Source organism: Lepus europaeus, assembly GCF_033115175.1.
Source record: "Lepus europaeus isolate LE1 chromosome 12 unlocalized genomic scaffold, mLepTim1.pri SUPER_12_unloc_1, whole genome shotgun sequence".
Classification (NCBI taxonomy): Eukaryota; Metazoa; Chordata; class Mammalia; order Lagomorpha; family Leporidae; genus Lepus; species Lepus europaeus.
Window position 1 is genome coordinate 1 of NW_026909001.1, and position 470,900 is coordinate 470,900.

At 44.0% G+C, this 470,900-nt stretch overlaps 9 protein-coding genes, 3 long non-coding RNA genes and 3 pseudogenes across 13 annotated transcripts; 11 read left to right on the top strand and 4 right to left on the bottom strand.

Annotated features, from left to right (window-relative positions):
- Positions 1–20,877: 20,877 nt before the first annotated feature.
- On the top strand, positions 20,878–42,614 carry LOC133754277 (uncharacterized). Its single transcript, XR_009865179.1, has 3 exons — positions 20,878–20,990; positions 41,765–42,035; positions 42,543–42,614. It is a non-coding gene; the product is annotated as an uncharacterized LOC133754277 (long non-coding RNA).
- A 10,068-nt stretch (positions 42,615–52,682) lies between these two features.
- On the bottom strand, positions 52,683–61,801 carry LOC133754272 (spermatogenesis-associated protein 31D1-like). The gene is made up of 5 exons (XM_062184747.1): positions 61,616–61,801; positions 61,148–61,193; positions 60,913–61,040; positions 56,676–60,215; positions 52,683–52,739 (listed from the first exon to the last, which is right to left on the bottom strand). Exons 1-5 carry the CDS (start codon positions 61,799–61,801, stop codon positions 52,683–52,685), a joined length of 3,957 nt encoding a protein of 1,318 aa, XP_062040731.1.
- A 52,248-nt stretch (positions 61,802–114,049) lies between these two features.
- LOC133754274 (uncharacterized) lies at positions 114,050–417,951 on the top strand. 2 transcript variants are annotated; one of them, XR_009865178.1, is made up of 5 exons: positions 114,050–114,162; positions 125,537–125,601; positions 128,122–128,246; positions 361,918–362,126; positions 417,627–417,951. It is a non-coding gene; the product is annotated as an uncharacterized LOC133754274 (long non-coding RNA). The 2 variants fall into 2 exon arrangements; XR_009865177.1 differs by having other exon boundaries at positions 114,130–114,196.
- LOC133754285 (N-alpha-acetyltransferase 35, NatC auxiliary subunit-like) lies at positions 146,513–209,340 on the top strand (annotated as a pseudogene).
- Positions 223,542–225,012, top strand: LOC133754280 (testin-like). Its single transcript, XM_062184752.1, has one exon. The coding sequence runs from the start codon at positions 223,632–223,634 to the stop codon at positions 224,895–224,897; it is 1,266 nt and encodes a 421-aa protein (XP_062040736.1). The 5' UTR covers positions 223,542–223,631; the 3' UTR covers positions 224,898–225,012.
- On the top strand, positions 233,305–234,701 carry LOC133754279 (testin-like). The gene has a single exon (XM_062184751.1). The coding sequence runs from the start codon at positions 233,305–233,307 to the stop codon at positions 234,568–234,570; it is 1,266 nt and encodes a 421-aa protein (XP_062040735.1). The 3' UTR covers positions 234,571–234,701.
- Positions 242,978–244,348, top strand: LOC133754275 (testin-like). Its single transcript, XM_062184748.1, has one exon. The coding sequence runs from the start codon at positions 242,978–242,980 to the stop codon at positions 244,241–244,243; it is 1,266 nt and encodes a 421-aa protein (XP_062040732.1). The 3' UTR covers positions 244,244–244,348.
- On the top strand, positions 252,540–254,028 carry LOC133754282 (testin-like). Its single transcript, XM_062184754.1, has one exon. It carries the CDS (start codon positions 252,651–252,653, stop codon positions 253,914–253,916), a length of 1,266 nt encoding a protein of 421 aa, XP_062040738.1. The 5' UTR covers positions 252,540–252,650; the 3' UTR covers positions 253,917–254,028.
- LOC133754284 (testin-like) lies at positions 262,207–264,162 on the top strand. Its single transcript, XM_062184756.1, has one exon. The coding sequence runs from the start codon at positions 262,322–262,324 to the stop codon at positions 263,585–263,587; it is 1,266 nt and encodes a 421-aa protein (XP_062040740.1). The 5' UTR covers positions 262,207–262,321; the 3' UTR covers positions 263,588–264,162.
- Positions 271,880–273,368, top strand: LOC133754278 (testin-like). Its single transcript, XM_062184749.1, has one exon. The coding sequence runs from the start codon at positions 271,995–271,997 to the stop codon at positions 273,258–273,260; it is 1,266 nt and encodes a 421-aa protein (XP_062040733.1). The 5' UTR covers positions 271,880–271,994; the 3' UTR covers positions 273,261–273,368.
- Positions 281,552–283,066, top strand: LOC133754281 (testin-like). Its single transcript, XM_062184753.1, has one exon. The coding sequence runs from the start codon at positions 281,666–281,668 to the stop codon at positions 282,929–282,931; it is 1,266 nt and encodes a 421-aa protein (XP_062040737.1). The 5' UTR covers positions 281,552–281,665; the 3' UTR covers positions 282,932–283,066.
- Positions 291,281–292,736, top strand: LOC133754283 (testin-like). The gene has a single exon (XM_062184755.1). It carries the CDS (start codon positions 291,341–291,343, stop codon positions 292,604–292,606), a length of 1,266 nt encoding a protein of 421 aa, XP_062040739.1. The 5' UTR covers positions 291,281–291,340; the 3' UTR covers positions 292,607–292,736.
- On the bottom strand, positions 314,813–346,767 carry LOC133754286 (uncharacterized). Its single transcript, XR_009865180.1, has 3 exons — positions 346,702–346,767; positions 344,060–344,184; positions 314,813–315,270 (listed from the first exon to the last, which is right to left on the bottom strand). It is a non-coding gene; the product is annotated as an uncharacterized LOC133754286 (long non-coding RNA).
- Positions 384,517–385,847, bottom strand: LOC133754276 (testin-like; annotated as a pseudogene).
- Positions 417,952–421,445: 3,494 nt separating the features above from the next.
- On the bottom strand, positions 421,446–465,368 carry LOC133754273 (N-alpha-acetyltransferase 35, NatC auxiliary subunit-like; annotated as a pseudogene).
- Positions 465,369–470,900: the final 5,532 nt, after the last annotated feature.

Consider the following 470,900-nt stretch of genomic DNA (forward strand, 5'->3'; position numbering starts at 1 on the left):
CCAGGTGCTTCCTCCTGGTCTCCCATGTGGATGCAGGGCCCAAGCACTCGGGCCATCCTCCACTGCCCTCTGGGACACAGTAGAGAGCTGGACTGGAAGAGGAGCAATGGAGACTAGAACCCAGTGCCCATATGGGATGCCGGCGCTGCAGGTGGAGGATTAACCAAATGAGCCACAGCGATGACCCCTTAACTTTTCTTAAGAGTACTTCTGAATTATGGAATTTTAGAAGAAAATTTTAAAAGAAATTTTAGAAGGAAAATATTAAATAAAAATTATTTACTGAGCTCATTTTTAAAAATGCATCCTTTGTAGATCTGTTTGGAGCAGCTTCATTTTCGAGGAGGCTCTCCAGGGACACCAGTTAAAAACCTCAGGGAGAAAGCAGCGGCTGCTACGTGGAACTCCGCCACTCTAACAGCGTGTTTAGCTGGTGTCTCCTAGGCTCTGTTCACAGCACTGCCGCACTGTTGGACAGACCCACGGTGCTTTGCCTTCTGCTGTCACCCTGGGTGGAAGTGCTGATGTTTCTTTCAGATCCAGAGTACCCTCCTAACACCCCAAGTCAGTGTTTCCAAACACATCTGAAGACAGGGAAGCAGGAGCACTTGACCTGATTCGCAAACCCTGGTTCAACCTCTTCACCCAAGGAATCTTCCTAGAAAACAGGATTTCAACTGTGGGTAGGACTGTTTACAACAACAACAACAATCAGCTTGAAGATCCCTGAAATGCCCCCTCCCCCAATACACTAGATGCAAGCATCAGGCCTGGCCTTTTGTGTTCCCAACAGCACCTAGCAACCACTTTCCAAATTGTGCGTGCTACTCTCTGGACATAAATTACAGATTCTTATTAATTTAATTTAGCTATCGGAGTGGAGCTAAGAAAGAACAGAGGGGCCTGAGACAAGTAACTGTTGGAAAGAGGCAATAGTGAACCTGTGACACTTCATTTTGCAGAAGACACACTGCAGTACCACGCCACGTAGGGCCCATGGGATGACTTGGAAGCAAGAAAGTACATTTTGCCTCAGTCTGTGTAATTTTCAGAGGCCACACATGTGTGCTCTGGAGTATCTCACTCGAGAACATGTCCACATGTTGCCTCTGGAAGCAACTTAAACAATGTACTGAGAGCCCAAAAAAGCTTCTGTAAGCTGTAAACGCAAGGCTGCTTAATAAATTTACTCTTATAACTCAACACAATTGTTTGTTTGGAATTTCTAGGAGAAGTTATTGAAAATTAGCAGTAAAATAGAAGGATAAACCATTAAATTATTAAAAAGGTTTTCAAAAAGATTTCTTATTTATTTCAAAGGCATGGAGAGAGAGAGAGAGAGAGAGAGAGAGAGAGAGAATATCTTTCATCTACTGGCTCACTCCCCAGTTGACTTACAACAGCTGAGACTGAGCCAGGCTGAAGCCAGGAACCAGTAACTCCATCCAGGCCTCTCACCTGGATGCAGGGGCCCAAGGACATGGGCCATCTTTTGCTATTTTCCCAGGCCATCATAGAGAGCTGGATCAGAAGAGGAGCAGCTGGGATTCGAACAGGCACCCTATGGGATGCCAGCACTGCAGGCGGCAGCTTTACCCGCTACTCCACAGCACCGGCCCCAAACCATTATTACCTTTAGGTATAGAGCAAAATGTGGGTAGAGAGAGAAATAATAGATTTGTTCTAATAAGTTCTATTTATACTTTGGTTTTGAGTCCATGTAAACATTTAAATAATCCTACTTTAAAAAGTAGAATTAAAATACAAACGGATGAACTTACAAAAAGATACAATTGACAGCATTACTAGAGAGGAAGACATCTTTCTGAATGTCTCTGAAATATAGTAATTTGAGTATCTAGCACGTGGTGTAGTGGATTAAGCCATCGCCTGCAACACCAGCATCCCATGTGGCTGCCGGTTCTCGTCCTGACTGCTCCACTTTGGGTCCAGCTTTCTGCTAATGGCCTGGGAAAAGCTGTGGGGGATACTGCCCGAATGGGAGACCTGGAAAAGCTCCTGGCTCCTGACTTCTGCTTGGCCTGGACCTAGCATTTGGGGAATGTGAGCTAGTGGATGGAAAATCTCTCTCTCTCACTTTTTCTCCCTCTCTCTCTCTCGGTAACTCTGACTTTCAAAGAAATAAATAATTCTTTAAGAATATATATATATATATATATATATATATATATATTAATTGAGTTGCAGATAACTAGAGGAATATGCCCTAAAAACAGAAAGAATTGTAAAAATAATCCTGGACTGTTCTCAATAACCACATGGTTGGAGACAATGGTAGACCAGGAGTGTGTCCCAGATTCTCTGTAGGGATGTCTTCTGGTTCCTGGGGTCATGCTCTTCATGGTGCAGTCCATATCTGACGACCAAGTAGGACAGGACTATAAATTCTGGTCACTGAGACATCTGTGAAGGGCATCGTTCATTTCAGAATTCCCTGCTGGACTGGTCCAGGTTCTGGGGATTCTGTGTCATATCACATTGATCTGGCTTCTGCCTAACTCTTCCTGTTCTGTTTTTGTTTCTCTGCTGTACCCCAAACTCTGTTTCAGTGTCATCTTCTGGAGAACCCAGTCTGTGACAGATGTATTATTATTAGTACTATTATTTGAAGAACTTTATATAAGTGTGGATTGAGATAAAATAAATGAAGTATCGTATTCTTATTACATTAATTTTTATGAAAATCAGAATTTTGGGAGTAGGAGAAAGGAGTTTTAGTGAAAGAAAAATGAAGATTTAAATAAAAACCCTGGAGATTTTGGATTTTGGTTTAGATAATTGATGTGAACACACGCTGCGTTTTTATCTTTAAAATACAAATTTCAGGGGTGGATGTTTAGTGCAGCTGTCGAGTCACTGCTTGAGGTTCCTGTACCCCATATTGGAATGTCTGGTTTGAGTTTTGGCTGCTCAACTTCTGGTTCCAGTTTCCAGTTATGCCCACCCATGTACTTGGGTCCCTGTCACCCACTTGGGAGTCCAGCTCTCTGCTGTGGCCTGGGAGGGCTGTGGAGGATGGCCCAAGTGCTTGGGCCCCTGCACCCATATGGGAGACCTGGAGGAAGCACCTGGCTTCTGGCTTCAGATTGGTGTAGCTCCGGCCGATGCGGCCACGTGGGGGGTGAACCAACAGAAGGAAGACCTTTCTCTCTGTCTCTCCCTCTCACTCCAGCTGTTGCAGCCATCTGGGGAATGAACCAGCAGATGGAAGACTCCTCTCTTTCTCTTTCTCTTTCTCTTTCTCTTTCTCTTTCTCTTTCTCTTTCTCTTTCTCTTTCTCTCTGCTTCTCCTTCTCTCTCTGTATAACTCTGATTTACAAGTAAATAAATAAAAAAAGGAAGAACTGTTCAAAACTGCTATTTCTAAATTATATTAAATTCTAAAAATGTGCATTGAATGCATACTATTTCCAGAACACTTTCCTAAGCGCTGGAAAACAAACTGTGATTGTTTAAGAGGCCTTTAGAGGACAGTAGATGCAACAGGTATACATAACTGGCTGGTATAAGACTGACCAAGTGGCACAGGTGTTTTGGCTTGGTGGTTGGAACATTCATATCCCATATTAGAGTACCTGGGTTCAATCCCTGCCTCTAGCTCCTGGCTCCAGTTTCCCTCTAGCTCCTGGCTCCCAGTGCACACCTTGGGAGGCAGCAAGTGATGGTTCAAGTAATTGGGTTCCTGCCACCCACATGGGGGATCTGGATTGAGTTCCTGGCTTCAACCTCAGCCCAGCTCTGACCACTGTGGACATTTGGCACAGGCATGAGGATGCCCCCAGCCCATACTGAAGGGCCTGGGTTTGAGTCTTGCCTCTGTTTCCCATTCTAGCTTCCTGGAAGGCAGCAGGTAATGGTTCAAGTACTTGGGTCCTTGCCATGGGCATGAGGAACCGGAATTGAGATCTAGGCTCCTGGCTTTGACCTGGCCCAGTCCCAAACGGATGGGAGATCTCAGTCTCTCTCTCTCTCTCTCTCTCTCTCTCTGTCTCTGACTGACTCTCCTTTCTGCTTTTCAAATAAAATCAATCAATAAAAATTAGTTTGTGGCCCATCTGTTTGAAAATATTAGAGATTATTCAGTCCAGCGCCTCTGTCTGCTTATTTTCCAACCCTTCAGTTTTACAGAAGAGAGAACCAAGGCTCAGAGAGAGGGTTTGGCTTACCTTGGCCACACACTGGCCCTAGATTTCTCCCTATTCACTCCATGTAGAGCCCACGGTCCTTTCCCAGTGCTTCCCATGGCAACCACCTGAGCCCTCCGTGTGCCAAACTCTTGCATTTACATGCATTTTGAACTCCAGGAGGTGTGGTCAGCAGCTCACATGTAGGACCTGAGAAACGGTAATGTATCCTTCCCACTGGGAGAGACTGTTCCTGCCACGTTCTCACACGTGGTGTCCCAGAAGCTGTGAAGTCACATTGTCCAGGGGAGGGTGAGTCCTCCCAACTCTTGCCACAGCAAAAAGTATGTCACTCACACAGCAAACTATGCGTTTGCAATCATTTCAAAGCTCCCTAAGTCTGCTATTTACCTAGCTGTGTGTGGTAGTCTGGGCCTGAGTCCTAGCTGTTAAACCACATTAACAATGCTTTGCTGAAGAATTCAGATTCTACACACACTCACACATGATTTTTTTTTTAAGATTTTATTTATTTGAGAAGATAGAGTTATGGAGAGAGAGGTAGAGACAGAGAGAGGTCTTCCATCTCCTGTTTCACTTCCCAAATGACTACAGCAGCCGGAGCTGGGCTGATCTGAAGCCAGGAGCTTCTTCCAGGTCTCCCACGTGGTGCAGGTGCCAAGCACTTGGACCATCTTCCACTGCTTTCCCAGGCCATTAGCAGGGGCTGGATTGAAAGTGGACCAACTGGGATACAGGCTGGGGCTTTAACCTGCTGTGGCACAGTGCCAGACCCCAACACACATAATGCTTATTGCGGACAGATTCGTTTAGGAACACTTCTTTAAATACATTCCTCATGTAGATCACATATATTCAGTTTTTGCACAATGTTTAACATTCTCACCTAGGTGTTCTCAGATACTGCCTTTTCAGATTGTGTAGCTCGGGTGCGGCCGTTGTTGAAAATGAAATACCATAACCTACCTGTGGGTGCTCAGGATGCGGGAAATCATGGCAGTCTCTCGTGCATTTGCAGGGGGCACGCTGCACTGCACTGTGAACCTGCTTTAATTCTGTTTAAGCCAAATGGCAAGAAAACATGAAAAAACCTCGCGGCTCTCCACAGAACTCCTGTAGCTAGCGGTAGGGGATTGACTCTGCATAGCACCCCCCCCCCCCTGGCCCGCGGGCACCATAGCAGCACAAAAGCAAAACGAAGTCGCTGTCACTCATTCCCCCTCTCCCCTGGCACATGGCTCTGGCTGCCCAGGAGCCATTCCCCGTGCGGGGGGCAGCGGCCAGCGCCGCAGGGCCATCTTTGTGGTCCACGTGGGCACACAGAGAACAGATCAGCCAGCCGTAGAGCACCCGACACCCCAAAATGAGGCTGGGCCACACGGTGCCACTGCGTGCTTCTCCACGGTGCTGGGCAGTGCTAACGCCACGTCCTGCCCAGCCTCTCCTCGGGGCCGTGGGGGGAGACCAGGCGGGCCGCAGGGAGCGATGAGACCCCTACCCCCCCTCCCAGCGACCCCGCCCCAAGTTGGATGTATGCGTGGTGGGAGAGTGATTTCTGCAGGGTGACTGGGGGTGGCCGGGTGGGCGCCGGCCTAGTTCTGGGAAAGGCGGGGAGTGGGGAGAAGCCCTTGTTGGGCGCACAGAGAGGTGAGGGCAAGAACGCGGGGAGCCGCCCCGCCGTCCAGTTCGGTTCGGGCGGTTGGCGGTGCCCGCGCGCATGCGCGGCTGCAAGACGCCCGGCACCGCGGGGGGGGGGGGGGATGCGCGCTGCCGGTTCTCCCGCGGCTCCCCCGCCTGCGCGTGCCGTGGCCATGGCTGTTGGCCGTTGGCTGTTGGCCGCTGAGTGCCCGCCCCGGTGCCGCGCCCGCTCCTCCGGGTCGGCCGGCCGAGGCGTGAGGTGGGATGGGCGCCGCGCTGACGTTGCCCGGGATGCGGGCAGGTTCGGCCTCCGCCGCCGCCTCGCCTCGCCGGCCTCCGGGGTTTGTGTGGACACACCGGGCGGCGGGCGGCGACAGACCCGCCGTGCGCTCAGCGAGCAGCCGCCCAGCGCCCGGCGCCCAGCCCGGTGCCGCGGCTCGGCGCGGCCCCCCAGCCAGCGCCCCGACCCGGAGCCGGTGAGCGCCCCCGGCCGCCGCCCTCACCTGACAGGTTGTGTGTGACGAGTTTTCCCTCGGCGGGGGCTGGGGGCGGCCCCAGCGCGGGGCCTGAGGCGCTGGCCCTGCCCGGTGCCCGGGGCGGCCGGCGAGACGCGGGCTCCGTGGGGCGGGCGCGGTGGGCGCCTCTGTCGCTGGCTCGGGAGCCCCGGTCGCAGGGCCCTGGGTGACAGTGCAGAGTCTGGCCGCAGCCGCCGGCCGGGGTTGCGGGTTCGCGGCTGCGGTGGAACCCGAACGCAGAGGTTCTGCTGCCGGGGCCCGGGATGGTCTGCTTGGGGTGGGTTCCTCGTCCGGGGAGGGGCTGGGAGCAGTCCCTGTGCGTCTGGACAGCTGAGCCCACTGCCCGTTAACGCGGCTGGCTCCGGGACCTGACGCGGACATTCTCTTTTGCAATACCGCACTAATTCTGTGTGCATGCATGCTTTTGATTTTTTTATTTTTCATCCCATTCCCTCCTCCACCCCCCCCCCCCCACTTTTTTTTGTTCTGCAGGAGTTCAAAATTGTAGGAGCGTTTGATTCCAGTGCAGGACAATTTGTACTTAGAGGCGACCTCACTGGTCTTTTTGATCGCTCCTTTTCACTTTTCTTATTGTAAACCATCAGTACTTTGTTAACCTCGGAATTATTCTTAGAACTTCTCTATCCTTCTATTTTTTATTTTTATTTTTTTTGGAAAACCAGAAAGTTGTTTTTGTGATTGTGTTGTGGAATGTTTTCAGCTCTGTAAGCCAAACTAGTGATTTATTTTAGGCGCTTTACATGGTACCTACTTTAAAAACATGTGCCAAATATTGAAACTACACAGAACTTGTGGAAGATCCGCCCTTAAGCATTTCCTATGTAGAGTGACTGTCAGATAGTGCTGGCTTATCCACACCTTATTAGTCACCCTAAAGGCAGAGGGATGTTTTTTTCTTTTATTTATTTTAAGTTTTTATGGATGTGATTTTGGGAGACAGTTTTCGTCCAGTGGTTCACTCAAATGTTGGTTAACTGCTATGGCCAGGCAGTACTGAAACCTGGAACTGGCAGCTCCGTCCAGGTCTTGCACTTGAGTGGTAGAAATCTAGCCACTTGAGCCATCATCACTGCCTTGCCAGGGTGTGCCAGAGTTCTTATATGACTTGTTCAGTTTCTCGTTCCACGTCTCGGGAGGCAGATTGCACGGTGAAGTTACAGGTTCATTTTTAAGGCTCTCAAAATTCTGTCGGCAATAGAGTCATCCCTGATGCACTCTGAACTGGGAAATGAAGGGGCAGACTTGAAACTACTATGGTATCTGGTGGACTTTGCAGAAACAGCCGAGTGTATTAATGCAAGGAAAACTTGGGTGGTATCAGTTTGGAGAAGCTGTTCCAACTGGCCTGAGTCATTTGTTCTCTTTAGAGAAATCTAGCTGAGCTGAACTGCTATGTAAGAACAGGTTTACCTCCATTAGCAGAGGGAAGAGGAGGTCCAAGATGTGTGATGTGTGGTACTTGTCTGTGTACTGTAGTGTGGTAGCCAAGGGTTGGGCCTTAGAGCCAGAGTGAGTTTGAATCGTGCCTTTGTTTTAGGCGATGTATTTATCCTCTTTGCGCTTCAATTTTCTAAACTCTGAAAATGGGATAATAATGGTGTAACCTTAAGGTGATCTAGAGTGTTAGATGAGTCTAGCCCACAGTGCCTGGTAAATCCCACGTGGTTGGTACCTGTCAGGGCTGCTGCTGCTGCTTCCCCTTAGGCAACAGGTTCATTCCGTTGTCCTTCATTTGCTCCTGAGGGGCTGAGAGGTTAGTGTCACTGGCCTGCCTTGGCCACCTGTGAGGCAGTTTTAAATAGAACAGTTTAGACCCTGCAGTGGGTGCCCCTGTTGCTGAAGAAGTGCTGAAATATCCCTGTCTGTCCCTTCTGACAGAACCTTGGACTGCCTCCCTCCTGTGGGTGACGGCTGCTATTTTAATCGTCTGGTCTTGAGTTTGTTATTGGGTGTTTCTTTGCCTGTCGTGTACTGCTATCAAAAATAGTGTCTATCAAACTATTAGTGGGTATATTTGTGCTTACCTGATCAGCATAGTACATGTTTGTAGAATACATGCAAAATTGCTGTCATCTAAGGATCTTTTATGTTGAGTACAATGAGGTTAGTTCTGATTTGATTGTGTGTTCATCTTCAGCTTTTGTGTAATTTTCCTTAGAAAGTTTTTTTCCATTAATGATTCTGTGTACTTGCTTTTCTTCTTGGATTGCAGTGTCTGATACAGGTTGAGTACCCCTTATTTGTAGTGCTTGGGAGTTTGGATTTTTTAAGATTTTGGAATATTTGCATATCTGTAATAAGATATCTCAGGAATGGGACCCGGGTCTAAACACAGAATTCATTTCTGTTTTGTATTCACCTTATACACATAGCCTGAAGATAACTTCATAGCATATTTTTAGTATGGCTATGTCTTTAAGGTTTTTTAGAAAGATTTACTTATTATTTGAAAGGCAGAATTACAGAGAAAGGGAGAGATGGAAAGATCTTCCGTCTACTGGTTTACTCCCCAAATGGCCACAGTGGCTGAAGCTGGGAGCCTGGAACTCCATCCTGGTCTCCCAAGTGGGTGGCAGGAGCCCATCTTCCGCTGCTTTCTCAGGTTCCTTAGCAGGAGCCAGATTGGAAACAGCAGCGGAGACTAGAACTGATGCTGGCATCAGGGGTGGTGGCTTAACCTGCCGTGCTCAGTGCCAGCCCCGAGTATGGCTATGTTTTGATTGCATGAGATCATGTTTGAAATCTTCCCCCTCTGGAGTCTTATGGCCCCTCAGAGAGTTTAGTATCCTGGAACATTTCCGGTTTTGGATTTTCAGTTGCAGAATGCTCAACCAGTTTTAATTCTCTGTCCTTTAAATCAGATGTTTGCAAACCTTTGGTCTTAGGACTCCTTCACCTGCCTCAAAACTTAATGAGGACCCTGAATGAGCTGCTTGTGGATTATGTGTGTATGTTGACTGTATTGTAAATCAAAATAAATATAAAAATTTTTGTTACTTCACTGGAAATGGCATTTGTAAACTCATTATATATGAGCACAAACAGCACATTCTTAATGAAAAATGACCTTTGAAAACAAAACGGTAGTGTTCTCACTCTTTTGTTGTGTGGTTTAATAGAAACAGCTGTATTGTCATATTGGCTTCTACATCAAGTCTGTTGCAGTCAGTTCTCCAGGTTGAAGTATGTACAAGCATCTGGAGAAAATCCAGCCTCACACAGTTAATGTGTGGGAAAGGCAAAGACGTAGTAATAGCCTTCTCAGATAATTGTTGATGTTCTTGTTTGATTTTACATCACAAACTCCACCAACGGTAGTTTCTAAAGGTTATGTGGTGTGGAATCTGAAGTCGTTATCAGTGGATTTTTTTTTTCCATGGTGTGTTACATGAGAAGTCCTCACAATAGTGATTTTATTAAATTAGTTGCTTTGTAAAACATTGCAGATGTCATAATTGTTAACATAACAATTTACCAAACCCTAGTTAACTGGTGCAGTTTGCTGAGCATGTTTTATACAGAAAAGAAAATGCCCAAACCTGGTAAAGTTGTTCCACTGCAGCCTAGGAGAACAAGAGAGAGTGGTTTCTCAGACACTTGAGTCGGGCAAATGAAAACAAGCAGCATTTCCCTTCCTTACCTGGAGCACTCCATCAGTAGGAATAGTCTGATAAATACAACTGGACGGTCTGTGCACTCAAGAGATTCCACAACTTGTGCTGCAATAATGGAGAGGGTTGCCTTCTTCAGCTTCAAAGTTGGGGGGTTTTGGTCGTTTAAGCCTCAAACCAGAGCTTTTTCAGCCACGGTATGTTCACTGTGAGATAAGCAGTCTCCTTCACAACGTATTGCTAATATCCTCATGCTCAGTTTTAAGACAAAGCAATTTTAATACTAGGCGCACACCACATGCCCTTGTAGCCTCTTCCAAATATTGGCATAGTTCTTTATACAGCTTTCAAAGAAAGTCACACTTATTAATATCATCATGATTTGTTTTCTCAGAATTCTGATTTTTGCCTGAAAGCTTACAGTTCGTCATTGGCAACCAGTAAGCGGCAGTTGGTTCCTTAATGGGACAGTAGACTCACTTCACTTCTGAGAAAACCTCTGCCAGTATGCCCAATTTTTTTTTTTTAAGATTTTAAATTTCCTTGAGAGGCAGAATTACAGACAGAGATAGTATACCCAATTTTGAGAAACTGTAGCCGTCCGTCATTCTCTCAAAGCGATGTTTGTTTCATGAACAGAGAGGCTAGTTCAAGCTCTCAGTTCCGTTAGAGAAGCACTTTGCCCTGAGATAGCGACGAATTACTGTAATTCAGTGTGTGGCACAAGTGTTTCACACATATGTCCCTTTCTGCCACTCAGAGTATTAAAAGGTGGTGTATTTGTAGGCTGAGACTTAGGAGAATTAGGAACTTGATTATTCAAGGACATTGTGTTAAGAAAACCTGCATTTTTTTTCTTAATAGGTGCTGGTTCCGGGGAATGACAAATAGAATGACGGAAATTACAGCTTGGTGTTACCACCTTTATTTTTTCCAAGGTGCTGGTAATTTTGTATAAAGTTATTTATACATATTTAGTATATTAAATTTAGTCTTAAATTTAGTATAAAAATAATTTGATCTTGTGGGGACCCTAAGAGAGCGTCAGGACCCGTGGAGTTATGGGCCATGCTTTGAGAACCTGTAGATTTAAATTATAAAGAGGATTTCCACAAGGCTTTGATTAGGAAGGGAAATGGCACTGAGGATATCTAGTCTTTCCTGGGTCAGACCCTGGGCTCTGGGGAAGGCCTTATTAAAAATTATACTCAGCATAATAAAGGTCATTCCCAGAAAATACAGGGATTTTGTAATGGTTGTAGTCAGGAGCCGATTGAATTGGAGGAATTACAATAATCTGAAATGACACTAAGAATAAAAACCAGATTTGGTTGTACATTTCTGTTGACGTGTGCAGATTAAGTATTAAATACCGAACGTGCAGTGTGAAAACCTCAACTAATCTCCAGCTCATAAACAAACAAACAAACAAAAAAAAAAACTGCTTTGTTTCCCCTTTTAATCTCCATTTACTTCTCATTTATTTCTCTCAATTTGTGATGCATGTGAGCTATGTTAGGGAGAGGTGCCCAGCACTCTCTGGCTTTGCCTCATATCTTTTCTATTTTTTAAAAAGATTTATTTATTTATTGACGAGGCAAAGTTACAGACAGAGGGAGAGACAGGGAGATCTTCCTCTGCTGGTTAACTCCCCAAATGGCTGCAATGGCCAGAGTTGCGTTGATCTGAAGCCAGGAGTCAGGAGCTTCTTTTGGGTCTCCCATATGGGTGCAGGGGCTCAAGAACTTGGGCCATCTTCCACCATTAGCAGGGAGCTGGTTCGGAAGTGGAACAACCAGGATTTGAAGCAGCCTCCATTGGGGAGGCAGGCATTGCCAGTGGCATCTTTACGTGCTGTGCCATGATGCTGGCCTGGTATTGCCAGCATCAGCTTAGCTGTGCCGCGACACAGGCCCTGTATCCACTTTTGATGTTAGTAATTTGGATCTTCTTTTTTTCTTAATTTTGCTTAAGGTTTGCCTTTGTTTTGGGTGGTGGCTTAGCCCGCTGCACTGCCTTACCAGCCTCTCTGTGAATTTTTAGATCTAGTTAGATCTAGTTGCCAAGTCCTTTATTTCTTTACTTTTGCCTGGTTGTTCTGTTCTTATTGGGGGTGGTGGTTGTGGTGTATCAAGAATCCTAACTATTCTTGTAGGACAACTTCTGCATTTTTTAAGTTTTTAAAATTATTTAACCATTTTTATTAGCATGAAACACTTATATATATTTATAGGGTACAGTGCAATATTTCAGTGCATATACACTGTGAACCAATCAAACTAGGAAGTCAGTTTCCTTATCATTGTTCTTAAATCCTACTAGCTGCTCTTTTCCAGTTTATTATAATTTATATAATATATTATTAGGAATTAAAGTTGTCCCACTGTGCTTTGGAACACTAGAACTTGGTACTTCTGTCTGACTTGCTTCAGGACCCATTATTCAGCTCCTTTTTATTCCTCTATCCTTTCCAACCTTTAGTGAACATTGTTCTAAGTTCAGATGGACTACTTAAAAAAAATTAATGTATTTATTTGAAAGGCAGAATGGTGGTGGTGGGTGAGTGGGTGGGGGGAGATCTGTGTGCTGGTTCACTCCCCAAATGGCCACAGCAGATAGATGTAGGCCAGGTTGAAGCCATCAGCCAGGAACTGCATCCTGGTCTCCCACCTGGGTGGCAGGGCCATCTTCCACTGCCTGATTGGAAGCAGGGTAGCTGGGATGCCGCTCTCTGATGTGGGGTGCCGCATTGCAAGTGGTGGCTTTTACCCACTTTAGCTTCCATATGTATGTGAACCTACAATATTTGTCTTTCTGCATGTGGCTTGTTTCACTTAACAGAACGATCTGCAGTTCCGTCTACATCTCTGAAAATGTCAGGATTTCCTTCCTTGTTATGGTTCAGTAGTATTCCATTGTGACGTATACCAGGTTTTGTTTATCCATCAGTGGGCATCTGGGCTGATGCCATAGCTTGGCTGTTGTGAGGAGTGCAGCTGTCTCTTTCATGTGCTGATTTTGTTTCCAGATCTCCTGTTTCCCTTTTTAATTCTGACAATTTTTGCTTCGTATATTTTGGTGTCTATTATTAGATTTGCATAGGTTGACAATTATACCTTCTTTCTACTGAACCTTTTGGTAATATCTTGTTTTATTAATATATTCTTTGTCTCTGGCATCCTTGTTTGATTTAAAGCCATTTTGTCTGATACTAGAGTAGACACTGCTGCCCAGTTTTGGTTACTGTATGCACGGGGTATCTTTTTCCATCCATTCCCTTTGAACCTTGTTGTGCCTTTGACTCCAGAGTCAGAATCTTGCAGGTGACATTTAGTGGGATTGATTTTTTTTTTAATCTCCACTCTGCCAATGTCTGTCTTTTGGTTGGCAAATTTGGTCATGTACATTTCATTACTGATAAGGAGGACATATTTATGATGTTTTACTACTGTGATTGCTTTCTATATGCCTTATTGCTTTCTTATTCCTCATGTCCTGAATATTTGGATTTCTACTGGGACTGATTTTGAGATATGGTACTTTCCCTAAAACAATTTTATTCATTTTAATGGGCACCATCATAGGTTAGAGGCAGAGAAAATTTTAAGTTAAGAATTTTGATCTGGGCTGGCACCACTGCTCACTAGGCTAATCCTCTGCTTGCGGAACTGGTATCCCTGGTCTAGTCCCGGTTGTGGTGCCGGTTCTGTCCCAGTTGCTCCTCTTCCAGTCCAGCTCTCTGATGTGGCCCGGTAAGGCAGTGGAGGATGCACCAAGTGCTTGGTTCCTGCACCTGCATGGAAGATCGGGTGGAAGCAACTGGCTCCTGGCTTAAGATCGGCGCACCACACCGGCCCTAGCAGCCATTTGGGGGATGAACCACCGGAAAAGGAAGACCTTTCTCTCTGTCTCTCTATCTCACTGTCTAACTCTGCCTGTAAAAAAAAAAAAATTGATCTGGGGCAGGCGCTGTGGTGCAGTAGGTTAATCCTCCTCCTGCGGTGCCAGCCTCCCATATGGGAGCTGTTTCTAGTCCCAGCTGTTCCATGTTCCATCCAGCTCTCTGCTGTGGCCTGTGAAAGCAGTAGAAGATGGCCCACGTCCTTGGGCCCCTGGACCCATGTGGGAGACCCAGAGGAAGCTCTTGGCTCCTGGCTTCAGATTGTCCCAGCTCCAACTGTTGCGGCCAATTGGGGAGTGAACCAGCAAAAGGAAGATCTCTTTCTGTCTCTCCCTCTCACTGTCTGTAACTCTGCCTCTCAAATAAATTAATTAAATCTTAAAAAAAAAGAATTTTAATATCATATGTCATTCATATATAGACTTAGGATTTCAGCATTGGTTAAGTCTTAAGACAGTCATTTGAAATCTGGGTTGAGAAAAAACTTTTTAATCTATTTAATTAAATTGAAGTGTAATGAGAGCCTTTATCCATACATGAGGCTCCATTTATTTGTAATAAGATGTCATAGAGCAAAAAAAAAAATTTTTTTAAAGTGTCTGTACATTTTTTGTCAAGCTTATCATTGTTAAGTAGACCAATGTTTTGGAGATGTTTTTCAGCACTGGAGACTTTTTTCTAATGGTATTTGGCAGGGAAATCCTTGTGTAAATAGATGAGAATAAAATAGTGAAGTTGTTCTGGTGGAATGAGAACTGGATCGGGGCATGTAAGCAAAAACAATGAAAGGGCATGGTAGTTTCTTACACTGAGCGTATTTAAATGATTTAGATTGAACTTGCACGTGTGAGCTGTTTCTTTGCATTTTTAAGCAGTTTATTTAACTTAAAATTTTGTATATGTGAACTAGTCATGTAATTAGAATATACAACTTGAATTTTGGAGTAGGTATCAGAATTTCTTTGACTTTTCTGCCCAATGAAAATTAGGACAACTTAAGTGTGTGAGATTCCAATACCTTGTGTGTGCACACCAGTGCCTGCTGGCTTGCTGATAGGCTTGATTTCAGTCTTAAGTCAGTGAGACCAGAACAGCTTTTAGATCCATCATGCTCTGGAACTAGCTCCAGTTGAGAGCAAAAGATCAGGATAACCTCAAAAAAATGTGCATTTATTTTAAACACTAGAGCAGACAAAATTGTTTGCTTTTTGTTAGGTGCTTTTTGTTAGGCTATCTAGAGCAGGCTGATACTGCTTTTATGATTCTCTGCTGTTAAGGTCAAATTCCTGTATTAACAAGTTTTAAATGTATTTACTTTTATTTGCACTTGTATTTGAAAGTCAGAGAGTGTGAGGGAGAGGGAAAGAGAGAAAGAATTAGGTAGCTGGGGCTGGGCCAGGTTGAAGTAGGAGGCTGGCACTCAATACAGATCTACCCTGTGGGTGGCAAGGACTCAGGTACTGGAGCCATTCCTTGCTGCCTCCCAGGGTATGAGTCAAGGTGAAACTGGACTTGAAAGTGGAGGAGGTCTTCCCTCCTAATTTGTATCCCTTTAATTTCTTTTTCTTGCCTAATAGCTCTGGCTAAGACTTCCAGAACTATATTGAATAGCAATGGTGAGAGTGGGCATTCCTGTCTGGTACCAGATCTCATTGGAAATGCTTCTAACTTTTCCCCATTCAATAGGATACTGGCCATGGGTTTTTCATAAATTGCTTTGATTGTATTGAGGAATGTTCCTTCTATACCCAGTTTGCTTAGGGTTTTCATCATGAAAGGGTATTGAATTTTATCAGATGCTTTCTCTGCATCCTTTGAGATAATCATATGGTTTTTCTTCTGCAGTTTGTTAATGTGGTGTATCACATTGATTGATTTGTGAACATTGAACCATCCCTGCATACCAGGGATAAATCCCACTTGGTCTGGGTGGATGATCTTTCTGATGTGTTGTTGCATTCTATTGGCCAGAATTTTATTGAGTATTTTTGCATCTATGTTCATCAGGGATATTGGTCTGTAATTCTCTTTCAATGCTGCATATTTTTCCAGCTTAGGAATTAAGGTGATGCTGGCTTCATAGAAAGAATTTGGGTGGATTCCCTCTTTTTTGATAGCTCTGAATAGTTTGAGGAGAATTGGGGTTAATTCTTCTTTAAATGTCTGGTAGAATTCAGCAGTGTATCCATCTGGTCCTGGGCTTTTCTTTGTTGGGAGGGCCTTTATTACTGTTTCAATTTCTGTCTCAGTTATGGGTCTGTTTAGATTTTCTATGTCTTCCTGGTTCAATGTAGGTAGGTTGTATGTGTCCAGGAATCTATCCATTTCTGATAGATTTCCCTGTTTGCTGGCATACAAGTCCTTGTAGTAATTTCTGATGATTCTTTTTATTTCTGTGGTGTCTGTTGTTACGTTTCCTTTTTCATCTCTGATCCTATTGATTTGGGTCTTTTCTCTTTTTTTTTTAGTTAGTTGGGCCAATGGGGTGTCAATTTTGTTAATTTTTTCAAAAAACCAGCTCCTCGTTTGGCTGATTTTTGTAATGTTTTTTGGATTCAATCCTGTTGATTTCTTCTCTGATTTTAATTATTTCTCTTCTCCTACTGGGTTTGGGTTTGGTTTGCTGCAGTTTTTCTAGATCCTTGAGATGCATTTCCTGAGTTCATGGAGTCTCAGTTTCCTGGATTCTGGACAGAATACCCATTCTTCTGTGCCCCTTACTTTTTTTTTTTTTTTTGCCGCTGTAGACTTAAACAGAACTTTATTTCTTTACTGTCTGCTTTTTTTTTTTTACTCTTTCTGAAGCAAGAGGAGAATGTGGTTAACCTGTATTGTTGAGGAGGGCGCTGTGGCTTAACAGGCTAATCCTCCACCTTGCAGTGCCAGCACACTGGGTTCTAGTCCCGGTTGGGGCGCCGGATTCTATCCCGGTTGCCCCTCTTCCAGGCCAGCTCTCTGCTATGGCCCGGGAAGGCAGTGGAGGATGGCCCAAGTGCTTGGGCCCTGCACCCGCATGGGAGACCAGGAGCAACCTGGCTCCTGGCTTCAGATCAGTGAGATGCACCGGCCGCAGCAGCCATTGGAGGGTGAACCAATGGCAAAAAGGAAGACCTTTCTCTCTGTCTCTCTCTCTCTCTCTCACTGTCCACTCTGCCTTTCAAAAAAATAAATAAATAAATAAAATAAAAAAATAAAAATAACCTGTTGTTACCTGAAAATTTGAGTAACTTCTTAACTGTTGAAATAGAGTTGGCTATGGCAAGTACCCAACATTAGTCTTTATAGTTCTAATAAAATTTGCAGCGACCTTTTCATGACATGTGCTGTTAATGTAGTTTTAGAGAGAGTCTTAGCACTCAACAAGTAGAAATGACATAATTTCTTTTTATGACAGCAACAGTGAAAGCACATATGATTTTTCCCCCCTGCCTTTAGGTATATAGTGACTCTTAATACTTTGGAAGCTAGAAAAGTTACTCTGAATTTGTAGTCACTTTAAAAAGATGAGTCTATTAAAAGAAAGAATAAGTAGCAGTGTAAAATTCCTCATGGACTTTAAAGTGTCCTAATTTTTGTGCATGGTCCTAAATACCTATTTCCTTTGCTTTGGAGTTGTATTTTGTTGAAATGTTCTTATTGATATAAAAATTACAGATTCAGAAAAAATTCTGAATCTAAGTTAACCCATTTCAAGACTGCTGTTTTGCGTTTGTTTTGGTTTAAATGTAGCATTACTAAAACAAGGTCATTGTTTCACTTTTCAGTGATACCACAAAACTCTTCATTTCTAAGCATTGCTATATAAAAGTAGAAGACATTCAGGGTATTTTTTGGTGAATAGAAAATAAATCTGAACAATAATAAAAATTGTGTGTCTTGCTATTGAAGGTTGTTTAAAGTGTACAGACTTTATTTTCTTAATATGGAGGGAAAATGTGTATTATGTACATTCAGCAAGATAATGATATAGATATTCTTTACTCTGTAGAATCAACCTGTTACTAATTGAAAGTGTTCTCATACAGAAATAATCATACTTATTTACCAGTCTTTGGCCATTGTATGAATGGCAAACAATAAGTACATTAATCACAGGATGCAGTGGGTAGTTCAAGTATTTTAAGGTGGAATATTAGAACAGTAAGAATGTCTCAAAAGAATTCCTAACAGCAGATCACAAACTGCATTTTTGTAGCACCAGGATTTTGCTAACGTCCTCCTGGCTGATTTTAGGTATTTTAATAGTCAGATGTTCCACATTGAGGGGACCCTCCAGAAGCACTTAAAAAACCCTTTTGGTTTCCAGTGCTGTCTTGTGTTGCCCACCATGAACATTTTTCATTGCCTGGCTTTTCTGACATCTTCAAAATAGAAAACACAGTTGTGTAAGTGTTTAATGTCATTAACGTTTTTCTTTCAGATTACCTGCAATGATGAAATGAAGTAACTCAAGATGAGCAAGTTGAAAGTGGTATCAGAGAAAAGGTAATTCTAAATATTTTTGTATATAGAAATTGCAGACATAATTGTTAGAAACTCATTACTTCAAAATGCTATTCATGTTTAATAGTACGTTTATATTATTTTGTTAGTGTTTATTAATATTAAAACAGTAGTCAGTATACTATGGCTCATGGCCATGTAAGGCCTCTCTTTGTGTTGTGTGCCCTGTGACCTAAGAATGGGTTTTATATTTTTAATTGCTTTTAAAAAGTCAAAATAATACTTGTGACACCTGAGAACTGAAGGAAATTTGGGTTTGAGTTATGTGAAGAGAATTTTATTGGAACACAGCCCTGCTCCTTTCATGCTGCATTTGCATTGTGGTTGCCAAGTGGAGGAATTTGACAGACTGTGGCTCACAATGCCTAAAATATTTGTTATCTGGACCTTCGCAAGAAAAGTTTGACTTCGGAATCAGAGCTCATTATATCATCTCTGTGAAAGTTCTAAAGTGCCAAGGAATTGTCTGAAGTTTGGTTAAAAGTCAGGCAGACTGGTTCCATGTTCAGGTTTTCTTAGCTGTACAGCCTTGAACAGTCTGCTTAACTCTGTCTGCTACACCTCAGTTTTGTCATCTATAAAATTATTTTAATGATAATACTGTTATAATAAGGATGTGAAGATTAAATAGTGCCTGGCTGACTCAGTAAATGACGGCTTGTTAATATTGATAGTAACCATAGTAACCAACATTTCTGGTTTTTTTTTTTAAGATTTTTTAATTTACTTGAGAGAGTTACAGAAGAGAGAGGGAGGTCTTCCATCCACTGGTTCACTCCCCAGATGGCCGCAATGCTCAGAGCTTGGCCATTCTGAAGCCAGGAGCCAGGAGCTTCTTCTGGGTCTCCCATGTGGGTGCAGTGGCCCAAGGGCTTGGGCCATCTTGCACTGCTTTTCCAGGCCATGGCAGAGAGCTGGATTGGAAGTGGAGCAGCTAGGTTTTGTGCTGGTGCCCCAGGTAGTGGCTTTACCCAATACCTTGCACTGCTGGCCCCAACATTTCTGTATTTTGGTAAAATAACTCATTTACCAAAACAAACATATTTAGTAAGAAGAGTGACATAGTTTGACAACATTTTTGTAGATCTCTGTCATGTTTGGCTTAATGGAAGAAAGCAGAAGTCTCTTATCTACTTCTGAGTTCAAACTATTGTGACAGAAACACATACAGAGATGAATGCATACAGACATATACGCACACACACATATATAAGTTTTTGTGTTGTGTTATGGTTGACGGATGGGTCTTAGGAGTTCCAGAATGTGTGGAAAGAGAGAAAGCATTAGAGGGCCTTTTTAGTGAAGTAATAAGAGGAAACTTCCCTCATTTGGAGAAAGAAAGGGACATCCAAGTACAGGAAGCACATAACACTCCTAATACACATCACCAGAAAAGATCTTCATCCGACACATTGTAATCAACTCTCCACAGTAAAACATAAAGGGAAGATTCTAAAATGTGCACAAGGGAAATGCCAGATTACTTTCAGAGGATCTCCAATTAGACTCACAGCTGACTTCTCATCAGAAACCCTGCAAGGCTAGGAGAGAATGGTGAGATACATTCCAAGTCTTAAGAGAAAAAAACTGTCAACTCAGAATACTACACCCTGCAAAGCTCTCATTTATGAATGATGGTGAAATAAAGACTTCCCTAACAAACAGAAATTGAGAGACTATGTCACCAGCCATCCAGCCCCACAGAAGATGCCTAATGATGTGCTGCACACAGAAACACAGAAACATGGTCATCACTATGAAAGAAGGTAAAGGAAGAAAATCTCCCAGGAAAAGTCAAAGGAATTCCAAAGTAAAAACTAGGAATATTTTGGGGAAAATGGCAGAGCAAAGTCGTTGCTTATCAATAGTCGCCTTGAATGTAAATGGCCTCAACTCTCCAGTTAAAAGATACAAACAGACAGAATGGATTAAAAACCCATGCATTTGTTGCCTACAAGAAACACATCTCACCAACAAAGATGCATGCAGACTGAAAGTGAAAGGATGGAAAAAGGTATTCCATGCTAACAAAAACCAAAAATCGGATGTAGCCATCCTAATATAGGACAGAATAGACTTTAACACAAAACCTGTTAAAAGACTCAAAGAAGGGCACTATGTAATGATTAAGGGATCAATTCAACAGGAAGATGTAACTATTATAAATGTATATGCACCTAATTACAAGGCACCTGGCTATTGAAAAGAAATGTTATTGGATCTAAAGGGAGACAGAGACTCCAATACAGTAGTAATGAGGGACTTCAATATCCCACTTTGACCAATGGACAGATCAACCAGACAGAAAATCAGCAAGGAAACAGTAGAGTTAATTGACACTATAGACCAAATCGACTTAACAGATATCTACAGAACCTTCCACCCTACAGCCTCCAAATACACAGTGATCTTGTAGTACTGACTTTACAGTTGGTATAGAATGTATCCTGATGTTAGATAACATTTGCTTTTGTTTTCTTTTTTTTTTTCCTCTTTTTTTTTTTTTTTAGCCTTACCAATAATTCTCCGATTGTGGGACTCCTGGCTCAGCTGGAGAAGATAAACACTGAATCAGCAGAATCAGATACTGCCAGATATGTCACATCAAAGATTCCTCATCTTGCTGAAAGTCAAGGTAAACTTGAGTCTCTGCTTTGCTTTTTGGAGTTGTTTCAAAGTAGATGCTAGGAATGTTCAAACTTGATAAATCTGTAACTTTCTATAAAAATTGAACTTTATTAAATTGGTTCAACAAGTAGAAAACTGAAGAACTTTGGAAGAGACTGATCCTCAACACATTATTTTTTTTTCAAGATTTATTTATTTGAAAGTCAGAGTTACACAGAAAGAGGAGAGGCAGAGAGAGAGAGGGACTTCTATCCACAGGTTCACTCCCCAATTGGCCTCAATGGTTGGAGCTGAGCCTATCCAAAGCCAGGAATTCTTCCAGGTCTCCCACATGGGTGCAGGGGCCCAAAGGCTTGGGCCATTTTCTACTGCTTTCCCAGGCCATAGCAGAGAGCTTTATTGGGAATGGAGCAGCCAGGACTCAAACTGGCACCCATGTGGGATGCTGGCACTACAGGCGGTGGCTTTACCTGCTGCACCACAGTGCCGGCCCCAATACATTATTTTTGATTATTACAATTTTACTGATGTATTTTCTTACTGCCCCATTTTTGGAAAGTTCTGAATTCCAGTTTTACTTGTGGTTGTAAAGTGTGTTGCCATCCAGATGGAGAGAGCAGATAGATGTACTGAACAGGCTACAGGGATGCAGCAAGTGGGCAGGACAGCCAGAGGTTCACTGCTTGCAGAATGGACTAGAATCTGAATGTCCAGCTTGCAAAGAGTCAGCTTTCTTGTGGTCTAGCAGATTTTCTAGTTGTTAGCAGAGCTGGGGAATTTGCAACACCCTTAGCTAGAGACTTTCCTAGCCCATCAAGTAACCCCAGGGTGACTCTCCATAGAATGTTGACAGAAAGGTGTCTAGTAGCATGGAATGTTGGATATTAGCATGCCCCCACCTTGAAATTCACCTCTGTCCTCAGTGACTGGGTTCCTTAGGGAAGTTACTGAATCTCTAGGATTTAGCTACACCATCTCTGGAAGAGAGGTAACAGATATCATGGGACTGTGATGAAATTCACATGAACAGCATGAAAAATGAGTATTAAAAAATGTTCAGTAGATGTCACTTGTAATTATTTGTTTTATGAAGCTAGTTATATTAACTTTTTTTTTTAAAAAAAGAGGTATTTATTTATTTGAAAATCAGAGGTAAAGAGAGAAAGATTGGAGAGGCAGAGAGAGAGAGGTCCTCCATCCGATGGTTCACTCCCCAGATGGCCGCAACAGCCGGAGCTGCATCAATCCAAAGTCAGGAGCCAGGAACTTCTTCTGGGTCTCCCACGCGGGTGGCCCAAGGGCTTGGGCCATCTTCTACTGCTTTCCCAGGCCATAGCAGAGAGCTGGATTGGAAGGGGAGCAGCTGGGACTAGAACCAGCACCTGTATGGGATGCCGGAGCTTCAAGCCAGGGCGCTAACCCTGTGCGCCACAGCGCCTGCCCCTAATAATATTAACTTGATATCAAACCTTGACAAGGGCACAAGAGAAATGAAGATCATTGCTAAAGAAAATGAATGCAAATACAAATGATTTAATGTAAGGAAGTATATTAGTATAACATTATTTGGACAAGTTGAATAAAATCCATGTAATTATCTCAGTGGATATTAAGAATAAAAGACTTTGTTAACATTCCAAAACCTGTGCTTGATTTCTGTGTGTGTGTATGTGTGTGTGTCTCTCACAATAAGGGAAAAATCAGCAACTAGCTTAATATTTACTGGCAACACTTTAATGGCATTTCTGTTAAAATTAAGGTCCAGACAATTCTCAATTTTTAAAAAAGATTTTTATTTGCAAGAGTTATAGAGAAGGAGAGGAAGACGCAGTGAGAAAGAGTGAGTGAGAGAGGGAGAGAGAGAGGGAGAGAATTGGTGCCCATATGGGATGCTGACACTGCCGGTGCCATAGTTCGGGCAGGGGGCCCAATTCACAATTGTTAAAAAAGTTATTTATTTGAAAGACAGAGTGATACACAGAGAGGAACCAACCAAAAGGGAAAGAGATCTTCCTGTCCGCTGGTTCACTCCCCATTGGCCGCAACGGCTGGAGCTGCGCCAATCCAAAGCCAGGTGCAGGGGACCAAGCACTTGGGCCATCTTCTGCTTTCCCAGGCCACAGTAAAGAGCTGGATTGGAAGTGGAACACCCAGGACTCGAACTGGCACCCATATGGGATGCCGGCACTGCAGGTGGTGGCTTTACCAGCTACGCCATCGTGCCATGATGACTCAGGTGATTGGGTCCCTGCCACCTGTGTGGAACATGTGGATTGAATTCCCAGCTCCCAGTTTTGGCCCTGGCTCAGCCCCTGTCATTGCAGGCATTTGTGGAATGAATCAGTAAATGGGAGCTCAGTCAGTCTCTGTCTTTGCCTCTGATAATTAGATAAAGAGTTAAAGAGATGTATTTGACTGAAATAACAATACTAGCATAAGAATGTTTGGAGCCAGTGCTGTGGCATAGTGGGTAATGCTGCTGCCTGTGATGCCAGCATCCCATATGGATGCTGGTTTGAGTCCCTGCTACTCCAGTTCTTTTCTTTCTTTTTTTGTTTTTAAGATTTATTTATTTATTTGAAAGTCACAGTTACATACAGACATTAAGAGAGGCAGAGAAGAGAGAGAGAGAGAGAGAGAGAGAGAGAGAGAGAGAGAGAGAGAGAGAGAGAGGTCTTCATCCGCTGGTTCACTCCCCAGTTGGCCACAATGGTTGGAGCTGCACTGATCCAAAGGCAGGATTCAAGAGCTTCCTTTGGGTCTCTCACGTGGGGGCAGGAGCCTAAGGCCTTGGGCCATCTTCTACTGCCTTCCTGGGCCATAGCAGAGAGCTGGATTGGAAGTGGAGCAGCTGGGATGTGAACTGGTGCCCATATGGGATGCTGGCACTGCAGGCAGTGACTTTACCTGCTATGCCATAACATCGGCCCCTGCTCCACTTCTGAACCAGCTCACTGCTAATGCACTTGGGAAAACAGCAGAAGATGGCCCAAGTCCTTGGGTCCCTGCACTGACATGGGAGACCTGGAAGAAGCTCTAGCTCCTGGCTTTGACCTGGGCTAGACCCAGCAATTGCAGCCATTTGAAGATACCCACCCCTTTTAACTCCACCTTTTTTTAAAGATTCATGTATTTTATTTGAAAGCGTTATAGGCAGAGAGATAGAGAAAGAGAGAGAAATAAAGGGAGAAAGAGGGGTCTCTCATCCTCCCATCTGCTGGTTCACTCCCCAGATGGCTGCGACGGCCAGAGCTGTGCCAATCCAAAGCAGGAGTTTCCTCTGAGTCTCCCACGTGGGTGCAGAGGCCCAAAGACTTGATCCATCTTCTGCTGCTTTCCCAGGCCATAGCAGAGAGCTGGACAGGAAGTGGAGCAGCCAGGTCTTGAACTGTGCCTGAATGGGATGTCAGCACTGTAGTTGGTGGCTTAACCACTATGCCACAGTGTCAGCCCCTAACTCTGCCTTTAAAACAAACAAAATCTTTTTTTAAAAAGAAATGTTGATAGTATTTATTGCAGTATTATTTGTAAGATCAAAGATCAAGAGACAGTCTAAATATGCATCGAGAGTATGGTTAAATTTTAATATAGTCAAACTTGGCTGGCGCCGTGGCTTAACAGGTTAATCTTCGCCTTGCGGTGCCGGCACACCAGGTTCTAGTCCCAGTTGGTGCGCCGGATTCTATCCCGGTTGCCCCTCTTCCAGGCCAGCTCTCTGCTATGGCCCGGGAAGACAGTGGAGGCCCAAGTCCTTGGGTCCTGCACCCACATGGGAGACCAGGAGAAGCACCTGGCTCCTCTCCTGGCTTTGGATCAGCACGATGCGCAGGCCACAGCGGCCATTGGAGGGTAAACCAACGGCAAAAAGGAAGACCTTTCTCTCTGTCTCTCTCTCTCTCACTATCCACTCTGCCTGTCCAAAAAAAAAATTTAATACAGTCAAACTAGACCTTGATAGCCATATTATGCAAGTGTTATCAATAATAAATAAAATACTGTGTGTCTTGTAATCCTAGCACCCAGGCTCACCCACAACCAATTTAATCATCATTGTTAATGCTTTCCAGGTGACTCCAAAATTGAAAGCCACTGCTCTAAAGCAGAGAATGCCAAGTTTACTCAATGAGGGGCCAGATAGCATATGTGTTGGGTTTTGTGGGCCATATAGCCTTTGTCACATTTACTGCACTCTGCCCTGTAGCACAGAAACAGCCATAAATGACCATAAATGGATAGATATGGCTGTGTTCCTATAGACTTCATTAATGGACACTGAAAAATAATTATCATGTGGAATATAATGGTTCATTGGTGGAAGTATATGAATTGTCCTGGAGGCCTATGAGTAATATATTGAATAAAAAGCAAGTCCGTTTGGTTCATGTAACTCTGTAGGTATAGTCTTGTTTTTGTACAGAATCAGCAACTATATGTGATGTTTGCAGGAACAGGCTGTGCCCACACACATACAGGAAAGCTACCTTACACCTTGTTGGCAATATTGCATCAGCAGACTAGATATGGAAAGGATGAAGTGTGAACTCTTGCTTTGACTTTAGATGTTGTATACTGTTAGAATTGTTACAGCAGGCACACATGTGTATTTAAATGATTAAAAGAGCAAAACGGCTGGCGCCTTAGCTCAATAGGCTAATCCTCTGCCAGCGGCACTGGCACCCTGGGTTCTAGTCCCAGTCGGGGCACAGGATTCTGTCCCAGTTGCTCCTCTTCCAGTCCAGCTCTCTGCTGTGGCCCGGGGTGCAATGCAGGATGGCCCAAGTGCTTGGGCCCTGCACCTGCTTGGGAGACCAGGAGAAGCACCTGGCTCCTAGCTTCGGATCAGCGCAGTGCACCAGCTACAGCAGCCATTGGGGGGTGAACCAACAGAAAAGGAAGACCTTTCTCTCTCTCTCTGTCTCTCACTGTCCACTCTACCTGTCAGAAAAAAAAAAGAGAAAAAGAGCAAACCAACTCCTGCAGTGCACCTTATTCAAACAATTCAAACAAAATTTCCGCAGTTTGCTCTTAGTGTTTCTTGGATTCATTACATTTTCTGTCTTTAATATTGGATTACTTATTTGCAGTATGCACAATACCTCCTGTAATTTGTCCTTATTTTTTGCTAAAAACATTTAATTATTTCATGCAAATGTTCCAATTTTAATTTGTTGGCAACATTTTCTTATTATCAATTTCTACAGAATGGGAAGGGCTGTCCCCTCTTCATCCCTGATTGTGGTAGTTTGATTCTTCTCCCTTTTTTGCTTGTTCTGAATCACCAGGGTTAATTTTGTTCCATTTTTTCCCCCAGGGGACATTAACAATGTTTAGAGACCATTTTGTTCATAAAATGCTTTTTTGGGGGTGTTGCAACTGGAAGCTGTTGGATAGAGATCAGAGATGCTGTTAAACATTGTATAGTGTATTGCACGCCTCTCTGCTCCCCCGGCAAGAAAGGATTATCTGGTTAAAATGTCAACGAAGCTGAGGCTGAGAAACCCTGGTATAGCCAAATGTCAGTATTATGTGAAAGAACCAATGTCTGGTTTATTGATTTTCCCTGCTTTTCTGTCTTATTGATCTTAGGTTATTGGTTCTGAGACTTTTCTTTTGTCAACAGTGATTTGAGTGCATTCTCTAAGTGATATGATGTGTTTTTGTTTGAATCTGTTCAAAATATGTTTAAGTTTGTGGTTTCTCTTGGACTCATGGATTATTTAGAAGTGTGTTGTTTAATTTCCTAGTATTTCAGGATTTTCCAATTTTCTTTCTTTTTTTAAAGATTTATATATTTATTTGAAAGTCAGAATTAGAGAGAGAGAGAGAGAGAGGATTTTCCATCTGCTAGTTCACTCCCCAAATGGCCACAATGGCAGGAGCTGGGCTGACCTGAAGCCAGGAGCTAAGAGCCAGGAGCTTCTTCCAGGTCGCCCATGCAGACGCAGGGGCCATCTTTACTGCTTTCCCAAGCCATGGCAAAGAGCTGGATGGAAATTGGAGGAACCAGGATCGAACTGAGGGCCATATGGGATACTGGCACTGCAGGTGATGGCTTTACCCATTACACTACAGTGCCAGCCTCCCTCTCCCATTTCTTTTTGTTGATTTTTAATTTAGTTCTATTATGACTACATACTGTCTGATTTATTGAGATATGATAGTGATGAGATATTGTGATAGTCTATAGTCTTCTTTGAAGTATGCTCCATGTATACTTTAAAAGAATGTGTGCTCTGCTGTTACTTTATCTGCTGGGTGGAGTACTCTGTAAATGTCGGGTCAAGTTGGTTGATGCTGCTGTTCCTCTATACCCTGTTCATTTTCTGTCTGGGTGCTCTATGAGTTCTTATGAGCTGGTATTGCATTCTCTACCTATTACTGGTGAACTCTTTTTACCTTTGGCAGTTTTGGGCCCATCCCTTCTGTTAGACTCTGTTGTTGCCTATGTAGATCTTTCATCTCCAGCTGCTTTGACTCTTTCATTGTGATGCAATCTCTGTCTTTGTCTCCAGTAGTATTTCTAGACTTAAAGGCTGTTTTGCCAGATAAAAACATAGCCAGTCCAGCTGCCTCCGGATTCCTCTTTGCATGTTACACTTTCTCCATTTTACTTTGAACCTGTTTGTACTTTGCATCCAAAGTGTGTTTATTGAAGATAACATATTATTACATCTTGCTTTTTATCTAGTTTGAATGTTTGGTGCTTTCAATTTAAGGTACTTATTGATATGATTGGATTTATGTCTGCCATTTTTGATATTTGTTTTCTAAATTTTTTTTTAGGTCTTCAAAATTCTCATCCTTTGCTCCTTCTTTTGTGTTATGTGTTGATTTTTTTTAAACTTGAAAATTTTAGTTCTTAGGGATTAAAATATGCATCATATTGCAGTGTATTTCAGCTTATCTAATTCCAATAAACTATGAAAATTTTCTTCCAGTACAGCTTTCTTTCCTTCTCACTCCTTTATGTTATGTTATTAATGCTGTGTGTATTCTGTCTGTACATGTCAGAGATCCAATAATGCAGTGTTATAATTTTTTTTTTGGACAGGCAGAGTGGATAGTGAGAGACAGACAGAGAGAAAGGTCTTCCTTTTTGCTGTTGGTTCACCCTCCAATGGCTGCTGCGGCCGGCGCATCGCACTGATTCAAAGCCAGGAGCCAGGTGCTTCTCCTGGTCTCCCATGGGGTGCAGGGCCTAAGCACTTGGCCATCCTCCACTGTCTCTGCCATAGCAGAGAGCTGGCCTGGAAGAGGGGCAACCGGGATAGAATCCGGTGCCCCAACTGGGACTAGAACCCGGTGTGCCAGCGCCGCAAGGCGGAGGATTAGCCTGTTAAGCCACGGTGCTGGCCTGCAGTGTTATAATTAATGCTGATATTAACTATGCCTTCTAAAGAAGCCAGGAGAGAACAGTGGGAAGCCAAGTACATAGTTCTGAAGGGAGGTCTGGATATGAGCCCGTAGGTTGGGAGTGTAATGCATTTATCTGGGAGGAGATACAGAGTGAGGAAGGAGAAGTTTTTGTCCTGGGAACTGTCCCAGTTTTAGATACGGCTGTGAGAGGTGTCTTATGAAGATATTAAAAGGCATTTATATTTATGATTTTTATGTTTTATTACCCTTTTATCACTAGGGTAAGTTCCTTCTTATTTCTGGCGATTTGCTTTATTTTGAAATTTATTTTGTCTGATACTAGTATTAAAGGACGAAACTGCTCACAAGAATGTCACCTTCCCACCCCCACCGTGGTCTCTCTCTGTCTAGCCCCTGCAAAACTGCTTGCAAAACCAGATAAGCAAAAGGTCTCCAAGGCTTCTGGAGAGCCCCTGGTGCCAAGTTCCCTTGGCAACCAGACCAGATAAAACCCACCAAGTCTCTTCGCAAGAACAGACCATTGCCCCTGTTTGCTTCAATAAAGTGAACTGTCTCTGTAGAAGTCTGCTCTGTCTCCCTTTTCCATCTCTCTTTTCTGAGGGTACGAAAGGCCAGAACCCTGAGCTATTCCAGGCCTACCATGTATCCTCAGCTTTCTTACCTTATTGTCTGTATAACAGCTTTTCCAGTCATCACAGTTCACCACCTCTTTCCTTCTTCCTCTGTCTCCTCCTCTTTCCTCTTTCATTTGCAGTCTTTTCTGTATTTTTGAGTCCAAAGACCATCTTTAAACAGCGCTTTGTTGGATCTTTTCTTTTTTGTTTTGAAAAAGAAAATTCCAGTTTGACAGTCTCTGCCTTTTAATTTGAATATTTACTCTAATTGTTGATCAGAGTTAGGCCTGATATCACCCAGCCTTATTATTGATTTTTAATATTTTGAGAGTTCTTGCTATCTATTCAGATAAGAACTCTGAATATCAGCTGAAAGAAGCCAGAAAGTGTTTCATCCTGATTCAGTGGGAGAAATGCACAGGAAAGTGAGGGCTCTAATCAGGGGAGAAGGAAGTCTAGAAGCACAGGCTGGGTCCAGACCAGGCAGAGAGCAGGCCGGGAACAATGTGGAGCAGAGCACCCAGGCAGGAAGGCAGAGGCAGTGGACAGCAAGAAAGGGGCCCACCGTGCTCCAGGCTTTTATTCACTTCATAGGGGGAGTGGTTACGTAGTCTGATTGGCAGGTGGGCATACAGGTGAGGTCAGGCAGGGGCGTGAGCTCACAGAAAGGGGCAGGGCAAAGGTGTGGGGCTCCTGCACCCACATGGGAGACCTGGAAGAAGCTCCTGGCTCCTGGCTTTGGATCAGTGAATCTCCGGCCATTGTGGCCCTTGGGGAGAGAACCAGTGGATGGAAGACCCCTCTCCCTCTCTCTCTCTGTCTGTAACTCCACCTCTGAAAAAAAAAAGAATCACAGGGAGCACACTGCTTACAAAGCCAGTCCTCTCATGAGAAACCTTCAGTGACTTTCCCCTTGGACCATGTCACAGGTGCTGTAATTATGTTGTCTCTACACTTAACTCACTGACATTCATCTTCCAGGTGTTAACACATGACTGTGGGAAGCCAAAAACTGTTCACACTGTAACAAGGATTCTGTTTTTATGAGGTCAGTAAACTTGTAAGTAGGGACTTGATTGGATTATCCACACTGGCAAATGAAAGTAGAGTAGAAAATGGTTGGTGGAACACCTGCTTTTCATTTAGTGGAGGCAGTAACAGATGATGCTGGCTGTTGGTAACAAGGGTAGTTAGAGGCTCTGCTGTTTTATCTTCAGAGGAAGAGAGTTTTTCTCCCGTGAAGATGAAATGTATGGATTTCTTAGTAGTAGTGACCTCTGTCTTTTGAATTTTTGTGATATTAATATTGAAAATGATTTGACTTTTATATTAAATCAGTGATCTTTTAAATAGGACATTGAGGCTAGCACTGCTGCTCACTAGGCTAATCCTTCGGCTTCAGCGCTGGTACCCCAGGTTCTATTCCCGGTTGGGGTGCTGGTTCTGTCACAGTTGCTCCTCTTCCAGTCCAGCTCTCTGCTGTGGTCCAGGAAGGCAGTGGAGGATGGCCCAGGTGTTTGGGCCCTGCACCCCATGGGAGACCAGAAGGAAGCTCCTGGCTCTGGATCAGCACAGCGTACCAGCCATGGCAGCCATTTGGGGGTGAACCAATGGAAGGAAGATCTTTCTCTCTGTCTCTCTCTCTCTCACTGTCTAATTCTGCCTGTCCAAAAAAAAAAAAAAAAAAAGAAAAGAAAAGAAAAAGAAAACAGACCACTGATGATTCCCTGTGATTTATGAGATAAAGTATAAACCCCCCTTTTCAGCACCTGAGGTCAGTCCTATCTGACCACAGTGTTTTCCAGCCTTGCTCTAGCCTCCATTCATACACACCCTGTATTCCACTTTCATGGGACTTGACATCCCCTGCATACCTCGGGTCTTTTCCCAACTCCAGGTCCATACACAGTTTTGTTCTCTTTGATAAGAATATGCTTTCCTCATTTTCCTGATCCCTACACCTTCTACAGGACTTAATTCCATGGAGAAATACTCAAAAATCATTCAGGTTAGTTAGAATTAGTCCCTTCTTGATTATAATCATTGTGTCAAAAAATAGGTTTTTAGATGTAGTTCACATTTTTTTTTTTGACAGGCAGAGTGGACAGTGAGAGAGACAGAGAGAAAGGTCTTCCTTTTTCATTGGTTCACCCCCCAGTGGCCGCTATGGCCAGCGCACTGCGACTAGTGCACAGCGCTGGTCCGAAGCCAGGAGCCAGGTGCTTCCTCCTGATCTCCCATGCGGGTGCAGGGCCCAAGGACTTGGGCCATCCTCCACTGCCTTCCTGGGCCACAGCAGAGAGCTGGACTGGGAGAAGAGCAACCGGGACAGGACTGGCACCCCAACCGGGACTAGGACCTGGTGTGCCTGTGCTGCAGGTGGAGGATTAGCCTATTGAGCCGCAGTGCTGGCCAAGTTCACATATTCTTACATAATTTAAAAGTATTCCCTGAACTAAAAAATATGAATTATTAGCATTCACCTGCAGTTTACCAATATCTACTATCACATATGGTATGAGAGTAAGTCAGCAAATTTTGAGTGAATAAATAAAATGACTTACTGATAGCACTAACATAGTATGTGGGACTTCACACCTCTGATGAAGAAATGAAATATTTGGCATGTTGAAGATTCTACAAATACTCGGATATCATCAGAATGAACCATATCACAAAAAATGATTCATTCAAGGTTTTTTTCCTATGTACCAGCCTAAATTCTCAGTACTTTGCTGAGTTGATTATAAACAATTTTCTTCTCTAAATCAATAATAGCTGGTCTTCAGAACTGAATAAATCTAATGGACATGAAGAATAGAATTAAATTCTTCACAGGTTATTCGTTCAATTATTAAGTAAAAAATACCCTTCAAATGCCTCATCTGTACCTATCAACTTCAAAAAGGAACCACTGGAATTAGCCAGCTCTCATCACAAAGGAAACTGATATAATACTCAGGAATGCCAAGGAGTTTGGAGACAAGAAAGAAGACAGGTGAGCGCATGTGCACCTGTTTCACATGTGGGACCTCTGTTCTTAATGTGTTGTACTGTGCGAATTAATGGTAAAACTTTTACTCAAACAGTACTCTATACTTTGTGTGTCTTTGTGGGTGCAGTCTATTGAAATCTTTACTTAGTGTATACTAAGTTGAGCTTCTGTATATAAAGATAATTGAAAATAAATTGTGATGAAGAATGGGAAGGGAGAGGGAGTAGGAGATGGGATGGTTGTGGGTGGGAGGGAGGTTATGGGGGGTAGCCGCTATACTTCAAAAGTTGTACTTTGGAAATTTATATTTATTAAATAAAAGTTTAAAAAAAGAATATTTCTCATTTTCCTGTGAAATCAGAGCACACTCATTGTCTTCTGAGCAACTGAGAACCATTTCTATTTCACTTCACCTCTTCTGGACACACAAATGTAGGAGTGCTATTTACTATTTAGTCAAAGAAATGGGGGTAGCTGTGCATATCACTTGTAATGTTTAACTGGAGTCACTAATCTTTTTTAAAGTTAATTAATTAATTAATTTTGAAAGGCAGAGTGAAACACAGAGGGAGAGACACAGAGACGTATCTTCCATACGCTGATTTACCCCCAAATGTCCACAATAGCCAGAGATAGACAAAACCAAAACCAGGATCCAGCACTCTATCTGGTTCTCCCATGTGGGTGGCAGAAGACCAAATAGTTGAGCATTCATCTACTATCTCCCAAGTACATTGGAAAGAACATGGATCAGAAGCTCAGAGAAGTTGGGACTCAAACCAGGCACTCCAATATGGGATGAGGGCATTCCAAGTGATGGCTTAATCCAGTGAGTCACAACACCTGTCCCTGGAGTCACTAATGTTACACAAAGGCCACAACTGGTCCCTGGAATACTTTGCTTTTGACATTGACTTTTCATCTCTAAAGTTAATTTTGAAAACTGGGTAGGATTTATATCATTCATCTCAAATCCATTTTTATCTACATCGATGGTCCTCAATTTTTTTTTAATATTTACACAGAGGGAGGGAGGGTGGGAGGGAGAAAAGAGAAGAAAGAGTAAAAGGGGGGAGAGGGAGAGAGAGAGAGACTTTCCATCTGTTGGTTCCCTCCCCAAACAGCCACAACAGCTGGGGCTGGGCCAGACTGAAGCCAAGAGCCTGGGACTCCATAAGAGAAGGTGACAGTACTTAGGCCTTCTCCCACTGCTTTCCCAGGTGCAAGAGCACCGAACTGGATCAGCACTCTTATGGTATGCTGTGGCATATTTATCTGCCACACAATGATGCCAGCCCCATCAATGGTTCGCAAAGCATGTTCTGGGAACCCCTAGTGGACTCTGACACTATCAAGGGTTCTTTTGGTTTTTTGTTTGCTTGTTTTTGTTTTTGTTTTGTTTTGTTTTGTTTTAGTGAAAACTACTTTCATGAAGCAGGTAGTTAAGATGCTTGTATCCTAAATTGTGAAGGGTTAAAAGCTTAAAAGTAAAGCCATAAAACTGAAACTCCAAAAATCCAAATGTAGCCACGGTTATAAGGAACCGAATTATCTCTGTTGAAACATGTGTCTCCATTTGCCTGTGATACTGTCCCCATCCGCTTGAGAGATGGCCTTGTAAAACTGCTTTGTGTAACTGTCTCACGCAATAATGCTTGCAGGAGTCTGGAAAGAGCTACAATAAATTCCTGTAACTTAGTGATCTTTGAACTCACCCCCTCCCATTCATTTGATGCACTGTATAAAAACCCTAGCCTTCTTTCACTCGGGGCTGCTCTGTTCCTGAGTGTTCAGACAGCCCCAGCATGCTGCAGAAAATAAACCCTTTGCTGATTGCATGAGAGTGTCTCTTGGAGTCGTTCCTTGGCGGTAGACGTTCTGCGACCCTTACAATTGGAGTACCTGACTTCAGCTTTCTGATAATGCAGGTCCTGAGAGGTAGTAGTGACAGTCCAAATAATTGGGTCCCTGCTACCCACATGGATTGCATTCCCAGCTCTCAGCTGTGGTGGAATGAGAAGGCCATATCAAGATGGCCTCTGGCAAGCGAGCGTCAGTTACTCAGGAATGGCTTTGAAACCCAACTGGCAAAGGAGCCTGCCTGGCAACAGGCTGTGATTGGTTAGGGCATAAACTGCCCCTTGACCAGATTGACTGTCTTGGCTATCTAAGCCCTGTAGCAACTGAAATAAACAAATCTGCAGGCTGCTCGCCTCTGGCCCACTTTCACCCAACTCCCAGGGTCTCTGTGGTGACTCAGTGCCTCTTGCCCCCACCACGCTCCTCTCAGAACGAAACCACAGCAAATTTGGCGCCCAGCATCCCAGCCCAGCCCTAGCTATTGAGGGCACTTGGGGTGTGAACCAGCAATTGGGAGTGCTTTCTCCTTCTCTGTCTCTCTCTCCTTCCCTCTCTCCCCCTTATATAAATATGTAAAAAAAATTATATGAAAAATAAGATGCATATGTACGGGACTTTTCCAGACTGATTTTACAACAGGCTGAATACAGAAGCAGGTAAGAGAATCAAGCAATCTTTCTTTGTGCCAGGCATCAGAGATTTTCAAAAATATAAAATAATAGTACTTTCCTCATTAAATATGTTTTAGAAAATAGCTATTTTCATTAAAAGTGTTATTTATGGTAGCATTTAATAGCTGTAGTTTAAACAAATTCATACATTTTATGTTTGTCACTTTTAATTTCTGTATGTTTAATAATAATAGGCATACAAAAACCATAAGCTCTTATGGTCCTCAATTATTTGTAAGACTTTTAGCGAGTATTGAGAACAAAAAATCCTGAATTTATGATACATTTTTATAGTAAATAATGTTTCCTTTTTAGTTTTTAAGTATTACAGACAATTAATAATATGTTAAGAGTAAATTATGGGTTACCATTTAAACTAATTTACCATCCAAATTAATACTTTTTCTTTCCAAGAAAAGTTATCAACTGTTGATTTAGATTAAATGTTGAATTAAACAAGAGTAGAACTGGCCATTTTTGATGCTCATTCCAAATTATTCAAATTACTCTCAAAATGCTTATGGCCAGGAGAGTGTCTTAAGAAAAAAAAATTTAGCTTATTTATTTGAAAAACAAAATTACAAAGAGAGGCAGAGCCAGAGATAGAGAGGTCTTCCAATCGCTGTTTTACCTCCCAGATGACCACAATGGCCAGAGCTGAGCTGATCTGAAGCCAGGAGCCAGGGGCCTCCTCTGGGTCCCCTACACAGGCACGGGGCCCAAGAACCTGGGCCATCCTCCATTGCTTTACCAGGCCACAGCAGAGAGCTGGATTCTAAGTGGAGCATCCAGTACCCAAACCAGTGCCCACATGTGATGCCAGCACTGCAGGCTGGGGCTTTAACCTGCTGCACCACAGCACTGGCCCCAGGAGAGCTTCTTAAAAGATCTAGATTTCAGGATCTGACTCTTTCATTAACTTACTGGGTAACTTCAGCAATGTCACTAAGTTGTTTGAGTATAATGATTTTGTTGCCTGTAAAATGAGACTAACGGTACTAATAAAGCTTATTGAGTAATACTAAGTAACATTTTTCTCAGTGCTTTGTATTTATTAATCACTTGATCCTCATGGCAGCCCTATCAACAAAGTATTTATTATCTTATTTTGCAGAGAAGAAAATTGAGCCATAGAAAAATAAACTTATCCAAAACAATTAGAATGGGGATTTGAACCCATAAATCAGAATTTTTTGTATGATTATATGAGAGCACTTCAAAATGTTCGTGGAAAATGTATAGTATAAAAAATTGCATAGACTTCAAATAGTTTTCTACAAAAATAAATTTATCTTTTAATTCCATTGTCCATGAACTTCTTGGAGGACCCTTGTATGATGCTTCTCTGATTCCATCAGCCCTATATAAAATGACAGCGTTCTCAACAATGCATGCCATGTATGCTGAATAGTAATCTACAGGATTCCAGCTTTAACTTCACAGACCCTGTATCCCCAGATTCCTTTTCTTTTAGCTTTCCTTTACCCCTATTGTTGTAACTTATTTCTCTGATATTATTTTCAAAATATGAGCCTTTGGATATACAGAGAAAGTGTTCATCATGTTACTCTCAAGTTACCTTAAATTCCCCAATATGTACATTTCCAAATGGACTAAATAAAATATGTCTATGAGCTGAATGTATGTAACCCATAAGCAGTCATTATGCAAGCACTGACAGCTAAACCAACTCAATCTTACTTCATTTGATAATTATATTATCACATATCATGTGATATGAGACCAAAAATGTTGAGAATATTAGGCAATGATTTTAAAAAAGATACTACTACTACCATGTCACAGAATGAGTTTACTTGGACAGAACTCTTCAGAGAACATACTATCTGAAATAATGACTCAGAAACCCTATAGAAAAGCTGAAGAAGGTTAGGCATGTGATAAAGTATAAGGGAGTATATTATGTCACTTCCCAACTCAAAGCACTCTAGTGACTTCTAAATATTAGAAAGTTATAATAAAAAACACATCCAAATCTCAGTCTAAAAACTTCCCCCAGTCTTCCCTCCTGATACTCTTACTGTAATCTCTGCACTTTGGCCAGGCATGCCTCTTTCCCTGTCCTTTGATATATTTCATTTCATTTCAGGGCCTTTGGATTGTAGTTCCCTTATACGTTGGATATCTCCTTTCCCAAATCTTCAGGTCTAAATCACTTTGTTTAGGAGGCCTGTCCTTAGTACCTGTTATAATTAGCACCACGAATGCCATGCACTACACTATTAAAATATCTCATTTAGAGGCCGGTGTTTTGGCGCAGTGGGTTAATGCCCTAGCCTGAAGCGCCAGCATCCCATATTGGCGCTGGTTCAAGACCCGGCTGCTTCTCTTCCAGTACAGCTCTCTGCTATGGGCTGGGAAAGCAGTAGAAGATGGCCCAAGTCCTTGGGCCCCTGCACCCATGTGGGAGACTTGGAAGAAGCTCCTGGCTCCTGGCTTCGGATTGGCACAGTTCGAGCCGCTGCGGCCAACTGAAGAGTGAACCAGCAGATGGAAGACCTCTCTCTCTCTCTCTCTAACTCTGATTTTCAAATAAATTAATGAATCTTTTTTAAAAATCTCATTTAATTGTTTGTTTCTTATGATTTATATAGGCTAGTTGCATTCTTTTTTTTTTTTTTTTGACAGGCACAGTTAGAGAGAGAGACAGAGAGAAAGGTCTTCTTTCCGTTGGTTCACCAGCAAAATGGCTGCTATGGCCTGTGTGCTGTGCCAATCCAAAGCCAGGAGACAGGTGCTTCCTCCTGGTCTCCCATGCAGGTGCAGGGCCCAAGCATTTGGGCCATCCTCTACTGCCCTCCCAGGCTACAGCAGAGAGCTGGACTGGAAGAGGAGCTACTGGGACATAATCTGGCACCCCAACCTGGACTAGAACCGGGAGTACTGGCACTGCAGGCGGAGGTTTAGCCTAGTGAGCCACCACACCGGCAAGTTGTATTCTTATTTATTGGGTTACTTGTCCATTTTCTTTCTTCTCCTGGCTTGGATCCACATAGCTCTGGCCATTGCAGCCAATTGGGGGTTGAACCTGCAGGTGAAAGACCCCTCCCACCCACCTCTGTCTCTCCTCTCTCTGTGTAACTTTGACTTTCAAATAAATAAATAAATCTTTTTAAAAAAAACTGTCCTAAAGTAACTGATATTTTATCTCAGGAGAAAAGACAAACAGAACTTTAGTATTTATCTGTTAAGCATATTTTTTCCATGCAATAAGTCTGAACTTTGAACATCCACTTCATTTTTTCTTGAGGAGCACTCAATCCAGTGCCCTTCTTATCACAGAAACAAATTATAACCTTATCTGGAAAATCAAGCATCTCTATCCCCATGTCAACATTTTTTTTTGTTTCAGGAATTAGCAAATATTTAATACAAGGCCAATCACTGCATTGATTTTATTAAGAGGGAGAGAGAGAGAGAGAGAGAGAGAGAGAGAGAGAGAGAGATATCTTCCACTGGCAGGCTCACTCTCCAGATGGCTGCAACAGCCAGTGTGCAGTCAGGCCCAAGCCAGGAGCCAGGAAGTTCTTTCTGGTCTCCAAAGGGGGTGGCAAGGCCCCAAACACTTGGACCATCTTGTACTGATTTTCCCAGGCTATTAGCAGGGAGATGCATCAGAGACTTGCATGAGCGCCCATATGGAATGTCAGCATTGCAAACTGCTGCAGCTTTACCGACTATACCACAATGCCATAAAATCTCCCATATTTTAAGGTTATCTGATAAACCACCTGAATCCCACCTGGAAATTTAATTTACTTAAGCAGTGTAAAGCAACAGAATCACAGGTTCCAGAAATTAGGATTGGACGTCTTTCAGAAGCCCTTAATGTGCCTATCACATGGTCTGAACACCTTGAAACTGTCAGATTCAGTTAAAAGGCAATTATATGCTGCCTATGAGAAACACAACTTATTTTTTATTTATTTATTTATTTATTTTTGAAAGGTCAAGTGACAGAAAGGGAGCAATCTTCAATCCACTGGTTCACTCTCCGGATGGCCACAATGGCCAAGGCTAGTCCTGGACAAAGCCAGGCACTCAAAACTCCATCCAGCTTCCTACTTGGGTAGCAGGAGGAAAAGCACTTGGGCCATACTCTCCTGCCATCCCAGGCACATTCGCAGGGAGCTGCCTAAAAAGCAAAGCCACTGGGACTCAAATCATTGCTCCAGAATAGGATGCCAGACAGCATTTGACAGTCAGTCCACTTTGCCACAGTTCTGGCTCCTGAAAACTTATTTTAAATATAAGGCAGGGGCAGGTGCTGTGGTGCAGTAGGTTAATCCTCCGTCTGTGGCACTGGCAAACCATATGGGCACCAGTTCTAATCCCAGCTGCTCCTCTTCCAATCCAGCTCTCTGCTGTGGCCTGGGAAGGCAGTGGAGGATGGCCCAAGTTTTATGGGCCCCTGCAGCCATGTGGGAGACCAGGAAGAAGCACCTGATTCCTGGCTTCCTATTGGCACAGCTCTGGCCATTGCAGCCATATGGGGATGAACCAATGGAGGGAAGACCTTTCTCTCCGTCTCTCCCTCTTACTGTCTGCAACTCTACTTCTCAAATAAATAGATAAAATCTTTAAAAACATATAAAGCAATACAGTTAAAATAAAATTATAGAAAAACATAAATCATTGTAATCAAAAAAATCTGGGCACAGGGAAGAGATGGCAGCAAAATGGCCAATGAGAATTCTAGGGAGTTATCCCTCCCCAGAAATATGGAAAATCCATCAGATTAAAACACATTGGCCCTCTGGAAGCTAGCAAAGATATACAGCCACCAAGCAAACACATAACCAGGAGCTAAAGTACTGAAGTACTACACAGAGCATTAGGACATGCTCGCTTATCCTTGTCCCTTTCCACACCCCAGCACAATGCTAGTTTTGAAGGTCTCAGAACAGCTATTTTAAAATAGTTTGAAAAATTCACTAAAGAAACCACACCTACAACTCACAGTCATAACAACAACTAATCCTAGAGAAACTTGAGGAATCTGATTTCCAAAGTTACCTCAACATATCCACTATTCAAGTGAAAGAAATACAAGATATGCCAAGAGACAAGACAGTATGATTAATTCATAACAAATAAGAAATTAACAGATTCTTCCTAGGAGGTTCAGATACTGGAATTACTAGAAGAAAATAAGTCAATTGTTAGAAATATGTTCAAACAGATGAAAAAAAACAAAGAATTAATGGAAATCAGGAAACATATCTACAAATAAATAATATCAATAAAAAGAAGTTATGAAAAAGAACCACATAGAAATTTTGAAGCTGGAATAAACAACTGAAATAAAAACTCACTAGAGAGGTTTAATTGCACATTTGTGCAAGTAAAAGAAAAAAAAATTAGTGAACTTGAAGGATTCCTAATTAAAATTATCCTGTCTTAGGAGCAGAAATAAAAAAGCTAGATTATCTCTGTTAACCATCTATATTAATTATACAGAAATTAAACTTTAGAAAAACAATGTTACATACAAAAATGAGAATCACTTCATAGTTTTTCATTTCAAGAAGGGGCAGTAAGGACATAGAAGGCTTGAACACAGTAGCAAACTATCTGGCATAATTAACATCTGTAGTATACTTTACAAATCAATAGAAGAAGGTACAACTGCATGGCCAAAATTAAGAAAAAAAATCACAAAAATGTTAAAATTTTGAATTATATAAAGTATATCCTACAATAAAAAAGTATTATAATCAATACCAAAAATATGAAAATACATAAATACTTAGAAATTAAGTATAATCTTAGAATTAATGAGGAACTCAAAAGGAAAATTGGGAGGTATTTTGAGTGGAATGAAAAGCAAACACAAAACAGTGAAATTTATGAGATACAGTTATAGCAGTGGAGATTAATTTCTAGCTCTATGTGTCTATATCAGAAAGTTCTCAAACCAGGAACCTTAGCATTCTACCTTAAGCAATTTTTCAAAAGAGTATCAAAGAAAAAGCAAGTAAATAAATAAAAATGAAAGAAATCACCAAAACAAAAAAAGCCAAGAAGAAAATCAATGAAACATCTTTTTATGGTCATATAATGACACATGATAGTAATATATTAAATACAGAAGTCAGATTGAAGTAAGTAGTTAGATCTGTCACATCACAATAAATATTGACAGCAATAGGTTATATTGAATCAAAAGGAAACCAAGAGTCTATGTAGATAAAAAGAGCAAATAAGTAAATATAAACCTGATGTGGAATGGGATATTTTGGTTTTGAAATGAGGCATTCAACTTTATTGGGAATGCTTAAATTTTGACTCAGAATATGAACATGCACATCACAATAAAACATTGATTACAAAATTAAGGTTTTTTTTTTAAGCTTTTATTTATTTGAAAGGCAGAGTTACAGAGAGGCAGAGGGAGAGGAAGGGAGAAAAGTCATCCATCTGCTGGTTCACTCCCAAAATGGCCACACAAGCTAGAGCTGGGCTCATCTGAGCCAGGGGCCTGGAGCTTCTTCTGGGTCTCCCACGTGGCCACAAGGGCCCAGGACTTGGACCATCTTCTGCTGCTTTCCCAGACCACAGCAAAGAGCTAGATAGGAAGCAAAGCAGCCAGGACTTGAACCGGCACCACATGGGATGCAGGAGAGAGAATGCTATAGTAAAAATCTGCTTTGTTGTCATTTTGTCACCCAGCATTCACTTACTTTTGGTAAATATTCTGTCTTTGCCCTTTGGGGAACTAACTCCATTCTCAGTTTCAGATCATGTGCAAGTAGAATTGTCTCTTCCTGATACTCTTATTTTAAGGATAAATTTGGACTGTTTTGGGCAACAGTGACTGGTTAGATGTGTGCATGTTCGCACATTTGAAGGGACTAATACAAGAGACAACCCATTTTTAATTATGCTGAAAGTTGAAAATATAACTGTGAAACTGCCAGACACAAAGACATAGTGAAGCCAGCCTAAATATAGCCAAAAAATGCTAGAAAATGAATCCTTATGGTATCATTAGGCCAGCATGAACCCTGCTGCCCAAGGCCATTCTCATTTCCAGACTTTTTCAGGTACCCAAGTCAACAGCTTCTCTTTTTTGTTGAGTTATATTTGCTGTCACTTACATCCAAATTCTTTATCACAATATGAGGAATCTATTCCTGGCTTCCTCTTCCATTCATAAATATTACCTTCTCACTAAAATTTTCTTTCTATAAAGGGGGATAATGTTAATGATTTCTTTTTTTTTTCTTTTCTTTTTTGACAGGCAGACTTAGACAGTGAAAGAGAGATACAGAGAGAAATGTCTTCCTTCTGTTGGTTCACCCCCCAAATGGCCACTACAACCGGCGCGCTGTGCCGGTCCAAAGCCACGAGACATGTGCTTCCTACAGGTCTCCCATGCGGGTGCAGGGCCCAGCACTTGGGCTATCCTCACTGCCTTCCCGGGCCACAGCAGAGACTGACTGAAAAAGCAGCAAGTGGGACAGAATCTGACGCCTCAACCGGGACTAGAACCTGGAGTACCAGCACCACAGGTGAAGGATTAGCCTAGTGAGCCGTGGTGTGGCCTTAAACTTATTGATTTCATACTGTTCTCCCTCCTCCTCCTTTCATAATGTTCTAAGTATTAAATGGAAAACTATACAGAAATCACAAATTTGTTCCACAACACTAAACTATGGCACACAGTACTTAATTTCTCTATATGAAATCTGGCTCAAAGCCTCAATTTTAACAGGTGGGAAAATATCCAATATGAGTGACTCTTGGGACCTTTTGTATACTTAGCTTAGTATCCAATGTCAAAAAAGATACTATGGTTGGCCAATGCAGTGTTTTGTTGCAGCTCCTAAGACAATGGAGCCTGAACATTAGTCATCTCAGCAAATATCATTTCATTCCTTAGGAACCGCTACTGCCTCCTGGATGACTTCCACACCAGACCTATCCACTTAGAACCTGTCTTTACAATGTACTGTTAGGCAGCTCTCCAACTTTCAACCCCTTACCTCTTCTTCTTCAACCTCATCTTCTCTTCCTAGGAACACCTAGATGAATGCCACTCCTACATGAGAATTTGGATAGCACTGTACAAAAGATGTGTTGAAGCTGGTTTTGGTCAGAAACATGAAAACTGTTAATAGCTCCTGAGACCAAGAACCCAGAACTCCTCAGAAGACAAGCGTGAAAAGTTATATTCTTTCCTTTTGGAGTTCCTTCAGGCAGGAAAGTGTAATCAATAGCTCAGTGAATTATCCTGCGACAATTGAAGAGTACCTAAAGCTGAGAAAGTTGGATAAGCAAGATCAATTTCCCTGTCATTGTTGTCAACAAAACCTCCCACCCACTATGAAGCTTCCATCACAATCAAGAGGGGATACTTGCTGCCACCTCCTTTCGGACACTACACTTAATAGAAGGCCCATGAGTGACAAACTTTCTTACTGCCTCATCTGGTATTTCTCTGAATGGAAGAATATGATGACTAACTGGTAATTACAGTATATGCAAAAGTGAAATGAATGAAAGCAATGTGATAAAGAATAGGAGGGAGGAATTGGGAAGATTTTATCATAAGATATCTAAACTACCTGTAAAATTTTAGTTATTCAAAAATGGACTTAGATGACTTGTGAGTGCATATTACAATCTCTAATGCAGGCACTGAATTATTTTGGAAGAAATGTCATTCGTAAGCTGGGAAAGGAGAAAAGATTGAATCAGATGAAATTTTTATTTAAAATACTATGAGATCAAAAAAGAGGAAGAGAGTAGCACAAAACAGAAAACAATGAACAAATGGCAATAGAAAATTCTTATGTATTGATAATTATTTTAAATGTAAGTGGATTAAGTTTTTCCATAAGAATAGAGTGGCTGAATGAATAAAATAGTAATATCCAACTTAATGAATGTAAGAGACTCACTGTAGCTTTAAGGGCACACCTAGGCTGAAAGTGAAAAGTTGTAAAAAAAATATTCCATGAAACCAGTAACCAAAGGAGAACACATGTAGTTATATCAGACAAAATAAGCTTTACTGCTGGTGCCGTGGCTCAATAGGCTAATCCTCCACCTGCAGTGTCAGCACACCCGGTTCTAGTCCCACTCAGGGTACTGGTTCTATTCCAGTTGCCCCTCTTCCAGTCCAGCTCTCTACTGTAGCCCGGGAATGTAGTGGAGGATGGCCCAAGTGCTTGGGCCCTGCACCCACATGGGAGACCAGGAGAAGCACCTGGCTCCTGGCTTCAGATCGGCACAGTAACCTGGCCACAGCGCACCTGCTGCAGCGGCCATTGGATGGTGAACCAACGGTAAAGGAAGACCTTTCTCCCTGTCTCTCTCTCTCACTGTCCACTTTGCCTGTCAAAAAAAAATAGACTTTACTCAAAGGAAATGAATTAAGCACCTCATAAAGATACCTGCACCTCTATGTTTATTGCAACATTATTCACAATAGCCAAGATTTATATGCAACCTAAGAATCCAATAACTAAAAGATGGATAAAGAAATTCTGAGAGTGGAGATAAACACACATGACATATTTTGAAAATTTCACAGAAAATGGAATTAAAGATAAGTGTTTGTCACAAAATGAAATCCATGCAGTTTCTTCATAATTTGCATTTTCCAAAAATTTTTAAGTACCTTCATAGTTAGAGTTACAGAGATCTTTAAAAAGAAGAACCTTCCTCTGATGCTCTGTTAAAGCAATGTGTTAAAGTAATCTATTATGTTCTCTTGATGTCTGTTAAATTCTAATTGTTCAAAAACAGCTGAATTTTTATTAAGAGCTATGGGTTATTTAAATATGTGCTTTTTTCAAAAATTTGAATAATCACCTTGTAACAATGATCAAATTTGGTCTATGTTATGTCATGATTTTAAGAAATCTTATTTCAACCAGATATTTTGGATTTTGAGCCTTCTTGGCATTCTTGACAGGCATTCAAAAAATCAAAGTTTCAAACAATCTGGTCTCTAAAATTTCCAGTAAATCCTGGACTTTGGTTTTTCTAGTTTGGGCCCAACTGAAAAAATCGAAGGACCTATGTCTCTCATCTTATAGAGACACCAACTAATCAGTCTATTTGGAGTATATTAGAAGGACTGTCAAGATGTGATGTGGTACCAGACTTTAAGTTTCTATAATGGAAAATGCTATTAATACAAATGTTTGAGAATTAAAAAGTCAAATGATCTTGTGTTACTAGACATGATAGTTATCTTAATGAGAAAGCCCCAGAGGCCTAAAGGGTTAAATACTTGTAAAATCCTACAGGTGCTTTCAAAAATACTGTGAAGTAAGCAAGTGCCTCTTGTTGGTTGATGAGTTTATAATTTTAAACATGGCAACTTAAAGTCTTTTGTCATCCACAGTTATATATGATTTGCTGCTCATAAAACTAAAGCATTGTTGGTTCTGTGTTTAGCTGTCCTCCTATAGGTTCCTATGGACTTTTTCCAGCCACTTTTATTGTATTCAGTACTTTGGGATGGCTCTGTAAACAGATGAAGCCAATAATGTATTAACAGTACCAACTGAGAGAAAGTATGGTTAACTGAGGTTACTAAAAACAAAAAGCAATTCAAATCAATTGGCAATCTACAAAAAGAGTTAAAGATTTTAAAAGCTATTATTAAAATTGCTATATTGGTCTACTATGCTATGTTATATGTGTGTACATATTGTATGTCTACATGGGGAAATTTTATTAAGAGTTTTATTTTAAATGGCTTATCGATAAGATTGTCCATAAATTTAAGCTGCTAAAATAAATCAAAGATACATTTTAATTTGTGGGACCTGAATCTGTGTATCATATGTTTTAGACTTGTTGGGAGAAAGAAACTAAAAACATTTTAGATGGTTGTGCTTAAGTTTACTGGCTAAACAAACTACACCATGTTAGATATTTAAGAGGTGTTTTCAAATACATGATTCTTAAAATTTATAGAAGGCATTGGACCTTCTGGTAAATGTTTTCTTAAGTTGTTATCTAATGGTTGAAACGGTTTGCTAAGTATTCATGTGATATTGCTATTGTCAGCAAGCGATCTAGGACTTGCTCCCTCATTTCTCTATTCTAAGCCCAACTTGTTCTTTCATTTCTCTATTCTCTTCAAGGTAGGAAACTAATTCTATTATGAAGGAATCTGTAGGATGCACAATTTAATCTTTAGACCTTATAAAAGAGATGGCTAACATTTTTCTGCAATAGCATAGCCAAAATAAGAACTTAAATAATAATCTCATAGCTAGATTCACTTCGCCATCAGCGAAGTATACAGTAAGTAGAAAAAACCTCCCTTTCAGACCAAAGGGAAAGAAAGTTTTAAAGTGAGAATATAATTTTCCTCATGGGCATTGTCTACCTTAGAAAAACTACTACAGAACATGCCTGTGACTATAGACTTGTAGTTCAGGCCACCGAAGATTAGAGATGGGACACGGGTACTCCCTTGACTTGCATCCTCTGGTCTGCTTTAACACAATCCAGGAGGAAAAAAAAGCTAGGCATCAGAAGCAATGGGTGGCAGGCCTATTAATGGCTGATCTGTACAGTGATCTGCCCTCAAGGAGACCCAACAGGCCATCCACTGCAGTGGTTTTCAAGGTGGTAAGCCTGGGCTTCAGCAGAAGTCAGCTTGTGAAGAGCCCTGGCAGCTCTGCCAAGAGTTGGATCACTGGAAATGGACCTGCCCTGGAGTCGAAGGATGCCCAGGTTAGAGCCACAGATCTTATTGGCTCTAAGCTGAAAAGCCCTTTACTCAGCCCAACTTCCAAAGTGACCACTGCAGCTGAGGGGACGGCCAAGTAGGGTCAGCAACATTGCAGGCAGAACTGTAAATTTCTTGTTAGAGATGCCACCTGCCTTTACCTGGCCAGCTCTCCTCCCAGGCCAGCCAAGTAATGAAAGTCAACAGAGTGCCTTCCCCTAGGAGGTTCACACCTCCCTTAGGATATACACCATGTGAAGAGATAGATAGGTCTGGGCCTCTGAATTTACAAGGCCTAAAGCCCACCAGATTATTATCAAGCCCCTTCTATCAGGTTCTATTTGCCTCTCAATCAGAAAACTTAATTGTAGCTTAGCACCTTTCTTAGCTCCTCTAATAATGACTCTGTCCTTTGTTCTAGGCCCTGTCTAGTGCACTTGGGCCTCATTCCTTTGTAATCATAACCTCTACTCTGCCACCAATGGCTCTACTTCCAACCTGTGTGTACTGATGGTCCTCTTCCCCACTTAATGCTGTATAATTGTTCAAACCTGGTAAATGCCACTCTTAGGATCATTGGTTACTATCCTCACCCTGTCTTTTATGACCTTGTCTAAATATGATCAGAGTCGGCAAACTTGGAAGGCTTCCATAGCCTTGGCAACTCATGACAACAGCCTAGGGTGGTTACTGGCGCCATAAACTAGAGTGTCAATTTGTTGGGTCAACAACAGGAGTCACTATGCACTTGCTCCTCATGTGGGATCTCTGTCCTTAATGTGCTGTACATTGTGATTTAATGCTATAACTAGTACTCAAACAGTATGTTTCACTTTGTGTTTCTATGTGGGTGCAAACTGTTGAAATCTTTATACTAAATTGATCTTCTGTATATAAAGAGAATTGAAAATGAATCTTGATGCAAATGGAAGGGGAGAGGGAGCGGGAGAGGGGAGGGTTGCGGGTGGGAGGGAAGTTATGGGAGGGGGAAACCATTGTAATCCATAAGCTGTACACTGGAAATTTATATTCATTAAATAAAAGTTAAAAAAAAAGAAGAACCTTCCTTTTGCAACAACAGCGATGCAACCACAGGACATTATGCTAATGGAAATATGTATGACACAGAAAGAAAACTACTATGTTATCTCACATAGAAAGTCTAATAATATTGAAAATTTAAAAGTTGAATACATAGAACAGAAAATAGAATGATAGCTACCAGTGGTGGGTGTGGTAGGAGGAGAGGATAGAGGTCAACATATACAAAGTTGTAGTTATGGAGGATGAAGTAGTCTAGAGAACTAATGTACATCATGAGACCCATGGTTATGGTTAGTAATATTGCATTGTGTCCTGGAAACTTGCTAAGAGAGCAGATTTTTGAATGATCATGAAACAAAGCAAATTACAAAGGAGTAACAGATTATGACTATGTTAGTTACCTAACATGAGTGTTTGAAATAATGATTTCATTATGTATGACAAGTCTTCAAAAAGTTGATGGAAATGCATATGATGAAAAAACTATGAATTTCAAACTTTTGAACAAAAATCTTTTTTAAAAAAGATTTATTGGGGCTGGCACTGTGGCATAGCAGGTAAAGCCATAGTCTGCAGTGCCAGCATCCCGTATGGGCTCCAGTTCAAGTCTTGGCTGCTCCACTTCTAATCCAGCTCTCTGCTGTGGCCTGAGAAAGCAGTAGAAGATGGCCCAAGTCCTTGGGCCCTTGCACCCACCTGGGAGCCCCAGAAGAAGCACCTGGCTCCTGGCTTCAGATCAGCGCAGCTCTGCCTGTTGTGGCCAACTGGGGAGTGAGCCAGTGGTTGGAAGGCCTTTCTCTCACTCTCTCTGCCTCTCCTTCCCTATCTATGTAACTCTGACTTTCAAATAAACAAATAAATCTTTTTAAAAAATCTTAAAAAAAAAGGACTTGTGCCATCTTCTGTTTTCCCAGTCCCTAGCAGAGAGCTGGATAAGAAGTGGAGTGGAAAGGACTCAAACAGGCACCCATATGGAATGCTGGCACTGCAGGCAGTGGCTTTACCTGCTGCACCACAGCACCGGCCCCACCAAACTGTTTTTTAGTTTCATTTTGCACAAACCTTTTGAAATATCCTCCTATATCAAAATGTATTGTATACCTTAATATATCATCTAAACCAAAGAGAGAGTAAATAAAATATCATCTAAATCAAAGATAGAGTAAATAAAATTATCGTTGAAAATCACAGAAGACAAAGCTGCAGCATCTACTCTGTTCTCAAATAAAACTTTCTATATATACAATGTATTTTTAACTCTACAGAATCAGAAATAGACTCAGCAACAGCGCACCCCCCCCTTTATTTCCTCAAAAGGATTCATGTTTGCTAGAGATGATTACTAAAGAACAGAGCAGCATGTACCAAAGAGCACAAAGCCTAACAAAGAGGAAGATGAGGGCCATGACAACAATCTAAATATCTTTTAGTATTCTTTCTCCTAGAATCCCTTTGAGGCTATTCTGTTCCTGAATGCTGTCAAATCTTGTTCCCTCCACAGAACCTGCTCTGCTACTCCATCCTTCTTCCAAATTCCTTCTCTCCTTCCCAATACATTTTTGTTCTGCCTTGATTTCTTTAAAAAAACCTTTATTTATTTATTTATTTATTTATTTATTTAACAGGTGGAGAGTTACAGAGAGACAGAGGCAGACAGAGAGAGAGAAGTCTTCACTCACCAAATAGCCACAATGGCCAGAGCTTCACCAATCTGAAGCCAGGAAACAGGAGCTTCTTCCCCGTCTCCCACGTGAGCAGAGGCCCAAGGACTTGGGCCATCTTCCATTGCCTTCCCAGGCCATAGCCAAGAGCTGGCTTGGAAGTGGAACAGCCACAACTTAAACTGGTGCCTATATGGGAGGACTCGAACCTGCGCCCATATTGGATGCCAGCACTGGATGCAGCAGCTTTATCCACTATGCCACAGTGCTGGCCCCTCCAAATCCATCCTGATTTAGGGAGCAGTCTTCTCTATAGTGTCATACAACCTCTAATGGACACAACTGAAGCTAGCAATGTCTTTTGTTTGGAATCATATCTATGATCACTTCATTCTTGAAAGGTTTTGTAAACTCTTTCCCATCTACTTTCTTCTCACCAAAATTTTCATTGAGTCCCCTTTGCCAAAACAGTGATGTCATTTTGTTAATAGTGTACACATATATTTCCCCATTTTAGCCAATCAGTTTACAGTAATAACTTTTACATCCTCATCTAGGTTATAACCTGCTGAAATTAAATTTCATATTATTTTCTTCTATTGTTTGCCTAAGGCCTCACTGAGTATATTGAATCCACCTTGGCCACAGGCACCTGCTCATTTCCTTTACATATGTTAATCAGTTTACAAGTAATGGCAGGTTCTTCCTTTGCCTGTCTTCTACATCTGCAGCTTCTTTGTCTCTGCAAAAGGAGGTATACTTCAAGCCTGCCTCCTCTCATGTACTCTCCCATTACTAACAGAGGTCTCTCCCTCTATATAGTTTTGCATCTCTGACATTGTTTTTGGTTGTTTGCTAATTTCTTTATGATAAATCTGGTCCTGATACCTCTAAAGTCCACCAGAATTCACAAATCTAAAAATAGCTTTTAAAGTCTGAGCAACATAAGCTGCACCAAAAATTTTCCCTGTGAGAAGGGATTGTAAGAACTGTCCCTTGAATACATTCTAAAAAAAAAAAAAAAAACATGGTAATGTCATCAAAAAGAAACCCTGAAAACCTGTTCCAGAATAAAGGAGACCAAATATAACTAAATGAAGTACATGATCCTAGACAAAATCATGTAACGGAGTTTTTTTTGTTTTTTTTTTTTTTTTTTTTTTTTGTTTTTGTTTTTTTTTAATCCACAAAGGACATTGGTGGGTAAATTGACCAAAATAGAATACGGATGAGAGATTAACTGAAAGTTACATGTCAGCATTAAGTTTACTGAAGGAAATAATTGAACGTGTAAGAGAATTCTCTCTGCTTAAGAAGTACACAATGAAAAACTCAAAGAAAAGTGCATCATGTATGAAATGTATTCTCACATGCTCAGGAATGTATGTGTGGTTTTTTTGCACATGCACAAAGGGTGAGGAAAGACAGAAAGGAAGGAAGGAGACAGAGAAAAGAAATGGAAAACTGATCAAAATGTTAATAATAGGTAAATCTGAATAAAGGGCATACTATCCATGAAACTTTTCTGCAAATATAATTAGCCTGACACACACACATTTTCTTACATAGACCCTTAACTACATTTTCATGTGTTTTACCTAACTTTTGCAATTTTTAACTTTCATTCCCACAGCTGCCACAGCTATACACAGCCAGTTGTCTCAGGTTCTGTCCCAGGCAAAATCCTGGGGTCTGCTGTCTGCATTTGAAGCAGTGAATGTTTCAGCATGATTTTGCATACTACTGGAAAGGAGTACGCAAGGAAGGGTTTTTTCCTAGTGTATAATGTAAAACCAAAGAGAATCAATGTTTTATGAAACCATGTTTACAGCATGTAACTACTAATCTCTTTCTTACATGGTACCACATCTTGATTCCTTGGGCTTTTAGGATGTGAATTGATTTCCAGATTTTCTTCTGTGCCATTTCTATTGCATCTTCTCCACTGGATTTCCTTCTTTCACATCTCTGTTTTCTGTTAATTTTGTGGGACCCTCTCCCCTTCTTGCCATCCGCAAAATTATTTTAAAAAAATTTTTTAATAACAGTTGTATTGAAATTAATTCATATATCCGTGAAAATTTATAATTCAGATTTTTCTCAGTTGAACATTCATTTCCTGAACCAATTTTAAAACAATTTCTTGACTTCAAAAGAAAATTTCATACCCTTTAGTTATTAACCCCTCACCTTTCATCTCCCAGCCTTCACAAGCAACTAATATACTTTGTATCTATAGATTATCCTATTCTAGATATTTTATAAGGATGGAATGTGGTCATTTGCAACTGACTTCTTTCACTTAGGGTGATGTTTTTCAAGGCTCATTCTTGTTGTAGCATTCATCAGTGTTTCCTTTTTATGGCTGAATTATATTTCATTGTAAGTATGTGCCACACTTTCCTTATCCATTCATCAGCGGATGGACATTTGTGTGGTTTCCACATTTGGCTGCTGTGAATGCTGTTGCTGTGAATATTTATGTGCCATTTCTGTGTGCATAATTTTTAATTTCTCTTGTGTATAATGCCTAGGAGAAAAATTGCTGGCTTAAATGGCAACTCTGTGTTTAATATTTTAAGGAACTGTCAAACTGTTTTCCAAAACACACCATTTTCATTCTCTTTAGCAGTATGTAAGACTTTGTATCTCTCTACATTTTCTCAAACCTTATTATCTGTTTTTTCCCCAGTTTTTATTTATTTGTTTTCATTTTATTTGAAAGACAGAGAGACAGACAAACCAACAGAAACAGAGAAACAGATGGGGAGAGATCTGCCATCTGCAGGTTCACTGCCCAAATGCCCATAACAATGGGCCAAGCCAAAGCTAGGAGACTGGAATTCCATGCAGATCTCTGAAGTGAGTGGTAGGGACCCAAGTACTTGAGCCATCACCTGCTGCCACCCAGAGTTCACATTAGCAGGAAGTTAGATAAGAGGAGGAAGAGGGGCTGGCACTGTGGCACAGCAGGTTAAAGCCCTGGCCTGGGGCTCCAGCATCCCATATGGGTACTGGTTCTTGTTCCTACTGCTCCTCTTCGTATCCAGCTCTCTGCTGTGGTCAGGGATGGCAGTAGAAGATGGCCCATGTCCTTGGGCACCTGCACCCATGTGGAAGACCTGGAAGAGGCTCCGGGCCCCTGGCTTCAGATCGGCACAGCTCCAGCCATTGCAGCCATCTGAGGAGTGAGCCAGCAGATGGAGGACCTCTCTCTCGATATTTGCCTCTCTGTAACTCTTTCAAATAAATAAAATAAATCTTTTTTAAAAGCCACAGGAAACACATTAAAAAAAAAAGAGGTGGAAGAGCCAGATTCAAACCAAGCACTTGGATGTGGGATGGTAGCATCCCAAGAAGTGCTTCAACTCATTGTGCCAAATGCCTACCCCTGTTATCTGGTATTTTGATTGTGATCATTCTAGTAGGTGTGAAGTGGCATTTCATAGTGGTTTTCTACTTTCTTTATGAGAAATGAAGTCAAGGAGCTTCTGTTATAATTCTTTACTTTCAGTGGCATTTTAGGAAGGACACGAACTATTAGTATAGTTGATCTACTAAGTATAACTGGAAGCAAAATGACCTATTTTAAATTTTTAAAAGGAAAAAATTTCTTCTAAATATTTGAAAACATTTGCATAGCAATCTCAGGGTTTTGTCCACCTGTACCGTTTCCTACTTCAGTTCCTTTTAATGTTATGTTGTCTGTGTGGTTAAGGAACTGTAATGCTGTGCACTGAATTTGTTCTGTAAGATTACTTTCTGTATGGAGTAGGGGTAGGAATACCTTCTAATGACTCCTCAGGATTAACCTGAAGGCAGAGCAGAACTGATTGCCAAAAACTACAAAGCTCAATGTGGTTTTTCTTCTGTTTTGTTTGTTTGTTTGTTTGTTTTTTGTTTTTGACAGGCAGAGTTAGACAGAGAGAGAGAGACAGAGAGAAAGGTCTTCCTTCTGGTGGTTCACCCCCCATATGGCCGCTACGGCCTGTGCGTTGCGTTGATCCGAAGCCAGGAGCTAGGTGCTTCCTCTTGGCCTCCAATGCATGTGCAGGGCCCAAGCATTTGGGCCACCCTCCACTGCCTTCCTGGACCACAGCAGAGAGCTGGACTGGAAGAGGAGCAACTGGGACAGAATCTGGCACCCCAACTGGGACTAGAACCTGGGGTGCTGGTGCCGCAGGCAAAAGATTAGCCTAGTGAGCCGCAGTACTGGCCAGCTCAATGTGTTTTAATCACCAATGGTTTTTATATTTGTTGTGGTTAAATATGTTCGTCATGTGGTAAATATCAAACAAATTTTGAGAGCATTTACATAAGGCAAATAACATACCTTCTAAGAGATGAATGAACAATTTAAATTGTTGTAAATTTACACTTTAATCATAGTGTAATGATGGGGTACATCACACCTGCCAAATGGTGACTGAAAGTTGTAGAGTAAGTACATGGAGAATCACATTATTCTACTTGATCCTGTGTATGTTTAAACATCTTTGTGATGAAAAACTTCAAGAAAAAGATATTGAGTGCCTCGTGAAGAGAGGAAGGAGGTAGTAAGGATTTCTGGCATGCATAAGTCAATCCATCAAGACCAGAGTTTAGTTATGTCTCAATAAAGACATTTCTAGAAGTCTGATTCCTTTGTAGTTGAGTACTGTGGAGGGAAAATGATTTTTTCTGTGAGGAAGGAGGAAAAAATGGAAGGAAGAAAGGAAGGAAGGAACGAAGGAAGGAAGTTATTTGATGAAGACTTCCATGAGGTAGCTTCTAGTTACTCTGTAAATGGTGAGTCCAACACATGTGCTGACCAAGGAGAGATAGCGTAAGTTTCAGGAAAGTGTAGGAGATCTCAAATGGTTTTGAGTAGAATGGAAGAGAGTATGAACAAGAGAATCGGTGACTTAAGTTCTGTTTTATTTGTTCACTGTTACATAGGATAGGATAATGATTTGTAAATTGAGTGAATAAATTATTTCCAGGCAGTGCTAGAGCTACCCCTAAAATCAGTAGAGTTGATCATAAATTTAATACAATAGTTATTAGTCACTTATAGGAATGCATTTCTGGAAAAGCCAGAGAAATGGGATATTGCCAGACAGGAAAGATTAAAGTAGATTGGATGAGAGTCGTTTGGAGCAAGGGCTTTTAAATAAGACAATAAATAAGACAATTTAAATAAGACAATAAACTCTGCTTAAAGAGGGAGTAATGCAGATATGGGGCTGGTGGGAAGACGAATAAGTGGAAAGATTATGACTCAGAGTTCAAAAGTTGACAAATATACAGGGTATGCTGCAAAGTTAGAGGGTTGAGGTCAAAGGGTCAGACTATAATACTTCACATGGCAGAGACATTCCCAGTGGTAAACTCTGGGGTGTGGCAGTAACTTAACTGGAGTAAGACTCTAGATGGGAGAGTAGAGATCTCCAGTTTACTCTGTAAATGGTCAGTCCAACACATCTGCTAACCAAGGAGAGACAGCATAAGTTTCAGGAAAGTGTAGGAGATCTCAAATGGTTTTGAGTAGAATGGAAGAGAGCATGAACTAGGGAATAGGTAACTTAAGTTCTGTTTCATTTGTTCACTGTTACATAGGTTAGGATAATGATTTGTAAATTGAGTGAATAAATTATTTCCAGGCAGTGCTAGAGCTACCCCTAAAATCAGTAGAGTTGATCATAAATTTAATACAATAGTTATTAGTCACTTATAGGAATGCATTTCTGGAAAAGCCAGAGAAATGGGATATTGCCAGACAGGAAAGATTAAAGTGGATTGGAAGAGAGTCATTTGGAGTGGAGCCCTTTAAATATTATCTTGAAGACAATAAAATCTGCTTAAAGAGGGAGGAAATGCAGACATGAGGCTATTGGGTAGATGAATAAGTGGAAAAATTATGAGCCAGAGTTCAAAAGTTGACAAATATACAGTATATGCTGCAAAGTTAGAGGGTTGAGGTCAAAGGGTCAGACTATAATACTTCAGATGGCAGACATTCCCAGTGGTAAACACTGGGGTGTGGCAGCAACTTAACTGGAGTAAGACTCTAGATGGGAGAGTAGAGGTCTCCATGTTATTGATTTGTCAATCCACATGGATATTAGCTCCTCCACTGATCTCCACTGCTTCCAGTTCCTTGCCTTGGGCCACATCCCACATTGTTTACCATCCCAGGACCTCCACAGAATCTCCATTGATTCTGCAACATTAAGCTTCAGACAATGCAGGTGGAATGGCATAACTCCGTATAAGAAGATAGAAGTATGGTAGAGTGAGGGGGCTGCAGTGAACATGTTTTAGTTTTGTTTTATTTTGACAACCAGAATTTCCAACTTTTTACTTTAAAGCTACCTTAAGTGCCTTCCAGGAAATTGTTCAATGTTTTAACATTTATTTATTTGAAAGGCTGAGTGTGGGGCTGGTGTTGCAGCATTAGCAGGTAAAGTGCGGGCGTCCCATATGGGTGCCAATTCATGTCCTGGCTACTCTACTTCCAATGCAACTCCCTGCTAATAGCCTGGAAAAGCAGTGGAGGATGGTATTTGGACCCTGTCACCCTTCTGGGAGACATTGATGATGCTCCTGGCTCTTCACTTCAGCCTGGTCTCACACTGGCTATTGGGGCCATCTGGAGAGTGAACCAGCACATGGAAGATTCTCTCCCTCTCTTCCTCCCTGTGGCTCTGAATTTCAAAAAAAAGAACAAATCTTTTAAAAATAAAGACAGAGATACAGAATGAAAGAGAGACAGAGAGACATATCATCCATCTTCTGGCTGAAAGTCCTAATAGCTGTCAATGCTGGAGGTAGTCAAGACAAAAGTTACGAGCCCAAATCTCCATTTGGGTCTCCCACATGGGTGGCAGGGGGCTACCTTCATAAGCTTATTTTCCAGTAGGAAAACATCAATGCCCCAAAGTATGGTTTCCCAATGCATTACTATGCCTCTCACGACAGATTCTCAACCAACAATTCTAATGTTTCTAGACCTTAACCCAATCAATCCCATGTCTACTATGGCAGTAATCTTCAACCCCGCCTGAGGCGAAGTTCACCCACCTGTGACATCCTCTAGTCATTACAATATTTTCTTTAAAAAATAAGTTTATGCACAATTTTCTGAAAAAGATATGTGACTTTGACCCTCTTCAGATGTGATGACTTACCTCCTTTATTCCTCCAGAGGCCAAGAAATAGTCAGTGAGGTGCAGGGTATATGGGCTGCAACACAATATACTTACAGACTAGGAAACAGCACATGTCCTCAGACTTCTCCAGGTCAGAAGGGCCTTAAGGGGCAGTTGATAACCATCCCCCTAGAGCTCAGTGGTATGTCATCATTTAAATCCAAAAGAGATAATGAGTAAGTGCTGAACTAATTCTTTTCCCTAAGTATAAACCCTATGTTACTCAAATCTCATGTCTCCAAATAGTACACATAAAGACAACAATCATTAGAACATTTATTACGAAAAATAGTATTTTCAAAAATGGATGAGTTATTTGGTAGGAGGAAATCTTCCTCCCTGGAAATGCTGAAGGAGCATTTTATGTTTGAAAAGTAGACACAGATCTCCCAATACAGTGCCTTCAGAAAATGTAGGTGTGGTTGGAGATAGCTGGCTGGCTTGACGCCTGCAGGTATGGTTTGGATGGGGCAGGAACTCTTTATTGGGCATGGATGCCAGATGCCTCTGCAATAGCGGCTGATCCTTGAATGCTACTACTTTCTGGGGCTGTCTCACCCTGTCTTTGTTCAGGGCATTCTTTGAGGGGTAATTTTGGTCAGCCAAGGGCACTTCTTGGCTACAGGACTTTGTAGTTTTTGTTTTACAGGAGGAAGCTGTGTAGTTAAAAGGATGTCCCTGGACAGTATCTGCCTGGGACTGTAATTGTGCCTTAAGTGTTTTCACAGGCTTTGTCAGAGAAGAACGTGATTCTTGGGGGCAGGTGATTCTGACACCACGGCTACTCCCTGGTTTCACATTTAACACCTTGCCAATGTCTGTCGTCACTTTCAGAGTTTTGGTGTTGCCAGTAGAAGCAGCTCTACTATTAACTTTGCTTTGTCTCTGCACAGATGATGGTGGGGAGGTCCCATTCCCAAGGAACCTTTCTTGCCTTTTGTTTGTCCTGTTAGGACAAATCCATTGCAAAAATGTCTTTATTTGTTTTTTAAACAGATTTTCAGGAGGAGGCTGATCCTTCAGTGATGAGGTTGGGGAAGATCTGCTTCCAAGCATCTTCTTTAATGCCCTGTCTTGAGCAGGGCAGCTGTTCCTCCTGGGTTGTGGTGTCCCCAACCCTGCATCCCCTTCACCAAGATCTCCTGATTTGGGATTTGGTGGGACATTCTTATCCCAGCAGTTCTGCAGGATATGCTTAGGGACCCAGGGCTCCTGATGCTGTTCCATGCTGACTGGTGTGCTGTCCAAATGTACGTGCATAACCTGAGAAGCTTCGATCTTCCCATTGGAGACACCCTGGGCATGAGTCTTCAAGGTTTTGGAAATCAAGTTATCTGAGGCAACAGCCATATCAATAGTCTGCTCTTTAACAGAGATATGATCCCTATCCTGCAATTTCAACTTTAATTCTTTAATCAAGTTGTTTTTAAATTCTGATAGTTTAGGATCCTGGGAAACTGATGTTGGTGAGGGAATTTCAGTAGCCAGGATAGTTTCTTCATTCTTTGTTTTCACAGCTACTGCTGTAGAGTCCCCTGACTTGTTGGTTGTCAAGGCATTGGCAGATTTTGATTGAAGAGCAAGGAGCTCCTTTGCCTTAAATATCTCTCTAGACTTGTTAAACATTGGGAAGTATTCTGAAGTCTTTACTTTGGGAGCCTGAAGCCTTTCTTCTTTGTTGCTGGAACTCATTCTCTTATCCTTTGGCTCAGGTCTAGTCCCATCATGATTCGTGGACACCAGCACTCGGCTGTGTCCACTGTCTGGTCCAGTCTGTTTCTTAATTTCTTTGCCTGTGATGCATGGACAAGTCTGTCTGCCACCCTTAATCTGAACACCTGCAATCTCCTGGTTTTCCTCTGGGGACAGTGGTCTCAGGTCCCCCTGTCCTCCCTTCCCTACAAGTGATGCAGCAGGAAGGAGATGATCCAGATTGGGTGCTGACTTTATCTTCAATTTGTCTCTACACATTGGTGTAGAGCTCCTACCAAGTGAAGTGGACACCATAACTTTGGAATGCATCGCAGAACTAAGGCTATCTTGGGAGGAACAATAGGAATGGCCTAAGGAAGAAGATGAGTCCTCTCTCTTGTTGAAGATCTGTATGGATTCAAGGACCCTGGTGGGAAGGCCACACCTCATCCTCATGCAAAAACTGCTTATATGTTCTTCCAGCATCTTTTGTTTGCCAGAAGCTAAGAAAGAAATCTCCTGGTAAGTGTTCAAGCTAATGTTTCTCACAGATAATGCCCCATCTATCTGTTTTTGGCTGTGAGATTTCTCAGCAAAGGACATTGTCTGCTTGACGGCATGCCATGAACTATGGACAGTTTCAGGAAGTCTACCCTCATTTATTTCCCCAATTTTCTTATTCAAATGTTCTTTGAGTGCATTTTCTAATTGTTTCTGACTTATACTTATCCCTGAGGCCCTTGAATCATTTCCATACAGACTCACTGTATGACTTCCTTGATCTTTATCAGAGTCAGACCCTAAACTGTTATCTGAGTATCCATCTGGGTCACTCAATAGATGATCACTAGGGCCATTCTTTGGGCTATGTCTCTGATTGCCCTTCTCATTGTTATCTGACTGAGACTCTTCTGAGCTTGTCTCATGGGAGATTGGAAGTCGGCTTGATTCAGAATTCCTTAAATTGTTGCTACTCTGTTCCTTCAACAAAGATATCCATTTGAGTCTCTGAAAACTCTTTGGTGCATATATTTCAGGAACATCTCTCTCAGGATTCACCAGTGTCAGAGACTCATGGACCCTGTGGGGTAGGCCCCATCGGTGTTGAATGAGTCTCTTTCTAAGGTGGTATTCAAATTTCTTACGAAGCTCACTGCTCAGAGGGTAATCTCCAGGAATGATGGAGATTGGAACATGGATTTTGGAGGACTGGCTCACCAATGAAAAGTTGGGAGGTGGAGGACAATAGTATTCCTGAGATGTTTGGACCATCGAGGGTAAACCCCATAAACGTTCCTGTTCTTTCTGTAGCACATTGTATTCTAGTTGATGAAGTTCAGATTGCATGAGACACTGTGCCTCATTATGGGGTCTATGGAAGCACACTCCACAGATCCTAAGCTGGAAATCGGGAGATGTTGGTAGCATTGGGATTGGAGATTGAAGGTTGGACTGAGACTGGGCCTGAGTAGCATGTTGTGACTGTGATTGGGAGAAAATTTTAGTTGAGGATTGAGATTGGATCTCAGGCAAGATCAGAGGCTGGAAATTGGAAAGTCCTAAAGATCCTTGAGATGTAGAAGCTTTGGAGATGCCATTAAAGATGACCAAAGTTGAGGGGCAGTCATCTGAATGATGGATAATTGAGCACAAAGACTCACTGTGCAAAGATGGAAGACCGAAAAAGTATTGCATACATTTTTCTTGTAACTGATTGTCAGAGGACCTAGACGATGGAGGCTGCTGATTCATTTGCAGCTCCTCTGGTTTGCCTTTGCTGTTTCTAAAACAAAGGGAGTCTTGTTCTAAGTTGGAAGAGGACAAGTCTTTGGCATCCTTGACCTGGGCCTGCTGCCAGGATGATTCTGGCATTGAATGGTCAATTTCACTGACTCTTGGAGTATCAGTTGACAACCCATCAGGGCTATTCATTGCAGATAGAGCAAACTCTGGATGGAGATCATTTTCTGATCTCTGAGTATGTTGTGGTGTGGGAGGGCAAATAGCAATAGGTTGGGGTGGGAAAGGGTCCACTGGGAGTTTTGAAGCCAAGGGAGGAATAGGCTCTGGTGGTACTGAGTCGGCTGGTGGTTCGGGGGACAGCAAACCAGGTAAAGAAGCACCATGGTTAAGTGAGACAGTAGAAGGGGGAGGTGGAGATGGCACACGCAAAGAGGCTGATTTTTGGCCTCTTGGACGAGTTTTTGAGTGGCCAGATGTCACAGTGAATGAGGTCTTAATCACAGAATCTGAGGAAGCCACATAATGCACAGAGGAAGTATCTAGCAGGTACCCCAGTGACAACAGTCGACTGACTTTGGCAGCCACTCTGTTACACACCGTACAGTGAGGGTCTGGACACAGCAGGTGACGGAAGCTGGTGGTATCTTGATGTTGGCTCTGGGGCTACAGGAAACAGGAAGAAAAAGCTGCGGTCAAGACCAGAACATGGAAAGGAGGGTCTGCTGGCCTAGTGGGGGTAGGGATAGCCCAAGCCTACTGTTCCCGTCACCTCACATTTGTAATGTCACACTATACACTGTAGCCCCTCCCTGAGGCTTTCATCACATTCCGTTCCTATGGCTACCTGCCTACTTCATAATGGCAGGCTTCACTGATTCCCTGGAATATATGGAACATGTTAAAAAAAAAGGGGGGGGGACCAGGAAAAAGAGGAAAGATTAATCACCTTTTCAAAACAGAAAGAAGCTTCCATCCCTCCTCTGCTTCTTTCTGGTTAATCCTTGTACCTGGGAAATCAGGAGAGTAGAACATATGTAATGAAAGTAGAAGCATAAGAAGCATAGAGGAGTCCCCCTATGGGAGCCTCTGGGGATACTAAATTCTGAATGCGCCAAGAATCAGTAATTATGGAAAGATTGTCACTAATATTAGTAAGACTCACATGTGTATGTGGCAATATTTATAAAGTACTTTCACATATGTTATACAGTGTGATGCTAAAACTCACCACATGAAGCAGAGATATCAGCAGACTGCTCAGTGAAGAATGAGAGTACCCGAGAAGTCATAGGACATCTATAAAGGTGGGAGACTGAAGTTCTGACTACAAGACAACTAGTAGTCCATACTTATTTCTCACATCATCATCTTTTGGGCAGTACCCATTGTCCATGCATCTCAGATTCCTGCCCACAGATGGGCTAAGGAAGAACTCTGAGAAATGTCTCAGGTTGACTGTCTTTCCCATGACTTTCTCCTCTGAGTATTCTGTTTTCACAGAGAAACTGTATATAGCAACTGACATTTTGAGGCCCTGGATCTGAGTCATGAAGGATCACCCTTGCAAAGCTCAGTGTGAACACAGAGAACCTTACCTCTAAATGTTCCACCTTTCCACCGCCTCTTGGCTCTACCCCGACACTGAGAACAAAAAGTAAAGAATGAGGGACTGAGTTTCATTTCTCTTCCTCCTTTTACCACCCTGAATATCTCTTCATCTTAAACTATAGACATGTATTCCTTACATTACTAATATTTACAGGTGGGATTTTATCCTGGAAACCTCTACCATACCAGATAGGGGGTCTGTGAGCTTCACTTGTAAGCCTTTGTTCCCCCCCAAACCCATCCCTGCCTAGCCTCTGCCCCTAGGAAGGTGGTGCTCTGTCCTTCCTCAGATTTCCCATCTCTGGCTTCTCTCTGAGGAAACCAAACTCATTTAGAAATGTGAGAACATCGCTTCTCGGCCTTTTGGCTAAGATCAAGTGTAGAAATGTGAGAACAGAAATGGGAAACAACAGCAACATCAACATCTCTCTTGGAGTTCACCCATAGTCCCTTACCTTTTTGATGGTCTTATTTTTCCAGATGGTTGTGAAAAATAGCTTTAATACCAGGTAGCTCAGGTACAAAAAGATCAACCCCAACCCACTAATAAAAGTGTAGTTGAGGTTGCTATCAATAAAAATAGAGCTGAAGCTCAGCCACAGCTCAAAATGGCTCTTCAGAAATGAGAGGACGTACTCCATTATCTGAATCGCAACGCTGCTGAGAGGCAACTGAGGGTTGAGGGGTCAAGCCCTTGACTATATAGTTCCAGCTCTACATCACAGACCATGAGTCACAAAGGTAGTCTGAGGCCAGAGAGGATGACATCATGATGTGCCTGCAGAACCTCTTATCCAGCCCTTTCACTCTATCTTCAAACTCCATGCTTTCTCCTATCCCATGTCAAAATTCTATCTATAATTCAGATGTTACCTGAGTCCACTTTACTAGTAGGTGCCCTTGGCTTAAAGCTCACCAATTCCACAGCCTTGAAAGTCTGAATTTTTGCTTGTCTCCAGACATTTATACTCTTAAGATCACATATATCACCAAATCCACCAGCTATACTGTTTTTGCCTTACACCAACCCAGATTCAAAATATAGGTTCGTTATACTTGTTTAGTTTTATGAATGCTAAGTATTATTTTGTTCATTTGTTTCATCCTTTACTGTCTTCAGAGGAGCTCATAATTCAAAAGGCACAAACCACATATGTGTAAAATAAATATATATAATGACTTCAAGCAATGTTGGACTATATTTAGCACTTATTTTCTGGTTATATAGCTTAAACTGTATGAAGACACTTACTTATATATTTACTTGAGAGGCAGAGTTACAGAGAGAAAGGAAGAGAAGGAGAGGGGTCTTATATCCACCAGTTCACTCACCACATGGACACAACAGCCAGAGCTGGGCCAATCGAAATCCAGGAGCATGGGGCTTCTTCTAGGACTCCTATGTGGGTGCAGGGGCCCAAGCACTTGGGCCATCTTCTTGGGCATAGACTCCAGACATGGGGTTAAATACACCCTGTGGTTTTGCATACCCTATGTGTGGCAGTTTAAGCCCCTGAAGATGTTCAGGGCAATGGAGCTTCAGGAGGGTTTAAGCTTCAGGAGGGTTTGGCTTGTGTTAGCTGGTTTCTATCACCCTGGAACTTAGCCTCCAGGCATGAGGTACAATGCCACTAGAGGTCAAAATCTCTGTAGTGGTGGTGGTGGTGGTGTTAACCCTCAAGCTCATTTGGGTTGCTGGGAAAATGTCCCAAACATATACATAATTGCCACTAGGTAGACTAGCTCCTTGGTGGTGTCAGTGCCCTCTAGTTTGCCAGTTATACTAAGTATTGTGGTTAGGAAAATTTAAGGAGCATTGGGTGATGATAAAATACTCAAGATCTAAATCAACCTGCAGGAGAGCCACCAACTGGTCTGGAACAGAGAAAGCCATCTTGGGGTATAAAAAGGAGACTCAGGGATGCCAATTCTCTAACACAAGGAATTTAAGTTGGATGCTTAAGCATAACTGGGCTCACAGAGAGCCATGTCTACTTTTGTCTTTTCAGGTTCTACAGAGACTTTTGAGCTGTGTATAGTAGAGTGCCCATTACTATTGACTTATTCCTTAAGGCACATTTTAAAAAACTGGCTATGGGAGCTCAAACCCCATGAGGAAATTGGTAAAAATAGCATTTTGAGTGTTTGACAATAGAGATAGGATGGAAGCAGAAAGGATACTCCAACATGTAAAAGAGTGCAAATAGCACATTCATAGGATGGCAATATCTACAACTAACATGTAGCAAGCTCAGAGTCAGCCCAGGGGACATCCTGCCAGAGCAGAGGAGTGATTCAGATGTGGGAAGCCAGGAATTCTCCCAAGGGCTTCTCAGTGGGAAATAATTAAGGAAATGTATGACTTTGCCCATTTGGAGAGAGGAGACCTGATGTAAATAGTCTCTTGGATATTTGGAGGGAAAGGACCGAATGCTGTTATAATGAAGTAATGTGCCCCTATACCATCTGTTTCCCAAAGAACTCTGGTGGTCATATCAAATCCCTCTCCTTACTAACCCCTATACCAAGGAGAGAAAGTATCCAGGTGAAGACTGGCAGATAGACTCCACTAACATGCCTTCAGCAAATAATTACAAATATCTACTGATCTTTATAGATACTTCCACAAGATGGATAGAAGTCTCTCCTATTCCTATAGAATAGGCACAAGAAGTGTCCAAAGCCATATTAAAGGAAATAGTTACTTGCTTTGGCCTTCCAGTGTGACAGTGTGACAGTCACCCCTTATTTGTGGCTAAAATTATTCAGCCAGTAGCTACAGATTTAGGGGTCTCATTATCTCCATGCCTCTTGGATACCTCACTCACCAGGTAAAATTGAAAAGGACCATCATAATCTTAAGAATATTCTGGCTAAGTTTTGCCAAGAAACCTTAGTAACATGGCTTCAATGATTGCCTATTGCCCTCCTCAGGATGAGAATGGCCCCTAAGGCTATTTTAAAGCTTCACCATTTGAAATGCTATATGGAAGACACTTCCTCACTTCTGAAATCCTCTTTGATTCAGAAACTCAAGATAAGATATATTATTAATCTAGCTAAGTTGCCAAAGGCTCTTATGGAGTTTGATAACAAAATTTTTCCAGTGCCAAATCCCAAAATCATCCACAGCCTGTCTCCCCAGGAGACTTAGTCTTATTAAAAACTTGGAGAGAAGGCTCTTTCTCTGACCCATTATAGCATAATAGGAGGGACTTCCTAGATGTTACTGAGCCCTCCTACTACTGTTAAGTGACAGGGAATTCTAAGCTGGGTACATTTATCAAGAATTACTAAACCTTTACCTCTTGAATCTACCCAGATATACAGAAGAAGTCTGCCTACTTTTGAAAACTAATTTGTTAACTAATATCAGCAGCTAAAAAAAAGTTCTAAGACATTTCTCTTTGTCCCTGGGCCTTATCATACAAGCTTTCAATTACTAATTTCGAGTTGGAGAATTGGTCTGGTTGCTTAGAAACATGCTAGCATCAGGGAGGAGGAGTTTTAAACATAGGGGACGCTATACTTCCTGTTGTGGAGGCCCCCATGGCCCACCACATGCTACATTCCTGGTTAATAGAGCTATGTATTTCAAATCATATTTTCATTATTTTATTCTGATATTTTCATCTTCAGAGCGGATCCCCTTATTCCAGTTTGTTATTTTCACCTCCGGAGTGGGATTCTAACAGTCTGGAATGGCATTTCTCAGACTGGGTGGTTTATATGTCCTTGGTATGATATATATATATGCATTAAGCTCTCTAATAGGCATAGTAACACTGAGATGTCAGGTTATCAGTTAAGGTAGATGATCGGAGATATAACTGGGCCAAAGTTTAGCCCTATTTACCTCCTGTCTCCCCAGGATACAAGGTGATTTAACTATGAGTAGTTCTACATCTACTCTTTTGGAGATTCCCTTAAAAAAATCTACATTTGACAATTGGGAGGCCCTTTGACTAGATGGGATAAGGAATTATAGCTAATACAATGTATCCATGTAAAATGCTTCAGAATAATTAAGCTCATGAAGAGTTGTGTCTGTTTTTATTTTCTCAGGTCCTACAGAGAGACTGTTAAGCTGTATAGCTCTGCATGCATTCCTGTGAATTTACTTCTAAGGGTGCAGTTTAAAACTTACTATGGGATCACAAATCCCCTTGGGCTAGATGGTAATGGTAACATCTTACATTTTAAAGTGATAATATAGGTGGGATTAAGTGTCAAAGTGACCATGTGAATAGGATTAAGCCTTTACTACTACTAATAATAGAGTTAAAGAGGAGTAAATGTTCCAACATGGAAAGGAGTCTGTGCCGCAGACTCATAGAGTGACAATCACTTTAAGTAGCACTCAGTGACCTCAAAATCAGCCCTAAAGGCATTCTGGTCTGGCTAAAAAGCCCACAAGACCATTTCAGGCATGGAAAGCCAGGACACTCATGCAAAAAGTGTCCATGCATGGAAAACCTCCCTGGGTGACACCCCAGTGGAAAAGAGTGGCCATCAAAGAAGGATGTACTTTTCTCTGGAGGGAGGAGAGAACTTCCACTTTGCTTATGGCCTTCTCTGAATACTGATGGAGTTTGTGAAACTCAAAAGGCTTCCATGGCCTAGGCAGTTCATGTCAAGAGCCTCGGCTGATAACTGATGTCACACGTAAGAGTGTGAATTGTTAAATTAACAACAGGAGTCATTGTGTACTAACTTCCCATGTAGAACCTCTGTTCTCAAAAGAACTGCAGTATTAACATTAATGGTAATACTTGATCCCAATGATTTACTTTGCTATATTATGCATCATAAGTTCTAGTGATGTCTAAGTGTCAAGCTCCATTGCCTGTATTCTTAGGTATTACTTTAAAGTTTATTAAGTGCCTCAAATGTAAGATCTTGGATACATGTCTGTGAAATTCCTGTATCATATGTTTTAACATGGGGTCAGATATTAAGAGGCAGCTGAGGAGATTTCTAAGAATGGCAAAATTCTGTGGACTTCAGATTCCAAGATTTGGATTCTAAGCTTTTGTGTATAGCTTTAAAGAGGCCCTGATGCAGACTCTGTACTGAAAAGGGTAACTGCAAAAGTTGTTCCAGGAAACTAAGGAGCTTCTTCTAACTAAAACTGCAGGATTGGGAATTGCTGATGACAGGATCCTGTGGAATTGGATTGCAAGATTCAGATTCCAAGCTTTTGTGTATAGCTTTAAAGATGCCCTAATGAAGACTCCATTCTGAAAAGGGTAGCTACAAAAGTTGTTATGGATTCCAGGATTTGGATTCTAAGCCTTATGTTTGCTTAAACAGCCCCTGACACAGACACACTGTGCTGGACAGGGGAGCTGCAAAAGGTGTTCCAAGGAATCAAGGAGTTTTTAACAAAACACTCCAACATCAGAAATTCCTGAGCAAGCCATTCATAATAAGATCCTCTTCAGATCAGTTTCAGCTTAAAGAAAAGGGACCTGACCAGGTGCTATTGAGCACAACTACCTCTGTGAAATGAGGATTAAACTTCTACCTCATAAGTCTTCACAAGTGCATGTGAAAGACATGCCTGATTGTTTCTATAAGCCAATCAGAAACCTTAAGTACTTCAAAAAGCAAAAAGGATAAGCAAACCTTTTACCTTTGTCACCTTAAGGCAAACATACTGTACCTGTCTTCCTTGATTATCTCTGGAAACGGTTATTGATGATAAAGCTACCTAATGGTTTCTTCTATTGTAATTCTCTATACTCAAGCTAAATGGGTTTATAATCTACATAAGGGTACCGTGTCACTACCCACTATCTGCGAATCTGTAAGATACATTGTTTTCATCTAAAGGGGCACCCCACTTATGATTGGTTTATACTAAATGACAAACTTGTATGTTTCAGAACACAACCTCTGGGAAAAACTGACCATGCGGGAGACACCGACATTGGCAATGACTGAGACTACTCCAGCTCACAAAACAAATTTGTTAGATAGGATAGGCAGAGACTTCCAGACCCTGGATAGGCAGGGCCTGCACTGCGCCCCTCATAAGCAGGAAGCAGTTACAGAAGAGATGATTCGACATTCATCAATTTCCCTTAGGATTAAGGGATGGAGTCTCTGAGGGGGGAATGAAGTAGGGAGGCATACAGGTTAAAATCGATTAGGTTTGTGAGCTGGAAGACCACGCCTTCACCATGCCCCAGTGTGACCTCATGCCCCTACCTGGCTACACCTGGGTGCCCACCAGCCAATAAGGTTAATTAACCACTCCCCTCTGAGAGTGGATTAAAAGCCTGGGACACGGTGTGTCCACCCCCCTTCTTTGCCCTGGCCTCTAGCCAGGAGGGGGATGGCTGTAGCCCTGCACCTCCAGGGTGCATGGCCTTCAGGTCACCCACCCTAGGCTTCCTGGCCTAGGTGCTCCTCCATGTGGATGGTTCCTAGTACTCGGTATGAACTCAGATTTACTCCTCTCTCTCTCTCTTAGATAAAGCTCTCTCTCCTATGCATTTTCTCACTAAATAAAAGCCTAAAATGTACCATGCTGCCTTGTGTATTTATGCCAGTATTTAGAATTCTTCTCTGAATATTAGGCAAGAACTCCCTCAGCTTATTAATATTGGGAATTTATAAATAAGCATATGGTGATATCATCTGGCACCCTGAATTCTGGTAATATATGTGGCTCCCCAGACTTGACTTCTGGGGAACTTTAAGGGGCACATTTTCACATGGATTTTAGGGGTCATTTCCTTTATCAATATCTGACAGGAGACAAGTGGGCAGGGATCAGAGTGTTGAGAAACTTTTTCCATATTTGCAGATTCTGGTTTGTACATTAGGAAACTAGCCAAGATTGTTTCTTCCAAACCCTTTCCAAGGATCAAACAAGGAATTTGATATATGAATTTTTAAAGACAAAGTTACAGTCCAGGGATTCCCCATATTAACATAGGTAGGGGAAGTCAACCAAGAGCAGTCCTAAAAAGACACAAAGAATACAAAGTACAGGTTACATTTGCTTCCCAAATGCCTCCTTTTTCATGTAGTACCAAATTGTATAATAGAATGTGCCTGCTGAAATGAGTGGAGATTACAACTATCTCAAGCATGGTGGCTTAGCTATTCCTTGGTCTTTGTGCCAAGCTCTGACATAGGGGAATCCTTGTAAATACTTTTGGGAAATCATTAGTCTAAAAATTATCTCAGGGGGTAGGGGTTGTTTGTGGTCATTTGGCACAGTGGTTAACCTACTGCTTGGGATGTTCACATCCCATATGAAGAGTTCAAGTCTGAAATTTGCTTCCAATTCCAGCTTCCTGAAAATGTGTACCTTGGGAGGTAGCAGATGACCACTCAAGTACTTGAGGCTCTGCCACCATGTGGGAGATATGGATTGGGTTCCATGCTCCTGGCTTCAGCCAGGCCCAGCCCTGGCTGTTATGAGCATTATCTCTCATTTGCTCTCTCTCTCATCTCTGTCTTACAAATATGATGAAAATAAATACATTTTATTAAAAAAAAGAAAATTTTTCATGGAAGCAAAACTTGCAGTGATCTCTTCTCATGCGTATGCTGTGGGAATGAGAACAGCCTGTCATTCTTGACACCTTTTAAATCTTCTTTTCATTATATAATTGTTTTACTAAAATATTAATTTTCATGTGTCATGATTAGTATATAATAGTGGCTAGATATGTATTTATGTAAAGAGATAGATCAATGGATGAATGAATATCTGGAGTTATATAAACTAATCTGTTTTTTATTTAATGCCAACCATTTAAAAGTTACCAAGTCTAAGGGTCACTCAGCAAACATTTCTACATTTCAGTGCTAGACACTGAAATGTAGAAATCAAAATGTCATCCCTATGCACACAGTCTACGAGAAAGATGGATGGGTAAATAAGTAATGACAACATAACACATATTCTAGATAAGGAAATTTAAAGTGCCAGGAAAGGAAGCAGAAATTAACACTTCCTTGACGAGCTGGAGAAAACTTCTATGGAAATGATGTGTGACCTCTTCAAGGAGAAGTGGAACTTCAATGGGCAAAATACTGAGAGATGGCGTTACATGTAGGAAGTGGAATGTTAAAAAGTAAAAAGAGTTGAAGAGGTTGCTGTAGCATGGAATAAACTGCAAGCCACCTGACACCACTGTGACTCAGGGTGTGTGAAATGGAAATTACTTGAAATGGAATGGAAATTGTGGTCTGAGGTGAAATGATGAGGACATGATGATTTTGAAGTAAGAACAGGACTCTCAAGTGGGACTGAATGACAATTAGTGGGAGGTACAAAATAGAGGTGAGGGGAAGTGATAAGAAGAAAATATGTCCAGACAACAATGGAGGGTATATAGGACTCAAGGACTCCTGGTCTCTACCACCTTTTCAAAGGCATACTTCATCCTTTCTCCAGGACAGTCCACCCAACAAGCAGGGAGAACGACTGCCCAGAAAAACATCAACCTCAATCAACAATTAACATAATGACCTTTATTTTTCATGTAACAATTAAATATGACCAGATTACAATAAAAAGAGTACAAATGAAGTCAGCAGATCACACTACTGGAGGAAAATCTCAGTGAATTATACTCCAAAGATGGAGAAACTAGACTCTGCAGAAGGAAGAAAGCCTGTGCATTTCTCCCATTATCAGTGACTGTGGCTTGTTTCTTAGGTCTGCAAACCCATTTGCTTCCTTCTGTGACTATTAATATTACCAATTGAGGTACCAAGAATCATGAGACAGGCAATAGAACAACTGAAATTCTTTCAACTCCTAGTATGTTGGGCATTACACTGAGGGAAAAAGAAAATATGCTACACAGCACAGCCCATCTGGGGCCACTGCACAGCTTATATGGGGAGAAACAAACAAAAACCCTTCCTAGGCTGCTGAAATATTATTGTTCAGAGTTTGATACAGCCATGCTGTAATCATTTGAATAGCAACCCTTCATTTAGCCCACACACTTTTACTATGAGTAGCTGGGTCAGCCCTTGACTCTCTGTGACTTCAGATGTAAATGGAAACTTGGGTATTACAAGCCTGAACCATTCTAATGGAAAGCACTTGCTCTTCCTGTGAATCCAGCTGGGAAACCGCCTCCAGCCTCAGAACTCACTGCACAGTAATCCAGTGGGACCTTGGGTTGTTTATACAATTTCCTTCACAGTTTTAACTAAATAATTTCACATATCTGGGCTTTAGTTTCCTCATCAGTGATTCATCACAAATACTCTTTTAAGCCTGTTTCATAACATATTATAAAAATGATGTTTAAGAACTTGTCAAAATTACCTTGTTGGCATCAAGCATATTTAAATGGAAGCCTCAGGTCACAGTGCATAAATATATATAATCTGGGTTTTTTTTTATCATTTTTAAGATTAGACTCTATCAAATTAAATGTACAACAGGCCCCCTATTTCAGACCATAGCAAATTGCTGGGGAAAAGCAGAACTCCTGAAAGGTAAATACTACTATGTCAATATTTTATCTTTCTTTTATCTTTTCTAATGGCATTTGTATAAGATGTTCTTCATAAAATATGACTTGTTTTCCAAAATGCTTACTGCTTATTTGCAAAAGAAGTTTAAGGAAAGGAAAGAGATAAAAAGGAAATGGAAAAATAGTGATTTCTGGGGGTTACTGAACTGTACACAGATTTCTAAAAATATTGTAGCCCATATATGTATGTTTAAACATGGGATCCTGAAGGTGTTAAGCATTTTTTTCTAAATGTTCATCTCTAAATGTTATGTCTATGTCTTCTCATAATATGAACTGTGGTGTTTTCTAAGGTTTCTTGCCCTTTGAGCCACAGCATAGGTTCTCAAAATGTGTTTAATGATAAGAATTATCCAGAGGAAACAAAATAAAGGAGTTATGTCCAGAACTTGGACATAGTAACAAAAGTGAATCTGCAAGCGGTCAGGAAAGAAGAGTGAGAACAATAAATAGTGCTGAAACAGCCAGATGCTCACAAAGGGAAAATGCTGTTGAATGAGAGGTATTATATACAAAATAACTTTCACTGTGAATTTCACATCTAGTATTATAGAGCAGACCTTCAACAAGTGTGGACCATGGGCCATTTGCATCCAAGTCACCAGAATTACAGAGAGATTCCTGAGTCCACCTTACACTAACTGATTCTCTAGGAATGAAAGCTAGGCATCTATGTTTTTATCAAACTCCCCTAGATGATTTTGCATTCACTAAAACTTGAAATTCATTGACAAAAAAATGTTTTTACACTTGGAGTAAAAGATTTGAATACCAGCTCTGATAGTTATGGGCAAATTAAGTAATCCATCTATATTTCATTTTCTAGTCATAATGATTAAATGATATATTGTATAGACAGTAATTAGCATAGTCCTAGTTTATAGTAGATACTATAATATAGTGTTAGAATTAATCTCCGTTGGAAATAAATGGAGTGTTTTATAAATGTTTTTGCAATGTCAAATTTTACCTTTGCACTGATATTAATGTATTCTTACTGTAGCTAAAGGACAGTGCCCTTGTCAAGTGTATTGGCAGGTAAGTGCAGAGTATATGATCTTGAGGACATGTTTGGACATACAACTTGGAAAGTAACCATTCACACATCCCACCTACAAAATCATTCACCCATTCATAAGGTACAACTTCAGATATGTGCATGTGATGCAGGAAGGGAAATCTGGCCAGTAACTGACCTGAGCTAAATTACCTTGTTAGTGCATAGCATATGAATTCATTTACTAATGAAAGGTTATGATGTTCCAGGAGCACACATGGTGCACATTGAGAATGGAAACAAATGGTCCTTCCCCTTACATAGCACACACTTTATAGCAGCATATCCCCCTCACATTTCCATGCATTTCACAGTATGGCAATTTTTTTTTGTTAATAAATAACTAGGGACCAGCATTATAGCATAACAGGTGAAGCCACTGACTGCAATACAGGCATCTCAGAGGGTGCCAGTTTGAGTCCTGGCTGCTCCACTTCCAATCTGGCTCCCAGCTGATGTGCTTGAGAAAGCAGAGGAAGATGGTCCAAGTCTTTGGGCCATTGCACTCTTGTGTGAGATCCAAATGAAGCTTCTTGTCCCCTGGATTTTGCCTGGCCATTGTGGCCATTTGGGGAATGAACCAGCTTCTCTCTCTCTCTCTCTCTTTCCTTCCTACATTTCTCTCTCTCTCTCTCTCTCACTCGCTCACTCTGCCCTTCAAACAAAGAATAAACAGTTAGAAAACTGGAAAAGCCTGGTTTCATTGGTGGCTACTCTTTCTGAACAGAAGGTACAAGAAAAATACCAAAAAATAAGTACACCCAGCCTCCCCTCTCCTTTCTGTCCTCAAAAGCAAATATTTTTCCTTACAATCTTGAAAACACTGCTTCATTTCCTTCTAGCATACAGCACTGTTGATAATAAGCATCATGCAATGGAGGAAGGAAACTACTCTGGTGGGGCCAAAGCCACCTTAGCAACATCTGAGGTCTGTACATTCCTCCTCTTGCTCTTTGGTACTAAGAGATGAAATGTCAGTACTGAAAAGTGGGGGACAAGCCACAGAAAACAATGGGTAAGGACTAAGGAGTCTCGGCCCAACTGTGTACAGCTAGCCAAAGCCAAGGGCACTTTGATCCAGACAAGACATTTTGCAGACAGCCTATATTAATTCCTATGTTTGCTGTGACAAAGTTCCACAAACCAGCTGGATTACAACCACAGATACTTGTTTTTTCACAACCCTAGAGGATTGAAATCCAATGTCAAAATGTCAGCAGATCCATGCTCCCCAAGAAGACCCTGTTCAATGTCTCCTAAATTCCAAATAATAAATTGGCCCCATTAGTGAAAGTAGCAACTTGTAAGAAGATGACTTTGTTTATTCAAAACTACTGGAGTGTGAAGTGTTTGGTTTCCATCTGATAGTTACCAGCAATCTTTGCCATGCCATGGCTAATGGTTGCATCTCTCCACTACTGCTCCTGTCTCTGTTCCTCTTGTGTTCTCTGCTCTTCTTCTAAGGACAGAAACCTTGGGGTTTTTGGCCTAACATAGTCCAGGATGCCCACCTAAACTTAACTAGTTACAGCTGCTAAGGCCCTAATTCTAAGTAAGGTCACATTCTGAGGATTCAGGTGGACACGAATTTTGGACAATATAATACAGGCTCCTAGAGCATGGCCTTGGGAGAAGATAATGGGAGTAGTTGGAATCCAGGCAGGCAAAAGATGGCAGCAGCAAAGACAAGGACAGAAATAGCCGCATACTTCATACTTCATTAATGAGATCAATTTATTCAATGGGCACAGTAGTCACAGAAGAGGGGGCCTATGGTGCTTTTAGGAGCCAATTTAGAAAGCATTTAGAAAATGTTTTAATCTGTTTCAAAACCTAAAGAATAAAATAGAAAATTCATATTCATATTGAAGCAGTCATAAAACAATTTTCAACATATTTTTATGGAGGAGGGAGCCCTGGAAAATGAACATGCTCAGGGTAACTGGAAAAGTCATCATACAGCCCTGTCCACTAATATTCGTACTTCCTGTCTACTAATGTTTGTACTTGGACTCTGCCTGAGACTTCCTTCCTTTCCTCTATAATGTGTTTCACCTTTAGGACTCAATTTATGAGATATTCCCTTGCAGACATTTTCCTGGAGAACCATCCCCACCTCATCTTTACTTCATGCCTCTACTCCAGGCTGGTTTGTGTGCTCATCTGTAGTACCCTTGTGACTAGCTCTACCTCTCCACCTCTACATTGCTCCACGATTATCTATATCTACACAGCTCCTTAGATCTGAGGGTAAACCTCAGGTGTCACAGTGCAGATGTTGCTGGAGTCCCATCCAGAGCCCCTATGTCATTCTAATGCACTCATCCCCCCAGATGGCATTGGTGTTGCCTGCTATTGGTTCATACATCAAGTATTCCCAGAAAAACTGCCCTTACCTGACAGGAGACACCTTGTCTGTGGAAGCTTGGGTTGACATTAGTTTACACCCATCCCCTGCCAAGGGTGGACCACCACTAATCATTGGCTGACATCAAGGGCATCAGCCAAGCCCTCTTGCATGGTGGGGGCAGTGGGACATGCTACAATCCACTCTCCAAAGTTTTTCTATGAAATCACCATTGCCTATCTTCTACCTGTTCTCTTTCCCTCCTAGCTTTACAGCACTCTCATGCTACGTTGCTTGCCTAAGAATTTCCACTTCAATTTCTGCTTCTGGAGATTGCTAAGAACTTTTAACTTTCAGGACTAGCATTTGCAACTATCAAAATTCAACTTATTGAAGGAATGAAGGAAGAGAGACAGGGAGGGAGGGAGGGAGGTCCAAAGAAAGGAAAGAAGGAGTCAATATTTGACATAGAATGAAGTCTCAGAGACCTATGAAAGCCTTTGCCAGGGCTGAAATGATAAGAAAATAAACTTGAGTCCTAAATACATTAAAGATGTGATCCTAAGAAGAAGCAATAAGGGCATAAAAGCAGGGGCATAAGACTGTGAGCTCGATCACAGAAATTGGAACAGTCTAAGAATTAGACCTAAGGAAAAATACCCAGTATGCCCCCAGCATTGTGTAAGTCACTTTTATGAGCACCACTGGAGAAAGACAATAGTAAATCTCCAAAACTGCCATAAGTTTCCTTAAATTTTCTCATACGTGATTGACTCAAGAGGGGATCAGCCTGGTTTGCAAGCATGAATTTTGAGGTTGGTTCAGATGATTTTGGTGAAAAATGGTTTGTTCACAAAAGGGCTGCCATTGAAGACTTCACACCTTGCTGCTCTTAAGAGCATGATCTTCTGACGCCTATACAAATGACAGATTTCATGCCATAGAATTTCCATAGTAGGCTCCATTCTTTGTAATTTTAGTAGCTCCTCTCAACCTTTTCTGCAGTGTTGGAACTGAGCAGATGTCAGGGGAGGGCTTAACGAAGTGGTGAAGTTTCAGCTGCAAAAGACAATTCCTAGAATAACAATTCTAAAACTGATTTCCCCAACATACATCATATTGGTAGAAGGTTAGTGAATCTTTTTAGGAAAACAAAAAGGAAACAGTGCAACAGAATGAGGCATGAGGCATCCTATGTTTTATTAGATTATGTGAGAGCAAACACTACTGAGACCAATTCTTCCATTGGGTTTGCTATTCCCAAGACAATTTAATTAAATAAGTATTAGTAAAGTGAGGGGCTACTGTTGTGCCACAGCCCATTAAGCTGCTACCTTTGATACCAGCATCTGATATTGGAGTGTGGGTTAGAGTTCTGACTGCTTCACTTCCAATCCAGCTCCCTGCTAATGTGCCTGGGAGAGCAGTGGAGCCCATCACCCATGTTGGAGACCCAGATGCAGTACCAGGCTCTTGGCTTCAGTCTGGCTCAGCCCAGGGCATTATGCTCTTTTAAGGAATGAACCCGTGAATATAAGATCTTTTTTTTCTCTCTCTCTGTCTCTCCCTCTCTGCTTTTCAAATAAATAAATATTTTAAAAAAGAAAAAAGTGAACACTCAGGCCTACAGTACAGAGAACTGCCACCACATGTAGCAACTACTAATTGTATTCTCAAACTAGTGTATGACCACACGCAATAAGATGCTGCAATCCTGCTGGTAGTGGGGACCCCTCTAGTTTCCAGCTATCTCCAAGTGAAATAAAGATACAGAAAGAGAACAGGGATGAGCATTTGTCAAATTGTTAAGATGCTTCCTGGAACACCCACATTCATTCAATATTAAAGAGCTTAGGTAAAAATCTTGGCTCTGCTTACAATTCCAGCTTCCTGCCAATGCATGCCTTGAGAGGCAGCAAGTGATGGCTCAAGAACTTAGGTCCCTGCCACCTGCATGTAGAGACCTGAATTGGGTTTCCGGCTTCTGGTGTTGGCCTGAACCCTCCCATGCTGTTGCAAGATATTGGGGTATGAAACAGTGGATTGGAGTTATCTCCCTGTCTTTCTTTTAATTTTTAATTTTAATTAGTGTTAACATATTCAATGTACTTTGAAGATAGAGCTGCAAGAACACAATGATATTCCCTTTCTCCCTCCTCCCTCTCCATCCTACCCTCCTTTCTTCTTTCTTTTTTTCTTTAGTTTTTCAGATAGCATATTTTAAATTTACATTTTAAAGTTACATTACAGTAAAAAGTCTTAAAACATCACAGAACAAGAGGTTTAATGAGTAAAAAGGAAAAATACCATAGTTTAGTGGCAATATAGAAAACTCTGAATAATAATTGAATGGAAAAATGAATGATCCCACAGATCATTAAATTATAGTAGTATAGCATTCTTGACTATTGGTTTGACAAAGGTATAAAACAAAGTTTTACAAAACTACATGTGTAGCAATACTGATATACACTGATTTTTTTGTTTATTTTTTAATTTTAGCTTCCACATACAAGGGAGAACATTACATATTTCTCTTTCTGGGTTCAGCTTATTTCACTCAACTTTATGTCCTCTAGTTGCATCCATTTTGCAACTAGAGATATGATATATATATATATATATATATATATATACACCACATTTTGTATTTCTACCATATTGTGCATATATACCACATTGTCTTTACTCATGATGCACACCTTGGTTGATTCCGAATTTTGGCTACTGCGAACAGTTCTGCTATTAACAAGAGATGCAGGTATCTCTTTGACACAATTTGTTCAAGACTTTCAGGTATATATCCAGTAGTGGGATTTCTGGATCATACAGCAGATCTATTTATAATTTTTAAGAAATTTCCACACATTTTCCCACAGTGGCTGCAGTAATTTACATTCCTACCAAAAATGTGTAAGTATTCCTCTTTCTCCACACTCTCTCCACAATTTATAACTCTCTGCATTTTTTATTTTAGTCATTCTGATAGGGTGAGGTGATATCTCATTGTGGTTTGGATTTGCATTTTCTTGATGCCTAGTGATAATGTGCATTTTTTCATATATTTATTGGATATTTATATTTCTTCTTTTGAGAACTATTGAAATATTTTGCCCATTTCTCAATTGGATTAGTTGGCTTTTGTTGTTGAGTTTTTTAAATTGCTGATATATTCTAGATATCAATCCTGTGTAGGTAGGTGGTTTGCAAATTTCTTATTCCATTCTGTTGGAAGTCTCTTCACTATATTGATTGCTCCTTTTGCTGTGCCAAAGCTTCTGAGTGTGATATCATCCCATTTGTTTAGTTTTGCTTTTGTTGCTTGTGCTTTGGGGTTCTTGTCCAAGAAGTTGTCCCCTACACAAATGCCTTGGAGTGTCTCCCCTACATTTTCTTCCAGTGACCTCATAGTCTCAGGTTTTAAACTTAGGTCTTTGATCCATCTAGAGTCAATTTTTGTATATGGTGAGAGATATGGATCTAATTTCAATCTTCTTTTGCCAGCATAGTTTGTTGAAGAGACTATGCTTATTTCACTGTATGGTCTGAGCACTTTGGTCAATAATCAGTGGGTAGTATGTATGTGGATTGATTTCTAGGCTCTCTATACTGCTCCACTGAGCTGTGTGTCCTTTTTCATGTGAGTACCATGCTGTTTTAGTAACTACAGCTTTGCATTATGCTTTGAAGTCAGGTATTATGATGCCTCCAACTTGATTTTCTTGTTCAGGATGGCTTTGGCTATTCTGGGTCTTTCGTGATTCCATATGAATATTAGGATTGCTTTTTCTAACTGTAAAGAATGTCATTGGTATTTTGATAAGTACTGCATTAAATCTGCAGATTGTGTTAGGTGGTATTTACATTTCAGTGATATTGATTCTTCTAATGCATGAGCAAGGAATATCTTTACAGTTATTTTTTGTGCTTGATGACTTCTTTCCTTAATGATTGATAATCTTCATTGCAGAGATCTTCCATTTCTTTGATTAAATTTATTTCTAAATATTTGATGTTTTTGTAACTTCAGTGAATTAGATTTCTTTCTTGATACCACTTTCTGTGAGTTCCTCAGTAGCATACAATAAAGCTACTTGTTTATGTATGTTTATTTTGTAACCTGCAACTTTACTGAATTGGTTTTTCAATTCTAACAGCCTTTTTGATGGAGTATATGTATAACATCATGTCATCTGCAAACATGGATAATTTGACTTCCTCTTTTCCAATGTTGATGCCCTTTATTTCTTTCTAATCCCTAATTGTTTGCACTAAAACTTCCAGGACTATATTGAATAGGAGTGGCAAAAGAAGACATGCTGATCATATTCCTTATCTGAGGGGAAATGCTTTAATTTTTCTCCCATTAAATATGATATTTGCTGTTGGTTTGAGATAGATAGCCTTTATAATTTTGAGTAACATCCCTCTATACCTAATCTGTGGAGGATATTTAACAAGAAGGGGTGTTGAATGTTATCAAATGCTTTCTCTACATCTATTGTGATGAACATATGGTATTTGTTCTTTATTCTGTTGATGTGATTTATCATGTCTATTGATTTGTGAATATTGAACCACTCTTGCAGTTCTGGGATAAATGCCACTTGATCTTTTGATGTGGTTTTGGATTCAGTTTGCTAGTATTTTGTTAAGAATCTTTGCATCCATGGTTATTAAGGATATAGGTCTATAGTTTTTTTTTCATGTCATATTTTTGGTTTTGGTATAAAAGTAATTCTGCCCTTATAAAAAAAGTTTGGCAGACTTCATCCTGTTGCATATTTTGGAACAGTTTGAAGAATACTGTAGCTAATTCCTCTTTGAATCTTTTGTAGAATTCAGTAGTAAACCCATCAGGTCCCAGAATTTTCCTTGATGGAAGACTTTTTTCTTTCTTGTTTCCTTTTTTTTTTGACAGGCAGAGGTAGACAGTGAGAGAGAGAGAAAGGGAGGGAGAGAGAGAAAGGTCTTCCTTCTGTTGGTTCACCCCCCAAATGGCTGCTACAGCTGACACGCTGCGCCAATCCAAAGCCAGGAGCCAGGTGCTTCCTCCTGGTCACCTATGTGGGTGCAGGGCCCAAGGACTTGGGCCATCCTGCATTGCACTCCCGGGCCACAGCAGAGAGCTGGACTGGAAGAGGAGCAACCGGGACAGAATCCAGTGCCCCAACTGGGACTAGAATCTGGAGTGCCGGCGCCGCAGGCAGAGGATTAGCCTAGAGATCTGCAGCGCCAGACGATGGAAGACTTTTGAGTACTGCTTCAATAACAGTACTTGTTATGGACCTGTTTAGATTGTCTACATACCCTTGATTTAATCATTGTAGGTAATATGAGTCCAGGAATTTATCAATTTCTTCAAGATTTTCTAGTTTATTAGCATATACTTTTTCATCGTTTCTTATCATTTGTATTTCAGTGGTGTCAATTTTTCATCTCTATATTTTATTTATTTGAATTTTTTTCTCTTTTTTCTTTGTTAGTCTGGCTAGAAATTCATCTATTTTGTCAAAAAAAAGTTTTTTTGCTTTGTTGATCTTTCGTATTCTTTTAGTTTAATTTAATGTATTTCAACTATGATCCTTATTATTTCTTGCCACCTGCTTATTTGTTTGGGTTTGTTCTTGTTTTTCTAAGTCTTCAAGATTCATCATTAGATCTTTGAAACATTTCTCTTTTTTTAAAAAATATGGCACCTATTGCTATAAACTTCTCCCTCAATACTGATTTCGCGGTATTCCAAATGTTTTCATATGTTGTGCTTTCATTTTCATTTCTTTCAAGAAAGTTTATTTCTTTCAATGACCCTTTGATCATTTGGTAGCATATTGTATAATTTCCAAGTATTATTAGTTGTCTCTTGTTCTTGTTTATCTCTAGTTTTATTCTATTATGGACTGAGAGGATACATGGTGTAATTTCAATCTTTTTAAATTTGCTGAGACTTGGGGAAAAATCCAAGATGGCGGAATAGGAAGGGAGCACATTGATATTCTTCAGCAAGACACAGGTTAATAAAAGTGGAGATACTGCAGGGTCAAGGAAGAGTAGGGGAAGAAACAGTAGAGGAAACTCTTCCGGAACTAGTGATTCGCAGTGGACCTGCGTGGAGAGCGTGGGAGCCCAAGTTCGGGACACCAGCAGCAGACTCAACGCACCAGCGCTGGAACGCGAGGTGAGCCGAACCTCCATAGCCCGAGACACCAGCGGGCAAGCGGAAAGAGGAGGCTAGAGGGAACGAGGCTTGAAACTCCGTGGGGAAAAGTTCACCAGGCTAACTAGAAGAGAGAGAGGGAAAAAAAAAAAGTGACCGAAACGGACACGAGTTTCTCTCTCTCCGCTCACCCCTCAAGGGCAAGCAAGACAAAGAGCAGGCGCCATTTTGGACATACGTCATAAGCAGGGCGACCTCAGGTCTGCACCGGCCCTGAGCCTAGCAGAAAAACCTGACTCTGCGGGGAGGGGTGAAATAACTGGAGATTAGCATCTAACTTGGCAACCCAGTGGGAGACTGCAGGAGAATTGGAGCCCACACCGAGGGCAGCAGAGATTCCCTGTGTGGTCCTTGGGAAAGAGCTTCCAATCTCTAGCTCCTGTAGGTATATCATTTGCCTGCTAACTACCTCCAATTACATTCAGCTGTGCGGAATTACTTCCCTTTTGAATCAACAAAAGAAAGAGACACTTACCACACCTAACCTGGGAGTGTCATCTTGACACACCCTCAACCCTGAGGAACCAAACACAGCTCTCAGTCCACACCCATCTCAAGCCTCTAAGGCTCCACTAAAAGCAGACAGTCCACTTAATCTAGAGTCATAGTATAACAAGAAAAAAAAAAAACACCACAGTGAAGAAACCAAATATCTCCAACATGCCATACAACAAACGCAAAAACCAAGCTAACAAGAACAAGGAAGACACTATGACGCCCCCAAATGAAAAAGACACCCCAACTCAAGATTATGAAGATGATGAGATTGAAGAAATGCAAGAAGCGGATCTCAAAGAATTGATAAGAACATTAAGAAGTTCTCAAAAACAAATTCTTGAACTACAGAAATCCTTCATGTACAAGATAGAAAATCTCTCTTGTGAAAGTGAAATATTAAGGAGGAATCAAAATGAAATGAAACAACTAGTGGAACAAGAAATGGTGATTGTGACGAGAAATCATAATGAAATGAAGAATTCAATAGATCAAATGACAAACACATTAGAGAGCCTTAAAAACAGAATGGGCGAAGCAGAAGAGAGAATATCAGACTTAGAAGACAGAGAACAGGAAAGGAAACAGGCAAACCAAAGAAAAGAAGAAGAAATTAGAAATCTAAAAAATATTGTCGGGAATCTACAGGATACTATTAAAAAATCTAACATTCGGGTTCTAGGAGTTCCTGAAGGCATGGAGAGGGAGAAAGGATTAGAAGGCATTTTCAGTGAGATACTAGCAGAAAATTTCCCAGGTTTGGAGGACAGAGGCATCTTAGTACAGGAAGCTTATAGAACCCCTAATAAACATGACCAAAAGAGATCCTCACCACGACACGTCATAATCAAACTCACCACAGTGAAACATAAAGAAAAGATTCTAAAAGGTGCAAGAGAGAATCGTCAGATTACTCTCAGAGGATCTCCAATTAGACTCACAGCAGACTTCTCATCAGAAACCTTACAAGCTAGAAGGGAATGGCGAGACATAGCCCAGGTACTAAGAGAGAAAAACTGCCAGCCCAGAATATTATATCCTGCAAAGCTCTCATTTGTGAATGAAGGTGAAATTAAGACTTTTCATAGCAAACAGAAACTGAAAGAATTTGTTGCCACTCATCCTGCCCTGCAAAAGATGCTTAAAGATGTGTTACACACAGAAACACAGACACATGGTCACCAATATGAAAGAAGGTAAAGGAAGGAAACCTCACAGCAAAAGATCACAGGAAGCTCAATTTCTCTTTGACATAGAATTAAACTCTGATGCACTGTTAGAGCAATGTGTTAAAGTAATCTATTATGTTCTCTTGATGTCTGTTAAATTCTAATTGTTCAAAAACAGCTGAATTTTTATTAAGAGCTATGGGTTATTTAACTATGTGCTTATTTTCAAAGACTTGAATAATCACCTTGTAACAATGATCAAATTTGGTCTATGTTATGTCATGATTTTAAGGAATCTTAGTTCAACCAGATATTTTGGATTTTGATATTGGTCTATCATGCTATGTTATATGTGCCTATATATTGTATGTCCACATGGGGAAATTTTATTAAGAGTTTATTTTAAATGGCTTTTAGATAAGATTGTCCATAAATTTAAGCTGCTAAAATCAATCAAAGATACATTTTAATTTGTGTGACCTGAATCTGTGTATCATATGTTTTAAATTTTTTGGTAGAAAGAAACTAAAAACATTTTATATGGTTGTGCTTAAGTTTACTGGTTAAACAAACTACACCATCTTAGATATTTAAGAGGTGTTTCCAAATACATGATTCTTAAAATTTATAGAAGGCATTGGACCTTCTGGTAAATGTTTTATTAAGTTCTTATCTAAGGGTTGAAACGGTTTGCTAAGTATTCATGTAATATTACTATTGTCAGCAAGTGATCTAGGACTTGCTCCCTCATTTCTCTATTCTAAGCCCAACTTGTTCTTTCATTTCTCTATTCTCTTCAAGGTAGGGAACTAATTCTATTATGAAGGAATCTGTAGGACGCACAATTTCATCTTTAGACCTTATAAGAGATGGCTAACATTTTTCTGTAATAGCATAGCCAAAATAAGAACTTAAATAATAATCTCATAGCTAGATTCACATCGCCATCAGCGAAGTATACAGTAAGTAGAAAAAAAAAAAACCTCCCTTTCAGACCAAAGGGAAAGAAAGTTTTAAAGTGAGAATATAATTTTCCTCATGGGCATTGTCTACCTTAGAAAAACTACTACAGAACATGCCTGTGACTATAGACTTGTAGTTCAGGCCACTGAAGATTAGAGATGGGACATGGGCACTCTCTTGACTTGCATCCTCTGGTCTGCTTTAACACAAACCAGGAGGAAAAGAAAGCTAGGCATCAGAAGCAATGGGTGGCAGGCCTATTAATGGCTGATCTGTACGGTGATCTGCCCTCAAGGAGACCCAACAGGCCAGTCCACTGCAGTGGCTTTCAATGTGGTAAGTCTGGGCTTCAGCAGAAGTCAGCTTGTGAAGAGCCCTGGCAGCTCTGCCAAGAGTTGGGTCACTGGAAATGGACCTGCCCTGGACTCGAAGGATGCCCAGGTCAGAGCCACAGATCTTATTGGCTCCAAGCTGAAAAGCCCTTCACTCAGCCCAACTTCCAAAGTGACCACTGCAGCTGAGTGTATGGTCAAGTAGGGTCAGCAACATTGCAGGCAGAACTGTAAATTTCTTGTTAGAGATGCCACCTGCCTTGACCTGGCCAGCTCTCCTCCCAGGCCAGCCAAGTAATGAAAGTCAACAGAGTGCCTTCCCCTAGGAGGTTCACACCTCCCTTAGGATATACCCCATGAGAAGAGATAGATAGGTCTGGGCCTCTTAACTTACAAGGCCTAAAGCCCAACAGATTATTATCAAGCCCCTTCTGTCAGGTTCTATTTGCCTCTCAATCAGAAAACTTAATTGTAGCTTAGACAGCACCTTTCTTAGCTCCTCTAATAATGACTCTGTCCTTTGTTCTAGACCCTGTCTAGTGCACTTGGGCCTCATTCCTTTGTAATCATAACCTCTACTCTACCACCAATGGCTCTACTCCCAACCTGTGTGTACTGATGGTCCTCTTCCCCACTTAATGCTGTATAATTGTTCAGACCTGGTAAATGCCACTCTTAGGATCATTGGTTACTATCCTCACCCTGTCTTTTATGACCTTGTCTAAATATGATCAGAGTCGGGGAACTTGGAAGGCTTACATAGCCTTGGCAACTCATGACGACAGCCTAGGGTGGTTACTGGTGCCATAAACTAGAGTGTCAATTTGTTGGGTCAACAACAGGAGCCACTGTGTGCTTGCTCCTGATGTGGGATCTCTGTCCTTAATGTGCTGTACATTTTGATTTAATGCTAAAACTAGTACTCAAACAGTATGTTTCACTTTGTGTTTCTATGTGGGTGCAAACTGTTGAAATCTTTACTTAATGTATACTAAATTGATCTTCTGTATATAAAGAGAATCAAAAATTAATCTTAATGTGAATGGAAGGGGAGAGGGAGCGGGAGAGGGGAGGGTTGCGGGTGGGAGGGAAATTATGGGAAGGGGAAGCCATTGTAATCCATAAGCTGTATACTGGAAATTTATATTCATTAAATAAAAGTTAAAAAAAAATTTGCTGAGACTTGATTTGTGGCCTATTATGTGGTCTAGCCTAGAAAATACTCTATTTGCTGATGAAAAGAATGTGTATTCTGTAGCCACTGGGGGAAGTGTCCTGTAAATGTCTGTTGGGTTCATTTGTTTGACACTATGTTTTAACTCTCTTTATTTTCTGTCTAGATGTCCATTAATGAGAAGGAAGTTGAAATAATCCAATATTACTGTATTGGAGTGTATCTCTCCCTATAGATCTAGTATTATTTTCTGTGTATATCTGGTCAGTCTTGAGTTGAGTACATATATACTTATGGTTGTTATGTCTTCTCGCAGAATTGAACCTTTTATCAAAATATAATGTCCTTCTTTATCTCTTTTTACGGTTTTTAAGTTAAAGTCTGTTTTATCTGATATTAGGATAATGACACCAGCTTGTTTTTCTGTTTCCCTTTGCCTGGTATATCTTATTTTTATTTATTTTTTTGACAGTCAGATGTAGACAGTGAGAGAGAGAGAGAGACAGAGAGAAAGGTCTTCCTTCCATTGGTTCACCTAACAAATGTCTGCAACAGGTGACACGCTGCACTGATCTGAAGCCAGGAGCCGGGTGCCTCCTTCTGGTCTGCCATGCAGGTGCAGGGCCCAAGCACTTGGGCCATCTTCCACTGCTATCCCAGGCCACAGCAGAGAGCTGGACTGGAAGAGGAGCAACCGGGACAGAACTGGCACCCTGACCGGGACTAGAATCCAGGGTACCGGTGCTGCAGGCAGAGGATTAGCCTAGTGAGCTGTGGTTCTGGCCTCTGGTGTATCTTTTACAACCCTTTACTTTTAGTCTATGTGTGCCTTTGCCTTCTGAAGTGAGTTTCTTATAGGCAGCCTACAGTGGGGTTGTGGCTTTTTATCTATTTAGCCAACCTAAGTCTCTTCATTGGTGAACTCAATCCATTTACATTCAAGGTTAGTATCACTAAAGAACTAAAACCTGTTATGGAAAATGATTTTACCTGCTGTTAGTGAATATGATGTTGTCATGTGCTTTCATGATGCTTATTTCTAATGCAGGACACCCTTCGGAATTTCTTGTAAAGCTGGTCTGCTGGCAGTGCATTCTCTCAGTTTTTGTTTAGCTGGAAAATACTTCATTTTTTCTTCACTCTTGAAGGATAGCTTCACTGGACATAATATCCATGGTGAAAAGTTTTCTTCTGTTAAGACCTTGAATCTATCATCCCACTCTCTTCTGGCTGAGACTCTCCACTGAGAATTCTGATGCTAATAATTGGTTTTACTTTATATGTAACTTGACAACTTTCTCTTACTGTCTTTAGGAGTCTCTCCTTGTTTTTAACTTTTGATCATTTGAAAACAATGTGCCCTGGAGAAGATCTTTATTGTTTGTAAGTGCTTGGGATTCTTTGAGCTTCTTTGTATCTGGATGTCCATATCTCTTTAATAACATGGGAAATATTGAACTATCGTTTCATTTAGCAGGTTCTTTATGACTTTTTCCTTTTCTTCTTCTCCTTCAGTAATACCTATAATATGGATATTTGGTCATTTAATCATATCCCACATTTCATGTAGACATTTTTCATTCTGTTTCATTCTTTTCATTTTTATCTGATTGAGTTATTTCAACATTCTTGTCCTCGAGGTCAAAAATTCTTTAATCCACTTGGTCTATTCTGTTGTTAAAGCTATCAATCATACTTTCTAAATTCACTCATTGAAGATAACACCTACAAAATTTCTATTTTGTTCTTCTTAATGAGTTCTGTCTCCTTAGTAATATCTTCATTCACGTCACTCATTGATTTCCTCATTTCTTTAATCTGTCTGTATTCTCCTGCATTTCATTAATTAAACTTTTATTTAATGAATATAAATTTCCAAAGTACAGCTTATGGGTTACAATGGCTTCCCCCTCCCAAAACTTCCCTCCCACCTGCAACCCTCCCCTTTCCCACTCCCTCTCCCCTTCCAATCACATCATGATTCATTTTCAATTCTCTTTATATACAGAAGATCAGTTTAGTATATATTAGGTAATGATTTCACCAGTTTGCCCCCATATAGCAACACAAAGTGAAAAAAAATACTGTTGGAGTACTAGTTATAGCATTAAATAAGAGTGTACAGCACATTAAAGACAGAGATCCTACATAACATTTATTTTAAAAATTAATTAATTTTCTATGCCATTTCCAATTTAACACCAGGTTTTTTTTTTCATTTCCAATTATCTTTATATACAGAAGATCGATTCAGTGTATAATTAGTAAAGATCTCATCAGTTTGTACCCACACAGAAACACAAAGTGTAAAAATACAGTTTCAGTACTAGTTATAGCATCACTGCACATTAGACAACACATTAAGGACAGATCCCACATGGGATGTAAATACACAGTGACTTCTGTTGCTGACTTAACAATTTGACACTCCTGTTCATGGCGTCAGTAATCTCCCTAGGTTCTAGTCATGAGTTGCCAGGGCTATGGAAGCCTTTAGAGTTCGCTGACTTTGATCTTATTCTGATAGGGTCATAGTCAAAGTGGAAGTTCTCTCCTCCCTTCAGAGAAAGGTACCTCCTTCTTTGATGGCCCCGTTCTTTCCACTGGGATCTCACTCACAGAGATCTTTCATTTAGTTCTTCTTCTTCTTTTTTTTTCTTTTCCATGGTATCTTGGCTTTCCATGCCTACAATACTCTCATGGGCTCTTCATCCAGATCTGAATGCCTTAAGGGCTGATTCTGAGGCCAGAGTGTTGTTTAGGATGTCTGCCATTCTATGAGTCTGCTGTGTATCCCACTTCACATGTTGGATCTTTCTCTCCTTTTTGATTCTATCAGTTAGTATTAGCAGACACTTGTCTTGTTTGTGTGATCCCTTTGACTCTTAGACCTATCCGAGCCATCAATTGTGAACTGAAATTGATCACTTGGACTAGTGAGATGGCATTGGTACATGCCACCTTGATGGGATTGTATTGGAATCCCCTGGCACATTTCTAACTCCATCATTTGGGGCAAGTCCTATTGAGCATGTCCCAAATTGTACATCTCCTTCCTCTCTTTTTCCACTCTTAAATTTAACAGGGCTCACTTTTCAGTTAAAATTTAAACACCTAAGAATAATTGTGTGTTAATTACAGAGTTCAACCCCTTGTATTAGAACAACAACAAGAAATACTAAAAAGGATAAAGTATTACATTGTACATCTAGTGTCAGGACAAGAGCTGATCAGGTCATTGTTTCTTATAGTGTCCATTTCACTTCATCAGGTTTCCCCTTTGGTGTTCAGTTGTCGCCGATCAGGGAAAACAAATGATATTTGTCTCTTTGGGACTGGCTTAATTCACTCAGCATGATGTTTTCCAGATTCCTCCATCTTGTTGCAAATGACTGGGTTTCATTGTTTCTTACTACTGTATAGTATTCTATGGAGTACATGTCCCATAATTTCTTTATCCAGTCTACTGTTGATGGACATTTGGGTTGGTTCCAGGTCTTAGCTATTGTGAATTGAGCTGCAATAAACATTAATGTGCAGATGGCTTTTTTATTAGCCAAATTAATTTCCTTTGGGTAAATTCCAAGGAGTGGGATGGCTGGGTTGTATGGCAGGGTTATGTTCAGGTTTCTGAGGAATCTCCAGACTGACTTCCATAGTGGCTTAACCAGTTTGCATTCCCACCAACAGTGGGTTAGTGTCCCTTTTTCCCCACATCCTCTCCAGCATCTATTGTTGGTAGATTTCTGAATGTGAGCCATTCTCACCGGGGTGAGGTGAAACCTCATTGTGGTTTTGATTTGCATTTCTCTGATTGCTACTGATCTTGAACATTTTTTCATGTGTCTGTTGGCCATTTGGATTTCCTCTTTCAAAAAATGTCTATTGAGGTCCTTGGCCCATTTCTTAAGTGGGTTGTTTGTTTTGTTGTTGTGGATTTTCTTGATTTCTTTGTAGATTCTGGTTATCAACCCTTTATCTGTAGTATAGTTTGCAATCCATGAGCATGGAAGATTTCTCCATTTTTTGGTATCCTCTTCTATTTCTTTCTTTAAGGTTTTGTAGTTTTCATCATAGAGATCTTTAAAGTCCTTGGTTAAGTTTATTCCAAGGTATTTGATTGTTTTTGTAGCTATTGTGAATGGGATTGATCTTAGAAGTTCTTCCTCAGCCATGGCATTGCCTGTGTATACAAAGGCTGTTGATTTTTGTGCATTGATATTATATCCTGCTACTTTGCCAAACTCTTCGATGAGTTCCAGTAGTCTCTTAGTAGAGTTCTTTGGGTCCCCTAAATAAAGAATCATATCATCTGCAAAGAGGGATAGTTTGAGTTCTTCCTTCCCAATTTGTATCCCTTTAATTTCTTTTTCTTGCTTAATAGCTCTGGCTAAAACTTCCAGAACTATATTGAATAGCAGTGGTGAGAGTGGGCATCCCTGTCTGGTACCAGATCTCAGCGGAAATGCTTCCAACTTTTCCCCATTCAATAGGATGTTGGCCATGGGCTTTTCATATATTGCTTTGATTGTATTGAGGAATGTTCCTTCCATACCCAGTTTGCTTAGAGTTTTCATCATGAAAGGGTGTTGTAATTTATCAAATGCTTTCTCTGCATCTATTGAGAGAATCATATGGTTTTTCTTCTGCAGTCTGTTAATGTAGTGTATTACGTTGATTGTTTTGCGAACGTTGCACCACCCCTGCATATCAGGGATAAATCCCACTTGGTCTGGGTGGATGATCTTTCTAATGTGATGTTGCATTCTATTGGCCAGAATTTTATTGAGTATTTTTGCATCTATGTTCATCAGGGATATTGGTCTGTAATTCTCTTTCAATGCTGCATCTTTTTCCAGCTTAGGAATTAAGGTGATGCTGGCTTCATAGAAAGAATTTGGGAGGATTCCCTCTTTTTCGATTGCCCTGAATAGTTTGAGAAGAATTTGAGTTAGTTCTTCTCTAAATGTCTGGTAGAACTCAGCAGTGAATCCATCTGGTCCTGGGCTTTTCTTTGTTGGGAGGGCCTTTATTACTGTTTCAATTTTTGTGTCAGTTATGGGTCTGTTTAGGTTTTCTATGTCTTCCTGGCTCAATTTAGGTAGGTTGTATGTGTCCAAGAATCTGTCCATTTCTGATAGATTTCCCTGTTTGCTGGCATACAAGTCCTTGTAGTAATTTCTGATGATTCTTTTTATTTCTGTGGTGTCTGTTGTTATGTTTCCTTTTTCATCTCTGATCCTATTGATTTGGGTCTTTTCTCTTCTTTTTTTAGTTAGTTGGGCCAATGGGGTGTCAATTTTGTTTATTTTTTCAAAAAACCAGCTCCTCGTTTGGCTGATTTTTTGTAATGTTTTTTTGGATTCAATCCTGTTGATTTCTTCTTTGATTTTAATTATTTCTCTTCTCCTACTGGGTTTGGGTTTGATTTGCTGCAGATTTTCTAGATCCTTGAGATGACTTGAAAGCTCATCTATTTGGTGCCTTTCCAATTTCTTGATGTAGGCACCTATTGATATAAACTTTCCTCTTAACACTGCTTTTGTTGTATCCCATAGGTTTTGGTATGTTGTGCTTTTATACTCATTTACTTCCAGAAAATTTTTGACTTCTCTTTTAATTTCTTCTATGACCCATTGTTCATTCAGGAGCATGTTGTTCAATCTGCATGTCTTTGCACGTGCTCTAGGGATTCCTGAGTTGCTAATTTCCAGTTTCATTCCTTTGTGGTCTGAGAAGCTGCATGGTATGATTCTAATTCTTTTGAATTTGCTGAGACTTGCTTTATGGCCTAGTATGTGGTCAATCCTAGAGAAGGTTCCATGTACTGCTGAGAAGAATGTAAAGTCCTTAGATGTAGGATGAAATGTTCTGTAGATATCTGTTAGATCCATTTGGGCTATAGTGTCATTTAAATCTACTGTCTCCTTGTTGATCTTATGTCCTGTTGATCTGTCTACCTCTGAGAGTGGAGTATTGAAGTCCCCCAGTACTATTGTATTGGGGTCTAAGTCTCCCTTTAAGTCCCTTAACAAGTCTTTTTAAAAAGCTGGTGCCCTGTAATTAGGTGCATATACATTGATAATCGTTATATCTTCCTGTTGAATGGATCCCTTAATCATTATATAGTGCCCCTCTTTGTCTCTCCTAACAGTTTTTGTGGTAAAGTTTATGTTGTCCGATATTAAGATGGCTACAACCGCTCTTTTTTCATTTCTGTTGGCATGGTATATATTTTTCCAGCCTTTCACTTTCAGTCTGTATGCATCATTGTTGGAAAGATGAGTTTCTTGTAAGCAGCAAAAAGATGGGTTTTGTTCCTTAACCCAATCAGCCAATCGGTGTCTTTTAACTGGACAGTTCAGGCCATTAACATTCAATGTGACTATTGAGAAGGAGTAACTTTGCCCTGTGATTTGCCAAAGATTTTTTCTAATATATTTTTTGAGACTACTGTGATCTTTTGCTGTGAGGTTTCCTTCCTTTATCTTCTTTCATATTGGTGACCGTGTTTCTGTGTTTCTGTATGTAACACATCTTTAAACATCTTTTGCAGGGCAGAACGAGTGGCGACAAATTCTTTCAATTTCTGTTTGCTGTGAAAGGTCTTTATTTCACCTTCATTCACAAATGAGAGCTTTGCAGGATATAATATTCTGGGCTGGCAGTTTTTCTCTCTTAGTACCTGGGCTATATCTCGCCATTCTCTCCTAGCTTGTAGAGTTTCTGATGAGAAGTCAGCTGTGAGTCTAATTGGAGATCCTCTGAGAGTAATCTGGTGTTTCTCTCTTGAACATTTTAGAATCTTTTCTTTATGTTTCACTGTGGTGAGTTTGATTACGACGTGTCGTGGTGAGGATCTCTATTGATCATGTTTTTAGGGGTTCTATGAGCTTCCTGTACTAGGATGTCACTGTCCTTCTCCAAACCTGGGAAATTTTCTGCTAGTATCTCACTAAAAAGGCCTTCTATTCCTTTCTCCCTCTCCATGCCTTCAGGAACTTCTAGAACCCGAATGTTGGGTTTTTTAATAGTATCCTGTAGATTCCTGACAGTATTTTTTAGATTTCTGATTTCTTCTTCTTTTCTTTGATTTGACTGTTTCCTTTCCTGTTCTCTGTCTTCTTTTTTTTTTTAATTTTTGACAGGCAGAGTGGACAGTGAGAGAGAGATAGAGAGAAAGGTCTTCCTTTTGCCGTTGGTTCACCCTCCAATGGCCGCCGCGGTAGCGCGCTGCGGCCGGCGCACCGCGCTGTTCCGATGGCAGGAGCCAGGTGCTTATCCTGGTCTCCCATGGGGTGCAGGGCCCAAGCACTTGGGCCATCCTCCACTGCACTCCCTGGCCACAGCAGAGAGCTGGCCTGGAAGAGGGGCAACCGGGACAGGATCAGTGCCCCGACCGGGACTAGAACCCGGTGTGCCGGCGCCGCAAGGCGGAGGATTAGCCTAGTGAGCCGCGGCGCCGGGTTCTCTGTCTTCTAATTCCGATATTCTCTCTTCTGCTTCACCCATTCTGTTTTTAAGGCTCTCTAATGTGTTTGTCATTTGATCTATTGAGTTCTTCATGTCATTGTGGTTTTTTGTCACTATCACAGTTTCATGTTCTACTAGTTGTTTCATTTCATTTTGATTCCTCCTTAATATTTCATTTTCACGAGAGAGATTTTCTATCTTGTCCATTAAGGATTTCTGTAGTTCAAGAATTTGTTTTTGAGAACTTCTTAATGTTCTTATCAATTTTTTGAGATCCGCTTCTTGCATTTCCTCTACCTCTTCATCTTCATAATCTTGGATTGGGGTGTCTTGTTCATTTGCGGGCATCATAGTGTCTTCCTTGCTCTTGTTACCTCTGTTTCTACATTTGTTGTTTGGCATGTTGGAGATAATTTATGGTTTTTTTTTTTTTTTTTGGCTGTGGTGTTTTTTTCTTGTTATACTATGCCTCTAAGTGGGCTGTCTGCTTTGATGGATCCTTAGAGGTTGTGATGGGTGTGGCCAGAGAGCTCCGCTTGATTCTTCAGGTTTAAAGCTGTGCAAAAAGCGACTCACCCAGATTGTTCTCTCCCTTGCTCCTTGCTGGATCCCTTTCTCTCTCTCTCTCTCTCTCTCTCTCTCTTTTTTGACTCAGTTGGGAAGTAATTCGGCACAGGTGAGTGGAATTGAGGGTAGTAGAAATCTGGCCTCTTTGAGTATTCGTTTGATCTACCCCTGGGACCACACAAAGAGTTTATGCAGCCCTCAATGTGTTCTCAAGTTTCACCAAAGTTCCAAAGTTACTGAGTTTGTGAACTCATTGGCGGTGCTTTACATATGTAAAATGGCGCCACCTGGGGAGTGAATCATAGGATGGAAGACCTCTCTCTCTCTCTCTTTCTCTCTCTGCCTTTCTTCTCTCTGTGTGACTCTGACTTTCAATTAAAATAAATAAATCTTAAAAAAAAAAGAAATCCAAGCACAGTTTTTTATAATATGCATGTCCCACAAGCTCTTTGATGTAAACCTCCTATATCCCAGTTCACCAACAATGGAAGCAAACTCACTCTTCCTGACTGACATCTTACAGAGAAAGAGGCTAAGCAAAATTCCAAGCTGAGCAAGTTTCTCCCAGAGAATAGGCCTCACAAATAGCTGGAAGCATGGGAGTTACTGAAGGCGACATAGCAGAAACTCCTAGAACTGGACTGGTGACTCAGAAGTGGCTTTACAGAAACAGGGGCATACCCTTTTCCACTTGGGCCACCCGTGGGCAGACAGCAAGGCCCTAGACCCTAGCTACAAGATGGAAGAGCCTGGGTCCCAGAGTTGCCTGCAGAAGAGACACCTGCATCCCATGGAGCAGGGCTGCTAGGTGAGCGAGCAGCGTCTTTCTGCTGCGGCTAAGCCGTTGCATATCCATTTTGGGATTTCTTGGTTACATTAGTTGAGCCTACCCTAATACTTGAGAAATGGTTACACCATGATAATGCTAAAAGTGTCGTTCCGGAATTTTTCTTCTGCATATCGAAGTGTGATCAACATTGGATGTATATGAAGCCTTGAGTTAACTGAGACATTGGCTCGTATCTCTCCTGTAAAATAATACTCAAGTTTCCAAATAAAGCAAAATGTTTGCTTCTGAGGATGGTAACTTATCTTTTTGCTTCGCATGCTTTCAGTTTTTATAAAGGTGATTTCCAAATATTGCCACAGAATATTCTAGAATGTACTTTTTTTAAGAAAGAAAAAGAACATTCATTCATTATTGTAAGGCACAGTGTAGGGCCTACCTCTCTGTCTTCTAGTATTCTAACACCTTTAGTCAGTTTTCTGCAAATACAGTGTGTCATCAAACTTTGTTTTAAATCTTTGCCAAAAAAAGTTGACAGGAAATATATAATTGTATGGTTTTAATGACTTTCTGACTATTTTAAACGTTATTTTATATAAGTGAAGCTGAACTTCTTTTCATTTGGTGGTTGTTTGTAGCCTTTGCCTATTTTCCTGCTGGTCTATGGCCTTTTGACTTTTTATTCATTGAACTCTCTAGGAGAGACATAAAGCCCTTGACTAATGTAAATTAAAAATATCTTACCTCAAAAATAAACAAAATAAGATACAAGCATAAATAACACTAGTGCAATAAACAGGAATAGGTTTTGTCTTAAAAATGATTAAATTTGAAAATATTCAAATTTCTAGGTGATTCATCATTATTGCAGAAATACACAAGTTTATAATAAAATATTTACTCAAGAATGAACATTAAATGATTTCTACTTAAATTGCGAGGACAGAAATGCAGAAATACAGTTTTAAAAATAACATGTAGATGTTTCACGTTCAAGGTCTAAAGTACTACTCTGAAATAAACAGCTATTTGAAGATCAATGGCAGAAAAAAAAAACCAAAATTAGACACAGCATGGGTCTTGAGTGTAATCAGGGAAGTTTTTTGTTTCTGTTTTTGTTTTTGTTTTTGTTTTTTTGACAAATAGAAAGTGAGAGAGAGAGAGACAGATTTCACCCCCCAAATGGCCGCTACGCCTGGAGCTACACCAATCCAAATCCAGGAGTCGGGAGCTTCCTCCTGGTCTCCCATGCGGGTGCAGAACCCAAGCACTTAGGCCATCCTCCACTCCCTTCCCGGGCCATAGCAGAGAACTGAACTGGAGGAGAAGCAACTGGGACAGAATCTGGCACCCACATGGGATGCTGGCACTGCAGGTGGAGGATTAACTAAGTGAGCCACAGCGCCAGCCTAATCAGGGAAATTTTAGAGAGACTGGGCAGTGACACAAGACATCTGCTGCAGAGAACAGCCATTCCTCTCTCAAAGATCTCATGTTCTCAGGGCTACGCTGTGGCATGGTGGATAAAGACTCCACCTGGCATCCCATATGGATTCCAGTTCAAGTCCCGGCTGCTCCACTTCCGATCCCGCTCTCTGCTGCATATGGTCCAAGTGTTTGGGGCCCTGCCACCCATGTAGGAGACCAGGAACCTGGCTTCTGGCTTTGCCCTGGTCCAACCTTGGCCATTGCAAACATCTGAGGAGTGAATTGGTAGACAGAAGATCTCTCACTCTCTCTCCGTGTCTCTCCATCTTTCTCTGTAACTCTGACTTGCAAACAAGTAAACAAATCTTAAATAAATAAATAAATAAATAAACAAACGATCTCAGGTTCTTGGAGAACCTACTTTGCTGCAAGCATCTATCTCATTCTCACAGGTAGTTTGAAGAGGATTAAAACTGGTTCTCCTCACCACTCAACACCAGACATCTCCCTCCAACTTCTGGATTGGGATCTGTGTTGTAGACAGAGCAACTTCCAGATGCTCACTGGTGGACAGCATGGAACCTTGCAGATGAAATTGGCCTCAGACTTACTGTGAATATTAAACTCATGTTTAGTCTTTTTTTTAAGATTTAATTTATGTATTTGAGAGGCAGAGTTATGGAAAAAGAGAGGCAGGGGAGACAGATCTTCACTCCCCAAATGGCTGCAATGGCCAGGGCTGTGCCAGGCTGAAACCAGGAACCAGGAGCTTCTTGGTCTCCCATGTCAGGGCAAGGGCCCAGGCACTTGGGCCATCCTCCATCGCTTTCCCAAGCACGTTAGCAGAGAGCTGGATCAGGAGTGAAGCAGCCAGGACTTGAACCTGTGCCCATATGGAATGCCAACATCATAGGTGGTGGCTTTACTTGCTATACAACAATGCCAGCCCCAGCATTCCCTCTTTTTATAAGGATTGTGATCATTATGTCAGGATTCTATAGTCAACAAAACATTTTCCAGATTTCAGATGATCATTCTCATAGCTAACTTCTGTATCCCTCCTTTGTGAGTGTGTTTATTTTTGCAAACATTGTTGCTAACTGAGATCCTTTGAAGTCTCCTAATTCATGCCCCTGTGCCAGTGATCCTAATCTGGGGAAGGAGGGAACTGTTTTTTTTTTTTTAACCCAGAAAGAGCTTTCTCTTTCTCGATATGCTAAAAGTCCTTGCCAAATGATTAACAGTGATCAGCTAATGGAGTAAAATCAGAGTAAGTCAGTGTTAAAAAAATACATCTTTCAAAGTTTATTATTATTTCTTTGTTTGAAAGGCAGAGTGATGAGGGAGAGAGAGGGAGGGAGGGAGGGTGGGAGAGAGAGAGAGAGAAAGAGAGAGAGAGAGAGTTTCCATCTACTATTTACTCCCCGAGTGTCCACAAAAGCCAGGGCTGGGCCAGGCTGGAGCTGGAGCCTGGAGCTTCTTCCAGGTCTCCCACATGAGTGGCAGGGGCCCAAGTCCTGGAGCTGTCATCCCATCATCTGCAGCCTTCCAGAATGCATTGGCAGGAAGCTGGATCTGAAGTGGAAGTGAGACTCTAACCAGGCTGTCACATGTGACACGTCTGGTGCTCCAAGCAGCAGCTTCACCACGGTGCCACAATGCCCATCGCCCCTACTGAAATACATTTTTAGCATTTTAATTTTTCCCGGTATTCACTAGGAGATTTCTAGCTTACTGCATACATTTGATTCTATGAATTCAGGGCATATTCTTTGAAAAAAAAAAGAACATTATAAAATATATCCCTCTGTATACTTCATTGGTGTCACATTTTTTCATTTAACTTTTTTTTGAAAGATTTATTCATTTATTTGAAAGTCAGAGTTACACTGAGAGAGCAGGAGAGGCAAAGAGAGAGACAGCTCTTCCATCCGCTGTTTCACTCCCCAACTGGCTGCTGCACCAGAGCTGAACTGATACAAAGCCAGGAGCCAAGAGCTTCTTCCAGGTCTCCCATGTGGGTGCAGAGGCCCAAGGACTTGGGCCATCTTCCATTGCTTTCTCAGGCCATAGCAGAGAGCTGGATCAGAAGTGAAGCAGCCAGGACTTGAACCGGTACCCATATGGGTTGCCAGCACTGCAGGTGGCAGCTTTACATGCTACACCACAGCACTGGCTCCTAATTTAACATTTTAAAATATTTGCTTTTATTTGAAAGGCTGAGAGGCAGGGAGAAATAGGAACATATGGAAAGAGAGAGAGAAAGAGAGAGATCTCCCTTCTGCTGTTTCACTCCCCAAATGCCTGCAAAAGCCAGGGCTGGGAGTCTGGAATTCAATCCGGGGCTCCCATGTGAGCAGTAGAGACCCAAATGCCTCTCAGGGTGTGCATTAGCAGGAAGCCAGATTGGAAAAGGAGCCAGAACTGCCATCTGATATGGCATGTAGGTGTCCAAGTGGGGTCTCAGCAGCTGTGCCAAACACCCAACCCTCTTTAAGGATTTTTTGAGAGTAATTTGAACTAAACTCAATTTTGGGCTTTCTTATTGGGACTGAACTTCTGGCATGAAACAATTCTATATTAACTAATTTCTAAAAAACACTGCTACAGAATGAAAGCTGAAGTGTAGGAGCTTTCCTTAAACTGTAAACTAACTGAAGATTGTCTGTGGGAACTAGTAGTAGCTCTACAGAGGCTACAGCATGATTATGGAGCCACTGCGTTTAAGGTGCTCTTGTTGTCTGAAAGGCTAAAAACTTAATTACTCAGAGAAGCCTGGACTTGTTTCAACTGAATCCTCCATGTGTCCCCCAACTGAGAACATTTCCTTCTGCTGTTTCAAGAAATGTCAGACCAGCAGCCACTGTCCTCAGTCCGGCTCCTCAAATGCTGGCGGGTTAGCTGATGTTCCAGTGCACTTGAATTTGAGATACTGTTCTCATTCTACAGCTATCCTGTCTTGAAGCCAACATTTTCAATTCAAGGAGCAATTACAGAGCTCTGTTAATGAGTCATTGTGTTTGGGGAGAAGGAGAAGAGATAGGGGCTGATGTTGGGAAACAGTAAGCTAAATCTCTCAGTGCCTGTTCTGTGTCCCTGCTGCTTCCTGTTAATGCAGGGAGCAGAAGATGGCCCAAGTGCTTGGGCCCCTGCCACCCATGTGGGTGATGCAAATGGAGTTCCTGGCTGGTGTGACCATTCTGGGAGTGAACCAGCAGATGGAAGTGCTCTCTCTCTCTCTCTCTTTTGCTCACTCTCTCTGTTTCTGCCATTCTGCCTTTCAAATCAATCAATCAATACAGAAGAGGTAGTCACACCTGTGCCTTAAATAGCTGGGATACATAGAATGTGTGGAATATCTGCTAAAATACATTTTGAAAGTAAATGAGATGGGAATTCTCAAAGATGAATAGTTAATTATGACCTGGGAAACATCTAGAAAGATTCAAGGTGGACATGGAAAGACGATAGTTGTAGTAATCCTGGATTTCTCAGGCCAGGAAATCAGTACATAACAAATGTGACTCTGATGTTCCTAAAGTTTTAGTTTTAAAGATTGATTTATTCATCTGAAAGGCAGAGTCAGAGAGTATAAGGGAATAAGAGCAGGAGAGATGAGGAGGCAAGAGACAAATTCACAGCAAGTTTACTCAAAAGAGAATGAACCTGAGAGGGGCTGTGGTGGAATGAGAAGGCCATGCTAAGATGTCCTCTGGCAAGGGAGTGTCAGTTACTCAGGAATGGCTTCAAACAGGCTGTGATAGGTTAGGACATAAACCATCCCTTGACCGGATTGTCTGCCTTGGGTATTTAAGCTGCTGTAGCACCTGAAATAAACAAGTCTGCAGGCTGCTCACCTCTGACCTTCTTTCACCAGTCTCCAAGGGTCTGTGTGGTGACTCCAAGCCTCTTGCCCTCACCATGCTCCTCCTCTCAGAAGGAATCCACAGCAACAAGGGGCTACCTTGCTGGCGTGGGCGTGGATGCAGGGCAGAATTCAGTCACTGGCTGGGTTTTTATAGCACAAAGCAGCTGACGGCCATGACGGGGAAGGGGTTGCTGAGCCGCCCGGTGTGGGCTTTTCTCTCTGGGTGTCATGGGTAGTGGAAGTTGAGCTGGGGGAGGGGAAAGCAGCCATGGGGTGGGGTGGGGGGGAAAGGAGTGAGTTTAAGGTATTTGTGAAGAAGGTGGCCCGAGAATATCAGACTATCACAGGGAGTTGCTTAACCAACTCCACCACAAGACTCTGGCCCCAGAATCAAGATGTTTATGAAAATTCCCCCAATCTGCATTAAATTGGAATGCAGTATTTGAGTGTCCCCTCCTCTTTTGAATGGAATCCGAGCTGCAGGGTTTCTGTAGAACCTGGGAGGCACTCTGCTTTGTGCCATCAAGGCTCCTGGCTGATTTGCTAGGGGTGAGGTGTCAACCAGTTACTTCCTCAAGGCCACTGGGTTGCCTCAGCCCTGACCAAAACTCCTGTCCTGCTGAGCTCTGCCTTCAGCCTCCCCACTATGCTGTGCTGTGGTCTCCTCTTGCCCTTGATGCAAGACCTTTCTTTTTTATACACTCCTGTTAGGACAACTTTTTTTTTAAAGATCAATTTATTTATTTGAGAGCCAGAGTTACAGACAGAGAGAGGGAGAGACAGAGAGAAGGAGAGACAGAGAGAGAATCTTGCATCTGCTGATTCACTCCCCCAGATGGCTGTCGCAGCCAGGGCTGGGCCAGGAGCTTCTTCCAGATCTCCCATATGGGTGCAGGAACCCAAGCACTTGGGCCATCTTCCACTGCTTTCCCAGTGATATCAGAATTGAGTCCCCTTAAAATTACATCGAAATGTGGCCCCTTAAAGTTCCCCAGAAGTTGAGTCTGGGTGCTATATATGTTATCGGAATTTCGGGTGCTATATATCACCATGTGCTTATTAATGAATTCCCAATATTAATAAGCCCAAGTGGGTTCTTGCCTAAGACTTAAAGAAGAATTCTAAATACTGGCATAAATGAACAAGGCAGCATGGTACATTTTATGCTTTTATTCAGTGTGAAAGATGCATAGGAGAGTGAGAGCTTTATCTAAGAGAGAGGGGTAAATCTGGATTAATACCAAGTACCAGGAACCAGCCACATGGAAGAGCATTTAGGTCAGGAAGTATGGGGCAGGTGGCCTGAAGGCCATGTGACCTGGAGGTGCAGGGCTACAGCAAGCCCCCTCCTGGCTAGAGGACAGGGCTATGGAGGAAGGAAAAGGGCTGGACACACCCTGTCCTGGGATTTTAATCCACTCTCAAAGGGGAGTGGTTAATTAACCTGATTGGTTGATGGGCACTCAGGTGGCCAGGTAGTAGGGGCATTAGGTCAAACAGGGGCATGGTGAAAGTGTGGCCTTTTCAGCTCACAAACCTAACCAATTTTAACCTGTAAGCCTGCCTACTTCACCCAAGTGCATTGGCTGGGAGCTGGATCAGAAGTGGAGCAGCCAGGACTTGAACCAGCGACCATAGGGGATACCTGCACTGCAGGTGGAGGCTTTCCCCACTATGCAACAGCGCTGGTGCAATACTTTTCAGTATCTGCTACAATTCTCTTTTCACTAATCTCACATTTTTTTTCTAATTATTTTGAAAATGCCTCCATCCTCCCAAAAACTCTGATTTGTTTGGTCTTTGAGGAAGGCCAGGAGCCCCAGCGGCTGGATTTCAGATAGTCCATCATAGCAGGTGCAGTGCTGAGACTTCTTGGGGGATTAGTTGAATGGCTGTTTTGCCTGTGTCTTGTTGACTTCACAATAGACAAGAAATACCAAGTGGAAGTAAAATGGGCAAGTTGCTGAGTGTGGAATCAAAAGTTCAACTGCTTCCTTCATAACTCAGATTCCACTGATTTAGACTATATGATCACATTGACAAGACCTCAAGGGGTGGGTACTTTACATGGAATATGCTCTAACTGATAATTAAGGTTCTCTCTAGCATCCAAATCATCCATTCATCCTTGCAGTGAACATTTAGTGAATGACTTGCATATATCAGACATTGGGCTAAGAATTGGTATTAAAAAAACTCAGTATTATTATGGAGCTGGTGCTGCCGCACAGTAGGTTAATCCTCCACCTGCACCGGCATCCCATATGGACGCCGGTTCTAATCCTGGCTGCCTCTCTTCCAATCCAGCTCTCTGCTGTGACCTGGAAAAGCAATAGAAGGTAGCACAAGTCCTTTGGTCCCTGCACCTATAAGGGAGACCTGGAAGAAGTTGCTGGCTTTGGATCAGCACAGCTCCGGCTGTTGTGGCCATCTAGGGAGTGACCAACGGAAGGAAGACCTTTGTCTCTGTCTCTCCCTCTCACTGTCTGTAATTCTACTTCTCAAATAAATAAATAAAATCTTTGAAAAAAATACAGTATTACTTATGCATAAGGGAAGCAATGAGAATGAGTTATAAGCAAGTAGGTCAACCTATCAGTAGGGCAGAACATAGATTGGGTGCATTTACAATCCTAATAGAATTACAAAGAATGGGGACTATTCATGGGCTTCTTGTAGTGTTCCAAACTAAGGAATTTCTCAAAAATAGCATTAAAAATGCCCATTTCCATGGGGGGACTTCAAAGGGGCACAGGGACCAACTGGAAGGGCTCTCAATGGTCAAACCTGGAAGAATTTGAGCCACAAAATAAAATAGCACTAGATTATAACGCAAAGAACAAAATAAATGTCCATGATTTCAAGCTGATGCAAATACATGGATGAATTAACAAATGGGGGAGAAGAGACAAACCTCCTGTGAAGAATTCAAAATAATTCATGTATGGGCTTATGCTCTGGTGTAGTAGGCTAAGCCACTGCTTGCCATGCAAGCATCCTGTGTCAGAGGGCCAGTTTGAGCCCTGGCTACTCTGCTTTGAGAATGAACCAGGTACAGCTCCTGCCATTGCAGCCAACTGGGGAGTGAACCAGAGGATGGAAGACCTCTCTCTCTCTCTCTCTCTCTCTCTCTCTCTGCCTCTCCCTCTCCTCTCTCTCTCTCTCTCTATGTAACTCTGACTTTCAAATAAATAAATAAATCTTTAACATAAAATAAAATTGATTAATTAATTTAAGAGACATAGTGGTAGAAAATGCATGAGCAAGTGAGTTCCCACTTACTGCTCCACCCCACAAATGCCTGTAAGCCAGGAGCCCAAAACTCAATCCAGGTGTGTCATGCATGTGACAGGGACCCAATTTCTGGAGCCATTACAGTTGCCCCTTGGGGTCTGCGTTGGTAGGAAGGTGGCATCAGGAGCTGGAGTTGGGAATAGAACCCAGGCACTCCAATGTGGGACATAGATGTTTAACCAGTGTCAACCTCTGAATCAAATACCCACCCCCATGTCTTAGGTTTTATACCCTATGAAGTCTCTGTTACAATAATGGAACGCTACTCTTGTAGCATAGAAGCAGACATAGAGAATATGCCAATAAGCTTTATAATTTCATTTGATGACCTTTAAAAATGCCAAAACAACACCTACCTACCCACAGACCCTAAGGTTTACAGTGACAGATCTTTGCACCTTTATGCTTTATAAAGGGTTAATACCATAAAAAATAAAGAGAAGAAAGGAGGAAGAAAAGAAGGAGTCACATTGTGGCACATTGGGTTAAGCCACTGCCTGCAACAACCAGCATCCTGTTCGGGTGCTGGTCCAAGTTCTGGCTGCTTCACTTGCAATTCCGCTCCCTGAAAATGTGCCTGGGAAAGCAGTAAAAGATGGCCCAAGTACTTGGTTCCTTGTCATCCACATGGGAGACCCAGAAGAAGCTACTGGCTCCAGCTTTGGCTTGGCCCAACACCCACCCCTACCCCCATCCCCACCCCACCCCAACCCCCCCACAGTTGTGGCCATCTGGTGAGTGGATTAACAGATGGAAAATCTCTGTCTCTCCTCTATCTGTAACTCTGCCTTTCAAATGAATAAAACGAATCATTTTAAAAAGAGAAAGAAATGCCATGTTGATTTTTTCTTTTTTTAAAAAAAATTATATTTCTTTATTTGACAGATAGAGTTACAGACAGTGTGAGGGAGAGAGAGAGAGAAAGTCTTCCTTCCATTGGTTCACTCCCCAAACAACCGCCACCGCCAGCGCTGTGCTGTGCTTCCTCCTGGTCTCCCATGTGGGCGCAGGGCCCAAGCACTTGGGCCATCCTCCACTACACTCCTGGGCCACAGTAGAGAGCTGGACTGGAAGAGGAGCAACATGGACTAGAACCCGGTGCCCATATGGGATGCTGGCACTGTAGGCAGAGGATTAACCAAATGAGCCACAGCAACGACCCCTTAACTTTTCTTAAGGGTACTTCTGAATTATGGAATTTTAGAAGAAAATTTTAAAGGAAAATATTAAATAAAAATTATTTACTGAACTCATTTTTAAAAATGCATCCTTTGTAGATCTATTTGGAGCAGCTTCATTTTCAAGGAGGCTCTCCAGGGACACCAGTTAAAAACCTCAGGGAGAAAGCAGCAGCTGCTACGTGGAACTCCACCACTCTAACAGCGTGTTTAGCTTGTGTCTCCTAGGCTCTGTTCACAGCACTGCCGCACTGTTGGGCAGACCCATGGTGCTCTGCCTTCTGCTGTCACCCTGGGTGGAAGTGCTGATGCTTCTTTCAGATCCAGAGTACCCCCCTAACACCCCAAGTCAGTGTTTCCAAACACATCTGAAGACAGGGAAGCAGGAGCACTTGACCTGATTCGCAAACCCTGGTTCAACCTCTTCACCCAAGGAATCTTCCTAGAAAACAGGATTTCAACAGTGGGTAGGACTGTTTACAACAACAACAACAATCAGCTTGAAGATCCCTGAAATGCCCCCTCCCCCAATACACTAGATGTAAGCATTAGGACTGGGCTTTTGTGTTCCCAACAGCACCTAGCAACCACTTTCCAAATTGTGCGTGCTACTCTGTGGACATAAATTACAGATTCTTATTAATTTAATTTAGCTATTGGAGTGGAGCTAAGAAAGAACAGAGGGGCCTGAGACAAGTAACTGTTGGAAAGAGGCAATAGTGAACCTGTGACACTTCATTTCGCAGAAGACACACTGCAGTACCACGCCACGTAGGGCCCATGGGATGACTTGGAAGCAAGAAAGTACATTTTGCCTCAGTCTGTGTAATTTTCAGAGGCCACACATGTGTGCTCTGGAGTATCTCACTCGAGAACATGTCCACATGTTGCCTCTGGAAGCAACTTAAACAATGTACTGAGAGCCCAAAAAAGCTTCTGTAAGCTGTAAATGCAAGGCTTAATAAACTTACTCTTATAACTCAACACAATTGTTTGTTTAGAATTTCTACGAGAAGTTATTGAAAATTAGCAGTAAAATAGAAGGATAAACCATTAAATTATTAAAAAGGTTTCCAAAAAAGATTTATTATTTATTTCAAAAGGAGGGTGAGAGAGAGAGAGAGAGAGAGAGAGAGAGAGAGAGAGAGAGAATATCTTTCATCTACTGGCTCACTCCCCAGTTGACTTACAACAGCTGAGACTGAGCCAGGCTGAAGCCAGGAACCAGTAACTCCATCCAGGTCTCTCACCTGGATGCAGGGGCCCAAGGACATGGGCCATCTTTTGCTATTTTGTCAGGCCATCACAGAGAGCTGGATCAGAAGAGAAGCAGCTGGGATTCGAACTGGCACCCATATAGGATGCCGGCACTGCAGGCAGCAGCTTTACCTGCTACTCCACAGCACCGGCCCCAAACCATTATTAACTTTAGGTATAGAGTGAATTGTGGGTAGAGAGAGAAATAATAGATTTCTTCTAATAAGTTCTATTTATACTTTGGTTTTGAGTCCATGTAAACATTTAAATAATCCTACTTTAAAAAGTAGAATTAAAATACAAACAGATGAACTTACAAAAAGATACAATTGACAGCATTACTAGAGAGGAAGATATCTTTCTGAATGTCTCTGAAATATAGTAATTTGAGTGTCCAGCACATGGTGTAGTGGGTTAAGCCATCGCCTGCAGCACCAGCATCCCATGTGGCTGCCAGTTCTCGTCCCGGCTGCTCCACTTTGGGACCAGCTTTCTGCTAATGGCCTGGGAAAAGCTGTGGGGGATACTGCCCGAATGGGAGACCCAGAAAAGCTCCTGGCTCCTGACTTCTGCTTGGCCTGGCCCTAGCATTTGGGGAGTGTGAGCTAGTGGATAAAAAATCTCTCTCTCTTACTTTTCCTCCCTCTCTCTCTCTCGTTAACTCTGACTTTCAAAGAAATAAATAAATATTTAAGAATACACACACACACACACATATATATTAATTGAGTTGCAGATAATTAGAGGAATATGCCCTAAAAACAGAAAGAATTGTAAAAATAATCCTGGACTGTTCTTAATAACCACATGGTTGGAGACCATGGTAGACCAGGAGTGTGTCCCAGATTCTCTGTAGGGATGTCTTCTGGTTCCTGGGGTCATGCGCTTACTGGTGCAGTCCATATCTGGTGACCAGGTAGGACAGGACTATAAATTCTGGTAAGTGAGACATCTGTGAAGGACATCGTTCATTCCAGAATTCCCTGCTGGACTGGTCTAGGTTCTGGGGAGCCTGGTCGTGTCATATCACATTGATCTGGCTTCTGCCTAACTCTTCCTGTTCTGTTTTTGTTTCTCTGCTGTACCCCAAACTCTGTTTCAGTGTTGTCTTCTGGAGAACCCAGTCTGTGACAGATGTATTATTATTAGTACTGTTATTTGGAGAACTTTATGTATGTGTGAATTGAGATAAAACAAATGAAGTATCGTATTCTTATTACATTTATTTTTATCAAAATCAGAATTTTGGGAGTAGGAGAAAGGAGTTTTAGTGAAAGAAAAATGAAGATTTAAATAAAAACCCTGGAGATTTAGATTTTGGTTTAGATGATTGATGTGAACACACGCTGCATTTTATTTTTAAAATACAAATTTCAGGGGTGGATGTTTAGTGCAGCTGTCCAGTCACTGCTTGGGGCTCCTGTATCCCATATTGGAATGCCTGGTTTGAGTTTTGGCTGCTCAACTTCTGGTTCCAGTTTCCAGTTATGCCCACCCATGTACTTGGGTCCCTGTCACCCACTTGGGAGTCCAGCTCTCTGCTGTGGCCTGGGAGGGCTGTGGAGGATGGCCCAAGTGCTTGGGCCCCTGCACCCATATGGGAGACCTGGAGGAAGCACCTGGCTTCTGGCTTCATATTGGTGTAGCTCTGGCCGTAGCAGCCACCTGGGGGGTGAACCAACAGAAGGAAGACCTTTCTCTCTGTCTCTCCCTCTCACTCCAGCTGTTACAGCCATCTGGGGAGTGAACCAGCAGATGGAAGACCCCTCTCTCTCTCTCTTTCTCTATGCTTCTCCTTCTCTCTCTGTATAACTATGACTCACAAGTAAATAAATAAAAAAAGGAAGTACTGTTCCAAACTGCTATTTCTAAATTATATTAAATTCTACAAATGTGCACTGAATGCATACTATTTCCAGAACTCTTTGCTAAGCGCTGGAAAACAAACTGTGATTGATTAAGAGGCCTTTAGAGGACAGTAGATGCAACAGGTATACATATGTGGCTAGTATAAGACTGACCAAGTGGTGCAGGTGTTTTGGCCTAGTGGTTGGAACACTCGTATCCCATATTAGAGTACCTGGGTTCAATCCCTGCCTCTAGCTCCTGGCTCAAGTTTCCCTCTAGCTCCTGGCTCCCAGTGTACACCCTGGGAGGCAGCAAGTGATGGTTCAAGTAATAGGGTTCCTGTCACCCACGTGGGGGATCTGGATTGAGTTCCTGGCTTCAACCTCAGCCCAGCTCTGACCACTGTGGACATTTGGCAGAGCCATGAGGATGCCCCCAGCCCATACTGAAGGGCCTGGGTTTGAGTCTTGCCTCTGTTTTCCATTCTAGCTTCCTGTTAATATGCATCCTGGCAGGCAGCAGGTAATGGTTCAAGTACTTGGGTCCTTGCCATGGGCATGGGGAACCGGAATTGAGATCTAGGCTCCTGGCTTTGGCCTGGCCCAGTCCCGAACGGATGGGAGATCTCTCTCTCTCTCTCTCTCTCTCTCTCTCTGTCTCTGTCTCTGACTGACTCTCCTTTCTGCTTTTCAAATAAAATCAATCAATAAAAATTAGTTTGTGGCCCATCTGTTTGAAAATATTGTCTTAGAGATTATTCAGTCCAGCACCTCTGTCTGCTTATTTTCCAACCCTTCAGTTTTACGGAAGAGAGAACCAAGGCTCAGAGAGAGGGCTTGGCTTACCTTGGCCACACACTGGCCCTGGATTTCTCCCTATTCACTCCATGTAGAGTCCATGGTCCTTTCCCAGTGCTTCCCATGGCAACCTGCGGGTCCTTTTTTCACGTTATGTTCTCTGTCTGCAGAGGTCTCCAATCTATTTCGCATTTGCATCTCTCTCCTCTTGTGCTCAGTCACAGTCCTCCATGGTAGAACCTTCCCTAACCACCCTGGGGGACATCAGTCACTTCTCTTCTTTACCAGTGATTATTTCAAAAATCAGCCTTAATAAGATACAATTTACACACAGTGGAATGTGCTCCTTGCACTCTACGGTGCAGTGAGTTTTCCCATACATACAGGTGCATATTCCCCACCATAATCAATGCTTAGAGAACTCCCCTTACTCAGAAAGTTCCATCCTGCTCTTTCCAGTTAATCACTCCACCTCTATCCCAGCCCTCAGCAATCCCTGACCTGCCTTCTCTCACTATAGATTAGATGGGTGTTTCCCAGAATTTTCTAGAGACAGGATCAAATAACTGCTCTCTTGTCTCTAGCTTCCTTTGCTTTGTGTTAAGGGTTTTGAGGTTTCTCTATGCTGCTATGTGGTTCAATAGTTTACTTTTGGTCTGAATGGAACACTGATCATTAAGCTATTCACCTGCTGTTGGACACTAGGCTTGTTCCTGCTTTTTAGTGTGACTGTGTACTTTCTCTGTGTTTCACATGGACTTCCACTATGGTAACTTTTTGTATCAACTGTCATGATCATATGTGTGTCCACCACACATATATATGGGCTACAGTGGGACATTTGAACACACATATACAACGTGTTCTAATCAAACCAGGGCAACCAGCAGTTCCTTTTCTTTGAAATTGTTTTATAATTGGAGCCTTGGAGCATCTTTCTTTTATTTTTTAAGTTTATTTAACATGCACTAGTTTTATGTATTTCATGTATACAGAACTAGGAACATAGTGATACTTCCCACCCTACCCTCCCTCCCTCCCATGACCCCACCCTTCTTCCTCCTTCCTCTCCTATCCCCTCTCTTAATTTTTTTTTTGACAGGCAGAGTGCACAGTGAGAGAGAGAGACAGAGAGAAAGGTCTTCCTTTGCCCTTGGTTCACCCTCCAATGGCCGCCGCGGCTGGCGCGTTGCGGCCGGCGCACTGCACTGATCCAATGGCAGGAGCCAGGTGCTTCTCCTGGTCTCCCATGGGGTGCAGGACCCAAGGACTTGGGCCATCCTCCACTGCACTCCCTGGCCACAGCAGAGAGCTGGCCTGGAAGAGGAGCAACCGGGACAGAATCCGGTGCCCTGACCGGGACTAGAACCCAGTGTGCTGGTGCTGCTAGTTGGAGGATTAGCCTATTGAGCTGCAGCACCGGCCCCCCTCTCTTAATTTTTACAATGATCTACTTTCAATTTACTTTTACTCATAATATTAACCCTACACTGCCATCTAGATATATTATCAAGACAGGAACACTCCCCAAAGAAAGCTGTAGCCTGAGATGCCATGAGTGTGTTAGGACCCAAGAGTCTGAACACATAAAGAGGGAATGGCAGGTTGTGTTTTGCTAGGAGCACACGTGTAATTATCCATGAGTTGTGCTGTAGTCACTGATACAGGTTCATGGGAACTGACAAATATTCAGGATTTTGCGAGCCCTTGTTGAATTCTGTGCATAGCCTGAAATAGGCCACTCTGGGAGCTGTTTATAGCACAGAAGATGACAGTTATCGCAGACCAGGACTTACTTGGGGTTGGTTTGTTTTCAGTGAACCAGTCTAGTACAGTCGCAGGTGGAGTAAATCTATCCATCAGAGAGCCATGTGCCATAGTGCAACTAGGGGAGTGCCATCTGACATTCCCCAGAGCCTGGGTTTGGTATTCCTCAGATCCTCTTTGCTTCAGGTCTGTGCTCACAGAACCAACTTATGCTTGGAGAAAACATATCACTGCCAAAAACAAAACATGCCAATAACGATTGAAGATACTCATGGAAGACTAGAACATTTCCTTTGCTATATAAGAACACTCCTGCTGAATAATAGATTATTATGAAGGGCGGAAGGCAGCCATTCATGAGCTTAGCCAGCAATGATTAGTTTTCCAGAAAAGGATAAAGTTGGGATGCATCTACTGAAAAGCCAAACATCGTGGCTAACCATGTTAACCATCCATGAGGCATCATTATTCAGGAATTTGTGCCATGGCCATCAGCAGGCCATGCTTTCTGACAAATCTCTCTCTCTCTCACATTAAAGATTCATTTATTTAGTTGAAAGGCAGAGTTATATTGAGGTAGAGGTAGAGGCAGAGGTAGAGGCAGAGGCAGATGCAAAAAGAGATAGAGATAGAGGGAGAGAGAAAGAGAGGTCTCCCATCTGCTGGTTCACTTACCAACCGGCCGCAATGGCCTGAGCTATGCTGACTCCAAGCCAGGAGCCATAAACTTCTTCCGATTCTCCCACATGGGTGCAGGGGCCAAAGGACTTGGGCCATCTTTTGCTGCTTTCCCAGGCCATAGCATAGAGCTGGATTGGAAGTGGAGCAGCTGGGGTTGGAACTGGTGCCTATATGGGATGCCATCGTTGTAGACCTGGACTTTAAACCACTATGCTACAGCGCTGGCCCCTGACAGATCTCTCTTAAAATGCAGCGGCTGGAACCATTCTTTTTGTTACAAGGAGACTGGAAAATGAGTCAGCCAGGTGAGCTGGACTCAAGTCATGGGATTTTTTTTTGTCTTTTACAATGGCTTCACTCCTAATTACAACAGTGACTTTGTGTTCCTTAGAATAACTTATAAAACTAGGGAAGCTAAAAGGAGAAAGCAAAAGCCATTTCTCTACCATCTAAAGACAGCTGTTCTTACTTTTGGTGCACAGATGGTACCTGAGCTATGATGGGTGGATGTTTCAACTTTGTGGTTGTACAAATGTGGTAAGGGCTGAATTGAGTCGATATTTTGAATTTTGAGGCTTGACCCTTCCCCACATAGGGATCTGTATGTGATACACTGTATCCTCTCTGCAGATGCTGGCCAGTGGCAGTAAGTGCAGCTCCCAGGCAGCCAGCCCCATGGTCACCTGTGGAAAACACGGACACCCTACAGTGTGCTATGTTAGCTCAGCCTGTGGTTGGAATTCTTTCATCTATAAATCCTGTTCCTGTATTGTATAGGGAAAACCAAGGCATTTTCCCTCTTCAGTACTTTCATGACATTTGTAGTCCCCAAAATTCTGGAGCTCCACCCCCTGCTATACACTAAGCAATTCTCCTTTTCTGGCAGACATTTAGAATTTAACTGAATACTAACATTTTTTTTACCTGGAGGTACTGTCAAATTCCACAAGAGCCCAGTCCTGCAAGCAATAATTAACAGCATATCCATGTTGTTTTTATGTTTCTGTTTGATCAACTACAAATCAGAGAGTCCCGGGGGGTACCGGCACTAAGGCATATCAGGTAAAGTGTCTGCCTGCAGTGTCACCATCCCATATGGACACCAGTTCGAGTACTGGCTGCTCCACTTCCAGTCCAGCTCTCTGCTATGGCCTGGGAAAGCAGCAGAAGATGGCCCAAGTGCTTGGAGAGACCCGTATGGGAGACTTAGATGAACCTCTTGGCTCCTGGCTTCAGCCTGGTCTAGCCCTGATAGTTGGGGCCCATATGGGGAGTGAACCAGTGGATGGAAGATCTCTCTTTCTCTCCCTCTCTCTCCCCCTACCCCCTGTAACTCTGTTTTTCAAATGAATAAATAAATATTAAAAAAGAAAGTTCCAGGGGTTGTATTTCCAGCAAGTTACATTGACATAGCAGTACAATAATTTGTCTGCCACCCAGTGAATCATGGCTGTGCACTCTTCAAAGTCTGGATTTCACTCCAAAGGAAATGATATGGAGAATAAATAAGCCCTTTCATTGATTTGATTGATGCTTGTCCTGAAATCTCGAATCAAAATCTGGTCTGTGGTATTCCTATATAAAGATATAGAGGGAAAAACCAACTCAAACTGACACTCCATTTTCCTATTATCCTTCTGCAAGAAAGATCATATCTTCTCTTAAAAAATGAGAGAGAGAGAGAGAGAGAGAACTAGAGAGTGAGGGAAAGCTCCCATATGCTGGTTCATTCCACAAAAGCTCCAAGACCTGGGGCTGGGGTAGGACCAGAGATGGGAGCTGAAATGCCACTTGGGTCTCCCATTTGGGTGGCCAAGACCGGAATACTTAAGCCATCACCTGCTGTCTCCTTGACTGAAATTAGCAGGAAGCTGGGATCACAGCGGAGCCTCATCTCAAACCCAGGCACTCTGGTAAGTGTTGTGGCTGTCTTTATCAGTGCCTTAACTGGTAGTTTAAATGCCCACCCCAGTCCTTCGTGATTTTATGGTGCCTTCTTGGACAGGCATAATTGAAGCACAAGAAAAGATGCGGATTGAAAATCTCTGTCTCTGTCTCTCCCCCTCTCTGTAACTCTGCCTCTCAAATAAATCAACCTTATTTAAAAAAAAAAAAAGAATGGGAGACCAATCACAGCTTATGGGGCATATGTTCGATAGATAATTCACATAGTGAGTACATGCCAATGAGTAATAGCTCAATTCAGACAGAAGGAGGCCTTTGTGGAAGATAAAGTCGCATTAAGGAAAGAGGTGTATCTTTCATGAATTGTTCTCGAGAGGAGATGGGGGTGCTGCTAGCAAGGTTTAGATAAACTCTGAGACCAGTGGTGTTTGGAAAAGCAGGTGACAGGGTGTGGGCTGACACCACCTGAGCTCTCTGTGTGCCAAACTCTTGCATTTACATGCATTTTGAACTCCAGTAGGTGTGGTCAGCAGCTCACATATAGGACCTGAGAGTCGGTAACGTATCCTTCCCACTGGGAGAGACTGTTCCTGCCAGGTTCTCACACGTGGTGTCCCAGAAGCTGTGAAGTCACATTGTCCAGGGGAAGGTGAATCCTCCCAACTCTTTTTATTTTTATTTTTTTTGACAGGCAGAGTGGACAGTGAGAGAGAGACAGAGAGAAAGGTCTTCCTTTTGCCGTTGGTTCACCCTCCAATGGCCGCCGCGGTAGCGCGCTGCGGCTGGCGCACTGCGCTGATCCGATGGCAGGAGCCAGGTGCTTCTCCTGGTCTCCCATGGGGTGCAGGGCCCAAGGACTTGGGCCATCCTCCACTGCACTCCCTGGCCACAGCAGAGAGCTGGCCTGGAAGAGGGGCAACCGGGAAAGGATCGGTGCCCCGACCGGGACTAGAACCCGGTGTGCTGGCGCCGCAAGGCGGAGGATTAGCCTAGTGAGCTGCGGCGCCGGCTAGTCCTCCCAACTCTTGCCACAGCAAAAGGTATGTCACTCACACAGCAAACTATGTGTTTGCAATCATTTCAAAGCTCCCTAAGTCTGCTATTTACCTAGCTGTGTGTGGTAGTCTGGGCCTGAGTCCTAGCTGTTAAACCACATTAACAATGCTTTGCTGAAGAATTCAGATTCTACACACACTCACACATGATTTTTTTTTTTTTTAGATTTTATTTATTTGGGAAGACAGAGTTATAGAGAGGTAGAGACAGAGAGAGAGAGAGGTCTTCCATCTCCTGTTTCACTTCCCAAAGGACTACAGCAGCCAGAGGTGGGCTGATCTGAAGCCAGGAGCTTCTTCCAGGTCTCCCACATGGTGCAGGTGCCCAAGCACTTGGGCCATCTTCCACTGCTTTCCCAGGCCATTAGCAGGGGCTGGATTGAAAGTGGACCAACTGGGATACAGGCTGGGGCTTTAACCTGCTGTGGCACAGTGCCAGCCCCCAACACACATAATGCTTATTGCGGACAGATTCGTTTAGGAACACTTCTTTAAATACATTCCTCATGTAGATCACATATATTCAGTTTTTGCACAATGTTTAACATTCTCACCTAGGTGTTCTCAGATACTGCCTTTTCAGATTGTGTAGCTCGGGTGTGGTCGTTGTTGAAAATTAAATACCATAACCTACCTGTGGGTGCTCAGGATGCAGGAAACCTTGGCATTTACAAAATGGCAGTCTCTCGTGCATCTGCAGGGGGCACGCTGCACTGCACTGTGAACCTGCTTTAATTCTGTTTAAGCCAAATGGCAAGAAAACATGAAAAAAACCTCGCGGCTCTCCACAGAACTCCTGTAGCTGGCAGCAGCAGATTGACTCTGCGTAGCACCCCCTCTCCCCCCCCCCCCCCCCCCCCGCGGCCACCATAGACAGCAGCACAATAGCAAAACAAAGTCGCTGCTGTCACTCATTCCCCCTCTCCCCTGGCACATGGCTCTGGCTGCCCAGGAGCCATTCCCTGTGCGGGGGGCAGCGGCCAGCGCCGCAGGGTCGTCTTTGTGGTCCACGTGGGCACACAGAGAACAGATCAGCCAGCCGTAGAGCACCCGACACCCCAAAATGAGGCTGGGCCACATGGTGCCACTGTCTGCTTCTCCAAGGTGCTGGGCAGTGCTAACGCCAGGTCCCGCCCAGCCTCTCTGGGGTCTCCTGGGGCCATGGGGGGGAGACCAGGGGGGCCGCAGGGAGCGAGGAGACCCCTATCCCCCTCCCAGCGACCCCGCCCCAAGTTGGATGTATGCGTGGTGGGAGAGTGATTTCTGCAGGGTGACTGGGGGTGGCCTGGTGGGCGCCGGCCTAGTTCTGGGAAAAGGCGGGGAGTGGGGAGAAGCCCTTGTTGGGCTCGCAGAGAAGTGAAGGCAAGAACGCGGGGAGCCGCAGCGTCGTCTGGTTCGGGCGGTTGGCGGTGCCTGCGCGCGGGCGCGGCTGCAAGAAGCCCAGCCCGGGGGGGGGGGGGGGGGGGGGGGAAGCGCGCAGCCAGTTCTCCCGCGGCTCCCCCGCCTGCACGTGCCGTGGCCTTTGGCCGTTGGCTGTTGGCTGTTGGCCGCTCAGAGTGCCCGCCCCGGTGCCGCGCCCGCTCCTCCGGGTCGGCCGGCCGAGGCGTGAGGTGGGATGGGCGCCGCGCTGACGTTTCCCGGGATGCGGGCAGGTTCGGCCTCCGCCGCCGCCGCCTCGCCGGCCTCCGGGGTTTGTGTGGACACACCGGGCGGCGGGCGGCGACAGACCCGCCGTGCGCTCAGCGAGCAGCCGCCCAGCGCCCGGCGCCCAGCCCGGTGCCGCGGCTCGGCGCGGCCCCCCAGCCAGCGCCCCCACCCGGAGCCGGTGAGCGCCCCCGGCCGCCGCCCTCACCTGACAGGTTGTGGGTGACGAGTTTTCCCTCGGCGGGGGCTGGGGGCGGCCCCAGCGCGGGGCCTGAGGCGCTGGCCCTGCCCGGTGCCCCGGGCGGCCGGCGAGACGCGGGCTCCGCGGGGCGGGCGCGGTGGGCGCCTCTGTCGCCGGCTCGGGAGCCCCAGTCGCAGGGCCCTGGGTGACAGTGCAGAGTCTGGCCGCAGCCGCCGGCCGGGGTTGCGGGTTCGCGGCTGCGGTGGAACCCGAACGCAGAGGCTCTGCTGCCGGGGCCCGGGATGGTCTGCTTGGGGTGGGTTCCTCGTCCGGGGAGGGGCTGGGAGCAGTCCCTGTGCGTTGGATAGCTGAGTCCACTGCCCGTTAACGCGGCTGGCTCCGGGACCTGACGCGGACATTCTCTTTTGCAATAAGGCACTAATTCTGTGTGCATGCATGCTTTTGATATTTTATTTTTCATCCCATCCCCTACCCCCCCCCCCACTTTTTTTTTGTTCTGCAGGAGTTCAGAATTGGAGGAGTGTTTAATTCCAGTGCAGGACAATTTGTACTTAGAGGCGACCTCACTGGTCTTTTTGATCGCCCTTTTTCACTTTTCTTATTGTAAACCATCAGTACTTTCTTTGTTAACCTCGGAATTATTTTTAGAAATTCTCTCTCTCTCTCTCTTTTCTTTCCTTTCCTTTCCTTTTCTTTTTCTTTCTTTCTTTCTTTTTTTTTTTTGAAAACCAGAAAGTTATTTTTGTGATTGTGCTGTGGAATGTTTTCAGGTCTGTAAGCCAAACCGGTGATTTATTTTAGGTGATTTACATGGTACCTATTTTAAAAACATGTGCCAAATGTTGAAACTACACAGACCCTGGAGAATCCACCCTTAAGCATTTCCTATGTAGAGTGACTGTCAGATAGTGCTGGCTTAACCACACCTTATTTGTCACCCTAAAGGCAGAGGGTTTTTTTTTTTCCTTTTATTTATCTTAAGTTTTTATCGATGTATTTTGGGAGACAGTTTTCGTCCAGTGGTTCACTCAAATGCCGGTAACAGCTACGGCCGGGCAGTACTGAAACCTGGAACTGGCAGCTCCGTCCAGGTCTTGCACTTGAGTGGTAGGAATCTAGCCGCTTGAGCCGTCAACACTGCCTTGCCAGGGTGTGGCAGAGTTCTTATATGACTTGTTCAGTTTCCCGTTCCACGTCTCGGGAGGCAGATTGTACGGTGAAGTTACAGGTTCATTTTTAAGGCTCTCAAAATTCTGTCAGCAATAGAGCCATCCCTGATGCACTCTGAACTGGGAAATGAAGGGGCAGACTTGAAACTACTATGGTATCTGGTGGACTTCACAGAAACAGCCGAGTGTATTAATGCAATGAAAACTTGGGTGGTATCAGTTTGTTGAAGCTGTTCCAACTGGCTTGAGTCATTCGTTCTCTTTAGAGAAATCTTGCTGAGCTGAATTGCTATGTAAAAATAGGTTTACCTCCCTTAGCAGAGGGAAGAGGAGGTCCACGATGTGTGATGTGTGGTACTTGTCGGTGTACTGTAGTGTGGTAGCCAAGGGTTGGGCCTTAGAGCCAGAGTTTGAATCCTGCCTTTGTTTTAGGCGATGTGTTTATCCTCTACTACTTTGTTTCCCCTTTTAATCTCCATTTACTTCTCATTTATTTCTCTCAATTTATGATGAGTGTGAGCTATTTTAGGGAGAGGTGCCCAGCACTCACTGGCTTTGCCTCATGTCTTTTCTATGATTTTAAAAAGATTTATTTATTTATTTAAGACGCAAAGTTACAGACAGAGGGAGAGACAGAGCTTCCTCTGCTGGTTCACTCCCCAAATGGCTGCAATAGCCAGAGCTGGGTTGATCCGAAGCCAGGAGTCAGGAGCTTCTTGTGGGTCTCCCACATGGGTGCAGGGCCTCAGGAACTTGGGCCATCTTCCACCTTTAGCAGGGAGTTGGTTCGGCAGTGGAACAACCAGGATTTGAAGCAGCCTCCATTGGGGATGCGGGCATTGCCAGTGGCATCTTTACCTGCTATGCCATGATACTGTCCTGGTATTGCCAGCATCAGCTTACCTGTGCCACGACACTGGCCCCATGTCAACTTTTGATGTTAGTAATTTGGATCTTCTTTTTTCTTAATCTTGCTTAAGGTTCACCTTTGTTTTAGGTGGTGGCTTAACCCGCTGCACCACCTTACCAGCCTCTCTGTGAATTTTTATATCTAGTTGCCAAGTCCTCTATTACTTTACTTTTGCCTGGTTGTCTGCTCTTATTGGGGATGGTGGTTGTGGTGTATCGAGAATCCTAACTAATATTGTAGAACAACTTCTGCATTTTTTAATTTTTAAAAATTATTTTATTTAACCTTTTTATTAACATGAAATACTTATATATATTTATAGGGTACAGTGCAATATTTCAGTGCATATATACTGTGAACCAAACTAGGAAGTCAGTTTCCTTATCTTTGTTCTTAAATCCTACTAGCTCCTCTTTTCCAGTTTATTATAATTTATATAATATATTATTAGGAATTAAAGTTGTCCCACTGTGCTTTGGAACACTAGAACTTGGTACTTCTGTCTGACTTGCTTCAGAACCCATTATTCAGCTCCTTTTTATTCCTCTATCCTTTCCAACCTCTAGTGAACATTGTTCTAAGTTCAGATGGACTACTTAAAAAAAATTAATGTATTTATTTGAAAGGCAGAATGGTGGTGGTGGGTGAGTGGGTGGGGGGAGATCTGTGTGCTGGTTCACTCCCCAAATGGCCACAGCAGATAGATGTAGGCCAGGTTGAAGCCATCAGCCAGGAACTGCATCCTGGTCTCCCACCTGGGTGGCAGGGCCATCTTCCACTGCCTGATTGGAAGCAGGGTAGCCGGGATGCCGCTCTCTGATGTGGGGTGCCGCATTGCAAGTGGTGGCTTTTACCCGCTTTAGCTTCCATATGTATGTGAACCTACAATATTTGTCTTTCTGCATGTGGCTTGTTTCACTTAACAGAACGATCTGCAGTTCTGTCTACATCTCTGAAAATGTCAGGATTTCCTTCCTTGTTATGGTTCAGTAGCATTCCATTGTGACATATACCAGGTTTTGTTTATCCATCAGTGGGCATCTGGGCCGATGCCATAGCTTGGCTGTTGTGAGGAGTGCAGCTGTCTCTTTCATGTGCTGATTTTGTTTCCAGATCTCCTGTTTCCCCTTTTAATTCTGACAATTTTTGCTTGGTATATTTTGGTGTCTATTATTAGATTTGCATAGGTTGATAATTATACCTTCTTTCTACTGAACCTTTTGGTAATATCTTGTTTTATTAATATACTCTTTGTCTCTGGTGTCCTTGTTTGATTTTAAAGCCATTTTGTCTGATACTAGAGTAGACACTGCTGCCCAGTTTTGGTTACTGTATGCACGGGCTATCTTTTTCCATCCATTCCCTTTGAACCTTGTTGTGCCTTTGACTCCAAAGTCAGAATCTTGCAGGTGACATTTAGTGGGATCGATTTTTTTAATCTCCACTCTGCCAATGTCTGTCTTTTGGTTGGCAAATTTGGTCCATGTACATTTCATTACTGATAAGGAGGACATATTTATGATGTTTTACTACTGTGATTGCTTTGTATATGCCTTATTGCTTTCTTATTCCTCATGTCCTGAATATTTGGATTTCTACTGGGACTGATTTTGAGATATGGTATTTCCCCTAAAAAATTTTTATTCGTTTTAATGGGCACCATCATAGGTTAGAGGCAGAGAAAATTTCAAGTTAAGAATTTTGATCTGGACTGGCACCACAGCTCAGTGGGCTAATCCTCTGCCTGCGGAACCGGTACCCTGGGTTCTAGTCCCGGTTGTGGTGCTGGTTCTGTCTCAGTTGCTCCTCTTCTGGTCCAGCTCTCTGATGTGGCCTGGGAAGGCAGTGAAGGATGCACCAAGTGCTTGGGCCCTGCACCGGCATGGATGACTGGGTGGAAGCAACTGGCTCCTGGCTTAAGATCGGTGCACCACACCGGCCCTAGCAGCCATTTGGGGGGTGAACCAGTGGAAAAGGAATACCTTTCTCTTTGTCTATCTATCTCACTGATTAACTCTGCCTGTGGGAAAAAAAGAAAAGAAAAAGAATTTTGATCTGGGGCAGGCGCTGTGGTGCAGTAGGTTAATCCTCAACCTGCAGTGCCAGCATCTCATATGGGCACTGGTTCTAGTCCCAGCTGTTCCATGTTCCATCCAGCTCTCTGCTGTGGCCTGGGAAAGCAGTAGAAGATGGCCCAAGTCCTTGGGCCCCTGTACACATGTGGGAGACCCAGAGGAAGCTCTTGGCTCCTGGCTTCAGATTGTCCCAGCTCTGTCTGCGGCCAATTGGGGAGTGAACCAGCAAAAGGAAGATCTCTTTCTGTCTCTCCCTCTCACTATCTAACTCTGCCTCTCAAATAAAATAAATTAAATCTTAAAAAAGAATTTTAATATCATGCATCATTCATATATAGACTTAGGATTTCAGCATTGGTTAAGTCCTAAGACAGTCATTGGAAATCTGGGTTGAGGAAAAACTTTTTAAACTATTTAATTAAATTGAAGTGTAATGAGACCCTTTCTCCAGACATGAAGCTCCATTTATTTGTAATAAGATGTCATAGAGCAAAAAAGAAAAATTTTTATTAAAAAGTGTCTGTACATTTTTTTGTGGAACAGGTTTGAACCATCCATCCAGCCTTACTTGATTTCCATTAGGATGCAAAATCAGGAAAGAGAAAACGTAAAAGCTTATTTTTATTTTGTAGATTGACTCTTAACTTTTTTTCCTCAAATTGATGACAGTAATCTAGGTAAACTAAATTTGCCTGTTTGCAGATTGGGCTAAAACATTCATAAAGCAATCAGTGGATGTCATGTGAGTAAGGCAACTAGATGAAAATGTGTACCACACTACAGTAATTTAGACAAGGTTAATATCACTCCAACCCTCTCCAGTGTTTGTATTGCTTCCTTAAACATTAATCTAAGGTTGTAATTTCCATGACTGTTGCTGGAAATGGTAGTTGTGTTTCTTTAGATTACAGATGTCATTTGCCTCTTGTGCTCAAGATTTCTCACTTTTTCATTAGCGATGTTGTCAAGGGCATCTTCTTTGGGTTGCTTCTTGTTAAATAACCTGGATTTGCTGGTATGCCTTTCCTTTGTTCTTTCCTTCCTTCCCTCCTCCTTTTTTTTCTTTTAATCATCTATTTGTTTGAAAAGCAGAGTTAGAGGAAGAAACAGAGTCTTCCATCCACTGGTCACTTCTCAAGTAGCCTCAAAGGCTGAGGCTGGGCCAGGCTGAAGCCATGTGGATGTTTGGGCCATCTTCTGTTGCTTTCCCAGGTGTGTTAGCAGAGAGCTAGATTGGAAGTGGAGGAGCCAGGCCTTGAACCAGTGCTCATACAGGGTGCCAGCATCACAGCCTGTGCCATGGATTTGCCATTTTGCATTTCAGTGATAGAGCTGGTATTGGGGAATAGTGAAATAGTCCTTTCCTTTGAGTGTTCCTAAAGTGATTTCCTTTCCGATCATGAAGCGGTGATGAGAAGTTGACAGAAGGTGATGCCTTCTCAGTGTTCTTGTTTTCTCCAACCAGCTTCCAGGATCTTCAGTTTGCTCAGTTGTCCACAGTCTAGCAAGAACATTATCTAATATTTTACAGTCAAGCTTATCATTGTTTAGTAGACCAATGTTTTGCAGATGTTTTTCAGCACTGGAAACTTTTTGTCTAATGGTATTTGGCAGGGAAATCCTTGTGTAAATAGATGAGAATAAAATAGCGAAGTTGTCGTGATGGAATGAGAACTGGATCAGGGCATGTAAGCAAAGACAATGAAAGGGTATGATAGTTTCTCACACTGAACATATTTAAACGATTTAGATTGAACTTGAAAGCATGAGCTGTGTGTTTCTTTGTGTTTTTTAGCAGTTTATTTAACTTAAAAACTTGTATATGTGAACTAGTCATGTAATTAGAATATACAAATTGAAGTTTGGAGTAGGCATCAGAATTTCTTTGACTTCTACAGAATGAAAATTAGGACAACTTAAGTATGTGAGATTCTAATACATTGTGTGTGCACACCAGTGCCTGCTGCCTTGCTGATGAACTTGATTTCAGTCTTAAGTCAGTGAGACCAGAACAGCTTTTAGATCCATCATACTCTAGAACTAGCTCCAGTTGAGAGAAAAGATCAGGATAACCTCAAAAAATGTGTACTTTTTTTTTAACACAAGAGCAGACAAAATTGTTTGCTTTTTGTTAGGTGCTTTTTGTTAGGCTATCTAGAGCAGGCTGATACTGCTTTTATGATTTTCTGCTGTTAAGGTCAGATTCTTGTAGTAACAAGTTTTAAATGTATTTACTTTTATTTGTACTTGTATTTGAAAGTCAGAAAAGGAGAGAGAGAGAGAGAGAGAGAGAGAGAGAGAGAGAGAGAGAGAGAGAATTAGGTGACTGGGGCTAGGCCAGGTTGAAGTAGGAGGCTGGCACTCAATACAGATCTACCCTGTGGGTGGCAAGGACTCAGGTACTGGAGCCATTCCTTGCTGCCTCCCAGGGTATGAGTCAAGGTGAAGCTGGACTTGGAAGTGGAGGAGGGGCTTGAGTCCAGGCATTTGAGGAGGTGTGTGGCCATCCCAACCTGCATCTCAACTGGTGCACTTAATGCCTACCCCACATTTAATTCTACAATAAGCCACCTCTAAATATATAAAAAATCAACTCATACATTAGCAACATCCCACTTTAGGGAACTGTACACCATGAATCCTTATGTAGAAGTATGGATGGAGGCTGGCACTGTGGCATGGCAGGTTAAGCTGCCATCATCAATACTGGCTTCCTGTATGGGCACTGGTTCAAGTCCTGTCTGCTCCACAGATGCAGCTGCCAGCTAATGTGCTTGGAAAAGCAGCAGAGGGTGGCCCATGTGCTTGGGCCCCTGCATCCACATGGGAGACTGGATGAGGTGCCTGGCTCCTGGCTTTGGTCTGGTCCAGTCCTGGTTGTTGCAGTTATTTGGAGAGTGAACCAGCAGATGAACGATCTTTCTTCTCTCTCTGTCTCTGACTTTCAAATGAACAAATAAATAAATCTTAAAAAAAGAAACATGGATGTTTCAGTGTGGCTCTGCTCCTCTGCTGGATAATTTGGAGTCCATCGCCGAGGACCTGGTGGGTTAGTAATTCTGCTTTTGTTTTGCATTGTATTGTATCATAGGAGGCAGACACTGAGGCAGCATAAAGGGACATTTGAATTATTAAAGTTCCCACATAGACTGTTAAGTTTTGTTGAGGTATAACTTACATACCATACCAATTATACACTTAAAGTATACAGCCTAAAGTATACTTTTTTGAAAAAAAAAAAGATTTATTTATTTTACTTGAAAGTCAGAGTTACACAGAGAGAGAAGGAGAGGCAGAGAGAGAGAGGTCAGCCATCTGCTGGTTCACTCCCCAATTGGCTGCAACGGCTGGAATTGCGCTGATCCGAAGCCAGGAGCCAGGAACTTCTTCCAGGTCTCCCACATGGGTGCAGGGGCCCAAGGACTTGGGCCATCTTCTACTGCTTTCCCAGGCCATAGCTCTGTAGCAGAGAGCTGGATTGGAAGTGGAGCAGCTGGGACTGGAACCAGCACCCATATAGGATGCCAGCGGTGCAGGTGGAGGATTAACCTACTTCGCCATGACACCGGCCCCTTACCTCCTGCTTCTTAATTTCTCCATTAGAAGGAATCAGGATTGGGAGTGGGATCAGAACTTGAACCCAGGCACTCTGATATTGGAGGCAGGCATCCTAAGCAGCATCTTAACCACTTTGCCAATATTTAAGTTCTTTGCATCACCAACTAATATTCCTTTGTAAGGACATACATTTGAATTGTTTTCTCTCTTTGGCTATTATGAATGAAGCTTTTCTGAACATTCATACAGGTTTCTATGTGGACGTATGTTTTTATTTATTTCAAGTATATGCCTAGAAGTGGACTAGTTGAGTCATATGGTGGGCACTTTAAATAAAACTTATTTATTTGAGAGATGGGACAGGGAGGGTAGAGATATCTGAGAGAGCTCCCATCTGTTGGTTCGCTCTCCAAATGCCTGCAGCAGCAGCCTGGAACTCAGTCCACATCTTCCACATGGGTAGCAGGAATCTCACTGTTTGAGTCCTTATTGCTGCCTCCCAGGGTATGTATTAGCATGAAGCTGGAGTCAGGAACCAGAGCTAGGCAATGAACCAGTACTCTAGAATGGGATGTGGACAATTTTTTAAATGTTCTCTTTTTTTCTTTTAAAGATGTATTTATGGCCAGCTGTGCGAATCACTAGGCTAATCCTCTGCCTGGGGCGCCAGCACCCCAGGTTCCAGTTCTGGTTGCTCCTCTTCCAGTCCAGTTCTCTGCTGTGGCTCAGGAGTTCAGTGGAGGATGGCCAGGTCCTTGGGCCCTGCACCCACATGGGAGACCAGGAGAAGCACCTGGCTCCTGGCTCCTGGCTTCAGATCAGCGTGGTTTACAGATGGCTTCTTCTTGCTAGGGGAAAGCCAGATCTTCTGGTTTATCTTTTTATGGGCATCTATCCCATTATGAGGTCTCTACACTGATGACCCAATTATCATCTTCTCAAAGACTCTACCTTCTAATACCTTCACTAAATTTTTTTGTCCCCTGTCCCTCCAGAGTTTTAAAAGGGCCACTCAAGATGTTGTATTGAGAATCAAATGTGGAGGGTCAAAGGTAGAAGGCTTGACTGTGTTTAGTAGGTAGTGAGGTGATGAGATTTTGGGTATGTTTTGAAAGTAGTGGGAGTCAGGACTTTCTGATGGATTGGTGTGTGTGTGCAGCAGGAGACAAACAAGTAGCCAAGGTCTTGGGCCAAGCAGCTGGGGAGAGGATTGATTTTGACTCTGGAAGAGCTAGGGTGCAGCACTGTTGGATTGATTTTGAATTGGTAATATTGTTAGGAGATGCAGGTGGAGATGTTTGAGTTGTCAGGAAGCTGGATGATGTGACCGGGGAACAGACTGTAGGTAGAAGAGGACAAGAAGGACCCGAGCCTTGAGCATTCTGTAGAGGAGACTTTGAAGTGACCTGTGTGGTAGGCAGCAAACAGACTACTGCCAGGAGAGAGTGTTTGCAGGAAGAGGGTGTGTTTGCTGCTGCCGGTAGGATGCGTGAGACAAGGACTGGTCATGGACCGTTAACTGAGTTTCATAACAGGAGGTCGCTGGTTGCTGACTGACGTGGGCAGAGCCTGCCTGTAATGTGCTCTCTAGAGAGGGGAAGACAGGGCTGTGCACACTGTGTGTAACTGCTTTCATGAGGAGAGAAAGGAGACTCCAGCTAGATAGGGGCAGTGGGGGGGGGAGAAAGTTTTTCTCTTTAAGACAGATTTTATGGTGATGAAAACATCCAATCATGTGGAAAGAGTAGATTGTGTCTGAATTTAGTGGTTGGTTATTGTAATCACTCCTCTGCTTATGCTTGCAGCTTCTTTGCCCCTGTCTTGTCACACTTGCTTGGCAAAGCCTTGAACTTGGTGAGATGCAAGGCCTCTGTTTCTAGGTGCCCGATCTTACTGCACCATAGCGCAGTGATCACAGATATTCACAGCATAAGAAGCTTTTTATTTACTCTAAAGTGCTCTGGCTTCCAGCTTCAGCAATTGAAAGCTGTAGGACACAGTGGATTAGCCCTAGGATAATAGGATTGAAAGCTGATCTTTTTTTCCCAGCTAACTTTAAAAGTCCCAGAAAGTAGAATTCTTTGAGGTTGTCGGTTTCATTAGTGAAAATTGTTTGTCAGGAGTTACATATTTAGTGGCTGAGAATTTTCCATAGTGGTGAGGCTGGAGATATGGAGGAACTAAGAAGTTATTTGCAATCAGAAATTTTTAGGTAGCTCTCTTTCATGGTCTCTTTCTCTGTTGTCCTGGACATTTCCTGAGTTTGTGGAGTCTCAGTTTCCTGGATTCTGGACAGAATACCCATGCTTCTGTGCCCCTTACTTTTCTTTTTTGTCACTGTGGACCTTGATCTTTATTTTTTTACTGTCTGCTATTATTTTACCTTTATGGAAGGAGAGGAGAATGTGGTTAACCTGTATTGTGACCTTCAAATTTGAATAACTTCTTAACTGTAGAAATAGAGTTGGTTATGGCAAGTACCCAACATTAGCCTTTATAGTTCTAATAAAATTTGCAGCGACCTTTTCATGACATGCACTGTTAATGTAGTTTTACAGAGAGTCTTAGCACTCAACAAGTAGAAATGACATAATTTCTGTTGATGACAGCAATAGTGCTTTTGAAAGCACATATGATTTTCCCCCTGCCTTTAGGTCTATAGTGATTCTTAATACTTTAGAAGCTGGGAAAACTTACTCTGAATTTGTAGTCACTTTAAAAAGATGAGTCTATTAAAAGAAAGAATAAGTAGCAGTGTAAAATTCCTCATGGACTTTAAAATGTCCTAATTTTTGTGCATGGTCCTAAATACCTATTTCCTTTGCTTTTGAGTTGTATTTTGTTGAAACGTTCTTATTGAAAGAAAAATTACAGATTCAGAAAAAAATTCTGAATCAAAGTTAAGCCATTTCAAGTCTGCTGTTTTGCATGGTTGTTTTGGTTTAAATATAGCATTACTAAAAACAGGGTCATTGTTTCACTTTTCAGTGACACGACAAAACTCTTCTTTTCTAAGCATTGCTATATAAAAGTAGAAGACATTCAGGGTATTTTTTGGTGAATAATAAATCTGAACAATAATAAGAATTGTGTGTCTTGCTATTGAAGGTTGTTTAAAGTGTACAAAGTGTATTTTCTAAATATGGAGGGAAAATGTATATTATGTACATTCAGCAAGGTAATGATATAGATATTTTTTTTTATTTTGTTGAATCAACCTGTTACTAATTGAAAATGTTCTCATATAGAAATAACCATACTTATTTACCAGTCTTTGGGCATTGTATGAATGGCAAACAATAAGTACATTAATCACAGGAAGAGTGGCTCATTCAAGTATTTTAAGGTGGAATATTAGAACAGTAAGAAAGTCTCAAAACAATTCCTAACAGCAGATCACAAACTGGATTTTGTAGCACCAGGATTTTGCTAACGTCCTCCTGGCTGATTTTAGGTATTTTAATAGTCAGATGTTCCACACTGAGGTAACCCACCAGAAGCACTTAAAAAACCCTTTTGGTTTCCAGTGCTGTCTTGTGTTGCCCACCATGAACATTTTTCATTGCCTGGCTTTTCTGACATCTTCAAAATAGAAAACACAGTTGTGTAAGTGTTTAATGTCATTAACGTTTTTCTTTCAGATTACCTGCAATGATGAAATGAAGTAACTCAAGATGAGCAAGTTAAAAGTGGTATCAGAGAAAAGGTAATTCTAAATATTTATATATATAGAAATTGCAGATATAATTGTTAGAAACCCATTACTTACAAATGCTATTCATGTTTAATAGTATGTTTATATTATTTTGTTAGTATTTATTAATATTAAAGCAGTAGTCCGTACACTATGGCTCATGGCCATATAAGGCCTCTCTCTTTGTTTTATGTGGCCTGTGACCTAAGAATGGGTTTTATGTTTTTAATTGCTTTTAAAAAGTCAAAATAATACTTTGTGACACCTGAGAACTGAAGGAAATTTGGGTTTGAGTTATGTGAAGAGAATTTTATTGGAACACAGCCCTGCTCCTTCCATGCTGCATTTGCATTGTGGTTGCCAAGTGGAGGAATTTGACAGACTGTGGCTCACAATGCCTAAAATATTTGTTATCTGGAACTTCGCAGGAAAAGTTTGACTTAGGAATCTGAGCTCGATATATCATCTCTGTGAAAGTTCTTAAGTGCCAAGGAGTTGTCTGAAGTTTGGTTAAAAGTCAGGCAAATTGGTTCCATGTTGAGGTTTTCTTAGCTGTATGGCCTTGAACAGTCTGCTTAACTCTGCTACACCTCAGTTTTGTCATCTACAAAATTATTTTAATGATAATATTGTTATAATAAGGATGTGAAGATTAATTAGTGCCTGGCTGACTCAGTAAATGACAGCTTGTTAATATTGGTAGCACCCAACATTGTTGTTTTTTTTTTAAGAATTTTTTTATTTATTTGAGAGAGTTACAGAGAGAGAGAAGGAGGTCTTCCATCCAGTGGTTCACTCTCCAGATGGCCACAATGGCCAGAGCTTGGCTAGTCTGAAGCCAGGAGCCAGGAGCTTCTTCTGGGTCTCCCACATGGGTGCAGTGGCCCAATGGCTTGGGCCATCTTCCACTGCTTTCCCAGGGCATGGCAGAGAGCTGGATCGAAAGTGGAGCAGCCAGGTCTTGTACCAGCACCCAAATGGGATGCTGGTGCCCCAGGTAGTGCCTTTACCCAATACCTCACACTGCCGGCCCCAACATTTCTGTGTTATGGTAAAATAACTCATTTACCAAAGGAAACCTATTTAGTAAGAAGAGTGACATAGTTTGACAACATTTTTGTAGATCTCTGTCGTTTGGCTTAATGGAAGAAAGCAGAAGTCTCTTATCTACTTCTGAGTTCAAACTGTTGTGACATAAACAGATACAACAGAGGTGAATGCACACAGACATACACACACACACACATATACAAGTGTTTGTGTTGTGTTATGGTTGATGGATGGGTCTAAGGAGTTCCAGAATGTGTGGAAAGAGAAAGGATTAGAGGGCCTTTTAGTGCAGTAATAAGAGGAAACTTCCCTCATTTGGAGAAAGAAAGGGTCATCCAAGTAGAGGAAGCTCATAAAACTCCTAATGGACATGACCAGAAAAGATCTTCATCCAACACATTGTAATCAACTCTCAACCGTAAAACATAAAGAGAAGATTCTAAAATGTGCACAAGAGAAATGCCAGATTACTTTCAGAGGATCTCCAATTAGACACACAGCTGACTTCTCATCAGAAACACTACAGGTTAGGAGAGAATGGTGAGATACATTCCAAGTCTTAAGAGAAAAAAAAAACTGTCAACTCAGAATACTACACTCTGCAAAGCTCTCATTTATGAATGATGGTGAAATAAAGACTTCCCATAACAAACAGAAATTGAGAGACTTTGTCACCAGCCATCCAGCCTTGCAGCAGATGATTAATGATGTGCTGCACACAGAAACACAGAAACATGGTCACCACTATGAAAGAAGGTAAAGGAAGAAAAACTCCCAGGAGAAGTCAAAGGAAATCCAAGTAAAAAATAGGAATATTTTTGGAAAAATGGCAGAGCAAAGTCGTTACTTATCAATAGTCACCTTGAATGTAAATGGCCTCAACTCTCCAGTTAAAAGATACAAACAGACTGAATGGATTAAAAACAAAAACCCATCCTTTCGCTGCCTACAAGAAACGCAATTCACCAACAAAGATGCATGCAGACTGAAAGTGAAAGGATGGAAAAAGATATTCCATGCTAACAGAAACCAAAAAGCTGATATACCCATCCTAATATAGGACAGAATAGACTTTAACACTAAAACTGTTAAAAGACTCAAAGAAGGGCACTATATAATGATTAAGGGATCAATTCAACAGGAAGATGTAACTATTATAAATGTATATGCACCTAATTACAAGGCACTGGGCTATTTAAAAGAAATGTTAATGGATCTAAATGCAGACGTAGACTCCAATATAGTAGTAATGAGGGATTTCAATATCCCACTTTGACCAATGGATGGATCAACCAGACAGAAAATCAGCAAGGAAACAGCAGAGTTAATTGACACTATGGACCAAATGGACTTAACATATATCTACAGATCCTTCCAGCCTACATCTTCCAACTACACAGTGATCTTGTAGTACTGAATTTACAGTTGGTTTAGAATGTATCCTGATGTTAGATAACATTTTTTATTTTATTTTTTTTTTAGCCTTACCAATAATTCTTGGATTGTGGGACTCCTGGCTCAGCTGGAGCAAATAAACACTAAATCAGCAGAATCGGATACTGCCAGATATGTCACATCAAAGATTCTTCATCTTGCTCAAAGTCAAGGTAAACTTGAGTCTCTCCTTTTCTTTTTGGAGTGATTTCTAAAAGTTATTTCAAAGTAGATGCTAGGAATGTTCAAACTTGATAAATCTGTGACTTTCTATAAAAATTGAACTTTATTAAATTGGTTTAACAAGTAGAAAACTGAAGAACTTTGGAAGAGATTGATCCTCAATACATTATTTTTTCAAGATTTATTTATTTGAAAGTCAGAGTTTCACAGAAAATAGAGAGGCAGAGAGAGAGAGACAGGTCTTCTATCCACAAGTTCACTCCCCAATTGGCTGCAACATTCAGAGCTGAGCCTTTCCAAAGGCAGGAGTTCTTCCAGGTCTAGTATATTGGTATAACATTATTTGGACAAGTTGAATAAAATCCATGTAATAATCTCAGTGGATATTAACAATAAAAGCCTTTGTTAACATTCCAAAACCTGTGCTTGATTTCTCTGTGTGTGTGTATGTGTGTGTGTCTCACAATAAGGGAAAAATCAGCAACTAGCTTAATATTTACTGGCAACACTTTAATGGCATTTCTGTTAAAATTAAGGTCCAGACAATTCTCAATTTTTTAAAAAAGATTTCTTCATTCGCAAGAGTTATAGAGAAAGAAAGCAAGACACAGAGAGAAAGAGAGAGAGAGAGAGAATTGGTGCCCATATGGGATGCTGACACTGCAGGTGCCATAGTTTGGGCAGGGGGCTCAATTCACAATTGTTAAAAAAAGTTATTTATTTGAAAGGCAGAGTGATACAGAGAGGAACCAATCGAAAGGGAAAGAGATCTTTCTGTCTGCTGGTTCACTCCCCATTGGCTGCAACGGCTGGATCTGCGCTGATCCAAAGCCAGGAGCTGGGAGCTTCTTTCAGGTCTCCCCCCATGGGTACAGGGGCCAAAGCACTTGGGCCAACTTCTGCTTTCCAGGCCACAGTAAAGAGCTGGATTGGAAGTGGAACAGCCAGGACTCAAACTGGCACCCATATGGGATGCCGGCACTGCAGGTGGTGGCTTTACCAGCTACGCCATCGTGCCATGATGACTCAGGTGATTGGGTCCCTGCCACCTGTGTGGAACATGTGGATTGAATTCCCAGCTCCCAGTTTTGGCCCTGGCTCTGCCCTTGTGATTGCAGACATTTGTGGAATGAATCAGTAAATGGGAGCTCATTCAGTCTCTATCTTTGCCTCTGATAATTAGATAAAGAGTTAAAGAGATGTATTTGAAATAAAAATACTAGCATAAGAATGTTTGGAGCCAGTGCTGTGTCATAGTGGGTAATGCTGCTGCCTGCGATGCCAGCATCCCATATTGATGCTGGTTTGAGTCCCTGGTGCTCCACTTCTTTTCTTTCTTTCTTTTTTTTTTAAGATTTATTTATTTATTTGAAAGTCAGAGTTACATACAGGCATTAAGAGAGGCAGAGAGAGAGAGAGAGAGAGAGGTCTTCCATCTGCTGATTCACTCCCCAGTTGGTCACAATGGTTGGAGCTGCACTGATCAAAAGGCAAGAGTCAGGAGCTTCCTTTGGGTCTCCCACGTGTTGGCAGGAGCCCAAGGCCTTGGGCATCTTCTACTGCTTTCCCAGGCCATAGCAGAGAACTGGACTGGAAGTGGAGCAGCCGGGACATAAACTGGCACCCATATTGGATGCCGGCACTGCAGGCAGTGGCTTTACCTGGTATGCCATAACATCGGCCCCTGATCCACTTGTGACCCAGCTCCCTGCTAATGCACTTGGGAAAACAGCAGAAGATGGCCCAAGTCCTTGGGTCCCTGCACTGACATGGGAGATCTGGAAGAAGCTCTAGCTCCTGGCTTTGACCTGGCTAGACCCAGCAATTGCAGCCATTTGAGGAGTGAACCACTGGATACCCACCCCTTTTAACTCCATCTTTTTTTTTTTGACAGGCAGAGTGGACAGTGAGAGAGAGAGACAGAGAGAAAGGTCTTCCTTTTGCCGTTGGTTCACCCTCCAATGGCCGCCGCGGTAGCACGCTGCGGCCGGCGCACCGCGCTGTTCCGATGGCAGGAGCCAGGTGCTTCTCCTGGTCTCCCATGGGGTGCAGGGCCCAAGCACTTGGGCCATCCTCCACTGCACTCCCTGGCCACAGCAGAGAGCTGGCCTGGAAGAGGGGCAACCGGGACAGGATCAGTGCCCCGACCGGGACTAGAACCCGGTGTGCCGGCGCCGCAAGGCAGAGGTTTAGCCTGTTGAGCCACGGCGCCGGCCTAAAAGAAAGATGTTGATAGTATTTATTGCAGTATTATTTGTAAGATCAAAGATCAAGAGACAGTGTAAATATCCATCGAGAGAATGGTTAGATAAATTTTAATATAGTCAAACTAGAGCTTGATAGCCATATTATGCAAGTGTTATCAATAATAAATTAAATATGGTGGGTCTTGTAATCCTAACAGCCAGGCTCACCCACAACCAATTTAATCATCATTGTTAATGCTTTCCATGTGACTGCAAAATTGAAAGCCACTGCTCTAAAGCAGAGAATGCCAAGCTTATTAAGTGAGGGGCCAGATAGCATATGTGTTGGGTTTTGTGGGCCATATAGCCTTTGTCACATTTACTGCACTCTGCCCTATAGCACAGAAACAGCCATAGATGACCCATAAATGGACAGGTATGGCTATGTTCCTATAGACTTTGTTAATGGACACTGAAAAAAAAATATCACATGGAACATAATGGTTCATTGGTGGAAGTATATGAATTGTCCTGGAGGCCTACATGTAATATATTGAATAAACAGCAAGTCCCTTTGGTTCATGTAACTCTGTAGGTATAGCCTTGTTTTGTACAGAATCAGCAATTATATGTGATGTTTGCAGGAACAGGCCATGCCCACACACATAAAGGAAAGCTGCCTTACACCTTGTTGGCAATATTGTTGCACCTTGTTGGCATCAGCGGACTAGATATGGAGAGAAATGAAGTGTGAACTCTTGCTTTGACTTTAGTTGTTGTATACTGTTAGAATTGTTACAGCAGGCACACATGTGTATTTAAATGATTAAAAGAGCAAACTGACTGGCTCTGCAGCTCAATAGGCTAATCCTCCACCTCCGGCGCTGGCACCTTGGGTTCTAGTCCTGGTCGGGGCACAGGATTCTGTCCCAGTTGCTCCTCTTCCAGTCCAGCTCTCTTCCATGGCCCAGGAGTGCAATGCAGGATGGCCCAAGTGCTTGGGCCCTACACTCGCATGGGAGACCAGGAGCAACATCTGGCTCCTAGCTTCGGATCAGTGCATTGTGCCAGCTGCAGTGGCCATTGTGGGGTGAACCAATGGACAAGGAAGACATTTCTCTCTCTCTCTCTCTCACTGTCCACTCTGCCTGTCAGAAAAAAAAGAGCAAACCAACTCGTGCAGTGCACCTTATTCAAATGGTTGAAACAAAATTTCCACAGTTTGCTCTTAGTGTTTCTTGGATTCATTACATTTTCTGTCTTTAATATTGGATTACTTATTTGCAGTATGCACAATACCTCCTGTAATTTGTCTTTATTTTTTGCTAAAAGTATTTATTTATTTATTTCATGCAAATGTTCTAATTTTAATTTGTTGGCAACATTTTCTTATTATTAGTTTCTACAGAATGGGAGGGGCTGTCCCCTCTTCATTCCTGATTTTGGTACTTTGATTCTTCTCTCTTTTTTGCTTGGTCTGAATCACCAGGGTTGATTTTGTTCCATTTTTCCCCCAGGGGACATTAACAATATTCAGAGACTGTTCATAAAATGCTTTTTGGGGGTGTTGCAACTGGAACATGTTGGATAGAGATCAGAGATGCTGTTAAACATTATACAGTGTATTGCATGCCTCTCTGCTCCCCTGGCAAGAAAGGATTATCTGCTTAAAATGTCAAGGAAGCTGAGGCTGAGAAACCCTGGTATAGCAAAATGTCAGTATTATGTGAAAGAACCAATATCTGGTTTATTGATTTTCTCTGCTTTTCTGTCTTATTGATCTTAGGTTATTGGTTCTGAGGCTTTTCTTTTGTCAACAGTGATTTGAGTGCATTCTCTAAGTGATATGATGTGTTTTTGTTTGAATTTGTTCAAAAAATGTTTGTTTGTGGTTTCTCTTGGACTCATGGATTATTTAGAAGTGTGTTGTTTAATTCCCTAGTATTTCAGATTTTCCAAATTTCTTTCTTTTTTTAAAGATTTATATATTTATTTGAAAGTCAGAGTTACAGAGAGAGAGAGAGAGAGAGAGAGAGAGAGAGGGAGATAGGATCTACCATCTGCTGGTTCACTCCCCAAATAGCCACAATGGCAGGAGCTGGGCTGACCTGAAGCCAGGAGCTAAGAGCCAGGAGCTTCTTCCAGGTCTCCCATGCAGACACAGGGGCCATCTTTACTGCTTTCCCAAGCCATAGCAGAAAGCTGGATGGAAATTGGAGGAACCAGGATTCAAACTGAGAGCCATATAGGATACTGGCACTGCAGGTGATGGCTTTACCCATTATACTACAGCGCCAGCCCCCTCCCCCATTTCTTTTTGTTGATTTTTAATTTAGTTTTATTATACTGTCTGATTTATTGAGATATTATGATAGTGATGAGATATTATGATAATGTATGGTCTTCTTTGAAGAATGCTCCATGTATACTTGAAAAGAATGTGTGCTCTGCTGTTACATTATCTGCTGAGTGGAGTACTCTGTAAATGTCAAGTTGGTTGATGCTGCTGTTCTTCTATACCCTGTTCATTTTCTGTCTGGGTGCTCTATGAGTTCTTACGAGCTGGGTATTGAATTCTCCACCTATTACTCTTGAACTCTTTTTTCCTTTGGCAGTTTTGGGCCCATCCCTTTTGTTAGACTCTGCTGTTGCCTATGTAGATCTTTCATCTCCAGCTGCTTTGACTCTTTCATTGTGATGCAATCTCTGTCTTTGTCTCCAGTAGTATTTCTAGACTTAAAGGCTGTTTTGCCAGATAAAAACATAGCCAGTCCAGCTGCCTCCGGATTCCTCTTTGCATGTTACACTTTCTCCATTTTACTTTGAACCTGTTTGTACTTTGCATCCAAAGTATGTTTATTGAAGATAACGTATTATTACATCTTGCTTTTTATCTAGTTTGAATGTTTGGTGCTTTTAATTTAAAGTACTTATTGATATGATTGGAATTATGTCTGCCATTTTTGATATTTGTTTTCTAAATGTTTTAGGTCTTTCAAATTCTCATCCTTTGCTCCTTCTTTTGTGTTATGTGTTGATTTTTTTAACTTGAAAATTTTAGTTCTTAGTCATTAAAATATGCATCATATTGCAGTGTATTCCAGCCTAATTCCAATAAACTATGGAAATTTTTTTCCAGTACAGCTTTTTTTCCTTCTCACTCCTTTATGTTATGTTATTAATGCTGTATGTATTCTGTCTTTACATGTCAGAAATCCAATAATGCAGTGTTATAATTATTGCTTATATTAACTATGCCTTCTAAAGAAGCCAGGAGAGAACAGTGGGAAGCCAAGTACATATTTCTGAAGGGAGGTCTGGATATGAGCCAGTGGATTGGGAGTGTAATGCAGTTATCTGGGAGGAAATACAGGGTGAGGAAGGAGAGGTTTGTGTCCTGGGAACTGTCCCAGGTTTAGATACGGCTGTGAGAGGTGTCTTATGAAGATATTAATAGGCAATTATATTTATGATTTTTATGTGTTATTGATGCTTACCCTTTTATCACTAGGGGAAGTTCCTTCTTATTTCTGGCGATTTGCTTTATTTTGAAATTTATTTTGTCTGATACTAGTATTAAAGGATGAAACTGTTCACAAGAATGTCACCTTCCCACCCCCACAATGATCTTTATCTAGCCTCTGCAAAACTGCTTGCAAAACTAGATAAGCAAAAGGCCTCCAAGGCTTCTGGAGAGCCCCTGGTGCCAAGTTCCCTTGGCAACCAGACCAGATAAAACCCACTAAGTCTCTTCGCAAGAACAGACCATTGCCCTGTTTGCTTCATTAATGTGACCTGTCTCTGTAGAGGTATGCTCTGTCTCCTTTTTCCATCTCTTTTCTGGGGGTACGAAAGGACAGAACCCTGAGCTATTCCAGGCCTACCACGTACCCTCAGCTTTCTTACCTTATTGTCTGTATAACAGCTTTTCCAGTCATCAAAGTTCACCACCTCTTTCCTTCTTCCTCTGTCTCCTCCTCTTTCCTCTTTCATTTGCAGTCTTTTCTGTATTTTTGAGTCCAAAGACCATCTGTAAACAGCGTATCACTGGATCTTTTCTTTTTTGTTTTGCAAAAGAAAATTCCAGTTTGACAGTCTCTGCCTTTTAATTTGAATATTTACTCTAATTGTTGATCAGAGTTAGGCCTGATATTGCCCAGCCTTATTATTGATTTTTAATATTTTGAGAGTTCTTGCTGTCTATTTAGATAAAAGCTCTGAATATCAGCTGAAAGAAGCCAGGCGAATGGTAAGTGTTTCACACTGATTCAGTGGGAGAAATGCACAGGAATGTGAGGGCTCTAATTAGGGGAGAAGGGAGACTAGAAGCACAGGCTGGGTCCAGACCAGGCAGAGAGCAGGCCGGGAACCATGTGGAGCAGAGCACCCAGGCAGGAAGGCAGAGGCAGTGGACAGCAAGGGAGGGGCCCACCATGCTCCAGGCTTTTATTCACTTCATAGGGGGAGTGGTTACGTAGTCTGATTGGCAGGTGGGCATATAGGTGAGGTCAGGCAGGGGCCTGAGATCACAGAAAGGGGCAGGGGGAAGGCGTGGTCTCCAGCTCACCCATCTAATCGATTTAATCTAATCTGCCTGCCTATACCAGGCCTACAATTTTGTGGTTTTCTGTTTCTTCTTTCTGTTTTTATACTCCTTTCTTCTTGCACTACATACTTTTGGATTATTTGAACATTCTTAAGGATCATGTTTTAATTTATTTGGTGACTTCATGCTTATTACTCTTTTGCATTTGAAAAAAATGTCACAAATATAATTAGCTTCTCACAGTTTACTTAGGAATAATTTTGTAACCTTCTGTAACATATGAGGACATTAGAACTGTTTTTATTTATTTACTTGAAATGCTGAATTACGGAGAGGCAGAGACAGAGGCAGAGAGCAAGGGAGAGAGATCAATTGATCGATCGATCGATCCTCCATCTGCTGGTCTGTTCTCTGAATGGCCGCAATGGCCTGAGCTGGGCCAATCTAGAGCCAGGAGCCAGGAGCTTCCTACAGGTCTTCCACAATGGGTGCAGGGAACCAAGCACTTGGGCCATCTTCTACTGCCTTCACAGGCCATGGCAGAGAACTGGATCAGAAGTGGAACAGCCAAGACTCAAACTGGTGCCCATATGGATTGGTGCCCATGTGGGATGCTGGCACCACAGGTGGTGGCTCTACCTGCTCTGTCACAGTTCCAGCCCCCATTAGAATGTTGTTATCTCTATCATTCTTCAACTGCCATTGTATAAATCACATCTGTATACTTTATGTCTCCTGTAAGACAATTTGTGTTTTACCCAGTCACGCATATTTTAAAGACAATAAAATGAAAATGAAGGGTAGTTTTTTGTTTACAGAAATATTTACCTTATCTGTCCCTCTGCCTTTCAAATAAATAAAAAATAGACAATAATTTTCTCAATTTCTTTACAAAAGATAAGAGTCCAGTGCTGTGGCCCAGCAGGTTAAAACTGTGGCCTGCAGCGCCAGCATCCTATATGGGCACCGGTTCATATCCTGGCTGCAGCACTTCCAATCCAGCTCTGTGCTATGACCCAGAAAAGCAGTAGAAAATGGTCCAAGTCTTTGGGCCCCTGCACCAGTTTGGGAGACCTGGAAGAAGCTGCTGGCTTCAGATCAGCTCAGCTCTGGCCGTTGTGGCCATCTGGGGAGTGGACCAGTGGATGGAAGACCTCTCTCTTTCTCTCTCTCTGGCTCTACCTCACTCTGTAACTCTTTCAAATAAATAAAATGAATCTAAAAAAAAAGAAAAAATTTAAATGCCATAGTTTAGTGAAGGATTTTTTTTAATTTAATAATGAACATACTGTTGGCCTGAACAAGTGCACTTTCAAGTGGTAGGGTGAGAGCGAGGTTTCAGTGTGTTGTAATGTGAGTGGTGATGAATTTATGATGGGGATTGTAGAGGGTTTGTTGACGGCACTCCACTGAGACAGAAAGGCGATGGGAGTAGGGGAGGAAAGGTAGACCAAGGTCTGGTAAGTAGTGGGATAATGGAAAACCTGGCAGGGACTGGTCAGCATGTGGGTGGAGGCTGAAGTGACAGGTCCAGGTTCATGGGAATATGGAGAGGATGTGATCCAGAGCAAGGTGAACTGGCCTTCATGACCCTCACTGTGGTAGGATGGAATCCATAGCAAGGGGAATGGGCCATCATGACCCTCACTATGGAAAGGATGAATCCAGAACAAAGGGAATGGGCCTTCATGACCGTCTATGGAAAGGATGGATCCAGAGCAGGTGAACAGGCCTTCATGACCCTCACTATGGTAGGATGGGATCCAGAGCAGGTGAACAGGCCTTCATGACCCTCACTATGGTAGGATGGGATCCAGAACAAGGAGAACTGGCCTTCATGACCCTCACTATGGTAGGATGGGATCCAGAACAAGGAGAACTGGCCTTCATGACCCTCACTGTGGTAGGATGGAATCCATAGAAAGGGGAATGGGCCATCATGACCCTCACGATGGTAGGATGGATCCAGAGCAGGTGAACAGGCCTTCATGACCCTCACTATGGTAGGATGGGATCCAGAACAAGGTGGCTGGGCCTTTCTGACCCTCACTATGGTAGGATGGGATCCAGAGCAAAGAGAATGGGCCTTCATGACCATTACTCACATACTCTCCTGTCCACAGACTGTGGACGTGGAAATAATGGCCATTATGTGTACAGTGTTATCTGTGTTACCCAATTACTTTGTTTCAACTTCCTGAGGAGAAATGTAGGTGCTGAGTGTTTGGAATTGAACTCCAGAGATGTAAGAGGGAGGATTGAGGACTGATAGAAATTTTGGACTAGCCCTAGGCAAAGCAGATCTGACGGTGGCAGACAGGAGCGAAGATTTTTGAAAGAACAGTTTTATGTCCCCAAGTGGAGCTGGGTTTTCTGAATTTTTCATACTAACAGCCTTAAATTGGGAGAAGATATTCTTGTGGCATGATTTTTACTGATTTAGAGTGTAGAATTAATTTCTGCTTAAGGGTTTGTAATGGGAGGGGAGGACTTGGACTCTAAGGTATAGAGGAGGCTGGTACAATAAGGAAACAATATTGATAAATAAGTTTCAGTGAAGGTGACAGGTTAATACTTCTTATAAGGGGGCTGGCGCTGTGGCATAGTGGTTAAGGCCACTACCTGCGGTGCCAGCATCCCATATGTGTGCTGGTTTGAGACCCTGCTGCTCCATTTCTAATCCAGCTATCTGCTATGGCTTAGGAAGGCAGTAGAAGATGGCCCAAGTGCTTGGACCTCTTGCACTTGTGTAGGAGACCTGGAAGAGGCTCCAGACTCCTGGTTTTGGATTGGCCCAGCTCTGGCCTTTGTGGCCATTTGGGGATTAAACTGTTGGACCTCTCAGTTGCAGAGATGCCCACTTGCTCGGGAGGATGCCCAAAGATCCAGACTCCAGACCAGTTGATGCAAAAAGCACAAGGTTTTTATTGAACGTTTGCGCAAACGGGCCCCCACCTCAGGTAGTGAGGAGCCCTGAGCAGCAGTTTCACACAGGTTATATAGGCAACGAATTAGCATATTCCTAATGCGCATGCGTAGGATTGGTCAGTTCAGAGGGACCATTAGCATATGGGAGAATGCTGGCGAAGAATGCTGGTGGAGAGTGCTGGTGGAAAATGCAGAGGTGGCACGGGATTGGCTGGTTTGGAGGGACAATTAGCATACCGGAGAATGCTGAGGGAGAGTGCTGAGGGAGAGTGCTGAGGTGTTACAGGATTGGCCGGTCGCAGTGACATCATAAGTGCGCGCCTAGAGACTCTCCGAAGGGGAGGGGCAGTTCTGCTCTGGGCGTGCCTAGAGGTTCTCTGAAGGGGATTGACTTTTCCTTCCCAGAGAACGTCCTGCCCGCTAGACTCTGGGGAGCATCTAACCTCTTAAGAAGCCCCTGATATTTGCCAGGCCTAGTTTCTTGTCCCTCTCCCCCATAAGGGTCCTTCATTACCTCCTTTTCTTTTTGCAGAGATTTTAATCCTAAAATCTATTGGACCTCGGAGGTCTTTGAAGCTTGACACTGGTACTGTTGAGTCAGCACCAGGGTTTGGACAAGGAAAAGCCTCTCGTGGATAAACTGGAGCAACCTGTTAAGAATACATGGGCCGTCTCGTATAGTAACATTGTGGGTGACATTGCACAAGTGTCAGTGGGACAAGGGAGGATTTCCTACACAAGTACCTTGTCCCGACACCTCTGTAAGAGTGAGACGTGGCTGAAGGGGCAAGAGGCAATTATTTGCCTCTGTAGTGCCATTCCAGGTCCTGGGGACCGCGAGGCCCTCGTAATAAGGTGGACCTGGGGCTAAGCATAGCCAGCAGGACTCGGTCAGCTCCGGATTGGTCTGGTTGAGGGCCAGAAAGGCCCCTGTCAAAAGGTTAAACAGCCGCTGTCCAGTTGTACGGGGGCTTGAAGCGTTTGGAGTTAACTTGCCAAGCTGGGCGAAAGGGTGGCTGGTGGGAGGGGTGGCCTGGGGAGAGCCTGCCTCACTGGAGGGAGGGAACTCTGTTCTTGCTGGACTGGGTTGGGTCCCACTGACTGGGGACTGGGAGCCATACACGCCCCAATAGTTAAGACTATTTCCAGGGATTTTTGTCAAATTATCCTGGTCAGGTACATCCCAGGTATCTAACCCAGTAACCAGTTGACATACGTCCGGGTATAAGGTGGGCCACCACGCCCCGGGGGTATGTAACCCACTAACAGACCAGGCCACCCGTCCTGTGGAGGAAATTACTTCCCACGTTAACAATTGTGGAGCATGGGGATTGGAAAAACAATGGGGAAAGGCCAGGAACATCACAAATATTAGACAGTTTTTGAAAGTCAGCTTGAGCGGGTTCTGAGTGCGCTGGAGCTTCATTTGGCTGGTCTATCCGGATCCTCGGGGCCCTGGGGGGTGGTGCTCGCTTCACGTGTGAGGCGTGGACCCAAGCAGCGATTCCGTCGACCTTGAGAGCGGTGGGAGTTGTCAACAGCACAGTGAAGGGGCCTTTCGACGGGGGCTCTAGAGTCTTAGATTGGTGCCTTCGGACATACACAGCGTCTCCGATTTGGAAAGGATGTGGGATGGTTGTCGTCTTGGGTTGGTAGGCTGCTGCAAGAGGTTTCCAGACCTGGTTCTGGATTATCTGGAGCGCTCTCAACCGGGCCTGTAATTTAGGGGCATCGGCAACGGAGTCACTGGCAAGGTCAAGCAAGCCTGCTACTGGTGGGGGCCCTCCATAAAGGATTTCGTATGGCGACAGCCCGCAATGAGAGGGCGTGTTTCGGACCCAGAACAACAACATAGGGAGGAGTTGGACCCAGTCTTTAACGCCAGTCTCCAACGCTAATTTGGTCAAGGTCTCTTTAATTGCTCTGTTCATTCTTTCTACCTGTCCTGAACTTTAGGGTCTATAGGCACAGTGCAATTTCCAATTTATGCCTAATGCTTTGGCCACCAACTGACTTACCTGGAAGACAAACGCTGGGCCATTGTCGGACCCGATTACCTTAGGCAAGCCGAACTGGGGGAAGATCTCCTCTATGATCTTCTTGACGACCACCCAGGCGGTTTTCCCCGTTTTGTGGGGAATGCCTCAGTCCATCCGGAGAAGGTATCTACAAAAGCTAGAAGATACTTATTCCCATAATTGCCCAGCCTTATCTTGCCCAGCCTTATCTCAGTGAAATCGACCTCCCAGTTGATTCCTGGTTGGTCTCCTCTTACCCTAGCTCCCTCCGGGAGCTTGAGGTGTCTGGCATTTACCTTGGCACACGGAACACAGGATTCAGTCACCTGCTGGACTAAAGAGTCAAGTCTGGGGATGTAATAAGACTGCCTATCTTCCTGTAAGGCTGCTTTTAGCTTTTCGTGTCCCAAATGAGTCCATTGATGGAGGTTGGTAATTATTTCTTTAGCCAATTGGTGTGGCAGGACTATTTTCTCTCTGAGCCTCCAAACCCTTATTTGTTCGTCATACTCCGCACCGAGCCGCTGGATCATATCTAAGTCTTGGTCCGAATAGAGGAAAGGTGGTTCCCTCGATACTTGGGTGGGCTCAGTTGTCTTTAACGGGAGCACCTGTTGGCTCAGGGCTGCCGCCCTAGTGGCCTCGTCTGCCATCCTGTTTGCCCTTGCTACGGGGTCGTCTCCTCGTTGGTGCCCGGGGCAATGGATTATACTCAACCTTTTGGGCAGGAACAGGGCCTGTAGAAGATCTAGGATTTCCTGCTTATTTTTAATGTCCTTGCCTGCCGAGGTTAAGAGGCCCCTTAGCCGGTATATCTCCCCATGTACATGGGCAGTGGCGAAAGCATACCGACTGTCTGTGTAAATGTTGACCTTTTTGTCTTGTGCCAGTTTTAAAGCTTGAGTTAAGGCTATGAGCTCGGCTTTTTGAGCAGAAGTTCCAGGCTTTAAGGCACTTGACCAGATAACGGTTTTTCCATCCACCACCGCTGCCCCAGCCCTCCGCTCACCGTTCTGTAGAAAGCTGCTCCCATCCGTGAACCAGGTCAGTTCGGCATCCGGCAGAGGCTGGTCAGTTAGGTCTTTTCGGGTGCCGTGGGCCTCAGCCAGGATTTGGTGACAGTTATGGATTACCTGGGCCTGGGGCCCCAGTTCCGGGAGCAGGGTGCCGGGTTTAAAGAGGTGGCAGTCCCAAACCGGACCCGCTCTGAGTTTAATAACATAGTCTGGTAATGAGTTATCCTAGCATTTGAGAGCCACGGATCTGGTGCTGGCGGATAACTGTCTCCACAGCATGAGGTGCCACTACGGTGAGAGGTTGGCCTAGAGTCAATTGTCCGAGTCTTTCACCAGAACTGCCATGGCCGCTATCATGCGGAGGCACGGAGGCCAGCTGGCCGCTACATTGTCTAGCTTTTTTGAAAAGTATGCCAACGGCTTTTTCCAGGACCCAAGCATTTGTGTTAGCACTCCCTTCGCCACTCCCTTGTTCTCATCCACGTATAATGTGAAGGGCTTGGTCATATCAGGGAGGCTCAGGGCTGGGGCTGACAATAGGGCCTTTTTTATGTTGTCAAATGCCCGCTGTTGCTCTTCTCTCCATTGAAAGGGAGCATTGGACTTCGTGAGGGGGTACAATGGGGCTGCCAGCTCCGCAAACCCAGGAATCCAAAGGCGGCAGAATCCCACACTCCCGAGGAATTCCCGCATCTTTCTGGCATCGCTGGGGGGTGGAATTAGAGCAACCACCCTTTTTTGGCTCTCCGTCAGCCACCGTTGCCCTCCTTCTGGGAGGTAGCCTAGGTAGGCCACCTGTTTCTGACATATTTGGGCCTTTTTCGTGGAGGCTCGATAGCCCAATTCCCCCAGTCTCTGTAGCAGGGCCCCGGTACCTTTTAGGCAGTCCTGCTCAGTTTCGGCGGCAAGGAGGAGGTCGTCCACATACTGCAGGAGGACCAGGTCCGGATGGTTGACTCAGAAGTCTGCCAAATCTAGGTGCAGAACTTCGTCAAACAAGGTAGGCAAGTTTTTAAATCCTTGGGGCAACCTTGTCCAGGTGAGTTGTCCTGAAAACCCGGTCTCTGGGTCTTTCCACTCAAAAGCAAAGATGGATTGGCTCTGAGGGCTCAGTCTTAAACAAAAGAATGCATCTTTTAGATCTAACACAGTGTACCATACGTGGGTCGGAGGCAAGGTACTTAGCAGATTGTAGGGGTTGGGCACTGTGGGATGCATATCCTCCGTTCTCCTGTTAACCTCCCAAAAGTCCTGTACTGGGCGGTAGTCACCCGTACCGGGCTTCTTTACTGGTAGTAGGGGGGTGTTCCAAGGTGAACGTCAAGGTTTTAAAATGCCTAGGTGTAACAGTCTCTGGATATGTGGCCGGATACCTTCCTTAGCTTCCTTGCCCATCGGATATTGATGAACTGACATGGGAATGGCCGTGGGCTTCAGATCTATGATCAAGGAAGGCTGGTTGACGGCCAGCCCTATTCCTGCAGTCTCTGCCCAGGCCTGAGGAAAATCTGCGAGCCATTTGGGGTCCAGGGGAGCCATGGTGGATGAGGGCCTCTCGAATAATCGGTGTTCGTCCTCCAAGCGTAGTGTTAATACCTGGAGGGGCCGCCCTCCTGAGTCTGTGATGGTAGCTCCTTTCTCATGGAAGTGAATTTGGGCTCCTACCTTCGAGAGTAGGTCCCTGCCCAGGAGGGGGTAGGGGCAGTCTGGCACTAGTAAGAACGAGTGTGTCACAAGTCCTGTACTCAACTGGACCTCTCGATTGGTTGTCCAGCGATATAACTTCCCTCCAGTTGCCCCCTGAACCCAGGAAGTCTTTGAGCTTAAAGGCCCTTTTTCTGAAGTCAGTACCGAGTGCTGGGCTCCCGTGTCAATCAGGAAGGTTACCAGTCTGCCCCCCACTTCAAGAGTTATCCTGGGCTCGGGGCGGGGGGGGGGGGCTCCTGGCCCTGACTCACCTAATCGTCTTCTTCCAGGGACAGGATTGGAACTGGTCTCTTCTTTGGTCCCTGTGGTTTCTTCGGGCAGTCTTTGACCCAGTGTCTTCTTTCTCTACAATAGGCACATCAATCTCTTTCCACCCGAGGCTTTTGTTTGTCTCCCAAGTCCCTATTCTGTCCTGGTCTACTCCTTTCTGTATCCTGCACTATGGTGGCCAAAATTCTACTAAGCTCTCGATTAGGTCTTTTGTCTCTTTGTCTTCCCTTTCCTCCTGCTCCTTGCGGATCCTTTCCTCCTTCTCCTCTCAGGTCTCCCTTTTGTTGTAAATCTTTTCTGCCTCCTTCATTAAATCTTGTATAGTATACCCCTGAAGCCCCTCTAGCCGCTGCAATTTATTGCGGATGTCCAACGCTGACTGTCCTATAAAGGACATGATTACATCTCCCTGCCGGTTCTCTGCCAGGGGGTCAAATGGGGTATACATACAGTAGGCTTCCATTAATCTTTCTAGGAAGCCTGCCGGCATTTCCTCAGCCCCCTGCACTACTGCACGTACCTTGGCCAAATTGGTGGGGCGCTTTCCAGCCCCTCTGAGACCCGCAAGGAGAATCTGGCGGTAAAGACGAAGTCGCTCCCTACCAGCAACGGTGGTGTAGTCCCAATCAGGACGGGTTAAGGGAAACGCCTCTTCGATTTCGTTTGGCATTAGGGTCGGTCGGCCATCTGCTCCAGGGACATTTTTCCGTGCCTCAAGGTAGACACGCTGCTTTTCCTCAGTAGTGAGGAGGGTCTGCAGAAGCTGCTGACAATCATCCCACCCACACTCCTACCCTTCTTCCTCCTCCCTCTCCTATTCCCATTCTGATTTTTTACTGAGATCTATTTTTTAAAAAGATTTATTTATTTATTTGAAAGGCAGAGTTCCAGAGAGGCAGAGACGGAGACTGAGGTCTTTCATTTGCTGGTTCATTCCCCAGATGGCCACAATAGCTGGAGCTGAGCTGATCCAAAGGCAGAAGCCAGGAGCTTCTTCTGGGTTTCTCACATGGGTGCAGGGGCCCAAATACTGGCCATCTTCCACTACTTTTCCAGGCCATAGCAAAGAGCTGCATTGAAGTGGAGCAGCTGGGACTGAAACCAGTACCCATATGAATGCCTGCACTGTAGGCAGTGGTTTTACCTGTGAGGCCACAGCATTGGCCCCAAGATCTAATTTCAATTAACTTTATACACATATGATTAACTCTATACTAAATAAAGAGTTCAACAAATTGTATTTAAAAACAGAAAACTGTTCTTCAACAGTCGACACAAAGGCTGTTCAAAGTCATTGAATCTCAAAGTTTCAATTTCACTTCTACAGATTACCTTTTAGGTGCTCCATTAGTTATCGTAGGTCAGAGAGAACAAACAGTATTTGTCCTTTGGGGACTGGCTTATTTCACTAAGTACAAGTATAATGTTTTCCAGTTACATCCATTTGGTTGAAAATGACCAGATTTCAATTTCCTTTTACTGCTGTGTAGTATTCCATGGTGCACATATCCCATAATTTCTTTATCCAGTCTTTAGTTGATGGACATTTGTGTTAATTCCATTTCTTAGCTATTGATATCTGAGCTGTAATAAACATGGAGATACAGGTAACTCATTCCTATGCTGATTTCATTTCCCTTGGTTAAATTCCCAAGAGTGGGATGGCTGGGTCATATGGTAGGTCTATATTTTGATTTCTGAGGTATCTCCATACAGTCTTTCACCATGGCTGTATCACTTTACATTTCCACCAACAGTGGATTATGGTACCTTGTTTTCCCACATCCTTGCCAGCATTTGTTGTCTGTTGATGTCCTATGAAAGACATTCTAACTGGGGTGAGGTGAAACCTCATTTTGGATTTGATTTGCATTTCCCTGATGGCTAATGATCCTGAGCATTTTTTCAGGTGTCTGTTGGCCATTTGGAGTTCCTTTTCTGAAAAATGACTATTAAAGTCCTTTGCCCATTTCTTAACTGTGTTATTTGTTTTGTTGTTGAGCTCTTAATATATTCTGGATATTAATCCTTTATCAGTTGCATGGTATACAAATAATTTTTCCCATTCTGTTGGTTGCCTCTTCACTTTGCTGAGTGTTTCTTTTATAGTGCAGAAGCTTCTCAATTTGATGTAATCACATTTGTCAATTTTGGCTTTGATTGCTTGTGCCCCTGGGGTCTTTTCCAAGAACTCTTTGCTTATGCCAATGTCTTGCAGGGTTTCCCCAATGTTCTCTGATAACTTTATGGTATTGGGTGACAGATTGAGGTCTTTGACCCATTCTGAGTAAATTTTTGTGTAAGGTGTAAGGTAGGGATTTTGCTTCATTCTTCTGCATGTGGATATCCAGTTTTCCCAGCACCATATGTTGAAGAGTTGTCTGAAGTGCACACTCTTAGGTTAGGCGCGGGCACCACTTCCAGAAAACATCGATTCATGGTCAGACAGTCACAGCCGGATGGGGCTTCCAAGCAGTGCGTTCCTTCAAGTGGGGAAGCACCCACGTCTAAGCGCATCTTCACTGCCTCCATCCGCCCCAGCATCACCTTTTGAAGAATTTCCCAGGGAGCCTTGCCGGGTGGGGTGGGCTCTGAGGGCTGAGGCTCTGCCCCCATCAGGCACTGCCCACTGCCTGGGACTTGGCCCGGGCTTCCGGTCTCGGGATTCGCTCTAATACCGCGAGAAGAGAAGATGGCCGCCATTGGTGGAGCCGCTGCTGTGAGCGAGGAAGCGGGTTTCGCCGGTTGAGCCCGAAGTGCCCGGGAGTAAGAGAAGGGGCGGGGTTGCGCGTACACTGCTGGTTGGGCTGGGCTGAGCGGGGAGGGGGCATCGTCGTCGTTATTTCCGTGGTCCAGACGGTGTGTTCCGGCGCGGGTGGCCACGGGAGAAGGAGGTAGGTGCCGACCCTGTGGTCCCATCGAGACCCCCTTGTTTCAGGCATAAGGAGAGCCACCGCCCTCCCCCCCACACCCGGTGTCTGGCGGACCCCAGGGACATCAGGTCACCCTTGCGGCGCCGGCTGCCCGCCCAGGCGCTGGCCGCGCCCGCTGTTCCAGGGGCCCACGATCGGCATGGCGACAGCCTTTGTCCTTGCTTCGGTGCCCGGTGGGGCTGGGCTGGGCTGCCCTGGGTGCGGCGGGTGTGGAGCGAGTGCCCACTTCAGGTGCGCCCTTGCCCTGGGCCCGGCGAGCTGGGGTCGGGGTCCCACCACGGCCCGCGGGGCTGTTCTCCCAGGAATGGTGCCTGGACTGGGGTGGGTGTCGTAGGGGGTGGGGGTGGGGGTCCTGCGCCGCGGGGAGGAGCCTGTGGGGCCAGTGGTCTGGGTGTGTTGCAAGGCAAACTCAATGGTGGGGTGTCAGGAAGTGGGCAGAAGTAGTATTAATGAACGTTGATCCTAGTATAAAAAGTGATTTTTTATTGCTTTTTTTTTGCAGTAGCGCTTGCAGACTTTCGAGTTGTGCTTAAAGAGTTTCTAAGACTTCGATCCAGCCCTTAAACACACACACTTTTATTTATTTATTTTTTTTGCAACTACTCTTGCCCTGCAAGCTACACACTCTTACACTGTTAATTTTCCAGGCGTCATGGTGATGAAAGCGGTTGTCAATGAAGATGATTCAGGCTTGGAAGTCCGCATCCCTGAAAAGATGGAGAAGAGCAACACGAGCTGGGTGGACATAACAGGATTTTGAAGAAGCTTGTCGAGGTGAGCTCGAATTCTTGGGGTGAATAGAAGTTCAAAATCTGGGAAAGCAAAAAAGAAAATGCCCGTAGTTCCCCAGCATGTCCCAGGAAATGAAGTGAAATCAATAGGTAAAATGTGGTTTATAAAGCTGGTTAAGCATATTTGTGCTCAACCCTCTAATTTGACCTTTCTTTTGAAGCCGGTATGTGTTTGATATAACTTAAGTACAGATGTTGAGGCAATACCTTCCCAACTGTGGAACTGCTAATGACGTTAACCTGAAAGGTGGTGGGACTGATGTAGAGTTGAATTTTGAAAACGATCGGGACATGTGACTCCCTGCATCCAATCCCACAGTGTCTTCCATAACGTCACCCCCACACTACTCTGAGCAGAGTCACCCCCTCATTTTCTTCTCTCCAACCTCACCTCAGCAGAAACCCTGTTTTGTTTTCCTCGTGGTGCTCACATTTGTCAGGAGCCTTCATGTTCAGGGATTTGTTTATTGTCAGCCCCATTCACTAGATGGTGAGCTCTGTCTGTAACAGTAACCCACAGAACAATGCCTGGCATTATAGTTCAATACATGCTTGGGAATTAATGATTAGAGAAGTGAGCATGTTTGAGGGGAAGGCACCTTAGGGAGAGACTGAAGATAAAAGAAAAAACAAAGAAGACATTGAGAGCCTAGGCTTTGAAAAGAGGAGGGAAGCAAGGACATGGTGGGAAAATGAACCTGGGGGAAAGGCACATGGACATCCTGAGATTGGAGGGGCTGACTCCTGTGGGAGTCTTCCAGAGGTCAGGCCGAGTGTGTGCTGTGAAAATAAGTGTGCGTGGGTTTCGAATTTTTTGGTCACCAAAATAAACTGTTGAATGCCATGAACTTTTTGAAGTATCCTCATAGTTCTACATGGATAGGGAGGGATTCGCACTTGACAGCTTCATATTTTCCCGAGTTTAGTTTTTTTGGTGATGGTGAGATGCACTGTGAAGGAGAGAAGTAAAGGCTGGGGAGCAGTAGCAGGTGGAACAGGAGCCCGCTGAGTGTGAGCAAAGTGATAAATCAGGTGCATTACAAATCCTTTGTAATAGAGGTCCAGTTAAACGCCTTTGTGTGATGCTGGGAACAGCAGTAGACTGGGAATTGGGTGACTGCCCATATATGTGTCTGAGGGAGAAAGAACTAGGCGTAGTTCTTGTGCCTGGAGATCTTCGACCATTAAGTGGTTCAGACCTTTCATCTTGCCCTGATTCAAGTGTCTTGTATTAGAGGGCTGAGATTATGAACCTGAGGGAGGATTCTCTGAAAGATATATGGCTTCAGTTGGGTCTTAAGAGAGAGATTGTGTCTCTTTAAATATTCCAGACTGAGATGAGCCATATGAGCCAGAGTTCAATGAGAGTTTTATTTTTTAGGAATAGAGAAGATTTTTGCTTGGCTACAGAGCAGTTTGCAATGCTGGGAACTGTAGAAGATCGTCAGTGCTTTTTTAGTTTGAGCTCATATTATAGGCAGTCGGGAATCTTTAAGGGTTTTGAGCATAATATTGGAAGTATATTCCCCTTCATGTTTGGTACAATGACTTGGACAGAGTGACTTTTGAGAAAGTAATAAGCTTTTGAGTGAGACACGAGCTGGAATTCCAGCTCCTTTGCTACTCATTAGCTCAGTCCCTGTGGAAGGTTTGTTTAATCAGTCTTTTCTCCTCTGTGAAGTAGAGCTACTGTACAGTCTGAGTAATTAAATCAGATAGTAGATGTAAAGTCCTTGGTGGACGGTGGTGGTATTTGTTCTTACTCGTAGGATTTGCTTAATTTAGTAGAAATTAAATAAGAAAGGGCAGTCTCCCAGCATAATCTGTGATGGATTGAGAGAGGGCCTGTAACCTTAGACAAGTTTTTTTGCTTAGTTTACATTAAGGTGGCAGGGCCCTGGACTAGGATAGTGGCAGGATGGAGTAGAAGGGTTACATATGAGAATAAAGAAAGTTCATGAGACCCAGTTAGTAAGTGTTGGGGGGTGGTGAAAGGAGCTGAGGAGTGATGTGCCTTGTGACGTTTCTCTCCGTGACAGTACAGGAGAGTGACCACGTACACTCCTCAGCCTCCCCTTTCCAAGTCTTGGGGGAGACTTCAAAGCATCTCCTTCTAAGCACAAGTAGCTTTAGGATTTCCTGCTTTACCTTAGAAATTATGGAAAAGTTTGCATTTTGCTTTGCGGGTCCATTTATGCTATAGGTCCTTGGCTCTCAAATTGTGTAGATTTGGAAACACTAGGCAGCTATACCATCTTCTGTCCTGTGCCTCTGAGTGCCCTGAGACATGATGTTCAGCCAGGGTCCCACACACTGCAGTTTGAAGATCATGGGTCTGCGGCATTTCGGCTGAACTAAATATGTGACTTGAGAGGCCCTCTAATTTTATTCCCACTTGTGTGTGTGTGTATATATATATATATATATATATGTATATGTATATATATATATATATATATATATGTGTGTGTGTGTGTGTGTGTGTGTATCTCCAAATTTTTTGTGTTGTAGCGAGAATTGAATCCAAGAAAGCAGATGAGAATATTGGTGGGAGAAATGCTTTTGTTTGGCTTTATGTTATGTCATAAATGATCCCAGTTTCTTTGTGGAAGGAACCTTGAGTGGGAGACCAAGTTAAATCCCTTCTGTAGTGTGGATTCAGAGGAGGTGGTTTGTCATTTTGTTGTTAACATCATGCCATTCTGTTAACTCTTCCATAGTTAGCTTTTGCACTGTCAGGTGGCACAACGTGTAACTGACACGTTGATATAGAATTAAATTTTTTTAGGTTTATTTATTTTAAAAATAGAGCTAGAGAGAGTTATCTTCCATCCTCTTGTTCACTCCCTAAATGACTGCAGTGGCTGGAACTTGGCTGATCAGGAGCCAGGAGCTTCTTCCGGGTCTCTCACATGTGTTCAGGGGCTCAAGCATTTCAGGCCAACTTCCACTACTTTCCCAGGCCAGTAACAGGGAGCTGGATCAGAAGTGGGGCAGCCGAGACTCGAACATTCCGTATGGTGCCCATATGAAATGCTGGCTTTGCAGGTAGTGAAAGATCACCACGAAACACACCAAACACTGGAGTAAAGGAGGTTTATTGTTGGGTGGGGGAAACCCTACAGGCTGCCTCTCTCTGCAGGAGAGAACAGCAGGCGGTACTAGGAGAACAGGTCTTATATAGTTTTGCAGAGGTAAGGAAATGGGAGCAGCAAATCCCCTTAGAGTGGGGTTGGAGCTGGCGCTTGTGATTGGTCCATTGGGTCACCTGATTTCTAGCAAGCCAGGCTGGGCTTGGGAGGACGGTACCATTTTACTAACAGTCAGCAGCTTTACTGTGCTGCAGCACGAGCTCCACAGTTTTCTTAACATACAGATTGTGGTTCTTGAGCCTGTGGTATGTATTTGTTTTCCCTTCTGGAAGCAATTGATTCATAGTCTGGATTATAGTTTAGACTTCTTGTGATTCACTTTCTGATGACTAAATTTAAAACAGATAAAATGCTATCCCTTAACTGTCACCGTTGTCTCTCTTTGATGACGTGTGATGGCGTTCGGCTAGACTGGAGAACTGTTTTGGAGGGTGTACCATAAAATACTCTGTATCTTGACAACAAAGTTGTTTAGTATGCATGTTTTACTTATTCTTTTAGTGGCTCTTGATAGTTCTCTGGCCGGCACCACGGCTCACTAGGCCAATCCTCCGCCTGCGGCACCGGCACCCCAGGTTCTTGTCCCGGTTGCTCCTGTTCCAGGCCAGCTCTCTGCTGTGGCCCGGGAGTGCAGTGGAGGATGGTACAAGTGCTTGGGCCCTGCACCTGCATGGGAGACCAGGAGGAGGCACCTGGCCCTGGCTTCAGATCATCGCAGCGCGCGGGTCCCAAAGTGCTGGCCATAGCGGCCACTTGAGGGGTGAACCAATGGAAAAAGGAAGACCTTTCACTCTGTCTCTCTGTCTCTCTCACTGTCTAACTCTGCCTGTCCAAAAAAAGTTCTCTGGATCAGTCCAAGCTTGTAGCTTTCATTATCTCTGGTTTCTTGTTAGGCAAGTGGTGCACATTCCCTCCAAGTTCTCTGTAACTCATCCTGAGGCTCTTTTTTCAAATTATTTTAGTATGTGAGGCTGTTGCTTTACTTGATAGGTAATACAGTATCACTTTAATATTTCTGGGCTTTCCTTCTTTTGGAAACTTTTTATAATTTAAACCATCTCCTTTTGCAAGACTTGTAAAATGTCTCTGCTAATTCCTATTCTCTGCAGTTTTCTATATTTAAGTGTTTTCTGAATGGCAAACCCACAGGTTAGAAATCTCACTTAGCAGGTGATCTTGTGACAGGTGCTGCTCCTTCTCCTGCCTTCCTGACTGGGTTCCCCAAGCTGTGGATAGGCAGAATTCTCTCCTGGATGATGATGCCAGAAGTTATCTAGAGCTTAGAAATAATTCAAAGTCTGCTCTACTTCCATCCTTTTCATGAGCTAATCTGAGAGGGTGGAATCCTATCCTTTCATCCCTTTCCTTCTATCTCTGACTTGTTTGTTTATTCTTCCTTGGTCATTTATTTTACTTTTTTAAAGATTTATTTATTTAGGGCCGGCATGTGGCACAGTGGGTTAAAGCCCTGGCCTGAAGCGCCAGCATCCCATATGGGCGTTGGTTCTAGTCCCGGCTGCTCCTCTTCTGATCCAGCTCTCAGCCGTGGCCTGGGCAAGCAGTGGAAGATGACCCAAGTGCTTGGACCCCTGTACTCATAGCAGCAGAAGATAGCAGCAGAAGATGGCCCAAGTCCTTGGGCCCCTGTACCCACATGGGAGACCCAGTAGAAGCTCCTGGCTCCTGATCAACGCAGCTCTGACCGTTGCAGCCATCTGGGGAGTGAACCGGCAGATGGAAGCCCTCTCTCTATCTCTCTCTGTAACTCTTTCAAATAAATAAAATAAATCTTCAAAAAAATATTTATTTATTTGAAAGGCAGAGAAGGATGGGGGGGGGAGGGCGGAGAAGGAGGTCTTCCATCTGCTGGTTCACTCTCCAGGTGGCATAGTGTCAGAGGCAGGCCATTCTGAAGCCAGGCAATTCTTGTGGGTCTCCCACATGAGTGCAGGGGTCCAAGCACTTGGGTCATCTTCCACTGCTTGCCCAGGCCACGGCTGAGAGCTGGATTGGAAATGGAGCAGCCACTACTCAAACCAGCACTTGTCATGAGATGCCGGCACTGCAGGTGGCTGCTCCACCCGCTGTGCTATAGTGGCGACCCTGACCTCATGTTTGTTAGTATGCTAAGAGGAAAAGGATGCATGGAGTGGTAAAGGATCTGACCAGCTTTTAAAATTGTTTTTGGAAATGAAAATTATGTTTTTCTTCCTGCCACTGAGGGTATTTTCAGTGGAGGGGGTGGGTGGGACAGGCATCCCCGGCATTTGTACATCACTTTATATCAGTTGTTCTCAGCTGGGGATGATTGCATCTCAGGGGGCATTTTGGTTTTCACAGTGGGTAAGGGTTGCTACTGGGTGCATACTAGGGGTGCTGCTAACCATCCAGTGTACAGGGTAGCTCTTACTGAGACGGAGCTGTTCTCTCTAAAATGTCAGTCATCCTGCTTAGTGCACCCCATTATTTTCAAGAACGTTCAGCTGTCACTCAGCTTCTCCAACCCAGGATTTTTCAGGAAAGCAATATGGAGCAGTGAATGGAGTGGGGCCTTGGTGCATTTTGAGGGTTCTTCTTTGCATCAGACTTTCCCAGTAATCATGTATTTTGTGTCCTTTATTTTAGGACCTTTGGTCAAAAGAAAAAAAAGTCCCCAGCAGTCACCACTTTCCACCTTTTAGTGGGCTATTTCAGTATTTATCTTCTTGATTCTCTCTTTTTTTTTACTTTTTTTTTATTTGACAGGTAGAGTTCTAGACAGTGAGAGAGAGAGACAGAAAGAAATGTCTTCCTTCTGTTGGTTCACTCCCCAAATGGCCGCTACGGCTGGAGCTATGCTGATCCGAAGCCAGGAGCCAGGTTCTTCTTCCTGGTCTTCCATGCGGGTGCAGGAGCCCAAGCACTTGGGCCATCCTCCACTGCCCTCCAGGCCACAGCAGAGAGCTGGATTGGAAGAGGGGCAACTGGGACTAGAATCTGGTGCCCATATGACATGCCAGTGCCACAGGCGGAGAATTAACCAAGTGAGCCACGGTGCCGGCCCCTTTCTTCTTGATTCTTAATAGCATGTTTTTAATACTTTGATTTTTTTTTATTTTAAAGATTTAGTTTTACTCATTAGAAAGGCAGAAACACAGAGAGGTGTGTGTGTGTGAGGTGAAGGTAGATCTTCCATCTGCTGGTTCACTCCCCAAATGGCAGCAACAATCAAGGTCAGGCCAGGCCAAAGCCAAGATCTTCATCTGGGTCTCCCACATGGGTGCAGAGGCCCAGGCACTTGGGATGTCCTCTGCAGCTTTCCCAGGCCCTTTAGCAGGGAACTGGATTGGAGTGGAGTAGCTGGGACTGGAACACAGCAGGTTAACTTGCTGTGGCCCCTCTTTAATGATTCTTGATAGCATGCTTCTAGTAATACTTCTTGATTCTTCTTTGCCCCTAATTTAGTCATTACTGATGGAATTCCTCCATAAAGTTACAGCTACCCTATGGATGTGCGAATAATATGCAGAGATCACTCAAGAAGTTAAAACTGTATTTTTTCTTATTGTGCACTTCTGTTTTACTCAGCAAATTTGTTTACCCAAAATCTATGTACTTGATAATTCTTCCTCAGATCTTTACCAGTTGTCTCAATCTCCTAAGACATTGAGCCACATCAGTCAGACATATCAGGTAGTTTAATTTTGAAGAAATTTCTCCTCGATTCCCTTTATTTTTGTGCCTATGGCACAAATTCTGCTGCCTTACTTTTCTGCTTTGTTATGTTGGACATCTTTATTATTTCCCTGAGTAAAGTGCATGGCAGATACATTTTCACACAGTCAGAGCCTCCAAAAAATGTTCTTTGTTCAGCCCTCCCAGTTGATCCTTACTTCATCTGAAGGTGTTGTGGTTTAGTGTTGCTGTTAAGAAGTTTGATGACATTTTGATTCTTGGGCTTTCATACCTAACCATTTAGGATCTTCTGTTTGTCTTCCATGTACAGTACTTTTCCAGCGGTTCTCCTTGGTGGTGGTTCTGGGCTTTTTCACTTTGATCCTTTGGTTCTGGGAAGCATCCCTTTTTTTCTCCACTTTCCTTTTGAAATGTCTGTTATTTGGATATTGAATCTTCTATGCTGGTCCTCTCTTTTCTGTTTCTTCCTCATTTTTCATCTCTGTCTTTTTCCTCACCTTCATCTTCCAAGCATTCTACTCAGTTTTTTGTTTCTGTTGTGATGTTTTTAATTCCTAAGTGCTTTTTCTGTATTTTTTTTTAAAGTATGCTATTTTTGTTTCAGGTTTACAGTATTTTCTCTCTTGAAGGATAATAATAGAATAGTTCTTGAATTTTTGCTTCCCAACATAGTTGTGTTTCCTCAAACTTTTTGTTTCTAGTTTTTTCCTTTGATTTCTTTCATCCTAGGGGCTTAGTTTGGATTTATGAGGATCCTTTGTTAGCAGCCTGAGGGTGGTGGACTAAAAAGCTGATCGGAAGCTCTGAATTTCTGAGTGCAACTTGGCAGCTATGAATATCAGTGTCTCAATCACTTCTCAGCCTCTTGGCTAAGATCAAGTGCGGAATATCAGTGTCTGGTGATCTGATGTGGCTTTGTCTCGGAGAACCTCTAGTGTCAGTCTCTTAGCCCTTTTCTCTTGGAAAGGTGGAAATTAGAAAAAGCACGTCTAAACTCCTGCCTTGATGTTGAAGGTGGTACTGCTGTGACTTAGTAGTTAAGTAGGGGAAGAGATGTGGGGTTTTCACATGTTGCTTCCATACGCGGTCTTTGTAGTACTAAACCATATCCTTCAAATTACCTGATGACTGTGGACTTTTGTTTTATAGCCCTCAGGGTCATCCGGGGGTTAGGAGGGGTGGTTACCTCTGGTAAATTTAGGCTGGGCTCTGGGGAACCGGGCTGTGCTGCACCGCATCCACATTGCAGCCCTACCTTTACTTCACTTTTGGAATCAAGTTGGGAATCAGGCTGGTTTTAGATTTCTCCACTGCTGGCTTTAGGTTCTCTTTTAGAGATCTGTTAAGAAACTGCTTGTTGTCTTGTTTCCAAGTTTCCCCTATTTGATGCTGCTGTTTGTTGTTTTAACTGTTCTTTGGGGTTTCTGTCTTTTTAATCCCTCCCATTTTAATGATATCTTATTAGGGAATTAATGAGAGTTGTGTGTCTTTAACATTGATCACTTTTACCTAGGAGTAAACCTTAATTGTACTGTTAAAAGAGTACTGGATTTCAGCCTTGTTATAGAAAAAAAATAGGACATTCGTAGGGACAGTAGCTTGGAACTTAGCCATCATTTATGATCTTATTTGTAGAAATCTATTCAGAGATCAATAGCACCAGTTTGCAAATGATCTCCTTTATAAGATGATGAAATATATTTGCATTGTCACCTATTTGCAAGTTTTTCCTCTGTCCTCATAGGTTACATTTCTTTGGGAAAATGATCGTAGGCTTTAAGTGTTTGGCGTTGCTGTATCATATACCATTCAGAAGTTATGATTCATTATTTCCAAGATAAAAGAAAGGATGCCTTCAATAACACACCAAGAAATTCTGTAACTCAAAAAATTTTCTCTCACAACAGATTTATTCATGGCTTATATGAGAGTAAGGGTGAACAGAAAAAGGTGATTTAAAAAAAAAATTGCCTTTTTCGACTCTTGTTCCTTGTTAAGATATATTGGAGTTTTCCAGAGGCTCTGATGGGTGACGATGTGGTTGCTCTGATGGCTATGACTCAAACTGGCACCCAAATGGGATGCTGACACTGCAGAAGGTAGCTATAGCTGGTCCCCAATAAACAAATCTTAAAATTTGAAACAAATTAGAAACTACTAATTCATTTAAGAACAATAATAAAACTGATTCCATGTTAACATAAGTAACATTTTTAAGTGAAAATTAAATGTACCAAAACAAAAACTAATTTAGAAGAGTGGAGTTGTTTTACATTTTTGCAAGTTTTGTAGTATCTGTGTTAATAGCAGGCAACTGAATTATCTATTATTGAGTCTGTTGCCACATGGTATTTCTGTTGAAGTAATGAAAGTAATCGGACGTAACCAAATGCGTGGTTGAAATTGGAGGAATCGGCCAGTACCGCTGCTCTCTAGGCTAATCCTCTGCCTGCGACGCTGGCACCCTGGGTTGTAGTCCTTTTTGGGGCGCTGGTTCTGTCCCGGTTGCTCCTCTTCCAGTCCAGCTCTCTGCTGTGGCCCGGGAAGGCAGTGGAGGATGGCCCAAGTCCTTGGGCCCTGCACCCACATGGGAGACCAGGAGGAAGCGGCTGTCTCCTGGCTTCGGATCGGTGCAGTGCGCTGGCAGTAGTGGCCATTTCAGGGGGTGAACCAACAGAAAAGGAAGACCTTTCTCCCTGTCTGTCTTACTGTCTAACTCTGCCTGTCAAAAAAAAAAAAAAGCAATTGGAGGAATCTTTTCCAATAATTATGAGCATTCTTTGATACTTATATCACACACTTGACTGATGGTAGTTTCTTAATGGTTATTTGCATTGTGGAATCTGAAGTTTTATCATTGTACTTTTCACATTCGGTTACATTAAAGTCCATTGGTGTGTCTTGATGCTTGAATGACTCTTAAATGACTTAAATCTGTGCCTGATTTGTAATATGTGCTATTTGGAAAGTAATGGTTCACTGAGTTACGCGGATCTTCCAGATGTTAACGCATTTCACTACACGATGTTAAAAAACATGTTTGGTGCATAGGTTACGATGCCAGCAAAACATACTGGAATGCCTGGTTCAAGTCACAGCTCCACATCCAGTTCCAGTTTCCTGCTAGTGTGCATGGACGGGAGGAAGCAATGACAGCATAGGTTCTTGGGTCCCTGCCACTGGTGTGGAGAGACCTGATGGAGGTCAAGCTCCTGGCATCAGCCTGGCCAGGCCTGGCTATTATGGGCATTTGGGGAATAAACCAGTGGATGGAAGATCTCTTTCTTTTTGTCTCTCTGTCTTTCAAATAAATTGAAATTTTAAAACCCACATTGATGTCACTACCAGTAACTGAAAATTATTCTAAATATTGGGAAACTCTCAGATTTTCAGACTACATGTTTTCCTGAATTTATGTGTTTGCTTGAAAGCTCACATTTTACTTAGCATTGGCAACAAACGCTGTCAATTATTTTTCTTCAAGTGGCAAACATTTATTTTAGGAAAAAATTTCAAGTCTCAATAAATACTTTTTTCAAGTCAAAAGTCTGCTGCGTGATAATTGGGCTCATTCTTTTCCCTTGGACAACTATCTGATGTACAGCAGAAGTGTTTATGTGTGCTCCCCATTTGTCAAATAGAATGTTAAACAGATGTGTACCCAAAGGCTGAGGTTTGATAAGATTATTCAAGGCTGGTGTGTGTGAGGGTGAAGGATGTGTGGCACCTCCATGGTACAAAATGTGAGAACGCAGGACCGGAGGTGAGTGCCTCCTTACAGCTTACACTGTGGGTGTCCTGCCCGCCCACCCCACCCTAGTCCTGACCGTGGAATTATATTTCTGTTCCTTCATCGAGGACATTCTTTTTTTTTTTCTTTTTAAGATTTATTTGTTTATTTGAAAATCAGAGTTGGAGAGAGAAAGAAATCTTCTCTGCTGATTTGCTCCTGAGGTGGCCACATGGCCAGGGCTGAGCCAGGCCAAAGCCAGGTGCTTCTTCTGGGTCTCCCATGTAGGAGGCAGCGTTCCCAACATTTGGGCCTTCCACTGCTTTTCCCAGACTATTAGCAGGGAGCTGAATCAGAAACAGAGAAGTCAGGGCACAAACTGGCTCCCATATGGGATGCCTGCCTTGCATGTGATGGCTTTCTCTACTGTAGCTCAGAGCTAAACACAAGGACATTCTTCTTTTCTAAATGTTGTATTGTACTTAAATACACTTAACAAAAAGTTTACTGTCTTTAAAAAAGTATTTTTAAAATTCAGGCCGGCGCCATGGCTCAATAGGCTAATCCTCCACCTTGCGGCGCCGGCACACCAGGTTCTAGTCCCGGTCGGGACAACGGATTCTGTCCCGGTTGCCCCTCTTCCAGGCCAGCTCTCTGCTGTGGCCCGGGAATGCAGTGGAGGATGGCCCAAGTGCTTGGGCCCTGCACCTGCATGGGAGACCAGGAGAAGCACCTGGCCCCTGCCTTTAGATCAGTGCGGTGCGCTGGCCGCAGCGCGTGGGCTGTGGAGGCCATTGGAGGGTGAACCAATGGCAAAGGAAGACCTTTCTCTCTGTCTCTCTCTCTCTTGCTATCCACTCTGCCTGTCCAAAAAAAAAAAGAAAAAAAGAAAAAAAGAAAAAAAAATTCAGTTATTTGAGAGAGAAAGAGAGTGAGTTTCCATTTCTTGGTTCACTCCCCAAATGCAGCGGTGGCTGAGACGGGCTTGGCTGAAGCTGGGAACCAGGAACTCAGTCCAGATCTCCCATTGAGTGGCAGCAACCCAGTTATCTGAAGCAGCAAACACTGCTGCCTCCCAGCATGAGCATTAGCAAAAGGCTGGAGCTGTGAGGATCTTAACTGCTAGGCCATTGCCTGCTCCAAATTTTGCCATCTTAACCAGTGTTCAGTTTACAGTTCAGCCGTGTTTAATGAATTCATAATGTGCAGCACCTTGTCTCCATAATGAAATTCTGTACTCTTGAAACAGTGACTACGCCTTTCTCCCTTTTATCCCTTGGCAACTCCCTGCTGCAATCTGTCTCTGATTTTGACTAAGAACACAATATATGTCTTTGTGACCAGCTCTTTTTACAAGGTTCATCCATGTTGCATGTGTCAGAATTTCCATCCTTTTTTTTTAAAAAAAAAGATTTTATTTATTTATTTGAAAGGCAGAGTCACAATGAGAGGGGCAGAGACGAAGAGGTCTTCCATCTGCTGGTCCACTCCCCAGCTGGCCACAGCGGGCAGAGCTGGGCTGATCTGTGCCGAGCTGAAGCCAGGAGATTCTTCTGGTCTCCATGTGGGTGCAGGGCCCCAAGGACTTAGGCCATCTTCCCAGGTCACCAGCAGGCAGCTGGATTGGAAGTGGAGCAGCAGGGACTCAAGCAGTGCCCATATGTGTGGTGCCGGCATCACACGGAGAGGCTTTACCTGCTGTGCGGCAGTGTTGGCCCTGATTTCCATCCTTTTTAAGGCTGATTATATCATATTTTGCATTTCCTTCATCTTCTGATGAGCACTTAGTGAATAACACTGCTATGAAGATCAGTGTACATCTCTTCAACAGCTTGTTTCCAGTTTTGAGTAAATAATAAGAGGAATTGTGGATCACAGTAATTGTACAAATATTTTTAATTTTGGCAGAGTGGGGGGATACTGCTTTCCACAAAGACTCTACCATTTGACACTTCCACCAAGAATATACAAAAATTCCAGTTCTCCTTATCATTGTAATGCTTGTCATTTTCTGATCTTGTTTTCTTTTTTTGTTGTAGCCATCCTACTGTGTTACTGTGTATAAATGGATATTGTGGTTTTGATTTGCATTTCTAATGAGAAACTTTATCAAGAACATTCTTAAGTGAGATTGAACAGCATTTTTTATCCTGTTTTTTTTAACAAGATGTTAGTCCATGGATGTGAAAAAGTACACTATTAGTGTAGTGTGGGGCCACTGACTTAATTTGTGTTGAAGCTACAGCAGTTTTGCCCTCCCTTTGCTGTTTGTTCCCTCTTGTCTCTCTCTCTTTTCTTTATAAGATACATTTTATTTATTTGAAAGAGTTAGAGAGAGGTAGAGACAGAGAGAGAGGTCTTTGATCTGCTGGTTCACTCCCCAGATGGCCAGAATGGTCAGAGCTGTGCCAGCCAATCCAGAGCCAGGAGCCAGGAGCCGGAACCTCCTCCGGGTCTCCCACATGGGCGCAGGGGCCAAAAGACCTGGGCCATCTTCTGTTTTCCCAGGACATAGCAGAGAGCTAGATTGGAAGAGGAGCAGCCAGGACTTAAACCGACACCCATATGGGATGCTGGCACCTCAGGTCAGGGTGTTAACCCATTGCGCCACAGCGCCGGCCCCCTGTTCTCTCTTCCCAACATCGCTTTTGCATCATCACTGTAAATATCAATACACTGAAAAAAGACCATTTTACTGTTATTACAGAAGTAATTTCTTTTTTTATTAAACTTTTATTTAATGAATATAAATTTCCAAAGTACAGCTTATGGGTTACAATGGCTTCCCCCCTCCCATAGCTTCCCTCCCGCCCGCAACCCTCCCCTTTCCCGCTCCCTTTTCCCTTCCATTCATGTAAAGATTCATTTTCAATTCTCTTTGTATACAGAAGATCAGTTTAGTATATATTAGGTAAAGATTTCAACATTTTGCCCATATAGCAACATCAAGTGAAAAAACTACCATTGGATTACTAATTATAGCATTAAATAGCAATGTACAGCACATTAAAGACAGAAATCCTACATAATTTTTTTTTCAAATTAATTAATTTTCTATGCCATTTCCATTTTAACACCAGGTTGTTTTTTTTTTTTTATTTCCAATTCTCTTTATATACAGAAGATCACTTCAGTATATAATTAGAAAAGACCTCATCAGTCTGTGCCCACACAGAAATGCAAAGTATAAAAATACTGTTTCAGTACCAGTCATAGCTTCACTTGGCTTTAGATGACCCATTAGGGACAGATCCCACATGAGGTGTAAGTACACAGTGACTCCTGTTGCTGACTTAACAATTTGACACTCCTGTTCATGGCGTCAGTAATCTCCCTAGGCTCTAGTCATGAGTTGCCAGGGCTATGGAAGCCTTTAGAGTTCGCTGACTTTGATCTTATTCCGATAGGGTCATAGTCAAAGTGGAGGTTCTCTCCTCCCTTCGGAGAAGGGTACCTCCTTCTTTGATGGCCCCCTTCTTTCCACTGGGATCTCACTCACAGAGATCATTCATTTAGGTCTTTTTTTTTTTCCATGATATCTTGGCTTTCCATGCCTGCTATACTCTCATGGGCTCTTCAGCCAGATCTGAATGCCTTGAGGACAGATTCTGAGGCCAGAGTGTTGTTTAGGACATCTGCCATCCTATGAGTCTGCTGTGTATCCCACTTCCCATGTTGGATCTTTCTCTCCCTTTTTGATTCTATCAGTTAGTATTAGCAGATACTTGTCTTGTTTGTGTGATCTCTTTGATTCTTAGACCTATCAGAGCTATCAATTGTGAGCTGAAATTGATCACTTGGACTAGTGCGATGGCATTGGTACATGCCATCTTGATGGAATTGTGTTGGAATCCCCTGTCACATTTCTAACTGCACCATTTGCGGCCAGTCCGATTGAGCATGTTCCAAATTGTTCATCTCCTCCCTCTCTTTTTCCACTCTTAGATTTAACAGGGATCACTTTTCAGTTAAAATTTAAACACCTAAGAATAATTGTGTGTTAATTACTGAGTTCAACCAATAGTACTAGAACAACAACAACAACAACAAATACTAAAAAGGATAAAGTATTACATTGTACATCTAAAGTCAGGACAGGAGCTGATCAGTTCATTGTTGCTTATAGTGTCCATTTCACTTAACAGGTTTCCCCTTTGGCGCTCAGTTGTCACCGATCAGGGAGAACAAATGATATTTGTCTCTTTGGGACTGGCTTAATTCACTCAGCATGATGTTTTCCAGATTCCTCCACCTTGTTGCAAATGACTGGGTTTTGTTGTTTCTTACTGCTGTATAGTATTCTATGGAGTACATGTCCCATAATTTCTTTATCCAGTCTACTGTTGATGGGCATTTGGGTTGGTTCCAGGTCTTAGCTATTGTGAATTGAGCTGCAATAAACATTAATGTGCAGATGGCTTTTTTATTAGCCAAATTAATTTCCTTTGGGTAAATTCCAAGGAGTGGGATGGCTGGGTTGTATGGTAGGGTTATGTTCAGGTTTCTGAGGAATCTCCAGACAGACTTCCATAGTGGCTTAACCAGTTTGCATTCCCACCAACAGTGGGTTAGTGTCCCTTTTTCCCCACATCCTCTCCAGCATCTGTTGTTGGTAGATTTCTGAATGTGAGCCATTCTCACCGGGGTGAGATGGAACCTCATTGTGGTTTTGATTTGCATTTCTCTGATTGCTAGTGATCTTGAACATTTTTTCATGTGTCTGTTGGCCATTTGGATTTCCTCTTTCGAAAAATGTCTATTGAGGTCTTTGGCCCATCTCTTAAGTGGGTTGTTTCTTTTGTTGTTGTGGATTTTCTTGATTTCTTTGTAGATTCTGGTTATCAATCCTTTATCTGTAGTATAGTTTGCGAATATTTTTTCCCATTCTGTTGGTTGCCTCTTCACTTTCCTGACTGTTTCTTTTGAAGTACAGAAACTTCTCAATTTGATGCAATCCCAAATGTTAATTTTGGTTTTGACTGCCTGTGCTGTTGGAGTATTTTCCAGGAAGTCTTTGCCTGTGCCTATATCTTGCAGGGTTTCTCCAATGCTCTCTAATAATTTGATGGTTTCGGGTCGTAGATTTAAGTCTTTAATCCATGTTGAGTGAATTTTTGTGTAAGGTGATAGGTATGGGTCTTGCTTCAAGCATCTGCATGTGGAAATCCAATTTTCCCAGCACCATTTATTGAATAGACTGTCCTTATTCCAGGGATTAGATTTGGATCTTTGGTCAAATATAAGTTGGCTGTAGATGTTTGGATTGATTTCTGGTGTTTCTATTCTGTTCCATTGGTCTATCCATCTGTTTCTGTACCAGTACCATGCTGTTTTGATAACAACTGCCCTGTAGTATGTCCTAAAATCAGGTATTGTGATGCCTCCGGCTTTGTTTTTGTTGTACAGGATTGCTTTGGCTATTCGAGGTCTTCTGTGTCTCCATATGAATTTCAGCATCATTTTTTCTAGATCTGAGAAGAAGGTCTTCGGGATCTTGATGGGTATTGCATTGAATGTATAAATTGCTTTTGGGAGAATAGACATTTTGATGATATTGATTCTTCCAATCCATGAGCATGGAAGATTTCTCCATTTTTTGGTATCCTCTTCTATTTCTTTCTGTAAGGTTTTGTAGTTTTCATCGTAGAGATCTTTAACGTCTTTGGTTAAGTTTATTCCAAGGTATTTGATTGTTTTTGTAGCTATTGTGAATGGGATTGATTTTAGAAGTTCTTCCTCAGCCGTGGCATTGCCTGTGTATACAAAGGCTGTTGATTTTTGTGCGTTGATTTTATATCCTGCTAATTTGCCAAACTCTTCGATGAGTTCTAGCAGTCTCTTAGTAGAGTTCTTTAGGTCCCCTAAATAAAGAATCATATCATCTGCAAAGAGGGATAGTTTGAGTTCGTCCTTCCCGATTTGTATCCTTTTAATTTCTTTTTCTTGCCTAATAGCTCTGGCCAGAACTTCCAGAACTATATTGAATAGCAGTGGTGAGAGAGGGCATCCCTGTCTGGTACCAGATTTCAGTGGAAATGCTTCCAACTTTTCCCCATTCAATAGGATGTTGGCCGTGGGTTTTTCATATATTGCTTTGATTGTATTAAGGAATGTTCCTTCCATACCCAGTTTGCTTAGAGTTTTCATCATGAAAGGGTGTTGTATTTTATCAAATGCTTTCTCTGCGTCTATTGAGAGAATCATATGGTTTTTCTTCTGCAGTCTGTTAATGTAGTGTATTACGTTGACTGTTTTGCGAATGTTGAACCATCCCTGCATACCGGGGATGAATCCCACTTGGTCTGGGTGGATGATCTTTCTGATGTGTTGTTGCATTCTATTGGCCAGAATTTTATTGAGGATTTTTGCATCTATGTTCATCAGGGATATTGGTCTGTAATTCTCTTTCAATGTTGCGTCTCTTTCTGGCTTAGGAATTAAGGTGATGGTGGCTTCATAGAAAGAATTTGGGAGGATTCCCTCTTTTTCGATTGTTCTGAATAGTTTGAGAAGAATTGGAGTTAGTTCTTCTCTAAATATCTGGTAGAACTCAGCAGTGAATCCATCTGGTCCTGGGCTTTTCTTTGTTGAGAGGGCCTTTATTACTGTTTCAATTTCTGTGTCAGTTATTGGTCTATTTAGGTTTTCTATGTCTTCCTGGCTCAATTTAGGGAGGTTGTATGTGTCCAAGAATCTGTCCATTTCTGATAGATTTCCCTGTTTGCTGGCATACAAGTCCTTGTAGTAATTTCTGATGATTCTTTTTATTTCTGTGGCGTCTGTTGTTACGTTTCCCATTTCATCTCTGATCCTATTGATTTGGGTCTTTTCTCTTCTTTTTTTAGTTAGTTGGGCCAATGGGGTGTCAATTTTGTTTATTTTTTCAAAAAACCAGCTCCTCGTTTGGCTGATTTTTTGTAATGTTTTTTTGGATTCAATCCTGTTGATTTCTTCTCTGATTTTAATTATTTCTCTTCTCCTACTGGGTTTGGGTTTGGTTTGCTGCAGATTTTCTAGATCCTTGAGATGACTTGAAAGCTCATCTATTTGGTGCCTTTCCAATTTCTTGATGTAGGCACCTATTGATATAAACTTTCCTGTTAACACTGCTTTTGTTGTATCCCATAGGTTTTGGTATGTTGTGCTGTTATCCTCATTTACTTCCAGAAAATTTTTGATTTCTCTTTTAATTTCTTCTATGACCCATTGTTCATTCAGGAGCATGTTGTTCAATCTCCATGTGTTTGCACTTGCTCTAGGGATTCCTGAGTTGCCAATTTCCAGTTTCATTCCTTTGTGGTCTGAGAAGCTGCATGGTATGATTCTGATTCTTTTGAATTTGCTGAGACTTGCTTTATGGCCTAGTATGTGGTCAATCCTAGAGAGGGTTCCATGTACCGCTGAGAAGAATGTAAAGTCCTTAGATGTAGGATGAAATGTTCTGTAGATATCTGTTAGATCCATTTGGGCTATAGTGTCATTTAAATCTACTGTCTCCTTGTTGATCTTCTGTCCTGTTGATCTATCTCTGAGAGTGGAGTATTGAAGTCCCCCAGTACTATTGTATTGGGGTCTAAGTCTCCCTTTATGTCCCTTAACAAGTCTTTTAAATAAGCTGGTGCCCTGTAATTAGGTGCATATACGTTGATAATCATTATATCTTCCTGTTGAATGGATCCCTTAATCATTATATAGTGCCCCTCTTTGTCTCTCCTAACAGTTTTTGTGGTAAAGTTTATGTTGTCCGATATTAAGATGGCTACGCCCGCTCTCTTTTCATTTCTGTTGGCGTGGTATATCTTTTTCCAGCCTTTCACTCTCAGCTTGTATGGATCATTGTTGGATAGATGGGTTTCTTGTAAGCAGCAAAAGGATGGGTTTTGTTCCTTAACCCAATCAGCCAATCGGTGTCTTTTAACTGGACAGTTCAAGCCATTAACATTCAATGTGACTATTGAGAAGGAGTAACTTTGCCCTGCCATTTGCCAAAGATATTTTCTAGTATCTGGTTTGAGATTCCTGTGATCTTTTGCTGTGAGGTTTCCTTCCTTTACCTTCTTTCATATTGGTGACCGTGTTTCTGTGTTTCTGTATGTAACACATCTTTAAGCATCTTTTGCAGGGCTGGACGAGTGGCGACAAATTCTTTCAATTCTGTTTGCTGTGAAAGGTCTTAATTTCACCTTCATTCACAAATGAGAGCTTTGCAGGATATAATATTCTGGGCTGGCAGTTTTTCTCTCTTAGTACCTGGGCTATATCTCGCCATTCTCTCCTGGCTTGTAGGGTTTCTGATGAGAAATCAGCTGTAAGTCTAATTGGAGATCCTCTGAGAGTAATCTGGCGTTTCTCTCTTGCACATTTTAGGATCTTTTCTTTGTGTTTCACTGTGGTGAGTTTGATTACGACGTGTCGTGGTGTGGATCTCTTTTGATCATGTTTATTAGGGGTTCTCTGAGCTTCCTGTACTAGGATGTCTCTGTCCTTCTCCAAACTTGGGAAATTTTCTGCTAGTATCTCACTAAAAAGGCCTTCTAATCCTTTCTCCCTTTCCATGCCTTCAGGAACTCCTAGAACCCGAATGTTGGGTTTTTTAATAGTATCCTGTAGATTCCTGACAGTATTTTTTAGATTTCTGATTTCTTCTTCTTTTCTTTGATTTGACTGTTTCCTTTCCTGTTCTCTGTCTTCTAATTCTGATATTCTCTCTTCTGCTTCACCCATTCTGTTTTTAAGGCTCTCTAATGTGTTTGCCATTTGATCTATTGAGTTCTTCATTTCATTGTGGTTTTTTGTCACTCTCGCAAATTCCTGTTCCACTAGTTTTTTCATTTCATTTTGATTCCTCCTTAATATTTCATTTTCACGGGAGAGATTTTCTATCTTGTCCATTAAGGATTTCTGTAGTTCAAGAATTTGTTTTTGAGAACTTCTTAATGTTCTTATCAATTTTTTGAAATCTGCTTCTTGCATTTCGTCTATTTCTTCATCTTCATAATCTTGCATTGGCGTGTCTTGTTCACTTGGGGGCGTCATAGTGCCTTCCTTGTTCTTGGTACCTCCGATTCTATGTTTCTTGCTTGGCATGTTAGAGATAATTTGTGGTGTTTTTGTTTTTGTTTTTTTCTCTCGTTATACTATGCCTCTAAGTGAGCTCTCTGCTTTGTTGGAGCCTTAGGGGCTGTGATGGGTGTGGCCAGAGAGCTATGCTTGTTTCTTGAGGTTTAAGGCTGTGTAAAGAGCGACTCTCCCAGATTACTTGCTCCTTGCTGGCTCGCTCTCTCTCTCTCTCTCTTTTTTTTTTTTTGACTCAGTTGGGAGTGGAGTTGAGGGTAGTTGAAATCTGGCCTCTGTGAGTATTCGTTTGATCTACCCCTGGGACCATACACAGGGTTTATGCAGCCCTCAATGTGTTCTCCAGTTTCACTAAAGATACTGAGTTTGGCTGAGCTTTACATATGTAAAATCGCGGTGCTCTTTGTTTTGCTTGGTGAGTGAAGGGAGAGGCCTCTGTTCCCCCTCCCCCCAACGTCTCGGGCTTCTCAGGTCTTTGTCTTACCCTCCTGGGTTCCCGCGCTGGGGAGATTCTGTGGCTCTGGCTCCTCTCCCGCCGCTGCCGCTCGGCTCGTCTCGGTTGGTTTTCCACGCGGTGGGTTCCCTGTAAGTCCTCTGTGTCTCATCCACAAGATCCGGAAGCGTTTCCTCTGCAGTTTTTTTCTTGAGTCTTTTCCTGAGGCTACAGTAATTCCACTTTTATGAAAGTTTATTTTCCCAAACTAAGGCACACGTCCTCACTATCCGCCATCTTGGCTCCGCCCCCCCAGAAGTAATTTCTATATCACAAACTCCTGGCTTGCTGGACACACTTTGAGAATTGTTTGGTTATTTGTGTAATTTCTATTATGCTTTATTGTCATATTTTGATACAAGTGTCTTATTTCTTTTGATGCCTGGGACCAATAGTTCCTGTCTTACCTGTACATTGAGATCACCTGGAGCACTTTAAAATCATCACATAGGTCCTAGTGCCTGATTTAATTTGATGGTGTTCCTCAGATGTTGGAATTTAGAAAGTTCCCCACTTGATTCTGATACTCCACCAGGGTTGAGGACTGGTGGTTTTATAGGGAATGAGCATTGTTTTGATAAGCTGTTTACTTGAGTGTTGCTTGCATTATTTAAACAAAATAAAATTTTAAAAAATGCTTTTGGCACTGTTCCTGAACAAAAAGAGATGAGGTGTGATACTAAGTGGTTTTAAAGTAACTTGAGACCTAGCTATCGATGCTTTGGAGAGGTTTAATTGGGGCAATATGGTAGTGATTTAAAAAATGGAGTTGGTAATTCTGATGGCCCATGATAGGTCAACCTGCTAATTCGCAAGAGTTGTGTTTTTTTTCCCACACAACTTCATTTATAGTATTTAGATATGATGTGAAAACATTATATTAGTATGAATAGAAAAGCCATTTCTTAGCGAGTTTTAAGTAATGCAGGCACATTTTTTGAGGTGGCAATATATTATTTTTCTTCGAATTAAAAGTTAAATATAAATATGGTATTATTCAAAAGATTTTTCTCTTTGTTTTCTTTTAGAATTAAAGTTGGGAGAACTGCTTCATTATAAGCTGTAAGTATTCATTTTGAAATAGTGTAGTATAATATTTCAGTATTTTTTCTCCTGTGGAGTAGTATTCTTTTAAGTCTGAGTGAGTTTATATTTCAAAGCTATAATCATAAAACAAATCTCAGTGAGCTCTTGTAGAGTAGCTGACCCTAGTTGTGATATGAAGTGATTGTAGCTATAGAAACTGACCTGTGGACCTTTCCTGGATGGTAGATATCCTGAATGTGGAATTTTTTTTTAAAGACAAGGTATCAGTTGTGTTTATGTTCCCATAGGTAGTCTCAGTTCCCAAACTTTTATGACCAGGCCTAGTTTTCTTTCTTCCCTTTAACAAAACCAGATTTATTATATTTATTTCAGAGATAGAGTGACACAGAGGGAGAGACAGAGAGATCTTCTATCTGCTGGTTCACTCCCCAAATGGCAGCAAAAGGCTGGAGCTGGCCCAGGCTGAAGCCAGGAGCCAGGAACTCTGTCCAGGGCTCCCATGTTACTGCAGGGGACCAAGCACTTGCACCATCTTCCCCTGCTTTCCCAGATGCGTTAGCAGGGAACTGGATTAGAACTAGAGTGGGTAGGACTGGAACGGTGCTCAGATACAGGATGCTGGTGTCACAGGTGACAGCTTAATACTGTGCCACAACGCCAGCCCTGAGGCTCAATTTTCAAAGTTAGGAATTTCAAATTTTGGATTCATAGTAGACAAGATTCATCACTTTAAGGGTGGAGGGAAGAACCAGAAATTGAGTTTTTCTCAGACTTCAGTATGCGTCAGAATCATCTGGCAGGCTTTTTAAAGCACGGATTGCTGGGCCTTTTTTTTTTTTTAATTTGACAGGTAGAGTTATAACAGAGAGAGAGAGAAAGGTCTTCCTTCCATTGGTTCACCCCTAAATGGCCGCTATGGCCGGTGCACTGCGCTGATCCAAAGCCAGGATCCAGCGCTTCCTCCTGGTCTCCCATGCGAGTGCAGAGCCCAAGCACTTGGGCCATGTTCTGTGGCTTTTCCCAGGCCCATTAGCAGGGAGCTGGATCAGAAGCGGAGCAGCTGTGATGAGAATCGCTGCCCAGATGGGATGCCAGCATTAGGCAGCAGCTTTATCGGCTACATCACGATGCTGGCCCCATTTACTATATCTTAGAGATCTTTCTGTCTTAGTATGTAATGATTCATTTTCTTTATTTTAAATTTTTTATTTGTTTGAGAGGCAGAGATAGGGAGACAGAGAGCTCCTGTCTGCTGGTTTATTCCCCAAATGCCCAAATTAGCCAGAGATAGGCCACACTTGGAGCCAGGAAATTAATCCAGGTTTCCTTTGTGGGTGGCAGGAACCCATCTACTTGAGCCATCACCACTGCCTCCCAGAGTCTGCATTAGCAAGAAGCCGGAGTCTGGAGCTTTAGCCAGCTTCGTTATGGGATGTGGGCATCTTAACCCAGGTCTTACCTGTTATAACAGCCAATGCCTACCCCTGATAGTTCATTTTATCTGTTGTATTTTATGGCTGTAGCATACTTCATTCTGTGTTGTTACTATTGATGGACATTTTGATTGCAACATTTGTTAATAAATAGGGAAGTTGAAGACATTTATAATTTATACCAGTGTCTGTTATGCGTTCAAAAGATTTTCTGGCATAGAAACCTACAAATCAAATGACTGGTACAAAGTATTTTAATGGATTCGGCTAAAGTTCCTTCAAAATAATTGGTATCAGTTTGTTCTTCTACCAGTGATTATGAGATACAAAAGTATCCTAGGGGACTGGCACTGTGGCATAGTGGGTAAAGCTGCTGCCTGCAGAGTCGGCATCCCATATGAGTTCTAGTTTGAGTCCCGGCTGCTCCATTTCCGATCCAGCTTTCTCCTATGGCCTAGGAAAACAGAAGATGGCCCAAGTGCTTGGGCCTCTGCACCCACTTGAGAGACCCAGAAGAAGCTCCTGGCTTTGGATTGGCACAGCTCTGGCTATTGCAGCCAATCTGGAAAATGAACCAGTGGATGAAAGACCTTGTTCTCTCTCTCTGCCTCTGCCTCTCTGTAACTCTGCCTTTGAAATAAATCTTTAAAAAGTCAAAAAAAGTATACTAGATGTATACTTAAAATTTCCCTATCTCATGGGTAAAATAAGGCCTAATGACATCTGAATTTGGGTAGCTTTTCACTTTTTTTATTAAAAGTTTTATTTTCTGTGAGTTGTCCATTTGTTTCTTAGCTTATTTTTCTTAGCTTATTTTTTTCTTATTTTCTTTTTATGTTTTCCTATTTATTTGTGTAAGTTGGTTATACATTCTGGATAGTAACTTTTTGATAGACTGTAGTTTATTATTTATGAATTTTTAAAATATTTCCACAGTTATCAGCTTTTTCCTTTACAGTTTTGTAAGTTATTATTAAAGAGTAACTTTTTTGTTTGTCTTACATTTAGAACTTACACCTGCCTTGGGTTTTTTTTTTTTGAATATATGAATCAAAGATTAATTTTTTCCAAATGATTAGTTTCCACTTAGCTTTTCACTTTTATCATACATGATTCCCACAGAAATGGGACTGTTTATATTATATAGACTGTTTGTATTATTTTCCATTGTTCTGTGTATTCTGTTAATGCCTTTTTTGAAGAAAAATTTCAAAGATTTATTTCTTTGAAAGAGTTGGAGAGACCGAGATCGTCCATCTGCTGGTTCCCTCCCCAAATGGCTGCACAGCGAAGGCTGTGCCAGGCTGAAGCCAGGAGCCTGGAACTTTATCCAGGTCTTCCACAGAGTAACAGAGGCCATCATTTGCTGCTTTCCCAGGCACATTTGCAAGGAGCTAGATCTGAAGTGGAGCAGCTGGGACTTGAGCCAGTGCCCATATGTGATACTGGCATTGCAGATGGTGGTTTAATTCACTACACCACAGTGTCAGCCCCTCTAGAATGCTTTTAATTTAGCCTTATTGTATCTTTTGATATTTGATAGCTATCTGGTGGGTTACTTTGTATTTTTTGTCAAGATTCTCTTCCATTCTTCTGTTTCTTCTCATGGCTTGGCTGGCTCTTTAAAGTAATACCAGTTGGGATTTGATCAGCAGTATGTCAGATTTATAGAAAATTATCATTAAGTAATATTATCCAAGTATCTTGAGTTGAAGTATTAGAAGATTAGAGAGATTGCAGGGAAAAGGAGTCTGTCTCCTATAAACTTTTTTGAAGTTTCATTGCTGCTATTTACCTGAGAGAAATGATTTAGTGTCTTAGGTAGCTGCTGGGGCTGGTGCGGTGGTGTAGTAGGTAAAGCCACCATCTGCAGTGTCAGCATCCCATATGGGCACTGGCTGCTCCACTTCCAATCCAGGTCTCTGCTATGGCCTGGGAATGCAGTGGAAGATGGCCCAGGTCCTTGGGCCCCTGTATACCCACGTGGGAGACCTGGAAGAAGCTCCTGGCTCCAGGTCAGCACAGCTCCAGCCTTTGCAGCCAATTGGGGAGTAAACAAGTGGATGGAAGACCTCTCTCTGCCTCTCATTCTCTCTCTGTGTAACTCTGACTTTCAAATAAATAAATAAATCTTTTTTAAAAAAATAAGGTATCTGTGTTTGTTTTCCTTGTAACCTAATGGCTATACTAAACAAAATACGAAGTCAGTAGCTTTATGGTTAGTCACACTTTCTTAGAGGTTTTATTTGCTCTTTTTTTAAAATTATTTATTTTAAACGTAGGTAGGACAGAGATCTTCTGTTTGCTGATTGACTCTCCAAATACCTGGAACAGCCAGGGTTGGACCAGGCCGAAGTCAGGAGCTAGGAACTCGGTCTGGATCTTCCTTGTGGGTGACAGGGACTCAAGTACTTGAGTTATTATGTGCTGCCCACCAGGGTCTGCTTTCACAGGAAGCTGGGATCAGAAGCAGAGCTGGGGCTCAGGCCCCAACAATACAGTATAGGACATGGGTGTCCCAAGTGGCATCCGCCCTCTTCCTGCTCTCTCATTTCTTGAGAAATAGGACATGGGTGTCCCCTTCCTGCTGTCTCATTTCTTGAAGTAGAGCTCAGCTTTGAGTACACTTCCTAATCAATCCCGAGGACATCACAGCTGTCTGTTTTTATGACAGATTAGCCACGCATAACAGCCGGGATTTCTCAACTGTTTTTCCATTATGTAACTGCTCAAACCTGTGGCGCTGTGGACAGTGATGTGTCTGAGTTTTGTACTTTGATATAGGAATAAAATGGGAAAAGAAGGGGCTTACATGGCCTAGTGGGTACAGCTGCTGCCTGCGATGCTGGCATCCCATATGGGTGGCAGTTCATGTCTTGGCTGCTCCACTTCCAGTCCAGAGCTGTGCTCATGGCCTGGGAAAGAGCGGAAGGTGGCTGAAGCATTTGGGGCCCTGCCTCCCACGTAGGAGATCTGGAAGAAGCACCTGTCTCCCAGCTCCTCGTTTCAGCCTGGACCAGACCTGATGGTTTGTGGGGAGGTAACCACCTGATGGAAGATCTCTGTCTCTTCCTGTCTCTCTGTAACTCTGACTTTGAAGTAAATAAATCCTAAAAAGAATGTAAAAGTTATATTTAATATTTAATAAGATTACTCCAAATATGACTTTCTGAGTTTTAAAGAAAAATGTTTAAGATACGCATAGTGAAATCAGTTATAACTCATTTGATTAATTGTGTGCCCAAAAGTTTCTAGTATGTAACATTTGTAGAGGAAGCACATAGCATCTTTTAATTCTTTTCTAAACCTGAAGGATGCAAGTGTGTGGGAGAATTGTTATTTTAAAAGACAATTAAAATTGAAGTGTTAAAAAATTGGAGGCTAAATGCTTAGCTTTCTGTGGTAATGGAGAGTACTGTAATGCCTTTTGTATCATTGGAGAAATCTGGGTAAGCTTACTGGTTTCTAAACAGTTTGTGGGAAGGGAATAGGGAGAGATTGATTAATGGGTACCATCTGTATATTAATGGGTGTCATTTAACTACAGTGAGACGGAATTAAGAAGTTCCTGTGTTGTGTTCTTTTTATAAAGAGTTATTTATTTATTTGAAAGTCAGTTACACAGAGGAAAGAGGCAGAGAGAGAGAGGTCTTCCATCTGCTGATTCACTCCCCAGTTGGTTGCAACGGCCATAGCCAATCCAAAGCCAGGAGCTTCTGGTTCTTCCCACATTAGTGCAGGGGCCCAAGTCCTTGGGCCATCTTCTGCTGCTTTCCTAGACCATAGCAGAGAGCTAGATCAGAAGTGGAGCAGCTGGGATTTGAACCGGTGCCCATGTGATATGCTGGCTTACCCACTATGCCACAGCATCAGCCCCTTCTTGTTGTATTGCTCAGTAGCATGATTATAGGTAATGACTGTGTACTGTGTATTTTCCTAAAAAAAAATCGAAAGAAGGGCTTTTGAATGTATTTTTATCGTAAATAAACAATAAATATTTGATAAGTTCACCCCATAAATGTGTTACCATTTTTATGTATCAGTTGGAAACAACAACTTGTGAGTTTAATTTTTGATTTGCAGATTTGGTCTTTTTGAAGCTATGTCTGCTATTGAAATGATGGATCCCAAGATGGATGCTGGCATGATTGGAAACCAAGTCAATCGAAAAGTTCTCAATTTTGAACAAGCTATCAAGGTAGTCATTTCATATGTTAAGATGTCATGCTTAATTTTAAAGATTTAGCTTGAATTGTATTCTCTTAAAAGCATCTGAAATATATAAACAAGAATTAGCTAAAATCATTAGTCACCTATCTGTTAAAATCTGGAAGTTAGGTGTTTGAGGTCTTCACCAAAGCCTTGGTCAAATTTTGTTTACTTCTTAGTTATTGAAAGCATTTGAGCGGCCAAGCATTGTGGCGTAGCCAGTGAAGCCACTGCCTGTGACACAGGCATCCATTATAGGCACCAGTTCTTGTCCTGGTTGCTCTACTTCCCACCCAGCTCCCTGCTAATGGCCTGGGGAAAGCAGCAAAAGGTGGCCCAAGATGGGCCCCTGCTACCCACATGAGTGACTTGGAAAGAAGCTCCTGGCTTCAGCCTGGCCCAGTCCTGGCCCTTATAGCCATCTAAGGAGTGAACCAGTGGATAGATCTCTCTCTCTCTGTTGCACTCTCTTACCTTTCAAATAAATAAATCTTTAGGCCGGCGCCATGGCTCACTAGGCTAATCCTCCACCTGTGGTGATGGTTCTCCGGGTTCTAGTCCCGGTTGGGGCACCAGTTCTGTCTTAGTTGCTCCTCGTCCAGTCCATCTCTCTACTGTGTCCCACGAGGGCAGTGGAGGATGGCCCAAGTCCTTGAGCCCTGCACCCGAATGGGAGATCAGGAGGAAGCGCCTGGCTCCTGGCTGTTGAGTTTGGATCGGCACAGCACGCAGGCCGTAGCAGCCATTTGGGGGGTGAACCAATGGAAAAAAGGAAGACCTTTCTGTCTGTCTGTCTGTCTCTCTCACTCACTGTCTAACTCTGCCTGTCAAAACAAAAACAAAAACAAAAAACAAGTCTTTAAAAAGAAAATGAAAATACTTGAGTATGTATTCAAATATAAGAATAATTGGCAGTCACATTTTATGTGTATATATTTTTTAAAGATTTAGTTATTTGAAAGGCAGAGTGACAGAAAGTATGTGTGCATGCAAGAGAGTGGGAAACAGAATAAAGAGCAAAAAATTGATCTTCCTTCTTCTAGTTCACTCTCCAAATGGCTTCAACAGCCAGGGCTGGACCAGGCTGAAGCCAGGAGCCAAGAACTCCATGAGTGGTTCCCACATGGGTGGCAGGGCTGAAGTCCTTGGGCCATCTTCCACTCTTCTCCCAGTCTAATTAGCAGGAAACTGGATTGGAAGTGAAGCAGCCAGGATTCAAACCAGCGCTTAACCCACCTTGTGCCACAATGCTAACCCCCTTATGTGTTAATATGTCAAGTCGTGGTGGTGAATTTAAAATTCAGTCAATGGGAATTGATTTAGAAATTCATTAGCAGTTACTATAGGGTAATTTTTCCCATGTTAATATAGAAATTTGCTAAGGAAATTAATATTGTAAATATTTAAATATAATTAAATACTGTAGTAATGAAGTTAAGGAAAAATTTTAATTTGAAAATTTTATTCAAAAGGCAGAGGGAGCTGTCTTCCACCCACTGGTTCTTTTCCCAAGTGTCCACAACAACCAGGACTCACTTTACTGTTCTTATTTGCCATTTAAAAATAAAACATATTTTGTTTTAAAGAACAGAATTAATTTGGTATCTTGGTTTTACCCAGATCATCAGATAATGTTTTCCTAATGTTTACTTTTAAATACTTAACTTTTGTAAAAACCCTATACCTACTAATCCCAAATTTCTAAAAGTATCTGCTTATATATGTTGTTTCTCCTCTTTTTTAGGGCGGCACAATTAAAATCAAAGATCTTACCTTGCCTGAATTGATAGGGATAACGGATACCTGTTTTTGCTGCTTGGTAAGAATTAAATGATACTGATTAACTAAAAAACTATGACTTTTGTGAATCTTTGAATTTAAGAGTGTCTACATCAGTGTTGAGCAAGAAATACATGTAATGCAAGGCTTCATAAGATGTTCAATTTCTCAGACCAAAGTTTGCTAAGTCTAGTAAACAAACTTCATCTTCTCATCTGGATGATGTGATGTTCTCATTTCTGGGTGAAGAGATATTTCTTTTCAACAAAGGTATTATTGTAGCTATTACAGTAAGTCCCCCCCCCCCCCCGCCTTTTAAAGACTTATATATTAGGGCCGGCGCTGTGGCGCAGCATGTTAACACCATGGCCAGAAGCGCCTGCATCCCCTATGGGCATCAGTTTTAATCCTGGCTGCTCCACTACTGTCCAGCTCTCTGCTGTGGCCTTGGAAAGCAGTAGAAGATGGCCCAAGTGCTGGGGCCCCTGCACCTGTGTCGGAGACCCAGAGGAAGCTCCTGGCTTCGGATCAGTGCAGCTCGAGCCGTAGCAGCCAATTGGGGAGTGAACTTTCAGATGGAAGACCTCTCTCTTTCTCTCTGCCTCTCTCTCTCTGCCTGTCCTCTCTGTACAACTCTTGACTTTTAAGTAAAATCAATAAATCTTAAAAAATAGTAGACATATTTATTTGAGAGACAAAGTTACAGACAGGGAGAGAGACAGAGAGGTCTTGCATCCATTGGTTCACTCCCCAAATGGCTGCAACAGCTGGAGCTGAGCTGATCCAAAGCCAGGAACTTCCTCCAGGTCTCCCACGTGGGCCCAAGTACTTAGGCCATCTACTACTGCTTTCCCAGGCCATAGCAGAGAGTTGGATAAGAAGTGAAGCAGCCAGGACTCAAACTGGCACCTGTATGGTATGCCAGTACTACAGGTGGAGGCTTAGTTTACTACACCACAGTGCCAGCCCCAATATCCCTTTTCTTAAGTTATCCAGTGAAATAAACCTGTAATTGGAAGGCTCCATAAGTTACCATGGAAGTGAAACAGAAGGAATGTTGCATTGATTTTGGAGAGATCTTTATCCTAATCTAGGATAAATTGTTGTAAACTGGCTGTCTTCTATGAAGAAAATTTTATAGTGTTCCATATATGCTGGATATATGTCTTCCCTAGATGGTGGTATTTACTGTGGAAACATTTCTCCTTGGGACAAGTTTATTGCCCACTGTTTTCTGACTACCCTCCCCTCTTTTTAAAGAAAATTTATTTATTTGAAAGGCAGCGTGATGAGTAGGGTCAGGGAAGACCAATATTGAGATCATCTGTCTGCCAGTTCACTTCCCATATGGCTGCCAACTCCATGTCTCTCCCATGAGTGGCAGGGCCCAAGTACAGAAGCCATCCTCCACTGCCCTCCCAGGCATATTAACAGGAAACTGGATTGGAAGCAGGGTGGCTGAGATTTGAACCGGCACTCTGATGTACTGTACCATGTTGGTATTGCAAGCAGTGGGTTAACCTGATACATCCCAATGCTAGCCTCAACCTCTTTCTTTTTAATAAGAAATTAAAGTACTGTTTTTAGAAGTATGTAATATTTGTTCATTTGTTCATTCAGGAAATACTCACTGATTGCCAGTTTTCATGAAGTGCTTTTAATGAGTGTTTCATGTCTGTAATTTTATTAGGTCTTGTATCAACTCTCTTTGGTATATGTACTACATTATCTGCCTAAGGTTACATTTCTCGGCAGAGAGAAAATGCCAGATTCCTAATCCTGCCTCTTTGTCTTCTAAAGCTGTCTCTTAGTTAGCTTTTAGAGATTGACAGTTTTAGTGAGATTGGGAAGGGAGATGAAGCATTGCTGGGAACAAACATGTAAAGCATCAGCTGTGACTATAGGTCAATAAGTGGGGACAGAGGTGTGGGGTTAATTATGTCAGGGAGAGTAGGAAAGGCTGTTGACAGGAAGTGAAGAATGGTGGCAGGAGGGATCATGGTTTTGTGGTTTGTGGTAAGGCGTGGAGCTGAGTGTTCAGGTTGGGGAGTCACATAGAGCTGCCTGACAGTCGGAGGACTGCAGGCCTAGTGAGGGCTGTGGGCCGAGAGGAGGAGGGAAGGGGTGATAAGGAGGGTGTTTGCTAATGTTGAGGAACATTCTGTGAGACGTTCAGGACTGCATCTCAGAGTTTAGGCATTAGGGCAGTTGTTTGTAGTCTGCGGGTCTGTTTTCTGAGCACTAGTTATACATATGCCTAAATTATTAATTTTTATGTTTATTTCTCCTTTCATTATATGGTGGCATGTGTCTTGCTCAGTTGCAGAATTCTTGGACTTTAGTGTAATGTATAACTGTATAAACTTGGGCATATTATTTAAACTGTTTGCATGTAAAAGAAAAATGCCATGTGAGGAAAAAATCAGATGTATGAAATATATATTATAATACTAAGAACAAAGTAGCTACTCAGTTATGGCTATTGTTGATATTCCCAGCCTTTACCACATGATGCCACGCATGTGTTAGCTACTCAGGGGAAATGTTGTTTATATTTGTTTTAAGGAAAAGCCCTCTGGAGGCCAGCATTGTGGTATAATAGGGTAAGCCTCTGCCTGCCATGCCAGCATCCCATATGGCACCGGTTCAAGTCCCGGCTGCTTTACTTCTGATCCAACTTCCTGCTAATGTGCCTGGGAAAGCAACGAAAGATGACCCAAGGGCTTGGGCCCCTGCACCCACACGAGAGACCCGGAAGAAGCTCCTGGCTTTGGCCTGGCCTAGCCCCAGCCATGTGGCCATTTGGGGAGTGAACCAGCGGATGGAAGATTCTGTCCTTCCCTCCCTCTTTCTCCTTCTCCTCTTCTTTCTAGACTGACTTGGCCTTTCTGATGGATTTTTTTTTTTAAAGAAAAAGCCCCCTGGTTGAAGGGAAAGAGGAAAACCCAAGTGTAATTTCTTGAAAAATATAAGTGCTTTTGCTGCTGGTTGGGTTAATGGTGATGAGAATAAAAAAAGAATAATTGAGTGATTAAGGACCTATTAAGTTCTTTTTCTTTTTCGTTAAAGATCTTTTATTTATTTGAAAGTCAGAGTTAGAGAGGAGAGGTAGAGCGAGAGAGAGGTCTTCCATCCGCTGGTTCATTCCCTAAGTGGCCGCAACAGCCAGAGCTGCGCCGAACTGAATCCAGGAGCTGCTTCTGGGTCTCCACGTGGATGAAGAGACCATAGCAGAGAGCTGGATCAGAAGTGGAGTAGCCAATACTCAAAGCTACACCCGTATGGGTTGCTAGCACTGCAGGTGGCAGCTTTACCTGCTACACCACAGCACCGGCCCCCCTATTTAGTTCTAAACTTGTGAATTTCCAGTTTATGGATTTTTATTGACTGTTATAGAATTGATTGCTTTTGGATGCCACATAAAGAAGCACTCTAGTTTTATTAGTGTCCGCACATATTGCAAACTGAATTATATATGAGAATGCCTTTTAACAGATCATCATTTAAAGTAGATAATTCTTGAAAAACCTTAAACACTGAAAGTGAATTCTAACTCTTGCTGTCTTCCCTGGCTTTCCCTTTAATCATCTTTCAAGTCTTGTATGTAACCTTACATGTATTGGTCTGTGGCACTCAATCCTTTGGCTGTTGGGGCAGTGTGGACTTTCCAGACCCTTGTGCATCACCGTCAGTATGTGCCCTGTTTTCTGTCTTCATAGATAACCTGGTTAGAAGGCCATTCCTTGGCACAGACAGTATTTATGTGCCTTTACCTTCATAATGCAGACTTTATAGAAGATCTTGCCATGAAAGCTTTTGCCCTGGGAATCTTGAAAATCTGTGATAGTGCAAGGGAAAAAGTAAATAAAGCTGCTGCTTTTGCAGAGGTAAGTTTGTAATATAACAATTCTTGAAGCTCATTGAACTCTTTATTCACTGTGGGGTATTTAAGTGATCTTATCTATATTTATAGGAGAAAAATGTGGTAGGTGTTGAAATTGTTCAGTTTCTTTTTAATGCTCTTGTGATCCAGGATAAATAGATTAGGCGCCAACTGTCATCAGTGTTCACCAAGCAAAACTTCTCTGAATTCATGTTCATGAGAATAATACACATCCAATATGATTGTCCGCAAAGCTTAATAAGATATTTATGAAATAACCTTCTAGTTTTTAAATATTCACTTTGTTATTTACCTAAATATTTGTATTGATACATGTCATTATGGAAAGTCTTATCCATTTGGGTAGGCTTTTTTTTTAACAGATAGAGACAGAGAGAAAGGTCTTCCTTCTGCTGGTTCACCCCACAAATGGCTGCTATGGCCAGAGCTATGCCGATCTGGAGCCAGGAGCCAGGTACTTCCTCCTGGCCCTCAATGTGGGTGCAGGGACCCAAGTATCTGGGCCATCTTCCACTGCCTTCCCTGGCCACAGCAGAGAGCTGGACTGGAGGAGGAGCAACCAGAGCTAGAATCTGGCACCCATATGGGATGTTGGTGCCACAGGCGGAGGATTAACCAAGTGAGCCACAGCGTCTGCCCCTTGGGTAGACTTTTAAAGAGTAACTTGAGTGAGAAGAGAAATAAGATTATTTTAAATACTTATCTCAGCCGACACCGCGGCTCAATAGGCTAATCCTTCGCCTGTGGCACTGGCATCCTGGATTCCAGTCCCAGTCAGAGTGCCAGATTCTGTCCTGGTTGCTCCTCTTCCAGTCCAGCTCTCTGCTGTGGCCTGGGAGTGCAGTGGAGGATGATCCAAGTCCTTGGGCCCTGCACCCACATGGGAGACCAGGAGAAGTACCTGGCTCCTGGCTTTAGATCAGAGCAATGCGTTGGCCACAGCAGCCATTGGGGGTGAGCCAATGGAAAAAGGAAGACCTTTCTCTCTGTCTCTCTCTCTTTTGCTGTCCACTCTGCCAGTCAAAAAAAAAAAAAAGAAAAAAATACTTATCTCAAACTATACATAAGAGGTCATCAAAATCAGTGGGGTGGAGAAAGAATTCATTTCAATAATAGTGCTGGAAAAAATTGATTAGTACCCTTTAAAGTTACTTTATCATTTCACATCAAAATAAGTTTCAGACAAAGTATTTTAAATATGAAAGTGTTACTAAAGATCAGAAGATAGTTCACAGAATATAAAATGGCCATGAAACCTAAAATGGTTAAGCTCACTTAGGAGAAATACAAATTAAAATTCTGAGATACTTTTTTTTTCTTTTTTCTACCAATTATTAGCAAAGATTAGAAATCTCTTAGGATATATCAGGCTGATGATGTGGAAAAAACACTCAGCGTGTGTGTGTGTGTGTTTGTGAACAGTTGCTGTTTCCCTGTTTTTAATTTTTGTATACTTTTTGCTTGAAAATAATTTCACTTTCACAGAGTAGTTACATTAACATAAATAATGTCATATGTTCCTTACACAGATTGAGCTGTTAACATACTGTCCCCCTTTTCACTTGCTTGCTGTCTTAGAAGTTTATGTGTATATGTATGTATGTTTTCTTTTGGAGAGTAAGTTACACATTGTGACCTTCTTCCCCCAATTCCTCAGCTTGCATCTTCCAAGCAAAAGGGTTCCCTCTATACAACCACAGTCCAAGTTTAAACCTCTGTGAATCTGTAATGTCAACACACTATTCATATTGCACTTCTGTCACCTGACCCCATCCTTGTTAGCCTTTCCCCTGGGGTAGAATACAAGATCCAGTATGGAATCACCTCGGACATTTGTATCTTTGTAGTATCTTTAATCTGCCATTAGTTTCTTAGCTTTCCTTTGTCTTTAGTGATGGCAGCATTTTTAAGAACACAGCCTTCTACTCGCCTCCCCTCCTTTTTTAAACAGAACTTGCCTCATTCTTGGGGTTGTATATTCTTTCCTCTTGCTTAGAGTGAGCGTATGCAGCCCTTGCTCTGCTGTGACTTAAGTGACTTACATGCCCTTCTCCAATGGTCACATCTCGGTGCATAGAGTGTCCACTTGCCCCCACCAGTGATACCATTTTGATCAATCCACCAAGGCGTTATCCGATTCCTCTGTGATTACTATTTTTCCCTTATATTTCACCAGTCTGTTGGGAAACATTTTAAGATTACAAGAAGTACCCTGTTCTGTTTCTCTCTCTCTCTCTCTCTCTGCCTGTCAACAAAGTTTTTTTTAAAAAAATTATAGATACCCTGTTCATTAAAGTCTCCTTCCTTAGTTTAGCATCCACCTGTAGTGCTTGCCTGGACTGGTTTTTACTACTGCAAAATGAGGACTTTCTGAATTTATATTCCACACTTATCAAACAGTACTCAGCATTCGTCTGTAAGCAAGCATGGTACTTTCTTGGTGGGAGTATAAACTTAAAACTTTTAAAAAGCAACATGGTACTATTATAACTTAAATGCACATGTTTTGATAACAGTGTTACTTCTAGTACTTTGTCCTACAATTATGTGTGTGCTTGTACACAAAGATCGATGTGTAAGGACCTTAACTGTAGTGCTATTTGTAGTCATGAAATCTGGCATTATAGTCGTTAAAATCTTCCTCACTATCCGTCAGTAGGAGACTCATTCAGAGGTGCTGTGTTCACACAATCAAGGATTATACTTCCTTGGTAACACCTGTATCCCATCCTGGAGTGCTTGCGCTCAAATCTCAGTTCTGCTCAGGATTCTGGCTTCCTGCTGATGCGTAACCTGGGAGGCAGTGGTGATGGCTCAAGTAGCTGGGTTCCTGCTATGCATGTGTGAGACCTGGATTGAGTTTCCAGCTTCCAGGTTCAGTATGGCTCAGCCCTGACTGTTGTGGGCATTTAGGGAGTGAACTGGTGGAAGAGAGGTTTCAGTCTTTGTCTGTCTCTTTCATATCCCTCTTCTCTCTTCCCTCTGCCTTTTGGATGAATAGCAGAATTTTTTAATGGCTGTAGATGTATGTATACAGTAGAAGATTAGATCCTCCAAATGAAGGGAGTCAGATGGAAGCATGTATATCCTGCTAACATTGTACTATTTTAAAAAGGGAAGGAATTGGTTAAATCTTCATACACAGGAAGATAACAGAGGTAACATATACCTGTTTCATATTACTACTCCTGTACTATTTTTTCAGTGAACTAGGAATTTTAATGACCAATTAAAATTGAATTTCTGTGTATCTCCTGCATGCACTTACTAACAAATGGAAGTAGTCCTCAAGGAAAGAACTAGAAGGACAAAAGTAATAGAAATATTTTAGGAAAAATAAAGACAACAAAATAATGAATTTTTATGTATTGAGAGCTCATTTAAAGAAAGCATTAAGGCCCAAATGAATAAATGAGTACTAAAATAACTAGCTTATTCATGAAAGTTAACAAATGACTGTAATATTAAAAATATTAGCCTCTGTATAATTCAGAAATTATAAATTAATAAGTACCCCATTTTTTATTAATTTTTTAAAAAACAGTCAATGTTGGCAAGAATGCGGTGAATTGCCGCTTTGGTTTTTACTGATGGGAAGTACATTACCAGTTTAGCAATATGTATATCAAGAGGCTTAAACATATTAATACCTTTTTAAAATTTTATTTATTTATTTGAGAGGCAGAGTTATAGACAGAGGGAGAGACAGAGAGAGAGAGGTCTTCCATCTACAGGTTTGCTTCCCAAATGGCCGCAACGACCAGGGCTGGAACAGTCTGAAGCCAGGAGCCAGGAGCTTCTTCCAGGTCTCTCACATGGATGCAGGGGCCCAAGCACTTGGGCCATCTTCTACTGCTTTCCCAGGCTGTTGATAGGGAGCTGAATCAGAAGAGGAGCAGCTGGGACACGAACTGGCACCCATATGGGATGCTGGTGCTGCAGGCAGAGGCTTGGCCTACTAAGCCAGAGCTCCAGCCCCTGTTAATACTATTTAAACTGGTTATTTCACCTCTAAAACTCTGCCTTAAAGAAATAATTAGGGGACCATAGTGGGTAAAGCTGCCTCCTGCAGTGCTGGTATGGGCACTGTTTCAAGTACGAACTGCTCCACTTCCCATCCACCTCTGCTGTGTCCTGGGAAGGCAGTGAACACCACAGTTCCCTTGGTCCCGTGGCTCCTTACATGTACAATCCCATTTTTCTGCTGCCCTCACAATAAGGTCTTTGAATGAGCTGTTCATATTTGGGTATTTTGTTTCTCTTCTTATGTCTCCTTACCCACTGCAGGTGGTCATCGGCCACCACTACTGCAGCAAAATTGGCCTTTTTTGTATCTCACTAAATCCTGTGCTCTCATCCCTTCCTCTCAGCTCTGAAGTTATGAGACCCAGCTGACCACACTTGGAAATTCTTTTCTTTGTATCAGAATCTCTTGTATTTCTTTCCACCTTATTCTGATATGTCTCTTTCCTCTGCTTGCCTTTCTACATGCTAGAGTGCTTACTCCTGGATTCCCTCTTCCTAGGTTGATTTCCTTCAGTGTTTTTTTAATACCAGCTCTGCTGATCACATCCATATTTATGTCTCTAGTCCCTGTGCCTTCTTGACTTCTAGGCTTAAGTAAGCGCTTTCTTAAATTTTTCACTTGGATGACCAAAGAAATTGCAAACTTTTCTGCTGTTAAACATACTTCTTCCAAAGTCTGCCTCTTTTCAGGAAATGGTACTAGTTAATATCAGTTACTCGGATCAGAAACCTCAAAGAGATGCTTGATATTGTATATTTTACCTCATATCCATATTCAACTCTTTTAAATGTATCTTGATTTCAGCTACTTCCTTTTCCCACTGTTATAATCCAAACCCAAATCACCATCAATTCCTGCTTGAACTTTTGGATAGAGTCTGGTATCTGATATCCCCTAGTTTGCTGTTTTTTGTTCTGAAATCCACAAAGTTTCAAGAGTGATCTTTTAATGCCAAATGACTCCTTTGCTCTCAGTCCTCCAGTAGCTTAGATTAAGTTTTTGTTACTGTGGCTTATCTTTGTTACATAGACCCAAGATACTCTTCCAGGAACAATAGTATTTTCTAGATTTTTCTTGGGGAACTTACCATTTCACAGGTGGGACTTCCAGGTATGTTTTCTCTGCATGATGTTGGCCTACTTAGATTTTATTTAAAAAATGGAAGATTTTACATTGGGGGGGGGACATAGATGTTTGCTCTTAAAAATTAAAAGACCTTGGGGCCGTCGCAGTGGCTCACTTGGTTAATCCTCCAACTGCAAGCTGGCATCCCATATAGTTGCCAGATTCTAGTCCCAGTTGCTCCTCTTCCAGTCCAGCTCTCTGTTGTGGCCCAGGAAGGCAGTGGAGGATGGCCCAAGTGCTTAGACACCTGCACCCACATGAGAGACCAGGATGAGGCACCTGGCTCCTGGCTTCGGATTGGCACAGTGCCGGCTGTAGCGGCCACTTGGGGGGGGGGGTGTGAACCAACAGAGGGAAGGCCGTCCTTTCTCTCTCTCTCTCTTTCACTGTCTAACTCTGTCAAATAAATAAAATAAAATTAATTACAAAATTAAGAGACCTGAACACACTGGCCCTGTGTTCATTTATGGCTACATTAGGGTAAGTAGTGGCTGACTGCCTTTTAGATGAAGCGTTTGCTTTCCAGTTAACCACAGCCTCCACCATTGTCCCTTGTAACCAGCAGATGCACTTAGGAAGGTAACCTGCTTTTTCATGTGTGTCCCTGCCATTGAGTGAGTCATTTATTAATCCAGGAGGTGTTTACTGGTGGTTAGTACTATGTTCTAAGCATTAGCGATTAAACAGCCATGATCTCATGGATCATACACTCCCTGATATAGATACCTTATGTATGTAAATACACACACACACACACACACTCACACACATACTCTCACAGCTCTTTGATCTGCTGGTTCACTTCCCAAATGGCCTCAACAGCTGGGTCTGGGTCAGACCTAAATCAGCAGCCAGGAATTCCATCTTGATCTCCCATATGGACTGCAGGGACCCAAGTACTTGGCCATCTTCTGTAGCCTTCCCCGGCACATGAGCAAGAAGCTGGGTGGGAAGCAGAAGCTGGGACCTGAACTGGTGCTCCAGTACTGGATGAAGGTGTTGCCCACTTCCTGAGCCACATCATCAGCCGTTGACATCTTAATCAAGTCAGCCAGATGATATTGGACTATTCAAAGTGGGTCCAGCAAACCACTTAATTTGTTAGGATCCAAGCAGTGAAACAGTTTATTGAAAATGCTTTTGGGGGATGAGTGTTCATGTGTGAATGATTTTTTTCTTTATAATAGGCTGTAGCAGAACATGGTTTTGCTATTACTTTGAGTAATTCTGTTTGAGAAAGCTTAACCTTTGCAGCCTAACAACATCAGCAGACATTACTAATTTTTGAAAAGTCCTATATAAACCTTGTAACTTTATTATCAAATGGTGATAATTACATATAGCCATTTTCTAGATAGTGATGCTTTAGTCAGGGATGGACAGCTTGTAAACTGATGGCCCCATAGATCGTAACACCTGGTGTTGTAGCTATCTTAGTTTGTTACCTACACTCTATGATGTTCAGACAACAACTAAATCACCTAATGACGCATTCTCAGTACACATAGCTGTCATAGACAGCAAGTGGCTGTATTTACTGCTCACTTGAGAATTGTTACTTTGTGATACTTTCATAAGCATTAGTTTTATTGCACAAATAAACATTAAATGCAAATATGTTTAAGTTGCTTAAGAACAAGCAGTTGAAATTAAGGACAGAGACAACATTAGAATATGGTGTGTTAACAGTATGCCTGTAAGGAAAGCTTGGATGTATGATAGCAGTATTTCTATTTTCTTATTAGTGATTTTGTAAAAGAGATAAAAAGAAAGCTTTTACTGCTGTTTAAAAGCCTACTTATTTCTGACTTTTTATAGGAAGATTTTCAGTCAGTGACTTACGGATTTAAAATGGCTAGCAGTGTGACAGATCTTCGAGTTACAGGTAAGCCCATTTTAAAAGATAACTCAGGGCTTTACTTTTTGGCTTGTTTCCATTTAAAACTGAGTGTGTGTTTTTCTATGCATGCTAAAAGATGTGGAGGATGACATGCAAAGAAGAGTAAAGGTATATATATATATATATATATATATATATATATATATATATATATTACTGTGCTTCTTTGATGTAAGGCTGTGGTGTTAGAACCACCTGTCCTTTCTAAACTATGCTGTGGTGTTTTTATTTTCAGTTTATTAAATTTTATTTGAAAGACAGAGAGATCTTCCATCTACTGGTTCACTCAAATGGCTGCAACAGCCTGAGCTGGACCAGACTGAAGCCAGGAGCCAGGAGCTTCTTTTGGGTCTCCCATGTGGGTGCAGGGGTGCAAGCACTTGGGCCATCTTCCCCTGCTTTCCCAAGTACATTAGCAGGGAGCTGTATCAGAAGTGGAGTAGCCAGGAATCAAACCGGCACCCATATAGGCTGCTGACGCAGCAGGCAGCGGCTTAACCTGCTACACCAAAGTGTCAGCCCCAAACTATGCTGTTTTGCAATGAATTTGAAACTGTTTGAGAAGTTTCTGTTAATGACATTCTCAAGTATTAAAAAAAAATTTAAAGATTTATTTATTCAATTGAGTTAGAGTGAGAAAGGAGAGGGGTTGGGAGAGCACGCTAGAGTGAGCAAGCTGGTTCACTTCCCAAATGGCTAGAATGGGCATTGCTGGGCTAGGCCGAAGCCAGGAGCCAGGAGCTTCATCCAGGTCTCCCACGAGGGTGCAGAGGCCTAAGCACTTGGGCCATCTTCTACTGCTTTCCTAGGTGCATCAGCAGATTGGCAATGGAGCAGCCAGGACAAAAACCAGCCCCCCTATAGGATGCTGGTGCTGCAGACAGCAGCTTAACCTGCTGCACCATAGTGCTGGCCTCAAGTAGTGAAAATTGAGCACTCTAAATTCTTTCAGGTTTCTGCCAGTGTTATTCATAGAATTAGGTAATTAAAGGCAGCGTGCTGCACTTCTGGATGAGGAGAATACAGCTCACAGGAGTTAAGTAACCTTTCTTGCGTCATGTTTATGGGTGTGTCCTTTTTAAGTGGCAGCTCCAGGGCTGGAATGCACATCTTCCACCAGATCTTCCTTTGCTACTGCCCTGAAATTCTGTGAAATAAAATATTCAGCTGTAACTCTTACATTAACTAGATGCCTTCACATTTTAGTGTAAGACAGGTCAGTATTGATGTAACTTTGTTTTTATGATGCAATTTTGTAAAAATTACTGATTTTTTTTCTAACAGGGTTAGTTTCAATAACATCAGGGATTTCAATTAATAAATCATTTTAAAAGAAAATAATAGTACTGTAGGCCGTATGCTTTTGCTGTTTCAGTATCTGATTTTTTTGCTTGATATCTATAGTTTATATCAAAACTTATTTATAGTTTATATCAAAACCAACTTTATGTAACATTAATAGAAGAAAGATATAGGACGTGTCTTTTTTTTCCCTTAAATATTTTTGCTAAAAGTATATTCTTATGTATACTTAGAAAATTAGTGCTTTACGTTGTATATTTGTAATCTAACAGTCTTCCCAGTTTGTGTTTGTTTTAATTGACCTTTTTTAAAATTTTAGAGTACTTGAAATCGACAAGGAGAAGAAAGAGATCCAGAAGCTGCACTAGAAGTAATTGAACTTATTTTCTGGTAGATAATATCAGAGAAGTCTACCTGTTAATGCTGTAGTTTTATGAACTGCGTTATAATTTATGGAAGCCCTTTTTAAGGTATTTCTTTAAAAATTGGACATTGCAAGGGATTTTATTTCCCTTGTATTTGTTTTGATAGAATGATAATACAACTGTTTCAAATACATGATTTCAGAACTCTTCAGTATTCCTGTGAGGTAGGAAGAAAAATATCTTTCACAGGTGATGGCAAACAGGAACTTCACAGTATCAAAAGCTGGTGATTTTGTCAAGATCCTAAATATTCTGACGGTGCCTGAAGCACTTTTTATTCATTCCTTCTTAAAATGCCACTTAAAGCAGTTTACGCGATAGTGTAGCTTTTGACCTAAGGGATTAAATCGGTCCTATGAATATAGAACTTTTTCTTTATGTTACATTTCAAAAGAACAGGCTTTTTAAAAATTTTATTTATTGTGTTTACTACAGTGCCTTTTCCAGCCTTTTGAAAAATCTCTAAGAAGATGTGTGTTTATGTAGTAAGTTATTAACAAGCTTCAGGACTTAAAGTAATATATTTTAAGATGATATTCCTGGGATGGGCTTTGCCTGTTTTAATGTCAATTCCTTTCTTTCTTTCTTTTTTTTTTTTTTTACCACCAACAGTGTTTAGCAGTATTCAGCAGAGTGAAATTTACTCGAGTCTTACTGACAGTACTTATAGCCTTTACTAAGAAAGAGGTAAGGCTGTTTCCATAACTTGTCTTTCTATTCTAGTGATGTTTGGATGGGATGCCGTATTGAAGCACTCCTGAAACTTTTCTGTTGATGTGTCCCTGATCTCAAATACGACCATGGGTGTATTTACACCAGAGCAACGCAGGTGGTTTTCTGAAGAAGTCACGTGAATGTTACATTTTCCACCATAATGCACCCATGACTGTTACTGATATCAAAACTGTATCTTACATTACTAGTAAACAAAACAGCAGAAGCTAAAACTGCTTGTGAGTTGTCACATTTTGTGAACTGAAAGGAGAAAGTAAAATTGGCAAATTTAGGTAGGCCTATTCTTCCTTCAATTAAATAATTAACTGTTGGATTTGCATAGAACTAAAAGCAAACCCTACATGATGTATATTTTTTTCTTTGGGGTAATTTTGCATTAAGTCACTTTCAGGCTTACTTGTGAATAGTTCATAAGTGGTGAATGGACATCCAGCCTTTGTCATCCAACTTCTGTGATTCTCTTTTTTCTTTCTTTGCCCCAACCTTGATGAAGGACAGTATAATTGTTGATAGTTTTTTTGTTTGTTTGTTTTCTAGAGACTACATCTATGAATTTTATTTTTAAAAAAAGCAAGATAAGTAAACCAGAAAAGTTTCTAATTATTATTATTTTATTTTTTTTTTAGTTTTTGACACGCAGAGTGGACAGTGAGAGAGAGAGACAGAGAGAAAGGTCTTCCTTTTTGCCGTTGGTTCACCCTCCAATGGCCGCCGCGGTTGGCGTGCTGCGGCCGGCACACCGCGCTGATCCGATGGCAGGAGCCAGGTGTTTATCCTGGTCTCCCATGGGGTGCAGGGCCCAAGCACCTGGGCCATCCTCCACTGCACTCCCTGGCCACAGCAGAGAGCTGGCCTGGAAGAGGGGCAACCGGGACAGAATCCGGTGCCCCGACCGGGACTAGAACCTGGTGTGCCGGCGCCGCAAGGCGGAGGATTAGCCTATTGAGCCGCAGCACCGGCTAGTTTCTAATTATTTTTTAATGGATCTTACAAGACACAGATATGAGTTGAAAAAAAACTGATTTCTATTCTAACAGGATCTGGGACTCCTGTATTAAGTGAATAGTTTGTGAAAAGCAGTATCGTTACAGCAATCATTTAATTTCATTATTGTTTATAGGATTTTCCTATTCAATGTATATCTTTCAGTGAAAGCATATGTAAGAATGTTTTTGGTGATTTATTTGCTAGACCAGTGCTGTTGCAGAAGCTCAAAAATCGATGATTCAAGCAGCAGATCTTTTTCTGCCATTCATAATTCATTGCATCATGGCGTCCAGGCCCATCTTGTCCTTGCTCTTTTTTCTTCTCTCTCTTCGGAAACAGTTTTTGTTCTAAAAATAGCATTGATCCAGTCTGCCTGGATCTTTGAATGTTTTACTCCAGAGACTTAAATGTACTACTGTGCTCTTTTTAAATTCCTTCTAAACTGATAACTGTACTGCAGACCTTGGCTGTCTCCTGTATCTTATTGTTTGGATTCTGCATGTGTATATGTTCTTGTGTCTATGTTGTGCTATCAGTAGCAGTATCTTATTTAATCACCTCGCCCTGTTGTTCTGGTCTGAGAGCATGGTCTGTATTACATGATCTATGCTTACTTCACCAGGCAGGCCCAGGTCTTCCCTGTGGCTTCATTGCATTCACATGCCTCTGTTATAAGATTGTTTAGTGCATTGCATGGTGATTATTTACCTCTTTGCCTTTCCATGAGAATTTGAGTACTTTTTTTCATTATTTTGAAATTTTATTTCTTTACTTGGAAGATTTGCACTGGCATGTGCAAACGCACATGCACGCATGCGCACACACACACACACACACACAGAGATCTGTCATCTGCTGGTTCACTGCAAAGGCTTCCAGTAACCAGGACTTGGTGAGGCTGACACCAGGAGCCGAGAACGCATTCTGTGTCTCCCTCCTGGGTGACAGGGACCCCAGGACTTGCATTACCTGTTGCCTCCTGGGTATGCATTAGCAGAAAGCTAGATCTAACAGGGAGTGGAAATGGGACTCAAACCCAGGCACTCCCATATGAGATACAGGCATTCCAAGTGCTGTCTTACCCACTGTACCAAGTGCCCGCCTCAGTTTTGAGTCCTTTCAGGCTGCCATAAACTGTCATCTTACTTGTTTATCTCTATAGTGCTCGGCATGTTATTGCCACTCAGATATTGTTTATGAAACAGACTTTAAAGTAGGACTAGAGCATCTTTGTTGTAAAATTTACAACTGGTTAACCTTTTAGATAGCATATAGCAGTTTTGTTTTCCCTTTAAAACTCATTAAAATGAGACGATATTAGTGTTCATTACGATAGTGCTTCCCAGTTGTTGGTCTTGTGACCACAGAGGCAGGTTCTGACTGATTCCCATCACTTCCCTATTCTGCCCCTCCGTCTTTTCAGGAGCAGGCGTTGTGTTCCCTTTCACATGAATTTTTCCTTACTCAAACTTCAGGTAGTAGGGCAGTCCTGAAGGTAATTGGGATCAGGAAATCAATTTTACAATATTTATGTTTCTAGTAATTGTGCTGGATTTGTGTTAATTCTTTAATATTTTTCCCCAGGAGGGGCAGCATATTTATGAAATGAGTGACTGAATGGTATTCTGTAACCTTGAGACATAAAGAAGGTTCTTAGAAATAGCAGCCTATGTATTACGTGTTTACAAAGAGCAGTAAAACTTCTTCAACTCTTAAATGCTTTGAAATCTATAGTGTGAGAATACCTTATGAAACCCACCGTATAATATGGATCTGTTAAGTAGTTTTTGCATTGATTCACTCAGTAAGATATCAAAGATGCAAAACAGGAATCTTGCAGATTACTGGGATATGATGTTCCACTTTGCCATATCTGACTATTGTGTGCTATTCTCTAAATCTGCCATCTAGCAAACTGAGGATATTAATTCCCGTAGTAGCTACAGCTGCATATTTCAGACCTGTGCTGAAAAGAAATTTCCTTGGCATGTTCACTATTGCTCTGATTTTTATGGTCTGCTGACAAGCAAGCTTCAGGAAACTGTTTACATAAAATTGGCTTGAATAAACTTCTTAAATGTTTATCATATCTAAAAGATGTAAATAACCCAAAAGTCTATCCAAGGGTGAATAGATAAGTAAAATGTGATCTCGCAATCAAGACCTTGAAAACATAGTAAGTAGAAGAAATCTTTTACAGAAGATCACATATTATATGATTTTCATTTATATAAAATGTCCAGAGTCAGCAGATCCACATAGATGGAAAACACAAGTGGATGAGTGAATACTCAGGATTGAGGGGAGAATGGAGGCAGGGCAGAAGAGTGCTTTCTAGTGGGAGCAGAGTTCTTCCTTGAGGGGATGGAAATGTTCTAAGCTTCATTGTGGCACTGATTTCAGAACTGAATATTCTACTTTTTTAAGATTATTTTATTTATTTGGAAGACAAAGTTACAAAGAGAGGTAGAGACAGAGAGGTCTTCCATCTGCTGGTTCACTCCCCAGTGGCCACAAAGGCCACAGCTGCGCTGATCTGAAGGCAGGAGCTACCTCCAGGTTTCCCATGCGGGTGCAGGGACCCAGGGACTTGGACCATCTTCCACTGCTATCCCAGGCCACAGCAGAGAGCTTCATGGGAGGAGGAGCAGCCGGGACTATAATCAGCACCCATATGGGATGCTGGCGCTTCCAGCCAGGGCTTTAACCTGCTGCGCCACAGCGCCAGCCCCACAACTGAATATTCTAAAAACTGGAACACCTTCAATAGGTGAATTTATATGGTGTGTTAATTATATCTCAGAAGAGTTAGAAGTAAGAAATCACTATAGTATCGTTTTCATGATTTGAGAGAAAAGTGACTTCTATTGAATTTGATATGCAAGCCATCATTTAATTGTAAAGAAAGATAATTTCAGACATTTGAGGTGTAAGAAAACTTATCTCCTAAAGGTTTTGGATGGTGTTCTTCTTTTAAATAGGGGAGTAAATCAAGAAAGAGGGGAGCATGAGTTTTAGGGAATATGAAAATCCAACAAGGAAACCTGACAGCTTAGCATCATGTATGGAGGACAAGTCCAGATTGGAGGTCAGAGGCTCTGGGAGAGTTGTTCCACACAAGATTCAAGACCAGCCATCACCAGTGAAATCCATACCAGAGCCATTCTGTTTGATGTATTGTAAAGAGGTTTAGAGAAGTGGCAAACAGTGCTAAGAAACAAGGGAAACACAAAGTAAGACAGTTACTTCAAAATGTATAGGAAAATAAGTGACTTCCATCATTGCACAAGTTATATGTGCCGAGCCAGGAATATCATTTACTTAATCAAAATGGTGCAAATCTGGACTGAAAGTTGTGATCTAACTGTGTAGGAGGTGCAGGAGCAGAAGTATAGCATGCAGATAATTTATACACTTACAGTACTACTTGTTTTGTCAGTTTTACACCTTACCTGTGAGATGGAAGTCAGAGATAAGGTGTAAAACTAATAAGATAGGGGGTCATACTCTAATTTTGTTACTTGGCAATATATTTGCAAATATGGAAAGAAATAGCTAAGTGGGAGTGTGAGAGATTGCTTCAGGGAAGAAAGAAATCATGGGCTTGGGCAGGTTGGGTAAGTAGAAGATTATTGGCTTTAATAAAAATATCATTTAGGGGCCGGTGCCGTGGCTCACTTGCTTAATCCTCTGCCTGCTGTGCCGGCATCCCATATGGGTGTCAGGTTCTAGTCCCGGTTGCTCCTCTTCCAGTCCAGCTCTCTGCTGTGGCTAGGAAGGCAGTGGAAGATGGCCCAAATGCTTGGGCCCCTGCACCCGCATGGGAGACCATGAAGAAGCACCTGGTTCCTGGCTTCAGATTGGCACATCGCCAGCCGTACCAGCCATTTGGGGAGTGAACCAACATAAAGAAGACCTTTCTCTCTGTCTCCCTCTCTGTCTATAACTCTACCAACAAATAAATAAATAAATAAATAAAGATAAAGTTTCCTCCTCTCGAAAAAAAATAGCATTTAACTATTTGGTTCTGTAACTGCATTCATTTATGACAGAATAGAATAAATTTAAAATTTAGTGTGTGTTAGGAAATAAATGGAGGACATTTCGCCTCGCTGGTAAAGTTGAAGTGCCTCTGTTTGACACCTGGCTCCAGCTCCTGAGTCCACCTTCTTGCTAAAACAGACCCCAGGGGCCAGCAGTGATGGCTCAGGTGATTGGGTTTCTGAGACCTGGATTGAGTTCTTAGTCCTGACTTTGGCCAGGCTCATCCCTGGCTGTTCAAGCATATAAGGGATGAACCAGTAGATGAGAGCTCTCTCTCTCTCTTATTTCTGAACTAGATATATAAAAACAGATACATCACCTGTAATATGGCCCTTTAACCTCCTGAGACTGATGTTGGCATTGATGCAGAAGCTATGTAGCTTCAACCACGTTGACTTGATTTGCCCACCTTGACAGTATATTGTATAAGAGGTGGAGCTGATATTTTAAAAAATGTATTATAAAGATTTGAGAGACAGAGTGAGCTCCCATTTGCTGATTCACTCCTCAAAATATCCACCATAGGCATGGCTAGGCCAGGAGCCAGGAATACAGTTTAGATCTTCCACATGATGGCAGGAGCCCAGACACATGAGCCATCACTACTGCTCCTCAGGGTCTGCATTTTAGGGAATTGTGGTTAGGAGCTGGGAATCCAATCCTACACAGATGTGGGCTGCAGCCATCTTCACCACTAGGCGGAATGCCCCCTCTCTGGCATTTTAAAATCACACCCCCCGTTAGAAAGGACTAGGTTATGATGTGCTCATTCTGAGAACTTGAGATTTTCTCTTTTAATTGAATTTTTCTTGTTTAAAAATGCCCGTATATACCTGTACACGTACGTATGTGTGTGCTCCAGAAGGCTCTGGTTTGAAGATGGTGCAGTGGAGCTGCCTCAGATGCTTCTCTAGACCTAACTGAAAACTGTGAGAAATAGGAGAGATAAGAGAACGTTAAGAGTAAATCCTAGATTTTCTTGGCATAAACATAAGTAGATTTGCAAAAGGCCAGTGTTCTTCAAAGCAATTGGTATAAGCTGCAGGACAAAATCAGGGATTCTTTTGAAAGATTCACAAGTGTTGGATACCTGAGCTGACTGTGAGAACTGTGTGATGAATAACCTGGAGAGACAAAAGAAATGAGGCTGCCAGAAGACATGCAAGTGTGCTTTGTTTCTGTCACAAGACTGAGGAGGGACTTTGGATATTAGCACTCAGTAACTGGTAATTCTTCTCTGTACTGGACGGTAACCTCTGTGTGCTTGCACAGACACCTCACATGGAGCTTAGTAGCAAGCTGGTGAGGCTCCCTGCTGGTCTGGAGTACTGTTCTTTTTTTAAGATTTATTTATTTACTTGAAAGTCAGAGTTACACACACACACACACACACAGAGAGAGAGAGAGAGAGAGAGAGAGAGAGAGAGGTCTTCCATCTGCTGGTTCAGTTCCCAGTTGGCCACAGTGGCTGGAGTTGCGCCGATCTGATCTGGAGCCAGGAGCCAGGAGCTTCTTCTGGGTCTCCCACGTGAGTGCAGGTGCCCAAGGATTTGGGCCATCTTCTACTGCTTTCCCAGGCCATAGCTGAGAGCTGGATCAGAAGTGAAGCAGCTGGGTCTCGACCAGTGCCCATATGGGATGCTGGCACTGCAGGCTGTAGCTCAACCTGCTAAACCACAGTGCTGACCTGACAACTTATTTTTTTAAAGATTTATTTATTTATTTATTTATTTGAAAGGCAGAGTTACAGAGGCAGAAAGAAAGATAAGGGTGTCTTCCATCTGCTGGTTCACCCCCAGATGGCTGCAGCACCTGGAGCTGGGCCAATCTGAAGGCAGGAGCCAGGAGCTTCTTCCAGGTCTCCCACTCAGGTGCAGGAGCCCAAGGACTTGGGCCATCTTCCACTGATTTCCAAGGCCATAGCAGAGAGCTGAATCAGAAGTGAGGCAGCCAGGACTGGAACCGGTACCCATATGGGATGCCAGCACTGCAGGTAGCGGCTTTACCCGCTATGTCACAGTGCCAGCTCCCTGATAAATTATTTTTAAGCTAAGAACTCAGAATATTCTTTTTTCCATGCCTTTTTTCTGGTGGAAGAAGACTAAGATTAAGAAAAGAATCCAGCCTATTGAGACATAAATGAAAGAGCTGTGGCAAGCATTGGTGTGATTTCTGTGTTGAACTATGGTTACCCTGTAGTGGAAGTTGACTTTATTATGTATATTGTCACATAAGTGTCATGAACCTTGATATTGTAAAGTGAGAATACAACGAAAAGTAAGCAAGAGAGGGACTGATTTTTATATAAATATATATACATATATTTAAGAATTTATTTATTTGAGAGAGAGATTTACAGACAGAGGGAGAGACAGAGAGAAAGGCCTTTTGTCTGTTGGTTCACTCCCCAGTGGCCACAACAGCTAGAGCTGCGCTGATCTGAAGCCAGGAGCCAGGAGCTTCCTTCGGGTCTCCCACGTGGTGCAGGGGCCCAAGGACTTGGGCCACCTTCTGCTTTCCCACGTCACACAGCAGAGAGCTGGATTGGAAGAGGAGCAGCCAGGACTAGAACTGGCGCCTGTATGGAATGTCAGCACTGCAGGTGGAGGATTAACCTACTGTGCCATGGCACCGAACCCTAGAGAGACTGATTTTGTCACAGGGTTTCAAAGGTACTGGTTAGAGAGGGTAAATCTATTATAGAGAGACAGGTATATTTCAACATAATGGAGGTAACAGATAGTGATAGAGGCACAGTGATTCAAATTTGGGAGTTGGAAGGATATGGAGGGAGTTTTTTTAACATTGTCATTGTTTATCATGGGTAAGAAGGTTAGTAGGTACTTGTGTAAAAAATGTAACTGTAGAGATACTAGTAAAATATCTATACAGTTAACAAAAGAGTACTTCTCAGGAAGAAAATTTAGCTAAGAAAATTGTTTTAGTGCAGGAGGAAATCAAAAGCATCACATTATTTTCTGTTAAGTGGCCACAATACTAAGTTCTGATTCTTTCTCTTCTTTCTTTTCTCTATTCTTGAAAAAGATAACTCCTCTCGTTTTGAGATGCGCTGAGTAAGGTGCACATCTGCACTAGAATAGGCTATTGGGGCCTTACGCTGGGTTAGGACAGGGGCCGCCTGGTAGGTGGGGTATCCTGACATAGCTGTTGTAGACACCTGGGTCAGAAGGGTATGCCTGTAACAGGACGTGCCCTAGCCGTGGCCATGTGAGCCTGTGTGGGGCAAGGACTTGCCCACGTGGGAATGAGGCACACGTCTGCAAAGAGGGGGTCTGGAACACGGTTTTGAGGCAAGTATCTTGAGGAGGGCATCGCCAGCAGTAGGCAGCCTGGCTGGATTTACACCCACATGAGATGAGAAGGATGCAGCTGGGCTTTCGGTGCCTGAACCTACACAGGATTGGGGATCGCTGTAGAGGAGCAGTGTGGTGCTGGGCGGAGACTGAAGTAGGGTGGGAAGGGCGTGCCTGGGAGGGCAGCCTATGCAAGTTTTTGGAGTCAAAAATCAGAGGGGGGCCGGCACTCTGGCACAGCGCGTTAACACCCTGGTATGAAGTGTCAGAATCCCATATGGGTCCTGGTTCAAGACCTGGCTGCTCCACTTCCAATCCAGCTCTCTGCTATGGCCTGGGAAAGCAGTGGGAGATGGCCCAAGTCCTCAGATTCCTGCACCCACGTGGGAGACTTGGAGGAGGCTCCTGGCTTCAGATCTGCACAGCTCTGGCCTTGCGGCCAATTGGAGAGTGAACCATCGGATGGAAGACTTCTCTCTCTCTGTCTCTCCTCTGTGTAACTCTGACTTTCAAATAAATAGAAAAACAAAAGTAAGTGAGAGCTGCAAAAATATGTAACATTTAAAAAAAAAAAAACAGAGGAAAGGAGCCCTGGCAGGATTAGGAAGCTGTGCATGTGTGTGTGTGTGTGTGTGTCTGTCTGTCTCGGCGTGGGTTGCTGGAACCTGAGTAAACTGCATGGAGGAGGGGCTGTGCAGTGTTGGAGAGCAAGCTTAATAAGGAGGACATCTGATGTCTACATGGGAGTGGCCTGGTGCAGGGCTTCAGAGTGTAAGCATGGTGAAGAGCATGGCCCTGGGGCAGAGGGGGAAGCCCAGTTGTAGGTGTCGCATCACAAGTGAGGCTCTGTGCAGGAGGGTAGGCTGGCACAGCATATCAGAATGTAAGGAGGAAAAGGAGGGTGTCTGCTATGGTTGGGTTGTATTTTGTCTTCCAGAGTTCACATGGTGTCTTGGTCCCTGGTGTGTAGGTGATGAGAGGGTAGAACCTTTAAGAGGTGGGGCCTAGTGGGAGGTAGTTAGCTCATGGGGTACCACCTTGCAAAAGGGGTTAATGCTGATCTCACAGAGAGTTCTCATGTGGGTGAGTTATTGTAAAGCAAGGCCAGTCCATGCAGCTAGTTCCTTTCTGCTTCTCCACTGGGTTGTTTTGCAGCCAAGGGGCACTTCCCAGGACACTGGCTGCATGCTGATTGGATCCTGCAGCCACCAGAACCATGAGCCAGATACCCCTCTGTATAAGTTACACCCATGTAAGTACTCTGTAATTTGTTACAACAACACAGTGGAGCCTGAGACAGTGTTTGAATGGGAAGGAGGCTCCATGTCAGAACTTACAGACTAAGTAGGGTGAAGAAAGGCAAAAAAGTGGCTGCTTCGGGATTTCAGAACTTAGGTGGGGTGGGAGAGCATCCGTGGAGTTCTGATGGCCAGTCATGGTAGTGATAGGAAATTTAGTGAGCGGAATCATGGCCACAAAGAATTCTTGGGACCTATAAATGCTATTGTCAGCTACTGGGATGCTGACAATGCAGGTAGTGGCTTTACCTGCTACGCCACAGTGCCAGCCCCTCCTGTGTTGGTTTGGAGTTCCTTTTCTTGGTGATAGAAAACCCTGTCTGCCATCAACATAAGGAGGAGCTGTGCTTTTAGGTCATTACATTTGCTTATCTCCTTGAGAAAAATATGTACTAGAGACCTGTATTAATTGTAAAGTCTGTTGGAGGACTCTGTGTATGTGTAATAGCATTTGTGATTTAACATTCAGAGAAACATTGACGCGCTTACTGTTTTTTCTTTTTAGATCATCCAATTATGATGGGTTCTGAGCCCCTTGTTAACCAGAGGTTACTACTGCCCACCTTCCCTCGATATGCAAAAATAATTAAAAGGGAAGAAATGGCCAACTGTTTTGCAAGAATAATAGATAGAATAAAAACTGTCTGTGAACTTGTGAATTTAACAAACTTACATTGTATCTTGGTAAGTAGAAGGCTTTTCTAGAGTGTAACTTTGTTTTAGTAACAGAGTTCATCATGTTTTAAGAAACTGGGGGCCGGCACCGCGGCTCACTTGGCTAATCCTCCGCCTGCAGCACCAGCACCCCAGGTTCTAGTCCTGCACAGGGCACCGGATTCTGTCCCAGTTGCTCCTCTTCCAGTCCAGCTCTCTGCAGTGGCCTGGGAAGGCAGTGGAGGATGGCCCAAGTGCTAGGGCCCTGCACCCCATGGGAGACCAGGAGGAAGCACCTGGCTCCTGGCTTCGGATTGGCGCAGCACGCCAGCCATAGTGGCCATTTGGGGAGTAATGCTTCTTACCTGTTTTCTGTGAGAGCTGGAGGATTAAGTGGACTGCATACATACTCATTTAAAAATGGTTTGCACCAAATTTTTGATTTTTCTATGAACTTTTTGAAGTACCCTCGTACACACATCCTATCTAATCTTCATAAGGATTTTATCTTATCCATTTTGGAAGCTAAGCAGCCAAAGTTTAGCAAAGTCAGATGATTAATCCGAGTTTTAAGAGTGGTGTTCTATCCCTAGATTTGGTCTTCAGAACCTTTTATGTAAATGTGTGTGTAAATCTGTGTATGCTTACGTACATGCATACACACAGAGAATGGAGCTTTAAAAATGCGAAATTTGTATTTCTCTAATTCTGTTTCTGAATTAATTCTTTGAAGCCCTTATACACATACATGTTTACCTATATGTATGTGTATTTTTTATAATAAAATGGTGTCATGTTTAGTAACCTGTTTTTTAAACCGCTGATCTCTATATCATGGACTTTTTATGTTATATATACATGTTTCTACATTATCTTAGTGGTTTTTTTTTTGTACTATCATGAGGCATTTATTATTATGTACACCTGAAACTTTTTCCATACTTGGGTTTTCTGTTTTTACTTCACAGCAAGATTATGAAAAGGTCTAAAATATTTATAAATCAAACTTCAACTGGGTTAGAAATGAAATATAAAGAGAACTAAGTCTAGACACAGTGGTGCTGTAAGAGCTTAGATGGTTTTGGCTCATGTTTTGGGTATGAAAAGCAGTATAGCTCATCTCAGGAAATAAAAGCAGGTGCTAAATCACGAAAACCCCAGTCAATTATTTTTAGCATGCCTCTTAATTTTTCTATCTCCTGGTTTCTTGTCTTCTGTGCATGAGTCTTGAACAGGTAACCACTTGAGTGGATGCCGGCGATAGATTGGCCACGGAGGAAGTGTCAGCAAACACGAAAAAGCAAATCCAGCCATTACTATGTACACAGTCCACCCGAACTGTTATCTTAGTGATTTTATATGGTCTGCCATTCTTGGCCTGTATTTTCAGTTCATTCATAGTAAATTACATTTCAGTCAGTATCATAAACAGTACTGAGGTGAACAAGCTTGTAGGTAAATCTTTACATCATGTACTTCCCTCCACCTTAAGATAAATTCCTAAAAAATGTATGCTTGTTTTTAAGCTACTGCATTTTGAATTGATCATCTTCTGTGGGTTGCAGTGTAGGAAAATCAGGTTTGTTTGGGGAATATTAACATGTTTAGGGATGGAACTTTTTGATTGATAAATCATCAGTCATCTTAGGGAACAAGCATACCAACAGGTGTTACTGACTGTGTAGATAGGCATTGATTGTTATCTTGCAAGCTTAGATAATATAATTCCTAAGGCTATGTCATTCTCTCTGAAGGGTTCCTTTTTGGTTTCAGGTTGCCACTGTACCTGTATTTCTTGAGATCACAAAATATCTAGTTTATATAGCTAGTATTGAGCAGCAGTCTTTGAGAGATAGTTGATGATTAATAAGGATTTGTGCTTTAGTTTTTGTTTTTTCTTGAAATGCCTTATCTGTGTTTCCATTAATTCTTTGTCATTAAAGTCCAACTTGAATCATCTTTCTTTGGGGAAACTTTCACTAGTTATGCCTTTATTACCTACTGTTGTGTTTACTTTCTTTTATAGAAGTTTGCCCTTAATCTATAAAAATAATCTTAGAATCCTGAAGGTAGGAAAGGTCATAGAAACATAGGCCAGTTCATTTTGTAGTCCTTTTACGGCTGAATACACCAAGAGTTTTAACCAAACTGGATCACTCTAGTGGAATATCTAGAATTAGAGTAGAGATTTTCTTATTTTCCCTGTTGCATTTACTTTTGCTGATCTTAACTGTTGGGTGGAAATATGTATAATTTGCATTCAAAGACTTATATACTCCAGGGTATGTTCTTAGTGTATTTTGTTGTTTGACCAGTTCTATTCTTCTGTTCTTAATAAAAAGTGGACTTTCTTTTTTTAAATAAAAGGAGGGACAGATCTGATTTGGGTCTTTGTGGGCTCCTGATAGCTCTGTCACTGTGTCAGTTATTTTCATCAAGCACTCTGAGGAGACAGTGGCCCATTCACAGGTAATTTAGGGACTTCACATTGGGTCTAACCATGGTTGTTATCAAGGGAAAAGGGAACAAGATAGAGCTGTCAGATCTTTCCCACCCATTGCCAGTGAAGTATTTCTGTCTTCCTGGCTTTCCTCATTCTCTGTTTGGCCTTCTGCAAAACACGGAGCATATCTGAAGCTGTTAGTATTAACAAGTCCTTCTGCATGAAAGTTTTCTTGGGGTTGATGTCTTGAATCCATTTTGCTTGCCTGCGTAGAGTAGATTCTCATTTTTTTTAAATGAATTGCTGAACTTCTTTGTGATTAGTCTTCTTTTTACCTGTTCTGTAATAACTTCTTAGCTATTTGGGTCTTTATAGTTCTTGACTATTGACTCCTTGTTGCTTTTCTGACTTTGGTCTGTTTTCATAGTTGGTCCTGCTGCTTTGTGATCCACTGGTTTCCTAGTTCAACCTTCAGTAAAGCTCTTGATCTTAAGGTCACTGAGTGCTGTTTTGAGTATACTTTTTTTTGAAGTTATTTGTTTATTTGAAAGGCAGAGTGACAGGGAGAGAGAACTTCAATATGCTAGTTCTCTGCCCAGATGCCAGCAACAGCTGGGACTGGGCTAAGGCTGAAGTTAGGAGCCAGGAACTCCATCTGGGTCTCCCTCTAGGTGGCAGGAATCCACATATTTGGACCATCATCTGCTGCTCCCAGGCACATTAACAGAAGCTGGCTCAGAAAAGTGAAGTGCCAGGACCAGAACCGGGCACCCCAGGAAAGGATGTAGGCATCCCAAGTGGCAGCTTATCCTACTGCACTACAGTGTTCCCCTTTTGGGTTTACTTTTGACAAGTGTCGCATATACAAGCTTCCATGGATATCAGTGGTCACATTTTGGATTTTTTATGTACAATAATTGGAACAGATTAATACTTTACATCTGGATTGTATCTAAAAGGGTATAATGGAAATTGTTTGAAGATTTACTGAGGAAGCGTGAAATGACGTATGAACTTGTTTGGGAATAGTGTTAACAAATTGTGACAGGGTCCATATTTCTGTCTTATCCCTTCGAGTTGGAGAGATGAAGCAACAAGATTTTAGAAAAGGAGAAGATCGGTGTGAATTGGAATAAGAAAGTATAATGTAAGAGTTGGAATTTGATCTGAGTTTTGAGGAATGAGTAGAGTTTTTCATAATGAAAAAGTAGGAGAAATAGTTTCTGGAAGTATGAGGAAAATGGCCACAGAGTGTAAGGCCAGTAAGGAGAATGTTGTGATTCAAGTCATGGCTGCATGTTGAGTTAGGAGTTGAAAAGTTGGAGGAGATGTAATTAAGGTGGGGCAAAATTGCAAAATCCAGATGTTCTTTAATCACTAGATTGTGGAGCTGTTGTGTGTTTTTGAGCAGGAAAGTGAAATGATGTGAGTAAAAGTCATTCTTGGGCTAGTAGGCTAATACAGCGATGCAGGTGGAAGGTGCCAAGAGCCTCCAGCCAGCAGCTTGCCTGCTGGGTAGTGAGTGGTCAGTATAAGATGGAGTAATTACTCTTACACATACATATTTTATTATAGCAGAAGTTTAATCCTAATTTCACAGAGGTAGTTGTGCTCAATAGCACCTGGTCAGGTCCCTTTTCTTTAAGCTGAAACTGATCTGAAGAGGATCTTATTATGAATGGCTTGCTCAGGAATTTCTGATGTTGGAGTGTTTTGTTAAAAACTCCTTGATTCCTTGGAACACCTTTTGCAGCTCCCCTGTCCAGCACAGTGTGTCTGTGTCAGGGGCTTTTTAAGCAAACATAAGGCTTAGAATCCAAATCCTGGAATCCATAACAACTTTTGTAGCTACCCTTTTCAGAATGGAGTCTTCATTAGGGCATCTTTAAAGCTATACACAAAAGCTTGGAATCTGAATCTTGGAATCCAATTCCACAGGATCCTGTCATCAGTAATTTCCAATCCTGGAGCTTTAGTTAGAAGCTCCTTAGTTTCCTGGAACAACTTTTGCAGTTACCCTTTCCAGTACAGAGTCTGCATCGGGGCCTCTTTAAAGCTATGCACAAAAGCTTAGAATCCATATCTTGGAATCTGATGTCCGCAGAATTTTGCCATTCTTAGAAATCTCAGATGCCTTTTAATATCTGACCCTATGTTGAAACATATGATACAGGAATTTCACAGACATGTATCCAAGATCTTACATTTGAGGCACTTAATAAACTTTAATGTAATACCCAAGAATACAGGAAATGGAGCTTGACACTTAGACATAACTAGAACTTATGATGCATAATATAACAAAGTAAATCATTGGAGTCAAGTTTTACCATTAATGTTAATACTGTGGTTCTTTTGACAACAGAGGTTCTGCATGGGAAGTTAGTACACAGTGACTCCTGTTGTTAATTTAACAATTCACACTATTACATGTGACATCAGTTATCAGCTGAGGCTCTTGACATGAGCTGCCCAGGCCATGGGAGCCTTTTGAGTTTCACAAACTCCTTCAGTATTCAGACAAGGCCATAAGCAATGTGGAAGTTCTCTCCTCCCTCCAGAGAAAAGTACATCCTTCTTTGATGGCCACTCTTTTCCACTGGGGTCTCACCCAAGGAGGTTTTCCATGCAGGGACACTTTTTGCATGAGTGTCCTGCCTTTCCATGCCTGAAATGGTCTTGTGGGCTTTTTAGCCAGACCAGAATGCCTTTAGGGCTGATTTTGAGGTCACTGAGTGCTACTTAAAGTGATTGTCACTCTTTGAGTCTGCTGTACTGACTCCTTCCCATGTTGGAGCATTTACTCTACTTTAACTCTATTAGTAGTAAATGCTTAATCCTATTGACATGATCGCTTTAACACTTAATCCCACCTATATGATCACTTTAAAACTTAAGATGTTACCACTACCATCTAGCCCAAGGGGATTTGTGATCGCATAGTAAATTTTAAACTGTACCCTTAGAAGTAAGTTCGTAGGAATGCATGCAGAGCTATACAGCTTAACAGTCTCTCTGTAGGACCTGAGAAAATAACAACAGACACAGCTCTTCATGAGCTTAATTATTATGAATAATTTTACATGGATACATTGTATTAGCTATAATTCCTTATCCCATCTAGTCAAAGTGCCTTCCAATTGTCAAGTGTAGATCTTTCAGGGAATCTCCAAAGGAGTAGATGTAGAACTACTCATAGTTAAATCACCTTGTAACCTGGGGAAATAGGAGGTAAATAGGGCTAACCTTTGGCCCAGTTATATCTCCGATCATCTACCTTAACTGATCATCTGACATCTCAGTGCTACTATGCCCACTATAGAGCTTAATGCATATATATCATACCAAGGAAATATAAACCACCCAGTCTGAGAAATGCCATTCCAGACTGTTAGAATCCCACTCCGGAGGTGAAAATATCAAACTGGAATAAGGGGGATCAACTCTGAAGATAAAAATAACAGACAAAAACAATGAAAATATCATTTAATCCCACTTCAGAGGTGAAAATAATAAATTGGAATAAGGGTAATCTGCTCTGAAGACAAAAATAACAGACTAAAATAATGAAAGTATGATTTAATCCCACTTCAGATGCAAAAATAAAAAACTAGAATAAGTAGGATCCACTCCAAAGGTGAAAATAACAAACTACAATAATGAAAATATGATTTGAAATACATAGCTGTATTAACCAGGAAGGAAGCATGTGGTGGGACATGGGGGCCACCATCTTGGGGCAGAAGTACCAGCCTCCACAACAGGAAGTACAGCATCCTCTATGTTTAAAGCTCCTCCTCCCTGACGCTAACATGTTTCTAAGCAACCAGACCAATTCTCCAACTCGAAATTAGTAATTGAAAGCTTTTACGATAAGGCCCAGGAACAAAGAGAAATGTCTTGGAACTTTTTTTCCTGCTGATACTAGTTAAAAACTTAGAAAAGCACAAAAATTGTCTTTGAAACACACTACAACAAATCTAGAATCCTTAGTTTTTCCTCCATGTAAATCTGTTTTTTTCTCTCTTATTACATTGCACTAACAAAAATACCAAAGTCCTTAAAGCCAGAAACTGTGAAAGAAAGCCAATCAGTTCCTTCCTTTTGAAAGCTACCAGCAACAAAAGAAAAGAGAAAGAGAAGGAAAAAAAATCTCGCTTTTCTTTTGAGCCAGTGAGCTGCTCTTCTCCCCTCAGGGCAAGGTGGCTCTGGCCTCATTTCATGTGGTCTACTACTGCACTAGGATCCTCTGCCTGCACTCATCTCAGCCTGCTTTGAGCATTTTACATCTGCTGCTTTAACACTCCAAAGTGCTGCACTGGCAGGCCCACCCCCCCCCCCCAGGCTGCCAAGCACTTGTGCAGAGGGAGCCTTGTGTGTCTCCCTGCACATCACCCGCTGGTGCATCTGAGACTGGGAGGCTGGAACCAGGGAACTTATAGGGCCAAGGTCTAGGGCCACTTCATACCACAGGTCTGGCCATCCTATCCCTGCCTTGTGACCAGCACGAGGGCCAAAGAAAGTGACGTGTCCTTCCCCAGTGAAGTCCATGAGCACATCCCACCAAGGGCAGGCACTTTGGACCCCTGTGTTCCCATGGCTGGGCATGCAGGGAAAGCACCAATCCAGATGGGGGAGAGGTAGGATGCAGGCAGATAGGGTCAGAAGCCACAGGAAGTCCTCTCCCACCATTACTGCCTAGTTTTAAAATTTCTTAAAAATCCACATTAGAAGTCCTTTCTTAAAAATTTTACATGTTATATGTCTCTTCAGGGTCACCACATGATATCAGCAATGACCCCCTAAAATCTATGTGGATATCTGGCTCTTTAAAGTTCCCTAGAAGTCAAGTCTGGGGTGCCACATATATTACCAGAATTCAGGGTGCCAGATGATATCGCCATATGCTTATTAATAAATTCCCAATATTAATAAGCCTGAGAGGGTTAATAAGCCTACTGCAGGGAGGAGGGACACTGGGCCAAGGATTGTCCCAAAAACCCAGTAGGCTTGGGCTATCCCTACCCCCACTAGGCCAGCAGACCCTCCTTTGCATGTTCTGGTCTTGACCGCAGCTTTTTCTTCCTGTTTCCTTTAGACCCCAGAGCCAACATCAAGATATCACCAGTTTCCATCACCTGCTGTGTCCAGACCCTCACTGTACGGTGTGTAACAGAGTGGCTGCCAAAGTCAGTCAACTGCTGTCACTGGGGTACCTGCTAGATACTTCCTCTGTGCATTATGTGGCTTCCTCAACTTCTGTGATGAAGACCTCATTCACTGTGACATCTGGCCACTCAAAAACTTGTCCAAGGGCTGGCGCCGCGGCTCACTAGGCTAATCCTCCGCCTTGCGGTGCCGGCACACCGGGTTCTAGTCCCGGTCGGGGCACCGATCCTGTCCCGGTTGCCCCTCTTCCAGGCCAGCTCTCTGCTGTGGCCAGGGAGTGCAGTGGAGGATGGCCCAAGTGCTTGGGCCCTGCACCCCATGGGAGACCAGGAGAAGCACCTGGCTTCTGCCATCGGATCGGCACGGTGCGCCGGCCGCAGCGCGCCTACCGCGGCAGCCATTGGAGAGTGAACCAACGGCAAAGGAAGACCTTTCTCTCTGTCTCTCTCTCACTGTCCACTCTGCCTGTCAAAAAAAAAAAAAAACTTGTCCAAGAGGCCAAAAATCAGCCTCTTTGTGTGTGCCATCTCCACTTCTCCCTTCTACTGTCTAACTTAACCATGGTGATTTTTTGCCTGATTTACTGTCCCCCGAACCACCAGCTGGCTCAGTACCACCAGAGCCTATGCCTCCCTTGGCTTCAAAACTCCCAGTGGACCCTTTCCCACCCCAACCTATTGCTACTTGCCCTCCCACACCACATGTACTCAGAGATCAGATCATGATCTCTATCCAGAGATTGCTTTCTCTGTAATGAATAGCCCTGATGGGTTATCAAGAGATATTCCAACAGTCAGTGAAATTGACCATTCAATGCCAGAATCATCCTGGCAGCAGGCCCAGGTCAAGGATGCCAAAGACTTGTCCTCTTCCAACTTAGAACAAGATAGTATCAAGCAAGAGCTTCTTGATGGCCAATCTTCTGATACCTCTTGTACAGAATGTGCATCCAACCTTGTAGAACCCACTAACGCGTTACTCAGCCATGATGATCTGGCACTCTTGGAGAAACAAGTAAGAAAGAGGGGAGATTTCCTGATCCAGAAGGAAAGGGAAAATAAAATGGAACCATTCCTAAAACAACTTAGTTCAGACCACCAACTGAGTGCTTCAGAGAAAATGATAGAGTCAAGTGCTGATAGACAAGAGTCAGCAGTCAGTCCAGACCACCAACTGTATATATATCTGAGCCAAAGTTAGAATCAGATGCTGGTAAGCATGAATCTGCAATCACAGCAGAACAGCCACTAGATACTTCAGAGAAAATCTAGAGTCAAATGCTGACAAGCCAGACACAGAAGTCAGGTCTGACCTCCAACTATATACTTCACAGAAGATGTTAGGGCCAGATGCTGATAACCATGACTCAGCAGACAGGCCAGTGCACCAGTTAAATACTTCAGAGAAAATGTTGGGCTGGCGGGTCAGTGTGGCCACAGGTGCTCGGGTGGCAAACATGCACAGGACTGATGCTGCACCATTGCGTCCCAGCCTGCGGAGGGGCATGTGGGGCCCTTGGTCTGGGTTCTGGTCCATTTCTGGCTGGCAGACCACACTTTCTGGGTGGCACCTGGCTTTGCCCTTGCCCTCACCTTCCTGGTCTGTGGCTGTGGAGTGCCTGTACCCCTTCTTTGTGGGAGAGTGAATTCAGCAAGATGGCTGAGTAGAGCTGCCTGTTGCTCATCCTCTCTGTAGAAGGGCTCGCCACAGAGAGTAAGCGGCTGCATTCTGACTGTATGCTGGGTAGTGGCAGGGGGCAAGTGAGAGCCCCATGGAGCCCAGCAATCCAGCACAGCACCACAGAGAGGACAGCGAGGCTCCCTGGCCAGCGGCTCCCCTGCCTAGGTTGTCCTGGAGACAAGACAAAGATCTCTTAATTAAAGAAAAGGTGAGCTGGAGGTCCCCGTTGCCACTGTGGATAACCACACAGATGCTCCCAGCCCTCAGCACCCTTGACTGCAGCCTGGAGTTTGCATGCCAGAGTTTTAGTGTCAGAGTATGAGTCTGAATCATCTTCCCTCATCGCTCATGACCTCCACTTCTGTAGCTCTGTGCCATCTTGAAACTGGAACCAGTGCTGGACTGCATCGCCCTGTGCAGTCCCACTTTCGAGACTCTGCTGTCATCTCCCCCCTGCTCTCCCCCTACACTCACACAAATGGCTGCAGCAGCATGAGCCCTGCTACTCACAACCTAGGGCTAGCAGAAGAGCTGAAGAAGACACACAGAAAGTGCAGTGCTGTGCCCACCCACAATCAAAGCTAACACATCACAGCAAATCGATACCTTTGTTTTACTCTAGAGAAAAAAAAACATAAAACTGGAAAAAATTACCAGCACAGATACCAACATAGAGACACCAGAAACATAAAACAGCAAGGAACAATGCTACCTTTAAGGCAGCACATTAAGCTTGTAATAGCACCTCTCAAAGAAGAGGAAGTTAAAGAAATGTCTGACAGGGAATTCTGTGTACAAATCTTAAAGTTGCTCTGTGAGATAGAGGCGAATCTCAGTCAACAGCTTGAACATATGAAAAAGGCGATTCACGATTTGAGTAACGTAGTCAGTGTGGAGAAAGATAACAAAGAAAAGAACCAACTGGAAGTCTTGCAGCTGAAGAACTCAGTGAGCAAAGTAAATTCATTTGAGAGCTACAACAAGAGAATAGATTGTGTAGAAAAAAGGATTTCTAAAGTCAAAGATAGGTCTTCTGAATTAATCCAGTCAGGAAAAGACAAGGAAGAAACATTGAAAAAGTGTAAATAAAGCCTGCAACACCTACAGGACACCATTAAGCAAACAAATATTCACATTTTAGAAATTCTAGAGGGAGAAGAAAGGGAGAAAGGCACAGAAAGCATCTTTTATGAAATAATAGCTGAAAATTTCCCAAGTCTTATAAAAGACACAGACATCCAGATCCAGGAAGCTCAACGAACCCCAAGTAGACACGACCCCAAGAGGTCTTCTCCCAGGCACATCATGATCACGCTGTCCAAAGTCAAAGATAAAGAGAGAATTCTTAAAGCAGAAAGGGGAAAATACCAGGTCACATACAAGGGGATTCCTGTTAGGCTGACGGCAGATTTCTCAACAAAAACCTTGCAGACCCGGAGAGAGTGGAATGATATATTCAGAGTGCTGAAAGGGAAAAATTACCAGCTGAGAATCCTGTACCCAGTAAGGCTAACCTTGAGACATGAAGGAGAAGTCAGGTCCTTCTCAGATAAGCAGAAACTAAGGGAATTCATCACCACTAGGCCAGCCTTGCAGGAAGTGCTCCAGGAAGTCCTACATCTAGAGGCAGTACAGTAACTGCCCTCAGGAAAGCCCACTGACGTGTGCAGTCATTAATAGAGTAATACACAGATGAGCCAGAAAGGGATTGAACATTACCACTGCAGTCACCAAAACACAATGTTTGAAAGTAAGAGAGGAGATTGGAGGGAAATCCAAGATGGCAGAATAGGAAGGGAGCACATTGATATTCTTCGGCAAGACACAGGTTAATAAAAGTGGAGATACTGCAGGGTCAAGGAAGAGTAGGGGAAGAAACAGCAGAGGAAACTCTTCCGGAACTAGTGATTCACAGTGGACCTGCGTGGAGAGCGTGGGAGCCCAAGTTCGGGACACCAGCAGCAGACTCAACGCACCAGCGCTGGAACGCGAGGTGAGCCGAACCTCCATAGCCCGAGACACCAGCGGGCAAGCGGAAAGAGGAGGCTAGAGGGAACGAGGCTTGAAACTCCGTGGGGAAAAGTTCACCAGGCTAACTAGAAGAGAGAGAGGGAAAAAAAAAAGTGACCGAAACGGACACGAGTTTCTCTCTCTCCGCTCACCCCTCAAGGGCGAGCAAGACAAAGAGCAGGTGCCATTTTGGACATACGTCATAAGCAGGGCGACCTCAGGTCTGCACCGGCCCTGAGCCTAGCAGAAAAACCTGACTCTGGGGGGAGGGGTGAAATAACTGGAGATTAGCATCTAACTTGGCAACCCAGTGGGAGACTGCAGGAGAATTGGAGCCCACACCGAGGGCAGCAGAGATTCCCTGTGTGGTCCTTGGGAAAGAGCTTCCAATCTCTGGCCCTGTGGGTATATCATTTGCCTGCTAACTACCTCCAATTACATTCAGCTGTACGGAATTACTTCCCTTTTGAATCAACAAAAGAAAGAGACATTTACCACACCTAACCTGGGAGTGTCATCTTGACACACCCTCAACCCTGAGGAACCAAACACAGCTCTCAGTCCACACCCATCTCAAGCCTCTAAGGCTCCACCAAAAGCAGACCACTTAATCTAGAGTCATAGTATAACAAGAAAAAAAAAAAAAACCACAGTGAAGAAACCAAATATCTCCAACATGCCATACAACAAACGCAAAAACCGAGGTAACAAGAACAAGGAAGAAACTATGACGCCCCCAAATGAAACAGACACCCCAACTCAAGATTATGAAGATGATGAGATAGAAGAAATGCAAGAAGCAGATCTCAAAAAATTGATAAGAACATTAACAAGTTCTCAAAAACAAATTCTTGAACTACAGAAATCCTTAAAGGACAAGATAGAAAATCTCTCTCGTGAAAGTGAAATATTAAGGAGGAATCAAAATGAAATGAAACAACTAGTGGAACAAGAAATGGTGATTGTGACGAGAAATCATAATGAAATGAAGAATTCAATAGATCAAATGACAAACACATTAGAGAGCCTTAAAAACAGAATGGGCGAAGCAGAAGAGAGAATATCAGACTTAGAAGACAGAGAACAGGAAAGGAAACAGGCAAACCAAAGAAAAGAAGAAGAAATTAGAAATCTAAAAAATATTGTCGGGAATCTACAGGATACTATTAAAAAATCTAACATTCGGGTTCTAGGAGTTCCTGAAGGCATGGAGAGGGAGAAAGGATTAGAAGGCATTTTCAGTGAGATACTAGCAGAAAATTTCCCAGGTTTGGAGAAGGACAGAGGCATCTTAGTACAGGAAGCTTATAGAACCCCTAATAAACATGACCAAGAGAGATCCTCACCACGACACGTCATAATCAAACTCACCACAGTGAAACATAAAGAAAAGATTCTAAAAGGTGCAAGAGAGAATCCTCAGATTACTCTCAGAGGATCTCCAATTAGACTTACAGCAGACTTCTCATCAGAAACCCTACAAGCTAGAAGGGAATGGCGAGACATAGCCCAGGTACTAAGAGAGAAAAACTGCCAGCCCAGAATATTATATCCTGCAAAGCTCTCATTTGTGAATGAAGGTGAAATTAAGACTTTTCATAGCAAACAGAAACTGAAAGAATTTGTTGCCACTCATCCTGCCCTGCAAAAGATGCTTAAAGATGTGTTACACACAGAAACACAGAAACATGGTCATCAATATGAAAGAAGGTAAAGGAAGGAAACCTCACAGCAAAAGATCACAGGAAGCTCAATTTCTCTTTGACATAGAATTAAACTCTGATGCACTGTTAGAGCAATGTGTTAAAGTAATCTATTATGTTCTCTTGATGTCTGTTAAATTCTAATTGTTCAAAAACAGCTGAATTTTTATTAAGAGCTATGGGTTATTTAACTATGTGCTTATTTTCAAAGACTTGAATAATCACCTTGTAACAATGATCAAATTTGGTCTATGTTATGTCATGATTTTAAGGAATCTTAGTTCAACCAGATATTTTGGATTTTGATATTGGTCTATTATGCTATGTTATATGTGCGTACATATTGTATGTCCACATGGGGAAATTTTATTAAGAGTTTTATTTTAAATGGCTTTTAGATAAGATTGTCCATAAATTTAAGCTGCTAAAATCAATCAAAGATACATTTTAATTTGTGTGACCTGAATCTGTGTATCATATGTTTTAAACTTGTTGGTAGAAAGAAACTAAAAACATTTTATATGGTTGTGCTTAAGTTTGCTGGTTAAAGAAACTACACCATGTTAGATATTTAAGAGGTGTTTTCACATACATGATTCTTAAAATTTATAGAAGGCATTGGACCTTCTGGTAAATGTTTTCTTAAGTTGTTATCTAATGGTTGAAACTGTTTGCTAAGTATTCATGTAATATTGCTATTGTCAGCAAGTGATCTAGGACTTGCTCCCTCATTTCTCTATTCTAAGCCCAACTTGTTCTTTCATTTCTCTATTCTCTTCAAGGTAGGGAACTAATTCTATTATGAAGGAATCTGTAGGACGCACAATTTAATCTTTAGACCTTATAAGAGATGGCTAACATTTTTCTGTAATAGCATAGCCAAAATAAGAGCTTAAATAATAATCTCATAGCTAGATTCACATCGCCATCAGCGAAGTATACAGTAAGTAGAAAAAAAAAAAACAAAAAAAACAAACCTCCCTTTCAGACCAAAGGGAAAGAAAGTTTTAAAGTGAGAATATAATTTTCCTCATGGGCATTGTCTACCTTAGAAAAACTACTACAGAACATGCCTGTGACTATACACTTGTAGTTCAGGCCACCGAAGATTAGAGTTGGGACATGGGCACTCCCTTGACTTGCATCCTCTGGTCTGCTTTAACACAAACCAGGAGGAAAAGAAAGCTAGGCATCAGAAGCAATGGGTGGCAGGCCTATTAATTGCTGATCTGTACGGTGATCTGCCCTCAAGGAGACCCAACAGGCCAGTCCACTGCAGTGGCTTTCAATGTGGTAAGTCTGGGCTTCAGCAGAAGTCAGCTTGTGAAGAGCCCTGGCAGCTCTGCCAAGAGTTGGGTCACTGGAAATGGACCTGCCCTGGAGTCGAAGGATGCCCAGGTCAGAGCCACAGATCTTATTGGCTCCAAGCTGAAAAGCCCTTCACTCAGCCCAACTTCCAAAGTGACCACTGCAGCTGAGGGTATGGTCAAGTAGGGTCAGCAACATTGCAGGCAGAACTGTAAATTTCTTGTTAGAGAAGCCACCTGCCTTTACCTGGCCAGCTCTCCTCCCAGGCCAGCCAAGTAATGAAAGTCAACAGAGTGCCTTCCCCTAGGAGGTTCACACCTCCCTTACCCCATGTGAAGAGATAGATATGTCTGGGCCTCTTAACTTACAAGGCCTAAAGCCCACCAGATTATTATCAAGCCCCTTCTATCAGGTTCTATTTGCCTCTCAATCAGAAAACTTAATTGTAGCTTAGACAGCACCTTTCTTAGCTCCTCTAATAATGACTCTGTCCTTTGTTCTAGACCCTGTCTAGTGCACTTGGGCCTCATTCCTTTGTAATCATAACCTCTACTCTACCACCAATGGCTCTACTCCCAACCTGTGTGTACTGATGGTCCTCTTCCCCACTTAATGCTGTATAATTGTTCAGACCTGGTAAATGCCACTCTTAGGATCATTGGTTACTATCCTCACCCTGTCTTTTATGACCTTGTCTAAATATGATCAGAGTCGGGGAACTTGGAAGGCTTCCATAGCCTTGGCAACTCATGACGACAGCCTAGGGTGGTTACTGGCACCATAAACTAGAGTGTCAATTTGTTGGGTCAACAACAGGAGCCACTGTGTGCTTGCTCCTGATGTGGGATCTCTGTCCTTAATGTACTGTACATTTTGATTTAATGCTATAACTAGTACTCAAACAGTATGTTTCACTTTGTGTTTCTATGTGGGTGCAAACTGTTGAAATCTTTACTTAATGTATACTAAATTGATCTTCTGTATATAAAGAGAATTGAGAATGAATCTTAATGTGAATGGAAGGGGAGAGGGAGCGGGAGAGGGGAGGGTTGCGGGTGGGAGGGAAATTATGGGAAGGGGAAGCCATTGTAATCCATAAGCTGTATACTGGAAATTTATATTCATTAAATAAAAGTTAAAAAAAAAGAAAGTAAGAGAGGAGATTGACAGGACACACAAGACAGCCAGAAGACACTGAACAGAAGGACGGAAGTATGTTGTTACTATTAGTAATAACCTTAAATTTAAATGGGTCCAACTCTCTGCAGTGTAGACTGGATGAGAACCAAAATTCAGCTGTGTGCTGCCTATGCGAAATTTACTTCAGACACAATAAATAATGAAAAAAGGACTGGTTCACAAAGGTTGTAACCATTGTGAGCACATGTATACACTACTGTAAATCAAATGACTGTTACATTTAGAGGAAGGGAGAGGTTGCTCAAAAATAGAAGCTGGGGACCTCAGCATACATGTGTCAATGGACAGGTCATCCAGACCGAGTCAGCAGTGAAAGAGATGGACTTAGCGTCTGTGGAGTGCTGCCCCAGCTGCACATACATTCCTGCCTCCAGCTTGCACCCTACATTAGGCCACCACCAAACGAGGACCAACAGATTTTTAAAAACCAAAATCACTGAACCACATGCTCATGCCAGATTAGTGGATCCCTTATCAACAGTGACTGAGAGTGCTACCCAGAGCAATGCAGTGAGAAATAAAGGCATCCAGTTTGGAAAGGAGGAAGCCAAATTGTCCCTGTTTGTAGTCAACATGATTCTACATATCAGAAAACTAAAACCTCCACCAAAAAAACTCCAAAATTACAAAACAAAAACCCTGTCAACTGACATGATTTCAGTGAAAATGCCAGATACAAGATCAGCTTGCAAAAATTAGTAACATTTCAATGAAGAAAGCAGTCCCATTAAAACAACAGCAGCAAAAACTGAAAAATAACTCAGACTAAATTGAAACAACGGGGTAGAAGAGATCACTAAGACCTGGAAAGCCATCCCATGGTCATGGGGTTGAAGAACTAATGTTTTTTAATGTCCATACTACTAAAATTAGTCTACAGAGTCAGTGCAATCCGTGTCACAGTACCATGACATTCTTCACAGAAACAAAATGGGAGAAAATACTTCCAAGCTGTCCAGCTGCTGAGATGAAAGAACTCAACCCAACACCCACCCCCTCCCAAATCCAATTTAAAAAGTGTGCAATTGATCTGAGTAGCCATGTCTGAAGTGAAAATATACAGATGGGCAACAAGTATCTGAAATCATCAGGGAAAGAGAAATTGAAGCCACAGTGAAAAATTATCACACCTGTTCGTATGGCTAAAGAACAAAAAAGACTCAGATTCTGGTGAAGATGTAGAGAAAGGAGAGTTCTCCTACACCATTGATGGGAATGTTAATCAGTGCAGCCCTGTGGGAAACTGGAGTTTCCTCAGAAATCTAGAACCAGAACTGCCATACGGTCCAACAGTAGCACTGTGGGTTTTTATATCCAAAGGAAAGGAAGCTGGAATGTCCAAGAGATGCCTGCCTTCCCATGTTTATTGTTGCACTGCTCAAACAGCCATGGTGTGGAGTCGACCTGAATGCTCCATTGGTGGATGAGTGGATAAAGAACACGTGGTTACCTCTACATAGTGGAATAGTACTCAGCCATAAAAAAGGGTACAGTCTTGTCATTTGCACCAGCAGATATGAAGCAGAAGGACATTGTGTCAGCACAGAAAGAAAACTACTGCATGTTCTCACTGCAGTGTGAAATCTTAGAAAGCTGATCTCAGAAGAACAGGGATCACCAGAGGCTGGGAGGAGGAGCATGGGCCACGGGTGCCCAGGTGCAGCTATGTGAGAGTGGTAACTTGGTAGGTCACTCACTGAACAGTAATTGTGTCTCAGAGTAGCTAATGGGATTCTGCATGTTCCCAACACAGTGATCAGCATTTGAGGTGATGGGTATACTAATTAACCTGGTCATTACATGTTATGTACATGCACGGGAATATCACACTGGACCCCATATGGATGGATGGATGTGTCAATTATGCATAAATATGCACATCACAGTCTTAAAGCCAAGAAAAAAAAGAAAATGTTAGGCCAGACGCTGATAAGCATGAGTCAGAAATCAGTCCAACCACCAACTGTATATATCAGAGCAAAAGTTAGAGTCAAATGTTGATAAGCATGACTCAGCAGTCCCTTTATTTTGGAAACAGCAAAGGCAAACCAGAGGAGCTACAAATGAACCAGCAGCCTCCATCTCCTAGGACCTCTGACAATCAATTAACAGAAAATATATCCAATACTTTTTCGGTCTTCCATGTTTGCACAGTGAGTTCTTGTGCTCAATTATCCATCATTCAGATGACTGTCCCTCAACTTGGGTCATCTTTAATGGCATCTCCAAAGCTTCCACATCTCAAGGATCTTTAGGACTTTCCAATTTCCAGCCTCTGATCTTGCCTGAGATCCAATCTCAATCCTCAACTAAAACTGTCTCCCAATCATAGTCACAGCATGCTACTCAGGCCCAGTCTCAGTCCAACCTTAAATCTCCAATCCCAATGCTACCAACATCTCCTGATTTCCAGCTTAGGATCTTTGGAGTGTGCTTCCATAGACCCCATAATGAGGCACAGTGTATCATGCAATCTGAGCTTCATCAGCTAGAATACAATGTGCTACAGAAAGAACAGGAACGTTTGTGGGGTTTACCCTCGATGGTCCAAACATCTCGGCAATACCTTTGTCTTCCACCACCCAACATTTCATTGGTGAGCCAGTCCTCCAAAATCCATGTTCCAATCTCCATCATTCCTGGAGATTACCCTCTGAGCAGTGAAATTCATAGGAAACTTGAATATCATCTTAGAAAGAGACTCATCCAACACCAATGGGGCCTACCCCATAGGGTCTGTGAGTCTCTGACACTGATGAATCCTGAGAGAGATGTTCCTGAAATATATGCACCAAAGAGTTTTCAGAGACTCAAATGGATACCTTTGTTGAAGGAACAGAGTAGCAACAATTTAAGGAATTCTGAATCGAGCCAACTTCCAATCTCCCATGAGACAAGCTCAGAAGAGTTTCAGTCAGATAACAATGAGAAGGGCCATCAGAGACACAACCCAAAGAATGGCCCAAGTGATCATCTATTGAGTGACCCAGAAGGATACTCAGATAGCAGTTAAGGGTCTGACTCTGATAAAGATCAAGGAAGTCATACAGTGAGTCTGTATGGAAATGATTCAAGGGCCTCAGGGATAAGTATAAATCAGCAACAACTAGAAAATGCACTCAGAGTATATTTGAATAAGAAAATCAGGGAAATAAAAGAGGGTAGACTTCCTGAGACTGTTCATAGTTCATGGCGTGCCCTCAAGCAGACAATGTCTTTCACTGAGAAATCTCACAGTCAAAAACAGATAGATGGGGCATCATCTGTGAGAAACAATAGCTTGAAGAGGTGTGGGGAACCACAGGCCGGCCGCTCGTGATAACCATTCCCTGCGGCTGAGGGCACGTAGCCTGGCTCACTTAAAAACAACGGACTGAAGTGCATCCTGTTTTTCATGCAGGACTCAAACTGAAACAATAGTTTGAGGAAGCACATCCTGTTTTTCATGCCCATTTTTAGTGATCGGGCTGTGGCCTATATAAGAGGGACGCTTGGGGAGAACGGGAGGAGGAAGGAGAGAAGCAATAAAGAAAAGCTGAAAAGCACATAAACATCGTGGATTCTTGCTTGCTATATGGATCTTGGTCTTGTCGGGGACCCACTGATTTCCGACATTTGGTGCCGTGACTCGGATGCGAGTAGCAACAATTTAAGGAATTCTGAATCGATCCAACTTCCAATCTCCCATGAGACAAGCTCAGAAGAGTTTCAGTCACATAATGATGAGAAGGGCCATCAGAGACACAGCCCAAAGATTGGCCCAAGTGATCATCTGTTGAGTGACCCAGAAGGATACTCAGATAGCAGTTAAGGGTCTGACTCTGATAAAGATCAAGGAAGCCATACAGTGAGTCTGTATGGAAATGATTCAAGGGCCTCAGGGATAAGTATAAATCAGCAACAACTAGAAAATGCACTCAAAGAACATTTGAATGAGAAAATTGGGGAAATAAATGAGGGTAGACTTCCTGAGACTGTTCATAGTTCATGGCGTGCCGTCAAGCAGACAATGTCCTTTGCTGAGAAATCTCACAGTCAAAAACAGATAGATGGGGCGTCATCTGTGAGAAACATTAGCTTGAACACTTCCCAGGAGATTTCTTTCTTGGCTTCTGGCAAACAAAAGATGCTGGAAGAACATATAAGCAGTTTTTGCATGAATCTGAATTGTAGCCTTCCCAACAGGTTCCTTGAATCCAAACAGATCTTCAACAAGAGAGAGGACTCATCTTCTTCCTTAGGCCATTCCTATTGTTCCTCCCAAGATAGCCTTAGTTCTACGATGCATTCCAAAGTTATGGTGTCCACTTCACTTGGTAGGAGCTCTACACCAATGTGTAGAGACAAATTGAAGATAAAGTCAGCACCCAATCTGGATCATCTCCTTCCTGCTGCATCACTTGTAGGGAAGGGAGGACAGGGGGACCTGAGACCACTGTCCCCAGAGGAAAAACAGGAGCTTGCAGGTGTTCAGATTAAGAGTGGCAGACAGACTTGTCCATGCATCCCAGACAAATAAATTAAGAAACAGACTGGACCAGACAGTGGACACAGCTTAGTGCTGATGTCCACAAGTCATGATGGGACTGGACCTGAGGCAAAGGAGAAGAGAATCTGAAAGAGCACTTCACAACTGGCACCTTTGTGGTTTTGGCTTCTGTAACACTGCTTGCTTACTTGTTCCACCTTTTTGCAATGCGGTTTTAGCTTCTGTGCACTTGCTTGCCACTGGTTTCACAAGTCCCCCAGTTGCAGATGGCTACAGACCAAAAGTCCCCTGGTTGCAGACAGTTACAGACCAAAAGTCCCCCAGTTACTGACCAAATTCCCAGAACTGAAAAATGGTGAACAATTCCTGGAGATGTAAGATCAGGGACCACAAGTGCATATTACAGTTTTTATTGTCTAAGATTACTTCTTCACTTCCTCTTTTTTAGACAGCAGCTTTCACTTTTAAAAGCACCAATGAAATGCTTAAATTCATAGAAAAAGCCAAATAGGGAATAAGAAAGTGCTTACGTATATACCTGTTTGTACTGAATTATATAAGCTTTGTGTAAACTGGGCTAGGGGCTCTCCTTTGCCATACCATTGTTACTGGGAAGGCTGGGAGGGTCTGAGTTCCATAAACGACCCCTGCAATTTTGCTTCAACCTTGAACTCTGGTGGTCTCTGATTCTTGGGGGTAGTTGTTCATCGGGCACTTTATTTGGGGGCTTGTCCGGGATTGTCCCCCAGAGCCCACCAAGAGTCCAGGTCGAGGGGTCATGGAAGAACCGGTCCGGGTAAGTCTGCCGGCATTGTCTTTGTATTACTGTATTGTTTATTGTTGTACTGGAACTTTGCATTGTTTATCGTTGTACTGGAATTGCCTGTAGGTTCTGAATTTGGGTCAACAAATAGTCCTGGCGGACACACTATAGGGCTGTCATTGGGGACGCAGAAAGATGTTCCTCAGACCCCATTTGGGGCTATCTGTGTGATAGCCCATTTGATCGGGCTGGCATAGCCCATTTGGTCGGGCTGGGATAGCCCATTTGTTTGGGCTGAACAGTTCCACGGTGCATGTGATTTCTGTCTGTGTTTGTGTCTGTAGCAGTTGTTAAGTGTTTCACCAAAAGCTTTCGATTCAAAGCTGCGAATTCTGGAAATTACTTATTTTAGCACTACTTGATAAAACCTTCTCCCTTCTTTTAACAACTTCTTCCCAATTGCAGGTCTTTCTTTTCCACAATGGGACAGACACAGGCCACTCCTCTCAGCATCCTATTGGACCACTTTAAGGATGTAAAGAGTAGGGACTCTGATTTAAGTGTGGAAGTCCGAAAGGACAAACTCATCACTTTTGGTAGGTCAAAGTTGCCAGCCTTTGATGTTGGATGGACACCGGCGGGAACTTTCAACCAATCTGTTGTACAAAAATTCAAGGTCAGGCGGGACACCCGAACCAGATCCCCTATATTCTTGTTTGGCAGGACTTAATAGAAAATCTGCCCACCTGGATGGTCCCCTTCCTCCCTACTAAAATCCCAGCCCTGCGCCGCACTGATGCTGGCGAACCAATCAAATCCTCAGCTGCCCCTCAACCTAGTCCTGCCTAGTCCGTGGACCTCCTAGCCCTTGACCCCCCTCCATACCTACTCTCTCCCCTAAATCCTAGACAGGCACAACCAGTAGACAGAGAAGCACAGGCAGCACCAAGGGAGAGGGAGACAGAACCCGACTCTGGGGAGCCAGTGGAAAGAACGAGGGGTCGCACTCAGTGAGCAGTGAGTCCAAATTGCCCTGACACCATGGTGGCCTTACCACTGTGGGAAATCAGACCTCCCAATGACACCGGAAATCCTAGCCTCCAATATTGGCCCTTCTCCACTAGTGATCTCTATAACTGGAAAACTCAGAATGACCGCTTCTCTGACAATCCCAAAGATCTCATTTCTCTTGTAGATAGTGTTATGTTTACCCACCAGCCCACTTGGGATGATTGTCAACAGCTCCTCTGGATCCTATTTTCTATGGAGGAACAAGAGCGAATCCAGATGGAAGCCAGAAAACTGGTTCCTGGAGACGATGGTCAGCCCACTGTCAACCCGGACTTTCTCCTTGACCAGGCCCCCACAAGATGATTGAGACTACTATATGGCAGAAGGTAGGGGATGGCTACAGGTTTATCGCCAGACTCTAATGGTGGGTCTCCAAGCAGCGGCATGCAAGCCCACCAATTTGGCCAAGGTATATGCAGTTTCCCAAGGGAAGACAGAGTCCCCTTCTGGGTATTTAGAAAGGTTAATGGAAGCCTTTAGGCAGTTCACACCTATGGACCCAGATGCCCCCAAGAACCAGGCAGCTGTAGTCATGTCCTTTGTGAACCAGGCAGCCCCCGATATCAAGGAAAAAATATTAAAATTGGAGGATTTAGAAGGGAAAAATCTTCAGGACCTAGTCAGGATTGCTCAAAAAGTCTTTAACAACAGAGATGTTCCCGAGGAAAGATAGTTGAGGGCAACAGAGAAGATGACAAGGGTACTGGCGGCTGCAGTCGGGTGAGGAAAACAATCACAGGGTAGCCCACCGCGGCTGAGGGCATCTGGCAGGAGGCTAGACAAAGATCAATGTGCCTACTGCAAGGAGTTTGGCCACTGGGCCAAGGAATGCCCTAAGAACAAAAGGGACAGGGCAGGTGGATCACAAAAACCACCTCCTACTGTGCTGGTGACCCAAGACTCCGATTGCTAAGGAGGATGGGGTTCATATCCCCTCCCCGAACCTAGGGTAACCCTGCAAGTAGAGGGGAGCCCTGTCCAATTTTTGGTGGACACGGGAGCCCAACACTCAGTTCTCATTGAACCCCAGGGAAAACTATCAGCCGATTCCTCATGGGTACAAGGGGCTATGGGGATCAAAAGATAACTGTGATCTGTGGACTTAGGGACCAGCAGAGTATCTCACTCTTTCTTAGTCATCCCCAAGAGCCCATACCCCCTCCTGGGAAGAGACTTGCTGACCAAAATAGGGGCCAAAAATCTGCTTTCTACCAAGAGGACCAAAAGTGACAGATTCTCAAGATGGGCCCATATCAATATTGACTCTGCCACTGGAAGATGAATACCAACTTTACCAACAGCCTGAGGTGCCCAAACAGGGAATCGACTGGTGGCTGAAACGTTTCCCAGAGGCTTGGGCAGAAACCGGAGGGGTGGGACTGGCTCCCCACCGACCGACCAGCCATATACATAGAGACTAAACCTGGGGTGGACCCAGTCAGAGTCCGGCAGTACCCTATGTCTTTGGAGGCAAAGGTGGGGATCATGGCCCATATCCAGTGCCTCTTGGACCAAGGGGTCCTGTGACCATGCAGATCAGCCTGGAACACACCCCTATTGCCAGTGCATAAGCCCAACACAGGAGACTTTCGGCCTGTGCAGGACCTAAGGGAAGTAAATAAGAGAGTCGCGGATATTCACCCAACGGTGCCCAATCCCTATACTCTTCTCAGTACTCTCAGTCCTGAAAGACAGTGGCACACCGTCCTAGATTTAAAAGATGCTTTTTTTAGTTTACCCCTAGCTCCCAAGAGTCAAGAACTTTTTGCCTTTGAGTGGGCGGACCCGGAGAGGGGCATCAATGGACAATTAACCTGGACCCAACTACCACAAGGATTCAAGAATTCTCCTACATTATTTGATGAGGCCCTTCATGAGGACCTGAGTGAGTATAGATGGGCTCACCCAAACCTGACCCTCTTGCAGTATGTGGATGACTTGCTGATTACAACACAGACCATCGAGGGATGTACCTGGGGAATGGAGGACCTCTTATACACCCTGGGGAGTCTGGGCCCAAATCTGAAAGACTGAGGTAACCTATCTGGGGTACCTATTGAAAGGGGGGCAATGGTGGCTGACACCTGAGCACAAGGAGACTGTACTCCGGATCCCACAGCCGCAGTTGCAGCAGCAAGTTTGGGAATTCTTAGGGTCAGCCAGGTTCTGCCGATTGTGGATCCCTGGGTTCGCTGAATTGGCCAAACCCCTTTACCTGGTGACAAAAGATCAGCAACCCTTCAAATGGACAGAGGAGGCTGAACAAGCCTTTCAGCAGATAAAAACAGCGCTGCTCTTGGCCCCAGCACTGGGACTCCCCGATGCCTCCGAGCCTTTTCAGCTGTTTGTGGACGAGAGTAAGGGGGTAGCTAAGAGAGTTCTGACTCAACGCATAGGCCCTTGGAAATGGCCTGTGGCATACTTATCAAAGAAACTTGACTCTGTGGCTGCCGGATGGCCCCCTTGTCTCAGAATGATGGAGGCCATGACCCTGATGGTGAAAGATGCAGACAAGCTAACCACGGGGCAAGAACTGCAGGTCACCACATCCCATGCTGTTGAAGGCCTCCTAAAGCAGCCCCCCGACCAATGGCTCAGTAATGCATGGCTAAATCACTACCAAGGACTGTTGCTAAACCCTCTCAGAATTTTCTTTCAGCCGGCCTGCGGCGGACTGGGCGGCGGAAGTTCGACGGCGCCGGGCGAGTGGCTGCGGCGGCGGCGGCGGCGCCGGAGTCCCGGCCGATCCCGCAGTGCCGGGGGCGGAGCGGAGGCCACCTGAGCCTGGACGTGAGATCCTGGACAGGAGGAGGACGCCCCCTCTTGACCCACAAACATGGACCTGGACGCCAAGGTGAAGAAGATGGGCTTAGGTCACGAGCAAGGATTTGGAGCACCCTGTTTAAAATGCAAAGACAAATGTGAAGGATTTGAACTGCACTTCTGGAGAAAAATATGTCGTAACTGCAAGTGTGGCCAAGAAGAACATGACGTCCTCTTAAGCAATGAAGAGGACAGAAAAGTGGGGCGACTTTTTGAAGACACCAAGTATACCACTCTGATCGCAAAGCTAAAGACGGATGGAATTCCCATGTATGAACGCAATGTTATGATACTGACCAATCCAGTTGCTGCCAAGAAGAATGTCTCCATCAACACAGTCACCTATGAATGGGCTCCTCCTGTCCAGAACCAGGCACTGGCCAGACAGTACATGCAGATGCTGCCCAAGGAGAAACAGCCAGTGGCAGGCTCGGAAGGGGCACAGTACCGAAAGAAGCAGCTGGCAAAGCAGCTCCCCGCACATGACCAGGACCCTTCCAAGTGCCATGAGTTATCTCCCAAAGAGGTGAAGGAGATGGAGCAGTTTGTGAAGAAATACAAGAGTGAGGCACTGGGCGTAGGAGGTGTGAAACTTCCCTATGAGATGGGTAGTCCCAGCCCCGACAAACTCTACATCCCCGCGGGGGACAGAAGCACCCCGGCAGCCATGGGGCCCATGGAGAACAAATCTGCCGAGTACAAAGGAACTCAGTATTTCTGCTATTGCTGCAAGCTGAGCATGAAGGAGGGCGACCCCGCCATCTATGCTGAGAGGGCCGGCTACGATAAACTGTGGCACCCAGCGTGTTTTGTCTGCAGCACTTGCTCTGAACTGCTGGTCGACATGATTTATTTCTGGAAGAACGGGAAGCTGTTCTGCGGCAGACACTACTGTGACAGCGAGAAACCCCGATGTGCCGGCTGTGATGAGCTGATATTCAGCAATGAGTATACCCAGGCAGAAAACCAGAATTGGCATCTGAAACACTTCTGCTGCTTTGACTGTGACAACATCCTGGCTGGCGAAATATACGTGATGGTCAATGACAAGCCTGTGTGCAAGCCCTGCTACGTGAAGAACCACGCTGTGGTGTGTCAGGGATGCCACAATGCCATCGACCCAGAAGTGCAGCGGGTAACCTACAACGATTTCAGCTGGCATGCCTCCACACAGTGCTTTCTGTGTTCCTGTTGCAGCAAGTGTCTCATTGGGCAGAAGTTCATGCCAGTAGAGGGCATGGTTTTCTGTTCAGTGGAGTGCAAGAAGATGATGTCTTAAAATAAGAGCACCAAGCAGTATTGAGCCATGATCTGTCCAAGTTGGTATGCATTTCTACTGTAAAGTGCAATTTGAAAAAAAAAAATAAAAGGAAAAGAAACAGTAAAGGAAACCAGGAGATTTTGTTCAATATCATTCTTTGCTGTTTTTCCTTATCAATTTTTTTTCCGCTCAATTTTTGAAACCTGCTTGAAGCATTTGATTTTAGAAATGGTAAAGACTTTTGTCTTTCCTTAGCTTTCCAAATCTGAAATGTGAGTTGGAAGCTGGGTTTAATTGATCTCCATATCTGTATCCCCCTTGTTCCAAACACAGAATATGTAAAATACTTAAAAGTTAGTGTTCTGGATGGAAAGATGAGTGTTCCTAGTTCTATACTCTTTTCCCCCTCATGTATAAAAGGAAAAGGAAATTAAATTTGCCCTAACGCCAAGACTCTACATTTTCTGCCGAATGGTATTCATTGAACTTTGTAATGATTCACAGTACATTCCTCGTGACAAAGAAAGTAGAAATGCCGTGTAGTATATAGAGCTGCTATTTTAATGTCTACGCATTTGATATTTACTGATTTAGGCAGAAGTGGCACTTTCTTTATTGCATTTCTCTATTTTTTTATTTACCCTACCTCTCAATATTCTCTTTGTACATTGATGACCTCCATATACATGTGGCCTTAAATATTTTATCACATGTGGCATAACAGTATCCACACTTTTTACTTCTTTAGATGAATTTTGGCCTGGATATAAAAAGCCATTCATTTTATATTTTCAGTCCAAAGAACAGGTATAGTTTTTATACCCAGGAAACTATAACTTGTACTGATTGCACTTGCCTGCCATGGTTTGAATAGATTTTTTTTTTGCATAGTTTTTATTTTTATCACTAGATAAAATGGATACTCTCTTGTAATACTTCTAAGCCTGTTCATGAATCTATAAAATGTCTTCTTTGCCTATATATTTCCATTCTTGGGTATTTTCTAATGTTTACTTTTCTCTGTATACTTCCATATATAGCTGTGCACTATAAAAATTAAAAGGAATGAATGATATGTATGTTATTATTAAAAATAAAGCCTCTTTCACTTTAAAAAAAAAAAAGAATTTTCTTTCAGCCACCAACCATCCTCAACCCTGCTTCCCTGCTACCTGATCCAGATTTGTAGGCCCCACTCCATGACTGTGTTGAAGTGTTAGCCTAAGTACATGGGGTAAGAGAAGACCTACAAGACCAGCCACTACCCAACGCTGAGGCCACATGGTACACCGACGGGAGCAACTTCGTGCACCAAGGACAGAGGTATGCAGGGGCAGCAGTGGTCTCAGAGACTGAGATAATATGGGCCGAGCCTTTGCCAACAGACATGTCGGCACAAAAGGCCGAGTTAATGGCCTTAACCCAGGCCCTAAGGCTGGGAGAGGGAAAAAGATTAACTGTCTACACGGATAGCCGGTATGCTTTTGCCACTGCCCACATACATGGCGCTATATATTGAGAGAGAGGCCTCCTCATGCAGGAGGAAAGACTATTAAAAATAAGGAAGAAATCTTGGTACTTCTGGCTGCCTTGTGGAAACCAAACTTGTGGAAACTGGCAATAGTGCACTGCCCGGGCCATCAAAAACCTGTTGACCCTGTATCGAGAGGCAATCACTTTGCTGACCAGACTGCTAAGAAAATAGCACGGTCCCCAGCCCAGGCTATGGCCGTACAGCTCCCTGACCCAGGACCCAGGGACCTGCCACCAGTAGCGGAGTATACGGAGGAAGATTTGCAGTGGGCAAGAAAGCTCCCTATGGCACAATTCCTTGAGGGATGGTGGAGAGACTCCCAGTGTCGAATAGTAGTTCCTGAGAAACTAGGAGAGAAGGTGTTACAGAAAATCCACAACAGCACCCACCTAGGTGTCAGGAAAACGCTGGACTTAATAAGGAAAACTAGACTGAGAATAAAAGAGGCTCCCAGCAAAACGGAACTAATTGTATCTGGATGCAAGGTATGCCAACTCACCAATGCAGGAAAAAATTCCCAAAATTCTGGAACAAGACAGCAAGGAGATAAACCAGGAGCCTATTGGGAAGTAGATTTTACTGAGGTAAAGCCAGGAAAGTATGGGTATAAATATTTATTAGTTTTTGTAGATACCTTTTCAGGATGGGTAGAAGCCTTTCCCACTAAGAATGAAACAGCCCAGGTGGTGGCCAAAAAGATACTGGAGGACATCTTACCCAGTAATGATAGGCTTGGATAATGGACCAGAGTTTGTCTCTAAGGTAAGTCAGAGGTTGGCTTCCATACTCAGGGTGGATTGGAAATTACATTGTGCATATAGGCCCCAAAGTTCAGGACAGGTAGAAAGAATGAACAGAACATAAAAGGAGACTTTAATCAAATTGACCATAGAGACTGGCACAAACTGGGTAGCCATCCTCCCCTATGCTCTGTATAGGGTCCACAATTCCCCATACAAACTGGGGCTTACTCCCTATGAAATTTTGTTTGGCAGCCCACCTCCCATCATACCTAATCTTAAAGAAAATCTGATTAAAAATGATGATGATTTTGAACTTCTGTTTTCACTCCAAATCCTGCAGAGGATCCATGAACAGGTGTGGCCAAAACTAAGAGACAGGGCCTCCTCCAGTGCCCCACAGCTACCGGCCAGGCGACTGGGTGTTCATGAAATGCCACCGATGGGAAAATTTTGAACCCAGATGGAAAGGACCTTTCCAACTCATCTTGATGAGCCCCACCACCCTCAAGGTAGATGGAGTGTCCTCCTGGGTTCATCACACTCACGCTAAATCAGCGGACCCATTCCAGGACCTCATAGAACCTCTTACATCCAAGTCAACTTGGAGGGTCAACAAAAGCCGAGATAAAAGTCACCCCCTGAAGCTTAGATTGCGTCATATCCCGCAGGCTGCAGATCACCTGAGAAATGAGGCATAGACTTGTAATCCTCCTTCTCCTAGCTATTGGAGAAGCAATAGCTTTGAGCATAACTTCTCATCAACCCCCACCCAGATATAGGTCTTTAAGGGTAAAGGGAGGGGTAATAAGCTGATACAACGGCACCAGACAACTAGTGTTCACTGTTGACCTCTGCAACGTGTTACCAGAGGTGGACACAGGACTTGGGACAAATGGATTTAAAACGTTCATTTCTCGGGCTACCTGGCATTGGACTCCTGGGGTAAGAATGTTGCGATGTGGGCAACCCAGAATAGAGGCTAACTTACACCAGACTGGATGGTAAGTCTGCCCCGCTGAGGCCTCTCCTGATTGGGGGGGGGGGGCAGAAGACTACTATTGTGGTCAATGGGGATGTGAAATATCTCCCTGGACTGCTAAGGACACAGAACTAGAAATGGCCAAAATCGGCAGGGCCTCAACTAAAGGGGGAAAATTCGAATTAAAGTAAAAACCTGGCAAGCGGTACAACATTCCCAATGGGTCAGGGGAAAAACTTGGGGATTGAGACTATATGTCTATGGGACCGACCCTGGTATCTGATTTACCATTCAATGGTGGGCTCTACGAGGCCCCTCAAGAGGGGTAGGGCCAAACCACTTCCTCGTTCCAAAGCCATTATTTCCCACAACTATGGCCCCAATGCCCAAAATGTTACCATCTCCAACTGATGCCTCTAAAATTGTAGACTCCTGTCCTCGTAGGCCTCTAAGAGCTAAGGAGGCAATACCTCCTAACCTGTTGTGGGGGATCCTGAATGGTGCTTTTACAGTCTTAAATGCCACCTTCCCTAACTTGACCACATCATGCTGGTTATGTTTCCAGGCCTCCCCACCCTACTATGAAGCTACGGTAGAGATAAATTTCTTCCTCTTAAGTGCTGAGGGCTGCCTGTGGTGGAGACAAATAGAGTTTGGCACTACCCTATAGGCCGTGCAAGGGTACGGGACATGCATTGCCACCACAGGGCATGCCGGACCAATATGTAGCCATACCATCAAAAGCAATGCCTCCCGGTTCTACCCGGTGCCAGGAGACACTTGGTGGGCCTGTAACACCTCAGGAGTGACCCCGTGTGTCTCAGGAATAGTGTTGCAACTTAACAAAGAGTGGTGCATATTAGTGAGGTCATGCCCCCGAGTAATATATCACCCCTACGACGAGCTCCTAACAAGCTTAGATTACTTCTTCACTTCCTCTTTTTTAGACAGCAGCTTTCACTTTTAAAAGCACCAATGAAATGCTTAAATTCATAGAAAAAGCCAAATAGGGAATAAGAAAGTGCTTACGTATATACCTGTTTGTACTGAATTATATAAGCTTTGTGTAAACTGGGCTAGGGGCTCTCCTTTGCCATACCATTGTTACTGGGAAGGCTGGGAGGGTCTGAGTTCCATAAACGACCCCTGCAATTTTGCTTCAACCTTGGACTCTGGTGGTCTCTGATTCTTGGGGGTAGTTGTTCATCGGGCACTTTATTTGGGGGCTTGTCCGGGATTGTCCCCCAGAGCCCACCAAGAGTCCAGGTCGAGGGGTCATGGAAGAACCGGTCCGGGTAAGTCTGCCGGCATTGTCTTTGTATTACTGTATTGTTTATTGTTGTACTGGAACTTTGCATTGTTTATCGTTGTACTGGAATTGCCTGTAGGTTCTGAATTTGGGTCAACAAATAGTCCTGGCGGACACACTATAGGGCTGTCATTGGGGACGCAGAAAGATGTTCCTCAGACCCCATTTGGGGCTATCTGTGTGATAGCCCATTTGATCGGGCTGGCATAGCCCATTTGGTCGGGCTGGGATAGCCCATTTGTTTGGGCTGAACAGTTCCACGGTGCATGTGATTTCTGTCTGTGTTTGTGTCTGTAGCAGTTGTTAAGTGTTTCACCAAAAGCTTTCGATTCAAAGCTGCGAATTCTGGAAATTACTTATTTTAGCACTACTTGATAAAACCTTCTCCCTTCTTTTAACAACTTCTTCCCAATTGCAGGTCTTTCTTTTCCACAATGGGACAGACACAGGCCACTCCTCTCAGCATCCTATTGGACCACTTTAAGGATGTAAAGAGTAGGGACTCTGATTTAAGTGTGGAAGTCCGAAAGGACAAACTCATCACTTTTGGTAGGTCAAAGTTGCCAGCCTTTGATGTTGGATGGACACCGGCGGGAACTTTCAACCAATCTGTTGTACAAAAATTCAAGGTCAGGCGGGACACCCGAACCAGATCCCCTATATTCTTGTTTGGCAGGACTTAATAGAAAATCTGCCCACCTGGATGGTCCCCTTCCTCCCTACTAAAATCCCAGCCCTGCGCCGCACTGATGCTGGCGAACCAATCAAATCCTCAGCTGCCCCTCAACCTAGTCCTGCCTAGTCCGTGGACCTCCTAGCCCTTGACCCCCCTCCATACCTACTCTCTCCCCTAAATCCTAGACAGGCACAACCAGTAGACAGAGAAGCACAGGCAGCACCAAGGGAGAGGGAGACAGAACCCGACTCTGGGGAGCCAGTGGAAAGAACGAGGGGTCGCACTCAGTGAGCAGTGAGTCCAAATTGCCCTGACACCATGGTGGCCTTACCACTGTGGGAAATCAGACCTCCCAATGACACCGGAAATCCTAGCCTCCAATATTGGCCCTTCTCCACTAGTGATCTCTATAACTGGAAAACTCAGAATGACCGCTTCTCTGACAATCCCAAAGATCTCATTTCTCTTGTAGATAGTGTTATGTTTACCCACCAGCCCACTTGGGATGATTGTCAACAGCTCCTCTGGATCCTATTTTCTATGGAGGAACAAGAGCGAATCCAGATGGAAGCCAGAAAACTGGTTCCTGGAGACGATGGTCAGCCCACTGTCAACCCGGACTTTCTCCTTGACCAGGCCCCCACAAGATGATTGAGACTACTATATGGCAGAAGGTAGGGGATGGCTACAGGTTTATCGCCAGACTCTAATGGTGGGTCTCCAAGCAGCGGCATGCAAGCCCACCAATTTGGCCAAGGTATATGCAGTTTCCCAAGGGAAGACAGAGTCCCCTTCTGGGTATTTAGAAAGGTTAATGGAAGCCTTTAGGCAGTTCACACCTATGGACCCAGATGCCCCCAAGAACCAGGCAGCTGTAGTCATGTCCTTTGTGAACCAGGCAGCCCCCGATATCAAGGAAAAAATATTAAAATTGGAGGATTTAGAAGGGAAAAATCTTCAGGACCTAGTCAGGATTGCTCAAAAAGTCTTTAACAACAGAGATGTTCCCGAGGAAAGATAGTTGAGGGCAACAGAGAAGATGACAAGGGTACTGGCGGCTGCAGTCGGGTGAGGAAAACAATCACAGGGTAGCCCACCGTGGCTGAGGGCATCTGGCAGGAGGCTAGACAAAGATCAATGTGCCTACTGCAAGGAGTTTGGCCACTGGGCCAAGGAATGCCCTAAGAACAAAAGGGACAGGGCAGGTGGATCACAAAAACCACCTCCTACTGTGCTGGTGACCCAAGACTCCGATTGCTAAGGAGGATGGGGTTCATATCCCCTCCCCGAACCTAGGGTAACCCTGCAAGTAGAGGGGAGCCCTGTCCAATTTTTGGTGGACACGGGAGCCCAACACTCAGTTCTCATTGAACCCCAGGGAAAACTATCAGCCGATTCCTCATGGGTACAAGGGGCTATGGGGATCAAAAGATAACTGTGATCTGTGGACTTAGGGACCAGCAGAGTATCTCACTCTTTCTTAGTCATCCCCAAGAGCCCATACCCCCTCCTGGGAAGAGACTTGCTGACCAAAATAGGGGCCAAAAATCTGCTTTCTACCAAGAGGACCAAAAGTGACAGATTCTCAAGATGGGCCCATATCAATATTGACTCTGCCACTGGAAGATGAATACCAACTTTACCAACAGCCTGAGGTGCCCAAACAGGGAATCGACCGGTGGCTGAAACGTTTCCCAGAGGCTTGGGCAGAAACCGGAGGGGTGGGACTGGCTCCCCACCGACCGACCAGCCATATACATAGAGACTAAACCTGGGGTGGACCCAGTCAGAGTCCGGCAGTACCCTATGTCTTTGGAGGCAAAGGTGGGGATCATGGCCCATATCCAGTGCCTCTTGGACCAAGGGGTCCTGTGACCATGCAGATCAGCCTGGAACACACCCCTATTGCCAGTGCATAAGCCCAACACAGGAGACTTTCGGCCTGTGCAGGACCTAAGGGAAGTAAATAAGAGAGTCGCGGATATTCACCCAACGGTGCCCAATCCCTATACTCTTCTCAGTACTCTCAGTCCTGAAAGACAGTGGCACACCGTCCTAGATTTAAAAGATGCTTTTTTTAGTTTACCCCTAGCTCCCAAGAGTCAAGAACTTTTTGCCTTTGAGTGGGCGGACCCGGAGAGGGGCATCAATGGACAATTAACCTGGACCCAACTACCACAAGGATTCAAGAATTCTCCTACATTATTTGATGAGGCCCTTCATGAGGACCTGAGTGAGTATAGATGGGCTCACCCAAACCTGACCCTCTTGCAGTATGTGGATGACTTGCTGATTACAACACAGACCATCGAGGGATGTACCTGGGGAATGGAGGACCTCTTATACACCCTGGGGAGTCTGGGCCCAAATCTGAAAGACTGAGGTAACCTATCTGGGGTACCTATTGAAAGGGGGGCAATGGTGGCTGACACCTGAGCACAAGGAGACTGTACTCCGGATCCCACAGCCGCAGTTGCAGCAGCAAGTTTGGGAATTCTTAGGGTCAGCCAGGTTCTGCCGATTGTGGATCCCTGGGTTCGCTGAATTGGCCAAACCCCTTTACCTGGTGACAAAAGATCAGCAACCCTTCAAATGGACAGAGGAGGCTGAACAAGCCTTTCAGCAGATAAAAACAGCGCTGCTCTTGGCCCCAGCACTGGGACTCCCCGATGCCTCTGAGCCTTTTCAGCTGTTTGTGGGCGAGAGTAAGGGGGTAGCTAAGAGAGTTCTGACTCAACGCATAGGCCCTTGGAAATGGCCTGTGGCATACTTATCAAAGAAACTTGACTCTGTGGCTGCCGGATGGCCCCCTTGTCTCAGAATGATGGAGGCCATGACCCTGATGGTGAAAGATGCAGACAAGCTAACCACGGGGCAAGAACTGCAGGTCACCACATCCCATGCTGTTGAAGGCCTCCTAAAGCAGCCCCCCGACCAATGGCTCAGTAATGCATGGCTAAATCACTACCAAGGACTGTTGCTAAACCCTCTCAGAATTTTCTTTCAGCCGGCCTGCGGCGGACTGGGCGGCGGAAGTTCGACGGCGCCGGGCGAGTGGCTGCGGCGGCGGCGGCGGCGCCGGAGTCCCGGCCGATCCCGCAGTGCCGGGGGCGGAGCGGAGGCCACCTGAGCCTGGACGTGAGATCCTGGACAGGAGGAGGACGCCCCCTCTTGACCCACAAACATGGACCTGGACGCCAAGGTGAAGAAGATGGGCTTAGGTCACGAGCAAGGATTTGGAGCACCCTGTTTAAAATGCAAAGACAAATGTGAAGGATTTGAACTGCACTTCTGGAGAAAAATATGTCGTAACTGCAAGTGTGGCCAAGAAGAACATGACGTCCTCTTAAGCAATGAAGAGGACAGAAAAGTGGGGCGACTTTTTGAAGACACCAAGTATACCACTCTGATCGCAAAGCTAAAGACGGATGGAATTCCCATGTATGAACGCAATGTTATGATACTGACCAATCCAGTTGCTGCCAAGAAGAATGTCTCCATCAACACAGTCACCTATGAATGGGCTCCTCCTGTCCAGAACCAGGCACTGGCCAGACAGTACATGCAGATGCTGCCCAAGGAGAAACAGCCAGTGGCAGGCTCGGAAGGGGCACAGTACCGAAAGAAGCAGCTGGCAAAGCAGCTCCCCGCACATGACCAGGACCCTTCCAAGTGCCATGAGTTATCTCCCAAAGAGGTGAAGGAGATGGAGCAGTTTGTGAAGAAATACAAGAGTGAGGCACTGGGCGTAGGAGGTGTGAAACTTCCCTATGAGATGGGTAGTCCCAGCCCCGACAAACTCTACATCCCCGCGGGGGACAGAAGCACCCCGGCAGCCATGGGGCCCATGGAGAACAAATCTGCCGAGTACAAAGGAACTCAGTATTTCTGCTATTGCTGCAAGCTGAGCATGAAGGAGGGCGACCCCGCCATCTATGCTGAGAGGGCCGGCTACGATAAACTGTGGCACCCAGCGTGTTTTGTCTGCAGCACTTGCTCTGAACTGCTGGTCGACATGATTTATTTCTGGAAGAACGGGAAGCTGTTCTGCGGCAGACACTACTGTGACAGCGAGAAACCCCGATGTGCCGGCTGTGATGAGCTGATATTCAGCAATGAGTATACCCAGGCAGAAAACCAGAATTGGCATCTGAAACACTTCTGCTGCTTTGACTGTGACAACATCCTGGCTGGCGAAATATACGTGATGGTCAATGACAAGCCTGTGTGCAAGCCCTGCTACGTGAAGAACCACGCTGTGGTGTGTCAGGGATGCCACAATGCCATCGACCCAGAAGTGCAGCGGGTAACCTACAACGATTTCAGCTGGCATGCCTCCACACAGTGCTTTCTGTGTTCCTGTTGCAGCAAGTGTCTCATTGGGCAGAAGTTCATGCCAGTAGAGGGCATGGTTTTCTGTTCAGTGGAGTGCAAGAAGATGATGTCTTAAAATAAGAGCACCAAGCAGTATTGAGCCATGATCTGTCCAAGTTGGTATGCATTTCTACTGTAAAGTGCAATTTGAAAAAAAAAAAATAAAAGGAAAAGAAACAGTAAAGGAAACCAGGAGATTTTGTTCAATATCATTCTTTGCTGTTTTTCCTTATCAATTTTTTTTCCGCTCAATTTTTGAAACCTGCTTGAAGCATTTGATTTTAGAAATGGTAAAGACTTTTGTCTTTCCTTAGCTTTCCAAATCTGAAATGTGAGTTGGAAGCTGGGTTTAATTGATCTCCATATCTGTATCCCCCTTGTTCCAAACACAGAATATGTAAAATACTTAAAAGTTAGTGTTCTGGATGGAAAGATGAGTGTTCCTAGTTCTATACTCTTTTCCCCTTCATGTATAAAAGGAAAAGGAAATTAAATTTGCCCTAACGCCAAGACTCTACATTTTCTGCCGAATGGTATTCATTGAACTTTGTAATGATTCACAGTACATTCCTCGTGACAAAGAAAGTAGAAATGCCGTGTAGTATATAGAGCTGCTATTTTAATGTCTACGCATTTGATATTTACTGATTTAGGCAGAAGTGGCACTTTCTTTATTGCATTTCTCTATTTTTTTATTTACCCTACCTCTCAATATTCTCTTTGTACATTGATGACCTCCATATACATGTGGCCTTAAATATTTTATCACATGTGGCATAACAGTATCCACACTTTTTACTTCTTTAGATGAATTTTGGCCTGGATATAAAAAGCCATTCATTTTATATTTTCAGTCCAAAGAACAGGTATAGTTTTTATACCCAGGAAACTATAACTTGTACTGATTGCACTTGCCTGCCATGGTTTGAATAGATTTTTTTTTGCATAGTTTTTATTTTTATCACTAGATAAAATGGATACTCTCTTGTAATACTTCTAAGCCTGTTCATGAATCTATAAAATGTCTTCTTTGCCTATATATTTCCATTCTTGGGTATTTTCTAATGTTTACTTTTCTCTGTATACTTCCATATATAGCTGTGCACTATAAAAATTAAAAGGAATGAATGATATGTATGTTATTATTAAAAATAAAGCCTCTTTCACTTTAAAAAAAAAAAGAATTTTCTTTCAGCCACCAACCATCCTCAACCCTGCTTCCCTGCTACCTGATCCAGATTTGTAGGCCCCACTCCATGACTGTGTTGAAGTGTTAGCCTAAGTACATGGGGTAAGAGAAGACCTACAAGACCAGCCACTACCCAACGCTGAGGCCACATGGTACACCGACGGGAGCAACTTCGTGCACCAAGGACAGAGGTATGCAGGGGCAGCAGTGGTCTCAGAGACTGAGATAATATGGGCCGAGCCTTTGCCAACAGACATGTCGGCACAAAAGGCCGAGTTAATGGCCTTAACCCAGGCCCTAAGGCTGGGAGAGGGAAAAAGATTAACTGTCTACACGGATAGCCGGTATGCTTTTGCCACTGCCCACATACATGGCGCTATATATTGAGAGAGAGGCCTCCTCATGCAGGAGGAAAGACTATTAAAAATAAGGAAGAAATCTTGGTACTTCTGGCTGCCTTGTGGAAACCAAACTTGTGGAAACTGGCAATAGTGCACTGCCCGGGCCATCAAAAACCTGTTGACCCTGTATCGAAAGGCAATCACTTTGCTGACCAGACTGCTAAGAAAATAGCACGGTCCCCAGCCCAGGCTATGGCCGTACAGCTCCCTGACCCAGGACCCAGGGACCTGCCACCAGTAGCGGAGTATACGGAGGAAGATTTGCAGTGGGCAAGAAAGCTCCCTATGGCACAATTCCTTGAGGGATGGTGGAGAGACTCCCAGTGTCGAATAGTAGTTCCTGAGAAACTAGGAGAGAAGGTGTTACAGAAAATCCACAACAGCACCCACCTAGGTGTCAGGAAAACGCTGGACTTAATAAGGAAAACTAGACTGAGAATAAAAGAGGCTCCCAGCAAAACGGAACTAATTGTATCTGGATGCAAGGTATGCCAACTCACCAATGCAGGAAAAAATTCCCAAAATTCTGGAACAAGACAGCAAGGAGATAAACCAGGAGCCTATTGGGAAGTAGATTTTACTGAGGTAAAGCCAGGAAAGTATGGGTATAAATATTTATTAGTTTTTGTAGATACCTTTTCAGGATGGGTAGAAGCCTTTCCCACTAAGAATGAAACAGCCCAGGTGGTGGCCAAAAAGATACTGGAGGACATCTTACCCAGTAATGATAGGCTTGGATAATGGACCAGAGTTTGTCTCTAAGGTAAGTCAGAGGTTGGCTTCCATACTCAGGGTGGATTGGAAATTACATTGTGCATATAGGCCCCAAAGTTCAGGACAGGTAGAAAGAATGAACAGAACATAAAAGGAGACTTTAATCAAATTGACCATGGAGACTGGCACAAACTGGGTAGCCATCCTCCCCTATGCTCTGTATAGGGTCCACAATTCCCCATACAAACTGGGGCTTACTCCCTATGAAATTTTGTTTGGCAGCCCACCTCCCATCATACCTAATCTTAAAGAAAATCTGATTAAAAATGATGATGATTTTGAACTTCTGTTTTCACTCCAAATCCTGCAGAGGATCCATGAACAGGTGTGGCCAAAACTAAGAGACAGGGCCTCCTCCAGTGCCCCACAGCTACCGGCCAGGCGACTGGGTGTTCATGAAATGCCACCGATGGGAAAATTTTGAACCCAGATGGAAAGGACCTTTCCAACTCATCTTGATGAGCCCCACCACCCTCAAGGTAGATGGAGTGTCCTCCTGGGTTCATCACACTCACGCTAAATCAGCGGACCCATTCCAGGACCTCATAGAACCTCTTACATCCAAGTCAACTTGGAGGGTCAACAAAAGCCGAGATAAAAGTCACCCCCTGAAGCTTAGATTGCGTCATATCCCGCAGGCTGCAGATCACCTGAGAAATGAGGCATAGACTTGTAATCCTCCTTCTCCTAGCTATTGGAGAAGCAATAGCTTTGAGCATAACTTCTCATCAACCCCCACCCAGATATAGGTCTTTAAGGGTAAAGGGAGGGGTAATAAGCTGATACAACGGCACCAGACAACTAGTGTTCACTGTTGACCTCTGCAACGTGTTACCAGAGGTGGACACAGGACTTGGGACAAATGGATTTAAAACGTTCATTTCTCGGGCTACCTGGCATTGGACTCCTGGGGTAAGAATGTTGCGATGTGGGCAACCCAGAATAGAGGCTAACTTACACCAGACTGGATGGTAAGTCTGCCCCGCTGAGGCCTCTCCTGATTGGGGGGGGGGGGGCAGAAGACTACTATTGTGGTCAATGGGGATGTGAAATATCTCCCTGGACTGCTAAGGACACAGAACTAGAAATGGCCAAAATCGGCAGGGCCTCAACTAAAGGGGGAAAATTCGAATTAAAGTAAAAACCTGGCAAGCGGTACAACATTCCCAATGGGTCAGGGGAAAAACTTGGGGATTGAGACTATATGTCTATGGGACCGACCCTGGTATCTGATTTACCATTCAATGGTGGGCTCTACGAGGCCCCTCAAGAGGGGTAGGGCCAAACCACTTCCTCGTTCCAAAGCCATTATTTCCCACAACTATGGCCCCAATGCCCAAAATGTTACCATCTCCAACTGATGCCTCTAAAATTGTAGACTCCTGTCCTCGTAGGCCTCTAAGAGCTAAGGAGGCAATACCTCCTAACCTGTTGTGGGGGATCCTGAATGGTGCTTTTACAGTCTTAAATGCCACCTTCCCTAACTTGACCACATCATGCTGGTTATGTTTCCAGGCCTCCCCACCCTACTATGAAGCTACGGTAGAGATAAATTTCTTCCTCTTAAGTGCTGAGGGCTGCCTGTGGTGGAGACAAATAGAGTTTGGCACTACCCTATAGGCCGTGCAAGGGTACGGGACATGCATTGCCACCACAGGGCATGCCGGACCAATATGTAGCCATACCATCAAAAGCAATGCCTCCCGGTTCTACCCGGTGCCAGGAGACACTTGGTGGGCCTGTAACACCTCAGGAGTGACCCCGTGTGTCTCAGGAATAGTGTTGCAACTTAACAAAGAGTGGTGCATATTAGTGAGGTCATGCCCCCGAGTAATATATCACCCCTACGACGAGCTCCTAACAAGCTTAGATTACTTCTTCACTTCCTCTTTTTTAGACAGCAGCTTTCACTTTTAAAAGCACCAATGAAATGCTTAAATTCATAGAAAAAGCCAAATAGGGAATAAGAAAGTGCTTACGTATATACCTGTTTGTACTGAATTATATAAGCTTTGTGTAAACTGGGCTAGGGGCTCTCCTTTGCCATACCATTGTTACTGGGAAGGCTGGGAGGGTCTGAGTTCCATAAACGACCCCTGCAATTTTGCTTCAACCTTGGACTCTGGTGGTCTCTGATTCTTGGGGGTAGTTGTTCATCGGGCACTTTATTTGGGGGCTTGTCCGGGATTGTCCCCCAGAGCCCACCAAGAGTCCAGGTCGAGGGGTCATGGAAGAACCGGTCCGGGTAAGTCTGCCGGCATTGTCTTTGTATTACTGTATTGTTTATTGTTGTACTGGAACTTTGCATTGTTTATCGTTGTACTGGAATTGCCTGTAGGTTCTGAATTTGGGTCAACAAATAGTCCTGGCGGACACACTATAGGGCTGTCATTGGGGACGCAGAAAGATGTTCCTCAGACCCCATTTGGGGCTATCTGTGTGATAGCCCATTTGATCGGGCTGGCATAGCCCATTTGGTCGGGCTGGGATAGCCCATTTGTTTGGGCTGAACAGTTCCACGGTGCATGTGATTTCTGTCTGTGTTTGTGTCTGTAGCAGTTGTTAAGTGTTTCACCAAAAGCTTTCGATTCAAAGCTGCGAATTCTGGAAATTACTTATTTTAGCACTACTTGATAAAACCTTCTCCCTTCTTTTAACAACTTCTTCCCAATTGCAGGTCTTTCTTTTCCACAATGGGACAGACACAGGCCACTCCTCTCAGCATCCTATTGGACCACTTTAAGGATGTAAAGAGTAGGGACTCTGATTTAAGTGTGGAAGTCCGAAAGGACAAACTCATCACTTTTGGTAGGTCAAAGTTGCCAGCCTTTGATGTTGGATGGACACCGGCGGGAACTTTCAACCAATCTGTTGTACAAAAATTCAAGGTCAGGCGGGACACCCGAACCAGATCCCCTATATTCTTGTTTGGCAGGACTTAATAGAAAATCTGCCCACCTGGATGGTCCCCTTCCTCCCTACTAAAATCCCAGCCCTGCGCCGCACTGATGCTGGCGAACCAATCAAATCCTCAGCTGCCCCTCAACCTAGTCCTGCCTAGTCCGTGGACCTCCTAGCCCTTGACCCCCCTCCATACCTACTCTCTCCCCTAAATCCTAGACAGGCACAACCAGTAGACAGAGAAGCACAGGCAGCACCAAGGGAGAGGGAGACAGAACCCGACTCTGGGGAGCCAGTGGAAAGAACGAGGGGTCGCACTCAGTGAGCAGTGAGTCCAAATTGCCCTGACACCATGGTGGCCTTACCACTGTGGGAAATCAGACCTCCCAATGACACCGGAAATCCTAGCCTCCAATATTGGCCCTTCTCCACTAGTGATCTCTATAACTGGAAAACTCAGAATGACCGCTTCTCTGACAATCCCAAAGATCTCATTTCTCTTGTAGATAGTGTTATGTTTACCCACCAGCCCACTTGGGATGATTGTCAACAGCTCCTCTGGATCCTATTTTCTATGGAGGAACAAGAGCGAATCCAGATGGAAGCCAGAAAACTGGTTCCTGGAGACGATGGTCAGCCCACTGTCAACCCGGACTTTCTCCTTGACCAGGCCCCCACAAGATGATTGAGACTACTATATGGCAGAAGGTAGGGGATGGCTACAGGTTTATCGCCAGACTCTAATGGTGGGTCTCCAAGCAGCGGCATGCAAGCCCACCAATTTGGCCAAGGTATATGCAGTTTCCCAAGGGAAGACAGAGTCCCCTTCTGGGTATTTAGAAAGGTTAATGGAAGCCTTTAGGCAGTTCACACCTATGGACCCAGATGCCCCCAAGAACCAGGCAGCTGTAGTCATGTCCTTTGTGAACCAGGCAGCCCCCGATATCAAGGAAAAAATATTAAAATTGGAGGATTTAGAAGGGAAAAATCTTCAGGACCTAGTCAGGATTGCTCAAAAAGTCTTTAACAACAGAGATGTTCCCGAGGAAAGATAGTTGAGGGCAACAGAGAAGATGACAAGGGTACTGGCGGCTGCAGTCGGGTGAGGAAAACAATCACAGGGTAGCCCACCGCGGCTGAGGGCATCTGGCAGGAGGCTAGACAAAGATCAATGTGCCTACTGCAAGGAGTTTGGCCACTGGGCCAAGGAATGCCCTAAGAACAAAAGGGACAGGGCAGGTGGATCACAAAAACCACCTCCTACTGTGCTGGTGACCCAAGACTCCGATTGCTAAGGAGGATGGGGTTCATATCCCCTCCCCGAACCTAGGGTAACCCTGCAAGTAGAGGGGAGCCCTGTCCAATTTTTGGTGGACACGGGAGCCCAACACTCAGTTCTCATTGAACCCCAGGGAAAACTATCAGCCGATTCCTCATGGGTACAAGGGGCTATGGGGATCAAAAGATAACTGTGATCTGTGGACTTAGGGACCAGCAGAGTATCTCACTCTTTCTTAGTCATCCCCAAGAGCCCATACCCCCTCCTGGGAAGAGACTTGCTGACCAAAATAGGGGCCAAAAATCTGCTTTCTACCAAGAGGACCAAAAGTGACAGATTCTCAAGATGGGCCCATATCAATATTGACTCTGCCACTGGAAGATGAATACCAACTTTACCAACAGCCTGAGGTGCCCAAACAGGGAATCGACCGGTGGCTGAAACGTTTCCCAGAGGCTTGGGCAGAAACCGGAGGGGTGGGACTGGCTCCCCACCGACCGACCAGCCATATACATAGAGACTAAACCTGGGGTGGACCCAGTCAGAGTCCGGCAGTACCCTATGTCTTTGGAGGCAAAGGTGGGGATCATGGCCCATATCCAGTGCCTCTTGGACCAAGGGGTCCTGTGACCATGCAGATCAGCCTGGAACACACCCCTATTGCCAGTGCATAAGCCCAACACAGGAGACTTTCGGCCTGTGCAGGACCTAAGGGAAGTAAATAAGAGAGTCGCGGATATTCACCCAACGGTGCCCAATCCCTATACTCTTCTCAGTACTCTCAGTCCTGAAAGACAGTGGCACACCGTCCTAGATTTAAAAGATGCTTTTTTTAGTTTACCCCTAGCTCCCAAGAGTCAAGAACTTTTTGCCTTTGAGTGGGCGGACCCGGAGAGGGGCATCAATGGACAATTAACCTGGACCCAACTACCACAAGGATTCAAGAATTCTCCTACATTATTTGATGAGGCCCTTCATGAGGACCTGAGTGAGTATAGATGGGCTCACCCAAACCTGACCCTCTTGCAGTATGTGGATGACTTGCTGATTACAACACAGACCATCGAGGGATGTACCTGGGGAATGGAGGACCTCTTATACACCCTGGGGAGTCTGGGCCCAAATCTGAAAGACTGAGGTAACCTATCTGGGGTACCTATTGAAAGGGGGGCAATGGTGGCTGACACCTGAGCACAAGGAGACTGTACTCCGGATCCCACAGCCGCAGTTGCAGCAGCAAGTTTGGGAATTCTTAGGGTCAGCCAGGTTCTGCCGATTGTGGATCCCTGGGTTCGCTGAATTGGCCAAACCCCTTTACCTGGTGACAAAAGATCAGCAACCCTTCAAATGGACAGAGGAGGCTGAACAAGCCTTTCAGCAGATAAAAACAGCGCTGCTCTTGGCCCCAGCTCTGGGACTCCCCGATGCCTCTGAGCCTTTTCAGCTGTTTGTGGGCGAGAGTAAGGGGGTAGCTAAGAGAGTTCTGACTCAACGCATAGGCCCTTGGAAATGGCCTGTGGCATACTTATCAAAGAAACTTGACTCTGTGGCTGCCGGATGGCCCCCTTGTCTCAGAATGATGGAGGCCATGACCCTGATGGTGAAAGATGCAGACAAGCTAACCACGGGGCAAGAACTGCAGGTCACCACATCCCATGCTGTTGAAGGCCTCCTAAAGCAGCCCCCCGACCAATGGCTCAGTAATGCATGGCTAAATCACTACCAAGGACTGTTGCTAAACCCTCTCAGAATTTTCTTTCAGCCGGCCTGCGGCGGACTGGGCGGCGGAAGTTCGACGGCGCCGGGCGAGTGGCTGCGGCGGCGGCGGCGGCGCCGGAGTCCCGGCCGATCCCGCAGTGCCGGGGGCGGAGCGGAGGCCACCTGAGCCTGGACGTGAGATCCTGGACAGGAGGAGGACGCCCCCTCTTGACCCACAAACATGGACCTGGACGCCAAGGTGAAGAAGATGGGCTTAGGTCACGAGCAAGGATTTGGAGCACCCTGTTTAAAATGCAAAGACAAATGTGAAGGATTTGAACTGCACTTCTGGAGAAAAATATGTCGTAACTGCAAGTGTGGCCAAGAAGAACATGACGTCCTCTTAAGCAATGAAGAGGACAGAAAAGTGGGGCGACTTTTTGAAGACACCAAGTATACCACTCTGATCGCAAAGCTAAAGACGGATGGAATTCCCATGTATGAACGCAATGTTATGATACTGACCAATCCAGTTGCTGCCAAGAAGAATGTCTCCATCAACACAGTCACCTATGAATGGGCTCCTCCTGTCCAGAACCAGGCACTGGCCAGACAGTACATGCAGATGCTGCCCAAGGAGAAACAGCCAGTGGCAGGCTCGGAAGGGGCACAGTACCGAAAGAAGCAGCTGGCAAAGCAGCTCCCCGCACATGACCAGGACCCTTCCAAGTGCCATGAGTTATCTCCCAAAGAGGTGAAGGAGATGGAGCAGTTTGTGAAGAAATACAAGAGTGAGGCACTGGGCGTAGGAGGTGTGAAACTTCCCTATGAGATGGGTAGTCCCAGCCCCGACAAACTCTACATCCCCGCGGGGGACAGAAGCACCCCGGCAGCCATGGGGCCCATGGAGAACAAATCTGCCGAGTACAAAGGAACTCAGTATTTCTGCTATTGCTGCAAGCTGAGCATGAAGGAGGGAGACCCCGCCATCTATGCTGAGAGGGCCGGCTACGATAAACTGTGGCACCCAGCGTGTTTTGTCTGCAGCACTTGCTCTGAACTGCTGGTCGACATGATTTATTTCTGGAAGAACGGGAAGCTGTTCTGCGGCAGACACTACTGTGACAGCGAGAAACCCCGATGTGCCGGCTGTGATGAGCTGATATTCAGCAATGAGTATACCCAGGCAGAAAACCAGAATTGGCATCTGAAACACTTCTGCTGCTTTGACTGTGACAACATCCTGGCTGGCGAAATATACGTGATGGTCAATGACAAGCCTGTGTGCAAGCCCTGCTACGTGAAGAACCACGCTGTGGTGTGTCAGGGATGCCACAATGCCATCGACCCAGAAGTGCAGCGGGTAACCTACAACGATTTCAGCTGGCATGCCTCCACACAGTGCTTTCTGTGTTCCTGTTGCAGCAAGTGTCTCATTGGGCAGAAGTTCATGCCAGTAGAGGGCATGGTTTTCTGTTCAGTGGAGTGCAAGAAGATGATGTCTTAAAATAAGAGCACCAAGCAGTATTGAGCCATGATCTGTCCAAGTTGGTATGCATTTCTACTGTAAAGTGCAATTTGAAAAAAAAAAATAAAAGGAAAAGAAACAGTAAAGGAAACCAGGAGATTTTGTTCAATATCATTCTTTGCTGTTTTTCCTTATCAATTTTTTTTCCGCTCAATTTTTGAAACCTGCTTGAAGCAATTGATTTTATAAATGGTAAAGACTTTTGTCTTTCCTTAGCTTTCCAAATCTGAAATGTGAGTTGGAAGCTGGGTTTAATTGATCTCCATATCTGTATCCCCCTTGTTCCAAACACAGAATATGTAAAATACTTAAAAGTTAGTGTTCTGGATGGAAAGATGAGTGTTCCTAGTTCTATACTCTTTTCCCCCTCATGTATAAAAGGAAAAGGAAATTAAATTTGCCCTAACGCCAAGACTCTACATTTTCTGCCGAATGGTATTCATTGAACTTTGTAATGATTCACAGTACATTCCTCGTGACAAAGAAAGTAGAAATGCCGTGTAGTATATAGAGCTGCTATTTTAATGTCTACGCATTTGATATTTACTGATTTAGGCAGAAGTGGCACTTTCTTTATTGCATTTCTCTATTTTTTTATTTACCCTACCTCTCAATATTCTCTTTGTACATTGATGACCTCCATATACATGTGGCCTTAAATATTTTATCACATGTGGCATAACAGTATCCACACTTTTTACTTCTTTAGATGAATTTTGGCCTGGATATAAAAAGCCATTCATTTTATATTTTCAGTCCAAAGAACAGGTATAGTTTTTATACCCAGGAAACTATAACTTGTACTGATTGCACTTGCCTGCCATGGTTTGAATAGATTTTTTTTTTGCATAGTTTTTATTTTTATCACTAGATAAAATGGATACTCTCTTGTAATACTTCTAAGCCTGTTCATGAATCTATAAAATGTCTTCTTTGCCTATATATTTCCATTCTTGGGTATTTTCTAATGTTTACTTTTCTCTGTATACTTCCATATATAGCTGTGCACTATAAAAATTAAAAGGAATGAATGATATGTATGTTATTATTAAAAATAAAGCCTCTTTCACTTTAAAAAAAAAAAAGAATTTTCTTTCAGCCACCAACCATCCTCAACCCTGCTTCCCTGCTACCTGATCCAGATTTGTAGGCCCCACTCCATGACTGTGTTGAAGTGTTAGCCTAAGTACATGGGGTAAGAGAAGACCTACAAGACCAGCCACTACCCAACGCTGAGGCCACATGGTACACCGACGGGAGCAACTTCGTGCACCAAGGACAGAGGTATGCAGGGGCAGCAGTGGTCTCAGAGACTGAGATAATATGGGCCGAGCCTTTGCCAACAGACATGTCGGCACAAAAGGCCGAGTTAATGGCCTTAACCCAGGCCCTAAGGCTGGGAGAGGGAAAAAGATTAACTGTCTACACGGATAGCCGGTATGCTTTTGCCACTGCCCACATACATGGCGCTATATATTGAGAGAGAGGCCTCCTCATGCAGGAGGAAAGACTATTAAAAATAAGGAAGAAATCTTGGTACTTCTGGCTGCCTTGTGGAAACCAAACTTGTGGAAACTGGCAATAGTGCACTGCCCGGGCCATCAAAAACCTGTTGACCCTGTATCGAGAGGCAATCACTTTGCTGACCAGACTGCTAAGAAAATAGCACGGTCCCCAGCCCAGGCTATGGCCGTACAGCTCCCTGACCCAGGACCCAGGGACCTGCCACCAGTAGCGGAGTATACGGAGGAAGATTTGCAGTGGGCAAGAAAGCTCCCTATGGCACAATTCCTTGAGGGATGGTGGAGAGACTCCCAGTGTCGAATAGTAGTTCCTGAGAAACTAGGAGAGAAGGTGTTACAGAAAATCCACAACAGCACCCACCTAGGTGTCAGGAAAACGCTGGACTTAATAAGGAAAACTAGACTGAGAATAAAAGAGGCTCCCAGCAAAACGGAACTAATTGTATCTGGATGCAAGGTATGCCAACTCACCAATGCAGGAAAAAATTCCCAAAATTCTGGAACAAGACAGCAAGGAGATAAACCAGGAGCCTATTGGGAAGTAGATTTTACTGAGGTAAAGCCAGGAAAGTATGGGTATAAATATTTATTAGTTTTTGTAGATACCTTTTCAGGATGGGTAGAAGCCTTTCCCACTAAGAATGAAACAGCCCAGGTGGTGGCCAAAAAGATACTGGAGGACATCTTACCCAGTAATGATAGGCTTGGATAATGGACCAGAGTTTGTCTCTAAGGTAAGTCAGAGGTTGGCTTCCATACTCAGGGTGGATTGGAAATTACATTGTGCATATAGGCCCCAAAGTTCAGGACAGGTAGAAAGAATGAACAGAACATAAAAGGAGACTTTAATCAAATTGACCATGGAGACTGGCACAAACTGGGTAGCCATCCTCCCCTATGCTCTGTATAGGGTCCACAATTCCCCATACAAACTGGGGCTTACTCCCTATGAAATTTTGTTTGGCAGCCCACCTCCCATCATACCTAATCTTAAAGAAAATCTGATTAAAAATGATGATGATTTTGAACTTCTGTTTTCACTCCAAATCCTGCAGAGGATCCATGAACAGGTGTGGCCAAAACTAAGAGACAGGGCCTCCTCCAGTGCCCCACAGCTACCGGCCAGGCGACTGGGTGTTCATGAAATGCCACCGATGGGAAAATTTTGAACCCAGATGGAAAGGACCTTTCCAACTCATCTTGATGAGCCCCACCACCCTCAAGGTAGATGGAGTGTCCTCCTGGGTTCATCACACTCACGCTAAATCAGCGGACCCATTCCAGGACCTCATAGAACCTCTTACATCCAAGTCAACTTGGAGGGTCAACAAAAGCCGAGATAAAAGTCACCCCCTGAAGCTTAGATTGCGTCATATCCCGCAGGCTGCAGATCACCTGAGAAATGAGGCATAGACTTGTAATCCTCCTTCTCCTAGCTATTGGAGAAGCAATAGCTTTGAGCATAACTTCTCATCAACCCCCACCCAGATATAGGTCTTTAAGGGTAAAGGGAGGGGTAATAAGCTGATACAACGGCACCAGACAACTAGTGTTCACTGTTGACCTCTGCAACGTGTTACCAGAGGTGGACACAGGACTTGGGACAAATGGATTTAAAACGTTCATTTCTCGGGCTACCTGGCATTGGACTCCTGGGGTAAGAATGTTGCGATGTGGGCAACCCAGAATAGAGGCTAACTTACACCAGACTGGATGGTAAGTCTGCCCCGCTGAGGCCTCTCCTGATTGGGGGGGGGGGGCAGAAGACTACTATTGTGGTCAATGGGGATGTGAAATATCTCCCTGGACTGCTAAGGACACAGAACTAGAAATGGCCAAAATCGGCAGGGCCTCAACTAAAGGGGGAAAATTCGAATTAAAGTAAAAACCTGGCAAGCGGTACAACATTCCCAATGGGTCAGGGGAAAAACTTGGGGATTGAGACTATATGTCTATGGGACCGACCCTGGTATCTGATTTACCATTCAATGGTGGGCTCTACGAGGCCCCTCAAGAGGGGTAGGGCCAAACCACTTCCTCGTTCCAAAGCCATTATTTCCCACAACTATGGCCCCAATGCCCAAAATGTTACCATCTCCAACTGATGCCTCTAAAATTGTAGACTCCTGTCCTCGTAGGCCTCTAAGAGCTAAGGAGGCAATACCTCCTAACCTGTTGTGGGGGATCCTGAATGGTGCTTTTACAGTCTTAAATGCCACCTTCCCTAACTTGACCACATCATGCTGGTTATGTTTCCAGGCCTCCCCACCCTACTATGAAGCTACGGTAGAGATAAATTTCTTCCTCTTAAGTGCTGAGGGCTGCCTGTGGTGGAGACAAATAGAGTTTGGCACTACCCTATAGGCCGTGCAAGGGTACGGGACATGCATTGCCACCACAGGGCATGCCGGACCAATATGTAGCCATACCATCAAAAGCAATGCCTCCCGGTTCTACCCGGTGCCAGGAGACACTTGGTGGGCCTGTAACACCTCAGGAGTGACCCCGTGTGTCTCAGGAATAGTGTTGCAACTTAACAAAGAGTGGTGCATATTAGTGAGGTCATGCCCCCGAGTAATATATCACCCCTACGACGAGCTCCTAACAAGCTTAGATTACTTCTTCACTTCCTCTTTTTTAGACAGCAGCTTTCACTTTTAAAAGCACCAATGAAATGCTTAAATTCATAGAAAAAGCCAAATAGGGAATAAGAAAGTGCTTACGTATATACCTGTTTGTACTGAATTATATAAGCTTTGTGTAAACTGGGCTAGGGGCTCTCCTTTGCCATACCATTGTTACTGGGAAGGCTGGGAGGGTCTGAGTTCCATAAACGACCCCTGCAATTTTGCTTCAACCTTGGACTCTGGTGGTCTCTGATTCTTGGGGGTAGTTGTTCATCGGGCACTTTATTTGGGGGCTTGTCCGGGATTGTCCCCCAGAGCCCACCAAGAGTCCAGGTCGAGGGGTCATGGAAGAACCGGTCCGGGTAAGTCTGCCGGCATTGTCTTTGTATTACTGTATTGTTTATTGTTGTACTGGAACTTTGCATTGTTTATCGTTGTACTGGAATTGCCTGTAGGTTCTGAATTTGGGTCAACAAATAGTCCTGGCGGACACACTATAGGGCTGTCATTGGGGACGCAGAAAGATGTTCCTCAGACCCCATTTGGGGCTATCTGTGTGATAGCCCATTTGATCGGGCTGGCATAGCCCATTTGGTCGGGCTGGGATAGCCCATTTGTTTGGGCTGAACAGTTCCACGGTGCATGTGATTTCTGTCTGTGTTTGTGTCTGTAGCAGTTGTTAAGTGTTTCACCAAAAGCTTTCGATTCAAAGCTGCGAATTCTGGAAATTACTTATTTTAGCACTACTTGATAAAACCTTCTCCCTTCTTTTAACAACTTCTTCCCAATTGCAGGTCTTTCTTTTCCACAATGGGACAGACACAGGCCACTCCTCTCAGCATCCTATTGGACCACTTTAAGGATGTAAAGAGTAGGGACTCTGATTTAAGTGTGGAAGTCCGAAAGGACAAACTCATCACTTTTGGTAGGTCAAAGTTGCCAGCCTTTGATGTTGGATGGACACCGGCGGGAACTTTCAACCAATCTGTTGTACAAAAATTCAAGGTCAGGCGGGACACCCGAACCAGATCCCCTATATTCTTGTTTGGCAGGACTTAATAGAAAATCTGCCCACCTGGATGGTCCCCTTCCTCCCTACTAAAATCCCAGCCCTGCGCCGCACTGATGCTGGCGAACCAATCAAATCCTCAGCTGCCCCTCAACCTAGTCCTGCCTAGTCCGTGGACCTCCTAGCCCTTGACCCCCCTCCATACCTACTCTCTCCCCTAAATCCTAGACAGGCACAACCAGTAGACAGAGAAGCACAGGCAGCACCAAGGGAGAGGGAGACAGAACCCGACTCTGGGGAGCCAGTGGAAAGAACGAGGGGTCGCACTCAGTGAGCAGTGAGTCCAAATTGCCCTGACACCATGGTGGCCTTACCACTGTGGGAAATCAGACCTCCCAATGACACCGGAAATCCTAGCCTCCAATATTGGCCCTTCTCCACTAGTGATCTCTATAACTGGAAAACTCAGAATGACCGCTTCTCTGACAATCCCAAAGATCTCATTTCTCTTGTAGATAGTGTTATGTTTACCCACCAGCCCACTTGGGATGATTGTCAACAGCTCCTCTGGATCCTATTTTCTATGGAGGAACAAGAGCGAATCCAGATGGAAGCCAGAAAACTGGTTCCTGGAGACGATGGTCAGCCCACTGTCAACCCGGACTTTCTCCTTGACCAGGCCCCCACAAGATGATTGAGACTACTATATGGCAGAAGGTAGGGGATGGCTACAGGTTTATCGCCAGACTCTAATGGTGGGTCTCCAAGCAGCGGCATGCAAGCCCACCAATTTGGCCAAGGTATATGCAGTTTCCCAAGGGAAGACAGAGTCCCCTTCTGGGTATTTAGAAAGGTTAATGGAAGCCTTTAGGCAGTTCACACCTATGGACCCAGATGCCCCCAAGAACCAGGCAGCTGTAGTCATGTCCTTTGTGAACCAGGCAGCCCCCGATATCAAGGAAAAAATATTAAAATTGGAGGATTTAGAAGGGAAAAATCTTCAGGACCTAGTCAGGATTGCTCAAAAAGTCTTTAACAACAGAGATGTTCCCGAGGAAAGATAGTTGAGGGCAACAGAGAAGATGACAAGGGTACTGGCGGCTGCAGTCGGGTGAGGAAAACAATCACAGGGTAGCCCACCGCGGCTGAGGGCATCTGGCAGGAGGCTAGACAAAGATCAATGTGCCTACTGCAAGGAGTTTGGCCACTGGGCCAAGGAATGCCCTAAGAACAAAAGGGACAGGGCAGGTGGATCACAAAAACCACCTCCTACTGTGCTGGTGACCCAAGACTCCGATTGCTAAGGAGGATGGGGTTCATATCCCCTCCCCGAACCTAGGGTAACCCTGCAAGTAGAGGGGAGCCCTGTCCAATTTTTGGTGGACACGGGAGCCCAACACTCAGTTCTCATTGAACCCCAGGGAAAACTATCAGCCGATTCCTCATGGGTACAAGGGGCTATGGGGATCAAAAGATAACTGTGATCTGTGGACTTAGGGACCAGCAGAGTATCTCACTCTTTCTTAGTCATCCCCAAGAGCCCATACCCCCTCCTGGGAAGAGACTTGCTGACCAAAATAGGGGCCAAAAATCTGCTTTCTACCAAGAGGACCAAAAGTGACAGATTCTCAAGATGGGCCCATATCAATATTGACTCTGCCACTGGAAGATGAATACCAACTTTACCAACAGCCTGAGGTGCCCAAACAGGGAATCGACCGGTGGCTGAAACGTTTCCCAGAGGCTTGGGCAGAAACTGGAGGGGTGGGACTGGCTCCCCACCGACCGACCAGCCATATACATAGAGACTAAACCTGGGGTGGACCCAGTCAGAGTCCGGCAGTACCCTATGTCTTTGGAGGCAAAGGTGGGGATCATGGCCCATATCCAGTGCCTCTTGGACCAAGGGGTCCTGTGACCATGCAGATCAGCCTGGAACACACCCCTATTGCCAGTGCATAAGCCCAACACAGGAGACTTTCGGCCTGTGCAGGACCTAAGGGAAGTAAATAAGAGAGTCGCGGATATTCACCCAACGGTGCCCAATCCCTATACTCTTCTCAGTACTCTCAGTCCTGAAAGACAGTGGCACACCGTCCTAGATTTAAAAGATGCTTTTTTTAGTTTACCCCTAGCTCCCAAGAGTCAAGAACTTTTTGCCTTTGAGTGGGCGGACCCGGAGAGGGGCATCAATGGACAATTAACCTGGACCCAACTACCACAAGGATTCAAGAATTCTCCTACATTATTTGATGAGGCCCTTCATGAGGACCTGAGTGAGTATAGATGGGCTCACCCAAACCTGACCCTCTTGCAGTATGTGGATGACTTGCTGATTACAACACAGACCATCGAGGGATGTACCTGGGGAATGGAGGACCTCTTATACACCCTGGGGAGTCTGGGCCCAAATCTGAAAGACTGAGGTAACCTATCTGGGGTACCTATTGAAAGGGGGGCAATGGTGGCTGACACCTGAGCACAAGGAGACTGTACTCCGGATCCCACAGCCGCAGTTGCAGCAGCAAGTTTGGGAATTCTTAGGGTCAGCCAGGTTCTGCCGATTGTGGATCCCTGGGTTCGCTGAATTGGCCAAACCCCTTTACCTGGTGACAAAAGATCAGCAACCCTTCAAATGGACAGAGGAGGCTGAACAAGCCTTTCAGCAGATAAAAACAGCGCTGCTCTTGGCCCCAGCACTGGGACTCCCTGATGCCTCCGAGCCTTTTCAGCTGTTTGTGGGCGAGAGTAAGGGGGTAGCTAAGAGAGTTCTGACTCAACGCATAGGCCCTTGGAAATGGCCTGTGGCATACTTATCAAAGAAACTTGACTCTGTGGCTGCCGGATGGCCCCCTTGTCTCAGAATGATGGAGGCCATGACCCTGATGGTGAAAGATGCAGACAAGCTAACCACGGGGCAAGAACTGCAGGTCACCACATCCCATGCTGTTGAAGGCCTCCTAAAGCAGCCCCCCGACCAATGGCTCAGTAATGCATGGCTAAATCACTACCAAGGACTGTTGCTAAACCCTCTCAGAATTTTCTTTCAGCCGGCCTGCGGCGGACTGGGCGGCAGAAGTTCGACGGCGCCGGGCGAGTGGCTGCGGCGGCGGCGGCGGCGCCGGAGTCCCGGCCGATCCCGCAGTGCCGGGGGCGGAGCGGAGGCCACCTGAGCCTGGACGTGAGATCCTGGACAGGAGGAGGACGCCCCCTCTTGACCCACAAACATGGACCTGGACGCCAAGATGAAGAAGATGGGCTTAGGTCACGAGCAAGGATTTGGAACACCCTGTTTAAAATGCAAAGACAAATGTGAAGGATTTGAACTGCACTTCTGGAGAAAAATATGTCGTAACTGCAAGTGTGGCCAAGAAGAACATGACGTCCTCTTAAGCAATGAAGAGGACAGAAAAGTGGGGCGACTTTTTGAAGACACCAAGTATACCACTCTGATCGCAAAGCTAAAGACGGATGGAATTCCCATGTATGAACGCAATGTTATGATACTGACCAATCCAGTTGCTGCCAAGAAGAATGTCTCCATCAACACAGTCACCTATGAATGGGCTCCTCCTGTCCAGAACCAGGCACTGGCCAGACAGTACATGCAGATGCTGCCCAAGGAGAAACAGCCAGTGGCAGGCTCGGAAGGGGCACAGTACCGAAAGAAGCAGCTGGCAAAGCAGCTCCCCGCACATGACCAGGACCCTTCCAAGTGCCATGAGTTATCTCCCAAAGAGGTGAAGGAGATGGAGCAGTTTGTGAAGAAATACAAGAGTGAGGCACTGGGCGTAGGAGGTGTGAAACTTCCCTATGAGATGGGTAGTCCCAGCCCCGACAAACTCTACATCCCCGCGGGGGACAGAAGCACCCCGGCAGCCATGGGGCCCATGGAGAACAAATCTGCCGAGTACAAAGGAACTCAGTATTTCTGCTATTGCTGCAAGCTGAGCATGAAGGAGGGCGACCCCGCCATCTATGCTGAGAGGGCCGGCTACGATAAACTGTGGCACCCAGCGTGTTTTGTCTGCAGCACTTGCTCTGAACTGCTGGTCGACATGATTTATTTCTGGAAGAACGGGAAGCTGTTCTGCGGCAGACACTACTGTGACAGCGAGAAACCCCGATGTGCCGGCTGTGATGAGCTGATATTCAGCAATGAGTATACCCAGGCAGAAAACCAGAATTGGCATCTGAAACACTTCTGCTGCTTTGACTGTGACAACATCCTGGCTGGCGAAATATACGTGATGGTCAATGACAAGCCTGTGTGCAAGCCCTGCTACGTGAAGAACCACGCTGTGGTGTGTCAGGGATGCCACAATGCCATCGACCCAGAAGTGCAGCGGGTAACCTACAACGATTTCAGCTGGCATGCCTCCACACAGTGCTTTCTGTGTTCCTGTTGCAGCAAGTGTCTCATTGGGCAGAAGTTCATGCCAGTAGAGGGCATGGTTTTCTGTTCAGTGGAGTGCAAGAAGATGATGTCTTAAAATAAGAGCACCAAGCAGTATTGAGCCATGATCTGTCCAAGTTGGTATGCATTTCTACTGTAAAGTGCAATTTGAAAAAAAAAAATAAAAGGAAAAGAAACAGTAAAGGAAACCAGGAGATTTTGTTCAATATCATTCTTTGCTGTTTTTCCTTATCAATTTTTTTTCCGCTCAATTTTTGAAACCTGCTTGAAGCATTTGATTTTAGAAATGGTAAAGACTTTTGTCTTTCCTTAGCTTTCCAAATCTGAAATGTGAGTTGGAAGCTGGGTTTAATTGATCTCCATATCTGTATCCCCCTTGTTCCAAACACAGAATATGTAAAATACTTAAAAGTTAGTGTTCTGGATGGAAAGATGAGTGTTCCTAGTTCTATACTCTTTTCCCCTTCATGTATAAAAGGAAAAGGAAATTAAATTTGCCCTAACGCCAAGACTCTACATTTTCTGCCGAATGGTATTCATTGAACTTTGTAATGATTCACAGTACATTCCTCGTGACAAAGAAAGTAGAAATGCCGTGTAGTATATAGAGCTGCTATTTTAATGTCTACGCATTTGATATTTACTGATTTAGGCAGAAGTGGCACTTTCTTTATTGCATTTCTCTATTTTTTTATTTACCCTACCTCTCAATATTCTCTTTGTACATTGATGACCTCCATATACATGTGGCCTTAAATATTTTATCACATGTGGCATAACAGTATCCACACTTTTTACTTCTTTAGATGAATTTTGGCCTGGATATAAAAAGCCATTCATTTTATATTTTCAGTCCAAAGAACAGGTATAGTTTTTATACCCAGGAAACTATAACTTGTACTGATTGCACTTGCCTGCCATGGTTTGAATAGATTTTTTTTTTGCATAGTTTTTATTTTTATCACTAGATAAAATGGATACTCTCTTGTAATACTTCTAAGCCTGTTCATGAATCTATAAAATGTCTTCTTTGCCTATATATTTCCATTCTTGGGTATTTTCTAATGTTTACTTTTCTCTGTATACTTCCATATATAGCTGTGCACTATAAAAATTAAAAGGAATGAATGATATGTATGTTATTATTAAAAATAAAGCCTCTTTAACTTTAAAAAAAAAAGAATTTTCTTTCAGCCACCAACCATCCTCAACCCTGCTTCCCTGCTACCTGATCCAGATTTGTAGGCCCCACTCCATGACTGTGTTGAAGTGTTAGCCTAAGTACATGGGGTAAGAGAAGACCTACAAGACCAGCCACTACCCAACGCTGAGGCCACATGGTACACCGACGGGAGCAACTTCGTGCACCAAGGACAGAGGTATGCAGGGGCAGCAGTGGTCTCAGAGACTGAGATAATATGGGCCGAGCCTTTGCCAACAGACATGTCGGCACAAAAGGCCGAGTTAATGGCCTTAACCCAGGCCCTAAGGCTGGGAGAGGGAAAAAGATTAACTGTCTACACGGATAGCCGGTATGCTTTTGCCACTGCCCACATACATGGCGCTATATATTGAGAGAGAGGCCTCCTCATGCAGGAGGAAAGACTATTAAAAATAAGGAAGAAATCTTGGTACTTCTGGCTGCCTTGTGGAAACCAAACTTGTGGAAACTGGCAATAGTGCACTGCCCGGGCCATCAAAAACCTGTTGACCCTGTATCGAAAGGCAATCACTTTGCTGACCAGACTGCTAAGAAAATAGCACGGTCCCCAGCCCAGGCTATGGCCGTACAGCTCCCTGACCCAGGACCCAGGGACCTGCCACCAGTAGCGGAGTATACGGAGGAAGATTTGCAGTGGGCAAGAAAGCTCCCTATGGCACAATTCCTTGAGGGATGGTGGAGAGACTCCCAGTGTCGAATAGTAGTTCCTGAGAAACTAGGAGAGAAGGTGTTACAGAAAATCCACAACAGCACCCACCTAGGTGTCAGGAAAACGCTGGACTTAATAAGGAAAACTAGACTGAGAATAAAAGGCTCCCAGCAAAACGGAACTAATTGTATCTGGATGCAAGGTATGCCAACTCACCAATGCAGGAAAAAATTCCCAAAATTCTGGAACAAGACAGCAAGGAGATAAACCAGGAGCCTATTGGGAAGTAGATTTTACTGAGGTAAAGCCAGGAAAGTATGGGTATAAATATTTATTAGTTTTTGTAGATACCTTTTCAGGATGGGTAGAAGCCTTTCCCACTAAGAATGAAACAGCCCAGGTGGTGGCCAAAAAGATACTGGAGGACATCTTACCCAGTAATGATAGGCTTGGATAATGGACCAGAGTTTGTCTCTAAGGTAAGTCAGAGGTTGGCTTCCATACTCAAGGTGGATTGGAAATTACATTGTGCATATAGGCCCCAAAGTTCAGGACAGGTAGAAAGAATGAACAGAACATAAAAGGAGACTTTAATCAAATTGACCATGGAGACTGGCACAAACTGGGTAGCCATCCTCCCCTATGCTCTGTATAGGGTCCACAATTCCCCATACAAACTGGGGCTTACTCCCTATGAAATTTTGTTTGGCAGCCCACCTCCCATCATACCTAATCTTAAAGAAAATCTGATTAAAAATGATGATGATTTTGAACTTCTGTTTTCACTCCAAATCCTGCAGAGGATCCATGAACAGGTGTGGCCAAAACTAAGAGACAGGGCCTCCTCCAGTGCCCCACAGCTACCGGCCAGGCGACTGGGTGTTCATGAAATGCCACCGATGGGAAAATTTTGAACCCAGATGGAAAGGACCTTTCCAACTCATCTTGATGAGCCCCACCACCCTCAAGGTAGATGGAGTGTCCTCCTGGGTTCATCACACTCACGCTAAATCAGCGGACCCATTCCAGGACCTCATAGAACCTCTTACATCCAAGTCAACTTGGAGGGTCAACAAAAGCCGAGATAAAAGTCACCCCCTGAAGCTTAGATTGTGTCATATCCCGCAGGCTGCAGATCACCTGAGAAATGAGGCATAGACTTGTAATCCTCCTTCTCCTAGCTATTGGAGAAGCAATAGCTTTGAGCATAACTTCTCATCAACCCCCACCCAGATATAGGTCTTTAAGGGTAAAGGGAGGGGTAATAAGCTGATACAACGGCACCAGACAACTAGTGTTCACTGTTGACCTCTGCAACGTGTTACCAGAGGTGGACACAGGACTTGGGACAAATGGATTTAAAACGTTCATTTCTCGGGCTACCTGGCATTGGACTCCTGGGGTAAGAATGTTGCGATGTGGGCAACCCAGAATAGAGGCTAACTTACACCAGACTGGATGGTAAGTCTGCCCCGCTGAGGCCTCTCCTGATTGGGGGGGGGGGGGGCAGAAGACTACTATTGTGGTCAATGGGGATGTGAAATATCTCCCTGGACTGCTAAGGACACAGAACTAGAAATGGCCAAAATCGGCAGGGCCTCAACTAAAGGGGGAAAATTTGAATTAAAGTAAAAACCTGGCAAGCGGTACAACATTCCCAATGGGTCAGGGGAAAAACTTGGGGATTGAGACTATATGTCTATGGGACCGACCCTGGTATCTGATTTACCATTCAATGGTGGGCTCTACGAGGCCCCTCAAGAGGGGTAGGGCCAAACCACTTCCTCGTTCCAAAGCCATTATTTCCCACAACTATGGCCCCAATGCCCAAAATGTTACCATCTCCAACTGATGCCTCTAAAATTGTAGACTCCTGTCCTCGTAGGCCTCTAAGAGCTAAGGAGGCAATACCTCCTAACCTGTTGTGGGGGATCCTGAATGGTGCTTTTACAGTCTTAAATGCCACCTTCCCTAACTTGACCACATCATGCTGGTTATGTTTCCAGGCCTCCCCACCCTACTATGAAGCTACGGTAGAGATAAATTTCTTCCTCTTAAGTGCTGAGGGCTGCCTGTGGTGGAGACAAATAGAGTTTGGCACTACCCTATAGGCCGTGCAAGGGTACGGGACATGCATTGCCACCACAGGGCATGCCGGACCAATATGTAGCCATACCATCAAAAGCAATGCCTCCCGGTTCTACCCGGTGCCAGGAGACACTTGGTGGGCCTGTAACACCTCAGGAGTGACCCCGTGTGTCTCAGGAATAGTGTTGCAACTTAACAAAGAGTGGTGCATATTAGTGAGGTCATGCCCCCGAGTAATATATCACCCCTACGACGAGCTCCTAACAAGCTTAGATTACTTCTTCACTTCCTCTTTTTTAGACAGCAGCTTTCACTTTTAAAAGCACCAATGAAATGCTTAAATTCATAGAAAAAGCCAAATAGGGAATAAGAAAGTGCTTACGTATATACCTGTTTGTACTGAATTATATAAGCTTTGTGTAAACTGGGCTAGGGGCTCTCCTTTGCCATACCATTGTTACTGGGAAGGCTGGGAGGGTCTGAGTTCCATAAACGACCCCTGCAATTTTGCTTCAACCTTGGACTCTGGTGGTCTCTGATTCTTGGGGGTAGTTGTTCATCGGGCACTTTATTTGGGGGCTTGTCCGGGATTGTCCCCCAGAGCCCACCAAGAGTCCAGGTCGAGGGGTCATGGAAGAACCGGTCCGGGTAAGTCTGCCGGCATTGTCTTTGTATTACTGTATTGTTTATTGTTGTACTGGAACTTTGCATTGTTTATCGTTGTACTGGAATTGCCTGTAGGTTCTGAATTTGGGTCAACAAATAGTCCTGGCGGACACACTATAGGGCTGTCATTGGGGACGCAGAAAGATGTTCCTCAGACCCCATTTGGGGCTATCTGTGTGATAGCCCATTTGATCGGGCTGGCATAGCCCATTTGGTCGGGCTGGGATAGCCCATTTGTTTGGGCTGAACAGTTCCACGGTGCATGTGATTTCTGTCTGTGTTTGTGTCTGTAGCAGTTGTTAAGTGTTTCACCAAAAGCTTTCGATTCAAAGCTGCGAATTCTGGAAATTACTTATTTTAGCACTACTTGATAAAACCTTCTCCCTTCTTTTAACAACTTCTTCCCAATTGCAGGTCTTTCTTTTCCACAATGGGACAGACACAGGCCACTCCTCTCAGCATCCTATTGGACCACTTTAAGGATGTAAAGAGTAGGGACTCTGATTTAAGTGTGGAAGTCCGAAAGGACAAACTCATCACTTTTGGTAGGTCAAAGTTGCCAGCCTTTGATGTTGGATGGACACCGGCGGGAACTTTCAACCAATCTGTTGTACAAAAATTCAAGGTCAGGCGGGACACCCGAACCAGATCCCCTATATTCTTGTTTGGCAGGACTTAATAGAAAATCTGCCCACCTGGATGGTCCCCTTCCTCCCTACTAAAATCCCAGCCCTGCGCCGCACTGATGCTGGCGAACCAATCAAATCCTCAGCTGCCCCTCAACCTAGTCCTGCCTAGTCCGTGGACCTCCTAGCCCTTGACCCCCCTCCATACCTACTCTCTCCCCTAAATCCTAGACAGGCACAACCAGTAGACAGAGAAGCACAGGCAGCACCAAGGGAGAGGGAGACAGAACCCGACTCTGGGGAGCCAGTGGAAAGAATGAGGGGTCGCACTCAGTGAGCAGTGAGTCCAAATTGCCCTGACACCATGGTGGCCTTACCACTGTGGGAAATCGGACCTCCCAATGACACCGGAAATCCTAGCCTCCAATATTGGCCCTTCTCCACTAGTGATCTCTATAACTGGAAAACTCAGAATGACCGCTTCTCTGACAATCCCAAAGATCTCATTTCTCTTGTAGATAGTGTTATGTTTACCCACCAGCCCACTTGGGATGATTGTCAACAGCTCCTCTGGATCCTATTTTCTATGGAGGAACAAGAGCGAATCCAGATGGAAGCCAGAAAACTGGTTCCTGGAGACGATGGTCAGCCCACTGTCAACCCGGACTTTCTCCTTGACCAGGCCCCCACAAGATGATTGAGACTACTATATGGCAGAAGGTAGGGGATGGCTACAGGTTTATCGCCAGACTCTAATGGTGGGTCTCCAAGCAGCGGCATGCAAGCCCACCAATTTGGCCAAGGTATATGCAGTTTCCCAAGGGAAGACAGAGTCCCCTTCTGGGTATTTAGAAAGGTTAATGGAAGCCTTTAGGCAGTTCACACCTATGGACCCAGATGCCCCCAAGAACCAGGCAGCTGTAGTCATGTCCTTTGTGAACCAGGCAGCCCCCGATATCAAGGAAAAAATATTAAAATTGGAGGATTTAGAAGGGAAAAATCTTCAGGACCTAGTCAGGATTGCTCAAAAAGTCTTTAACAACAGAGATGTTCCCGAGGAAAGATAGTTGAGGGCAACAGAGAAGATGACAAGGGTACTGGCGGCTGCAGTCGGGTGAGGAAAACAATCACAGGGTAGCCCACCGCGGCTGAGGGCATCTGGCAGGAGGCTAGACAAAGATCAATGTGCCTACTGCAAGGAGTTTGGCCACTGGGCCAAGGAATGCCCTAAGAACAAAAGGGACAGGGCAGGTGGATCACAAAAACCACCTCCTACTGTGCTGGTGACCCAAGACTCCGATTGCTAAGGAGGATGGGGTTCATATCCCCTCCCCGAACCTAGGGTAACCCTGCAAGTAGAGGGGAGCCCTGTCCAATTTTTGGTGGACACGGGAGCCCAACACTCAGTTCTCATTGAACCCCAGGGAAAACTATCAGCCGATTCCTCATGGGTACAAGGGGCTATGGGGATCAAAAGATAACTGTGATCTGTGGACTTAGGGACCAGCAGAGTATCTCACTCTTTCTTAGTCATCCCCAAGAGCCCATACCCCCTCCTGGGAAGAGACTTGCTGACCAAAATAGGGGCCAAAAATCTGCTTTCTACCAAGAGGACCAAAAGTGACAGATTCTCAAGATGGGCCCATATCAATATTGACTCTGCCACTGGAAGATGAATACCAACTTTACCAACAGCCTGAGGTGCCCAAACAGGGAATCGACCGGTGGCTGAAACGTTTCCCAGAGGCTTGGGCAGAAACCGGAGGGGTGGGACTGGCTCCCCACCGACCGACCAGCCATATACATAGAGACTAAACCTGGGGTGGACCCAGTCAGAGTCCGGCAGTACCCTATGTCTTTGGAGGCAAAGGTGGGGATCATGGCCCATATCCAGTGCCTCTTGGACCAAGGGGTCCTGTGACCATGCAGATCAGCCTGGAACACACCCCTATTGCCAGTGCATAAGCCCAACACAGGAGACTTTCGGCCTGTGCAGGACCTAAGGGAAGTAAATAAGAGAGTCGCGGATATTCACCCAACGGTGCCCAATCCCTATACTCTTCTCAGTACTCTCAGTCCTGAACGACCGTGGCACACCGTCCTAGATTTAAAAGATGCTTTTTTTAGTTTACCCCTAGCTCCCAAGAGTCAAGAACTTTTTGCCTTTGAGTGGGCGGACCCGGAGAGGGGCATCAATGGACAATTAACCTGGACCCAACTACCACAAGGATTCAAGAATTCTCCTACATTATTTGATGAGGCCCTTCATGAGGACCTGAGTGAGTATAGATGGGCTCACCCAAACCTGACCCTCTTGCAGTATGTGGATGACTTGCTGATTACAACACAGACCATCGAGGGATGTACCTGGGGAATGGAGGACCTCTTATACACCCTGGGGAGTCTGGGCCCAAATCTGAAAGACTGAGGTAACCTATCTGGGGTACCTATTGAAAGGGGGGCAATGGTGGCTGACACCTGAGCACAAGGAGACTGTACTCCGGATCCCACAGCCGCAGTTGCAGCAGCAAGTTTGGGAATTCTTAGGGTCAGCCAGGTTCTGCCGATTGTGGATCCCTGGGTTCGCTGAATTGGCCAAACCCCTTTACCTGGTGACAAAAGATCAGCAACCCTTCAAATGGACAGAGGAGGCTGAACAAGCCTTTCAGCAGATAAAAACAGCGCTGCTCTTGGCCCCAGCACTGGGACTCCCCGATGCCTCCGAGCCTTTTCAGCTGTTTGTGGACGAGAGTAAGGGGGTAGCTAAGAGAGTTCTGACTCAACGCATAGGCCCTTGGAAATGGCCTGTGGCATACTTATCAAAGAAACTTGACTCTGTGGCTGCCGGATGGCCCCCTTGTCTCAGAATGATGGAGGCCATGACCCTGATGGTGAAAGATGCAGACAAGCTAACCACGGGGCAAGAACTGCAGGTCACCACATCCCATGCTGTTGAAGGCCTCCTAAAGCAGCCCCCCGACCAATGGCTCAGTAATGCATAGCTAAATCACTACCAAGGACTGTTGCTAAACCCTCTCAGAATTTTCTTTCAGCCGGCCTGCGGCGGACTGGGCGGCGGAAGTTCGACGGCGCCGGGCGAGTGGCTGCGGCGGCGGCGGCGGCGCCGGAGTCCCGGCCGATCCCGCAGTGCCGGGGGCGGAGCGGAGGCCACCTGAGCCTGGACGTGAGATCCTGGACAGGAGGAGGACGCCCCCTCTTGACCCACAAACATGGACCTGGACGCCAAGATGAAGAAGATGGGCTTAGGTCACGAGCAAGGATTTGGAGCACCCTGTTTAAAATGCAAAGACAAATGTGAAGGATTTGAACTGCACTTCTGGAGAAAAATATGTCGTAACTGCAAGTGTGGCCAAGAAGAACATGACGTCCTCTTAAGCAATGAAGAGGACAGAAAAGTGGGGCGACTTTTTGAAGACACCAAGTATACCACTCTGATCGCAAAGCTAAAGACGGATGGAATTCCCATGTATGAACGCAATGTTATGATACTGACCAATCCAGTTGCTGCCAAGAAGAATGTCTCCATCAACACAGTCACCTATGAATGGGCTCCTCCTGTCCAGAACCAGGCACTGGCCAGACAGTACATGCAGATGCTGCTCAAGGAGAAACAGCCAGTGGCAGGCTCGGAAGGGGCACAGTACCGAAAGAAGCAGCTGGCAAAGCAGCTCCCCGCACATGACCAGGACCCTTCCAAGTGCCATGAGTTATCTCCCAAAGAGGTGAAGGAGATGGAGCAGTTTGTGAAGAAATACAAGAGTGAGGCACTGGGCGTAGGAGGTGTGAAACTTCCCTATGAGATGGGTAGTCCCAGCCCCGACAAACTCTACATCCCCGCGGGGGACAGAAGCACCCCGGCAGCCATGGGGCCCATGGAGAACAAATCTGCCGAGTACAAAGGAACTCAGTATTTCTGCTATTGCTGCAAGCTGAGCATGAAGGAGGGCGACCCCGCCATCTATGCTGAGAGGGCCGGCTACGATAAACTGTGGCACCCAGCGTGTTTTGTCTGCAGCACTTGCTCTGAACTGCTGGTCGACATGATTTATTTCTGGAAGAACGGGAAGCTGTTCTGCGGCAGACACTACTGTGACAGCGAGAAACCCCGATGTGCCGGCTGTGATGAGCTGATATTCAGCAATGAGTATACCCAGGCAGAAAACCAGAATTGGCATCTGAAACACTTCTGCTGCTTTGACTGTGACAACATCCTGGCTGGCGAAATATACGTGATGGTCAATGACAAGCCTGTGTGCAAGCCCTGCTACGTGAAGAACCACGCTGTGGTGTGTCAGGGATGCCACAATGCCATCGACCCAGAAGTGCAGCGGGTAACCTACAACGATTTCAGCTGGCATGCCTCCACACAGTGCTTTCTGTGTTCCTGTTGCAGCAAGTGTCTCATTGGGCAGAAGTTCATGCCAGTAGAGGGCATGGTTTTCTGTTCAGTGGAGTGCAAGAAGATGATGTCTTAAAATAAGAGCACCAAGCAGTATTGAGCCATGATCTGTCCAAGTTGGTATGCATTTCTACTGTAAAGTGCAATTTGAAAAAAAAAAAAATAAAAGGAAAAGAAACAGTAAAGGAAACCAGGAGATTTTGTTCAATATCATTCTTTGCTGTTTTTCCTTATCAATTTTTTTTCCGCTCAATTTTTGAAACCTGCTTGAAGCATTTGATTTTAGAAATGGTAAAGACTTTTGTCTTTCCTTAGCTTTCCAAATCTGAAATGTGAGTTGGAAGCTGGGTTTAATTGATCTCCATATCTGTATCCCCCTTGTTCCAAACACAGAATATGTAAAATACTTAAAAGTTAGTGTTCTGGATGGAAAGATGAGTGTTCCTAGTTCTATACTCTTTTCCCCTTCATGTATAAAAGGAAAAGGAAATTAAATTTGCCCTAACGCCAAGACTCTACATTTTCTGCCGAATGGTATTCATTGAACTTTGTAATGATTCACAGTACATTCCTCGTGACAAAGAAAGTAGAAATGCCGTGTAGTATATAGAGCTGCTATTTTAATGTCTACGCATTTGATATTTACTGATTTAGGCAGAAGTGGCACTTTCTTTATTGCATTTCTCTATTCTTTTATTTACCCTACCTCTCAATATTCTCTTTGTACATTGATGACCTCCATATACATGTGGCCTTAAATATTTTATCACATGTGGCATAACAGTATCCACACTTTTTACTTCTTTAGATGAATTTTGGCCTGGATATAAAAAGCCATTCATTTTATATTTTCAGTCCAAAGAACAGGTATAGTTTTTATACCCAGGAAACTATAACTTGTACTGATTGCACTTGCCTGCCATGGTTTGAATAGATTTTTTTTTGCATAGTTTTTATTTTTATCACTAGATAAAATGGATACTCTCTTGTAATACTTCTAAGCCTGTTCATGAATCTATAAAATGTCTTCTTTGCCTATATATTTCCATTCTTGGGTATTTTCTAATGTTTACTTTTCTCTGTATACTTCCATATATAGCTGTGCACTATAAAAATTAAAAGGAATGAATGATATGTATGTTATTATTAAAATAAAGCCTCTTTCACTTTAAAAAAAAAAAAGAATTTTCTTTCAGCCACCAACCATCCTCAACCCTGCTTCCCTGCTACCTGATCCAGATTTGTAGGCCCCACTCCATGACTGTGTTGAAGTGTTAGCCTAAGTACATGGGGTAAGAGAAGACCTACAAGACCAGCCACTACCCAACGCTGAGGCCACATGGTACACCGACGGGAGCAACTTCGTGCACCAAGGACAGAGGTATGCAGGGGCAGCAGTGGTCTCAGAGACTGAGATAATATGGGCCGAGCCTTTGCCAACAGACATGTCGGCACAAAAGCCGAGTTAATGGCCTTAACCCAGGCCCTAAGGCTGGGAGAGGGAAAAAGATTAACTGTCTACACGGATAGCCGGTATGCTTTTGCCACTGCCCACATACATGGCGCTATATATTGAGAGAGAGGCCTCCTCATGCAGGAGGAAAGACTATTAAAAATAAGGAAGAAATCTTGGTACTTCTGGCTGCCTTGTGGAAACCAAACTTGTGGAAACTGGCAATAGTGCACTGCCCGGGCCATCAAAAACCTGTTGACCCTGTATCGAGAGGCAATCACTTTGCTGACCAGACTGCTAAGAAAATAGCACGGTCCCCAGCCCAGGCTATGGCCGTACAGCTCCCTGACCCAGGACCCAGGGACCTGCCACCAGTAGCGGAGTATACGGAGGAAGATTTGCAGTGGGCAAGAAAGCTCCCTATGGCACAATTCCTTGAGGGATGGTGGAGAGACTCCCAGTGTCGAATAGTAGTTCCTGAGAAACTAGGAGAGAAGGTGTTACAGAAAATCCACAACAGCACCCACCTAGGTGTCAGGAAAACGCTGGACTTAATAAGGAAAACTAGACTGAGAATAAAAGAGGCTCCCAGCAAAACGGAACTAATTGTATCTGGATGCAAGGTATGCCAACTCACCAATGCAGGAAAAAATTCCCAAAATTCTGGAACAAGACAGCAAGGAGATAAACCAGGAGCCTATTGGGAAGTAGATTTTACTGAGGTAAAGCCAGGAAAGTATGGGTATAAATATTTATTAGTTTTTGTAGATACCTTTTCAGGATGGGTAGAAGCCTTTCCCACTAAGAATGAAACAGCCCAGGTGGTGGCCAAAAAGATACTGGAGGACATCTTACCCAGTAATGATAGGCTTGGATAATGGACCAGAGTTTGTCTCTAAGGTAAGTCAGAGGTTGGCTTCCATACTCAGGGTGGATTGGAAATTACATTGTGCATATAGGCCCCAAAGTTCAGGACAGGTAGAAAGAATGAACAGAACATAAAAGGAGACTTTAATCAAATTGACCATGGAGACTGGCACAAACTGGGTAGCCATCCTCCCCTATGCTCTGTATAGGGTCCACAATTCCCCATACAAACTGGGGCTTACTCCCTATGAAATTTTGTTTGGCAGCCCACCTCCCATCATACCTAATCTTAAAGAAAATCTGATTAAAAATGATGATGATTTTGAACTTCTGTTTTCACTCCAAATCCTGCAGAGGATCCATGAACAGGTGTGGCCAAAACTAAGAGACAGGGCCTCCTCCAGTGCCCCACAGCTACCGGCCAGGCGACTGGGTGTTCATGAAATGCCACCGATGGGAAAATTTTGAACCCAGATGGAAAGGACCTTTCCAACTCATCTTGATGAGCCCCACCACCCTCAAGGTAGATGGAGTGTCCTCCTGGGTTCATCACACTCACGCTAAATCAGCGGACCCATTCCAGGACCTCATAGAACCTCTTACATCCAAGTCAACTTGGAGGGTCAACAAAAGCCGAGATAAAAGTCACCCCCTGAAGCTTAGATTGCGTCATATCCCGCAGGCTGCAGATCACCTGAGAAATGAGGCATAGACTTGTAATCCTCCTTCTCCTAGCTATTGGAGAAGCAATAGCTTTGAGCATAACTTCTCATCAACCCCCACCCAGATATAGGTCTTTAAGGGTAAAGGGAGGGGTAATAAGCTGATACAACGGCACCAGACAACTAGTGTTCACTGTTGACCTCTGCAACGTGTTACCAGAGGTGGACACAGGACTTGGGACAAATGGATTTAAAACGTTCATTTCTCGGGCTACCTGGCATTGGACTCCTGGGGTAAGAATGTTGCGATGTGGGCAACCCAGAATAGAGGCTAACTTACACCAGACTGGATGGTAAGTCTGCCCCGCTGAGGCCTCTCCTGATTGGGGGGGGGGGGGCAGAAGACTACTATTGTGGTCAATGGGGATGTGAAATATCTCCCTGGACTGCTAAGGACACAGAACTAGAAATGGCCAAAATCGGCAGGGCCTCAACTAAAGGGGGAAAATTCGAATTAAAGTAAAAACCTGGCAAGCGGTACAACATTCCCAATGGGTCAGGGGAAAAACTTGGGGATTGAGACTATATGTCTATGGGACCGACCCTGGTATCTGATTTACCATTCAATGGTGGGCTCTACGAGGCCCCTCAAGAGGGGTAGGGCCAAACCACTTCCTCGTTCCAAAGCCATTATTTCCCACAACTATGGCCCCAATGCCCAAAATGTTACCATCTCCAACTGATGCCTCTAAAATTGTAGACTCCTGTCCTCGTAGGCCTCTAAGAGCTAAGGAGGCAATACCTCCTAACCTGTTGTGGGGGATCCTGAATGGTGCTTTTACAGTCTTAAATGCCACCTTCCCTAACTTGACCACATCATGCTGGTTATGTTTCCAGGCCTCCCCACCCTACTATGAAGCTACGGTAGAGATAAATTTCTTCCTCTTAAGTGCTGAGGGCTGCCTGTGGTGGAGACAAATAGAGTTTGGCACTACCCTATAGGCCGTGCAAGGGTACGGGACATGCATTGCCACCACAGGGCATGCCGGACCAATATGTAGCCATACCATCAAAAGCAATGCCTCCCGGTTCTACCCGGTGCCAGGAGACACTTGGTGGGCCTGTAACACCTCAGGAGTGACCCCGTGTGTCTCAGGAATAGTGTTGCAACTTAACAAAGAGTGGTGCATATTAGTGAGGTCATGCCCCCGAGTAATATATCACCCCTACGACGAGCTCCTAACAAGCTTAGATTACTTCTTCACTTCCTCTTTTTTAGACAGCAGCTTTCACTTTTAAAAGCACCAATGAAATGCTTAAATTCATAGAAAAAGCCAAATAGGGAATAAGAAAGTGCTTACGTATATACCTGTTTGTACTGAATTATATAAGCTTTGTGTAAACTGGGCTAGGGGCTCTCCTTTGCCATACCATTGTTACTGGGAAGGCTGGGAGGGTCTGAGTTCCATAAACGACCCCTGCAATTTTGCTTCAACCTTGGACTCTGGTGGTCTCTGATTCTTGGGGGTAGTTGTTCATCGGGCACTTTATTTGGGGGCTTGTCCGGGATTGTCCCCCAGAGCCCACCAAGAGTCCAGGTCGAGGGGTCATGGAAGAACCGGTCCGGGTAAGTCTGCCGGCATTGTCTTTGTATTACTGTATTGTTTATTGTTGTACTGGAACTTTGCATTGTTTATCGTTGTACTGGAATTGCCTGTAGGTTCTGAATTTGGGTCAACAAATAGTCCTGGCGGACACACTATAGGGCTGTCATTGGGGACGCAGAAAGATGTTCCTCAGACCCCATTTGGGGCTATCTGTGTGATAGCCCATTTGATCGGGCTGGCATAGCCCATTTGGTCGGGCTGGGATAGCCCATTTGTTTGGGCTGAACAGTTCCACGGTGCATGTGATTTCTGTCTGTGTTTGTGTCTGTAGCAGTTGTTAAGTGTTTCACCAAAAGCTTTCGATTCAAAGCTGCGAATTCTGGAAATTACTTATTTTAGCACTACTTGATAAAACCTTCTCCCTTCTTTTAACAACTTCTTCCCAATTGCAGGTCTTTCTTTTCCACAATGGGACAGACACAGGCCACTCCTCTCAGCATCCTATTGGACCACTTTAAGGATGTAAAGAGTAGGGACTCTGATTTAAGTGTGGAAGTCCGAAAGGACAAACTCATCACTTTTGGTAGGTCAAAGTTGCCAGCCTTTGATGTTGGATGGACACCGGCGGGAACTTTCAACCAATCTGTTGTACAAAAATTCAAGGTCAGGCGGGACACCCGAACCAGATCCCCTATATTCTTGTTTGGCAGGACTTAATAGAAAATCTGCCCACCTGGATGGTCCCCTTCCTCCCTACTAAAATCCCAGCCCTGCGCCGCACTGATGCTGGCGAACCAATCAAATCCTCAGCTGCCCCTCAACCTAGTCCTGCCTAGTCCGTGGACCTCCTAGCCCTTGACCCCCCTCCATACCTACTCTCTCCCCTAAATCCTAGACAGGCACAACCAGTAGACAGAGAAGCACAGGCAGCACCAAGGGAGAGGGAGACAGAACCCGACTCTGGGGAGCCAGTGGAAAGAACGAGGGGTCGCACTCAGTGAGCAGTGAGTCCAAATTGCCCTGACACCATGGTGGCCTTACCACTGTGGGAAATCAGACCTCCCAATGACACCGGAAATCCTAGCCTCCAATATTGGCCCTTCTCCACTAGTGATCTCTATAACTGGAAAACTCAGAATGACCGCTTCTCTGACAATCCCAAAGATCTCATTTCTCTTGTAGATAGTGTTATGTTTACCCACCAGCCCACTTGGGATGATTGTCAACAGCTCCTCTGGATCCTATTTTCTATGGAGGAACAAGAGCGAATCCAGATGGAAGCCAGAAAACTGGTTCCTGGAGACGATGGTCAGCCCACTGTCAACCCGGACTTTCTCCTTGACCAGGCCCCCACAAGATGATTGAGACTACTATATGGCAGAAGGTAGGGGATGGCTACAGGTTTATCGCCAGACTCTAATGGTGGGTCTCCTAGCAGCGGCATGCAAGCCCACCAATTTGGCCAAGGTATATGCAGTTTCCCAAGGGAAGACAGAGTCCCCTTCTGGGTATTTAGAAAGGTTAATGGAAGCCTTTAGGCAGTTCACACCTATGGACCCAGATGCCCCCAAGAACCAGGCAGCTGTAGTCATGTCCTTTGTGAACCAGGCAGCCCCCGATATCAAGGAAAAAATATTAAAATTGGAGGATTTAGAAGGGAAAAATCTTCAGGACCTAGTCAGGATTGCTCAAAAAGTCTTTAACAACAGAGATGTTCCCGAGGAAAGATAGTTGAGGGCAACAGAGAAGATGACAAGGGTACTGGCGGCTGCAGTCGGGTGAGGAAAACAATCACAGGGTAGCCCACCGCGGCTGAGGGCATCTGGCAGGAGGCTAGACAAAGATCAATGTGCCTACTGCAAGGAGTTTGGCCACTGGGCCAAGGAATGCCCTAAGAACAAAAGGGACAGGGCAGGTGGATCACAAAAACCACCTCCTACTGTGCTGGTGACCCAAGACTCCGATTGCTAAGGAGGATGGGGTTCATATCCCCTCCCCGAACCTAGGGTAACCCTGCAAGTAGAGGGGAGCCCTGTCCAATTTTTGGTGGACACGGGAGCCCAACACTCAGTTCTCATTGAACCCCAGGGAAAACTATCAGCCGATTCCTCATGGGTACAAGGGGCTATGGGGATCAAAAGATAACTGTGATCTGTGGACTTAGGGACCAGCAGAGTATCTCACTCTTTCTTAGTCATCCCCAAGAGCCCATACCCCCTCCTGGGAAGAGACTTGCTGACCAAAATAGGGGCCAAAAATCTGCTTTCTACCAAGAGGACCAAAAGTGACAGATTCTCAAGATGGGCCCATATCAATATTGACTCTGCCACTGGAAGATGAATACCAACTTTACCAACAGCCTGAGGTGCCCAAACAGGGAATCGACCGGTGGCTGAAACGTTTCCCAGAGGCTTGGGCAGAAACCGGAGGGGTGGGACTGGCTCCCCACCGACCGACCAGCCATATACATAGAGACTAAACCTGGGGTGGACCCAGTCAGAGTCCGGCAGTACCCTATGTCTTTGGAGGCAAAGGTGGGGATCATGGCCCATATCCAGTGCCTCTTGGACCAAGGGGTCCTGTGACCATGCAGATCAGCCTGGAACACACCCCTATTGCCAGTGCATAAGCCCAACACAGGAGACTTTCGGCCTGTGCAGGACCTAAGGGAAGTAAATAAGAGAGTCGCGGATATTCACCCAACGGTGCCCAATCCCTATACTCTTCTCAGTACTCTCAGTCCTGAAAGACAGTGGCACACCGTCCTAGATTTAAAAGATGCTTTTTTTAGTTTACCCCTAGCTCCCAAGAGTCAAGAACTTTTTGCCTTTGAGTGGGCGGACCCGGAGAGGGGCATCAATGGACAATTAACCTGGACCCAACTACCACAAGGATTCAAGAATTCTCCTACATTATTTGATGAGGCCCTTCATGAGGACCTGAGTGAGTATAGATGGGCTCACCCAAACCTGACCCTCTTGCAGTATGTGGATGACTTGCTGATCACAACACAGACCATCGAGGGATGTACCTGGGGAATGGAGGACCTCTTATACACCCTGGGGAGTCTGGGCCCAAATCTGAAAGACTGAGGTAACCTATCTGGGGTACCTATTGAAAGGGGGGCAATGGTGGCTGACACCTGAGCACAAGGAGACTGTACTCCGGATCCCACAGCCGCAGTTGCAGCAGCAAGTTTGGGAATTCTTAGGGTCAGCCAGGTTCTGCCGATTGTGGATCCCTGGGTTCGCTGAATTGGCCAAACCCCTTTACCTGGTGACAAAAGATCAGCAACCCTTCAAATGGACAGAGGAGGCTGAACAAGCCTTTCAGCAGATAAAAACAGCGCTGCTCTTGGCCCCAGCACTGGGACTCCCCGATGCCTCCGAGCCTTTTCAGCTGTTTGTGGACGAGAGTAAGGGGGTAGCTAAGAGAGTTCTGACTCAACGCATAGGCCCTTGGAAATGGCCTGTGGCATACTTATCAAAGAAACTTGACTCTGTGGCTGCCGGATGGCCCCCTTGTCTCAGAATGATGGAGGCCATGACCCTGATGGTGAAAGATGCAGACAAGCTAACCACGGGGCAAGAACTGCAGGTCACCACATCCCATGCTGTTGAAGGCCTCCTAAAGCAGCCCCCCGACCAATGGCTCAGTAATGCATGGCTAAATCACTACCAAGGACTGTTGCTAAACCCTCTCAGAATTTTCTTTCAGCCGGCCTGCGGCGGACTGGGCGGCGGAAGTTCGACGGCGCCGGGCGAGTGGCTGCGGCGGCGGCGGCGGCGCCGGAGTCCCGGCCGATCCCGCAGTGCCGGGGGCGGAGCGGAGGCCACCTGAGCCTGGACGTGAGATCCTGGACAGGAGGAGGACGCCCCCTCTTGACCCACAAACATGGACCTGGACGCCAAGATGAAGAAGATGGGCTTAGGTCACGAGCAAGGATTTGGAGCACCCTGTTTAAAATGCAAAGACAAATGTGAAGGATTTGAACTGCACTTCTGGAGAAAAATATGTCGTAACTGCAAGTGTGGCCAAGAAGAACATGACGTCCTCTTAAGCAATGAAGAGGACAGAAAAGTGGGGCGACTTTTTGAAGACACCAAGTATACCACTCTGATCGCAAAGCTAAAGACGGATGGAATTCCCATGTATGAACGCAATGTTATGATACTGACCAATCCAGTTGCTGCCAAGAAGAATGTCTCCATCAACACAGTCACCTATGAATGGGCTCCTCCTGTCCAGAACCAGGCACTGGCCAGACAGTACATGCAGATGCTGCCCAAGGAGAAACAGCCAGTGGCAGGCTCGGAAGGGGCACAGTACCGAAAGAAGCAGCTGGCAAAGCAGCTCCCCGCACATGACCAGGACCCTTCCAAGTGCCATGAGTTATCTCCCAAAGAGGTGAAGGAGATGGAGCAGTTTGTGAAGAAATACAAGAGTGAGGCACTGGGCGTAGGAGGTGTGAAACTTCCCTATGAGATGGGTAGTCCCAGCCCCGACAAACTCTACATCCCCGCGGGGGACAGAAGCACCCCGGCAGCCATGGGGCCCATGGAGAACAAATCTGCCGAGTACAAAGGAACTCAGTATTTCTGCTATTGCTGCAAGCTGAGCATGAAGGAGGGCGACCCCGCCATCTATGCTGAGAGGGCCGGCTACGATAAACTGTGGCACCCAGCGTGTTTTGTCTGCAGCACTTGCTCTGAACTGCTGGTCGACATGATTTATTTCTGGAAGAACGGGAAGCTGTTCTGCGGCAGACACTACTGTGACAGCGAGAAACCCCGATGTGCCGGCTGTGATGAGCTGATATTCAGCAATGAGTATACCCAGGCAGAAAACCAGAATTGGCATCTGAAACACTTCTGCTGCTTTGACTGTGACAACATCCTGGCTGGCGAAATATACGTGATGGTCAATGACAAGCCTGTGTGCAAGCCCTGCTACGTGAAGAACCACGCTGTGGTGTGTCAGGGATGCCACAATGCCATCGACCCAGAAGTGCAGCGGGTAACCTACAACGATTTCAGCTGGCATGCCTCCACACAGTGCTTTCTGTGTTCCTGTTGCAGCAAGTGTCTCATTGGGCAGAAGTTCATGCCAGTAGAGGGCATGGTTTTCTGTTCAGTGGAGTGCAAGAAGATGATGTCTTAAAATAAGAGCACCAAGCAGTATTGAGCCATGATCTGTCCAAGTTGGTATGCATTTCTACTGTAAAGTGCAATTTGAAAAAAAAAAATAAAAGGAAAAGAAACAGTAAAGGAAACCAGGAGATTTTGTTCAATATCATTCTTTGCTGTTTTTCCTTATCAATTTTTTTTCCGCTCAATTTTTGAAACCTGCTTGAAGCATTTGATTTTAGAAATGGTAAAGACTTTTGTCTTTCCTTAGCTTTCCAAATCTGAAATGTGAGTTGGAAGCTGGGTTTAATTGATCTCCATATCTGTATCCCCCTTGTTCCAAACACAGAATATGTAAAATACTTAAAAGTTAGTGTTCTGGATGGAAAGATGAGTGTTCCTAGTTCTATACTCTTTTCCCCTTCATGTATAAAAGGAAAAGGAAATTAAATTTGCCCTAACGCCAAGACTCTACATTTTCTGCCGAATGGTATTCATTGAACTTTGTAATGATTCACAGTACATTCCTCGTGACAAAGAAAGTAGAAATGCCGTGTAGTATATAGAGCTGCTATTTTAATGTCTACGCATTTGATATTTACTGATTTAGGCAGAAGTGGCACTTTCTTTATTGCATTTCTCTATTTTTTTATTTACCCTACCTCTCAATATTCTCTTTGTACATTGATGACCTCCATATACATGTGGCCTTAAATATTTTATCACATGTGGCATAACAGTATCCACACTTTTTACTTCTTTAGATGAATTTTGGCCTGGATATAAAAAGCCATTCATTTTATATTTTCAGTCCAAAGAACAGGTATAGTTTTTATACCCAGGAAACTATAACTTGTACTGATTGCACTTGCCTGCCATGGTTTGAATAGATTTTTTTTTGCATAGTTTTTATTTTTATCACTAGATAAAATGGATACTCTCTTGTAATACTTCTAAGCCTGTTCATGAATCTATAAAATGTCTTCTTTGCCTATATATTTCCATTCTTGGGTATTTTCTAATGTTTACTTTTCTCTGTATACTTCCATATATAGCTGTGCACTATAAAAATTAAAAGGAATGAATGATATGTATGTTATTATTAAAAATAAAGCCTCTTTCACTTTAAAAAAAAAAGAATTCTCTTTCAGCCACCAACCATCCTCAACCCTGCTTCCCTGCTACCTGATCCAGATTTGTAGGCCCCACTCCATGACTGTGTTGAAGTGTTAGCCTAAGTACATGGGGTAAGAGAAGACCTACAAGACCAGCCACTACCCAACGCTGAGGCCACATGGTACACCGACGGGAGCAACTTCGTGCACCAAGGACAGAGGTATGCAGGGGCAGCAGTGGTCTCAGAGACTGAGATAATATGGGCCGAGCCTTTGCCAACAGACATGTCGGCACAAAAGGCCGAGTTAATGGCCTTAACCCAGGCCCTAAGGCTGGGAGAGGGAAAAAGATTAACTGTCTACACGGATAGCCGGTATGCTTTTGCCACTGCCCACATACATGGCGCTATATATTGAGAGAGAGGCCTCCTCATGCAGGAGGAAAGACTATTAAAAATAAGGAAGAAATCTTGGTACTTCTGGCTGCCTTGTGGAAACCAAACTTGTGGAAACTGGCAATAGTGCACTGCCCGGGCCATCAAAAACCTGTTGACCCTGTATCGAGAGGCAATCACTTTGCTGACCAGACTGCTAAGAAAATAGCACGGTCCCCAGCCCAGGCTATGGCCGTACAGCTCCCTGACCCAGGACCCAGGGACCTGCCACCAGTAGCGGAGTATACGGAGGAAGATTTGCAGTGGGCAAGAAAGCTCCCTATGGCACAATTCCTTGAGGGATGGTGGAGAGACTCCCAGTGTCGAATAGTAGTTCCTGAGAAACTAGGAGAGAAGGTGTTACAGAAAATCCACAACAGCACCCACCTAGGTGTCAGGAAAACGCTGGACTTAATAAGGAAAACTAGACTGAGAATAAAAGAGGCTCCCAGCAAAACGGAACTAATTGTATCTGGATGCAAGGTATGCCAACTCACCAATGCAGGAAAAAATTCCCAAAATTCTGGAACAAGACAGCAAGGAGATAAACCAGGAGCCTATTGGGAAGTAGATTTTACTGAGGTAAAGCCAGGAAAGTATGGGTATAAATATTTATTAGTTTTTGTAGATACCTTTTCAGGATGGGTAGAAGCCTTTCCCACTAAGAATGAAACAGCCCAGGTGGTGGCCAAAAAGATACTGGAGGACATCTTACCCAGTAATGATAGGCTTGGATAATGGACCAGAGTTTGTCTCTAAGGTAAGTCAGAGGTTGGCTTCCATACTCAGGGTGGATTGGAAATTACATTGTGCATATAGGCCCCAAAGTTCAGGACAGGTAGAAAGAATGAACAGAACATAAAAGGAGACTTTAATCAAATTGACCATGGAGACTGGCACAAACTGGGTAGCCATCCTCCCCTATGCTCTGTATAGGGTCCACAATTCCCCATACAAACTGGGGCTTACTCCCTATGAAATTTTGTTTGGCAGCCCACCTCCCATCATACCTAATCTTAAAGAAAATCTGATTAAAAATGATGATGATTTTGAACTTCTGTTTTCACTCCAAATCCTGCAGAGGATCCATGAACAGGTGTGGCCAAAACTAAGAGACAGGGCCTCCTCCAGTGCCCCACAGCTACCGGCCAGGCGACTGGGTGTTCATGAAATGCCACCGATGGGAAAATTTTGAACCCAGATGGAAAGGACCTTTCCAACTCATCTTGATGAGCCCCACCACCCTCAAGGTAGATGGAGTGTCCTCCTGGGTTCATCACACTCACGCTAAATCAGCGGACCCATTCCAGGACCTCATAGAACCTCTTACATCCAAGTCAACTTGGAGGGTCAACAAAAGCCGAGATAAAAGTCACCCCCTGAAGCTTAGATTGCGTCATATCCCGCAGGCTGCAGATCACCTGAGAAATGAGGCATAGACTTGTAATCCTCCTTCTCCTAGCTATTGGAGAAGCAATAGCTTTGAGCATAACTTCTCATCAACCCCCACCCAGATATAGGTCTTTAAGGGTAAAGGGAGGGGTAATAAGCTGATACAACGGCACCAGACAACTAGTGTTCACTGTTGACCTCTGCAACGTGTTACCAGAGGTGGACACAGGACTTGGGACAAATGGATTTAAAACGTTCATTTCTCGGGCTACCTGGCATTGGACTCCTGGGGTAAGAATGTTGCGATGTGGGCAACCCAGAATAGAGGCTAACTTACACCAGACTGGATGGTAAGTCTGCCCCGCTGAGGCCTCTCCTGATTGGGGGGGGGGGGGCAGAAGACTACTATTGTGGTCAATGGGGATGTGAAATATCTCCCTGGACTGCTAAGGACACAGAACTAGAAATGGCCAAAATCGGCAGGGCCTCAACTAAAGGGGGAAAATTCGAATTAAAGTAAAAACCTGGCAAGCGGTACAACATTCCCAATGGGTCAGGGGAAAAACTTGGGGATTGAGACTATATGTCTATGGGACCGACCCTGGTATCTGATTTACCATTCAATGGTGGGCTCTACGAGGCCCCTCAAGAGGGGTAGGGCCAAACCACTTCCTCGTTCCAAAGCCATTATTTCCCACAACTATGGCCCCAATGCCCAAAATGTTACCATCTCCAACTGATGCCTCTAAAATTGTAGACTCCTGTCCTCGTAGGCCTCTAAGAGCTAAGGAGGCAATACCTCCTAACCTGTTGTGGGGGATCCTGAATGGTGCTTTTACAGTCTTAAATGCCACCTTCCCTAACTTGACCACATCATGCTGGTTATGTTTCCAGGCCTCCCCACCCTACTATGAAGCTACGGTAGAGATAAATTTCTTCCTCTTAAGTGCTGAGGGCTGCCTGTGGTGGAGACAAATAGAGTTTGGCACTACCCTATAGGCCGTGCAAGGGTACGGGACATGCATTGCCACCACAGGGCATGCCGGACCAATATGTAGCCATACCATCAAAAGCAATGCCTCCCGGTTCTACCCGGTGCCAGGAGACACTTGGTGGGCCTGTAACACCTCAGGAGTGACCCCGTGTGTCTCAGGAATAGTGTTGCAACTTAACAAAGAGTGGTGCATATTAGTGAGGTCATGCCCCCGAGTAATATATCACCCCTACGACGAGCTCCTAACAAGCTTAGATTACTTCTTCACTTCCTCTTTTTTAGACAGCAGCTTTCACTTTTAAAAGCACCAATGAAATGCTTAAATTCATAGAAAAAGCCAAATAGGGAATAAGAAAGTGCTTACGTATATACCTGTTTGTACTGAATTATATAAGCTTTGTGTAAACTGGGCTAGGGGCTCTCCTTTGCCATACCATTGTTACTGGGAAGGCTGGGAGGGTCTGAGTTCCATAAACGACCCCTGCAATTTTGCTTCAACCTTGGACTCTGGTGGTCTCTGATTCTTGGGGGTAGTTGTTCATCGGGCACTTTATTTGGGGGCTTGTCCGGGATTGTCCCCCAGAGCCCACCAAGAGTCCAGGTCGAGGGGTCATGGAAGAACCGGTCCGGGTAAGTCTGCCGGCATTGTCTTTGTATTACTGTATTGTTTATTGTTGTACTGGAACTTTGCATTGTTTATCGTTGTACTGGAATTGCCTGTAGGTTCTGAATTTGGGTCAACAAATAGTCCTGGCGGACACACTATAGGGCTGTCATTGGGGACGCAGAAAGATGTTCCTCAGACCCCATTTGGGGCTATCTGTGTGATAGCCCATTTGATCGGGCTGGCATAGCCCATTTGGTCGGGCTGGGATAGCCCATTTGTTTGGGCTGAACAGTTCCACGGTGCATGTGATTTCTGTCTGTGTTTGTGTCTGTAGCAGTTGTTAAGTGTTTCACCAAAAGCTTTCGATTCAAAGCTGCGAATTCTGGAAATTACTTATTTTAGCACTACTTGATAAAACCTTCTCCCTTCTTTTAACAACTTCTTCCCAATTGCAGGTCTTTCTTTTCCACAATGGGACAGACACAGGCCACTCCTCTCAGCATCCTATTGGACCACTTTAAGGATGTAAAGAGTAGGGACTCTGATTTAAGTGTGGAAGTCCGAAAGGACAAACTCATCACTTTTGGTAGGTCAAAGTTGCCAGCCTTTGATGTTGGATGGACACCGGCGGGAACTTTCAACCAATCTGTTGTACAAAAATTCAAGGTCAGGCGGGACACCCGAACCAGATCCCCTATATTCTTGTTTGGCAGGACTTAATAGAAAATCTGCCCACCTGGATGGTCCCCTTCCTCCCTACTAAAATCCCAGCCCTGCGCCGCACTGATGCTGGCGAACCAATCAAATCCTCAGCTGCCCCTCAACCTAGTCCTGCCTAGTCCGTGGACCTCCTAGCCCTTGACCCCCCTCCATACCTACTCTCTCCCCTAAATCCTAGACAGGCACAACCAGTAGACAGAGAAGCACAGGCAGCACCAAGGGAGAGGGAGACAGAACCCGACTCTGGGGAGCCAGTGGAAAGAACGAGGGGTCGCACTCAGTGAGCAGTGAGTCCAAATTGCCCTGACACCATGGTGGCCTTACCACTGTGGGAAATCAGACCTCCCAATGACACCGGAAATCCTAGCCTCCAATATTGGCCCTTCTCCACTAGTGATCTCTATAACTGGAAAACTCAGAATGACCGCTTCTCTGACAATCCCAAAGATCTCATTTCTCTTGTAGATAGTGTTATGTTTACCCACCAGCCCACTTGGGATGATTGTCAACAGCTCCTCTGGATCCTATTTTCTATGGAGGAACAAGAGCGAATCCAGATGGAAGCCAGAAAACTGGTTCCTGGAGACGATGGTCAGCCCACTGTCAACCCGGACTTTCTCCTTGACCAGGCCCCCACAAGATGATTGAGACTACTATATGGCAGAAGGTAGGGGATGGCTACAGGTTTATCGCCAGACTCTAATGGTGGGTCTCCTAGCAGCGGCATGCAAGCCCACCAATTTGGCCAAGGTATATGCAGTTTCCCAAGGGAAGACAGAGTCCCCTTCTGGGTATTTAGAAAGGTTAATGGAAGCCTTTAGGCAGTTCACACCTATGGACCCAGATGCCCCCAAGAACCAGGCAGCTGTAGTCATGTCCTTTGTGAACCAGGCAGCCCCCGATATCAAGGAAAAAATATTAAAATTGGAGGATTTAGAAGGGAAAAATCTTCAGGACCTAGTCAGGATTGCTCAAAAAGTCTTTAACAACAGAGATGTTCCCGAGGAAAGATAGTTGAGGGCAACAGAGAAGATGACAAGGGTACTGGCGGCTGCAGTCGGGTGAGGAAAACAATCACAGGGTAGCCCACCGCGGCTGAGGGCATCTGGCAGGAGGCTAGACAAAGATCAATGTGCCTACTGCAAGGAGTTTGGCCACTGGGCCAAGGAATGCCCTAAGAACAAAAGGGACAGGGCAGGTGGATCACAAAAACCACCTCCTACTGTGCTGGTGACCCAAGACTCCGATTGCTAAGGAGGATGGGGTTCATATCCCCTCCCCGAACCTAGGGTAACCCTGCAAGTAGAGGGGAGCCCTGTCCAATTTTTGGTGGACACGGGAGCCCAACACTCAGTTCTCATTGAACCCCAGGGAAAACTATCAGCCGATTCCTCATGGGTACAAGGGGCTATGGGGATCAAAAGATAACTGTGATCTGTGGACTTAGGGACCAGCAGAGTATCTCACTCTTTCTTAGTCATCCCCAAGAGCCCATACCCCCTCCTGGGAAGAGACTTGCTGACCAAAATAGGGGCCAAAAATCTGCTTTCTACCAAGAGGACCAAAAGTGACAGATTCTCAAGATGGGCCCATATCAATATTGACTCTGCCACTGGAAGATGAATACCAACTTTACCAACAGCCTGAGGTGCCCAAACAGGGAATCGACCGGTGGCTGAAACGTTTCCCAGAGGCTTGGGCAGAAACCGGAGGGGTGGGACTGGCTCCCCACCGACCGACCAGCCATATACATAGAGACTAAACCTGGGGTGGACCCAGTCAGAGTCCGGCAGTACCCTATGTCTTTGGAGGCAAAGGTGGGGATCATGGCCCATATCCAGTGCCTCTTGGACCAAGGGGTCCTGTGACCATGCAGATCAGCCTGGAACACACCCCTATTGCCAGTGCATAAGCCCAACACAGGAGACTTTCGGCCTGTGCAGGACCTAAGGGAAGTAAATAAGAGAGTCGCGGATATTCACCCAACGGTGCCCAATCCCTATACTCTTCTCAGTACTCTCAGTCCTGAACGACCGTGGCACACCGTCCTAGATTTAAAAGATGCTTTTTTTAGTTTACCCCTAGCTCCCAAGAGTCAAGAACTTTTTGCCTTTGAGTGGGCGGACCCGGAGAGGGGCATCAATGGACAATTAACCTGGACCCAACTACCACAAGGATTCAAGAATTCTCCTACATTATTTGATGAGGCCCTTCATGAGGACCTGAGTGAGTATAGATGGGCTCACCCAAACCTGACCCTCTTGCAGTATGTGGATGACTTGCTGATCACAACACAGACCATCGAGGGATGTACCTGGGGAATGGAGGACCTCTTATACACCCTGGGGAGTCTGGGCCCAAATCTGAAAGACTGAGGTAACCTATCTGGGGTACCTATTGAAAGGGGGGCAATGGTGGCTGACACCTGAGCACAAGGAGACTGTACTCCGGATCCCACAGCCGCAGTTGCAGCAGCAAGTTTGGGAATTCTTAGGGTCAGCCAGGTTCTGCCGATTGTGGATCCCTGGGTTCGCTGAATTGGCCAAACCCCTTTACCTGGTGACAAAAGATCAGCAACCCTTCAAATGGACAGAGGAGGCTGAACAAGCCTTTCAGCAGATAAAAACAGCGCTGCTCTTGGCCCCAGCACTGGGACTCCCCGATGCCTCCGAGCCTTTTCAGCTGTTTGTGGACGAGAGTAAGGGGGTAGCTAAGAGAGTTCTGACTCAACGCATAGGCCCTTGGAAATGGCCTGTGGCATACTTATCAAAGAAACTTGACTCTGTGGCTGCCGGATGGCCCCCTTGTCTCAGAATGATGGAGGCCATGACCCTGATGGTGAAAGATGCAGACAAGCTAACCACGGGGCAAGAACTGCAGGTCACCACATCCCATGCTGTTGAAGGCCTCCTAAAGCAGCCCCCCGACCAATGGCTCAGTAATGCATGGCTAAATCACTACCAAGGACTGTTGCTAAACCCTCTCAGAATTTTCTTTCAGCCGGCCTGCGGCGGACTGGGCGGCGGAAGTTCGACGGCGCCGGGCGAGTGGCTGCGGCGGCGGCGGCGGCGCCGGAGTCCCGGCCGATCCCGCAGTGCCGGGGGCGGAGCGGAGGCCACCTGAGCCTGGACGTGAGATCCTGGACAGGAGGAGGACGCCCCCTCTTGACCCACAAACATGGACCTGGACGCCAAGATGAAGAAGATGGGCTTAGGTCACGAGCAAGGATTTGGAGCACCCTGTTTAAAATGCAAAGACAAATGTGAAGGATTTGAACTGCACTTCTGGAGAAAAATATGTCGTAACTGCAAGTGTGGCCAAGAAGAACATGACGTCCTCTTAAGCAATGAAGAGGACAGAAAAGTGGGGCGACTTTTTGAAGACACCAAGTATACCACTCTGATCGCAAAGCTAAAGACGGATGGAATTCCCATGTATGAACGCAATGTTATGATACTGACCAATCCAGTTGCTGCCAAGAAGAATGTCTCCATCAACACAGTCACCTATGAATGGGCTCCTCCTGTCCAGAACCAGGCACTGGCCAGACAGTACATGCAGATGCTGCCCAAGGAGAAACAGCCAGTGGCAGGCTCGGAAGGGGCACAGTACCGAAAGAAGCAGCTGGCAAAGCAGCTCCCCGCACATGACCAGGACCCTTCCAAGTGCCATGAGTTATCTCCCAAAGAGGTGAAGGAGATGGAGCAGTTTGTGAAGAAATACAAGAGTGAGGCACTGGGCGTAGGAGGTGTGAAACTTCCCTATGAGATGGGTAGTCCCAGCCCCGACAAACTCTACATCCCTGCGGGGGACAGAAGCACCCCGGCAGCCATGGGGCCCATGGAGAACAAATCTGCCGAGTACAAAGGAACTCAGTATTTCTGCTATTGCTGCAAGCTGAGCATGAAGGAGGGCGACCCCGCCATCTATGCTGAGAGGGCCGGCTACGATAAACTGTGGCACCCAGCGTGTTTTGTCTGCAGCACTTGCTCTGAACTGCTGGTCGACATGATTTATTTCTGGAAGAACGGGAAGCTGTTCTGCGGCAGACACTACTGTGACAGCGAGAAACCCCGATGTGCCGGCTGTGATGAGCTGATATTCAGCAATGAGTATACCCAGGCAGAAAACCAGAATTGGCATCTGAAACACTTCTGCTGCTTTGACTGTGACAACATCCTGGCTGGCGAAATATACGTGATGGTCAATGACAAGCCTGTGTGCAAGCCCTGCTACGTGAAGAACCACGCTGTGGTGTGTCAGGGATGCCACAATGCCATCGACCCAGAAGTGCAGCGGGTAACCTACAACGATTTCAGCTGGCATGCCTCCACACAGTGCTTTCTGTGTTCCTGTTGCAGCAAGTGTCTCATTGGGCAGAAGTTCATGCCAGTAGAGGGCATGGTTTTCTGTTCAGTGGAGTGCAAGAAGATGATGTCTTAAAATAAGAGCACCAAGCAGTATTGAGCCATGATCTGTCCAAGTTGGTATGCATTTCTACTGTAAAGTGCAATTTGAGAAAAAAAAAAATAAAAGGAAAAGAAACAGTAAAGGAAACCAGGAGATTTTGTTCAATATCATTCTTTGCTGTTTTTCCTTATCAATTTTTTTTCCGCTCAATTTTTGAAACCTGCTTGAAGCATTTGATTTTAGAAATGGTAAAGACTTTTGTCTTTCCTTAGCTTTCCAAATCTGAAATGTGAGTTGGAAGCTGGGTTTAATTGATCTCCATATCTGTATCCCCCTTGTTCCAAACACAGAATATGTAAAATACTTAAAAGTTAGTGTTCTGGATGGAAAGATGAGTGTTCCTAGTTTTATACTCTTTCCCCCCTCATGTATAAAAGGAAAAGGAAATTAAATTTGCCCTAACGCCAAGACTCTACATTTTCTGCCGAATGGTATTCATTGAACTTTGTAATGATTCACAGTACATTCCTCGTGACAAAGAAAGTAGAAATGCCGTGTAGTATATAGAGCTGCTATTTTAATGTCTACGCATTTGATATTTACTGATTTAGGCAGAAGTGGCACTTTCTTTATTGCATTTCTCTATTTTTTTATTTACCCTACCTCTCAATATTCTCTTTGTACATTGATGACCTCCATATACATGTGGCCTTAAATATTTTATCACATGTGGCATAACAGTATCCACACTTTTTACTTCTTTAGATGAATTTTGGCCTGGATATAAAAAGCCATTCATTTTATATTTTCAGTCCAAAGAACAGGTATAGTTTTTATACCCAGGAAACTATAACTTGTACTGATTGCACTTGCCTGCCATGGTTTGAATAGATTTTTTTTTTGCATAGTTTTTATTTTTATCACTAGATAAAATGGATACTCTCTTGTAATACTTCTAAGCCTGTTCATGAATCTATAAAATGTCTTCTTTGCCTATATATTTCCATTCTTGGGTATTTTCTAATGTTTACTTTTCTCTGTATACTTCCATATATAGCTGTGCACTATAAAAATTAAAAGGAATGAATGATATGTATGTTATTATTAAAAATAAAGCCTCTTTCACTTTAAAAAAAAAAAGAATTTTCTTTCAGCCACCAACCATCCTCAACCCTGCTTCCCTGCTACCTGATCCAGATTTGTAGGCCCCACTCCATGACTGTGTTGAAGTGTTAGCCTAAGTACATGGGGTAAGAGAAGACCTACAAGACCAGCCACTACCCAACGCTGAGGCCACATGGTACACCGACGGGAGCAACTTCGTGCACCAAGGACAGAGGTATGCAGGGGCAGCAGTGGTCTCAGAGACTGAGATAATATGGGCCGAGCCTTTGCCAACAGACATGTCGGCACAAAAGGCCGAGTTAATGGCCTTAACCCAGGCCCTAAGGCTGGGAGAGGGAAAAAGATTAACTGTCTACACGGATAGCCGGTATGCTTTTGCCACTGCCCACATACATGGCGCTATATATTGAGAGAGAGGCCTCCTCATGCAGGAGGAAAGACTATTAAAAATAAGGAAGAAATCTTGGTACTTCTGGCTGCCTTGTGGAAACCAAACTTGTGGAAACTGGCAATAGTGCACTGCCCGGGCCATCAAAAACCTGTTGACCCTGTATCGAGAGGCAATCACTTTGCTGACCAGACTGCTAAGAAAATAGCACGGTCCCCAGCCCAGGCTATGGCCGTACAGCTCCCTGACCCAGGACCCAGGGACCTGCCACCAATAGCGGAGTATACGGAGGAAGATTTGCAGTGGGCAAGAAAGCTCCCTATGGCACAATTCCTTGAGGGATGGTGGAGAGACTCCCAGTGTCGAATAGTAGTTCCTGAGAAACTAGGAGAGAAGGTGTTACAGAAAATCCACAACAGCACCCACCTAGGTGTCAGGAAAACGCTGGACTTAATAAGGAAAACTAGACTGAGAATAAAAGAGGCTCCCAGCAAAACGGAACTAATTGTATCTGGATGCAAGGTATGCCAACTCACCAATGCAGGAAAAAATTCCCAAAATTCTGGAACAAGACAGCAAGGAGATAAACCAGGAGCCTATTGGGAAGTAGATTTTACTGAGGTAAAGCCAGGAAAGTATGGGTATAAATATTTATTAGTTTTTGTAGATACCTTTTCAGGATGGGTAGAAGCCTTTCCCACTAAGAATGAAACAGCCCAGGTGGTGGCCAAAAAGATACTGGAGGACATCTTACCCAGTAATGATAGGCTTGGATAATGGACCAGAGTTTGTCTCTAAGGTAAGTCAGAGGTTGGCTTCCATACTCAGGGTGGATTGGAAATTACATTGTGCATATAGGCCCCAAAGTTCAGGACAGGTAGAAAGAATGAACAGAACATAAAAGGAGACTTTAATCAAATTGACCATGGAGACTGGCACAAACTGGGTAGCCATCCTCCCCTATGCTCTGTATAGGGTCCACAATTCCCCATACAAACTGGGGCTTACTCCCTATGAAATTTTGTTTGGCAGCCCACCTCCCATCATACCTAATCTTAAAGAAAATCTGATTAAAAATGATGATGATTTTGAACTTCTGTTTTCACTCCAAATCCTGCAGAGGATCCATGAACAGGTGTGGCCAAAACTAAGAGACAGGGCCTCCTCCAGTGCCCCACAGCTACCGGCCAGGCGACTGGGTGTTCATGAAATGCCACCGATGGGAAAATTTTGAACCCAGATGGAAAGGACCTTTCCAACTCATCTTGATGAGCCCCACCACCCTCAAGGTAGATGGAGTGTCCTCCTGGGTTCATCACACTCACGCTAAATCAGCGGACCCATTCCAGGACCTCATAGAACCTCTTACATCCAAGTCAACTTGGAGGGTCAACAAAAGCCGAGATAAAAGTCACCCCCTGAAGCTTAGATTGCGTCATATCCCACAGGCTGCAGATCACCTGAGAAATGAGGCATAGACTTGTAATCCTCCTTCTCCTAGCTATTGGAGAAGCAATAGCTTTGAGCATAACTTCTCATCAACCCCCACCCAGATATAGGTCTTTAAGGGTAAAGGGAGGGGTAATAAGCTGATACAACGGCACCAGACAACTAGTGTTCACTGTTGACCTCTGCAACGTGTTACCAGAGGTGGACACAGGACTTGGGACAAATGGATTTAAAACGTTCATTTCTCGGGCTACCTGGCATTGGACTCCTGGGGTAAGAATGTTGCGATGTGGGCAACCCAGAATAGAGGCTAACTTACACCAGACTGGATGGTAAGTCTGCCCCGCTGAGGCCTCTCCTGATTGGGGGGGGGGGGGCAGAAGACTACTATTGTGGTCAATGGGGATGTGAAATATCTCCCTGGACTGCTAAGGACACAGAACTAGAAATGGCCAAAATCGGCAGGGCCTCAACTAAAGGGGGAAAATTCGAATTAAAGTAAAAACCTGGCAAGCGGTACAACATTCCCAATGGGTCAGGGGAAAAACTTGGGGATTGAGACTATATGTCTATGGGACCGACCCTGGTATCTGATTTACCATTCAATGGTGGGCTCTACGAGGCCCCTCAAGAGGGGTAGGGCCAAACCACTTCCTCGTTCCAAAGCCATTATTTCCCACAACTATGGCCCCAATGCCCAAAATGTTACCATCTCCAACTGATGCCTCTAAAATTGTAGACTCCTGTCCTCGTAGGCCTCTAAGAGCTAAGGAGGCAATACCTCCTAACCTGTTGTGGGGGATCCTGAATGGTGCTTTTACAGTCTTAAATGCCACCTTCCCTAACTTGACCACATCATGCTGGTTATGTTTCCAGGCCTCCCCACCCTACTATGAAGCTACGGTAGAGATAAATTTCTTCCTCTTAAGTGCTGAGGGCTGCCTGTGGTGGAGACAAATAGAGTTTGGCACTACCCTATAGGCCGTGCAAGGGTACGGGACATGCATTGCCACCACAGGGCATGCCGGACCAATATGTAGCCATACCATCAAAAGCAATGCCTCCCGGTTCTACCCGGTGCCAGGAGACACTTGGTGGGCCTGTAACACCTCAGGAGTGACCCCGTGTGTCTCAGGAATAGTGTTGCAACTTAACAAAGAGTGGTGCATATTAGTGAGGTCATGCCCCCGAGTAATATATCACCCCTACGACGAGCTCCTAACAAGCTTAGATTACTTCTTCACTTCCTCTTTTTTAGACAGCAGCTTTCACTTTTAAAAGCACCAATGAAATGCTTAAATTCATAGAAAAAGCCAAATAGGGAATAAGAAAGTGCTTACGTATATACCTGTTTGTACTGAATTATATAAGCTTTGTGTAAACTGGGCTAGGGGCTCTCCTTTGCCATACCATTGTTACTGGGAAGGCTGGGAGGGTCTGAGTTCCATAAACGACCCCTGCAATTTTGCTTCAACCTTGGACTCTGGTGGTCTCTGATTCTTGGGGGTAGTTGTTCATCGGGCACTTTATTTGGGGGCTTGTCCGGGATTGTCCCCCAGAGCCCACCAAGAGTCCAGGTCGAGGGGTCATGGAAGAACCGGTCCGGGTAAGTCTGCCGGCATTGTCTTTGTATTACTGTATTGTTTATTGTTGTACTGGAACTTTGCATTGTTTATCGTTGTACTGGAATTGCCTGTAGGTTCTGAATTTGGGTCAACAAATAGTCCTGGCGGACACACTATAGGGCTGTCATTGGGGACGCAGAAAGATGTTCCTCAGACCCCATTTGGGGCTATCTGTGTGATAGCCCATTTGATCGGGCTGGCATAGCCCATTTGGTCGGGCTGGGATAGCCCATTTGTTTGGGCTGAACAGTTCCACGGTGCATGTGATTTCTGTCTGTGTTTGTGTCTGTAGCAGTTGTTAAGTGTTTCACCAAAAGCTTTCGATTCAAAGCTGCGAATTCTGGAAATTACTTATTTTAGCACTACTTGATAAAACCTTCTCCCTTCTTTTAACAACTTCTTCCCAATTGCAGGTCTTTCTTTTCCACAATGGGACAGACACAGGCCACTCCTCTCAGCATCCTATTGAACCACTTTAAGGATGTAAAGAGTAGGGACTCTGATTTAAGAGTGGAAGTCCGAAAGGACAAACTCATCACTTTTGGTAGGTCAAAGTTGCCAGCCTTTGATGTTGGATGGACACCGGCGGGAACTTTCAACCAATCTGTTGTACAAAAATTCAAGGTCAGGCGGGACACCCGAACCAGATCCCCTATATTCTTGTTTGGCAGGACTTAATAGAAAATCTGCCCACCTGGATGGTCCCCTTCCTCCCTACTAAAATCCCAGCCCTGCGCCGCACTGATGCTGGCGAACCAATCAAATCCTCAGCTGCCCCTCAACCTAGTCCTGCCTAGTCCGTGGACCTCCTAGCCCTTGACCCCCCTCCATACCTACTCTCTCCCCTAAATCCTAGACAGGCACAACCAGTAGACAGAGAAGCACAGGCAGCACCAAGGGAGAGGGAGACAGAACCCGACTCTGGGGAGCCAGTGGAAAGAACGAGGGGTCGCACTCAGTGAGCAGTGAGTCCAAATTGCCCTGACACCATGGTGGCCTTACCACTGTGGGAAATCGGACCTCCCAATGACACCGGAAATCCTAGCCTCCAATATTGGCCCTTCTCCACTAGTGATCTCTATAACTGGAAAACTCAGAATGACCGCTTCTCTGACAATCCCAAAGATCTCATTTCTCTTGTAGATAGTGTTATGTTTACCCACCAGCCCACTTGGGATGATTGTCAACAGCTCCTCTGGATCCTATTTTCTATGGAGGAACAAGAGCGAATCCAGATGGAAGCCAGAAAACTGGTTCCTGGAGACGATGGTCAGCCCACTGTCAACCCGGACTTTCTCCTTGACCAGGCCCCCACAAGATGATTGAGACTACTATATGGCAGAAGGTAGGGGATGGCTACAGGTTTATCGCCAGACTCTAATGGTGGGTCTCCAAGCAGCGGCATGCAAGCCCACCAATTTGGCCAAGGTATATGCAGTTTCCCAAGGGAAGACAGAGTCCCCTTCTGGGTATTTAGAAAGGTTAATGGAAGCCTTTAGGCAGTTCACACCTATGGACCCAGATGCCCCCAAGAACCAGGCAGCTGTAGTCATGTCCTTTGTGAACCAGGCAGCCCCCGATATCAAGGAAAAAATATTAAAATTGGAGGATTTAGAAGGGAAAAATCTTCAGGACCTAGTCAGGATTGCTCAAAAAGTCTTTAACAACAGAGATGTTCCCGAGGAAAGATAGTTGAGGGCAACAGAGAAGATGACAAGGGTACTGGCGGCTGCAGTCGGGTGAGGAAAACAATCACAGGGTAGCCCACCGCGGCTGAGGGCATCTGGCAGGAGGCTAGACAAAGATCAATGTGCCTACTGCAAGGAGTTTGGCCACTGGGCCAAGGAATGCCCTAAGAACAAAAGGGACAGGGCAGGTGGATCACAAAAACCACCTCCTACTGTGCTGGTGACCCAAGACTCCGATTGCTAAGGAGGATGGGGTTCATATCCCCTCCCCGAACCTAGGGTAACCCTGCAAGTAGAGGGGAGCCCTGTCCAATTTTTGGTGGACACGGGAGCCCAACACTCAGTTCTCATTGAACCCCAGGGAAAACTATCAGCCGATTCCTCATGGGTACAAGGGGCTATGGGGATCAAAAGATAACTGTGATCTGTGGACTTAGGGACCAGCAGAGTATCTCACTCTTTCTTAGTCATCCCCAAGAGCCCATACCCCCTCCTGGGAAGAGACTTGCTGACCAAAATAGGGGCCAAAAATCTGCTTTCTACCAAGAGGACCAAAAGTGACAGATTCTCAAGATGGGCCCATATCAATATTGACTCTGCCACTGGAAGATGAATACCAACTTTACCAACAGCCTGAGGTGCCCAAACAGGGAATCGACCGGTGGCTGAAACGTTTCCCAGAGGCTTGGGCAGAAACCGGAGGGGTGGGACTGGCTCCCCACCGACCGACCAGCCATATACATAGAGACTAAACCTGGGGTGGACCCAGTCAGAGTCCGGCAGTACCCTATGTCTTTGGAGGCAAAGGTGGGGATCATGGCCCATATCCAGTGCCTCTTGGACCAAGGGGTCCTGTGACCATGCAGATCAGCCTGGAACACACCCCTATTGCCAGTGCATAAGCCCAACACAGGAGACTTTCGGCCTGTGCAGGACCTAAGGGAAGTAAATAAGAGAGTCGCGGATATTCACCCAACGGTGCCCAATCCCTATACTCTTCTCAGTACTCTCAGTCCTGAACGACCGTGGCACACCGTCCTAGATTTAAAAGATGCTTTTTTTAGTTTACCCCTAGCTCCCAAGAGTCAAGAACTTTTTGCCTTTGAGTGGGCGGACCCGGAGAGGGGCATCAATGGACAATTAACCTGGACCCAACTACCACAAGGATTCAAGAATTCTCCTACATTATTTGATGAGGCCCTTCATGAGGACCTGAGTGAGTATAGATGGGCTCACCCAAACCTGACCCTCTTGCAGTATGTGGATGACTTGCTGATCACAACACAGACCATCGAGGGATGTACCTGGGGAATGGAGGACCTCTTATACACCCTGGGGAGTCTGGGCCCAAATCTGAAAGACTGAGGTAACCTATCTGGGGTACCTATTGAAAGGGGGGCAATGGTGGCTGACACCTGAGCACAAGGAGACTGTACTCCGGATCCCACAGCCACAGTTGCAGCAGCAAGTTTGGGAATTCTTAGGGTCAGCCAGGTTCTGCCGATTGTGGATCCCTGGGTTCGCTGAATTGGCCAAACCCCTTTACCTGGTGACAAAAGATCAGCAACCCTTCAAATGGACAGAGGAGGCTGAACAAGCCTTTCAGCAGATAAAAACAGCGCTGCTCTTGGCCCCAGCACTGGGACTCCCCGATGCCTCCGAGCCTTTTCAGCTGTTTGTGGACGAGAGTAAGGGGGTAGCTAAGAGAGTTCTGACTCAACGCATAGGCCCTTGGAAATGGCCTGTGGCATACTTATCAAAGAAACTTGACTCTGTGGCTGCCGGATGGCCCCCTTGTCTCAGAATGATGGAGGCCATGACCCTGATGGTGAAAGATGCAGACAAGCTAACCACGGGGCAAGAACTGCAGGTCACCACATCCCATGCTGTTGAAGGCCTCCTAAAGCAGCCCCCCGACCAATGGCTCAGTAATGCATGGCTAAATCACTACCAAGGACTGTTGCTAAACCCTCTCAGAATTTTCTTTCAGCCGGCCTGCGGCGGACTGGGCGGCGGAAGTTCGACGGCGCCGGGTGAGTGGCTGCGGCGGCGGCGGCGGCGCCGGAGTCCCGGCCGATCCCGCAGTGCCGGGGGCGGAGTGGAGGCCACCTGAGCCTGGACGTGAGATCCTGGACAGGAGGAGGACGCCCCCTCTTGACCCACAAACATGGACCTGGACGCCAAGATGAAGAAGATGGGCTTAGGTCACGAGCAAGGATTTGGAGCACCCTGTTTAAAATGCAAAGACAAATGTGAAGGATTTGAACTGCACTTCTGGAGAAAAATATGTCGTAACTGCAAGTGTGGCCAAGAAGAACATGACGTCCTCTTAAGCAATGAAGAGGACAGAAAAGTGGGGCGACTTTTTGAAGACACCAAGTATACCACTCTGATCGCAAAGCTAAAGACGGATGGAATTCCCATGTATGAACGCAATGTTATGATACTGACCAATCCAGTTGCTGCCAAGAAGAATGTCTCCATCAACACAGTCACCTATGAATGGGCTCCTCCTGTCCAGAACCAGGCACTGGCCAGACAGTACATGCAGATGCTGCCCAAGGAGAAACAGCCAGTGGCAGGCTCGGAAGGGGCACAGTACCGAAAGAAGCAGCTGGCAAAGCAGCTCCCCGCACATGACCAGGACCCTTCCAAGTGCCATGAGTTATCTCCCAAAGAGGTGAAGGAGATGGAGCAGTTTGTGAAGAAATACAAGAGTGAGGCACTGGGCGTAGGAGGTGTGAAACTTCCCTATGAGATGGGTAGTCCCAGCCCCGACAAACTCTACATCCCCGCGGGGGACAGAAGCACCCCGGCAGCCATGGGGCCCATGGAGAACAAATCTGCCGAGTACAAAGGAACTCAGTATTTCTGCTATTGCTGCAAGCTGAGCATGAAGGAGGGCGACCCCGCCATCTATGCTGAGAGGGCCGGCTACGATAAACTGTGGCACCCAGCGTGTTTTGTCTGCAGCACTTGCTCTGAACTGCTGGTCGACATGATTTATTTCTGGAAGAACGGGAAGCTGTTCTGCGGCAGACACTACTGTGACAGCGAGAAACCCCGATGTGCCGGCTGTGATGAGCTGATATTCAGCAATGAGTATACCCAGGCAGAAAACCAGAATTGGCATCTGAAACACTTCTGCTGCTTTGACTGTGACAACATCCTGGCTGGCGAAATATACGTGATGGTCAATGACAAGCCTGTGTGCAAGCCCTGCTACGTGAAGAACCACGCTGTGGTGTGTCAGGGATGCCACAATGCCATCGACCCAGAAGTGCAGCGGGTAACCTACAACGATTTCAGCTGGCATGCCTCCACACAGTGCTTTCTGTGTTCCTGTTGCAGCAAGTGTCTCATTGGGCAGAAGTTCATGCCAGTAGAGGGCATGGTTTTCTGTTCAGTGGAGTGCAAGAAGATGATGTCTTAAAATAAGAGCACCAAGCAGTATTGAGCCATGATCTGTCCAAGTTGGTATGCATTTCTACTGTAAAGTGCAATTTGAGAAAAAAAAAAATAAAAGGAAAAGAAACAGTAAAGGAAACCAGGAGATTTTGTTCAATATCATTCTTTGCTGTTTTTCCTTATCAATTTTTTTTCCGCTCAATTTTTGAAACCTGCTTGAAGCATTTGATTTTAGAAATGGTAAAGACTTTTGTCTTTCCTTAGCTTTCCAAATCTGAAATGTGAGTTGGAAGCTGGGTTTAATTGATCTCCATATCTGTATCCCCCTTGTTCCAAACACAGAATATGTAAAATACTTAAAAGTTAGTGTTCTGGATGGAAAGATGAGTGTTCCTAGTTTTATACTCTTTCCCCCCTCATGTATAAAAGGAAAAGGAAATTAAATTTGCCCTAACGCCAAGACTCTACATTTTCTGCCGAATGGTATTCATTGAACTTTGTAATGATTCACAGTACATTCCTCGTGACAAAGAAAGTAGAAATGCCGTGTAGTATATAGAGCTGCTATTTTAATGTCTACGCATTTGATATTTACTGATTTAGGCAGAAGTGGCACTTTCTTTATTGCATTTCTCTATTTTTTTATTTACCCTACCTCTCAATATTCTCTTTGTACATTGATGACCTCCATATACATGTGGCCTTAAATATTTTATCACATGTGGCATAACAGTATCCACACTTTTTACTTCTTTAGATGAATTTTGGCCTGGATATAAAAAGCCATTCATTTTATATTTTCAGTCCAAAGAACAGGTATAGTTTTTATACCCAGGAAACTATAACTTGTACTGATTGCACTTGCCTGCCATGGTTTGAATAGATTTTTTTTTTGCATAGTTTTTATTTTTATCACTAGATAAAATGGATACTCTCTTGTAATACTTCTAAGCCTGTTCATGAATCTATAAAATGTCTTCTTTGCCTATATATTTCCATTCTTGGGTATTTTCTAATGTTTACTTTTCTCTGTATACTTCCATATATAGCTGTGCACTATAAAAATTAAAAGGAATGAATGATATGTATGTTATTATTAAAAATAAAGCCTCTTTCACTTTAAAAAAAAAAAGAATTTTCTTTCAGCCACCAACCATCCTCAACCCTGCTTCCCTGCTACCTGATCCAGATTTGTAGGCCCCACTCCATGACTGTGTTGAAGTGTTAGCCTAAGTACATGGGGTAAGAGAAGACCTACAAGACCAGCCACTACCCAACGCTGAGGCCACATGGTACACCGACGGGAGCAACTTCGTGCACCAAGGACAGAGGTATGCAGGGGCAGCAGTGGTCTCAGAGACTGAGATAATATGGGCCGAGCCTTTGCCAACAGACATGTCAGCACAAAAGGCCGAGTTAATGGCCTTAACCCAGGCCCTAAGGCTGGGAGAGGGAAAAAGATTAACTGTCTACACGGATAGCCGGTATGCTTTTGCCACTGCCCACATACATGGCGCTATATATTGAGAGAGAGGCCTCCTCATGCAGGAGGAAAGACTATTAAAAATAAGGAAGAAATCTTGGTACTTCTGGCTGCCTTGTGGAAACCAAACTTGTGGAAACTGGCAATAGTGCACTGCCCGGGCCATCAAAAACCTGTTGACCCTGTATCGAGAGGCAATCACTTTGCTGACCAGACTGCTAAGAAAATAGCACGGTCCCCAGCCCAGGCTATGGCCGTACAGCTCCCTGACCCAGGACCCAGGGACCTGCCACCAATAGCGGAGTATACGGAGGAAGATTTGCAGTGGGCAAGAAAGCTCCCTATGGCACAATTCCTTGAGGGATGGTGGAGAGACTCCCAGTGTCGAATAGTAGTTCCTGAGAAACTAGGAGAGAAGGTGTTACAGAAAATCCACAACAGCACCCACCTAGGTGTCAGGAAAACGCTGGACTTAATAAGGAAAACTAGACTGAGAATAAAAGAGGCTCCCAGCAAAACGGAACTAATTGTATCTGGATGCAAGGTATGCCAACTCACCAATGCAGGAAAAAATTCCCAAAATTCTGGAACAAGACAGCAAGGAGATAAACCAGGAGCCTATTGGGAAGTAGATTTTACTGAGGTAAAGCCAGGAAAGTATGGGTATAAATATTTATTAGTTTTTGTAGATACCTTTTCAGGATGGGTAGAAGCCTTTCCCACTAAGAATGAAACAGCCCAGGTGGTGGCCAAAAAGATACTGGAGGACATCTTACCCAGTAATGATAGGCTTGGATAATGGACCAGAGTTTGTCTCTAAGGTAAGTCAGAGGTTGGCTTCCATACTCAGGGTGGATTGGAAATTACATTGTGCATATAGGCCCCAAAGTTCAGGACAGGTAGAAAGAATGAACAGAACATAAAAGGAGACTTTAATCAAATTGACCATGGAGACTGGCACAAACTGGGTAGCCATCCTCCCCTATGCTCTGTATAGGGTCCACAATTCCCCATACAAACTGGGGCTTACTCCCTATGAAATTTTGTTTGGCAGCCCACCTCCCATCATACCTAATCTTAAAGAAAATATGATTAAAAATGATGATGATTTTGAACTTCTGTTTTCACTCCAAATTCTGCAGAGGATCCATGAACAGGTGTGGCCAAAACTAAGAGACAGGGCCTCCTCCAGTGCCCCACAGCTACCGGCCAGGCGACTGGGTGTTCATGAAATGCCACCGATGGGAAAATTTTGAACCCAGATGGAAAGGACCTTTCCAACTCATCTTGATGAGCCCCACCACCCTCAAGGTAGATGGAGTGTCCTCCTGGGTTCATCACACTCACGCTAAATCAGCGGACCCATTCCAGGACCTCATAGAACCTCTTACATCCAAGTCAACTTGGAGGGTCAACAAAAGCCGAGATAAAAGTCACCCCCTGAAGCTTAGATTGCGTCATATCCCGCAGGCTGCAGATCACCTGAGAAATGAGGCATAGACTTGTAATCCTCCTTCTCCTAGCTATTGGAGAAGCAATAGCTTTGAGCATAACTTCTCATCAACCCCCACCCAGATATAGGTCTTTAAGGGTAAAGGGAGGGGTAATAAGCTGATACAACGGCACCAGACAACTAGTGTTCACTGTTGACCTCTGCAACGTGTTACCAGAGGTGGACACAGGACTTGGGACAAATGGATTTAAAACGTTCATTTCTCGGGCTACCTGGCATTGGACTCCTGGGGTAAGAATGTTGCGATGTGGGCAACCCAGAATAGAGGCTAACTTACACCAGACTGGATGGTAAGTCTGCCCCGCTGAGGCCTCTCCTGATTGGGGGGGGGGCAGAAGACTACTATTGTGGTCAATGGGGATGTGAAATATCTCCCTGGACTGCTAAGGACACAGAACTAGAAATGGCCAAAATCGGCAGGGCCTCAACTAAAGGGGGAAAATTCGAATTAAAGTAAAAACCTGGCAAGCGGTACAACATTCCCAATGGGTCAGGGGAAAAACTTGGGGATTGAGACTATATGTCTATGGGACCGACCCTGGTATCTGATTTACCATTCAATGGTGGGCTCTACGAGGCCCCTCAAGAGGGGTAGGGCCAAACCACTTCCTCGTTCCAAAGCCATTATTTCCCACAACTATGGCCCCAATGCCCAAAATGTTACCATCTCCAACTGATGCCTCTAAAATTGTAGACTCCTGTCCTCGTAGGCCTCTAAGAGCTAAGGAGGCAATACCTCCTAACCTGTTGTGGGGGATCCTGAATGGTGCTTTTACAGTCTTAAATGCCACCTTCCCTAACTTGACCACATCATGCTGGTTATGTTTCCAGGCCTCCCCACCCTACTATGAAGCTACGGTAGAGATAAATTTCTTCCTCTTAAGTGCTGAGGGCTGCCTGTGGTGGAGACAAATAGAGTTTGGCACTACCCTATAGGCCGTGCAAGGGTACGGGACATGCATTGCCACCACAGGGCATGCCGGACCAATATGTAGCCATACCATCAAAAGCAATGCCTCCCGGTTCTACCCGGTGCCAGGAGACACTTGGTGGGCCTGTAACACCTCAGGAGTGACCCCGTGTGTCTCAGGAATAGTGTTGCAACTTAACAAAGAGTGGTGCATATTAGTGAGGTCATGCCCCCGAGTAATATATCACCCCTACGACGAGCTCCTAACAAGCTTAGATTACTTCTTCACTTCCTCTTTTTTAGACAGCAGCTTTCACTTTTAAAAGCACCAATGAAATGCTTAAATTCATAGAAAAAGCCAAATAGGGAATAAGAAAGTGCTTACGTATATACCTGTTTGTACTGAATTATATAAGCTTTGTGTAAACTGGGCTGGGGGTTCTCCTTTACCATACCGCTGTTACTGGGAAGGCTGGGAGGGTCTGAGTTCGAACTCACAATAAACGACCCCTGCAATTTTGCTTCAACCTTGGACTCTGGTGGTCTCTGATTCTTGGGGGTAGTTGTTCATCGGGCACTTCAAGTGGGTTCCAGCAACAAAGAAGAAAGGCTTCAGGCTCCCAAAGTAAAGACTTCAGAATACTTCCCAAGGTTAAACAACTCTAGAGAGATATTTAAGGCAAAGGAGCTCTTTGCTCTTCAATCAAAATCTGCCAATGCCTTGACAACCAACAAGTCAGGGGACTTCACAGTGGTAGATGTGAAAACAAAGAATGAAGAAACTACCCTAGCTACTGAAATTGCCTCACCAACATCAGTTTCCCAGGATCCTAAACTATCAGAATTTAAAAACAACTTGATTAAAGAATTAAAGTTGAAATTGGAGAATAGGGATCATAGCTCTGTTTAAGAGAAGTCTATTGATATGGCTGTTGCCTCAGATAACTTGATTTCCAAAACCTTGAAGACTCATGCCTAGGGTGTCTCCAATGGGAAGATGGCAGCTTCTCAGGTTATGCATGTACATTTGGACAGCACACCAGTCAGCATGGAACAGCATCAGGAGCCCTGGGTCCCTAAGCATATCTTGCAGAACTGCTGGGATAAGAATGCCCCACAAATTCCAAGAGACTGAGTCATTTGTGACCAAAAACAGGAGAGCTTGATGAAGGGGATGCAGGGTTGGGGACACCACAACACAGTAGGAAGAGCTGCCCTGGTCAAGACAGGGCATTAAAGAAGATGCTTGGAAGCCGATCTTCCCCAACCTCATCACTGAAGGATCAGCCGCCTCCCGAAAATCTGTTCCAAAAACAGATAAAGAAATTTTTGCAATGTGTGGTGGAATAAGAAGGCCATGCCAAGATGGCTGCTAGCAAGTGAGCATCAGTTACTCAGGAATGGCTTTGAAACCCACCTGGCAACGGAGCCTGCCTGGCAACAGGCTGTGATTGGATGGCTTTGAAACCCACATGGCAAATGGAGCCTGCCTGGCAACAGGCTGTGATTAGATGGCTTTGGAAACTGCCTGGCAACAGGTTGTGATTTGATGACTTTGAAACCCACATGGCAAACAGAGCCTGACTGGCAACAGGCTGTGTTTGGATGGCTTTGGAAACTAGCTGGCAACAGGCTGTGATTGGTTGGGGCATAGACTGCCCCTTGACTGGATTGGCTTATTTTGACTATATAAGCTGTTGTACTAATTGAAATAAACGAGTCTGTGGGCTGCTTGCCTCAAGCCCACTTCCACTTGACTTCCAGGGTCTGTGTGGTGACTGCACACCTCTTGCCCCCACCATGTTCCTGCTCTCAGAAACAAATCCATTGCAACATTGTTGAGAAATCAACTGCAACATCTGGCACACTAATATGACTGAGAAACAGCGTGTTGGACTCAGCAAGATTCCCCCTGGATTTTGGCAAGAAGGCCCTCGGTATTTTTTGTGCTGTTCGATTCTGTGAGGGTGAGCACAGGACCCCCTTCTATGCCCCTTTCCTTGTCCTTCTCAATTTAAGTGTCCCCAAGTGAAGGACCCTTACAGGGGGAGGGACAAGAAACTAGGCCTGGGCAAATATCAGGGGCTTCTTAAGAGGTTAGATGTTCCCCAGAGTCCAGTGGGCAGGACGTTCTCTGGGAAGGAAAAGTCAATCCCCTTCAGAGAATCTCTAGGCACACCCAGAGCAGAACTGCCCCTCCCCTCCAGGAAACCTCTGGGCACGCCCAGAGCATAGCTGCCCCTCCCCTTCGGAGAGTCTCTAGGCGTGCACTTATGATGTCACTGCAACCGGCCAATCCTGTAACACCTCAGCACTCTCCCTCATCACTCTCCGTCAGCATTCTCCGATATGCTAATTGTCCCTCCGAACCAGCCAATCCCATGCCACCTCTGCATTCTGCACCAGCACTCTCCACCAGCATTCTTCACCAGCGTTCTCCCATATGCTAATGGTACCTCTGAACTGACCAATCCTGTAACACCTCTGCATTCTCCGCCAGCATTCTCCGCCCACATTTTACACATGCGCATTAGGAATATGCTAATTTGTTGCCTATATAACCTGTGTGAAACTGCCGCTCAGGGCTCCTCACTGCCTGAGGTGGGGGCCCGTTTGCGCAAATGTTCAATAAAAACCTCGTGCTTTTTGCATCAACTCGTCTGGAGTCTGGATCTTTGGGCGTCCTCCCAAGCAAGTGGGCATCTCTGCAACTGAGAGGTCCAACATTTTGGGGGCTCGTCCGGGATATTAGGTCGCCGTCAGACCCATTCCCCGTGGACCAATTGGAGGTACGATTAAGTGTTTTCTGTTTGTTGTTCTTCATCCTGAGTGTTCTGACTGGCCAGTACCTGACTCTGTGAGACGAGTGGGGGAGGCAGGCGTGCCCAGCAACCCCTGGTCTGTTCCCAGGAGCACGCTCCGGTTTTTGAGACCAGTAGGGAAAACCCTCGGTCCGTTCCCCCAGAAGACGCTCCCAGGGTGGTCTGGAGGTGGGTCAGAGACCAAGCCTCCCTCCTTCCCGGGGCGGGCTGGTCAGGTAGCTGCTCCCAAAAATAGCGTAATAGCATTTGATTTGTCGTAGGTCTGTTGCTGCGTGGTTTTGTTGGCTGTTCTTTTTGCTTGGTTTGACGCACCTGGAATGGTCTGGAGGAAGGCCGGGGACCAAGTCTCCCTCCTTCCTGGGAAAAGCCTGGCCAAGCAGCCACTCCCATCTGAAGTAGCATTGTCGATTTGTCCTAGAAGTGGTGCCGCGCGATTTGTATTGTTTACTGTATGTGTCTGTGCATTGGCTGTTCTTTTTGTTTGGGCTGAAATCTTTGCACCCATGGGTCAACAAATAACCACCCCTTTAAGTCTCACTCTAGATCACTGGAAGGACGTTCGAGAATTCACGCGCCACCTCTCAGTGGAGGTTAAAAGGAAACGATGGGCAAAATTCTGTTCCTCAGAGTGGCCGGCCTTTGAGGTCAGCTGGCCAAGGAATGGCACTTTTAACCTCGATATTATTTTACAGATTAAGGCGCGAGTCTTTCAGCCAGGATCCAATGGACACCTTGATCAGGTGCCCTACATTACCACATGGGAAGATCTTTCACGTTAACCCCCCTCCCAGGATAAAACCCTTCTCCTTTCCGACGGAGCCCATATGGACCCCGTTACCCCTTCCTCGGCCATCCCCAACTCCTTTAATACCTTCCCCCTTGGGACCTTCCTCCCCAATACCCCCTCCTCCCGTCCAGGTTGCGCCAACCTCCTCCCTATACCCTCTGAAGGAGATTCGAGATCCAAAACCTGAAAAGCCACCAGTTCTTCCGTCTGATCAGGACCTTCTGCTCTTTGACTCTCCCCCACCCTACCTTCCCGGCCAGCCTGCTCCCCCGCAGGACCCCCCACAACAACCAGAGCAGGATGTGCAACCTTCTGCACCATCCGCTGATTCCATGAGGGCAGGGGAAGAAGTCTCAGTGCCTTCCCCACCCTCCAGCCACCTGCACATCCGTCGGGGGCAAGCAGGGTGCTCGGGAAGCGTCTGGACTTCACAGACCTTTCCTCTTCGTTCAGTGGCTGGCCAGAGGCAGTACTGGCCATTTTCCACTTCTGATCTTTACAATTGGAAAACCCATAACCCCTCTTTCTCTCAGGACCCCCAGGCTCTGACTGGGCTGATTGAGTCAATAAAATAAAATTGACTCAATCAGCCCACCTGGGATGATTGTCAGCAGCTTCTGCAGACCCTCCTCACTACTGAGGAAAAGCAGCGTGTCTACCTTGAGGCACGGAAAAACGTCCCTGGAGCAGATGGCCGACCGACCCTAATGCCAAACAAAATCGAGGAGGCATTTCCCTTAACCCGTCCTGATTGGGACTACACCACCATTGCTGGTAGGGAGCAACTTCGTCTTTACTGCCAGATTCTCCTTGCGGGTCTCAGAGGGGCTGGAAAGCACCCCACCAATTTGGCCAAGGTACGTGCAGTAGTGCAGGGGGCTGAGGAAACGCTGGCAGGCTTCCTAGAAAGATTAATGGAAGCCTACCGTATGTACACCCCGTTTGACCCCCTGGCAGAGAACCGGCAGGGAGATGTAATCATGTCCTTTATAGGACAGTCAGCGTCGGACATCCGCAATAAATTGCAGCTGCTAGAGGGGCTTCAGGGGTATACTATACCCCTGAAGATTTAATGAAGGAGGCAGAAAATATTTACAACAAAAGGGAGACCCGAGAGGAGAAGGAGGAAAGGATACGCAAGGAGCAGGAGGAAAGGGAAGACAAAAGAGACAAAAGACCTAATCGAGAGCTTAGTAGAATTTTGGCCACCGTAGTGCAGGATATGGAAAGGAGTAGACCAGGACAGAATAGGGACTTGGGAGACAAGCGAAAACCTTGGGTGGAAAGAGATTGATGTGCCTATTGTAAAGAAAGAGGACACTGGGTCAAAGACTGCCCGAAGAAACCACAGGGACCAAAGAAGAGACCAGTTCCAATCCTGTCCCTGGAAGAAGACGATTAGGTGAGTCAGGGCCAGGAGCCCCCCCCTGAGCCCAGGATAACCCTTGAAGTGGGGGGCAGACTGGTAACCTTCCTGATTGACACGGGAGCCCAGCACTCAGTACTGACTTCAGATAAAGGGCCTTTAAGCTCCAAGATTTCCTGGGTTCAGGGGGCAACTGGAGGGAAGTTATATCGCTGGACAACCAATCGAGAGGTCCAGTTGGGTACAGGACTTGTGACACACTCGTTCTTACTAGTGCCAGACTGCCCCTACCCCCTCCTGGGCAGGGACCTACTCTCGAAGGTAGGAGCCCAAATTCACTTCCATGAGAAAGGAGCAACCATCACAGACTCAGGGGGGCGGCCTCTCCAGGTATTAACACTATACTTGTAGGATGAACACTGATTATTCGAGAGGCCCTCATCCACCATGACTCCCCTGGACCCCAAGTGGCTCGCAGATTTTCCTCAGGCCTGGGCAGAGACTGCGGGAATAGGGCTGGCCATCAACCAGCCTTCCTTGATCATAGATCTGAAGCCCACGGCCATTCCCGTGTCAGTTCATCAATATCCGATGGGCAAGGAAGCTAAGGAAGGTATCCAGCCATATATCCAGAGACTGTTACACCTAGGCATTTTAAAACCTTGCCGTTGACCTTGGAACACACCCCTACTACCAGTAAAGAAGCCCGGTATGGGTGACTACCGCCCGGTACAGGACTTTTGGGAGGTTAACAGGAGAACAGAGGATATGCATCCCACAGTGCCCAACCCCTACAATCTGCTAAGTACCTTGTCTCCGACCCACGTATGGTACACTGTGTTAGATCTAAAAGATGCATTCTTTTGTTTAAGACTGAGCCCTCAGAGCCAATCCATCTTTGCTTTTGAGTGGAAAGACCCAGAGACAGGGTTTTCAGGACAACTCCCCTGGACAAGGTTGCCCCAAGGATTTAAAAACTCGCCTACCTTGTTTGATGAAGTTCTGCACCTAGATTTGGCAGACTTCTGAGTCAACCATCCGGACCTGGTCCTCCTGCAGTATGTGGACGACCTCCTCCTTGCCGCCGAAACTGAGCAGGACTGCCTAAAAGGTACCGGGGCCCTGCTACAGAGACTGGGGGAATTGGGCTATCGAGCCTCCACAAAAAAGGCCCAAATATGTCAGAAACAGGTGGCCTACCTAGGCTACCTCCCAGAAGGAGGGCAACGGTGGCTGACGGAGAGCCGAAAAAGGGTGGTTGCTCTAATTCCACCCCCCCAGCGATGCCAGAAAGATGCGGGAATTCCTCGGGAGTGCGGGATTCTGCCGCCTTTGGATTCCTGGGTTTGTGGAGCTGGCAGCCCCATTGTACCCCCTCACGAAGTCCAATGCTCCCTTTCAATGGAGAGAAGAGCAACAGCGGGCATTTGACAACATAAAAAAGGCCCTATTGTCAGCCCCAGCCCTGAGCCTCCCTGATATGACCAAGCCCTTCACATTATACGTGGATGAGAACAAGGGAGTGGTGAAGGGAGTGCTCACACAAATGCTTGGACCCTGGAAAAAGCCGGTGGTGTACTTTTCAAAAAAGCTAGACAATGTAGCGACCGGCTGGCCTCCGTGCCTCCGCATGATAGCGGCCGTGGCAGTTCTGGTGAAAGACTCAGACAAATTGACTCTAGGCCAACCTCTCACCGTAGTGGCACCTCATGCTGTGGAGACAGTTATCCGCCAGCCACCAGATCCGTGGCTCTCAAATGCTCGGATAACTCATTACCAGACTATGTTATTAAACTCAGAGTGGGTCCGGTTTGGGACTGCCACCTCTTTAAACCTGGCCACCCTGCTCCCGGAACTGGGGCCCCAGGCCCAGGTAATCCATAACTGTCACCAAATCCTGGCTGAGGCCCATGGCACCCGAAAAGACCTAACTGACCAGCCTCTGCTGGATGCCGAACTGACCTGGTTCACGGATGGGAGCAGCTTTCTACAGAACGGTGAGTGGAGGGCTGGGGCGGCGGTGGTGGATGGAAAAACCGTTATCTGGTCAAGTGCCTTAAAGCTTGGAACTTCTGCTCAAAAAGCCAAGCTCATAGCCTTAACTCAAGCTTTAAAACAGGCACAAGACAAAAAGGTCAACATTTACACAGACAGTCGGTATGCTTTCGCCACTGCCCATGTACATGGGCCTCTTAACCTCGGCAGGCAAGCACATTAAAAATAAGCAGGAAATCCTAGATCTTCTACAGGCCCTGTTCCTGCCCAAAAGGTTGAGTATAATCCATTGCCCCGGGCACCAACGAGGAGACGACCCCGTAGCAAGGGCAAACAGGATGGCAGACGAGGCCACTAGGGCGGCAGCCCTGAGCCAACAGGTGCTCCCGTTAAAGACAACTGAGCCCACCCAAGTATCGAGGGAACCACCTTTCCTCTATTCGGACCAAGACTTAGATATGATCCAGCGGCTCGGTGCGGAGTATGACGAACAAATAAGGGTTTGGAGGCTCGGAGAGAAAATAGTCCTGCCACACCAATTGGCTAAAGAAATAATTACCAACCTCCATCAATAGACTCATTTGGGTCACAAAAAGCTAAAAGCAGCCTTACAGGAAGATAGGCAGTCTTATTACATCTCTGGACTTGACTCTTTAGTCCAGCAGGTGACTGAATCCTGTGTTCCGTGTGCCAAGGTAAATGCCAGACACCTCAAGCTCCTGGAGGGAGCTAGGGTAAGAGGAGACCGACCAGGGAGGTCGATTTCACTGAGATTACGCTGGGCAGCTATGGGAATAAGTATCTTCTAGTTTTTGTAGACACCTTCTCCGGATGGACTGAGGCATTCCCCACAAAACGGGAAACCGCCCGGATGGTCGTCAAGAAGATCATAGAAGAGATCTTCCCCCGGTTCGGCTTGCCTAAGGTAATCGGGTCCGACAACGGCCCAGCGTTTGTCTTCCAGGTAAGTCAGTTGGTGGCCAAAGCATTAGGCATAAATTGGAAATTGCACTGTGCCTATAGACCCCAAAGTTCAGGACAGGTAGAAAGAATGAACAGAGCAATTAAAGAGACCTTAACCAAATTAGTGTTGGAGACTGGCATTAAAGACTGGGTCCAACTCCTTCCTATGGTGTTGTTCTGGGTCCGAAACACGCCCTCTTGTTGCAGGCTGACGCCATACGAAATCCTTTATGGAGGGCCCCCACCAGTAGCAGGCTTGCTTGACCTTGCCAGTGACTCCATTGCCGATGGCCCTAAATTACAGGCCCAGTTGAGAGTGCTCCAGATCATCCAGAACCAGGTCTGGAAACCTCTTGCAGCAGCCTACCAACCCAAGATGACAACCATCCCACATCCTTTCCAAATCGGAGACGCTGTGTATGTCCGAAGGCACCAATCTAAGACTCTGGAGCCCCCGTCGAAAGGCCCCTTCACTGTGCTGTTGACAACTCCCACCGCTCTCAAGGTCGACGGAATCGCTGCCTGGGTCCACGCCTCACACGTGAAGTGAGCACCACCCCCCCCCCAGGGCCCTGAGGATCTGGATAGACCAGCCTTATGGAAGCTCCAGTGCACTCAGAACCCGCTCAAGCTAAGACTTTCAAAAACTGTTTAATATTTGTGATGTTCCTGGCCTTTCCCCATTGTTTTTCCAATCCCCATGCTCCACAATTGTTAACATGGGAAGTAATTTCCTCCACAGGATGGGTGGCCTGGTCTGTTAGTGGGTTACATACCCCCAGGGCGTGGGGGCCCACCTTATACGCGGACGTATGTCAACTGGGTACTGGGTTAGATACCTGGGATGCACCTGACCAGGATAATTTGACAAAAATCCCTGGAAATAGTCTTAACTATTGGGGCGTGTATGGCTCCCATTTTGATGTCGGATGCCGGAATGCCGTAAGGAGATGTTTCCTCCATCAGACAGAGTTTTATGTGTGCCCCAAGGATGACAGGAACAACCAACAAAAGTGGCAGTGTGGTGGACCCGAGTCCCTATATTGTAAAGCCTGGGGGTGTGAGACCACCGGATCCGCCTGGTGGAAGCCATCCTCTAGTCGGGATTGGGTTACAGTACTCCGAAACTTTACCCCCGAAGGGAAAAACTGCCGCTACGCCCTGGGGCCCTGTGATGAAACCCATTACTGCATCCCACTGAATATTTCCTTCACTACTAGAGGGAGGGATATTTCTGATGTTTCTACACTCTCCAGCTGGATAAAAGGAAGAACATGGGGATTAAGATACTATGTCGCAGGGTATGATTTTGGGTTTTGGTTCACCGTAAGGTTAAAGGTTCAGGCTCCCGGTCCCCAGTCAGTGGGACCCAACCCAGTCCAGCAAGAACAGAGTTCCCTCCCTCCAGTGAGGCAGGCTCTCCCCAGGCCACCCCTCCCGCCAGCCACCCTTTCGCCCAGCTTGGCAAGTTTAACTCCAAACGCTTCGAGCCCCCGTATAACTGGACAGCAGCTGTTTAACCTTTTGACAGGGGCCTTTCTGGCCCTCAACCAGACCAATCCAGAGCTGACTGAGTCCTGCTGGCTATGCCTAGCCCCAGGTCCACCTTATTACGAGGGCCTCGCGGTCCCCAGGACCTGGAATGGCACTACAGAGGCAAATAATTGCCTCTTTCCCCTTCAGCCGCGTCTCACTCTTACAGAGGTGTCGGGACAAGGTACTTGTGTAGGAAATCCTCCCTTGTCCCACCGACCCTTGTGCAATGTCACCCACAATGTTACTATATGAGACGGCCCATACCTGGTTCCGGAGGCAGGCACTTGGTGGGCGTGCAATAAAGGTCTCACCTCCTGCGTGTCTGCAGAAGTCCTAAATAATACCAATGACTTCTGCGTTTTGGTAAGAGTAATGCCCAGAATGTATTACCATCCAGCTGACACTCTGATTGATTGGTATGATGGACGGCCCGCTTGCTTCTGGCGAGAGCCCACCTCGATAACCCTGGCTGTCCTACTGGGATGGGGGGAAGCGGCTGGGGTAGGCACTGGTGCGACAGCTTTAGCACGGGGCTCCCAACTTTATTCTGAGCTCCGGGCTGCGGTAGATGAGGATATAAGAGCACTCCAGCAATCCATTACAAGGTTAGAGCAATCCCTAGATTCCCTTGCCGAAACTGCACTACAAAACCGACGAGGTTTAGATCTACTTTTTCTTAAGGAGGGAGGATTGTGTGCTGCCCTGGGAGAGGAATGCTGCTTCTATGTAAACCAATCTGGGGTAATCAGGGACTCTATGTCAAAGCTCAGGGAGAGGCTTGACAAGAGACAAAGGGATAGAGAGGCCCATTACAGCTGGTATAAAGGATGGTTTACTAAATCCCCATGGTTAACTACCCCTAGTATCAACCATAATGGGCCCCCTACTCATCCTATTCCTTCTTTTAACTTTTGGCCCATGTATTCTTAACAGGTTGCTCCAGTTTTTCTGCGAGAGGCTTTCCCTTGTCCAAACCCTGGTACTGACTCAACAGTACCAGTGTCAAGCTTCAAAGACCTCTGAGGTCCAATAGATTTTAGGATTAAAATCTGTGCAAAAAGAAAAGGAGGGAATGAAGGACCCTTATGGGGGGAGGGAAAAGAAACTAGGCCTGGGCAAATATCAGGGGCTTCTTAAGAGGTTAGATGCTCCCCAGAGTCTAGTGGGCAGGACGTTCTCTGGGAAGGAAAAGTCAATCTCCTTCAGAGACTCTCTAGGCATGCCCAGAGCAGAACTGCCCCTCCCCTTCAGGAAACCTCTGGGCACGCCCAGAGCAGAGCTGCCCTCCCCTTCGGAGAGTCTCTAGGTGCGCACTTATGATGTCACTGCGACCGGCCAATCCTGTAACACCTCAGCACTCTCCGCCCGCATTTTACGCATGCGCATTAGAAATATGCTAATTTGTTGCCTATATAACCTGTGTGAAACTGCCGCTCAGGGCTCCTCACCGCCTGAGGTGGGGGCCCGTTTGCGCAAATCTTCAATAAAAACCTCGTGCTTTTTGCATCAACTCATCTGGAGTCTGGATCTTTGGGCGTCCTCCCAAGCAAGTGGGCATCTCTGCAACTGAGAGGTCCAACACAGGTTAGGCACACACCGCCCAGAAGTGTACAAAACTTCTTGGCTCCTCCTTTTACTTTTGGTTCACCTATCGAATTCACATAAGGGACTGATCATCCCAGAATTTGTAACCAAGTCATCTTCCCTCACTCAATGGAGGTGACACTCCAGGGACACCTTGTGGGCATACGGCCTTGACCTAACGAATCAAGGAAGTCCCCCACTAAGCACAGGACATACTTACAATCTATCTGTTTGTCTAACCTAGGGAAACCTCCTACACCACTATCTGTTTGTCTAACCTAGGGAAACCTCCTGCAAAATGCCACCAACAGCTGAGGCGCAAGGAATTTGCTTTATGGCAACAGTGCTGTGCGTGTCTTTCCTTTGGCTAGAGTTCATATGCCATGCCACTCTTAAGCACTCAGACATGGGAAAGATACCCCCCTCTCAGATTCCCATGCAGATTATCAAACATAGTGAATCTGTGAGTGATAAGAGCCTGACACTCCAGGTCCCTGTCTCACAGAAAATAGTTGATGACTTAGGGAGCTCCGACAGGGAAAAAAATGTAGCAAACAAGGTAGCATACAAAGTAGCCAATAATGTAGCAAACAAGGTAGCAAACAAGGTATCCAGCAATGTAGTAATGCCTAGTCAGCCAACCACCACATACCCGTGGGATGAACTTACAGGAACCCTAGACAATAACTCATGCAAGATCATCCCATCCACACCCAGTGAGGATCCCCACATTTGTGGCAGTACTCAGGCACCCCAGGCTCTCAGGGCAGCTGCTACATCCCATGCCACAGACATGCTTGCTGTTAATATAGAAGTGTACACAAAATTCAGGCCCTGGGTTCCAACACCCTTAGAAAGACTTCTGCTAACCAAGGATCAAGGATATGCTTGTGTCTTTTCAGATAATGTGGAACAGCCCATTTGGGTACCAGCCAGAAACATCAAGCCTGCAACTGACAGCCAACTGAACCAGCTGAACAAGACTGAGAGTCTGCCTTCTTAGTGGACGCACCTGCCCTATCATCCTACACTGAGAAACTGCCCATAGCCACATCCATTACTATGTACCCCACTAGCTCTGGTCAGCCACTCAAATGGCCCACAGCCTGTGTGTGGTCATGCCATTCCTATTAACCATTATTCAAAATCCCTACCCCTATCTGAGCAAGCAATCCTGTGGTCTCTCAATTTGAGTGCTGGTTAGTCAATGATGGGTAAGATCCCCTGGAGGACAACCTAAGAAAGGCACACTGCATACAGAAACCACACAGAAATGGTGTCAACAATGGTATGGCCAAGAATCATGCCTCCTGTTTCTCAAAAATAAATGAAAAGGGGGAAATGTGGTGGAATGAGAAGGCCATGCCAAGATGGCCGCTGGCAAGCAAGCATCAGTTACTCAGGAATGGCTTTGAAACCCACCTGGCAATGGACCCTACCTGGCAACAGGCTGTGACTTGATGGCGTTGAAACCCACATGGCAAACAGAGCCTGCCTGGCAACAGGCTGTGATTGGATGGCTTTAGAAATTGCCTGGAAACAGGCTGTGATTGGCTGGGGCATAGACCGCCCCTTGACCAGATTGGCTGGTCTTGGCTATATAAGCTGTTGTACTAACTGAAATAAACGAGTCTGTGGGCTGCTTGCCTCAAGCCCACTTTCACCTGACTCCCGCGGTCTGTGTGGTGACTCCATGCCTCTTGCCCCCACCATGCTCTGTTGAAATGAATATATATATATATATATATATATATATATATATATATATATAGAGAGAGAGAGAGAGAGAGAGAGAGAGAGAACTAGCGGATGCTGAATATCAATTGCTTTTTGCTTCTGTACTGTGATGCTTGCTCAATGACTTAATGTGGGATGTACAGTGTAAGAATGGGGGTGGGGTGGGGAATAGTTGTACTGCCATGACAGGCTTCACAAACTCCAGAAAAATGAAACTTGGTAAATACTTCCTGAAATTAATGGTCTCCTACTACCTTGTGTGACCACTTCCTTCTGAGATGCGTAGTCCCAGACTGCTGAGATGTAACAATAAAACACTCAAATTAGGTAATTGACATATGAAGAATAAAAGAACTAGCATACATGTGTAATGATGAATATAATTGTTTACTCAAGTGTATAAAAACACTGAGAAGGAGAGAGGCAAGGCTTCTCACCCTCACACTGCACTATGTTGTATGTGTCAGTGGGAGCCCCAGCTAGCTGGCAATAAAATAATAAATCCTCTTGCCCTTGCATCTGTGACTGTTTTGTGGGTTAATTGGGAAAGGTTTCAGATCCCATAATTCAACAGCTCCTCCTCTCAGAAACGAATCCATTGCAACATTGTTGAAAATCAACTGCAATAGCAATGGATTTGTGCTAGCAGCAAAAACAAAGGGCAAGAACATTTCCTTGGAAAGGGGACCTCCTCACCATCATCTGTGCAGAGCCAAAGCAAAGTTAATAGTAGAGCTGCCTCTACTGGCAACACCAAAACTGTGAAATTGAAGACAGACATTGACAAGGTGTTAGATGTGAAAAGAGGGAGTAACCATGGTGTCAGAATCACCTTCCCCCAAGAATCACATTCTTCTCTGACAAAGCCTGTGAAAACATTTAAGGCACAATTACAGGCCCAGGCAGATACTGTCCAGGGACATGCTTTTAACTACAAAACTTCCTCTTGTAAAAGTATCAAGTCATGTAGCTATGAAGCGCCCTTGGCTGACCAAAATTACCCATTGAAGAATGCCCTGAACAAACACACGGAGAGACAACTCCAGAAAGTGGTGGCATTCAAGGATCTGCCACTATCACAGAGGCATCTGGCATCCATGCCCAATAAAGAGTTCCTGCCCTGGCCAGTGCCACAGCTCAATAAGCTAATCCTCCACCTTGCGGTGCTGGCACACCAGGTTCTAGTCCCGGTCGGGGCGCCAGATTCTGTCCCGGTTGCCCCTCTTCCAGGCCAGCTCTCTGCTGTGGCCCGGGAGTGCAGTGGAGAATGGCCCAAGTGCTTGGGCCCTGCACCCCATGGAAGACCAGGAGAAGCATCTGGCTCCTGCCTTTGGATCAGGGCAGTGCACCGGCCGTGGCGGCCATTGCAGGGTGAACCAATGGCAAAAGGAAGACCTTTCTCTCTGTCTGTTTCTCTCACTGTCCACTCTGACTGTCAAAAAAAAGAGTTCCTGCCCCATACAAACCATACCTGCAGGCATCAAGCCAGCCAGGTATCTCCAACCACACCTACATTTTTTGAAGGCACTGTATTGGGAGATCTTTGTCTACTCTTCAAACATAAAATACACCTTCAACATTTCCAGAGAGGAAGATTTCCTCCTCCAAAATAAGTTATCCCTTTATGAAAATACTGACTTTCTGCAATAAATATTCTAATGATTGTTGTCTTTTATGTGTACTGTTTTGGAGACATGAGATTTGAGTAACATAAGGTTTATACTTAGGGAAAAGAAAGAATTAGTTCAGCACTTACTCATCATCTGTTTTGGATTTAAATGATGACAGCCCACTGAGCTCTAGGGGGATGGTTATCAACTGCCCCTTAAGGCACTTCTGACCTGGAGAAGTCTGAGGACTTGTGCTCTGTTTCCTAGTCTGTACAATATTGTGTTGCAGCCCATATACCCTGCCCCTCACTGACTATTTTTTGGCCTCTGGGGGAATAAAGGAGGTAAGCCATTATATCTGAAGAGGGTCAAAGTCACATATCTTTTTCAGAAAATTGTGCTTAATCTTTTTTTTAAAAGAAAATATTGTAATGACTAGAGGATGTCACAGGTGGGTGAACTTCACCTCAGGTGGGGTTGAAGATTACTGCCATAGTATACATGGGACTGATTGGGTTAAGGTCTAAAAATGTTAGAATTGTTGGTTGAGAATCTGTCATGAGAGGCATAGTAATGCATTGGGAAACCATACTTTGGGGCATTGATGTTTTCCTACTGGAAAATAAGCTTATGAAGGTAGCTCCCTGCCACCCATGTGGTAGACCCAGAGGAGATTTGGGCTCATAGCTTTTGTCTTGCCTATCCCCAGCCATGACAGCTATTTGGAGTTTGAGCCAGAAGATGGATGACATATCTCTCTGTCTCTCTTTCATTCTGTATCTCTATCTTTATTTTTAAAAGATATTTTTTTGAAATTCAGAGCTACAGGGTGGAGGGAAGAAGGGAGGGAGGGAGAGAATCTTCCCTGTGCTGGTTCACTCTTCAGGTGGCCCCAACAGCCAGTGAGAGACCAGGCTGAAGTGAAGAGCCATGAGCATCATCCATATCTCCCAGATTGGTGACAAGGTCCAAACACCATCCTCCACTACTTTTCCAGGCTATTATCAGGGAGTTGTATTGGAAGTAGAGTAGCCAGGACATGAATTGGCACCCCTATGGGATGCCCGCACTTTACCTGCTAACACTACGACACCAGACCCACACTCAGCCTTTCAAATAAATAAATGTTAAACAAAACATTGAACAATTTCCTGGAAGACACTTAAGGTAGTTTTTACAGTAGAAAGTTGGAAATTCTGGATGTCAAAATAAAACAAATATGAAACATGTTCTTTGCAGCCCCTTACTCTACCATACTTCTATCTTTTTATCCGGAGTTATGCCATTCAACCTGCATCGTCTGAAGCTTAATGTTGCAGAATCAATGAAGATTCTGTGGAGGTCCTGGGATGGTAAACAATGTGGGATGTGGCCCAAGGTAAGGAACTGGAAGCAGTGGAGATCACTGGAGGAACTAATATCCATGTGGATTGACAAATCAATAACATGGAGACCTCTACTCTCCCATCTAGAGTCTTACTCCAGTTAAGTTGCTGCCACATCCCAGAGTTTACCACTGGGAATGTCTGCCATGTGAAGTATTATAGTCTGACCCTTTGACCTCACCCCTCTAACTTTGCAGCATATACTGTATATTTGTCAACTTTTGAACTCTGGGTCATAATTTTTCCACTTATTCATCTACCCAATAGCCTCATGTCTGCATTTCCTCCCTCTTTAAGCAGATTTTATTGTCTTCAAGATAACATTTAAAAGGCTCCACTCCAAACGACCTCTTCCAATCCACTTTAATCTTTCCTGTCTGGCAATATCCCATTTCTCTGGCTTTTCTAGAAATGCATTCCTATAAGTGACTAATAACTATTGTATTAATTTTATGATCAACTCTACTGATTTTAGGGGTAGCTCTAGCACTTACTGGAAATAATTTACTCACTCATTTCACAAATCATTATCCTATCCTATGTAACCATGAACAAATAAAACAGAACTTAAGTCCCCGATTCCCTAGTTCATGCTCTCTTCCTTTCTACTTAAAACCATTTGAAATCTCCTGCACTTTCCTGAAACTTATGCTATCTCTCCTTGGTTATCAGATGTGTTGGACTCACCAGTTACAGAGAAACTAGAAGTTACCTCATGGAAGTCTTCATCAAATAACTTCTTTCCTTCCTTCCTTCCTTCCTTCCTTCCTTCCTTCCTTCCTTCCTTCCTTCCTTCCTTCCTTCTCCCTCCCTCCCTCCCTCCCTCCCTTCCCTCTTCCTCTCTCCCTCCCTTCTCACAGAAAAAAAAATCACTTTCCTTCCACAGTGCTCAACTACAAAGGAATTAGACTTCTAGAAATGTCTTTATTGAGAGATAACTAAACTCTGCTCTTGATGGATTGACTTATGCACACCAGAAATCCTTACTGCCTCCTTCCTCTCTTCATGAGGCACTCAATATCTTTTTCTTAAAGCTTTTCATCACAAAGATGTTTAAACATACATACACAGAATCAAGTAGAATAATGTAATTCTCCATATATCTACTCTACAACTTTCAGTCACCATTTGGCAGGTGTGATGTACCCCGTGATTACACTATGATTAAAGTGTAAAGTCAATTTAAACATTGTCCATTCATCTCTTAGAAAGTATGATATTTGCCTTATGTAAATGCTCTCAACATTTGTTTGATATTTACCACATAAGGAACATATTTAACCACAACAAATGTAAACACCATTGGTGATTAAACCACATTGAGCTTTGGAGCTATTGGTAATCACTTCTGCTCTGCCTTCTAGTTAATCCTGAGAAGTCATTAGAAGGTATTCCTACCCCTACTCCATACAGAAAGTAATCTTACAGAACAAATTCAGTGCACAGTATTACAGTTCCTTAAACACACAGACAACATAACATTAAGAGGAACTGAAGTAGGAAACAGTACGGGTGGACAAAACCCTGATATTGCTATGTAAATGTTTTCAAATACTTATGAGAAATATTTTCTTTTTACAAATTAAAATAAGTTATTTTTCTTCATTATACTTAGTAGATCAACTATACTAATAGTTCATGTCCTTCTTAAATGCCACTGAAAGTAAATAATTATAACTGAAGCTCCTTGACTTCATTACTCATAAAGTAAGTAGAAAACCACTATGAAATACCACTTCACACCTACTAGAATGATCACAATTGAAAAACCAGATAACAGGGGTAGGCATTTGGCACAATGAGTTGAGGCACTTCTTGGGATGCTACCATCCCAAATCCAAGTGCTTGGTTTGAACCTGGCTCTTCCACCTCTTTATTTTTTTAAACAAATATGTGTTTCTTGTGGCTTTTTCAAGATTCATTTTATTTATTTGAAAGAGTTACAGAGAGGCAGAGATCGAGAGAGAGGTCCTGCATCTACTGGTTCACTCCTCAGATGGCCACAATGGCTGGAGCTGCACACATTCAAAGCCAGGGGCCTGGAGACTTCTGGGTCTCTATGTAGGTGCAGGGGCCCAAGGACTTGGGCCATCTTCTACTGCCTTCCCAGACCATAGCAGAGAGCTGGATAGGAAGAAGAGCAATAGGGGCAAAAATCAGTGCACATATGAGATGCTGGCACCCCAGGCCAGGGCTTTAACTTGCTGTGCCACAGCACCAGCCCATCTTCCTCCTCTTATCTAACTTCCTGCTAATGTGAACTCTGGGTGGCAGCAGGTGATGACTCAAGTACTTGGGTCCCTACCACTTACTTCAGAGATCTGCATGGAATTCCAGTCTCCTAGCTTTGGCTTGGCCCATTGTTATGGGCATTTGGGCAGTGAACCTGCAGATGGAAGATCTCTCCCCATCTGTTTCTCTGTTTCTGTTGGTTTATCTGTCTCCCTGTCTTTCAAATAAAATGAAAACAAATGAATAATAACTGGAAAAAACAGATAATAAGGTTTGAGAAAACGTAGAGAGATAAAAGTCTTACATACTGCTAAAGAGAATGAAAACGGTGTGTTTTGGAAAACAGTTTGACAGTTCCTTAAAATATTAAACACAGAGTTGCCATTTAAGCCAGCAATTTTTCTCCTAGGCATTATACACAAGAGAGATTAAAAATTATGCACACAGAAATGGCACATAAATATTCACAGCAACAGCATTCACAGCAGCCAAATGTGGAAACCACACAAATGTCCATCCACTGATGAATGGATAAGGAAAGTGTGGCACATACTTACAATGACCCATAATTCAGCCATAAAAAGGGAACATTGATGAATGCTACAACAAGAATGAGCCTTGAAGTCCTTGGGCCTCTGCATGCATGTGGGAGACCAGGAAGAATCTCCTGGTTCCTGGCTTCAGATTTGCACAGCTCTGGCCATTGTGGCCATTTGGGGAGTGAAGACTTCTCTCTCTCTGCCTCTGCCTCTCTGTGACTCTCCACCTGTCAAATATATATATATATATATATATATATATATATATATATATATACATATATATATATATTTTTTTTTAAAGTCAAGGCAGAATAAAAATGTGTTGGGAAGAAGAGAGGGAATTTGGAAGAGGGATGGAGTAGCAGAGCAGGTTCTGTGGAGGGAACAAGATTTGAGAGCATTCAGGAACAGAATAGCTTCAAAGGGATTCTAGGGGGAAGAATACTAAAAGATGTTTAAATTGTTGCCATGGGTAGATATGCCATGCCCTCATCTTCCTCTTTATTGGGCTTTATGCACTTTGGTACAGGTTACTCTGTTCTTTAGTAATGGTCTTTAGCAAACATGAATCCTTTTGAGGAAATAAGGGGGAGTGGGCTGTTGCTGAGTCTATTTCTGATTCTGTAGAGTTAAAAATACATTGTATATATAGAAAGCCTTATTTGAGAACAGAGTAAATGTTGAGGGTAAAAATCCCTGGGCATATTAGACTTTTTGTTCAAAACTTACATGAGGTCTGAGTTAATGCCTAGGTAACAACATGGTATAATGGAAAGATATGATTAGAAGGTAGCATGGAGGGATCTAAAGGACCCCAGGAGGATGAACAGATCATCTAGTGTGTAGGGGGGATAGGACTGGGATTTCATCTCCCCCATGTTGTTCCTTCTTCCAAACTCTTGAACTTCTAGTACCTATGCTAAAGCTTTGTGATGTGGGCCTGGAAATCTGGTCTAGAACGTATATACTTAGTGTCCAGTTTCTGTTCATGTGGGCCATGTTCTTTGTCAGAAGGGCCTTTCTGAAACATGGCTGGGATACAGCTTGGTTTCCAAGGTATTCCTATCATTGAATTCCTGGGTAGTGCTTCGCCTTCTATTATTAAAGAGGAGTCTATGTTTTCTAATATTCTTGCAACAGAGGCATCAGTCAGGTGAGTAAACCAGAGCTACTAAGAGGGTTTAGCTCTTTCTTCTGTTCTAACACAGGAATTTAATGCTCTCAATTTCCCTCTAAGAACTGCTTTTGCTGGATACCACAAAATTTCCTAAGTTGAATTTTCATTTTAAAATAGTTTAAAATTCCTCCAGACATATCTTTGACCCATGTGTTAATATGTGCTGATTAATCACCATGCACTTTGGGATTTTCTAGCAATCTTTCTGTTACTAAATATTAGTTTTATTCCATTGCAGTCAAAGAGTAAATTTAAATGTATACAATACATTTTGATATAGGAGGATATTTCAAAAGGTTTGTGCAAAATGAAACTAAAAGACAGTTTGGTGGTGCTGGTGCTGTAGCATAGCAGGTAAAGCTGCAACAGCATTTGCAGCAGCCAAATGATTAATCACCATGCATTTTGGGATTTCCTAGCTATCTTTCTGTTACTAAATATTAGTTTTATTCCATTGCAGTCAAAGAGTAAATTTAAATTTCTATTCATTCCAGTACTGTGGCATAGCAGGTAAAGCTGCTTTCTACAGTGCTGGCATCTCATATGGATGCCAGTTTGAGACTTGGCTGCTCCACTTCCAATTCGGCTCTCTGCTATGTGCTGGGAAAGCCATAGAAGATGGCCCAAGTCCTTGGGCCCCTGCACCCATGTGGGAGACCTGGAAGAAGCTCCTGGCTCCTGGCTTTGGATCAATTGGCCATTGCAGCCAATTGGGGAGTGAATCAATGGATGGAATACCTCTCTCCCTCTCTGCCTCTCCTCTCTCTGTGCAACTTATATTTGATAAGTGACAATTAGGTCAAGTTGATTGATGGTGCTGTTCAGATAAACAATATTTTTATGATATTTTGCTTGCTGAATCTGTATCTTACTAACAGAGACTTGCTGACATCTCCAACATTCAAAAGTGGATTCATCTGTTTCTCCTGTGTTTCTATTTTTGCTTCATATACTTGTATTCTGACATTCTGTTTTTAAGTGTATACCTATTAAGGATTGCTGTTACTTCTTAACAATTCGCCCTTTTGTACATTCTGCTCTTTATTCCTGATAATTTTCCTTGTTCTAAAGTTTGCTTTGTCCAAATCATATTGCTACCCTCCTTTTCTTAATTAGTGTGAGCATGGTGTTTTTTCCACTATCTCTTTACTTCCATCTGTCTGTCTTTATATTTAAAATGAGTGTATTGTAGGTAATATATTACCTTTTAGTAGGTTAAATTAGATGAATTACATTTAAGGCAATTTTTTCAGACTTGGATTATCTACCATATCTGGAATTGTTGACTATTCATTGCAACTTTTCTGTCTTCTGTGATTTTCAATAATAATTTTATTTACCCTCTCTTTGATTTAGATGATATTTTATTTACTCTCTCTTTGATTTAGATGATATATTAAGGTATACAATACATTTTGATATAGGAGGATATCTAAAAGGGTTTGTGCAAAATGAAACTAAAAGACAGTTTGTTGAGGCCAGTGCTGTAGCGTAGCAGTTAAATCTGCTACCTGCAGTGCCAGCCTTCCTTATGGGTGCCTGTTTGAGTCCTTGCTGCTCCACTTCCAATCCAGCTCTCTGCTATGGCCTGGGAAAACAGAAGATGGCATAAGTCCTTTTTACAAGATTTATTTTTTTTAAGATTTATTTATTCATTTATTTGAATTTAGAGTTACACAGGTAGGAAAGGAGAGGCAGAAAGAGTGAGAGAAAGGCCTTCCATCCACTGGCTCACTCTGCAGTTGGTCACAACAGGCAGAAGTGTGCTGATCTGAAGCCAGGAGCCAGGAGTTTTTTCTGGGTCTCCCAGGCAGGTACAGGGGCCTGAGGATTTTGGCCATCTTCTACTGCTTTCTCAGGCCATAGCAGAGAGCTGTATTGGAAGTGGAACAGCCAGGACTTGAACTGGAGCCCTTATGGGATGCTGGCACTGCAGACGGTGGCTTTACCTGCTACATCACAGTGCCAGCCCTAATAAATCTGTTTTTAAAAAGATATTTTTGTTCAAAAGTTTGAAATTCATAGTTTTCTTTTTTCTTTTCTTTTTTTTTAAAGGGTTTTCCTTCCATTGTTTTAATCCCCAAATGTCCGCTATGGCCAGCACTGTGCCGATCCAAAGCCAGGAGCCATGTGGGTAGCTGGTTTCCCATGTGGGTGCAGGTGCGCAAGCACCAGGGTGATCCCAAACTGCCCTCCCAGGCCACAGCAGAGAGCTGGACTGGAACAGGAGCAACCAGGACTAGAACTGGCATCCACATGGGATGACGGTGCCACGGGCAGAGTATTAACCAAGTGAGCCATGGTGCCAGCTCCAAGTTTTCTTTTTCATAATGTGCATTTCCATCAACATTTTGAAGACTTGTCATACATAATGAAATGATTATTTCAAATATTCATGTTAGGTAACTAACATAGTCATAATCTGTTACTCCTTTGTAATTTGCTTTGTTTCATGATCATTCAAAAATCTACTCTCTTAGCAAGTTTCCAGGACGCAATACAATATTACTAACCATGACCATAAGTCTCATGATGTACATTAGTTCTCTAGACTTCTTCATCCTCCATAACTACAACTTGGTATATTTTGACCTCTATCCTCTCCTCTTACCATAACCACCACTGGTACCTATCATTCTATTTTCTGTCCTATGTATTCAACTTTTAAATTTTCTTGTTAGACTTTCTATATGAGATAACATAGTAGTTTTCTTTCTTTCCATTAGCATAATGTCCTGCAGTTTCATCGTATTGTTGCAAAAGGAAGGCTCTTCTTTTTCAAGGTCTCTGTAATTCTAACTATGAAGGCACTTAAAAAAATTTTGCGGCCGGCACCATGGCTCAATAGGCAAATCCTCCACCTTGTGGCGCTGGCACAGTAGGTTCTAGTCCCGGTCGGGGCATTGGATTCTGTCCCGGTTGCCCCTCTTCCAGGGCAGCTCTCTGCTGTGGCCCAGGAGTGCAGTGGAGGATGGCCCAAGTGCTTGGGCCCTGCACCCCATGGGAGACCAAGAGAAGCACCTGGCTCCTGCCTTCGGAACAAGCGCGGTGCGCTGGCTGTGATGGCCATTGCAGGGTGAACCAATGGCAAAGGAAGACCTTTCTCTCTGTCTCTCTCTTGCTGTCCACTCTGCCTGTCCAAAAAAAAATTTTTGAAAATGCACATTATGAAGAAACTGCATGGATTTCATTTTGTGCCAAATACTTATCTTTAATTCCATTTTCTGTGAATTTTTCAAAATACGTCATGTGTTTTTATCTCCACTCTCACAATTTCTTTATCCATTTTTTTAGTTACTGGATTCTGAGGTTGTCTCCATATCTTGGCTGTTGTGAATAATGTTGCAATAAACATGGAGGAGCAGGTATCTTATGAGGTGCTTAATTCATTCCTTTGAGTAAAGTCTATTTTGTCTCATATAACTACATCTGTTCTCTTTTGGTTACTGGTTGCATGGAATATTTTTTACAACTTTTCACTTTCAGCCTACGTGTGCCCTTAAAGCTAAAGTGAGTCTCTTACATGCAAAAAGTTGGATATGGCTATTTTATTCATTCAGCCACTCTATTCTAATGGAAAAACTTAATCCACTTATATTTAAAATAATTATCAATATATAAGAATTTACTATTGCCCTCTGTTCATTGTTTTCTGGTTTTCTTGTTACACTGTTACTCTTCTTTTATCATTTGGTAATATGTTTTTAAAAAAATTTCATGTGATTCAATCTTTTCTTCTTTATTAGCTTACCAATAACATTTCTTCCAAAATAATTCAGTGCCTGCATTAGAGGTTGTAATATACACTCACAAGTCATCTAAGTCCATTTTCAAATAACTAAACTTTTACAGGTAGTTTAGGTATCTTATGATAAAGTCTTCCCAATTCCTCCTTCCTATTCTTTATCACATTCATTTCACTTATGCATATACTATAATTACCCAATTAGTCACCATTTTTAATTCTTAATTCAATTAAGAGTTAAAAAGTAAAAATTTTATTTTATTTTATTTTCATTTATTCCTTTAATTTCTAATCTTTACATTTAATTTCTAATTAATTAATTTTAATTCCTGGCCGGCGCCATGGCTTAACAGGATAATCCTCCACCTTGTGGCGCCGGCACACCGGGTTCTAGTCCCGGTTGGGGTGCCGGATTCTATCCCAGTTGCCCCTCTTCCAGGCCATCTCTCTGCTATGGCCCGGGAAGGCAGTGGAGGACGGCCCAAGTCCTTGGGCCCTGCACCCGCATGGGAGACTGGGAGAAGCGCCTGGCTCCTGGCTTCGGATCAATGCCTTGTGCTGGCTGCAGCGGCCATTGGAGGGTGAACCAATGGCAAAAAAGGAAGACCTTTCTCTCTGTCTCTCTCTCACTATCCACTCTGCCTGACAAAAAAAAATTAATTCCTGATCTTATAAATACATGTGATATAGCACACCCATCTGACATTTGATTCTCATGCTTCCACATTAGAGAATGAGTCACCCAATTAGTAGAAAAGCTAATAGTAGGGAACTCAGAGCATGTAACTTTCATTCTGGGGTGTTTTCTGTGTACCCAAGACCTTATTGAGGACTTCCATCAAAGGGAGATATGGTGGCTGAAAGAGGTTGAGTTACTGAATGGGGTCTACACAACAAGTCTTCTTACCTTGATCTCATATTCTTCCATTCAGAGAAATACCAGATGAGGCAGTAAGAAAGTTTGTCACTCATGGACCATCTATTAAGTGTAGTGTCCAAAAGGAGGTGGCAGCAAGTAACCCCTCTTGATTGTGATGGAAGCTTCATAGTGGGTAGGAGGTTTTGCTAACAACAATGCGAAGGAAATTAATCTTGCTCATCCTACTTTCTCAGCTTTAGGTACTCTTCAATTGTTGCAGGATAATTTATTGAGCTATTTATTACACTTTCCTGCCTGAAGAAACTCCAAAAGGAAAGAATGTAACTTTTCACACTTGTCTTCTGAAGAGTTCTGGGTTCTTGGTCTCAGGAGCTATTAACAGTTTTCATGTTTCCTGACCAAAACCAGCTTCAACACATCTTTCGTACAGTGCTATCCAAATTCTTATGTAGGGGTGGCATTCATCTAAGTGTTCCTAAGAAGAGAAGATGAGGTTGAAGAAGATGAGGTAAGGGATTGAAAGTTGGAGAGCTGCCTAACAGTACATTGTAAAGACAGGTTCTAAGTGGATGAGTCTGGTGTGGAAGTCGTCTAGGAGGCAGTAGCGGTTCCTAAGGAATGAAATGATATTTGCTGAGATGACTAATGTTCAGGCTCCATTGTCTTGGGAGCTGCAGCAAAAACACTGCATTGGCCAACCATAGTATCTTTGTTTGACATTGGATACTAAGGTAAGTATACAAAAGGTCCCAGGAGTCACTCATATTGGATATTTTCCCACCTGTTAAAATTGAGGCTTTGAGCCAGATTTCATATAGAGAAATTAAGTACTGTGTTGTAGTGGAATGAGAAGGCCATGCCAAGGTGGCCACTGGCAAGCGAGCATCAGTTGCTCAGGAATGGCTTTGAAACCCACCTGGCAATGGAGCCTGCCTGGCAACAGGCTGTGATTGGATGGCTTGAAACCCACCTGGCAATGGAGCCTGCCTGGCAACAGGCTGTGATTGGATGGCTTTGGAAACTGCCTGGCGACAGGCTGTGATTGGATGGATTTGAAACTGCCAGGCAACAGGCTGTGATTGGATGGCTTTGGAAACTGCCTGGCAACAGGCTGTGATTGGTTGGGGCATAGACTGCCCCTTGACCAGATTGGCTGGTCTTGGCTGTATAAGCTGTGGTACCAACTATAATAAACGCGTCTGCGGGCTGCTCGCCTCAAGCCTGCTTTCACCCGACTCCCGGGGTCTGTGTGTTGACTCCACGCCTCTTGCCCCCACCATACTGCTCCTCTCAGAAACGAACCCACTGCAACATTGTTGAGAATTCAACGGCAACATCTGGCGCGCCAACGTGACTGAGAAAGAGACAGCGTGTCGGACTCGGCGAGGTCTCCCCTGGATTTCGGCAAGTAGGCCCCTCGGTGTTTGGTGTGCTGTTCGGTTCTGTGAGGGTGAGCACAGAACCCCCTCCTACGCCCCTTTCCTTGTCCTTGTCCACGGTCTAAGTGACCCCATGTTAGCACACACTGCCCTGACGCATACGTCGCATCTCGGCTCCTCCTTTTACTTTCGGTTCACCCGGCGAATTCACATAAGGGACTGATCATCCCAGAATTTGAAACCAAGTCATCTTCCCTCACTCGAGAGAGGTGACGCTCCAGAGACACCGTGTGGGCATATGGCTTTGGCCTAATGAATCAAGGAAGTTCCCCACTAAACACAGGACATATGTACGATCTGATACACCACTATCTGTTTGTCTAACCTAGGGAAACCTCCTGCAAAATGCCATCAACAGCTGAGGTGCTAGGAATTTACTTTGTTACGGCAGCAGTGCTGTATGTGTCTTTCCTTTGGCTAGAGTTGGTGTGCCGTGCTACTCTTAAGCGCTCAGACATGGGAAAGATACCCCCCTCTCAGAATCCTGTGCAGATTATCAAAGATAGTGAATCTGTGAGTGATAGGAGCCTGACACTCCAGGTCCCTGTCTCACAGACAATGGTTGATGACTTAGGAAGAGAGAGCTCCGACAGTGAAAAAAACTATGTAGCAAACAAGGTAGCAAACAATGTAGCAACGCCTAGTCTGCCACCCCCCACATACCCGTGGGATGAACTAAGAGGACCTCTAGACAATAACTCATTCGAGGTAATCCCATCCTCACCCAGTGAGGATCCCCACATTTGTGGCAGTACTCGGACACCCCAAGCTCTCAGGACAGCCGCTAGATCCCATGCCATCAGCATGTTTGCTGTTAATGTCGAAGTGTACGCAAAATTCAGGCCCTGGATTCCAATGCCTGTAAAAAGGCTTCTATTAACCAAGGGTCGAGGATATGCTTGTGTCTTTTCAGAGAATGCGGAACAGCCCATTTGGGTACCAGCCAGAAACATCAAGCCTACAACTGACAACCAACCAGAACCAGCTGAACAAGACCGAGACTCTGCCTTGTTAGCAGATGCACCTGCCCTATCATCCTACCCTGAGAAACTGCCCAAAGCCATATCTGTTACTGTTGTGTACCCCACTAGCTCTGGTCAGCCACTCAAATGGCCCACAGCCTGTGTGTGGTCATGCCATTTCTGATAACCATTATTCCTCATTCCTACCCCTATCTGAGCAAGCAATCCTGTGGTCTCTTGATTTGAGCGCTGGTTAGTCAATGATGGGTAAGATCCCCTGGGGGACAACCTAAGACAGGCACAGCTGCATACAAAGACCACATGGAAATGGGGTCAACAATGGTATGGGCAAGAATCATGCGTCCTGTTGCGCAAAAATAAACGAAAAGGGGGAAATGTAGTGGAATGAGAAGGCCATGCCAAGGTGGCCGCTGGCAAGTGAGCATCAGTTAGTCAGGAATGGCTTTGAAACCCACCTGGCAACGGAGCCTGCCTGGCAACAGGCTGTGATTGGATGGCTTTGGAAACTGCCTGGCGACAGGCTGTGATTGGATGGATTTGAAACTGCCAGGCAACAGGCTGTGATTGGATGGCTTTGGAAACTGCCTGGCAACAGGCTATGATTGGTTGGGGCATAGACCGCCCCTTGACCAGATTGGCTGGTCTTGGCTATATAAGCTGTTGTACCAACTGTAATAAATGAGTCTGCGGGCTGCTCGCCTCAAGCCTGCTTTCACCCGACTCCCGGGGTCTGTGTTGACTCCGCGCCTCTTGCCCCCACCATGCTGCTCCTCTCAAATGAACCCACTGCAACATTGTTGAGAAATCAACCGCAACACTGTGTGCCATAGTTTAGTATTGTGGAACAAATTTGTCATTTCTGTATATTATTCCATTTAATACTTAGAACAGTATGAAATCATTAACTTTATCCCCTTTTATAGAAAGACAATTTGAGTGAGAAGGTAATATTTATGAATATCTAGAGGGTAAACATGGAAGAGGGAGCCAGGAATAGAGAGATTCCTCCTGTTGTGAGAAAGAATTTGGATGTAAATGACAGCAAATGTAACTCAACAAAAAAGAGAAGCTGTTGACTTGGGCACCTGAAAAAGACTGGAAATGAGAAAGGGCTTGGGCAGCAGGGTTCATAAGCTGGCCTAATGATATAGTTCAGGGTATACTTTTAAATTATTTAAGAATATGTGAACTCTGCCAGCCCTACGGATCAATAGGCTAATCCTCTGCCTGCAGCATTCTAGTCCTGGTTGGGGTGCTGGTCCTGTCCCGGTTGCTCCTCTTCCAGTCCAGCTCTCTGCTGCGGCCCAGGAAGGTAGTGGAGGATGGCCCAAGTGCTTGGGTCCTGCACCCACATGGGAGACCAGGAGGAAGCACCTGGCTCCTGGCTTTGGATCAGCGTGGTGCACTGGTCACAGCACACCGGCCATAGCAGCCATTGGGGGGTGAACCAACGGAAAAGGAAGACCTTTCTCTCTGTCTCTCTCACTGTCCACTCTGCCTGTCAAAAAAAAATATGTGAACCACATGTAAAAAACTATTTTTTGACACAATGATTACAATCAAGAAGGGACTAATTCTAACTAACCTGAATGATTTTTGAGTATTTCTTCATGGAATTAAGTCCTGTAGAAGGTATAGGGATCAGGAAAGTGAGGAAAGCATATTCTTATCAAAGAGAACAAAACTGTGTAGGGACCTGGAATTGGGGAAAAGACCCGAGGTATTCAGGGGATGTCAAGTCCTGTGAAAGTGGAATACAGGGTGTGTATGAATGGAGGATAGAGCAAGGCTGGGAAACACTGTGGTCAGATAGGACTGACCTCAGGTGCTGAAAAGGGGGGGTTTATACTTTATCTCATAAATCACAGGGAATCATCAGTGGTCTGCTTTCTTCTTCTTCTTTCCTTTTCTATTTTTTTTTGGACAGGCAGAATTAGTGAGAGAGAGAGAGAGACAGAGAGAAAAGTCTTCCTTCCATTGGTTCACCCCCCAAATGGCTGCCATGGCTGGTACACTGCACTGATCCGCAGCCAGGAGCCGGATGCTTCCTTCTGGTCTCCCATGTGGGTGCAGGGCCCAAACACCTGGGCCATCCTCCACTGCCTTCCTGGACCACAGCAGAGAGATGGACTGGAAGAGGAGCAACCGTTGCCAAACCAGCGCCCCAACCGGGAATAAAACCTGGGGTGCAAGTTTTGCAGGCAGAGGATTAGCCTAGTGAGCAGCAGTGCCAGCCTCAATGTCCTATTTAAAAGATCACTGATTTAATATAAAAGTCAAATCATTTTCAATATTAATATCACAAAAATTAAAAGACAGAGGTCCCTACTACTAAGAAATTCATACATTTCATCTTCATGGGAGAAAAACTCTCTTCCTCTGAAGATAAAACAGCATAGCCTCTAACTCCCCTAGTTACCAACAGCCAGCATCATCTGTTACTGCCTCCACTAAATGAAAAGCAGGTGTTCCACCAACCATTTTCTACTCTACATCCATTTGCCAGTTGGATAATCCAATCAAGTCCCTACTTACAAGTTTACTGACCTCATAAAAACAGAATCCTTGTTACAGTGTGAATAGTATTTGGCTTCTCAAAGTCCTGCGTTAACATCTGGAGGATGAATGTCAGTGAGTTAAGTGTAGAGACAACATAATTACAGCACCTGTGATGTGGACCAAGGGGAAAGTCACTGAAGGTTTCTCATGAGAGGACTGGCTTTGTAAGCAGTGTGCTCCCTGTGATTTTTTTTTTGAGAGGTGGAGTTACAGACAGATGGAGGGAGGGAGGGAGAGAGAGAGAGAGAGAGAGAGAGAGAGAGGTCTTCCATCCACTGGTTCTCTCCCCAAATGGCCACATTGGCCGGAGATGCACCAATCGAAATCCAGGAGCCAGAAGCTTCTTCCAGGTCTCACATGTGGGTGCAGGAGCCCAAGGACTTAGGACATCTTCTACTGTTTTCCCAGGTCATAGCAGAGAGCTGGATTAGAAGCAGAGCAGCCAGGATTTGAACCAGTGCCCACATGGGATGCCAGCACTGCAGGCAGAGGGTTAGCACACTACACCACAGTGCTGGCTCCCAATCCCTGTGTTTCGCTCTGCCTCCTGGTTCACCCTGGGATCCTTCCTCCACACATAGGGTTACCTGATCTTGAACTGTGAACCTCCAAAACTGTAAAATTTAAATGAACCTTCTTTCCTCCTAAATTGTACCTCTCATGGATTTATAAAGTAACAAAAAGCTGATGAACAGAACCCTCTCAATGGTCACTCTCAGGAACTCAATGTGCTCCAGCTCTGATACATTAACCTCTAATCTCCCACTTTCATATTAGAATCTTCTATTGTCCCTAGTCCTTGTTCCCTTATAGGAAATTTTTTTGAAGATATATTTGTTTGTTTGAAAGGCAGACTCACAGAAACAGAGGCAGAGAGAGAGAGAGACAGAGAGAGAGGTCTTCCATCCACTGGTTTTGAAGGACCCTTATGGGGGAGAGGGACAAGAAACTAGGCCTGGGAAAATATCAGGGGCTTCTTAAGAGCTTAGATGCTCCCCAGAGTCCAGCGGGCAGGACGTTCTCTGGGAAGGAAAAGTCAATCCCCTTCAGAGAACCTCTAGGCACGCCCAGAGCAGAACTGCCCCTCCCCTCCGGGAAACCTCTGGGCACGCCCAGAGCAGAGCTGCCCCTCCCCTTCGGAGAGTCTCTAGGCGCGCACTTATGATGTCACTGCGACCGGCCAATCCTGTAACACCTCAGCACTCTCCCTCAGCACTCTCCCTCAGCATTCTCCGGTATGCTAATTGTCCCTCCGAACCAGCCAATCCCGTGCCACCTCTGCATTTTCCACCAGCACTCTCCACCAGCATTCTTTGCCAGCATTCTCCCATATGCTAATGGTCCCTCTGAACTGACCAATCCTACGCATGCGCATTAGGAATATGCTAATTCGTTGCCTATATAACCTGTGTGAAACTGCTGCTCAGGGCTCCTCACTACCTGAGGTGGGGGCCCGTTTGCGCAAACGTTCAATAAAAACCTCGTGCTTTTTGCATCAACTGGTCTGGAGTCTGGATCTTTGGGCGTCCTCCCGAGCAAGTGGGCATCTCTGCAACTGAGAGGTCCAACATTTTGGTGGCCCGTACGGGGATTTTAGGTCGCCGTCAGACCCATTCCCTGCAGACCAGTTGGAGGTACGATTAAGTGTTTTCTGTTTGTTGTTCTTCATCTTGAGTGTTCTGACTGGCCAGTACCTGACTCTGTGAGACCAATGGGGGAGGCAGGCGTGCCCAGCAACCCCTGGTCCGTTCCCCGGAGGACGCTCCGGTTTGTGAGACCAGTAGGGGAAACCCTCGGTCCGTTCCCCCGGAAGACGCTCCCAGGGTGGTCTGGAGGTGGGTCGGAGACCAAGTCTCCCTCCTTCCCGGGGAGGGCTGGTCAGGCAGCCGCTCCCAAAAATAGCGCAATAGCGTTCGATTTGTCCTAGCCATGTGGTTTGTCTTGTTTACTGTATGTGTCTGTGCATTGGCTGTTCTTTTTGATTGGGTTGAAATCCTTGCACCCATGGGTCAACAAATAACCACCCCTTTAAGTCTCACTCTAGATCACTGGAAGGACGTTCGAGAACGCGCGCGCCACCTCTCAGTGGAGGTTAAAAGGAAACGATGGGCAAAATTCTGTTCCTCAGAGTGGCCGGCCTTCGAGGTCGGCTGGCCAAGGAATGGCACTTTTAACCTCGATATTATTTTACAGATTAAGGCGCGAGTCTTTCAGCCAGGATCCAATGGACACCCTGATCAGGTGCCCTACATTACCATATGGGAGGATCTTTCATGAAACCCCCCTCCCTGGATAAAACCCTTCTCCTTTCCGACGGAGCCCATATGGACCCCGTTACCCCTTCCTCGGCCATCCCCAACTCCTTTAATACCTTCCCCCTTGGGACCTTCCTCCCCGATACCCCCTCCTCCCATCCCGGTTGCGCCAACCTCCTCCCTATACCCTCTGAAGGAGATTCGAGATCCAAAACCTGACAAGCCGCCGGTTCTTCTGGCTGATCAGGACCTTCTGCTCTTTGACTCTCCCCCACCCTATCTTCCCGGCCAGCCTGCTACCCCGCAGGAACCCCCACAACAACCAGAGTGGGATGTGCAACCTTCTTCACCATCCCCTGATTCCATGAGGGCAGGGGAAGAAGTCTCAGCGCCTTCCCCGCCCTCCAGCCACCTGCGCCTCTGTCGGGGGCAGGCAGGGTGCTCGGGAAGCGTCTGGACTTCACAGACCTTTCCTCTTCGTTCAGTGGCTGGCCAGATGCAGTACTGGCCATTTTCTGCTTCCGATCTTTACAATTGGAAAACCCATAACCCCTCTTTCTCTCAGGACCCCCAGGCTCTGACTGGGCTGATTGAGTCAATTTTATTGACTCAATCAGCCCACCTGGGATGATTGTCAGCAGCTTATGCAGACCCTCCTCACTACTGAGGAAAAGCAGCGTGTCTACCTTGAGGCACGGAAAAATGTCCCTGGAGCAGATGGCCGACTGACCCTAATGCCAAACGAAATCGAAGAGGCATTTCCCTTAACCCGTCCTGATTGGGACTACACCACCGTTGCTGGTAGGGAGCGACTTCGTCTTTATCGCCAGATTCTCCTTGCGGGTCTCAGAGGGGCTGGAAAGCGCCCCACCAATTTGGCCAAGGTACGTGCAGTAGTGCAGGGGGCTGAGGAAATGCTGGCAGGCTTCCTAGAAAGATTAATGGAAGCCTACCGTATGTACACCCCGTTTGACCCCCTGGCAGAGAACCGGCAGGGAGATGTAATCATGTCCTTTATAGGACAGTCAGCGTCGGACATCCGCAATAAATTGCAGCTGCTAGAGGGGCTTCAGGGGTATACTATACAAGATTTAATGAAGGAGGCAGAAAAGATTTACAACAAAAGTGAGACCTGAGAGGAGAAGGAGGAAAGGATCCGCAAGGAGCAGGAGGAAAGGGAAGACAAAAGAGACAAAAGACCTAATCGAGAGCTTAGTAGAATTTTGGCCACCGTAGTGCAGGATACAGAAAGGAGTAGACCAGGACAGAATAGGGACTTGGGAGACAAACAAAAGCCTTGGTTGGAAAGAGATTGATGTGCCTATTGTAAAGAAAGAGGACACTGGGTCAAAGACTGCCCGAAGAAACCACAGGACCAAAGAAGAGACCAGTTCCAATCCTGTCCCTGGAAGAAGATGATTAGGTGAGTCAGGGCCAGGTGCCCCCCCCCCGCCCTGAGCCCAGGATAACTCTTGAAGTGGGGGGCAGACTGGTAACCTTCCTGATTGACATGGGAGCCCAGCACTCGGTACTGACTTCAGAAAAAGGGCCTTTAAGCTCCAAGATTTCCTGGGTTCAGGGGGCAACTGGAGGGAAGTTATATCGCTGGACAACCAATCGAGAGGTCCAGTTGAGTACAGGACTTGTGACACACTCGTTCTTACTAGTGCCAGACTGCCCCTACCCCCTCCTGGGCAGGGACCTACTCTCGAAGGTAGGAGCCCAAATTCACTTCCATGAGAAAGGAGCTACCATCACAGTCTCAGGAGGGCGGCCCCTCCAGGTATTAACACTACGCTTGGAGGACGAACCCCGATTATTCGAGAGGCCCTCATCCACCATGGCTCCCCTGGACCCCAAATGGCTCGCAGATTTTCCTCAGGCCTGGGCAGAGACTGCAGGAATAGGGCTGGCCATCAACCAGCCTTCCTTGATCATAGATCTGAAGCCCACGGCCATTCCCGTGTCAGTTCATCAATATCCGATGGGCAAGGAAGCTAAGGAAGGTATCTGGCCACATATCCAGAGACTGTTACACCTAGGCATTTTAAAACCTTGCCGTTGACCTTGGAACACCCCCCACTACCAGTAAAGAAGCCCGGTACGGGTGACTACCGCCCGGTACAGGACTTTTGGGAGGTTAACAGGAGAACGGAGGATATGCATCCCACAGTGCCCAACCCCTACAATCTGCTAAGTACCTTGCCTCCAACCCACATATGGTACACTGTGTTAGATCTAAAAGATGCATTCTTTTGTTTAAGACTGAGCCCTCAGAGCCAATCCATCTTTGCTTTTGAGTGGAAAGACCCAGAGACAGGGTTTTCAGGACAACTCCCCTGGACAAGGTTGCCCCAAGGATTTAAAAACTCGCCTACCTTGTTTGACGAAGTTCTGCACCTAGATTTGGCAGACTTCTGAGTCAACCATCTGGACCTGGTCCTCCTGCAGTATGTGGACGACCTCCTCCTTGCCGCTGAAACTGAGCAGGACTGCCTAAAAGGTACCGGGGCCCTGCTACAGAGACTGGGGGAATTGGGCTATCGAGCCTCCACGAAAAAGGCCCAAATATGTCAGAAACAGGTGGCCTACCTAGGCTACCTCCTAGAAGGAGGGCAACGGTGGCTGACGGAGAGCCGAAAAAGGGTGGTTGCTCTAATTCCACCCCCCCAGCGATGCCAGAAAGATGCGGGAATTCCTCGGGAGTGCGGGATTCTGCCGCCTTTGGATTCCTGGGTTTGTGGAGCTGGCAGCCCCATTGTACCCCCTCACGAAGTCCAATGCTCCCTTTCAATGGAGAGAAGAGCAACAGCGGGCATTTGACAACATAAAAAAGGCCCTATTGTCAGCCCCAGCCCTGAGCCTCCCTGATATGACCAAGCCCTTCACATTATACGTGGATGAGAACAAGGGAGTGGTGAAGGGAGTGCTCACACAAATGCTTGGACCCTGGAAAAAGCCGGTGGCATACTTTTCAAAAAAGCTAGACAATGTAGCAGCCGGCTGGCCTCTGTGCCTCCGCATGATAGCGGCCGTGGCAGTTGTGGTGAAAGACTCGGACAAATTGACTCTAGGCCAACCTCTCACCGTAGTGGCACCTCATGCTGTGGAGACAGTTATCCGCCAGCCACCAGATCCGTGGCTCTCAAATGCTCAGATAACTCATTACCAGACTATGTTATTAAACTCAGAGTGGGTCTGGTTTGGGACTGCCACCTCTTTTAACCCGGCCACCCTGCTCCCGGAACTGGGGCCCCAGGCCCAGGTAATCCATAACTGTCACCAAATCCTGGCTGAGGCCCATGGCACCCGAAAAGTCCTAACCGATCAGCCTCTGCCGGATGCCGAACTGACCTGGTTCACGGATGGGAGCAGTTTTTTACAGAATGGTGAGCGGAGGGCTGGGGCAGAGGTGGTGGATGGAAAAACCGTTATCTGGTCAAGTGCCTTAAAGCCTGGAACTTCTGCTCAAAAAGCCGAGCTCATAGCCTTAACTCAAGCTTTAAAACAGGCACAAGACAAAAAGGTCAACATTTACACAGACAGTCGGTATGCTTTCGCCACTGCCCATGTACATGGGGAGATATACCGGCTAAGGGGCCTCTTAACCTCGGCAGGCAAGGACATTAAAAATAAGCAGGAAATCCTAGATCTTCTACAGGCCCTGTTCCTGCCCAAAAGGTTGAGTATAATCCATTGCCCCGGGCACCAACGAGGAGACGACCCCGTAGCAAGGGCAAACAGGATGGCAGACGAGGCCACTAGGGCGGCAGCCCTGAGCCAACAGGTGCTCCCGTTAAAGACAACTGAGCCCACCCAAGTATCGAGGGAACCACCTTTCCTCTATTCGGACCAAGACTTAGATATGATCCAGCGGCTCGGTGCGGAGTATGACGAACAAATAAGGGTTTGGAGGCTCGGAGAGAAAATAGTCCTGCCACACCAATTGGCTAAAGAAATAATTACCAACCTCCATCAATGGACTCATTTGGGACACAAAAAGCTAAAAGCAGCCTTACAGGAAGATAGGCAGTCTTATTACATCCCCGGACTTGACTCTTTAGTCCAGCAGGTGACTGAATCCTGTGTTCCGTGTGCCAAGGTAATTGCCAGACGCCTCAAGCTCCCGGAGGGAGCTAGGGTAAGAGGAGACCAACCAGGAATCAACTGGGAGGTCGATTTCACTGAGATAAGGCTGGGCAATTATGGGAATAAGTATCTTCTAGTTTTTGTAGATACCTTCTCCGGATGGACTGAGGCATTCCCCACAAAACGGGAAACCGCCTGGGTGGTCGTCAAGAAGATCATAGAGGAGATCTTCCCCCGGTTCGGCTTGCCTAAGGTAATCGGGTCCGACAATGGCCCAGCGTTTGTCTTCCAGGTAAGTCAGTTGGTGGCCAAAGCATTAGGCATAAATTGGAAATTGCACTGTGCCTATAGACCCTAAAGTTCAGGACAGGTAGAAAGAATGAACAGAGCAATTAAAGAGACCTTGACCAAATTAGCGTTGGAGACTGGCATTAAAGACTGGGTCCAACTCCTCCCTATGGTGTTGTTCCGGGTCCAAAACACGCCCTCTCGTTGCGGGCTGACGCCATACAAAATCCTTTATGGAGGGCCCCCACCAGTAGCAGGCTTGCTTGACCTTGCCAGTGACTCCGTTGCCGATGCCCCTAAATTACAGGCCCGGTTGAGAGTGCTCCAGATCATCCAGAACCAGGTCTGGAAACCTCTTGCAGCAGCCTACCAACCCAAGACGACAACCATCCCACATCCTTTCCAAATCGGAGACGCTGTGTATGTCCGAAGGCACCAATCTAAGACTCTAGAGCCCCGGTGGAAAGGCCCCTTCACTGTGCTGTTGACAACTCCCACCGCTCTCAAGGTCGACGGAATCGCTGCTTGGGTCCACGCCTCACACGTGATGCGAGCACCACCCCCCAGGGCCCCGAGGATCTGGATAGACCAGCCAAATGGAAGCTCCAGCGCACTCAGAACCCGCTCAAGCTGACTTTCAAAAACTGTCTAATATTTGTGATGTTCCTGGCCTTTCCCCATTGTTTTTCCAATCCCCATGCTCCACAATTGTTAACGTGGTAAGTAATTTCATCCACAGGATGGGTGGCCTGGTCTGTTAGTGGATTACATACCCCCGGGGCATGGTGGCCCACCTTATACCCGGACGTATGTCAACTGGTTACTGGGTTAGATACCTGGGATGTACCTGACCAGGATAATTTGACAAAAATCCCTGGAAATAGTCTTAACTATTGGGGCGTGTATGGCTCCCAGTCCCCAGTCAGTGGGACCCAACCCAGTCCAGCAAGAACAGAGTTCCCTCCCTCCAGTGAGGCAGGCTCTCCCCAGGCCACCCCTCCCGCCAGCCACCCTTTCGCCCAGCTTGGCAAGTTTAACTCCAAACGCTTCAAGCCCCCGTACAACTGGACAGCGGCTGTTTAACCTTTTGACAGGGGCCTTTCTGGCCCTCAACCAGACCAATCCGGAGCTGACCAAGTCCTGCTGGCTATGCTTAGGCCCAGGTCCACCTTATTACGAGGGCCTCGCGGTCCCCAGGACCTGGAATGGCACTACAGAGGCAAATAATTGCCTCTTGCCCCTTCGGCCACGTCTCACTCTTACAGAGGTGTCGGGACAAGGTACTTGTGTAGGAAATCCTCCCTTGTCCCACTGACACTTGTGCAATGTCACCCACAATGTTACTATACGAGACAGCCCATGTATTCTTAACAGGTTGCTCCAGTTTATCCACGAGAGGCTTTTCCTTGTCCAAACCCTGGTGCTGACTCAACAGTACCAGTGTCAAGCTTCAAAGACCTCCGTGGTCCAATAGATTTTAGGATTAACATCTCTGCAAAAAGAAAAGGAGGTAATGAAGGACCCTTATGGGGGAGAGGGACAAGAAACTAGGCCTGGGAAAATATCAGGGGCTTCTTAGGAGCTTAGATGCTCCCCAGAGTCCAGCGGGCAGGACGTTCTCTGGGAAGGAAAAGTCAATCCCCTTCAGAGAACCTCTAGGCACGCCCAGAGCAGAACTGCCCCTCCCCTCCGGGAAACCTCTGGGCACGCCCAGAGCAGAGCTGCCCCTCCCCTTCGGAGAGTCTCTAGGCGCGCACTTATGATGTCACTGCGACCAGTCAATCCTGTAACACCTCAGCACTCTCCCTCAGCACTCTCCCTCAGCATTCTCCGGTATGCTAATTGTCCCTCCAAACCAGCCAATCCCGTGCCACCTCTGCATTTTCCACCAGCACTCTCCACCAGCATTCTTTGCCAGCATTCTCCCATATGCTAATGGTCCCTCTGAACTGACCAATCCTACGCATGCGCATTAGGAATATGCTAATTCGTTGCCTATATAACCTGTGTGAAACTGCTGCTCAGGGCTCCTCACTACCTGAGGTGGGGGCCCGTTTGCGCAAACGTTCAATAAAAACCTCGTGCTTTTTGCATCAACTGGTCTGGAGTCTGGATCTTTGGGCATCCTCCCGAGCAAGTGGGCATCTCTGCAACTGAGAGGTCCAACAGTTTAATCCCCAAATGGCCACAAAGGCCAGAGCTGGGCCAATCCAAAACCAGGAGCCTGGAGCCTCTTCCAGGTCTCCTACCCAAGTGCAAGAGGTCCAAGCACTTGGGCCATCTTCTACTGCCTTCCTAAGCAATAGCAGATAGCTGGATTAGAAGTGGAGCAGCAGGGTCTCAAACCAGCACACATATGGGATGCTGGCACCACAGGTAGTGGCCTTAACCACTATGCCACAGCGCCAGCCCCCTTATAAGAAATGTTAACCTGTCACCTTCACTGAAACTTATTTATCAATATTGTTTCCTTATTGTACCAGCCTCCTCTATACCTTAGAGTCCAAGTCCTCCCCTCCCATTACAAACCCTTAAGCAGAAATTAATTCTACACTCTAAATCAGTAAAAATAATGCCACAAGAATATCTTCTCCCAATTTAAGGCTGTTAGTATGAAAAATTCAGAAAACCCAGCTCCACTTGGGGACATAAAACTGTTCTTTCAAAAATCTTCACTCCTGTCTGCCACCGTCAGATCTGCTTTGCCTAGGGCTAGTCCAAAATTTCTATCAGTCCTCAATCCTCCCTCTTACATCTCTGGACTTCAATTCCAAATACTCAGCACCTACATTTCTCCTCAGGAAATTGAAACAAAGTAATTGGGTAACACAGATAACACTGTACACATAATGGCCATTATTTCCACGTCCACAGTCTGTGGACAGGAGAGTATGTGAGTAATGGTCATGAAGGCCCATTCTCTTTGCTCTGGATCCCATCCTACCATAGTGAGGGTCAGAAAGGCCCAGCCACCTTGTTCTGGATCCCATCCTACCATAGTGAGGGTCAGAAAGGCCCAGCCACCTTGTTCTGGATCCCATCCTACCATAGTGAGGGTCATGAAGGCCTGTTCTCCTTGTTCTGGATCCCATCCTACCATAGTGAGGGTCATGAAGGCCTGTTCACCTGCTCTGGATCCATCCTTTCCATAGACGGTCATGAAGGCCCATTCCCTTTGTTCTGGATTCATCCTTTCCATAGTGAGGGTCATGATGGCCCATTCCCCTTGCTATGGATTCCATCCTACCACAGTGAGGGTCATGAAGGCCAGTTCACCTTGCTCTGGATCACATCCTCTCCATATTCCCATGAACCTGGACCTGTCACTTCAGCCTCCACCCACATGCTGACCACTCCCTGCCAGGTTTTCCATTATCCCACTACTTACCAGACCTTAGTCTACCTTTCCTCCCCTACTCCCATCGCCTTTCTGTCTCAGTGGAGTGCCGTCAACAAGCCCTCTACAATCCCCATCATAAATTCATCACCACTCACATTACAACACACTGAAACCTCGCTCTCACCCTACCACTTGAAAGTGCACTTGTTCAGGCCAACAGTATGTTCATTATTAAATTAAAAAAAAATCCTTCACTAAACTATGGCATTTAAATTTTTTCTTTTTTTTTAGATTCATTTTATTTATTTGAAAGAGTTACAGAGTGAGGTAGAGCCAGAGAGAGAGAAAGAGAGAGGTCTTCCATCCACTGGTTCACTCCCCAGATGGCCACAACGGCCAGAGCTGAGCTGATCTGAAGCCAGCAGCTTCTTCCAGGTCTCCCAAACTGGTGCAGGGGCCCAAAGACTTGGGCCATTTTCTACTGCTTTTCCGGGTCATAGCACAGAGCTGGATTGGAAGTGCTGCAGCCAGGATATGAACCGGTGCCCATATAGGATGCTGGCGCTGCAGGCCACAGTTTTAACCTGCTGGGCCACAGCACTGGACTCTTATCTTTTGTAAAGAAATTGAGAAAATTATTTTCTATTTTTTATTTATTTGAAAGGCAGAGGGACAGATAAGGTAAATATTTCTGTAAACAAAAAACTACCCTTCATTTTCATTTTATTGTCTTTAAAATATGCGTGACTGGGTAAAACACAAATTGTCTTACAGGAGACATAAAGTATACAGATGTGATTTATACAATGGCAGTTGAAGAATGATAGAGTTAACAACATTCTAATGGGGGCTGGAACTGTGACAGAGCAGGTAGAGCAACCACCTGTGGTGCCAGCATCCCACATGGGCACCAATCCATATGGGCACCAGTTTGAGTCTTGGCTGTTCCACTTCTGATCCAGCTCTCTGCCATGGCCTGTGAAGGCAGTAGAAGATGGCCCAAGTGCTTGGTTCCCTGCACCCATTGTGGAAGACCTGTAGGAAGCTCCTGGCTCCTGGCTCTAGATTGGCCCAGCTCAGGCCATTGCGGCCATTCAGAGAACAGACCAGCAGATGGAGGATCGATCGATCGATCAATTGATCTCTCTCCCTTGCTCTCTGCCTCTGTCTCTGCCTCTCCGTAATTCAGCATTTCAAGTAAATAAATAAAAACAGTTCTAATGTCCTCATATGTTACAGAAGGTTACAAAATTATTCCTAAGTAAACTGTGAGAAGCTAATTATATTTGTGACATTTTTTTCAAATGCAAAAGAGTAATAAGCATGAAGTCACCAAATAAATTAAAACATGATCCTTAAGAATGTTCAAATAATCCAAAAGTATGTAGTGCAAGAAGAAAGGAGTATAAAAACAGAAAGAAGAAACAGAAAACCACAAAATTGTAGGCCTGGTATAGGCAGGCAGATTAGATTAAATCGATTAGATGGGTGAGCTGGAGACCACGCCTTCCCCCTGCCCTTTCTGTGATCTCAGGCCCCTGCCTGACCTCACCTATATGTCCACCTGCCAATCAGACTACGTAACCACTCCCCCTATGAAGTGAATAAAAGCCTGGAGCATGGTGGGCCCCTCCCTTGCTGTCCACTGCCTCTGCCTTCCTGCCTGGGTGCTCTGCTCCACATGGTTCCCGGCCTGCTCTCTGCCTGGTCTGGACCCAGCTTGTGCTTCTAGTCTCCCTTCTCCCCTAATTAGAGCCCTCACATTCCTGTGCATTTCTCCCACTGAATCAGTGTGAAACACTTACCATTCACCTGGCTTCTTTCAGCTGATATTCAGAGTTTTTATCTAAATAGACAGCAAGAACTCTCAAAATATTAAAAATCAATAATAAGGCTGGGCAATATCAGGCCTAACTCTGATCAACAATTAGAGTAAATATTCAAATTAAAAGGCAGAGACTGTCAAACTGGAATTTTCTTTTGCAAAACAAAAAAGAAAAGATCCAGCGATACGCTGTTTACAGATGGTCTTTGGACTCAAAAATACAGAAAAGACTGCAAATGAAAGAGGAAAGAGGAGGAGACAGAGGAAGAAGGAAAGAGGTGGTGAACTTTGATGACTGGAAAAGCTGTTATACAGACAATAAGGTAAGAAAGCTGAGGGTACGTGGTAGGCCTGGAATAGCTCAGGGTTCTGTCCTTTCGTACCCTCAGAAAAGAGATGGAAAAAGGAGACAGAGCATACCTCTACAGAGACAGGTCACATTAATGAAGCAAACAGGGCAATGGTCTGTTCTTGCGAAGAGACTTAGTGGGTTTTATCTGGTCTGGTTGCCAAGGGAACTTGGCACCAGGGGCTCTCCAGAAGCCTTGGAGGCCTTTTGCTTATCTAGTTTTGCAAGCAGTTTTGCAGAGGCTAGATAGAGAAAGATCATTGTGGGGGTGGGAAGGTGACATTCTTGTGAACAGTTTCGTCCTTTAATACTAGTATCAGACAAAATAAATTTCAAAATAAAGCAAATCGCCAGAAATAAGAAGGAACTTCCCCTAGTGATAAAAGGGTAAGCATCAATAACACATAAAAATCATAAATATAATTGCCTATTAATATCTTCATAAGACACCTCTCACAGCCGTATCTAAACCTGGGACAGTTCCCAGGACACAAACCTCTCCTTCCTCACCCTGTATTTCCTCCCAGATAACTGCGTTACACTCCCAATCCACTGGCTCATATCCAGACCTCCCTTCAGAAATATGTACTTGGCTTCCCACTGTTCTCTCCTGGCTTCTTTAGAAGGCATAGTTAATATAAGCAATAATTATAACACTGCATTATTGTTTTTCTGACATGTAAAGACAGAATACATACAGCATTAATAACATAACATAAAGGAGTGAGAAGGAAAAAAAGCTGTACTGGAAAAAAATTTCCATAGTTTATTGGAATTAGGCTGGAATACACTGCAATATGATGCATATTTTAATGACTAAGAACTAAAATTTTCAAGTTAAAAAAATCAACACATAACACAAAAGAAGGAGCAAAGGATGAGAATTTGAAAGACCTAAAACATTTAGAAAACAAATATCAAAAATGGCAGACATAATTCCAATCATATCAATAAGTACTTTAAATTAAAAGCACCAAACATTCAAACTAGATAAAAAGCAAGATGTAATAATACGTTATCTTCAATAAACATACTTTGGATGCAAAGTACAAACAGGTTCAAAGTAAAATGGAGAAAGTGTAACATGCAAAGAGGAATCCGGAGGCAGCTGGACTGGCTATGTTTTTATCTGGCAAAACAGCCTTTAAGTCTAGAAATACTACTGGAGACAAAGACAGAGATTGCATCACAATGAAAGAGTCAAAGCAGCTGGAGATGAAAGATCTACATAGGCAACAGCAGAGTCTAACAAAAGGGATGGGCCCAAAACTGCCAAAGGTAAAAAGAGTTCAAGAGTAGTAGGTGGAGAATTCAATACCCAGCTCGTAAGAACTCATAGAGCACCCAGACAGAAAATGAACAGGGTATAGAAGAACAGCAGCATCAACCAACTTGACCTGACATTTACAGAGTACTCCACTCAGCAGATAATGTAACAGCAGAGCACACATTCTTTTCAAGTATACATGGAGCATTCTTCAAAGAAGACCATACATTATCATAATATCTCATCACTATCATAATATCTCAATAAATCAGACAGTATAATAAAACTAAATTAAAAATCAACAAAAAGAAATGGGGGAGGGGGCTGGCGCTGTAGTATAATGGGTAAAGCCATCACCTGCAGTGCCAGTATCCCATATGGCTCTCAGTTCGAATCCTGGTTCCTCCAATTTCCATCCAGCTTTCTGCTATGGCTTGGGAAAGCAGTAAAGATGGCCCCTGTGTCTGCATGGGAGACCTGGAAGAAGCTCCTGGCTCTTAGCTCCTGGCTTCAGGTCAGCCCAGCTCCTGCCATTGTGGCTATTTGGGGAGTGAACCAGCAGATGGTAGATCCTATCTCCCTCTCTCTCTCTCTCTCTCTCTCTCTCTCTCTCTCTGTAACTCTGACTTTCAAATAAATATATAAATCTTTAAAAAAAGAAAGAAATTTGGAAAATCCTGAAATACTAGGGAATTAAACAACACACTTCTAAATAATCCATGAGTCCAAGAGAAACCACAAACAAACATTTTTTGAACAAATTCAAACAAAAACACATCATATCACTTAGAGAATGCACTCAAATCACTGTTGACAAAAGAAAAGCCTCAGAACCAATAACCTAAGATCAATAAGACAGAAAAGCAGAGAAAATCAATAAACCAGATATTGGTTCTTTCACATAATACTGAATTTTGCTATACCAGGGTTTCTCAGCCTCAGCTTCGTTGAAATTTTAAGCAGATAATCCTTTCTTGCCAGGGGAGCAGAGAGGCATGCAATACACTGTATAATGTTTAACAGCATCTCTGATCTCTATCCAACATGTTCCAGTTGCAACACCCCCAAAAAGCATTTTATGAACAGTCTCTGAATATTGTTAATGTCCCCTGGGGGAAAAAATGGAACAAAATCAACCTTGGTGATTCAGACCAAGCAAAAAAGAGAGAAGAATCAAAGTACCAAAATCAGGAATGAAGAGGGGACAGCCCCTCCCATTCTGTAGAAACTAATAATAAGAAAATGTTGCCAACAAATTAAAATTAGAACATTTGCATGAAATAAATAAATATTTTTAGCAAAAAATAAAGACAAATTACAGGAGGTATTGTGCATACTGCAAATAAGTAATCCAATATTAAAGACAGAAAATGTAATGAATCCAAGAAACACTAAGAGCAAACTGTGGAAATTTTGTTTCAACAGTTTGAATAAGGTGCACTGCACGAGTTGGTTTGCTCTTTTTTTTCTGACAGGCAGAGTGGACAGTGAGAGAGAGACAGAGAGAAAGGTCTTCCTTTTCCATTGGTTCACCCCACAATGGCCACTGCAGCTGGCACAATGCACTGATCCGAAGCTAGGAGCCAGATGTTGCTCCTGGTCTCCCATGCGAGTGCAGGGCCCAAGCACTTGGGCCATCCTGCATTGCACTCCTGGGCCATGGAAGAGAGCTGGACTGGAAGAGGAGCAACTGGGACAGAATCCTGTGCCCCGACCAGGACTAGAACCCAAGGTGCCAGCGCCGGAGGTGGAGGATTAGCCTATTGAGCTGCAGAGCCAGTCAGTTTGCTCTTTTAATCATTTAAATACACATGTGTGCCTGCTGTAACAATTCTAACAGTATACAACAACTAAAGTCAAAGCAAGAGTTCACACTTCATTTCTCTCCATATCTAGTCCGCTGATGCCAACAAGGTGCAACAATATTGCCAACAAGGTGTAAGGCAGCTTTCCTTTATGTGTGTGGGCATGGCCTGTTCCTGCAAACAACACATATAATTGCTGATTCTGTACAAAAACAAGGCTATACCTACAGAGTTACATGAACCAAAGGGACTTGCTGTTTATTCAATATATTACATGTAGGCCTCCAGGACAATTCATATACTTCCACCAATGAACCATTATGTTCCATGTGATATTTTTTTTTCAGTGTCCATTAACAAAGTCTATAGGAACATAGCCATACCTGTCCATTTATGGGTCATCTATGGCTGTTTCTGTGCTATAGGGCAGAGTGCAGTAAATGTGACAAAGGCTATATGGCCCACAAAACCCAACACATATGCTATCTGGCCCCTCACTTAATAAGCTTGGCATTCTCTGCTTTAGAGCAGTGGCTTTCAATTTTGCAGTCACATGGAAAGCATTAACAATGATGATTAAATTGGTTGTGGGTGAGCCTGGCTGTTAGGATTACAAGACCCACCATATTTAATTTATTATTGATAACACTTGCATAATATGGCTATCAAGCTCTAGTTTGACTATATTAAAATTTATCTAACCATTCTCTCGATGGATATTTACACTGTCTCTTGATCTTTGATCTTACAAATAATACTGCAATAAATACTATCAACATCTTTCTTTTAGGCCGGCGCCGTGGCTCAACAGGCTAAACCTCCGCCTTGCGGCGCCGGCACACCGGGTTCTAGTCCCGGTCGGGGCACCGATCCTGTCCCGGTTGCCCCTCTTCCAGGCCAGCTCTCTGCTGTGGCCAGGGAGTGCAGTGGAGGATGGCCCAAGTGCTTGGGCCCTGCACCCCATGGGAGACCAGGAGAAGCACCTGGCTCCTGCCATCGGAACAGCGCGGTGCGCTGGCCGCAGCGTGCTACCACGGCGGCCATTGGAGGGTGAACCAATGGCAAAAGGAAGACCTTTCTCTCTGTCTCTCTCTCTCACTGTCCACTCTGCCTGTCAAAAAAAAAAAGATGGAGTTAAAAGGGGTGGGTATCCAGTGGCTCACTCTTCAAATGGCTGCAATTGCTGGGTCTAGCCAGGTCAAAGCCAGGAGCTAGAGCTTCTTCCAGATCTCCCAGGTCAGTGCAGGGACCCAAGGACTAGGGCCATCTTCTGCTGTTTTCCCAAGTGCATTAGCAGGGAGCTGGGTCACAAGTGGATCAGGGGCCGATGTTATGGCATACCAGGTAAAGCCACTGCCTGCAGTGCCGGCATCCAATATGGGTGCCAGTTTATGTCCCGGCTGCTCCACTTCCAGTCCAGTTCTCTGCTATGGCCTGGGAAAGCAGTAGAAGATGCCCAAGGCCTTGGGCTCCTGCCAACACGTGGGAGACCCAAAGGAAGCTCCTGACTCTTGCCTTTTGATCAGTGCAGCTCCAACCATTGTGACCAACTGGAGAGTGAATCAGCAGATGGAAGACCTCTCTCTCTCTCTCTCTCTCTGCCTCTCTTAATGCCTGTATGTAACTCTGACTTTCAAATAAATAAATAAATCTTAAAAAAAAAAGAAAGAAAAGAATTGGAGCAGCAGGGACTCAAACCAGCATCCATATGGGATGCTGGCATCGCAGGCAGCAGCATTACCCACTATGACACAGCACTGGCTCCAAACATTCTTATGCTAGTATTTTTATTTCAAATACATCTCTTTAACTCTTTATCTAATTATCAGAGGCAAAGATAGAGACTGACTGAGCTCCCATTTACTGATTCATTCCACAAATGTCTGCAATCACAGGGGCAGAGCCAGGGCCAAAACTGGGAGCTGGGAATTCAATCCACATGTTCCACACAGGTGGCAGGGACCCAATCACCTGAGTCATCATGGCACGATGGCGTAGCTGGTAAAGCCACCACCTGCAGTGCCGGCATCCCATATGGGTGCCAGTTTGAGTCCTGGCTTTCCACTTCCAATCCAGCTCTTTGCTGTGGCCTGGAAAGCAGAAGTTGGCCCAAGTGCTTTGGCCCCTGTACCCATGGGGGGAGACCTGAAAGAAGCTCCCAGCTCCTGGCTTTGGATCGGCGCAGATCCAGCCATTGCAGCCAATGGGGAGTGAACCAGCAGACAGAAAGATCTCTTTCCCTTTCGATTGGTTCCTCTCTGTATCACTCTGCCTTTCAAATAAATAACTTTTTTTAACAATTGTGAATTGAGCCCCCTGCCCAAACTATGGCACCTGCAGTGTCAGCATCCCATATGGGCACCAATTCTCTCTCTCTCTCTCTCTTTCTCTCTGTGTCTTGCTTTCTTTCTCTATAACTCTTGCGAATGAAGAAATCTTTTTTAAAAAATTGAGAATTGTCTGGACCTTAATTTTAACAGAAATGCCATTAAAGTGTTGCCAGTAAATATTAAGCTAGTTGCTGATTTTTCCCTTATTGTGAGACACACACACATACACACACACACAGAAATCAAGCACAGGTTTTGGAATGTTAACAAAGTCTTTTATTGTTAATATCCACTGAGATTATTACATGGATTTTATTCAACTTGTCCAAATAATGTTATACCAATATACTAGACCTGGAAGAACTCCTGCCTTTGGAAAGGCTCAGCTCTGAATTTTACAGCCAATTGGGGAGTGAACTTGTGGATCGAAGACCTGTCTCTCTCTCTCTGCCTCTCTGTTTTCTGTGAAACTCTGACTTTCAAATAAATAAATCTTGAAAAAATAATGTATTGAGGATCAATCTCTTCCAAAGTTCTTCAGTTTTCTACTTGTTAAACCAATTTAATAAAGTTCAATTTTTATAGAAAGTCACAGATTTATCAAGTTTGAACATTCCTAGCATCTACTTTGAAATAACTTTTAGAAATCACTCCAAAAAGAAAAGGAGAGACTCAAGTTTACCTTGACTTTGAGCAAGATGAAGAATCTTTGATGTGACATATCTGGCAGTATCCGATTCTGCTGATTTAGTGTTTATTTGCTCCAGCTGAGCCAGGAGTCCCACAATCCAAGAATTATTGGTAAGGCTAAAAAAAATAAAATAAAAAATGTTATCTAACATCAGGATACATTCTAAACCAACTGTAAATTCAGTACTACAAGATCACTGTGTAGTTGGAAGATGTAGGCTGGAAGGATCTGTAGATATATGTTAAGTCCATTTGGTCCATAGTGTCAATTAACTCTGCTGTTTCCTTGCTGATTTTCTGTCTGGTTGATCCATCCATTGGTCAAAGTGGGATATTGAAATCCCTCATTACTACTATATTGGAGTCTACGTCTGCATTTAGATCCATTAACATTTCTTTTAAATAGCCCAGTGCCTTGTAATTAGGTGCATATACATTTATAATAGTTACATCTTCCTGTTGAATTGATCCCTTAATCATTATATAGTGCCCTTCTTTGAGTCTTTTAACAGTTTTAGTGTTAAAGTCTATTCTGTCCTATATTAGGATGGGTATATCAGCTTTTTGGTTTCTGTTAGCATGGAATATCTTTTTCCATCCTTTCACTTTCAGTCTGCATGCATATTTGTTGGTGAATTGCATTTCTTGTAGGCAGCGAAAGGATGGGTTTTTGTTTTTAATCCATTCAGTCTGTTTGTATCTTTTAACTGGAGAGTTGAGGCCATTTACATTCAAGGTGACTATTGATAAGTAACGACTTTGCTCTGCCATTTTTCCAAAAATATTCCTATTTTTTACTTTGGATTTCCTTTGACTTCTCCTGGGAGTTTTTCTTCCTTTACCTTCTTTCATAGTGGTGACCATGTTTCTGTGTTTCTGTGTGCAGCACATCATTAATCATCTGCTGCAAGGCTGGATGGCTGGTGACAAAGTCTCTCAATTTCTGTTTGTTATGGGAAGTCTTTATTTCACCATCATTCATAAATGAGAGCTTTGCAGAGTGTAGTATTCTGAGTTGACAGTTTTTTTTCTCTTAAGACTTGGAATGTATCTCACCATTCTCTCCTAACCTGTAGTGTTTCTGATGAGAAGTCAGCTGTGTGTCTAATTGGAGATCCTCTGAAAGTAATCTGGCATTTCTCTTGTGCACATTTTAGAATCTTCTCTTTATGTTTTACGGTTGAGAGTTGATTACAATGTGTTGGATGAAGATCTTTTCTGGTCATGTCCATTAAGAGTTTTATGAGCTTCCTCTACTTGGATGACCCTTTCTTTCTCCAAATGAGGGAAGTTTCCTCTTATTACTGCACTAAAAGGCCCTCTAATCCTTTCTCTTTCCACACATTCTGGAACTCCTTAGACCCATCCATCAACCATAACACAACACAAACACTTGTATATGTGTGTGTGTATATGTCTGTGTGCATTCGCCTCTGTTGTATCTGTTTATGTCACAACAGTTTGAACTCAGAAGTAGATAAGAGACTTCTGCTTTCTTCCATTAAGCCAAACAACAGAGATCTACAAAAATGTTGTCAAACTATGTCACTCTTCTTACTAAATAGGTTTCCTTTGGTAAATGAGTTATTTTACCATAACACAGAAATGTTGGGGCCGGCAGTGTGAGGTATTGGGTAAAGGCACTACCTGGGGCACCAGCATCCCATTTGGGTGCTGGTACAAGACCTGGCTGCTCCACTTTCGATCCAGCTCTCTGCCATGCCCTGGGAAAGCAGTGGAAGATGGCCCAAGCCGTTGGGCCACTGCACCCATGTGGGAGACCCAGAAGAAGCTCCTGGCTCCTGGCTTCAGAGTAGCCAAGCTCTGGCCATTGTGGCCATCTGGAGAGTGAACCACTGGATGGAAGACCTCCTTCTCTCTCTCTGTAACTCTCTCAAATAAATAAAAAAAATTCTTAAAAAAAAACAACAATGTTGGGTGCTACCAATATTAACAAGCTGTCATTTACTGAGTCAGCCAGGCACTAATTAATCTTCACATCCTTATTATAACAATATTATCATTAAAATAATTTTGTAGATGACAAAACTGAGGTGTAGCAGAGTTAAGCAGACTGTTCAAGGCCATACAGCTAAGAAAACCTGAACATGGAACCAATTTGCCTGACTTTTAACCAAACTTCAGACAACTCCTTGGCACTTAAGAACTTTCACAGAGATGATATATCGAGCTCAGATTCCTAAGTCAAACTTTTCCTGCGAAGTTCCAGATAACAAATATTTTAGGCATTGTGAGCCACAGTCTGTCAAATTCCTCCACTTGGCAACCACAATGCAAATGCAGCATGGAAGGAGCAGGGCTGTGTTCCAATAAAATTCTCTTCACATAACTCAAACCCAAATTTCCTTCAGTTCTCAGGTGTCACAAAGTATTATTTTGACTTTTTAAAAGCAATTAAAAACATAAAACCCATTCTTAGGTCACAGGCCACATAAAACAAAGAGAGAGGCCTTATATGGCCATGAGCCATAGTGTACGGACTACTGCTTTAATATTAATAAATACTAACAAAATAACATAAACATACTATTAAACATGAATAGCATTTGTAAGTAATGGGTTTCTAACAATTATATCTGCAATTTCTATATATATATAAATATTTAGAATTACCTTTTCTCTGATACCACTTTTAACTTGCTCATCTTGAGTTACTTCATTTCATCATTGCAGGTAATCTGAAAGAAAAACGTTAATGACATTAAACACTTACACAACTGTGTTTTCTATTTTGAAGATGTCAGAAAAGCCAGGCAATGAAAAATGTTCATGGTGGGCAACACAAGACAGCACTGGAAACCAAAAGGGTTTTTTAAGTGCTTCTGGTGGGTTACCTCAGTGTGGAACATCTGACTATTAAAATACCTAAAATCAGCCAGGAGGACGTTAGCAAAATCCTGGTGCTACAAAATCCAGTTTGTGATCTGCTGTTAGGAATTGTTTTGAGACTTTCTTACTGTTCTAATATTCCACCTTAAAATACTTGAATGAGCCACTCTTCCTGTGATTAATGTACTTATTGTTTGCCATTCATACAATGCCCAAAGACTGGTAAATAAGTATGGTTATTTCTATATGAGAACACTTTCAATTAGTAACAGGTTGATTCAACAAAATAAAAAAAAATATCTATATCATTACCTTGCTGAATGTACATAATATACATTTTCCCTCCATATTTAGAAAATACACTTTGTACACTTTAAACAACCTTCAATAGCAAGACACACAATTCTTATTATTGTTCAGATTTATTATTCACCAAAAAATACCCTGAATGTCTTTTACTTTTATATAGCAATGCTTAGAAAAGAAGAGTTTTGTCGTGTCACTGAAAAGTGAAAAAATGACCCTGTTTTTAGTAATGCTATATTTAAACCAAAACAACCATGCAGAACAGCAGACTTGAAATGGCTTAACTTTGATTCAGAATTTTTATTGAATCTGTAATTTTTTTTCAATAAGAACGTTTCAACAAAATACAACTCAATTCAGGATTTTTTTGTTCTCAATACTCGTTAAAAGTCTTACAAATAATTGAAGACTATAAGAGCTTATGGTTTTTTGTATGCCTATTATTATTAAACATACAGAAATTAAAAGTGACAATAAAATTGACTCAATCAGCCCAGTCAGAGCCTGGGGGTCCTGAGAGAAAGAGGGGTTATGGGTTTTCCAATTGTAAAGATCAGAAGCAGAAAATGGCCAGTACTGCATCTGGCCAGCCACTGAACGAAGAGGCTTTTGTTTGTCTCCCAAGTCCCTATTCTGTCCTGGTCTACTCCTTTCTGTATCCTGCACTACGGTGGCCAAAATTCTACTAAGCTCTCGATTAGGTCTTTTGTCTCTTTTGTCTTCCCTTTCCTCCTGCTCCTTGCGGATCCTTTCCTCCTTCTCCTCTCAGGTCTCACTTTTGTTGTAAATCTTTTCTGCCTCCTTCATTAAATCTTGTATAGTATACCCCTGAAGCCCCTCTAGCAGCTGCAATTTATTGCGGATGTCCAACGCTGACTGTCCTATAAAGGACATGATTACATCTCCCTGCCGGTTCTCTGCCAGGGGGTCAAACGGGGTGTACATACGGTAGGCTTCCATTAATCTTTCTAGGAAGCCTGCCAGCATTTCCTCAGCCCCCTGCACTACTGCACGTACCTTGGCCAAATTGGTGGGGCGCTTTCCAGCCCCTCTGAGACCCGCAAGGAGAATCTGGCGATAAAGACGAAGTCGCTCCCTACCAGCAACGGTGGTGTAGTCCCAATCAGGACGGGTTAAGGGAAATGCCTCTTCGATTTCGTTTGGCATTAGGGTCAGTCGGCCATCTGCTCCAGGGACATTTTTCCGTGCCTCAAGGTAGACACGCTGCTTTTCCTCAGTAGTGAGGAGGGTCTGCATAAGCTGCTGACAATCATCCCAGGTGGGCTGATTGAGTCAATAAAATTGACTCAATCAGCCCAGTCAGAGCCTGGGGGTCCTGAGAGAAAGAGGGGTTATGGGTTTTCCAATTGTAAAGATCGGAAGCAGAAAATGGCCAGTACTGCATCTGGCCAGCCACTGAACGAAGAGGAAAGGTCTGTGAAGTCCAGACGCTTCCCGAGCACCCTGCCTGCCCCCGACAGAGGCGCAGGTGGCTGGAGGGCGGGGAAGGCGCTGAGACTTCTTCCCCTGCCCTCATGGAATCAGGGGATGGTGAAGAAGGTTGCACATCCCACTCTGGTTGTTGTGGGGGTTCCTGCGGGGTAGCAGGCTGGCCGGGAAGATAGGGTGGGGGAGAGTCAAAGAGCAGAAGGTCCTGATCAGCCAGAAGAACCGGCGGCTTGTCAGGTTTTGGATCTCGAATCTCCTTCAGAGGGTATAGGGAGGAGGTTGGCGCAACCGGGATGGGAGGAGGGGGTATCGGGGAGGAAGGTCCCAAGGGGGAAGGTATTAAAGGAGTTGGGGATGGCCGAGGAAGGGGTAACGGGGTCCATATGGGCTCCGTCGGAAAGGAGAAGGGTTTTATCCAGGGAGGGGGGTTTCATGAAAGATCCTCCCATATGGTAATGTAGGGCACCTGATCAGGGTGTCCATTGGATCCTGGCTGAAAGACTCGCGCCTTAATCTGTAAAATAATATCGAGGTTAAAAGTGCCATTCCTTGGCCAGCCGACCTCGAAGGCCGGCCACTCTGAGGAACAGAATTTTGCCCATCGTTTCCTTTTAACCTCCACTGAGAGGTGGCGCGCGCGTTCTCGAACGTCCTTCCAGTGATCTAGAGTGAGACTTAAAGGGGTGGTTATTTGTTGACCCATGGGTGCAAGGATTTCAACCCAATCAAAAAGAACAGCCAATGCACAGACACATACAGTAAACAAGACAAACCACATGGCTAGGACAAATCGAACGCTATTGCGCTATTTTTGGGAGCGGCTGCCTGACCAGCCCTCCCCGGGAAGGAGGGAGACTTGGTCTCCGACCCACCTCCAGACCACCCTGGGAGCGTCTTCCGGGGGAACGGACCGAGGGTTTCCCCTACTGGTCTCACAAACCGGAGCGTCCTCCGGGGAACGGACCAGGGGTTGCTGGGCACGCCTGCCTCCCCCATTGGTCTCACAGAGTCAGGTACTGGCCAGTCAGAACACTCAAGATGAAGAACAACAAACAGAAAACACTTAATCGTACCTCCAACTGGTCTGCAGGGAATGGGTCTGACGGCGACCTAAAATCCCCGTACGGGCCACCAAAATGTTGGACCTCTCAGTTGCAGAGATGCCCACTTGCTCGGGAGGACGCCCAAAGATCCAGACTCCAGACCAGTTGATGCAAAAAGCACGAGGTTTTTATTGAACGTTTGCGCAAACGGGCCCCCACCTCAGGTAGTGAGGAGCCCTGAGCAGCAGTTTCACACAGGTTATATAGGCAACGAATTAGCATATTCCTAATGCGCATGCGTAGGATTGGTCAGTTCAGAGGGACCATTAGCATATGGGAGAATGCTGGCAAAGAATGCTGGTGGAGAGTGCTGGTGGAAAATGCAGAGGTGGCACGGGATTGGCTGGTTCGGAGGGACAATTAGCATACCGGAGAATGCTGAGGGAGAGTGCTGAGGGAGAGTGCTGAGGTGTTACAGGATTGGCCGGTCGCAGTGACATCATAAGTGCGCGCCTAGAGACTCTCCGAAGGGGAGGGGCAGCTCTGCTCTGGGCGTGCCCAGAGGTTTCCCGGAGGGGAGGGGCAGTTCTGCTCTGGGCGTGCCTAGAGGTTCTCTGAAGGGGATTGACTTTTCCTTCCCAGAGAACGTCCTGCCCGCTGGACTCTGGGGAGCATCTAAGCTCTTAAGAAGCCCCTGATATTTTCCCAGGCCTAGTTTCTTGTCCCTCTCCCCCATAAGGGTCCTTCAAAACCAGTGGATGGAAGACCTCTCTCTCTGTCTCTCTCTCTCTCTGCCTCTGTTTCTGTGAGTCTGCCTTTCAAACAAACAAATATATCTTCAAAAAAATTTCCTATAAGGGAACAAGGACTAGGGACAATAGAAGATTCTAATATGAAAGTGGGAGATTAGAGGTTAATGTATCAGAGCTGGAGCACATTGAGTTCCTGAGAGTGACCATTGAGAGGGTTCTGTTCATCAGCTTTTTGTTACTTTATAAATCCATGAGAGGTACAATTTAGGAGGAAAGAAGGTTCATTTAAATTTTACAGTTTTGGAGGTTCACAGTTCAAGATCAGGTAACCCTATGTGTGGAGGAAGGATCCCAGGGTGAACCAGGAGGCAGAGCGAAACACAGGGATTGGGAGCCAGCACTGTGGTGTAGTGTGCTAACCCTCTGCCTGCAGTGCTGGCATCCCATGTGGGCACTGGTTCAAATCCTGGCTGCTCTGCTTCTAATCCAGCTCTCTGCTATGACCTGGGAAAACAGTAGAAGATGTCCTAAGTCCTTGGGCTCCTGCACCCACATGTGAGACCTGGAAGAAGCTTCTGGCTCCTGGATTTCGATTGGTGCATCTCCGGCCAATGTGGCCATTTGGGGAGAGAACCAGTGGATGGAAGACCTCTCTCTCTCTCTCTCTCTCTCTCTCCCTCCCTCCCTCCATCTGTCTGTAACTCCACCTCTCAAAAAAAAAATCACAGGGAGCACACTGCTTACAAAGCCAGTCCTCTCATGAGAAACCTTCAGTGACTTTCCCCTTGGTCCACATCACAGGTGCTGTAATTATGTTGTCTCTACACTTAACTCACTGACATTCATCCTCCAGATGTTAACGCAGGACTTTGAGAAGCCAAATACTATTCACACTGTAACAAGGATTCTGTTTTTATGAGGTCAGTAAACTTGTAAGTAGGGACTTGATTGGATTATCCAACTGGCAAATGGATGTAGAGTAGAAAATGGTTGGTGGAACACCTGCTTTTCATTTAGTGGAGGCAGTAACAGATGATGCTGGCTGTTGGTAACTAGGGGAGTTAGAGGCTATGCTGTTTTATCTTCAGAGGAAGAGAGTTTTTCTCCCATGAAGATGAAATGTATGAATTTCTTAGTAGTAGGGACCTCTGTCTTTTAATTTTTGTGATATTAATATTGAAAATGATTTGACTTTTATATTAAATCAGTGATCTTTTAAATAGGACATTGAGGCTGGCACTGCTGCTCACTAGGCTAATCCTCTGCCTGCAAAACTTGCACCCCAGGTTTTATTCCCGGTTGGGGCGCTGGTTTGGCAACGGTTGCTCCTCTTCCAGTCCATCTCTCTGCTGTGGTCCAGGAAGGCAGTGGAGGATGGCCCAGGTGTTTGGGCCCTGCACCCACATGGGAGACCAGAAGGAAGCATCCGGCTCCTGGCTGCGGATCAGTGCAGTGTACCAGCCATGGCAGCCATTTGGGGGGTGAACCAATGGAAGGAAGACTTTTCTCTCTGTCTCTCTCTCTCTCTCACTAATTCTGCCTGTCCAAAAAAAAATAGAAAAGGAAAGAAGAAGAAGAAAGCAGACCACTGATGATTCCCTGTGATTTATGAGATAAAGTATAAACCCCCCCTTTTCAGCACCTGAGGTCAGTCCTATCTGACCACAGTGTTTCCCAGCCTTGCTCTATCCTCCATTCATACACACCCTGTATTCCACTTTCACAGGACTTGACATCCCCTGAATACCTCGGGTCTTTTCCCCAATTCCAGGTCCCTACACAGTTTTGTTCTCTTTGATAAGAATATGCTTTCCTCACTTTCCTGATCCCTATACCTTCTACAGGACTTAATTCCATGAAGAAATACTCAAAAATCATTCAGGTTAGTTAGAATTAGTCCCTTCTTGATTGTAATCATTGTGTCAAAAAATAGTTTTTTACATGTGGTTCACATATTTTTTTTTGACAGGCAGAGTGGACAGTGAGAGAGACAGAGAGAAAGGTCTTCCTTTTCCGTTGGTTCACCCCCCAATGGCTGCTATGGCCGGTGTGCTGTGACCAGTGCACCACGCTGATCCAAAGCCAGGAGCCAGGTGCTTCCTCCTGGTCTCCCATGTGGGTGCAGGACCCAAGCACTTGGGCCATCCTCCACTACCTTCCTGGGCCGCAGCAGAGAGCTGGACTGGAAGAGGAGCAACCGGGACAGGACCAGCACCCCAACCAGGACTAGAATGCTGCAGGCAGAGGATTAGCCTATTGATCCGTAGGGCTGGCAGAGTTCACATATTCTTAAATAATTTAAAAGTATACCCTGAACTATATCATTAGGCCAGCTTATGAACCCTGCTGCCCAAGCCCTTTCTCATTTCCAGTCTTTTTCAGGTGCCCAAGTCAACAGCTTCTCTTTTTTGTTGAGTTACATTTGCTGTCATTTACATCCAAATTCTTTCTCACAACAGGAGGAATCTCTCTATTCCTGGCTCCCTCTTCCATGTTTACCCTCTAGATATTCATAAATATTACCTTCTCACTCAAATTGTCTTTCTATAAAAGGGGATAAAGTTAATGATTTCATACTGTTCTAAGTATTAAATGGAATAATATACAGAAATGACAAATTTGTTCCACAATACTAAACTATGGCACACAGTGTTGCGGTTGATTTCTCAACAATGTTGCAGTGGGTTCATTTGAGAGGAGCAGCATGGTGGGGGCAAGAGGCGCGGAGTCAACACAGACCCCGGGAGTCGGGTGAAAGCAGGCTTGAGGCGAGCAGCCCGCAGACTCATTTATTACAGTTGGTACAACAGCTTATATAGCCAAGACCAGCCAATCTGGTCAAGGGGCAGTCTATGCCCCAACCAATCATAGCCTGTTGCCAGGCAGTTTCCAAAGCCATCCAATCACAGCCTGTTGCCTGGCAGTTTCAAATCCATCCAATCACAGCCTGTCGCCAGGCAGTTTCCAAAGCCATCCAATCACAGCCTGTTGCCAGGCAGGCTCCGTTGCCAGGTGGGTTTCAAAGCCATTCCTGACTAACTGATGCTCACTTGCCAGCGGCCACCTTGGCATGGCCTTCTCATTCCACTACATTTCCCCCTTTTCGTTTATTTTTGCGCAACAGGACGCATGATTCTTGCCCATACCATTGTTGACCCCATTTCCATGTGGTCTTTGTATGCAGCTGTGCCTGTCTTAGGTTGTCCCCCAGGGGATCTTACCCATCATTGACTAACCAGCGCTCAAATCAAGAGACCACAGGATTGCTTGCTCAGATAGGGGTAGGAATGAGGAATAATGGTTATCAGAAATGGCATGACCACACACAGGCTGTGGGCCATTTGAGTGGCTGACCAGAGCTAGTGGGGTACACAACAGTAACAGATATGGCTTTGGGCAGTTTCTCAGGGTAGGATGATAGGGCAGGTGCATCTGCTAACAAGGCGGAGTCTCGGTCTTGTTCAGCTGGTTCTGGTTGGTTGTCAGTTGTAGGCTTGATGTTTCTGGCTGGTACCCAAATGGGCTGTTCCGCATTCTCTGAAAAGACACAAGCATATCCTCGACCCTTGGTTAATAGAAGCCTTTTTACAGGCATTGGAATCCAGGGCCTGAATTTTGCGTACACTTCGACATTAACAGCAAACATGCTGATGGCATGGGATCTAGCGGCTGTCCTGAGAGCTTGGGGTGTCCGAGTACTGCCACAAATGTGGGGATCCTCACTGGGTGAGGATGGGATTACCTCGAATGAGTTATTGTCTAGAGGTCCTCTTAGTTCATCCCACGGGTATGTGGGGGGTGGCAGACTAGGCGTTGCTACATTGTTTGCTACCTTGTTTGCTACATAGTTTTTTTCACTGTCGGAGCTCTCTCTTCCTAAGTCATCAACCATTGTCTGTGAGACAGGGACCTGGAGTGTCAGGCTCCTATCACTCACAGATTCACTATCTTTGATAATCTGCACAGGATTCTGAGAGGGGGGTATCTTTCCCATGTCTGAGCGCTTAAGAGTAGCACGGCACACCAACTCTAGCCAAAGGAAAGACACATACAGCACTGCTGCCGTAACAAAGTAAATTCCTAGCACCTCAGCTGTTGATGGCATTTTGCAGGAGGTTTCCCTAGGTTAGACAAACAGATAGTGGTGTATCAGATCGTACATATGTCCTGTGTTTAGTGGGGAACTTCCTTGATTCATTAGGCCAAAGCCATATGCCCACACGGTGTCTCTGGAGCGTCACCTCTCTCGAGTGAGGGAAGATGACTTGGTTTCAAATTCTGGGATGATCAGTCCCTTATGTGAATTCGCCGGGTGAACCGAAAGTAAAAGGAGGAGCCGAGATGCAACGTATGCGTCAGGGCAGTGTGTGCTAACATGGGGTCACTTAGACCGTGGACAAGGACAAGGAAAGGGGCGTAGGAGGGGGTTCTGTGCTCACCCTCACAGAACCGAACAGCACACCAAACACCGAGGGGCCTACTTGCCGAAATCCAGGGGAGACCTCGCCGAGTCCGACACGCTGTCTCTTTCTCAGTCACGTTGGCGCGCCAGATGTTGCCGTTGAATTCTCAACAATGTTGCAGTGGGTTCGTTTCTGAGAGGAGCAGTATGGTGGGGGCAAGAGGCGTGGAGTCAACACACAGACCCCGGGAGTCGGGTGAAAGCAGGCTTGAGGCGAGCAGCCCGCAGACGCGTTTATTATAGTTGGTACCACAGCTTATACAGCCAAGACCAGCCAATCTGGTCAAGGGGCAGTCTATGCCCCAACCAATCACAGCCTGTTGCCAGGCAGTTTCCAAAGCCATCCAATCACAGCCTGTTGCCTGGCAGTTTCAAATCCATCCAATCACAGCCTGTCGCCAGGCAGTTTCCAAAGCCATCCAATCACAGCCTGTTGCCAGGCAGGCTCCGTTGCCAGGTGGGTTTCAAGCCATCCAATCACAGCCTGTTGCCAGGCAGGCTCCGTTGCCAGGTGGGTTTCAAAGCCATTCCTGAGCAACTGATGCTCGCTTGCCAGTGGCCACCTTGGCATGGCCTTCTCATTCCACTACAACACAGTACTTAATTTCTCTATATGAAATCTGGCTCAAAGCCTCAATTTTAACAGGTGGGAAAATATCCAATATGAGTGACTCCTGGGACCTTTTGTATACTTACCTTAGTATCCAATGTCAAACAAAGATACTATGGTTGGCCAATGCAGTGTTTTTGCTGCAGCTCCCAAGACAATGGAGCCTGAACATTAGTCATCTCAGCAAATATCATTTCATTCCTTAGGAACCGCTACTGCCTCCTAGACGACTTCCACACCAGACTCATCCACTTAGAACCTGTCTTTACAATGTACTGTTAGGCAGCTCTCCAACTTTCAATCCCTTACCTCATCTTCTTCAACCTCATCTTCTCTTCTTAGGAACACTTAGATGAATGCCACCCCTACATAAGAATTTGGATAGCACTGTACGAAAGATGTGTTGAAGCTGGTTTTGGTCAGGAAACATGAAAACTGTTAATAGCTCCTGAGACCAAGAACCCAGAACTCTTCAGAAGACAAGTGTGAAAAGTTACATTCTTTCCTTTTGGAGTTTCTTCAGGCAGGAAAGTGTAATAAATAGCTCAATAAATTATCCTGCAACAATTGAAGAGTACCTAAAGCTGAGAAAGTAGGATGAGCAAGATTAATTTCCTTCGCATTGTTGTTAGCAAAACCTCCTACCCACTATGAAGCTTCCATCACAATCAAGAGGGGTTACTTGCTGCCACCTCCTTTTGGACACTACACTTAATAGATGGTCCATGAGTGACAAACTTTCTTACTGCCTCATCTGGTATTTCTCTGAATGGAAGAATATGAGATCAAGGTAAGAAGACTTGTTGTGTAGACCCCATTCAGTAACTCAACCTCTTTCAGCCACCATATCTCCCTTTGATGGAAGTCCTCAATAAGGTCTTGGGTACACAGAAAACACCCCAGAATGAAAGTTACATGCTCTGAGTTCCCTACTATTAGCTTTTCTACTAATTGGGTGACTCATTCTCTAATGTGGAAGCATGAGAATCAAATGTCAGATGGGTGTGCTATATCACATGTATTTATAAGATCAGGAATTAATTTTTTTTTGTCAGGCAGAGTGGATAGTGAGAGAGAGACAGAGAGAAAGGTCTTCCTTTTTTGCCATTGGTTCACCCTCCAATGGCCGCTGCAGCCAGCACAAGGCATTGATCCGAAGCCAGGAGCCAGGCGCTTCTCCCAGTCTCCCATGCGGGTGCAGGGCCCAAGGACTTGGGCCGTCCTCCACTGCCTTCCCGGGCCATAGCAGAGAGATGGCCTGGAAGAGGGGCAACTGGGATAGAATCCGGCACCCCAACCGGGACTAGAACCCGGTGTGCCGGCGCCACAAGGTGGAGGATTATCCTGTTAAGCCATGGCGCCGGCCAGGAATTAAAATTAATTAATTAGAAATTAAATGTAAAGATTAGAAATTAAAGGAATAAATGAAAATAAAATAAAATAAAATTTTTACTTTTTAACTCTTAATTGAATTAAGAATTAAAAATGGTGACTAATTGGGTAATTATAGTATATGCATAAGTGAAATGAATGTGATAAAGAATAGGAAGGAGGAATTGTGAAGACTTTATCATAAGATACCTAAACTACCTGTAAAAGTTTAGTTATTTGAAAATGGACTTAGATGACTTGTGAGTGTATATTACAACCTCTAATGCAGGCACTGAATTATTTTGGAAGAAATGTTATTGGTAAGCTAATAAAGAAGAAAAGATTGAATCACATGAAATTTTTTTAAAAACATATTACCAAATGATAAAAGAAGAGTAACAGTGTAACAAGAAAACCAGAAAACAATGAACAGAGGGCAATAGTAAATTCTTATATATTGATAATTATTTTAAATATAAGTGGATTAAGTTTTTCCATTAGAATAGAGTGGCTGAATGAATAAAATAGCCATATCCAACTTTTTGCATGTAAGAGACTCACTTTAGCTTTAAGGGCACACGTAGGCTGAAAGTGAAAAGTTGTAAAAAATATTCCATGCAACCAGTAACCAAAAGAGAACAGATGTAGTTATATGAGACAAAATAGACTTTACTCAAAGGAATGAATTAAGCACCTCATAAGATACCTGCTCCTCCATGTTTATTGCAACATTATTCACAACAGCCAAGATATGGAGACAACCTCAGAATCCAGTAACTAAAAAAATGGATAAAGAAATTGTGAGAGTGGAGATAAAAACACATGACGTATTTTGAAAAATTCACAGAAAATGGAATTAAAGATAAGTATTTGGCACAAAATGAAATCCATGCAGTTTCTTCATAATGTGCATTTTCAAAAATTTTTTTTTGGACAGGCAGAGTGGACAGCAAGAGAGAGACAGAGAGAAAGGTCTTCCTTTGCCATTGGTTCACCCTGCAATGGCCATCACAGCCAGCGCACCGCGCTTGTTCCGAAGGCAGGAGCCAGGTGCTTCTCTTGGTCTCCCATGGGGTGCAGGGCCCAAGCACTTGGGCCATCCTCCACTGCACTCCTGGGCCACAGCAGAGAGCTGCCCTGGAAGAGGGGCAACCGGGACAGAATCCAATGCCCCGACCGGGACTAGAACCTACTGTGCCAGCGCCACAAGGTGGAGGATTTGCCTATTGAGCCATGGTGCCGGCCGCAAAATTTTTTTAAGTGCCTTCATAGTTAGAATTACAGAGACCTTGAAAAAGAAGAGCCTTCCTTTTGCAACAATACGATGAAACTGCAGGACATTATGCTAATGGAAAGAAAGAAAACTACTATGTTATCTCATATAGAAAGTCTAACAAGAAAATTTAAAAGTTGAATACATAGGACAGAAAATAGAATGATAGGTACCAGTGGTGGTTATGGTAAGAGGAGAGGATAGAGGTCAAAATATACCAAGTTGTAGTTATGGAGGATGAAGAAGTCTAGAGAACTAATGTACATCATGAGACTTATGGTCATGGTTAGTAATATTGTATTGCGTCCTGGAAACTTGCTAAGAGAGTAGATTTTTGAATGATCATGAAACAAAGCAAATTACAAAGGAGTAACAGATTATGACTATGTTAGTTACCTAACATGAATATTTGAAATAATCATTTCATTATGTATGACAAGTCTTCAAAATGTTGATGGAAATGCACATTATGAAAAAGAAAACTTGGAGCTGGCACCATGGCTCACTTGGTTAATACTCTGCCCGTGGCACCGTCATCCCATGTGGATGCCAGTTCTAGTCCTGGTTGCTCCTGTTCCAGTCCAGCTCTCTGCTGTGGCCTGGGAGGGCAGTTTGGGATCACCCTGGTGCTTGCGCACCTGCACCCACATGGGAAACCAGCTACCCACATGGCTCCTGGCTTTGGATCGGCACAGTGCTGGCCATAGCGGACATTTGGGGATTAAAACAATGGAAGGAAAACCCTTTAAAAAAAAAGAAAAGAAAAAAGAAAACTATGAATTTCAAACTTTTGAACAAAAATATCTTTTTAAAAACAGATTTATTAGGGCTGGCACTGTGATGTAGCAGGTAAAGCCACCGTCTGCAGTGCCAGCATCCCATAAGGGCTCCAGTTCAAGTCCTGGCTGTTCCACTTCCAATACAGCTCTCTGCTATGGCCTGAGAAAGCAGTAGAAGATGGCCAAAATCCTCAGGCCCCTGTACCTGCCTGGGAGACCCAGAAAAAACTCCTGGCTCCTGGCTTCAGATCAGCACACTTCTGCCTGTTGTGACCAACTGCAGAGTGAGCCAGTGGATGGAAGGCCTTTCTCTCACTCTTTCTGCCTCTCCTTTCCTACCTGTGTAACTCTAAATTCAAATAAATGAATAAATAAATCTTAAAAAAAATAAATCTTGTAAAAAGGACTTATGCCATCTTCTGTTTTCCCAGGCCATAGCAGAGAGCTGGATTGGAAGTGGAGCAGCAAGGACTCAAACAGGCACCCATAAGGAAGGCTGGCACTGCAGGTAGCAGATTTAACTGCTACGCTACAGCACTGGCCTCAACAAACTGTCTTTTAGTTTCATTTTGCACAAACCCTTTTAGATATCCTCCTATATCAAAATGTATTGTATACCTTAATATATCATCTAAATCAAAGAGAGAGTAAATAAAATATCATCTAAATCAAAGAGAGGGTAAATAAAATTATTATTGAAAATCACAGAAGACAGAAAAGTTGCAATGAATAGTCAACAATTCCAGATATGGTAGATAATCCAAGTCTGAAAAAATTGCCTTAAATGTAATTCATCTAATTTAACCTACTAAAAGGTAATATATTACCTACAATACACTCATTTTAAATATAAAGACAGACAGATGGAAGTAAAGAGATAGTGGAAAAAACACCATGCTCACACTAATTAAGAAAAGGAGGGTAGCAATATGATTTGGACAAAGCAAACTTTAGAACAAGGAAAATTATCAGGAATAAAGAGCAGAATGTACAAAAGGGCGAATTGTTAAGAAGTAACAGCAATCCTTAATAGGTATACACTTAAAAACAGAATGTCAGAATACAAGTATATGAAGCAAAAATAGAAACACAGGAGAAACAGATGAATCCACTTTTGAATGTTGGAGATGTCAGCAAGTCTCTGTTAGTAAGATACAGATTCAGCAAGCAAAATATCATAAAAATATTGTTTATCTGAACAGCACCATCAATCAACTTGACCTAATTGTCACTTATCAAATATAAGTTGCACAGAGAGAGGAGAGGCAGAGAGGGAGAGAGGTATTCCATCCATTGATTCACTCCCCAATTGGCTGCAATGGCCAATTGATCCAAAGCCAGGAGCCAGGAGCTTCTTCCAGGTCTCCCACATGGGTGCAGGGGCCCAAGGACTTGGGCCATCTTCTATGGCTTTCCCAGCACATAGCAGAGAGCCGAATTGGAAGTGGAGCAGCCAAGTCTCAAACTGGCATCCATATGAGATGCCAGCACTGTAGAAAGCAGCTTTACCTGCTATGCCACAGTACTGGAATGAATAGAAATTTAAATTTACTCTTTGACTGCAATGGAATAAAACTAATATTTAGTAACAGAAAGATAGCTAGGAAATCCCAAAATGCATGGTGATTAATCATTTGGCTGCTGCAAATGCTGTTGCAGCTTTACCTGCTATGCTACAGCACCAGCACCACCAAACTGTCTTTTAGTTTCATTTTGCACAAACCTTTTGAAATATCCTCCTATATCAAAATGTATTGTATACATTTAAATTTACTCTTTGACTGCAATGGAATAAAACTAATATTTAGTAACAGAAAGATAGCTAGAAAATCCCAAAGTGCATGGTGATTAATCAGCACATATTAACACATGGGTCAAAGATATGTCTGGAGGAATTTTAAACTATTTTAAAATGAAAATTCAACTTAGGAAATTTTGTGGTATCCAGCAAAAGCAGTTCTTAGAGGGAAATTGAGAGCATTAAATTCCTGTGTTAGAACAGAAGAAAGAGCTAAACCCTCTTAGTAGCTCTGGTTTACTCACCTGACTGATGCCTCTGTTGCAAGAATATTAGAAAACATAGACTCCTCTTTAATAATAGAAGGCGAAGCACTACCCAGGAATTCAATGATAGGAATACCTTGGAAACCAAGCTGTATCCCAGCCATGTTTCAGAAAGGCCCTTCTGACAAAGAACATGGCCCACATGAACAGAAACTGGACACTAAGTATATACGTTCTAGACCAGATTTCCAGGCCCACATCACAAAGCTTTAGCATAGGTACTAGAAGTTCAAGAGTTTGGAAGAAGGAACAACATGGGGGAGATGAAATCCCAGTCCTATCCCCCCTACACACTAGATGATCTGTTCATCCTCCTGGGGTCCTTTAGATCCCTCCATGCTACCTTCTAATCATATCTTTCCATTATACCATGTTGTTACCTAGGCATTAACTCAGACCTCATGTAAGTTTTGAACAAAAAGTCTAATATGCCCAGGGATTTTTACCCTCAACATTTACTCTGTTCTCAAATAAGGCTTTCTATATATACAATGTATTTTTAACTCTACAGAATCAGAAATAGACTCAGCAACAGCCCACTCCCCCTTATTTCCTCAAAAGGATTCATGTTTGCTAAAGACCATTACTAAAGAACAGAGTAACCTGTACCAAAGTGCATAAAGCCCAATAAAGAGGAAGATGAGGGCATGGCATATCTACCCATGGCAACAATTTAAACATCTTTTAGTATTCTTCCCCCTAGAATCCCTTTGAAGCTATTCTGTTCCTGAATGCTCTCAAATCTTGTTCCCTCCACAGAACCTGCTCTGCTACTCCATCCCTCTTCCAAATTCCCTCTCTTCTTCCCAACACATTTTTATTCTGCCTTGACTTTAAAAAATATATATATATATATATGTATATATATATATATATATATATATTTGACAGGTGGAGAGTCACAGAGAGGCAGAGGCAGAGAGAGAGAAGTCTTCACTCCCCAAATGGCCACAATGGCCAGAGCTGTGCAAATCTGAAGCCAGGAACCAGGAGATTCTTCCAGGTCTCCCACATGCATGCAGAGGCCCAAGGACTTCAAGGCTCATTCTTGTTGTAGCATTCATCAGTGTTCCCTTTTTATGGCTGAATTATGGGTCATTGTAAGTATGTGCCACACTTTCCTTATCCATTCATCAGTGGATGGACATTTGTGTGGTTTCCACATTTGGCTGCTGTGAGTGCTGTTGCTGTGAATATTTATGTGCCATTTCTGTGTGCATAATTTTTAATCTCTCTTGTGTATAATGCCTAGGAGAAAAATTGCTGGCTTAAATGGCAACTCTGTGTTTAATATTTTAAGGAACTGTCAAACTGTTTTCCAAAACACACCGTTTTCATTCTCTTTAGCAGTATGTAAGACTTTTATCTCTCTACGTTTTCTCAAACCTTATTATCTGTTTTTTCCAGTTATTATTCATTTGTTTTCATTTTATTTGAAAGACAGGGAGACAGATAAACCAACAGAAACAGAGAAACAGATGGGGAGAGATCTTCCATCTGCAGGTTCACTGCCCAAATGCCCATAACAATGGGCCAAGCCAAAGCTAGGAGACTGGAATTCCATGCAGATCTCTGAAGTAAGTGGTAGGGACCCAAGTACTTGAGTCATCACCTGCTGCCACCCAGAGTTCACATTAGCAGGAAGTTAGATAAGAGGAGGAAGATGGGCTGGTGCTGTGGCACAGCAAGTTAAAGCCCTGGCCTGGGGTGCCAGCATCTCATATGTGCACTGATTTTTGCCCCTATTGCTCTTCTTCCTATCCAGCTCTCTGCTATGGTCTGGGAAGGCAGTAGAAGATGGCCCAAGTCCTTGGGCCCCTGCACCTACATAGAGACCCAGAAGTCTCCAGGCCCCTGGCTTTGAATGTGTGCAGCTCCAGCCATTGTGGCCATCTGAGGAGTGAACCAGTAGATGCAGGACCTCTCTCTCGATCTCTGCCTCTCTGTAACTCTTTCAAATAAATAAAATGAATCTTGAAAAAGCCACAAGAAACACATATTTGTTTAAAAAAATAAAGAGGTGGAAGAGCCAGGTTCAAACCAAGCACTTGGATTTGGGATGGTAGCATCCCAAGAAGTGCCTCAACTCATTGTGCCAAATGCCTACCCCTGTTATCTGGTTTTTCAATTGTGATCATTCTAGTAGGTGTGAAGTGGTATTTCATAGTGGTTTTCTACTTACTTTATGAGTAATGAAGTCAAGGAGCTTCAGTTATAATTATTTACTTTCAGTGGCATTTAAGAAGGACATGAACTATTAGTATAGTTGATCTACTAAGTATAATGAAGAAAAATAACTTATTTTAATTTGTAAAAAGAAAATATTTCTCATAAGTATTTGAAAACATTTACATAGCAATATCAGGGTTTTGTCCACCCGTACTGTTTCCTACTTCAGTTCCTCTTAATGTTATGTTGTCTGTGTGTTTAAGGAACTGTAATACTGTGCACTGAATTTGTTCTGTAAGATTACTTTCTGTATGGAGTAGGGGTAGGAATACCTTCTAATGACTTCTCAGGATTAACTAGAAGGCAGAGCAGAAGTGATTACCAATAGCTCCAAAGCTCAATGTGGTTTAATCACCAATGGTGTTTACATTTGTTGTGGTTAAATATGTTCCTTATGTGGTAAATATCAAACAAATGTTGAGAGCATTTACATAAGGCAAATATCATACTTTCTAAGAGATGAATGGACAATGTTTAAATTGACTTTACACTTTAATCATAGTGTAATCACGGGGTACATCACACCTGCCAAATGGTGACTGAAAGTTGTAGAGTAGATATATGGAGAATTACATTATTCTACTTGATTCTGTGTATGTATGTTTAAACATCTTTGTGATGAAAAGCTTTAAGAAAAAGATATTGAGTGCCTCATGAAGAGAGGAAGGAGGCAGTAAGGATTTCTGGTGTGCATAAGTCAATCCATCAAGAGCAGAGTTTAGTTATCTCTCAATAAAGACATTTCTAGAAGTCTAATTCCTTTGTAGTTGAGCACTGTGGAAGGAAAGTGATTTTTTTTTCTGTGAGAAGGGAGGGAGAGAGGAAGAGGGAAGGGAGGGAGGGAGGGAGGGAGGGAGAAGGAAGGAAGGAAGGAAGGAAGGAAGGAAGGAAGGAAGGAAGGAAGGAAGGAAGGAAGGAAGGAAAGAAGTTATTTGATGAAGACTTCCATGAGGTAACTTCTAGTTTCTCTGTAACTGGTGAGTCCAACACATCTGATAACCAAGGAGAGATAGCATAAGTTTCAGGAAAGTGCAGGAGATTTCAAATGGTTTTAAGTAGAAAGGAAGAGAGCATGAACTAGGGAATCGGGGACTTAAGTTCTGTTTTATTTGTTCATGGTTACATAGGATAGGATAATGATTTGTGAAATGAGTGAGTAAATTATTTCCAGTAAGTGCTAGAGCTACCCCTAAAATCAGTAGAGTTGATCATAAAATTAATACAATAGTTATTAGTCACTTATAGGAATGCATTTCTAGAAAAGCCAGAGAAATGGGATATTGCCAGACAGGAAAGATTAAAGTGGATTGGAAGAGGTCGTTTGGAGTGGAGCCTTTTAAATGTTATCTTGAAGACAATAAAATCTGCTTAAAGAGGGAGGAAATGCAGACATGAGGCTATTGGGTAGATGAATAAGTGGAAAAATTATGACCCAGAGTTCAAAAGTTGACAAATATACAGTATATGCTGCAAAGTTAGAGGGGTGAGGTCAAAGGGTCAGACTATAATACTTCACATGGCAGACATTCCCAGTGGTAAACTCTGGGATGTGGCAGCAACTTAACTGGAGTAAGACTCTAGATGGGAGAGTAGAGGTCTCCATGTTATTGATTTGTCAATCCACATGGATATTAGTTCCTCCAGTGATCTCCACTGCTTCCAGTTCCTTACCTTGGGCCACATCCCACATTGTTTACCATCCCAGGACCTCCACAGAATCTTCATTGATTCTGCAACATTAAGCTTCAGACGATGCAGGTTGAATGGCATAACTCCGGATAAAAAGATAGAAGTATGGTAGAGTAAGGGGCTGCAAAGAACATGTTTCATATTTGTTTTATTTTGACATCCAGAATTTCCAACTTTCTACTGTAAAAACTACCTTAAGTGTCTTCCAGGAAATTGTTCAATGTTTTGTTTAACATTTATTTATTTGAAAGGCTGAGTGTGGGTCTGGTGTCGTAGTGTTAGCAGGTAAAGTGCGGGCATCCCATAGGGGTGCCAATTCATGTCCTGGCTACTCTACTTCCAATACAACTCCCTGATAATAGCCTGGAAAAGTAGTGGAGGATGGTGTTTGGACCTTGTCACCAATCTGGGAGATATGGATGATGCTCATGGCTCTTCACTTCAGCCTGGTCTCTCACTGGCTGTTGGGGCCACCTGAAGAGTGAACCAGCACAGGGAAGATTCTCTCCCTCCCTCCCTTCTTCCCTCCACCCTGTAGCTCTGAATTTCAAAAAAATATCTTTTAAAAATAAAGATAGAGATACAGAATGAAAGAGAGACAGAGAGATATGTCATCCATCTTCTGGCTCAAACTCCAAATAGCTGTCATGGCTGGGGATAGGCAAGACAAAAGCTATGAGCCCAAATCTCCTCTGGGTCTACCACATGGGTGGCAGGGAGCTACCTTCATAAGCTTATTTTCCAGTAGGAAAACATCAATGCCCCAAAGTATGGTTTCCCAATGCATTACTATGCCTCTCATGACAGATTCTCAACCAACAATTCTAACATTTTTAGACCTTAACCCAATCAGTCCCATGTATACTATGGCAGTAATCTTCAACCCCACCTGAGGTGAAGTTCACCCACCTGTGACATCCTCTAGTCATTACAATATTTTCTTTTAAAAAAAAGATTAAGCACAATTTTCTGAAAAAGATATGTGACTTTGACCCTCTTCAGATATAATGGCTTACCTCCTTTATTCCCCCAGAGGCCAAAAAATAGTCAGTGAGGGGCAGGGTATATGGGCTGCAACACAATATTGTACAGACTAGGAAACAGAGCACAAGTCCTCAGACTTCTCCAGGTCAGAAGTGCCTTAAGGGGCAGTTGATAACCATCCCCCTAGAGCTCAGTGGGCTGTCATCATTTAAATCCAAAACAGATGATGAGTAAGTGCTGAACTAATTCTTTCTTTTCCCTAAGTATAAACCTTATGTTACTCAAATCTCATGTCTCCAAAACAGTACACATAAAAGACAACAATCATTAGAATATTTATTGCAGAAAGTCAGTATTTTCATAAAGGGATAACTTATTTTGGAGGAGGAAATCTTCCTCTCTGGAAATGTTGAAGGTGTATTTTATGTTTGAAGAGTAGACAAAGATCTCCCAATACAGTGCCTTCAAAAAATGTAGGTGTGGTTGGAGATACCTGGCTGGCTTGATGCCTGCAGGTATGGTTTGTATGGGGCAGGAACTCTTTTTTTTTGACAGTCAGAGTGGACAGTGAGAGAAACAGACAGAGAGAAAGGTCTTCCTTTTGCCATTGGTTCACCCTGCAATGGCCGCCACGGCCGGTGCACTGCCCTGATCCAAAGGCAGGAGCCAGGTGCTTCTCCTGGTCTTCCATGGGGTGCAGGGCCCAAGCACTTGGGCCATTCTCCACTGCACTCCCGGGCCACAGCAGAGAGCTGGCCTGGAAGAGGGGCAACCGGGACAGAATCTGGCGCCCCGACCGGGACTAGAACCTGGTGTGCCAGCACCGCAAGGTGGAGGATTAGCTTATTGAGCTGTGGCACTGGCCAGGGCAGGAACTCTTTATTGGGCATGGATGCCAGATGCCTCTGTGATAGTGGCAGATCCTTGAATGCCACCACTTTCTGGAGTTGTCTCTCCGTGTGTTTGTTCAGGGCATTCTTCAATGGGTAATTTTGGTCAGCCAAGGGCGCTTCATAGCTACATGACTTGATACTTTTACAAGAGGAAGTTTTGTAGTTAAAAGCATGTCCCTGGACAGTATCTGCCTGGGCCTGTAATTGTGCCTTAAATGTTTTCACAGGCTTTGTCAGAGAAGAATGTGATTCTTGGGGGAAGGTGATTCTGACACCATGGTTACTCCCTCTTTTCACATCTAACACCTTGTCAATGTCTGTCTTCAATTTCACAGTTTTGGTGTTGCCAGTAGAGGCAGCTCTACTATTAACTTTGCTTTGGCTCTGCACAGATGATGGTGAGGAGGTCCCCTTTCCAAGGAAATGTTCTTGCCCTTTGTTTTTGCTGCTAGCACAAATCCATTGCTATTGCAGTTGATTTTCAACAATGTTGCAATGGATTCGTTTCTGAGAGGAGGAGCTGTTGAATTATGGGATCTGAAACCTTTCCCAATTAACCCACAAAACAGTCACAGATGCAAGGGCAAGAGGATTTATTATTTTATTGCCAGCTAGCTGGGGCTCCCACTGACACATACAACATAGTGCAGTGTGAGGGTGAGAAGCCTTGCCTCTCTCCTTCTCAGTGTTTTTATACACTTGAGTAAACAATTATATTCATCATTACACATGTATGCTAGTTCTTTTATTCTTCATATGTCAATTACCTAATTTGAGTGTTTTATTGTTACATCTCAGCAGTCTGGGACTACGCATCTCAGAAGGAAGTGGTCACACAAGGTAGTAGGAGACCATTAATTTCAGGAAGTATTTACCAAGTTTCATTTTTCTGGAGTTTGTGAAGCCTGTCATGGCAGTACAACTATTCCCCACCCCACCCCCATTCTTACACTGTACATCCCACATTAAGTCATTGAGCAAGCATCACAGTACAGAAGCAAAAAGCAATTGATATTCAGCATCCGCTAGTTCTCTCTCTCTCTCTCTCTCTCTCTCTCTCTCTCTCTCTATATATATATATATATATATATATATATATTCATTTCAACAGAGCATGGTGGGGGCAAGAGGCATGGAGTCACCACACAGACCGCGGGAGTCAGGTGAAAGTGGGCTTGAGGCAAGCAGCCCACAGACTCGTTTATTTCAGTTAGTACAACAGCTTATATAGCCAAGACCAGCCAATCTGGTCAAGGGGCGGTCTATGCCCCAGCCAATCACAGCCTGTTTCCAGGCAATTTCTAAAGCCATCCAATCACAGCCTGTTGCCAGGCAGGCTCTGTTTGCCATGTGGGTTTCAACGCCATCAAGTCACAGCCTGTTGCCAGGTAGGGTCCATTGCCAGGTGGGTTTCAAAGCCATTCCTGAGTAACTGATGCTTGCTTGCCAGCGGCCATCTTGGCATGGCCTTCTCATTCCACCACATTTCCCCCTTTTCATTTATTTTTGAGAAACAGGAGGCATGATTCTTGGCCATACCATTGTTGACACCATTTCTGTGTGGTTTCTGTATGCAGTGTGCCTTTCTTAGGTTGTCCTCCAGGGGATCTTACCCATCATTGACTAACCAGCACTCAAATTGAGAGACCACAGGATTGCTTGCTCAGATAGGGGTAGGGATTTTGAATAATGGTTAATAGGAATGGCATGACCACACACAGGCTGTGGGCCATTTGAGTGGCTGACCAGAGCTAGTGGGGTACATAGTAATGGATGTGGCTATGGGCAGTTTCTCAGTGTAGGATGATAGGGCAGGTGCGTCCACTAAGAAGGCAGACTCTCAGTCTTGTTCAGCTGGTTCAGTTGGCTGTCAGTTGCAGGCTTGATGTTTCTGGCTGGTACCCAAATGGGCTGTTCCACATTATCTGAAAAGACACAAGCATATCCTTGATCCTTGGTTAGCAGAAGTCTTTCTAAGGGTGTTGGAACCCAGGGCCTGAATTTTGCGTACACTTCTATATTAACAGCAAGCATGTCTGTGGCATGGGATGTAGCAGCTGCCCTGAGAGCCTGGGGTGCCTGAGTACTGCCACAAATGTGGGGATCCTCACTGGGTGTGGATGGGATGATCTTGCATGAGTTATTGTCTAGGGTTCCTGTAAGTTCATCCCACGGGTATGTGGTGGTTGGCTGACTAGGCATTACTACATTGCTGGATACCTTGTTTGCTACCTTGTTTGCTACATTATTGGCTACTTTGTATGCTACCTTGTTTGCTACATTTTTTTCCCTGTCGGAGCTCCCTAAGTCATCAACTATTTTCTGTGAGACAGGGACCTGGAGTGTCAGGCTCTTATCACTCACAGATTCACTATGTTTGATAATCTGCATGGGAATCTGAGAGGGGGGTATCTTTCCCATGTCTGAGTGCTTAAGAGTGGCATGGCATATGAACTCTAGCCAAAGGAAAGACACGCACAGCACTGTTGCCATAAAGCAAATTCCTTGCGCCTCAGCTGTTGGTGGCATTTTGCAGGAGGTTTCCCTAGGTTAGACAAACAGATAGTGGTGTAGGAGGTTTCCCTAGGTTAGACAAACAGATAGATTGTAAGTATGTCCTGTGCTTAGTGGGGGACTTCCTTGATTCGTTAGGTCAAGGCCGTATGCCCACAAGGTGTCCCTGGAGTGTCACCTCCATTGAGTGAGGGAAGATGACTTGGTTTCAAATTCTGGGATGATCAGTCCCTTATGTGAATTCGATAGGTGAACCAAAAGTAAAAGGAGGAGCCAAGAAGTTTTGTACACTTCTGGGCGGTGTGTGCCTAACCTGTGTTGGACCTCTCAGTTGCAGAGATGCCCACTTGCTTGGGAGGACGCCCAAAGATCCAGACTCCAGATGAGTTGATGCAAAAAGCACGAGGTTTTTATTGAACATTTGCGCAAACGGGCCCCCACCTCAGGCGGTGAGGAGCCCTGAGCGGCAGTTTCACACAGGTTATATAGGCAACAAATTAGCATATTTCTAATGCGCATGCGTAAAATGCGGGCGGAGAGTGCTGAGGTGTTACAGGATTGGCCGGTCGCAGTGACATCATAAGTGCGCGCCTAGAGACTCTCCGAAGGGGAGGGCAGCTCTGCTCTGGGCGTGCCCAGAGGTTTCCTGAAGGGGAGGGGCAGTTCTGCTCTGGGCATGCCTAGAGAGTCTCTGAAGGAGATTGACTTTTCCTTCCCAGAGAACGTCCTGCCCACTAGACTCTGGGGAGCATCTAACCTCTTAAGAAGCCCCTGATATTTGCCCAGGCCTAGTTTCTTTTCCCTCCCCCCATAAGGGTCCTTCATTCCCTCCTTTTCTTTTTGCACAGATTTTAATCCTAAAATCTATTGGACCTCAGAGGTCTTTGAAGCTTGACACTGGTACTGTTGAGTCAGTACCAGGGTTTGGACAAGGGAAAGCCTCTCGCAGAAAAACTGGAGCAACCTGTTAAGAATACATGGGCCAAAAGTTAAAAGAAGGAATAGGATGAGTAGGGGGCCCATTATGGTTGATACTAGGGGTAGTTAACCATGGGGATTTAGTAAACCATCCTTTATACCAGCTGTAATGGGCCTCTCTATCCCTTTGTCTCTTGTCAAACCTCTCCCTGAGCTTTGACATAGAGTCCCTGATTACCCCAGATTGGTTTACATAGAAGCAGCATTCCTCTCCCAGGGCAGCACACAATCCTCCCTCCTTAAGAAAAAGTAGATCTAAACCTCGTCGGTTTTGTAGTGCAGTTTCGGCAAGGGAATCTAGGGATTGCTCTAACCTTGTAATGGATTGCTGGAGTGCTCTTATATCCTCATCTACCGCAGCCCGGAGCTCAGAATAAAGTTGGGAGCCCCGTGCTAAAGCTGTCGCACCAGTGCCTACCCCAGCCGCTTCCCCCCATCCCAGTAGGACAGCCAGGGTTATCGAGGTGGGCTCTCGCCAGAAGCAAGCGGGCCGTCCATCATACCAATCAATCAGAGTGTCAGCTGGATGGTAATACATTCTGGGCATTACTCTTACCAAAACGCAGAAGTCATTGGTATTATTTAGGACTTCTGCAGACACGCAGGAGGTGAGACCTTTATTGCACACCCACCAAGTGCCTGCCTCCGGAACCAGGTATGGGCCGTCTCATATAGTAACATCGTGGGTGACATTGCACAAGGGTCGGTGGGACAAGGGAGGATTTCCTACACAAGTACCTTGTCCCGACACCTCTGTAAGAGTGAGACGCGGCTGAAGGGGAAAGAGGCAATTATTTGCCTCTGTAGTGCCATTCCAGGTCCTGGGGACCGCGAGGCCCTCGTAATAAGGTGGACCTGGGGCTAGTCATAGCCAGCAGGACTCAGTCAGCTCCGGATTGGTCTGGTTGAGGGCCAGAAAGGCCCCTGTCAAAAGGTTAAACAGCTGCTGTCCAGTTATACGGGGGCTCGAAGCGTTTGGAGTTAAACTTGCCAAGCTGGGCGAAAGGGTGGCTGGCGGGAGGGGTGGCCTGGGGAGAGCCTGCCTCACTGGAGGGAGGGAACTCTGTTCTTGCTGGACTGGGTTGGGTCCCACTGACTGGGGACCGGGAGCCTGAACCTTTAACCTTACGGTGAACCAAAACCCAAAATCATACCCTGCGACATAGTATCTTAATCCCCATGTTCTTCCTTTTATCCAGCTGGAGAGTGTAGAAACATCAGAAATATCCCTCCCTCTAGTAGTGAAGGAAATATTCAGTGGGATGCAGTAATGGGTTTCATCACAGGGCCCCAGGGCGTAGCGGCAGTTTTTCCCTTCGGGGGTAAAGTTTCGGAGTACTGTAACCCAATCCCGACTAGAGGATGGCTTCCACCAGGCGGATCCGGTGGTCTCACACCCCCAGGCTTTACAATATAGGGACTCGGGTCCACCACACTGCCACTTTTGTTGGTTGTTCCTGTCATCCTTGGGGCACACATAAAACTCTGTCTGATGGAGGAAACATCTCCTTACGGCATTCCGGCATCCGACATCAAAATGGGAGCCATACACGCCCCAATAGTTAAGACTATTTCCAGGGATTTTTGTCAAATTATCCTGGTCAGGTGCATCCCAGGTATCTAACCCAGTACCCAGTTGACATACGTCCGCGTATAAGGTGGGCCCCCACGCCCTGGGGGTATGTAACCCACTAACAGACCAGGCCACCCATCCTGTGGAGGAAATTACTTCCCATGTTAACAATTGTGGAGCATGGGGATTGGAAAAACAATGGGGAAAGGCCAGGAACATCACAAATATTAAACAGTTTTTGAAAGTCTTAGCTTGAGCGGGTTCTGAGTGCACTGGAGCTTCCATAAGGCTGGTCTATCCAGATCCTCAGGGCCCTGGGGGGGGGGTGGTGCTCACTTCACGTGTGAGGCGTGGACCCAGGCAGCGATTCCGTCGACCTTGAGAGCGGTGGGAGTTGTCAACAGCACAGTGAAGGGGCCTTTCGACGGGGGCTCCAGAGTCTTAGATTGGTGCCTTCGGACATACACAGCGTCTCCGATTTGGAAAGGATGTGGGATGGTTGTCATCTTGGGTTGGTAGGCTGCTGCAAGAGGTTTCCAGACCTGGTTCTGGATGATCTGGAGCACTCTCAACTGGGCCTGTAATTTAGGGGCATCGGCAGTGGAGTCACTGGCAAGGTCAAGCAAGCCTGCTACTGGTGGGGGCCCTCCATAAAGGATTTCGTATGGCGTCAGCCCGCAACGAGAGGGCGTGTTTCGGACCCAGAACAACACCATAGGAAGGAGTTGGACCCAGTCTTTAATGCCAGTCTCCAACGCTAATTTGGTTAAGGTCTCTTTAATTGCTCTGTTCATTCTTTCTACCTGTCCTGAACTTTGGGGTCTATAGGCACAGTGCAATTTCCAATTTATGCCTAATGCTTTGGCCACCAACTGACTTACCTGGAAGACAAACGCTGGGCCGTTGTCGGACCCGATTACCTTAGGCAAGCCGAACCGGGGGAAGATCTCTTCTATGATCTTCTTGACGACCATCCGGGCGGTTTCCCGTTTTGTGGGGAATGCCTCAGTCCATCCGGAGAAGGTGTCTACAAAAACTAGAAGATACTTATTCCCATAGCTGCCCAGCCTAATCTCAGTGAAATCGACCTCCCTGGTCGGTCTCCTCTTACCCTAGCTCCCTCCAGGAGCTTGAGGTGTCTGGCATTTACCTTGGCACACGGAACACAGGATTCAGTCACCTGCTGGACTAAAGAGTCAAGTCCAGAGATGTAATAAGACTGCCTATCTTCCTGTAAGGCTGCTTTTAGCTTTTTGTGACCCAAATGAGTCTATTGATGGAGGTTGGTAATTATTTCTTTAGCCAATTGGTGTGGCAGGACTATTTTCTCTCTGAGCCTCCAAACCCTTATTTGTTCGTCATACTCCGCACCGAGCCGCTGGATCATATCTAAGTCTTGGTCCGAATAGAGGAAAGGTGGTTCCCTCGATACTTGGGTGGGCTCAGTTGTCTTTAACGGGAGCACCTGTTGGCTCAGGGCTGCCGCCCTAGTGGCCTCGTCTGCCATCCTGTTTGCCCTTGCTACGGGGTCGTCTCCTCGTTGGTGCCCGGGGCAATGGATTATACTCAACCTTTTGGGCAGGAACAGGTCCTGTAGAAGATCTAGGATTTCCTGCTTATTTTTAATGTGCTTGCCTGCCGAGGTTAAGAGGCCCATGTACATGGGCAGTGGCGAAAGCATACCGACTGTCTGTGTAAATGTTGACCTTTTTGTCTTGTGCCTGTTTTAAAGCTTGAGTTAAGGCTATGAGCTTGGCTTTTTGAGCAGAAGTTCCAAGCTTTAAGGCACTTGACCAGATAACGGTTTTTCCATCCACCACCGCCGCCCCAGCCCTCCACTCACCGTTCTGTAGAAAGCTGCTCCCATCCGTGAACCAGGTCAGTTCGGCATCCAGCAGAGGCTGGTCAGTTAGGTCTTTTCGGGTGCCATGGGCCTCAGCCAGGATTTGGTGACAGTTATGGATTACCTGGGCCTGGGGCCCCAGTTCCGGGAGCAGGGTGGCCGGGTTTAAAGAGGTGGCAGTCCCAAACCGGACCCACTCTGAGTTTAATAACATAGTCTGGTAATGAGTTATCCGAGCATTTGAGAGCCACGGATCTGGTGGCTGGCGGATAACTGTCTCCACAGCATGAGGTGCCACTACGGTGAGAGGTTGGCCTAGAGTCAATTTGTCTGAGTCTTTCACCAGAACTGCCACGGCCGCTATCATGCGGAGGCATGGAGGCCAGCCGGTCGCTACATTGTCTAGCTTTTTTGAAAAGTACACCACCGGCTTTTTCCAGGACCCAAGCATTTGTGTTAGCACTCCCTTCACCACTCCCTTGTTCTCATCCACGTATAATGTGAAGGGCTTGGTCATATCAGGGAGGCTCAGGGCTGGGGCTGACAATAGGGCCTTTTTTATGTTGTCAAATGCCCGCTGTTGCTCTTCTCTCCATTGAAAGGGAGCATTGGACTTCGTGAGGGGGTACAATGGGGCTGCCAGCTCCACAAACCCAGGAATCCAAAGGCGGCAGAATCCCGCACTCCCGAGGAATTCCCGCATCTTTCTGGCATCGCTGGGGGGGTGGAATTAGAGCAACCACCCTTTTTCGGCTCTCCGTCAGCCACCGTTGCCCTCCTTCTAGGAGGTAGCCTAGGTAGGCCACCTGTTTCTGACATATTTGGGCCTTTTTTGTGGAGGCTCGATAGCCCAATTCCCCCAGTCTCTGTAGCAGGGCCCCGGTACCTTTTAGGCAGTCCTGCTCAGTTTCGGCGGCAAGGAGGAGGTCGTCCACATACTGCAGGAGGACCAGGTCCGGATGGTTGACTCAGAAGTCTGCCAAATCTAGGTGCAGAACTTCATCAAACAAGGTAGGCGAGTTTTTAAATCCTTGGGGCAACCTTGTCCAGGGGAGTTGTCCTGAAAACCCTGTCTCTGGGTCTTTCCACTCAAAAGCAAAGATGGATTGGCTCTGAGGGCTCAGTCTTAAACAAAAGAATGCATCTTTTAGATCTAACACAGTGTACCATACGTGGGTCGGAGGCAAGGTACTTAGCAGATTGTAGGGGTTGGGCACTGTGGGATGCATATCCTCTGTTCTCCTGTTAACCTCCCAAAAGTCCTGTACCGGGCGGTAGTCACCCATACCGGGCTTCTTTACTGGTAGTAGGGGGGTGTTCCAAGGTCAACGGCAAGGTTTTAAAATGCCTAGGTGTAACAGTCTCTGGATATATGGCTGGATACCTTCCTTAGCTTCCTTGCCCATCGGATATTGATGAACTGACACGGGAATGGCCGTGGGCTTCAGATCTATGATCAAGGAAGGCTGGTTGATGGCCAGCCCTATTCCCGCAGTCTCTGCCCAGGCCTGAGGAAAATCTGCGAGCCACTTGGGGTCCAGGGGAGTCATGGTGGATGAGGGCCTCTCGAATAATCAGTGTTCATCCTACAAGTATAGTGTTAATACCTGGAGGGGCCGCCCCCCTGAGTCTGTGATGGTTGCTCCTTTCTCATGGAAGTGAATTTGGGCTCCTACCTTCGAGAGTAGGTCCCTGCCCAGGAGGGGGTAGGGGCAGTCTGGCACTAGTAAGAACGAGTGTGTCACAAGTCCTGTACCCAACTGGACCTCTCGATTGGTTGTCCAGCGATATAACTTCCCTCCAGTTGCCCCCTGAACCCAGGAAATCTTGGAGCTTAAAGGCCCTTTATCTGAAGTCAGTACTGAGTGCTGGGCTCCCGTGTCAATCAGGAAGGTTACCAGTCTGCCCCCCACTTCAAGGGTTATCCTGGGCTCAGGGGGGGGCTCCTGGCCGTGACTCACCTAATCGTCTTCTTCCAGGGACAGGATTGGAACTGGTCTCTTCTTTGGTCCCTGTGGTTTCTTCGGGCAGTCTTTGACCCAGTGTCCTCTTTCTTTACAATAGGCACATCAATCTCTTTCCACCCAAGGTTTTCGCTTGTCTCCCAAGTCCCTATTCTGTCCTGGTCTACTCCTTTCCATATCCTGCACTACGGTGGCCAAAATTCTACTAAGCTCTCGATTAGGTCTTTTGTCTCTTTTGTCTTCCCTTTCCTCCTGCTCCTTGCGTATCCTTTCCTCCTTCTCCTCTCGGGTCTCCCTTTTGTTGTAAATATTTTCTGCCTCCTTCATTAAATCTTCAGGGGTATAGTATACCCCTGAAGCCCCTCTAGCAGCTGCAATTTATTGCGGATGTCCGACGCTGACTGTCCTATAAAGGACATGATTACATCTCCCTGCCGGTTCTCTGCCAGGGGGTCAAACGGGGTGTACATACGGTAGGCTTCCATTAATCTTTCTAGGAAGCCTGCCAGCGTTTCCTCAGCCCCCTGCACTACTGCACGTACCTTGGCCAAATTGGTGGGGTGCTTTCCAGCCCCTCTGAGACCCGCAAGGAGAATCTGGCAGTAAAGACGAAGTTGCTCCCTACCAGCAATGGTGGTGTAGTCCCAATCAGGACGGGTTAAGGGAAATGCCTCCTCGATTTTGTTTGGCATTAGGGTCGGTCGGCCATCTGCTCCAGGGACGTTTTTCCGTGCCTCAAGGTAGACACGCTGCTTTTCCTCAGTAGTGAGGAGGGTCTGCAGAAGCTGCTGACAATCATCCCAGGTGGGCTGATTGAGTCAATTTTATTTTATTGACTCAATCAGCCCAGTCAGAGCCTGGGGGTCCTGAGAGAAAGAGGGGTTATGGGTTTTCCAATTGTAAAGATCAGAAGTGGAAAATGGCCAGTACTGCCTCTGGCCAGCCACTGAACGAAGAGGAAAGGTCTGTGAAGTCCAGACGCTTCCCGAGCACCCTGCTTGCCCCCGACGGATGTGCAGGTGGCTGGAGGGTGGGGAAGGCACTGAGACTTCTTCCCCTGCCCTCATGGAATCAGCGGATGGTGCAGAAGGTTGCACATCCTGCTCTGGTTGTTGTGGGGGGTCCTGCGGGGGAGCAGGCTGGCCGGGAAGGTAGGGTGGGGGAGAGTCAAAGAGCAGAAGGTCCTGATCAGACGGAAGAACTGGTGGCTTTTCAGGTTTTGGATCTCGAATCTCCTTCAGAGGGTATAGGGAGGAGGTTGGCGCAACCTGGACGGGAGGAGGGGGTATTGGGGAGGAAGGTCCCAAGGGGGAAGGTATTAAAGGAGTTGGGGATGGCCGAGGAAGGGGTAACGGGGTCCATATGGGCTCCGTCGGAAAGGAGAAGGGTTTTATCCTGGGAGGGGGGTTAACGTGAAAGATCTTCCCATGTGGTAATGTAGGGCACCTGATCAAGGTGTCCATTGGATCCTGGCTGAAAGACTCGCGCCTTAATCTGTAAAATAATATCGAGGTTAAAAGTGCCATTCCTTGGCCAGCTGACCTCAAAGGCCGGCCACTCTGAGGAACAGAATTTTGCCCATCGTTTCCTTTTAACCTCCACTGAGAGGTGGCGCGTGAATTCTCGAACGTCCTTCCAGTGATCTAGAGTGAGACTTAAAGGGGTGGTTATTTGTTGACCCATGGGTGCAAAGATTTCAGCCCAAACAAAAAGAACAGCCAATGCACAGACACATACAGTAAACAATACAAATCGCGCGGCACCACTTCTAGGACAAATCGACAATGCTACTTCAGATGGGAGTGGCTGCTTGGCCAGGCTTTTCCCAGGAAGGAGGGAGACTTGGTCCCCGGCCTTCCTCCAGACCATTCCAGGTGCGTCAAACCAAGCAAAAAGAACAGCCAACAAAACCACGCAGCAACAGACCTACGACAAATCAAATGCTATTACGCTATTTTTGGGAGCAGCTACCTGACCAGCCCGCCCCGGGAAGGAGGGAGGCTTGGTCTCTGACCCACCTCCAGACCACCCTGGGAGCGTCTTCTGGGGGAACGGACCGAGGGTTTTCCCTACTGGTCTCAAAAACCGGAGCGTGCTCCTGGGAACAGACCAGGGGTTGCTGGGCACGCCTGCCTCCCCCACTCGTCTCACAGAGTCAGGTACTGGCCAGTCAGAACACTCAGGATGAAGAACAACAAACAGAAAACACTTAATCGTACCTCCAATTGGTCCACGGGGAATGGGTCTGACGGCGACCTAATATCCCGGACGAGCCCCCAAAATGTTGGACCTCTCAGTTGCAGAGATGCCCACTTGCTTGGGAGGACGCCCAAAGATCCAGACTCCAGACGAGTTGATGCAAAAAGCACGAGGTTTTTATTGAACATTTGCGCAAACGGGCCCCCACCTCAGGCAGTGAGGAGCCCTGAGCGGCAGTTTCACACAGGTTATATAGGCAACAAATTAGCATATTCCTAATGCGCATGTGTAAAATGTGGGCGGAGAATGCTGGCGGAGAATGCAGAGGTGTTACAGGATTGGTCAGTTCAGAGGTACCATTAGCATATGGGAGAACGCTGGTGAAGAATGCTGGTGGAGAGTGCTGGTGCAGAATGCAGAGGTGGCATGGGATTGGCTGGTTCGGAGGGACAATTAGCATATCGGAGAATGCTGACGGAGAGTGATGAGGGAGAGTGCTGAGGTGTTACAGAATTGGCCGGTCGCAGTGACATCATAAGTGCACGCCTAGAGACTCTCCGAAGGGGAGGGGCAGCTATGCTCTGGGCGCCCCCAGAGGTTTCCTGGAGGGGAGGGGCAGTTCTGCTCTGGGTGTGCCTAGAGATTCTCTGAAGGGGATTGACTTTTCCTTCCCAGAGAACGTCCTGCCCACTGGACTCTGGGGAACATCTAACCTCTTAAGAAGCCCCTGATATTTGCCCAGGCCTAGTTTCTTGTCCCTCCCCCTGTAAGGGTCCTTCACTTGGGGACACTTAAATTGAGAAGGACAAGGAAAGGGGCATAGAAGGGGGTCCTGTGCTCACCCTCACAGAATCGAACAGCACAAAAAATACCGAGGGCCTTCTTGCCAAAATCCAGGGGGAATCTTGCTGAGTCCAACACGCTGTTTCTCAGTCATATTAGTGTGCCAGATGTTGCAGTTGATTTCTCAACAATGTTGCAATGGATTTGTTTCTGAGAGCAGGAACATGGTGGGGGCAAGAGGTGTGCAGTCACCACACAGACCCTGGAAGTCAAGTGGAAGTGGGCTTGAGGCAAGCAGCCCACAGACTCGTTTATTTCAATTAGTACAACAGCTTATATAGTCAAAATAAGCCAATCCAGTCAAGGGGCAGTCTATGCCCCAACCAATCACAGCCTGTTGCCAGCTAGTTTCCAAAGCCATCCAAACACAGCCTGTTGCCAGTCAGGCTCTGTTTGCCATGTGGGTTTCAAAGTCATCAAATCACAACCTGTTGCCAGGCAGTTTCCAAAGCCATCTAATCACAGCCTGTTGCCAGGCAGGCTCCATTTGCCATGTGGGTTTCAAAGCCATCCAATCACAGCCTGTTGCCAGGCAGGCTCCGTTGCCAGGTGGGTTTCAAAGCCATTCCTGAGTAACTGATGCTCACTTGCTAGCAGCCATCTTGGCATGGCCTTCTTATTCCACCACACATTGCAAAAATTTCTTTATCTGTTTTTGGAACAGATTTTCGGGAGGCGGCTGATCCTTCAGTGATGAGGTTGGGGAAGATCGGCTTCCAAGCATCTTCTTTAATGCCCTGTCTTGACCAGGGCAGCTCTTCCTACTGTGTTGTGGTGTCCCCAACCCTGCATCCCCTTCATCAAGCTCTCCTGTTTTTGGTCACAAATGACTCAGTCTCTTGGAATTTGTGGGGCATTCTTATCCCAGCAGTTCTGCAAGATATGCTTAGGGACCCAGGGCTCCTGATGCTGTTCCATGCTGACTGGTGTGCTGTCCAAATGTACATGCATAACCTGAGAAGCTGCCATCTTCCCATTGGAGACACCCTAGGCATGAGTCTTCAAGGTTTTGGAAATCAAGTTATCTGAGGCAACAGCCATATCAATAGACTTCTCTTAAACAGAGCTATGATCCCTATTCTCCAATTTCAACTTTAATTCTTTAATCAAGTTGTTTTTAAATTCTGATAGTTTAGGATCCTGGGAAACTGATGTTGGTGAGGCAATTTCAGTAGCTAGGGTAGTTTCTTCATTCTTTGTTTTCACATCTACCACTGTGAAGTCCCCTGACTTGTTGGTTGTCAAGGCATTGGCAGATTTTGATTGAAGAGCAAAGAGCTCCTTTGCCTTAAATATCTCTCTAGAGTTGTTTAACCTTGGGAAGTATTCTGAAGTCTTTACTTTGGGAGCCTGAAGCCTTTCTTCTTTGTTGCTGGAACCCACTTGAAGTGCCCGATGAACAACTACCCCCAAGAATCAGAGACCACCAGAGTCCAAGGTTGAAGCAAAATTGCAGGGGTCGTTTATTGTGAGTTCGAACTCAGACCCTCCCAGCCTTCCCAGTAACAGCGGTATGGTAAAGGAGAACCCCCAGCCCAGTTTACACAAAGCTTATATAATTCAGTACAAACAGGTATATACGTAAGCACTTTCTTATTCCCTATTTGGCTTTTTCTATGAATTTAAGCATTTCATTGGTGCTTTTAAAAGTGAAAGCTGCTGTCTAAAAAAGAGGAAGTGAAGAAGTAATCTAAGCTTGTTAGGAGCTCGTCGTAGGGGTGATATATTACTCGGGGGCATGACCTCACTAATATGCACCACTCTTTGTTAAGTTGCAACACTATTCCTGAGACACACGGGGTCACTCCTGAGGTGTTACAGGCCCACCAAGTGTCTCCTGGCACCGGGTAGAACCGGGAGGCATTGCTTTTGATGGTATGGCTACATATTGGTCCGGCATGCCCTGTGGTGGCAATGCATGTCCCGTACCCTTGCACGGCCTATAGGGTAGTGCCAAACTCTATTTGTCTCCACCACAGGCAGCCCTCAGCACTTAAGAGGAAGAAATTTATCTCTACCGTAGCTTCATAGTAGGGTGGGGAGGCCTGGAAACATAACCAGCATGATGTGGTCAAGTTAGGGAAGGTGGCATTTAAGACTGTAAAAGCACCATTCAGGATCCCCCACAACAGGTTAGGAGGTATTGCCTCCTTAGCTCTTAGAGGCCTACGAGGACAGGAGTCTACAATTTTAGAGGCATCAGTTGGAGATGGTAACATTTTGGGCATTGGGGCCATAGTTGTGGGAAATAATGGCTTTGGAACGAGGAAGTGGTTTGGCCCTACCCCTCTTGAGGGGCCTCGTAGAGCCCACCATTGAATGGTAAATCAGATACCAGGGTCGGTCCCATAGACATATAGTCTCAATCCCCAAGTTTTTCCCCTGACCCATTGGGAATGTTGTACCGCTTGCCAGGTTTTTACTTTAATTCGAATTTTCCCCCTTTAGTTGAGGCCCTGCCGATTTTGGCCATTTCTAGTTCTGTGTCCTTAGCAGTCCAGGGAGATATTTCACATCCCCATTGACCACAATAGTAGTCTTCTGCCCCCCCCCCCCCAATCAGGAGAGGCCTCAGCGGGGCAGACTTACCATCCAGTCTGGTGTAAGTTAGCCTCTATTCTGGGTTGCCCACATCGCAACATTCTTACCCCAGGAGTCCAATGCCAGGTAGCCCGAGAAATGAACGTTTTAAATCCATTTGTCCCAAGTCCTGTGTCCACCTCTGGTAACACGTTGCAGAGGTCAACAGTGAACACTAGTTGTCTGGTGCCATTGTATCAGCTTATTACCCCTCCCTTTACCCTTAAAGACCTATATCTGGGTGGGGGTTGATGAGAAGTTATGCTCAAAGCTATTGCTTCTCCAATAGCTAGGAGAAGGAGGATTACAAGTCTATGCCTCATTTCTCAGGTGATCTGCAGCCTGCGGGATATGACGCAATCTAAGCTTCAGGGGGTGACTTTTATCTCGGCTTTTGTTGACCCTCCAAGTTGACTTGGATGTAAGAGGTTCTATGAGGTCCTGGAATGGGTCCGCTGATTTAGCGTGAGTGTGATGAACCCAGGAGGACACTCCATCTACCTTGAGGGTGGTGGGGCTCATCAAGATGAGTTGGAAAGGTCCTTTCCATCTGGGTTCAAAATTTTCCCATCGGTGGCATTTCATGAACACCCAGTCGCCTGGCCGGTAGCTGTGGGGCACTGGAGGAGGCCCTGTCTCTTAGTTTTGGCCACACCTGTTCATGGATCCTCTGCAGGATTTGGAGTGAAAACAGAAGTTCAAAATCATCATCATTTTTAATCAGATTTTCTTTAAGATTAGGTATGATGGGAGGTGGGCTGCCAAACAAAATTTCATAGGGAGTAAGCCCCAGTTTGTATGGGGAATTGTGGACCCTATACAGAGCATAGGGGAGGATGGCTACCCAGTTTGTGCCAGTCTCCATGGTCAATTTGATTAAAGTCTCCTTTTATGTTCTGTTCATTCTTTCTACCTGTCCTGAACTTTGGGGCCTATATGCACAATGTAATTTCCAATCCACCCTGAGTATGGAAGCCAACCTCTGACTTACCTTAGAGACAAACTCTGGTCCATTATCCAAGCCTATCATTACTGGGTAAGATGTCCTCCAGTATCTTTTTGGCCACCACCTGGGCTGTTTCATTCTTAGTGGGAAAGGCTTCTACCCATCCTGAAAAGGTATCTACAAAAACTAATAAATATTTATACCCATACTTTCCTGGCTTTACCTCAGTAAAATCTACTTCCCAATAGGCTCCTGGTTTATCTCCTTGCTGTCTTGTTCCAGAATTTTGGGAATTTTTTCCTGCATTGGTGAGTTGGCATACCTTGCATCCAGATACAATTAGTTCCGTTTTGCTGGGAGCCTCTTTTATTCTCAGTCTAGTTTTCCTTATTAAGTCCAGCGTTTTCCTGACACCTAGGTGGGTGCTGTTGTGGATTTTCTGTAACACCTTCTCTCCTAGTTTCTCAGGAACTACTATTCGACACTGGGAGTCTCTCCACCATCCCTCAAGGAATTGTGCCATAGGGAGCTTTCTTGCCCACTGCAAATCTTCCTCCGTATACTCCGCTACTGGTGGCAGGTCCCTGGGTCCTGGGTCAGGGAGCTGTACGGCCATAGCCTGGGCTGGGGACCGTGCTATTTTCTTAGCAGTCTGGTCAGCAAAGTGATTGCCTCTCGATACAGGGTCAACAGGTTTTTGATGGCCCGGGCAGTGCACTATTGCCAGTTTCCACAAGTTTGGTTTCCACAAGGCAGCCAGAAGTACCAAGATTTCTTCCTTATTTTTAATAGTCTTTCCTCCTGCATGAGGAGGCCTCTCTCTCAATATATAGCGCCATGTATGTGGGCAGTGGCAAAAGCATACCGGCTATCCGTGTAGACAGTTAATCTTTTTCCCTCTCCCAGCCTTAGGGCCTGGGTTAAGGCCATTAACTCGGCCTTTTGTGCCGACATGTCTGTTGGCAAAGGCTCGGCCCATATTATCTCAGTCTCTGAGACCACTGCTGCCCCTGCATACCTCTGTCCTTGGTGCACGAAGTTGCTCCCGTCGGTGTACCATGTGGCCTCAGCGTTGGGTAGTGGCTGGTCTTGTAGGTCTTCTCTTACCCCATGTACTTAGGCTAACACTTCAACACAGTCATGGAGTGGGGCCTACAAATCTGGATCAGGTAGCAGGGAAGCAGGGTTGAGGATGGTTGGTGGCTGAAAGAAAATTCTTTTTTTTTTAAAGTGAAAGAGGCTTTATTTTTAATAATAACATACATATCATTCATTCCTTTTAATTTTTATAGTGCACAGCTATATATGGAAGTATACAGAGAAAAGTAAACATTAGAAAATACCCAAGAATGGAAATATATAGGCAAAGAAGACATTTTATAGATTCATGAACAGGCTTAGAAGTATTACAAGAGAGTATCCATTTTATCTAGTGATAAAAATAAAAACTATGCAAAAAAAAAGCTATTCAAACCATGGCAGGCAAGTGCAATCAGTACAAGTTATAGTTTCCTGGGTATAAAAACTATACCTGTTCTTTGGACTGAAAATATAAAATGAATGGCTTTTTATATCCAGGCCAAAATTCATCTAAAGAAGTAAAAAGTGTGGATACTGTTATGCCACATGTGATAAAATATTTAAGGCCACATGTATATGGAGGTCATCAATGTACAAAGAGAATATTGAGAGGTAGGGTAAATAAAAGAATAGAGAAATGCAATAAAGAAAGTGCCACTTCTACCTAAATCAGTAAATATCAAATGCGTAGACATTAAAATAGCAGCTCTATATACTACACGGCATTTCTACTTTCTTTGTCACGAGGAATGTACTGTGAATCATTACAAAGTTCAATGAATACCATTCGGCAGAAAATGTAGAGTCTTGGCGTTAGGGCAAATTTAATTTCCTTTTCCTTTTATACATGAAGGGGAAAAGAGTATAGAACTAGGAACACTCATCTTTCCATCCAGAACACTAACTTTTAAGTATTTTACATATTCTGTGTTTGGAACAAGGGGGATACAGATATGGAGATCAATTAAACCCAGCTTCCAACTCACATTTCAGATTTGGAAAGCTAAGGAAAGACAAAAGTCTTTACCATTTCTAAAATCAAATGCTTCAAGCAGGTTTCAAAAATTGAGCGGAAAAAAAATTGATAAGGAAAAACAGCAAAGAATGATATTGAACAAAATCTCCTGGTTTCCTTTACTGTTTCTTTTCCTTTTATTTTTTTTTCTCAAATTGCACTTTACAGTAGAAATGCATACCAACTTGGACAGATCATGGCTCAATACTGCTTGGTGCTCTTATTTTAAGACATCATCTTCTTGCACTCCACTGAACAGAAAACCATGCCCTCTACTGGCATGAACTTCTGCCCAATGAGACACTTGCTGCAACAGGAACACAGAAAGCACTGTGTGGAGGCATGCCAGCTGAAATCGTTGTAGGTTACCCGCTGCACTTCTAGGTCGATGGCATTGTGGCATCCCTGACACACCACAGCGTGGTTCTTCACGTAGCAGGGCTTGCACACAGGCTTGTCATTGACCATCACGTATATTTCGCCAGCCAGGATGTTGTCACAGTCAAAGCAGCAGAAGTGTTTCAGATGCCAATTCTGGTTTTCTGCCTGGGTATACTCATTGCTGAATATCAGCTCATCACAGCCGGCACATCGGGGTTTCTCGCTGTCACAGTAGTGTCTGCCGCAGAACAGCTTCCCGTTCTTCCAGAAATAAATCATGTCGACCAGCAGTTCAGAGCAAGTGCTGCAGACAAAACACGCTGGGTGCCACAGTTTATCGTAGCCGGCCCTCTCAGCATAGATGGCGGGGTCGCCCTCCTTCATGCTCAGCTTGCAGCAATAGCAGAAATACTGAGTTCCTTTGTACTAGGCAGATTTGTTCTCCATGGGCCCCATGGCTGCTGGGGTGCTTCTGTCCCCCGCGGGGATGTAGAGTTTGTCGGGGCTGGGACTACCCATCTCATAGGGAAGTTTCACATCTCCTACGCCCAGTGCCTCACTCTTGTATTTCTTCACAAACTGCTCCATCTCCTTCACCTCTTTGGGAGATAACTCATGGCACTTGGAAGGGTCCTGGTCATGTGCGGGGAGCTGCTTTGCCAGCTGCTTCTTTTGGTACTGTGCCCCTTCCGAGCCTGCCACTGGCTGTTTCTCCTTGGGCAGCATCTGCATGTACTGTCTGGCCAGTGCCTGGTTCTGGACAGGAGGAGCCCATTCATAAGTGACTGTGTTGATGGAGACATTCTTCTTGGCAGCAACTGGATTGGTCAGTATCATAACATTGCGTTTATACATGGGAATTCCATCCGTCTTTAGCTTTGCGATCAGAGTGGTATACTTGGTGTCTTCAAAAAGTCGCCCCACTTTTCTGTCCTCTTCATTGCTTAAGAGGACATCATGTTCTTCTTGGCCACACTTGCAGTTACGACATATTTTTCTCCAGAAGTGCAGTTCAAATCCTTCACATTTGTCTTTGCATTTTAAACAGGGTGCTCCAAATCCTTGCTCGTGACCTAAGCCCATCTTCTTCATCTTGGCATCCAGGTCCATGTTTGTGGGTCAAGAGGGGGCGTCCTCCTCCTGTCCAGGATCTCACGTCCAGGCTCAGGTGGCCTCCGCTCTGCCTCCGGCACTGCGGGATCGGCCGGGACTCCGGCGCCGCCGCCGCCACAACCACTCGCCCGGCGCCGTCGAACTTCCGCCGCCCAGTCCGCCGCAGGCCGGCTGAAAGAAAATTCTGAGAGGGTTTAGCAACAGTCCTTGGTAGTGATTTAGCCATGCATTACTGAGCCATTGGTCGGGGGGCTGCTTTAGGAGGCCTTCAACAGCATGGGATGTGGTGACCTGCAGTTCTTGCCCCATGGTTAGCTTGTCTGCATCTTTCACCATCAGGGTCATGGCCTCCATCATTCTGAGACAAGGGGGCCATCCGGCAGCCACAGAGTCAAGTTTCTTTGATAAGTATGCCACAGGCCATTTCCAAGGGCCTATGCGTTGAGTCAGAACTCTCTTAGCTACCCCCTTACTCTCGTCCACAAACAGCTGAAAAGGCTCAGAGGCATCGGGGAGTCCCAGTGCTGGGGCCAAGAGCAGCGCTGTTTTTATCTGCTGAAAGGCTTGTTCAGCCTCCTCTGTCCATTTGAAGGGTTGTTGATCTTTTGTCACCAGGTAAAGGGGTTTGGCCAATTCAGCGAACCCAGGGATCCACAATCGGCAGAACCTGGCTGACCCTAAGAATTCCCAAACTTGCTGCTGCAACTGCGGCTGTGGGATCCGGAGTACAGTCTCCTTGTGCTCAGGTGTCAGCCACCATTGCCCCCCTTTCAATAGGTACCCCAGATAGGTTACCTCAGTCTTTCAGATTTGGGCCCAGACTCCCCAGGGTGTATAAGAGGTCCTCCATTCCCCAGGTACATCCCTCGATGGTCTGTGTTGTAATCAGCAAGTCATCCACATACTGCAAGAGGGTCAGGTTTGGGTGAGCCCATCTATACTCACTCAGGTCCTCATGAAGGGCCTCATCAAATAATGTAGGAGAATTCTTGAATCCTTGTGGTAGTTGGGTCCAGGTTAATTGTCCATTGATGCCCCTCTCCGGGTCCGCCCACTCAAAGGCAAAAAGTTCTTGACTCTTGGGAGCTAGGGGTAAACTAAAAAAAGCATCTTTTAAATCTAGGACGGTGTGCCACGGTCGTTCAGGACTGAGAGTACTGAGAAGAGTATAGGGATTGGGCACCGTTGGGTGAATATCCGCGACTCTCTTATTTACTTCCCTTAGGTCCTGCACAGGCCGAAAGTCTCCTGTGTTGGGCTTATGCACTGGCAATAGGGGTGTGTTCCAGGCTGATCTGCATGGTCACAGGACCCCTTGGTCCAAGAGGCACTGGATATGGGCCATGATCCCCACCTTTGCCTCCAAAGACATAGGGTACTGCCGGACTCTGACTGGGTCCACCCCAGGTTTAGTCTCTATGTATATGGCTGGTCGGTCGGTGGGGAGCCAGTCCCACCCCTCCAGGTTCTGCCCAAGCCTCTGGGAAACGTTTCAGCCACCGGTCGATTCCCTGTTTGGGCACCTCAGGCTGTTGGTAAAGTTGGTATTCATCTTCCAGTGGCAGAGTCAATATTGATATGGGCCCATCTTGAGAATCTGTCACTTTTGGTCCTCTTGGTAGAAAGCAGATTTTTGGCCCCTATTTTGGTCAGCAAGTCTCTTCCCAGGAGGGGGTATGGGCTCTTGGGGATGACTAAGAAAGAGTGAGATACTCTGCTGGTCCCTAAGTCCACAGATCACAGTTATCTTTTGATCCCCATAGCCCCTTGTACCCATGAGGAATCGGCTGATAGTTTTCCCTGGGGTTCAATGAGAACTGAGTGTTGGGCTCCCGTGTCCACCAAAAATTGGACAGGGCTCCCCTCTACTTGCAGGGTTACCCTAGGTTCGGGGAGGGGATATGAACCCCATCCTCCTTAGCAATCGGAGTCTTGGGTCACCAGCACAGTAGGAGGTGGTTTTTGTGATCCACCTGCCCTGTCCCTTTTGTTCTTAGGGCATTCCTTGGCCCAGTGGCCAAACTCCTTGCAGTAGGCACATTGATCTTTGTCTAGCCTCCTGCCAGATGCCCTCAGCCGCGGTGGGCTACCCTGTGATTGTTTTCCTCACCCGACTGCAGCCGCCAGTACCCTTGTCATCTTCTCTGTTGCCCTCAACTATCTTTCCTCGGGAACATCTCTGTTGTTAAAGACTTTTTGAGCAATCCTGACTAGGTCCTGAAGATTTTTCCCTTCTAAATCCTCCAATTTTAATATTTTTTCCTTGATATCGGGGGCTGCCTGGTTCACAAAGGACATGACTACAGCTGCCTGGTTCTTGGGGGCATCTGGGTCCATAGGTGTGAACTGCCTAAAGGCTTCCATTAACCTTTCTAAATACCCAGAAGGGGACTCTGTCTTCCCTTGGGAAACTGCATATACCTTGGCCAAATTGGTGGGCTTGCATGCCGCTGCTTGGAGACCCACCATTAGAGTCTGGCGATAAACCTGTAGCCATCCCCTACCTTCTGCCATATAGTAGTCTCAATCATCTTGTGGGGGCCTGGTCAAGGAGAAAGTCCGGGTTGACAGTGGGCTGACCATCGTCTCCAGGAACCAGTTTTCTGGCTTCCATCTGGATTCGCTCTTGTTCCTCCATAGAAAATAGGATCCAGAGGAGCTGTTGACAATCATCCCAAGTGGGCTGGTGGGTAAACATAACACTATCTACAAGAGAAATGAGATCTTTGGGATTGTCAGAGAAGCGGTCATTCTGAGTTTTCCAGTTATAGAGATCACTAGTGGAGAAGGGCCAATATTGGAGGCTAGGATTTCCGGTGTCATTGGGAGGTCCGATTTCCCACAGTGGTAAGGCCACCATGGTGTCAGGGCAATTTGGACTCACTGCTCACTGAGTGCGACCCCTCGTTCTTTCCACTGGCTCCCCAGAGTCGGGTTCTGTCTCCCTCTCCCTTGGTGCTGCCTGTGCTTCTCTGTCTACTGGTTGTGCCTGTCTAGGATTTAGGGGAGAGAGTAGGTATGGAGGGGGGTCAAGGGCTAGGAGGTCCACGGACTAGGCAGGACTAGGTTGAGGGGCAGCTGAGGATTTGATTGGTTCGCCAGCATCAGTGCGGCGCAGGGCTGGGATTTTAGTAGGGAGGAAGGGGACCATCCAGGTGGGCAGATTTTCTATTAAGTCCTGCCAAACAAGAATATAGGGGATCTGGTTCGGGTGTCCCGCCTGACCTTGAATTTTTGTACAACAGATTGGTTGAAAGTTCCCGCCGGTGTCCATCCAACATCAAAGGCTGGCAACTTTGACCTACCAAAAGTGATGAGTTTGTCCTTTCGGACTTCCACACTTAAATCAGAGTCCCTACTCTTTACATCCTTAAAGTGGTCCAATAGGATGCTGAGAGGAGTGGCCTGTGTCTGTCCCATTGTGGAAAAGAAAGACCTGCAATTGGGAAGAAGTTGTTAAAAGAAGGGAGAAGGTTTTATCAAGTAGTGCTAAAATAAGTAATTTCCAGAATTCGCAGCTTTGAATCGAAAGCTTTTGGTGAAACACTTAACAACTGCTACAGACACAAACACAGACAGAAATCACATGCACCGTGGAACTGTTCAGCCCAAACAAATGGGCTATCCCAGCCCGACCAAATGGGCTATGCCAGCCCGATCAAATGGGCTATCACACAGATAGCCCCAAATGGGGTCTGAGGAACATCTTTCTGCGTCCCCAATGACAGCCCTATAGTGTGTCCGCCAGGACTATTTGTTGACCCAAATTCAGAACCTACAGGCAATTCCAGTACAACGATAAACAATGCAAAGTTCCAGTACAACAATAAACAATACAGTAATACAAAGACAATGCCGGCAGACTTACCCGGACCGGTTCTTCCATGACCCCTCGACCTGGACTCTTGGTGGGCTCTGGGGGACAATCCCGGACAAGCCCCCAAATAAAGTGCCCGATGAACAACTACCCCCAAGAATCAGAGACCACCAGAGTCCAAGGTTGAAGCAAAATTGCAGGGGTCGTTTATGGAACTCAGACCCTCCCAGCCTTCCCAGTAACAATGGTATGGCAAAGGAGAGCCCCTAGCCCAGTTTACACAAAGCTTATATAATTCAGTACAAACAGGTATATACGTAAGCACTTTCTTATTCCCTATTTGGCTTTTTCTATGAATTTAAGCATTTCATTGGTGCTTTTAAAAGTGAAAGCTGCTGTCTAAAAAAGAGGAAGTGAAGAAGTAATCTTAGACAATAAAAACTGTAATATGCACTTGTGGTCCCTGATCTTACATCTCCAGGAATTGTTCACCATTTTTCAGTTCTGGGAATTTGGTCAGTAACTGGGGGACTTTTGGTCTGTAACTGTCTGCAACCAGGGGACTTTTGGTCTGTAACCATCTGCAACTGGGGGACTTGTGAAACCAGTGGCAAGCAAGTGGACAGAAGCTAAAACCGCATTGCAAAAAGGTGGAACAAGTAAGCAAGCAATGTTACAGAAGCCAAAACCACAAAGGTGCCAGTTGTGAAGTGCTCTTTCAGATTCTCTTCTCCTTTGCCTCAGGTCCAGTCCCATCATGACTTGTGGACATCAGCACTAAGCTGTGTCCACTGTCTGGTCCAGTCTGTTTCTTAATTTATTTGTCTGGGATGCATGGACAAGTCTGTCTGCCACTCTTAATCTGAACACCTGCAAGCTCCTGTTTTTCCTCTGGGGACAGTGGTCTCAGGTCCCCCTGTCCTCCCTTCCCTACAAGTGATGCAGCAGGAAGGAGATGATCCAGATTGGGTGCTGACTTTATCTTCAATTTGTCTCTACACATTGGTGTAGAGCTCCTACCAAGTGAAGTGGACACCATAACTTTGGAATGCATCGTAGAACTAAGGCTATCTTGGGAGGAACAATAGGAATGGCCTAAGGAAGAAGATGAGTCCTCTCTCTTGTTGAAGATCTGTTTGGATTCAAGGAACCTGTTGGGAAGGCTACAATTCAGATTCATGCAAAAACTGCTTATATGTTCTTCCAGCATCTTTTGTTTGCCAGAAGCCAAGAAAGAAATCTCCTGGGAAGTGTTCAAGCTAATGTTTCTCACAGATGACGCCCCATCTATCTGTTTTTGACTGTGAGATTTCTCAGCAAAGGACATTGTCTGCTTGACGGCACGCCATGAACTATGAACAGTCTCAGGAAGTCTACCCTCATTTATTTCCCCAATTTTCTCATTCAAATGTTCTTTGAGTGCATTTTCTAGTTGTTGCTGATTTATACTTATCCCTGAGGTCCTTGAATCATTTCCATACAGACTCACTGTATGGCTTCCTTGATCTTTATCAGAGTCAGACCCTTAACTGCTATCTGAGTATCCTTCTGGGTCACTCAACAGATGATCACTTGGGCCAATCTTTGGGCTGTGTCTCTGATGGCCCTTCTCATCATTATGTGACTGAAACTCTTCTGAGCTTGTCTCATGGGAGATTGGAAGTTGGATCGATTCAGAATTCCTTAAATTGTTGCTACTCGCATCCGAGTCACGGCACCAAATGTCGGAAATCAGTGGGTCCCCGACAAGACCAAGATCCATATAGCAAGCAAGAATCCACGATGTTTATGTGCTTTTCAGCTTTTCTTTATTGCTTCTCTCCTTCCTCCTCCCGTTCTCCCCAAGCGTCCCTCTTATATAGGCCACAGCCCGATCACTAAAAATGGGCATGAAAAACAGGATGTGCTTCCTCAAACTATTGTTTCAGTTTGAGTCCTGCATGAAAAACAGGATGCACTTCAGTCCATTGTTTTTAAGTGAGCCAGGCTACGTGCCCTCAGCCGCAGGGAATGGTTATCGTGAGCGGCCGGCCTGTGGTTCCCCACACCTCTTCAAGCTATTGTTTCTCACAGATGATGCCCCATCTATCTGTTTTTGACTGTGAGATTTCTCAGTGAAAGACATTGTCTGCTTGAGGGCATGCCATGAACTATGAACAGTCTCAGGAAGTCTACCCTCTTTTATTTCCCTGATTTTCTTATTCAAATATACTCTGAGTGCATTTTCTAGTTGTTGCTGATTTATACTTATCCCTGAGGCCCTTGAATCATTTCCATACAGACTCACTGTATGGCTTCCTTGATCTTTATCAGAGTCAGACCCTTAACTGCTATCTGAGTATCCTTCTGGGTCACTCAATAGATGATCACTTGGGCCATTCTTTGGGTTGTGTCTCTGATGGCCCTTCTCATTGTTATCTGACTGAAACTCTTCTGAGCTTGTCTCATGGGAGATTGGAAGTTGGCTCGATTCAGAATTCCTTAAATTGTTGCTACTCTGTTCCTTCAACAAAGGTATCCATTTGAGTCTCTGAAAACTCTTTGGTGCATATATTTCAGGAACATCTCTCTCAGGATTCATCAGTGTCAGAGACTCACAGACCCTATGGGGTAGGCCCCATTGGTGTTGGATGAGTCTCTTTCTAAGATGATATTCAAGTTTCCTATGAATTTCACTGCTCAGAGGGTAATCTCCAGGAATGATGGAGATTGGAACATGGATTTTGGAGGACTGGCTCACCAATGAAATGTTGGGTGGTGGAAGACAAAGGTATTGCCGAGATGTTTGGACCATCGAGGGTAAACCCCACAAACGTTCCTGTTCTTTCTGTAGCACATTGTATTCTAGCTGATGAAGCTCAGATTGCATGATACACTGTGCCTCATTATGGGGTCTACGGAAGCACACTCCAAAGATCCTAAGCTGGAAATCAGGAGATGTTGGTAGCATTGGGATTGGAGATTTAAGGTTGGACTGAGACTGGGCCTGAGTAGCATGCTGTGACTATGATTGGGAGACAGTTTTAGTTGAGGATTGAGATTGGATCTCAGGCAAGATCAGAGGCTGGAAATTGGAAAGTCCTAAAGATCCTTGAGATGTGGAAGCTTTGGAGATGCCATTAAAGATGACCCAAGTTGAGGGACAGTCATCTGAATGATGGATAATTGAGCACAAGAACTCACTGTGCAAACATGGAAGACCGAAAAAGTATTGGATATATTTTCTGTTAATTGATTGTCAGAGGTCCTAGGAGATGGAGGCTGCTGGTTCATTTGTAGCTCCTCTGGTTTGCCTTTGCTGTTTCCAAAATAAAGGGACTGCTGAGTCATGCTTATCAACATTTGACTCTAACTTTTGCTCTGATATATACAGTTGGTGGTTGGACTGATTTCTGACTCATGCTTATCAGCGTCTGGCCTAACATTTTCTTTTTTTTCTTGGCTTTAAGACTGTGATGTGCATATTTATGCATAATTGACACATCCATCCATCCATATGGGGTCCAGTGTGATATTCCCGTGCATGTACATAACATGTAATGACCAGGTTAATTAGTATACCCATCACCTCAAATGCTGATCACTGTGTTGGGAACATGCAGAATCCCATTAGCTACTCTGAGACACAATTACTGTTCAGTGAGTGACCTACCAAGTTACCACTCTCACATAGCTGCACCTGGGCACCCGTGGCCCATGCTCCTCCTCCCAGCCTCTGGTGATCCCTGTTCTTCTGAGATCAGCTTTCTAAGATTTCACACTGCAGTGAGAACATGCAGTAGTTTTCTTTCTGTGCTGACACAATGTCCTTCTGCTTCATATCTGCTGGTGCAAATGACAAGACTGTACCCTTTTTTATGGCTGAGTACTATTCCACTATGTAGAGGTAACCACGTGTTCTTTATCCACTCATCCACCAATGGAGCATTCAGGTCGACTCCACACCATGGCTGTTTGAGCAGTGCAACAATAAACATGGGAAGGCAGGCATCTCTTGGACATTCCAGCTTCCTTTCCTTTGGATATAAAAACCCACAGTGCTACTGTTGGACCGTATGGCAGTTCTGGTTCTAGATTTCTGAGGAAACTCCAGTTTCCCACAGGGCTGCACTGATTAACATTCCCATCAATGGTGTAGGAGAACTCTCCTTTCTCTACATCTTCACCAGAATCTGAGTCTTTTTTGTTCTTTAGCCATACGAACAGGTGTGATAATTTTTCACTGTGGCTTCAATTTCTCTTTCCCTGATGATTTCAGATACTTGTTGCCCATCTGTATATTTTCACTTCAGACATGGCTACTCAGATCAATTGCACACTTTTTAAATTGGATTTGGGAGGGGGTGGGTGTTGGGTTGAGTTCTTTCATCTCAGCAGCTGGACAGCTTGGAAGTATTTTCTCCCATTTTGTTTCTGTGAAGAATGTCATGGTACTGTGACACGGATTGCACTGACTCTGTAGACTAATTTTAGTAGTATGGACATTAAAAAACATTAGTTCTTCAACCCCATGACCATGGGATGGCTTTCCAGGTCTTAGTGATCTCTTCTACCCCGTTGTTTCAATTTAGTCTGAGTTATTTTTCAGTTTTTGCTGCTGTTGTTTTAATGGGACTGCTTTCTTCATTGAAATGTTACTAATTTTTGCAAGCTGATCTTGTATCTGGCATTTTCACTGAAATCATGTCAGTTGACAGGGTTTTTGTTTTGTAATTTTGGAGTTTTTTTGGTGGAGGTTTTAGTTTTCTGATATGTAGAATCATGTTGACTACAAACAGGGACAATTTGGCTTCCTCCTTTCCAAACTGGATGCCTTTATTTCTCACTGCATTGCTCTGGGTAGCACTCTCAGTCACTGTTGATAAGGGATCCACTAATCTGGCATGAGCATGTGGTTCAGTGATTTTGGTTTTTAAAAATCTGTTGGTCCTCGTTTGGTGGTGGCCTAATGTAGGGTGCAAGCTGGAGGCAGGAATGTATGTGCAGCTGGGGCAGCACTCCACAGACGCTAAGTCCATCTCTTTCACTGCTGACTCGGTCTGGATGACCTGTCCATTGACACATGTATGCTGAGGTCCCCAGCTTCTATTTTTGAGCAACCTCTCCCTTCCTCTAAATGTAACAGTCATTTGATTTACAGTAGTGTATACATGTGCTCACAATGGTTACAACCTTTGTGAACCAGTCCTTTTTTCATTATTTATTGTGTCTGAAGTAAATTTCGCATAGGCAGCACACAGCTGAATTTTGGTTCTCATCCAGTCTACACTGCAGAGAGTTGGACCCATTTAAATTTAAGGTTATTACTAATAGTAACAACATACTTCCGTCCTTCTGTTCAGTGTCTTCTGGCTGTCTTGTGTGTCCTGTCAATCTCCTCTCTTACTTTCTTTTTTTTTTAACTTTTATTTAATGAATATAAATTTCCAGTATACAGCTTATGGATTACAATGGCTTCCCCTTCCCATAATTTCCCTCCCACCCGCAACCCTCCCCTCTCCCGCTCCCTCTCCCCTTCCATTCACATTAAGATTCATTCTCAATTCTCTTTATATACAGAAGATCAATTTAGTATACATTAAGTAAAGATTTCAACAGTTTGCACCCACATAGAAACACAAAGTGAAACATACTGTTTGAGTACTAGTTATAGCATTAAATCAAAATGTACAGTACATTAAGGACAGAGATCCCACATCAGGAGCAAGCACACAGTAGCTCCTGTTGTTGACCCAACAAATTGACACTCTAGTTTATGGTGCCAGTAACCACCCTAGGCTGTCGTCATGAGTTGCCAAGGCTATGTAAGCCTTCCAAGTTCCCCGACTCTGATCATATTTAGACAAGGTCATAAAAGACAGGGTGAGGATAGTAACCAATGATCCTAAGAGTAGCATTTACCAGGTCTGAACAATTATACAGCATTAAGTGGGGAAGAGGACCATCAGTACACACAGGTTGGGAGTAGAGCCATTGGTGGTAGAGTAGAGGTTATGATTACAAAGGAATGAGGCCCAAGTGCACTAGACAGGGTCTAGAACAAAGGACAGAGTCATTATTAGAGGAGCTAAGAAAGGTGCTGTCTAAGCTACAATTAAGTTTTCTGATTGAGAGGCAAATAGAACCTGATAGAAGGGGCTTGATAATAATCTGGTGGGCTTTAGGCCTTGTAAGTTAAGAGGCCCAGACATATCTATCTCTTCACATGGGGTAAGGGAGGTGTGAACCTCCTAGGGGAAGGCACTCTGTTGACTTTCATTACTTGGCTGGCCTGGGAGGAGAGCTGGCCAGGTAAAGGCAGGTGGCTTCTCTAACAAGAAATTTACAGTTCTGCCTGCAATGTTGCTGACCCTACTTGACCATACCCTCAGCTGCAGTGGTCACTTTGGAAGTTGGGCTGAGTGAAGGGCTTTTCAGCTTGGAGCCAATAAGATCTGTGGCTCTGACCTGGGCATCCTTCGACTCCAGGGCAGGTCCATTTCCAGTGACCCAACTCTTGGCAGAGCTGCCAGGGCTCTTCACAAGCTGACTTCTGCTGAAGCCCAGACTTACCACATTGAAAGCCACTGCAGTGGACTGGCCTGTTGGGTCTCCTTGAGGGCAGATCACCGTACAGATCAGCAATTAATAGGCCTGCCACCCATTGCTTCTGATGCCTAGCTTTCTTTTCCTCCTGGTTTGTGTTAAAGCAGACCAGAGGATGCAAGTCAAGGGAGTGCCCATGTCCCATCTCTAATCTTCGGTGGCCTGAACTACAAGTGTATAGTCACAGGCATGTTCTGTAGTAGTTTTTCTAAGGTAGACAATGCCCATGAGGAAAATTATATTCTCACTTTAAAACTTTCTTTCCCTTTGGTCTGAAAGGGAGGTTTGTTTTTTTTTGTTTTTTGTTTTTTTTTTTTCTACTTACTGTATACTTCGCTGATGGCGATGTGAATCTAGCTATGAGATTATTATTTAAGCTCTTATTTTGGCTATGCTATTACAGAAAAATGTTAGCCATCTCTTATAAGGTCTAAAGATTAAATTGTGCGTCCTACAGATTCCTTCATAATAGAATTAGTTCCCTACCTTGAAGAGAATAGAGAAATGAAAGAACAAGTTGGGCTTAGAATAGAGAAATGAGGGAGCAAGTCCTAGATCACTTGCTGACAATAGCAATATTACATGAATACTTAGCAAACAGTTTCAACCATTAGATAACAACTTAAGAAAACATTTACCAGAAGGTCCAATGCCTTCTATAAATTTTAAGAATCATGTATCTGAAAACACCTCTTAAATATCTAACATGGTGTAGTTTCTTTAACCAGTAAACTTAAGCACAACCATATAAAATGTTTTTAGTTTCTTTCTACCTACAAGTTTAAAACATATGATACACAGATTCAGGTCACACAAATTAAAATGTATCTTTGATTGATTTTAGCAGCTTAAATTTATGGACAATCTTATCTAAAAGCCATTTAAAATAAAACTCTTAATAAAATTTCCCCATGTGGACATACAATATGTACGCACATATAACATAGCATAATAGACCAATATCAAAATCCAAAATATCTGGTTGAACTAAGATTCCTTAAAATCATGACATAACATAGACCAAATTTGATCATTGTTACAAGGTGATTATTCAAGTCTTTGAAAATAAGCACATAGTTAAATAACCCATAGCTCTTAATAAAAATTCAGCTGTTTTTGAACAATTAGAATTTAACAGACATCAAGAGAACATAATAGATTACTTTAACACATTGCTCTAACAGTGCATCAGAGTTTAATTCTATGTCAAAGAGAAATTGAGCTTCCTGTGATCTTTTGCTGTGAGGTTTCCTTCCTTTACCTTCTTTCATATTGGTGACCATGTTTCTGTGTTTCTGTGTGTAACACATCTTTAAGCATCTTTTGCAGGGCAGGATGAGTGGCAACAAATTCTTTCAGTTTCTGTTTGCTATGAAAAGTCTTAATTTCACCTTCATTCACAAATGAGAGCTTTGCAGGATATAATATTCTGGGCTGGCAGTTTTTCTCTCTTAGTACCTGGGCTATGTCTCGCCATTCCCTTCTAGCTTGTAGGGTTTCTGATGAGAAGTCTGCTGTAAGTCTAATTGGAGATCCTCTGAGAGTAATCTGAGGATTCTCTCTTGCACCTTTTAGAATCTTTTCTTTATGTTTCACTGTGGTGAGTTTGATTATGACGTGTCGTGGTGAGGATCTCTTTTGGTCATGTTTATTAGGGGTTCTATAAGCTTCCTGTACTAAGATGCCTCTGTCCTTCTCCAAACCTGGGAAATTTTCTGCTAGTATCTCACTGAAAATGCCTTCTAATCCTTTCTCCCTCTCCATGCCTTCAGGAACTCCTAGAACCCGAATGTTAGATTTTTTAATAGTATCCTGTAGATTCCCGACAATATTTTTTAGATTTCTAATTTCTTCTTCTTTTCTTTGGTTTGCCTGTTTCCTTTCCTGTTCTCTGTCTTCTAAGTCTGATATTCTCTCTTCTGCTTCGCCCATTCTGTTTTTAAGGCTCTCTAATGTGTTTGTCATTTGATCTATTGAATTCTTCATTTCATTATGATTTCTCGTCACAATCACCATTTCTTGTTCCACTAGTTGTTTCATTTCATTTTGATTCCTCCTTAATATTTCACTTTCACGAGAGAGATTTTCTATCTTGTCCTTTAAGGATTTCTGTAGTTCAAGAATTTGTTTTTGAGAACTTGTTAATGTTCTTATCAATTTTTTGAGATCTGCTTCTTGCATTTCTTCTATCTCATCATCTTCATAATCTTGAGTTGGGGTGTCTGTTTCATTTGGGGGCGTCATAGTGTCTTCCTTGTTCTTGTTACCTCGGTTTTTGCGTTTGTTGTATGGCATGTTGGAGATATTTGGTTTCTTCACTGTGGTTTTTTTTTTTTCTTGTTATACTATGACTCTAGATTAAGTGGACTGTCTGCTTTTGGTGGAGCCTTAGAGGCTTGAGATGGGTGTGGACTGAGAGCTGTGTTTGGTTCCTCAGGGTTGAGGGTGTGTCAAGATGACACTCCCAGGTTAGGTGTGGTAAATGTCTCTTTCTTTTGTTGATTCAAAAGGGAAGTAATTCCGCACAGCTGAATGTAATTGGAGGTAGTTAGCAGGCAAATGATATACCCACAGGAGCCAGAGATTGGAAGCTCTTTCCCAAGGACCACACAGGGAATCTCTGCTGCCCTCGGTGTGGGCTCCAATTCTCCTGCAGTCTCCCACTGGGTTGCCAAGTTAGATGCTAATCTCCAGTTATTTCACCCCTCCCCCCAGAGTCAGGTTTTTCTGCTAGGCTCAGGGCCGGTGCAGACCTGAGGTCGCCCTGCTTATGACGTATGTCCAAAATGGCGCCTGCTCTTTGTCTTGCTCGCCCTTGAGGGGTGAGCGGAGAGAGAGAAACTCGTGTCCGTTTCGGTCACTTTTTTTTTTCCCTCTCTCTCTTCTAGTTAGCCTGGTGAACTTTTCCCCACGGAGTTTCAAGCCTCGTTCCCTCTAGCCTCCTCTTTCCGCTTGCCCGCTGGTGTCTCGGGCTATGGAGGTTCGGCTCACCTCGCGTTCCAGCGCTGGTGCGTTGAGTCTGCTGCTGGTGTCCCGAACTTGGGCTCCCACGCTCTCCACGCAGGTCCACTGTGAATCACTAGTTCCGGAAGAGTTTCCTCTGCTGTTTCTTCCCCTACTCTTCCTTGACCCTGCAGTATCTCCACTTTTATTAACCTGTGTCTTGCCGAAGAATATCAATGTGCTCCCTTCCTATTCCGCCATCTTGGATTTCCCTCCAATCTCCTCTCTTACTTTCAAACATTGTGTTTTGGTGACTGCAGTGGTAATGTTCAATCCCTTTCTGGCTCATCTGTGTATTACTCTATTAATGACTGCACACGTCAGTGGGCTTTCCTGAGGGCAGTTACTGTACTGCCTCTAGATGTAGGATTTCCTGGAGCACTTCCTGCAAGGCTGGCCTAGTGGTGATGAATTCCCTTAGTTTCTGCTTATCTGAGAAGGACCTGACTTCTCCTTCATGTCTCAAGGTTAGCCTTACTGGGTACAGGATTCTCAGCTGGTAATTTTTCCCTTTCAGCACTCTGAATATATCATTCCACTCTCTCCGGGCCTGCAAGGTTTTTGTTGAGAAATCTGCCGTCAGCCTAACAGGAATCCCCTTGTATGTGACCTGGTATTTTCCCCTTTCTGCTTTAAGAATTCTCTCTTTATCTTTGACTTTGGACAGCGTGATCATGATGTGCCTGGGAGAAGACCTCTTGGGGTCGTGTCTACTTGGGGTTCGTTGAGCTTCCTGGATCTGGATGTCTGTGTCTTTTATAAGACTTGGGAAATTTTCAGCTATTATTTCATAAAAGATGCTTTCTGTGCCTTTCTCCCTTTCTTCTCCCTCTAGAATTTCTAAAATGTGAATATTTGTTTGCTTAATGGTGTCCTGTAGGTGTTGCAGGCTTTATTTACACTTTTTCAATGTTTCTTCCTTGTCTTTTCCTGACTGGATTAATTCAGAAGACCTATCTTTGACTTTAGAAATCCTTTTTTCTACACAATCTATTCTCTTGTTGTAGCTCTCAAATGAATTTACTTTGCTCACTGAGTTCTTCAGCTGCAAGACTTCCAGTTGGTTCTTTTCTTTGTTATCTTTCTCCACACTGACTACGTTACTCAAATCGTGAATCGCCTTTTTCATATGTTCAAGCTGTTGACTGAGATTCGCCTCTATCTCACAGAGCAACTTTAAGATTTGTACACAGAATTCCCTGTCAGACATTTCTTTAACTTCCTCTTCTTTGAGAGGTGCTGTTACAAGCTTAATGTGCTGCCTTAAAGGTAGCATTGTTCCTTGCTGTTTTATGTTTCTGGTGTCTCTATGTTGGTATCTGTGCTGGTAATTTTTTCCAGTTTTATGTTTTTTTTTTCTCTAGAGTAAAACAAAGGTATCGATTTGCTGTGATGTGTTAGCTTTGATTGTGGGTGGGCACAGCACTGCACTTTCTGTGTGTCTTCTTCAGCTCTTCTGCTAGCCCTAGGTTGTGAGTAGCAGGGCTCATGCTGCTGCAGCCATTTGTGTGAGTGTAGGGGGAGAGCAGGGGGGAGATGACAGCAGAGTCTCAAAAGTGGGACTGCACAGGGCGATGCAGTCCAGCACTGGTTCCAGTTTCAAGATGGCACAGAGCTACAGAAGTGGAGGTCATGAGCGATGAGGGAAGATGATTCAGACTCATACTCTGACACTAAAACTCTGGCATGCAAACTCCAGGCTGCAGTCAAGGGTGCTGAGGGCTGGGAGCATCTGTGTGGTTATCCACAGTGGCAACGGGGACCTCCAGCTCACCTTTTCTTTAATTAAGAGATCTTTGTCTTGTCTCCAGGACAACCTAGGCAGGGGAGCCGCTGGCCAGGGAGCCTCGCTGTCCTCTCTGTGGTGCTGTGCTGGATTGCTGGGCTCCATGGGGCTCTCACTTGCCCCCTGCCACTACCCAGCATACAGTCAGAATGCAGCCGCTTACTCTCTGTGGCGAGCCCTTCTACAGAGAGGATGAGCAACAGGCAGCTCTACTCAGCCATCTTGCTGAATTCACTCTCCCACAAAGAAGGGGTACAGGCACTCCACAGCCACAGACCAGGAAGGTGAGGGCAAGGGCAAAGCCAGGTGCCACCCAGAAAGTGTGGTCTGCCAGCCAGAAATGGACCAGAACCCAGACCAAGGGCCCCACATGCCCCTCCGCAGGCTGGGACGCAATGGTGCAGCATCAGTCCTGTGCATGTTTGCCACCCGAGCACCTGTGGCCACACTGACCCGCCAGCCCAACATTTTCTCTGAAGTATTTAACTGGTGCACTGGCCTGTCTGCTGAGTCATGGTTATCAGCATCTGGCCCTAACATCTTCTGTGAAGTATATAGTTGGAGGTCAGACCTGACTTCTGTGTCTGGCTTGTCAGCATTTGACTCTAGATTTTCTCTGAAGTATCTAGTGGCTGTTCTGCTGTGATTGCAGATTCATGCTTACCAGCATCTGATTCTAACTTTGGCTCAGATATATATACAGTTGGTGGTCTGGACTGACTGCTGACTCTTGTCTATCAGCACTTGACTCTATCATTTTCTCTGAAGCACTCAGTTGGTGGTCTGAACTAAGTTGTTTTAGGAATGGTTCCATTTTATTTTCCCTTTCCTTCTGGATCAGGAAATCTCCCCTCTTTCTTACTTGTTTCTCCAAGAGTGCCAGATCATCATGGCTGAGTAACGCGTTAGTGGGTTCTACAAGGTTGGATGCACATTCTGTACAAGAGGTATCAGAAGATTGGCCATCAAGAAGCTCTTGCTTGATACTATCTTGTTCTAAGTTGGAAGAGGACAAGTCTTTGGCATCCTTGACCTGGGCCTGCTGCCAGGATGATTCTGGCATTGAATGGTCAATTTCACTGACTGTTGGAATATCTCTTGATAACCCATCAGGGCTATTCATTACAGAGAAAGCAATCTCTGGATAGAGATCATGATCTGATCTCTGAGTACATGTGGTGTGGGAGGGCAAGTAGCAATAGGTTGGGGTGGGAAAGGGTCCACTGGGAGTTTTGAAGCCAAGGGAGGCATAGGCTCTGGTGGTACTGAGCCAGCTGGTGGTTCGGGGGACAGTAAATCAGGCAAAAAATCACCATGGTTAAGTTAGACAGTAGAAGGGAGAAGTGGAGATGGCACACACAAAGAGGCTGATTTTTGGCCTCTTGGACAAGTTTTTTTTTTTTTTGACAGGCAGAGTGGACAGTGAGAGAGAGACAGAGAGAAAGGTCTTCCTTTGCCGTTGGTTCACTCTCCAATGGCTGCCGCGGTAGGCGCGCTGCGGCCGGCGCACCGTGCCGATCCGATGGCAGAAGCCAGGTGCTTCTCCTGGTCTCCCATGGGGTGCAGGGCCCAAGCACTTGGGCCATCCTCCACTGCACTCCCTGGCCACAGCAGAGAGCTGGCCTGGAAGAGGGGCAACCGGGACAGGATCGGTGCCCCGACCGGGACTAGAACCCGGTGTGCCGGCACCGCAAGGCAGAGGATTAGCCTAGTGAGCCGCGGCGCCGGCCCTTGGACAAGTTTTTGAGTGGCCAGATGTCACAGTGAATGAGGTCTTCATCACAGAAGTTGAGGAAGCCACATAATGCACAGAGGAAGTATCTAGCAGGTACCCCAGTGACAGCAGTTGACTGACTTTGGCAGCCACTCTGTTACACACCGTACAGTGAGGGTCTGGACACAGCAGGTGATGGAAACTGGTGATATCTTGATGTTGGCTCTGGGGTCTAAAGGAAACAGGAAGAAAAAGCTGCGGTCAAGACCAGAACATGCAAAGGAGGGTCTGCTGGCCTAGTGGGGGTAGGGATAGCCCAAGCCTACTGGGTTTTTGGGACAATCCTTGGCCCAGTGTCCCTCCTCCCTGCAGTAGGCTTATTAACCCTCTCAGGCTTATTAATATTGGGAATTTATTAATAAGCATATGGCGATATCATCTGGCACCCTGAATTCTGGTAATATATGTGGCACCCCAGACTTGACTTCTAGGGAACTTTAAAGAGCCAGATATCCACATAGATTTTAGGGGGTCATTGCTGATATCATGTGGTGACCCTGAAGAGACATATAACATGTAAAATTTTTAAGAAAGGACTTCTAATGTGGATTTTTAAGAAATTTTAAAACTAGGCAGTAATGGTGGGAGAGGACTTCCTGTGGCTTCTGACCCTATCTGCCTGCATCCTACCTCTCCCCCATCTGGATTGGTGCTTTCCCTGCATGCCCAGCCATGGGAACACAGGGGTCCAAAGTGCCTGCCCTTGGTGGGATGTGCTCATGGACTTCACTGGGGAAGGACACGTCACTTTCTTTGGCCCTCGTGCTGGTCACAAGGCAGGGATAGGATGGCCAGACCTGTGGTATGAAGTGGCCCTAGACCTTGGCCCTATAAGTTCCCTGGTTCCAGCCTCCCAGTCTCAGATGCACCAGCGGGTGATGTGCAGGGAGACACACAAGGCTCCCTCTGCACAAGTGCTTGGCAGCCTGGGGGGGGGGGTGGGCCTGCCAGTGCAGCACTTTGGAGTGTTAAAGCAGCAGATGTAAAATGCTCAAAGCAGGCTGAGATGAGTGCAGGCAGAGGATCCTAGTGCAGTAGTAGACCACATGAAATGAGGCCAGAGCCACCTTGCCCTGAGGGGAGAAGAGCAGCTCACTGGCTCAAAAGAAAAGCGAGATTTTTTTTCCTTCTCTTTCTCTTTTCTTTTGTTGCTGGTAGCTTTCAAAAGGAAGGAACTGATTGGCTTTCTTTCACAGTTTCTGGCTTTAAGGACTTTGGTATTTTTGTTAGTGCAATGTAATAAGAGAGAAAAAACAGATTTACATGGAGGAAAAACTAAGGATTCTAGATTTGTTGTAGTGTGTTTCAAAGACAATTTTTGTGCTTTTCTAAGTTTTTAACTAGTATCAGCAGGAAAAAAAGTTCCAAGACATTTCTCTTTGTTCCTGGGCCTTATCGTAAAAGCTTTCAATTACTAATTTCGAGTTGGAGAATTGGTCTGGTTGCTTAGAAACATGTTAGCGTCAGGGAGGAGGAGCTTTAAACATAGAGGATGCTATACTTCCTGTTGTGGAGGCTGGTACTTCTGCCCCAAGATGGTGGCCCCCATGTCCCACCACATGCTTCCTTCCTGGTTAATACAGCTATGTATTTCAAATCATATTTTCATTATTGTAGTTTGTTATTTTCACCTTTGGAGTGGATCCTACTTATTCTAGTTTTTTATTTTTGCATCTGAAGTGGGATTAAATCATACTTTCATTATTTTAGTCTGTTATTTTTGTCTTCAGAGCAGATTACCCTTATTCCAATTTATTATTTTCACCTCTGAAGTGGGATTAAATGATATTTTCATTGTTTTTGTCTGTTATTTTTATCTTCAGAGTTGATCCCCCTTATTCCAGTTTGATATTTTCACCTCCGGAGTGGGATTCTAACAGTCTGGAATGGCATTTCTCAGACTGGGTGGTTTATATTTCCTTGGTATGATATATATGCATTAAGCTCTATAGTGGGCATAGTAGCACTGAGATGTCAGATGATCAGTTAAGGTAGATGATCGGAGATATAACTGGGCCAAAGGTTAGCCCTATTTACCTCCTATTTCCCCAGGTTACAAGGTGATTTAACTATGAGTAGTTCTACATCTACTCCTTTGGAGATTCCCTGAAAGATCTACACTTGACAATTGGAAGGCACTTTGACTAGATGGGATAAGGAATTATAGCTAATACAATGTATCCATGTAAAATTATTCATAATAATTAAGCTCATGAAGAGCTGTGTCTGTTGTTATTTTCTCAGGTCCTACAGAGAGACTGTTAAGCTGTATAGCTCTGCATGCATTCCTGCGAACTTACTTCTAAGGGTACAGTTTAAAATTTACTATGCGATCACAAATCCCCTTGGGCTAGATGGTAGTGGTAACATCTTAAGTTTTAAAGTGATCATATAGGTGGGATTAAGTGTTAAAGCGATCATGTCAATAGGATTAAGCATTTACTACTAATAGAGTTAAAGTAGAGTAAATGCTCCAACATGGGAAGGAGTCAGTACAGCAGACTCAAAGAGTGACAATCACTTTAAGTAGCACTCAGTGACCTCAAAATCAGCCCTAAAGGCATTCTGGTCTGGCTAAAAAGCCCACAAGACCATTTCAGGCATGGAAAGGCAGGACACTCATGCAAAAAGTGTCCCTGCATGGAAAACCTCCTTGGGTGAGACCCCAGTGGAAAAGAGTGGCCATCAAAGAAGGATGTACTTTTCTCTGGAGGGAGGAGAGAACTTCCACATTGCTTATGGCCTTGTCTGAATACTGAAGGAGTTTGTGAAACTCAAAAGGCTCCCATGGCCTGGGCAGCTCATGTCAAGAGCCTCGGCTGATAACTGATGTCACATGTAATAGTGTGAATTGTTAAATTAACAACAGGAGTCACTGTGTACTAACTTCCCATGCAGAACCTCTGTTGTCAAAAGAACCACAGTATTAACATTAATGGTAAAACTTGACTCCAATGATTTACTTTGTTATATTATGCATCATAAGTTCTAGTTATGTCTAAGTGTCAAGCTCCATTTCCTGTATTCTTGGGTATTACATTAAAGTTTATTAAGTGCCTCAAATGTAAGATCTTGGATACATGTCTGTGAAATTCCTGTATCATATGTTTCAACATAGGGTCAGATATTAAAAGGCAACTGAGGTTTCTAAGAATGGCAAAATTCTGCGGACTTCAGATTCCAAGATATGGATTCTAAGCTTTTGTGCATAGCTTTAAAGAGGCCCCGATGCAGACTCTGTACTGGAAAGGGTAACTGCAAAAGTTGTTCCAGGAAACTAAGGAGCTTCTAACTAAAGCTCCAGGATTGGAAATTACTGATGACAGGATCCTGTGGAATTGGATTCCAAGATTCAGATTCCAAGCTTTTGTGTATAGCTTTAAAGATGCCCTAATGAAGACTCCATTCTGAAAAGGGTAGCTACAAAAGTTGTTATGGATTCCAGGATTTGGATTCTAAGCCTTATGTTTGCTTAAAAAGCCCCTGACACAGACACACTGTGCTGGACAGGGGAGCTGCAAAAGGTGTTCCAAGGAATCCAGGAGTTTTTAACAAAACACTCCAACATCAGAAATTCCTGAGCAAGCCATTCATAATAAGATCCTCTTCAGATCAGTTTCAGCTTAAAGAAAAGGGACCTGACCAGGTGCTATTGAGCACAACTACCTCTGTGAAATGAGGATTAAACTTCTACCTCTTAAGTCTTCACAGTTGCATGTAGAAGACATGCTTGACAGTTTCTATTAGCCAATCAGAAACCTTAAGTACTTCAAAGCAAAAAGGATAAATGCTTTTGCCTTTGTCACCTTAAGGCAAACATACCGTACCTGTCTTCCTGGATTATCTCTGGGAATGGTTATTGATGATAAAGCTACCTAATGGTTTCTTCTATTATAATTCCCTATGCTCAAGCTAAATGGGTTTATAATCTACATAAGGGTACCCTATCACTACCCACTATCTGGGAATCTGAAAGATACGTTGTTTTCATCTAAAGGGGCACCCCACTTATGATTGGTTTATACTAATTAACAAACTTATATATTTCAGAACTCAACTTTTGGGAATAACGGACCATGCAGGAGACACAGACATTGGCAATGACTGAGACTACTCCAGCTCACAAAACAAATTTGTTAGATAGGATAGGCAGAGACTTCCAGACCCTGGATAGGCAGGGCCTGCACTACGCCCCTCATAAGCAGGAAGCAGTTACAGAAGAGACGATTCAACTTCCATCAACTTCCCTTAGGATTAAGGGATGGAGTCTCTGGGTGGGGGGGGGGGATGAAGTAGGGAGGCATACAGGTTAAAATCGATTCAGTTTGTGAGCTGAAAGACCACGCCTCCACCCTGCCCCTGTGTGACCTCATGCCCCTACCTGGCTACACCTGGGTGCCCACCAGCCAATCATGTTAATTAACCACTCCTCTCTGAGAGTGGATTAAAAGCCTGGGACATGGTTGTGTCCACCCCTCTTCTTTGCCCTGGCCTCTAGCCAAGAGGGGGCTGGCTGTAGCCCTGCACCTCCAGGGTGCATGGCCTTCAGGTCAGCAACCCTAGGCTTCCTGGCCTATGTGCTCCTTCATGTGGATGGTTCCTGGTACTTGGTATGACCCCAGATTTACCCCTCTCTCTCTTAGATAAAGCTCTCACTCTCCTATGCATTTTCTCACTAAATAAAAGTCTAAAGTGTACCATACTGCCTTGTGTATTTATGCCAGTATTTAGGATTCTTCTCTAAATATTAGGCAAGAATCCTTTTAGCTTATTAATATTGATAATTTATTAATAAGCATATGGTGATATCATCTGGCACCCTGAATTCTGTTTATATATGAGGCACACCAGACTTGAATTCTGAGGAACTTTTAGGGGCCACATTTTCACATAGATTTTAGGGGTCATTTCCTATATCAATATCTGACAGGAGACAGGTGGGCAGGGATCATAGTGGTGAGAATCTTTTTCCATATTTGCAGACTCTGGTTTGTATATTAGGAAACTAGCCAAGATTATTTCTTCCAAACCCTTTCCAAGGATAAAATAAGGAATTTGATATATGAATTTTTAAAGACAGAGTTAGATTCCAGGGGTTCCCCATATTTACATATGTAGGGAAAGTCAACCAAGAGCAGTCCAACAAGGACACAAATAATACAAAGTACAGTTTACATTTGCTTCCCAAATGCGTCCTTTTTCATGTAGTACCAAATTGTAAAATGGAATGTGCCTGCTGAAATGAGTGGAGATTACAACTATCTCAAGCAGGCTGGCTTAGCTATTCCTTGGTCTTTGTGCCAAGCTCCTGACACAGGGGAATCCTTGGAAATAGTTTTGGGAAATCATTAAGTCTAAAACTTATCTCAGTGGGTAGGGGTTGTTTGTGGGCATTTGTCACAGTGGTTAACATACTGCTTGGGATGTTCACATCCCATATGAAGAGTTCAAGTCTCAAATTCACTTCCAATTCCAGCTTCCTGAAAATGTGTACCTTGGGAGGTAGCAGATGACCACTCAAGTACATGAGGCCCTGCCACCATGTGGGAGATACAGATTGAGTTCCATGCTCCTGGCTTCAGCCAGGCTGGGCCCTGGCTGTTATGGGCATTTGGGGAGTGAGCAAGCAGATACAACATTATCACTCATTCACTCTCTCGCTCTCTCATCTCTGTCTTACAAATATAATGAAAATAAATACATTTATTAAAAAAAGAAAATTTTTCATGGAAGCCAAACTTGCAATGATCTCTTCTCATGCTTATACTGTAGGAATGAGAACTGAAGCTACTCTGCAGCACATCAAGGTCAGAGTTTGCCCTGTTGATGAAGATATTGCCAAAATTAAATCCAAATTTGTCCCAATAAGAAATTAGGCCCTGCCTGGTTTCTAATGGTTGAAAATTTCCTTTGGGGCTGCTGCTGTGGCACAGCAGGTTAAAGCCCTGGCCTGAAGTGTTGGCATCCCATATGGGTGCTGGTTCAAGTCCTGGCTACTCCACTTCTAATCCAGCTGTGTGCTGTGGTCTGGAAAGGCTGTGGAAGATGGCCCAAGTACTTGGGCTCCTGCTCCCATGTGGGAGCCTCAGACGAAGCTCCTGGCTCCTGACTTCAGATCGACTCAGCTCGGGCCATTGCAGCCATCTGGGGAGTGAACCAGGGGATGGAAGACTTCTCTTTTTCTCTACCTCTCTCTGTAATTCTATCTTTCAAATAAATAAAATAAATCTTTTAAAAAAATTTCCTTTAATATATAAGGTTAGGGGGTGGGGCAAGGCTGATAGATATAATTTATTCAAGGAGTTCAAGGCTAATTAATGGCCAAAGATCATATAGAAATGTATCATAGACTAGGAGTAGCAAAATTTTGCTGTAGAGGGACAGAGAGAAGGTGGTTTTTGTTCTGTTGGCAATACAGTATTAGCTGCAACTAACTCTACTGTGGTAAAACAAAAGCAGCAAGGACAGCACTCACACCAATGACAAGGCTAAGTCTGATAAAATCTATTTACAGAAAAATGCTGCTGGCCATATTTGACCTGTAATTTGCTGACTACTGGCTTATACTCCATTAGACATTCACCAGATCTGAGATGAGCAACTCTCAGAGGAAGAAGTAAAAACTGGACAGATCCGTCTTTGGCTAGGGTGGTGGCTGAAATAATTAGATGCTTCTTCCTGGATGGTGATTCTTTAACCTATTGAATTCCCAAATAAGATCCATAACATCTCTTGTGAACGTGTGAGGAAATAAAGTAGTTACACTTACTAAAGAAACCGTTTTACTGATTTTACAAATATTTCAATACAAATCATGCCCTAGTTACCAATTCTTTCAAACAGGTACAATGAGTGAGTTTGCAAACTATGTTGTGGAAGTCTACAGGACAGAGTGGAGAAGTTACTAAGAGGAAATAAGGAAAGTCTCCCATTTGGTGTGCAGTGCAAATATGCTTCACTTCCACATCAAAGATGCCTATGCTCAAACTCAAGTATGTGTATTTCCTTAATATCTGGAGCCCATCAAAAAATTCCAAAGATGTCACTTGACAAACACATCTTTAAGATTCCATTGAGGGGCCCGTGCCACGGCTCACTAGGCTAATCCTCCACCTTGCAGTGCTGGCACACTGGGTTCTAGTCCTGGTCGGGGCACCAGATTCTGTCCCAGTTGCCCCTCTTCCAGGCCAGCTCTCTGCTGTGGCCAGGGAGTGCAGTGGAGGATGGCCCAAGTGCTTGGGCCCTGCACCCCATGGAAGACCAGGAGAAGCACCTGGCTCCTGCCATCGGATCAGCGTGGTGCACCGGCCGCAGCACGCTGGCCACGGCGGCCATTGGAGGGTGAACCAACAGCAAAGGAAGACCTTTCTCTCTGTCTCTCTCACTCTCACTATCCATTCTGACTGTGAAAAAAAAGGAAAAAAAAAGCTTTAAGAAAAAGATTCCATTGAGTTTAAATTTTCAAAAAGGACTTTTAAAGATCAAACAACTTTTTAAGGCCTGCTAAGGATTCTGTAACATAAAACTTCAAGTATCATGAGGAATAAAACAACTTTATTGAACACGGGATGCAGGCTTATCTGAAATTAATCCTGGCAATTAGCTTCCCAACACTTATGAAACAACCTTCATCCATTCCGTTACTAGTGGTTCACCAGTGGTCCATTTACCTTATATACATTTCTCACTATTTTAACAAACTTGATATCTCATTTTAAGCCACCTAAAAGATTTGGTTAACTCAGTTTCTATCTAAGTGTATTTACATAAATTCTCATTCTCAGGAACCTGAAATAAATGAAGTGGCACACATCTCATAGCTACCTACTCTATTTAGTACTTAATGCCAGGTACCAGGAACTCTAAGAAATGTAAGACATAGTTCCTCTATGAAGAAGCTTACATAGGCAAAACAAAACACAACAAGGGAGCAAATTATCATTTGGCCAGTACAGGTCCCCACAAAATATACCATATCCTCTACAATCACTCAGCTTTCACTACGTTTCCACTGTATCTGGGATAAAAAAAAAAGTTTCTTAAAAGGGCCTGGGAATATGTAGATGCTCTGAGGCACAGGCTTTTTCTTCCAATCACAAGTCCACTTGCTCTCTCTGCTCTAGACACACATCCTGTCTTTCAGGACCTTGCCTATCTCCCTCCCAAAGCAGGGCCTTTGAGAAGGCTCTTCATTTGCTTTGTTCCCAAGATAATTCCTTAGTAGCAGCAGCAGCAGCACTCAGCTCCATCATCACCACCTGCCTCAAATGCCTGTCATTTGTGACACCTTTCAAATCTTCTTTTCATTATATAATTGTTTTACTAAAATATTTCCATGTGTCATGATTAGTATATAATAGTGGCTAGATATATATTTATGTGAAGAAATAGATCAATGAATGAATGAATATCTGGAGTTATATAAACTAATCTGTTTATTTAATGGCAACCATTTAATAAAGTTACCAAAGCCTAAAGTTCACTAAGCAAACATTTCTAAAATTTTTAGTATGTACTGTGCTAGACACTGAAATGTAGAGATCAAAATGTCATCCCTATGTACACAGTCTACGAGAAAGATGGATGGGTAAATAAGTAATTACAACATAACACCTATTTTAGGTAAGGAAATTTAAAGTGCTAGAAAAGGAAGCAAAAATTAACACTTCCTTGACAAGCTAGAGAAAACTTCTATAGAAATGATGTGTGACCTCTTCAAGGAGAAGTGGAACTTCAATGGGCAAAATACTGAAAGATGGCATTCCATGTAGGAAGTAGAATATTAAAAAGTAAAAAGAGTTGAAGAGATTACTGTAGCATGGAATAAACTGCAAGCCACCTGACACCACTGTGACTCAGGGTGTGTGAAATGGAAATTACTCGAAATGGAATGGAAATTGTGGTCTGAGGTGAAATGATGAGAACATGATGAATTTGAAGTAAGAACAGGACTCCCAAGTGGGACTGAATGACAATTAGTGGGAGGAACAAAATAGAGGTGTGGGGAAGTGATAAGAGGAAGAGAAATATGTCCAGGCAACAATGGAGGATATATGGGACTCACGGACTCCTGGTCTCTACCACCTTTTCAAAGGCATACTTCATCCTTTCTCCAGGACAGTCTGCCCAACAAGCAGGGAGAATGACTGGCCAGAAAAACATCAACCTCAATCAACAATTAACACAATGACCTTTACTTTGAATGTAACAATTAAATATGACCGGACGACCACAGAGAAAGTACAAATAAAGTCAGCAGATCACATTGCTGGAGGAAAATCTCAGTGAATTATACTCCAAAGATGAAGAAACTGGACTCTTTGCAGTAGGAAGAAAGCCTGTGCACTTCTCCCATTATCACAGTGACTGTGGATTGTTTGTTAGGTCTGCAAACCCATTTGCTTCCCTCTGTGACGATATTATCAATTGAGGTACCAAGAACCACAAGACAGGCTATAGAACAACTGAAATTCTTTCAACTCCTAGTATGTTGGGCATTTCACTGAGGGAAAAAGAAAATATGGAAAATATGCTACAGAGCACAGCCCATCTGAGGCCACTGCACAGCTTATATGGGGAGAAACAAAAACATTTCCTGTGCTATTGAAATATTGTTCAGGCTGGTGCCACGGCTCACTAGGCTAATCCTCCACCTTGCGGCGCCAGCACACTGGGTTCTAGTCCCAGTCGGGGCACCGATCCTGTCCCGGTTGCCCCTCTTCCAGGCCAGCTCTCTGCTGTGGCCAGGGAGTGCAGTGGAGGATGGCCCAAGTCCTTGGGCCCTGCACCCCATGGGAGACCAGGATAGGCGCCTGGCTCCTGCCATCAGATCAGCGCGGTGCGCCGGCCGCAGCGCACATACCGCGGCGGCCATTGGAGGGTGAACCAACGGCAAAAGGAGGACCTTTCTCTCTGTCTCTCTCTCACTGTCCACTCTGCCTGTCAAAAAAAAAAAAAAAAGAAATATTATTGTTCAGAGTTTGACACAGCCATGCTGTAATCATTTGGATAGTATTATGGCCATGCCAGAGCAGAGAACACACCAAGAGACAGGCTCTTATGCAAAAAGCAAGTAGAGTATTTTATTCCCAGCATGCTGGGGTCACAGTGTCAGGAATGTGAGTGAGGGACCCTAAGTACAATTTACATCAGCTTTTTATAGTTACTTGGGGCCTTTCAAGCTAATCCATTAGGTTCACAAAGGAGGTAAGGGCCTTTTACAAGCACAAGGTGACAAGGTATACATATGCAAAGTACAGATAACATCAGGCAAAGACAAGATTTACAACAGGGTAGGGCAGGGGTCACTCTCACCATACATTTCCCAAGGCTGAATAAATCCTAAGTTAAACATTTTAGGAACAGACAGGAAGAACAGAGAGGAGGCTGCTCCTGTGTTTCAAAACTGGGCACCTGTAGAGGTAGACAGGTTTTGGTGGGCCATTTTCCACATTCCAATGTTATCTCTTCCTGCCTTGGCTCCATTATGCCTGGTCAGTAGAAGCAGGCCTCGACCCCCTTTGAGCCAGAAATTAGAAAGCAGGTCAAAGGTTGCTCTAAAAATGAAGGGTAAAATCAAAAAGTAAAACTTACGAAATAGGGATGGGGGGTCTACTATCTTTAATATTTCTTCAATAGCAACCCTTCATTTAGCCCACACACTTTTACTATGAGCAGCTGGGTCAGCCCTTGACTATCTGTGACTTCAGATGTAAATGGAAACTTGGGTGTCACAAGCCTGAACCATCCTAATGGAAAGCATTTGCTCTTCCTGTGAATCCAGCTGGGAAACCGCCTCCAGCCTCAGAACTCACTGTGCAGTAATCCAGTGGGACCTTGGGTTGTTTATACAATTTCCTTCGCAGTTTTAACTAAATAATTTCACATATCTGGGCTTTAGTTTCCTCATCAGTGATTCATCACAAATACTCTTTTAAGCCTGTTTCATAAAATATTATAAAAACGATGTTTAAGAGCTTGTCAAAATTACCTTGTTGGCATCATGCATATTTAAATGGAAGCCTCAGGTCACAGTGCATAAATATATATAATCTGGGTTTTTTTCTCATTTTTAAGATTAGACTCTATCAAATTAAATGTACAACAGGCCCCCTATTTCAGACCATGCGGTGACTCTTCCTGGTCACTGTCAGAGATTTAGGCAGGCTGCCTACAGCTTGCCTTGGCTGAGGAGGGGAAGTGTGCCACCTGCCACTCAGCCTCCCAAACCCCAGGGGAAAATCAGATGCAGTGGGGAGTCCAGTGGAAGCTGGATCTCACTTTATTCTAAAAGGGAGGTGTTTATATAGCTGTAGTACAGAGCACACAGATAGGATATGGCCAAGGAGTGGGATAATGTGATGCAAAAAGTGTTTTAGTCAATCCTATTATACCACCTCAATGATCCTTTGGCAACAGTGCCCTGGGGCTAGGGTGTTTACCACCAGGGATTTGAATCTTAAAGACAGGTTTTCAAACTGGAGGCAGGCTCAGGAAGTTCCTCTGGGCCTTTCTGGATTCAGCCTCCCCGACAAGACCATACCAAATTGCTGGGGAAAAGAGGAACTCCTGAAAGGTAACTACTACTATGTCTACATTTTATCTTTTTTTTTTTATATTTTCTAATGGCATTTGTATAAGATGTTCTTCAGAAAATATGACTTGTTTTCCAAAATGCTTACTGCTTATTTGCCAAAGAAGTTTAAGGAAAGGAAAGAGATAAAAAGGAAAAGGAAAAGCTGATCCATGCTCCCCAAGAAGACCCTGTTCAATGTCTCCTAAATTCCAGATAATAAATTTGCACCATTAGTGAAAGTAGGAACTTGTAAGAAGATGACTTTGTGTATTCAGAATTGCTGGAGTGTGAAGTGTTTGGTTTCCATCTGATAGTTACCAGCAATCTTTGCCATGCCATGGCTAATGGTTGCATCTCTCCACTACTGCTCCTGTCTCTGTTCCTCTTGTGTTCTCTCCTCTTCTTTTAAGGACACAAACCTTCTTAGGGTTTTTGGCCTAACATAGTTCAGGATGCCCACCTAAACTTAACTAGTTACATCTGCTAAGGCCCTATTTCTAAGTAAGGTCACATTCTGAGGATTGAGGTGGACATGAATTTTGGACAATATAGTACAGGCTCCTAGAGCATGGCCTTGGGAGAAGATAATGGGAGTAGTTGGAATCCAGGCAGGCAAAAGATGGCAGCAGCAAAGACAAGGACAGAAATAGCCACAAACTTCATACTCCATTAATGAGATCAATTTATTCAATGGGCACAGTAGTCACAGTAGAGGGGAGCTATGGTGCTTTTAGAAACCAATTTGGAAAACATTTAGAAAATGTTTTAATCTGTTTCAAAACCAAAGGAATAAAATAGAAAACTCATATTCATATTGAAGCAGTTGTAAAACAATTTTCAACATATTTTTTATGGAGGAGGGAGCCCTGGAAAATGAACATACTCAGGGTAACCGGAAAAGTCCTGTTGGATTAGATTATGTGAAAGCAAACACTGCTGAGACCAATTCTTCCCTTGTGTTTATATTCCCAAGACAATTTAATTAAATTAATATCAATAAAGTGAGGGGCTGCTGTTGTGCCACGGCCCATTAAGCTGCTACCTTTGCTACCAGCATCTGATATTGGAGCATGGGTTAGAGTTCTGACTGCTCCACTTCCAATCCAGCTCCCTGCTGATGTGCCTGGGAGAGCAGTGGAGCCCATCACCCATTTTTGGAGACGCAGGCTCTTAGCTTCAGCCTGGCTCAGCCCTGGGCATTATGCTCTTTTAAGGAATGAACCTGTGAATATAAGATCTTGTTCTCTGTCTCCCCCTCTCTCTCTGCTTTTCAAATAAATAAATATTAAAAAAAAAAAGTGAACACTCAGGCCTACAGTACAGAGAACTGCCACCACATGTAGCAACTACTAATCGTGTTCTCAAACTAGTGTTCTCAAACTAGCAATAAGATGCTGCAATCCTGCTGGTAGTGGGGACCCCTCTAGTTTCCAGCTATCTCCAAGTGAAATAAAGAAACAGAAAGAGAACAGGGATGAGCATTTGTCAAATTGTTAAGATGCTTCCTGGAACACCCACATTCATTCAATATTAAAGAGCTTAGGTAAAAATCTTGGCTCTGCTTACAATTCCAGCTTCCTGCCAATGCATGCCTTGAGAGGCAGCAAGTGATGGCTCAAGTACTTAGGTCCCTGCCACCTGCATGTGGAGACCTGAATTGGGTTTCCGGCTTCTGGTGTTGGCCTGAACCCTCCCATGCTGTTGCAAGATATTGGGGTATGAAACAGTGGATTGGAGTTATCTCCCTGTCTTTTTTTTTTAATTTTTAATTAGTCTTAACATATTCAATGTACTTTGAAGATACAACTGCAAGAACATAATGATATTCCCTTTCTCCCTTCTCCCTCTCCTTCCTTCCCTCCTTTCTCCTCCCTTTCTTTTTTTCTTTAGTTTCTCAGATAACATATTATAAATTTACATTTTTAAGTTACATTACAGTAAAAAGTCTTAATACTTCACAGAACAAGAAGTTTAATGAGTAAAAAGCAAAAATACCCTAGTTTAGTGGCAATATAGAAAACTATAAATAATAATTGAATGGAAAAATGAGTAGTCACACAGATCATTATAGTGGTATAGCATTCTTGACCATTGGTTTGACAAAGGTATAAAACAAAGTTTTACAAAACTACATGTGTAGTGATACTGATATACAAAGATATCTCTTTTTTGTTTATTTTTTAATTTTAGCTTCCACATACAAGGGAGAACATGACACATTTGTCTTTCTGGGTCCAGCTTATTTCACTCAACATGATGTCCTCTAGCTGCATCTATTTTGCTGCAAATGGTAGAATTTCATCATTTTTATAGTTGAACAATATCCCATTGTGTATATATATATATATATATATATATATATACCACATTTTGTATCTCTACCATATTGTGTATATATACCACATTGTCTTTACTCATCTGATGATGTACACCTTGGTTAATTCCAGATTTTGGCTATTGTGAATAGTTCTGCTATTAACAAGGGACACAGGTATCTCTTTGACACAATTTGTTCAAGTCTTTTAGGTATGTATCCAGTAGTGGGATTTCTGGAAAATACAGCAGATCTATTTATAGTGTTTTAAGAAATTTCCACACTTTTTTCCACAGTGGCTGCAGTAATTTACATTCCTACCAAGAGTGTGTAAGTGTTCTTCTTTCTCCACACTCTCTCCACCATTTGTAACTCTCTGCATTTTGCATTTTAGTCATTCTGACAGGGTGAGGTGATGTCTCATTGTGGTTTTGATTTGCATTTTCCTGATGCCTAGTGATAATGTGCATTTTTTCGTATATTTATTGGATATTTATATTTCTTCTTTTGAGAACTATTGAAATATTTTGCCCATTTCTCAATTGGATTAGTTGGTTTTTGTTGCTGAGTTTTTTTAAATTGCTGATATATTTGAGAAATTAAATCTTTGTAGGTAGGTGGTCTGCAAATTTCTTTTTCCACTCTTTTGGATGTCTCTTCACTATACTGATTGTTCCTTTTGCTGTGCCAAAGCTTCTGAGTTTGATATCGTCCCATTTGTTTAGTTTTGCTTTTGTTGCTTGTGCTTTGGGGTTCTTGTCCAAGAAGTTGTCCCCTACACAAATGCCTTGAAGTGTTTCCCCTACGTTTTCTTCCAGTGACCTCATAGTCTCAGGTTTTAAACTTAGGTCTTTGATCCATCTAGAGTCGATTTTTGTATATGATGAGAGATATGGATCTAATTTGAATCTTCTTTTGCCAGCATTGCTTGTTGTGGTGGAATGAGAAGGCCATGCCAAGGTGGCCACTGGCAAGCAAGCATCAGTTACTCAGGAATGGCTTTGGAAACTGCCTGGCAACAGGCTGTGATTGGATGGCTTTGGAAACTGCCTGCAAACTGTGATTGGATGGCTTTGGAAACCACCTGGCAAACTGTGATTGGTTGGGGCATAGACCGCCCCTTGACAGGATTGGCTGGTCTTGGCTATATAAGCTGTTGTACCACCTGAAGTAAACAAGTCTGCGGGCTGCTCGCCTCAAGCCTGCTTTCACCTGACTCCCCGGGGTCTGTGTGGTGACTCTGTGCCTCTTGCCCCTACCACGCTGCTCCTCTCAGAAATGAACCCACTGCAACATTGTTGAGAAATCAACTGCAACAGCTTGTTTTTTTTTTAAACTTTTATTTAATGAATATAAATTTCCAATGTACAGCTTATGGATTACAATGGCTTCCCCCTCCCATAACTTCCCTCCAACCTGCAACCCTCCCCTCTCCCGCTCCCTCTCCCCTTCCATTCACATCAAGATTCATTTTCAATTCTCTTTATATAAGGAAGATCAATTTAGTATACATTAAGTAAAGATTTCAACAGTTTGCACCCACATAGAAACACAAAGTGAAACATACTGTTTGAGTACTAGTTATAGCATTAAATCACAATGTACAGCACATTAAGCACAGAGATCCCACATGAGGAGCAAGTGCACAGTGTCTCCTGTTGTTGACCCAGCAAATTGACACTCTAGTTTATGGCGCCAGTAACCACCCTAGGCTGTCGTCATGAGTTGCCAAGGCTATGGAAGCCTTCCAAGTTCGCCGACTCTGATCATATTTAGACAAGGTCATAAAAGACAGGGTGAGGATAGTAACCACATGAAGAGGTGTTGAATGTTATCAAATGCTTCCTCTGCATCTATTGTGATGAACATACGGTATTTGTTCTTTATTCTGTTGATGTGATTTATCATGTCTATTGACTTGTGAACGTTGAACCACTCTTGCAGTTCTGGGATAAGTGCCACTTGATCTTTTTGATGTGGTTTTGGATTCAATTTGCTAGTATTTTGTTAAGAATCTTTGCATCTATGGTCATTAAGGATATAGGTCTATAGTTTTCTTTTCATGTCATATTTTTGCTTTTGGTATAAAAGTAATGCTGCCCTCATAAAAAGAGTTTGGCAGACTTCATCCTGTTGCATATTTTGGAATAGTTTGAAGAATACTGTAGCTACTTCCTCTTTGAATCTTTTGTAGAATTCAGTAAATAAATCTTTAAAAAAAAGAAATTCAATACTTAAAAAAATTAATTGAGAAAAGCTGAAATGAAGAGACTTTTGAGCAACTGATACAGAATCCGCCTCACCAACAGGGACTGGAACCCGGGGTGCTGGTGCTTCAGGGGGAGGATTAGCTAAGTGAGCTGTGGTGCTGGCTGCTGGCTGAGAACTTCAATTAAAAAAGAAAGTGTACTAAGAGGATTAAGGCAAGTTAAAGGATTCAGATGCTATTTTACATTCACCAGACTATCATTTTAGAAAAGAAAGAGCAGCATGTTCACATAGAAGGCATCAGTGATTAGCAATGCAAGGAGAATTGAGTAAATTTGGTGGCCTGGTATTGTTCCAAGTTATTGTGCGTGTGAAAATATATACACCTAAGTACACGTAATTATCTAATTTTCAGAATTAGATCTAAAATGAGAGAAATAGTAATTCAGTCTATTAAATAAACATCTATATTAGCTTTTTATCTATTTAAATACAACTGAATAAACACTGAACTTTGCCTTCTCTCCTTTTCTCTTTTTTTCTTATATGCTTTCTCCTTTGCCTTTTCTTATATGCACATTCTCACTTGAGACCCTGAAGTTCAGGAGTTTCAGTTCTCACTGGGAGAATGGGAATGGAGAAGTGGCTCACACAGCAGGCAGGAAGAGAACTGTTAGGAGGGCGGCAGGGGTGCGGTTTTTAAATTGGGTGGGCAGGGTACCCTCACTGAGGTGGAGAGGGAGTCATCCCTGGAGACACTGAGGAAAATGTTCCCCAGCCTCCAGCTGAGCACGCCGAGAGCACCAGTGCTTTCCAAGTGAAGGAAATGAGGGTGAGAACAGTAAGATGAGCTCAGAGAAAGGGCAGGACAAAGAGCAGACCAGAGCGTAGAAAGCCCCACAGACTCAATTTTCAGTATTTTGGCTTTTATTGTGAATGAAACTGGGAAATGTAACCACTACCTGAGGATGCTTGACCATTTATACCTTCCCAGGGGCAGTCCTCCCAGACCAGAGTGTGAGCTGAATCCTCAGATTCCCTGTCCTCGACAAAGTCAGCTCTGAGGGCGCTGCAGTTCGCAGAGTTCCCCTGCTTCCTGTGGAACTCACCTTCTCTCCTCCCTCCTTTTCATGTACTGCTCACCCACAACTCTGCTGCGGTCTCTTGGAACACTTTCTAAATTACACTGACATGAACCTTGGTCTCAGGTCTGCTTCTAGGGAACCAAATCTAAGACAGCAAGCTACCAGAGTTTTACAAGATACAGGGCAAGATTCATTCAACACACTGCTGGAGAGAACCTTGAACTGCTTACTGTCATCATAATATACTTCACGATCCCATATCTTCACACACACGCTGGTTTCTTTGCTAAGAAGTGAGGACATAGGGTGGGCAGTGTGGTGTAGTGGGGAGTGAAGCTGCTGCATGGACTGGCTACAACCCATACCACCCATATCAGAATGCCTGGGATCTAGTCCTGCCTGCACTTCTGATCAGTTTCCTGCTAATGCTCCTGGAAGGCAATAGGTGATGGCCCAACTAGATGGGTCCCTACCACCCAAGGGGGAGACCCTGATGGAGTTCTTGGCTCCTGGCTTTGGCCTCACCCAGCCCTGGCCACTGCAGTCATTTGGGGAGTGAATCAACCACCAGATGGAAGACCCATGTGTCTTTGTTACTCTACATTTCATGTAAATAAAACTTTAAACAACAAGAGAGAGACTGACTTCCTCCCTCCCTACTGAGAAAGCTCTCCTTTCTCAAGATGCCCGCTCCAATGATGACTCCTGCATGCAATCCTTCCCAGCCTCTGCTGACAGCAAGCTCTCCAGGCAGTGCCTCTACCACAGCACAGTTCAAGGATCAAGCATCTGCATTTTTCAGTTTTTATCTACACTCAGTTCAGAAGAGAGATCTTTTTTCTTTGTACTTATTTTCCAAAAGTATCTAACACAATGCTTTGCATAAAGTAAAACCTTCAAAGGCAACCTGATGAATTTCTGGTAACTCCTGCAAATTTTCCATCTCAAAACAGACCTAATAGGGGATGGCACTGTGGAGTAGTGGGCTAAGTCTCCGCCTGTGGTACCTGGATCCTACGGGTGCCACTTCATGTCCCGGCTGCTCCTCTTCTGATCCAGCTCTATGCTATGGCCTGGGAAAGCGTGGAAGATGGCCCAAAAGCTTGGGCCCCTGCACCCACGTGGGAGACTGAGAAGCTTCTGGCTCCTGGCTTTGGATCAGCTCAGTTCCAGCCATTGTGGCCATCTGGGGAATGAACCAGAGGATGGAAGACCTCTCTCTCCCTTACTCTCTCAAATAAATAAAACCTTAAAAACTAAAAAACAAACCCCAACATCAACCTCATAAAAACTTTAATCTAAGTGATATGTGGCAAAGATCAATGAACACATCTGGATTAGTTTAGAAGCCTTTATCCCAAATGATACTTATTCTTAGGCTATAAAGGCAGAGTACAGGGAAGCTGGGCTCTTAAAGAACACATATGCTATTATATGTCTTAGAATACTTACTTAGGGGAAAGCACCGGAGGACTGACAAAGACCGAAGTGCATCTTTCACCATGTCTTGCATGAGATGAGCTCCAAAGAACTTTTTGTTATCCACCAAGAAAGTGGTCTTAAAACAAATGTTATATATTAGTAACGCTGTCACACATTCAGTTGTCATGACTGTGACATGAGCACATTTCTTACATCATAAAAAATACAAGATGAAAACATGAAAAGCTGGCAGAGAATTTTCATAAATCACTGCCTTCACAACAGGTATAATCCTGATTGAGGTGTAAAGGTGTACTGTGATGAAGCAGAATAAAAATGCATAGAGGGGTAGGTAGGTGTTTGGCACCTGCTTGGGACACACTCCCATTCCCTATCAGAGTAGCTGGGTTTGGATTCCAGCTCCATTTCCAATTCCAGCTTCCTGCTAATGTACTCCATGGAAGACAGCAGGTGATACTCAAATCCTTAAGTCCCCACCACCCATGTAGGAGATTCAAACTGAGTTCCAATATTCTGGCCTCAGCCTCTCCCATCCCGAGTGAACTGGCAGATGAAAAGATTTTTGTCTGTCTGGTTTTCAAAAAAAAAATGAAAACTAGCAAAAATGTGTAAAGATGGCTCTATAGTACAATGGACAGTGCACTAAACTTCTAGTGATGAAAAATGTATAGAATATTGAGTTGAAGTAGCCAAAATGAACTGCCTAGTCTCAATGTTAAATGAGTTAATATATAAGAAAGGTTTGCATAAAACATGAAATATTAAATTATCTCCATCTCACTAGTCCAAGTGATCAATTTTAGTTCACAATTGATCATACTGATAGGTCTAAGAGTCAAAGGGATCACAGAAACAAGACTAGTGTCTGCTAATACTAATGGATAGAATAAAAAAAGGAGAGAATGATCCAACATGGGAAGCGGGATACACAGCAGACTCATAGAATGGCAGATGTCCTAAATAGCACTCTGGCCTCAGAATCAGCCCTTAAGGCATGTGGATCTGGCTGAAGAGCCCATGAGAGTATTTTAAGCATGGAAAGCCAAGACACTCTGGTAAAAACAAAAAGAGGACCTAAATGAAAGATCTCTGCAAATGAGATCCCAGTAGAAAGAACGGGCCATCAAAGGAGGAGGTACCTTTCTCTGAAGGGAGGAGAGAACTTCCACTTCGACTATGACTTTGTCTAAATAAGATCGAAGTTGGGGAACTCAAAGGCTTCCATAGCCTTGGCAAACCATGACTAGAGCCTAGGGAGATTACTGATGCCATAAACAAGAGTGTCAAATTGTTAAGTCAACAACAGGAGTCACTGTGTACTTACTCCTCATGTAGGATCTCTGTCCTTAATGTGTTGTCCAATGTGAGTTAATGCTATAACTAGTACTGAAACAGTATTTTACACTTTATGTTTTGTGTGGGTGCAAACTGATGAAATCTTTACTTAATATATACTAAATTGATCTTCCTTATATAAAGAGAATTGAAAATGAATCTTGATGTGAATGGAATGGGAGAGGGAGCAGGAGATAGGTGGGGTGTGGGTAAGAGGGAAGTTATGGGGGGAAAAAACCATTGTAGTCCATAAACTGTACTTTGGAAATTTATATTTACTAAATAAATGTTTCAAAAAAATAAATTATCTTTATCTCTAAAAAATGCTTTGTAACAAATTTCTGAAAATGGGAAAGTACCAGTAAGCAGTTTTCATTTAAATAACTTGCAATTAAATTCCTACCTGTAACAATGCTTAATTAATATTTAATTAAGACCTTACTCAATTTCTTAATATTCAGCTATTAAATTTCATTTTTGATTCTGACAAATGCTTATTTGCTTAACCAGTACCACAATCAAAAACAACTGCATCACCCCAATAACACTCCCTCATGTGAACCTTTTGTACCCAAGTGCTCCCCATACTCCAAACCCTGATCTCCAACTCTTAGCATGTTTAGAATGTCATTAAAAATGAAATCACAGTCCTTTTGAGTCAGGCTTATTTCCCCAACATAACATACAGATTCATCTGCCTTTATTTTTTTTTAATAAAGATTTATTTTATCTATTTGAAAGGCAGAGTTACAGAGAGAGGGCAAGACACACGAAGATCTTCCATCTGCTGGTTCACTCCCCAAATGGTCTCAATTGCCTGGGCTCTGCCAGGCTGAATCCAGGAGCCAGGAGCTTCATCCAGGTCTCCCATGTGGATGCAGGGGCCCAAGTACTTGGGGCATATTCTGTTGCTTTCCCAGGCACATTAATTAGCAGGGAGCTGGATAGGAAGTGGAACAGCTGGGACTCTAAGGTGCCTATGTGGGATGTGGGGCAGCTGGGATTCCAACAGGTGCCCATATGGGATGCCTCCAAAGCAGGTGGCGGCTTGACTCTTTTTACACCACAACACCAACTCCTCCATGTAAACTCTTGAGTGTATTAGCACTTCCTTCTTTCTTTAGTTCTACTGTGGCCATGTACCTACCACACAGTCTCTTTACCCTTTCACTAGCTCAGCAACATCTGTGTTGCTTCAGTTTTTGGTGAGGCTCTAACACTTGCACAGGGTTTCTGGGGAAACGACACTTTATTTTTTCTGGGCTGGCTTTGTGACCCAGGTTAAGCCAGCACTTGCAATGCTGGCAGCCCATAGAGCGCAAGTTCAAATATCAGCTACTCTCCACTTCTGATCCAGCTCCCTGCGAATGCACCTGGGAAGGGATTAGAAGATGGCCCAAGTGCTTGGTCCCCTGCCACCCATATGGGACACTGGATGGAGTTTCTGGCTCCTGGCTTTGGCTATAGCCATTTGGAGTGAACCAGTGGTTGGAACGCTGCTCTCTGTCACTCTGCTTTTGAAATAAATAAATAAAATCCTAAGAAAAGCTTTTACTTCTCTTAGGTAATCAACCAGGATTGTGATCTGCAAGCTTCACTTTCTAAGAATGTGCCAAACTGTTTGCAAACATTGCACCTTCAATGCAGTCTCAATAGCACCTGTCAGATTTCTTTATTTTTAAGTAAATAATTTATATTTATAAATTTAATTTGTATTCTAACATTAACCATTCTGAATATCTTCATATTCAATTTCAAATCGTCTGCCCACTTTAAAAATTGACTTGCTTTCTTATGAAGCCTATGGAGCTTTTTTGTGTTCTAGATGTAAGTCCTTTGTCAAACATGATTTACAAGTATTTTGCCCACTACAAAATGTCTCTTTTTATTTTCTTCACAGTGTCATTCACAGAATAAAAGTTTTAAGTTTACTGGTTTTTCCTTTTTTCACGACTTGCACTTGGTGTTATAACTCAGAGTTCTCTGCCTCCCCAGGTTACAAGATTTCCTCTCCTTTTCTCTTCTAAAAGAGCTGCAGTTTTGTATTTCGTATTTAGATTCAGGATGCTGAGTCCACTTTTGTAGTGTGCCTATCCAACCATCTCTGGATCATTTGCTGAACACTATCATTTCTCCACTGATTGGCCTCTGGACCCTTGTCAAAATCAATCAACCACAGATCAAAAAATTACTGCTATGATTTTGACTGACTTGGTTTGTGTCTGTAGATGCTACAAATATATAACATATATCTGTATAAATATTATATAAATTGTATAAAATTATACCTTAAATTGTATAAATATTATATAAATAAAAGTGAAAATAAAGTAAGCTTTTGTTGGATCCTACAGTTTGATATATTTTCATTTTCTTTCAGTTCAAAATAACTTAAGTTTCCTCTAGACTCTCTGACCCATGAGTTATTTAAAAGTATACTGTTTAATTCTCAAATATGAAGATTTTTTCCCACATCTCTTTTGTTGATGACTAGTTTAATTCTAACATGCTCAAAAGACACTTTGCATTTTAATTATTTTATTAAGGTTTGTTTTATGGTATAGGATATGATCCTAATGAAAACTAACACTTTAAGTCAATACTTGAAATAAAAAATGTAACACTAACTGCAGAATAGCCTGTAAGACATCTACTTTTGTTCTATCAATCAATAAAACAGCATCAATACACATACAACTTATGAAATGAAATATTTTGACACTGAATGGGACTTACTTGTAACAGAGATCTTGAAAGAACACACGGTGGTTGTTCACTTAATTCACAGAAAACATCCTAATATAAACATGGAGGAAAAAACATTAATAGATTAAACAGAAGCTGAAAATGTTTGCATACAGAGTACAATTCTTACTGGACCTCCTAGGAATTATATACTACCAGAATTAAAATGTGATGGCTAAATGTCCCTCTCTAGGAATTATCTAACTGCATCAAAAAGGCCCTGTGTAATTTAAGAGCCTAAAACATTTTTTTAAATAGCTAAATAATAATAGAATTTTGTAGACACCAGTATTATATTAAATTCATACACTAGGAAAATATCAATAATTTACTAAGCAATGGCAGAACTTTAGCTCCTACGTTATAAAAATAAATGCCAAGTAACCAGATCAACTGGATTTGTATTACTGATTGTTGATAATTTTAGGGAAAGAACAAAGATACAGGCTTCCATACAGATGGGTGTGTGTGTGTGTGTGTGTGTGTGAGAAAACCCATGGCAACATTTAGATCTGTAGACTGTAGGACGGCAGTTATTTAACATGTTCCTATGTGTCTGCATCTTCCAAACGTTAGAATTAGTAAAAATGTCGGTATTTTAATATTTGGGTTTGTTAAGAGATAGGTATCTGGGCCTAGGAACACCCTAACTGTAGCAGGGCTACAGCTAACAACTGAGAGAATACAAGACACAGAACTTCTGGCCTCCTCTCCCCAGGTGACAGTCTCTGTGGAGACAATCCCTAGATAGGGAGCACTTCTTCCCAGTGAGCCTTCTCCTGTCATCAAGATGCTGCCAACCAAAGCACTCATCTCATACTCAACTGGAACTCAAGGAACTGCAGCCCACCTTTACTTAGTATATACTAAGGTGATCTTCTGTATATAAAGATAATTAAAAATGAATCTTAATGAAGAATGGAATGGCAGAGGGAATAAGAGATGGGATGGTTTGTGGGTGTGAGGGTGGTTATGGGGGGAAAAACTGCTATAATCCAAAAGTTGTACTTTCAAAATCTATATTTATTAAATAAAAGTAAAAAAAAAAAAAGAAACTGCACCCCTGCTGGCCCTCCCACTCTAAACCTGAGATACTCCTGTCTCCTGGTTAGATCCTACAAGGACAGGGGAGGAGTGGGAAGGAGGAGTGAAAGGAGGGGGGAAGGAGGTAAAAAGAACTGGGAAGGGAAGATGCTCATTGAAGCCTCATTTTTCTTAAGGTTTTCTTTTCCCCTTCAACTGCCATTCCTTCTGATAATCATCTCAAGACTCAACTTTTCTTCATTTGAAGTGTCAACCACCATGCTTCAAACTCTCTCCTCTTTCAGAGTTAACAACACTATACTTTTACTTATACATACTATTTTCCTAACCACTTACCCCAGACCCTTTAATGGATTTTCTTTTTAAATATGGATGTTCCTTGTCTGCCCTGCCCCTCCTCCCCCACTTTTTAGGATTTTATTTATTTGAGAGGTAGAGTTACAGAGAAAGGGAGAGACAGAGAAAGGTCTTCTAGCCTCTGGTTCAACTCCCAGTTGGCTGCAATGCCCGGAGCTGGGCCGACCTGAAGCCAGGAGATTCTTTCAGGTCTCCCAGGTGGGTGCAGGGGCCCAAGGACTTCATTTCCCAGGCACATTAGCAGGGAGTTGGATGGGAAGTGGAGCAGCCGGGTCTCAAATGGATGGGACGCCACTGCCACAGGCAGAGGCTTAGCCTACTACACCACAGCACCGGCCCCTGTTTCTCTTTCTGTAGTTATTCCCCATACTCATGATCCAAGTTTAAATGGCTGCTCACCCAATCCCATCAAGTTCTTCTGGCCAACTCACTCCTTTTCTCACAATTAACTTTTAAATCATGCCCATCCTCCCAAAGTGAATATTCTCCACCAAAGTATCCCCCATTCAACATCGCAAAGCAAGTAAAAATCATCTACCCAGCAAGAAATGCCTCAACTTCAGCCTGGAAACTTCTAACTACACCCACATACACACCCAGACCTTTGCTTGTTTTAACAACAAAGTCTCCCACTGTCCTCAGGACTCTGTTCTGTCTGGCCTTTTCAGAAACATTCACACACACCTAGAAATTAAAATTCTATCTTTTTGTTGGACTATTCCCATTTACATTTAAACAGTCTAGGTTTTCATATATTAAAAAAGAAAGAAAAAAGTCACAGGCTTCCAAATTTCCCTTTCCACTCCTGCCTTCTCAGAGTCAAAGCCTCCAAGAACTCGGCTGGCCATGCTACTTTTACTTATTCCATTCTTACTCATCTTCAACACAGGTTCATCTGGCTCCCTGCTACCGTCACCACTACCCCATCACAAAATCCAAGGAGACCTGTTTCAGACCTTAGTGATGTCCTTTATCTCAGCACCGTCTGACATGACATACTTCTCAAAAAATTGTTTAACTGAATTCCATTAGTTTCTTCCTCTTTGCTCACTTCCCAGTCTACCCTGTGGGTCCACAGATTAGTCTAGATCACCTCCTTATCGTCACCTATACACCTTCTTCCTCACAATTTGATTACTGCTCATGCTTCAATTACTACCTATACCACAGAATCAAAATTATCTATCTATAAATATTTGAAAGGAACCTCAAACTCAACTCACTGAGACCCTGAAACCTGGTCCCCCATTTCAAGGAATAGCAGCAGGGTGCATCCAGAAACCTGGAGATCTTCCTGAGTTTTCTCACACCGGATATTTAATTCATCACCAACAAACAATCAACTTCAGCTCACAGAGCTCTGACAAGCTCTTATTATCTGTACTTGATTTTTGCATTTCTTATTGCTAATACATATCCCTAAAGGCATACATCCTATGAAGACCATCTATTTACTATGTCTGTCTCTCCACAGCGGTCAAAAATAGAAGTTCTGGGATCCTAATCTACACATTTCTCTTTACAAATTTCACTGGCTTCCACCTGGCTATTATGGTTTTTTGTATGCAAAAATCCCAAAACTTTGAAAATGGAGAAAAATACAAACTATCATTCATTAATCAACCATCCTAGAAACAAACAGAGTGAACACTTTGGTATTTGTCATTCCAACCTTCTTTTAAAGTGTAATCTGTCTCCATCTCTGTTTCCCTTTGTATATGTGAGAATGGCTATACAGCGTATATGTGTGTTCTTAACCACCTATAATTTGCCATTTGTAACACTTCCCAATGTCAGCAATTTTCTGTAACATGCCTTAATGACCCTACAATATATAGTCCACAGTCCATTGAATGGTTCACATAAATCACTAAGCATTTAAACTGTTTCTAGCTCCTCAAGATCCTCAAACATGAAAGCAACACATGTTTACTGCATATCTGCACATCTCTCAGATTCTATTATGTTGAATCTCTAGAAGAGGAGTTGCTGCACCCAATACTATACATCTTAAGGTTTTGAGGGGCTGGCGCTGTGGTGTAGTGGGTAAGGCCGCCACCTGCAGTGCCAGCATCCCATATGGACACTGGTTCTAGTCCCGGCTGCACCACTTCCAATCCAGCTCTCTGCTATGGCCTGGGAAAGCAGTAGAAGATGGTCCAACTCCTTGGGCCCCTGCATCTGAGTGGAAGACCTGGAAGAAGCTCCTGGCTCCTGGCTTCAGATCGGTCTACCTCTAGCTGATGCGGCCATCTGGGGAGTGAACCAGCGATGGAAGACCTCTCCTCACTGCTTCTCCTTCTAACTCTGAATTTCAAATAAATAAATAAACAAATCTTTAAAAAAAAGTGCAGGAGAATGAATATCTCCCTTTAACAACATTAAATGTTATCTGATCTCTTAGTCTCCTTTTCACTTTACTATTTCCCTCTACTCTTACTTAAGTCCTGACACACTCCTCCCAATGCTGCCAGCAATTCCAGTGCCCTAAGTCTTCCAGGGCTGCAGAGGGATCTCTTCCTCTGCCCTCTTCACAGACAGGGCCAGCAAGTCAGGCCTGGCTCCCTAGCACCTTCTGTGGGGATTCATCCAGCAGTCACTTTCCCTATCAGGGCAATAAAAGAATGGAAGGTAGAATGATGGATGGAAGGCGAATTCATACCACATTTAATGTACATCTATAAAACTATAGATGTAACTGTGAAGGAAAGTAAAGCCTAAGTATCAAGTAATGTATATAAAGTGCTAAAGTCTCATCTGCTATAATAAAATATGTATGTGTAAGAGTAATTACTCCATCTTATACTGACCACTCACTACCCAGCAGGCAAGCTGCTGGCTGGAGGCTCTTGGCACCTTCCACCTGCATCGCTGTATTAGCCTACTAGCCCAAGAATGACTTTCACTCACATCATTTCACTTTCCTGCTCAAAAACACACAACAGCTCCACAATCTAGTGATTAAAGAACATCTGGATTTTGCAATTTTGCCCCACCTTAATTACATCTCCTCCAACTTTTCAACTCCTAACTCAACATGCAGCCATGACTTGAATCACAACACTCTCCTTACTGGCCTTACACTCTGTGGCCATTTTCCTCATACTTCCAGAAACTATTTCTCCTACTTTTTCATTATGAAAAACCCTACTCATTCCTCAAAACTCAGATCAAATTCCAACTCTTACATTATACTTTCTTATTCCAATTCACACCGATCTTCTCCTTTTCTAAAATCTTGTTGCTTCATCTCTCCAACTCGAAGGGATAAGACAGAAACATGGACCCTGTCACAATTTGTTAACACTATTCCCAAACAAGTTCATACGTCATTTCACGCTTCCTCAGTAAATCTTCAAACAATTTCCATTATACCCTTTTAGATACAATCCAGATGTAAAGTATTAATCTGTTCCAATTATTGTACATAAAAAATCCAAAATGTGACCACTGATATCCATGGAAGCTTGTATATGCGACACTTGTCAAAAGTAAACCCAAAAGGGGAACACTGTAGTGCAGTAGGATAAGCTGCCACTTGGGATGCCTACATCCTTTCCTGGGGTGCCCGGTTCTGGTCCTGGCACTTCACTTTTCTGAGCCAGCTTCTGTTAATGTGCCTGGGAGCAGCAGATGATGGTCCAAATATGTGGATTCCTGCCACCTAGAGGGAGACCCAGATGGAGTTCCTGGCTCCTAACTTCAGCCTTAGCCCAGTCCCAGCTGTTGCTGGCATCTGGGCAGAGAACTAGCATATTGAAGTTCTCTCTCCCTGTCACTCTGCCTTTCAAATAAACAAATAACTTCAAAAAAAAGTATACTCAAAACAGCACTCAGTGACCTTAAGATCAAGAGCTTTACTGAAGGTTGAACTAGGAAACCAGTGGATCACAAAGCAGCAGGACCAACTATGAAAACAGACCAAAGTCAGAAAAGCAACAAGGAGTCAATAGTCAAGAACTATAAAGACCCAAATAGCTAAGAAGTTATTACAGAACAGGTAAAAAGAAGACTAATCACAAAGAAGTTCAGCAATTCATTTAAAAAAAATGAGAATCTACTCTATGCAGGCAAGCAAAATGGATTCAAGACATCAACCCCAAGAAAACTTTCATGCAGAAGGACTTGTTAATACTAACAGCTTCAGATATGCTCCGTGTTTTGCAGAAGGCCAAACAGAGAATGAGGAAAGCCAGGAAGACAGAAATACTTCACTGGCAATGGGTGGGAAAGATCTGACAGCTCTATCTTGTTCCCTTTTCCCTTGATAACAACCATGGTTAGACCCAATGTGAAGTCCCTAAATTACCTGTGAATGGGCCACTGTCTCCTCAGAGTGCTTGATGAAAATAACTGACACAGTGACAGAGCTATCAGGAGCCCACAAAGACCCAAATCAGATCTGTCCCTCCTTTTATTTAAAAAAAGAAAGTCCACTTTTTATTAAGAACAGAAGAATAGAACTGGTCAAACAACAAAATACACTAAGAACATACCCTGGAGTATATAAGTCTTTGAATGCAAATTATACATATTTCCACCCAACAGTTAAGATCAGCAAAAGTAAATGCAACAGGGAAAATAAGAAAATCTCTACTCTAATTCTAGATATTCCACTAGAGTGATCCAGTTTGGTTAAAACTCTTGGTGTATTCAGCCGTAAAAGGACTACAAAATGAACTGGCCTATGTTTCTATGACCTTTCCTACCTTCAGGATTCTAGGATTATTTTTATAGATTAAGGGCAAACTTCTATAAAAGAAAGTAAACACAACAGTAGGTAATAAAGGCATAACTAGTGAAAGTTTCCCCAAAGAAAGATGATTCAAGTTGGACTTTAATGACAAAGAATTAATGGAAACACAGATAAGGCATTTCAAGAAAAAACAAAAACTAAAGCACAAATCCTTATTAATCATCAACTATCTCTCAAAGACTGCTGCTCAATACTAGCTATATAAACTAGGTATTTTGTGATCTCAAGAAATACAGGTACAGTGGCAACCTGAAACCAAAAAGGAACCCTTCAGAGAGAATGACATAGCCTTAGGAATTATATTATCTAAGCTTGCAAGATAACAATCAATGCCTATCTACACAGTCAGTAACACCTGTTGGTATGCTTGTTCCCTAAGATGACTGATGATTTATCAATCAAAAAGTTCCATCCCTAAACATGTTAATATTCCCCAAACAAACCTGATTTTCCTACACTGCAACCCACAGAAGATGATCAATTCAAAATGCAGTAGCTTAAAAACAAGCATACATTTTTTAGGAATTTATCTTAAGGTGGAGGGAAGTACATGATGTAAAGATTTACCTACAAGCTTGTTCACCTCAGTACTGTTTATGATACTGACTGAAATGTAATTTACTATGAATGAACTGAAAATACAGGCCAAGAATGGCAGACCATATAAAATCACTAAGATAACAGTTCGGGTGGACTGTGTACATAGTAATGGCTGGATTTGCTTTTTCGTGTTTGCTGACACTTCCTCCGTGGCCAATCTATCGCCGGCATCCACTCAAGTGGTTACCTGTTCAAGACTCATGCACAGAAGACAAGAAACCAGGAGATAGAAAAATTAAGAGGCATGCTAAAAATAATTGACTGGGGTTTTCGTGATTTAGCACCTGCTTTTATTTCCTGAGATGAGCTATACTGCTTTTCATACCCAAAACATGAGCCAAAACCATCTAAGCTCTTACAGCACCACTGTGTCTAGACTTAGTTCTCTTTATATTTCATTTCTAACCCAGTTGAAGTTTGATTTATAAATATTTTAGACCTTTTCATAATCTTGCTGTGAAGTAAAAACAGAAAACCCAAGTATGGAAAAAGTTTCAGGTGTACATAATAATAAATGCCTCATGATAGTACAAAAAAAAAACCACTAAGATAATGTAGAAACATGTATATATAACATAAAAAGTCCATGATATAGAGATCAGCGGTTTAAAAAACAGGTTACTAAACATGACACCATTTTATTATAAAAAATACACATACATATAGGTAAACATGTATGTGTATAAGGGCTTCAAAGAATTAATTCAGAAACAGAATTAGAGAAATACAAATTTCGCATTTTTAAAGCTCCATTCTCTGTGTGTATGCATGTACGTAAGCATACACAGATTTACACACACATTTACATAAAAGGTTCTGAAGACCAAATCTAGGGATAGAACACCACTCTTAAAACTCGGATTAATCATCTGACTTTGCTAAACTTTGGCTGCTTAGCTTCCAAAATGGATAAGATAAAATCCTTATGAAGATTAGATAGGATGTGTGTACGAGGGTACTTCAAAAAGTTCATAGAAAAATCAAAAATTTGGTGCAAACCATTTTTAAATGAGTATGTATGCAGTCCACTTAATCCTCCAGCTCTCACAGAAAACAGGTAAGAAGCATTACTCCCCAAATGGCCACTATGGCTGGCGTGCTGCGCCAATCCGAAGCCAGGAGCCAGGTGCTTCCTCCTGGTCTCCCATGGGGTGCAGGGCCCTAGCACTTGGGCCATCCTCCACTGCCTTCCCAGGCCACTGCAGAGAGCTGGACTGGAAGAGGAGCAACTGGGACAGAATCCGGTGCCCTGTGCAGGACTAGAACCTGGGGTGCTGGTGCTGCAGGCGGAGGATTAGCCAAGTGAGCCGCGGTGCCGGCCCCCAGTCTCTTAAAACATGATGAACTCTGTTACTAAAACAAAGTTACACTCTAGAAAAGCCTTCTACTTACCAAGATACAATGTAAGTTTGTTAAATTCACAAGTTCACAGACAGTTTTTATTCTATCTATTATTCTTGCAAAACAGTTGGCCATTTCTTCCCTTTTAATTATTTTTGCATATCGAGGGAAGGTGGGCAGTAGTAACCTCTGGTTAACAAGGGGCTCAGAACCCATCATAATTGGATGATCTAAAAAGAAAAAACAGTAAGCGCGTCAATGTTTCTCTGAATGTTAAATCACAAATGCTATTACACATACACAGAGTCCTCCAACAGACTTTACAATTAATACAGGTCTCTAGTACATATTTTTCTCAAGGAGATAAGCAAATGTAATGACCTAAAAGCACAGCTCCTCCTTATGTTGATGGCAGACAGGGTTTTCTATCACCAAGAAAAGGAACTCCAAACCAACACAGGAGGGGCTGGCACTGTGGCGTAGCAGGTAAAGCCACTACCTGCATTGTCAGCATCCCAGTAGCTGACAATAGCATTTATAGGTCCCAAGAATTCTTTGTGGCCATGATTCCGCTCACTAAATTTCCTATCACTACCATGACTGGCCATCAGAACTCCACGGATGCTCTCCCACCCCACCTAAGTTCTGAAATCCCGAAGCAGCCACTTTTTTGCCTTTCTTCACCCTACTTAGTCTGTAAGTTCTGACATGGAGCCTCCTTCCCATTCAAACACTGTCTCAGGCTCCACTGTGTTGTTGTAACAAATTACAGAGTACTTACATGGGTGTAACTTATACAGAGGGGTATCTGGCTCATGGTTCTGGTGGCTGCAGGATCCAATCAGCATGCAGCCAGTGTCCTGGGAAGTGCCCCTTGGCTGCAAAACAACCCAGTGGAGAAGCAGAAAGGAACTAGCTGCATGGACTGGCCTTGCTTTACAATAACTCACCCACATGAGAACTCTCTGTGAGATCAGCATTAACCCCTTTTGCAAGGTGGTACCCCATGAGCTAACTACCTCCCACTAGGCCCCACCTCTTAAAGGTTCTACCCTCTCATCACCTACACACCAGGGACCAAGACACCATGTGAACTCTGGAAGACAAAATACAACCCAACCATAGCAGACACCCTCCTTTTCCTCCTTACATTCTGATATGCTGTGCCAGCCTACCCTCCTGCACAGAGCCTCACTTGTGATGCGACACCTACAACTGGGCTTCCCCCTCTGCCCCAGGGCCATGCTCTTCACCATGCTTACACTCTGAAGCCCTGCACCAGGCCACTCCCATGTAGACATCAGATGTCCTCCTTATTAAGCTTGCTCTCCAACACTGCACAGCCCCTCCTCCATGCAGTTTACTCAGGTTCCAGCAACCCACGCCGAGACAGACAGACACACACACACACACACATGCACAGCTTCCTAATCCTGCCAGGGCTCCTTTCCTCTGTTTTTTTTTTTTTTAAATGTTACATATTTTTGCAGCTCTCACTTACTTTTGTTTTTCTATTTATTTGAAAGTCAGAGTTACACAGAGGAGAGACAGAGAGAGAGAAGTCTTCCATCCGATGGTTCACTCTCCAATTGGCCGCAAGGCCAGAGCTGTGCAGATCTGAAGCCAGGAGCCTCCTCCAAGTCTCCCACGTGGGTGCAGGAATCTGAGGACTTGGGCCATCTCCCACTGCTTTCCCAGGCCATAGCAGAGAGCTGGATTGGAAGTGGAGCAGCCAGGTCTTGAACCAGGACCCATATGGGATTCTGACACTTCATACCAGGGTGTTAACGCGCTGTGCCAGAGTGCCGGCCCCCCTCTGATTTTTGACTCCAAAAACTTGCATAGGCTGCCCTCCCAGGCACGCCCTTCCCACCCTACTTCAGTCTCCGCCCAGCACCACACTGCTCCTCTACAGCGATCCCCAATCCTGTGTAGGTTCAGGCACCGAAAGCCCAGCTGCATCCTTCTCATCTCATGTGGGTGTAAATCCAGCCAGGCTGCCTACTGCTGGCGATGCCCTCCTCAAGATACTTGCCTCAAAACCGTGTTCCAGACCCCCTCTTTGCAGACGTGTGCCTCATTCCCACGTGGGCAAGTCCTTGCCCCACACAGGCTCACATGGCCACGGCTAGGGCACGTCCTGTTACAGGCATACCCTTCTGACCCAGGTGTCTACAACAGCTATGTCAGGATACCCCACCTACCAGGCGGCCCCTGTCCTAACCCAGCGTAAGGCCCCAATAGCCTATTCTAGTGCAGATGTGCACCTTACTCAGCGCATCTCAAAACGAGAGGAGTTATCTTTTTCAAGAATAGAGAAAAGAAAGAAGAGAAAGAATCAGAACTTAGTATTGTGGCCACTTAACAGAAAATAATGTGATGCTTTTGATTTCCTCCTGCACTAAAACAATTTTCTTAGCTAAATTTTCTTCCTGAGAAGTACTCTTTTGTTAACTGTATAGATATTTTACTAGTATCTCTACAGTTACATTTTTTACACAAGTACCTACTAACCTTCTTACCCATGATAAACAATGACAATGTTAAAAAAACTCCCTCCATATCCTTCCAACTCCCAAATTTGAATCACTGTGCCTCTATCACTATCTGTTACCTCCATTATGTTGAAATATACCTGTCTCTCTATAATAGATTTACCCTCTCTAACCAGTACCTTTGAAACCCTGTGACAAAATCAGTCTCTCTAGGGTTCGGTGCCATGGCACAGTAGGTTAATCCTCCACCTGCAGTGCTGACATTCCATACAGGCGCCAGTTCTAGTCCTGGCTGCTCCTCTTCCAATCCAGCTCTCTGCTGTGTGACGTGGGAAAGCAGAAGGTGGCCCAAGTCCTTGGGCCCCTGCACCACGTGGGAGACCCAAAGGAAGCTCCTGGCTCCTGGCTTCAGATCAGCGCAGCTCTAGCTGTTGTGGCCACTGGGGAGTGAACCAACAGACAAAAGGCCTTTCTCTCTGTCTCTCCCTCTGTCTGTAAATCTCTCTCTCAAATAAATAAATTCTTAAATATATGTATATATATTTATATAAAAATCAGTCCCTCTCTTGCTTACTTTTCGTTGTATTCTCACTTTACAATATCAAGCTTCATGACACTTATGTGACAATATACATAATAAAGTCAACTTCCACTAAAGGGTAACCATAGTTCAACACAGAAATCACACCAATGCTTGCCACAGCTCTTTCATTTATGTCTCAATAGGCTGGATTCTTTTCTTAATCTTAGTCTTCTTCCACCAGAAAAAAGGCATGGAAAAAAGAATATTCTGAGTTCTTAGCTTAAAAATAATTTATCAGGGAGCTGGCACTGTGACATAGCGGGTAAAGCCGCTACCTGCAGTGCTGGCATCCCATATGGGTACCGGTTCCAGTCCTGGCTGCCTCACTTCTGATTCAGCTCTCTGCTATGGCCTTGGAAATCAGTGGAAGATGGCCCAAGTCCTTGGGCTCCTGCACCTGAGTGGGAGACCTGGAAGAAGCTCCTGGCTCCTGCCTTCAGATTGGCCCAGCTCCAGGTGCTGCAGCCATCTGGGGGTGAACCAGCAGATGGAAGACACCCTTATCTTTCTTTCTGCCTCTGTAACTCTGCCTTTCAAATAAATAAATAAATAAATAAATCTTTAAAAAAATAAGTTGTCAGGTCAGCACTGTGGTTTAGCAGGTTGAGCTACAGCCTGCAGTGCCAGCATCCCATATGGGCACTGGTCGAGACCCAGCTGCTTCACTTCTGATCCAGCTCTCAGCTATGGCCTGGGAAAGCAGTAGAAGATGGCCCAAATCCTTGGGCACCTGCACTCACGTGGGAGACCCAGAAGAAGCTCCTGGCTCCTGGCTCCAGATCGGATCGGCGCAACTCCAGCCACTGTGGCCAACTGGGAACTGAACCAGCAGATGGAAGACCTCTCTCTCTCTCTCTCTCTCTCTCTCTCTCTCTGTGTGTGTGTGTGTGTGTGTAACTCTGACTTTCAAGTAAATAAATAAATCTTAAAAAAAGAACAGTACTCCAGACCAGCAGGGAGCCTCACCAGCTTGCTACTAAGCTCCATGTGAGGTGTCTGTGCAAGCACACAGAGGTTACCGTCCAGTACAGAGAAGAATTACCAGTTACTGAGTGCTAATATCCAAAGTCCCTCCTCAGTCTTGCGACAGAAACAAAGCACACTTGCATGTCTTCTGGTAGCCTCATTTCTTTTGTCTCTCCAGGTTATTCATCACACAGTTCTCACAGTCAGCTCAGGTATCCAACACTTGTGAATCTTTCAAAAGAATCCCTGATTTTGTCCTGCAGCTTATACCAATTGCTTTGAAGAACACTGGCCTTTTGCAAATCTACTTATGTTTATGCCAAGAAAATCTAGGATTTACTCTTAACGTTCTCTTATCTCTCCTATTTCTCACAGTTTTCAGTTAGGTCTAGAGAAGCATCTGAGGCAGCTCCACTGCACCATCTTCAAACCAGAGCCTTCTGGAGCACACACATACGTACGTGTACAGGTATATACGGGCATTTTTAAACAAGAAAAATTCAATTAAAAGAGAAAATCTCAAGTTCTCAGAATGAGCACATCATAACCTAGTCCTTTCTAACGGGGGGTGTGATTTTAAAATGCCAGAGAGGGGGCATTCCGCCTAGTGGTGAAGATGGCTGCAGCCCACATCTGTGTAGGATTGGATTCCCAGCTCCTAACCATAATTCCCTAAAATGCAGACCCTGAGGAGCAGTAGTGATGGCTCATGTGTCTGGGCTCCTGCCATCATGTGGAAGATCTAAACTGTATTCCTGGCTCCTGGCCTAGCCATGCCTATGGTGGATATTTTGAGGAGTGAATCAGCAAATGGGAGCTCACTCTGTCTCTCAAATCTTTATAATACATTTTTTAAAATATCAGCTCCACCTCTTATACAATATACTGTCAAGGTGGGCAAATCAAGTCAACGTGGTTGAAGCTACATAGCTTCTGCATCAATGCCAACATCAGTCTCAGGAGGTTAAAGGGCCATATTACAGGTGATGTATCTGTTTTTATATATCTAGTTCAGAAATAAGAGAGAGAGAGCTCTCATCTACTGGTTCATCCCTTATATGCTTGAACAGCCAGGGATGAGCCTGGCCAAAGTCAGGACTGAGAACTCAATCCAGGTCTCAGAAACCCAATCACCTGAGCCATCACTGCTGGCCCCTGGGGTCTGTTTTAGCAAGAAGGTGGACTCAGGAGCTGGAGCCAGGTGTCAAACAGAGGCACTTCAACTTTACCAGCGAGGCGAAATGTCCTCCATTTATTTCCTAACACACACTAAATTTTAAATTTATTCTATTCTGTCATAAATGAATGCAGTTACAGAACCAAATAGTTAAATGCTATTTTTTTTCGAGAGGAGGAAACTTTATCTTTATTTATTTATTTATTTATTTGTTGGTAGAGTTATAGACAGAGAGGGAGACAGAGAGAAAGGTCTTCTTTATGTTGGTTCACTCCCCAAATGGCTGGTACGGCTGGCGATGTGCCAATCTGAAGCCAGGAACCAGGTGCTTCTTCATGGTCTCCCATGCGGGTGCAGGGGCCCAAGCATTTGGGCCATCTTCCACTGCCTTCCTAGCCACAGCAGAGAGCTGGACTGGAAGAGGAGCAACCGGGACTAGAACCTGACACCCATATGGGATGCCGGCACAGCAGGCAGAGGATTAAGCAAGTGAGCCACGGCACCGGCCCCTAAATGATATTTTTATTAAAGCCAATAATCTTCTACTTACCCAACCTGCCCAAGCCCATGATTTCTTTCTTCCCTGAAGCAATCTCTCACACTCCCACTTAGCTATTTCTTTCCATATTTGCAAATATATTGCCAAGTAACAAAATTAGAGTATGACCCCCTATCTTATTAGTTTTACACCTTATCTCTGACTTCCATCTCACAGGTAAGGTGTAAAACTGACAAAACAAGTAGTACTGTAAGTGTATAAATTATCTGCATGCTATACTTCTACTCCTGCACCTCCTACACAGTTAGATCACAACTTTCAGTCCAGATTTGCACCATTTTGATTAAGTAAATGATATTCCTGGCTCGGCACATATAACTTGTGCAATGATGGAAGTCACTTATTTTCCTATACATTTTGAAGTAACTGTCTTACTTTGTGTTTCCCTTGTTTCTTAGCACTGTTTGCCACTTCTCTAAACCTCTTTACAATACATCAAACAGAATGGCTCTGGTATGGATTTCACTGGTGATGGCTGGTCTTGAATCTTGTGTGGAACAACTCTCCCAGAGCCTCTGACCTCCAATCTGGACTTGTCCTCCATACATGATGCTAAGCTGTCAGGTTTCCTTGTTGGATTTTCATATTCCCTAAAACTCATGCTCCCCTCTTTCTTGATTTACTCCCCTATTTAAAAGAAGAACACCATCCAAAACCTTTAGGAGATAAGTTTTCTTACACCTCAAATGTCTGAAATTATCTTTCTTTACAATTAAATGATGCCTTGCATATCAAATTCAATAGAAGTCACTTTTCTCTCAAATCATGAAAACGATACTATAGTGATTTCTTACTTCTAACTCTTCTGAGATATAATTAACACACCATATAAATTCACCTATTGAAGGTGTTCCAGTTTTTAGAATATTCAGTTGTGGGGCTGGCGCTGTGGCGCAGCAGGTTAAAGCCCTGGCTGGAAGCGCCAGCATCCCATATGGGTGCTGATTATAGTCCCGGCTGCTCCTCCTCCCATGAAGCTCTCTGCTGTGGCCTGGGATAGCAGTGGAAGATGGTCCAAGTCCCTGGGTCCCTGCACCCGCATGGGAAACCTGGAGGTAGCTCCTGCCTTCAGATCAGCGCAGCTGTGGCCTTTGTGGCCACTGGGGAGTGAACCAGCAGATGGAAGACCTCTCTGTCTCTACCTCTCTTTGTAACTTTGTCTTCCAAATAAATAAAATAATCTTAAAAAAGTAGAATATTCAGTTCTGAAATCAGTGCCACAATCAAGCTTAGAACATTTCCATCCCCTCAAGGAAGAACTCTGCTCCCACTAGAAAGCACTCTTCTGCCCTGCCTCCATTCTCCCCTCAATCCTGAGTATTCACTCATCCACTTGTGTTTTCCATCTATGTGGATCTGCTGACTCTGGACATTTTATATAAATGAAAATCATATAATATGTGATCTTCTGTAAAAGATTTCTTCTACTTACTATGTTTTCAAGGTCTTGATTGCGAGATCACATTTTACTTATCTATTCACCCTTGGATAGACTTTTGGGTTATTTACATCTTTTAGATATGATAAACATTTAAGAAGTTTATTCAAGCCAATTTTATGTAAACAGTTTCCTGAAGCTTGCTTGTCAGCAGACCATAAAAATCAGAGCAATAGTGAACATGCCAAGGAAATTTCTTTTCAGCACAGGTCTGAAATATGCAGCTGTAGCTACTACGGGAATTAATATCCTCAGTTTGCTAGATGGCAGATTTAGAGAATAGCACACAATAGTCAGATATGGCAAAGTGGAACATCATATCCCAGTAATCTGCAAGATTCCTGTTTTGCATCTTTGATATCTTACTGAGTGAATCAATGCAAAAACTACTTAACAGATCCATATTATACGGTGGGTTTCATAAGGTATTCTCACACTATAGATTTCAAAGCATTTAAGAGTTGAAGAAGTTTTACTGCTCTTTGTAAACACGTAATACATAGGCTGCTATTTCTAAGAACCTTCTTTATGTCTCAAGGTTACAGAATACCATTCAGTCACTCATTTCATAAATATGCTGCCCCTCCTGGGGAAAAATATTAAAGAATTAACACAAATCCAGCACAATTACTAGAAACATAAATATTGTAAAATTGATTTCCTGATCCCAATTACCTTCAGGACTGCCCTACTACCTGAAGTTTGAGTAAGGAAAAATTCATGTGAAAGGGAACACAACGCCTGCTCCTGAAAAGACGGAGGGGCAGAATAGGGAAGTGATGGGAATCAGTCAGAACCTGCCTCTGTGGTCACAAGACCAACAACTGGGAAGCACTATCGTAATGAACACTAATATCGTCTCATTTTAATGAGTTTTAAAGGGAAAACAAAACTGCTATATGCTATCTAAAAGGTTAACCAGTTGTAAATTTTACAACAAAGATGCTCTAGTCCTACTTTAAAGTCTGTTTCATAAACAATATCTGAGTGGCAATGACATGCCGAGCACTATAGAGATAAACAAGTAAGATGACAGTTTATGGCAGCCTGAAAGGACTCAAAACTGAGGCGGGCACTTGGTACAGTGGGTAAGACAGCACTTGGAATGCCTGTATCTCATATGGGAGTGCCTGGGTTTGAGTCCCATTTCCACTCCCTGTTAGATCTAGCTTTCTGCTAATGCATACCCAGGAGGCAACAGGTAATGCAAGTCCTGGGGTCCCTGTCACCCAGGAGGGAGACACAGAATGCGTTCTCGGCTCCTGGTGTCAGCCTCACCAAGTCCTGGTTACTGGAAGCCTTTGCAGTGAACCAGCAGATGACAGATCTGTGTGTGTGTGTGTGTGTGTGCGCATGCGTGCATGTGCGTTTGCACATGCCAGTGCAAATCTTCCAAGTAAAGAAATAAAATTTCAAAATAATGAAAAAAAGTACTCAAATTCTCATGGAAAGGCAAAGAGGTAAATAATCACCATGCAATGCACTAAACAATCTTATAACAGAGGCATGTGAATGCAATGAAGCCACAGGGAAGACCTGGGCCTGCCTGGTGAAGTAAGCATAGATCATGTAATACAGACCATGCTCTCAGACCAGAACAACAGGGCGAGGTGATTAAATAAGATACTGCTACTGATAGCACAACATAGACACAAGAACATATACACATGCAGAATCCAAACAATAAGATACAGGAGACAGCCAAGGTCTGCAGTACAGTTATCAGTTTAGAAGGAATTTAAAAAGAGCACAGTAGTACATTTAAGTCTCTGGAGTAAAACATTCAAAGATCCAGGCAGACTGGATCAATGCTATTTTTAGAACAAAAACTGTTTCCGAAGAGAGAGAAGAAAAAAGAGCAAGGACAAGATGGGCCTGGACGCCATGATGCAATGAATTATGAATGGCAGAAAAAGATCTGCTGCTTGAATCATCGATTTTTGAGCTTCTGCAACAGCACTGGTCTAGCAAATAAATCACCAAAAACATTCTTACATATGCTTTCACTGAAAGATATACATTGAATAGGAAAATCCTATAAACAATAATGAAATTAAATGATTGCTGTAACGATACTGCTTTTCACAAACTATTCACTTAATACAGGAGTCCCAGATCCTGTTAGAATAGAAATCAGTTTTTTTTCAACTCATATCTGTGTCTTGTAAGATCCATTAAAAAATAATTAGAAACTAGCCGGTGCTGCGGCTCAATAGGCTAATCCTCCGCCTTGCGGCGCCGGCACACCAGGTTCTAGTCCCGGTCGGGGCACCGGATTCTGTCCCGGTTGCCCCTCTTCCAGGCCAGCTCTCTGCTGTGGCCAGGGAGTGCAGTGGAGGATGGCCCAGGTGCTTGGGCCCTGCACCCCATGGGAGACCAGGATAAACACCTGGCTCCTGCCATCGGATCAGCGCGGTGTGCCGGCCGCAGCACGCCAACCGCGGCGGCCATTGGAGAGTGAACCAACGGCAAAAAGGAAGACCTTTCTCTCTGTCTCTCTCTCTCACTGTCCACTCTGCGTGTCAAAAACTAAAAAAAAAAAATAAAATAATAATAATTAGAAACTTTTCTGGTTTACTTATCTTGCTTTTTTTAAAAATAAAATTCATAGATGTAGTCTCTAGAAAACAAACAAACAAAAAAACTATCAACAATTATACTGTCCTTCATCAAGGTTGGGGCAAAGAAAGAAAAAAGAGAATCACAGAAGTTGGATGACAAAGGCTGGATGTCCATTCACCACTTATGAACTATTCACAAGTAAGCCTGAAAGTGACTTAATGCAAAATTACCCCAAAGAAAAAAATATACATCATGTAGGGTTTGCTTTTAGTTCTATGCAAATCCAACAGTTAATTATTTAATTGAAGGAAGAATAGGCCTACCTAAATTTGCCAATTTTACTTTCTCCTTTCAGTTCACAAAATGTGACAACTCACAAGCAGTTTTAGCTTCTGCTGTTTTGTTTACTAGTAATGTAAGATACAGTTTTGATATCAGTAACAGTCATGGGTGCATTATGGTGGAAAATGTAACATTCACGTGACTTCTTCAGAAAACCACCTGCGTTGCTCTGGTGTAAATACACCCATGGTCGTATTTGAGATCAGGGACACATCAACAGAAAAGTTTCAGGAGTGCTTCAATACGGCATCCCATCCAAACATCACTAGAATAGAAAGACAAGTTATGGAAACAGCCTTACCTCTTTCTTAGTAAAGGCTATAAGTACTGTCAGTAAGACTCGAGTAAATTTCACTCTGCTGAATACTGCTAAACACTGTTGGTGGTAAAAAAAAAAAAAAAGAAAGAAAGAAAGGAATTGACATTAAAACAGGCAAAGCCCATCCCAGGAATATCATCTTAAAATATATTACTTTAAGTCCTGAAGCTTGTTAATAACTTACTACATAAACACACATCTTCTTAGAGATTTTTCAAAAGGCTGGAAAAGGCACTGTAGTAAACACAATAAATAAAATTTTTAAAAAGCCTGTTCTTTTGAAATGTAACATAAAGAAAAAGTTCTATATTCATAGGACCGATTTAATCCCTTAGGTCAAAAGCTACACTATCGCGTAAACTGCTTTAAGTGGCATTTTAAGAAGGAATGAATAAAAAGTGCTTCAGGCACCGTCAGAATATTTAGGATCTTGACAAAATCACCAGCTTTTGATACTGTGAAGTTCCTGTTTGCCATCACCTGTGAAAGATATTTTTCTTCCTACCTCACAGGAATACTGAAGAGTTCTGAAATCATGTATTTGAAACAGTTGTATTATCATTCTATCAAAACAAATACAAGGGAAATAAAATCCCTTGCAATGTCCAATTTTTAAAGAAATACCTTAAAAAGGGCTTCCATAAATTATAACGCAGTTCATAAAACTACAGCATTAACAGGTAGACTTCTCTGATATTATCTACCAGAAAATAAGTTCAATTACTTCTAGTGCAGCTTCTGGATCTCTTTCTTCTCCTTGTCGATTTCAAGTACTCTAAAATTTTAAAAAAGGTCAATTAAAACAAACACAAACTTGGAAGACTGTTAGATTACAAATATACAACGTAAAGCACTAATTTTCTAAGTATACATAAGAATATACTTTTAGCAAAAATATTTAAGGGAAAAAAAAGACACGTCCTATATCTTTCTTCTATTAATGTTACATAAAGTTGGTTTTGATATAAACTATAAATAAGTTTTGATATAAACTATAGATATCAAGCAAAAAAATCAGATACTGAAACAGCAAAAGCATACGGCCTACAGTACTATTATTTTCTTTTAAAATGATTTATTAATTGAAATCCCTGATGTTATTGAAACTAACCCTGTTAGAAAAAAAATCAGTAATTTTTACAAAATTGCATCATAAAAACAAAGTTACATCAATACTGACCTGTCTTACACTAAAATGTGAAGGCATCTAGTTAATGTAAGAGTTACAGCTGAATATTTTATTTCACAGAATTTCAGCGCAGTAGCAAAGGAAGATCTGGTGGAAGATGTGCATTCCAGCCCTGGAGCTGCCACTTAAAAAGGACACACCCATAAACATGACGCAAGAAAGGTTACTTAACTCCTGTGAGCTGTATTCTCCTCATCCAGAAGTGCAGCACGCTGCCTTTAATTACCTAATTCTATGAATAACACTGGCAGAAACCTGAAAGAATTTAGAGTGCTCAATTTTCACTACTTGAGGCCAGCACTATGGTGCAGCAGGTTAAGCTGCTGTCTGCAGCACCAGCATCCTATAGGGGGGCTGGTTTTTGTCCTGGCTGCTCCATTGCCAATCTGCTGATGCACCTAGGAAAGCAGTAGAAGATGGCCCAAGTGCTTAGGCCTCTGCACCCTCGTGGGAGACCTGGATGAAGCTCCTGGCTCCTGGCTTCGGCCTAGCCCAGCAATGCCCATTCTAGCCATTTGGGAAGTGAACCAGCTTGCTCACTCTAGCGTGCTCTCCCAACCCCTCTCCTTTCTCACTCTAACTCAATTGAATAAATAAATCTTTAAATTTTTTTTTTAATACTTGAGAATGTCATTAACAGAAACTTCTCAAACAGTTTCAAATTCATTGCAAAACAGCATAGTTTGGGGCTGACACTTTGGTGTAGCAGGTTAAGCCGCTGCCTGCTGCGTCAGCAGCCTATATGGGTGCCGGTTTGATTCCTGGCTACTCCACTTCTGATACAGCTCCCTGCTAATGTACTTGGGAAAGCAGGGGAAGATGGCCCAAGTGCTTGCACCCCTGCACCCACATGGGAGACCCAAAAGAAGCTCCTGGCTCCTGGCTTCAGTCTGGTCCAGCTCAGGCTGTTGCAGCCATTTGAGTGAACCAGTAGATGGAAGATCTGTCTTTCAAATAAAATTTAATAAACTGAAAATAAAAACACCACAGCATAGTTTAGAAAGGACAGGTGGTTCTAACACCACAGCCTTACATCAAAGAAGCACAGTAATATATATATATATATATATATATATATATATATACCTTTACTCTTCTTTGCATGTCATCCTCCACATCTTTTAGCATGCATAGAAAAACACACACTCAGTTTTAAATGGAAACAAGCCAAAAAGTAAAGCCCTGAGTTATCTTTTAAAATGGGCTTACCTGTAACTCGAAGATATGTCACACTGCTAGCCATTTTAAATCTGTAAGTCACTGACTGAAAATCTTCCTATAAAAAGTCAGAAATAAGTAGGCTTTTAAACAGCAGTAAAAGCTTTCTTTTTATCTCTTTTACAAAATCACTAATAAGAAAATAGAAATACTGCTATCATACATCCAAGCTTTCCTTACAGGCATACTGTTAACACACCATATTCTAATGTTGTCTCTGTCCTTAATTTCAACTGCTTGTTCTTAAGCAACTTAAACATATTTGCATTTAATGTTTATTTGTGCAATAAAACTAATGCTTATGAAAGTATCACAAAGTAACAGTTCTCAAGTGAGCAGTAAATACAGCCACTTGCTGTCTATGACAGCTATGTGTACTGAGAATGCGTCATTAGGTGATTTAGTTGTTGTCTGAACATCATAGAGTGTAGGTAACAAACTAAGATAGCTACAACACCAGGTGTTATGATCTATGGGGCCATCAGTTTACAAGCTGTCCATCCCTGACCAAAGCATCACTATCTAGAAAATGGCTATATGTAATTATCACCATTTGATAATAAAGTTACAAGGTTTATATAGGACTTTTCAAAAATTAGTAATGTCTGCTGATGTTGTTAGGCTGCAAAGGTTAAGCTTTCTCAAACAGAATTACTCAAAGTAATAGCAAAACCATGTTCTGCTACAGCCTATTATAAAGAAAAAAAATCATTCACACATGAACACTCATCCCCCAAAAGCATTTTCAATAAACTGTTTCACTGCTTGGATCCTAAGAAATTAAGTGGTTTGCTGGACCCACTTTGAATAGTCCAATATCATCTGGCTGACTTGATTAAGATGTCAATGGCTGATGATGTGGCTCAGGAGGTGGGCAACACCTTCATCCAGTACTGGAGCACCAGTTCAGGTCCCAGCTTCTGCTTCCCACCCAGCTTCTTGCTCATGTGCCGGGGAAGGCTACAGAAGATGGCCAAGTACTTGGGTCCCTGCAGTCCATATGGGAGATCAAGATGGAATTCCTGGCTGCTGATTTAGGTCTGACCCAGACCCAGCTGTTGAAGCCATTTGGGAAGTGAACCAGCAGATCAAAGAGCTGTGAGAGTATGTGTGTGAGTGTGTGTGTGTGTGTGTGTATTTACATACATGAGGTATCTATATCAGGGAGTGTATGATCCATGAGATCATGGCTGTTTAATCGCTAATGCTTAGAACATAGTACTAACCACCAGTAAACACCTCCTGGATTAATAAATGATTCACTCAATGGCAGGGACACACATGAAAAAGCAGGTTACCTTCCTAAGTGCATCTGCTGGTTACAAGTGACAATGGTGGAGGCTGTGGTTAACTGGAAAACAAACGCTTCATCTAAAAGGCAGTCAGCCACTACTTACCCTAATGTAGCCATAAATGAACACAGGGCCAGTGTGTTCAGGTCTCTTAATTTTGTAATTAATTTTATTTTATTTATTTGACAGAGTTAGACAGTGAAAGAGAGAGAGAAAGGACGGCCTTCCCTCTGTTGGTTCACACACCCCCCCCCCCTCAAGTGGCCGCTACAGCCGGCACTGCGCCAATCCGAAGCCAGGAGCCAGGTGCCTCATCCTGGTCTCTCATGTGGGTGCAGGTGTCTAAGCACTTGGGCCATCCTCCACTGCCTTCCCGGGCCACAACAGAGAGCTGGACTGGAAGAGGAGCAACTGGGACTAGAATCTGGCACCTATATGGGATGCCAGCTTGCAGTTGGAGGATTAACCAAGTGAGCCACTGCGACGGCCCCAAGGTCTTTTAATTTTTAAGAGCAAACATCTATGTCCCCCCCCCCCAATGTAAAATCTTCCATTTTTTAAATAAAATCTAAGTAGGCCAACATCATGCAGAGAAAACATACCTGGAAGTCCCACCTGTGAAATGGTAAGTTCCCCAAGAAAAATCTAGAAAATACTATTGTTCCTGGAAGAGTATCTTGGGTCTATGTAACAAAGATAAGCCACAGTAACAAAAACTTAATCTAAGCTACTGGAGGACTGAGAGCAAAGTAGTCATTTGGCATTAAAAGATCACTCTTGAAACTTTGTGGATTTCAAAACAAAAAACAGCAAACTAGGGGATATCAGATACCAGACTCTATCCAAAAGTTCAAGCAGGAATTGATGGTGATTTGGATTTGGATTATAACAGTGGGAAAAGGAAGTAGCTGAAATCAAGATACATTTAAAAGAGTTGAATATGGATATGAGGTAAAATATACAATATCAAGCATCTCTTTGAGGTTTCTGATCCAAGTAACTGATATTAACTAGTACCATTTCCTGAAAAGAGGCAGACTTTGGAAGAAGTATGTTTAACAGCAGAAAAGTTTGCAATTTCTTTGGTCATCCAAGTGAAAAATTTAAGAAAGCGCTTACTTAAGCCTAGAAGTCAAGAAGGCACAGGGACTAGAGACATAAATATGGATGTGATCAGCAGAGCTGGTATTAAAAAAACACTGAAGGAAATCAACCTAGGAAGAGGGAATCCAGGAGTAAGCACTCTAGCATGTAGAAAGGCAAGCAGAGGAAAGAGACATATCAGAATAAGGTGGAAAGAAATACAAGAGATTCTGATACAAAGAAAAGAATTTCCAAGTGTGGTCAGCTGGGTCTCATAACTTCAGAGCTTAGAGGAAGGGATGAGAGCACAGGATTTAGTGAGATACAAAAAGGCCAATTTTGCTGCAGTAGTGGTGGCCGATGACCACCTGCAGTGGGTAAGGAGACATAAGAATAGAAACAAAATACCCAAATATGAACAGCTCATTCAAAGACCTTATTGTGAGGGCAGCAGAAAAATGGGATTGTACATGTAAGGAGCCACGGGACCAAGGGAACTGTGGTGTTCACTGCCTTCCCAGGACACAGCAGAGAGCTGGATGGGAAGTGGAGCAGTTCGTACTTGAAACAGTGCCCATACCAGCACTGCAGGAGGCAGCTTTACCCACTATGGTCCCCTAATTATTTCTTTAAGGCAGAGTTTTAGAGGTGAAATAACCAGTTTAAATAGTATTAACAGGGGCTGGAGCTCTGGCTTAGTAGGCCAAGCCTCTGCCTGCAGCACCAGCATCCCATATGGGTGCCAGTTCGTGTCCCAGCTGCTCCTCTTCTGATTCAGCTCCCTATCAACAGCCTGGGAAAGCAGTAGAAGATGGCCCAAGTGCTTGGGCCCCTGCATCCATGTGAGAGACCTGGAAGAAGCTCCTGGCTCCTGGCTTCAGACTGTTCCAGCCCTGGTCGTTGCGGCCATTTGGGAAGCAAACCTGTAGATGGAAGACCTCTCTCTCTCTGTCTCTCCCTCTGTCTATAACTCTGCCTCTCAAATAAATAAATAAAATTTTAAAAAGGTATTAATATGTTTAAGCCTCTTGATATACATATTGCTAAACAGGTAATGTACTTCCCATCAGTAAAAACCAAAGCGGCAATTCACCGCATTCTTGCCAACATTGACTGTTTTTTAAAAAATTAATAAAAAATGGGGTACTTATTAATTTATAATTTCTGAATTATACAGAGGCTAATATTTTTAATATTACAGTCATTTGTTAACTTTCATGAATAAGCTAGTTATTTTAGTACTCATTTATTCATTTGGGCCTTAATGCTTTCTTTAAATGAGCTCTCAATACATAAAAATTCATTATTTTGTTGTCTTTATTTTTCCTAAAATATTTCTATTACTTTTGTCCTTCTAGTTCTTTCCTTGAGGACTACTTCCATTTGTTAGTAAGTGCATGCAGGAGATACACAGAAATTCAATTTTAATTGGTCAGTAAAATTCCTAGTTCACTGAAAAAATAGTACAGGAGTAGTAATATGAAACAGGTATATGTTACCTCTGTTATCTTCCTGTGTATGAAGATTTAACCAATTCCTTCCCTTTTTAAAATGTTAGCAGGGTACACATGCTTCCATCTGACTCCCTTCATTTGGAGGATCTAATCTTCTACTGTATACATACATCTACAGCCATTAAAAAATTCTGCTATTCATCCAAAAGGCAGAGGGAAGAGAGAAGAGGGATATGAAAGAGACAGACAAAGACTGAAACCTCTCTTCCACCAGTTCACTCCCTAAATGCCCACAACAGTCAGGGCTGAGCCATACTGAACCTGGAAGCTGGAAACTCAATCCAGGTCTCACACATGCATAGCAGGAACCCAGCTACTTGAGCCATCACCACTGCCTCCCAGGTTACGCAGCAGCAGGAAGCCAGAATCCTGAGCAGAACTGAGATTTGAGCGCAAGCACTCCAGGATGGGATACAGGTGTTACCAAGGAAGTATAATCCTTGATTGTGTGAACACAGCACCTCTGAATGAGTCTCCTACTGACGGATAGTGAGGAAGATTTTAACGACTATAATGCCAGATTTCATGACTACAAATAGCACTACAGTTAAGGTCCTTACACATCGATCTTTGTGTACAAGCACACACATAATTGTAGGACAAAGTACTAGAAGTAACACTGTTATCAAAACATGTGCATTTAAGTTATAATAGTACCATGTTGCTTTTTAAAAGTTTTAAGTTTATACTCCCACCAAGAAAGTACCATGCTTGCTTACAGACGAATGCTGAGTACTGTTTGATAAGTGTGGAATATAAATTCAGAAAGTCCTCGTTTTGCAGTAGTAAAAACCAGTCCAGGCAAGCACTACAGGTGGATGCTAAACTAAGGAAGGAGACTTTAATGAACAGGGTATCTATAATTTTTTTAAAAAAAACTTTGTTGACAGGCAGAGAGAGAGAGAGAGAGAGAGAAACAGAACAGGGTACTTCTTGTAATCTTAAAATGTTTCCCAACAGACTGGTGAAATATAAGGGAAAAATAGTAATCACAGAGGAATCGGATAACGCCTTGGTGGATTGATCAAAATGGTATCACTGGTGGGGGCAAGTGGACACTCTATGCACCGAGATGTGACCATTGGAGAAGGGCACGTAAGTCACTTAAGTCACAGCAGAGCAAGGGCTGCATACGCTCACTCTAAGCAAGAGGAAAGAATATACAACCCCAAGAATGAGGCAAGTTCTGTTTAAAAAAGGAGGGGAGGCGAGTAGAAGGCTGTGTTCTTAAAAATGCTGCCATCACTAAAGACAAAGGAAAGCTAAGAAACTAATGGCAGATTAAAGATACTACAAAGATACAAATGTCCGAGGTGATTCCATACTGGATCTTGTATTCTACCCCAGGGGAAAGGCTAACAAGGATGGGGTCAGGTGACAGAAGTGCAATATGAATAGTGTGTTGACATTACAGATTCACAGAGGTTTAAACTTGGACTGTGGTTGTATAGAGGGAACCCTTTTGCTTGGAAGATGCAAGCTGAGGAATTGGGGGAAGAAGGTCACAATGTGTAACTTACTCTCCAAAAGAAAACATACATACATATACACATAAACTTCTAAGACAGCAAGCAAGTGAAAAGGGGGACAGTATGTTAACAGCTCAATCTGTGTAAGGAACATATGACATTATTTATGTTAATGTAACTACTCTGTGAAAGTGAAATTATTTTCAAGCAAAAAGTATACAAAAATTAAAAACAGGGAAACAGCAACTGTTCACAAACACACACACACACACGCTGAGTGTTTTTTCCACATCATCAGCCTGATACATCCTAAGAGATTTCTAATCTTTGCTAATAATTGGTAGAAAAAAGAAGAAAAAAAGTATCTCAGAATTTTAATTTGTATTTCTCCTAAGTGAGCTTAACCATTTTAGGTTTCATGGCCATTTTATATTCTGTGAACTATCTTCTGATCTTTAGTAACACTTTCATATTTAAAATACTTTGTCTGAAACTTATTTTGATGTGAAATGATAAAGTAACTTTAAAGGGTACTAATCAATTTTTTCCAGCACTATTATTGAAATGAATTCTTTCTCCACCCCACTGATTTTGATGACCTCTTATGTATAGTTTGAGATAAGTATTTTTTTCTTCTTCTTTTTTTTTTTTGACTGGCAGAGTGGACAGCAAAAGAGAGAGAGACAGAGAGAAAGGTCTTCCTTTTTCCATTGGCTCACCCCCCAATGGCTGCTGTGGCCAACGCATTGCTCTGATCTAAAGCCAGAAGCCAGGTGCTTCTCCTGGTCTCCCATGTGGGTGCAGGGCCCAAGGACTTGGATCATCCTCCACTGCACTCCCAGGCCACAGCAGAGAGCTGGACTGGAAGAGGAGCAACCAGGACAGAATCTGGCACTCTGACTGGGACTGGAACCCAGGATGCCAGCGCCACAGGCGAAGGATTAGCCTATTGAGCCGCGGTGTCGGCTGAGATAAGTATTTAAAATAATCTTATTTCTCTTCTCACTCAAGTTACTCTTTTTAAAAGTCTACCCAAGGGGCAGACGCTGTGGCTCACTTGGTTAATCCTCCGCCTGTGGCACCAACATCCCATATGGGTGCCAGATTCTAGCTCTGGTTGCTCCTCCTCCAGTCCAGCTTTCTGCTGTGGCCAGGGAAGGCAGTGGAAGATGGCCCAGATACTTGGGCCCCTGCACCCACATTGAGGGCCAGGAGGAAGTATCTGGCTCCTGGCTCCAGATCGGCATAGCTCTGGCCATAGCAGCCATTTGTGGGGTGAACCAGCAGAAGGAAGACCTTTCTCTCTGTCTCTATCTGTTAAAAAAAAAAAAGCCTACCCAAATGGATAAGACTTTCCATAATGACATGTATCAATACAAATATTTAAGTAAATAACAAAGTGAATATTTAAAAACTAGAAGGTTATTTCATAAATATCTTATTAAGCTTTGCGGACAATCATATTGGATGTGTATTATTCTCACGAACATGAATTCAGAGAAGTTTTGCTTGGTGAACACTGATGACAGTTGGCGCCTAATCTATTTATCCTGGATCACAAGAGCATTAAAAAGAAACTGAACAATTTCAACACCTACCACATTTTTCTCCTATAAATATAGATAAGATCACTTAAATACCCCACAGTGAATAAGGAGTTCAATGAGCTTCAAGAATTGTTATATTACAAAATCTTACCTCTGCAAAAGCAGCAGCTTTATTTACTTTTTCCCTTGCACTATCACAGATTTTCAAGATTCCCAGGGCAAAAGCTTTCATGGCAGGATCTTCTATAAAGTCTGCATTATGAAGGTAAAGGCACGTAAATACTGTCTGTGCCAAGGAATGGCCTTCTAACCAGGTTATCTATGAAGACAGAAAACAGGGCACATACTGACGGTGATGCACAAGGGTCTGGAAAGTCCACACTGCCCCAACAGCCAAAGGATTGAGTGCCACAGACCAATACATGTAAGGTTACATACAAGACTTGAAAGATGATTAAAGGGAAAGCCAGGGAAGACAGCAAGAGTTAGAATTCACTTTCAGTGTTTAAGGTTTTTCAAGAATTATCTACTTTAAATGATGATCTGTTAAAAGGCATTCTCATATATAATTCAGTTTGCAATATGTGCGGACACTAATAAAACTAGAGTGCTTCTTTATGTGGCATCCAAAAGCAATCAATTCTATAACAGTCAATAAAAATCCATAAACTGGAAATTCACAAGTTTAGAACTAAATAGGGGGGCCGGTGCTGTGGTGTAGCAGGTAAAGCTGCCACCTGCAGTGCTGGAAACCCATACAGGTGTAGCTTTGAGTATTGGCTACTCCACTTCTGATCCAGCTCTCTGCTATGGTCTCTTCATCCACGTGGAGACCCAGAAGCAGCTCCTGGATTCAGTTCGGCGCAGCTCTGGCTGTTGCGGCCACTTAGGGAATGAACCAGCGGATGGAAGACCTCTCTCTCGCTCTACCTCTCCTCTCTAACTCTGACTTTCAAATAAATAAAAGATCTTTAACGAAAAAGAAAAAGAACTTAATAGGTCCTTAGTCACTCAATTATTCTTTTTTTATTCTCATCACCATTAACCCAGACAGCAGCAAAAGCACTTATATTTTTCAAGAAATTACACTTGGGTTTTCTTCTTTCCCTTCAACCAGGGGGCTTTTTCTTTAAAAAAAAATCCATCAGAAAGGCCAAGTCAGTCTAGAAAGAAGAGGAGAAGGAGAAAGAGGGAGGGAAGGACAGAATCTTCCATCCGCTGGTAAACTCCCCAAATGGCCACATGGCTGGGGCTGGGCCAGGCCAAAGCCAGGAGCTTCTTCCGGGTCTCTCGTGTGGGTGCAGGGGCCCAAGCCCTTGGGTCATCTTTCGTTGCTTTCCCAGGCACATTAGCAGGAAGTTGGATCAGAAGTAAAGCAGCCGGGACTTGAACCGGTGCCATATGGGATGCTGGCATGGCAGGCAGAGGCTTACCCTATTATACCACAATGCTGGCCTCCAGAGGGCTTTTCCTTAAAACAAATATAAACAACATTTCCCCTGAGTGGCTAACACATGCGTGGCATCATGTGGTAAAGGCTGGGAATATCAACAATAGCCATAACTGAGTAGTTACTTTGTTCTTAGTATTATAATATATATTTCATACATCTGATTTTTTCCTCACATGGCATTTTTCTTTTACATGCAAACAGTTTAAATAATATGCCCAAGTTTATACAGTTATACATTACACTAAAGTCCAAGAATTCTGCAACTGAGCAAGACACATGCCACCATATAATGAAAGGAGAAATAAACATAAAAATTAATAATTTAGGCATATGTATACCTAGTGCTCAGAAAACAGACCCGCAGACTACAAACAACTGCCCTAATGCCTAAACTCTGAGATGCAGTCCTGAACGTCTCACAGAATGTTCCTCAACATTAGCAAACACCCTCCTTATCACCCCTTCCCTCCTCCTCTCGGCCCACAGCCCTCACTAGGCCTGCAGTCCTCCGACTGTCAGGCAGCTCTATGTGACTCCCCAACCTGAACACTCAGCTCCACGCCTTACCACAAACCACAAAACCATGATCCCTCCTGCCACCATTCTTCACTTCCAGTCAACAGCCTTTCCTACTCTCCCTGACATAATTAACCCCACACCTCTGTCCCCACTTACTTACCTATAGTCACAGCTGATGCTTTACATGTTTGTTCCCAGCAATGCTTCATCTCCCTTCCCAATCTCACTAAAACTGTCAATCTCTAAAAGCTAACTAAGAGACAGCTTTAGAAGACAAAGAGGCAGGATTAGGAATCTGGCATTTTCTCTCTGCCGAGAAATGTAACCTTAGGCAGATAATGTAGTACATATACCAAAGAGAGTTGATACAAGACCTAATAAAATTACAGACATGAAACACTCATTAAAAGCACTTCATGAAAACTGGCAATCAGTGAGTATTTCCTGAATGAACAAATGAACAAATATTACATACTTCTAAAAACAGTACTTTAATTTCTTATTAAAAAGAAAGAGGTTGAGGCTAGCATTGGGATGTATCAGGTTAACCCACTGCTTGCAATACCAACATGGTACAGTACATCAGAGTGCCGGTTCAAATCTCAGCCACCCTGCTTCCAATCCAGTTTCCTGTTAATATGCCTGGGAGGGCAGTGGAGGATGGCTTCTGTACTTGGGCCCTGCCACTCATGGGAGAGACATGGAGTTGGCAGCCATATGGGAAGTGAACTGGCAGACAGATGATCTCAATATTGGTCTTCCCTGACCCTACTCATCACGCTGCCTTTCAAATAAATAAATTTTCTTTAAAAAGAGGGGAGGGTAGTCAGAAAACAGTGGGCAATAAACTTGTCCCAAGGAGAAATGTCTCCACAGTAAATACCACCATCTAGGGAAGACATATATCCAGCATATATGGAACACTACAAAATTTTCTTCATAGAAGACAGCCAGTTTACAACAATTTATCCTAGATTAGGATAAAGATCTCTCCAAAATCAATGCAACATTCCTTCTGTTTCACTTCCATGGTAACTTATGGAGCCTTCCAATTACAGGTTTATTTCACTGGATAACTTAAGAAAAGGGATATTGGGGCTGGCACTGTGGTGTAGTAAACTAAGCCTCCACCTGTAGTACTAGCATACCATACAGGTGCCAGTTTGAGTCCTGGCTGCTTCACTTCTTATCCAACTCTCTGCTATGGCCTGGGAAAGCAGTAGTAGATGGCCTAAGTACTTGGGCCCACGTGGGAGACCTGGAGGAAGTTCCTGGCTTTGGATCAGCTCAGCTCCAGCTGTTGCAGCCATTTGGGGAGTGAACCAATGGATGCAAGACCTCTCTGTCTCTCTCCCTGTCTGTAACTTTGTCTCTCAAATAAATATGTCTACTATTTTTAAAGATTTATTGATTTTACTTAAAAGTCAAGAGTTGTACAGAGAGGACAGGCAGAGAGAGAGAGGCAGAGAGAAAGAGAGAGGTCTTCCATCTGAAAGTTCACTCCCCAATTGGCTGCTACGGCTCGAGCTGCACTGATCCGAAGCCAGGAGCTTCCTCTGGGTCTCCGACACAGGTGCAGGGGCCCCAGCACTTGGGCCATCTTCTACTGCTTTCCAAGGCCACAGCAGAGAGCTGGACAGTAGTGGAGCAGCCAGGATTAAAACTGATGCCCATAGGGGATGCAGGCGCTTCTGGCCAGGGTGTTAACATGCTGCGCCACAGCGCCGGCCCTAATATATAAGTCTTTAAAAGGCGGGGGGGGGGGGGGGACTTACTGTAATAGCTACAATAATACCTTTGTTGAAAAGAAATATCTCTTCACCCAGAAATGAGAACATCACATCATCCAGATGAGAAGATGAAGTTTGTTTACTAGACTTAGCAAACTTTGGTCTGAGAAATTGAACATCTTATGAAGCCTTGCATTACATGTATTTCTTGCTCAACACTGATGTAGACACTCTTAAATTCAAAGATTCACAAAAGTCATAGTTTTTTAGTTAATCAGTATCATTTAATTCTTACCAAGCAGCAAAAACAGGTATCCGTTATCCCTATCAATTCAGGCAAGGTAAGATCTTTGATTTTAATTGTGCCGCCCTAAAAAAGAGGAGAAACAACATATATAAGCAGATACTTTTAGAAATTTGGGATTAGTAGGTATAGGGTTTTTACAAAAGTTAAGTATTTAAAAGTAAACATTAGGAAAACATTATCTGATGATCTGGGTAAAACCAAGATACCAAATTAATTCTGTTCTTTAAAACAAAATATGTTTTATTTTTAAATGGCAAATAAGAACAGTAAAGAGAGTCCTGGTTGTTGTGGACACTTGGGAAAAGAACCAGTGGGTGGAAGACAGCTCCCTCTGCCTTTTGAATAAAATTTTCAAATTAAAATTTTTCCTTAACTTCATTACTACAGTATTTAATTATATTTAAATATTTACAATATTAATTTCCTTAGCAAATTTCTATATTAACATGGGAAAAATTACCCTATAGTAACTGCTAATGAATTTCTAAATCAATTCCCATTGACTGAATTTTAAATTCACCACCACGACTTGACATATTAACACATAAGGGGGCTAGCATTGTGGCACAAGGTGGGTTAAGCGCTGGTTTGAATCCTGGCTGCTTCACTTCCAATCCAGTTTCCTGCTAATGAGACTGGGAGAAGAGTGGAAGATGGCCCAAGGACTTCAGCCCTGCCACCCATGTGGGAACCACTCATGGAGTTCTTGGCTCCTGGCTTCAGCCTGGTCCAGCCCTGGCTGTTGAAGCCATTTGGAGAGTGAACTAGAAGAAGGAAGATCAATTTTTTGCTCTTTATTCTGTTTCCCACTCTCTTGCATGCACACATACTTTCTGTCACTCTGCCTTTCAAATAACTAAATCTTTAAAAAATATATACACATAAAATGTGACTGCCAATTATTCTTATATTTGAATACATACTCAAGTATTTTCATTTTCTTTTTAAAGACTTGTTTTTTGTTTTTGTTTTTGTTTTGACAGGCAGAGTTAGACAGTGAGTGAGAGAGACAGACAGACAGACAGAAAGGTCTTCCTTTTTTCCATTGGTTCACCCCCCAAATGGCTGCTATGGCCTGCGTGCTGTGCCGATCCAAACTCAACAGCCAGGAGCCAGGCGCTTCCTCCTGATCTCCCATTCGGGTGCAGGGCTCAAGGACTTGGGCCATCCTCCACTGCCCTCGTGGGACACAGCAGAGAGATGGACTGGACGAGGAGCAACTAAGACAGAACTGGTGCCCCAACCGGGACTAGAACCCGGAGAACCATCACCACAGGTGGAGGATTAGCCTAGTGAGCCATGGCGCCGGCCTAAAGATTTATTTATTTGAAAGGTAAGAGAATGCAACAGAGAGAGAGAGTGAGAGAGAGAGAGATCTATCCACTGGTTCACTCCTTAGATGGCTATAAGGGCCAGGACTGGGCCAGGCTGAAGCCAGGAGCTTCTTTCCAAGTCACTCATGTGGGTAGCAGGGGCCCATCTTGGGCCACCTTTTGCTGCTTTCCCCAGGCCATTAGCAGGGAGCTGGGTGGGAAGTAGAGCAGCCAGGACAAGAACTGGTGCCTATAATGGATGCCTGTGTCACAGGCAGTGGCTTCACTGGCTACGCCACAATGCTTGGCCGCTCAAATGCTTTCAATAACTAAGAAGTAAACAAAATTTGACCAAGGCTTTGGTGAAGACCTCAAACACCTAACTTCCAGATTTTAACAGATAGGTGACTAATGATTTTAGCTAATTCTTGTTTATATATTTCAGATGCTTTTAAGAGAATACAATTCAAGCTAAATCTTTAAAATTAAGCATGACATCTTAACATATGAAATGACTACTTTGATAGCTTGTTCAAAATTGAGAACTTTTCGATTGACTTGGTTTCCAATCATGCCAGCATCCATCTTGGGATCCATCATTTCAATAGCAGACATAGCTTCAAAAAGACCAAATCTGCAAATCAAAAATTAAACTCACAAGTTGTTGTTTCCAACTGATACATAAAAATGGTAACACATTTATGGGGTGAACTTATCAAATATTTATTGTTTATTTACGATAAAAATACATTCAAAAGCCCTTCTTTCGATTTTTTTTTAGGAAAATACACAGTACACAGTCATTACCTATAATCATGCTACTGAGCAATACAACAAGAAGGGGCTGATGCTGTGGCATAGTGGGTAAGCCAGCATATCACATGGGCACCGGTTCAAATCCCAGCTGCTCCACTTCTGATCTAGCTCTCTGCTATGGTCTAGGAAAGCAGCAGAAGATGGCCCAAGGACTTGGGCCCCTGCACTAATGTGGGAAGAACCAGAAGCTCCTGGCTTTGGATTGGCTATGGCCATTGCAACCAACTGGGGAGTGAATCAGCAGATGGAAGACCTCTCTCTCTCTCTGCCTCTTTCCTCTGTGTAACTGACTTTCAAATAAATAAATAACTCTTTATAAAAAGAATACAACACAGGAACTTCTTAATTCCATCTCACTGTAGTTAAATGACACCCATTAATATACAGATGGTACCCATTAATCAATCTCTCCCTATTCCCTTCCCACAAACTGTTTAGAAACCAGTAAGCTTACCCAGATTTCTCCAATGATACAAAAGGCATTACAGTACTCTCCATTACCACAGAAAGCTAAGCATTTAGCCTCCAATTTTTTAACACTTCAATTTTAATTGTCTTTTAAAATAACAATTCTCCCACACACTTGCATCCTTCAGGTTTAGAAAAGAATTAAAAGATGCTATGTGCTTCCTCTACAAATGTTACATACTAGAAACTTTTGGGCACACAATTAATCAAATGAGTTATAACTGATTTCACTATGCGTATCTTAAACATTTTTTTTTCTTTTTTTTCTTTTTTTTTTTTTTTTGACAGGCAGAGTGGACAGTGAGAGAGAGAGAGACAGAGAGAAAGGTCTTCCTTTTGCCGTTGGTTCACCCTCCAATGGCCGCCGCGGTAGCGCGCTGCGGCCGGCGCACCGCGCTGTTCCGATGGCAGGAGCCAGGTGCTTCTCCTGGTCTCCCATGGGGTGCAGGACCCAAGGACTTGGGCCATCCTCCCCTGCACTCCCTAGCCACAGCAGAGAGCTGGCCTGGAAGAGGGGCAACCGGGACAGGATCGGTGCCCCGACCGGGACTAGAACCCGGTGTGCCGGCGCCGCAAGGCGGAGGATTAGCCTAGTGAGCCGCGGCGCCGGCTATCTTAAACATTTTTCTTTAAAACTCAGAAAGTCATATTTGGAGTAATCTTATTAAATATTAAATATAACTTTTACATTCTTTTTAGGATTTATTTACTTCAAAGTCAGAGTTACAGAGAGACAGGAAGAGACAGAGATCTTCCATCAGGTGGTTACCTCCCCACAAACCATCAGGTCTGGTCCAGGCTGAAACGAGGAGCTGGGAGACAGGTGCTTCTTCCAGATCTCCCACGTGGGAGGCAGGGCCCCAAATGCTTCAGCCATCTTCCGCTCTTTCCCAGGCCATGAGCACAGCTCTGGACTGGAAGTGGAGCAGCCAAGACATGAACTGCCACCCATATGGGATGCCAGCATCGCAGGCAGCAGCTGTACCCACTAGGCCATGTAAGCCCCTTCTTTTCCCATTTTATTCCTATATCAAAGTACAAAACTCGGACACATCACTGTCCACAGCGCCACAGGTTTGAGCAGTTACATAATGGAAAAACAGTTGAGAAATCCCGGCTGTTATGCGTGGCTAATCTGTCATAAAAACAGACAGCTGTGATGTCCTCGGGATTGATTAGGAAGAGTACTCAAAGCTGAGCTCTACTTCAAGAAATGAGACAGCAGGAAGGGGACACCCATGTCCTATTTCTCAAGAAATGAGAGAGCAGGAAGAGGGCGGATGCCACTTGGGACACCCATGTCCTATACTGTATTGTTGGGGCCTGAGCCCCAGCTCTGCTTCTGATCCCAGCTTCCTGTGAAAGCAGACCCTGGTGGGCAGCACATAATAACTCAAGTACTTGAGTCCCTGTCACCCACAAGGAAGATCCAGACCGAGTTCCTAGCTCCTGACTTCGGCCTGGTCCAACCCTGGCTGTTCCAGGTATTTGGAGAGTCAATCAGCAAACAGAAGATCTCTGTCCTACCTACGTTTAAAATAAATAATTTAAAAAAAAGAGCAAATAAAACCTCTAAGAAAGTGTGACTAACCATAAAGCTACTGACTTCGTATTTTGTTTAGTATAGCCATTAGGTTACAAGGAAAACAAACACAGATACCTTATTTTTTTAAAAAAGATTTATTTATTTATTTGAAAGTCAGAGTTACACAGAGAGAGAATGAGAGGCAGAGAGAGGTCTTCCATCCACTTGTTTACTCCCCAATTGGCTGCAAAGGCTGGAGCTGTGCTGACCTGGAGCCAGGAGCTTCTTCCAGGTCTCCCACGTGGGTATACAGGGGCCCAAGGACCTGGGCCATCTTCCACTGCATTCCCAGGCCATAGCGGAGACCTGGATTGGAAGTGGAGCAGCCAGGACTCGATCCAGTGCCCATATGGGATGCTGACACTGCAGATGGCGGCTTTACCCACTACACCACCGCGCCAGCCCCAGCAGCTACCTAAGACACTAAATCATTTCTTTCAGGTAAATAGCAGCAATGAGACTTCAAAAAAGTTTATAGGAGACAGACTCCTTTTCCCTGCAATCTCTCTAATCTTCTAATACTTCAACTCAAGATACTTGGATAATATTACTTAATGATAATTTTCTATAAATCTGACATACTGCTGATCAAATCCCAACTGGTATTACTTTAAAGAGCCAGCCAAGCCATGAGAAGAAACAGAAGAATGGAAGAGAATCTTGACAAAAAATAAAAAGTAACCCACCAGATAGCTATCAAATATCAAAAGATACAATAAAGCTAAATTAAAAGCATTCTAGAGGGGCTGACACTGTGGTGTACTGGATTAAACCACCATCTGCAATGCCAGTATCACATATGGGCACTGGCTCAAGTCCCAGCTGCTCCACTTCAGATCTAGCTCCTTGCAAATGTGCCTGGGAAAGCAGCAAATGATGGCCTCTGTTACCCTGTGGAAGACCTGGATAAAGTTCCAGGCTCCTGGCTTCAGCCTGGCACAGCCTTCGCTGTGCAACCATTTGGGGAGCGAACCAGCAGATGGACGATCTTGGTCTCTCCAACTCTTTCAAAGAAATAAATCTTTGAAATTTTTCTTCAAAAAAGGCATTACAGAATACACAGAACAATAGAAAATAATATAAACAGTCTACATCCATTTCTGTGGGAATCATGTATGATAAAAGTGGAAGTTCAGCTAAGTGGAAACTAATCATTTGGAAAAAATTAATCTTTGATTCATATATTCAAAAAAATAAACCCAAGGCAGGTGTAAGTTCTAAATTTAAGACAAACAAAAAAGTTACTCTTTAATAATAACTTACAAAACTGTAAAGGAAAAAGCTGATAACTGTGGAAATATTTTAAAAATTCATAAATAATAAACTACAGTCTATCAAAAAGTTACTATCCAGAATATATAACCAACTTACACAAATAAATAGGAAAACATAAAAAGAAAATAAGAAAAAAATAAGCTAAGAAAAATAAGCTAAGAAACAAATGGACAACTCACAGAAAATAAAACTTTTTTTTGTTTTGTTTTGTTTTTGTTTTTGACAGGCAGAGTGGACAGTGAGAGAGAGAGACAGAGAGAAAGGTCTTCCTTTTGCCGTTGGTTCACCCTCCAATGGCCGCCGCGGTAGCAAATAAAACTTTTAATAAAAAAAGTGAAAAGCTACCCAAATTCAGATGTCATTAGGCCTTCTTTTACCCACGAGATAGGGAAATTTTAAGTATACATCTAGTATACTTTTTTTGACTTTTTAAAGATTTATTTCAAAGGCAGAGTTACAGAGAGGCAGAGGCAGAGAGAGAGAACAAGGTCTTTCATCCACTGGTTCATTTTCCAGATTGGCTGCAATGGCCAGAGCTGTGCCAATCCAAAGCCAGGAGCTTCTTCTGGGTCTCTCAAGTGGGTGCAGAGGCCCAAGCACTTGGGCCATCTTCTGTTTTCCTAGGCCATAGGAGAAAGCTGGATCGGAAATGGAGCAGCCGGGACTCAAACCAGAACCCATATGGGATGCCGACTCTGCAGGCAGCAGCTTTACCCACTATGCCACAGTGCCAGTCCCCTAGGATACTTTTGTATCTCATAATCACTGGTAGAAGAACAAACTGATACCAATTATTTTGAAGGAACTTTAGCCGAATCCATTAAAATACTTTGTACCAGTCATTTGATTTGTAGGTTTCTATGCCAGAAAATCTTTTGAACGCATAACAGACACTGGTATAAATTATAAATGTCTTCAACTTCCCTATTTATTAACAAATGTTGCAATCAAAATGTCCATCAATAGTAACAACACAGAATGAAGTATGCTACAGCCATAAAATACAACAGATAAAATGAACTATCAGGGGTAGGCATTGGCTGTTATAACAGGTAAGACCTGGGTTAAGATGCCCACATCCCATAACGAAGCTGGCTAAAGCTCCAGACTCTGGCTTCTTGCTAATGCAGACCCTGGGAGGCAGTGGTGATGGCTCAAGTAGATGGGTTCCTGCTACCCACAAAGGAAACCTGGATTAATTTCCTGGCTCCAAGTCTGGCCCATCTCTGGCTAATTTGGGCATCTGGGGAATAAACCAGCAGACAGGAGCTCTCTGTCTCCCTATCTCTGCCTCTCAAACAAATAAAAAATTTAAAATAAAGAAAATGAATCATTACATACTAAGACAGAAAGACCTCTAAGATATAGTAAATGGGGCCAGCATCGTGATGTAGCCGATAAAGCTGCTGCCTAATGCTGGCATCCCATCTGGGCAGCGATTCTCATCACAGCTGCTCCGCTTCCGATCCAGCTCCCTGCTAATGGGCCTAGGAAAAGCCACAGAACATGGCCCAAGTGCTTGGGCTCTGCACTCACATGGGAGACCAGGAGGAAGCGCTGGATCCTGGCTTTGGATCAGCGCAGTGCACCAGCCATAGCGGCCATTTAGGGGGTGAACCAATGGAAGGAAGACCTTTCTCTCTCTCTCTGTTATAACTCTACCTGTCAAATTTTAAAAAAAAAAAAGGCCCAGCAATCCGTGCTTTAAAAAGCCTGCCAGATGATTCTGACGAATACTGAAGTCTGAGAAAAACTCAATTTCTGGTTCTTCCCTCCACCCTTACAGTGATGAATCTTGTCTACTATGAATCCAAAATTTGAAATTCCTAACTTTGAAAATTGAGCCTCAGGGCTGGCGTTGTGGCACAGTATTAAGCTGTCACCTGTGACACCAGCATCCTGTATCTGAGCACCGTTCCAGTCCTAGCCACTCTAGTTCTAATCCAGTCCCCTGCTAACGCATCTGGGAAAGCAGGGGAAGATGGTGCAAGTGCTTGGTCCCCTGCAGTGACATGGGAGCCCTGGACAGAGTTCCTGGCTCCTGGCTTCAGCCTGGGCCAGCTCCAGCCTTTTGCTGCCATTTGGGGAGTGAACCAGCAGATAGAAGATCTCTCTGTCTCTCCCTCTGTGTCACTCTATCTCTGAAATAAATATAATAAATCTGGTTTTGTTAAAGGGAAGAAAGAAAACTAGGCCTGGTCATAAAAGTATGGGAACTGAGACTACCTATGGGAACATAAACACAACTGATACCTTGTCTTTAAAAAAAATTCCACATTCAGGATATCTACCATCCAGGAAAGGTCCACAGGTCAGTTTCTATAGCTACAATCACTTCATATCACAACTAGGGTCAGCTACTCTACAAGAGCTCACTGAGATTTGTTTTATGATTATAGCTTTGAAATATAAACTCACTCAGACTTAAAAGAATACTACTCCACAGGAGAAAAAATACTGAAATATTATACTACACTATTTCAAAATGAATACTTACAGCTTATCATGAAGCAGTTCTCCCAACTTTAATTCTAAAAGAAAACAAAGAGAAAAATCTTTTGAATAATACCATATTTATATTTAACTTTTAATTCGAAGAAAAATAATATATTGCCACCTCAAAAAATGTGCCTGCATTACTTAAAACTCGCTAAGAAATGGCTTTTCTATTCATACTAATATAATGTTTTCACATTATATCTAAATACTATAAATGAAGTTGTGTGGGAAAAAAAAACACAACTCTTGCGAATTAGCAGGTTGACCTATCATGGGCCATCAGAATTACCAACTCCATTTTTAAATCACTACCATATTGCCCCAATTAAACATCTCCAAAGCATCGAATGCTAGGTCTCAAGTTACTTTAAAACCACTTAGTATCATACCTCATCTCTTTTTGTTCAGGAACAGTGTCAAAAGCATTTTTTAAAATTTTATTTTGTTTAAATAATGCAAGTAACACTCAAGTAAACAGCTAATCCCTATAAAACCAGCAGTCCTCAACCCTGGTGGAGTATCAGAATCAAGTGGGGAACTTTCTAAATTCCAACATCTGAGGAACACCATCAAATTAAATCAGGGGCTAAGACCTATGTGATAATTTTAAAGTGCTCCAGGTGATCTCAATGTACAGGTAAGACAGGAACTATTGGTCCCAGGCATCAAAAGAAATAAGACACTTGTATCAAAATATGACAATAAAGCATAATAGGAATTACACAAATAACCCAACAATTCTCAAAGAGTGTCCAGCAACCCAGGAGTTTGTGATACAGAAATTACTTCTGTAATAACAGTAAAACGGTCTTTTTTCAGTGTATTGATATTTACAGTGATGATGCAAAAGCGATGTTGGGAAGAGAGAGCAGGGGGCCGGCACTGTGGCGCAATGGGTTAACACCCTGACCTGAGGTGCCAGCATCCCATATGGGTGTCGGTTTAAGTCCTGGCTGCTCCTCTTCCAATCTAGCTCTCTGCTATGGCCTGGGAAAACAGAAGATGGCCCAGGTCTTTTGGCCCCTGCTCCCATGTGGGAGACCCGGAGGAGGTTCCGGCTCCTGGCTCCTGGCTCTGGATTGGCTGGCACAGCTCTGACCATTCTGGCCATCTGGGGAGTGAACCAGCAGATCAAAGACCTCTCTCTCTGTCTCTACCTCTCTCTAACTCTTTCAAATAAATAAAATATATCTTATAAAGAAAAGAGAGAGAGACAAGAGGGAACAAACAGCAAAGGGAGGGCAAAACTGCTGTAGCTTCAACACAAATTAAGTCAGTGGCCCCACACTACACTAATAGTATACTTTTTCACATCCATGGACTAACATCTTGTTAAAAAAAACAGGATAAAAAATGCTGTTCAATCTCACTTAAGAATGTTCTTGATAAAGTTTCTCATTAGAAATGCAAATCAAAACCACAATATCCATTTATACACAGTAGGATGGCTACAACAAAAAAAGAAAACAAGATCAGAAAATGACAAGCATTACAATGATAAGGAGAACTGGAATTTTTGTATATTCTTGGTGGAAGTGTCAAATGGTAGAGTCTTTGTGGAAAGCAGTATCCCCCCACTCTGCCAAAATTAAAAATATTTGTACAATTACTGTGATCCACAATTCCTCTTATTATTTACTCAAAACTGGAAACAAGCTGTTGAAGAGATGTACACTGATCTTCATAGCAGTGTTATTCACTAAGTGCTCATCAGAAGATGAAGGAAATGCAAAATATGATATAATCAGCCTTAAAAAGGATGGAAATCAGGGCCAACACTGCCGCACAGCAGGTAAAGCCTCCCCGTGTGATGCCGGCACCACACATATGGGCACTGCTTGAGTCCCTGTTGCTCCACTTCCAATCCAGCTGCCTGCTGGTGACCTGGGAAGATGGCCTAAGTCCTTGGGGCCCTGCACCCACATGGAGACCAGAAGAATCTCCTGGCTTCAGCTCAGCACAGATCAGCCCAGCTCTGCCCGCTGTGGCCAGCTGGGGAGTGGACCAGCAGATGGAAGACCTCTTTTTCTCTGCCCCTCTCATTGTGACTCTGCCTTTCAAATAAATAAATAAAATCTTTTTTTTTTTTAAAAAAAAGGATGGAAATTCTGACACATGCAACATGGATGAACCTTGTAAAAAGAGCTGGTCACAAAGACATATATTGTGTTCTTAGTCAAAATCAGAGACAGATTGCAGCAGGGAGTTGCCAAGGGATAAAAGGGAGAAAGGCGTAGTCACTGTTTCAAGAGTACAGAATTTCATTATGGAGACAAGGTGCTGCACATTATGAATTCATTAAACACGGCTGAACTGTAAACTGAACACTGGTTAAGATGGCAAAATTTGGAGCAGGCAATGGCCTAGCAGTTAAGATCCTCACAGCTCCAGCCTTCTGCTAATGCTCATGCTGGGAGGCAGCAGTGTTTGCTGCTTCAGATAACTGGGCTGCTGCCACTCAATGGGAGATCTGGACTGAGTTCCTGGTTCCCAGCTTCAGCCAGGCCCGTCTCAGCCACCGCTGCATTTGGGGAGTGAACCAAGAAATGGAAACTCACTCTCTTTCTCTCTCAAATAACTGAATTTTTTTTTCTTTTTTCTTTCTTTTTTTTTTTTTTTGACAGGCAGAGTGGATAGCAAGAGAGAGAGAGACAGAGAGAAAGGTCTTCCTTTGCCATTGGTTCACCCTCCAATGGCCTCCACAGCCCGCGCGCTGCGGCCAGCGCACCGCACTGATCTAAAGGCAGGGGCCAGGTGCTTCTCCTGGTCTCCCATGCAGGTGCAGGGCCCAAGCACTTGGGCCATCCTCCACTGCATTCCTGGGCCACAGCAGAGAGCTGGCCTGGAAGAGGGGCAACCGGGACAGAATCCGGTGTCCCGACCGGGACTAGAACCCGGTGTGCCGGCGCCGCAAGGTGGAGGATTAGCCTATTGAGCCGTGGCGCCGGCCTGAATTTTAAAAATACTTTTTTAAAGACAGTAAACTTTTTGTTAAGTGTATTCCAGTACAATACAACATTTAGAAAAGAAGAATGTCCTTGTGTTTAGCTCTGAGCTACAGTAGAGAAAGCCATCACATGCAAGACAGGCATCCCATATGGGAGCCAGTTTGTGCCCTGACTTCTCTGTTTCTGATTCAGCTCCCTGCTAATGGTCTGGGAAAAGCAGTGGAAGGCACAAATGTTGGGAACACTGCCTCCTACATGGGAGACCCAGAAGAAGCACCTGGCTTCGGCCTGGCTCAGCCCTGGCCATGTGGCCACCTCAGGAGCAAATCAGCAAAGAGAAGATTTCTTTCTCTCTCCAACTCTGATTTTCAAATAAACAAATAAATCTTAAAAAGAAAAAAAAAAGAATGTCCTCGATGAAGGAACAGAAATATAATTCCACGGTCAGGACTAGGGTGGGGCGGGCGGGCAGGACACCCACAGTGTAAGCTGTAAGGAGGCACTCACCTCCGGTCCTGCGTTCTCACATTTTGTACCATGGAGGTGCCACACATCCTTCACCCTCACACACACCAGCCTTGAATAATCTTATCAAACCTCAGCCTTTGGGTACACATCTGTTTAACATTCTATTTGACAAATGGGGAGCACACATAAACACTTCTGCTGTACATCAGATAGTTGTCTAAGGGAAAAGAACGAGCCCAATTATCACACAGCAGACTTTTGACTTGAAAAAAGTATTTACTGAGACTTGAAATTTTTTCCTAAAATAAATGTTTGCCACTTGAAGAAAAATAATTGACAGCGTTTGTTGCCAATGCTAAGTAAAATGTGAGCTTTCAAGCAAACACATAAATTCAGGAAAACATGTAGTCTGAAAGTCTGAGAGTTTCCCAATATTTAGAATAATTTTCAGTTACTGGTAGTGACATCAATGTGGGTTTTAAAATTTCAATTTATTTGAAAGACAGAGACAAAAAGAAAGAGATCTTCCATCCACTGGTTTATTCCCCAAATGCCCACAATAGCCAGGCCTGGCCAGGCTGATGCCAGGAGCTTGACCTCCATCAGGTCTCTCCACACCAGTGGCAGGGACCCAAGCACCTATGCTGTCATTGCTTCCTCCCGTCCATGCACACTAGCAGGAAACTGGAACTGGATGTGGAGCTGTGACTTGAACCAGGCATTCCAGTATGTTTTGCTGGCATCGTAACCTATGCACCAAACATGTTTTTTAACATCGTGTAGTGAAATGCATTAACATCTGGAAGATCCGCATAACTCAGTGAACCATTACTTTCCAAATAGCACATATTACAAATCAGGCACAGATTTAAGTCATTTAAGAGTCATTCAAGCATCAAGACACACCAATGGACTTTAATGTAACCGAATGTGAAAAGTACAATGATAAAACTTCAGATTCCACAATGCAAATAACCACTAAGAAACTACCATCAGTCAAGTGTGTGATATAAGTATCAAAGAATACTCATAATTATTTGAAAAGATTCCTCCAATTTCTTTCTTTCTTTTTTTGACAGGCAGAGTTAGACAGTAAGACAGACAGAGAGAAAGGTCTTCCTTTTCTGTTTGTTCACCCCCTGAAATGGCCACTACTGCCAGCGCACTGCACCAATCCAAAGCCAGGAGACAGCCGCTTCCTCCTGGTCTCCCATGTGGGTGCAGGGCCCAAGGACTTGGGCCATCCTCCACTGCCTTCCCGGGCCACAGCAGAGAGCTGGACTGGAAGAGGAGCAACCGGGACAGAACCAGCGCCCCAAAAAGGACTACAACCCAGGGTGCCAGCGTCGCAGGCAGAGGATTAGCCTAGAGAGCAGCGGTACTGGCCGATTCCTCCAATTTCAACCACACATTTGGTTACGTCCGATTACTTTCATTACTTCAACAGAAATACCATGTGGCAACAGACTCAATAATAGATAATTCAGTTGCCTGCTATTAACGCAGACACTACAAAACTTGCAAAAATGTAAAACAACTCCACTCTTCTAAATTAGTTTTTGTTTTGGTACATTTAATTTTCACTTAAAAATGTTACTTATGTTAACATGGAATCAGTTTTATTATTGTTCTTAAATGAATTAGTAGTTTCTAATTTGTTTCAAATTTTAAGATTTATTTATTTATTGGGGACCAGCTATAGCTACCGTCTGCAGTGTCAGCATCCCATTTGGGTGCCAGTTTGAGTCATAGCCATCAGAGCAACCACATCGTCACCCATCAGAGCCTCTGGAAAACTCCACTATATCTTAACAAGGAACAAGAGTTGAAAAAGGCAAATTTTTTTAAATCACCTTTTTCTGTTCACCCTTACTCTCATATAAGGCATGAATAAATCTGTTGTGAGAGAAAATTTTTTGAGTTACAGAATTTCTTGGTGTGTTATTGAAGGCATCCTTTCTTTTATCTTGGAAATAATGAATCATAACTTCTGAATGGTATATGATACAGCAACGCTAAGCACTTAAAGCCTACGATCATTTTCCCAAAGAAATGTAACCTATGAGGACAGAGGAAAAACTTGCAAATAGGTGACAATGCAAATATATTTCATCATCTTATAAAGAAGATCATTTGCAAACTGGTGCT

Coding starts and splice junctions, on each gene's coding strand:
- LOC133754281 (XM_062184753.1), top strand. CDS start 281,666: ATGGACCTGGACGCCAAGATGAAGAAGATGGGCTTAGGTCACGAGCAA.
- LOC133754280 (XM_062184752.1), top strand. CDS start 223,632: ATGGACCTGGACGCCAAGGTGAAGAAGATGGGCTTAGGTCACGAGCAA.
- LOC133754278 (XM_062184749.1), top strand. CDS start 271,995: ATGGACCTGGACGCCAAGATGAAGAAGATGGGCTTAGGTCACGAGCAA.
- LOC133754283 (XM_062184755.1), top strand. CDS start 291,341: ATGGACCTGGACGCCAAGATGAAGAAGATGGGCTTAGGTCACGAGCAA.
- LOC133754284 (XM_062184756.1), top strand. CDS start 262,322: ATGGACCTGGACGCCAAGATGAAGAAGATGGGCTTAGGTCACGAGCAA.
- LOC133754282 (XM_062184754.1), top strand. CDS start 252,651: ATGGACCTGGACGCCAAGATGAAGAAGATGGGCTTAGGTCACGAGCAA.
- LOC133754279 (XM_062184751.1), top strand. CDS start 233,305: ATGGACCTGGACGCCAAGGTGAAGAAGATGGGCTTAGGTCACGAGCAA.
- LOC133754275 (XM_062184748.1), top strand. CDS start 242,978: ATGGACCTGGACGCCAAGGTGAAGAAGATGGGCTTAGGTCACGAGCAA.
- LOC133754272 (XM_062184747.1), bottom strand. CDS start 61,801: ATGGAGTACGTCCTCTCATTTCTGAAGAGCCATTTTGAGCTGTGGCTG. Junction 61,041..61,147: donor GAAAGGTGGAACATTTAGAG/GTAAGGTTCTCT, acceptor CTGTGAAAACAG/AATACTCAGAGGAGAAAGTC. Junction 52,740..56,675: donor ATGCCCTGAACAAAGACAGG/GTGAGACAGCCC, acceptor CTCTGCCTTCAG/GTTAATCCTGAGGAGTCATT.